Raw genomic sequence first — 576,716 nt, 5'->3', positions numbered from 1 at the left:
GATACTAGTCAGGTTTGTTTCCACTTGGCCACAGCAGGAACTCCTCTTTTTAAATATTCTTGATCTCATGTAATGACTAGCTGCATCCTAGTCCTTATAAAAGATGACCATCCCTTGTCAATTCTATTTCTGAAAGATCTCTTGAATGTGTGTCTTTCTCTGAATTCCCACATATGCTCTTTTAGTTATATTTCTCTAGACCTAAACTCTCACATTAATATATAGTATATGCTTCTATCAGAATGTCTTTTAAAAGTACAAATGCAACCGGATCAATTTTCTCTTCAAAATCCTACCAAGATCCTAGGGAGTTCGGTAAGACAGGAAAAATAAATAAAATTTGAAAACATTTGAACAAAGAAGGAAAACATACATCACAAGATTGTGGTGCAAACAGAATCCAAAGCATCTGCAAATAATCTAATAGAATAAGTAAATTTAAGGTAAATATGCAAAATCAATTATTTTAATCTATTAGCAACAAACAATAAAAATTCTACAACAAAATAATCCCATTAATAGCAGCATCAAAAGTTAAGTATTTAAGAACACATTCAATAAAAGATATGTTATATCTCTACACTGAAAATTATAATACATATTAGTCAATGTTAAACAAGTGTTTATCAAATTAACACCAAATACTTGTGTCTAGAAAATATTCTCCAGTCACTTTTGGAGATGTTACACATACTTAAACCAAAGTAGAAACACAAAAAGTGGTGTCAACTTACATGGAGATACAAATGTGCTTCGGTCACCCTCAGCAAAATAGATTCTTATACTCTTGTAGAGATTGCAAATAATTTAAAAAATATCTTAGCGACAGTCCACTCATTAAATTTTCTTTTATTTTATCTCCATGAATAGTGAGTGCCCAAAGAAATAAAGCTGAGGACAGGGCACATTTCTCAACATTTGAGTACATGTGTGGGAAAAAAAGCCAGATCTGTTATGGAATTTTGTCACTTTGGTCAAATGACAAAATTATCAAATTTAAATAGAATTTTTAAATGGTGCATGAAACAAGATTTGTTTGTTGGCATTTTCCTTGAATGGAGCCTTGTCAAGCACTTGGTTGGGCCCAACACTGCTGAAAGTTTGCCCTTGATTGTGACTGCCCTACACAAATGTAGGCTAGCAGCCAGTTTCAACACATGATTCTCGGGGTTCATTTGGGGTTTTGATGGCAGGGTGCAAAAATAATATATATTTGTTGTTGCTGTTTAAACATCTCAATTGGCATCTTTCTGGATGTAGTCTGACTATATAAATTATATCTGGATGTTAAATCACTAGTAGAAGCATTTCCTATTTTGAAGAAACTAATTAGGTCGAAATGACTAATTCCCAGTTGCAGAGTCATGAACACAAAATATGATTCATGGAAGTAGGTATGACTTCACATCCAGGACATGGTAACGCTTTATTTGTGTGCATTTAAGGAAGACAGGGGCAGAAGTTCATTTGCTGCACCTGTTAGAAAAAGTTGTGAAGGCAAGTAATAGTCTGGAATCGTCCGTACCTCATGCCCAGTGGCACTTCAAGAATGACCGCATCTGCCAGCCACACGCTGGCACCGCCGCCTCTTCAGTCTTAGCGTGACTCACATGCACTTAGTGCTGAAGCAGGATGAAACTGAGGGGAGGGACGCAAAACCTCCCCCCTTGGAATCAGGGTTTAAAAAAGGAGGCTGTCAAGATGGGGCTAAAAACACATTTTCCTTTCAGTTTTATAACCAGTGGTAGGTTTGTCCGTGTTGATTTAAGAACAGTTATGAAGTGTTTATATTATTCTTATTAGTTATGCTTCTGAATTTGAACCAGGGCTTATCTGCATTCCACACACACACATATATATATATATATATTTTTTTTTTAAAGCATTGGCATTTTCTAAGACATTCAGAGCCTCGGGTTTTAAACAAAGCTATGGTTCTTAGTACTCTGTAACTTTTCCTTGTAACAAAGAAAATGTAGGGCAGATTGTTTATTGAAAATGCGATGTATGTGGTGGGGCTTCCCGGCTAAGATCCACCTCTTAGCAAGCACTTAGGGAAGCGTAGAGGTTATAGATTATATGCCATTCCAGGATGCAGGCTGTGGTGGACTTTGCTTTGGCTTTGTTTGATTTTATTTCACTGTCTAGCATTCATTTTCTTTAAGTCCTCCTTTCTTTTAAATTACGTTTTTAATTGGGATTTAATTGACATACAACATTGTGTTAAGTTTAGGTGTAGACAACATAATGATTTGATATATGTATATATTGCAAAATAATCACAATAAGTTTAGCTAACATCTATCAGCACACATAGTTTTTTTCTTATGATGGGAGATTTTAAGATGTACTCTTTAGTAACTTTCAAATATCCAATACAGGATTTTATTCTAAGATGGCTCACTCCCATTAGCTGTGGTCACATGGATTTCTCTGCAGGACTTTTTTTTTTTTTTGCTTTTTTTAGGACTGAACCCAGGACCTATGGAAGCTTCCAGGCTAGAGGTAGAATTGGAGCCACAGCTGCTGGCCTATACCTCAGCCACAGCAACATGGGATCTGTGAACTGCGTCTGCAACTTACACCAGAGCTCATGGCAATGCCAGATCCCTGACCCACTGAACGAGACCAGTGATTGAACCACATCCTCATAGATATTATTCAGATTCATTTCTGCTGTGCCACAATGGGAACTTCTCTGGAGGACTTGAGTTTTCTCACAAACTGTCTTTCTCAGAATGAGATCCAAGAGCACAAAGTAGAAGCCGCAATATCTTTTATGACCTAGACTTGGACGTTATGCTCTGTCATTTCCACACTATGCTTCTGATCACGCAAGTCAGCCCTGATCAGCGTGGGAAAGTGCTATTCAAGGACACAAATACTGGGAGTGGGAATTGCTAGGGTCTACCTCGGAGATTGCTGCAATAATTTAAACTCTATTGCGTACTCCCATTTTACTGGTCTTTGTCAACTCAAGATATTTTCCTCTCCTTTCTTTGTGTGAAATAGCCAGCATTCTCTACATTGAAATTGCCAATATATGAATATTTAAGGACAATTACCAGGCTAAATTCCAATGATTTCACATCTATACAGTCTCCTGTTTTGGAAGAGGGGTTTGGTTTTCACCTGTTATCATCTACGGATAAATATATGTATTTGTCTTTCTTGTTCTTAGTTATTGTGATTTTCTTCATAATGACAGAGTCCAAATGATTCTCAGACCCAGTACAGGAGGGTCTTTGTTGGCAGTACTGCTGGGTCCTCCTTTTCTTGGCTCAAGTCTTCTTTAAGTTCCCTCACTCTCTCTAAGCTCCTTCCATGTTCTTGAGAGAGATACAAAAAAACTTTTCAAGTTCAGGGCTGCAAAAAACTCAGCAGGGCTCTTCCAGGCTCTCTTATTCTAGACATGTTGGATGCAGGGAAAACAAGTGAGGCTGACCAGCTATTCTGTATCAATGAGGTCCTGGCAGGAGACAGCTGGGATGTTGAAAATACCAATTTGAAGAGATTATTAAAAGTGCTGTTTATAAAGATGTGGGCAAATTTATGGAACGCAACAATAGATACGTAGGAAGCCCAGGCTAAATGCAATGGTGGTGGAAGCTATTACCACTCAGACCTGAGGGACTAAGAGAGAGATCAGTTATGGCAGTATGGAGGGAATCTCACAACCACATCAGAGCATCTGTGTTTTCCATGTAGGGAGGCATTCAATCCATGGAGTGTCAGCCTGGGGAATAAGTACCCAATGTCACTCTAGTCTTTCCCCCTTTTTTAGTGTTCTCTATTAGTCAAACCACTCAGGAGCCAAAGGACAAAAATACATTGATTCAGTCCATGATGCTCAGGGCCAGTCTTCTGAACACTGAGCTAGGTGGAGAAGGCCAGGGAGTAGATCTGGAGGGGCAAAAAACCAATATTCTGCATACATGGTTACACCCAGGAAATAGAAGACAGTCCTACATAACTGTGCTTTCAAAATGTGTTCCCTGATCTTCAGCAGCAATATCACCGAGGACTTATTAGAAATGCATATTCTCAGGCTCCATCGTAAAGCTATCCAATCAGAATCAATCACCGGGTAAACCCAGCAACCTGTGGTTTAACAAGCCCTCAGACAATTCTGATGCAAGATAAAATATGATACCATCATCCCATAATCTCAAATATACAAAATATGTCTGAGGTTTTTGGTTCTATCTCCCCTACCAGCTCCTCAGCCAGCCTCTCCTGCAGTCCCTGGCCCCAGGGCTTGGGGTGGGGCCCAAGATTCCTACAATACAGACTCTCTGGCTTCCTATTCAACTCTGTGCTCCCTTTTCAGTCCAAGGAGCCCTCAAATGGATTATTTATGCACTCACTTTATTACCTACTCATTCAGGGCCTTGCTTTTTGATACTCAAACATTTTGAGCCTCAAAGACTTTTTGCTTTTTTTTTGCACTTGTCTTTGCTAGAAGTTACAAAAACTTAACATTTTTAATAAGGACCAAAGGATAAGGATCTGATTCAGACAGCTGGAATGAGGACTCAAAGTTTAAGGAGTTAGCAAGGGAAGAAGGGGTCTTTTAAAGTTCTATTGTATGATCTTTTTCTGGAGGCAAAAATTCTAAAATGCTTTAGCTATTTCTTAAAAAGGGTTGAACATCAAAAATTAAGAGAACTAGCTGGACCCAAAAGTGCAGTATTAAATAATCAGATACGATGGTACTCTATAATGGCAGAGATGACCAATTGTCACTTGAATATATTGTGGAACTTGAGATGCTCCAAATATCCAGACAGATGTTTGGCCCAAAATTCAAGAAGTTCTTCATGTCTACTTTCAGGTACATTCAATTTAAAAAGTAGAACAAACTTTTAATATTAGTTTTCTCATTTCAAAAGTAACATACGGGTTGTATCTAGTAAAAGAGAGAATAAAAGGCACACTGACTCCATTTGCCTAATTAAAACATACAGATATGTTAAAATTAATCTTGGCCACCTCCATCTTCATTGAAACCAGAAGAGATCCACTTCCTTAAAATCCAGTCTCCAGAAAATATCAGCTAAAGACAATGATTCTGAGATGAACCAAGAAAAGACATCCGAAATCTTTTACTCATCTCTCCCCAGGTCTCAAGGAAGGGATGGACATCTATGAGTGAGGCAAGTTTAGACTTAATGAATTACTTGTTCAATATAACAGCAAGAAAGGGGTGAAGGAGGATGACAGAAATCAAGCTTGGAAGAAATATTCCTATTACTGTGAATGACCTTCATTCATTTACCTATAAGATAAAGATAATGAGGGCATCCCCAAGAGTGTCCGCATCACAGTGATGTTGTGAGGATTAGATAGGTCAATGCCCATAAAGTGCATAGCTTCATGGACGTGGTGGTAGGAACTCAGTTGATATAAGCCATAATCACAGTTTACTGTGATGAAGAGTATGGACTCTGGAACAGAGTAGCATAAGTTCAAATCCCAGCTCTGCTACTTATTTAGGTATATGAACTCAGGCAAGTTATTTAATCCCTTTGTATGTGAGTTTCCACAGTGGGGATCACAATAGCATCTTGCCTATAGAATTATTGGGAAAGTTAAAAGATTGATAAGGATAGATTTTGTGTCAGGTACTTTTATTTATTAAAATTAAAAAATGCATATTATTAGCCATTTTGATGTTTCTGATCATTACTATTATAGATGATGTAATTGGATATATTTGTAACTAAAGTCTTGAGCCACTATTCTCTGAGTAGAATTACCTGTTGAAGATGTGTGTTTTAAGGGCTATTTATGTGTGTTACTAAAATATTCCGGTAAGAATTTACTCTCTCATCAACAATGGACAGGTGTCCTTTTCCTTGTATTCTCATTTTTACCAAGTGAAATTTAAAAAAAAAATTGCCAATTCGGCGGTGGAAATGTGAATCATGTAGAAAACTCACCCTCCCCTTCACTGGCTAACTGATTTCTATATGTCTCAAAGAAACAAAATCTTAGATAATTTGACCCTCTAGCTTCCTCTATTCTCAGCTCCCTAAACTTTTCAAATTGAAATGATTCTGAAGACTGTCTTTTTTTTTTTTTTTTTTTTCCATTTCTTGGGCCGCTCTGGTGGCATATGGAGGTTCCCAGGCTAAGGGTCTAATCGGAGCTGTGCTAGAGCCACAGCAACACGGGATCCGAGCATCTGCAACCTACACCACAGCTCACAGCAACGCCGGATCGTTCACCCACTGAGCAAGGGCAGGGACCAAACCCGCAACCTCATGGTTCCTAGTTGGATTCGTTAACCACTGCACCAAGAGGGAACTCCCAAGGCTGCCATTTTTAAAGCAATGTAGTTTTAGCCAAGACATTGTTAAGATTTGGGAAAGATATGTCTGTTCTAAGAGGACCCAATAGATATTTATTTCTCATTACTTTCAGGTAATGAATAAAAGTTGAATTTTCTGGCCCCGATCTAGAAGGCATAATTCAAATCTACAAACTTCTTAGATTTTTTTTTTTCAGGAAATGATATACCATCTTCTTGCCTTCAGAATGTGTTTTTAAAAGTACAAAAGTCTGTTGTAGTTTGGTTTTATTCAGTTTAGATAAGCAGCCAAAAATTCTGAAGGCCAATCCAAAATTATTCCTAGTTTTCATTCCAAAAGATCAGATTAAATATCGCATAAGAATAGGCTTTCTTGGAAGATTTCTGGTTCAGGACTTCCTGGCTTTGGCATGAAACAAGGACACCACAATACTACAAGCAGTTGACTCAGTTTGGAGTCAAGTGGTACCTAGAAGTCTAGAATTGAAATACCATTTGCATCTTCTATTCAAATAACTTACAAGGATTTATTTTTATCTATCTCTATGCCAGTCTCAGATTTAAATAACATCTTGGTACCATTTAATCAAAATTAAAAGATTTTAATTTAAACAAAATGAAAAAAATTTAATGGCTGAAATACACTCATAGTTTGTTGAAATGCCGTTTTTCAAGAAACAATTGCTGTCCTTAAGAATACATACCCCTTAACCGCTTGATCATTACATTTCTTTTTTCATGCTTCTGTGTGGTATAATTTTTGCACTTTAAATAGTACACTATTAAGACATGTGGAAGCTATTTTTAACTGTATCATACCTATGGGTATTTGGGTTTTAAACATAATATGGTCTCTTAAAGAGTCTGGTATTGAAAAAACAAATTTAGAATAAAATTACTCTCTTAACCATATCCCTGAAATGGCTTGGATTCTAGCTGTGGATAAATCCTAGTTCCTTTAGAGGTTAACTCTCCCCTTTAGACCAGCCAATCCCAGCAATTAGAATGCCAGTGCACTCTTGCTGACCATTCCTGCATTGATTTATAGGGTTTAGAATTAAGGAATTTTTCATAAGGACAATTGCTGAGTGTTTCTAAGTGCTACAAAGATGATGTATTTTAAACTCAGTATGTATAAATTTTAGTCAGTATGTATAATTTTTTTATATTAGATCTTTATATCCCTTTTTTCTACATTTTAAATCAATAGTTTTCTAATTACTTGCTTTAGATATATGTATATATATTTTTCTAAATGAAACAAACCCATCTGAAAAGGCTACATATTGCATGATTCCAACTATATGTCATTCTGGAAAGGAAAACACTATAGAGATAATAAAATGATCAATGGTTTCCAGGGGTTTAGAGGAGGGGAATAGATGAACATGTGAAGCAAAGGGAATTTGTATGGTAGCCAAATTATTCTGTATGATACTATAATGGTGGATGCATGATAGTAAACTTTCAAAAAACTCTAGAAATTTATAGCTGAAAGAATGAACATTTATGAATGAAAAATTTTTTAAATTATCCAGGAGGTTGGGGGAATCCAGGAGGGAATGCAGACTGTATCAAGAGAATATATCTGTATTATAAATGTATGAAACAAACTCCCTGAAGGGAAAGGGGGTAAAAGATGCTGACCTAAATAACACTGGAAGAGAGTAGACTATGAGACTAAAGCAAAATGCATTACACATAGATATTCTAATCTAGTTGATAAAGTTGCTTCTTATGAGGTTACAGGGAAACTATTCTGATACTGACCTATGTATACTGGAATTGAAAAATTAAGAAACGAAGTGGCAGATGGTGGGAATGAGACTTTTCCTTTTTGGAGTCAACTCTACATATAAATTAGGAAGACAGGCTAGGGTGGTCCATGGTGATAACAGCTTAGAATTGGAGGTAATTGGTATGAACTAATATTTAGCTTTACATAGATATATATGGTTACATATAGAAATATTTATAGATATTTGTGTATGTAAGCGTTAGTATATGTACATATATTTTTTTTTGCTCTGTGAGCTGGGAAGGCCTAGAAGCAATTTCCCCATAGCAAAGAGCATATCCAGTGCCTGGATCTTGGTTCTAATACCATTCTCCAATGAAAGGAACCAGAGCTCCTTGGAGAAATGACTGATTCTACAGTTGGGGAAGGAAATATGCAAGATAAGCCTGGAGCATCTTGTAGTACCAAAAAGTGATAAACTACTCACACACACACACACCAAACCAAACCAAACCAACAAAACTAAACAAAACACCCCAAACAAAACACCAGTGGAGGTATGTCTAAGAAGTATAGGAGCGAAATAAAAAAGCTTCCAACTGTTAAAGTGGAACAATTTGAATGATAAAATAAATAAAATACTATTGGTTATAACCCAAAGCATGCAATAAATATCCCTGAGTTCATACTTACATAAATAAATAGTTGGATAAATTAATCAATGTGGAGAAGAGACGAATTCCAAACAATTTATGTAGATACTCTGCCCTCAAGGAGGGAAACATCTCAAGTTTTAATCATGGTCTGGGCAAAGTAACTTCCTTCCAAAGAGTACAGTATAAAAAGGGTGAGGGGAAGTGTTAACTTTACAGTGGAGAAACCTGACAAATGCTACTTCAGCCAGGTGAGGAAGGTCAACATCAACAGTCATAAATCATGTTGCTTGTATTTCCCTTTGGCCTGATGTGACGAACATGACACTTAACCTTCGTGATCTTCCTCCCCCAAGTCCAAACCCCCAGTCTTATCAGGAGAAAAATCTCAAAGAAATTCCCCAGAGGGGCATCCTACAACAACCTAACCAGTGCTTCTCAAAACTGTCAAGGTCATCAAAAACAAGGAAAGACTGAGAAACTGTCATCAAAAGACATGGCAATTAAATGTAATGTGACATCCTGGATGGGACCCTGGAACGGGAAAGGACATTAGGTAAGACTAAAGCTAAATAAGCTAAATAAGCTATGTACTTTATTTAACCAATGTATCAGCATTTGTTCATTAAATGTGGCAAATATACCATACTAATACACATAAGGGGAAACTGGACGTGAAATTATAGGAACTCTGCACCATCTTCCAACTTCTCTGTAAATCTAAAACTATTCTAAAGAAATAAAGTCCATTTAAAGAAAATTGTACAGGAGTTCTGTGGCTCAGTGGGTTAAGGACCTGATGTTGTCACTGCTGTGGCATGGGTTCCATCCCTGGCCCGGGAATTTCCACATGTCTTGGGTGCAGCCCAAAAGAAAGAAAATTGTTCAAAATTGTACAAGTAACACTTGTTTTAATTAAAAATATGTTAAAGCAATTGAGACGTATAGAAAGTAGAAAATAAAAACCCCTTGGCCCCTTTTTCAGTTTTAATGGCTAGTAATAACGTTAACAATTTGGCTAGTATTTTATCTACTTTTCTAAAAATTTTCAGGTCATATATAAGTGTGTGTCGGTATGGGTGTATGTGTGTTGCTTTTCTTACAGAAGTATTAGGACATATTTTGTGATTTGCTGATTTTATTTGACAACATAACATGGACATTGAGGTATATGAACATCTAAGAGGTATACGAACATCTATTTCACTCTTTTAATGCCAGCATGACATTCTATGCTGTACACTATGTATATATTAGCTCTAATTTTTTGCTGCTAGAATTAAGAATGCTGTGTACACCTCAAGTATACATTCTTATCCAGAGCTGCCATGTCACTCTGTTTCTGAGAAAAAAAGTTTAAAGAATATAAAAATTCTTTTATTTCTTTGCACTGTAATTTTGAGAGTTTATATAGAAATAGTTTTAGTACATTATTTTCTATTATTCAATACTTTTAATATTCATGTTAGGCTGTTTAATCCATCTGGAAAGTATTTTTGCAATTTCTTTTTCTCCTAAATGAAGAGTTGTTTTAATAACATCGTTTATTGAATAGACCATTTATCCCTGGGATTTGACTTCTGTCATCATTTTATTCTATTATTTGCCTAATCCTTTATCATCAGAGTTTTAATTCAGGTAGCCTTAGAGTGTGTTCCGATAGCTGGTGAGATGATTGCCTGTTTATCATTCCTCCTTTTGTAAAATTTATTCCTTGTTACTGTGTAAGAAAAAAACAGGATTTTCTCAAATTATTTTCTGTGCTTTGTCTTCCTCCTCTTTTTTTTTCCTCCTCCTGTTCCTCTTCCTCCTCATGTTGCCCCATCTTCACTTCTGTTTTCTTCATTTTTATTGTTGAATTTTGCCTGGAAGTTTTTGTTGGGTTGTTTACTTCATTTTTAAATTTTTGTGGCTGGCACTTTGAACAGGAATTTTGGTAAACACTTTTTTTCAAATTGACAATTACTGTGAAACATTTGCAAAAGTTATTTATTTAATATTTGTAACTAAACTGACCACCTTACTGAAAGCTATTTTTTTAGTTCTAGTGTTGCTATTTTACCCTGGGTTTTTCTATTTGGAAAATGATACCAAATTCAAACAAAGATAATTAACTTGGTCTACAGAGTTAATCTTATGTCAAGATACCATTAATAATAATGGTACTACTTTAATATATACATATTAATTATTCACATATTAATTCACATATTGCTTTGGAGGTTAGTTTAATTCATCAATTGACTTATTTTAGTGATGCATATTACATTATAGCAATAGTATTCATTTGCATTTGTAATTATAATTAATTTTTTTTCTGAGCGAGGCATGAAGCCAGTTCCTAGGTTAATGGGTGACTGGTTTATATGAAAACTACATTCTGATTAAATGTAAGTATTTACAAATGCTGGGCCAGAATTACATAAATGATTTTAAACTTGTGAGTCTGATTGTTACGGAAAAGCCTAGTTAAATCAAACTAATAGACGACCTTGATTAGAATATAAGCATTTTGATAAAATAAGATCTCATTTAGTTCTCATGATGACTTTTTAGTTTTATATTATTATTCTTTATTTTTCATAATCAAATTAACAAAGAAACAAACTGAAACATCTCTTGGTACACATGTAGCTCTTTAATTCATACAAATCTGGATTTTTTGTTTGTTTTGAGTAAAGGCAATAGATCTTCATTTGTTTAAGATTTTTAAAGCAAGGAATCTACTTATTGATTTGAGGCCAAATTCTTCTCCCAGAAATGAGGAGTGGGGACAGGGTAGCATAGGGACCTAAGAGAAAGAGAATGGAGAGTTGAAAAGGGATGGAATAGGAAGCAAACTGTAAGAAACGGGGACTCAGGTGCATCTGGGGAGGAAAATCTTGGTAAGACATGTCAGGTTGGGCTCAATAAGCAAGTATAGATGGGTAAAGGTAAGGACAGTGATTGGGTAACGGTGGGTAACATTTGATTCAGAGAGGTTATGAGTTCAGTTGTGATGTAACATGTCTCAAACTTACTGCTAAATGATGCTGAAAGTCAGATAACCCCAGTTCCAGAAACTCTGTTGCTGCCCATATTAATCAAGTAACATACAGGATTTCCCATGCCTCCTTTCCAAATAATACTACAATATTTCAACAGAAGCATTGCTTGTATGTACCAATACTGATTCTCTGTCATCCCTCTATTGCCCTAAAACATTTCTGTAGATTCCTCTGAATCATTTAATGAAAAGTTTCTTGGTGTGGATACTTATATTTAAACTCATTGTGCCTGTTAATTTGAAGACAGATGCTATTTGTTGATATGTACTCAAATGTATCTGGGAATATGCATATTGGATAAGACGTGGTTGTTCTAGCAATTTTGCATGAACAGTGTTACTGTTTTTAAGTCACTATAGTTTTAACAGTGAGGACAAGATAGGTGGCAAGATTTGCTATAGAACTTTATCCAGGAATTGTTCCTCTAGAGAACTAAGAAAAAAAAGTGTAATAGAAACAGAAAGACTTTATAGTGAAAAACACTTAACTAGCTATCATTAGAAAGCACACTTGGGATATGGAAAGCAGTGCCACCACTGAAACTGGACATAGAGTTTCTTAATCACTAAACAAGCATTCATCACCCAAGTACTGCTGGGTGCAAGAAACTGCCTTATTAATATTGAAACCATGCAATTCTACTCATGTAGGAAATTACAGATTAATTGCCATCTAGTCTTGTGTGTGAGCATATTTATACATACATGTTTGTGTGTATGTATTTGTATGTGTGTGTTTCTCCACGGGAAAATTGTCTTATAGACAGTCGCATCACATTAGTATTCTTTTTTAGCATGTGGTTATAGGGACATAGACAGAGTTTAGTCGTTAGGGGTGGGGAGGCAATGTATAAGCAGGGTCTGTTGTCAGGCACTGCTTCATTAAAGGTAGGCAGAAGCAGTCAAACTTGGAAGGACTGATAACCAGAGGCAAAACTACTGAAAGGCTTGTTCTGATGGTGAAGAGACAGATTGGGTCCCATGCTCTGAGAGTCTGTCCAGTCCAGCAGTGTGGAGATGGCAATTCTGACATCAACCACTTTAGACAAGTCAGTATCTGGGTGCATGACCTGAAAGGTGAGTCAGACGCAGTCAGCCTCAGGATCAGTGACTGCAAATTGGGACCTCAGCTATGAGAAGGAGCTCAAGGTCAGAACTCTTTTCCATAGGATGGATACTGGCCAGAGCTGAGCATATTGTCAAGTAAAAGATCCAGGCACAAGAACCAAGCAAAACTCAACTCTCAGAACCAGGACAGAATCACTGGACCATACTTGGTGACATGACGTTGAGTCCTTGAAAAAACAGCTTCTTTCTGATTATACTCAAGGTCAGAACTGGCCTTAGAGATTTGATATGATTTAAGCATGCAAGATGCAGATTCAGTTGAGAGGAGGGGAGAAATAGATCCTGGCAGGGCAAAGTTTGAATTGAAGTTTGTTTGTTGTTGTTTGTTTATTTGTTTTACCTATTAATATATGATGGGTGGTGAATGCCTTTTAGGGATGTGTAATTTAATGACACATTCAACTTTTTTGGAATGTATTTTATCAGGCTTGGCAATAAAATATCTTTATAAAGATAACAGACCTGGTATCTTTATAAAACAAATTGGAAAGAATTTCATCTTTTTCCATTGTCTGGCATAGTTTAGCAATGTTGGAATAATTTCAAAATATTGCCTTTTTTAGTGGCAGACTGCCTTTCTTAATATTTTTGTTTATGATATTTATTCCTCATTCTTTAGCACTTTTAGCGACTTCACAGAATCCACTTTCTGATGCAGAAGGCATAAAATGGAAGGTTGGAAAATGGAAAAGCAGTGTTGAAGACTCATAAGAAGAGCGCGACGGAACCAATGCCAAAACATCATCTTGAGGCTGTTCTATAAATACTCTGGGGCTTTTCAAAAAGATGTTGCTTAAAGGGCAAATATCCTGCTTTTTCTTTTGCTTTTGACCTAAGCTCTCTTTATCTAAATTACATGATAAATATAATTTTTTATATTTGTGTAAATAATATGACGGTTTTTAAGTTAAAAAATATTTTCAAACCTAAAAAAGCAAAGCTCTGGTAATCACAGTAACCTTGGCAATAAGTGTGATTCAGAGCTACTAAAACAAAGTGTGAGCTTCCACAGGTTTTTAATGATTTGTGAGTCATGTCTTCTTATAATGGGATGATTCTGGCCAACTATATATATATATGTTTAAAAACAGGAAAATGACAGTAAGTTTTGCTTTTACTGAAGTTTTAACAATGGGTTCTTTCTATTGCCTGCACATATATGTATACCAAACATTTTCTGATGTTCAGAATCTAATATATACACATGTATATATACTAACACATAACTTTTCATTTCTCTTTTAATACAGCAATTTAATACATAAAAAGTTCTTAAATGCCAGTTGTGTGCTGTATTTATTATTGTTCATTTAAAAATGATCTTTACATATGCTCCTGGACTACACATAAAAAGATATAGTTAATGTTTACTCTGGCTCATTTTATTTAGCAAAATCTAACTCTAACATTACTTGAAGAGAGAGTCTGGATTTATTAAACCAAATTTCTTAATACAAACAATATTTAACTTTGCTGATTTTTTGTTGATAGAAAATTTAAAGCATATTTTACCTTTAAAGTGGAGGAAGCTACCAACAAACAAAAATGCCACCTTCTAAATGGGAGAAGATGTATCTGACAAGGGGGTTAATATCCAAAATATATATAAAAAACTCATACAACTCAACTTCAAAAAAATAAATAAAAACTCAATTAAAAAATGTGCAGAGGAGTTCCCATAGTGGCTCAGAGGAAACGAACCTGACTAGCATCCATCAGGAAGCAGGTTTGATACCTAGCTTCCCTCAGTGGGTTAAGGAACCAGAAAGGCCTTGAGCTGTGGTGTGGGTTCCAGACTCAGCTTGGATCTGATGTTGCTGTGGCTGTGCTGTAAGGCCAGCAGCTACAGCTCCAATTCGATTGCTAGCCTAGAAAACTCCATGTGCTACAGGTGTGATCCTAAAAAGCCAAAAAAAAAAAAAACCAAAAAACCAAAAAAACAAACAAACAAAAAAAACGGGCAGAGGACCTGAACAGACATTTTCCCAGAGAAGACATACAAATGGCCAACAGGCACATGAAAAGATGCTCAACATCACTAATCATCAGAGAAATGCAGATCAAAGCTACAACGTGATATCACTTCACACCTGTTAGAATGGCTATTATCAAAAAGAAAACAAATAACAAGAGTTGGCAAGGAAAGAGAATTCTTGCTCGTGGGAATGTGAGTTGGTACAGCCACTATGGAAAACAGTGTGGAGATTCCTCAAAAAATTAAAAATTTTTGAGATTCCTCAAAAAATTACCACATGATTCAGCAAGTACACTCGTGGGTATTTATCCCAAGAAAATGAAAACACTAATTCAAAAATATACATGTACCCCTCTATTCATTACAATATTATTTACAACAGCCAGGATAAGGGCCCATTGATAGATGAATAGATAAAGAAGATGTGGAATACGTGTATACAACGGGAAGTTATTCAGCCATGAAAAGAATGAAATCTTGCCATTTTCATCAGCATGGATGGACCTAGAGGGCATTACCCTAAATGAAATTATCCTAAGTCAGAAAGAGACACATATTCTATGATTTCACTTATATGGGGAATTAAAAAAAAAAGTGAGCAAACATAACTAAACAGAAACAGTCATGAATACAGAGAACAGATGAATTGTTGCAGAGGGGAGGGGGTGGGGGAGAGGAGAAAAATAGTTGAGCAGGATTAAGTACAGACTTATTGCAAAATACATGAGTCACAGGTATAAAATGTACAACATAAGGAATATAGTCAATAATTATGTAATATCCTTGTGCAATGACAAATGGCAACTAGACTTATTGTGGTAATCATTTTGAAAGGTAGAGAAATATCAAATCACTACGTGGTATACCAGCAACTAACACAACGTTGTTCACTATGTTACAACAAACTCACAGGAAGAGATCTGATGTGTGGTTTGCCTGAGGTGGGGGTTGGGGGAGGAAGAATTGGATGAAGGTAGTTAAAAGATACAAACTCCCAGTTACAAGATAAATAAGTACTAGGAATATAATGTACAACATGATTAATATAATGAACACGGCTATACACTGTATACGAAAGAGAGTAAACCCTAAGAGTTCTCATCATAAGGAAGAATATATTTTTTCCTATTTCTTTAATGTTTTATCTATATGAAATGATGGGTGGTAATCATTTCATGATGTAAGTCAAATCATTATGCTGGATGCCTTAAACTTATACAGTACTGTATATCAGTTATATCTCTAAAATGGGAAGAAAACATATATATTTGCGAGCATAGCGAGATATCATGTCACACCCATTAGGATAGCTAATATCAAACAAAATAAGCAGTGTTAAGAGGATGTGGAGAAATTGGAACTGTGTGTAATTTTGAACAGTTTTAAAAATTTCCAAATCCTCCATTCCTGCTTTTCCCTCTAACCAGTATTTTGTGCCCTTCTCCCTTTTCTTTGCCAGAATGATTCCTATTATATAATTACAATTTGACTTAGTTGCTGTCCTCTCAGGGACATATCTGAATATCACCCATACCTGCCCTTGCTGCATTTATTTTATTTTCCCAGTACTCAAGCGTTACTTAACTACCAATGGGTTTACCATTTTAAACTGTAATGATTATTTTGTCTCCAGAGGCTTCTCAAAGGCTAGATTTATATTAGGTGTAACTTTTTGCACCTAGCTTTAGAAAGTTCTTAATAAATTTTGTGGAGGTAAAAAAAATTAAAGCATATTTTAACTAAACAAATGAGAATTATTTTAGTATAAACAATGAGTTGATGGAGAAAGTAAAGATGGCTTTAAAATTTACTCTGGGTTTCTAACTTGCATGTTACTCATAATATTATGAGATTTTTCTCTGTGGAAAAAGGATAAAGCTGTGGTCTGGAGGGCATGGGTCTGTCAGCCCAGCCAATTCAAACATGCAATGAAACAAATCATTTGTTTTGTATTTTAAGGCAGGTTCAATTTAGAAAGGAGTTGTATATATTCCTTGTTTGGTATTAATATTGCTCATGTTGCCAAATTTGGATTATGAGTTCCTTAAAGAAGAGAGAGAAGTGAAATACACAATTTAAATGCACTTTCTAAACAAGATGTGTAAATAGATGTTTGTTATGTTACACATCCTTTTTTTACTTTATGTGCAAAACAAAAGTCTGAAACCACTAAACAATTCTTTGAAGGTAAATTCTGCAATTTAGGAATTGCACACCTACTTTAAAAGCACATATATTTTATTTTATTTTTTAATTTTAAAAGTTTTATTGAAGTATAGTTGATTTAAAATGTTGTGATAATTTCTGCTGTACAACAAAGTGATTTCAGTTATAGATATATACACTTTTATTAACAATACTCTCAAGCAAACAATTTTTAACTGGTCAGAAAATACTTTTCAATGGACATACCTTTTGGATTTGAACAATATTTTGCATGTTGATATTTGTCTCTAATGTTGAGCCTCTGAAAGTGTTATTCAGATTAATATAAATTTTGTGCTAAAATGTAATTTATGTTTAGGAGCTAGACATAAGCTCAATTTGAATTTCTCTAAAAATCCTTACAGTATAAAAGTATACTCTTTATATATCTTCTGTATATAACATAGTTGAAAAATAATTGAATGATAAATGTGCTCTTCTTCAGCAGAGTGGAAATTGTGATTGTTTTCTCAGCATCCATCGTCCTTCCTAAGAAGAAAGGATGCCCTGATATTCATTTCTGTGTCCACCTCTCTCCTGGGAACCCCAGGAGCTTCAAAGAAAGCTCATGGTCTGGGTCTAAGGTAATCCCATTATCCTTGTTACAGAAACAGGTTGAAACCGACACCTAAACCAATGTGGCCACAGCATTTATTTCACATAGGACATGTGATCCAATTTAAGTCCACGAGAAAGGAGGAAAGATTGCTGCAATCTCCTAAGAAAGAAGTCTCTTCTAACTCTATGTTGTATATATCTGTGAGGTCTAGAACTGCTATATAGCCGTTCAGCCACCAGTTTGTGGACGCAGCTCACACATGAGGGCACAGCTAAGGCATAGCAAAGAAATGGAGCCTCAGTTGCTAGGTTAGGACAACTCTACCATTTGTTATACCTTTGAATTTATTATGTAAATTTCCACATGGCTTAACCCAGTTCGCGTTTTCTTATCAAGAACATCCGATGCTGATACACTTAGAGACATGGAAACCAAAGATTTCAGATTTTCAGCTTCGTTTTATTCCCAATTTTTAGGGAAGGCAATTCGGTAAGTATTGAATTAAATATGATTTATTTTTAAAAATTTAAATGTTAATAGACTTATAAATCATAAGAATTATTTGTCAAACCACCTATTTTTATTTGGGGTTTGAAAAGTATGACCTCCAACTTTGGAGCTAACTTATATTTGCCAATTCTGGTAAGAGACTTAAAGCACATCTTCAGAAAATCATTAAAACATTGTCCCCTTGGAATCCCTTGGTGGCTCAGCAGGTTACATATCTGCCATTGCTGTGGCCTGGGTCACTGCTGTGGCATGGGTTCGATCCTTGGCCCTGGAACTTCTGCATGCCACAGGCATAGCCAAAAAACAAACAAAAATATTTTTTAAAAAAGAAAAACAGAAAACAAAAAATCACTGTCCCCTGGCTTCAGACCATCATGAAACAGCTACTTAAATATGTGGGTCTTTTACTGTTCTTCCATTCCAAGTTTCATTAACAGTAGCTACTGTTAAATAGTGAATAATAGCAGTTTTTGGCAACCCACATTTGGCTGGGTGTTTTCATTGATTCAGCGTTCAACTATTATTTTTTGGTAGAGTACTCAGTCTGTGCCAGCACAGTACTGGCCTTTGGTTTTAGCCACGTTACACATTCAGCCCTGGATGTCTAAGGGCTTATTAATTTGTGGTTTGGACAGAGAATGAAGTGAGCAATTAATTCAAAGTGATAAGAATGCTCTGAGGATAAGAATAGGGTCTTATGAAAACACCGTGTGGGTGGCATGTAATCCAGCCTTGGGAGTGCAGAGAAGGAGACTCAGAAAAAGTGCTATCTCAACTGAGACTGAAAGGCCAAGTAGAAAATAGGTGTTTTAACCATGTGAAGTTCACAGAGGAAAAAAGAAAGTCTAGAGGTGAGGTTGTGGGTGGGGGAACAGCACAGAGGCACAGACAGAGGAGAGAACATGGCACATCCTGAGCAACGGTGAGTAGCTCAAGAGGCTGGGATGTAGAGGATCTTTATGTCAGCAGAAGTCTGCCAAGGAAAGGTCTTGGAAACCGGCTATTACGTGTGAACTTTATTCTGAGAATAATAGGAAACTTTAGGAGGAAGAAACCTTTAAACAGGATGAGTGAGAGGATAGCTTTACCTTTTAAATCTTTACCTTTTAAACCCCAAAGGGATCTAAATTAGAGGCAGAAAGACCAGTTAGAAAGCCTTTGTGGTGATTTGAACAGAAAATGGTGGCTTGAGTTCAGGAAGAACAATTAACAGGATTTAGTGATTAATTGGGTGTGGAAGGTTGAGGTACTAACTTAATACATTATTTAATAGGTGTCAGATCCCACAAGACTTACTTCCATAGAATTCCTTTTGACTTGACCAGAAGTTTTATTCATAATGTTATTAAGATACCTATGTTCCAGGAGAGGGAGCATGCAGAGAACTGCTTTACCAATATAATAAGCTGACTCCATCTTCAGAGTAATTGAAAAAAGAGTCTGGTGTCTGAGCACAAATGGATTGGGCAGAAGACATGCAAGAAAGTGTAAGATCCTCATCCCCAGGGGGTTCTAATGATCCCAATCTCACTGGTGCTCTTGAGGGCTGAGGACAGGAGTGACGCTTGGCACAAATCCACAATGGATTAGTGGCTGTGTATGTGGTTTTGAACTTCAGACCAGCAGTGAGGTCATCATTGCTAGGAAATTTTAAAGTAGTAGAAAATGGGAAAACATGCACTTATACTTAAAATGAAGGTATTTGAATTAAGGTCATTTGAGAGGACTTGTAATTTGAAGAAATTCTTAAGAGAAAAGGGGAACACTAAAGAAAGAAGGTATAAACTCAAAAGCAGGTTGCTCCAATGAACGAAGATTCAACAAAGGAAAAGTGAGAAATCAATACATTCTTTTACTGAATTTTAGTTGTTTTTGCCTCCGTGGTAGTAGTTTGATTTTACTTCAGTTTTTTTCCTTCAGTATGTATTTTCAAAGTATAAAAGGAGAGGAAGAGAAAATAAATAGCCTCCTTCAAAAAACCATATCTGGTCACAACGTATTGCTACTCAATCTCTTAATAAACTGCTAAAAATTAAGCCTAAACCAGACAAAATTAAAAAAATAGCTAACATGTGAACTTTGGTTATAGCCACACATATAAACCTTTTCCCTTTTGAGATGAAATATTTTACACTCCGCATATTACTCCCTACTAATTACAGTTGGAAAATAAAAATAACTAAAGATGACCTCTACAAAAATTTGATCTTCAAGCTAAAATTTATTTTATTTATTTTAGATTGGTTTGGTTTTTAACTTTTTAAATTGAGAAATATGAAAAGTATAAGCATGCATACAGAAAAATGAACATGGAAGAAAAATGTTAAATTCAATGATTTATTACAAAGTGAACATCTTGTAATCATGATCTAGGAAGAAACAGAAAATTGCCAGGACCAGAAGCACTCTTTGTGTACCCTTACTTCCTCCTCCTCCAAATTTCCATATTATAATTTTATGATAATCACATTCATGCATGTATTTATAGTTATACCACATATGAATCTTTTAGTGCTATAGTTTAGTGCCCTATTTTTGGTATTTATTAGTATATGTTCTTTCAGTCTCAGAGTTTTTCATTCTACATTATGTTTGTAAGCTTCACCCACAGTTTTGTTTGAAGTTGTATATTCATACAATTTATGAATGGATATACCAAATTTGATGGGCTTTTGGGTTGTTTCAGTTTGCAGTTATTAGGAACAATGTTACTTTAACATTCCTAGGCATGTCTCTTGGTGTGCATGCACTCATTTCCCTTGCATACATACCTAACAGTAGAATTCCTGAGTCAATAGAATTTGTGTAAGTTCAACTTTAGTGATTAATGCCAAACAGTTTTCCAAAGAGTTATATCAATTTATACTCCAATCATGAGATTATGAAGGTTACATTTGCCCTAACTCCTCACCAACACTAGTGACTGCCAGTTATTTTCTTTTTTTTATTATTATTATTATTTTTTTTTTTGTCTTTTTGCTATTTCTTGGGCCGCTCCCGTGGCATATAGAAGATGTTCCCAGGCTAGGGGTCTAATCGGAGCTGTAGCCACCGGCCTACGCCAGAGCCACAGCAACGCGGGATCCGAGCCGCGTCTGCAACCTACACCACAGCTCATGGCAATGCCGGATCGTTAACCCACTGAGCAAGGGCAGGGACCAAACCCGAAACCTCATGGTTCCTAGTGGGATTCGTTAACCACTGCGCCACGACGGGAACTCCCCAGTTATTTTCTTTTTAGCAGTTATTGTGGGGTATGGAGTGATGACTCATTTTGGTTTTACTTGTATTTTCCTGATTACTAATGAAATTTAGTCCTTTATCATGTTTATTAACCACTTTGGATTTTTTCTTTCTCTTTGAAGTGCCTCTTCAAATTTCTTGCCCTTCCCTCCCACACCCTTTTTTCTATGGGAATGTCTATCAGCATCTTCTTATAGATTCTGATTTTATATGTGAGTATTTCGTCATGTACATGTAGTACACATACTAACTCCCTGTGTGTTGCTCACCTCTTTACTGTCTTAATAATGCCTTTTTTTTTTTTTTTTTTTTTTTTCTGGCTGTGCTGCTGCACACAGAAATTCCCCAGGCCAGGGATTGAACCTGCACCACAGCAGTGACCAGAGCCATAGCAGTGACAATGTCAGATCCTTAAGCTACTGAGCCTCCAGGGAACTCCAGTAGTGGCTTTTGATAAAGAGGAGTTGTTGGTTTTCTTGTACTCCATTTTACCAGTCTTTTCCTTTGCAGTTAGAGCTTTTTTTTTTTTTGCCATTTGAAAGTTTTTTCTTTCTTCGAGGTCATGAAAATATTATCTTAAAGCATCTTCTAGAATTTTTGTTATTTTTTTTGCACTTATAGCTAAAATCTAAATGGAATTTGGTTTTTATGTGTACATATAAGGTAGAAGATAACTTCCACTTTTTAAAAATATTGATATTCAATTGCCCCAGCATATGTCACATTCACTACTCTACAGAGCTAACTTTTCCATAAATCCACAGTCTGCATAAGTCTACACAATTCTCATTGTTTCAATGTATCCTTGCACCAGTAGGTATTTTAATTACACATTATTATCATTGTTATGTACAGAAAATTTTCATTTATATGTACCCACACATTTGTTCTTTCTATTGTTCTCCATTCCATTTTGTATCTCAAGCTTCCAGATGAACTTATTTTCATCACTGCTGAGCCACAATGGGAACTCCCAATAACTATGTTTTTCTATGTTCAAACAAATAAAAGACAAGATTGAGAATTGGAACTAGAAGTTAAAGAAATAAGCAAATGGAAGTTTTGGAAATCATTCTGCCTGATGATTATTCTTTTGCCTTAGGAGAGAAATCCCTTTGATTTTTATTTGTCTGAAAAATATTTACTTCTCTTTCATTCTTGAAGTGTATTTTTGTTAGATATGAAATTCTAAGTTAGTACTTATTATTCTCAACCCCATAGTTATTCCACTCTCTTGTTTTTATTTTTTGTCTATTGAGAAGATGGGTCTAATTGTTTTTCCTTTGAAGAGAGTTTGTCTTATTTCTTTCCTTTTTTTGAAAGGAGAGTGTTTCAGTAGGTTTGCTGTAATGTACCTAGGTATATATTTCTTTTATCCTGCTTAGGATTTGTGGGGTTACTGGAAAATTCTCGACAAATATCTTTTCAAATATTTCTTTTCACATTTACTCTTTCCTCTAGGCCAATATTTCAAATACTTATTATTAGAATTCTTGCTATTATATATAAATCTTGTATCTACTATTCTGTATTTTTTTTCTCTTTCTCTAATTTATTGTAGATTTTTTTTCTTATTTTATAGCTAATCCTGTTTTTAGCCTGGTCCAATCTGCTGTTATACCTATGCATTAATTTTCTAATCTTGGAAAATATTTAAATTCCAAAATTTCCATTTGCTTATTTCTTTTAAGTTCTAGTTCTGATTCTCAATCTTGTCTTTTATTTGTTCGAACATAGAAAAATATAGTTATTGGGAGTTCCCATTGTGGCTCAGCAGTAACAAACCCTATTAATATCCATGAGGTTGCCAATTGGATCACTGGCCTTGCTCAGTGGGTTAAGGATCTGGCCTTGCCATGATGTGAGCTGTGGTGTAGATCTGGTGCTGCTGTTGCTGTGGTGTAGGCTGGCAGCTATAGCTCCAATTCAACCCCTAGCCTGGGAACTTCCATATGCGATGGGTGTGGCCCTAAAAAGAAAAAGAAAAAGAAAAAAACATAGTTATTTACAGTTGTGTCTTATATCTCTGTATAATTAATATCTGGAGAACTTTGGATCTATTTCTTATTTTCGTTTCTGATAATTTCCTTGAATGTGCTATTTTCTCCTAGTGTGACTAGTCACTAGAATTTACATTTGTTTTTGCCAAGCACCTGGACAGTACTGGCAATCTGGGATTCACTCTGTGCTATTTCAAGAATTTCATCATTTAAAGCTATATTTAAGCCATTGTGGAGGTCTCTTTCCTTTTAATTTTGGAGACATAGCAAGGAGAATCATCAGGACCCCATCATTTTTATAGCCCTGACTCCAATTCTTGACCCTTGGTATTGCTAGTTTGCTGAAAGTATAGCTCAACCTCATAGCCATCCCATCCAGAATCAGGAAATGTTTCTAGGAAAAAATGGCCTAAAATCTCAGACTCACTTTTCCAGGCTCCTGTACTTTCCTACATTCTGTCCCAATAATTCTCCACCATCTTGGTAGATTTCCCTGTCCTTTAAACATATCCCTTAAAACTTTTTGTCCTAGTTTTTAGTTTTATGTTGGAGGATTGGTTGGAATTACCTCTATTTAGAGCCCGGTGGTTTTTCTAAGTATGTACTAATTGCCCCATCTTTGCAAGAAAAACAAATATATTGAGAAGTAAAATTATGAATACTTCACAACTTAACTCAAGGCTGGGGAAGTGGTATAGATATTTTGGGGGAGACCGCAACATATGAAGTTTCTATTCTGACCTAATCATTTCATTCACTGTAGTCTTTTCTTTGTTTTGTTAAAGCTACTAACAAAATATAACTGGAAACTCTATAAGGAAAGTCACTGCTAGCTGAATGAATAAGAGCTTGGAAAGTATGTTTTCAACCGGCAATAGAGGGAAAGAAAATGTTGGATTGCAGCTAAAGTGCCTTTAGGATCCTAAACAGAGCCAGAATTTTAAATGCACAATTTGATTTACATGTGAAGGGAAACACAAGGTATTATATTAGATTGTGTTTTCCTGACTACAAATTCTAAGGCTTTATTCGTTGTGGGTTAGATAGAAGAGAAGAGAGGTAACGAGGATATTTTATATTCTAGAAATAGAGCAGAGCAGGAAAATCATAGTAGTCTAGGGGGGCCGTTCAGTATGGGATTTAAAGTTGATATGTGCTGTACTGTAGTTAAATAGCCAAATGGCTTTCATTTTTCTGTCTGGATGTAGGCCAGAATTAAAAATGAAAACAGAGTCACAAACTGTTTTAGAATTTGCTAACTAGATTCTCAATTGTTTCACATTAGCACTATAGTCAGTTTTCTCTCTTTCCTTATCTTGTGATATAACTTAATTAGATCACACACAAGTTATGATGACTAGGCTAATTTGCTTTTTGCTTTTGGAATAAAAACAGTGAAATAAGAGCTGTAATTGCAGGAGAAGAGCTAGAAAATCATCAGCTGGCAATCTTTCATACTTCTTGTCTTGGAAGTTATTTAAGATTCTTTAAGAATTCTACACCTAAGGGCTTAAAGTGACCCAGGTGATAGAAAGGAATAATGCATGGCTGGCAGCAAGTACTGCATATTTTATACAAAGGAAAGTAAGTAGTAATGTAGTTTGATCGCAGACAACTTGAGGCTATCAAGCTCTGTCCAGAATTATGCATCCAGGGCTTGGGTTCTGTCAGTGTGGCAGACCAGACACTGTGAGGGGCCCTCTGAGGTGGAAAAAACCATGAGATCTGCACAAAACATTTTAATTGGACTTCTGGACTTGCAGGAAATAATGGAGAACTCTAAAGAAGTGGCCACTTGGAAATAAAAATGCAAAAAAAAAAATGTCCTGAAAATGGAATCATAAACAAACCCAAAAGTAACTTTGTCTTAATGTTTATGTTAGCACTACAATTGGGAAACTATGACTTGGGTCAAGTTCAAGGTGGGGGAAATGAATCAAGGACTCTAGGATTAACCTGAGAACTTTCTAAGGGGGATAAAGTTGTCCAAGTCTAGTAATATCTTCATGCTTCTAATAGAAACAAACACTATTCTTCTCAAGAGGTAAACACCCTCAATTAAGCCTCCCAGCTTTTAATAGATGAAGATAAATTAAATAGAATTCAGAATCGAAGATCACTAAGCATGTAAGAAAATTAAACTCTGTGAATGAATATCAGTAGAACCACAAACAATTTGTAAGATTGGAAGTAACAAATAACAAATATAAAATAACTAGATAAAACTCTTTAAATAAACCAAAATGAATTTTTCATAACTTTAGCGAAATTAACTCTCAGGTGGTGCTTGTCCACTACATTATATTCTTTCCAACCTACCTCTTCTCCAGTCTTTGCTGCGGTGACCATTTCCATATGACCTGGAAACAGCTTTGTGCAGCTACACTGTCAGTGCATTGCCTCACGATCCTACTTTGTGTTTCCTGCCTTGGGACTTCAGCACCACAGCAATGAGAACCCATTTGGCACTCATGTATCCACTACTTGGGGGGAAATTCATACCTATTGGAACACTTTTTTACCAACAGAAATCATTTGAATGTGGTCAAATTTATCAAGTTTTACAGTTAATTTTTTTCTGTCTCACAAAAATTTCTTATATCTTAAGTTTGATCTCCTCTTATATTGCCTTCTAAAATTTAAAAGTTTTGTCTTCCATGTTTAAGTCTTTAATCTACCGGAATGTGTTATTTGGTGAGGAGATGGCTATGGCATAGAGTAGGGATCTAATTTGATTTTATTTTTTAATATTCATGACCAATTTCCCTAGCTCTCAGCATGGGTCTTAATCTGGGATTATCTCTGTTCTAATAATATAGTGTTAATCAATTCATTTTTATAATAAATCTTGATATCTAGTAGGCCTATTTCCCTCCTCATTCTCTTTGCTTCATTTCTTAAATGTTTTGGCTCTTCTTGGGTCTTTGTCCTTCCATATAAATTTTTTTTTTTAGAATTATTTGTCAAATTATTGAGGAAGATCTGCTTAGGGTTTTTGATTGATTTTTGAATTTTGTTGGAGATAATTTATATTCTTATGATTTTTGAGTCTTCCTAGTCTTGAATGGGAGATATGTATTGAAGTACTTAGGTATTTTTTAGTGTCTTACAAAAATATCATTTTCTTCATCCATTTTCTGTGCATCCTTTGTTAAATTTGCTTTTTTGTAACTTCTTTTTGTTGCAACTATACATGGTATCTTTTCATAGATCATATTTTATAATATTAACTTCTAGTAAATAATAATGCAGTTCTCTTTATATATATCTAGCTACCTATTACTATTATATTTCATCTACACATTCTTTGTTTCCTAAATAGATAATCGTGTCATGTGCAGATCATAAAAACTTTTTTTCTTCATATACCTAGAACATTGAGTTTGGTCATATGACTTGTTTTAGCCATTGGGATATTACTGAACATTATAGGAACAGAGGCTTAAAATATGGATGGACAATTGGGTTTGTCTTTGCAACTCCTATTTTTAGACATGGGAGGACCCTGCCTTGAATAACCATTGGTCCAAAGAAGATGAAAGACAGGAGTTGCAGACCTGGATCCAACTTACAGCTTGGAGCAAGCCCAGCCAAGCCCAGACTATATCAGCCAAACCGCAGCAAAGTGAGAAATAAATGCCTATTGCGGCATGTCACTGAGATTATGTGGTTGTTGCGGCAGTAGTAGATTGATACAGCATGGTACTCTTTGTCATGGTAGAGTGCTTCCATGTCAATAAATGTTTCCGACCAACTCACAATCTACTTCCCTTTACATTCTGCCCATTCTAGTCCTATATTCCTAAAACCCATTGACACATATAGTCTACCAGTTTCTGCCTTCATATTCTTGTCAGGTTGAGCAATCTTTTGGGTAAGTTATTTTCCTCCAAAGCAGAGACTTTTTTTCCCCATTTGGGCTATGCTGAGACTTGATTTTATTTTTCGTTCTGTAGACAGTAAGTGATAAGGGGGTAGATCTTGAGGAAGATAAGCATCATCTTGCAAGGCACCTGCCACAGGTAAGGCATTTGAAGGAAAGGGAAGGCTGCTCTCCTCTCCCAAAGGGGAAGGGACTTTTGCCCATTAGTGGATTCAGAGGATTCTGGGTGTTTAAGATTCTCAGGCTCACCCACCTAAATGTTCCCATTATGGATCTTTTCCTATTCTTGACTTTGACAGAGGAGAACTGTCAACATTATATATTACATCTCCTTTGCAGTTTTGCCACCCTTGTCATTAAGTAATGAATTGAAGCACAAGAAGTGTCTGGCATAAGTGCTTACTATTAATTCACACTTGATTAACTTTCTTATATGCTTGGGCTTAATCCACTCAATATGTTCAAGGTATAGATAGTTATTATCTTCATATTTTTAATGAGGAAAATAAAGTTTATAGAGATAAAGTAAGTTGTTCAAGCTTTCAGCCAAAAGTGGAAGAGCCACAATTTGAAGGACCAGGTCTATTTGACTTTAAAGCCCACATGACAATTTGTGGTATGACTATGGACATGAAAATAAAGGGAGTACAGAAATAGTTTCCTGGTTTATAAATATTTTTAAAAACTAAAAATAATTTAAATGAGAAAAATGTAATTATAGGTGTTTTGAGGAAAAAAATACCACCATTAGAATTTGACAAGTTTAAAAAAGACAGATGTTGTAAGAGATATAACACAAGTTGACAGGGATAGTTATTTGTATGGTAAGAAAAAATTAAGATTACTTAACTACTGGATTTCCCTGGTGGCCTGGCGGGTTAAGGATCCAGCATTGTTACTGCTGTGGCTAGAGTCACTGCTGTGGCATGGATTTGATCCCTGGCCTGGGAAATTCTGCATACTGTGGACACAGCCAAAAAAAAAAAAAAAAAAGAAAGAAAGAAAGAAAGAAAGAAAAGAAAGGACTACTGAACAACTATTAACTTCAAGACATTATCTTAGGTGCTTTCCGTATTTGTCTGCTTATTCAATCTTAACCATTATTATTCTAGGCATTTCCCAGAGCTTGTAAGTGAGAACAGAACTGGTAAGTGAGAGTCAAGATTTAGGCTCAGCTCTGACTTTCTATCCATGTCCTCTCTACCAGACCATTTTAATCAAAGTGTGGTATATGGACCAGCACTGTTAGCATTACCTGACAGATGTTAAAGATACAGTGTTTCAGGTCCTACTCAGACCTTCTTTATCAGATCTGCATTTAAACAAGCTCTCCAGGTGAATCCTAAGCACCTTAAACTTTGAGAAGCACTGCATCATTGCATATAACATTTTTAAGTGTACTGAGAGAACTTAGAAAATTTAACAGTGTAACCTCAGGAAATTGATCTTAAAAGAAGCTTGACAGATAGCAATAGCTTAAACCTTCAGTGGTCTTAAAACAAAATCCAAATGGGGCTTAGTTTTATGGACATTTTGGCTAATTTTGTCTAGTTCTTTCCTTCATCCATACAGGAAAACCTCAAGTTATTTGAATAAGTTATATGAAGGATGTATATTAAGGAGCCCCTGTATGCTGAACATAGTTCTAAGTAAGACTAAAAAGTAAGACAAGTTCCATATTCTTGAGGAGCTTTTACCATAAAGGAAAAAAAAAAAAGATGACACCAAAATTATAAAACATAAAAAGACAAAAAAAAAAAAAAAAGCCCATAAACAAGGATCCAAAATAGAGGTAGGCATACAACAGAGATGTGTATTTTATGGGAGTTGCTGAAGGTGTCAGTGACCAGAGCTGTGTGAGTTTAGGTTATAAGCCTTCCCACAAAGGTGATTCTAGTGACTGTTTTGAGAAAAGAACTGTTGTTCATAAGGAAACAAATACCAAAGCATTTCATTAAGTGTAAATGGCAAAAAAATATTTGCTTGCAGATGGGGCCAAGAAAACCACAACTCATATGTAGAAGTGACAGTGTTTTCCTAGAGAACAAAGGATGGGTTGCACTGGTGGTCCATGTTTGACTGAGTAGTTTGAGCATAAGAAAAAGAAAAAAAGGAACAGTGGAGAATATGAGGAATGGAAGAGGGGAAGAATATTGTACCTATATGTATGAGGCTGGGTTCTCCAAAGAAAGAGAACCAGTAGGATGCAGAGTGAGAGAAAAAGATTGATTTATTGGAAAGAATTGGCTGACAAAATTATGGGGTTGGCAAGTCCAAAATTTGCAGGACAGTCTCAAAGATTAGAAATTCTAGCAAGGATTGATGTTGTAGTCTTAAATACAAAGGCAACCTGCAGGCAGAATTATTTCCTAAGGACCTGTCTTTTTTTCTTAAGCTTTCAGCTGATTGAATGAAATGCTCCCACATTATGGGGAGTAAGTGCTTTAGTCAAATTATACCAATTTAAGTATTAATTGCATATAAAAATACCACAAAGCAATATATAGAGTGGTATTTGACCAAACAACTGCGCACCATGACTTAGACGAGATGACACACAAATAACCATCATGTTGTATGTGAAGGCATTCAAATTGATTGCCTAGACCAGCTCAGCAAGTGAGGGCTGAAGAACGGGTGCTGTGAAACTTAAGAAAAAGTTAACATAAAACAAGACACAGAGACATTTATCTTAATTAAAGGTGGGAAAGGGGGGGACTCAAGGTCTCAGGGACCAAAAGCACCCCGTCAAGAAAACACACAGCTTTCATTGTGCTCTTTTTAGGATTACATCAACTGAGGAGGGGATTGTAGATACAGGATATAGTTCTTTTTATTATTTAAAAAAGTTATTTTATTATTTTAAAGTCACATAGCTGGTAGATGGTTAAGCTTTTATTCTGACCTTTAGGCATTTAACGATCATTAGCATTGAGGAAGCCTGGTATCAGCTATGAATAGCATCTAGAGAATCATCATTCTGCTTCTGCAGACGGCTTGCCTATCTGCAGCAACCCCTTGTGCCTAGGTTTGCACCTCAGTTCTCCTTGCTGATGCATATCCTGCTAACGACCCCTCATAAACCCCTTGGGGCCAAGAGGCTCATCTTCCTCTTATTCTTAAGAGGACATATCATGTGTGCAAATGGCGTGCCAATCTGCACAGGTTGGGCATGCCTAGACCAATGCACTATGTCCTCTTTCAGCTGACCACAAGAATAACTTATGCCTTTTGGTCTTTGTTCTTAAGCTTAAGTTATTTACCAGCCCTGCAACTATTTTTTCAAGCAGAAATATGGGGTAAAGTAAAGTAGGGCAAGATAGAGTTTTTAGCATAGAAAATAGAAGGAGAGAGGCTAAGAATCTCTCTGGACAATTGATGAAGGTGTTCGTTCACTAGGATGAGGGTAGGCAACATTGCCACCAACATCTGTAGTCTGGGTGTAGCCAAAGAGGTGGAATTGATCATTATTATAATTAAAAGATGTTTTTAACTGAATTTTGACTATTAGGTTGATATTAATAAATATTCAGTGTCAATATTGTAGAGGTTGACATGACATCCCCCATGTTACTCGGCAAAATCAGAGCTCTTTACTCAGTTCTGGACCCCATGGTTTGAAAAAATTAGAGTTTATGCAGAGTAGAAAGTCCACTACTCTGCATAAATTTTGGAAAAAAATTTATGTTGATTGTTAAGATAACACAAGAGGAGTTAAACTTATTCTATGTTTTTTTCTCCAGAGTACTGATTAGGACATCATATAGGTAGAACTTAGCGGCAAGCAGAACTTGATGGTGCTGAGCCATCTCTCTAGAAAAGCATTTCTGGAATCATTGAAGCTGAATCTGGCTTACACCCTCACAGAGGTAGCATGAAGGAGATTGCTGGGTAGGATTTTAGGGTGTCTATTCTGCCTCTAAAACACTGTGATTCAAAGGCAGTTCTTTTTTTGTCATTTTGCTGCCAGTTTCTTGGCTAAATAAATATTTGGGTATGAACTATGTAAAAAGGAACTAGAAAACTTGGGGGGACATTTATCTGTTTTTCTGATTTCTTTGATTGCTTTTAGATCAGTGGTTAGGGAAACAAGTAAAGTGGTGGACCTATGGGTAATCTTTATTTTCTTTATGCTTTTCTGTATTTTCCCAATTTTCTACAATGAATGTGTATTAATGTTATTTTTAACAAAGCAAAGGGAGTGGGTGCAAGACTACAGTCTACTTTATGTTGACCACAAATGAGCCTGTGTATAGAAGCCTTTCCGGCCCTTAGAATAGTGCAGGGGTCTGTGAGACAGCAGCTGGGAAACAAGAGGAGCCAGAACTTTGAGTAACCTCTTATTTTTTTAAAAAAGTCTCATCGTGGTTTTGACCAGTATTTTTTAGCATACAGCTATTCCAGGCCCCCTATTTTCTAGCGGATTTATAACACCACAATTAACATGTGATTTTCTTTCCTTTCTGAAGCTGGAAATGCCCAAAACTCAATGTCCCAGGGTGTGTCAAGAAGTAATACTAGAGGGTGGTAGACACTCTGCTCAATGTTCCCTTTCTGTGATATGAGAGTAAATCAAGGCCCCAAGGAGAGTCCAGCCCAAGCAGACTTCATTGAGGTATAGTTGGGATATGGAGCTTAGCAGAGTAGAAATCTTTTAGAGGAAAGAAGATCTCCCATTTGTGCATGTTTGCTCCAAGTTGGGAAGCCCAACCATCAGATATGGGAACACACTTTCAGGAAGCAAGCAGGTTATACTCTTAGACCAAGGCCTTTGTATCTCACTCTACAGCAATTTAGCTCTGCAAACTCTTCCCCTAAGGATGGGCAACACAGGTTGATGTTTGCTTCTGTTTTCTTTTCCTTCCTTTTCTTTTTAATTTTTTTGGGGGTATAGTTGATTTACAAGATTGTGATTATTTCTGTTGTGTAACAAATTGATTCAATTATACATGTACACAGGTCCATTCTGTTTCAGATTCTTTTTCCACATAGATTAACACAGAATACATTGAACAAAGAAATAGAATATTTAAAGATTAAAGAAGCAGAGATGCAAAATACAATAACTGTTTTCTTTTTGAAAGAGATTCAGCTGAAGAGACAGGGGCATAAGATCTTAAGCACTAATAGATAGTAGAATTTACTGCTGATTATGTGTTCATTAATCCCAAGAGAGATTTCAAGCATATTGTATCAGGACTTGAGAGAATTACTGGCACTAGAATTCTGAATCGTAAGAACAAGTTACCCTAACTGGTCAACTAAAAGTTGGCTGTGACTTTTCAAGCTCCCTATCTCAGCATCAGTCGAAACTAAATAATTACTGACTAATAATTTCCATCTTGTTCTTTTGATCCACCAGAAAAAGTCAAGCTAGTGTATTTCATTTATCACTTATATAATATATTATGAAGCATGTATACAAATTCAAGGCTTTTCTTAATTATGAAGGTAATGAGGCATTGAAAATAAATCAGATTGGAAAATTTCATAACATTGCCAAGATCAAAGCTGAAGAGAGCAATGTCTGTACTTTCTCTCTTAAGGATGGACCAAGTACTTTCATAATGAGGTTGAGACTTTTATGGCAACCAGAGGATGAGCTTTAATTGAGATAGAGATAGAGCAGGGAGATGAAGTAATTTTAGCTCTCCCTCTGTCTTCCCTGATGTGGCTTGAGGCTCGAAGCTGTGATGTTATTGCCTAGTTTACTGTTGATGATTTTGATAACATAGGTTTCTCTATATGGTCAAAATTGTTGTGAGGATTAAATTCATTGATATATGTAAAATTGTTAAGACAAAGCCTGGAATATAAGTGTTCAATAAAATTTAACTGTCATCATTAACCCAATCCAAATATCAGTGCTCCTCCAGTCTTTCTTCACATTTGTATAACTTGTGGTTTTGTTAATTATTCTGGATGTTTATATTTAAATCTGGAAGAAAAGTGACCAAGGGAAGAAAGCATTGAGGAAAAAGAAGGGTAAGAATCAGCCCTAAATATAGAATTTTCTTTGTAGAGTATGATGCTACTTGTAAAAAAATTTTTTGCCAGTTTTATTGAGAAATAATTTATATACATCACTTTATAATTTTAAGGTGTATAGTGGGATGGTTTAATTTAAATGTACTGTGAAATGATCACCACAATAGGTTCAGTAACATCCATCTTCTCATATAGATACAATAAAAGGGAAAAAAGGAAAAAAATTTTCTCTTTGTGACAAGAACTGTTAGGATTTACTTTCTTAACAACTTTCCTATGCATCCTTTAGCAGTGTTAGCTAGAGTCATTGTGTTATACATTCAATCCCTAGTACTGATCTGTTTTACACATTTTGACCACCTTCCTCCAATTTCCCCTCCCCCTCTCCTTTACCTCTGGTAGCAAGTCTGATCTCTTTTTCTGAGTTTGATTTTTTTAAAAAGATTCAACATATAATTGAGACCACACAATATTTGTCTTTGTCTGTCTGACTTATTTCACTTAAGTATCATGACTTCAAGCCCCATCCATGTTGTGGCAAATGGTAGGATTTCCTAGTTTTTTTTTTATAGCTGAATAATATTCCATTGTACATGTATACCATGACTTCTTTATTCATTTATCTATGAATATACACTTAGGTTGTGTTGGTTATTGTAAATAATGCTACTACGAACATGGAGATGCAGCTGTCTCTTCAACATAGTGTTTTATAGTTTCCTTTGGGTATATTTCCAGAAGTTGAATTATTGGATGATATGGTAGTTCTATTTTCAATTTGTTGAGGGTTCTCCATATTGTTTTCTAGAGTGGCTGTACCAAATCATAATTTCACCAACAGTGCACAAGTGTTCTCTTTCCTCCATATTCATGCAAACATTTGTTATTTCTTGTTTTTTATGATCATGGTTGTTCCAACAGGCACAAATTGATAGCTCATTGTGGTTTTAATTTGCATTTCCCTAATAAATAATTATATTAAGTATCTTTCCATGTACCTATATGTATTGGCCTTTTGCATGTCTTTGGAAAAATGCCTACTTTAAAATATTTTTTGCTATTCAATTGTATAAATTCTGTATATATTTTGGATATTAACCCCTTAATATATATATTAAGTTTGAAATATATATATGTATATATAGTTTGAAAATTTTTTCCCATTCTGTAGGTTGTCTTCCCACTTTTTTAATGGTTTCTTTTGTTGTGCAGAAGCTCTTTAGCTAGTCACATCTGTTTATTCTCTGTTTTGCTGCTATGATTTAGATATCATATCCAAAAAATTATGACCAAGACCCATGTCAAGGAGCTTAATTTGTATCTGTTCTTCTAGGGAGAGGTCTTACTTTTAAGTCTTTAATACATTTTGAATTAATTTTTGTGAGTGGTGCGTGATATGTGAATATCCATTTATCCCAGACTCTCTTTTCTCCATTGAATATTCTTGGCTTCCTCTTTAAATATTAGTTGGCTGTATATGTTTGAGTTGATTTCCAGTCTTCTGATTCTATTGCATTGGTGTATTTGCCTGTTTTTATGCCAGTATGATACTGTTTTGCTGATGATCACTCTATATATAACTTGAAGTCAGGGAGTGTAATGCTTCTTGATTTGTTCTTCTTTCGCAGGATTATTTTGGCTGTTCTGGGTCTTCTGTGGTCCCTTACAAATTTTAGGAGTTCTTTTTTTTTTTTTACTTCTGTAAAAGATGCCATTAGCATCTTAATAAAGATTTCATTGAATCTATAGATTGCTTTTGGTAGTATTGACATTTTGATGATATTAGTTCTCCCAGTCCATGAACTCAGGATACCTTTCCATTTATATTTCTCTTCTTTAAGTTCTTTAATTAATATCTTGAAGTTTTCAGAGTAGAGATATTTCACCTCCCTAGTTAAATTTATTCCTAAGTATTTTACTTTTTATGCTATTGTAAATGGGATAAATTTCCTTATTACTTTTCCAGAAAATTTGTAGATAGTGTATAGAAATGCTACTAATATTTGTATGCTAATTTAGTATCCTGCAACTTTAGTGGATTCATTAATTATATATAACAGTTTTTTGGTTGAGGATTTTTTATGTATAAAATTATGTCATCAGCAAATCAACACTTTTATTTCTTCTTTTCCAATTGTGATACATTTTATTTCTTTTTCTTTCTTCATTGCTCTAGTTAGGCCTTTTAATACTTTTGTGAATAAGAATGGTAGTGTGGACATCCTTGTCTTGTCCTTGATCTTAGAGGATAAGCTTCCACCCTTCACCATTGAGTGTGCTATTATCTGTGGCCCTGTCATATATGCCATTTATTATCCTGAGATATGTTCTGTCAGTGCCTAATATGTTGAGTTTTTATCATGAGTGAATGTTGAATTTCTATTAAATGCTTTTTCTGTGTCTGAGATGATCATATGATTCTTCTCTTTCATTCAATTAACATGATGTATCACATTGATTGATTTGCATACATTGAATAATACTGCATTCCAGGCATAAATCCCACTTGATCATGGTGAATGATCCTTTTAATGCGCTGCTGAACTTAGTTTGCTAATATTTTATTGAGAATTTTTCATCTATATTTAATAGGTACTGTCCTCTATTTTTTTTTTTTTATAGTAGCATTCTTTTCTAGTTCTGATATCAGGATAGTGTTGACCTCATAAAATGAGTTTGGGAGTGTTCTCTCCTCTTCAGTTTTTTGGAAAATTTGAGAAGGATTTGTGTTAATTCTTTAAATGTTTGGTAAAATTCACCAGTTATACCAGCTTTGTTTTTGTTGTTGTTGTTGTTGGGAGATTGCTGATTCTTGATTAAATCTCCTTGCTAGTACTTGGTCTATTCAAAATTTCTACTCCTCCATGATTCAGTCTTGGTAAATTGTATGTTTCAAAGAATATTTCCATTTCTTCTAGGATGTCTAGTTTTTTGGTGTGTAGTTTTGCAGAGTAGTCTCTTTTGATCCTTTGAAATTCTGTGCTACCAATTGTGATGTTTCATTTTCCATTTATAATTTTGTTGAGTTGGGTCCTTTCATTCTCTCCCTATTTTTGATTCTTGGTTAGTCTTGGTGAGTGTTTGTTAATTTTGTTTATCTTTTCAAAGGAACAACTCCTAGTTTTGTTAATCTTTTCTATTGTTTTTATTGTCTCTATTTTATTTATTTCTTCTAAAATCTTTATTATTTCCTTTCTTCTGCTAACTTTAGGCTCAGTTTGTCCTTCTGGTCAGAAGTGATAAAAGATACTCTCCACATGTGGGGGGCTTTGTCTCAGCCCTCTTGCCTGGGCAGGAGGAGGCCACTCCAGGCTACTCTTAATTTCCTGAACAGACCATCCATTCGGAAGAAGCCAGGAGCTACTCTCAGCTTGGCTATGAGTCAATTCCCCTGCCTGTGTGTAGCACAAGAAGCATGTAGGCCTGGCACTGGCTTTCCTCTGGGGGTGATCAATTCTACTTGCCCAACTCTTGGCTTGAGTGTTGCTGAACAGTGTCCAGGAGTTGTTGCCTACCTTTTTGGTCAGATGGGGCCAATAGATGCTCTCCACAGCCATTTGCAGTATCCCTATTCTCTTGCCATCTCCCTTGAAGATGGGGAGAGAGATCATTATTATGTTAAAGCTAGAAGTCTACAGCAGACTCTAGGAAAATTTTCCCTGTCCTAATACAAGGGACAGATGTATTCACCATTTATTCTCTCCTCTGCTCTTGTCTTGAATACAGATGTGATTCTTAAACCTATGGTAGCCTTTTTATGATCATGAAGTGACAAGGATGAGGACAAAATTCCAATACATTAAAAATGGTGATATGAAAAGACAGAAAGCACTTGACTTCTTTATGGCATCATTGAGCAGCTGAATCAGCCTGTAAAGATTCACCTCTGGACATCCTATTACATGAAAAAAAATCAAACCTTTTCAAAACAAATAGGGTGCCAGTGTTAGTCAACCTTTCCCTTACTTATAACTACTGTAAGTATTAATAACTATGCTATTAAATGGGCAAAAACATATGCATAATAATAGTCTTTAGAATGTTGTTATAAGCAACTTAAATGTGCATCAGCAGAAGCCTGGTTAAATTACTTATGATCCATTCATACAGTGGACTGCTGCGAAGCTCTGAAAAAAGGAATAATAGGGATCTATACACATTGGGATGGGACAATCACCAAGACACAGTAAATAAAAAAAGCAAGGGGAGTTCCCATCATGGCACAGTGGAAACGAATCTGACTGGGAAGCATGGGGTTGCAGGTTTGATCCCTGGCCTTGCTCAGTTGGTTGGGGATCCAGTGTTGCCATGGGCTGTGGTATATATCACAGACACGTCTCAGATCTGGCACTGCTGTAGCTGTGGCATTGGCCTGTGGCAACAGCTCCAACTGGACCCCCAGCCTGTGAACTTCCATATGCTGCAGGTGTGGCCCTAAAAAAAAGACCAAAAGACAAAAAAAAAAAAAAAAAAAAAAAAAAAACCAAGAAGCAGGGTAATATATTCATTTCAATTCCTCAAATTGAAAGTGGCAAATATTGAAAAAAAAAAGATTAAAATTTTAAATGTGCTATTTGAAATTTAAAAACTAAATAATTATAAGTAAAATTCTAATTATTAAAATTTAAATGTTTTTGTGAGTGTAGTATTTATCCTTCTCAAATTACTAAAGCTTAAAATTGTACCAAGACTTTTGAAACAATGAATAGTATTCTTTACTATATTAAGTAACAAAAAGTTAGATATATAGATAATATATTAAAAGATAGATCTAAATAGGAGTTCCCATCATGGTTCAGTGGTAAAGAACCTGACTAGTATCCATGAGGATGTGGGTTCAATCCCTGTCCTTGATCAGTGGGTTAAGGATCCGTCACTGCCAAGAGCTGTGGTGTAGGTCAAACATGCAGCTCCAATTCGACCCCTAGCCTGGGAACTTCCATATGCTGCAGGTGCCCTAAAAATTTTTTAAAAGGTGCAAATACATATACACACATATACATACAAAAATCCTTATATACATATTGGCTTATATGTAGGATGCCCTATAGGTAGTGATGATCTAACTTGGTGGTCCCAATGGACAGTCAAAGGGAGAGGTAGGGCAGATAGTGGGACCAAGGTAAAAGAGATGTAATTTTTCACTGTATACCCTATTTTGATGTTGGAATTTTTTACCTTGTGTTTAAAGGAACTACTATAGTATTTTTTGAAAGAATAAAATGAAGAGAAATGCCATGTGAAGAAACAGTTTTGGAGGAACTTCCGAGTTCAGGACAGAGGCGATTTACTAAGTTTCACTCGTGACCAGCATGTCAAAAATGTGAAGTAGCTACCTGTGAGATGGGAATACCAAGGAGCTATTTCAAATGCCCCTCAGCTTCAAGGGTCTGCCTTGGAGGAAGGGATCTGCTGTCCTGGTGGGGAGAAAGAGGCAGGCAGAGAGTTCTATTCCCAGAAACAAAAGAGAGAGCGAAGGAGAGTATAACATCCCCATCTGAGCTACTGGCAACTTTCTCTTATTACTTCTTTGTTATCCGTTTCCCTTCGCCTAGTCAAATGTAATAAACCAGGTGAAAGAGAAAACATCTTGTCCTTGGCAATGATATAGAAGAAGAATGCTCAGAGGACCTTGCCTGTTCTATAGTGAGTCTTGGGTGAGGGTGCTGATGGTGGAGCACACTCAAAGAGATAATGGGTAGAGTTGGAGAAGAAGAGAACCAGTTGAGTTTTCCTCAAAGGAGGAAGTACAGCCCTGGGATAGAGAAGTGGTCCTCAGGTTTAATTGTCTCATGTTTGCCTTTATCTGCGAGGTCTGGGTGATAAATCTTTGTGCTTTAGACTTGTCAGGTGGCTCCTTGGCCCCCTTTTGTGGGGAAGAGTTACCACAACTTCTGTTGCCTTCTGCAGCCATCACTCTCAACTCAATACCCCTGCCCCAGTCAAGTACTTCGTCTCAGTGAAGCATTATAGACTGGCCAGAGAGCCCCTAGGGCTCTCTGGACCACACTTGGGAGAAAAGCTGGCTCAAATGATACATGACTAGGAAATAAAATACAGTATATCAAATAGTTGTCCTCACTTATCATGCCCAAATTGTGGCAGTTATAAGCAAAAAATACAGAACATCCAGTAACACAATACAATTGCCTGACATATTACATCATCTTTCAGTAAAAAGCAGCCACATTTTTGTGATGTATGGCATGTATCTTAGCTAAATGCATTCTTTGCCCTTGGGTTTTGAGCTGTGGTATGCCATGGCTGAAAAATGAAAAGGCGTAATAGGCACTTCACTGTATCAAAAAAAAAAAGTGTGACACCTTTTCTCATATTTTGAGCAGGCAATTTCTATGCAATTTTCTTTCCAGTTGATTAAGAGAAAAAATATTTCTATTGAAACAAGAAAATTATAGGTCATTTTGTAAATAATGATCTGGTTTTTAGAGGGTATGAATCTCTTGTTCTCTAGTATTTGATTTTGACTAGAACATGAATGAAATTATTTGTTATATTGGTCGTTTTTTTTCATTACTAGCAGCAGTGAAATACCAGATATTCTAGTGAAATGTAACAGATTTCCACATAATACACAAATGCACAGATGGATTGCCAAGAACATAGTTTTTATCTGGTGATATACATGTATTTGGGAGAAGAAGGTATGTGTGAATTTGTGAGCTCATAAGAGAAAAGAAAATTTTTTCTTTGCTGTAGATAAACAACATTATCTGAGATCTCGCCAATAGGCTGTTGTCAATGTCCCTATCTTTGAGTGCTTAATCTAAGAAAATGAGCCATTGAGAGCTCATCCCCATATTTGTGTGTTGAAGCCTAACCCTCCCCAGTGTGACTCTATTTGGAGACAGGATCTGTAAGGTGGTAATTAGAATGAAATGAGGTTATAACGGTATGGTTCTGATGTAATAGGATTAGTGTCCTTATAAGAAGAGACACCAGAGACCTGACTCTTTCTCTCTCCCTCCCTCCACCCAAGCAGAGAGGAAAGGCCATATGAGCACATACCTGACTACGAGCCATGAAAAGTGCCCTCACCAGAAACTGACCCTTCTGGACCTTGATCTGGCTGGGGCTTCTAACTTCCAGAACTGTGAGAAAACACATTCCTGTTGTTTAAGACACTCCGTCCATGGGATTTTGTTAGGGCAGCCTGAGTAGACTAATACATAGGCCAAATAAGTATTTTGGGTAGTAAGAGAATGTTATATATAATTAAACTTTAGAGGCACCCTAAAACTGTGTGCATTTTAAAATATGTTGACAACCCGACATATTTCCACCACTTAATCTTTATTTGAAAATGTGCCTTTTTGAAAGTTCAAAGTTTAAGTGGAGACTAAATAGTCTTCTCTCAAGAATCAGTGAATTCACTACATAATCCATTATTTTTCTTAGCTTTTTATTAGAAAAGACAGATTATTGGAGAACTCCAATAGAGGGTGTAAAGGTCAAAGTTTAATTTAGCATAGAATATTTTTAGTAATGCTTGGGCTGTCTCTCCATGGTGTAACCAAACTTAAGAGCCTGCACATCATTTTTCCCATCTTTGAGTGCCCATTCGAAGGAGATGAGTTGTTAAGAGCTCTGAGAATGGATGCAACCATTCCCATCTCTTGACTGTGTGATTTATTACTCGGAGCTTGAATAATGCTTTTGAATCTTAGTAAAATTGACTTAGTTTTATTTGTAAGCTGTTCTTCCCCTTCAGACTTCTCAAGTGGGGGTGGGATGTGTCTGTCTCAGCCTCTACTGCACTCCTGCATCTGCATTTGCATCTACCTCTATGATTGTATCACATGAGATGGCTCCTTAAATACATTTCCTGGAAGTTTCCAGTGCCTACTTTTAAATGTCCCACAACCCTTCTCTCACCCTAGGCCTCACCAAATCTGTTTTCTACTTGATCTACAGGAAATTGAAATCTTGAAAATAAAATGCAGGTTGGTGACTCGCCACATATTCCAAAAAGTGTGACAAAAGAGGAAGAAATCAGAGGCATAAAGAAGCTTGACCAGTATTTTCTCGGGATATTCTTTTACAGCTGAACAGTTCACCATTGGGACAATTGTTTTACTCTGAAACCCCTCAGAGGTCTTAAAACATTAGCTCCATTTTCCAGCTGAGGTTTATGCCAATACACTGCTGATTGGAAAATGCACCTATGTCTCTAGACTCGTGCTGGATGCAGCAAAGATCTGGAATGCTTTTCTCGTCTTTGAGGGAAGGGCAGGACTCCTCATGCACTGGCTGTGACCAATCAAGTTTTGCTTGATGCCAAAAAATTAAACACAGTAAGGCCAGACCTTGTCAGCAGCGAGTTGATTGCTTTAAATAGGGAGATTTCCTGAATGTTTAAATTGAAACTTCGACTTTGATTAAAGCAAAGAGAAGTACCAGGATGGCTTCCTAACTATTTAGTTCCTAAAATTCCTGTGAGGTCTGGAGATGACAAATTCAATTCTGATGTGCTGTGTTTTACACTCTGCAGGCTGTAGTAAAAGGGAAAACTAATCAAGCTTGGGTTTCCCATGGGCTGAGCTTTAAGATGTTTTCCTATTTAAAGCCATGGAAATATGTTAAAACCCACATAGGCAGGATGAAGTTTATACAAGGCAAAATCTACATGACCATGTTTTTGCACAGTGTGCATATTTTGATTTTTCATTATTTTCAGTTTGCTTGATCTTTCATTCTGTTTAAAATTATATTCTGACCTCATTTTTATTAGAAAGATGAGAAAAATGAGTTCAATATATATATATACAGTTATATAATCTACATTGTAAAATGATTTTGTTGCCAGGTAGAAAACAGTAGCTTGAATTTAAAATTTCTATTAAAAAACTAGAAAACTAATGAATGACTGACACATAAATATATGGCTATATATCCAGGCATGCCAAGAAAAAGTGAAGAATTTATTCTTAGAGCCAGCGGCATTATCATGTAATTAAAATATAAATTATTATGTAAAAATCGAGTGAAAAGCAACAGGAGAGAGGAAACGATGGATCCACATGTCATCCAAACAAGCTAGACATTTCACATGTAAACAAAGGATTGCATTTTACATAAACCATTGTTTGTAAACAAATTATAGTTAAAAACAGTGCTTGCTTTCCATTAGAAGATGGAGCAAGGGGGTTTTGTTCCTGTCTCTGTTCCATTTTAGACTGGTCATTCAGCCATTTTCTCATTGTCTTGTCTATGAAATTATAGGCAAAACCATAAGGATGTTAAAAATGTTGTAAGTGTATGTTTGTACATACACTCTATCATCTACCTATCTATCTGTCTATCTATCTATAGTCTTTGGAAGGTAGTTGGTTTTAGAATATTAGAAGCAGGAGTTCCTATCGTGGCACAGTGGTTAACGAATCCGACTAGGAACCATGAGGTTGCGGGTTCGGTCCCTGCCCTTGCTCAGTGGGTTAACGATCCGGCGTTGCCGTGAGCTGTGGTGTAGGTTGCAGACGCCGGCTCGGATCCCTTGTTGCTGTGGCTGTGGCCTAGGCCGGTGGCTACAGCTCCGATTCGACCCCTAGCCTGGGAACCTCCATATGCCATGGGAGTGGCCCAAGAAATGGCAAAAAGACAAAAAAGACAAAAAAAAAAAAAAGAATATTAGAAGCAGTATAACTATCTGCATTGGAATTTCGTGCCATAGGAGAATGGAAATTTCTTCACTATGCATAGCAAAGTCACTAAACTTAATCTTTGACTCTTTTTCTCAAATTTAACATACAAGTAATCATGATCAAAACAATTATATCTTTTTTTTTTCAATCCTCACAATATTGATGCACTTAATTTTATGTCTTGGCAAAGAGCATAGTGCTCAACTTTCAGAGGCACGTTTAAGTCTTTGAGGCCATGTTAAATTGATGGTTTACTCCTGTCTCTGAGAAGATTTGGTCAAAAAGATATATTTATTAGTAGCACCCATGGCTGTTCAATTATGTCCATGTTAGATGACAGGATGGACATATTGGACAATGAACCACAATTTTATACTTTACAAAAAAATTATATTAAAATATATTTCATTTACAATGTTGTGTCAATTTCTGCTGCACAATAAAGTGACCCAGTCATAAAAGTTTGGTCATATATATATATATATGCACATTATTTTTCTCATATTATCTTCCATCATGTTCTGTTACAAGAGATTGTATATAGTTTCCTGTGCTGTGCAGTATAACAATTTTATACTTTTAAATAACCAATCTTGATGTTCTTCCTTTTGGCACATTAACTTTGGAAGAGGTGAAACCATTAGAGTTCACTAGACGCTTAATGGAAGTGGAAGAATCTGGCACTTGTTAGCATGCGTATAGATAAAACTCATTGAAAACTTGACAGGGGTTCCTGTTCCAGTTAGGTCCTTTGAAAATTTAAAGCTTCTTTGCTCAGTTTAACAAATGACTCATCTTTTATTTTACCATATTTTCACTAATAAGTCACAGAATATAAGGAGTCTCGGAGTGGAGGTATTCTCATTTCCAAATTTTATAGACGAAGAAAATGAGCCCCAGAGATTTGAGATGCATTTTGGTCCTGCAGCTCGGTGGTGGCAGGTCAGGGACAGTCCCTGAAATCAGTTCATGGTTCTCTGCACAGATGTTCATCACGGCCCACTGCCTCCTTTTCAACGATTTCTGTGCCTTTGTCATTAAACCCAAATAGCACAGATTAAAATAGTGCCTTAAAATGTGAAAATCGTGGTGGAAAATTCAAAAATCTTTTGGAAGATGTATTATTTTTCATTAAAAAATCCTTTATCAAGAGTTTACATGAAGAGGGGATGTTCAGTTCCTATGGGGTTGCCTGTGTAATCATTTTACATTTTTCTTAAAAATATAAGAGTTTTTAAACAAACAAAAATAAAAGTTTGGTAATAGAAAAATATCATTTTGACAAACTTTTCCACTGTAGTTAAGGATAAACTTGGCTCTTGTGGTCTTTGAAGAATTCAGACTTGTGTTAGAAGGGACGTTAAGGGGATATTTATGTGAATACCAAATTAGCTGTTTCAGAAACAAATAAAGTCTATCTTTTCGAAATGAGAATGTTTGAAGACACGATTATAGATCTGGTTGGTTTTGATCTTTGGAAGTTCACAGCGAAATGCACTGCAGGCTCTCCTCCTGCCAAACAACACCAGGAACTGATGAGCAGTTTGACTTTACAGCCATAATATAAATGTGAGTTTGAAATGCCTTATGTTCTTTATGGACATGTTCATTTGGATTGATACAAGTGACAGCATCTTACCTAGAGAAATAGTTGGTGGGGCTTCTGGGCTCTGGGCGTTGGCAAATATTATCTAAGTGGAAAATATGTTTATGACAAACTCGTATCAGCCAGACGAATTAGGTAACTGGTAGGAAAATACTGCTGAAAATATGTGTCAAATTCAGCTGGAGTTTTTGCTCAGGTCACAGTATACTACAAGGCTTCATTTGGATTATCTTATCTGTTATCTCAAAAAGTCGGAGTTTGACTTTTTTTTAATTTGAAGCTTATTTAAATGATATAAAATTTCTCATTATTTATTGATTCTTTGACCCAGAAGTTCTGCTAGTCTTTTATAGTTTGATGAAAGCATCCTTTGCTGTGTTAAGAATTCTTCAGATCTATAGAAATCTAAGATATCCAAATAAGATAGCCACTAGTTTTAAGTGACTAGTGAGCATTGGAAATGTGGCCAGTCCAAATTAAGATATTCTATAAGTAAAGAATACACCTGAATTTCAAAAACCTCGTAGAAAAAAAAAAAAAGAACATAACAGATCTCAATTATTTAATGCTGATTACATTTTGAAATAATATCTTTGAAGTATTGTGTTAAATAAAACAGTATTAAACTAATCTCTTATTTCTTTTTACTTTTTGTAATGCAGCTACTAGAAAATTAAAAATGACATGTTGTGCTCACATTGTATTCCTGTTGGACAGTAGCACCTAGAAAATCTAAAAATATACATGTGATTTTTTTCTTCTTCTTCTTTTTTTTTTTTTTTTTTGCTTTTTTAGGGCTGCACCCACGGCATATGGAGGTACCCAGGCTAGGGGTCGCATCAGAGCTACAGCTGCCAGCTTACACCACAGCCGCAGCAACACAGGATCCAAGCCAGGTCTGCAACCTACACTACAGCTCATGGCAATGCCAGAACCTTAACCCACTGAGCAAGGCCAGGGATCAAACCTGCCACCTCATGGTTCCCAGTCAGATTTGTTTCCACTGTGCCACAACAGGAACTACTGTCATTTAACAGTAACTTTTTATTAGATGGTGCTGCTGCGTACAGTCACTTCCAACCAAAGAATCTTTTCCCTTTTCCTTTAATATGTTCTTTGAAAAACTAATGTGGAATTAATCATCTAAACTTTATCCTGAAGGATGTAGGGTATCACATAGAAGTCAGTGGTCAGTCAGTTCATACTCGAGTTCTCTTCTTAACAGGATCCGTTATTAACAAAAGAATCATAGCGCTAATTCAGAAGCCACTGTCAGGGGCTGATTCATTCATCTTACCTTTCTAAATTTTTTTCTTACTTGAGCCATGAGAGTTTATTTCTGTTCGAATAAGGTACATTCTCTCTCCATTTTTGTCAAAGAAGAAGATTGGCATAAGAGATCACTGTAGGTCATAGTAGATTCTCCTATCCTTGTCAAAATTAGAATAGTAATTGCTTTACTTAAAACGGCTGATAAAGGCTAATGTAAGGGTTATTTAGCTATGATCTAGCTGTGCCATAGACTTTTTTTTTCCCCACAAGGTGGAAAAGCAGAATCACCATATGCCAGAATGTTATTAGTGGGAAACACAAACAAATCAAGACACACCTAGAATCAAACAAAAAGTATCCCCCTTTGGCCATCCTTTTGAATTTCTTGTTGATTCTGAAAAATTAAAACCATATCATTGACTACGAATGATACATAAATGTCCTGCTCATCTTTATCTTTCCACCACCCCCTGGCACCACAGCAAGTATACATTTAGAGTCCAGGGGAGTTTTGTTAAATGGAACTGAATCATTCAGATATACGAATTATCCTGATGAAAAAAGGTATTTTAGGGAGATTACTTGTAATAGAATGAAGAAAAGGAACTAAGAAAAGATAAGCAGCAAAGTGTGAATTTACTCTTGAAGTGTTTCTTTTAAGTTTCTTGGATCTAATGGGTTTGATTTAACCACCTTTAGTTTGGGAAGAAAGAGGTTTCTATGCTCTTTGAAGCTTGCATTGTTACTTATCAGAATGACAGGGCTTCTGTCAGTCAACAGCACATGCAAAATTTATCAAGTATATTGCTTGACATAGAGGTTACTCTGTCATAACTAACTAACTTGAGTGTGCCAGAGAATTTTTTTTGGAAGTGTGTGCTGCCAAAAAAGAAGTGTCTCTTGATTGATTGCCACAGCTGACCTAATAACCCCTTTATCATATATTAACCACAAAAACCAAGTCCAAATAGTAGTACGGGTTTTGTTCAAACCCGCAAAACCTTGGAAAGCCAGAGACTAGGAGGATTTTCATCTTTTCTGCAACCCAATGGCCTCCCCTAGCCTCTGTGAGATTGGGTATCTGATTTGCAATCTCTGAGAACAGACACATTGAAAAACCTTTTGAAATAAAGGTTGACCCATAATTCCAATATTTCCTTCTTTTCCTGATTTTTAAAATCTACTTTATCTTAAAAATGTGAGCTATAATCATATTTTATGCCATAAAAATGAACATACATTCAGTTTATTGGGAACGTAAGCCAGACCAGCAATATTTCATGAAAGTGGTTTATATTGTTTCATTTCCTCTTTTCTTTTGGTAAATGCCAATTTAAAAAGTGGTGGTGTAGGGAGAATGAAAGTGAAAATTTTTATGTTTTTGAAGTACACAAGAGTCTGCAAAATCTACCTACGGCAATGGCTACTCAAGCCTATGCAGTCTGCCATGTATTATGCTAATTTCCTTTGTGGTCTAAACTATAAGGCACATGGAAATTACCTAAGGGATAGACGAGGGTTTAAATTTGTAGACCCTCAGATAGTTCTTGTATGTTTGGGAGGGAACAGCCTGGTAACTGGGTCCCCAGTCAGTATGGGCATTGACAGATTTAAAATATTAATATATATTATAATATACATAATAAATATATATAATTTTAATTATTGTATTTACCATGCCCATATTTATTGATTTAATTATAATTATAAATTAGTATAATTAAATAATTTGATTACAATTCTATTACTTTATAATACATCATTATATAATTAAATCATACACAATATATAATATTTATATTATATATATGTATCTTGTGACGAAGCTGACTTCTGAGTGTATGTTCTATTTAGGAATAAAGAGTAAAGATGGTATATTAGTGCTGGTCTGATAATTGTCAGGTAGAAAGCTAGATATATATTTGTTTTAGGGAAGATGAATAAATCATAGAAACCTCCAGAGACTATTTTTCTGTCATCTGTCTGCCATTAAGTGGTTTTATTTTTGTCACTTGGTAGAAAAATCATCTTTTTGGAGGTGAGGGCAAGGTCAGTAACTCTCAGTGAGAAAAGACAATCACAGTATGGGGTAATTTCAGCAGTAAAAAAGCTTTTTGCTTTGGCCAAATTCTTTTCTTATTGTTGAGTAGTAATTGGAATTTTACCACTACTGCTCCATGTCTATGGCAAAAAGCTCTTCTTTCTTTCTTTCTTCCTTTCTTTCTTTCTTTCTTTCTTTCTTTCTTTCTTTCTTCCTTTCTTTCTTTCTTTCTTTCTTTCTTTCTTTCTTTCTCTCTTTCTTTCTTTTTCTTTCTTTCTCTCCTTCCTTTCTTCCTTCCTTCTCTCTCTCTCTCTTTCTTTCCTTCCTTCCTTCCTTCTCTCTCTCTCTCTCTCTCTTTCTTTCCTTCCTTCTCTCTCTCTCTTTCTTTCTTTTCTTATCCTTCCTTCCTTCCTTCCTTCTTTCCTTCTTCCCTTCTTCCTTTCTTTTGACAATAAACATTCACCAGACCACCATCATGGCAGTGGGGTGGGAATGAGTAGTAACCTCCTCAGGTATTTACACCTTAGGGCTGAATCCTGGGAGAAGATCTCCATGGTTTGGAAGTGGAAGAGGGAGAAGTTCACAATCTGACAAAGCAGGAGGAAGACGGAGTCACGGAGGAGAGATTGATGGCTCACTTTCTGAAGCTGAATAAGGAGGGGGTGTCTACCAGGACCTCTCTCTAGGCAGACTGATGAGGCTAAGCGCAAGCACAAGAACTGATCTCTAGGGAGATAAAGTGAGGAAATTATCCTTGGAATGGCATGACTTTTAAAGATGAATGCAAAGAGATCTAAGCCCTCCAGCTTAAGAGAGAGAGAGAATGAAAATAAACGAGAGAGAACCACAGCCTGGATCAAACTGAGAGCAGCAGAATGAGATGGTGAAATAAAATTCTGAATGCATGAGCTGGGCTTATGTTTTCAGGTCTCCTTAGGGGTACAGACTATACTTTGGCCTCACCTATTTTTTGTTTTAAAAAAATAAGAAAGTTTTCATAACCAGCTGTTCTTGGCAATGTAGCCTCCCTGTGTCACTGATGGCATAAACTAGTGGTTACACACTCAAATACCACCAAAGACTCTGTTATTATCTTCCACTCCCTATAGCCAAACAGCCAATGTTCTGACATATTTACAAACTAAATAAACTTTTTTTAGAAAGTAATAATTAGTTCATCCATTTTAGAAGATTAATTAAAGATATGTATGGCTGTTGGTTAGAGCTAGTCCATTAAAAGTAAGGTCTGCTAGATATTAAGATAATTCTTCTATTTAAAAACGTGAAGAGGAATGTTTGCTCATGTACACTATTATGCAGCAATTTGTTGGTTATCCTGTATTCTCTTTTCTTCCTCTCCATTCCTTCCATTCCCCTCTTGGTCCTCAGTGGACTACAGATGGCCAGCCATACAGCCCTCATCTCTGCTGACTTGTTCCTTTGTTGTGGTCATTTATTCCCAGAGAGTCTCATGACTTGACAAGGCCTGGCCCCTACTCAGGGGTCAGGGAAATAGCCTCATACCTTGTTGTTGTGGTTCAATGAAATCCTATTCTTAAATTGCTATCTGATATCCAATTCGCAACCTCAATACTTGCTTAAGTATACTCAGTCAGGTTTAACAAGAAGCTGACCATGTGATCTCAAAATCTTTCTTGAAGTTCAGCTAGATCATGGGAAAAAAGCAAAAGACACTTCACAATCAATTCCATTAGAGGTTCAAAGAAAGAACACTGAGTTTTGTTTGGGAAATAATCTCTTGGTAAGATTTGCTTCATTGCCAATTTTTCTCTAAACAATCAAGCATTTCATTCCCAACGATTGATTCAGATGAATTACCTGGAACAAATGTTAATTAGATGAGCTATAATTACCAGTTTCCCACCCATTACATTTCTTAAAAATAGATACTCCCTGTCTTGCCTCGTAATATTACAAACAACAAAATTTCAAAGGTTGACCTCTTAAAGAATTTATTGTCAAACATGAACTTTGGTACTTGATTGTACTCTTTTTTATTATTCTATTATTTTATGTATGTAAATATTTTTTCCCCCAGTTAATATTAAAAATCATTGCAGGCATGTCCTGCCTTTTTTTTTGTTTGTTTTTTTCTCTTTTTTAACATCCACAGAAACTCAACACAATGCTAAGGGCTAAAGTAAGCTCTGGACACAGGCTTATTCTGTGGCATTGAGTGGCTCCTCTGGTTTTCATATCTGAAACTGCTCCCCATGAACAGGTGTCACTGTGGTACATGATGTCTTTTTGGTCATTTTAAAATGTTGGTCCTCTACCCATCCATCAAGATCAATTTACAAGTCACCTTCTCCCGGAAGCATTTTCTGACCACTCCCCAGATAATTAGCCTCTTCCTCCTCTGGGCCCCTCTGAGATTTGTAAGTACTCTGATTATTGTGTATGCTGTCTTCTCTGCAGCTCCCTATTGTATGCTAAATATTTGTTTCCCCTATTGAAACACAAACGTTTTGTAAAGAGGGTCTTTGTTCTTGGTCTTTCCTTTGGCGTGGCAGTTTATAGGCTGAATAATATATTGAATCTGTGAATGAATGTGAATCATTAGGGCTATGCCATCTCTAGTAAACTGTTCTTTATGCCTATTGATCTGCTTTTGGTGAAAATTCCAGTAGACTTTAAAGGAAATTCCATATGTTGTTTGATAGTTGAACGTCTGTGCTGAACTTTTTAGTATTTATTTTATGTCGTGCCTTGGCACTAGTATCTGTCTACATATACTTCTTTTTTCTAACATCCCCATGAAACATGAGTTCCTCAAATTTCCCCTGCCTTTGCCTTCCAGCTCCTGCTTTCTTCACTTGCCCTTTGGGTTTAAACATTCTCTTTGTACATTTCTGTACTTGATACGTTTGAGAGGATATTTATTTCAAATTCCACTTTACTTTGTGCCACCTAGAAGAATTAGGAGAGACCTCTCCAGAGGAGAACACAGTTTGCAGCTTTGGAAGTTGTGCAAACATTTCAGCTTTCCAGTCTATTGGCAACAGAAGGTCTCTGCTGTGAACAAAGAAAAGCATGAGTAAAAACAGAACATAGGAGTAAATGAATTAAGGGTTACAGTCCATGTATCAAAAAAGTACCTTCTCCTCCAAAATTAGGCTTAGCAGGGCTCCTTTTATGGTTAGTTTATGGAGGTCAATTGATATATAATTGAGTTTTCCAAAAATATCTTCACATGAGACTTTTCAGTAATACAATGTAATAAAATTTAGTCCCATGGTGGTATCCACAATCCTGAAAAGCTGAGCAATGTTTTGATTTTTTTCACAAACTGCCTTCCCAAAAGGCAGGTGGATCCCTTTATCTCAAGAGCCAAAATCATGCCTGTAAAAAAGACATTCATCACAACTCCACTTGCTCTAAGCTGAGATGCTTTCTTGAAGACATGAGGTAGAAATTTTTGTTTTTTGTTTTTTTTTTTTTGTTTTTTTTGTTTTTTTGCTTTTTAGGGCTGCACCTGCATCATATGGATATTCCCAGGCTAGGGCTTGAATTGGAGTCGTAGCTGCCAGCCTATGCCACAACCTCAGCAACACAGGATCCAAGCCACATCTGCAATCTACACCACAGCTCATGGCAACGCTGGATCATTAACTCATTGAGCAAGGCCAAAGATCAAACCTGAGTCCCCATGGATACTAGTCAGATTCGTTAACCGATAAGCCATGATGGGAACTCGGAAATATTTTCTTAATAGGGTTAAATTAAGGGTGGTGAGAAGGATGGAAAGTGTCTCCCCAGGCATGGTTCCGTTGTTGTGTTTGAGGCTTTATATTATTTGCTTCTGCCATAGTTTCACAAGTTAACCTAAGCCACAGCTGTGGCAACACTGGATCCTTAACCCACTGTGCCACAGTGGAAACTCCAGAGATCTCAGGTTTTGGTATGTATTTCCTTTTATTTCCCCACATATGTGCTACCTCTTGGAACAAGATACATTTTTCTTCAGCCTGAATAGTCTACCTCACACTCTGGGGCACACTGAGATACTGTATATGATTTTATATTTTTGTCCAGCCAGTGTAGACTTAAATTTCCCTCCCAGGTGAGGTGTATACATCTTGGGCCCCTCTTAATGGCTTTAGCAGGACCAGACAGAGTGCAGAATCAGCCCCACCATACTTGTGAGTGGAGTCCGCCAACCAGCAAGGGTTTTCTCTATGCATCACACCAGGCACAATGACTGAGTGATGCCATCATAGATGGGCATGCCTGGGGAAGCACGGTTGAAGGAGTAGACCCAAGTGCTTATTCTATTCCAAAGGATCCTGGCTTTTTCTTCTTCTTCTTCTTCTTCTTCTTCTTTTTTTTAAATGTGCATTGAAAAGTTTTTCATTTGCAATCACATCTTTTTCTAGTGAATCTGAAATCTAGAAAAAGATGGATCTAGATTAAACATGCATTATGTTTTTTCATTTCCTTAATTATCTTTAAAGTAGCTTATGTTCAGTGAGGAGAGAGACTTCCAGAAGAGGAGAAATGTCATCAATGGCTAGAAGGCCTGAAACTGTTTGGAAGGAGACTGAAATTGCAGGGTTCCCTATGGCTGCCTGTAGGCTGTTTATTTCTAGAGGGTGTGAGGAGAAAGGAGGGAAGAGGTATAAACAGAGGGTCAAGCGTCTCCCTCAGCAGTTTGGACTTTGCACTGAGGGTGGGGGCAGTTTTTGATCAGCTGCACGTGAAAGGGGCTAGATGTGGTGGAAACTTCGAGAGCTTTGAGGGAGCAGGTGATCTGACATCCAGATGTTCTATTTAGCTGTGTGAACCTGAACCAGAAAACCTTTTTTATCTTGTTTCCTTATCTGAAAAATGGATCTAATAATAGTTGCAAGAAATAAATCAATGTACACAAGTAGAACACCATGCCCAGGACTGGGCACCCAAACACAGCCAAGGTAAATTAATGTTTGCCTACCACAAACGTACACAAATGCTTATTCACCTTTGATTAGAAATGTGGTGGTTTAGTCAGGGGAAAGGCAGAGTGGGCTAATTTGTCCCACATGAGACAGGAAAAGGCAGGCTAGGAGGTAATACACTTACCCTCTCTCCAGTCCCAACAAATAGGAAAGGCACATAAAGTATTTGAAGTGGATATAAAGGATATAAAATTTCCTAAACTGACACTGGAAAGCAAAATATCAGATTTTTAAATTCTCTTTTGTTTCACCTAATCTCCCAGAGACTCTGAACAAAATGTTCCAAGCAAGCCCACCAGCTGGCTTATTTGTTTCAATGGACTCAATGTCAAATACTTTAATATCTCCCTCCTTCTGCCCTGGTACCTGGCACTTGGAACTACAGAGGTGTGATTTCAGGAGTAACTAACTACTTATAGCAGGTGTAGAAATTTCTGTGCTCTAAAGACTTGATTTGGGATACAAGCTTCTGTTTTTAGTTGAAACTTTTGAAAAGAAATAAGCAGATTATGCGCTGAACACAGAGATGCTCAAGATGGCAAATAAATAGACAAAGTGGAAAAACACAGCCTGGGACTTGGAGGAGCTGGCTTCCAGCTTGAGCTTTGCCAATATTATACTATAATACTGACCTTTGGTTTCCTCATTTGTAAACAGGTGGAGTTGATCTAGATTGCTAAAGTCCCTTATACATCTGTGTATTATTGTGAAACTCAATTCACATTTCTAGGCTCAATATAGCATCATTACTCTGACCCCAAGAGCTGTCTCTCTTCCCAGTAGCTGATCAATCACCAAATCCCATTTTGCATTTCTGTTACTGAAACTCTGCCTCTGTCCATGGGTGCTGGATAGAAAGGTGGAGATTGAGTTTTGGGTGGAAGAGAGAAAAATAGCTTTTATTGCTTTGACAGGCAAAGGAGGCCACTGCAGGCTAATGCCTTAAAGACTGTGTGCCCCCCCATTGGGAAGAATTGTCAGGAGTTTTACAGTAAAAAGGAGAAAAATAGGCTTTCATATAAGACTCAGGATTGGGGCAAACATGCATTCTGCTTTCTTTTGGAGGAATCTTAGTCATCAAGGCTGGCATCAGGAGATCTTGGCATGATCACGGCTGCGGTCTTCTGGGTTATTGCCTAGAATAACAGTACTTGCAAAAAGGCATATTGACCAGAGATTAGAACAAACTAGGAAAGTTCCTGAAAAACATCATGTGCTGGTAAACTTTAACCCATAGGCAATTGTGCTCAGGGTACCTAACCTTTAGCTGATGAGTGATTGTGTTTAGGGTGCACTTAAGCCAGGGAGAAGGACAAGGAAAGACTCTAAGCCGTTCAGTTTTAAAGTCCTCACTTCTAAAAGAGGCATAAGGAATACAGTTGTCTCTTAGGTATCTAAGATGCTTACATCATCATGTGCATCACTTGAGAGGGGACAGGGATCCTGTCCCAAGTCTGTACTATTGTTTCTTGACTGTTCCTCCTTTGTCACTGCATCCTCTTCCTTCCCTGATCAGCAGCTATTTGAACCTGCCCATTGGAATCCAGGGAAGGCCATGGAGGCAGAATGAGGCCCATTTCCTAAGAACAAGAAATGGGGGACACAGAAAGACTTTTGTGCCCAGGAGCCCCAGAGGGCTCTGCTAGGTTATATTTCTGCTAAGAATCTGTGCATCAGAATTAGAGAAAATTTAGTGCCAATCCCAGCTCAGTTGTGCATTAGCAAAAGGAAGTTCTTCATCTTTCTCTACACCTCAATTTCCTCATCTACAAAGCGAGGCAACGATAGTATTTATATCACAGGCTTGTGGTTTGGATCGAATGAGATAATGCATGGGAGTGCTTTGCAGGATGCCTAGGGTTTAATAAATCATGGGTATATTCAAAATTTCCCTTTCAAATGGCTCTTGAATTTGACTCTTCCTCTTCACCTAGAATACTGAAACCAAGGTGGTTTCTTTAACTCTAGTCTAACTCTTTACCTTGGCAGAGAAGTAATCTTTCAAAAACATATGGCATTACAGCAACAATAATAAAATTTCTATGGAGGTCAACAGAAATGAAAGGTAGGGATGGCTAGGAAAGTGGGGTCTGGTTTGACAAATCTGAGACCAAATTTCTTGTGGTATTGTTGAAAAATGCAGAAGTAAAGCTCTTGAACTCTTCAGGCCAATTTAACCGATCAGATGGAAGGCAAGTTGATTGAGGGGAGTGCAGTGTTAGGGCCACAGAATTTGCGACTCCCTATGGTTGCACGTGTTTTGCTGTAAACTTCTTAAGACGTGCTTTGATTTCTGAGCAGATTCCTGTTTGTCCACGGAGCAGAAGTGTGTTCGATGGATCTGTGGATGGGCACCAGCTTTGGGTCAGAGGGAGTAGATGGGCTTAAAGGGGAAACCTTCCACACCAAACCAGGCCACTTCGGGACATTTTCAGAGGTGTTTTGGGGGACAGCACAAGCTGCTCTGGCACACTGAGAGGGCTTCACTTCCCTGTGTCTTTACTGAGATGGAGGGGAAAACAGCCAAGTAGAACACAGGCTTACCCGGGGCAGCATCAACCATCCCTATTCGGTGTTGGCCTTTCCGGCTATGAGTCCTACATGGCATAACAAAATTCACTGGACTTTTCACTTGAGAAAAGAGTTTCTCTTGCCCCCTCTCCCCCAGAAGATGACTCCTTTGCCCACAAAAATAAATAAAGTTTTGCTTTCATAACTGACCTATAAACATTCTGGTTCACTGTGAAAAAAGTCATCAGGGCGCAGCCATCTTGGAATACAGGGAGCCGAGAGGGTTCGCGTGACACTTGGAGACAAGGGTGGGCTTTTTTTTTAAAAAAAAAAAAAAAAAAAAAAAAAAAAAACCCTTTTCGATGTAGGCCAATGGCAGCTCCGGGGCCCAGGGGTGGGGAAGGGCAAGGAGGCCCATTCGAGGCTGATCCGGCATCACGTTACAGGGCCACAGGGACTGGAAAAAGGGAACATTTGGCTCTCATTACAGAACAAAGGGACAGGGCGCTAGAAAACAGAGCGAATCTGGGTCAGAGGTACCTGACTCTCCCACAGGTGCTGTAGTCAATTTGCACATCTCTAGTCCGGAGGGGCCTCCCAGAGCTGTCTCCCCACCATCCACATGTGCCAACAATAACATTTTACCAGGAACACGGGCTTGTCAAAACCAGCATTTTAGCTGGAGCAGGGGTGTGATGAAAATAATGTTTTCTCAGGGGCAAAGCTCGCTGCTCTTGAAAAGTTGGAGTTGTTAGCACTTGATTTTCATGAAATCTCCCCCCAAAATGCAAAATCTTTATATATATATGTATATATGTATATAAATGTGTGTATATGTATACTTTGTAAAACAAAACTTTAATAAATTGCTTGCTTTCCCTTAGAGGGAGTTCGTGAGGAGAAGAGAGGAAATCTGTGATTCTTATGAAGAATAGATATTCTTTTTTTTTTTTTTTTTTTTTCCCTTTTGTCTTTTTAGAGTCTCACCCGTGGCATGTGGAAGTTCCCAGGCTAGGGGTCGAATTGGAGCTATAGCTGCCGGTCTACACCACAGCCACAGCAACACGGGATCTGAGCCGGGTCTGCCACCTACACCACAGCTCACAGCAACACCAAATTCTTAACCCACTGAGCAAGGCCAGGGATCAAATCTGTGTCCTCATGGATACTGGTCGGGTTGGTTAACCCCTGAGCTATGATGGGAACTCCCAGAAGAATAGATATCCTTGAGCATAATTCAAGATCTAAACTTGACACTTTTCTTAATGATGACAGGGTCGCCTACAATTTGATTGAGAGCCCTAATTTTTGCCCCTCAGTTTTTTTTGATTCTAATCAATTACTCTATGTTTCCTTCTTTTCCAACCTGCCTTCTGATGAAGGATTATTTTGAAAATCTGTACTTTTTGGTCCAAGTCTGGGGTGGCTCCTGTGGCTTCTGGTTATTTGTCTCTTCCTTTCTCTTTCTTCTTCCTTCTCCTTTGAATTCTTTTCCAGGCCTTGAAGGGAGAGGGATTGGCCAGGGTGCCACACCGCTTGCGGGTCTGCCAACGTACCATCCAAACCTTGTAACTATATTTTAAGCCATTAACGATGAAACCCCAGAAATGTTGGCGGAGGGTGCATTTCATCTGAAACAATATAAAACGTACAATGAGAGAAAAGCAGGCCTCAGGTATGTGCGGGGGTCCTGTTATGTGGTGCTTGTGATGAAAATAGGCTTAGTGACTTTAACAGCTGGCAATTTATTAGCAAACCTGGTTCTACTAAAAAAAAAAATATGGAAAATCAGAATTGATGTCGAGTGCTAATCGCAAATCCTTTATATTAGCAAGACTTCTGTATTGTGTTAACTTTTACTATTGTGGAGAGCAGACATCCTTGAGAGCAAAAGCCTGGGCAAATGAACTTCCCTCATCAGATACCACGACGGAGAGATCCAGGCCGTGTCTGCCTGCATCACACAGCCTGGAGGACCAATAACCTTCCTTTACATGACTTGGCAAAGCCAGGGGGCGCCTCTTCAGGCTTAGCTGGTGTCACTGTTGAGAATCCCTTCCCAGGGCTTGATTCTGGTGGTGTCATTTCCAGTCGACATTTGTGGGAGCTCATTCTGTAGGCACATCATCCCGCAAAGTTGCTTTCCCCTTGGCGGCTGAGCTTTTATACCCCGTAATTGAAAACAACACATTTTCTGCTGCCAACTGGAGACACCGGAGCGATCACTCTCTCTTTCTACTTTAGATTTAACAACGTGGCGCTGGATGAGATGGGAGACATGTTCGAAGTATTCAAAATGAAAAACACCAGAACACAACCGTTATTTTATGAAAGAGGCTGGAAAATGGTTAGTAAAGAAATCACAGATGTGTTTCGCAGACGAGGGGGAGGGGAGGGGAGGCCTACATTCTGAAAAGAGCATGACAAGCACAATTTATTCCTAATTTGGCTCAGCATATTAACGGGTGGGGTTTCCTAAGCTTGACTTGGGGCATTTATTTTCACTTTCAGGAGCATCTCTGTGCATGTGTATGTATGTAGGTATGTATGTGTGTATTTTGACGTCCTAGGGAAACAGAAGAGTATTTTATATAGTATTGACCGTAATTATTTATCCGTAGCCACACTAAATAAAGAGCACTTGATAAACCATGGAGCTAACTACCTCTCAAATTTGAAATCGTATTTTTAAACTACTGCCCAAGAAATAAAAACCTCAAAAATGTGAATATAGTTTCAATGGTAGACCACTCAAAATGGACCTTCGGTTTTGTAAAAAATATATTCCTCACTTTTTCTCAGTTTTGACTCTACAGGAGATAAAGGATTTTTTCGTTGTTGTTGTTTTGTTTTGTTTTCTTGTGCTTACGGCACGTGGAAATTTCTGGGCCAAGGATCAAACCTATGCCATAGCAGTGGCTCAAGCCACTGCAGTGACAACACTGGATCCTTAACCTTTTGAGCCACAAGGGAACTCCAAGGTAGAGATTTTTTTAGCATAAAAATTGTGCTTTGTTTTGCCAGCTTGTAGCTGGCAGTCAGTAATTGGCTGATTGGTGAATTAAGCCTATTTTGTAGATGAGAAGATTTCTCTACCCTTCCTCTGTCTAGATAAAATTTTAAAAGAATCTTTTGGAGTTCCTGCTGTGGTGCAATGGGTTAATGATCTGGCCTGTTTCTGTGGAGGTGTTGGTTCTACCCCAGCCCCACACAGTGGTTGAAGGATCTAGCATTGCCACCGCTGTGGTGTAGGTTGCAGGTTTAGCTTAGATTTGATCCCTGGCCTGGGAATTTCCATGTACCACAGATACAGCAGAAAAAGAAAAACATAATAAATAAACAAATAAAACAATCTTTTTGTTTATACAGTTGACCCTTGAACAAATCAGGGTTTAGGTGTACTGACCTCCTGCAGAGTAGAAAATCTGCTTATAACTTTATAGTCGGCCCTCTGTATCCAATCAGCAGAATTAACCAACTGCTGATTGTGTAGTACTGAGGTACTGACTATTGAAAAAAATGCACATAAGTGGACTTCTGCAGTTCAAACTCATGTTGTTCAAAAGTCAACTGTACTTTGTATCTTGACTAAGCTTTTACATATATTTTAGTGATGATTTTTCTGGTAGGTTATAGGTCTAAGTGACACAACTGATTATTATAGTAAAATTGACACATAGTAATATTTAAATCTCTTAAATAGTTGTGGTTGATTGTCATCCCCAGCAAGTGATATCTAAGGAAAAATTTTTGTGCTCTGACAGTTCCAACAGTCCTGGGACAGAGAGGAGCACACCACAGAAGCCGTTCAAGCTTTTCTGGTCTTTGTCTTTGGCAAAGAGTTTAAAAATGTATTTCAAGGGGGGGGTACTATGCTTTTGTAAGCTTGTATGTTTTGGTTCAGGCCTCTTGTGAGAGTTCTTTTCTGTGGGACTTCATAAAAAAATATAGATGTTCTAATTCTTCATCTTTTGTAGATATGCACTTTAGAGCATTAATCTCATTGAGCATTCCTTGGAAAACTGTTGATTTACCTAAAAAGGAATAATTTGCTTTTATTTTTAATGTTCAAGTGCTTATTGAAAACTGTTGATTTACCTAAAGAGGAATAATTTGCTTTTATTTTTAATGTACAAGTACCTATACAAGGCTTACTCTATGCCAGGCACTATTTTAAGCACTTTACAAATCCTAGTACATTTAATCTTCAAAACCCTGTAAAGTAGATACTTGAATTATCATGACCATTTTATAGAGGAGAAAACCAAGGCATAGAGAAGCTAAGTAAATTGCCCATGGCCAAGTAGATAGAAGAGTGGGCTTTGAGTCCATGCAACCTGACATAAGAATCTTTGCCCTAAATTTTCTAGAACAGCATCGTAAATAGAAAAATAGTGTCAGCCATACATGTAATTTTATATTTCCTAGTAGATACACTAAAAAAGTAAAAAATAAAATTTATCTTAAGTGATACCTTACATGATTCAACAGTTAAATTGAAATGCAGTATAGCTGACCCTTGAATAACATGGGTTTGAACCCTAACATTCCATGTATACACAGACTTTTTTCAGTAAATACATGGTATAGTACTAGATTATCAGTGTTGGCTAAATCTGTGGGTGCAGAACTTTGCGTACCAGGCTGGCTGTAAAGTAATATATGAATATTCAAATGCTCAAAGAGATCAGTGCCCCTAAACCTTAAATTGTTCTGTCAGTGGTACTTAGCAGAGCAATATAGTTGTGTTTCACATAAATATATTTGACACTGCTTCTGTTTTTAAATTTTAAATTAATTTAAACAGTAAAATAGGACGTTCAGTTTCTCCATAGCACTATCCAAATTTCAAGTGGTCGATAGCCACTTGTGGCTTGTGGCTACCATGCTGGACAGCACATCTGCGAACTACAACTTTCCGTAGACATGTATTCCTTGGAAATAACCCCAGAAAATGAAATTAAGGAGAATTAAGTACATGAAATTTTTTGTTCTCCCTATTACTCCAGGCACATTATCGTGGCAGAAGGAAAAATACACACAGTCCCTGGCTTACAATGGTTCAACTTAGAATTTTTTGACCTTACAATGATATGAAAGCAATATGCATTCCGTAGAAAAGATATTTTGAATTTTGACCTTTTCCTGGGCCAGTAACTTGCAGTATGATGCTCTCTCATGATGCTGGGCAGTGGCAGAGGGCTGCAGCTCCCAGCCACCCACTAATCACCACTGGAAACAACTGATACGCTTACAACCCTTTCGTACCCAAAGAGCCTTTCTGTTTTTCACTTTCAGTACAATATTTAATTAATGACATGAAATATTCAACACTTTATTACAAAATAGGCTTTGTGTTAGACGATTTTTCCCAACTGTAGGCTGATGAAAAGGTGTTCTGAGCACCTTTAAGGTAGGCTAACCTGAGCTAGGATGCTCAGGAGGTTAGGTGATTTCTACTTAACAAAAGATTTATTGGAATGTAACCCCCTCATAAGTCTAGGAAGATCTGTAAACATTGACTCTACTTCTGATTTACTGGAGCGCTCAACACCATTGGTTGCATGAGAATATTCTCTGATGGGGTTTTCTGTTAGGTTTGTGTTCTTAAAGGGGTCATTTCCGCCCATGATTAAACGACCACTTATCGAGGGGGAATGTGTGTGCTTTACCCAGAGGCATTTCCTCTCTGGAAAATCAACACTACCAAGGATGAGTAAATAGGGGGAAAAGGGATTTAGATACTAGATGTTCCACCTTCACTACCACACCCTCACCAAACTTATACCAGGGTTTCCAACATTCACAATTAATAAATTTAAAAATTATACCTTAGAGTTCCTGGTGGCTTACGGTTAAGGATCCACCATTGTTACTCCTGTGGTGCTGATTCCATCCCTGGCCTAGGAACTGCCAGGAGGGTAGCCAAAAAAAAACTCTTTACTATGATTTTGTGCTTCCTTTTACAATAATCAGTGGCACAAAATGTATCTGGAATTTGGGGGATTTTTTTTGGGGTTTTTTTTTTTTTTTTTTTGCTATTTCTTGGGCTGCTTCTGCGGCATATGGAGATTCCCAAGCTAGGGGTCGAATTGGAGCCGTAGCCACCAGCCTACACCAGAGCCACAGCAACGCAGGATCCGAGCCGCGTCTGCGACCTACACTACAGCTCAAGGCAACGCCGGATCGTTAACCCACTGAAGCAAGGGCAGGGACCGAACCCGCAACCCCATGGTTCCTAGTCGGATTCGTTAACCACTGCGCCACGTCGGGAACTCTGGAATTTTGGGGATGTTAAACCAAATATGAGTGACTAGCTTGAGAGAGGATAAAGAAAGGAAATTTTCTTTCTCTTGATCACTAAGAATTAAAAAATAAATCAAGAAGAGATACATTCTACTTTAAATGTGCTGGCCAATCTGCATGCATTTGTATTTATGCTATGAGCCTATTAATAAATTTAGTTTTGCCAGAAGTACTAATATCATTTAGTCTGTTTTAATAATAATGAAGAAAAACTTTCCAATCAGAACATTTACTATTGAGAGAAAATTTTGTATTATTGCATAAAATATATGTTTTTAGAAACCGATGTCAATATCTTCTAATTTTGATTACCCTTTTTAGTTATTTTGGTTTTTATTACTGACAGAATATTTAAATTGTAATTTTTACTTTTTTCAATTTCTCATTCAATGAGAGGTTCTATGGGGTATAATATAAAGAGAAAGAGCTCTGGGGTCAGTTGACCTAGATTTTAATCCAGAAAAAGTGAGTTTTAATCCAAGTTCTGCCACTTCAAAGAGGTTTCTTTCTAAATTTGAATACTTAATCTTTGTGAGTTTCCAGTTTCTGCCCTATAGACTGAAGAAAATAGTGAATATTTCTTCAGGCTATGAAAAAGAATAAATGAAATAAATATGTAAAACGCTTAGCACAGTTCTTGACACATATTAGGAGGATAATCAATATTAATTCCTTTTCCATAGCGATAGGCACATTCTTTCAGATGTGCCTCAACATTTTTTTTTAGCAAAAATACTGCTTAAATTGGTTTATGAGATCTTCAAGCCTTCAAACCCCTACAAATACTTGATTGTATTCTGTTTTCCATTTAAAGTTTCCCAATTATGCCTAAATTATGATCACGGGGATCAAACTGATTCAAATAGAAAATTATTCAGAGCCTGAACTTTTGACAATTTTCTAGAGAAAGTGGACAAAAAAAAAAGGAGAAAGAATAAGTCTTGAATATTAGTATAGTAATTATATTAGTGGCAATCTAGTGATAGTTGAATACAAAGGTATTTGCTTCCAGATTAAACCCTTCTGAGGGTATTTCTCTTGTGGCTTATCAGCAAAGCCTGGAGACCCACTTAAGTCATATCACAACGTGTTCAGTTAGGCTATTTAAAGGCTACCATTTCCTTTCCAGATTTCACTCCCTTCTGACATGTCCTGCACTGTCCACTTAGCACCCTTGGCTACACTGCAGCAGATAATCTGTACACTACATGAGCATTTAGAAAAACCCAGAGTTAAACCAGGGATGAGAGTCATCGGAAACATTTATAGTTACTGAGCTTTTCCCTATACGCCATAATGTGGATCTGAAGGTGCAACTTTGAAGAGAAAAAGAACATTCTTTTAGTGTAATTTCTACTTTCACATGGATATGACGATGATTCCTACAATTAAATTCAGGCTTGACATCATCTATCAAATGATTTTACCAATAGATTTTGTCTAGATGTTAACCACTCTTCTTTTTTAAAATCAGAAATTCAGCCTTCAAATTATGTATGATCGAAGGTAAAGTTTTTAAAATGCAAGAACATCCTTTCATTGACAAGAATTCAATGTGAGAAAAATTTAGGTAGATGTATCGAATGCTTGGACTGTAATAAAACTCTCCTTAGTGTAATAGGTAAAGGAGCCCTGTGGGTTTCTAATTTTTTCTCTGCAGCGTTGGAATATGTGCTCTGCTCATGGAAACCAGCTGTCATGCCACTTCTCAGCACTCCGAGGAAACAGAAACTTGCTCCTTCTCTACTGTTAATGTTTGAGGGCGCGCCGAAGGCAAAGATTAGTGTGGCTATGGAGGTGCGGGTGGTTTTCTGTATTTTGGGAAGGGTCAAGGTAACATCTTTCTTTGCACTTCTTTTCTCCAAACGGGGCATCGCCTGAAACTGGCGCATTCAGCAGCAGTGTGCGACGAGGTATGTACAGGGCACCATTTCCCTCTAAGGCAAATACCTTCATTGCTGGCAAACCATCAGAATTTGCAAGCTCAGCCAGCACCTTTGACCCCACCATTGCAGCTGACAGCACAGTTGGCAGTCGGTAGCTTCCATTTATCCTAGGTCAGCTCCTGAGGCATCAACATAAAATGAAATCAAGATTTAGGCAGTAAGTTCAGAAATAAAAATGGAATGCCCAAGAGTTTGCTTAGGGGCGGCTCAGGCTGAGAACCACTTATTAAGCTAGTAAAGCTGGGAAAATCAGATTGGCGAGAGCAGCTGCTCAAGATAAAGAAATGGGAGACCAGACACATTATCTGACGACCCAGAGGAGGAAGCCACTGCTTTAATGACAGTCAAGCTGCTGATTGCTTATGATGTAGTTGGGGATGCCACACATTTCAGTGGGAAGAGACTGCCATCTTCACATCCTCAGTGCCTAGCACTGTGCCTGGTAGCGGGTGCTCAGTCAGTGAACCTTTGGGCAATTCATGAATGAAATCCATGACCGCAGGGCAGAGCATTCTTTAATCTTGCCTTGGATCTATAGATCACTTCTGTGGCTTGAGTCATTAACTTCAAAATTATAGTCGCTGGTATTTCACCAATAAAGTAATACTATTGATGATAAAATAAATATTCACAGACATACGCCCATGTGCATTTTGCTACCAACTAGTAATTGGACAAGGAGAAAAGTTGGCTAAGTAAATATAAATGCTTTTAAGGGCCATATGTGTACGTATTTATAAACAATTATTTTTTTCTAGTTCATATATCTAAAGGATGAAATTCCCAAGTCATCTTTTATACAAGGAACAGGATGAAAATGAAGAACTAACATTTTGCTTCCATTTCTACTGTATGATATATTTGAGCTCTGTGCTTTACAGAAATTCTTTTACTTTTACTCACACTGAGCATGTTAAGGGAAAAGTCAACCCCCTTTTGCAGGAAAGGATACTGAACCTGAGAGAAAATACCACTTGACCAATTTTACACAGTGAGGAAGCCAAGATCATGGTAGAGCCAAGATGCAACTACAGTTATTTTTTTAATTTTTTTAAATTTTTTGTCTTTTTTGCCTTTCCTTGAGCCGCTCCTGAGGCATATGGAGGTTCCCAGGCTAGGGTTCTAATTGAAGCCGTAGCCGCTGGCCTACGCCAGAGCCACAGCAATGCGGGATCCGAGCCGCATCTGCAAACCACACTACAGCTCATGGCAATGCCGGATCCTTAACCTATTGAGCGAGGCCAGGGATCGAACCTGCAACCTCATGGTTCCTAGTCAGATTCGTTAACCACTGCGCCACGAGGGGAACTCCTACAGTTACTTTTGATGCTGAAGTTTGTGATTTTTTTCTCTTTATCTAAAACTTAAAATAGCAATTATAAAGCATTAGGAGTAGATACTGTGCATAAAGGGATTTTTTTAAAGAATTTTATATTAAATAAATATGGGAAGATTATTTATTTATGTACCAGAAAATATCATTTAGCAAAATATAATGGATTAAAGTTTCATCTCAGAATTCCCATTGTGGCTCAGTGGGTTAAAAACCCGCCAAGTACCCATGAGGGTGGGTGGGGGTTTGATCCTTGGTCTCACTCAGTGGGTTAATGATCTGGCATTGTCATGAGCTATGGCATAGGTTGCAGATGAGGCTCAGATCTGGTATTGCATTGGCTGTGGGGTAGGCTGGCAACTATAGCTCCAATCAGCCACTAGCCTGGGAGCTTCTATATGCCGCAGCAGGTACAGCTCTGAAAAAAAAAATATATATATATATAAATATAAAAAATTTTAAAAGATCCATCTCAAGGGATATAAAATATACAAAAATTATAATAATTTGGAATAAACTTGGTAAGAAAAATGAGGAAACTAGTCTCCAAAATCTACAAAGCTTTACTGAAACAGAAAATATAAGATGATAAAGGAAGAGAGAGATTTTGCTTGAGGATGGGAATTTTCAACATTGTAGAGTTGTTGCTTCCCCCATATATTGATATATATTATCTAGTGAAATTCTAATCCAATGTCCATGACTTCTTACTTAGAAATTTGACCATTAATTCTACAATTCATCTGGAAAAATAAATGGCAGAAAGAAGGCAAGGTATTTTTTAAAAGAAGAACAATGGGGCCCATTTACATTATCATATATTAAAATAAATTATAAATCATATTACTTAGAACAGTGCAGTACTGCCATTAGAATCTACAGTAGACCATTGGAAACAAAAAGATTAGATAGATGATAAATGCATATCTATATCTATATCTATGTATAAAAATGAATATGATAAGGATGAAATTTCACATCATTAAGGAAATAATGGATTATGCAAATAAAAGTCATAAGCTGATTGCTTAAAAATGCAAAAAAGGGTTAGATAGCCATTATTTTAGAAAATGGTAATTCATATGGTCTATAGAGTTAAATATAATAACTTATAGATGACTAACTGATCTTGGAGTGGAATGCAAAGATTGAACACATTAAAAAAAGTGGCTAGATCTGGGTGGAAAAAAAAAGTTAAAGAACAACTAACAAACTATAAAAAATAAGTGCAATAAATTGCAGAAAATTATTATCTTCAGATTTATAAAGACTTCATTTTAAATTAAAAGAATGAACATTGCAGCGGAAGAAGATGACATGATCAGGCAAGTCACAAGAACCAACAAATTTATAAATCAATCTTTAAATTCCTGAGTAATCACATATATGCAAATTTTTAAAAAGACATGCTAATTAAAAGAAGACATCATTTCTTGCCAATCAAATTCATACTCCAGGGCATATCCTTCTTGCATTTACTTGCAAGTTTGTTTTAGAACTCCTCTCAATTTCTGCTGCCAGCCTAGATCAGGCTTGGGAGAGGTCTATCTCAGTGTTTGCTGGTAATTATTTTCTCTCACCCCAGCTAAGACATAGAAGACACCTAGATACCAGATACCTCTTTGGAGCTTCTTGGATAAAAGGGAGATATGACTTTTTTCCCCTCTTGTGATACCTCCCGTTGGAAGAATAGTTGCACCATTCTTTTTATTCTCCACGGGCTTACTAAGCTTTACTGGAACAGCTTTGCATGGGTCCCCAGCTCTCTGCTGGATTAAGGTATGATTTTAATAAAGAACTGGCCTGAGAAAGAGGTCCTGGTATCAGGTCCCATGAGGCACTTAGAATCTGGAATAGTGACTCCCTTTCAATGACCAAGACTTTCTTAGGGGTGAGACTACTTTACTGGGATGTTCTCTCAGGTTTCTTACAAATAAGCTCAGGTGAATCTCAGACTTCATCCTGTCTGGTTTACCCTTGGCGTTGAGTTCAGACACTCCCTTTTTTGCATTATAAACCCATTGAGTTGAGTTGATTTTTTTTCTTCTTCTTTATATTTTTAGATTGTAAAAAAATTCTGTCATGAACTGGCTTTTCTCCTATACTTTTGTAATGTATTTTCTTAAGAGTAAATAGTATAAGTATGGAAAAATACAAGTTTTATTTTATGAATTCATAGCCCAGGATGTTGATTATTTAGGCAAAACCATTTTCTTTTACCAAAGATTAAGTCTATATTTTTACTTTATTCTAGGAAGCATAAGCAACATTTACAGATATTTTTAATTAAATAAATAAAAATTGAAATTAAGGCCTTAGTTTGTTTTTAAATGTCTCTAGTTTTGTTAAATTACCCTAATTTTTTGCATTTAAATTATAGTTGTGACTCTTGAGTGTAAACTCGTGGATTGACCCTGGCACTGGATAAATTCCTTTGAGGATTTCTTTCAAAATAAAATAGAATATTTTCGATATTCACTGCTATTATGCTTCCCACAAAATGCGTAAAGAATATTTGAGGAAATGTTTCTAATTTTCAGAGTGTCTCCTAAAAGTTTGTTTGGACAGGGAAAAGAGTTAAAGCCATAAATTTTTTAAAGGTGTTTATGGCCAACTACTAATCTGTTCTAAGTTTATATTTCATATATTGAAACCCTATTATGAGGACAAAGTTCTTTTTTTTTTTTTTTAGGGCCACACCAGGCATATGGAACTTCCCAGGCTAGGGGTCAAATCAGAGCTACAGCTGTCAAATGCCCCACCCACTGAGTGAGGGCGGGGATCAAACCCGCATCCTCAAGGATACCAGTCGGATTGTTTCCACTGTGCCACACGGGAACTGCCACAAAGTTCTTTATGTACACTCTAAAATACCTTAAAATACCTTTTGTGAGTTCCTGCTGTGGCTCTGTGATAACGAACCTGCCTGGCTTCTATGAGGACTTGGGTTTGATCCCTGGCCCCGCTCAGTGGGTTAAGAGTCCGGTGTTGCCCAAGAGTTCTGGTATAGGTTGCATACGCAGCTCAGATCCTGTCTTGCTGTGGCTGTGGTGTAGGCCAGCAGCTGCAACTCTGATTAGACTCCTAGCCTGGGTACTTCCATGTGCCTTGGGTTCAACCCTAAAATGACAAAAAAAAAAAAAAAAAAAAAACCAACCCCAACACCAAAAACAAAACCAAACCAAAAAAACCCCTCTCAAATAAACTGGTATCTATTTACTCCATGTTATTTGATTTGAAAATTTTCTAAGAGCAAGTTATGGACCTTTTTTTGTTTGTCTGTTATTTAAACATTCCTTCCTGGAGTTCCCATCGTGGCTCAGCGGAAACGAATCCGACTAGGAACCATGAGGTTGCAGGTTCAATCCCTGGCCTCGCTCAGTGGGTTAATTATTTGGCGTTGCTGTGAGCTGTATAGGTCTCAGACGTGGCTCAGATCTGGCATTGCTGTGGCTGTGGCGTAGGCTGCCAGCAAAAGCTCCGATTCGACCCCTATCCTGGGAACCTCCATATGCTGTGGGTGCAGCCCTAAAAAGACAAAAGACCAAAAAAAAAAAAAAAAGAAAAGAAAAGAAAAAGTTTAAACATTCCTTCCTGGTACTTGGTATTACTGCATACTTGGTATTAGAAGTAACTAAATAAATTAACCAATGTATATTTATTGCCACTTATTATATGTGATATTCAATAAGAAGTAAATACCGTTTCAGAGAAAAATAATTTTAGTGCATTATAACTGGCCCTAACCTGCTTGGGGAAACAATAGCTACACACACATAAAAGATTAACTATAAGGCAACACTTGATATCAAAGAAGTGGGGCAGCTGATATTGATTTAAACAAATAAGCCTTCATACTGAAGAGCAAAAATAATGATGATGTTGCCTGCCACATATCAGGTGCTTAAAAACGATTGTTTGAATGAATATATTTGTTCAGTTGTTTATCCCTTAAGTACCTATGCCATGTCCCTTACCTCATAATAGTGCCTAAAGAAGACGTGATCAGTACCACTTTTGATGAAGAAAAAATGAATAAACTCCAGTTGATACTCTTCCAAATGGTAGAATAGGGGGTTTCACATACACGTCTGTTTAACTCCCGTTATCTATGTTTCTCCTTCCCCATCACACTGCTTTTTGCAGATGGAATGTATTCATTATGACCCCTTGGAAAAAGTGGATCTGCCATTGTAGACAGGTCATGAAGCTAATACTACTGACCACTCATTGAGTAAAACTGGACAATGCCCTTATGAAGTTTAAAGTCTAATCAAAAGATAGGACTAAAAATACCACAAAATACATGCAAAATTGAAATTCTAACTCTATTAGAAGATATACATTGTACTAGAGAACTTACAATAGACTTGACCTAGTTAGGAGGTCAGGATCTTAGAACCAGAAAAGTAAGTAGGTTTAAACTTTGCCGACTGGAAAATAAAGAATTTTTAAGATCCGAAAGACTTTGAGCAAGAGGGGGGAAGTGATGACTAAGAAGAACAAATGACGGGGAGTTCCTGTCGTGGCTCAGTGGTAACAAACCCAACCTGTATCCACGAGGATGTGGGTTTGATCCCTGGCCTCGCTCAGTGGGTTAAGTATCTGGTGTTGCAATGAGCTGTGGTGTAGGTTGCAGACAGGGCTCAGATCCCCAGTTACTGTGCCTGTGGCATAGGCTGGCAGCTGCAGCTCCAGCTGGGCCACTAGCCTGGGAACTTCCATATGCCCTCAAGTGCAGCCCTAAAAAGTGGAAAAAAAAAAAGAAGAAGAAGAAGAAGAAGGAGAAGAAATGATGGCTAACAAGGCTTGAACTGAAAGAGCAAAGGGAATAGTAGTATATGATGGGGGTGAGAAGGCTGGTTGACACAAGACGCAATACTAGTCAGGGTGCTGCCAACCATATTAATGCTTTTGTCCATACTCTGAGCAGAACATTTAATGGTCAAATAGAAGAAAATATGTTTTTTAAGGCAAAAAGAGAAGTGATAGCAGTAGTAGTAGTATATCTAAAAAATAAGGAAAACAGTAGTAGAAGAAACATTCCAATAAATGTTGAGTGCTTTCTTTTCACAAGGTCGTCTGAAATATTTTATCTTGAGACAGAGAAGAAAGGGAAATAACTACCTGACTGTCCACCCTCCTGCCACAAAGAATTGAGGCGTATATAACTTTTCTAACTCTTCTCATATAACTCACAAAATAAAGGGAGGAGTACAGAGAGAGAATGAACATAACTCATTTCTGAACAGTTGTTACTAGTGTACCAATTTCCTCCACCACTATTCCCATTTTTGTCACCACCAAATTGTCCCACAGAGATAATGCTTGCATTAGTAATGCAATGGCTAATACATTTTAAAAATCATTAATGCTATTTAAAATACATTTTATTCTATTTGCATAATATATTGAAAACCTACAGTTGTTAATTTCTCAAAGGCACAGTCATTTTAAGATGAGAACTTTTAAGCAAAGAAAACTCATATAAAAATTTTAAAAAATTCTTCAGTTGGAAAGTCAGTTTGCATCTTCAAAGTAATTAAAAACTCTTTCCAAAGTTGGTTTAAACAGAGTATTTATTTGACGCATTACAATTGGCAGAAATGTCTCATAATTCAAGGGAAAAATATAAAATATACACAGATATTTGGAATCGAGGTAATTTAAGCAAGAGAATGACTAGGTCATGAGAATTTAATAGATGGTAGACCATCTTCTAGCAAAGGGGGAAATGCTGGATACTAGATGGAGGTGCTACTGCAATAGTCCAATAAAAGTTACTTACAGTTTGAGAGTGGGAAAAAAAATGACAGTTTCTGGAAAAAGGTAGAAAATTGAAACGGTGCTGTGACTGAGTGGGAGTATAAGCGTAGATTTGAGATTCAGCAGATGCTAATGCATCTCTATCCTCCATGGGATGTTTTCCACATTTCCGCAGAAACCCATAGGGATGCAATAATCTGCTCCCAAACACTTGTTGAATACGTTGTAGACCTGGAATTTCTACTTAAAATTTCTGACTTCGATTGCAAAGCTTTTCCTAGCATGAAGCTGTAATAAATGCCCATCAAAGGACCTAAAACAAGTCATAAAAATTTCAGGAAAGTACAACGCTGTGAAACCCATTTGACTAAGAAACAAAGTGAAGCAGACCTATTTTATTTTATTTTATTTTTTCATTTTACTTTATTTTTTTATTACTCAATGAATTTATTACATTTGTAGTTGTCCGAAGATCATCACAATCCAATTTTATAGGATTTCCATCCCACAACCCCAGCACATCCCCCACCACCCCAACTGTCTCCTTTGGAGACCATGAGTTTTTCAAAGTCTGTGAGTCAGTATCAGACCTTTATTTTAGATGGAAAAGTAGCTTCCTTTAATGGTGCCCCTCCGGTGAGGGTACTAGCCCTTGAGGCACAGGAAGAGAGTGAGAAAAATCCTGTCCTGTCCAGGTGCTGTGGTCTCGGTGAGCACACTGAAGTACGTTCTCCCAGCTAAATCAGCGTGGATCGTTGTGTTCATACTTGCTCCATCGTGGCTCCAGAGCGAGCTTCCACACCTAATGAATGAAATAGTGATCAAAGATTGAATCATGCGCTGGCCCTCAAAGTTCTTATCAAAGAATTTCAAGGAAAAATAAAAGGATCAGAGTTTAATCTTTTTCTTTTTCTTTTTTTCTTTTCTTAAGCGGGGGGGGGGGGGGCAAAGGTTGTCAAGGAAAAGGATGGACATCTTGCAAAGACGTAGAAAATGAGGCCCTTAAAGACATTGTTTATACACCCCCAAAGAAATCAGCTCTTATTTCAGTCGGGATCACAGAAGACTTGGATATATTTCATGTTTTCTTTTCAGAAGTGTAAAAAAATACTTAAAAGTGCATATATAGACTGAACATAGATTTATTGCCAATGACTTTTGTAAGGCGGTGGATTGAGGCTGCTAATGTAAGTTTATGAGTACAGCTGGTCCATTTAACGGCAGGTTTACAGGCACACCTCAAGAACTGCCCCATGTCTGTGGAAGGCATGGTATCAAACAAATTCTGTTGGACATATGGGCCTATCTATGGGCGATGTACTATAAACCAACCCATAACTACTGCAGCTGTGACCATAAACCTTTTTAGAAAACAACTAGAAAAATCGGACTTAGAAATGTTTGCTGTGTTTCAAAATGGGAAGGTGGAACATACAAAATGAGTGCCAAGGCGGTGACTTGGATGAAAATATCACAGGCTCAGGTTAAACCAACAAAGCCGACTTCACTCTCACTCTGCATTATTTTCATAAATCTCAATTGAAGGATCAATGGCAATTAATTTTCTGCTTTTAAAATTCTAAGTGCCTGAGACCACTGGTATTCCATTAAGCCCCCAGTGTTCCTCAAAGAAGTCACCAGGATGTTGGCACTTACCTACAATGTTGATATAGTGTGTTATTACCCAGGCATAGCTTGAAAGATTTGTCTCCCATGTAATGAAGATATGTTTCAAAGTTGAGACTTTTCATCTGTTAAGAGGGTATTTTGCCTTTCCTCTGACATTTTGAAATCTTTATTTTCAGAACCATTTGTGGAAAGACGCACCAGTGGACTAGCTAAGTGCATTGTAAAAACTTATAGAAGTACCATGACTGGATTATTTTAAAACTAAATTTTGGCACACAAAAGCAAGATTTTCTCTATCCTGAGACCTATCAAAGGACCACAGCGAGGTAGTAAGAAAGCAAGGCTTGCATTTAGTTTATAGTAAATATCGCTGCCCTCTAAAGCTCCTTGAAGCTCTGACCAATTTTGTATTTTCATGGTGTCTAAGGTTAGGTTTGCACACCAGGCATTTTTGATTGATCAGCAGAATGCACAATGATTTTATATTAAGAGAGGGCACACAGAGAGGTATTGTTACCTCCTTGTGAGGTACCAACGCTTATCACACTGCTTCCCCTTCTTCTGGATTTTGTTTGCCAGTCCTACCTAGTGATGTTGATATGTTTCTTTCCTATTACCTATTAAAGAACATTTTAAATATGTGTATAAAAATCACAGATTTTTTCTACTATTATTTGAGAAAAATAAATAGTAATAGAGAATAACAGTGTGCGTGTGTGGGTGTGCGTGTGTGTGTGTGTGTGTCTAGCCTTATTCTGAGACTAACCTTGTCTCTATTTTTTTTTCCTGTTCAAGTTACTAAATCTATTGAATCTACTTAGGTACATTTTGAGTTGCACTGAGAACATTTTGTGGTTGTGTAATATCACTTTCACTACAGGAATCTGTCACTGATTTTATAGTGTCCTACAGGGAGCAAGTGGGAATTATTCCTTACATCAGACCCAAATTTGTTGTATTTATCTATCCAGCTAGTTCCCTTCCTGGACTTGTAGAGTAGTTAATAAAAAGGATTTTAAGTTTTCAACTGTCATATCATTTAGTCAGCTCATAGACTGTTTTTGAAGGCTGAATTCACAGCTTGAATGTTGTTATACAAAAATGAAATTACTATTTCTTGAACAGAATATATGAGTGTGGCTAAACTTACCATTTTCTCCAGATGACTTTTTTAAATGCTTAACCTGAGTGATTAGATATCAGAGAGTACCTCTCATGGAGGTAGAGTCAGTCCTTCATATCCCCCCGGTTCCATGTCTGGGGATTCAGCCAACCTCAGATCCATCCTGTATCATGCCATTTTATACAAGGGACTTGAGCATGGGAGGTGCGAAGGTGTATATGTGTGGTGGATGATCCAGTAACTCATATCCCAAGGATACTGAGGGGTGACTGTAAGAGATATGTAATTAATTTCAGGATGACTTTCAAAACATTCAAAGGAAACATAGCTGTCTACTTATGTATTTTGAAAGGACTGCCCACTTAAAATTATTGAGTCCAAGCAGTTGTCTTATTTAAAATTGACTCTAGTACAGTCAGTCATTTGAATAAGATTTTTTAAAGTAATTTATAAATGTTTACACATTTATCTCATTTACTGGTCATAATAATCCTTTGAAGTGGGCAGTTCAGGTACCATTTCCCCATTTTATAAATGAAGACCCTAAGGCTCAACGAAGTTAATTGTTCCCTGTAAGTTTCACAGCTAGCTAGATATCTACATTGACCTTGAACAAGTCTTAGATTCCCAATTATGCTACAATTAAAATTCATATGTTACCCAACTAGAAGAGGGGCAAAGAAATCCAATCCCACTCACACTTTTGATGATTCTATTGCTACAGCACTGGAAAGCAGAAAAGAGAGAGACTGTGTGAAACAGAACACAGGACAGGTACATTTACTGTAAGAGGGCCATAGGAAAATTTTGTCATTTAAGTCACTGGCTTGCGAGGGCAGGGTTAGGTCATGTGCTGGACAGCTGATGGGAAGGGCAGAGTGAGCGTTTAGGTGACTGGGTATTGATGTCAGGATGACAGGGAAGAAACACAAACATCACCATTTGACTGGAAAAATCCTATGTGGGTTTCTAAAAGAACTGGAGCAACAGTGGGAAAGAACACTAACACATACTTCTTTTAGTTTTTATTTTCTTGTTATATATATAAAATGAGGATGCCTCACATTAGCCAACTTGGATAGGAAATGGGAGAAGAAACCACATCAGAAGGAGCTATTTCATTCAGCCACCACATCTGTTCAAGTACAACTGGGCATTCCAAAACATTTTGTGCTTGTTTAATCATGCCAGATAGTCTTTGTTACAGAAGAGGTCAGAAGACCACCTCACAAAACAATATCTAATTATCTGAGAGCCTACTCCAATTAAACTTCAATTTTTATTTTTTTTTGTTTTTTTATTAGTTTTTTTTATCACTCAATGAATTTATTACATTTATAGTTGTACAATGATCATCACAATCCAATTTTATAGGATTTCCATCCCATGCCTCCAGCGCATCCCAAACTTCAATTTTTAGATTGGCGATAATAATATTATTTAATATTCCTCCAATTTTATAATTTAATCTTGTAACATAATAATATTGGTTGGTTCTTCTCCATTTGATAATGTCTTGAGAAAATAATGTCAAATAGTCTCATATATACATATGTTTTATATATATATATGTTATATATATAACATATATATATATAATTCTGTGATAAGAATTTTGAACATAATTTTTGGAACTAGAGAACCACGAAAAATTTTTATTTTATTTAGCATACTTGCACTATTTTTTTCCTTGCCTGCCTTGTATTACATTGATCAAGTTTTCTTTATTACTTTTTCTCATCATCAGTCAGGAAGCTTTATAATCTTTCTACTTTACTAAAGATAATCATGAAATGTAACATTCACATCTTTCTTAACACAATCTGAGGTTCTTAGAGTTTCTGACTTTCCTCCTAGCAAGGAAAGGATCCTTGGAGTACTTTTACTCCAGTGCATCTCCTACATGGAAAAGTTTTCTAGTGTTTTACTTCCACCTCATTTCTAAACTTGAAAATTAATCATTTACAAAATACACAGCCAAATGAGTTACTCTCCTGTTTCATTTAACACCATTGCTTCTTCCATTCTATAATTGCATGATAAGAATTTTGGTCCTTTTGGGTTCAGTTTCCTTCTTAAAATGCATTTTTAAAAAGTTTTATAGAGTGACATTCTTGTAATTATAAACTCCCTCATAGTTTTTTTTTTTTCTCAATACACCCTTAACCCCTCTGTCCTGAAAAAAAGTTGATTTTATGTTTATTTGTAGTTATTTTCACTCAGTACAACAAACTTCCTATTCCATATTCTTCTGACCTTATTGCTTCTCCAGGAGTCCACTGTTAATATAATCATAATTCCTTTGCAGGTGATAGAGTTTCCCTTTTATTTTTGATTTATCTATCTATTTATTTATTTTGGCTTTTTAGGGCCGCACTTGCGGCATACAGAAGTTCCCAGGCTAGGGGTTGAATCAGAGCTGCAGCTGCGGGCCTACATCACAGCTCATAGCAAGGCCAGATTCCCCCACCCACTAAGTGAGGCCAGAGATGGAATCCACATCTTCGTGGATACTAGTTGGGTTTGTAACCCACTGAGCCACAACAGGAACTCCCAATTTTTCTTTTTTTTTAATAGGTATTTTCTTCATCCATGATATGCTATTAATTTTACTTCTATTTGTTTAGATATGGAGTTATGTTTATTTATCATGCTTGGAAGTCATAATATTTCTTTAATTTGAGGATTCAAGATCAATTTAGGAAATTTTATCAGGAATTAAATCTTTGTATGTTACCTTTCTCCCATTCTCTTTTGTTCTCTTTATCTGGAATTTATGAATATGTTGTATTGCCTCATTCTGGGTTCTATGTCTCTTAATTTCATTTACATTTTCCAACTCTTAATCTCTATCTCTGCTATCTTTGGGTTAAATTCTTATTTCTTTTTAAAAATAAACATATCTATCATCCACTTTATCAAATTTTATTTTATAACTATGTATTATTTGGTTGTTTTTCAAGTCTGCCAGTTTTTCTTTCATGATGTTTTTTTGTTCTGGTATAAGTTTCAACTATTCTTTTCATGTTTTTAAACATTTTTAAAATTACTTATTTTATATACTCAGATTGTCCTCATTTATTTTATTGAATATGAATATGCTACAAATATGCTGTTTACTATATCTTCTGAAACTTATTTATGGGAGATTACATCCCTGGATATTTTATCATTTTGAATTATAAATCCTAGACTGTAGCAGCTACAACATCAGCTCATGAGATGACTGCTCAGGAGTTCAGTTGTCATCACATTCCAGCACGAAGGGAAACACATTTTTTTGTGTGTGTGTTTTCAGTTATGTATTTAAAAGGAAAGCTTTATTTTATCTTGAATTTCTAGGTGTTGGAAGTGGAAGGTTTTACAGGTTATCATTGTTATATTTTGTCTTATGTGGATAAAAGAGGCATAGACTTGCTTCCTGTAGGACCTTAAGCAAAATACATAAAAGTAGGAAGAAGTGAATTTCAAGTTCCTTCATATTTTTCTTTATTTTTTGATTTTTTGCCATTTTTTGGGCGGCTCCCGCGGCATGTGGAGGTTCCCAGGCTAGGGGTCGAATCGGAGCCGTAGCTGCCAGCCTACGCCAGAGCCACAGCAACTTGGGATCTGAGCCATGTCTGCAACCTACACCACAGCTCACAGCAATGCCAGAGCGTTAACCCACTGAGCAAGGCCAGGGATCGAACCTGCAACCTCATGGTTCCTAGTCGGATTCGTTAACCACTGCACCACGATGGGAACTCCCCTTCATATGTTTCTATCTAGCTCTCAGCCTACTAGATTATTATAGTCACTATTGAATTTCCAAGGAAAAAAAGAATAAATTACCCCCATATTAAGAATTTGCTCAGAATTTAATGAAGCCTAGTCCTCACAGTGAAAGAAATAATCCGATCTAGTTATTTTTCAGAGTTATTTGAAAAGTTCTATCACAATGCAAGATTTTCAGTGCCGTGTTTTTTACAATTCTGAATTAGGTCACTTTTGATATTATTACTAAAAGCTTACCCAGGTTTGGGGGTTGTTTTGCTTCCTTGTCTCCTGTAAACCATAACCATTCTAAATCACTTGAGTTATTTCTTTAGAAGGAAAAAACATGTAAGATTCATAGTTCTGTGTAATTTTCTATTTCATGATTTATCAATTTTCCCCTTCCTCTATAGCGTATTTGAAATGAGACCATGAAACTACAAAGTTGGCCCAGAAATGAGAGATTTGATTATTTCCTGCCTCTTTTACATCAAAAAGTATGTTTTATTTCAAGGGGAAAAAGTTTAGAAGGTTTTCTATAGTAGAATGACTAATTTAGTACACTCCTGGGTAGCTTTAATAGTCATGCCAAGAAATTATGAAAATTTTATAATCTATGGTCTTTGCTCTGGTGGCCCTTTCCCTGAGTAACAGAATAATGTTGGAATCACATGAAACATATGGTCTATGAATCAGTGTGAGAGTGTGTGCAGTATAAAAATACATGTATTAGGTATATACATGTGAATGCACGTAGAGGAATAACTGCTAATGATACCATTATAATTTAAACTATCAGTGTAAATCACAGAAATGTTTGTAAAACAAATACCCATACATATAACTTAGATTTATATGGGAAATGATTGATTTTATATGGAAATGGCTGTACAGAGAAAAATTATTCATTTTTTAATATACTCTTCAACTTAAATATTCTTAGTTCATGTGTACTTAAATACAAATCAAAAGAAACTTGGTGAAAATTAAATTTCAAGGGATTTATTATTACTATATTGGTCTCACCTAGTTTTAAAAAATTGCATCCAAAATTTAGTTTTCCCATCAGTTATGCTAGGCTTTGGGGAGCTATTTGGATTTAAAAATAAATAAATAGCAGCAATAACCAAACAAAAAGTGATTCAACTTGGAATAGCTGAAAGACAGGGGACAAAATGAATATAGCCTGCTTTTGATTTTTAAAACAGACAGTTAAATGAGAGAATCTATTTTTCAGGTCTCAACCATCTGACCCTAAATATTAGGAAAGAGTCCATTTTCTGAGCTTTCAGTTTGATGAAGATTCCTAGCATTGGGAAGAGTAGAAAGATCCAACCAACTAGAACGCATTGGAGGGATGCCTCCTGCTTCTGGGTCTGGTGCATGAAAACATTCTGCTTGATCCCCCATACTCTTTCTTTCCTCTGGCCAGATGCAAATGACCAGCAAAGGATCCATGAAATGGAAGAATACAGAATACTTGAAGAACCACACAGAAAACTCCCCCACTTACCAGCATATCCGCTTTGGGTCTACTTGAGTAAGAAATGGTTTGATGAATTTAAGCCACAAAGATTTGGGAGTTTGTTATATTAGCCATAATTTTAAAACAAATAAAAATAGTTTAAAAGAAGTATCCCAAACCTCTCTATTTAGCAAACAGAAAGTTTTTGAAAGATAGCAAATTACAAGTTGCATACATAAAATCATTTATTTCAATAATTCCTTAGCCCTTGTTAATAGCTGAGATGGAAAATATACACTAAAAATCCTTGGCTTTGAAGAATATTGGGCTTATTAGGACAAAATTTTAAAGCAGACAATCTGAGCAAGTTAACCTAAAAAATAGAAGGTGCTCAATAACTATTTGTTGAATAAACTTTCCAGTAACTGAATCCAACTGGTATAGCTTATCAGTCAGCAGATGACATTGTATATTGTATTAGTTAATCTATTGCTGCATAAAAATTATCCCCAACTAAGCAGCTTAAAATAGCAAACATTTGTTATGTCACACAGTTTCTGAGCTTTGCTGGTGGTTCTGACTCAGGTGCCTCTTATCTGAGGTTGCTCTCCAGAGGTTGGCTGAGTCCATTCATCTGAATGTCAGCTGGAGGATCTGCCTTTAAGCTCTGTGGTGGCTGGCAGACCTTAGTTCCTTATCATGTGAACTGCTATTTCTCCACAGGGCTGCCTAAATATCCTCATGATATGGCGGCTGTCTTCCCCGACACCAAGTAATGAGAGAGAGAGAGAAAGAGAGAGAGGGAATCCCAAGAGGGAAGCCTCCGTCTTCCACACCTAATCTCAGAAGCGAGCCACTTCCCTTCCACCATACTTGGTTGGCTGCATGGACCCACCCTGGTACAAGGTGGGAGGGAAATACACAAGGCTAAGAATACAACAAGGAGGCAAGGATCATTTGGGCCACCTTGAGGGCTGCCTGCAACATATATATTACAACTTCAATGACATTTATGAGTGTAGATTAGTTAACATTACTGTTAGAAATATTAAGGTGAAAACAAATGTTTATTACTTTATTACAGAGAAACACACGTTCACTGTTACACAAAGTTTCTGAGTAATGTAGATGACGGTGAAACAGTGGATGTTTTGTGATGTCCTTCCTTTATTCTACCTGCTTTCATCTCTTTTATTTTCTACCAGCCAGAAGCATATTACCACGACCCTTCCCACCAGCAAAATCTTCAACGGACAGACCATCCTGGAGAAGGATATTTTGAGGATACTCATAGCTCAGTTCTAGGTTGTTCTACATTTTTGAAGTATGTTTGAATCTCCTTAGCTCTTTCCAGCTCAACACAGGGTTTATAAAGGATAAGAATTCAGTAGATGTTTGTTGATTTGAAATGAATTTAATTCAAAGCAGTAGCATATGTTTTCAGTAAAAAAATGAAGAAAATATTATGGGCCTTTTAAAATAAGATTTTAAAAATAGAACCGTTTTTCAATAAATCCATTAAATAATTGGAAATAAAGAAATCCAGGCCCTAAGATATATAGCATGGCCCCATTTAAATGATGCTAAATTAGCTGAAACTCAGGTACTGTAACTCCCTAAAGACTATCAAAGATTTTTGGCCTGAATACAAGGCTCACAAAATACCATCAGCTGGGGACCTCGGGCATGTTTTCCAGAGGGCTGCCTGGTTCCCTATTCATGTAAAACTTTGTTTATCCAAAAGCTTCATATGTACATTGTTCTACTTCTCCCACTTTCCTGGCATCTAATGACAGAGCAACCTACCTAAATTTTAGTCTTAGTTAACATAATTCTAAGAATTCCTCAAAGAGCCCCCTTAAATATAATAAACTATATTTTGCAGTAATCAAACACAGTCCAGAATATCACATTCTATATATAGATAACATCCCCATGATAAAAGATTGTACCAAATTGAGCCATTTATGTTCAGTTTCTTGGTATAACTAATAAAGGCACATACTGGACTCAAAAAATTTTTTATTACAATAGGTATTTGTAAGCTTTTATTTTATAATATGGACCAATCTATTAATTTAAGATTTACCCTGAACAAACAAATGTAGAACAAAAGCATTACTAATATATCTTCTGGTTTATCAGAGACATTTTGACAGAGGAATAATGTGCTGTTTAGAAGTGGTTCTCTTGTTTCTTAAAATCTTCCATCCTTTTTAGTTAAAGGTACACATGGTATAGTTTCTTGCACACTGAAGTCTTCAGTGAGCAAGATTTGGTAGAACTTTGCTGCAGAAAAAATTCCCAGCAGCTTTGAAGTTTTTCTGGTGTCACATAAGTTCTTGTTATTTTGTGCAACATAGTTCTTGTCCTTTTTATGAACATGAATAATATTTTCCATGTATAGCATAAAACTGTTTGTTGCCAACTCCATGGCCATTTTTATCATCTTTCTTACCAATGCAACCCTGGATTTTGGGTTTTTTTTTTTTTTTTTTTAGATATTTGGCAGTACTGTACTCAGGGAATTGGGTCCCATGTCCAAATCCAGGGGATTGTATGATTGTTCAAAGCCAATCCTCGTGATTCATTTTCCTCTGTCAGTGAATGTTTATGGGTGAACATTTCTAGCTAATGACACACAGGGGTAAATATGTCACAGGATTTCTGGGAAAATACTTTCTCCCTGATAACAAGAGATGTGCAAGGGGTAACTTCCTTTTTCTTCTTGCCTTTGGATGTCATACTGACAAGAAGTTATGATTGAAGCTGCTGCAGCCAACTAAGACCACTGAGAGGAAATCAGATTCTCCCCCAGCACCGTGATCTTGTTAGGCTGCTGAACTAACCAACCACAAACCCATCTTCTTCTTGACTTCTTGTTATGAGAGATATGCAAAAACCTCTACTAGACATTTACTTAAATATTTTATTGTTTGCATCCCCAAAACAACTTAACTGATGGACCATATGGTTAATACTTTACGTGTATCTTTTACTGGGGTAGTATTTATGCAGCTAATTTGTTAGTTTATACCCCTGTTGGTGGCATTTTTTTGTGTTTGCATAATTGCTAATAGTGGCAACTGTGAATAATGTTTGATAATCTCTTAAGACTTCTCTGCGTTGATATTTTTGTAAAGTGGGTGATATCCTCTCCATTTTCCGAAGCCAAAGGAGAGGCTTACAGAGTCACTACATCATGGGTACACAACTGGTAAATAATAGAGCTGAGATAGACTTCTTTTTTTGTTGTTGTTGTTGTTGTTGTTGTTGCTATTTCTTGGGCCGCTCCCACGGCATATGGAGGTTCCCAGGCTAGGGGTCTCATCGGAGCTGTAGCCACCGGCCTACGCCAGAGCCACAGCAACGTGGGATCCGAGCCACGTCTGCAACCTACACCACAGCTCACGGCAACACCGGATCATTAACCCACTGAGCAAGGGCAGGGACCGAACCCTCAACCTCATGGTTCCTAGTGGGATTCATTAACCACTGCACCACGACGGGAACTCCCTGAGATAGACTTCTTGATGTAAATAGCTAAGTTCAAAGACTGTGCTCTTAGCTGGGGAATACCATGACTCCCTTTTGGGCCACGGCACTGCACAGCAGCGGTTCACATTCCAAGTCGCTGTGTTCTTCACTCATTTCTTTTACTTTTAATGTTCCCTAAATTTTCTTCTCCTATGTTATTAAGGAAACTTTCAAACATACAGCAGAGCTGAAATAACTTTATAGTGAATAACTTGTACCCACCACCTAGATTCTACCATGAATATTTTGTTGTATTTGTTAGATCACATATTTATCACATTTCAATCTCACCACTAATCATGCTTTTTCAATTTTTCTGTTTAATTTTTAGTAGTTTTCTAATAAATGCGTAATTGTACATGTCATTAACAATGGATTTGATGGTCCCTGCAACACTAATTTTGCTTTCTGAAATCTAGACGTTCAAGTAGTTATTTAAGTGCTAACTCGCCTTTAAGAATATCTTGCTAAGGTTAATAGAGAATTGTGCACTACTAGCATTATACCAGTATATTAAAATAATCATTCTGATAACCAGTTGAGGTAAGAACCTGTTTGGTTCAGTCTAGAGAGATGGCATGTAATGTTGCTCTAACAGACAACAATTATCTTTCATTTCCAAACATAGTTACACAATAGGAAATACTGGTGTCAGGAAGTAATCATTGCATTAGACTAATGGCTTATTTATTCGTGTTTTTCTGATTTGAAGGGTTCGAAGATGCTGTTCTTTTGATTCACCAGTGGGAAATCTGTGTGTGTGTGTGTGTGTGTTTCTGTGTGAGAACATGTGGGTGCTTGTGAGTGAAGCCACAGCCCTCTGTCTGAGCTCCCCTGTGTCCCGTGCCATGTGTTTCTGTTTCTGAACCTCTGACCAGACTCACTTAGGCCAACAGAATAATTCAGCAAAGTTCTTTAATTCAGCTCTAATAGTCCAGCTGGGAATTATAAAAGAAACCAGATTTGGGTCTCCAACTTCTCCTTTCTATTTCCATAGCTTCTAACTCTTCAGCTGCCCATAGTTAAAAGCCTTCGGTAGGCAAGCAGTGATATTTTAAAAACTTATTTTTATTCTGCTCGTGAGCAAAAGCAAGAGGGTTCTTTTAGCGGGTGGTGGGGAAGCTTAAAAATAGTTCACATAATAAAGAAACACAAATGTCTACCCAACTATTTGATGTATAAGATATTATTACCTGGCTTTTTCATTTAGTATTTGCTATCTTTTCTTCTAAGGAAACACAATGTCATGGTTTAATTATCCTGTGGTTCTTTTATTTGATATTAATGTATTTCTTTGTATATTTTTTGTCCACATAGTAGGAATATTTTATTCCTCTCTTTCCTTAGAATGCATTAGCTGGCCAGTTGCCTAATGATCACTCATTTTTTAATTTTTAAATGTATGTTGAAGCCTTTCTTTGGGGCAGACCCAGTTTGAGGAACATAAAATGGCCACAGAGCCCATCTTCCAACAGCTTCTACCTAATAATATGCATAACTCCCTTCTAGTTTATCTTCTCATTTGATCTAATTAGTAAAATACATTTGTTACCAACCTATTTGTCTAAACTTGTGGTTTCCTATTATTTTTTTTCTCCACAATTGGATGTGCTTTGTTTTCCCCCAACTATTCGATCCATGTGTGGAAATTATATATATATATAATGCTACTTTCGATACCATACAGATGACTAGTCCAAGGAACGAGACCTCCCTTGCCACTACGCCTGCCTACAAACATAAAGTGGAGAAAACATTTTGGTAATGAGTGCTGTATCTCTATGATGCTTCAAAACCTTCTGGAGGAATGGATTCTGAGATGATCACACATACTCAAGGCTTCATAAAAACACTAATAGTGCCGAGAAGTGAAAGAAATGTATTATTATGAAAATCCATGGTGTCATCGAATTTTTCTTTACTCCAAAGAAGAAAATCGGTCTGATGTCATGCAGAAAGCATATCTATAGTTGGTCAGAAATATGTTTGACGACTGCTGCCTCTGCTTTCTCGTGTCACCTCTCTGAGCGCCTGCCTTTATCTTGGAGGAGTCATCTCCTGCTCTGCCAGGCCTGGTTCCTTCTCCTCCTGCAGATGTGTGTCCCAATGTCTTTTTTTTCAGCTGGGCCTCTTCAACCGACTCTAAAGCAATCCTCTCTGTCCCCGACGCACCTGCGTGGTTCGCCGTCTCACTGATAAATGCTGGGAGGGAAATGAGCGCAGTGATCCGAGAGGGACAGGAAGAGGAATCACGGGGCTTCGTATTTGTCGTCTGTCTCTCCCACTGGAATGTGACCTCCATGGAAGCAGAGGCCCTTATTTTCCCATTCAGCACAGTATCCCCGGGATCCATTGACAATAGCGCCTGGCACATAGAATCCGTGCTATTATTACTGTTGTTATTTTTAACGCCATGCTCAGGCATACACTCTGCTCTCCAACTTTACACAACAGTACAGTACACGGGCTTCTCATATTTTTATCACAGGGTGGACTCGGAGCCATGTGGTAACACACACAGCCTTTGGGTTTAGACAAATGTTTTGTTAGGTTTAGTTGATTAACTATTTTGCTGGGATGGAGCCAATGAGTATAATAGTACTGGCAGGTGTTTATTAATATGACAATCTTATTTCCTCTTGTTGTTCAGGACTGCCAGCTTCTAAATAGGGAGACACCTGAGACTTCTGTGTGCCACATGACAGTCTTGTAGTTTTTTTTCCCACAGGTGTTAAGACAAAACAGGGATAAGCAGATTTTGTAATCTTGTGTAAACTCGTTTTCAGGCACAGCTCATGGTGGCTAGCCAGGAATTCAGTAGAATACACGGGGGCACAACAGATTGCCATATATTTAATTAGGCCTGTGGCCAGAGATCTTGGGTAGAGTGAGTGGTGAGGTGATGGAAGATAATATTTTGAAATATTCTACACCTTCAGCTTGTCAGTTGCAAAAGAGCAGGTTCAAGATTTAGAGTGATTATACTCTTCAGGTTGGTCATGGTAGTGTATTAGTAGAACCAGACTTCAGGCATTTAAAAAATAAAATTAAAAAAATCAAACCCTACCCTGTGATCAAACAGGGCTGCAGTGGCCCCACCTTCAGTTTTTTATAAGAAATTTATCTTTCAGGCTACTTATACAATTTGTATGATGCTTTCAACAACTGGTACACAATCTATATGGATATGTTTGCTTTAGTTCTGTTGCCTCATTTCTTTCAAAATAAGAGATACAGTAAAACATATAGCTGGCTTTTTTATCCCCCGCACCCGTGGTACATGGAAGTTCCAAGGCCGCGGATCGAATCCAAGCTGCAACTTTGACCTTTGTGTCTCACAGCTGAAGCAACACCGGATCCTGGACCCGCTGTGCCATAACGGGAATGCCATAGCTAGATTTTTTAACATTAAAATAATTTTTAAAATTATGTTTATAATTCTACAGTCACTATTTACAAAACTTGAGAGCTTGAGGCACCATCAAAAAGACAATGGATGGAAAATATTAATTTATAGAAATTTCATCATCTTTTTTGAACTATCCTAACTGCTTTTTTTGCATTATTCCAGGTATACAGTTGACCTTGAACAATGCAGAGATTAGGGGTACCAATCTCTGCACGGTAGAACATTTAGCTTCTGCTGCCTCTGCCTAAAAAACAGAGGAACTGATAATGTCTTCCAACGCAGAAGCTGAAACAGTTTGATTCCTCATATGATCTTGAATCAAAAAACACTTGATTCCTCATATGATCTTGAATCAAACACAAACTCCCCCTACACTTAGTGAATTTAAATATCTGCAAAATGAACATGCAGGTACTAAATTTATTGAAAACAATCTATGTATAAGTGGTCCTGTATTTCAAACCCATGTTGTTGGAGGGTCAGCTCTATGTTACTATATCTTTATCATAATCTAGTACAAAACTTTGCAAGTGAGAGGGATTGTAATTTGCTCAGTTATACAGTTAATAAATTGTAGCACCGGATGCAAACATTTTGTCTGACTATCAGATACCTGCCATTTTCACCACACAGGGTACATGTCATAAAATTAAAACCTCAAAATTATTCTACAGCCCTTGAACATATTTGCCAAAGCACATGACCGCAAGCCAAATTTGTCATAACGTGAGGTTCAAGGTGGAATCCTGAATGGTGTTTAAGGGAATGGTTTATGGATCCAAAGTGAGACGTTTCAATGAGTACAGGCAAGGCCAAGACAATCTGATGCTTCAGGATGAGGGCTGTATTACTGTTCATTTTGTAATTTCTTGGGAACCGCATCAAATTACAATTTGAAAGTAGACTCCAAGCATTGGTCCCTTTTATTGAGTCAAGAGAAATCTGGATGCCCCAAAGGAAGCTCTGGTTTAGAGGCTTCACAGAAAGAGCCTGTGAAGGGAAGACTATAATGTCCCCTTTCCTATTGTCCCATGTTCAGGGACAGCACAGGACCTAGGATGGCACAAATCAGCTAATAGTAGCAATAGCGGCATGGGGGGTGTGTTTATTTCACTGCTGTTTGTCTCTTGGGCCGTTGTTCTTGGTTTTTATTTTTTATTTACCATTTTAAAATTAAAATAGGAGTTCCCGTTGTGGCGCAGAAATGAATCTGACTAGGATCCATGAGGACTCGGGTTCGATCCGTGGCCTCAGTCAGTGGGTCGGGGAATCCAGAGTTGCTGTGAGCTCTAGTGTGGATTGCAGGCGAGAGGCTTGGATCCCGTGTTGCTGTGGCCGTGGTGTGGGCCAGCAGCTGTAGCTCTATTTTAAGCCCTAAACTGAGAACTTCCATGTGCCATGGGGGTGGCCCTAAAAAGACAAAAAAATAAATTAAAAAAATAAAAATATAATTAATTTACAATGTGTTAGTTTCAGGTGTACAGCAAAATGATTCTGGCACTGATTTTTTGACATCAGATTAATTTCTTTACAAACAAACACAGAAAAGCAAAGTCATGGCAGATTGTTCAGGTTAGGTTAATTTGTATGTGATATTACCATGTCTTTATTTTATTCATTTCTCATTCATTCATTCAATAAATATTGCCTGAATATTATATGTATGTATGTATATGCATATCTGTTCCTTTATAGATTCTTTTTCATTATAGTTTATTACAAGATACTGAGTATAGTTCCCCTACCATTCTTTTCCTTCCTTATTCTTACAAGTAAAAACAAATCCACTCCAGTCCCTCTGAGTCTCTTCAGCTTAATCTATTGTTCTAACTATCCCCACATCACCCCCAAAACACACACACACAGTTGGAACAAAATTGAGTTTGTTTCTATTCCTTATTATTACTACTTATCATATTGAATTTCCTTATTTTATTTTTTAACCAAGTCGTCAGTTTCTTCTGCTAATTAAGACTAGGGAATGTGAAAGCATAGATTGTTTGCTTGCAAAGAAAGAATTTTGATCATTAAGAACCGAAACTGGCTGCTGGATTTCAGTGGGAGTGGGAGTGAATAATCCTTTCAGAGTTTCTTCTCAAAGTTATTCATTTATGCCTGGCCAAATTCAGCGATGATAACTTTGTTTTTTTAAATGATATACGCTCCTTACACAAATAATTTCCAAATTGAAAACAAAAATCTTTGGGAAATTATGAGTTCCAGGACTAGAGTTGAAACAATGCCAACCACAAAGTTTTGTAAATTGAGTTCTAAGTGTGAAATCCTTCCAGCTGTTAAACGCATCCCATATCAAATTATATTCACAGTTTTTCAAAATATTTCCTTCTGTTTGAAGACTCCTGAAAAAAATATATATGCCCAGAAGCTAGGATGTAAACATTCTTTTAAATCTTTTAAAGATTATGAAAAAAGCAAATATACAAATTAAGTGTATATAGGTCATAGTTTTGCTATTGTAAGTGTTTTTTTTCTGTGTGGCTTTGTTAGCTTTCAGAATCATTCTTCAAAAACAGAATGAACTATAGCCTATGAACTGCCCACTTCATGATTTTAAAACCTCCAAAGAATTGCACATAAGGAAGTATGAATTACACCCTTTCTTTAGTGGCTGTGACTCTCAGAGTGATGCTTTTCCCTGTCGATACAACAGCTGTGCAGTGCTGATGAGTCTCCGGATGGAGGAAAGCCTCTCACCCCTTCCCCGTGAGCCTTAGTTAGTTTATTCTGCACAGAACCTGCAAACAGGCTCTCCTTTAACTGGATATAACTGCTTCACAGTCCAAATTCTCACACTCTGTTCACTCTTGAAGGATGAAGACTTTAACCTGTATCAGTAAGAAGATTGTGTAAACTTTAAAATCTTTGATTTTCTGATCTTCATTTTCTATTTGTACTGACTTCCATAGTGGAATGCCCCCAAAAAAGAAAGCAAGTATTCCCCCAGAAGAATGTAAGGTAGTTTTTTCCACTTTACCAGATGTGAGGGTGGGGGTGGGGAAGCAAAGTGCGTGGAAACTTGCCTGGTTGTCTGCCTTGTGGATATTTTCCTGGCCAGTTTGTAGGAGTCTGTCAAACTCATAGAACTTAAGACATACATGTCCTTAAAATCCTTAACTTATTCCTTCTATCTTGTTATTTTCATCCGGTCGACAGCTGTGTTGATTATGTCAAACATTAAGATAAAAATTGATGTGAAAGTATATGTAAGCTAGTATTCTATTTCCTTAGCACATCAGATCTTGATTGCTTTCTTTTATAGTTTGCATCTCAGTTCTGTGATGTCTGTGAAATCATCCATGTGTCTCTTGTACCACCTTCATCCCCATTAGGAAACAGTGCCAGTGGCGGCAGGATGGTGCCAAGACTTGTCCTTTGCTCCCAGGTGGAGGATATTGTGTTCTGGCTCTGAAAAGTAAAGTGTGCTCATAAGCTCATAGCATTTATTTATAATTATAAATAAAATAATCATCCATAGCCTTATCACCATTAATATTTTAGCCTATGGCTTTCTATTTCCCCTTTCCATGCATTTTTAAAATAGAAATTTTGCTACATTTAACAGTTATGGGAAAGAGTTTTATAAACATGGAGATTTCAAAGAACACAGCTAAGTGTTGGCATTATGTTTAAGTGTAGACTCGTCCTGATAGCACATAAAATTCAGAGCCTGAGTATCATCAAACACTTTTCAGTTTTCGCATTTAGCCAAACCAGTTTACAATATAGTCACAGAGGTTGTCATATCATCATAATATATCTTTAATAAGCTTTGATTAAGACAATTATGCAGATAAAGATACCTCCTTATATGTATTTTTTTTGACATCAGATTAATTTCTTTACAAACAAACACAGAAAAGCAGAGTCATGGCAGATTGTTCAGATTAGGTTAACTTGTATGTGATATTAGCATTTCTTTCTTTTATTCATTTCTCATTCATTCATTCAATAAATCTTGCCTGAATGCTTACCGTGTTCTAGGAGCTTAGGATACATCGGCAAGTAAAATTCTCCATCTTTGCCTTTGGGGAACTTGCTTTCTAGTAAACAGAACTTTTTCATTAGCTTTAGGGTGATGCTGAGTTCAAGAGGCACAAAAGATCTAGTCTAAAAAGCACTGCTTAAACCAGGGTCGTTATAGTAAGCTAAAAATTCTGTGTAACTGCCAACTTTTATTTGCCTTTACAAGTTATCAGTTAAAAATCCGTGTTAGTAATTTATTTTACATCAATATGGGCACCAAAACCAGAGATTGGGATATTAAGTTTTGAATAATAACACTAAAGTGTTTCGGAGATTAAAAATTGCAAAATCCACTGAATTAGTACATCCTCTGTTTGGTCTTGTGCATATTCAAAGGACCTAGATCCCTGACAGGTCCTCTAGGAGTAAGTAGACGATCAGGGCTGCTGAACTTTGCTCTCAACTGAAAGATGATTCATAGATAAGGTGTTATTGGAAAGGTCACACAATGAATTTCATTCCCAAACATGATCCCTCTTCCCGGACATGTTGAAAGGGGGCTATATACCAATCAGATCCTGCAGAATGACTTATCCATTATAATTTACCTTCTATAGCCTGACTAAGGGCTGTACCACCACCACCAAATGCTCACAGCCTAATGCCAGGAGCCTGTGACCATGTGATGTTACATAAGAAAATGGACTTTTGGATGTAATTAAAGGAAGAAATAACTTGGATTATTCAGGTGGCCCCAGTCTCATCATATGAGTCCTTAAAAGCTGAGGACTTTCTCCAGCTGGAGACAGAGGCAGAAGGGAAGGTCAAAGAGATTTGAAGAGTGAGAACAACAACCATGCTTGGTTCCTTTGAAAATGAAGGAGGCCATGAACCAGGGAAAATGGACAGCCTCTAGAAGCCGAGAACGACCCCCAACAGCCAACGAAGAAATGAAGATTTCAATTTCACACCTTCATGCAACTGAATTCTGCCTACAACTTCAGTGAGTCTGGAAAAGTCTTTTTCAGAGATTGTATGTAAGAGACAGGCTGGCAGAACCTTAATTTTGACCTCGTAAGGCTTAGAGAAGAAAAAAATAGATGATCTGCTCAGACTTTTGATCTACTGATCTGTAAGATAATAAATGTGTGTTGGTTTAAAGTCACTAAATTTGCAGTAATTCATTATAGGAGCAAGAGAAAAAGCCACAGCAGCATGGGGTCCAAGCCACATCTGTGACCTACACCACAGCTCATGGCAACTCTGGATCCTTAATTCCCTGAGCAAGCCAAGGATCAAGTCTGCATCCTTATGGATATTAGTTGGGTTCATAACCCACTGAGCCACAATGGAAACTCCTAGATAAATTATTATACTTTAAGGTTTTGTGTACTGACACTTGGGTTTTGTCAGTACGTAATCTTTCTGATAGTTTGGCACCTATATATTCTCCTGTATTCCCCGAATGCCTTACCCAGGTTTTTTTTGTTTGGTTTGGTTTGGTTTGGTTTGGCTTTGTCCTCATACAGAAGTTCCTGAGCCAGGGATTGGACCTAAACGACAGCAGTAACAACACCAAATCCTTAACTGTGAGGCTGTCAGGGAACCTAACATTCTTTACTCATTACATCTTTACCCCACTGAGGAAGATGTGGCTGCTTAGTGTTGCTTCTATGCTGGCTCCTCCCATTTATAGCACAGGTTTATTTACAATGAAGAGAGCTGCTGGGGGGCCATCCATGGTGTCTCCAATTCCTGGTAAACAAGGACTTAAATGAACTGTCTAAAAGGTCTAAATACAAAGCCTAGGTAGGAAGTAGACAGCTACTGAGAAGCTTCAGTGAATTGTGTTGAGTTTCTTCTTCTTCAGGTAGAATGTCCCTGAGTGGATGGCAATTACAGTATAAACGAGAAAACCATCAAGGTGATATGATGAATGCCTCATAGCGAGTTGGGCAGACTAGAGAACTGTATACCTCTATCTCCAGCCCAAAGGCAAACAAACCCAATAACACAATGTATGTCATTTCATCTGTATGATTTCACAATGAAATCTAAACCAACTTTTTGAAAGACAGCTAAATGCCATGTCAAAGACATACTTTGAGCTTAACTCTCCCAACCTTGTGCTCATTCAATTGCCATCCAATTCTAGAAATCTGATTTTAAAACCATTACCTTGACTTCCAGGGAATAATTATTTTAATGATCTTTTAAATATTTTTCCCATAAGATTTGACCTTGCTGTAAATTCTTTATGGCCCATTTATATGGTGAAAGGGGATTAGGTAGACACTGTTCCTGAGTCTTTACTGAGCTAAAGGAAAGTGGCCAATAGATGGTATAAAGCTCATGGGGAAATATTTAAGGACCAGGGAAGGGAGATGAAAGCTGAATTTTCCAGAACCTAGGAAAAAAACGAAGTCAGTGTTAAAACAGGTAGACGTATTACGTCAAATTAACAGCAGAGGGAACCAGAAAACATCATTTTTTTGCATTAGGACTTGGAGTGGGAAGCTGTTGTTACTTAGTGATTACATATATTTCAGAGTAATTTTCCTAAGATGCATAAATTCATTTGGAAACCGCATGAATAAGTTAATGCAATTAAAAGAAATGGTGGAGGAGTTCCTGTTGCAGCTCAGAGGTAATGAACCCGAGCAGTATCCATGAAGACACAGGTTTGATCCCTAGCCCTGCTCAGTGGGTTAAGGATCTGGCATTGCCATAGGCTGCAGTGTAGGTTGCAGATGCAGCTCGGATCTGGCATTGCTGTGGCTGTGGTGTAGGCCAGCAGCTCTAGCTCTGATTCAACCCCTGGCCTAGGAACTTGCATACACCTCAGGTGAGGTCCTTAAAAAAAATGGTGGAACTCTATGACTTTTAAACAAATATAGTTCCCAGGTTACCCTTAGAAGGAATGTTTTGGTAGCTCAAAGTCATATTCATACTGATCAGAGATCTACCTGGTGTCCTTCTTCACTTTCAGCTTTACTGTGGTTCTGTGCAGCAGGTAGGTGATGGTAGACACCCTTAGTTCTCGAGTTATATTTGAAGGCACCATCTGAGATATCTGTTTGAACCTACACAAAAGGATATTTTCACTCTTTGTCTGTAAAGCTTATATTCATCCTAGGGGGCAAATATCACTGATATAAAAAGAAACTCCCATGAAATGTAAATTACTGCAGCAAATTAGTTAGAAGAGGCTTCTCCTCACTTACGGGAATATCGTGATGGGTATTGAGTCTGAGGAAGTCAAGCAGATGTGGCCGGTATGTAGCTGAAGAAGGCCTAGCATGTTTGGGTGACAGAAAATACACATATATTATAATAATATACTACTATTCCCTTCCACCTCTAACCCATAAGCATTTCTTGAGCATCTACTTTCTTCTAGGCCCTGTGCAAACTCAAGTCTACTTAGCACTTTTTCATTTCCAAGGGCTTCAGCTCATTTAACACACTCATAAACAGTTGAGGGAAGGTAAAGTATATTATTATTAACAACATTTTTTTTTAAAAAGGAGCTTCTCCACTTAAATGGTGGAGATGAAAATCACAGGACATAGTTTGAACCCCCCGAATGTACTGTTTCTTATTGTAATACACAAAAAGTAATGAGGTACATATTGAGTAATAAATCAGACAAATGATAAAGAGTCGTTGTAACACCAGTCTTCTAAATTTTCTAAAATATAACAATAAGGCTTATGTAGAGAAATATTTTAAATCTCCTAAATTACCTAAAGAACAGCTGAATAATAAATAAAGCGGTATGATATGTTTGTGAATGGAAACATTTAACATGTTAAAGATAGGAAATCTCCCCAGATTAATCTGAAAGTTCAATACAATTCCAAAATACATTGCACTAGGTTATTTTGAAGAACTTGACAACTTTACTGTAAAACTTACATGAAAGAAATAGCAATCGGAGAATTGCTAAGTCAGTCTTCAACTGCTTTTGAATCCACATGAGGACACTGGCTGGGAGTGAGAGGATGCACCTCTCAGGGCTCTGACCAGTGAATGTGACTGACCCAGCTCCCAGCTGCTGCCCTGTGAAATCCACTGCCCCATTTGTGTTCAAGGACACTCTTGCTCCTAGTCAAGTATTAAGCATGGCAGATGCAATGGATTGAAGGCTTGTATCCCCTAAAATCCCCAGATTGAAGCCTAATCCTCACTGTGATGGTACTGGGATGTGGGACTTTGGGAGATAATTGCATGCTGAAGATGGAGCCTCATGAGTGGGAGGACTTCCTTATAAGAAGAGACATGTGAGAGCTTGCTTCCTCTCTCTGCCCTCTGCTATGTGAGAATATCAGAGAAGCTAGCCATCTTCAAAGGAGAAAGTGGGCCCTCACCAGATACCAGATCTGCTAGCATCTTGATCTTGAACTTCCCGACTAGTATCCATAGGATTCGGGTTCCATCATTGGCTTTTCTCAGTGGGTTAAGGATCCGGCATTGCCGTGAGCTGGGCTGTAGGTCACAGACGTGGCTCAGATATGCTGCTAATGTGGCTGTGACTAGGCCAGTGGCTACAGCTCTGGTTCCACCAGACCTGAGATCTTCCAACTATCATATGCCACGAGTGGGGCCCTAAAAAGCAAAGAGAAAAGAAAGAAATTGGTATATCAAAATTAAGGGTGAAACAGGTTTAGAGTAGATAATTATAGTACCTAGAAGAATAGTTATTGGGATGCATAAGAAACTTCTGCATATCAGAAAAAAAGAGAAAGAAGAAAGAGAAATGAAAGGAAGGAAAGAAGAAAGGAAGGAGGGAGGGAGGGAAGGAGAGAAGGAGGGGGGAAGGAAAGAAAGGGAAAAAGGAGAAAAGAGAGAAAGAAAGGAAGGAAGAGAGAGATGCAAAGTAAATGAACAGGCACATCACAGAAGGGGAAAGCCAAATGATTAATGAGGTAAAACTTTACACCTATCACATTACATAAGCTAGAAAATCATACAATACTAAGTTTTAGTAAAATGATCAGGAATAGGAACTCTCATGCACCACTGGCTGGGATGTAAACTAGCCATTCTGGAGAGCACACTGACAGCACTTAGGATCATTCCCTGGGATCCATCAGTACTACTCGAGGATTTCTCTAGCACACGTCCATAAGCAGGCACATCTGAAGGTGTTTGTCATAGTACTGCTAGTGGGAGAAGAGTTGGAAACTACCCAGAGGCCCCCAAACCAATGGCTAAGTGGTAGGTGTGTCTTCAGTAACATTCAGTGGCAGTAAGAAACAAACAAACAAAAAAATGAATAGTGTCAAGTTGGCTAGATCTTAAAATTATAGAATTGAGAGAATAAAATTAGAACTAGACTGAGAAACCTTACAAGATACCATTTATATAAAGTACATGCACTAGCTCAGTAATACTCTATTCTGTGAGTATCATTATGTAGCCACAGGCATGTCCCAAAACATTAAAGGGGGTGTCAGTGGGAGGGGAAAAGGAAGAATAAAGAGGGGGAAATTGCAACAAGAGGGAAGCTTGTACAGACCACTGATGATGGGTGCCATGTACTTGCGAGAAGGAGTAACTGAGTTCCTAGAACTTGGCATCCAAAGCAAATTGGGGTAGAAGAAATATGAACAGGTTTTTCAACAAGCAGGTTCTGTTCCAATTACTTCTCTCAGCTCTTCCCCTTCTATCTTCATGTTTTTCCATCACTGTAGCATGCATACTCTATGAAATCAACAGAACCAAAACTCTAACTCTATAAACTAGAGTGCCCTGGATGCATTTCCTTCCTTTCACAACATATTATGACTAAGTTAGCAGCTAAAAGTAATATATACATTTATCATGGCCCAGTTTCCATGAGTCAGGAATCTGGCCATAGGTTTAGCTGAATCTTTCTCTACTCAGAGTCTCACTGGGCTAAAAGCAATGTGTCAGACATGGCTATGATTTTGGTTCAAGGTTCTCTTCCATGCTCTCTAGTTGCTGGCAGAATTTACTCCTGTGATGTAGAACCAAAGCCCTCAGCTCCTAGAGGCCATGTGTCATTAATTCCTCAGCATATCGTGTAGTTTACTTCTTCAAGGGTCATAGGAAGTTTGCTGCTGTATTGAATCTCTTTTAAAAAGCTCATCTGGAGAGTCCCCCTTGTGGCTCAGGGGTAATGAACTCGACTAGTATCCATGAGGATGTGGGTTCCATCCCTGGCCTCGCTCAGTGGGTTAAGGATCCGGTGTTGCTGTGAGCTGTAGTGTAGGTCGCAGACATGGCTGGGATCTTGCGTTGATGTGGCTGTGGTGTGGGCTGACAGCTGCAGCTCTGATCTGACCACTAGCCTGGGAACTTCCATCTGCCATGGGTGTGGCCCTAAAAAAGAAAAACAACATTCTCCTGATTAATTCAAGATTCCTTAAGGTAATCTCTCTTTTGATTAACTCAAAAACTCAAGGTCAGTTGATTTAAGGCTTTCATTCATGTGTAAAATTCCACCATCTTTGAAACATAACCAAACCTAATCACAGGAGTTATATTTCTTTGAGATTGCAGTGCAAATATTCATCCATATATTTGACAAATACTAATGATATATCTACGAGGCACCAGATACCAACAAAATACTTGAGGCTGAGGAAGATAAACAATTAATAAAATAAAGTGCTCGGCCATAAAGAGCTCTCACCAATTAATTAAAATGATCTAAAATTAGTTGGAAAATAGTGGTTAGAGGTTGTATTTTAGCACCAAATTATTTAAATTCAAATCCCAGCTCTGTTGGGGGTTTTGTGTTTGTTTTTTGTTTGGGAGGGGGGTGTTCTTTGGCCACATCTGCATCCAGGGATTGAACTTGGACCACAGCAGCAACCCAAGCCACTGCAGTGACAACGCTGACAGATCCTTAACCTGCTGAGCCACACAGAAGCTCCCTGGTTCTGTTTCGTAACAACTGTATGACTTCAGAAAAGCACATAAATTTAATATGGAAAGAAGAAAGGGAGGAAAGGAAGAAGGAAAGAGGGAGGGAGGACAGGAGGAAAGAGGAAAAACATACATGGATTTGTAAAAGCTAAATGAGTTAATACATGTAAGACCTTTAGAACAGCACCTGATGTGTCTCTCATAACAGACATAACTATAAGATCTTAGGGGATTTAAGAGGAGCAGATAATGGCAATATTTTATAGATTAAAACATGAGACTCAACAAGCTAAGTAGTTTCTCTGTGTTCTCAGTGAGTTAATAGAACTAGGAACAGAAACAAAATGACCCCGAACCACAATAGTTTAAGGCATAGTATTCAGTAAGCAAGGGCACAAGAATTACTGCAGTTGAAATCTGGCCAAGTACTTTGAGGATGGAATGGAGTTATTTATTATTATTACAATGACATCTGCACATCTCCTTCACTATATGACTTTTCATCTTTAAGTGTTAAAATGATGATACAATAATAATAATGATGTTATTATTATTATTACTGTTATTTAGTGATAATTATTAAAATCTGTCAAACCAGGAACAATTTTCAAAAATATAACCTCATTTCCTGCCTTACAGCCGAAGAAACTATATCCAATCTCTTGTGATAGAGCATGATAGAAGATAATATGAGAAAAAGAATGTATATGTATATGTATGACTGGGTCAATTTGCTATACAGCAGAAATTGACAGAACATTGTAAATCAATTATAATATTTTTTTAATTAAAAAAACTTAAAGACAAGCCTCAGACTAGGAAAAAAAATACTTACTTAGCACATTATAAATATGTATACACACACACACATATATATATATAAAAAACCTCACATAATTCTTGAAACAGCTGATAATTGAGGTTCATTATCCTTTTTAGGGGAAATAGATGAATAACAATCTTATCCGTTCAATTAATATTTTAAAATGCTTTCTATGTACCACACAATATAAATTTGCCGCATTGTGTAAAAAACTTACTAAACAAAACTGAAAACAATATTAAAAAGTGTATTCATTGGTCATTATTCAATATTTTGTAATGAGCAACTACTACGTACCAGGATACAAAATGAATGAGATAAGTTTATAGCTTTTCCAGACAAGGAAAAATTCCAACTATTCCCCAAATGGGGGCATCTGCTGCAGTAATAATGATGAGATTCTAGAGAGAGCCCGCTGGCTGTTTTGAGCAGCAGGACAGCCTGGGAGTGGTTAACTCCCCTCACCTGTGCCTGTCAGGGCCCTCACTGAAATGAAAAGTTATTACTTGGCATTTTCTGGGATTAGTTTGAGCATCTGTTTATCCTGAACAGTAGATAGAAGGGAATTACTACAAGATACTGATGTTTGATCAGCTTAATAAAATCAGCAGTGCAATTCAATTCCACCCACCAGGCAAACTTTCAAATTCACATCCAAATTAATAATAGAAATGCACAGTTAAAAGAAGCTTTGATCCAAAGGATTCCAAAGGCTTTGCAAATTTAGGGGGTTGGTGTTCAAGAATGGAGTTTACACACAGCTGTTTGAAGTAGCAGAAGAGTGTGCTAGTGCCTTCCACTCAAAGCAGGGTTAGGCTCCTAAAAATTCCACTGTGTCATGGGAAAAACAGGATTTGGGGAAATGAAATCAGGGCTTTCTGAATAATTTTATATTCTTGAAACAAAACAATGAGTACAGACATTAGCCAAATACTGATTGAGATCAAGAGTTGATGAGATTATCAATGAAATCCAATACATCTTAAATTGTGTAAACAATTGATTTGTTATGCTAATTTCTATTGATCATATTTTCCTCAGGGTAAACTTTCACCCTGAATGAGATACATATAGAGCCATACTATTTTATATATAAGCATAATTTTCTTCTTTATATGTTGTTTTACTCAAATATCTAGTCAGGGTAATGATTTAATTTATCACAAAAACTGAAACATTTTTGAGAATGAAATGGGGATTTGAACGATTACACCAGGCTAACAGGTGTCAACTAGGAATGCCATAGCATACTGGGACATATGGCCACCCTCTGATTAGGGCTTTTTTGAGTTTTGACAGTTGCTGATTCCTGCATTCTGAGCCATACTTCTCACATCATCTCTCTGAATACCTTCTTCCCTCCATCTCCGATTTTCCCTTTCAGCAGTTTTCATATGGATCTCTGTCCCCCCCTCCCTCGTTTAGGCCATAACGATTTAATGAGCTTGTTCACATATCAGTTACAGATTCAGTCCTTGATTTCCAGAAGCTTATATTCCAGCCTGGGAAGGGGGCAGACTTTAATTATTTAATTACCTAATTTACATTTCATTGTAATTTTGAGGAATTTTGAGGAATGCTGCAGAGGGGGATCATGCAGTATCTGAAAGCCTGCAATCTGTCTCGGCTGGGAGGCCAGGGAGAGTTCTTTACAGCTGCCATCTTAAAAAAAAGCTTCAAGTACTGGAGTGGAAGTACTAGAGTATGTTCAGTATTCCTCATATCTCAACCAACTGTTAAGATTATGCTTCCCCCCCTCCCGCATTATCTCCTTTTGCATCTCCCCTTCTTAATCATAACTTTTAAAATTTCTAGTCTTTAGTTTCTTCTTTTTCTACTCATACTGCACAGTATAATTATACTGAATTCACCTCCTGCCTGTTTAAGGTGAGATATGAGAACTAATATGCTCTAATTTTGTGAATTCACAAGCATGGGATATAATGCAAGAAAAGATGCCTATGCTACCAGCAGGCCAGTCTGTCAAGGAGAATTAAAAAGTTTGTCTCTCGCAATACATCCACTTGGTCCCTTAGTCCATTTTTGGTTTCCTTCAGGACGTGGCCCGCTCTTGATCTCATGCCTCTTTCTGAGCCTTCCCTCCACAGTCAACATTCCCTATGGTTCTGCTCTTCTCCTTCTTCTAAATGTTTTTCCTTGGAAAACTGTTCTACTTCCATGACCTCAATCACCACAACTATGCAGAAGACTTTGGATACTTTATCTTCCACTTTCTAGAGGGTTCGTTGCAAAGAGCAGCCTCCTATGTCCCACCATGTGCTAGGCAGCGTCGCAGCCCAGTTTACTGGCACCACGCTGGCTCAAGCCACCAGGTCTCCCCTCTGCTGTGATAACCTTCCAGCTGTCTCCCATCCCTGAATCTAGTATGTCCCACTCAGTCCATTTTATCCACACAAACATGATCTTTTTCAACTGTATCTAATGTCGTAAAACCCTTCCTGGCTCACCATTGTTGTTCTTAAAGTCCAAGTTTTTTTTTTGTTTTTTGTTTTTTTGGCTTTTTAGAGCCGCACCCATGACGTATGGAGGCTCCCAGGCTAGGGGTCGAATGGGAGCTGTAGCCGCCTGCCTATACCACAGCCATAGCAACACGAGATCTGAGCTGCATCTGTGACCCATACCACAGCTCATGGCAACACCAAATCCAGAACCCACTGAGCGAGGCCAGGGATTGAACCTACGTCTTCATGGATACTAGTCAGATTCGTTTCCACTGAGTCACAACAGGAACTCCGAAGTCCAAGATTTTTTAACATGGACTGACACACATTAATAATCTGTACTTGATAGGCAGGCACAAAGATTATATGATATAATCACAAAACAAAATTAAACAAGTGGAGGTAACATTTCTTAGATTACAAGAGTGGCAATTGCTGCACTACTGCAAGAATAGGGGGAAAAAGAGGATTGCTATTATCCAGCGAATTAATGTAGTTTTAATCTCACTTGAGAAAGAATTTTGTTCTCCTGAAAATGTCCAGTATTTATGTCCTGCGAAGCATATCTTAATGCTGATTCTTTTGTTAGGAGCCAGGAAGTTATTTTGCCCTAGTGAGAAGGAAAATGGTTATATGCAAGTTCATGTTTGAGGAAGAGTAAGATTTAAAATTCCCACATTTTCATCAAATACCACCTTGTTCCTGATTTCCATGCTCTATCTTTTGTTTATATATTTCTAAAATATCTAATAAAAAGAAATAATGCAACCACAAGCTCATAGCCTACAGTCCAGCCCTTCATAAATAATCAAATATCAGTTAAGTATTTGTGCTAGCACTGTGACAGAATATCCCAAGCTGAAGTTCACCGAAAAGTTCTCTTAATTTAAGAATTGTAGTTGTTCCATACAATAATAAATAAAAGCCATAACCATAAAATTTGCAAGGAAGAGTCCCTAAAATTATTTTTGAAAAAATACTATTCTAGGGAGTTCCCATCGTGGTGCAGCAGAAACGAATCCGACTGGGAACCATGAGGTTGCAGGTTCAATCCCTGGCCTCGCTCAGTGGGTTAAGGATCCAGCATTGCCATGAGCTATGGTGTACGTTGCAGACCACGGCTCAGATCTGGCATTGCTGTGGTTCTGGTGTAGGCCAGTGGCTGCAGCTCTAATTGGACCCCTAGCCTGGGAACTTCCATACGCCACAAGTGTGGCTCTAAACAGATGAAAAGAAGAAAGAAAGAAAGAAAGAAAGAAAGAAAGAAAGAAAGAAAGAAAGAAAGAAAGAAAGAAAGAAAGAAAGAAAGAAAGAAAGAAAGAAAGGAAAAGAAAAGAAAGAATACTATTCTATAATCTAACTGAAAGGTTTTTTTAAAGTTTCACTTTGTAATGGATGATTATATATAGTTCTGTGTGACTGGTGAATGACATCTAGAGGGACATCTCAAGGTCATAGGAAAAACTCTAAGGGATTATTGAAGAAACATCCTGAAATGAGAGCTCTCACATAACAGAGTCACTGTGGTTTCCTTTGTGAAGCCAGCCTTATGTGAGGAACGTGCAACCTTTAACTATATAGGATCAAGGGAATTGACTCATGAATCTGAACACTTTTAGCTTTAGTTTACCCTTCTGTTTAAAGAAGAGAGTTATGAAATTAACTTAATTTGATCATTTCCTCCTTCTTTTAATAAGTTCCCTCCTGTAGGATAAGATATATGATGCTTCCTTCACCCTTTCAATGAAAGCTAATTTTCCAGGTACAATACATTATAGATGTAAAGTCAAAAATTTTCACAAATGATCTGAATCTACAGCATAAAAAATTAAGAGTAGAAAGAAGACAAAATCTTTTTTCCCATGAAGATTATGTGTGCAGTAAGAAAGAGAATGTTCAGTTGTATAGGAGTGAGCAATGGAGAGACTGATATTTTGGCCTTGGATCCTGAAATCAGACATTTATCTAAAATTTTCTATGTAGCCTTGACGTAGTCAAGCTTGCCTTTTAACCAATTTACCACACTTTTAAATTTTTTTTTTTTTTTTTTTTTTTTTGGCTTTTTAGCCACTCACGGCATATGGAAGTTCCCAGGCTAGGGGTCGAATCAGAGCTACAGCTGCCAGCCTACACCACAGCCACAGCCACTGCCACAGCCATGTGGGATCCAAGCCATGTCTGCAACCTATACCACAGCTCACCTGGCAATGCCAGATCCTTCACCCACTGAGGGAGGCCCGGGATCCGACCCATGTCCTAGTCAGGTTTGTTTCTACTGAGCCAAAATAGGAACTCCCATACTTTTTAATCTTAATAAAAAATAGTGATCTTTCTATCTAGTGGATAGATAAGATCCCTACTGTTGTGAAGATGACAATTTTTCTCAAATTAAGTTAAAGATGTAGTATCATCATAATGGATATCCTTGTGAGAATTTATCAAATCCATTAGAAGAGGAAAAAGACAAGAAATTTGAGAAACTTTTGAAAAAGAAGAATTCTGAAGTACTAGCTCTGCTGGTTATTAAAAACATAATACAGAACTATAATAAAAATCAGAGGGGCATGGATTAAAGACAGAAAAAGGAGCATCAAAGAAATAGAAAAGGGATTTAAAAATAAATATCAACAATTGTAATTGTTTTCTACATGGCCAAGTTACCATCACAAATAAAAATAATTTTAAAATATCAAAAATATAACAAACTAAATTGTCATTTAATAAAAATACAAAATCTAATAAATTGTAAGGAAAGAAATGTAATGAATGATGCTGTGACAATGGGTTAAATAAACAAGATCCTAATATTACAATAAAATAAGTTTCAGGTGTATTAAAAGTTAAAGTAAAAAAAAAAAAACCTACAAAAAATAAATAATTAATAGGAATAGAAATCTGATCCCAGATTTTATAAAAGAAGGCTGTACTTACCAAAGGAGAAAAATAAATCAGTATGAGTGCATAAAACCCACACCATGATATATCAAAGCCTACCATAAGCAAAACTGAGTCTATAATAAAATCGGAAAATTATTTTTGGAAAAATGACAAAAGGTGATGTTATTAAATAGAGCTCATGGCAATTGGTAACTCTGTCAATAGGAAAATGGGCCATACATGCGTAAACCAGAGTTCACTGACAAAGAATATGTGTTGCTAATAAATAAAATAAAATGTTTGCCCTCACTACCAAATAAGGACATAGAAACTCAAAATAAGATAGCAACCTGACCCTAGATTGGTAGGGTGAAGGGAAGAGGAGAGATGGTGAATTTCACACACCGCACTCCAGCTCCCAGCCCATGCTGTACTAGAAGGGCTTCCTCACTCAACCTTCCTTCTGAGCCTTCAGTCGAAGAATGATGGGAGTACCTGTCAAAGAGAAGGAAGAGATGGAGCACACGTGCCATGTCACACGAGCAGGTTTAGTGCCATGTTGTTGTTTCACTGTGATGCTGGACCACTTTTCTTGACCCCATCCTTTTTTTAGTAGGATCATGACTTTTTAGAGGAGACCCCTTCCTGACCCCAGGACTAGAGTGGAGAGAAAAAAATAAATAAAACCAAGATAGTGGAAGAGGGAGGAGAATGCCCTAAAGTCCATCTGCAGGAGTCTCAGTACACACGGTTGGTCACATAGAGGGAGAGTTCAGAGGTGTTTGTATCATTCTGTGGCACACGGATCTAGCGTTGTCTACTCCAGAGATTTTCTTTCCAATGATGGACTTGTAAGCAACAGGGAATGATTAAAGTGTTGGTTATATTCGCAGAGCTTTTCTAAAATAATAATATATAATGAAATGAAGAAATGTTGAGATAGCCACTCTGATACAAATACTTGATATCATTAGCTTCATTTGCTACAAGATTCCTATTAGGCATTTAAGGTATTAAGAGTTTTAGGTGTTCCCATTGTGGCTCAGCAGGTTAAGAACCCAATACAATATCCATGAGGATGTCAGTTTCATTCCTTGCCTCCCTCAGTGGGTTAAGGATCCAGCATTGCTACAAGCTGCAGCATCGGTCGCAGATGCAGCTCAGATCTGGCATTGTGGTGGCTCTGGCATAGGCCCGCGTCTGTGGCTCCAATTCAACCCCTGGCCTGAAAACTTCCATATGGCACACATGTGGCCCTAAAAATAAAATAAAATAAGATAAAGTATTAAGTGTTCTAAATTAAAAAAAAAATAAATTAAAACAAAATAAGATATTATAGAAAGTGATACATACAGTGAAGAAAAGAAATTGGAGCTAGAGAATGACCAGGGGTTTTCAGGGAAATTCTTATGGAAGAGGCAATGTGTTAGTCAGGATTCTCCAGAGATAGAGAACCAGTTTGATGGAGGTCTGTCTGTCTATACAGATGTAGGTGTAAAGGCAGATAGAGAAATAGATATATAGATAGAGATAGAGATTTTTGTAAAGAACTGGCTGACGTGATTGTGAGGTTATCAAGTCTGAAATTCAAGGCAGGTCAACAGGCTGAAAACCCTGGGAATAGCTGCTGTTGTAGTCTTGAGTTCAAAGCAGCCTAGAGGATGAAATTGTTCCCTTTCTGAGGACCTCAGTCTTTCAATTAATTGGAAGAGGCTCCATCCATATTCTGGAATTTAATTGTCTTTACTCAAGGTCTCCTGATGTAAATCTTAGTCACATATAAAAAACTGACCAACCACTGGCCACCATAGCCTAGTCAGGCTGATAAATCAATTTAATCTTCATAGATAATATTTCAGCTGACAAGTTAATGACAAGATGTAACCCGCCACGTGTGCTTCTGGTAAAACAAATGTCAAGGCTCTAAGGTAGGTGTTCAGGCACAAAAAGAACACCTGTATGCTAGCATCCCAGTTGTGTGCCAGAGTCTGCTCAGATTGCCTCCCAAGAGCTGAATATAAGACTTTCTTTCCAACCTCACATTCAGAAACACCATGCTAATAACTTGACATCATCCAGAGAAATTAGCAAATGCTACTAACCAGGGCTTTTGTTGATTCCCACTTTTAAACATTTGCCAGCACAATACTGAAAAATGGAGAGAGATAGAGAGGGTAGGCACAGGCCTTACATGTCACGTTAAAAAATTTAGATCTCGGAGTTCCCTTTGTGGCTCAGCAGTTAACGAAACTGACTAGAATCCATGAGGACGTGGGTTCAGTCCCTGGCCTTGCTCAGTGGGTTAAGGATCTGGCATTGCTGTGAGTTGGGGTGTAGGTCGCAGACAGGGCTTGGATCCTGCAATGCTGTGGCTGTGGTGTAGGCAGTGGCAACAGCTCCGATTTGACCCCTAGCCTGGGAAACTCCATATGCCACAGGTGCAGCCCTAAAAGACAACAACAGCAAAAAATTTAGATCTTGGTCTAAGTGGGAAGATTGACACTTTCAAGTAATATTATGATTTATAAGGACTCGTGTTGTGGAGCATGCTTTGTAGAAACTAGTGAGAGAGTAACTGAACAAACTTAGAGAAGACGTCATCGGCCAGACTGGAGTTGTGGCAGACACAAAGAAAGAGGTGAACGATTTTGCAAGACATTCTAGAGAGCGTGCCGATATGACTAGGATGTAGGAAGGTGCAAGGAAAGAAATTCAGAATGATGCCTCGTTATTGACCTAAGCAGGAGGGCACCTTTAGGGGTCATTTTCTGAGATGGGAACCCTTGAGAAGAAGCATTTCAGCAGATAAATGCAAAGGGAAAAGGGGGTCAGCTATTGCTTTGGCTTTGAGATGCCCATTGAACTTGGAAATGCCTGAAGTTTTTAAGGAGGAAATTTTACCTGTGAGTTTGAAAGTTCAAGGCTGGAGGTAGAAATTTGAGAGTCACCTCCATGCAGAGATGCTGACTTTCCTAAGGAAATCATCAGAAATTCAGACAAAGATTTACAGGTTAAAGTGAAAGAAGACCCCAAAAGTACTGAATAATTGAGTAAGAGAGATATATGGAGGCAATGAATCAACATGTTAACAGTAGTTAGCAAAGTCAAGTGTAATTATGGAAAACAAATATTCTTTAGGTTTTTTTTTTTTTATCCTTAAGAAATTCACCACAACAAACAAATTATTCTTAAAGTTGGGAGCAAACTGAAACCACTTGGGAGGACAAGTTTGGCGGTTGCTACAAAACTAAGTATGTTCTTACCATGTGATCCAGCCATGGCTCTCCTTGGTGTTTACCCAGAGGAGTTAAAAAACTATGTGTACTCATCAACCTGCACACAGATGTTTATAGTAGCTTTATTTGTAATTGCCAAAACCTTTGATGAGACCAAGATGTATTTAGTAGGTGAATAGATAAATTGTGGTACATCCAAACAATGGGATATTATTCAGCACTAGAAAAAAATGCATTACCAAGCCATGAAAACACATGGAAGACGCTTGAATGCATATTACTAAGTGAAAGAAGCCAATCCGAAAAGGTAACAAAATTCCAATTATGTGGCATCTGGAAAAAAGGTAAAACTATGGAGACAATAAAAAGATCAGTGGTTTTCAGGAGTTAGTGGGGAACAAGGGATGAATAGGACGAGCATAGTGAATTTTTAGGGCAGTGAAACTATTCTGTATGATACTATATTTGTGGATACAAGTCTCCTTGTACAAAAAAATACATTTATCCAAACAGTAGAATGCACAACATCAAGAGTAAATCCTGATGTAAATTATGGACGTTAGGTGATAATAATATATTGATGTAGGTTCATCAAGTATAACAAATGTATCCACTTTGCTGTGTGATGTTGATAATAGGGCAGGCCTTGAACATGTGAGGGCAGAGTGCCTATGGAAAATCTCAGTACCTTCTGCTTGATTTTGCTCTGATCCTAAAAGGGTTCAAAAAATAAAATGTATTTTTTTGAATTAGGAGAAACAGTTTATTTTAAAAGGAATGTAAAAAGATTAGATTTATTAAGAATAAAATTGGGGAGTTCCTGTCACGGCTCAGTGGTTAACAAATCTGACTAACATCCATGAGGACGCAGGTTCGATCCCTGGCCTTGTTCAGTGGGTTAAGCATATGGCATTACTGTGAGCTGTGATGTAGGTCACAGATGCAGCTTGGATCCTGCATTGCTGTGGCTGTGGCTGTGGCGTAGGCCCCCAGCTACAGCTCTGATTCAACCCCTAGCCTGGAAACCTCCACATGCCATGAGTGAGGCCCTAAAAAGAAAGAAAAAAAAATTAAATATATAATATAAGCAGCTAAAAATTACATCTGGTCATTAATTAATTTCACTTTTCTTTGACCTAGTTGTGTAAGTATGCCATTTTAATTTTGTTTTCCTATTATTAAAATAATATGTGCCCATTACAGACATATTAGAAGATACAAAGGAATAGAGGGAAATAACAATTCGCATCTTAACTGGATATTTCAGTTAATTGATCTTATTTTCATAGAGAAGTAGCTAGAATTCACAGTTGGTGATATACGTCTATCTTTTAATGATAAAAACTATAGGTTATTAGTCCCTTAATGGTGCATTTTTGTCAGAGGTCAAAAAAGGTTCACTACTTTATACGGCTTTACATTTTGTGATATGATCTGTAATGTTTAGCCTATGATACTGTTGCAGTCTAGTGTTTCACTGGAATTTTTCATTTTCACTTTCATGCCATAAAACTGCAAGCCTGAATTTATTGCAATATTTACGTATATGACAGCTGTTAAAGCTACAGTAGTTGAAGTACACTTAGGGAATAGTTACTAAGGCAAATGTATATACACACACGCACAAAACACCCATTTTTATGTATTGTAAAGTGGAACTTTTCTCCCTTGTGGTGAAAAAAGAATGTATATGTTGATATTTATGTAACCAAGTCCCTCAATTCACGTACTTCATTCCTGCATTTGTTTATTCATATCAATATTGATTGAAAAGTTTACAAAGAAGCTACTATGTGCCAGGCAATGAGGCCACCACAGCATAGTCAGAGAGAAGAATACATAAAAAGAAGAACGGTCATGCCATATGGCAAGAGCCGCTGAAAGGGGGTATAATCAAAATATTTTGGAATTAGGTGGAGGGTGGGAGAAGCTGACCCTTGAGCTGGGTGTTAGAAGATGAATGAGCATTTACCAGGCAGAGGGACTAGCATTTGCACCTGCATGGAGCCAAGAAAGGAGGAAGAATGATTGCGGTAGGAAATAAAGCTTGAAGAAGAGGTTTGGATCAGCTTGTGAGCAGTCCTGTGTGCCAAGCTAAGGAATTCCGATTACATATTGCAGGTCACAGAGAGTCTACAGAGGTTTCTCTGCCATGGAGACTGTCATGATCAGTTTGGACTGGGAAGATCATTCTGCTGCAATGTGAGGACAGATGAGGTTAGGAAGAAACGGGTGACAGGCACACCAGTGAGAGGCTGAGTTCAATGAGAAAATAAAAAAGGCTGAAACTTGGACAGTCTCAAAGGATGGAGAAAAGTAAGGCAATCTGAAAGCCAAACTTACAATATTTAAGGATTGATTAAGAGGAGAACCGAGTGAGAAAGAAAGAAGATAGAGAATACAATTTTTGAAAGCGGCGTTTCCACTGTGGCTCATTGGATTAAGGACACGACACTGTCTCTGCGAGGATGCAGGTTCAATCTCTGGTCTCACTCAGTGAGTTAAGGTTCTGGCATTACCACAAATCTGTGGCAGAGGTAGCAGATGCATCTCAGATCTGGTGTTGCTATGGCTGTGGTGTGAACTGGCAGCTATAGCACTGATGAGACCCTAGCCTGGGAACTTCTATATGCTGCAGGTGCAACTGTAAAAAGAAAACAAAAATTTAAAGAGGCTTGGATGTGAAACTCAGAGAGATGGGGAAGTAATTTGAAGAAGGATGATAATCAAATAGATTTTTCTAGGGATAATTGAGGTTTGAGCATGTTGATAAAGAGGGAGCTCTTGGGGAGAAAATAGAGAGTAATTTACCTTTGCAACAAATATGTTCAAAATATTTAATGTTTTCATTTTTCCTATGTGGAAGTAGGAGAAAAAAAGGGCTGGTAAGTCTACTATCACAGAAATTATATAGATGCTCTAGAAGAAGGGGTCATGAGAATCAGAAGATGATCAAAGGAAAGGTGACCGACAATGAGATTAAGGATCCCAACTTGCCCTCATACCTTTCAGACCATGAAGAGAATATCCAAGATGAGCGTGGAAGTCAACCCCACACAGAAGGATGGGTTGAGGTACTTTGGCTTTACAGTGAAGGGTGGTGGCATCGCCAAAGGGGACAGGTGCTTATAGACTTGACCCTTTTCCTCTAGTGTAGACTTTCCAATAGTGTCATCACCTCAAAATGACTTGCAGACCATACATGGAACCATGGAGCTAAGAATAGTTCTGAGCTTTCGTTCTGGCTCCAGCACCTTCTACAAATATGACTTCTGACAAGTCATCCTACTTTTACTTTTATGAACCTCAGTCTCACCATGTATAAAATAGTGTTGTTGATATGCTCTCTGCTTACCCTCCTTCCTTTTGTGAGGAATAAATAATAATGCTACAAAAGAGTTCCTGTTGTGGCTCAGTGGTGATAAACCCAACTAATATCCATGAGGATGAAGGTTTGATCCCCGGCTCTCAGTGGGTTAAGGATCTGGAGTTGCCATGAGCTGCCGTGTAGGTGGCAGGCTCAGCTCAGATCTGGTGTTGCTGTGGCTGTGGTGTAGGCTGACAGCTTCAACTCTGAATTGACCCCTAGCCTGGGAACTTCCATATGCCACAGGTATGGCCCTAAAACAAAATAAAACAAAATCATGCTAAGAAAAGGGCACTGAGAACTGTAAATCATTATTCAAATGCAAGGCATTTGTGCAGTTATCGTCATTATTAGCACAATGTTCACACAGCTAAGACTATAGGACCCAAAGAACCTGAGAGAACTTTCTTACTGCCAAGAGGTGTCTGATTTAATGGCCCAAGAAATCTTCAAATTGTATGATTGAGTATCACCAGTCTCAAACCATACTTTGATAAAATTCAGAAACATGAGACTTTTAGGCATAATTCTTTTTTATCATCCTACAGTTCTTTGTACACACCCAGTCCTAACTCCTAACTTGATCCTGACCACCAAGGTCAGATTGCAAAGTAAGAGCTTTCAGGGAAGCATTTTCCAAATTATACAGTCTGCTTTTATGTTTTTTTGGACAGAGAAAGGGAAAGATGGAAAGAAAGAGGACCTCACATTTCTACCCGGTGGCCTCCCAACAATGTTCTTAGCACAGTCTTAAGGAGGCCTTATCTGATCTAACCCTCCCTTTACTTTCTCAGCTCCAGCCCCATGGCCTTCATGCCAAGATCCCTCCTGCCTCAATACTGCTCTCCCCTTCCCCGACTACAACATATGAAATAACAAACCACGACCGATCTCTATTTTCCTCACCCTGCTTCACACACTCCATCAAAATAAAATTATTTTTTTATTTGTCTCCCTCTATATCAACATAAGCTCCACAACAATAAGACTTTGTCTTGTCTGTCTCTGTAACTCCTGTGCATGGTACATGGAGCACATTTAATAAATAGTTGTTGAATAAATAAATGAATGCATGTGGAAAGTGGATATACCAATTTCAAGTGTCCTGTATTCTTAGAAGGATTTAAAACATGAAAACCACATCGTGGTATGAGGACTACTGCTCAGGATTAAAAGAAAGAAAGAAAGAATGAATGCAAAATTCAGGCAATGGATGGGCTTTGAAATAAGAGAGGGTGAGGGGCTGGGCAGACCAAGATAAGGGCTAGCTAGCATGGCTGGTAAAAATAACAGTTTCTAACTGAGGAACCAACTCATCTCAGGTTACTTGGGAATTTTCCAGTTATAAGACCCCAAATCCCTCATCCAAGACAACTCCTCAGTCTTGAGCAAACTGGGACAGTTGGCCACCCTGGCTTTATTATTATTATTACTATTATTATTATTATTATTTGTCTTTTTGCCTATTCTAAGGCCACACCTGCAGCATATGGAGGTCCCCAGGCTAGAAGTCTAATCAGAGCTGTAGCCGCCAGCCTATGCCAGAGACCCAGCAACACATGATCTGAGCCACATCTGCAACCTACGCCTCAGCTCACTGGCAATGCCAGATCCTTAACTCACTGAGCGAGGCCAGGGATCGAACCCACAACCTCATGGTTCCTAACTGGATTCGTTAACCATTGAGCCACCACAGGAACTCCCACCCAGGCTTTTAGAGTCAGATATCCTCATGGATCTGAATTCCCCATTCACATTAATTAGCAATATGACCTTGAGCAAGACTTACCAACCCTCTCTGTTTTAATTTGTCATTTGTAGTTGGGGATGGAAATATCTAGACCAAAGCTTTGTAGGGATTTCTTTAAAAGAACTCTATATAAAACACTTATCACATTGCTTGGTCCTGAATGAGTACTGGATAAACAGCAAATGGCGTTATTAAAGCGCCTGACTTATAACCGGCACTCGGTATATGTCAGCTTAAAGCCAAGGGAAGATGCTGGTCCCCGTGCATTTTTTGTGATTTGAATAATGACTTTTCATAATAGAATCATTATATTATCTCAAAAGGTATACAAAAGAACCTATCACGGTAAAATTTTGAAACCAATTTGGCATTCTGTTTGTAAAGCTTTATCACAATTTCATCTAGAAGAAAAGCATTTTGGTTCTCTTAGTCTTTATTATCAAAAACTATGTAGTACAGTAAAGGAAAAAGAGAAATTATATGTGCATTACAAAATGTTATACATTTTAAAGCATTACTTACATTTTTTTTACTTATAGGTATAAATAATTCATTTATGTTTCTTCAAATAATTTTGGTATAGGCTAGGAATGCCATACTTTAGGAAAGTATAATTTTCTCATCAATAAAAACAAATGTTCCAACTAGTTTTATAAAATAAAAGCCTTTAAAATAGTCACTTGGAGTTGATTTGGGGAAAAAAAGTTCTCTTGTCTGTTTCTGTTAATGCCCTCATGAGTTTTACTAGTTGCAACTGAAATCACAAAAACCAGGGTTTGATGCTTTGCTGGCAAGAAGCCAGGATAATGAAATTAATAACATATGCTGAAGAACCCATTTGTAACAATTTTTCCATTAAAAAGAATGAGGCAGCTCAAAGCTACTGACAGAACTTTCTCCCCCTGCCCCCATCCCTGTGTTTTCTTTTGCCCTTAAAACGTCTGAATGTTGAAGCCAATGATGGTTCTTAGTTCACAATTCATGTGATTTCAAATTTAAGCAACCTTGTAGCTACTTGGCAGAAAGTTTATTTTTGTTGTTGTTGTTGCTGTAAGCTTTTTTTAAGGTCAGAGTTAAATTCTTTTTGTCTCCGCCAACTAGAGACATTCCCCTATTCAGAACCAAGCTCTACTATAGGGACACTTACTAAGATGGTCTTGGTTGTGTGGACTGGTCTCATCTGTCAGCAGCCTGTCACAGAACTCTTCTGCAGGTTAACTCTCAAACCACAGAGCTCATGACCAAAGGTACACACATCTCAAGAAGACCTTCTGAAGCCCTGTCTTAGAATTTTTCTGCCCTCACATTATGCACATCGTTAGCAAGCCTGGTGATCTGACTTGCAAACGTCTAATAAATTAGAGGTGGCAAATTAGGAGGAAGGAAATAAACAGACTGATAGTGACAAAAAGCAATAACTGATAGCTAAACAGGAGTCAGAGAATGTTAATACAGCTACAGAAAATGCTGTATTTTTTTCCAGGTACAGGAAAAATGCAGTGGTCTCTGCCATAATTGGAAGAAGAAATTGACCAACACTGCAGTTTGGGAGGCCATCACAGGATATCAGGAAGTGGTAGCCTCTAAAGACTGGTGTACGGCTATAGGTGTTCATGTAGATAAATCTGAGTCATAAGGAAACATCAAGTCCATTATTTGCTGTTGCAGAATCTGGCAAGACTATTGGGTATTTTTCCGCAGTTGTTCAAATAAAGATATCTATCTATCTATCTATCTATCCATCTATCTATCTATCTATCTATCTATCTATCTATCTATCTAGATAGATATCTTCATTAGAAAGCATCTCTTACATTATAAAAGTGTTTGTGTGATTGTGTATACATACAACATGTGCAGTTTGTATGTATATGTGTATGTATTTATTTATTTTTTGGCTGTGCCCACAGCATGTAAAAAACTTCCCAGGCCAGGGATTGAACCCATGCCACAGTAGCGATCAGAGCCACTGCAGAGACAATGCTGGATGCTTAATCCACTGCAGCACAAGAGAACTCCAATGAACAGAACATATTTAGAAAAGTGCATATCAATAATGGATCTCTCTGGGCAGGACGCTAGTGGGTGAAAAGAAAAGAGGGTCTCGGGTTCATGTAATTCTGCTTCGCTGAGATTTTTGAACTGAGCATGTTTACTTTCACGATAACAATATTTCAATATTTTCTAAGAAGTCTAAAGCATTGTTGCATTTTTAAGCATAAACGCTCTATCGGTCAGCCTGTAAGGCAGTAAGATCCTGAGGATAGCACCAATATTCCCTCTCCCTACAAATGTATATTGTATCTTTGTACTGTGCTGTGTCCTTATATGAGATCTCTCATCTGCATGCCAGGAGGAAAATATAGACTAGATCCAGTTCTTTCTCCTAAGGAACGAATAATCTAGTAAGAAGCTAAGAGGCTAAGAAAAGTTTGATGCATGGAATGAGGGGAAGTAGTGGGAGAGAGACAGAGCTTGTGGTCTTGTAGATCAGCCAGGACAGGTACAGCCAAAGGGGATGCTGTGAGGCCAATGGAAGCCGGGAGGAATTGGGAATGATGACAGAGATGGCAAAAGGATGTTGCCAAAGGGATGACAGGGAGAGATTTATAGAAAAAACTGCAGTGATGTTGAAGTGTTGCAGAAGTCAGAGAGTCATCCACACAGTGGCTCCTTGTTTGCAGCCTAGTTTGCTCCATTTCAGGTGGCCTTAATAAACACAGGCACCACAAAAAGTTTTCCATTGTGGACTGTAGACTTAGCGCTACCCCACCCACTACCCTTCTCTGTGACTCAACTCCCCCAGCTACTACAAGACACTAGGGACCCTGAAGGCACCATCAAGCCATTGCAAAGCCCAGATACTTTAACAAATGCTCATTTAATACATAACTTCTTGGAAAGTACAGGTAACTTACTTTGTAACTCTACCAAAGTTTGTAACTCTATCAAGGAGGGTCTACTTTGTAACGCTACCAAATATCTTGAATACAGGGTACTGACTATCAGCTTCTTCATTTTGAGCTATTTTTCTTCCTCTTTTGAATTCAGGAAGAAATGATGATGAAATTCAACCAGAGAGCCTCCCTAATCAAAGAGGAAGGCCGCGACATTCAGCTTAAGGGTCTTATGCACATGTCTGTCGCTTTATTTGAAAAAGAAGAAGGATGGAAACAAACTGGTGTCAAGCACATGCCATCTTCTTGAAGAGTTTCCCTCCACTCTCCTGACATCTTGCAGTTTCCATGGCTGAATAGGATGGGAAAGATGGGAAAGAACTGATATTTAGGTGAAGGTTGTCAGGATTTTGACTGCTGGACCTGTTCATTGTGTCTAACTTGGAGAGGAACAGAGGCATTTGAGCTCTGCAGCATAAATTAAAAACAGCATTTCATGAGTGCCATCTGTGGTAGCGAAAAAAGACTAACCACCACAAAGAAAGTTCTTTTGGTGGAGTAGGAAAGCATTACTGAGGACTCATGGCTGACTTCAGCAGGAAAGACCGTGTGGCAGGAGAAGGGGAATCACAGCAGTGTATGTGGCCAATGGAGGGACGGAAGGAAGAGGGCAGGGAAACTGAATGATATTAAAAGTCAGTGAATAAGGCTTCCAGAATGACCTGACGGGGACAGCAAACTGGGGGTGTGACGAATAATATGGGGATGGCCAAATAGGTTATAGACACTGGATGTCACAGCACGTGATTGAGAGAAAGAGTGATAAGCAAGGAGATAAGCAGGGCATCATGTAACAAAAGACAAATGGAAAGAAAGGTTTGTGGCACAGGACTTAGTGCGTTGAGGCCAAAAAATGCAAGATTTCTTAACTATTTCCATAAAGTTCTTAAAAATCACATTAGGAAAAACGAAGCCTGACTAAATTTTAAAACCATTGAGAAAAAGGGACATTTAAATGTTCACTGGGATATTAATGTGATCAGAATGCAAGCATGATAAATGTGAGATAATAAAGCAATTTGGGAATAAATCAAGAATTCTCACAAACTGGAATAAATCTGGAAACTGGAAACATGAGGAGTTTTTCTATGAGTTCTATTCAAAAGGAAACGATAGCAGCCAAAGACAATCTATGTGAAAGGAAGAAGGATTGAAGAAAAGAAGCGGAATCAAGATAACGTCATTGCCAAAGGCAAGAAAGGTTAGAAGACCTTTCCATATTTCTGTCTTCATACAAACTGATACAATATGATGCACCAGGCACTCTTCATAGTTCTCTACAATTGTGAAATCATGGAACCCACACAACAACTCTACACAACAGTCACACTGTGATTATCAACCTCCCCCTTCCCACCCCATGAAATGGGTGCAGGAAGAAACTGAAACACCAAGAGTTCACACACAAATTTTTTTTCCAAGATAACCAGCTAGGAAATAATAGAGCAACTTTGAACTCAATATCCATGCTTTTAACCTCAATGTTGTATTAACCAACTTTGGCCCTCAGCTCAATCTGGAAGTCTCGTGCATTCTTCTCATTCAGACACATGGACATAATCATTGCTACTGTATTAAAACTAACCTCCTCCAAGGATCGCCCGTTTGTTAAATGATGCTTCTTTAAACATACTAATCCTCCCCTCTTTTTCTCATTCATAAAGCAAGCACTTATTGACGGTATTTCCTTTCTATAGATATATGTTTGGTGCCATGGGAAACACAGAAGTCGTAGAAGATTGTTCTGGCTTTCAAAGACTGTGCACTAACTGGAGAAGACTAGCTGCTGGAACAACCTCTGTATTTCAGTGATCTCTCACAACAAAAATTACTTTTCCCATCCTGGTGAGGCTTGTGGAGGGGAGGGAGACAGAAAACAGAACTCAACTCCAGAGTTGGTTAGCAACAGCATTTTCTCCATCCTGGGCTCTGCCCTCCTCCAGGAGCCCCCTCCATTCAGCTTCTTGTGGGGAAAGAACAAAGAATTCACTTTTGGAAGCTTGATAAGGACCAGACAAGAGGGCGCTCCCATTCCGTTGGTCATCTTCCAGTGCCAGGCCACATGGGACAGGAAAACGTGCCCAAGGAGAGGCAAGAACTCCCTGTAGTTCCAAGTCAGGAAACGATTCTGCCGGCTTTTACTTGGGGTACTAACCACGCATTAGTGAGGCTTTAGAAAAAAAGCAGAAACTGCTCTAGGATGTTCAACTTGGAAGGGATTTAATACAAGAGCTCAGAGATTTACAAAACCATTGGAACAGCAGGTTGCACAAAGCCAAAGAAGCTGCTGCTGATGTTCAGGAAATCAGGAAGGGCAGGAATCTCAGGGAGATGACCTGCTGATGATCTCCCTGCCCATAGCCCTCAAGTGGGTGGTTTCCAGGAAATGCTGGCACGATCATGGCATCTGTCTTCAGCCCTCTGCCTAAGCCTACATGCCTTCCGGCCACGACTAAGCAGTAAGGCAAGTCTCACACAGGGGCCTCAGTCACAGACCTTAAACGGGAACCTGACAGCAAGGATATCTGGGAAATGTGGTTTTTAGGACTTCAGCTCCCCAAGTACAGGAAAGAGCAAAGACGGGTGTGGAAATGGTTCCAAGACATCGATAGACAAACCACACAAAGGAGGCACTTTCATCTTCTTCATACACGTTTTCTTTTGGTAATGAGAAATGGAACATCTGTGTGTTAGAATCCTACGTATTAGAGCTAAATTTATTCAATCTTTCATTCACAGTTGCTCAACTCCCTTTTCTGTTTCAGAGCCAGTTTTAAAAGTATATGAGAGAAGGTAACATACATGACATTTGTATTTGAGAAATGGTGCTTGATTTAGGGGTTAAGATTGATTTGTTTCCTAAGAAGTTCTGAGAAGAACAAATAAATAAATATAAAAGCTAGTAGAGTCAGCACAGATGCCATATATCTACCATTAAATTGATGGGCAGTAACCAGTCAATGAAATAAATCAATAAATCAATATTAACATACAATTCTTATCATTACCGGCAGCAGTAGCCTCAGTCCTGTGTTTAATTTTATCTCCATTAGCCCAGGAAAGGGTTAGTTATATCATGGACTCAATGTTATAGGTAACCTCAGAGGAGATGGTGGGGGGGCCGCAGTGGCAATGGATCTTGCTTAGTACAATGAGGGATGTGAGTGTGTGTGTGTATAAAACTTTGTTTGAATTCTCTGGTCGTGATTATTTTAAACCACAGTTTTAAATCAGTTTTAAAAGTTCTTGGTAACTTTGTTGCTTTATCACTCTCCGTACTGAAGAAAAACCATAGCTTAGGTGGCATTTTTAGGGAGGATTATAATGAAGCAAGTATAGTTGCACATGACTATGTACAAATAGAACAATCAGGAGAATAGGGAAATACGTAAATGTAAGCCTCTGCCTCTGCCTGCATATAGAAATGGAGGTTGGGCAAATTTATTGGTGCAAATATCACTTTCTGGTTGGTGAGCTTGGCCAAATGGTTCTGTAGGGTCTAGTCAAGTTTGACACCTCTAGGCATCAATGTTAGCCAACTCCACGCATGCCTGCCTCAACTGTGTCTTCGAGAGGGCCAAAGGAAGAATGTAAGCATTTTGCTTTTGTTATGAATGATGAGTACGTATTTGTTAATATTTACTAATGAGTGGTAATAATAATAACACTTATTTACTGTGACTCTCAAACACTGGATAGGGACTCTCATTATCCACGTTTACAGATGCATTTATTTGCAATGCAAATAAGTTAATAAGTTGCCCAGAGTCACAGGTGGAATTAGTCTGGTTTCAAAATCCAAGCTCTTAACCAATGTGATGATATATGGTCCACAACTGTAGTTATTTTGATTACCTCAGTGCACATGAATCATCTGCCTAAGTGTCCAGAAATATCATCCTTACTAAAGAAGTTTTTATAGAAAGAGATGAAATCAGCTACCTTATCTATTTTCACAATCCCGAGTAAAGCTAGTTCTCCCTTGAGTGATTCCTCCCCTTGATGAAAATGGTTGGTTTCCTATTACAATTGCAGTACAAGCAGGAGTGGGGAATATGGAATATGGCCTTTAGTGAGACTTTCTCCAGGAGCACATTATGAATTAGAACATTAATATGAAAACTTATCTTAGAGAGTCAGGGTAATTCTAGGCCATCAATTTATATTTTCATTGTGAGTCAATCAACCAATCAATCTAAATATAATCTTGATGCAAATCTATGTCTATCCAACACGCCAGTTGGAAAGACTATTTGTAATCAGAAAATATTGGAATCAAGATGAATATCTATTAATAGGGTATTGGTTAAGTAAATGATAGTACTACTTATAATGAAATGCATAATTTAAAAATTGAAGAGGACTTCTATATATTAATGGAAAGGTATTTGGAATATATCATTAAGTATAAAGCAAGGGTGAGAGAAATGAATACATTCCGTTACTATTTATGCAAAAATGATAAGAAAAGAGTGAAGTTATAACGATTGGCCTACATAGGTATAAATGTTTTCTGGAAAAATAAACAAGGAAGTAGCAATAGGGGTTGCCTGTTAGGTAATCAGAACTGAGAAGATGGAGAATAGAACAGAAAAAAGACTCTTCACTATATGCCTTTATATCTTCTAAAATGTCTCAACTATGGAAATATTTTCCTTATGTTAAAATTGATTAAAAAATTAAAAGAATCATTTATTGCTTCCTTGGGTATAGACTACTACAGCTGGGTACTATGGATGGTGGGGGTTAGAAGAGACAAGATTTTCAAAATCTTGATTTGAGCAAAAAACCACACCATTTAACATTTATTTAGCAAGCAACATATAAGGAAACACAAATTAGGACACACCAAACTGCTGCCATCAGTGCCAAGAGCATGCAGAATAGTGGCATGCTGAGAATGTGCTGAGCATAATCAGAGATGTCTTCCTGAGGGAATTGAATTGCATGCCTTGGTTTGAGAGAACAGAGATATGGTATCATAAACAGTGTGGCCTTGAACACGCAGCATTATGGCAACCATCCTCAAGGGTGGGGACTCCAACGAATGTCTTTAAAGTCATTGAGTGAGATTAAGAGGCTGGTACTTGAAGAGGGTGGAACACTGGTAGCTTGAGTCTTGCATCTCAAGAACAAGAGAAAGGGATGATATTCATCTTATTTATGTAAGAGTTGAGCTTGGTCTTGGTTTATTTTTATTTCTTACCCTACTATATAACTGACTCTATTATTGTTTTTAATAGCTTTCAATCAACTCTCTTAGGTGTTCCAGGTACATATTTATATCGTTTACAAAAGGTATTGATTTCACTCCTTTTCTAATTTTCACATTTCTAGTTTCTTTGTTTATTTTAATTGCATTGGCTTGCACCTCCAATACAGTTCTGAATAATCATAGTGGTACTTTCTTCTTCCTAATGTAGAGGAAATCATCTAGCTGGTTATTGAGATAAGATATATTTTCTTATGTTAAGGAGCAATTTAGTTATGTCAACTAAGTACTTAAGTGTTTTTTAAAATAAGAATGGATATTGAATTGTGTTAAATACCTTTTTGGCATCTATGGAAATAATATTTTTCCTTGTAGACCTATGAATACAATAGATTATAACATAAATTTATATTATTGAATCATCCTTGAATTTCTGGAGTTGTCTTAACTAGATTATAATGTTCTATTTTTTCAAGATGTTGCTATATTAATTTTGTCAATAATTTATTCAAGGAGTTCCTGTTGTGGCGCAGCAGAAATGAATCTGATTAGAAACCATGAGGTTGTGGGTTCAATCCCTGGGTTCAATTCCTCGCCTCACTCAGTGGGTTAGGGATCTGGCATTGATGTGAGCTGTGGTGTAGGTTGCAGACACGGCTTGGATCCTGCATTGCTGTGGCTCTGGCGTAGCCTAGCCTGGGAACCTACATGTGCCATGGGTGTGGCCCTAAAAAGGACAAAAAGACAAATAATAATAATAATTTATTCAAAAGTTTTGTAGAGCTATTCATAAACTGTCAGAGGATGTGCCAGACAGACTTTAAGTGAATTTCCAGGGTTGATGCCCTTGTATGATTGAATTCCCTTGCTTCTGGGTTGGGTCCATGATTCACTTCTAATCAACAGAATATGGCAAAAGTTGGAGGATATAACTCATATCTACATACATTAAATCAATCCCCATCTTGCTAGCAAACTTTCTTTAGAGTCTGTCTCCATTGGTGGCTCTATAAAAGCAAACTGCCATGAATTCTAAGCCACAAAGAAATGAATTCTGCCAACAACCTAAATGAGCTTGGAAACAGATTTTCCCCTAATCAGGCATCCCGGTGCAAATGCAGCATAGATATGTTTATGGCAGAGAACTCCATGAAGTCACGCCTGGACTCCTGACTCATGGGAAATATGCGATCATAAATGCGTGTTGTTTCAGGCTGCTAAATTTGTGACAAGTTTATTATGCAGCACAAAGAACTAATAGAGGTATAGTCCTTACTAGGCTTTGGCATAAAGACATATTTATCTTTAAATATTCTCTTTGAGTAAGTTGTTAAGAAATTTCCAATTTCGAGGAGGTGGGGGAGCATTTTTTGTTGCTTTAGTCAGTTTCTAAGTTTTACTGCATTGTGATCAGAGAATGTTTTCTGTGTTTTTTACTTTTTGGAACATACTGAGATTTTCTTTCTTGTCTGGTATGATTGATGACTGTGAAAGATTTATAGGCACTTGAAAATAAGATGGATTCTCTGTTTTCATGGTTTAGTGTTTGATATACATACATCACTTGACTTCTGACATTAAATATTACTGTTAATGTCTATAAGAGAAGAACGATTTGTTTTTCTCTAAGTGATATCTTTTCCCAGCTGCACAAAGGATAGTAACTTTGCTAAAAATATTCAGGTGTTGAATATCCATAACCTATGACCTGCCCTTTATATTTGAGTGCTTTTTATTTCAGAAAAGTTTTCTTAATAATATCTTTAAATATTTGATATATTCCATTTTACTTCTTTCGTAGACTCCAATTATGCATAAGGTGTATATCTTTTTCCTACTTTCTATTACCGACATTTTCTAATTCTTTTTAACTATTTCAGTTGTATTTTATTTATTTTTATCATCTCTCTCATCTGCGTCCATTTCTCTTTTTTTTTAATAAGGTTTTTTTTTTTCCCCACTTTTGAGCTCCTTCTAATTCCTTTCTCATTTATTGATGCTTCTATTTTTCATACTTCCTCATTGGATTATGCTAGTTTACCTGCTGCTATTATCTTTCCATCTATTCCTGAAATTCTTGCTGTTCTGTTTTGTGGTCTTCATTCACTTGAAAATTTGTATAAAAAAATATTTGTTTAAAATTTAGTGTGTTCTATGGCAACATTGTTTTAACCTAGTTAGTGATTTGTTAGTAAGTTTTGCTTGCTTTCTTCTTTATTTTTATGGCTTCTCTTCATAGATGTGTGCTGATTACGTCTTGCTTTTATATTATTATGTAAATTCAATGTTTGTGGATCTGTATGAGGTAAGAGTTTCCTATGTGTGGAGTGGGACAGGGTAGGGCCCTAGAGTAAATATTTTTAAATTTTGTTTTCTTCCTAACACAGACCCTGCCTTATCCCCAATTACTACAAACCTAGGCTGCTTCATGCAAATATGACCTTCTGTATGATTCTTTTTTTGTTTTTTTGTTTTTGTCTTTTTGCCTTTCCTAGGGCTGCTCCTACGGCATATGGAGGTTCCCAGGCTGGGGGTCTAATCAGAGCTGTAGCCGCCGGCCTTCTACCAGAGCCACAGCAACGCAGGATCCAAGCTGCATCTGTGACCTACACCACAGCTCACTGCAATGCTGGATCCTTAACCCACTGAGCAAAGCCAGGGAGTGAACCCGCAACCTCATGGCTCCTAGTCGGATTCGTTAACCACTGGGCCATGACAGGAACTCTGATTCTTTTTTTGTTAATTCTTCTCTTTTTCTGATTTAATCATTCTTTTTGGTGAGGGATGAGAAATGGGTGGCTTCTGCTTTTAATTAGTTCATTCCTATTTCTGCACCTCTTTTTGTAGATATAGACAGATATTTTGACCCTCAGTTATAACTCTCCCCTTCATGAAGTGATTTGGTGAAGACTATTTTGGGTATGCATTCAGAAATCTGCCAGCATCATGTTCTGACTCTGCATTATTCTCCCTTCCCTTCTCTGTAGCTTCTGTATGAACACTACAACTTTAGGCAAACTTTTAGAAATTTTGAGACTCCTGGTGTTGTCAAAAAATGAAATTTGTGCTTTTATTTTTAATTTTGCTTTCTTTTTGGTAGTACTCAAAAATGAAAGACTCTAAATTGCCATGTTCATATCAAAAGTCATTAAGTGCTCCTTGAGGGACTTTTGGTCAACTACATCTAGTAAAGTTATATCACCTTTACAGAGTAACTGTATATTTACTGTATCGTGGCACACATCTGGTTTTATTTATTATTTTTTTTTGTCCTGCTTCCTCTCTCTCGTACTGTGATTATGATGGGGCCATCAATTTCATTACCATACTTCCTGAATACAAGGGTAGGCACATAATTTTATCCCTTTAGGAGAAGTACTTAGCCCAGTTTAGGCACATGACCCAAACAGTATCAATCAGAGCTCTTTGAGGAGATGATTATAGAAAGTGAGGGGAAATGATTTTTTTTTTCTTTCCAGGTTTCAGGCTATACAAATCCTGTAAGCCTGGTGCTGCTTGTGGGGTTATCTTTTCCTTCACATGAGAAAAGTTTTGCTGAGAATGAAGAAACAGAGGGAAGGACAATTCCTGTTGACATCTCATAAGTGCTTGATCCAACCATGCCTGAAATCAATTTCTGGTATTATATGACCCAGTAAATTATCTCTTTTGTTTGAGTTAAACTAAATTTGGAATTTTGTCTCTTGCAACACAAATGGTCATGACTGATTTTAGGATCTTTAAGTTTTCTAGATTTATTGTTGACCTAGAGAATTTTTTCTAAAACTCAAAACCTTTTCCCATTACTTTGACCCATGAATATTATAGCTAAGAGATTTTAATATGTGTAATTAAATTATACTTTCATAAGTTTACTACTGTATTTTTTTCTTTTATTTTTATTAGAGTATAGTTGACTTATAGTGTTGTGTCAATTTCTGCTTTACAGCATAGTGGCCTAGTCATATATATATATATATGTGTGTGTGTGTGTGTGTGTGTGTGAGTATTGTATATATATACACACATTCTTTTTCTCTAATTTATAATCTGTTTTCTCTATTGTATCATTAAGAGTGATTCTTAAAATTCTATATGTTAAACATCATTGTTTATTTAAAGGAAACTTATGATAATAAGGCTAAAAACATTTATGAGATTTTTTTAGACAATCAGATAGTCTGCCCACTGTTTTGAATTCCTTTAATGTGCTCCTTCAAATGTAGCTCCTATTTTCAGATATGCATCCAATATTTTGCTACTAATTAAAATATAGATAGGTGACGTCATTACTTTCAGAGAGAAGAACATCATACTGCCTTGAACTCCTGGGAGGTAAACTTGCTTTTGGTAGATGTGTAATGCCAAACCAGTGGTTATTTTCCCATGATGCTAGAGCCAGATGGAAATATTTTCAATTCTCTGTGCCACAAAATATTGGGGCAATTATGGATGTGGGAGGTCACTCTACTCTACCTCCAATGACTACTTGGTGGGAAGTGTTGGTTCTCAGAGTCTGAGAGTGGAAAGAGATTTGTGTCAAAGCAGTGTTCCTTATGGAAAAGCAAGGTTTACTGTTTTTATACATTTGGCTTTTTGTCATAAAGCAAGAACTTTTCTACAGCCAATGTAAGAAAACGTGTACCTCAAAATCAGATAGGTCTTAGACTAATCCTGCTTTTATCATCTTCATAAGGTACATTTTTTTAATTGAAAAGTGGCTCCTTAATAAAAATGGCTCCTTTTGCATGATTTCTACATATTTTAATTTTCTTTCTTTCTTTTTTCTTGCTTTTTTAGGGCTGCACCCATAGCATATGGAGTTCCTAGGCGAGGGGTCCAATTGGAGCTACAGCAGCTGGCCTATGCCACAGCCATAGCAACATCAGATTTGAGCCACGTCTGCAACCTACAACACAGCTCACGGCAACGCTGGACCCTTAACCCATTGAGCAAGGCCAGGGATCGAACCCACCACCTCATGGTTCCTAGTTGGGTTCATTTCTGTAGCACCATGATAGGAACTCCCTACATACTTTAATTTTATAAAAAAATTATATCCAATAAAATAGAATGTGGTCAATATCTTAAATATAAAAATTGTTTGGTACTAACCATATGCCTAAATCCTTCTACTTCATTAGATAATAATTCTTAGATTAAAAAATTATTTTAAATCATGTAATAATATAGTATGTATATGCAATGTAAGTGAATTTCTTATCCTTTAGGAATATATATGCTGAAATAAATGATCATGCTGATAAGTTATCTGTTATTAATAAAGATATCCTATTTTTTCAAAAATATAAGTAAAACTGAATAACTACAAATTTACATTACACTTTTCCTAAAATACAGACCTGGCAGTGGTGAAAAATTCTGAGAAGTTAAATTCCCCCAGGAGTTCATCAATTTAGAATAATTGTCCTGAGCCCTATAGCCTATGCCTTAGGAGGACCTCAGTGGGGGAAAACAGTGGCCCCACAAGATAGCACAAGGGAGTCCAAGGCTCCCAGCCACAAAGTTGGTCCTGAATTCACTCTTCCTTTCCCATCCTCAAGAAAAGTAGATGTACATGCCCTTCCCCTTCCACCAGGCACATAGTAGATATTCCTATTGTGACTAGTTTTCTCCTCCCAACCTGTCCACAGTTGAAATTAACCTGATTTGAACTTATGATAAATATACTGGAGCAGGAACATAGAGGCCCTGCATGGTAGCCCTGGTGTGGCCCAGGGTTTGTGTCATAGAACGTTTTTGGAGAATGATACACATGACTCAGGATTTGGAAGGTAAATTATAAGAACAAATGTTTATTCGGGCTTACTAACTGCCAGGCACTGTTATTAGCACTTTTCGTTTACGGATACATTAAAGTACCCTCACTAAGTAACAGTGTTTACAAGATGAACACTGATATTCTTCCCATTTTACAGAAGAAGAAACTGAGAGTAAAACAAATTGCCCAACTTGACACAGCAAGTAAGTAGTTGACTAGAAATTCAAATGCAGGTAGTTTGGTTTCCAGAGTGTAGGCTTTTAACTACTATGTTCTGTTTTCTCCAATGTGGTGTTTGATCTTCTCATATATTAAAGAGCTTTGAGAAGATGAAATGAAAAGGAGGGAAGGAAACAGAAGTTAACCCCTAAAAATAAGACAAGTTTTCAGGGAGCAGGAAGGATTTACTAAGAAGGACCTGAAAACAAACAAAAAAAAAACCAAAAAACCTTAAAAAAAAATTGCCCCTCTCTCAATCTCTCTCTTTCAAATGATCCAGAAGGTCAAGAGGTAAGCTTGGAGGGAGCAGAAGTCAACAGAGATGGTGCAAAATATTAAAATATTATCTTTTAGGCTCTTAATTGAAAGTGAATTTCAAATATAAATGATTAGAAGTCCATCAGATGAAAATGATAAATAGCTTTTCAGGAACTAAGCCATGCAGTAAGTACTAGACAGGGAAAATTTATATCCACTCAACACTTTGGTTTCAACCCACCACAAAAACAAACTTCCATGGTAAATAAACATGAAAACTGAAAAACATCTTTAACCAACAGGAAAATTTTCTTATTAAATTTAACTACCACATATCTAACCACACTAATATAACTTACAGAAAGAGTTTTAACATAGAAAAGAAGCATGTGCTAAACTTACCCTAGTTTATTTAATGTAAACTTCTAATATACAAACAAAAACTTTTTTTTTTTAATTTTTGCACTGGTCTGTGGTGCACAATGTTTATTTGTATTTTAATCATCATGTCATTAGTCATTTCAACACTGAAAGTATTAGTGCAGGCAGAATGGAAATAATACCTAGTGCCTTAAATTTAAGATGGCATTTTTTCCCCCTTTGTTCTGGTTTAAAAAATCTTCACATGTCATTAACACTATTCCAGGCATTTCTAGAAAGTTTAAATGTTGGGGAAGATACAATGGGCTATTTTGAAGAGGTGATATTTATATTGTGTTGGGCAGGGAACCTAGGAATGACTGAATCATTTGCCAGCACAATAAGCCCTCCCTGGAAGGTCACTGGGAGAGCTAATATGTAAGACAAGGACTAGAAAATACAAAAATTAATGTGTTTTATTACTAGTTATCCTAGTTTTCTAATGAAAGTTAGGGAGGGTAAGGCAAGGAATCCTTTACTTTTTATTAGAGGAGGCCCAAGTAGCTATGTGAGCTTTGTCTACATCGACCCTGAAGACAAAACCCAAGAGTCTGACTATACAACTGCCACGTAAGAAGAGTGAAAGCCAAGGCATATCCACCAGCACCAGAGGAAAGAGAGAGAGGGTAACCAAGAGAGAACTTGGACAAGGACAGCACTCTGGGCTTGGCTGCCACATGGGAGAATAAACATTCTCAAGAGATAGGAAAGAAGGTTAGAGCAGCTTAGAGAAGCCCTGGATTTCTTATAATTTTGGTTCAGTAAATGAACAGATAACTCCTCAGTGCTATGAAGAAAATAAAACTGGTTAAGGTGATAGAAGGTGACAGGGTGGTGGTGGTTCTTTTAAACACTGGAGACAGAAAGGGACTCTATGGAAGTGACATTAAGTAGATACAAACCTCATAGGAAGGACAACACCAGCAAAGATATGGGGAAAGAGTATTCCAAGAAATGGGACTAGTGAGTTTAACGGCTTCAAAATGGAAACAAACGGAGTGATTCACAAAGAGAAAGAAGTCTAGGGTGGCTGAAGTGGACTTAGGGCAGAGGAAAGTGCTAGAAGATGAGCCCAGAAAAAGAAGGTAGCAAACAGAAGAGGTAGGGACTTGGAGGCCATGCAAAAGGGCTTCGATTTTATTCTTGCTTATGTTGCTGGAACTCAGCTTCTACTTACCAGTGCCAAATAGAAACACGGAGACAGAGTTTTGGGTGAAGGAGAAAACATAGCTTTATTGCTTTGTCAGGCAAACGGGGGTCACAGCAGACTAATGCCTCAAAGACTGTGCTCCCCTTAGGAGGGATTGGGAGGTCGTTTTATAGTTTGGGGAGGGAAAAATAGGGCCACAGATAAGGATCAGAGTAGAGGAAAGTTTGCATTGTTTTCAAAGCTGGTGTTCAGTGGTCTGGTGGTCTTCTTTCTGGAATAAAGAATGCTTCATTAACGTCTTCCATTTATTGAGGGGTTTAGTTCTGCAGAAGAACTCAAAGATACTGTTATTTATATTTCTTGAGTAGGGACCAGAACCTGACCCAAAGATGCGTTATTGTCTCTTGACTGCTCCTTGCTGGTCTCTGCATCCCCTCCCTTTCCTGATTAGCAACTATTTGAACCTGCTCTTTGGAACTCAGGGAAGGTCATGGAGGCTGAAGATTATTCCCTAAAGAAAAAGAAATGGGAGACACAGAAAGGCTTGTGTGCCCCAGTGTTCACAGGGCCCTGCTTGGTTCCACTAGTTTGGAATACTATTATAGGCAGGCTTTTAAGTAGGGTGTGATCTGAACTTATTTGTTTTTAAAAGATCACTCTGACTGTTCTGCTGAGAATAGGTTCCAAGAATGGAATTTGGGAGACCAATGAAGAGGAAGCTGCTACATTCATTTAAAAGGTAATGGGAGTGTGAACTAACAATCCAGCATTCAGCTAGAGATAGGGCTGTCTCCCTTGAGAGACAGATCTAACAAAGTGTCAGAGATGCTACTCAGCATCATTATGGGGCTGTTTCCCTAGTTTTGGCCACTGTGTAGCCACAGGGGATCAATGAAATCGTCAGTTCAGTTCCCAAGGCCTTTGATGAATGCCTGATTAATGTTGCCTCCAAAAGCTTCTGAGAGGGGTCAATACAGGATACGAATATTCCCCCAAGGTAACATTATGGAGTATCTCCAATTGTGACCTCCTGGTCTAGTTTCCATCTTGATTTATGCTCTGCTCTAACTCTAACCAAGCTCAGCAGAAAGCATTATACAATGAGCACAGATCACAACATAGCTCAAGAAATTCAATGCCCAAACTCAAGAGTCTGATATTTCCTACCAGCCCATAAAATTTAATAAAACAACCCCTCTCATTATCAAACTCTCACAGATGAGGGCTGTATACAACGGGTCAAACCAACTTTTTTCCCACAAATAAATTTAATCCCCCCCAACAAATCTTCCCTCACTCCCTTGATCCCACTGAGAAATGGAGACCTGCCATATGAAAGTCTTCCTACCAAGGCCGTGGCTCGCCTCTTCCTTCCCTTCTATCGCCCCAGCCTTCCCATCCATCATCACAACTTCAGCAAATAGCAAAACCTGATCTTTCCAACTCTTAAAATAATAAGTAAATAAATAAATAAACAAATAAAACCTGTTGTATTTTTCACTTTTCCAAAATGCTTTAGGACAAAAGCACCCACTAAAAAAAAAAAAAAAAAAAAAAAAGTTGTTCATCTAACCTGTATACATTCAATACTAAATACTATATCATTCAAGTGTCAACAGCATTATGTAAGAGGATCTTTTCTGGACTAGGAGCCCAAGACGCACAGATATCCTTCAAAAGCCTCTCCTGAAACTTGGAATAAATTTAATGCCAAACCATGGCGTCCAGGGCCCCCCATGATATCATGCCCAACTCTTCACATTCAGCTCCCAAAGAGCTTGTCATTCACCTTATCCAGGATCACAGAGGGAAGCCAGCTCTTCCTACTTTGTCCAGGACTTCTCTTGCTTTAGCACTGAAAGTCCTGCAAACCCGCTCACCCACGGGCAATCTGGGATGGATGGCCACCCTACCACAGGTTTGTTTGCTTTTTCTCACACATAGAGGCCGGTTTCTCAGCTTGAAACATTCTTTTCCAAGATGTCTCCCTGGCTCCTTCTTTCTCATCATATAAATAATTGTATCCTCTTCTATCATAGAAATTCCCTGAAATGTTTAATCTTCTCCACTGTAACCTAACCTCAAAGAACAGTGCCTAACATAAGGCCAAACATTGGCTGAGTGAATGAATAATTTTTTTGTTCTGTTCTAGACTTTACGTCCTAAACCATAGCTATCGTATTCATTGCTACCAACACAAACAGCAATTTTATTCATTCATTCAACAATTTAAAATTTCAAAACCAGTAAAATTTTATGAACTTTGGCAAGCCCGCAAGTGGGGGAAGTCAGTGAATTCAGTTAGTCCACGATGAAAGGCTTAACAGATGGATGAACCATTTAACTGGTACTTAATGAAAAGACTGCTTCTTTCGCATCCTTTTGGAGATATTATGATTCACCTTCTCCTTTCTAACATGAATTAGTTCTTTGAAATGGGGATACCATCCATAAATACTGTCTGTAGTCCTGCACAGGGCAGAAGGCGGACCATGGCCTTGAACCTTTATTTGGGGCATGCCCAGTACTAGAAAAAGTTCCTAACATCTCCTCAAATCTTGGATTTTTGTGTTGCTACTTCTAAGATTTTCCAAAATAGAATTCCTCCCCCACCTACAGATTTGTTCAGCTCAAATTACTGCACCATTTAGAAACCCTTCTCACCTTCCCCCCCAATACTCCTATTGTGTTCTTAGGCCCTTGAGCCATTGCTGGAAGCCCAATACACCATAAAGATGGAAGATGATTTTGCAATCATTGCCCCACCCCAAAGAAGATAGGCGTGAGAGGCAAAGATAAAGAGACCTCCTCCTTTGCCTTAAATTTCATTCCTTTGTTGATACAGGCTTAATATCTTGAAAGTCCCTTCTAGGGAGTTCCTGTCACAGCTCAGTGCTTAATGAATCCAACTAGGAATGGTGAGGTTGTGAGTTCCATCCCTGGCCTTGCTCAGTGGGTTAAGGATCTGGCGTTGCCGTGAGCTGTGGTGTAGGTTGCAGATCTGGCTTGGATCCCACTGTGGCTGTGGTGTAGGCCAGCGGCTATAGCTCGGATTCAACCCCTAGCCTGGGAACCTCCATATGCTGTGGGTGCGGCCCTAGAAAAGGCAAAAAAAAAAGGACCAAAAAAAAAAAAAAAAAAAAGAAAATAGAAATTCTGTTCTAGCAATGGAAGACTGACCTCATTAAAAAAACTAATCAGAATAAATCTCTCCCAGACCTCCCTCTCCTTATCCTTACAGAGGAATACAAAGCTGGAGGGGTGGAGAAACAGAGGGTCCGGTGTCTACACCTCCAGAGGTTTCTCTGCCAGGAAGGTAGGTGGACCCATAATGATAGGTGGACTGGAGCAGCCTATTTTAAAATAGGCAGGGGGAACCTGGCTACAGAATGTTTACTGTGTCGTCTCCTGGAGGTGACTAAGTGGGCAGGCATCTCCCGGAGGCCCTGGCCGGAGAGTCTGCCTGAGTGACACTGCCCCACCTCCCACCCTCTGCCCGCCTTCCTGCCGCCAAGCGGGCCCTGAAGGAAGCGATTCAGCTGGTCTCCCAGAGATGCTATCAGCACCTTCGGGAGGTATGATAAAGAGGTGAAGGGCGAGACCGCAATTTATTTTCCACTTCTGTCTCTCAAAACCAGGTTTCCCCCCTAAAACACGCGATCCTCATTGGAGGAAGATTTTGATGTTGCTTTGTTGCTGGTGACAAATGCCGACTTACATCACCGGGATGGGGGCGCCCTCGTAGAGGGTATCGGGATTCCGTGGTTTAGGAGCCAGCCTTTCTTTTCCACCTGGCACAACGCTGGAATTTCAAAGGTAGACCTCAGCCCCCTTCCCCATGTCCCGTCTCCCCCTGCCCAGACCTCAATCCTCCTCCACCTCGGGGGCTCTGGTCTGGGCTGTAAGAAATGAAACATATTTCCCAATGTGTTTTCTTTCTTTTTTAATAAAAATATCAAAGGCGTACTGATCAGTGGCTGAGGAGGGAAAGCTGCGGCCAAGGCTATTTTTTAACTGGAACATGCCCCGTGCTGTGCCACACTCATCCAGGGGCGGCGGAAGATTGATGGCTGGACATGTGGAGGGAACTGCCACTGATTGAAATCAGACAACTGCAAGCTGTGAGGGGGGGCCAGGGGAAACCATGCTAACCACAGCCGGCCGGTCTTAGCACATTTGAACAGGGGTTTTCCTCCGCCTGCCTGCCGTCTGCACCCCGGAGCTCAGAGCGGCTGGGCAACAGGAGGTCAAGGGCAGAATGAGGGGCTGTGACGGCCTCCAGGTTCCACAGCCTCCTGTGCTCCTGTGTCTCTACCTCCCCTGCTCCTTCTTCTTCTTCCCTTTTTTTTTTTTTTTTTTTTTTTTGTTGTTGCTTTGTTTCCTGCATCTTCTTACAAATCCCACCAGCGATCATCGGAGCCCTCCCTGCCCATTACCCATCACAGGCCTTAGGGCTCCGTAGGAAAAAGGAGCAATCCACTTTCAGGAGCAGAGAGAAGAGATAAAAATGATATACACCTCCCCACCCCACCCCCTCCCCGTTTCCCTGGCCTGCATCCTTGATGCTACCGCGCAGGATTCTTTGATTTGCTTGTCAATGGACAGGGGCTGGAAGGAAGAGTCCTGGGAAATTGTGGGGGCTTGACTTAGTGCCCATCACCAGGAGCACAGCCAGAGTTCAGGGCTGTTAACAATTGTGCAGCTATGCACTTGAACTGAGGCATTTTTATTTCATTAGGGGTGTCAGTTTACAGCCATTAGCTAAGCAGATTGGCCAGGACCAAAAGGCTTTTTTTTTTTTTTTCTGTGCCTTATCACCAGATCTCTTCCATTATTCAGCTTTTTAAAAAAGAGACAAAGGGAGGGAGAGCAGCTTTAAACACATTATGTTTTGTGACTTGTCTCTATCCTCTGGCCCCAACAGCCTAAAATAGGTTTTATTAGAAATCATTATTTAAATTTCTGCCCAGGACCCTATGGATCTACCATGTATAATGGTTCCCAGATCATGGAAAGTAACAGAGAGGGTCTCCAATGGGCCGACATAATGTCAGTGACAATTCATTTTTTTTGCCAGTTAGGATGCTGGTTTAATATCCTGAAAAAGGCACTTAACACCACCCTTTCATAACATCTGTCAGGGCCCCGGCCAGTGGCCTGTTTCTCACACTGTGAGTCCTCAGGCCGTTTGGGGGCCTTTCTCTGAAACAGGCTTCTCTCAGAGGCCTCGGAATTCCTCAGACATTCAGCCACCCCCAGGCCCCCCGGGCCCAACACTCGCAGACCAGCTGTTACAACTTTCCAGGACACTCCTAAATTTTCTAAATGTGTGCCACATAAAAATAAAATTTAGGACGGTGTGTGTTCAGGATCTTTGTCTATAGGAGTGTAACTCATCCCCTGTCGGGGACCCATTATTTCCACATTCTTCTACCGCACTTGAAGCTTCGTCTTGGCCCTCAGAACAGCTTAGCGGGAATCTCAAGACTTAAGATTTGGGTCAACAGATCATTTTTTCCCCTTTTCTCTCTTACCTTTTTTTTTTTTTTTTTAAGGCCCCCATTTTTATTTTATTTATTTATTTATTTATTTTTTACAATGCTCACATGTCAAAAGAAAATTGTACTCTACACTGGGATTCGCCAACTGTTAAAATTATCTCATTGGCTGTAATTTGCTCCCTCTCACACTGTTCTCTATATTCACACACTCTCACACATACCAACACACTCTCATGTAGAATCACATGCACACACATAAACACTGACATGCTTTTTTTCTGGACCATTTGAACCTAAGTTGCAGACACCCTGACACTTCATCTCTAAGTATGTCAGGGAGCATTTCCTAAGAACCGCATAGCAATACCTTATCACAACTAAGAAAATTAACAACAGTTTCATGCTGGAATGACTCTACTAGCCATTCCATAGTCACACATCCCCAGTTACCACAAATAGACTTTTCTAGCTATTTTCCTTTTAATCCAAGATCCATTCAGGAGTCACACATTGCATCAGGTTGGTTTTCGTGTTGTTTTCTATGATGGCTTTTTTTAAGGCCAGGTCAGTTGTCTTTTAGAATATTCTTTCATATTTTTGATAAACTTTGTTACTGAAGTACACGTTTTGTCCTGTTTTTTAATTTTTTTTATTAAAGTATACTTGATTTACAATGTCGTATCAATTTCTGTGCATATGTATACATTCTGTTTTTTCTTTTTCTTTTTTTTTTTCTTTTTGCTATTTCTTGGGCCACTCCCACGGCATATGGAGGTTCCCAGGCTAGGGGTCCAATTGAAGCTGTAGCCACCAGCCTACTCCAGAGCCACAGCAACTCGGGATCCGAGTCGCATCTGCAACCTACACCACAGCTCACAGCAACCCCGGATCGTTAACCCACTGAGCAAGGGCAGGGACAGAACCCGCAACCTCATGGTTCCTAGTCGGATTCGTTAACCACTGTACCACGACGGGAACTCCACATTCTTTTTTTTCATATTATCTTCCGTCAAGTTCTATCATAAGACATTGGATATAGTCCCCTATGCTATACAGCAGGACCTTATTTCTTATCTATTCTAAATGTAATAGTTTGCATCTACTAACCCCAGACTCCCAGTCTATCCCATTCCCTGCCCCTCCCTCTTGGCAACCACAAGTCTGTTCTTCACATCTGTGAATCTGTTTCTGTTCTGTAGATAGGTTCCTTTGTGCCATATTTTAGATCCATGTATAAGCGATATCATATGGCATTTGTCCTTCTCTTTCTGACTTACTTCACTTAGTATGAGAATCTCTAGTTGCATCCATGTTGCTGCAAATGGCATTATTTTGTTCTTTTTTATGGCTGAGTAGCATTCCAATGTGTTTACGTACCACATCTAAATTCATTCATCTGTCAATGGCTATTAAGGCTGTTTCCATGTCTTGGCTATTGTGAATAGTGCTGCTATAAACATATGGGTGCATGTATCTTTTTGAATTGCAGTTTTGTCTGGATATATGCCCAGGAGTGGGACTGCTGGATCTTATGATAGTTCCATATTTAATTTTCTGAGGAACCTCTATACTGTTTTCCGTAGTGGTTGCACCAATTTACATTCCGACCAACAGTGCAGGAGGGTTCCCTTTTCTCTACACCCTCTCCAGCATTTGGTATTTGTAGATTTAGTAATGTTAGCCATTCTGACTGGTGTGAGATGGTACCTCATTGCAGTTTTGACTTGCATTTTTCTAATAATGTGTGATAGTGAGCATTTTGTCATGTGCCTGCTGGCTAACTGTATGTCTTTTTTTGAGAAATGTCTATTTAAGTGTTCTGCCCATTTCTCAATTGGGTTGATTTTTTGTTATTGAGTTGTATGTATGAGTTGTTTCTATATTTTGGATATTTGGATATTAAGCCCTTGTCAGTTACATAATTTGCAACTATTTTCTCAGATTCCATAGGTTGTCTTTTCATTTTTTTAATGGTTTCCTTTGCTGTGCAGAAGCTTGTAAGTTGGATTAGGTCCCATTTCTGTATTCTTATTTTTATTTCTAATGCTTTGGGAGACTGTGAAGTACACAAGTTTTAAATGAATTGTTCCATTAATTTTTAGACCTATGTTATTTGTAACCAGGTCAAGTTATCCAACATTACCTGGACCCAGTACATCTCATTCAAGCTCCATCCCAGTCAGTTCCCTCAGCAAAAAGTAACCACTATTCTAACTTCCATCACCATAAATTAATTTTCCTGTCCGTCATTTTTTGAACTATGTTCAGTTAGTGCTGCAGGAGGCACAAGGAGTTGTCCTTAGCTGGAGTCCTGATGAGATCTCTTTTAAGCACACACTGTACCAAGAGTGATCTCTTATCTATTTCAGAGCACTGGCATAAACTTGTTTCTGAATTTGCATTATACAGTGAAATAAAAACATTTAAGTGATTCTTTCTCCTCCTTCAAGCTGCAATTCTGTCACGGTTTTAAGAACTTATAATATTGTTAAAGTTGGAATATTGTTTCTCAGTTGAATAATAGCTTATGGAGATATCATGTTAGTTGCATTGGAGTCCTTGGTAAGCATAGCAGTGTTGTTTTGATTTTTTAAATAAGAATAAAACCTGAAAAAACTTAGATCCTAGGATGCCTTCTAAATGCTCTCTTCTTATCTTTATGGAATTAGACCATAAAACAAAAAGAAGATTACTAAATGGAATACATCATTACGTTGCACCCCCCAAAAAAAAAGTGTTACTTGGACATAGCAATTGAAAACAGTTTCTCTATGAAAAAGCAATGAAAAGAACACATCATATGGCCATGGCCTTCATTTAAAACCATGGCTTCTCTGATAATTTATTTTTGTCAAGAAGTAAAGAATTATTTGTGTCTTTTAAAAGTTATATTACACATTTATTATAGTTGTTGAGCCTCTCTGCTCATAATATTTAGAAAGATATGAAGGGCTATTTCATATCCAAATTTTAAGTATTGGGAGATAAGTGGTTATTTTTTAAATTTCCATTTTATATCTATACTACACATGTAATGAACTTCCATAAGACTGATTTTGACCACAGAGGGATGGTAGTTGCCTCCTTGTTGTGGTCCTTCAATTCCTTGACAAATGTTATCAGTGTTTTAACTCTGAATATAATCTTATAAGTCTGCTTGTAACCCAAAAGCAGCAAAGACCGGAGTCATCTCAAGTTGGTTCAGAGTCATCTCAAGTTGGTTCAAAGTCATCGTTTATATGCCCAAATTAAAGCATTTAAGAGATGGACCAGAGTCACAACTTTGAAGGAAAAACAAGAAGAGTTCAAATAAAATAAGAGCAGATATTAGGATATGATGTCATATTCTCACAGAGAGGGTCCTGAAATCTTTTTAAAAAAATCTTATTAAGGTATAGTTGATTCCAAAATCTTTTTTTAATTGAAATATAGTTAACATACAATATTACATTAGTTTCAGGTGTAAAACGTAGTGGCTCAACATTTACATACATTATGAAATGATCACTATGCTAATTCCAAGAACCATCTGCCACATCTAAAGTTATTACGATATTATTGACCATATTTGCTGTGCTGTACTAATGTATCCTCATCACTCACTTATTTTATACTGAAAATTTGTACCTTTTAATCTCCTTCCCCCATATTGCCCAAGCCCCCAACCACCTTCCCTCTGACAACCACTGGTTTGTACTCTGTATCTGTGAGTCTGTTTCTGTTTTGTTTGCTTCATTTGTTATGTTTTCAGATTTCACATGTAAGTTAAATCATTTGGTAGTTTTCTTTGTCTGACTTATTTCACTTAGCATAATACCCTCCAAGTCCATCCACGTTGATTCAAAAGGCAAAATTTCAGAGGTCCCATTGTGGCACATCAGAAATGAGCCCAACGAAGATCCATGAAGATGCGGGTTCCATCCCTGGCCTCACTTAGTGGGCCAGGGATCTGGTGTTACCATGAGCTGTGGTGTAGATTGTAGATGGGGCTCAGATCCCACATTGCTGTGGCTGTGGCTGTGGTGTAGTTCAGCAGTTGCAGCTCTGATTTGACCCCTAGCCTGGGAACTTTTTAGGGTACAGCCCTAGAAAGCAAAACAAAAAGAAAGAAAGAAAGAAAGAAAGAAAGAAAGAAAGAAAGAAAGAAAGAAAGAAAGAAAGAAAGAAAGAAAGGAAAGAAAAGGCAGAATTTCATTATTTTTAGGACTAATATCCAGTTGTTGTTTTTTTTTTTTTTTTTTTTACATATATCACATCGTTTGTGTCCATTCATCTATCCCTGGATGCTTAGGTTGCCTCCATATCTTGGCTACTGTAAATAATGCTACAGTAAACCTAGGGGGTGAACATATGTCTTAAAATTAGTGTTTTCCTTTTCCTCAGAGAGATTAGGAAGGGTCATGAAATCTTTAAAGCAATAGAAGTTTAGGAAGTAGGATTTATCATCAAGTAATAGCCTCTTCAACCGCATTAAGGAGTTTGAAGAACTTCCAACTTAAACCTTATAGCAACTTCTACAAACTCTGTCAAACCATCACACATTCTCAACATTCTCCAACATACATTTGTTTCTGACATTTGTAGAAATCCTAGTAGGTTGCAGTTTTATGAGCTGTTCCTCAGCTCTTTTCATTCAAGTTATCATTCTCTTTTCTCTATATAACTCATTAATTGGTTCCTCTAAGTAAGGGGATAAAATGTAATTAATCTCCCACCAAAAATTTTGAAGTAGAATTTCCAATTTTATCCTTAGTTTGGTAATAACACAACTATATATAATTTTATTATTTCAGTATAATAAATTTTCTGATATATAATCAAAAGAAAAGGAATAAAATACAAAACAGTAAAAAAAATTTTAACTGGTGCAACAAGCCTAGAAGTCAACTGCTACCAATAAAAGGTAGATGTTTTAACAATTCATATAATAGTCATGTGCTGCAAAGCATTTTAAACACTTGCAGAAAACAATGATCTGGAGTTTTCAGTACAAAGTGAAACAGTACAATCGATGTCTTCTTGTTTGGCCATTGTGTTATAAACATCTTGTGATTTTTAAGGATACAAGAATGATTGTGTTAAAATATAGGGAATATATCTTCCATATGCCCATTTCATACTTTGGTTTGTTCCCCATAATCCTAAAGATAAGTGTTTTCTCACCTACATGGGAGAAACAAGAAGGAGTAATGAAAAGAGAGAATCCAGTTGTATTATATGCCCATCCCCTGGTTCTAGTGGAGGCCATAAAGGCTAAAACTATTGTTTTGGAAAGAGCTACTATGTCTTTTCTCTCTCTCTCTCTCTCTCTCTCTCTCTGTTTTTTTTTTTTTTTTTTTTTTTTTTTTTGCTTTTTAATCGGAGCTACAACTGCCAGCCTATGCCACAGCCACAGCAATGTGGGATCCCAGCTGCATCTGCAATCTACACCAAAGCTTAGGGCAACTCCAGATCCTTAACCCACTGAGCGAGGCCAGGGATTGAACCTACATCCTCACAGATACTATTCGGGTTCATTACCATTGGCCACCACGGGAACTCTAAGAGTTGCTATTTCTATAACAAATTCTTAAGGAGTTTTGAATAAAACTGTAAATTAAAAATATAGGTTTGAAGAGATTATATTACTATTTTCCTCACTACTTTCTGTTGATGTGATATTCATTGTTCCGATGTTAGAACTCTTGCATGAATTCTACCCTCTTAACAAATTTTTATGTGCACTGTACAGTACTGTTAAATGTATAGTATTATTAGGTGTTAATTGTTTGAGATGTTAATTGTTTAACATCTTTAGAACTTGTTCATCTTGTATAACTGAAACCTTATGCCTTTTGAACCATTCCTGATTTCTTCCTCCCCAAGCCCCTGGCAATCATTTTACTCTCTTTTTCTTGAGTTTGTCTATTTTAGATGTCTCATTTGGTAGAATCATGTTTGTCCTCTGTCATTGGCTTATTTGACTTAGCATAACATCCTCCAGATTCATCCAGGTTGCCACAGAGGGCCGTATTTGCTACTTCGATAAGACGGAGTAATATTCCATTGTAATTATATGGTTATAATTTTCTTTATCCATTCAGTTGTCATTGGACACTTAGGTTACTTCCATATCTTGGCTATTGTAAATAATACAGCTGTGAACAGGGGGATGCAGAGATCTCGTCGAGATCCTGATTTTCAATTCTTTTGAATACATACCCAGGAGTGTGATTGCTGGATCATAGGGTAGTTCTATTTTCAATTTTTTGACAAATAACCTGATTTTTTTAATGGAAAAAACACTTTAATAGACATTTCCCCAAAGAAGACATACAAAATGACCAACAAATACATGACATGAAGCGCAACTTTACTAATCATCAGCAAAATGCAAGTCAAAAGCACCATGAGATATCATCTCATGTCTGTTAGGATGAATATTATAAAAATAATAATAAGTATTGGAGAGGATTGGAGAAATTGGACTCCTTGTACCCTGTTGGTGGAGATGTAAGAGAGTACAGGCACTACGAAAAATGGTATAGAGTTTCCTCCAAAAAAAAAAAAAAAAGAGGATAGTTGTATTTTCATGTGTTTCCTTAATTCCTCTACCTCAAATACGTATCATTGAATGCCAAAACAGAAGCAAAAGTTGAGATTAAGAGAGAGAGATGTGGTGTTTGGATGGAATAAGATGGATTTTTTTTTTTTTTAAGGAAGAAGGAGAAAGAGAAGAGGGAAGGAGAGGAGAGAAATGAAAGTTTTCTAGGAAAACCAGGAGGGAGCAGTGTGAAGTAAATTCAGAATTTCAGGTCACTAAATACTAAAAGCATCAACACTCATGAAGCTTTCATAGATAACATCAACAATACTTCCACATAAATTCAGGAATCATTCTTTTCTGACTTAGATGGGTTCTAAATCTAAGCATAAAAGAAGGAAAAATGTAGATGTGACCCTAATGCACTAAAATATGCAAGGGCACCAAACCTCAAATATACATTTTATGTGGATACTTGTCAGAAAATAAAGATGAATTTTAATGTTTTTCTCTTCTTTGCATTAAAATGAAAATGTCCTTAAGAAAGACATGATTCAATCAAGAACAAAACTACGGGTAGAAGATATTTCAAGTTACATCATTTCTCAGTCTTGGATTCTCCAGCTTACTCAATCATTTTGCTTTGCTATGTAAAAGAGCAACAAGTGCTAAAGAGAGAAAATGGAGAGGAGAAAAGACTTTGTGCAGAAGAAAGAAAGAGGGAAATCTTCATGGAGGACGCTTTGGAACCATTTCCATCTATCATTTCACCCAAAGGCATGCCCAATATCTAACTTACCATCCCAAGTTCCTTATCGCATCCATGTCCTGGCCCCTGTGATAAAGAGTCACAGAAACCTAGTGGATTATGGAATGTTTTGTTTTTTTTTCAGTGCCTCTAAATTCATATTGAGGAAGTATACAAGTTGGCTTGGTTTTGTTTCAAAATGCTCTTCTAAAACTGTGTGATCTGGAGCTCCCGTTATGGCTCAGTGGTTAATGAATCCAAATAGGAACCATGAGGTTGCATGTTCGATCCCTGGCCTCCCTCAGTGGCTTAAGGATACAGTGTTGCTGTGAGCTGTGGTGTAGATTGCAGACGCGGCTCAGATCTGGCGTGGCTGTGGCTGTGGCATAGGCTGGCAGCTACAGCTCTGATTAGACCCCTAGCCTGGGACCCTCCATATGCCATGGGTGCAACCCTAAAAAGACAAATAAATAAATAAATAAAACAAAATTTAAATAAAACTTTGTGATCTAACCATAATTCCTTTTTTACTATCTCTCCTTTGCTGTTTGACTTTCAGCCCCAAATGTTAAATTGAAACAGTTCTTTCAAACATCCCCAGTGATCTAACCACCACATTCTGAAGGTTTCCTTTATTTCCATCTTTTTCAACTTCCCGCTAGTCAGTGGTTCTCAAACATGACCACATACTGGCAATTCTAATGTGAAGCTAACATTGAGAATTGCTATTATAGCTGATCATCATAATAATCACCTGAATTCTTCCAAAACTCTTTCCTCCCTTCACTTTGGTGATTATGCCTTGATTCTCCTGCTTTAATTCTACATCCTACCATGTCTGTTGCTCCTCCTGCCTCTCTAAATCCCAATGGCATCTCTTTCCTCATCCACGCTCAAAGTTTTAAAAATTCCCTTCCAAGTCAACATCTCCTGCTCTAGCCTCTTTCTAGAACTCCAACTTGCATTTCCTATCACCAGGTATAACTCACCGCCTGAATATTCTAATAACCTCTCAAATTAAAACATCATTTCTTTGCTCACCAAACCCATGCTTTCTTCCTTGCCAAACACTTCATCTTCTTGATTTCCCTTTTTAGGAAACACTTTAAATAATAATAAGACAATCTAATATTTTTTAAAAGCCGATGTCAAAACCTTGCAAGAGACAAGTAAAATGAGGCTTTTCAGGGTTAAGCTTGCACATCAGCATTTTTAAATGCTCTCCAGGTATTATAATATGAGGGTTGAGAAATATTGCTTGTGAAAATTCAGTATTTCATGAACACATTCTGCTCTTACTCATGTTTTCCTGTCCTCTAGAGCATGACTCTTCCAAATGACAACTATGGAAATACCATACTTTCTCCTAGGAATTCTATCTCAAGCATCCCTTCTTTCTTAGATCCTTTCAGATTTTTATTGTCAGGCATTCTTCCCCTTTTAAAAAATCTAAATAGCAGTTTCTAAATCTCTCATTATGAAGATCAAATTATGCAGTGTAATACAATAACTTGTTAGTTTGCTTATTTCTTCATTGAATGGACGTTCAAGAGCACTGGTTCTTATACTTTAGAATTCATAAAAATTTATGGGAAAATGATTAAACTACATATTTCTACCAAAGGATCCAAAACTCTTATTCAATAACTTGGATGGTGCCCAGGTGATTGATCTACACAGTAGACAGCTCTGCTGTAGACCATTCTAGAGACACACCTTGAGAACTATTCTCTCAGACCAGAAATATGTGTCGTATTCTCTCTACTCTGAAAGGCTAGCAGCACCCTGAATGTCATAGATGCTCACTATCTAGTTAACATGTCTACCTTGGTGCTTGATCAATAAGGGTCACCTTTCCCTGGTATAATGAACCTCAAGTCTTTATCTCCCACTGGTTGGCTACAATACCTCAAGAGCTCTAAGCTCTTGGTGAAACTTGATGATAAACCACCAGCAAAGATAGTGCTTTTCCAGCCCCTCCTTTACCATGTGTCACTAATGCTATTTCCATAGAAGCAGTGTACTTCCAAATCTGTTCTATCTTATCCATGAAATAAGTGGAGAATTTCTCACAGTGAGAAACATTTGACTTTGTTACCTTGCCAAAGCTCTCCGAATTAATCACCCTGTCCACAGATTGGAATAGTTCCACCAGTCTGGATTTCATCGTTATTTAAAGCTGAGCAGACAAGAATTGCTCAGCTATGGAAAAGGAACTCACAGACTCTCTGAGGCATAATCAATTGGATTAGGGATCTCTGTCTTCTGAAGCTGGTTTTGTAACTTTGTCCCTTCTGAATTTTCCCAGCTACCAGTCATTAGGCCTTTTAATTGAAGAGAAGGTGACTTGCTCACATGAGTCAATAGGTGAAAATAATTATAATGCAATTAACAGCAAAGTTAATTGCAAGAATGACATTTCCGTGCCAAATCCAAATGTTAAATATTATAGACTTACCTTCAGATTCCTTAGAGAGCAATGTTATTTTCTTTCATTTACACTATAATGTCAAATGCAATACTATGTTGTTCTTTATATCACCATGGCTTAGTGTGAGAATGTTTTCATTAAGGTAGAAAGCAATGAAAAAGGAAATTTGAAAAAGTCTGGCCTGATTCTATTACCACCCCTTTATCCTCCAGCAGCCTTTTTAATTAAGAAAAAGCAACCATTACACAAAAATCAAAGTGGAAAAACCAGGAAGCAGGAAATATTTTTAAAACATTGTGTTATTTTAAGATTACCTAAAGAAAATATGACAAAATGAGTTAAATTTTAATCATACTATTGTTGCTAGAGTAAATAAAGTGCTTTTAAGTCAATTTTATTCTCTTATTAACAATTTTATAATTTTTTCCACTTAAAAACACTGGTGACATTATAATCAAATAAATTTCCTTAACTTCTATACTGTGAAAACTAGGATACTTGAGATACACAAACATCAAGATCTCACTGGGCTCAAAGAGAGATACAAATCTAGAGGATGGAGCCTATGGAATAATTTATTGATGGAAAATATGATGTAAACCTGTTACTCCTTTCTACGAGAGATGTTTTAATGGTTCCTGGAATGATTTTTATCCTCAGGACATATTAAGGACAGTAACAATAGTTGGCTTTTGTGTACTGCAATTTTATTTAATTTATGTTTTTACCTTATTGGTCTTGAGGCTGAACATTTATTTAACAGAAATATTTTGAAAAGCAAGTCAAATAGAGCAGAATCCCACAAGACCTCATGATCTACTGGAAAAGAGATTAAAAGATAAACAAATAAACTCAACCCAAGAATGTAATCATAGTAGCTTAAACAGGGTGCTATGGGATTGCAGAAGAGGCAGAATCTAGCTCCTTGGTGAACTGGGGAGAAAACTCCACAAATGTGATTTGAACTGAGTCTTAAAGGGATAAGCAAGTGTCTGCCTGACATGTGAAAGAAGTAGAGGCTTTAAACCAAGTGAAAAAACAGAGTTTTCCCAATAAGGAGTTTCAAAAATTTTATTTTCTTGGGGAACTCCTGCTTGTTCTGTGGTAGGAACATAACATATGTGTGGAGGAATTATAGGAGACCATATCATAACAAACATTGTATGCCATTCCAGGAGGCTGGCTTCTTCTATTTTAAGCTATGGAGGCTCTGAAGAATTTTAAACAAAAAGTGACATGATCTCATTTGCTTTATTATTTTTTAAACATCTTAGTTGAGATTTTATTGACACATGACAATTTTGGCATTAAATGATATATATATATATGTGTGTGTGTGTGTGTGTATATTCACATGGCTTTATCCATAATCATAACAAGGTAATGAACATATCCATCATCCATCACTCCAGAAAATTTCATTGAGCCCTTTTGTCGGAACTCTCTCTTCTCTTCCACAACCAAGCCCAGGAGACCAAAGGAATCAAATAATGCATACACATTTTGTCTAGCTACTTTTACTCAGCGTAATTATTTTGAGATTTGTGAATGTTGTATGTAACAGTGGTTTGTTCCATTTTATTGTCGAGTAGTGTTTCATTATATGGACATACCACAGTTTGTTTATCCATTTGACTACTGATGAACATTTAGGCCATTTCCAGTTTGGCACTATTACAAATAAAGCTGCCTATGGATATGCATACACAGGTTTCTGTAAGGACATACGCTTTTAATGTCTTGTGTAATTAACTAGAAATGGAACAGCTAGGTCATATGACAAGTCATATTTAACTTTTTAAAAGATTATAAAACAGTTTGCCAAAGTAACTGTACCATTTTACATTTGCATCAGTAGCAAATACCAGATTCCAGTTCCTCCATGTCCTCATCAACACTTGGTATGGTCAGACTTTAAATTTTAGCAGCTTCAGTTTAGTATGCCATGTTAAACATTGTAGTTTAAACATGCATTTCCCTAATGACTACTGATATTGAACATTTTCGTGTATTTATTTGCTACCTATATAACTTCTTTGATGAAATATCTATTCAAATCTTTTGCCTATTTTTAATTTTTTTGTTTCCTTTATATATTTTTAGAGTTTCTAAGATATTCTGGATACAAGTTCTTTATCATATATATTATTTTCAAATATTTTCTCCCAGTATGTGCCATATTTTATGAAGATGTTTTTAATTTTTATGAAGTCCAGTTCATCAATTTGTTCTTTTATATACCACACTGTTCATGTCATTTCTAAGAAATGCTTGCCTAACCCAAGGTCATAATGATTTTTTCCTGCCTTTTTTTAATACAAGTTTATAGTTTTAGGTTTTACATTTTTGTGTATGATTCATTTGAGTTAATTTTTGTCTATTGCACCAGATGTATGTAGAAGTGGGGCTTTTTTGTTTGTTTTTTCATAAGGGTATCTAATTGCCCAGCACTATCTGTTGAAAATTTTTTTCCTTTCCCACTGAATTGCTTTTGTACCTTTGTCAAAAATCAATATCCCACTTAACAGACATCAGTAGAACAACCCATCCAACAAGAGTATAATACATATTCTTTTCAATTGCACATGGAGCATTCTTCATAATAGGGCATATATTAGGTCACAAAACAAGCCTCAATAAATTTTTAAATATTTAAACCATACAAAGCATCTTCTCTGACCGCAATGGAATGAACTAGGAATGAATAACAGAAGGAAATCTGAAAAATTCACAGATATATGGAAATTAAATAACACACTCTTAAACAACCAATGAGTCAAAGAAGAAATCACAAGGGAAATTAGAAAAATCCTTTGATATCAACATAAATGTAATATACCAAAATGTATGTGGTATAGCAAAAGCAGTCCTCACAGGGAAACGGATAGCTATGAATGTCTATGTAAAAAAAAAATAGAAAAGATCTCAAAAGAATAATCTAATTATAGACCCTAAAGAACTAGAAAAAGGAAAACTAAATCAAACCCAAAGGTAGGAGAAGGAAGGCAATTATTGTCCGCAAAATGCTATAAAGGGGAGAATAAAAGAGACGGCCTGCTTTTAACGAGTAGCATACTAGATATATTACACACAAATTAATTGCATCTTCATAAGGAAATTTTATTGTAGGGTCAAAATAATAATACATGATTAGCCATTAGGTACATAACAAAGTTGGCATTCATATGTCATTTATTATGAAAGAGACTATGATTTTGGAGATCATAGATTTAACATTATTTGACCTCAAAATTATACACAGAGTGTTTCCATAGTACAGATGTTCACTCTGAGGTTGTAGCTTATTACATAATGTACCAATGGCAAAAATATTCAGTTCAGCAGTACAAGGTCAATGTTATTCACCATAAAATTCTGTCAGAGCAAGTCCCTGAAATATACCTTATTTACGCATTAAAGGATAGACTAGAAATTTTGCGGGGGAAATTACAGGGTTGAACTCAATTAATTCTTTTTAAAGCAAGCATAGAAATCAATTGACTTGCAACCCCATAAATTTAAGAATGTGCGATCTTACTCAAGGTACTTTGAATTAACATGAAAATGAAAAGTCCTGCACATCTGTGGAGTAATGGGAAAAGTGAGTAAAATCCAATTTTTTATGCATAGGGAAGATTTGTTACTGTTCAGTTCCTGGGAAGAGAGAGGTGGTTTTCTGTTCTGGACGATGTACTGAAGAATCTAAATGATTATCCTCAGTGTGACTGCCAGGAAAACCACTGTGAGTTGTTGTCCCATGCTATAAGCTTTAGATAAATTTAAAACATACAAAGACATGAAAAGGAGGATGGAATTACATAACAAGTAAACAAAAATCAGTTCTTTTAATTTTTCTGTATGCAATCTGACTCATACAGCAGACGATGCCTAGTTATAAGCATAACACACTACTATTGCTGCCCTCCACACTGCATTCAAAATATGAACCAAGTTGTGATCCAATGTGCTAAGGTATATAATAGTGCTAGCTGGAGATTAGATACCCACGGAACCTTAAAATTCATAGCACGAGGAAAGCTAAGATTGGATACAGCCAGAGGGTCAGAGCAGCAACATTTCAGTTCGAAAACTGAAGTAAGTGAGAGCTTTTGGGCCATCAGGTTCTCTAGACCTAGATACAGTTTCCATACTGTAAAAAACTTCTCAGCATCCATTCTTATATGTATAATAATCTTTTACTATGAAGTTAAAGTCATCTTACAGTGTGTGAATTTTGAATAACAAAAAGCAAAATATGAAATAATTTATTGTAGAAATTCAGGAAACTCCAGAAAAAAACAAATTTAATTAAATCCGAATTAGAAATACCATACATTTATATATTCTCGCATTCATCTCTTTATTCAGTAGCCCATTACTGAACACTGTTTGTGTGTAAGATGAAACCAGTTGTCCATGTGAACCTCCCACGTGAGCAGGGATGCTGGGAATTTTGGTCTTGTCTACGTTAAGAACCTAGGGCTAGGTGTAGGCTGGGGCTAGGTGTAGCCCAAACCACAGGGCTATCCAAAGCACCATTTCATACGGGCAGCTGGGCACAACAGACAAAGAATCAAGACAAAAGAGATTTGAGTTGCAACAAAATTGTAAGGGGGGGACCACAAATGAGAAAGAACCAAAAGATTTAACTTCAGGCATTGGCATGAGGAAGAGAGGCTTAAAGAGAAATGTCTCAAGCAATAATGCAAAGAAGATACCGGAAGTCCCTGTTTTCCCCAATTTTTTAAGCTCTAATTGTTTTATGGAAACCATGAAAGATTTAAAATTTTTCCCTTGCTTCCCTTGGTCAAAATATGGTACCTTTTGGAAATAGGCTCACATATGTAATTTTGTATTCCTAGCTACTCACCCGTATTTTACAAACATTAAAGCCTAATAATTATTTGCCAACTTCTGATTTAATTTATTTATGTATACATTGTGCAGTCCAATATATCCTTGAATCATCTGACTAAGATAGATTCCTGGACATCATTGCCAGGTGAATCACCGTAACTCCCTGTTGTCTGATATTAGGAGTTGCTAAGGAGACCCTGGGCTTCAGCCTAAAATATTTTGAACACTCTTCTGTGCAGCTTGCTTTTCTTCTTCTAAAATCTGTACTGCTGAGACTTGAATCAGCCATCAGTGCACTCATTGGGTTTTCTGCTGTGGCCTAGCTTCAGTGCCTGGCAAGGTCAATGATTAATCCTGATTTTCAGAAAAGGAAACTGCAGCTTTAAAAGGTAATGCAATTTGTTTGAGATGTGGATCTAGAGATATCCATTGGGTTAGGTCTAGAGTGAAGAATGTAGGTGTTACTTCCTCTACTTGAGTCTGATTAACATGAAAATATATCTGCCTTGTGCTTATTAACTCATAACACCTGTAGCTAACAGACTGAAAATAAAGCCTTTGACAAATGGTTTTCCATCTCTGCTTTTCAGAGCCTTAGGACCCCTTGGAGCTGCCTCAGAAACCATCTCGAATAGCAAAAGAAGGACTGATCTGACGGGGCTCTGAATTGTTACCTCCACTCTAATCTGCAACTTTACTTTGTCTTTTTATTTATTGGGATACACAATAATGTTTTATTAGGAGGAAAGACATCACTGCTATAGAAAATTTGAAAAATATTAAATATTAATATATACCATATATTAGAATTACTTAAACTGTCTGCATGAAAGCTTCAGTGGCAGCACAACTATTTTAAGAAAACTATGGGGAGTTCCTGTCGTAGCACAGTGGTTAACAAATCCGACTAGGAACCATGAGGTTGCGGGTTCTGTCCCTGCCCTTGCTCAGTGGGTTAAGGATCCGGCATTACCGTGAGCTGTGGTGTAGGTTGCAGACGCGGCTCGGATCCCGCGTTGCTGTGGCTCTGGCGTAGGCCAGCGGCTACAGCTCCGATTCGACCCCTAGCCTGGGAACCTCCATATGCCACAGGAGCGGCCCAAGAAATAGCAAAAAAAAAGACAAAAAAAAAAAAAAAAGAAAGAAAGAAAACTATGGGACTTCACACTGTGGCTCAGTGGTAACAAACCCGGCTAGTATCCATGAGGACGCAGGTTCGATTCCTGGCCTTGCTCAGTGGGTTAAGGATCTGGCGTTGCTATGAGCTGTGGTGTAGGTCACAGACGTAGCTCAGATCTGGCGTTGCTCTGGCTGTGGCATAGGCCACCTGCAGCTACACCTCCGATTCGACCCTTTGCCTGGGAAGTTCTACACGCCATGGGTGCAGCCCTAGAAAGACAAAAACAAACAAATAAACAAATGAAAACAACCTATGGGGTCTTTTTGAAACCTAAGAATTTGCTATGGTAAGAATCAAATAATTTCCTAAAAATATCTATGCCATAGTCTAATTGTCAGTTGCACAACTTTTTAATTCTATTCAACAAGAGACCATTTCATTGCCTCAGAAGAGACACATCTTTGAAAAACCAAGGAGAGTTCTTGATTGGACCCAAAAACCAGTTCCTGGTCATCTCTGTGAAGTCACAGTACTGGCTGTGAAAATGGTCAAGTGGAGCAGCAGCATCAGCAATGTTAGAGGACCAGGATACCCAGGAGATGCTACTGCAATTGAACTCAGGTTTGGCTGCTCACCACTCAAGCCAATAACTTGAAAGGCAGGTATCAGTAGAAAGGAAACGTGCTTTAATCAGAAAAGCCAGCAATCTAAGGAGAAGGTGGACTCATGTCTGGAGACCAATTCCTAAGGTTCTGCCTAGCCATGATAATTTTTAAAGGGAAAAATGGAGGAGAAGAATCTCAGTGAATCATCAAGGCAGGAGGTTGGGTTCTGCATCATTTTCCACTTAGTGCAAACTGGCTGACTCACCAGATGTTATCTTGCCTTCATGTTCTCTCTGCAGAATTGCTAAGGGGTCTGTTGAGGGTAGAGAGTTTTTTAACTGCTTAATTCTTCATTCTTTTGATCTAGGAAAACAATGACCAGGTTAGACAAGGCATGGCGTGCATTCAGGACAGCATAAGTTAGGAGTTAGTTTCCTTTGCTTAGAGATCTCATTCCCATAATTAGGTTCTTTAAAAGTAAGAGAGGAACAGAAATGGGCAAATAGAAAAGGGGCAAAAAAGCTGCTTTCATTCCCCAAACATCATTCTGTTTCTAGGGATTAGGGACAAATGCCCATCTTCTGTAAATTCTTCATGCCAACAAAGGGTGCTGTATTCTCAGAGGGGAAGATGTCAACATGGGTCTGTAGCATCTCCTTGCTGCCAGTTTTATTTGCCTGCTTACATATGTGGGCAGAGCAAGCTGCAATTATTTTGATGCCCACAAAGATGTAAATTATTATGAACAATAATGTTAATCCCATTCTCTTGTGGCCAGTTCTTGGAACTGTGCTGGCCATAGATTCAATACTGCTCAGGATGGTTGCAGTCTGGTCATCATGCTGTTTCCTTTTTCCCTCTGGTGGCAGTTATAGTATCTGGAAAACAACTTAGGAATGTACATTAGACACTGAGTCTGTGACTCTGTTGTCCTAATCATTAACTGCTCCGTTTTGTGGAGAGCCCATAGGGTTTTGGTTGGTTCCACTAAGTATGGCCATGCAGCTCAAAGAACACATCTTAATGGCAGTGACTTTCTCTAAGTTAGGGGATGAATCAGAGAGGATGGGAAGACCAAATTCTGTGTGATCTTCTCACACAGAACTGGGATTTCAAAACATCTTTGTAGGAATCTTCCAACACTCTCATCCATTGAATCTAAAATAATTGCTCAAAACAGTACATTCTGGAAAAGTGACCTCCTCCAGGAATCAGCCATTCCAGTATTTTAGTCATTTTTCCAGTTTTTCTGAGGTTTGCTGACCCATCCTTAAAATGCTAAATAAGAAAAATGGCTGATAGAAATGAAAGCTGACTTTTGCTTCACCAAAAGCTAAAATTCCTAACTTTCCAACAAAGACCAAGTTGGACAAGAGCCTTTTTGATTTTGAAAATTTTTGTGGGAAGGTCTGGAAATAAAAAATGACAAGTGAATGAATTGGAAATTACAACAATAATTATAAAACTTTGAACTTATCATCATAAATTGTAGATACCTGGTAGAATGCATGCTACAGTTTCAACAAAGCAATACTAATGGGCATAATAAATCTTAAACTGGAGCACTCAGGTATTGAAAACAAGCACTAGACAAACCAAAGAAAATATTTTAAATGAGTGATGCTGAATGAATCGAGTCCTTTTCAGGTAGCATTGGTCCCCTGGATCTCACGGTCTAGAGCACACCAGATGGTTTTTGCACGTGTTAAAATCCTATTTGTGAGTATTAGTAATGGAGCAAAAAGCAATAATGAGATAGAACATTAAGGATGTAATAGAAGTTCTAATGGTGTTCTAGCCAATGATAGAAGGCAGAAAATTAACAGCATGTTTTTAAATGAAATAGTAGGGGGGAAATGGAATTACAAGACAATGGGATCTTTATTACAAAGTCATTCATTCCATTTCTAAAAACTGCTAAAGCAATAGATCTAAAAGTTTTAAAATATATGATGGCACATTCACTAAGTAGTGAAAAGTAGTAAATCTATAGTATCTGTATATAAAAATTCTTGGGCCATTAAACAAGAGTCAAATATTTGACATATATAGATAGTGTGGTCATTCATTCCTTCAGAAGGATATTTTCTCCTATGGTCCCCTTGTATTAATCACTAACTGCAAGAGATACATAGAAATTGTTTTGAGAATATTAAAGTGGAACAATAAAAACAAAAGTCTGCATAAGTTGTCAGCACCATTTTTCTTAATCGATGCAAGCAGAGAATGACTACTAGTCTATTTGCATTTCCCATTTTCCTTCCTCACTAGTTAAATGGAATGGCTATTTTAAACCCTTTAAACCAATTTCAGCTATTTCCCCTATGATGTTGTGTGTTTGTGATGCAAAATCTGTCATGGTTCACTGGGGAGATTTAGGTAGTTGGCAGTCTTAGATGTTCTCTTTAAAGTGCGTGTTGGGGGTGGGGGATGAGTGAGGAGAAGGGGCAGTATGCATGGGTGGAATCCATGATGCTGAAATTTTTAGAAAAGAAAGGGGAAATGCCTTTGCTAACTCAATCATCTTCTGCTGACAGTAGCCTAGCCTTGGGGAAAAAGGAATGCATTTATGTAATTCTTTTCCCTATTAAGCTTCGGGCTAATTCAGACTTAGATTTTCTTTTTTTTCACTGAACTGGATGCAATGAGCCCAATTTCCCCTGTCTCTCTGGAGGACCACAGTTGTTCCCACAGCTGATGAATCTATGCAAAACAGCCCTGCAGAACAGTAAGAGGCTATCCCAAAGCTTCCCACATCAGGTCTCATTTTCAAATGCAAAAAGGGAGAACAAATAGCCTGTTTACACTCGACATTTTCCCTCAGCTGTGGGGCAAGGGCTCAGGGTCTAGCTCTGCAATACTTATTCTCTATATTTTCACGTACCAGGAAATAGTGACGTATATATTTTAATGTCATGAAAATGATCATAGTTCATCAATATTCTTCCTCTGCCTCTTGAGTCTTTTATTTTTTAAATATTTTCTTTTTAGGGCAGTTTTAGGTTCATAGGAAAGTCGAAAGTTAGAGATTTCCCTTATACTTCCTGCCCCTACACATGTATAGCCTCTCCTATTATCAATAGCTTCCCCATTATCAATATTTGTTACAAACAATGACACATAATTATTACCCAACGTCCACAGTTTACGTAAGGGTTCAGTCTTGGTGCTGTGCAGTCCATGGGTTTGGATAAATGGATAATAACCTTTATCCATCATTACAAGTATCCTGCAGAGTATTTCCACTGTCCTAAAAATCTTCTATGCTCCACCTCTTCATCCCTCCTCTTGGTTCCTTTATACCTCCAGCTCAATCTAAAGATCTCATAGAGCCTTGAATGTTATAGATCTTAATAAACAGATGTTGAATTAATAAGTCTCTAAAAGACCATGACAACATACAGGGTAACTCAGCAAAGATCAGACAGGTGACTAGCTTCCTGGTTCAAGTCCCTTCGGGACAAACGGATGTGAACTTTCCTCTCTGAAGCAAATGACCAAGGATGGGTCCTGCAGCATTATGCTCCTGGTACAGCAAACCAAATGCACAGAACAGCTAGGAGAGGACAAAATGATTACAAAGCTCTTCCGTGTGATGGTCTCTTTGTCTATTAGCAATTCATCAGAAATTCTAAGTGGGTAGGATGTGCTCAATAAATATTTTTTGGTGACTCATGACTTCATTACAGAAAATGGGCAATTGTTTCTAATGAATAGTTGACATATGATATTGATTTAGTTTTAAGCCTTCACTACCTGAGGGAATAACGAGGAAGCACTGGTGCTCTGTGGGCGGCGAATAACTACAGTAAGATAAGAGAGTTTTCTTAAGCAGTATTTTATATTCAGTGCCAGACCTGCCAGGGAGAGGCCCTGTGAGGACTCTAATGGAACATAAGTTAATCAGTTTTCCGCTGAGGTTGTACCATCATCTGCAAGACTCTTACCATATAGTTTTATCAGAGAGTATTATGGAAGTTTTGTTGTCCTATCTTGAGTCAAATTATGAAGCTCTGGATTTGTAAAGTGAAATCCATTATGTGATGCTGATATGGATCTTATGCCAAGGGAATATGTGTAAGCAGCAACAAATATTATTTTTGAAAGATAGCTTATTTAAAAAGCTTCTCAGCAGTGCCTGCTGTGGCATAGCAGAAACGAACCCAGCTATGATCCATGAGATGTGGGTTTGATCCCTGGCCTCACTCAGTGGGTCAGGGATCTGGCATTGCCCTCAGCTGTGGTGATGGTTGCAGACGCAGCTTGGATCTGGCATTGCTGTGGCTGTGGCATAGGTAGACAGCTGTAGCTCGAATTTGATCCCTAGCCCAGGAACCTCCATATGCCACAGGTGCAACCCTAAAAAGCAAAAATAAATAAATAAATAAATAAAAATAAAGAGTTCTCATGAAAAACTCATTCACTGTTAAGTTATAGTCTTCACATTAATGTTACAACATTTCACATTAGTTCTTATTAATGCATTGAGTGTTGATTTCAGGTCTAGCGTTCCAAACTTTTGTTGTCTCATTTTATTTATTTATTTACTTACCTATTTATGTATTTGTTTTCTTTTTAGGGCCACACCTACAGCATATGGCAATTCTCAGGCTTGGGATCAAATCGAAGCTGCCAGCCTACACCACAGCCATAGAAATGCCAGATCCTTAACCCACTGAGCAAGGCCAGGGATTGAACCTGCATCCTCCTAGTTAACTAGTCAGGTTTGTAACCTGCTGAGCCACAATGGGAACTTTGTTGTCTCATTTTCAACGTCAAAAATTCCGTAAACTTTTACATAATGTAATGCATAAAATTTTTACTACACTTTGGGAACTTATACAAGAGAAAGACATGAATGAATTTCCTGGTGTTTTCCATTGTTAGTGTATTGTTAATCACAAAAGAAATTCATTATATGCAAGACTAACATCACATAAATGTGCAAAACATGTTTATTCATTCACTCACCAACACCTGACTTTACTGGAAAATACACTTATAAACTCTCCTTGCAATAGCTTTCTGATTCCCTGGATTTTGTGGCCACAGCTAGAGATTTACTAATCTAGAGAATAAACCAGATTGTGTAAGAGAGCTCTCATCAATATTTCGGGGGACCATTAGACAGCCTTCTGAAGGAGAAACATAGGAAATGCTCTTTCTGGATAAATCTCTGTGCAGACCACTCTATGTCTACAAGCTGGAGCCAGTGAATAGACCACATTCCGTGTAAGCATCTGAAGACATCAGTCATGGACTTTTCACCTCATCCATCACTGACAGTTTGCTGCCATTACCAAAAAAAAGCCACCTCTGTCTATATACATCAATCCAACTAATTTTGAGTTTCAATTCATATTTTGGATAGGTTGATTGGAAACATTCTTCACAATAATAATCGGAAGAACACACACACACAAGGATTTTGGGGTAGTTCTAGTACGTTAGTGGGAGTAATTAAATTGTATCTCATAAGTTATATATATGATACCAAAATAAATTTTAAAAGCACAAATTTATAATCCATGCCATTTTTTTTCTTTTTGTTTTTTGGGGCCACACATGCAGAATATTGAAGGAAGTTCCCAGGCTAGGGGTCAAATTAGAGCTGCAGCTGAGGGCCTAGGCCACAGCAACGCCAGATCTGAGCTTCCTTGGCAACCCACACCTCAGTTCATGGCAACCCCAGATCTTTAACCCACTGAGCGAGGCCAGGGATTAAACCCACATCCTCATGGATACTAGTCACTGAGCCACAACAAGAACTCCTTCCATTCCATTTTTTTTCATAGATTTAGAACAGATGTTATACTAAATTATGACACACAGAGGTAAGACTTTTCTATTGATATTGATAAAAAAAACCCAGGAAAGAAAATTATTAAAATACAAAATCTCACTGAGGCATTTGGATATGGAACTGTCTCATATCCAATAGCTGGAAACATGCCCTTTGATACATTAGTGACCCAAAATCTTTAGTTTGCAAAAATCATGATAAATAAGAAACTTTGACATTGCAAGTGTCATGCTTTAGAAAAGGTTTTATATATTTATATGAATTTCTATGAATAGGAAAGGATATAGGATTGGGTTTAAGAAACCAAAAGTGTGATTTATGAGAATAAGTAAAATGTAGGCTTGCAAAAAAATTCCAACAAATCTAATAAATACAGATGCAAATACAGTTTCATTGGCTCAGTTATCATCAAGGTAGAAGCTTTTATTAAATTATTAGCCTGAGAAATTGAAGACTAAATAGAACTACAATATATAACCTGCCAACTGATCTTTCTTTACAGTGGCCATTGTCTTTAATCAAACTACCTCACTTGAAAAACCATTCTTGCAAATATATGTAGCATCCATATAAAGTCTATAAGATTTTTTTTTCCAACAAACACATTTTAACAGCAAGCTGTATTAAAAAAACTAATCAGTTAATAGATTTAGAACATATATATATATAATATGAACATATATATATAATTTATTATACTAGGTGGTATATAATAGGTTCATAGGATGCTTTACATTTTATATAAAATAAACTTCCAAGTGCATATTATGTCTGCATATACTTAGAGTTTGAGTTATAAGCACTTTAGATTGTGAATACCACTAAGAACTATTCCACCAACAAAACTCTTTTTTAATTTCCATGCTTTTTTCTCATTTTTAAGTACCTTATGTGGATTTTATCTGCATTCTAATACTACTCTGTTTTTTATTGCTTCTATGAGACCTGAGCTCCATAAGTGCATGGATTCTTCTGGAGGATCACAGTGTAAGCTCTGTTCCCAGGAGAACTGGTAAGAAATCTCATTCTCCTTCAGCCTCCAAACCCAGGACTTCTCACATCCTGACTGCTCTAGGTGGCAGGCCACTGCTGCTCCCTCCTCCTGCCCATCACTGTGGCCTCAGGCACAGCGGTCCCCCTCAGTGCCCATCGTTTGGCCACATTTCTTCAATCTTCCCCTGGAATGCTAGAGCACCAATTTCTACACTATTTAATCTTCTGTTTTTCTGAGACATAAGAGGATAATGAGGTGCAAAGATGCTAAAATAAACCAAAAAATTGGACGCAGATCAAGAAAGACCAAACCTTAAAAGAATAGAAATAGTGATAGAAAGAAGAAGAAAATTAAAATTTAATCCACAATAAAGTCTTAACTAAACCTTCATTCAAACTGTAATCCTCAATTAATCCCATTCTTTTTCTTTAAGCTATTTTCAGAAGAAGCAAGTAAATCATAAAAAGAATTTTAGAATATTCCCAAACGGCTTTCATGGTATATAGTCTGACAATATAAATTTATCCTAAATTTCTATATTTCCTCCACCTTAATTCATAGTCATGGCAAGAGATTTATTCCATACTCAGAATACTGAGTTATTACAAATATGAATTGATCAAGGAAAAATCATTAATATTCAGGATTATGGTGTTTATGAATATTTTATATATATTTCAAAAGCAAAGATAGACATCTATAACTCTGTTTCATTTCCAAATGATCCCAAGAAGTTATAATTTTATGATATGTGAATCTTGTCCTGGTCACATTCAGAAGAAACTGTTCTGACCCATTTTAAAGAAGTATTTCACTAAAGTGATATACATTATTATTAGAAATATACTCCTATTCCCATCTTAGAGTTTTTATTTTTCAGTCAACTGAAAAAGACAAAGTCAAAATGATGATATTTATGGTTTTAGGTTACAAGGAATTTTGATTCCAAAATTCTAATTCAGAAAAGGTTTTTCCCACTATAAATGGATCTATTCATTCAGCAAATATTTGTTGGGCAGCAACTGCCAGGTACTCTCTGTGCTCAAGTACATCAGTGAACACAGCAGGCCAAGGCTCGTGGCCTCTGAGATTTAGATTGGGGAGAGATAGACAACAGAACTTAAAATTATGTGTATGTTAGAAGGTGATAAGGGCTATCCAAAAAATGTTCACCAGCATATAGGGTTCTGGGAATGCTGTGGAAGGGGAGAGGGCAAAGAAGAAGAAGTTTGGATGGGAGTCTTCCATGGGGTGAACAGAGTGAGCCTCTTTGAGAAGGTGATCAGTGGACAGAGACTTGGAGGAAGTGAGTGAGTGAACCACAGTGTCATAAAGAAGAGCAGGGTCCAAGCAGAGAACACAGGTAAAATAAATACTTTGCTTCATCATTTCTCTAGGGTAGGTAGACTCTCCCCAGAGGGTGGACTTTAAGGTTGGCTGAGCCATTAGAAATCATATTTTTTCAACCTCTTTTCCATGGATAAAGAAGTTAAGGCTGCAATAAGTTCAGTGATTTCTCCAGGATTCCATATCTAGTTTACAACAGGGATGGGACTAGAACTCACAGTTTCACAGCTTGTAGCCCAGTTCTAAAATTCTACCTTTCAGACTTTCCTTTATCTTCAATAATCAACCTTCAAGATAGTATTGAATTCTTCATTTGTGATGCAATTCCACAAAATATTAAATGCACTCATTTTTCTTAAACGACTTAAAATCTAGAGGTGGAAATGCCTTACAAAATATGGAGGTAATACTTAGTAGTGAATAATTCAATATTAAATTATTTAACATAATTTATGTTTGAAAGAGTTTAAAGATGAAAACAATCGGCTACCGTGGGAATGATCAGGAATGAGGCATTGGCTGTTCTTTAAGGATGGAGTCAGTAAACCAGGAAACATGGGAAGAGAAGGAATTCCAAATAAGGAGAGCAGGGTGAAGACATTCAATTATCCCTTGAATACATTTAATTTGCCAGGGACTGAGCAGGGTACTGGATTCAAAGATGCATGATACACTTCCCCTGCCCTTAAGAAGACTACAAGCTCTTAGAACAGAGGGAGCACAATGACAAGTAGAAGGGGAATACTTCCCTGTAAATAACATGATGCTCACCTTGGTAAGATCTTGACATCCTGTTGCCAGAGTGCCGAGTTTCAACATGTAACAAGTCAGAGAAAATGGAGCTATAATTTAGAGGGAAAGGGGCCATTATAAGAGTTTGGGGCCATTATTAAAGTTTGGGAAATAGGAGGTGCCGTCATGGCTCAGTGGTGAACGAAACCAACTAGCATCCATGAGGACTCGGGTTCGATCCCTGGCCTCACTCATTGGGTTGGGGATCTGGCCTTGCCGTGAGTTGTGGTGTAGGTCACAGATGTGGCTCAGATCCTGAGTTGCTGTGGCTCTGGTGTAGGCTGGCATCTACAGCTCCAATTCGACCCCTTGCCTGGAAACTTCCATATGCCGCAGGTATGGCCCTAAAAAGACAAAAAGACAAAAAAAAAAAAAAAAGTTTGGGAAACAGAAAGAGTTTCCAGGGCACACATGGCTTTATAAAGTAGGAGCAATGCCTAAGACCTTAGGTAGCAGCCCATTCAGAAGCTCAAATCTGGCATTTCTAAACTTCTCATTGAATAAGGTCCAAGGGCATCTCCTGAGCATGAAAGTAGAGGTGAGAGATTATTGGGACATGGAGAGAGGGAGGGTCTAGATGGGCTACCATTAGTTCAACAGGAAAGTCAATCAGTAGTGAATAAAATAACTGTTTAGCAAAGCTCAGTTTTAGGTTGGACATTAACCATTGATAGATAACCATACCTTCTCATCGTTCATGTTTCTCTAATATCCTATCTGCAAAAGCAGATAGCAACAGGTTAGGTACTTTGAACTGTAAAAAGCCGAAGCAAGAATTAGTATTTGGATATCGGATGATGATGTTGAGGAGGAATTTAAAAAAGGGGGGTGGCCCAGGCTACACTTGTAAAGTCCACAAATACTAGTCGATGAACTAGCTATGACAGAATCCCCTGGGGTGGGTGCTTTATAATATAACCATGGTGATTCCTCGGAGCTAACATCAGACCATGGTTAGAGTATCAGTCAACTGATTGGAATAGAGAACTATGGAGCTTCTGTGGAAGAGGACAAGTACTACAACCTTTCAAGAGAGTGACCTTTCAATTAGGTCAAGGCTTTGTAAAGATTTTGTCTTCTGTAAGTTTTATAACAGTGGTGACATTAAATGAATCATCTCCATCAGTATTCCTGTTCAGATCGTTGCTCATGCTTAATGGTGTCCCTTCAATCCCAAGAAACTGTCTTTTGTTTCTTTATATATCAGTCTCTATAGTAGAAGTGCCACAGAGATGATCAAAGGTATAAAGATGCATGTTATTGTTTGTGTTTTTAGTAAATAAAAAACTAAGGAACAATCACTGGCTTGGATTTTCTTTTAGTACAGTTTAGCAGCTATCTTTTTTTGTGGGGCAGGGAGTCTAATATGGCCAGCCAATGAAGAATTAAAAAGAGAAAGGAGAGTTAGTCAGATCAGGGTATTGTTAACGGGACATGGGTTTGCTTTGAACCCAGATCATTGCTTAAAAGAGGTATTGTGTTTTTCTTCACTCATCACATTGAATTATGAGAGCCCTTAATTGTGAGTACCATCAGTCTTCTGAGAGTACTATTTTGGAATGCCAAAATAAGGCAAAATTGTTAAGTCAATGAAAAGTGGCTATTAGCTAGAATTAAATCTGGGAAATTATTTTGCTGAGGTTGGAGCATTCATAGGCGAACAGATGCCCACCTCTTTGCCCTGGTTATGGTGTAACTCTTTATTCGATAGCTGTAATCAACATACAGTTCTTGATTTCATGCATAGGTCTTGACAGGAGGTGAAATAAAAGGTGTATGCTTGTTGGGTTTCCTTATTCTCAGTTAGCCTTGTCTTTTCTGTAGCAAAGACATTTGCAGAGGTACACCTTAAAGCCCACTCATAAAGCTCTGCTTCCCATGACTTCTGTTGGCCTAAGGACCAGTTGAGAGGAAACATCACTGAAGAAACATTTGGAGAGTTGATGTGTCCCGTAGAAAAGTGCTGAAAACCTTTCTGGGAGTGCTCAAAGTGGACACAGAGCTCATACCACAGAGGAAGCACCACAGTGCTTGGACTCTATCCCACACAAGGGGTGATACAAGTGGAGAGAAATATTTCAAGGCTTTTTGTTGCATCCTTAAGAGTTTAGGAAGAAAATACAGCTGTATGAAAGAGCAAGGCCCCATCCACAGGGAATTCAAAGTCAGTGTGGTGCAATGGTCTAATTAGGAAGTTTACAGTGTATATTATACTGCCACTGACTCTCCCCACCATGCTTCTTCAATCAAATTATTTATATTCTCTTATAAAGCTGATACAATATACACGGAAAAGACCAGCTCAATGTGTTATGCATTTACTTCTTTTCCTTTAATATTTTTAACACCTGTCAATACTTATAGGTAGAATGATTGTGGCAAGTATTATTTATTGCCTTTTTGAGGTATAAGGACAATTTAAATAACATTTGTTTAAATTATACTATTTGTTGAGAGTGATTTGAAATGGCACAAAAATTCTGAAGGAACATGGTTTTTCAATTTATAGCTAAAACACTTGGCATTTACCTCTTGATGTTGGCTTTCTTTTTAAAAAGAGTGTCTTTTTCAGGCAGACCAGCTGCTTTGGTCACAGTGTATAAAATAGAATCTAAGTATCTTGCAAAGGCTATTGCCTTTCACCATTCTTGCTCAATCCTTTATTCTTATGCAAATCGAGCCAAGAAGAATCAGTGAAACACCACCAGGCAAAGAGCCATAGATTCCCCCAGGTGGGCTAACCTCAAGGATTCATTTTTCTCTTGACATGAATAGGTCAGATCTATAACAAATAAACCTACATGATCTAACTCTTCTTGATGTTTAGAATTACTCTCTCAGGTCCAAGCTAAATACAGACTCATCATTCCATATTGCTTTTAAAAATCTGTTGCAGACAAAAGATCTCAAAAAACACTTGGAACTTTGAAGACAATACAGAGTAAGGATTGCCAGGTAAGATACAGGATGCTAGATTAAAAATAAATAAGTTTTTAGTGTATGTCCCTAATATTTCAGGGACATATTTACACTAAAACATATTCACTGTATATCTGAAATACAAATTCAACTGGGCTCCCTGTAATTTTTTTTTTTTTTTTTTTTTTGGTGGATTTGGCAAACCCTAAACAGGGAGAGATAAAATCCGTAATGGTTTTTCTTTCAGTTGGAACAAAAATTAACATCAGGCTTAATTTCTGGTTTCAGAGATGAATAAAAAATTCTGAACTGAGTCTGCTCACAGTGTATCATGATACTTCATATCAACTTTGACTGTGTGGACAGCTTTCCATCAGATTCTAAACTGATACTGATACCATCTGATGTCCTGTATAAGGCCCTTGTTAGTCATCGGGTATGAATGAGTTCCAGTTCCAGCATCTCCCAGCATTGTCTGGAATAAAATCAGCCACTGTCCTCTGAGTTGAAAGGATGCCTTTTTCTTTATTATTACTCAATCTCTTGAAGCATCCAGTCCCTACTTCCTACTCTTTATGACAGTCAGCATACAGTACTTTTTGTTCTAACAGGTGTGTAATGATATATCTGATTACCTATCACAAGGCATTTTGTTTTCCAAGACATAAACAGAATGCCAGTGTAAGGAGTCCAGTCCTACTTCAATATAGACTAAGTGTTTTTAAATCCTTAATCTGAGAAGTATTTTGCTAGATGTGTTTTAGTTTATTGGCGAGCCTGTGCACCAGGCATTTTCTCCCTCTTTGTTTGTCTATGTTAACAGTAAAACCAGCTTAGTGTATTGACTGAGAGTCCTTGTTTAAGCTTGAATAAGAACTATCAGCTTTCCACCTACTTGATTACACAATAAAGTTATACTTGCATTTCATTTTGTGTAAGTGAAAACCAATTACTTCATGACAGGATTTTCACAATATGAAAAAAAAAAAAAAAAGAAAAGAAAAGAAACCCTCTCCCTTAGAATTTCGGAGTAATAGCAATAGAAATATTTCATTATGACAAAGCAGTGTCTGTATCCTATGTACAAAATTTCAATGAAAGAAATATCTATAGAAATAAGAAATCAACACTTAAATAGCATATGAATAGGACAATCCAAACATTTGTCTAATCAAGCAATGCCTGATTAGCGACTATGTTAACAATCAAATAATATCCACGCTTGTGTGGTTCATCATCATTAAAATGCTGCAGTAACTACTTCCAAATCTCCACAGTACAGACAAAATGACATTTGTGGTTTTATCTGATTTTTTAAGGAGCAGGGCAATATATCCTACTCACTAATACTTTTACCAAAGCATGAAGAATATAATTCTTTTAGAATAACAAATATCCATAAAATAGGATTGTGATTCAAATTTGCAATGCCAGCTATGCTATTTTCGAGAGTATTTACTTAGCCATCTTCCCATACTCCTCTCAGTTAACACCAAAATCAAAATTGCTTGGGAGTTCCCATTGTGGCTCAGCAGGTTATGAACCCAAACAATATCCATGAGGATGTGGATTTGATCCCTGGCCTCACTCAGTGTGTTAAGGATCTGGTGTTGCCACAAGCTGTGGTGTAGGTCACAGATGTGGCTCGGATCTTGCATTGCTGTGGCTGTGAGTGTGGCTGGCAGCTGCTGGCAGCTGCAGCTCCAATTCTACCCCAAGCCTGGGAACTTCCTTATGCTGCAGGTGTGCCCCCCCGCCCCAAAATCACAATTGCTTTTGTGTTTTTATTGTTTTTGCTTTATTTGTCTGCACCTGCAGCACATAGAAGTTCCAGGCTAGGCATATTTTTAGAAAATTCTATTTATCTGTTTGAAAAATGTTCCAAGAAATTTTTATCTTTTGTTTTAAAGTATGAATAAATATTGAATTTTGTTGAATGTTGTTTCCAAATGTAAGAGAAGCATATGTTTTCATTTTGATCTAGTAAATTGGTGAATTGCATTAAATTTTTTATAACTTATTAATATTGTTTTCCTGAGATGAATCCAATTGATCATAATATAGAATATTTTTATACTCTGATAACTTCATATGCTAATATTTTGTTTTATTTTTCCCCTCTATCTTCATTAATAAGAATGTCCTATGTTTTCCTCATACTTCCTTTTCTAATTTTTTTGAACAAAAGTAATTTCTAACGAAACAAGTTAGAGAGTGGAAAGTTGGTAAAAATGGGAATCACCTCTTCCTTGAATATTTGATAGAACTCATGATTAAAATCATCCAGGTGTATTGGCTTTTTTATGGGAAGATCTTAGGTAACATCAGTTTTCAAATATAATAGCACTCTTCTGACTTTTTGAACTAGTTTTCGCTAGTTATATTTTCCTAGAAGTTTTAATTAACTATTCAAATTAATGACATAGTAATCTCCTATCTTTTTAATCTGTGCCATAGATTAAATTCTTTTTTGGTTTCTAATTTCACTAATTTTTGTCTTCTCCAGTTTATTTTTTGATGTATTTATGTGTGCGTGCATGCATATATCTTCTAAGAGTTTAGAAGTTCTACATTCTATTTCTGTTCAATCAGTCCAGAAATTTAAAAATTAATGGTTACCTTAACAAAGTCTATGTTTAATCAATTTATTTACTTCTCTCAAGCAATACTAGGCACTCTGAGTGCATTCTAAACACCCTTTCCCATATCATGTCATTCTTATTCATTGTTTTAGTTCTGTGTCTCTCTAACCTCATAAATTGTACAATTAGAATTTCATATAATCAACTTCTCTATGGACCCCACCTCACATTTTTCATTTTCTTTGCTCACCATTCCTATTTGACCTCTGACTTCTCTTCTCGGGAACACATTTCTTCTTGAAGCTTATTCTTTAGGGGTTCATCTAGAGACATTTGGTTAGTAGTAAACTTCCTTAGTTTTGGTGTAAAATGTTTTTATAGACTTTTTCCTTTAAATAAAATTCTACATTGGCAAATAATTCTCTCAGGATTTTAAAGGTCTTTCTCGCTGTCTTCTAGATACTGTCCTTTCTATTAAGAGATCAGTCTAGTTTTCATCTCTTCATAAGCAATCTTTCTCCTCAGATCTTTTTGTCTCGAAGTTCTATTTTTTATAATTTGTCCAAGTGTAGATTCCTTTTTATATATGTTGTTTGGGATGCACTGAATTTCTCAGTATGAATTTTTGTCATCAGTTGTGGTTGTTTCTTGGACATTACTTCTTCACGTTATCTTTCCCACATTTTCTCTACTCTCTCATTCTAGAATTCAAAATAGTTATATGTTACATTTTCTTACTCTAATTTACATACTTCTTAACCCGATTTTACTATGTCCTATCTCTGTATCTCTCTGTTCTAAAAACTGGATTAATTTCTTATACATTTTCCAATCTACTACATCACTCTTCAGCTGTGTCAAATATTTTATTTAGCCTATCCATTGAATTCTCATAATAATTATTTTATTTTTCATTTTAGATATTCTATTGGCTGGCTTTTTTTCCCCAAAAATATCTTTTTACACTTGGGATAGTCTACTATTCTTTTGTCATGCTCTTTCTACCTTTTTTTTTCTCCAGATGCATTGAACATTCATATTTTATTACAAGTAAATCTGAGGTCTTTATGTAATAATTTTTGAATTGAGACCTTATATTTGTAACACTTTATAGGGGTATTTTTGTAGCCCTGATTTAACATGTATTCCCCTACAGAAGATAAATGTTTGCTTCTGCCAGGTGGCTAGAGGCACCAGCAACCCAGGATCAATTTAACTAAATTTTCATCTTGGGGTTTTTAGACCACACAAATAGAACGAATTCTGGCCCAGAACCTGAGTAATGCCTTGCTTGTGGTTACAAATTCTCAGGAAAGGATTTTTTTCTCCTATCTGCAGCCAATTTTTTTCAGTTTTTCCTTTTGGTGTGGTATTTTTTCTAGTTCATTCTTTACTAAAGATGTTGTGTTTTGGAGGTTCTGGCATCATGAGGATGTCTATAATTAAACTTCCCCTCTTAATTAGTCCATAGGCTTGATCACCTATAGCCCAGTTGTTCCACTGAAAGAAGGCTTTGGGCCACCAAGGCCTGGCAGATGTTCCCCTGGGCTGCTGTCCAATTTAGTGCTGTAATAGATCTCTAGATTTGTGCTTGCTTGTTCTTTTTGGCTTCTCTGAGTCCACCTCCTTAATTTCTTGCCAGAATAGCTAAGCATTTAAAAAGATGGATTTTTAAAAAATTTTATCCAACATTCTTAGGATTCTTCATAAGGAAGATTTTTTTTAAAAGCTATCTAATGTACATATTGTCAGAAATTATCCACAAATAATTTAATAAGGCTCTATGTATTCTTAAAAATATCTAAAGGCATTTCGTATTATAATTTCAAGAGATGAAAATACTGCTAAATCAGGTTTTACTTGTGCTATGCTTAAGTAACACATTTGAAGCCTCACTCTTTCCATGTCTAAAGTTTACTTTTACTTTACTGTAAATATTTTTGCCTGTGTTCCACTATGAATTTGTGTTTTCAGAAGTATATACAGAACTCAGAATGAAACCTATTATATGTTCTGATTCCCACAAACTTTAATTATAAGACCATATCATCTTATCATGAAAGCCAACTCATGTTTCCATCCACTCATGAGACTTTTCACCTTCTAGCCTAAATTTTTGTGTGTGAGTAGCAGGCAGTTTGGTGGAAGGGTGGTGGTGCTGTGGGTGATCCCAGGAGTTAGTAACCTCACATCCACTCAAAGCTATAGATTTCAAACACTCTCAGGATATTTTCCTCAATCTTTTGAGTAGAAATAAGACATTCACCATTTTTGGTATAAACTATAATTTCCACTGTAACTCTACCTGATAGTTCTCATTTAGATGAATTTCCAACCTCATGTATTAGAATTTCCAGGAGTTCCCGTTGTGGATCAGTGGACACGAATCTGACTAGCATCCATGAAGATGTAAGTTCGATCCCTGTCCTTGCTCAGTGGGTTAAGGATCTGGCATTGCCATGAGCTGTGGTATAGGTCACAGACACGGCTCTGATCTGGCATTGCTGTGGCTGTGGTATAGGCTGGCAGCTGTAGCTCTGATTCAACCCCTAGCCTGGGGGCCCCAATGTGCTGTGGGTGTGGCCCTAAAAAAAGAAAAAAAAAAAGAAAGAAAATAACACATAGAATTTCCAACTACATATGTAATCCAATTGTATTCCCCAGCTCTATACAGCTAATCAGACTTGACTCTTCCTTAAGAAAGAAAAAAGTCTTTAGCCAAAAGTACTGACAATTACTGAAATGAAAATTAAAGACTTCCCAATAGGTCAACACTTGAATGGATAGGATAATAGAGAAAACTTTTAGACTGAGTTTTATTTCTTCCATTTATAATAAGAAAACTATTTTGCCAGTTGAACTGATCTGATATAATCAAATACCCTTTGCAGTTACTTTTACCTACTGACTTAGGGTCATTTTAACTAGATATTTTATTTCATAAAAAAGCTACATAAGAAGTCCCCTTGTGGTGTGGAGGTTAAGGATCTGGCATTGCCACAGCTGTGGTGCAGGCCGCAACTGCTGCATGGGATTGATCCTTGGCCCAGGAACTTCCACAAGCTGGGGGCGAGACCAAAAGGAAAAAAAAAGCTACTTAAATGCTAGCTATAAATCTATAAATACATTCCAAACTTCCAAAAATGTAAATATATTATGACATTTGATTTTTGGGGCTATTGGCTGGATGATCTAGATAAATATTTCTTACAATCTGGATTGCTCCTTAATTAATTACATTTTAAAATTCATAGTTAATAACATATTATCCTTATAACTTTTTATTTATCTGTGAAAATAGAGATGAAATATGATTTTTGAAATTTGTTTCCTAAAAGGCTACATTGGATTAGCTATCTGTGAATAATAATGGGAGGAGGAAAGCTTTATTTTTGTTTTCTATCTTGCCTTATTCCTGAATTAATGGTAACCCTTTATTTCCCCAATAAATATAACCATGTTAATTACATTAAAGAATCTTTTCTACCCAAAGTGTAAAATGTTACCAAATGATTTTTTTGGAATTTATCAAAACCGTCATATAGGCTTTCCCTTGGGACTCTTAGTTGCCCGAAGTATTTTAGAAAAGATATCTAAATGTAAACTATCTTCGTGTTCTTGGAATAAACGTGTTCTGGAATCCTACCTAAGTCACTCCCTCCAGCTTCTCTTGTCTCATTCTTAGCTCTATTTTATCTGAAAATCATCACTACAATTTACTGCCTCCATGGCATCTCACATGCTTTATCTCAATTCTCACGACCACCTTTCAAATTAAACACAATTATCCTAAAGTTTTAGAAATAGGGAAATAAGATTCAATGAAAGCAAAGAACTGGCTTCATGTCTAACAGCTGGTGACCAGAAATATCTTTTGCCAAAAATAAGGGCTCACTCCATGACTCTGACTGCCCTGCCCGGGATGATGTCAGTGGATGTTAATACTTATTTCAAAGTCTTTTTGGGCAAGTAATATGACCATGAGCTCCAGTGGTCTTACTTGCCAATGGCCAAACTTCCTATCATCTTAACTGTGCTGGGTGCCCCTCATCAAAGTCTCCACACACTCAAACAAGAATATATCCATAGCAACAGAGGAAAAATACAGATGTAGGCAATTATTTGTCCCTATAGAGGCTAGATCACTTCCTGTTGAGTCTAGATAACTATTCAAATGCCTGACTGAGGTCCTCTTTATCCTCATCACCTACCTTCTTTTTCTTGCTTCTGCTTCATCTCTAGGCACCATCACAGTCTCTCCAGATCATGTAAGGGATTGTCCATTCTTATCATAAATGTTGGAAGTACTAATGCTGGGAAGTAAGTTCTTTTTTCCTCCCAATTTCTCAGAGCTGCATCATCAACGCTACCTTATAATACAACATATTTTCATCATTCAATTCGAAATTCCAAGAAGAGTTCTGGAAAGCCAGTAGTGAAGCCAATAACTGATTTACCACCAAATTTATAATTCTGAGAAAGTTTTTTCAAGAAATAGAAGAGCATAGATAGTTAACCAAGTAACAAACTTTCAAAAAAGGGGATGTTAAGTCTGTAAATAATACATCATTGTGCTCAAGTTCGAAAGCCATTCCATGCATCTTTCAAAAAATACTTGAATGTGGAGTTTCTGCCATGGCTCAGTAGAAATAAATCTGACTGACATCCATTAGGACGCAGGTTCGATCCCTGTCCTTGCTCAGTGAGTTAGGGATTCTGCATTGCCATGAGCTGTGGTGCAGATGCAGCTCAGATCTGGCATTGCTGTGGCTATGGCAGAGGCCGGCGGCTACTGCTCCCATTTGACCCCTAGCCGGGAACCTCCAAATGCTGCAGGTGTGGCTCTAAAAAGCAAAAAAAAAAAAAAAAAAACCAAAAATCAAAAAACAAAAAAGAACTTGAATGTCTATGAGACAGTGAATAAAAGCGCTTTTTCACCATCATTATTTAACTTTCTTTGAAAGGCAAAATCAAACATGGAAACTGATACTTAGTTACCTAATTTCTACTTTGAGTGCATTGTCTTAGAGTGCAATAATCTGATTCTCAAACTTGATAAAATATATTGTATAAATATTATTTTTGTGCTTTGAGGGTTTTTTTTTTGAGTGTTATTGAAGTATAGTAGATTTACAATGATGTGTTGATTTCTGCTGCACAACAAAGTGACTCAGTTATACACACATCCATTCTTTTTCAGATTATTTTCCCATATAGATTATCACAGAATATTGGGTAGAGTTCCCTGTGCCATATGGCAGGTCCCCATTGGCCAGTCATTCTACATACCTCAGTGTTCATATGTCAATTCCAAAGCCCCAATCCATCACTCCCCATTTCTGCCCTTTTTGTAACCATAAATTTTCAAAGTCTATGAGTCTGTTTCTGTTATGCAAATAAGTTCATTCGCATTCTTTTTTTAGAGTCTACATGTAAGTGATAGCATATGATGTTTGTCTTTCACTGTCTGGCTTGCTTCAATTAGTACGATAATCTCTAGGTCCATCCATCCATGCTGCTGCAAATGGCATTGTTTCATTTTTTTATGGCTGGGTATTATTCCATTGTATATATGTACCACATCTTATTTATCCATTTTTCTGTCAAAGGACATTTAGCTTGTTTCCATAGCTTGGCTATTGTAAATAGTGCTGCAGTGAACATTGGGGTGCATGTATCTTTTCGAATTATGGTTTTCTCAGAGTAGATGTCAGGGAGTGAGATTGCTGGGTCATTTGGTAGTTCTATTTTTAGTTTTTTGAGGAACCTCCATATAGTTTTCCATAGCGATTGTACCATTTTACATTCCCACCAACAGTAGAAGAGGGTTTCCTTTTCTCCACACCCTCTCCAGCATTTATTTTTTGTAGACTTTTTGATGATGGACTTTCTAGTTGGTATAAGATGGTAGTTTTGAATTCGCACTTTGAGATTTAAAGAGACTGTTTGTGTCATGGGAGGTGAGGAGTGTGGCCAAGATTGGGTTGGGGTGGTGTAGGGAAGATCCAGAAAGGTAATGGATGGCTAAACAATTTAAAAATGTATGGTCAATTCCAGGAAAAAAACACGCTATGTACATACTTCCTTTTAATAACTAAGAGACCCATTTCTGTTGCCTTTATATTGTTAGTCATACATGTCAACTTTTCAAGAAGATAGGATTATTCCCTTAGACTCCCCAAATTATTTGAAAACATGCATCTTATTCTTCTCACCACAGAGCACAGGGTTTTAATCAGCAAATAGTTCATTTGATTTCTCTTCACATGCACTTCTACAGTTAACTATAAAAGAGGCTAAGCTTACAGGGTAAAGAGAGACAATTTAGTAACATGCACAGGACCTCAGCATTTTGAAAGAGTGTCTTGTTTGGAACGAGGCAATGGGGTTGTGGGACTCTGAAAAACACTCCAACTGGAGTGCAGAGATCAGTGGTGACACCTTTGAGCAGATGTCAGTCGAGGCTGCAAAAGAAACAATGACAGAGCAAGAGCTTTCATTCAAGGCCCTTTGTTCTTGCAGCTAATAGATATATGAAAATAAATGTATAAAAGCCACCCTTGCCCTAAAAGAGTTAACAGACTAGTTTAACTTACAAATCTATCTGCACATCTTTAAGTATGGGGGAGGGGAATCCTACTCATTCTACAAATGGAATTGACAATATCTCGTGATGAATTACAGAAATAAGAGAGGTAATGTCAATGCTGGATGATTAATTACCAATATTTTTCATCATAAATCAACTTAAATCACTTTTGTGATTCATTTTATTTTATTTTATTTTGTCTTTTGTCTTTTTAGGGCCGCACCCGTGGCATATGGAGGTTCCCAGGCTAGGGGTCAAATCTGAGCTGCAGCTGCCAGCCACGGCCACAGCCACAGCAACGCAGGATCCAACCCACATCAGTGATTCACACCACAGCTTGCGGCAATGCCAGATCCTTAACCCGCTGAGCAAGGCCAGGGATTGAACTGGCATCCTCATGGATACTAGTTGTATTTGTTACCACTGAGCCGTGACAGGAACTCCAGAATGTCCTATTGATTATGAATATTTGGGAGTGTTATTTCAAGGTACATTGTGCATTACTCTGAGTCAATAGGGGGAGCTCTCACATAGCTTTTTTGAATGTATCCCACAAATAACAGAAATTACAGGATCTTAATTTCAAAGTCCGGGTGGATTATTTAATTACCATCAGGTATTTATACACCAGAGGACTACACCAGTATTAAGGTGGGCCATCTACTCAGCTGTGCCTCTTTAACTTGGAGAGCTTTTTAATCATCCTTCAAAGCACACATTTGTTAGTCTGTTTAAGCCATTTCAGAAGTTGTTTTGTTTTCTATTTGTCTTCTGGACTCTAGCTCCAGATGAAGTTATGGTCTACTTTTGATTTGTATTCAAACCTCTGAGAGTTAAAGGCAGCAGGAAAGGCTTATGGAAATTAAAAAGCAAGAAACAATTTTGTTAGGTCTGTGCTTCTGTGGGTTGAAGCCCACAACCTGACATGTTATACTTAAATTATTATTATTATTCAATTATATATTTCAGGGATTGGCATCTTTGTTCTTTGTTTTTTTACTTTGTGTACTATATATCATTTACTACCCTAACTCAAGGAATATAAAGGCAGTTCATCTTTGAATCTTTAGGATGTTTGTTTTCTTGAATTGAAACAGACCTCTTTTATGTTAATTAGAATATGAAACATGGGTTGTGAACAATTAGCTTTCAGGTGAACTTATAACATTCAGGTAAAATGAAAATGAGACGATACAGTTTTAGTAGATATTTCTTCAATAAAGTTGTGGTTTATTTTTAGGATGGAATTTTATTGCTTACTGTGATTTATACCTACTTTATCTAAAGGCTCATGGTGGCCAACAAATAACGGCTCATATTTTTTGGCCATTTTTCCTTGAAAACATAACTACATTTTAAAATATGGAAAAGTAATTTATAAGGGAAATGAAAAAAGCTTACATGGAAGATTACATAAAATACATCTGTCTTTTCAAGCCATTGAGATATATAAACAACTCGTTAAAACCTTAAAATGCCAAGAGGAAGGACAAAAGATTCTTTTATTGCAATGAACTTCTGCAAATGTGTCTTTTTTAAAAAACTTTAAAGAAGTAAGATTTTACTTCGCATCTTAAAAAGATCTTGATTAAATATACGTGAGCATTTATTTTTTGAAAATAGTATCACTTGAAGGTTTGTTTTCAAAGGAATCAGTGATAAAGTAAAAACAGGAAAAATAAACATGTTTGGCAGCCAAAAATCGCGGTTTTTTGTTTTTTTTTTTAACGAAAGTATAGCCTTTTGTTTTTGACTGCAAAGGTTTTTCTCTTTATGTCAAATGAAATTTTAAGATCACCTATGAGTTTGGAACCAAATCCTTTACTGCCAAATCTGATTCCAATCCTTAAAATCTGTTTTTGTAATACTGCCAGCAACGCACTAACTTTAAATAGGTAGCCAGACATATTGGCAAAAATGTACATGGTTAATCAAATAAAACTATGTAGCAGTTTGGGAACAATCAATCACCTTTCAGAATCTTTTAAGTATGAAGCTGCTGTGAAGACATCAGGACTCACAGTGAAATACTGCAATCAAACAGCATCAGCAGCTGCTTTTAAATTCATCTTCTTTTTTGTTTTCAAGTTTTCATAGACCTGCCTCTTAACTATGAATTTTATAAGCTTTTGAAAGAAGAAAACCTGGCAGGCCTACTACTTCCAACTAACAAAGAAACTAGAACTGGTAATACAGTTGGAAGCTGAACACGCTGCAAGGACTGCCAAGCTCAACTTATCTGGTTAACTCTGTCATATGGATTGCGCTTCAAATGCCTTCTGATGACTGACACTATTTCACTGAAAAAGAGCATACGTATGAAGAGACTTAAATGCTTTATTTTGCTTGATAACTTGATGCTGATTCTTGTCAAATAAGAGATAGCATTACCTGAAAACAAATCCTGATACTCAAACATTACCACTTCACCCTCTACAAACTGTATTTCTGTTTTGTGACAGGAGTATGGCTGTCCTTTATTTATGCCAACGCCAATGCCAACGCCGCAAGAACACCATTTTATTTTGTTTTAGTGGTTTTGAATCAGAAACCAAAATTGCCTTTTACAAATGAATTACCTATGAAACAACTCCGAGCCCTGCGGTTAAATTAGAATGTGTTATGGCTTTTATTGTTATGCGTTCTTTTTGGTAATCATAAATGTAATTAATTGTAATTTTCAGATTTGAAATGCTCATGAACAATTTGGCTCTCCAAACCCAAATGTGGGTTTGGACCAAAGAGTAAAACTTAATTTCTAAACACTTGAAAAAAAAAGTCTCCTTTCTTTTTAGGTCTAAGGTCCTTTTTGCGGGATCTCAGTCATGGCTGTTAATATTCGCTCCTAACATACTGTTTCTGTATGAGATTTCTTTGCGTGTATGTGTGTGTGGTGGGTTCCCATTTTACTAAACAGTCTTAGTATGTTTTTATTCTCATAAGTGTTATCGAATATCCCCAGGTTTGTTCAGAGGCAAATCTGAGAATTATTTCTGAAGGAGAGATGAATATATGTTTGGAAAACAAATGGTTTACAGGGTAAAGTTTGTTGTTAGGCCATGTTCATAAAAGCATCTCGGTGTTAAATGTACATAATGCTGAATTCAGAGCCGGAGAAAGAACTTTTTGGGAAATAGCTGATATATAATTTAAACATAAATATACCTGGATATTGAGTTCTCTTTGTTTTCTTTAATAAGAGCATCACCCATATGGAAGTCAAAGAGTAAGTTACCATAAATACAGGCAAGAAAAACAAGAAAAAGACTCAACCCCTGGCTCACCCAAACCTATCTGCTACCCACCCCGGCTGCCCTTAACTCTTTTGTAATCTCAAAGGCCCAGGAAAGAAGATGTATCTGTGCAGCTCTGAACACATCACTCTCTCTCCTCAACCCTGCCACAGCTTCCACATTCTGTCTAGGTCTCTTCTGCAAGCTCTCATTCTCCTATTCGTATCATTCCACCTGCAAATTTTATTTATGTTTGATGTGTTTATCTTTTTTCCAACTAAATTGTAGTCTTTTTTTCTTCTGCTTTTTTTTTAGGGCATCACCTGTGGCATATGGAAGTTCCTAGGTGAAGGGGTCTAATTGGAGCGACAGCTGCCAGCCTAGGCCAGAGCCACAGCAGTAATGCCAGATCCGAGCTGTGTCTGTGACCTACACCACAGGGGTACACCTGAGTGGGGTCCGGGATGGAACCCATGTCCTCACAGATGCTGGTCACAGATACTACTCACTTTTTACTGCTGAGCCACAGCAGGAACTCCCCTAAATTGTACTCATGAAGATAGAATTGACTTATTATCTTTCTACCCTCAGGGTTTCATAAAGTGCTTGTCTAAAAGTCAAGAACAGAGACTACACACTTAAACTCCACTTTTCATCTAAAGGTCTCTGCACCCACCAGGGCAGGCAGAGAAGCAGTTATGGTTGGTTCTAAAAAGGTATATGAAGAGAAAGTAGGAATCGTAAAGGAAAGACAGCGTGGTTATTCTAGTATCACACACTGGAGATTCAGGAAGGAAACGGTAACTGAGTCACACACAAGGCTGTGCAAGGCCCCATTCTGCAAGCCACCCAGGGTTCAGCCCCTGGCAGTTCTTACTATGAGGGAATTAGGTGCACTATTGTCAGAGCTGAAGACTTTTTGAGTCATTGAAAATTAAAAAAATTTTTTAATGAAAAATACCTTCGTTTTAAAATTGTGACTCAATATTTTTTAAAACCCTCCATGAGCCAAGAAAATATGTGAACAAGCCATAGATGGCATATGGGCCACCGACGTGACCTTTTAGTAGAAAAAAAGATGTTATAAACATCTTCCTTGAATTAAGACAGCAATGAAAGTAATCAAAAAGCTTCCTACCAAATTGGAAAACGTATTTACCTGTATGTTTTTTCTTCACACTTCTTTATACTTAAATTTATACTCAAGCTTATATATAAACTTATAGATTATATTTACACTTTTATTTAAATGGCTATGTATGCTTATTTACATTTGCATTTGTATATATATGGCAGATGTGGCAGGTCAGGGCTTAGTATGAGGAAATATGAGGTCAGGTTAGTCCTGGATGGCCACAAGACAGCCCAATTGTAAAAATGCCGACCTTATTACCTGGGTTTGAATCCAAGTTTTCAGGCAGCTTGTTTTTCTGACCTTTAAAACCACCTCTGAATCTCTGATAAACACAGAACTAAGCTGAGAAGAAAAGGTATTTACAACACCACCTTTGGATAACTTTAAAGCTGCTCAAGTATTTTTGCAGGGACAGGAGGGGATGGAATGCTGGGAAAATCACAGCACTGGAAACAAAGCTGACTGGTTTTATCTCAACTTTTTATATCCAACTGAAGCACACTTCACCTGTGAATAGTGATTATTCAGTTTCTTTCAAGGCAGCAGGCCTGTAATTCCTGAATGCTGCAGGTGTGAACCCCTAAAACACCTTTCTCTGAGTGAAAGAACGTTAATCATTACTCATGGGTGAGATAGTCCATTTATTCCACAGCAGAGAAAGAATTCCTTTTTTTAATCTTCTTAAAACATGAGACGTTCCATTTTAATAAGTTTCACAACAACAAAAGATTCCCTCTTAGAATTATGTTTATTAGGGTTGTTCTTTTCTCATGCTTACTTTTTAAATACTTGAATTTGCGTCGTTACTAAAATGTTGGTAGGAATCTGTGGTTTAAAACAGCCATTAATTATTCAGTAAAATTTCCAAAAATATTGGTTACTCTAGACCAGTATTTATATCTGCAAATATAGCATAAATCCCATCGAACTGAACTTCAAGGGAGTGGTTGCATTGGATATTGTTTGTATCAAATGATTCTAGAGATAAGCCAGTCCTTGGGTGAAGCCTAAACACCTTTTGATTGTGTGGCGATTTTAACTTGTAAAAATCAACTGACAGTATACATTCATAAATATTATATTACTTAATATGATTTTAGCTACTATTCCTCACTTCATAAATTTCACCCTTTGTCTAGACTTTTTTTTCAAATAAACTATTTTGAAATATATACTTCTTTACATAGGTATGGTTAGTCTCTTATTTTATTTTATTTTATTTTATTTTATTTTTTGTCTTTTGTCTTTTTTAGGGCTGCACTGGTGGCATATGGAGGTTCCCAAGCTTGGGGTCAAATTGGAGCTGTAGCTGCCGGCCTATACCAGAGCCACGGCAACACCAGATCCCAGCCACGTCTGAGACCTACACCACAGCTCACGGCAATGCTGGATCCTTAACCCACTGAGGGAGGTCAGGGATCAAACCCACAACCTCATGGTTTCTAGTCAGATTCCTTTCCGTCGTGCCAAGATGGGAATTCCCATGTATGGTTAGTCTTTACTTTTTTTTTTCTTCTTCTTTTTTCAAGCACATGTTATAAATTCTTATAGTTCTTATGGACGTCAAATTGATGCTGAAGAAAATTCAGATATTTCAATGGTTTAAAATCATCTTTCATTTGCCTTCAGCACTTTTTCATTATGCAAATGAAAGATCCCTTTACTATCTAACCAGATTATGTTCAGAATATATGCTGAGTAATCAAAAATGGTTCATTCCTTCTTATTGAGATACAGGCTATATATATGAAATAATAAAGTGACAAAAAGAATATATATATGTGTACGCCTGGGTCACTTTTCTGTACAGTGGAAATTGACAGAGCATTGTAAATCAACTATAATGGAAAACGTAAAAATCTTAAAAAAGAGAGAAATCTTCATGGCAAATAGCCAATAATTGCATAAAATTATGAAAGCTGTTGGAAGAGAAGCTGTAAATATTAACAAATGTAACAACTAAATGGATACTTTATTCACCTGAATAAGTTTGTCCATTTATGTAGAAAACCGAAACCTAAAGTGGAGACTAACTCTATATCCAGGTCTCATTAATTGTTTTACTCTTTTTAAAGAAACAGAGAAACAAAAATACTACAAACCTAAATTTGGACAGAAGGTGATGATTTAGAGTTTATGCTCCTCCTGAAAGAGTGAAACAAGATTTGTTCTCCAGTTTGAATCTGGAGAGATTTTATCTTGGAATTAGTCTCAATAAATAGGAAGCTCATCTAGATTTTTTTTAACTTTATTTGGGAAATTTCTCCCAATACTAGCTAACATGCAATCGAAAGATTGGACAAGTTAGTGGAAGATGATCAATTCCTTGGAGGGGAGGATGGGAAATTTAGCTACCACCAACTCAGCTCAGCATTTATTTTTCATTCATTGGAAAGAGTTGAAGCTCAGTGTGTTCTACCATGTGCTGGAGTAGGCAGTCATTTACTATCCAAGGGGGATCTGACCTCCCATATTTTATCAATCATCTGAATGAAGAATTACAAGGCAGTCCTTACGGCTATGCCTGGCACAAGGACCTAACGCCAGAAACAACTCATAAATAATAAACTATCAGCCAATCATTCCACGATGTATTTTTATTTGCTAAGAAAATATGCCCATTAAAATTCATAGAGAATTGAACCATATTCTCCAAAGGCAAAGACACTTCAGACCGACACATTCATTGATGCTACCGTAAATATAATAGCTTCAAGACCCATCTTAGCTGACCTCTGACTTCTCATATTGCGGTGGTTTCTTGTTGGCCTGAGTGGACTGGGATGGTTTCTTTCCTAGCTATGGGGTGCAGCTTCTTCAAGCCATTTTTGGTGACAGGGAACATGTTTACTGCCTTTCTCTAGCTCACTCTCCTTGGCCCTGTGAAGTGAATCTATTTTTAGGTCCTGCCTATTCTTCAGACTGTCTCAGCCTTGGCCTCTGTGAAGACCACTGTCCAGTATTCAGAACTGTTGGTGCACCCCACCAGGGGATCTGAGGTATGCTTTTCCACCCACTGAGAAATCTACTTCTCATTAAAAAGCAAATTCTAGAAGGGAAGAGTTTTTTCACCCTTACGTCTTGCCAAGCTTCATGGCATCCCAACACCAATGAACTGGATTGTTGAATTTAAACACTTGGTCTGTTCTATTGCAGAATCACAGGAGAACCAGTGCTGAACAGCTTCCCCTGAAACTTTCTCAAAGTGAAGTAAAAATTGCTCTCAAATGCTAGTTATAAACGTGTAATCTGAACTCCAGCCACTCCACAGGGCTGCAGAAGAATTTACGACGTGCTAAATATTTCCTTTGTTCTTCCCAGTGGTAGCCTGCTGTAGCAATTAGAAAGCAACTGGCTCTGTAAACTGCTAGAGTCTTCTAAAGAATTGTTGATAACTGTTCAACAGGCTCCATGAACAGGATTGTCTTATTGTGCAGAATCTAGACTTTTTAATTTCCTTTCAAGGTTGTGTTTTCTGAAATCTTTCCGAAGGTTTGCTTCCTTCTTCCCTGGTGCCTTTCCATTGCCCCTTTACAAGAAGGGAGGAGAGGTCAAGATGACACGACGGCTATAAGCCAAAGGAAGTCCAGGTTCTCAGACTCCTGACACCGCAGTCCTTTTAAAAGCCATATAAAGGTCCTTTGTGTTGCTATCAAAAACACCTCTGACCTCCTCTTTCTCATTTTCATAGAAACTGACAGCCCAGTCCCATCCTTCATAAAAAGGCAAAAAAAAAAAAAAAAAAATCTGCCAATACCATCCTTCTTCAGAAGCCAGACACCATTAATCATCAGCAGGAGGCAGTATGGCTTCAATTAGCTACATAGTATACAATAAATTCTCAGTTATTCAGTGTGTGTGTGTGTGTGTGTGTGTGAGTGTGTGTGTGTGTGTGTGTGTGTGTGGTGGTGGTGCCGGTGGTGGTCTTGATGTTGGATGCTGTCCTAAATGCTTTACATGTATTCATTCTATGGGGATGGTACTATCATTATTCCCATTTCAGAAGTGAAAAAAATTAAAGTACAGGGAAATGTAATGCATTGTTCCAATCATGTAGCTGGTTAGTGGCAGCGCTGGAAATGGTTCCAAAACGAAGGGTTCTTGTCAAGAGAGCGAATGTTTTTGAGAGGCAGTTTGGCAACATCCTCGTGCAGGGCTGGGTTGTAGCATCTGACACTCAGTTGTTGTGTGACTCCAGACAAGTTACTGAGCCGCTCTGTGCTTGATTCACCAGTTGTAAAATGGGATAATAATAGGACCTACATCACTGGGATTTTGTGAAGATTAAATGAGTTAATATATATGAAGCACTTAGAACAGTGCCAGGTATATTGCATGCACAGTGTAGATGTTACTTTTGGTGATCCGCAGTAATCATTTTAAGAATAAATCTTATGGAATAGGGGGAAATTACCTACATTCTTACCTTTAGTCTTTATTTTATACCACACACAGAGCTAGTTACAAAAGATGGGGGATCAATTAGACACTGGATCCAACCTGACATATCCCATCATTTCATGAAGGAAAAACTAGGTGCACAAATTATAAGCAAGTACAACACATGTGATAACACATATGGATGTTAAAAATTTTTAAAAGGTGGGCTCGTGATGGCAGGATTGTGAATGCCACCATTCAAAAGGGGCATAGTATCTTTAGGAAAGACTTCCTAAAATGTGCTAGATATTATCCCATGTATGAGAACATGATTAAAACATTTGAAGGGTTAAGAATCAAAGGAAGATAGGAATTACTCATAAGTGAGATAGAGAAATCCCAGAAGTGGGAACAGCATAGGCAAAGTGGGGGGAAAGTTATGGCAGATCTAGGAAACAGCTTGGTTACAGTGTGTGTCTGTGTGGGGGGGGGGGAGCGAGTGCAGATATAGAACAAAAAGGGAAGGAGGTGACAAGAGACCTTCAGTCACACACAGCTGTCAGATGATTCTTGCTAAAGGGCAATTCTTTTATTTTTCTTTTATTCTTTTGAATTTTGTCTTTTTAGGGCCACATCTGTGGCATATGGAGGTAGGCTAGCGGTCAAATCAGAGCTACAGCTGCCGGCCACAGCCACAGCCACAGCAGGATCCGAGCCATGTCTGTGACCTACACCACAGCTCATGGCAACGCCGGATCCTTAACCCACTGAGCGAGGCCAGGGATTGAACCCACAACCTCATGATTACTAGTTGGGTTCGTTAACCACTGAGCCATGACGGGAACTCCCTAGAGGGCAATTCTGATCAAGACCATTTCCTGTGACATAGCTGCCAATATTTCCCCACTGTTAAAAGTTGAATTGTACCCCTCCAAAATTCATGTGTTCAACACCTAACCCCCAGTACCTCAGAATGTGGTACTTATTATTCCTTATTTGGAAATAGGATTATTGTAAGTGTAATTAGTGAAGTTAGGATGAGGTCATAATGGAGTAGATTGAGACATTAATCTAATATGACTGTGTCCTTATACAAAGGGAAAATTTGGACACATACACAGACACATTCCAGGAGTATTCCGTGTACACATGCAGGCAGAGTTTGAGGTGCTGTATCTACAAGTCAAAGAAAGCCAAAGATGGCCAGTAAACCACAGAAGCTATGAAAAGGGTAGAACAAGTTCCTTCAGAAGGAACCATCACTGTTAATACCTAGATCTTGGACTTCCAGCATCCAGAACTGTGAGACAATACCTGTGTGTTATTTAAGTCACCCAGTTTGTGTACTTGTGTAATGGCAGACCTACCAAACTAATACATCCACCGGGAGAAGACAGACTGCATTTCTAATTTTTTCCTGAGTCTCCTAAAATAATTGGTAAGGGTAGTAGGAATTAATAGGTAACAGGATTTCATCTACCCTAGCTCCCTTTCTACAATTCTGAACAGATATGCCTTCCTTCCTAACTGATGCCCTACAGTGCTCACTATCCTTAAACCATACTCCTCATTCTCTGACACCCTTGCATTTTTCTTAATCTGTTCTTACAGCTAGAGTATCCTTTCTGTGCCCCATAATTATGCCTCAGATTTCTACTCATTCTCAAACCCCCATCTGAGGTAACACTTCTTCCACAAAGCATTTCTTTGAACCTTGCTCTCAATTATATGTTAGGTACCTGAAAACCATTGTTTTAGGCATTTTCTTTTTCTTTCTTTTTTTTTTTTTTAGTTTTCTAGTTACTTGAAGTAGAAGAGTGAATTCAATCTGGGTGACTCTACAAAAACCACAAAGTATCTACAAGATAGATATACATGAACATTGGTTGGAAGGTACTGTCAATGGAATAGTGACTGAGCTCGATAAAGTTGCTTTTAAAAATAAATACGTGGTAATATTTATTGCTTTTGAATCTTTTACTTTATGTTTTTTTTTTCTCATGGAAGGGCTATTTGAAATAAAGTTTGGGTGAAAGATTTATAAGAAGTGGGTATATATGGCACTTTAGAATCAGGCACATCTATTTTCTAATCCTGAGACTACCCTTGCAAGTGACATAACTTATGGCTACTGACTTAATCCTTCTGAGCCTCCCTTCTTCAGATGTAAAACAGAAGCTAACACAATAACCCCACATGGCTATTATGAGGATTAAATGTCCATCACTTCTCTGCCGCTTTTACGGTGAAGCTTTATTCTGAGATCCATGCAACATGATAGATCACGAATTACGTGTAGCATTGAGACCTATGTCTAGATACTTACATTGCAACACAACAAAATGGGAGGAAAAAGTATGTATACATGTATGTGTAACCTGGTCCCCATGCTGTATAGCAGAAAAAATAAATAAATAAAATAAAAAAATATAAAAAAATTAAAATGTCTACCCCCCAAAAAAAATTACATGTGAAGTTCTTAGTGGAGTCTCCCCACTAACAGGTACCCAATGAGTTTCTTTCCACTTTCTCTCTCCTCCATGAAACAGGAAATGTGTTCACTAGGAATGCAAAGAGAATTGAAAGTCTAATTTTTATAATCTCTCGAATTTGAGGTATTTTCCCAGGCACTTCTTTGCTCAAATGAATAGACAGATATACTCGGTTCAACTACTTCACAAGTCTGCATCCTGAATCTGAGACTCTAAAAATATAATGATGAATTAGCCCATTTTTCATTTTGACAGGCTTTCTTCATATTCTTCCCAAATTCTCCTTCTAGGCATCTAGCATATGACTCTGCTTATGGTTGAGTCCACATTTCTTATACCTTTTTTCCCTATTTGGCTGTTTTCTCCAGTTCTAATACCCTTCACATAGCTTCCCCAAACTTTTATTTGTGACCCCTGTGCAATATGATAAAATTTACCATATATTCACTTTAGCTCTGCCTTTGAAATTCTTGCTGATACCATTTAACTACTTTTTATCAGAGTTTATTCCTCAATGTTTCAGTGCTTTCACCATTACCACACTATCATGGCAGTCTCAGCATCTTCTCATGTTCTGTTTTTAGGTTTTCGAATTACCAAGTCCGGATGATCATTCCTATACAAGAACTCACTCTTAGAACATGCATTTTAAAAAAAAGCAGTTTATGGTGAAGTGGAAAGATCATAGAATGTGCTGACCCAAAATCCAAGTTCAAATCCATGTTTGCAGCACATTGTGACTTAGAGTGAATTCCCTAAACTCTCTGGGCTTCAGTTTACTCATCTGACAAATAAGGGCAATAACATCAAAGTCACAGAATTGTAAAAATTAAAACTAGACAAGCTGTGAAAGACTTAGTGTGATCGGCATACAGAAGACACTCAATGACTGTTAGCTTACTTCTGTACCATATATTTCTAAATCCCAAGCCTCATGCTTGGACTTGGGTAAAAACTTTCTGATATTTTCATCACTTTTAAGTTCCACTTTTATTACCAGGGAATATTCATCCTAAACAAGGTTGTTAACCAGGAAATGAGAGATGTAAGAATTATTACGTATGTTTATCAGTTAAGATATATTTGGTAGTAAATAAAACTTTTCAAAACAATATGTGGAAATCAAACCATCATGCTGTATGTCTTAAACTTAGGCTATTATGTATATCAATCATTTATCAACAAAACTAGGGGGACATAGTCAAGCTTAAACAGCAAAGAAATGAATCAGTTCATATAAGAAAACAACTAGAAGTAGTTCACGCTTCTGGAACGGTTAATTCTGTGGGTTCTTTCTATATCTTTTTACCTTCAACAACCATGTTGGTTTCATCCAAAGACAGCTCCCCTTGTGTCAGATGCTTCTTCTTTCTTCTTATCCAACAGGAAAGAGAAATTGGTTCCTTATACCTAAATATTTCCTCTCATTGTCCAGAATTGGATTGTAAGCCCCATCCTTAGGCAACCATGGACAAGAAATAATAGGTTACATTTAGCCAGATTAAACCACTCCTGGAATAAAAGATAATTTCTCATACTGTATTGTGGCTATTCAGAGGAGAAAAGGTGGAAGAGATATTGAGAGTCAGTTGAGAGACTATAAAAGTCATTATGGAGTGAATATCAGTTATTGTCAGTGGACAACTTCATATTTCTTGGAACTATACTGCTGCTCAAAGCAGAACTAATAGGGGCGTTCCCATCGTGGCTCATTGGTTAACGAATCTTACTAGGAACCATGAGGTTGTGCGTTCGATCCCTGGCCTTGCTCAGTGGGTTAAGGATCCGACGTTGCCCTGAGCTGTGGTGTAGGTTGCAGATGCGCCTCAGATCCTGTGTGGCTGTGGCTCTGGCATAGGCCGGTGGCTACAACTCCGATTAGACCCTTTGCCTGGGAACCTCCATATGCTGCGAGTGCGGCCCTAGAAAAGGCAAAAAGACAAAAAAAAAAAAAAAAAAAAGTCTAATAAATAATTGTTGAATAAATTCCCTATCAAACCCCTCTAATTATGGGCTTCTAATCTTTCTCCCTATTAAAGCACACCTTCTTCTCAATGTCTAACTTCTCTTTTTCCCCATCAGAGACGAATATGGACCTTTGATCAGGGTTTGTGAATCTTCCATGCTTAGTTTTTGTTCATTTCCAAAATCGGAATGATTTTCTTCTCCTCCTGTCTCCCTGAAGTCTTCCAAGATCAAACGCCTCCAATTCTAGTCACAGAACCCAACAAATCCTCAGCATTCTGGCACATTTCCTTTAATTTTGGAATATGCACAGATATATACCAACCTTCCTTTCCTGTTCAATCAATAATAAGCCCTGGAGAACTCTGTCTAATCTAGGCGATACAGGTTCTATGGAGGATACAGTGTAAGGTAGGAAATGGCAAGATAGGAATGTTTGTGTGGCAGAGAAATTATTGAGATAAAATAAATCATATGATTAATAAGGCAAATGCTTTTGTTTTTAACGTCACATATATGGAGTCTCAAACTCTAGGCCATACCAAATAGACATGGGTAACTTGCCTAGCCTTCAGATTCTCTTATTCCCTTTCCAAAGATCCTGATTCAGGACTGAGGTCGTGCTGAAAAATCTGCATTTTTATCAGACATCCCAAAAGAATCCCATAAAAATTGAATAAAATAAACAACATTTCACTGAATGGGCAGCATTCGACAAATTTCTTCTCCTTGCATCAATACAAGAATAAGGAAGTAAGGCTTCATGGCCAATACTCAGTGCTAAGGAGTGAATGACTATCCCTGGCTCCAGGAATAACAGCTAATTAAAATTACCGGAGTATTAAAAATATATATTTAAAGGCAGGTATGGACAGGTGAGGAGAGAGGCAAGGAGAGAAAATATCAGTTGGAAGACTGAGTTTGATTGTGAAGGGCCTTGAATGCTATGCTAAAAGGTTTGGATTCTTCTGAAATCAGTAGGACATCTTGGAAGGTTTTGAGCAGGGAATAACACCGTATAATTTGTGTTGTAGACAGCTGACTTTGTCCAAACGTGATGAATTGACCAGAAAGGAGAAACTGGAGGCAGAGGCAAACCCACGTGATCAAAACCACAAGTGGTTTCTTTAGGCCACAGGGACAGGTGATGCCTCTGGGGCTGGAAGGCCATGGGACCATGAATCAACAGAAGGCAAGGATCGTGAGTGATTACCCATGATTTCCATTTGGAGCCAAAGTGATTCATCTCCATGAGGCAAGTGACCACGAGTGGCTGCTCAGTCCCGAAAGTAAGTTTCTCAGAGCCGAGACACTCTGTGTCAAGATCCAAAATGCAGAGGCAGCCCCCCACCCCAAATCTTTCTTCCCCCCACTTCGAAATAATGGTGGAAATTGAAGTTTAAACTTGCCAGCTTATAAGGAGCAGTTAACTATTTTACATTAACCATAGGTTTTTAGAGTAATTTTTTTTAAATGTCATTATGTTGAAAGAATGGCTGAGGCATATTGTTTACATGAAGAGTTTAAATTAGAATAGAGACTCAATCTGGCAGCCTTGGGGTCAGGTGTGAGGAAAGCCCTGGTGTTCTATACTTAGAGTAGAGGAAATAGGTCACTGAGGGTGGCCAAGGAAACAGGCTTTCCCGAATAATGAAAACATTCTCTGCCTTTGCTACATATCTCCACTGACGTTTCTCTTTTATCATCTTTCCAAGGAGTCCACTTGCTGGACAAAATGCTAGGTGGTAAAATTGGAGGCACTGGAGTTAGTTCTTTCCTTTGGAGAGGGACCAAGGAATGAGGAAAATTGATTCCATGCCCAGAAAGAAGTCAAGTTGAAGAGCCAAAAGCGATCAGGAAGACAGAGAATATTAAATGGAAAATTAGCTAATTTTCCTAGCCTCTTAAATGCTAAAGACACTCTTAAAATCTGTATAACTCAAACTGGTGTCAGCTATTCCCTAATCCTCTTCTCGGAGCTTCCATCCACAACTCCTGGCCGCCCCCCCCACCATTTCAGTCTTAGCCCAGCCCTAGCCTTCCTTACATGGGCAATTCCACTAACATCAATATGAGCCAGAAGCTGTAGATTTTACATTAAGATGTAGCTAAGAGAGAATTTCATTATAAAACCAGCAAGCATCATTTGAAATGTCTCCTTTAGACGTTTCCACAATGTCTCTATTCACTGAACTGCCTAGGAAGATGCCCCTCTCTCCCCTTCTCTAGAGCTGCAGCTCAGTCTCCCTCCCTTCCCAGCCCTCACCCCCTTCCCCTCCCCTCCTTTTCCTTCCTTTCTTCTTCCCTCTCTTCAAGCAAGTAGAGCAAGACTGCTCAAGCTCACAACCTGCCAGTCACTCCTGGCTCTTAGCAAGGCAAAAGGTCCCAAATTTAAAAAGAGAGAATAGGGGTTTGTTTTTTCCTCTTATTATGATATTTGCATAACTTGATTGTTTTGCCTACTTTCCCTTTATTTTTGACATCAAGGGAAAAACATTAGAAGATAGCTAAGGAGGGGGTGGGGGCAGGATTTTCAAAGTTACATCTGCTGCAAATTGTGGAGCCAAGGGGAGCCTCAGGATTTCTTTCTAAGCGTTGCTCAGCGAGTTTACTCAGTGCTGGCCACTGAGTCGAGTGCTAGCATCTCTGTACTCAAGAAAGTGTCTGTACAGCAATGAAGCCCAGCCCGGCATCCATATATCTCATATTCCGAACTTTGATGTTTCAATTGTTTCACAGGGGGTCCTCAGGCAATTTTTCCCCATGGTCTTAACAACTGTCATGTGAATATATTACCTTTAAAAATTGTTGAAAAGATGATAAATGGGGAGAATTTTTCTCAGGGGTTGAACCACTCTTTCAGCTCCCCACCAGCCACAGTTCTGACTGCATTCTCATCATGGGAGAAAGGGAGTATGTAGTTCAGACCTCACCTGGTCCTAGAACTAATTTTTCAAGCCACAAAGTAAAGAATAATCTATCAAGTAGACTTTTACTTAAAGTTTGAGCAATAAACTTCTTGCAACCATAGACTCCAAAATGGAATTGGAAGTAATAAAGTAGCAGGGCCAGGTACGGAATTTGTGGGACCCAGTTCGAAATGAAAATGGGGGAGGGGCACTTATTCACAAGGCAAGAAAAAGTGCTGTTTTGGAAAAAGTTAAGTCTAGTATATTGACAGGAAAGGGTATTTTGTGATTTTTTTTTGGAGTGTATGCTGTGTTAGGAATCACTCATTGATATAGGTCATGAAGAACCCAGAAGATTTAAAGTAGAAAATGGAATTGAAAAAATAGGAAATGTTTCATTTTAGGCAAGTCTTTCTGGTATGTAGCATAGACTTACACAGGAGGAATATGGCATAAATCATGGCGACTTGTTAAAAGGAAACCATTCTACAGCGCTTGTAAAATGGCAGTTGCCCAAGACTCTAGTATTGAATGACTCTGTGATTCCTTGATTTCACTTATGTGGTAGGGATGGAGGAGTCAAGAACTACTTAGTTGACAGCTTCAGGACTGAGGAAAAATATCTCCCAACTAGAAGTGGCTGAGGGCAGAAGGAGACAGAAGGTGTGTGACAGAAGGCAGGTAACTCTTTTCAAAGCCTGAGAGAAGAGGCTGTCTGAGCCCGCTGACTTGGTCTTCACAATATGTATTAGAAGCTGTGGCCCTTTGTAAGGTTACACAAAAACTTGGGGTGCTGTTGGAGCCCCTCCTATTAAAAAATGCTGGGAATCCCCTGGGATGTAAGTTTTCCAAGTGCAGCCCCTTTCTGCCCACTTCCCGATTGAGCCTTTCTACAGCATTTTCACATGGCTTCACAGTGGCTCAATCTAAGGATGTGAGAGCGTAGGAAGAGAATGTCAGTACCACTCCTTGCAAAATCTGAACCTGCTCTTGGTTCTTGAGAGCCTACTTTCCTGCTCAGACAACTGAATTAATGGAATTCTTTGTTCCATCCCACTTTTAAAAAGGCATGTTACTGGCTAGCAGAAGCTGTTCCATGTAAGTCCTGACTTTATCTAGGTGTTTTGACTTTGGGTTTTCTGTTTGGGTGATTCTTCATATCATGATACAGGAAATTCAGGGGGATTTCTTGGGACAGTTACCTGTATTTGGCTTGTGAATTAAAGTCACATGTGGAAGACTGAGGGCACTGTTGGGCTCTTCTATCATACATTTGGATTCTAGGCAAGTTCATATAATTTGTCTCAAATAACAGTGCCAGGATAGGAAAACAAAACTGTGATGCTTAGTGTTTTCTTTTAGAATTCTTAATGTTTTCTTTTATGTCATTCTTTCTTTTTCTTCACATAGGGTAAAAACTGCTGGAGAAATATCATATGCCTGCTACCTCTTTTGGAAATCCCCATGTACAAATTCCAAGTTAATATTTTTAAAGTGAATAAATGAAAGTAAAAAAAAAGCTCTAAAAGTTAATGTGTTTTTTAATTCTACTTTTATACATATAATGAGTCCAAGCCTCTCTTCATAATTCCCGTTGTAGCTCAGCAGAAACTAATCTGACTAGAATCCATGAGGATGCAGGTTCAATCCCTGGCCTCACTCAGTGGGTTAAGGATCTGGTGTTGCCGTGAGATGTGGTGTAGGTCACAGACACGGCTCAGATCTGGCGTTGCCTTGGCTGTGGCCTAGGCTGGCAGCTAGAGCTCCGATTAGACCCCTAGCCTGGGAACCTCCATATGCTGCAGGTGCTGCCCTAAAAAGACAGATAATAATAATAATAACTTGGAGACCTAAAAACACTTGCAAGAGTTATATTATGGAGTTAATGCAGTTAGAAAGACACTTAATGTTCTTTTTCTCCACAGGCTGATATTCTCAGATCTAGAAGTAGAGCTAGGATTTCAGCAAAATGAAATTTTATTATTTTATTATGTTATTTATATTATTCACCCATTTGAATGGAGTAAAAAATGAAATGCATCCACCCTTATGAACGTTTTTCCGATACCATGTCCCAAAGACACTCCAACTACAGATTGATATTAGAGACTGGATAGTATTCACATTTTTCCAGAGTCAATTCTACTCAAATAGTTCAAATTTCAAAATTGCTTTCAAGTAAGTTATTCTTTCGACTATGGTATATATTGATTTACAGTGTTCTGTCCATTTCTACTGTACAGCAAATTGACCCAGTTATCCATACATATACAATATTTTTCTTATATTATTCTCCATCATGTTCTATCACAAGTGATTGGATATAGTTCCCTGGGCTATACAGCAGGATCTCATTTCTTATCCATTCTAAATGTAATACTTTGCATCTACCACCCCCAAACTGTGGTCTATTTTAATCAGTATTTTTTGAAATCCTATTATCTTTAGCTGGCAAGTGATACTACAGTCAAATAAAGGTACAGTAGAGGACCTCACTTATTCCATTAGGGCCTCAGTAGCTTGCAACACCAGATTCTGATTATGCTTACCAGGCCCTTCTGAAAATGTCTTATTGTTTTATATCAACAGCACAGCCCCTAGCAAAGTTCCATATAAGTTTTTAAAGACTGTTAAGCTGATAGGTGTTTATTCACCCCCCATCTCTATAAGAATCATGGAATATAACTGACAAGAAAAACCACTTCTGTTTCCTTATCTCTTCTTCACTTGTTCTCGCTCTCATTTTTTCTCTTTAACCAAGCAGCTGCCCTCTAAACTTGATCCCATATGGTCCTGTTTGAGAAAAGAAGGGGGAAAAAATTAAAATCAGGTCTCACTAATTAGAGGAAAATTACACATGTAGATAATCGAAAGATCTTTTCATACTTACGGTTGGCATTTCTACCAAGGCTTTAATTGACTGTTGGGTCTAAAGGGTTACGTGCTTTTTTTAAGCAACATGTGCTCCTAGCCAAGTACTGGCTGGGACACGCTGTAAGTAGTTTGGGATCACCAGCAGCTCTTGCTATTTTAGTCTGTGTCACTGCTTGAAGTTGTAATTAATTTGCAGGATCCTAAAAATCACAATTATGACAGTTCTGTCACTTGATAATAACTTGCATTCAGTCTTATCAAGAAAGTCATGGAGCATTTAGAAGAAGGGCAAAAAAAATCCATAGAGTGCCAGCAAGTATCTCACCTAGAAGCGGACAGCAGAAGCCTCCGCAGGGCTTAACGTGTCCTTGTAAGTAATTTGTGGGATATTACTACTTGCTAATTAATTGTGATTCTGCGTTTTAATTGTATTTTCTATCAGGGATAATGTGTGTTGCATTTGTTTTTGCTTTTAATCTAAAAGTTCATTCATGGACATTTTTAGCCAATGTCAGCTTTAGCTCATTCTTGTAAAATTTATAATATTTATAAATGTTATTATAGAAATGATATTTGCACCCTTATAGCACAGTAATTCATTAGTTCCTTCTATTAAATCAACATGATAAAAAAAAATAGTGCCGTTGTTAGATTTCTCTCTTCCTCTTTTGCTCCTGATTTCTTTCCTTGCGTTTAGTTTTCCTTGTAACAGCTACATTTCTTAACAGATTTTCTCATTCTTCAAACCATAAAAAGAAAAAAAGGTACAAAGAAAAGGGTTAAGAAATGAATAGTGAGGCGTTCTCTCGTGGCTCAGGGGGTTAATGATCTGGTGTTGTCGCTCCTTGGCTCTAGCTACGGCTGTGGCACAGGTTCGATTCCTGGCCCAAGAACTTCTACAAGCTGCAGGTGTGGCCAAAAAAAAAAAAAAAAAAAAAAGAATAATAAAAGTAAAAACAAAATAAAAAAATTAGTGAATGTGTAAGAGGTTGAAGTGTGATCTTTTTCTGATTTATGGGGTCATTCAAATTATGAACATATAACATGTACACAATGATCTTCAGTGTGCTGAAATATGTTTATAGTATATCTCTGAAAATCACTCAAGAAATGTACTTTTAGTATGTGTTCCTATTGGGTTGATCACAGGTTCTATAATAAATCATTTTTTAGAAAAACACTTACTTAGATTCATTAGAGTTATAGGTGCATGATTAAAGGAAATGAAATGTAGAGTCCTGTATTTAAATATGAGCTATAGTTCAGCAGATTGATTTCTGATCAATTATTTTCTTTGAACTTCAGGTTCATCTATAAAGTAAGGATAATAAAAAAAAATAATAATAATCTACTCTGCAGAGTTGTAATGAGGCCCAAATAAGCACAAGAACATTAGTGTAATTTTACAAGTTTGTATAAACACTTCCTCAAGAATTAGTATTCTAGTCTATAAAAAATACTTCTTGCTTAAGAATGTTAAGGGGGGAAATGACTAAATAAGTAAAGAGGGTGAAAAGTATAAACGAATTCCTTTTTATCTCAGTGGTTTTTCATTGTTAATTTTTTAATATTTATTTTACAGAAGTTGATAAGCAGGAATACCACTTTATTATGCCTTTAGTAAGCAAGCAGCAGTTGTGAGGAAGTAATAAGGACTGAATTTAAAGGACCGTGTTGTTTTCCCGTATTGGTAACTGTAGAGTCAGAGGTCCTTGTACTGTTCTGCAACTGGTTGTATATCTATAAAATGAGAACAGTAATGGAGTTCCTGTCGTGGTTCAGTGGTTAACAAATCCAACTAGGAACCATGAGGTTGTGGGTTCAATCCCTGGCCTTGCTCATTGGGTTAAGGATCCAGTGTTGCCCTGAGCTGTGGTGTAGGTCGCATACGCGGCTCGGATCCAGAGTTGCTGTGGCTGTGGTGTAGGCTGGCAGCTACAGCTCCAGTTCGACCGCTAAACTGGGAACCTCCATTATGTCATGGGTGCAGCCCTAGAAAAGACAAAAAAAAAAAAAAAAAAAAAAAAAAAAAGGGAGCAGTAAGTGTGGAAAATAGAATCTTGCATCTGTGCTATTCCTGGGTCTCCTGAACCACAAATGGGCAGCTCTTCTAACTGGCCAAGAGGATGCAGTTCTGCAGTGAGAGCCCCAATCATTCTCCTACCTGATCAGAGTCCAGGGGGAACGGGGGCAGGGCTTGCGGGTGGGTCAGTCACCACTGGGCACTGCACCCAGGGCTGCAGATTTGGGAGTAGAGGAAAGTTACTCACCAGCAACACTCCTCTGCAGCATGGGATAGCCACTCTGCCAGAAATGTTTCAAGGCACGAGGGGACCGAGGGGACCATCAGCAGCTGTTCTTTATACCTCGCAGGATGTCCTGAGGCTGTTTGAGATGACCCCTTGGATCATGGGTTTGCAGCTCCTCCTTGGAAAGAAGTAGCCATAATATAATAGAGGGTTTTGTTATTGTTGCTTTCATTCGAAGTCATGAGTTGTTTTTTTCTTTTTCCTCTGGGGAAAAATTGTTTACTTGCTTCTTGTTCCATGAATTTCTTTTCCTGGTAATGTGATTAGATTTGGGTTCCTAGGAAGTGGGGGAAGTGGGGGGAAAGTGGAGGAAGGAAGAATCGAGGGAGAGAGGGAGGGAGAGGTGGAGGGAGGGAGGAAAGAAGGAAGAAAGGGAGGGAGGGAGGGAGGAAGGAAGGAAGGGAAAAGAAAAGAAAAGAAAAGAAAACTGAAGAAAAAAAAGTTGCATGAGTAGAATATGTACATAATAGGCTCTAAATGAGAAGAAAATTTTGCAGTTGTTCTATGGATTCACAGTAAGCATGTTTTAGAACCTGCTGTTTCTTTCTCCAAAGTGAATTTCTATGTAATATTAACTTCAGTTTTTTAAAAAAACTTCACATATCTGAAAGTAATATTTTTATTTAGATGAATACATCATCTTGTATTTCTCCCTCAGAAAGTTAATAAGACCCTCTTAATTAAAAGTTGATATATTTTAGTGGTAAAAGTATTATGCTAAAATATACCTTTGAATTAATACTTCAAAATACTCTCCAGAGTATAAGCAGCCCATAGATAACAGGGGGCAAAAAAAAAGCTAAAATGCTGTGGATTTAAAATTGTAGCGAGCATTTTAATTCTGACTCTCTCCACCCCATTGCTTTGTTTTCCAAATACTTAACTGAGATTTGTACTATGGGTTAGTATGGGTTGCCTAGATATTAGCTAGATGTTAGTGATGTTCTATTTTTTTTCATAGTCTGTCCCAGAAAGGGATGTCTTAAATATTCTTAAGTAGACATTTTTTAAAAACACCCTATCATTAAAAATATGTCAGCTAAATTTTTCAATAATTTCCTTTGTTAAGAGTGTGATCCGTTCTTCTAAATTCAATTTTCCTTTCCCTCTGTGTTCCGTTTGTATTTCCTCCAAATCACACTGCCTTGTACGCTCTCTCTCAAGCATACCTACAATAAAGCCATCTGTTGTCCAAGGGTTATTCCTACATGAATCATGCTCTGTCAAAAATTTTGAGGTTTATAAATGTTCAGTTAATTGAGCAGTCTGACCCGCTGAATACTTGTAAGTGCTTTATAATATCTTTCAACACTTCAAAACTTTGGCCCACTTAAAACTCCAGAATCCCAGAGCAAATGGGACAAGTTATTCACATGGATTCTTGCTGATAAAACTAAAAACATGCTTATGAATTTCTCAGAATTGGGAATAAAGTAAATGCAGTTCTACTCTTCAGTGTTTATTTTTGAACTGTGTCTATGTCAGACCATAGCAAGTGGTTTGGCAAGTGAAAAACTTACCCAATCAGCCAATTATGTTGACTGCTTCATATTAAACACTAACTTGTCTTTCTTTTTTTTTTTTTTTCTCACCAACTGGACGTTTTGACTTCATGAATGCTTATAGTTTTTAAGAAAGAAGTCACTCTCTGTCTCTCCCTCCTCTAATTACTTTTTTCTCATGGGGATGAGATACTTAAAATGAATGTACAAATAAATAACTTATAACTTACACGTCAGCTCAAACCATCCACCGCAATTGTCTTTTTAAGATTTCTGCACATTCCTGGGGGACATATTCTCTTAGTCTCTTCTGGCCTCAAGTTCCAGATTTCACAGGATTCTCAGTCTTACTCCCGTATCAATACCATCCTTTCTGCTCTGCATCATTCTTTCAAAAAAAAAAAAAAAAAAAAAAACAGCGAATCTGCTCACAAAAAATATTTTTCCCTGTAGCTTATTGAGAAAACCAAGGCAGTTTACACAGCAACCACACAACTTTGCATATTGGTGATTTCTCAACTTAAAATTATGTTGACCCCCAGCCATATATCACACAGACTGGGCACCCTTTCCTCCTATAGAAGCTAACTCCACTTTTCCCTACCAACCCCAATCTCAGCTCTGATATTCAGGGCACGTGTCAAGACTCACTCAGTGTACTTCTAAACATCTGCTTCAAATTTTTTCTAATCCTCTGTCCTTTGCTAATCTCTACAAGGGGAAGTGAGGAGTATAGAAAAGTTTTACTCTACCATTAGGAGATATTCATACCCAACACACACAGACACACACACACATACACACTCACAAGACAAGTGCATGCCACTCACCCCACATTCACATGCCTTAGCAGGCAGATGTATCTAGACTCAGTTTGGGTTTTAAGCAAAAATTCCCCTTGAATGCATTTATGTCAATGTTTAAAAGCTCTTACTTGTTATATATGTATAATATCTAAGTGGAACCTCTTGTTCTCCAGGGTGGCCACTGCCTATCCCCCAGACCTCATCTCACATCAAGCCACACTTGCCTTCTTTTTGGTCCCTAAAAGGCAAAATCATTCCTTCTATAGTACTTTTGCTTTCCTACCTCTGAGCATCTCAGCATAACTGATCTATTCTCATGATGTATGTGTTAGTCCAAATTTCTCCCTTTTAGAAGTGACTGTTGGAGTTCCCGTCGTGGCACAGCAGAAACAAATCTAACTAGGAACCATAGGGTTGCGGCTTCGATCCCTGGCCTTGCTCAGTGGGTTAAGGATCCAGCATTGCCGTGAGCTGTGGTGTAGGTCACAGACATGCCTCAGATCCTGCATTGCTGTGGCTCTGGCATAGGCTAGTAGCCATAGCTCCAATTTGACCCCTAGCCTGGGAACCTCTATATGTCACAGGTGCGGCCCTTAAAAAAAAAAAAAAAAAAAAGTGACTGTGAAATCCACAGCAACATCTTCTCACCGCATAGTCACACCACCCAATAGTCTATAATAGTCACTTTTATTTCTTTAAAATAAATTATAACACTCTGAGATTATCTTTATTTTTTTATTTTTTTCTTTTTAGGGCCACACCCATGGCATATGGAAATTTCCAGGCTAGGGCTAGAATTAGAGCTACAGCTGCTGGCCTGTTGTACCACAGCCACAGCAACGCCAGATCTGAGCCATGTCTGCGACCTGCACCACAGCTCATGGCAATGCCGGATCCCCAACCCACTGAGCAAAGCCAGAGATCAAACCTGCATCCTCATGGATACTAGTCAGATTAATTTTTGATATGCCACAATGGGAACTCTGAGGTTATCTTTATTTTTAATTTATAAATTATCAATTGTCTATTCTTGAGGACAGGGTCATTTTTATATTGTTTACTCTTCTATATCAAGGACCAAGAAATGTGGGTGAGAATGTTTAATATATTTTTTAAAAATAAGTAATTTTGTCTATTGTTAAAAATAAAAAACATTATTAATTTCTTAGTAACTTTAAAAAGTATAACTTACCTAATATATTTTAAAGGATAATCATATTATCTGTCCCCTAATAGTTAACATGAATTCAGTAATAATTATAATTGTTATTATAACCAGGACTTCCTGAGATTAACTTGATGGCAAATACCATCATTTACTATGTTCATATTGAGAATTCAATGTTCAGAAGAAATAGTATTAGCCTGGGAATTAAAACAGCCTAGTTAAAGATTAGCATCATGGAATTCTAACCCAATCCTCTCATTTAACATTTGTGGCAACTGAGACACGGAAAAACTATCTTGCCCAATATTAATGGCAAATTTAAGTCTGGAATTCAGGTTTCTTGAGTCTCAAATGACTAATTTTCCCCCTAAACCATGTCCCCAGTCCTAATCTAAGAGTAATCAGTTACTTCATGTTTTCATTTATAGAATAAGCAGGTGAAATTAGATGATCTCTCAGCATTTGCAGTTCAATTACTCTCTTTCTTCCTTCCCCTCTCTTCATCAATTATTCCACAACTTGACTGGAAGCAATCTCCTTACAGTCTCATTCATATTGTCAAGATCTTACTCAATGATACCTTGAGTCCCTAACAGCTCTCAGTCTATTGCTCAGGGATATTGTGCTGATGATACGCAGCACAGCAGAACTTACAACTACTGAATCTATACAAGTAGAAAAATAGAGATGCTTGACTATTTGCAAGCATTTCTTTCAAGGGCTTTCTGAGTAGTGAAGAATAAGGCACAGCCAATCAAATATAATAACATCAATTACCATCGAACCAAAGTTAAAGTTGCAATTAATATGGACCGAGGTTAAAATTTAAGCACCTTAAGATAAAAGTGTTAGGGCTTTTTGGTAACCAATGTATTTGACTTCAAATTAAATTGCCTTGTTCATCATGGGGGGAAGGCATCCTATTAGTTTTTGCTTTCAAATGAAGCAGATCCCCTGTAAACTTATGTATGTGAATATTACAGACTAGGAAGGAATCTCACTTACTAACGTAAAAGCCCTTGGATAAATCACATTTAGTCTATATCTTAATTAGATTGTTGTCCAGTCTATTTTAATATTTCACAAATTTACAAAATCTACCAGATTAGTTCAAAGTTGCCTATAGTCTGGTGAAATCTTTTTTTTTCCCCCAAAAAGGAAATTGGATTAAAGTTAATTTCCAAAACTATTAGGTAAACTCAGAGCCTTTTAATTTTCCTATGTTTTAGAATTTAAGATACATTAAGGAATTTAACTTTTTTCTTTATATATATAATGATTTTTATTTTTTCCATTATAGCTTGTTTACAGTGTTCTGCCAATTTTCTACTGTACAGCAAGGTGACCCAGTTACATATACATGTATACATTCTTTTTTCTCACATTATCATGCTCCATCATAAGTGACTAGATATTTTAACATTTTTTAATGTGCTACTTTGTGCCTAAAGAGGAGTTTCCTAACAATGGTTGTGAGGAAAGAGAGATAGATTTGTTCCCTCTGTTGTTCTGCCGTGTCTAGGACATTTGGCTAAATCAGCCTTGGTCTAACCATTGGAAAACAGTAAAGAGGTGAATACAGGAAATAGTGGAATGGAATAAAATGTTGGGCCAAAAAACCTGAGGTATATTTCCGAGGAAAATAGAACAATTAAAGATTTCCTGTGTTTATAATATGTAACACCCAATGTTAATCTAGGATCCATTTCCTGGAACATTCAAGGGAGTCCATACATATTGCAAAATTTAATGTAAAATTGTGAATGTGCATTATTTTGGAGGCAAGAGACAACCTAGAATTTTCACTATATTTGCAAAAGGGGTCTGTGACCCAAAAGAAGGCTAAGATGGGCAATGTCAACAGGATACCAGAGAACAAGCATCATAAAGATGGCAAAGTATCAACATAACTAGCATATCTCCTCTCCCATCTCCAATTGTATTTAACATTTTTCATTCTCAGAAATCATATCCAGCCTATGGCTGTACAGTTGAAGTAGATGAGGATAATTCCATGAAGATTAAGGGAAGAATGCTTAGGATGAGTGAATAGTAAGAAAGTACATTTTTTAGAAAAGAAAACAACAGTAAGTTTTGACTAAAGGGTAAAATTATTTTTTTACATGTAAAAAAACTTTAATGTAAGGATATAAATAAAACAACAGTTTTTTGTCCCCTATTAATTTGTTTTCATTGGTAACAACAGCCAGTATTTACTGAGAACTTAACATGTACTTTTGATAGTACATAAGCATATATTTTTACATTGAGTTCTCACAACAAACCAATGGAAGAAGGAAATGTTTCCCTTCATTTTTCAGACAAAGAAACTGTAATCATTTTGGCAGATCAGGAAGGACTTGCAAGAAAATATGACGTGTTGCTGAATTTCCAAAAATCAGTGTGTACATTTTGGGAGGGATGTGGAGTTCAGGATGGAAAGGAGTGAACAGAAGGTCTGGGGAAGGAGCAGAGCAGGAAGAGTGACAGCAAAGTTAGATGTCATTTAGGTATGTAGAATCTATCTTGAATGAGACTTGAACATAGGAAGAGATTAATGAGGAAGTCTTTGAAATTTTATCTTCTGAAATATGCCATAGCAAAGAGTTACACTGAATCAGGACGAGTCCCTACACAAAAGCTGAGGAATGGATAAGACGTTGTTAATTTTTTTCTTAAGTTTCTTCCAACTTTGGTTCTTTGAAGACTTAAAATTTAAGTCTCCTTAAGCAAAATGAATATTCAGAATTTACAAATAGGTCAAGAAATTACACTATCTTAAGAAACTTCATAGATTTACAAGGAGATCCTGCTGAATAGCATTGAGAACTTTGTCTAGATACTCATGTTGCAACAGAAGAAAGGGTGGGGGAAAAATGTAATTGTAATGTATACATGTAAGGATAACCTGACCCCCTTGCTGTACAGTGGGAAAATAAAAAAAATTATTTAAAAAAATAAAATAAAATAAAATAAAATGGGTTTATTGCATGGCAAAAAAAAAAAAAAAAGAAAAAAAGAAACTTCTTTTCCTTGTTTTGTAAGAAATCTTATCAGCCCTTCCATGGCAAAGAGACATGGAAAGGAAATGTGTTGACCATGAAGACTCTAAGTAGAGGATTTGGTGACTCTGCCTCCCTCAAAACAGCAACAACCACCTTTAAAATATGAAATAAGCCCATGGGTAGACAGGAGAACTCATTAAAAGCATATCGCAAAGGACACAGAAATTTCATTTCTGTATGTACCCAAAAGATTTGAAAGAAGGGGCTTGAATAGGTTATTTGTACACCCATGTTTATAGCAGCATTATTTACAATTGCCAGAAGGTTGAGGCAACCCAAGTGATGGATGAATGAGTAAACAAATGTGATATATACATACAGTGGGACATGATTCAGCCTTAAAAGGAAGACAGGTCTGACCCATGCTACAACCAAAGGAACTCTGAAGACATCATGCTAAGTAAAATAAGCCAGCCGCAAAAGACACATTTTGTATGATTCCACTTATTAAAAGGTATCTGGATTAGTCAAAATCATTGAGGCAGAAAGCAGAATGTGCTCTCTGTTACTAGCAGCAGTGGGTAATGAGGAATCATTGTTTAATTGGTACAGTGTTTCAGTGTAGGAACATAGAAATGGTTTCGGATTGGGTGGTGGTAATGGTTGCACAACAGTGTGAATGTACTAAATAACACTGAACTGTACACATGAGGTGATTAAAATGGTAAATTTTATATTATGTATAGTTTATCTACATATCAATGAAGACAGAGCTTACATTAATTTATTTGATATTCTTAAAGCAGGTTTCCATTCTCAGTCTTTAAATACATATATTCAATTAAAATTCCTTTCTGGATAAAGCTGAGTTAAAAACTACTCATTTGTAAAACATTTAGGTAAGAGATTTACATATGTGAGATTGATACAAACGTTTTGTCTTAAATTCCTGTATGTTATATACCTTAATTTAAATATGCCTAAAATACTATATGGTTAACATTATATATTTTTTGGTTATTTATTGAGTATAGTCAACTTAGAATTTCATTATCCAAATTGAAAATGTTGTTTGACATGGTTGATGACTAGTGGCTTATGTGGTAGGAAAATATTTTACCAGAAACTCTTGGCTAGTGGGAAAGCCAATAAGATGTATTATCAACACTTCAAAATGGTGGTATATTCACAGAGTGCACAGTCTAATAGATGGCTAACAATTTGACAAATATAATTTTTTAAAAATTAAATACACTGGAATGTCTCTATAATGTTTTCCAGGGATCTGGGGTTTTTTTCAGTGTTACACGATCCTCTTTGGGCCCTTAGCCAGCCTTTTAAAAAATGAACATTAACTGCAGGAAAATGTTAAAAGAAGGCATATTGTGATGAATTTCACTGTCTAGTATTTATTTTAAAGGGTTTAACTTAATATACAACACAGTGAAACTTTGCTTTCTCATACATAATGTATTAACAATTTTGGTCTCAGAAAACATTGCCAATGAATAACAGTGAATAGCAAATCCATATATACTTAGAGCTAGGATTTTTTCAGTAAAGTTTATTTTTTCATTGCTGTCTTGAATGGATATTTTAAACTTAAATGGGTTCCATTTCTCCTAAAATAAAGCATCTTTAGAGGAGAAATTTTAAGGGAACAGATGAAATTTCATTACCATGCACGTGGTCACACCTTGTCAGAATTTAGGTCCTAAATTTCACTGTGATATTGATATTTGCACACATTTAAAGTGACATTATTTGGCAAAAGAACAAGTATATAGTTTGAGTTAGTGGTGCATGTGGTGATGACTAACCACGTAATACAAGGTTAAAACAATTTTTAAAATCACTTGTTAATGTGATAAGACCAGGCTTGTGTTTTTCCTAACCTCATTTTCAATTGGCCTTTTTGTTCAACCAGTTGGGGAATAAATGTTTGCAACTGACAGATGTACTCTTTACTCAAACAGAAAGAACCGGAGGTAGAGTTCCTGTTGTGACTCAGCAGTAACAAACCTGACTAGTATCCATGAGGATGCGGGTTCAATCCCTGGCCTCAATCAGTGGGTTTCAGATTAGGAAGGAGCTTCAGTGTGGGCCGCAGACCCAGCTTAGATCCGGTGTTTCTGTGCCTACAGCATAGGTTGGCAACTGCAACTCTGATTTGACCCCTAGCCTGGGAACTTCCATATGTAAATGCGGTCCTAAAAAAAGCCAAAAAAAAAAAAAAAAAAAAGATGGGAGGGTGAAATGTTAACTGGACAAGAGTGATTTGCACCTTTCATAGCTTTGTGGGTGTAAATCCCCTATTTTAAAAGTTGAGTAGTGCTTTTAGTTTAAGTGTCTCCTAGTTTGACTCTAATCCAAGGATTATTCCATCTATATGAATGAACTAATGAAGTTAATCTCATGAGGAAAACATATTTCTGTAAGAATTCTGTTCTAGAGGATAATTTATTGGGTGTACATTATCTCAGAATTTCTCTTCCTTCTCTCTACTACTCTTCCTCTCTCAACCCATCATCCCACAAAAAGAATCTGTGAAACTGAATAAATTACACCAAATGCTTAGACTTTACCTTCCTTATTATTCTTACTCTGAAGAGATGTTCTCCACAATGTATGAGTCTTTCGGATACAGAATTTAGTTAAGTATTTAACAGCCTCCATGCTGACGTTTCTTCAATTTTTACAGACTGACATTGTCAATAGCCCTAACAGACTATTTAATAACCTTTCAGGGTTTTTTTTTTTTTTTTTTTTTTGATCACTTAAAATATTAAGGAGTTCCCATTATGGTTCAGGGGGTTAAGGATCCAATGTTGTCTCCGTGGGTTTGATTCCTGGCCTCGCTCAGTGGGTTAAAGATCTGGCATGGCTGTAAGCTGTGGAGTAGGTCACTGCTGCAACTCAGATTCAACCCCCAGCACAGGAACTTCCATATGCTGCATGACCTGCCATAAAGAAAAAAAAAAAATTAAGCTTGACATGGTCATGGTCACTGCTGCTATACAATACATCTGATAGCGTCTCTTGTTCTTCCCTTCATTTTTCCTCTTATCCTTCCTCCTTTCCATCCTCCTAACAAAAGCAAACTCAAACCTTCATTCACTGCCGTGCCCTCACAGGAGCCGTGCTCTGTTGGCTCTCATGAAGCCTGGCCCTGTGCCTGCAGAGTCAAGACCATGGCCAAGCCAGCCATGGAACCCTCATGCATACTTATCCCCTCCCTTGATATTGGGAATCTGCCTCTCAAATTTCACCTTCTTCTCCACCTTGGCAATCAGATAACTGCCTCCTCAGCTACACAAAATGACTGTGTTCTATTAGGGCTTCATCTGCAGAGGCTCAGGAGAAGAAGTGAGGCTTATACTTTTTCATGCTCTCAAGAGTGACAGTTCTTCACCTCTTGTTACGCAATGTTTCAAAAGTCTCTATCACAAATTTTATCCATGTTTATAGTGCTTAATGTGGGACAACAATTCTCTTAGCAATTACTTTGTTTTGATCAGAACAGGAAACACACGATACTGTTTTTTTGTTGTTGTTGCTGTTGTTTGCCTTTTCTAGGGCCGCACCAGCAGCACATGGAGGTTCGCAGGCTAGGGGTCTAATTGGAGGTGCAGCCACCGGCCTACGCCAGAGCCACAGCGACACGGGATCAGAGCCGAGCCCCGTCTGTGACCTACACCAGAGCTCACTGGCAACGCTGGATTCATAACCCACTGAGTGAGGCCAGGGATCGAACCCGCAACCTCATGTTTCCTAATCGGATTCGTTAACCACTGAGCCACGATGGGAATTCTCCTGAAAACACTTTTTAAACATAATCATAGATGGAGTTGAAAACACTTTTTTTAAAATAATCATATATGGAGTTTAAAACACTTTTTAAAAATAATCATATATGGAGTTCCCGTTGTGGCGCAGTGGTTAACGAATCCAACTAGGAACCATGAGGTTGCAGGTTCGATCCCTGGCCTCGCTCGGTGGGTTAAGGATCCAGTGTTGCCATGAGCTGTTGGGCAGGTTGCAGACGTGGCTCGGATCCCGTGTTGCTGTGGTTCTGGCGTAGGCCTGCAGCTACAGCTCCAATTCGACCCCTAACCTGGAAACCTCCTTACGCTGCAGAAGCAGCCCTAGAAATGGCAAAAAGTCAAAAATAAATAAATAAATAAATAAAAGTGTTTTCAGATATGTCACATAAAATCCACCCTTGTAAAATGTGCAATTCAGTAGTCTTTAAAATCTTCATAAAGTTATGCAAACTTTACTATTATCTATTTCCAAAGCACCAAATTTTCATTATCTATTTCCAAATTTTCAGCACCCAAAAGAGAGTCAGCAGTCATTGCCCCTCATTTTGTCCCCTTAGCCCCTAGAAACCATTAGTATAATGTTTTTGTCTCTACAGATTTGCCTATTTAAGACCTTTCATATAAGTAGAACCAAAAAATAGGCAATCCTTGTGACTGGTTTCTATTTAACACGATGTTGGCAAGGTCCACCTGTGTCAGAGCACTTATTGATACTTCATTACTTTTTATTGCTAATATTCCATTGTGTGGATATATCACATTATTTATCTGCTCACCAGTTGATTATTAGTTGGGCTGTTTCCACGTTTCGACTATTGTGAATAATGCTGCTATCAACATGAATGTGGAAGTTTTGTGTAGACATATGTTTTCACTTTTCTTGGGTATCAGTCTAGGATTTACATTGTTCGGGAGAAACTACCAGGCTATTTTCCAAAGAAGCTACAGTATTTTAAATTCCCCCATAGTGGAAGGATTCCAATTTCTCCACTTCTTGGCCAGTTCTTGTTATTTTCTGCCTTTTTGATTACAGCCATCCTAGTAGCTATGAAGTGGTATCTCATTGTGGCTTTGATTTACATTTTTCTTTTTCTTTTCTTTGCTTTTTTTTTTTTTTTTGGCTTTTTAGGGCCACACCTGCAGCATATGGAAGTTCTCTGGCTAGGAGTCTAATCAGAGCTGCAGCTACCGGCCTAAGCCACAGCCACAACAACAGGAAATCCAAGCTCAAAGCACATGGGATTCTTAACCCACCGAGCAAGGCCAGGGATTGAACCTGTATCATCGTGGATACTAGTCAGGTTCATTACTGCTGAGCCATAATGGGAACTCCCTGATTTCCATTTTTCTGACAGCTATTGATGTTGAGCATCTTTTCTTGTGCTTATTGGCTATTTGCGTATCTTCTTTGGATATCTCTTCATATCCTTTGTCTATTTTTTGTTTTACTTTGTTTCTATGTTTTTATTTTTTATTAAAGTATCGTTGATTTACAATGTTCCAGCCATTTCTGCTGTACAGTAAAGTGACACAGCCTCCTATACACATCTATTTTTTTTCCACATTTTCCATCAGGTTCCTTGTCTATTCTTAACTGGCTTTTTTTAATGCTGTGTTGTAATCGTTACTTATATATTCTAGATACAAATCCCGTACTAGATATATGATTTGCAGATTTTCTTCCAATCTGTTCCTAGTTTATTCACTTTCTTGATATGCCCTTCGAAAGAAAAGAAGTTTTTAATTTTGATGACATCCAATTTATCTTTTGTTGGCCCACTGTCATTGCTTAGGTTTTTAGCATCAGTGTGTAAGAAACAATTGACAAATTTGTAGTCCACAAAGATTTACACCTTTGTTTTCTTCTAAGAGTTTTATAGTTTTTGGTCTTACATTTGGATCTCTCATCAATTTTGAGTTAACTTTTGTGTATGTTATGAGTTATGGGTATAAATTTATTCTTTTGTATGAGGTTTCTAGTTGTCCCAACACTACTATGGGGAAAAGACTATTCTTCCCTTATTGAAGTGTCTTGGCAACTAAGTTGAAAATCAACTTATCATGAAGAGGGTCTGTTTCTTGACTCTCCATTCTGTTTTATTAGTCTTAATGTCTGTATTTATGCTGATACCACCTTGTCATGATTACTATAGGTTCACAGTAAGTTTTTAGACCAAGAAAGGTAAGTCCTCCAACTTTGTTTTGTTTTAAGATTTTTTTTGGCTCTTTTGGGTCAGTTGCCTTTCATATAAATTTTAGCATCATCTTGTCACTGTCTGCAACAACAACAACAACAAAACAGCTGTGATTTTCATAGGAATTATACTGAATCTGTACATAAATTTGGGGACTATTATAATCCTAGCAATATTAAATATTTTAATCTATGGATACAGCTGTCTTTTGATTTTTTAAGTCTTTAATTTCTTTCAATGATATTTTCTAGTTTTCAGAGTTATGTGATTTTTGTTAAATTTATAGTTAAGTATTTTATTTTTATTCTACTGTATATAGAATTATTTTCTTTTATCTATTTATTTTTTTAATCTTTTTTTTTTTATTTTTTTTGTCTTTTTGCCATTTCTTGGGCCGCTCCCCGCGGCATATGGAGTTTCCCAGGCTAAGGGTCGAATCGGAGCTGTAGCTGCCAACCTACGCCAGAGCCACAGCAACGCAGGATCCGAGCCGCGTCTGCGACCTACTCCACAGCTCATGGCAATGCCAGATCGTTAACCCACTGAGCAAGGGCAGGGACCGAACCCGCAACCTCATGGTTCCTAGTCGGATTCGTTAACCACTGTGCCATGACGGGAACTCCTAGAATTATTTTCTTAATTTCACCTTTGGTTTGCTCACTCCTACTTAATAGAAATACAATTGGATTTTGTATATGATCTTGTATCCTGAAACCTTGCTGAAATTGATTATTTGTTCTAATTATTTTTAGTGGCATCTTTAGGAATTTCTACCTATAAGATCATATCATCTTCAAATAGAGATGGTTTTACTTCTTTTCTGAACTGAGTGCCTTTGGTTCATTTCTTGCCTAATTGCCCTGGCTAGAATCTCCAGTACAACACTGAACAACAGTAGCAACTTAAAGTCTCCCTACCTTCAGCCCTGTCTCTGGCTACAGCAAAACTAATCTCTACACCACACTCAATCATTCAGCAAATATGGAATCTTTCAGTAAACACCGAGTGTACACAATGTACAAGGCACTGTTTTAGAGGTCACTTATTTTCTAGGTGACAGTGGTTGTTATAAAAGACAAATCTAACTATAACAATCTTCCATTAAAAACTCTGTAGTGATGGTACCTTATTTTTATTAGAAAAAGAGCTAACATCCTAGCAGAGCTTACCAGATCCTGCCTTTCCTAGCATGAGTGTAAACCTCCAGCTTCTTTTCCTGCTGCCTCCCTCTTGAACACTCTTATCTAGGCAAACACAATTGATTTTTGATTTTCAAAATTTCAGTACAGTTCATCATCCCTGTTTACAAATTATTTGTAAATTCATTATTTGCAAATTATTATGTATTTGTAAATTCACCTACTGGCTAACATTTATTTGTAACCCTAAAACCAGTGCTCCCAGGGCTTGTCTTTTCCACTGTCTATTTATGTGACATTTTTCACATTTTTGTGTTTTTCTTGGTGACTTTGCTATTTAACATGGCCCTCAAGTACTGTCTAGTGTTTCTATATGCAAGAAGGCTGTGATGTGCTTTATGGAGAAGGTTTATATGTTAAATAAGCTATGAGTTATAGTACTGTTGGCCAATTTCAGTGTTAATGAACTAACTATATATATTAGACAAAGCATCTTTAAATAGAAACACACATAAAACAAGGTTATGTACTTTTTCACTAGATGAAAATATTGTGACTAGAGGCTTTTAAGAGCCTAAGTTTATATTTGCCCTGGGGACAATGACTCAGTATTTGCTAATCTAGTTTCTGAAGAGAGTTTTTGGAACCTTATTACTGTGAATAGCAAGAATCCTCTGTACAAAAAATGATAATAATACAAACATAGTATTTATAAATAGAAAAATAGCAAAAATTTACTAAGTGTCAACCATGTTCTCAGCACCGTGCTAAATAATTTATAGACATTAACTCGTTACTTCCCATTATTTTATTTAATTCATGAGATAGGTATTATATTGACTCCATTTTTCAGATGAGATGATTGAGGCTTTAGGGATATTAACAGTTCTCCCCATGAAGCTTGAATATTTTCCCCCTGGTAGACTGAACTCAAAGCCAGAGTTATTAAAAGTACTTCTTGAATGATAAATTACCTTGTTGCAGTCTATTCCATTTGAATTCTTAAGTACAGTCTTTAATATACTTCTAGGTTTTCATTTTGTACTTTAATAATAAGTTGTAATTTACACAGTCTATTCCATTTGAATTCTTAAGTACAGTCTTTAATATACTTCTAGGTTTTCATTTTGTACTTTAATAATAAGTTGTAATTTACTATAACTATCTTTGATCCAGTTTAACCATTGGCACGTTTAAAGTCCCTGTGTTCGATCTGTGCTGTTTTAGAAGTCTTGAATTTTTCCTCCTTCTAGAATATGTGAAGAATAACTCCTTTGGGGGAACAATGATTATTAAGTATTTGAGTTCCTGGTGATATTGAAAGTGGCAGGTTTCTGCAAGAGAGGTTTTCTCCATCTGTAGCTTAGGAGAATTTTAAGGTCTTTAATGATCTCTCTCTCTTTTTTTTTTTTTTTTTGAGGAAAACACAGTATTATTATTATTATTATTATTATTTTGTCTTTTTGTCTTTTGAGAGCCGCACCCAAGGCATATGGAGATTCCCAAGCTAGGGGTCTAATTGGAGCTGTAGCCACCGGCCTACACCAGAGCCACAGCAATGCAGGATTCAAGTGAGCCGCGTCTGTACACAGGTCACGGCAATGCCAGGTCTTTAACCCACTGAGCGAGGCCAGGGATCAAACCCGTAACCTCATGGTTCCTAGTCAGATTCGTTTCCCCTGAGCCATGACGGGAACCCCTTCATTATTATTAAATTTCAGGGAAACAGAAAATTCATGGCAAATGTTAATTTTTAATAATTTTTATAATATTACTCTAAAATTTTGAAACAAATGACGTAATGAAGAATTATTTTAATTTTGTTGATAAAGAAAACAAGAAGTGTTAGGAACTTCTCAAGCCAATGACTATATATAGACACGAATGAAATTAAGTTTGTTTGTTTGTTTCTTTGCTTTTCAGGGTCGCATCCGTGGCATATGGAAGTTCCCAGGCTAGGGGTTGAATCGGAGGTATAGCCACTGGTCTACACCACAGCCACAGCAACACAAGATCTGAACCACATCTGCAGACTACACCACAGCTCATGGCAACACCGGATCCTTAACTCACTGAGCAAGGGCAGGGATCGAACCTGCATCCTCATGGATCCTAGTTGAGTTTGTTAACCGCTGAGCCACAAAGGGGACTCCCAAAACTATTCTTTTGAGTCTAGATTTAAACATCATTCTTTCCCTGTTATAATCATGTGACCTATCACATACGGTGTTGTTAAGAGAGAAAAACAGTGTTCAACTAACACTGAAATCACTATCTACAAGCCTTCTGTGATTTGTGCTAGAGATGAAGGTTACCTAAGGGAGAGGATTATGACAAGCTCAAAAGGAAAATGTCTTGATGGCCAATAAAACGCAAACAAAACATGTACAACTTTCAAAGCATAATTTTATGTCTCGCTTAGAATTCTGTCCCAGAGCTCTGTTAATTACAATTGCAGATACTGCAGGGTTTCCTATGGGGAGGAGTGGAGCCCAAAAGAAGGCTTCTAAGAAGATTCAGGGCCAAGCTAGCCTAAGAGAGGTGGGCCGGCCCTTTCCCAAAGGATATGAAATTCTCCAATTTCAATTGATTACTTCCCAAGTTTAAAACAGCCTTTTGATTTAAGGATATATATTTCTGTTTCAAACCATGAGAAGCCAGCTACCTTCTTTTAAAAAAGGGGAAATTGGGAGTTCCCGTCATGGCTCAGTGGGTAACAAATCCAACTAGGAACCATGAGGTTTCGGGTTCAATCCCTGGCCTCGCTCAGTGGATTAAGGGTCCAGCATTTCCTTGAGCTGTGGTGTAGGCCAGCAGCTACAGCTCTGATTAGACCCCTAGCCTGGGAACCTCCATATGCTGAGGGTGCGGCCCTTAACAACAAAAAAAAGAAAACGTCTATGGGAATTGTGGTCTTTGCTGCAACCCAAGAGAGTAAGAGTTCCCAGGAAAACGAGTGAAAACAAGCGACTCCTGTGTGTTCTCTCCATAGAAAGAGTGCTGCTTTAACACATAGACAAAAATAAATACCGTAAAGAGTTCCATTTCAAGGGCTCAAAGCTGGCATGGTAATACTGTTAACCACACAGGGAAAAGTAAACATTTTAAACTGGTGTTAGAAACATCTTCAATAGAATTTCAAGTGCAGGATATTTTATACTATTTTATTTATTTCTCAAGTCTGCCATATTTCTGAACTCATCAGCAGCATTTCTAAAGGACATATTCTATTTTGGGTGCATGCCATCTCTTTTATTTAAAAAATTGTGATTTATATTTTAGTTATAATTTCAAATTCCTTGAGGCATTCCTGCTTGGGACTCTCTGTAGCTCATATTCTTATAGGTTTAAAAGAAGTACTAAATAATGGCATATGGCAGACATTCATCAAGTATTATGAAAAAAGTGAATGAATACATGTAGAAAATTCTTTTCCTTCAATGAAATTATCTCTTGAGGAGTTCCCATTGTGGCTCAGTGGGGTAAGAATCCTACTAGTATCCATAAGAATGTGAGTTCGATCCCTGGTCTTGCTCAGTGGGTTAAGGATCCTACATTTCCACAAACTGTGGGCATAGGTCGCAGGGTGGCTTGGAAATGACATTGTGGTGGCTGTGGTGTAGGCAGGCAGCTGCAGCTCCAATTGGACCCCTAGCTTGGGAACTTCCATATGCTGCAGGTGTGGTCCTAAAAAAAAAAAGAAAAAAATATATCTTGAATAACATTATTAATTGAAGTCCTTGTATTTAGTATTGGAACTATTTTGAGCTGCTGCAATGGATCATGTATAAAATCACATATGTCTTGCTGGTAAACTTTCACCAGCTGGAATCTCTGCTGAATGACTGGTCTGTGTGGATTTAATCCTACACCTTTCCCCCCATTCTTAGCCCCTCTCCTAGTGAATTGCTAATGAAGAACTAAGGAAATACTGCATGAGACCATCAAGACTTACAAGGAGATAGCCATTCTGAATTATTAGGGGAAGTTTAATTAAACACTATTCACTTGGAATAGCATCAATATTATTTTTGAGTCAGACTAGCCCTGGGCAAATTACTAAATAGGAGAAGTTTGTTTTTAGGTCCTACCCTCTGGCTTTCCATTTTATATCCCAGCATCTCTTTCTCTCTTCCATTGTCCACTTGCACCTGTCCTGATCCAAATCCTTTAAAGGGTCCACTCTCCGCAAGCTGCCTCCTAGATTCAACTGCACCCACAATAACCCTCCATCTGGACCTAATATGAGCTGCTCTGTGCTCAGAACTCTTTCTTCCTTCTTCCCATCCAATTCAGAACTTTTCTGACCTGAGTTCCATTCTGTCAAGGCTCTACAGCTTGCTTTTCAAAAAGATTGCTTACTGATTGAATAAGCACAACCTCACAAATGTGATACTCAGATTAATGTATTATGAAAGGTCTTCCCTCTCTCCCGTTTAAAAATGATTTTAGGGTTTCCCGTTGTGGCACAGTGGAAAGAATCTAACTAGTATCCATGAGGATGTAGGCTCCATCCCTGCTATGAGCTGTGGTTGCAGACACGACTCAAATCCCGTGTTTCTGTGGCTGTGGCATAGGCCAGCAGCTGCAGCTCTGATTCAACCCCTAGCTTGGGAACTTGATATTCCATGGGTGCAGGCCTAAAAAGCAAAAAAAAAAAAAAAAAAAAAAATTGTATTGAAGGAATAACATACATTCAGAAAAAGTGCATTAGTCATAAGTGTGCAACTCAATGACAGTGATCACACATGTAACCAGCACTTAGCTCAAACATTGCCATCAGCCCCAAAGCCCTTTACCAAGTGCTATATCCACAAGTCTGCTCTATTCTAACCTCCAAAGGCATAAATTTTGTCCATTTTATAATTTACTTGAATTATGCTATTTGTACTCTTTTGTATCTGGCTTCTTTCACTCAACACTATGCCTATGAAATTGTCCACATTGTGCATATGTTAATCATTCTCATTGTATATATAATATTCCATTATGTGAATATGCCAATAGTGTCTATTGGCATTTGGATAGTTTCCAGTTTGGGATACCATAAACAGTGTCATGAATATTCTTTACATGTTTTTTGTTTGTGATTTTGTTTTGGTTTTTCCGCCAATGTAACTTTGCGTTTCTTTTTCTTTCTTTCTTTTTTTTTTTTTTTTTTTTGCTTTTATTCTAATTTTAAAGTGAACAAAATTAACAAGAAAGTTTTGCCTTACACAAAGACACAGTGAAATCGAAGCTGTGTCTTGAACCTATACCACACACGACAATGCTGGATCCTTAACTCAGTGAGCAAGGCCAGGGATGGAACCCACATCCTCGAAGACACTAGGCAGGTTCATAATCTGCTGAGCTACAACAGGAACTCCCAACCTTGTATTTCTGGTGGATATATACTTAGGAGTGTAATTGCTGGGTCACAGAGTACACATATGTTCACTTTTTGTAGGCACAAATAGTTTTCCAAAATGGTTAACCAATATAGCAGAGTGTTAAAAGAGTTTAGTTTTTTCTAAATCCTCCTCAACACTTGGTATTGTTTGCCTTTTCCTTATAGTGATTTTTGTGTGTATATAATGCCTCACATAATGTTAATTTGCATTATGTTGATGACAATGAAATTGAGCATCTTTTCATGTGATTGTTGGTTTTCTATATACCTTCTTTTGTGAAGTACATATGAAAGAGTTTTGTCTGGTTTTCTATGATGGTGTTTTTCTTGCTGACTTATAGGAGTAATTGTATTTGGGAAAGAAACCCTAGTCACAGGAGCATGGAGGTAAGCAGAAGGCCTAGGTAAGATGTCTAGACATAGCATCATTTCTGTTTGTCTTGGCTCTTGAGTGTTCTTCTAGGTAACACAGGAACTGAACTCCTGCCTTTTGTCATACAGCCCACTTGAACCAATACCCTACCTTAGAAAATGGATGCCATTTACCATCCAAGTTACACGTTTATGTTATTTTTTATCTTGAATTGGGGCTGAGAAAAATCTGGGTTGAAGCCAAGATTTTGCTGAGTTGACATTAGATTTCAAAACCCCAATGGGGAAAAAAATGCATAGAATTAGAACAACTGAGGGCAGGTCGGCATAAACATTCTGGCTTTAGCTGTTGTATTTCTTGGCCATGGATGCCACTGTGGTAATGTTATCCTACGTGTGTGGTCACCATAACCAAAAAGCCCAGCTTCACTGAAAGACACCAGTATTAATTAGTTCACGGCCTTTGAACCAGCTTGAGGAATGTTCCCATCAGTGCTCCTCCTAAAAGAATTCAAGCAGCAACACAGAGAATAACAATAATGTCAAGTTACTAATGCTGGCAGCTGGGGTTTCCATTTTTCCTGAAAGTTCTTCCTTAGCCATAGATAAGTAAGTTCCTAGGTGTAGCAATGACCTGTTAATTCAATCTGTTTAACTGATAACCCACCAGCCTTCTGGAAGGGTGCTGTAGGAATGCTGGTTAGTGACAATTTCAGCTCTGCCTGATTTAATTTCACCTCAGACTCTCTCTCTCTCTCTCTCTCTCTTTCTCTCTCTCCCCCCCCCCCCCATATATATATGTATATATATAGTCCTTTTGCCTTTTCTAGGGCTGCTTCGGGCAGCATATGGAGGTTCCCAGGCTAGGGGTCGAATTGGAGCTGTAGCTGCCAGCCTACGCCAGAGCCACAGCAACACGGGATCCGAGCCGTGTCTGTGACCTACACCACAGCTCACAGCAACGCCGGGTCCTTAACCCACTGAGCAAGGCCAGGGATCGAACCCAAAACTTCATGGTTCCTAGTTGGATTGGTTAACCACTGCGCCACGACGGGAACTCCAGCCTCAGACTCTATATAAAACCATGTATTTTTACATTATTCCATAAACACTGTAGCAAATAATTATCTTTTGTTTTGGTTATTATCTGTTCATTTGTTTTTTTCTCCTGATGGTATGAGCCAACCAATATCTGATTATTACAATGAGCTGGCTCTCAAAACTGTTGGACATCTCCAATCTCATTAGTCTGGTTTTGAATCTTATTGTGCTTCTTGCTTAGCAGAGTGAGTTTGACTAAGTGACTTGACCTCCCTAAGTCTTTGTTTTTTCATCTTTCACATGGACAAAAAACAGTATATACCTTTTAGAGCTGTCAGGATTAAAGGAGATTATCCATGTAATACATTAATTAGGTAAGTACACAATAAGTTTGGCTAATATTACTACATCTTACCACATCAAGAATACTATATACGTCTTTAGCATAAAATTTGTCTGTGGTATTTTTTTAAGTTTTATTGAAATGTACTTAATTTTCACAAGGCTGTGATCATTTCTGCTGTACAACAAAGTGACCCAGTCATACATATACACATATCCATTCTCTCTCAGATTCTTTTCCCATATAGATTGTCGCAGCTGCACCTGTGACATGCATAAGTTCCCAGGCCAGAAATCAAGCCTGTGCCACACCTGTGACCAGAGCCACAATAGTGAAAACAGTTGACCACAGTGACAACCTGGATCCTTGACCCACTGAGCCATTCTATCTGTAATATTTTTAACATTGCTACTGTTTTGGTGGAGGTTTTTCTTTAACTACCTGCCCTTTACCCAGTGAGCTTTTTAGCATCCAAAATTAGGAAAAGTTATATTTTACTTCTACATTAGATTTAGAAAAATTAATCTATTTACCTGTGGTTATTCTAATTTAAAAGCGAACAGAACTAACAAGAAAAGTTTGCCTTACACAAGTTCCTAAATGGTATAAATGTAAATAAAATGCTTTAAATATTCAGACAGAAGAATCAGAAGCAACATTTTATCAAAAATACCAAAACTACCAATTACAAAGTAAGTCACAGGAATGTAATATATAGCTCAAGGATTATAGTCAATATTTTATAATCACTTTGTGTCTGTGTAATCTATAATAATATCAAATCATTCTGTTATACACCTGAAACTCATATAATATTATACGTCAACTATATACTTCAATTAAAAATACCCCTGAGATGTAAACATAAACCAGCTACAGGCTCTCAACTGAGCAGGAAGTTGACTAAGTATATCTTTTGTTACTCTCCTCACTCCTTTACTTTGTTCACTTTCTTTTCCTGGAGTCTGAGGCTTCCTTCCCAAACATTTCTGGTTTCCATTCATTTCCACTGTAATACTTCTCCCAGACTAATGCTTCCCAGGCCACTCAAACACTGCATCTCCCTAGCCCACACCAAAACACATTTATTATGTGATATAGTCAAAATGTGACCCACTTGGCTATTACATTGGAAGAAGAAGAAACGTCCCACTATGATAAGCAAACATTACGGGACTACCTAGCCAAAGAGCATCCATGTGAATAGGCAAATTTTGGTTTAAATCAAAAGAATTAATTCTTAACGGTGGAAGGTTGGAAATTCTTTACAGAGCTGTGGTTGAGACATTTGGAAGAAAACAAATTTTCTTAATAGATGTATCAGTCAACCTTTCAATGTCTATACAGCACCTTGGGCAGTCCCTGGCTTGATTAAATACATCTATTTGTGTGTATATATTTGTATGGGTTTAACTGACCTTTCCCAAAACTTTTTTTTTTTTACTACATATTAATATTCCACTAATGTACTTCACATCTCCCCTCTTCCCATCACTTGAAAGTTGTTACAGGACACCATCTGAATATTCACACACCCATGATAAGCTGGACCTGAAAAGTAATTACCCTGGATTAGCACAGGTTCTCTGATGCTAAATTAGCTGCCAGATCCATGTGTGCAGTTGCTCCCTGACCCTCAGTTACTCTTCACAGAAAACCTGCAGAAATCTGAGTAGAGCAGTCCTTATGCTATTGATTTAATTTACTTACCATTTATAGACCTGGCTTCGGTTGGAAAACAGATTTATTTAGTCACTAAGAGATTCCCCCAACCTAGGTACATATTAACAACAACAATTAAATGTCTATTCATTGGCTGGCAAACAATCAACTACAAAGGGAGGTGGCAAAATGAATATTAATGCTGGAGCAGGTCTTAAAGAGAAATCACCAAGTGCTGGATCCTGTTTTATTGCAAATTAGAAAACTGGACAAATGTTGGCACAAATGGAGCTAGTTGGTATCCAGGACTCTGGATTCCTAGCATAGTGCTCCTAGCACTATGATTTCTGGTCTGTGTGTCAAGGGGGAAAAATTAGGGGCATAAAATGTGTGATGCTGACGCTGTGAAGCATTACCACCAATTGTTAGGAAGAGGCTGCCTATCCTACTGATAGTTAAACTCAATAAAATACATTTTACTCTTCTAACTCTGTGACTGTATAAGTTTGTAATAGCTTCTATTCTTACAGAGTTTTCATTTATGTACTTAATTCTTTTGTCTCTAATCCTAAAAAAAAAAAGCAAGTTCATTTGTTTGCAGCTGGTTCAACAACTGTAGGATGAGAAACACCCACATGTTTTGGGATGGCAAGAATTCCTACAACAGAGTCATCACCTTCAGAGTCCCTCTGTTCTTTATGTATACCAGTAAATATAGTACAGGAAGGGTCCAAAACAGTTTTCTCTGGTGATTCAAGCAAAGAAGAGAAGAAGCTGTCTAATGGTAGGATAGAGAATGTCAAGAGTGAGAAATTTGAGGGACTAAAGTTTGAAGTGATTAGTCTGGTGTTAATACTTGATTATCTGTGCTGAAGTCAAAGTAAAACAAGAGCTGGAAAACTTGAGAGCTTGATGGAAATAACTTTGGATAAAACATTGAAGTCAAGCACTTTCTATATTACATGTTATTTCTTCTCTTATTTTCTTTATTCTGCTCTTTTGTAAAGTAGATATTCTCAGTGGCAAAGTAGATATTCTCAGTGGCAAAGTGTTAACCAAATAAACCAAGAAAATAGTCTTCCCAAGCCCAAGTCTTGCCTCATGCCAGAGCAGCACTTGGTTTAGCACTTGTCAACTCTCATCTGCTCACTAATTTGGAATCCTTGAGCTCTAATATTAGGTTACTTTTCATTTTTACTCAAGACTGTTAAAATTCTGCTATAAATCATGTATCAATTAGAAATATGATAGATATAACTCAAGTAGGAACCAAAATTGGAACATTCAAATCACTGAGATACAATACACCTGTTGTCCTCTTGTACTCATCAGAGAATAAATGAATCAGTCCAAAGCCTATCTATGTAGGGAGACAACACTGAGGACACGGAGGCCCACATATTTCAAAGAAAATATGAAGATCCATCACAGCCAGGCACAGATGAAATTTCCAAAATAATCCATGCCATTTGCTTTTGTTCTGTATGTGCTAGCATTTAAGCAGTTTAGAAGATGCTCAAAAATGAAAAGGAAAGAGTTAAAATGTGCTGCATCCAAATGAGGACACCCCGAAGCATGGAAATTATGGGCTTGGGAGGACTGTTTTCTTGGTTTATTTTGTTAACACTTTGCCACTGAGAAAATTTTCCTTTGAGGCTTCTTATTCTGGATAGTTTTTAATGTAATTGGTTTAAAGGATACTTTACCTAAATATCTTAAAAAGAAATCTGCCCACTAACTATAAAATTTTCATGTTCAGTCCAATTGACTTCAAAGTAATACAAAATGCTTATTCCCAAGCGACACCTATCAGTCTCCAGCTGTGTTCCTGATGGAGACTGACATCTGAAACCAACAATTAAAGTTACCTAATGCCAGGACTCTTTAAAGACTAAAGGGCTTTACAGTACCCTATCAAAGCGGCTCATAACCAACTCATACTATTACTGCTTCTATAAGTGTGCTGGGAGGATTAATTACTTGACACTCTTTTAACATTACAGGAAAAATAATTTCCATAGCCAAAAGGTCACTCTTTGCCAAATCAGCATGCTCAAAATAGTATATTTTACTGAAAAACTGAGAGTATCATGAAGGCTTTGATTATTTTGTTTATATTCTATAATTTTCCTGGCCTTTCATTATCTTTGTGATACAAAATTAAAAGATATCACTTAAATTTAAAATTTGCCTTAAAAAACTTAACCCTCACACACACACATTCACACACATACACACACCAAAGAGAGACAGTGAAGCCCCTAGGGTACACTACCATAGAGAATGAGGTATAACAGCAATTTTCTTGTTCTTGTGATGTGCTAAGTCTCAAAACTCCTGCAGCCATGGCAGCCCCAAAACTCAGGAAAGGTGGTTTCAAGGGAAGTATAAGGAAATATCATTGGCATCAAGATCTAAGTTTGAAATTCAACTTATTTATTTAAATTAACAAACACTTACTGGGTATCTATGTGCCAGGTCCTGAGATGGTGCTTAAGACTATGGTTTATGGAATGACTCTTGTTGAGAGTGGGAAGTGACATCTTTAACTCTGACTGTAACTAGAATGAACATGTAACTCCTTTATCAAACCCTGTCTCCTTCCTTTTATACTTCCTAGTAATTAGAGAGCCTTTCTCCAACTCCTATTCTCCTGTTCCCCTTGGTGTTCATCCATAAGAATGAATTACCAGGATCAAGTAGAATTAATTAGAAAGATTTAAAGGAACTTAAATGAAATTGCACTTGTTGGACATAGGGCATCACCTATCAATACAAGCAGTCTAGGCACTGGGTATCTGGTAGGTTTTCAATAGGGCTCTCAATTTCTCAAAATTTTTAGAGAGGACATGCTAATCTGTAGTAGATTGATGAATCTCAATTCCATATCACATGAGCAAAAATAACATACATATAGCATATAAAACTGCTGTAAGATTAATAAATGTTAAGGAGTTCCCATCGGGGTTCAGCAGAAACAAATCTGACCAGCATCCATGAGGACGCAGGTTGGATCCCTAGCCTTGCTCGGTGGGTTAAAGATCTGGCATTGCCACACACCATGGTATAGGTCGTAGACTGGCTCAGATCTTGTGTTGCTATGCCTGTGGCATAGGCCAGTGGCTACTGCTCCAATTCGATGCCTAGCCTGGAAAACTTCATATGCTGCAGATGTAACCCCCCCAAAAAAACTTAAAAAAAAAAAGAAAAAACTTAAAATAAATAACTGTTGAAATATAAACTATTTTGGGAAAAGAAGCATACCCATTTTTTACTATTGCTTTTTTCATTTGTTTTAGGAAATGTCCTTTATCTAAAATTATATATATTTGTTGTATGAGTTTCAGTGTACAGCATTATAATTCGACATATAGTATAGAGTGGTCACCACCCTGAGTCTACCATCCACCACAATACAGTTGACTCTCTTAACCTGTTTCACCCAACCCCTAGCTCCCTTCCCCTCTGATAAATACTAATCTGTTCTATCTATGAGTTTGTTTTTATTTTATTTTGTTTGTTGATTGGTTTTGTTTTTGTTTTTGATTTTTAGATTCCACCTATAAGTGAGATCATATGGAATTTGTCTTTCTCTATCTGACTTATTTCACTTAGCATAATGGCTTCAAAGTTCAACCTTGTTGTCATAAATGGCAGGGTTTTATTCTTTTTCATGACTGAGTAGTATTCCATCCTATCTATCTATCTATCTATCTATCTATCTATCTATCTATCTATTTATCTATCTGTACCACATTGTCTTTATAGTTCAACCATCAAAGATACTTAGGTTATTTCTATGTCTTGGCTATTGCAAATAGTACTGGAATGAATGTAGAGGTGCATGTATCTTTTCAAATTAGTGTTTTCATATTCTTTGAATAAACACTCAGAAGTAGAATAAGTGGGTCATATAGTAATTCTTTTTCTGAGGAAACTCTATCTCTTTTTCATAATGGCTACATCAATTTACATTCCCACCAACAGTGCAAAGTGTTTCCTTTTCTCTGCATCCTTGCCAACAGTTGTTATTCTTATCTTTTTGATAACAATTCTTCTAACAGATTCTAAACATATCTCATTGTGTTTTTTTTCATTTTTAAAGTTATATTGAAGTATAGCTTATTTGCAATGCTGTGATAATTTCTTCTGCACAATAAAATGATTAAGTTATGCATGTACACACATTCACTGTCTTTTAGATTCTTTTCCCATAGAGATTTTCACAGAATATTAGGTTGAGTTCTTGGTGTTATACATCAGGTGCCTGATGGTCAGTCATTCCATATACCTCAATGTGCATATGATTTTGATTTGCATTTCCCTGGTATTTAGTGAACGGAACATCTTTTCACATGCCTTTGGCCATCTCTTTGTCTTCTTTGGAAAAATATCTATTCAGAGCCTCAGTCCATTTTTTTTTTTTTTTTTTTTTTTTTTTTTTTTGCTATTTCTTTGGGCCGCTCTCGTGGCATATGGAGGTTCCCAGGCTAGGGGTCGAATCGGAGCTGTAGCCACTGGCCTACACCAGAGCCACAGCAACGCGGGATCCCAGCCGCATCTGCAACCTACACCACAACTCACGGCAATGCCAGATCCTTAACCCACTGAGCAAGGCCAGGGATGAACCCGAAACCTCATGGTTCCTAGTCGGATTCGCCAACCACTGCGCCACGACGGGAACTCCCTTCAGTCCATTTTTTAATTGAGTTGTTTTTCTTTTTCTTGTTGTCTAAGTTCTTTATACATTTTGCATGTTAATCAGATATATGATTTGCAAATATCTTCTCCCATTCTGTAGGTTGCCTTTTTGTCTTACAAGTCATGGTTCAAATGATGAAGTTTTCCTTCACTGTACAAAAGCTTTTCAGTTTGATATAGTTACATTTGTTTACTTTTGCTTTTATTTCCCTTGCCTTTGGCATCAGAGTGACAGAAACATTGTTAAAACCAATATCAATGAAGTTATCGTCTATATTTTCTTTTACGAATTTTATGGTTTCAGGTCTTGTACTCAAGTTTTTAATCCATTTTAAGTCCATCTTTGTGTATGGTGTAAGATAGTGGTAAAACTAATATTTTAAATAACAGGTCTTATTTTGTCATAGATAATAACTGACTTTCAGCTGGAAAACAGGGTAGGATTAAAATGGCAATTTTGAGATTTAGTATCAATCAGGATACTAAATAGAGACTAGACAATATTTTTGAAGATGATCTAGAAGGAGAAATGTTCAGTCAAGTATCTAATTTTTTAGATGACATTAAGCCCTTTCAGTTGGTAAAATGTCAAATAAATATTCAGAAGAATGGCTGCATGAATAGCTTTTTGAAGGTGAATTTCAGGATGGTGATTGCAATACAATGGGCTTAGCAAAAAGTACCACAAACTGCATCTTGGACTGTTGACTCCTAAACTATAGGTTACAACACCTGAAGGATAACTATTATGATTAGATATTTTCTAAAGAAATTGTTCTAAGCTCTGGTGAGACTATCACAAAGTATTTTGTTACATTTTTGACATTGTTTAGAAATATACTAGAAATATAAGAGAAGCGGTTGTTCTATCTTTGCTCAGAAGTATAATTCATCTACACCTGGAATGGGATTATGGTTTTGGTGACTATATTCCATAAAAAATATGACAGGATTTGGCAAAGTCCAAACAAAAGGTAATTGCAGTCAAGTTTCGTGTGTATCCATTCCTTCAATTTATAAGACAATTGGAACTCTTCAGTTTCCTCACAAGAAAATTCTAGAAGCCTTTTAGTAGAGGTCCATCAAGTCATGAAGTTAGGGAGAAGCATGTAGGAATATTAAAACAGAGGAAGAATCTTTGTGAGAAAGAGTTTTTTAAAGCATATATTAACTCATATATAATAATATGTTATTAACAAAAACTGGAATTTGGGGGTCAACTTTCGTTTGTTAGACCGTCTCAAGTCTCAGATTACATATAAATTTTAAAAACAAGAAGAAAGTTATAGATACTCATTTTCTACCTGGTGAACAATCTTTGAAAATACAAAATTCCATAAGTATTGAGTTGAATAATCCTTCCATTGGTTTTAATGTGCAAAATTATTCATTACCACTACTTTAACAGAAATGTTAATGGTATTCAAATGACAGATTTGTCATTTAATGATTTGAAGGAGCTAAATGAAATACAGAGTGAAAAAATGAAGAGGAAAAGCATTGCCTTTTATGTTTGATCAAGAACGGCGCCAAGGTGCAATTTGCGGACTCCATAACAAGCAGTAAAGTTAAACTAGGAGTTAATCTAGCTAGTTACTCGTGGTATACAGCACTGATAGTCATGAGGAGCTAACTGTTTCATATAAGCACACACTTCAAAGTTACAGTGAAATGAAAAAGGAACTAAAGCAAGTTTTTATTTGTTTTGAAATACAACCCTCAATGAGGCATTGTTTGCATATTGAACTAAATGCATAAACAATGCCTTTGTGGGTTTAATTTGTGAAATGAGTGTAAGCCTTGATGAGCTGTGATGATTGCTATTTGGAAACAGAAAACTACTTCTAATTTTGCATATTCATCTGAGGATTGACATAAACTATGTAGACTCCTCCAAATTAGCTTAAAATTTGATATTTTTCTCAGCAAGGATTTAAATGACAGCATAAAAGTAATTGTTTTAAAAATTATATGTCATAGGCTATGAAGTTTTATGACAGAACACCCAAGAACTATATTTTAAACGTATTTATTTAAAATAAATAATACTGAGAACACAAATGAAATACTTTCAGTTGTTGGCAATGATTGTGTCCTCAGCCTATGTGGTAGCCCCTGTGTATTGCATGTGTGTTACGCTTCATTTTTAGTTTGAGGGTGTTTTCGAGCTAAGCATCAGAGTGATGTGTTCAAAATATATTAGCATTGTTTTAAGATAAGTAATGTAATATTAATATTGATAGAGTACTCCTATTATTGAACAGAAATATCTTTGAATTTTGTTTTGATACTAAAAGTAAAACTGTAAAGTCAAGACTTACTTTAAGAATAATTAGTACAATTTTAAAATTAAAGACAATATTATACTCACACATGACACTTGTGGTTTATTCTTATTGCCAGTTATAACTTGCCACTGAATTGACATCCAGCTTCTACAGGGAGTATTAGTAAAGAGGGTAGGTCACATGCTCTTGATTCCTGAAATTTGATAACCATGGTAAATGGATCTCCTTCATTCTGTCTTTGTAATAATCTTCTGAATTCTATACAACAAAAAAACCTATACTAAAGAATTGTTTAATATGTTTTTGATTTTAGCCAGCATATATAACATGCTATAAAGAATCAATCTAAAAAAGTTAGAATAAAAGGAAGCATGATAAGTTTGAGTCTTGGCATTTATGTTGTTTCTTGTTAAGTTGCATATTTTTATAAAAATATATTTAGAGTTCCTGTTAAAATTTGTTATCCACAGGCACAACACACACACATTATATGCTCAGTAACTTCAGTGTAAGAAAGGTTTAGAGACCTGTATTCTACTTCCCTTTTCCCAATAATAAATGAGCAAATAACTTAAACACTCTACAACTAGTGTTTTGCAGCTACAGAATGAAAAGTCTGGGCTAGATTACAACCAAACCTACTTATAGGATTATAAAATCAGTTATTCTATGACAGTTATCTTACTGTTACTGAAAAAAGAGTAAATTTTTTTTTAAAAATTGATTTTTATTGAAGTATAGTTGATTACAATGTTGTGTTAGTTTCATATGTATAGCAAAGTGATTCAGTTATACATATATATATTCTTTTTCATATTTTTTATTAGGGTTTATTACAGAATATTGAATAGTGTTCCCTATGTTATACAGTAGGACCATTTTGTTTAGGAAAATAAATTTTTTATCTGAAGTTTTTAGGTGAGTTGCTGACAAGGGTGGAGTAAGCAGGTCAGAGAAATAGTGGAATTCTGTCCTTCAACTGTTTCATCGTTACTTCATAAGGATGAGTGATATATTTAAAAAAGGCAAGATTCCTAAAATTCTAATCCCGGATATACTTTGATGACCTTTGCCTTATTTTTTTGTTCGACACAGTCATTCAAAATAGTGTGAACACTTTTAAAAGCTATTTATTTATAGGTAGCCTATGTGGATAAAATATGATTAGAAAACAAATTAAACACACATGAGAAAGAAGAAAGGTAGGATGGGGCTTAAATCATGGAGGGTCAAGGCTAATACTAAAGACAAACAGCTGCAGCCTATACTTTGCCAAGGATGAATCCTAAATGTGTTTCTAAACTTTTTAGCAGTTAGTCAACAGGATAAACTTGATTAGTTACACAATTCTCAGGGTCATCAAAATATAAGCAGCCTATAATTCTGAAGATACTAACACTCCCTTGTCTTCATAATAAGGACAGTGTGTACTGCCATGTACTAAGTTTCAACGACAGCCTCCAAAGTAGATGTAATAACTCTTTCCACTGGCTTATCCTCACTATTAAGATTTCTGACAAAAAAAAAAAAAAAAAAAAAAGGGAGTTCCCTTCATGGCGCAGTGGTTAACGAATCCGACTAGGAACCATGAGGTTGCAGGTTTGATCCCTGCCCTTGCTCAGTGGGGTAACTATCCGGTGTTGCCGTGAGCTGTGGTGTGGGTCGCAGACGTGGCTCGGATCATGTGTTGCTGTGGCTCTGGCGTAGGCTGGCAACTACAGCTCTGATTGGACCCCTAGCCTGGGAACCTCCCCTATGCCACAGGAGCGGCCCAAGAAATGGCAAAAAGAAAAAAAAAAAAAAAGATTTCTTACCTCTTTTTTTTTTTAATTATAGCTGACCAATTAATGCAAAGATATACTTCAATGAGGCCTAGGCAATATATGGAGGCTCAAAGAGTATTGTGTGTGTATATATATATATATGTTATTATTGATTTATTCAGCAAATTTGTGTAGAGTGCCCACTATGTGTAAGATTCTTCATTAAGCACTATAGAGGATTCAAAGCTGAATAATATGTAGTCTGTCCACAACATGTTTTCAGTAATCATGCTGAGTAAATTATCATCCACATCTGAAATACATACAATATGGAAGATGTTCCCAAGAAAAAGCCAACATTACCCATGGCTGAGTGGCTGAGAGTGAAGCAAACAATGTTGCAAAGAGAGGATGAGACCAGGGATTGGAGGCTCTGGAATGCCAGCAAAAATTGTTTTTGTTTGTTTTCCTTCCCAAAATTAAAGGAGTGATGGGAGCAGAACTACGTTGTACAGTGAATAATCTGATAGGAGAAGTGGGAAATGGCCTTAGAAATAGCAAAACCAATGATATGGCTATATAAATATTCTGTGTGATTGTAAATGAAGCCAGATTAAGTTAGTGTTATAAAAAAAATACAGAGGGGAGAAAGCCAAGCTTATGGGAGAAGTGGAAACTATAGGACTAAGCAAGTAATTGGATGAACAGGGCTAAGGAGGAAAAGGACTCATTGCTACCTCCAGGTGGCTGGGAGAACACTGGCGCCATTACTATAGAGAAGGGGGTACAGGGAGAGGAGTATCTTGTTTGGGGGGGAGGTTGAAAGGGAGAGACAATGGCTTCTGTTTTTGTTGTATTGAATTACACACTTTGTCAGGCATAAATAGTCTTCCCCATCTAAGGCCAGGTACAAATGCTGCCTTCTTGGTTCCCTTAGCTGGAAGCAAACTCTCTGCTCTGAACTAAAATAGCCTGGTTGTCAATGTTTCTCTTAAGGAGCTTGACATTTTCTCTCTCGTGTAATAACTATTTTTAAATGCCCTATTTTCTGCTCTAGACTGAAATTCTGGAGGACAGGGACCATGCATGGTTCATCTCTGTCCCTCCTTACATTGAGTGAGCATACTAAGAGAAGATGCTGGAGAACATCCTCATTTTAGTGGCCAGAGGGGGTCCAAGGGAAGGATAAAGTACAAGTGATCAGAGAGGAGAAGGGACCTATGGCCAGAGCAGATCCACAGAAGCCAAGCTCTAGAGGAGGAAGTTCCAAAAGGAGCTTGTCAGTTGGGCCATTCACCAAAGAACAGTCTGTGAAGAAGAAGACTGAGAAAAGGACTTGGAAGTGAAAGAAGAGAGTTTTAGCCATTTGATATCCTAGGATGAAAACTAAGCAATGCCGCCAGACTTTTGAATTTCTCTGGACCGATTTCCTGGGTGGCTTTTTTCCTGGCACTTAGGAAATTTTTTTTTTTTTTTTTTAAAAACATAGGGCCATTTTGGGAAAAATTTAAGTGTTTATTGTTTTTGTTTTTGTTTTTTTTTCCTCATTCAAAATTAAAACACCCTCTTTACTGGCTCCCATGGGGACAAAGCGTCAATTCTTCTAAGTTTCTTGAAGGGTAATGAGAAGGCAATTTAGAGGGGCACTGCGGCTGGATGAGTTCATTTAGTTCAGCACAATAATAATTACAGCATATTATGTCCCCAGCACTATGTGAGGCACTGAGAAAGGCAATCATCCTAAATCCTTCCTCTTGTGCCTTTTCTATCCCTGACTTCCCTCATCTATGGATGTAAAGCTTCCTGTCTCAGTGGGTTGTTCTCACCTCCTGAGCCACGTGCCCCAATCTCTCTGTTTTCTGAACCTGTACACTGCTTTGGAAGTTCTATCATGAAGCCAGGATGGTTTATCACAGATCTTGTACTATAGGACACATGCAGAATACTTTATCTATGCTAATGTGGAATATTAAAACATAGGATGCAAAAGAGGGAATCAGTTTGGGCTTAGAGGGTACATCAAATTGCCCGAAGGGGATCCTATAAAGGTTGGGTGAAAACACACGAATTAAACACACAGAAGGAGGGCCCCCATCACAGTGAGTATTCTCTGCTCTATTGCAATCAGGTTGTCAAATGGAGTGTTTGTTCATCCTTCATTTAAGCATCTAATTTAAGTTTTTAGTAACAATTTATCAAATGCTAGATGCAAGGCTCAGCAGTTTAAGGAGCTGGTATTATCACTGCTGTGGCTTTGGTTACAGCTGTGGTGCAGTTTCGATCCCTGGCCTGAGAACTTGCTGCAGGCTGTGGGTGTGGCCAAACAAAAAAAAAATTAAAAATAAAAGACAGAATTTTTTTCTTTTTAGCCACCTTTAGCATAGGGACGTTCCCAGGCTAGGGGCGGAACTGGGGCTGCAGTTGCCGGCCTACACCACAGTCATAGCAACACCAGAGCAGAGCTGTGACTGCAACCTATACCACAGCTCACAGCAATTCCAGATCCTTAACCCACTGAGCAAAGCCAGGGATCAAACTCACATCCTCATGGATACTAGACGGGTTCTAAACATGCTGAGCTACAAGGGAAACTCCCCCAAAATTAAAAAAAAAAAAAAGAATATTATTTAAAAAAATAAAATACATAGACATTTGGTTCCTCTTGGAGGTTTTTAACCCTATACTTTAGAGAAAGAAAAACTCATCTTGGTCTAATGGATTGGCAGAGAAGAGCCTGGGGGGCGGGAGGTGCTGATGGTGACAGAAGCGGTGAATGTGGAAATGGGCCTGGGGAGGCAGCCATGATAGAAAACTGGAAGAATAGAGGAGGAGACACTGCCAAAGCAAAATAAAGTTGTCCTCTTGACTTGTGGCCTGTGAAAGGTAAGAAAGGGAGGCTAAGAATGAATTCAAGTGTTGAAGGTCAATGAAGGTGGTGCCACTGACAAAATTGATTCAAAAAGAGGAGCTGGTGGGAGAGGATGGGTTGATGCCTTTAGCTTAGGGTGTGTTCCACTTGAGATGCCAACAGGACCTGCAGCTGAGACTGTCCAAATTTCTGAATAGGAGATAAGTTTCCTTAAATCGCCCGTGTAGAGGTGAAAGAAGGGATTATAGAATGAACGAAATTGTAAAAGGAGATGTATAGCCAAGAAAGAGAAGAAAACCCATGTCTAGGTCTATTTTTTGAGTGTAATGAAGAGAAAAGAGGAAACTCTGTAGGAACTAGAGCAGTAAGCAGCAAGAGGATAATGCAAGTCAAATCATGGAGCTTAGGAGAAGGCTGCTGTCACTGTCACAAAATACTTCCTGGAAATCCAGGATGATGAAGACTAGGAAATGACCATTAGAAGACCATTGATGATCTTAAAGAGAGCAGTCTCAGTAAAGGGATGTGGGCAGAAGTCAGATTTCTAGGATTTACTAGGTTGATGAGTAGATGTACCGAGTCCTGGCCACTATTTCTGAGAGGGTTGGTGGAAGAATAAAGAAATTAGATGAACAGAAAAGTCATTTTAATGGGTGTTGGGGGGCAGTGCTGAGAGTATATGCCTAAAACTAGAAAATATTAAATAAATAGTTTCTAAAGTGCTCTAAAATATAATGGAAGGAATAGACCCTGCAAAGCTCTCATATAGTTTTCAGTAATGTAATAGTTTCACTCAAAAATCTTCAGTTTAAATGGATTTCCGCAATTTACCAATCTGCCTAACTTTTAGATTTTCTAAAATAAATGGATACTGGAATTAACCATGCCTTTACTTGCATTACTTTAAAATTGTCAAATCAATTTATTTATCATCCATAAAACTTATTTGCCCTTCCACCAATCATTGACTTCTGTATTTGAGAACTTTCAAATTATAATCAGTGGGCATTTTTCATAGTTACCTATTATAAGGCATTATGATAAAGTTGTATAAGAAAAGAGATTAATTTGACATTTCCTATTTTGAAATGTACTTACAAGCCAGTGGAATCGAAAGGACAACTAAGTGATTTTGTTCCTATTTCGACTACTATTATCATTGAAAACTGTGCTTTTCAAGTACTGGAGGAGAAATCAGGATTGTTATTTTACGTACGCTAAAAGAAATGCCATGTGAGGTAAAAATAGAGAAAAAAATTACACTTCTAAGTTTGTTAGAATATGAAAGTAGCATGAGTTGGTGGGAATTTGCAGGGAAGCCAAAACATAATGCCACATGAGGAAAAAAAAAAAGTAGGATTCATTCCACTATGCTAATGAGACCACACCTAGGATACCTCTAATGAAAATGAACATCTAGGAAATTGGAAATAGTTCAGAGACGAGCAATAAGAATGATTAAGGGCTTGGAGAGACTGAACTGAAACAAGATTAAAAGGCCTTACGTTTGTTTAACGTGGCGAGCAGATGACTAAAAGTGGGCATGATATCTGTTTATAAACATCTGAAGGCTGGGTGTAAACATGAAAGATAGAGTAGAATTGCACAATATGGGACTAAAAGGATTTGACTTGAGGAAAAAATTTCAAGAGAGAATTGAAAAGTAAATATGATGAAACTGTCTCCCAGAGAGTGTGCATTTCCTTTTCTTTAGCGACTCAGCCAAGAATGAGGAAGTTTAGCAGAGAACCCGGCAGAAGAGAATGACCCAACAGGTCCCCTGCAGATCTGATTTCCTCACTTTTACAAACCAGTAGAAAACCTTTTTCAGCTTGATCTGTTTGCTCAAAACTCCTCAGAAAGTGTGTTTATTTATAGATTTTAGAAAACCAGCAGCATGGTACTTTAGATTCCTGGGCAATCATGTTTTATCTTCATGTGTTCTGTCATTGGCAGAATAGTAGAGAAAAACTGGTTAAACCTAGTTCATATTGAAAGTTCACTCTCTCAAGGCTTAGAGCATTTGGCTTAGAATTTACTAGGAAACAACTGAATGACTTTATTTTTTAAGAATTGTGGATACTTCCAGCTGGACTGTAAAGGTACCAAGAGGGAGTAACTTAAGAGGTCTATTTTCAGATCATTTCTATAAATTTCGAAACTTTTGTCTTCTTTTTTGGTGAATGCAGTGTTGAAACCAAATAGGACCCTGTACGGCACTGCGGGATATAAACCCTTTCAGTGTCCTCTGTTTCCAGTTTGTAGGAAAGAGTCTTCCTTCAGCCTCTTAAGACTTTTCCTAAGTTCCAAAGGGCAGACTCCAACAATTAGTTACTAATTGGGGAAGTAAGGGAAAGCAGAAACAAAGGAGGAACAATCAAGAAATAAGAGTGCGGTGATGAAAACAAGGTCTTGGTTCTTCCTGAAGGAGTATACATAACAACACCTTTCAGTTCTTCTACAGAAACTAAGCGCCTCCCCCCGCCCCACCTCCCCCAGTGGAAGATGGGAATTTCAGGCTGAGCACCTGTTACCTCATCACTGACCAATCAGAAGACTGGTCACACACCCAGTAGCCCTCACCCCCAAATTTGCCTATAAAAATCCCCCCCAAAACCCCTTCAAGAAACTGGAAATTTTTGAACACGAGCCTTCTCCTTTCTTGGCCCCACAATAAACCTTTCTCTACTCCAGTCTCCAAGGTTTCGGTTTGTTTGGCTTCACTGTGCAACAGCACACGAACTTGGTTTGGTAACAGTGTCTTATTCCATTTTTTAGCCTCAAGTTTGTTCTTACTAAAGTGATGGAATGGTTCCTTTAAGGTTCCTTTAAAATCAATTAAAATAAAAATTAAGTTTTAGATGATGAGCTCATAGAGGGCTTTGCTTGTTTGACTTAGCATAAAACCAATGCCAAAATAGTGCCATGCACAGTTTAAAAATAAACAAATAGTAGATGGTAACTGCAGGAGCATCCTGCCCCAGAAGGCATGGTTAAAGGAATTGTTAGCAAGAGAATCTTTTATTTCCACTGATTTTCATTACAAAGTCACATTTTTTTCTTCCCCCACAACAAATGTCCTTTCTCAGATGAAGTTGAACATTTATAGATATTCTGATGGCCTAATTCATATCCTGGAGGACCTGCTAGTGTTTCTGAATCACTGCTAGAATTTTCTAGCAACTTTTGGACTTCAGAATTTTCCTCCTTACCTGTCCTTTTAGGCTCTTTGAACTTCTCTCTATTGATCTGCTTTTTCCTCTAGTTCTCATTGGTAGAGCACTGCTGCAGTACCAGACTGAGCCAATAGATGCTGCCACTTCATGGTGTTAACAGTTGGAAAGTTTCTTTTTCGGTGACTAGGTCCTAAAACTCAGTGTTTGTTGGGGCTGGGGGGTGGGGGTGAAGAGTAATGACTAACTGCTATTGTCTCTCCTGAGAGTAATTTGTTTTCTAATTGTGGGCTTAGGAATGGTTTGACTTTTACCACAAATAAGGTAGTAAGAAAAATAATACCAATTAATTTTAAAAAGACATTTCAGTTTCAGATACTTCAAGTATATTTTAGGCAAAGAAATCAATCATTGACTAATAATATAATTTTAAATTTCATAAAAAAGAGGTTTGAACTCAACATTTCTCTACAGTAATGGAAAAGGAATAGCTGAAAGTAAGTTTTGGAGAGCCCAAGGGACATGAGAAATGTAATTCTCTAAACCAGTGTTTTTCAGACTGGTGTGTGAGACAGTTTTACGTGGGACAGGATACATAATTTTTATTTCCATAAAAAAGATTCATTTGCAAGGCCATTTCTACTTACGGCAAGTTATATTGGTTTGCCATTTATGCTGATGATAAAAGTTTCCTTTATCAGATAAACTTATTTAATGAAAGTAGCTTAAAGAAAAATATTAAGTCAATAATACGACCGATGACGTGGCAACAATTACAAAAGTGGTATTCAGTAGAAAAGCTGAAATAATGCCTTGTTTAAATAAGCAATATATTTTTGCCTATACAACCTTAAAATTCTTACATTTTTTATGCTTGACTTATTTCAAAGTAGACTGAAAATGTGACAGTTTACCTCACTCCTAGTGGAATCCAAATGTTTATTTAAGACTATGTAGATGGATCTGAAAGCAGTGGTAAGAAGTTGAATAACTAATATTGTGATGCAATTCTGATGTTTTCTTGGATAACTTCTGTGCATATATTCTTATGTAGATGTATAAAAATTATGTAGGAGCAAAGGAACTTGAAAGCAAGATCAGTATTGCTGAAAATATGATTTTAGAAGGGAGTAAAGAAACATACACAAAGATTATACTTGTGTGAACACTTTGCTGTACTAAAGTATAAATTTTTATTTGGTCCAAATTATGCATCATCTCACCTGTATTTAGAGGGCAAACTAAAACAAAATGTTTCATACCAAAATGAAATTGAAAAATCTGTGGCCTTATGAGGGAAATATTATATTCAGCATTGTACTTAATTTTACATAATTATTGTAGCCACTGAGCATTCCTAGACAATGAATGATTCACAAAACATTTAAATTGCACATTTTGTCTGTAAGATATGAACTGTACTAAAAATAATTACTATTTTTCTTACTGCTACCTCAAATAATAGTAGCATCACAGTGGCAAAGAGTGGTCTTTGGGGTGTGAATCTTAGGTCTGCCTGGTCTGCCGTTTACTAGTAAATTGCTAAAATTTCTGAGCCCTTATTTTTCTCACCTGTAAAATGGAGAAAGTAAGATCTGCCAAGTTAATTAAATCTGCCCGTTGGTATTTCTCTCTTAAGTATATATTAACTGGCATCTTCTTCAGGCCAGAATGGGATCTAGATCATGCTCCAAATCCTCTTTGCGTCATACCCGCAGCCAGAAACCTTTTTACCTTGAGACCAGAAAAGGAAACATTAAGCCTGGCAATGCCTAAGCCCTCCAAAATAAATCTGCAGGAAAGAACGCCCAGTGAGTGATGAGAGCAGCAATAAGCACGTTTATCAGTTTAAATTTACAACCTCACCTTTTCCATTGCCTGTTAAAAACTGTAGCTAATGCCCCCACTAATTAAAAAATAAGTGGAAACCACAAATATTCAACATTTGTTTTTGCTTTTGAACTTAGTGTTCATGGCATTTGCATAAGACTAAGATGAAGTAGAGGGTGAAAATTTTTTTCTGAATTTTGTGCAGAATATCCAGTTGATAATATATTAAAACTAAATTTTCTTTGGGAGTAATTTCTACCAGTTAACTTGTAATCGCTCAGGTTACATTTAAGGCAGTGTGAGGTGGGTTGCTTGTTGAATGATATAGGCTTTGTGTTTCGAGATCACTGGGTTTATTTCTGGGAATATTTCTTAGGTTTCTTCTGGCCTCAGTTTATCTTTTATACAGGATTAAATAATCATCATAGAGTATGGTACATGAACTCACAGGTACCATAAGTGACGAGTGTAATGACTGGCACTCAATACGTTCTCAATGAATTAAAATATTTATAATCAGTGTGACAACTAAAGACGATGTTCTTGTGTTAGACAATAGGTTTTACGAAGAGGGATTAAACGGATGCAAACTTTATGTACTGTTTATTGTCTACTTCGCTGAGGTCTCTGGTTGTAATAGCCACATGTGAGCATATAGAATATGAAATCCTACGTGGGTGCATAATGCATGCGCAGAAGGCTTACGCATGAAATGTCACTTCAGCAATGTGCCTGGGGAAGCTCTGACGCTGCCTTGGAAGTCGCTCGTCGCAGCCTGACCTTTGGGCGTCTGGGAGGGATGCCTATACCTGCGCCCGGTGCTGGAAGGGGCCCAGGCCCTTCCCAGCACAGCTTCTCCCCAGGCTGCATACTGGTGCCTCACATGCAGCTTAACCGAAAAGGGTATTTCCTCCCTTCAGAGAAAGCTCCCTAGTCTGGCGCGGGGTGCTTTTTACTTTACGTTGTTGCAAGTAGAAGTTCCTTCAGTCTCCTCCCCTGGGGTAAGTGGAAAGGAGTCCAGCAGCGGTGGACACCCGGCGATCGGATAGCAACGGAGTTAGAGACAACTTGGGGGCTGCCGGGCAGAAGCAGGTGGGGACAGACAGCGGTTCCCTGGTCTGGGGAGGGGAGTGCGGCCGCGAGTCCCTCCCCTCCGCCCGGAGGTGGCAGCGGCCGGCGCCAGGCCAGTGGGGGCGGGGTGGGGGCGGCGCGGAGGGCGCGGAGATTACCGCGGCGCCACCGGGGACGCTCAGGGTCCCGAGCGGTCCCCACGCGGGACCGCAAACGATGACAACAGGCAGTCGTCCGAGGTCGAATAAACGGGAGTCGCTTCCCCGCGCACCGCCGCCCCCCACTGCCTGTCTCGGGGGGTGGGGTGGGGGCCCCGGCGGCCTCCAGTGGCCGCGGGCTCCGGCAGCGGCGTCCCCCGCCCCCACCCCGCGCGCAAGTGCGAGGCTGCCCGCCGCGCGGCGCACGCTCCGCCGCTCCCCGCTTCCGCGCAAAACTTCTAGCCTGGCCTCGTGAAGTTGTCGCTCCTCTTTCGGAGCGGGAAAGAGCTTGGGGAAAAGCTGGGCCCTGGCAACCGCGGTGGCTGGGCGCGCGCTCTCTTTTTCTTTTCTTCTTCTTTTTTTCTCCTGTCGTCGATCAGGAGTTTTGGCTCCTCTCCTTTCCTCCTCCCCCTCGCAGCCGGCTTCTCCCCCCGCCCCGTCTCTCCCCCACTGGTGTACGCTATTTGTTGTGGGGGGGCGGGGTGGCCGAAGGGGATGTCCTCTTTTCACCAGAGCCACAGCGCTAAGGGGAAACTTCGACCCTGGAAGGAACGAGAATAAATATCTAAATACCGAGGCAGGGATCCGCTGCTGGGGCAGACATCTGAACTTCGGGATCCGGAGGCGATCCAGGAGGCAAGAGGTGAGTGCCTCTTCCTACCTCTGTCCCGGGGCCCAGGTTTGAGGTATCTTGCAGATTCTCCCGGGAAAGCGCGTGCACAGCGGGAAGGTGTGTGGGCGCCAGCGAACCGGTGGTCGCTTGGTGGCGGAGAGCCGCCTGCCCCAGGGCCTGGGCGGCTCGGAGTGCAAAGGGTGCGTTCTGCCCAGGAGGATGCCCTGACGCCCCGAGGCCCCTGGCCTCGTCTTTCTGCCCCTCGCGGAGCCCCCGCGGAACAGGGTGCACCACTCTATACCTGCACTCGGTTCCCGCCTCTGCGAGGCGGGAGCCCCTGGGTCTCCCTTGCATCCTTCTTGTGGCATTATTTTGCGACGACCCCCTAGATAAGCCAGACGCAAGTATGCTGACCCGGATCCCATGGAGGGCCCCAGGCGCCTGGGGTTTTCACGGTGTTGGGTGCGTGTGTACGTTTCCTGCTTGTGTTCTAATCTCGAGGCACCAGCCGGGCTGTTCAACTGCGGCTGTCCCACTTTAATAGTTTTTATGTGGCGTGGACCGAATGTCTCCCGCAGTTTGCCAAGGTCCGTGAAATGAGAGGCCCCTTTTTCAGAGGACTCGCGTTCATTGGCCCGGGACGCGGATGCCGCGGAGGGATTATAACTTCTCTAAACGGAGGGACCGGGCCGGGGGGAGGCAGATTTTCTCTTTCCAATGCCTGCTGCGTCTGGGGTGGTTGTGGGACTTGAAACGGTTCGCGGCTTTAGTGTCGTTTAGAGAGATTTGGAAGTAGATCGTTTGTGTGCTTATTTTCTTTTTCGCAGCACAGCAGCCAGAACTTTCGTTTAGTAGCACTTTCGAGATGTTTCATTGTTTTGCAAACATTATTCAGAGCAGCTTGGAGCTGTTAGGGAATTTGGGGACCAAGTGCCGCGGCAGAGCGGTGGCGAAACCAGGGAGCGCAGTGTAATTTTTGTCATACCTTCTCTATCTGGGGTGGCTGCGTCCCCCGTTCACCACCACCTCTCTTTCCCCTTCCTTTGAAAACTAATAGGGTTTGTGCTTTGGGTGAGTGTATGTAGGAGGGTGTCGTTTGGAGACGATCTTTTCTCTCCTTGCCGCGGGCTTCTGTCCCCTGTACTGCCCAGCGGCCAAAGAGTCATTCATGAATCCTACTTCCAGGGCGGTGGAGGAAGGTGCTGGTCCCTCAGCCCTTTCTGCCAAGGTGCAGAATAGCGACGGGGCGTGTGTTTTGGTTTCAGAGCAGTTCCACGTGGAGCACCTCCGTGTGCGTGTGTGTTGTGTACTTGATCTGTGAGGAGGTAACAGGAGTCTCGTGTTCAAACCCAGTGGGCCGTTGGCCATTAATTTGCTTCCCTGGCTGTCATTCCAGACACTTCCAAAATCTGATACCTAAGAGAACCAACAGGTTAGGTTTCACATTAAGAGCTCATACTTAACAGTTTTCTTTCTCCCTTACCCCTTTTGGCTTGGCACCCTGGGATCAACGTAATTGATGGAGCGAAACATATCTTCTCCAATATGCATTTTGTTTCTCTTCTTATCCGCGGCCACTTTTTGCACTCTCGGGCGTCTGTCAGTTTCAGTGCGCGCTCCTGAGGGACTTAGGTGGGAGTCATAGGAGCGTTTAAGGACCGCGGGGCTCAGCTTCTATAGCTCTTGGAATTTGATTTACGCGTAGGTGACAGTACTGAAAACTGAGGATGGTTTTTTGCCAGTTGGGTTGTTTTGGGTTTTATTTTAAAAACCTCTTCAGGACTAGGATTCTGCTTGATAACCTTTCCCGGATAGAATTAGGTTTTAAGCAGAAACGGTCCCTTTTATTTTTTTTTTTTCTTTTTAAATATTTGTGGTCAGTCGCTAGCTAAGAACCAAAAAACCACGAAAGAGAGCGGGGAGAGATTCCTAAAACAAAATATTTGATCCATAGTAGGGTGTGTTATAACACTATCCTGAGAAGTAGATAGCAGTGATAAGAAGAGGCAAACTATTTTGTGTGGAGCTAGACTGCCAGAATCTGATTTTTATGGCAACAGTACCAAATGCAGATAGAACTATATTCATTTTTGCTGTTATTATAAACCATAAAAATAGTTTGTTCCACCTCATTAAAGGTTGTAAGCCAGTCAGAGTTAAACCATTTTTTTAGAAGTGACTGTACAAGACAGTTAAAACCTCTGACAGTTGCAGCTTTGGAAGTAATATAATTAGATTATTTGAAAGCTGTTTTTTTTCCTTCTGATTATTAGGGCTATCTCCTTGTCTTTCATAATAAGTAAATGTCTAAAATCAATAGATTTTTCAAAAGCCAGTTTTCCTTTGCCAGTTACCTGAGAGTAGTATGCTTTACCCTTTTAAAGCCACCATAATAGAGGTTGCTTCACAGTTATAATTGAAATAAAAGGATATACTTGATTATTCATTTATTATGAATAAGTATTTTACTAGATGTTAGACACTTCCTTTTTCCTTTACAGAGTGAAAAATTTTACACATGTACATATTTAGAGAATATTTATTTTAAGTAATATGTTCAAGTTAAAAATTGTTTGAACCCTAAGATTTGTATAAAAAGAAATTTTTATTAAAACAATCATTATTCTTATTAAGAAATACAGATGCTGCATTCTGGAGGATTTATAGAAGCCAGTTGTCTTTGCATAAAAGTTTCTCTTTGGGGGAGGAGACTGGCAGCTTAGTAGTTTGTCATTTTGCTGTAATTTATTTTTCCTTTTAAGAAACCTCTGAGTTAAACAAAAGAAAAATAAGACCTCCATTTCTTAGACTTTCTTTTTTATTTATATTATGGATTTGAGGTGTAAATAAATTTTACATAGCCACGGGAAATAGAGTGTCCAGTTTCATGTTTTCAATCTCTGTTGCAAGCTCTAAATGACTGATGCCATGTCTAAAAATAGATTTATGTGGCTTGGTTTTTCATTTTTAAAAACTTTGTGCAGCAAAATTAAGTTATCCTGAAGTTTTAGAAAAGTAGATAAAACATCACTATTGTTATAAGAAGCCAGAATGTTGGAAAGTTCACATTCTAACTCTCAAATAATAAAAATTACACTTATTTCACCCTGTGGAAGCTCACTTTTTTTTTATACAGAATTCAAGAAGAGGGGTGATAATCCTTTTCAAGACTTAGTGAAATGTTAAGTAATTTAAGAATGCAAGTATTTATTATATTTTTCATTATCTTTTCTTTTTCTGTTGGGTAAATGCAGGAACACTGAACATTCAGTAAAAACAGGCCCCCCTTTATAAGAAGTTTATTCACCATAGTTCTGTATTGCAGCTGCTGGTCATATTTCACCGAGCTGTTAAAGCACTTAAAACCTAAAATTAGGTACTGTCTGGTTGTAAATATTTCAGATCACTCATCTAAGAAACAAACAGAAGAGTGTGTTATCAAAAGTAGATGTACCGAATCCTCTCATTGAAGAGCTGAACAGACCATCTATGAAACACCTTATTTTTGTTTTCAGTGAGAATATAATCATGACAGTTTCTTTTTCAAGTGGATATTATTCTTACATATTCTAAACTCTCCTGCGTGTCTCCCTGTAGAATCTCTTAAACTAATTGTATTCAGAAATTACCACTGGGGGATTTTATTACAACAGTTACTGGGTGAGTGCAATCAACACCGGGGAGGAATAGGATGACTTTGCAGAGTACCTGCCCCTCTCATGAATTTTTCCCTATGGTCTAAGAAGTGGCATGCTCTTTCGGGCCCTTGCTGTAGCAGTGTGTGGGATGCAGTGGTGTATTTAATTGCAGTATGTGTGAGACTGCGTTTTGCAGTTCGATGTGTTTTACCGTGAGGGACACCGAAGAGAATAGTCATTAAATTATACGTGGAGCTGAAAATTATACGTGGAGCTGAACTTGGCTTCACTTAGTTTGAACTTGAGTGGAAGAAAATAAACAAGAATCCCATATTCTGAAGCAGTGTAAGCAACTCTGATTACTTTTAAGAGGTTTGAAGACTTTGTAAACATTCCTGTCACCTAATATTGCTTGTAGCTCTGCACATGAGGATAGGCCTTGGTGATTCGCCATTTTCCTCTTGAAGTTTGTGATTCTTAGCGTGTCCCATCCATGTTTCTACTAGTCCAGTGGTACTGAAAATAAATACCACTACCCTGAGTCCCCTAACTCCTTCTCCCTCTTCCTGAAGAAAAGATGAAACAGATGAATTTAAAAATAGAAACCATTTGGAGTTATCAAAACCACATTTATATGGTGGTTTAAAACAGTTTCAGAAAGTGTACCTCTGCGTCTCACTGTAACCTTTTCTGTCATTGAAAGGTGCTAATTGATCTTAGGGCACTGACATAATAGTATAGTTTGATATTCGATACTTTCAGCAGTGGTCTGGCCCTTTTCTCACCCTGAGATTTCGGTGCATGGCTGATGAAGAGTAACACCATGTTAAAATGTCCGGAATTCTAATTTTTGTCCCCCATGTGAAATGTTTTAATAGAACAACTCATATGTTTAAAAAACTTTTATGTGTGTACAGTAGGTAAACTTTTATGTAGATCTGGGTCATGAGAGAAAGAACCATATTATCCTGTTAGGGGTTTTAAATATCTTTTCATAGGTATTTTTTTTTTTTTAGATTGAAATTTTTAGGCAAAATCTGATTGCTCTGAACACATTTGAATGTGTTCAACGTGACCTTGCTTTAAAGCAATATAGACTAGCCATCTTGAAATCTCATATCCAAAGTATATGTTCTTAAGTATATTCAGATCTTAAAGTATATTTTAAAATAAAACTTGTCAGTTCAGTTTTTGTGTATTGGTGACCTTTCTGTCCGTGTAATTAATCATTATTTTCATTGTCAGTCATCATCATCATCATATCATAGCTGACATTTACCTACGATTTAACTTTTTGCAAAACACTTGAAGGTGTTTATGTGGATTCGACAGTTTTACTCTTCTCAACTGTGCCATCAGTTAGGCACTTTTATTATTCTCATTTTATGGATGAGAAGACAGAATCATACAGTAGAGCGGAGCCAGGATCTCAGCTCTGCAGCCTGAACCCAGATCCCTTGTCCTTAAACGTTGCGTTAGGTAGTTGCTCCCACCAGTCATCCAGGAGTTCCTTTTAGGTGGCACCAAACAAACATTTTATTTTGATAGTGTTAGTTATATGTGTGTTGCCAAGGATTTTAGGAAAATACATGAAATTTCATATTAAACTTATAATTTCCTGGATAATGTTGTTTATTTTAAGGCAAGACCAGAAAAGGATTGAAGCAGGAAAAAAATTTAAAGCACCTATTTAAAGAAGCATATTAAGTAACAGTGAACAAGTGCTTGGCTAAAATAGCCAAAATCATGAAGGTGGATGGCAAATGACTACATTTGGAGACACTGGTATTCTAGAATGTTTCCCAGGTGTCAAGAACGTATGTCCAGACCTTCTAAATATTCCACTTCCCTGTAGAATTGTGCTTTGCTTTTCAGGCCTCATCCTTTAGAATGATGTTATCCATTTTACAGTTTTTGTCCTGTTGTTTTAAGATTGAATGCTGGTTGATCTGCATGCTCATATTGAGCCAACTAATGAGGACTGTGTGATGACTCTAGGCAAGTTTAAATTTTAATGAACTCATCTTTCAGAAATACTTTCAACTTACTTTGCATTTTTAAGGCTTTCTTAGGTGAGCATGTTAGTTTTGCTGCTGCTAATCGGTTTTATGACTTTAATGCATTTTTCACTGAAGCAGTGGTTTTCACTTGGATTTACATATTTAGCAACTGATCCCTTTGTCCAAGAGAAGGCTGACACTATGCCCACTAGAGAAACATCCACTGCCTTCTTCAGTGACACAGGACATGGGTGGCCTGCGAATCACTCACCAATGCTGTCCTCTGACCATTGGCGCCTCCATCTATCTCTGTAAGGGTTATCCAGATTGCCAAAAACCAGTCTTCTAACAAAAGGGGTTAATTTTGGGTATCTGCTAAAGTATGTTAGTGTGTCATCTGCTAAAACCCAAAACAGAAAAATAAACAACCCTCAAATATCCTCCAGTATAATTCCTTAGCAGAAGGGGTGTCGGTTTACCCTAGGGTAACCTGAATATTCTTATTAACTAATCTGCAACTTTATTTTAGTTCAGTTCTGAGAAAAATAAAAAGTCACAATGTTTCCCACATAGAATTGCAGATTTGAATAAGGCACATAGGATTTGTACCTGCAAAGGTTTGTTTTATGAGAGCATCTTTTTTTCCTTTAAAGACTGTGAAGAAACATCAGCAGTGGCGTAAATTGACTTGACCTTAGATTTCCAGGTAAATCATTGCTCCTGTTTCTGTTATTCTTTCCTCCTTCCTTTTTAAAATGAAAGGGACATTTCTTATGAAAGGCTCCAATTAAATCATAAAAATTTGCATTCATATACCATTAAGTTTAATTCTACTCACAAAAGCAATAGCATTAAATTTGAAATTCAATCCTTAATCAAGTAGGTGCACGACATACTGGGAAGGCTTATTCTCCGCAAGGTCATGTACGCAATTCACAAGCCTCTGCATATCCCCAGCAGAGGGATCTATTCATTGCATTTCACCTCTGACTCCAAACTCCCTCATGTTAGAAGATTTGAAAAGACCTGAGTGTTCCAACAAAGAGATTGACTTTTTCTAACTTCAGGTGTCCGTATATTGAAAGCAATGATGATTTGGAGAGTCCACAGGTCTCTGAATTAGGTAATTCTTTTCACTTAAAATGTTCTATTTTAATGCAAATATGGCTTTACATATGATGATGAATCAAGTAATGCTAGCTAAATTTAATCAAAGGTGGGTGAGGCATGTTCAAATTTCCTTTTGCCGATTTTCAGTAATCTCCAGTTGTGCTTCTAGTAGGTAACTTACAAATGCAGATCACAGTGAGTAGGTCAAGAACATCGGTGCTATTGAAATTTTGTGCATGAACTTCAGATATTAAGATGACGCTACTGTTTCGTTTTTTGTAGTTGACCCGAGAAGACAATTTAGATCTGTTTTGTCTTCTCAGTTATCAACTTGAGTTTTTAAAAACTTCATTCAGGAAAATACCTAGCAAAGTTCTGGGCACATGGTACATGCTTATTAAATGCATTTTCATTAGCAGCATTGCAGAAGAGGTACCAAAAATGTAGCGAAACGAGTAGAAATTTTCCACTTTGGAAAATTTTGAAGACTTTGGGACTTTCAGTCTGTTATTATGATGAGGTCTACTTTTTCTTGGCACACACCATTATGGTTAACCTGGTGAGTTAACCCTGGTAACCGAGTTCATAGGTTTAATCCTCAGATTATCATGTTAGCTTTAGGGGACACTTGTCCTACACACACTCTGTCATATTGTCTTTGTTGTAAAGTGTATGGTTGTGATATCTTGACTGTCTCTCCTGGGGGACCACTGTGGTCTGTACAGGATCTGTTTCCATGACTCTCTTCCCATCCCGAGAATGTTCAACCATCTTTATTCACAATTTTTAGAAGGTCTCTCCTTGACTTAGAATTCTTAAAAAAAGATTTCCAGGAGTTCCTGTTGTGGCGCAGTGGAAATGAATCCAACTAGGAACCATGAGGTTGTGGGTTCGATCCCTGGCCTTGCTCAGTAGGTTAAGGATCTGGTGTTGCTGTGAGCTGTGGTGTAAGTTGCAGGCGCGGCTCAGATCCCGAATTGCTGTGGCTCTGGTGTAGGCCAGTGGCTACAGTCTGATTAGACCCCTAGCCTGGGAACCTCCACATGCCACAGGCGTGGCCCTAAAAAGACAAAAAAAAAAAAAAAAAAATTTCTCTGCTGCTCATAGGACGAATTCCAAAACTCTTAGCAAGACCTACAGGGCCTTTCATGCTGAGGACTTTGCTCAAGTTTCCCCTCTCACCTCTCACCGGCCATTCACAAGAAATCTCTTCTCCGGCTCTATGGAAAAGTGCAGTCCTCAAATACACCCTAGTCATTTCCACTTCATTTCTCTCTCACTCTCTCTCCTTTTTTTTTTTTTCTTTTTAGGGGCACACCTGCGGCACATGGAGGTTCCCAGGCTAGGGGTTGAATCGGAGCTGCAGCTGCCGGCCTACACCACAGCCACGGCACCAGATTGGAGTCGAATCTGCAACCTACACTGCAGCTTGAGGCAACGCCAGATCCTTAACCTGTTGAGCAAGGCCAGGGATCGAAATCATATCCTCACAGAGACTACGTTGTGTCCTTAACCTGCTGAGCCATACTGGGAACTCCTCCGCTTAATTGCTGAGTCATAGTGGGAACCCCCCCACTTAATTCCTTGGTGCAGGTGGTTTTTTCTACTGGAAGAGATCTTTTCCCTCCTCCAAAACTCCCTCTTTTGCTTCTTTTTCAAGATGCACAATGGTACCTCCTCTGATCACCAGAGGCTGAGTTGGATGTTTCTTTTCTCTTTATTCCCCAAACACCCAGTTTCCATCTTGAGCTCAGCACTTGCCACATTGAAATGGAGTAGGTTATGTGAGTTTAAATCCTGCTGTAGGTGGAGAATATACTGAGGCTGTGACCAGTGTTTGCCATTCTATATTTCCAGTAGATAGGGGACAGTGAATTCCTATTGAGAGAAGGAAATGGGGATGAAGGCAGGTGGCACTGGACAGTCTCTGCCATCAGTATTGGGAGCAGCAGGAACAGCTGTGACCATTACAAGTCAGGACAGCCTTAAGAGCAACCTTAGGGATTTTTGGTCTTAATCCAGTAGAACTGCATCTCTGAATCCAGGCCCAGCTTATGTGTGTGGGTGTGATGATATAGAGATGTATTTATTTTGCACATGCTCATTGGGATATCAGTAATCTAGTGGATAAGCCAAGGACACTGAAGATCTCTGGAGATGTGGGTATTTCTTGGTATTTGAAATCTGAGGGTCCCACTTCTTTTTGTAATACAATGGTCAAGTACAAAGGATATGGAGCTGGGCTGCTTGGGCTTCAACCCCAGCTCTGACACTAGTGACTCTGTAATGACGAGCATGTTACGTAAACTGGTTTTGCTTCAGTTTTCTCATGTGTAATAGGGAACACCCTTCATGGAGTTCATATGAGGATTCAACAAATATATATAAAACATTTAGAATAGTGTCTGATATGAGTCCTAGACATTATGGATATGATTGTGTTCCTTCCATTGGAGTATCTTTCCAAAACATTCCAGAGACACTTAGAGCTGAAAGTCCTTTTTGGGGTCATAGACTGGGGGCCTTAATATGAGTCCCCAGGGGTCCAAATACAAATTTAATACTCTGGGGTGATCTTGGCAAATCTGAGGCTGTATTTGGAGCCAAAAGAGAAGACATTAGAAAACTCAGTTTGGGTCATTTACATTGGACAGCATTTCTTTTACCAAATACTTTCACATATAGTAATCTAGATCTTTAAAGCCTTGTGTCTGTGCAGCTCCTCAACTACTCTAAGCGCCTATAAAAACATTTGATTGTGGTACTCTTGTTATAGAGCCAGTATTTGCTTTCCCCATTGCTTTTTTTCAGCCTGAAGGCACCAATTATAAGAGCTTGTATAATTCTCAGTCGGCCGTGATCTTGTACTCAGTGTAAACTTTTTAAAAGATAACATTAAAGATAGCTATATAGTACAGGGAACTGTGTCCAGTCTCTTGGGATAGACCAAGATGGAAGATAATATAAGAAAGGGCATGTATATATGTATATGTGTGACTGGGTCACTTTGCTGTACAGCAGGACTTGGCACAACACTGTAAATGAACTAACTTTAATAAAAAGAAAAAACATAGTTATGACTCTTATCGTTGCAGAGACAGTAGGAGGTCATTAGCATCTCTGTTTCCAGACTGGATCATTTGATCCTTGGATTCAAATGTGACAGTATGGCAGAGTAGGGCTGAGGAAGGAGGGGAAGTCACTGCTTCCCTGGAAGTACTGCCAGGTGCATTTGTATATACTAAAAGAAAAAAAAAAAAAAAAAGATCCTACTACTGTTCCTGGGCCTGAATCCCTCGGTGTATTTAAACCAGTACTTCTTAAAGTCTGATCATTGATATTTTGAGCCGGATAATTTGTTGTGGAGGTGTCTGTGTAGCCACCCTCTGCATTGCAGGGTGTTGTGCGGTTTCCTTAGTCTCTACCCACTAGATGCCAGTAGCACCCTCCCCCTAGTATAACAGCATTTCCAGACATTTGGTCTCTGGAAGCAAAATTGCCTCCTGCTGAGAACCCACAGCCAAAGTCGATCTTAAGATTACTTGATACATTATGTCAAAATCTTCCTAGGCATCTTGCATGAGAGGATTGTTCTACTTTCAGTCAAGTGTGGACAGCCTTCATACCTTCCTCCTAAGTTTATCTTTTTTTTTTTTTTTTTTTTTCCTTTTATGCTAGGGCTGCTTCCGCGGCATATGGAGGTTCCCAGGCTAGGGGTCTAATTGGAGCTGTAGCCACTGGCCTACACCAGAGCCACAGCAACACAGGATTCGAGCCGCCTCTGCGACCTACTCCACAGCTCAGGGCAACGCCGGATCCTTAACCCACTCAGCAAGGCCAGGGATCAAACCCGCAACCTCATGGTTTCTAGTCAGATTCGTTAACCACTGCGCCATGACGGGAACTCCCCTTCCTCCTAAGTTTAAACACAACTATCAAACCACTCTTACTGGTCTGTGTTGATAGATAAGTTTTATAAGGAGGGGTTGTACAGATAACTTTATACAGATTAACTATCATCAGCATATTTTCCTTTTCTGGACACAATATATGAGTAGGAGGAGCAGAATACTTAGGAAAGTAGGTTGGAAGTATATATTTATTTGAATCACCTATGTGATTTTTTAAAAGTTATTCTATTTTAAAAGTTATTCTTACTGTTCCTTGTTAATAGCTATGTTTGATTCATTTTTAATAATGACAGTTCCTTGTCTTTCCCATAAATATTTAGCAATAAGAACTTTTTTTACGTTTTTTAGTCTGTAGTGTCAAAAGTTAAAATATTATCTATAATCACATATTTAGCAATAAGAATTGTTTTTACTTTTTTTAGTCTGTGCTGTCAAAGTATTATCTATAATCACATCTGCTGAAGATTAGAATACTTTATCAGTTAAGTCATTTGCTCATTTGTAATGAGAACGTTTCAAACGAAGTGTGTCTTAGCTTTCAGTTTGTGCCACGATTTCAGGATCTTGAGTTTGATAATATTGGTACAGTCTGAAGAATGTAAAAGTGAACCTATTGTGTGTAAAGACTCCTTTGATGACTTATGGGATCCCCAGCTTATGTTCTCATTCTATAGGTTTAATCTTGACATTCACCTTTTGTCTATGAATTGATACGCAGTTGACTGTAAGTAGATGTGACTTGTCTGAGTACTACATCTGCCCTTGGCCTAGTTTAGGTGTGTATGAAAGATGTTTCGAAAATTAGTGAGAAGAACAAAACGGGAACATAAAACACTAACAAGTGTGAGGGGATAATTTTGTCTACACGAGTTTTGCGTTGAATGTGAAAATTATTTTGAAGTATGAAACAATATTATAAATACATGATTAGACTGATAGTCCTATGAGGTCTAAACAGTATAGAATTTTTTTTTTTTATCTCACTAGTGATTATAAGGATACTTGAAATTCCACACATATGTATTGTCTAATTTAGTGACTTGACTTTAATTGTATTAAGCAGGTAATCATGTTACCTGGAAGCAGTCAGACAGACCCAGGGATTTCACATCATTTACTAATTGATGCTCAGGCAGGCAGGGCAGAGGGACTTGAAAACAACCCCCCCCCACCCCCCATCCCCCGTCTGTCTATCTGTCTCTGTCTTTCCTTTAATTTGTGCTTTAGTTTTTGAAATATATTCTTAAGGGGGAAAAGTGGCTATGAATATGTGAGTAACCAAAAATATCTTTCTGTTTTCTAAGAAGACGACATCTTTGCAGCTACTTGTTGGCAGAGAGATGAAGTGGGTGCTGGGTAACCCAGTGACAGAGGAAGGCCCTTCCAGGGGGGTTAGGTGGGAGTTATAAGTCAAGGACTTAAATTATGAGTTTTCAGAGAGTAGAGGAGAGTTTTTTGCTCCACGCATTGACATGAAGTCCAAAGAAGGCATAGCAAGCCTTGAGTCCATCCAGGCACTTGATGCCTGACATTGAACAGGAAGTCTGGTAGCCCTTTAGTCATTGAAGAATAGCTAGTAAACCAGAAATTCTGTTTTTCCAAAGGAACACTTCTTGGTTTCATAAATCAGGGAACCCACCCCCTCACCCTGCCGAGACACAAGTCACGTATCTGTTTTCTCAGGTTGATTTCTTTGTACAGTGGATATGAATCAAAGACTTACCTATTTTTATGAATGCTCTGTGACATAAAATGCAATTAGGCATTTCCTTTTCTTTCCCTGGGATAGTCTTGCCACCCTTGTCCTCCACTGACTCAACTCCCTTAACCTACTTGCCTCTTCCTTTTGCTGCCTAACTCGACAAAAAAAAAAAAAAAAAAAAAAATTACTCGTCTTTCAAGGCTTAGCTCAAACATCACCTCTTCTGGGAAGCCTTCCTGAAGGCTCAGGCAGGATTAATTCTTTTCTCTCTGTAATACTGTGGCACCTTATTTGGGCTATTAACATAAAAGCACATTGTACTGGGGCTAATTATGTGTGAGTCTGTCTTCTAGAGAGTCCCTGAGGGGGGAGGCCGTGTCCTTCCCCCTCTGTAGCCCCTGTGCCTGGGGTACTCATGGAAATACACTAGCTGCCCTATTCCCTGTGTGTCTTCAAAAGACATAGATCCCAAACCAGACAGCTACGAAGAAGGAATCCTGTTTGTTTTTGAAAACGGACTCTTTTTTGCACATGGTCATGGGAGTTTGTTTATTGGTTATTTTTCACTCTGACTTATTTAAAGCTTCATTTGTACCAAAGTATTACTGGTACTCTAGCAAAAAAAAAGATAGGGCCGGCATCAACTGGTATTTGGAATACATTGGAATCGAAAAGGCAGATTGCGGTTGAGGTTCATGGTCATTCTACTTCCACTTTCCTCCAGAAGTGAACTTTGGTTGATTTCTGTGGAGATACATGTCATGTTATTTTGAAGAATTGTTACCTCTCAGAATTGTAGATTTCATCTGCGAGGAAGCATGTTCTGTATTTGTTTAGGTCAGTGTTTCAAAATATGGGAGAAGGCCCAACAATCCTAGAGATATCAGTGAAAAGTGTATGTGGCCTTTTGGTGAGAGAAATGCAGTCTTTTTTCAGGCACCATTTAGGAAGAAACATTTCTGTTTAGTTTCTCGTGGTTTGTTTTCAGGCACTTTCCACAGAAAAAGATGAGCAAGACCCTTCAAAACCACCAAATTGCTTATTTAGGGGAAAAAAAAAACCCTCTTGTGTCCAAAAATAACATTAAATTGAAATTATTGTTTCCAATAGTTTTGAAAATTGTGGTTTTATTTCCTCGTATGAGTCATTTCTGAATGCAGTATGTGATTGCATTGCATTGTGATGAAGCCTATTTTCTCTGCATTTTAATAGGTCACATTATTATCGGAGAATCAGATCAGAAGGGGAATTTAACCTCACTCTTTTGCAAATGAATACTGGATTAGAAACATTAAGTGATTTATTCAGAGTTTAGTGCTCCCAGCTCTACAGCTTGCTGCCTTTATATTTCTTTGTTTGAGCCTGACAAGGGGTTGCAGATACTGGAATCGGACAGTCTTTATGTGTGTATCCATCTGGGCCCTGTAGCCACTCAGCAGAGGTGTAACTTTGGGGAGGTTATTTACTGAGCTGCTTAGTCATAGTTGCCGCCTGTGTGTGTGTGTTAATGGGCTAATAGCAGTACTTGTCACGTGAAATTGTCATAAGGAATAACTGAGAGTACACCAGAAAGACACTGAAAATGATCAATATATTTATTGAATTGAGTTATTCGAATACACTGTTGAGTGTATTTAATGTCCAAAAAAAGGCCCTTCATGCCACTGAAGCAAGATTTTTTTAAATCAGCCTTTAAAAAACAAAGAGACGATAAACAAAAGTCATCCATATGTTGTGTTACATATTAAAACAGATATAATAAGAGGTGCCTTTGAAGGGCTTGGCTGGAAGAGGCAAGGAGAGAGGCTTCTGCAATGCTGACAGTATCCTTTATCTTAGTCTGATTGATTGTGACCAGGGGGTATTGATTTGATAAAAATTTGTCAGCTGTCTACTTTTGATTTGCATATTTTACTGTGTGTATGTTACATTTGACTAAAAAGTTTAAAAATGTGGATATCTTTAAAAGAAAAAAAGTAGATGTCTCTCACTTTATCCATCTCCTGCATCTCCCACAAATCAAGTCAAAGTGCTTCCTTTCAGACTTTTTTTTTTCCTTTCTATACATGGGTAAATGTAAGAATTTCATGAGGATCTAACGTATTTTTATTTTATATTTTTAAGCCAGATGGATCATCAGTTGTCTTAAAATTTGCTCGTGATTTGCGGTATTTTGAATACTTTTCCACATTAGTTCATATCATGAGGTATTTCTCTTCAGTGTGTGAATGTTTTATACTTAGAGTTTTTCCCTTCTTGATGTATCTTTAGGTTGCTTTCAGGTTTTTACTGTTATAAAGAATGTTGCAGTCATGATTTTTGTATATCTTTCTGTATATCTTCCCCAAATTCCTATATATAAAACTCTGGATGTGGGATTAATAGGTGAAAGAGTGTGTGCATCTTGCTTAAATGGTGCCAAAATACATTCTGAAAAGGTTATAAAACCTTGTATCCCTGTGATGATGCCTACCTCTTAGTCCTCAAAGCTAAGGATAAAATTTTATGCTTTATTGACCATTGCAGTTTTTAGTGTTCTGGTTAGTAAGGAGGTTTATAGTAGTAGATTTCCTTGAGGCTTGTACACTAATTGGGAGAGTTCACTGATAAGAGCAAATAATTCTGTTGACCACACATGTAACAAATCTGTGTTATAGGGAGTGAATATCTCACTTAAAAATTGTTACTACTCTGTCATATGAGTGATTATTATACATATTCATAGTTCTTAGACTAATTGGTGGGAAGAAAAAAACGCAGTGTATACCATATTCATGAGGTGTTTTTACTTAGCTCCATAAAATATTTGTAGTAATTATTGGGAGAAATGGCCTTAACTCTGATATTGTTGATGAGAATTTATGAGAAATTGGATATTATTCTGTGAGGAGCCAACTCTGTGCCAAGCACAGTTCTGAGCACCCTCCATATATTACCATGGCTTTTAAACATATTTCAGAAGGGCATAGACATCATATTATTATAAATGAAGTCACTCCATTCTGAACGTGTGTTGTTAAATGTTACCACGTGTCAAAATACCAACTGTGTCTTATCAGTGTTCTGATTTGTACATCTGTGACATGTTATAATAAGTTGAATGTGAAAATTAACGTTAATGCATCAAAATCCAGAGAATGGCTACTCAAAGTCCTGGCTCAAGGAATATGACAAAAAAGGTTTAAAACGAAGTGTATTAATCAGTTGGCTTTATTGATAGAGTCTTATATTTAGACCAGCCTGTCTCTAGAATATTCAGTTCTTAAAAGTTTCTGGTTAGTTAAGTTTCTGGCGAATAACCTTTAGTGGTTACCTAGTGCCTTAAAAGAGTAAGTCAACTCAAAAGAGCTAACTTATTCCTTCAGCAGTGGATAAATATGGCTATCAATTTTTGTGAGTTTTTTTTTTTTTTCCTGCAGAATTTCCTGTTATTCTAAGGGATTCAATAGGACTTAGGCACATAAAACTGAAAATTATATTACTATGGGGAGACCGCTCTGTGCCTTTGAGAAGGAACTCTCTTGCTAACTTAAGTACTATATGTGTGTAGAATAGCTAACATTTTCCTCCCAAGAAATTTCATGTATGCAGTTAAAACAGTCTTAAATTGATTAAGGATTTGTTATATATTTCCAGAAGCACTCAAGAGTACTTTTATGGTTATAAGAGTAGAGTGCGTTAGAATGCCAGAAACCAATGAATACGCTAGAGGCCTTCAAAACCAAGCCCAGCATTCCTGACTTTACCATATAAACATGCGGGACGGTCTGAAAAAACAAAACAACTGCCTTTCCCCCCAAATGAAGGTAAGCCTGTGATGATAACACTTCAGCTGGCTTGCGTATTAATTTGATACTTTTTCTGTGAGAAGTCATTTTTATTACTCAGAAAACGGAATGGAGAAGTAATACATGTGACCGGTATTTATTTCTCAAGTAAAGTATTATTTTACATCTGATTTACCAGTTACCTTTATGCTTTTTGGAAAGCGGATTATACAGCTACCACAGTATTTTGCCTATTAATCAGGGACGCTAAAAAGCCTTTTATAAATGTTGAATCAAAACGCTCACTGCTGTGAGGGAATTAAATTTCAAGTAATATACTCCTTTTATAGGGTGAGAAACTGAAGTATGGAGAAATTACAAGGTTTTCCCAAAGCCATGCACTGAGTCATGGCAGACGAGGAAATCTCTGATTTTGTTTGCCTGCTTCAGTCTGAAACTTCATGAAATTAAAGTTGTCTATTTCCTGATTTTATGTGCCTTTAGGAGTGTTTCCTTATTTACTTATCTGTTCATTCATTCAAACATGATATAGAGGGAACCATGTGTTTGTAAGATACGGTCTTAATAGAGGAACAAGAATATTTTGCATTTGTGTATCTTCGATATTTCCTTTAAAGAAACTCATTGTGTTTTTCTTTTTGATGACCATGAAAAAAAAATTAAGGCATTAAAGACGAAGTTGGCTTGTTCAGATGCAGGCCACAGCAGTGTCTGAGAAGCATCTGAAGCCTCTTCAGTAGCTATTACGGTTTTTCAGATGTTTCAGCGAGAACTTGGCTGAAGCCCCAGTTAGGTCTGGAGCAGACTGCAGACCAGGAGAAACCACAGCACTCATCAAAAATATGGAAGGGACCAGTGTTCACAAATCTACTACCAGTGTATTTATATTTAGTTGAATCAAAAGGAGGCAGATTATTTTGCTCTTCTCTCATCTTCCTGAGTCTCAAGTCTCACATTTTAAATTCTTATCCACTGTGGTCTTTTTCTTACCAGGTTTATCAGTATTTTTCTAAGCTTTCTTTACCCTCTTCATTTTTGTTTTCTCCAAGTTTTAAAAGTCATGTATAAAAAGCACATAGTCTCTCAGAGTCAGACTTCACTTCTCCTTGATTGAACAGCTGGTGCCACAAAGTAGCAGCAGATGAGTAAAGAATTGCACCTTCCCTGAGCACAGCACCCAAAGAGGACACAGATGCCATCTGCCCTTCCACTCATCTTTGGAGAGTGTAGTCAACCAGCTTTTTGTTGGTTTATTGGTTTCTTTATTCTTTTCTTGCAGCCCTGAGACTTGGGACTCAGACTTGGCTCGGGCTTTATGGTGCACCAGCTTTTCCTCGGGAAGAGTTCTTTCCCGAGAGAGTCCTGAGGCCCCAGAACACTTGGAGCCCTGGGAACTGAACCCAGCGATTCTCCAGTCAGGCCCAGGCATGGCTAAGTCCTAGGCAAACCAAACCTTCCTGCAGTTTAAACCGTAGTCTTTTTTTTTTTTTTCTTTAATTTTTTTCTGAAGAGTAATTCAGTGTTAAGCCAGCAACAAACAAAACCCTTAGGATCTTTCTCAAAGGACCGTGCTTACCCCTTTGAAAATGTATTCATTTCTATTTCAGCTTGCTGGGGGTTCCTTTCCGTTTCTGTCTGGGTATGAATGGGATACTTGGTAGATATTAATGCCCATCTGTATTAATCTAATGTCAATTTATAATTGAATGGTTTAAAAATAATAATGTACTATGACCTGTTTCCTATCTACCTTCCCTTTAATGCATTTTCTAGGCAGTTATGCTCTTGTGGTTGACTGAATTCCTCCACAGTTCTTATTGGGAAACAAAGACTTTTAAAAATTAAAGATGTGGTCTTATTAACCAGGGGTACCTAACTTGAGGAAAAAAAGATTTAGGGGTGACATGAGTGATAGGACTCTCTTAATATCTGTAATAGCCTGCTGTTCACGGGAAAGGAGGATTTAGTTTCTGCTTTATGGCTCTTCTGGGCAGGCCAGAAGGGAAGTTCTGAAAGGTAGAATTTTTTTTTTTTGGGTTGCAGCTTTGGCATATGCAAGTTCCTAGGCCAGGAATTGAATCCTGTCTGCAGCTGCAACCCACTCCACAGCTGTGGCAATGCTGGATCCTTAGCCCACTGTGCCACAGCAGAAACTCCTGAAAGGTAGATTTTTTTTTAGAACTAATGTATAAGGCAGAATTGAAAGAAGGAAAGAGGTAGATAATTATATTCACTACAGCTAAAAAAGTACTGTATCTACAAACTTATGTGATCAGTCTGTTAACAAACTCCACTTACTTCTATACTCCTCATGATCCCGAGACAAAGAAATAAGACTCTGTGGATTTCCTTCATATTCTTTATCTCTCTGTCTAAGTCTTTAAATTTACATAAGACTCTGTGGATTTCCTTCATATTCTTTCTCTATCTCTCTAAGTCTTTAAGTTTACCCTTAAAGTCAAAACATGTAGCAGGGAAGCAAAACACGGAATTGAACTGCAGCACCAAATTCATTTGAGGTATTATGGCTTGCATTCTTTCAACTTAAGTATTTATAAGGTTCTTTGGATTTTTAGAAACTATAATGGCAAATTTTGTAAATGTGATCCTACTTTTAATGCAGTTACAAAGCCAATGGAATCCTTTTATACTCTGATGCTGTAGGGAAATTTATTGAGAGAAAAGAAGGTATTCAAACTTTCTTGGATGTCTGATTTCAAAAATATGGATGAATAAAATTCTCCTTAGGTGTCCCAAATTTTAGGAAGCAAATAGCATCATATTTAATTAAATTCTTAACTATTATTCACTACAGACACAATTCAAGCATGTAATTTGTCTCTAGGTAAATGAAATTTACTGGTATATTTATCTCATGTGCATTTTCTTATATATTGGATCCCCTACCCCCCCCCCACCAAAAAATATATGACTTTCAGGTGTCACACCTTCATTCCTGAGAAATTGGTGATATAGAAAATTTGATTAGAAAAGATACATTTGTCTTTATGTCATCGCTATGGTTTTGTTTTCATTAACTTCTTTATGGAGGATGGGTACTTTCTTGAGTTTTACTCTCTACTTCATAAATTGTTTCTTTAGCTCAGTCTAATCTGCTGTTTAATTCATTGATTTCCTTTTTGGAATTTGAACGGCTATATGTTAGAAAACGCTTTATGGTTCTTTTCAAAATTTGTGTGTTTTTCATAATTTGTAATGTGTGGCTCTTTCAATTTTGTTTTTATTCCTTCTGTCTCTTTAAGTGTTTTAAGCATACTTATTTATGACATTTTTCAGATTTTCCTTAATATCAAATTTTTGAATTTCAGTTCCCCTGTTGTTGCATCTGTTGTCTCTATTGTGTTTTATTTCCTGATGTAGTTTATCAATTTCGATGAATTTTCCTCTCAGAATCCTTCATGCCCCATGCACCAATGTTTCATTTGATCCCTTGGCGTCTTGAGGTTTCAAGTCTCTGGATCAGTCTTGATTTTAATATTTTGGCTTAAGGTTCCCATGCCAGCAATGCAGTAATTATTTAGAATTTATATTTGTGCTGATGGTTTGATTTATCTCAGATAATTATTTTCTTCTATTCTCTTCTCAAAGGCTGTATCACATGACAAGCTTCCTTGCTGAGTCAGATAGTGGGCTGAGTTGTTTTTAGCCCCTCTTCAGTAAAAGAGGCAAACTGCTCAGACTTCCTCCTTCACACATTGCCTTTTACCGTTATTTTATGCCCATCTTCATGAATGAACATAATGACAACAAAAACAATAACACACAAATGTATCTTTTCTGCTTAACTTTTCTATAGCACCAATTTCTCAAGAGTCAAAGTGTGACACTTGAAAGTTACATTTGCCTTATCAGTTGTAGTATGTTCATATATTTCCTATGTCCTAGTGATTTGTCTTTCATGTTTTCCCCCATACGCACCTTTTCTGCAGGCTTCTTTCAGCCACCGTATCAGTTCAAGGTCTCCTGATCTCTTATCTAGATCATCATAGCAGCCTTCGAGTTGTTCCTTAATTCCAATCACTGTTTCTTATTTTTTCTGAAATTCGAAGCAGATGTGTCATTGCAGTTACGTCATATTTGCCATTCTTTTTTTGTGTTTTAAAGCTATCAAAATAAACTAATAACCAGTTGTATTTATTCACAGATATGTAGCACTTTACTCCTGCTTTTGCCAATTCAAGACTTCTTAGCATCTCATTAACTCTGAATGCTCATTCCTTTCTCACGCTTTATTTTCTAAAAATGTGTTCCCTTCTCTTTCATATACCCATCTATAATTCTGTTACTGGCAGCATCAATCTCTCACTGCTAAAGAAACCAATCCCAACTTCGATGTTATGTTGAATGGCAAAATCAAAAGGCGTAAAGGCTAGTGATTTGATCAAGATATCAAAAATCAAATAGTTACTCATTTTTAGAAAAACTAAGTTGAAATCAGAGAATTGGTCAAAGGCTAGTGACTTTTCCCTGCTAACCTCTAGTTCTTGGAAATAACTGATTAATATAATAGTTTTTAGTTGAGCAGAGTTAAAAACAATTTTCAAAGAAATTGCATAGGTATAATCCTTCAGTATAGAAAAAATGAAAGATGAATTAAAATTCACTGTGTGAAGAGTGAAATAAAAAAGCAGAAATGTTCTTTCATTCTGTCACTAGTAAATGGCTTACGTTTTTGAAATACCTGGTTGCATTTAATCCTAACAAAATATAATACAGGTATGATTATTGTCCTAGGTTTATGGATGAAGAGAATTACATGTAGAGGTGTTGATGAATTATCCCAAGGCTGCACAGTTATCCAGTAGTAAATAAAGCAAGGACTCACATAGTTTCATTCCAGAAGTCTTTACTTAGAATCCCTAAATTTGTATTTCCCCCAACAAGCCATGTTTTAGACTTTGAGGGTTTCAAGAGTTGAATACTAAACTTAGGAGCTAGATTTTTTTTTTTTTTTTTGATGAGGATAATACACTTTATTTTACTTAAAATTTTTTTATTACTCAATTTATTACATTTATAGTTGTACAATGATCATCACAATCCAATTTTATAGGATTTCCATCCCACAACCCCAGTGCATTCCCCCAACCCCCCAAATGGTCTCCTTTGGGGACCGTAAGTTTTTCAAAGTCTGTGAGTCAGTATCTGTTCTGCAAAAAAGTTCATTCTGTCCTTTTTTCAGATTCCACATGTCAGTGAAAGCATTTGATGTTGGTGTCTCATTGTATGGCTGACTTCACTTAGCTAGATTCTTAAATTCTTTCAAATTGAAACACATTTGCCTCAAGGAGTGTGTAAAGTCAGCAGATGTGTGTTAAGTAATGCATGCGATCATATATTTTTTTACCGCAAAGGGTTCTTAGATATGAAGAAGAGGTTTATGGCTGAGAAAAAAACAGACTGCTGTAAGAAAGGGCTCGAATAGTTCTTTTCTGCCAGGCTACCGGAGAGCCGGCCAGGCGAACCATGATCCTGCACTGAGAAAGCTCTGCAGAGTCAGTGCGAAGCTTAGATTGGGAGGGGCAACGATGGCAGCGCGTGAGAAGGAAAGTTGGTTTATAGAGTTAGTGTGAGTGTGTAGGTGTATCAAAAATTGCCCAAGCTCAGAATTCTTCCAGCTGTTTCTCTGAGATCATCCGGTTACAACTGCATCTGTGTTTTCTAAGTAACCCACTTGCTAACTAACCATTGACAATTAGCAAACACAAAATCGAAAACCTTTCCTGGCTCTGCTTGTCAAAAATTAAGTGATTACTTTATAATTCCAGAAAGATTACTGCCATCCAGTGAGCCTGTCACTAAGGACCCCAGTGGTTATCCTGAAAGTCAGCTTGTTATAATTTTTTAGCATGAGAAATTAGCCCCATCATTTGCAAACGTTTCGTGTTAAATGGACCATTTTGTAAAGTCCATGTCCTGTCTTTATAAACAGTTCAAAAATAGCTCAGTATCCACTTTGCAGCTCAGCTTCATTTAGGGAGATTGAAGTCAGGCTTTACTGATCATCTAGATCTGTTTCTTGGCCACCTTTGCTGTTTTCTTTTGGTCCAAGCAGGGATGCGAGTCACGTGCATGGCCACAGAATGCCCATCTTAGCTCTCTGAACAGTTGGCCATAGAATTGGAGCTAGGTGTTCTTTGTGCTGTTGGCTTCCCTCTCTGGCATGTTGCCTGAGCAGTTGGAACCAGCCGGTGCCTGACCCAGCTTCCCAGACCCATTAATGAAATTTGGAGGGCAGTGAGGGTAACCTGGTGCAGGGGACGTGAAAGCAATCCCTTTCTTGACAGTTGATCCCAGCTCTTATATCTCAATCGTGTCATGGGAATATAAATTGTTAGACTTCCTATACAATTGCAGTTTTATGTGAGGCCGTATGCTTAGTGAAGGAGAGAATTTAATTGGCGATTATGAAGATTGCTCATGGAATCCAGGGAAGAATTGAACAATGAAGCGGCAGGAAGGATGGAGAGATGGTGAGACTTCAGGAGTAACAAGATCCAGGGACTTTGGTTCTGCCAGGACTTCCTTGCAATCTCCCGCTTTTGCTTCTCTTTCTGGGTCAGCTCCTTTCTATCTCTCTGTAGCCGACCAGCTTTTTACACATGGTAAAGAGCTCCCAAGTTTTATATCCTGGAGATTTTACCACTGAAGGAGGACCAGCCTACTTCCCCAGGCCCCCCGCCCCCCCGTCCTGAGCACTTGGGATTGTAACAAGTCATTAGAATGAAACAATTTGATGTCACTGGAAAAGCCCTGGGGAACCTAATGTGTTATAAATTGAATATGATTCAGTGTAATAGATGGATATATACCCCTGTGCAAGCAAGCCTTTATTTGGTACATAAATATTTTTGAAAATTCACTTGCAATGTGATAATCTGCAAGTCAAATAATAGCATAGCTGTTCTGGATGATAGAATATAGTGGCGTGACACTCTCCCTTGGCCCAGGAAACTGCACGGGTACAGACATTCTCCAAAGCCCCTACCTAGATTGAAAGGGGGCTGTGCCAGAGGTTATGGACGGGACTGTCCATGCACCTCCATCCCCATTCCAGAGCCTGCACAGGGGCCGGAACAGGAGTTTGGGCAGCCTTCAATCTTTACATCTTTCCCTAGGGGAAACACTAGACATTTGGAACATGGGACTGCAGTCTCTTTCCTCCTCTTTTCTTCTTTGCATTTCAGCAGGAAGCAAACTTGGCCTCTGCTGTGTACACCCTCCCCACCCCCCGCCGCCCCTGCCAACAGGAGGCTCCTGGTGGAATGCCCAGCCTTTGGCTGCAGGGCAGTGCCATGATAGCGACAGGGTGAGAGGATGACAAAGACAGGGGAACAAGAACTGGACATCAGGGAGACGGACGATGGAGCTCTCCCTGGGAATGCCCACCTTGATCAGTGGCTGCAGGGAACAAAAAGCACCTGATTACTGGTTACCCATCTTGGGACATTTTGGCAGAGAGATGCAGTGCCATGTCTGCAAGTGGGACCAATGAAAGAACTTCTGGTTTATCCTAAAGAAGAGGTAGAGTTATTAATTGTTTTAAGAGAATACAGTCAGGGCTTTATTTTAAAATTATCATCACTCTGCCCTGTGAACCGTATGGTCCAGGGAGCGGGACTGGAGGGCCCTTAGGAGGCCGTTGGTCCAGTCTAGGGATGACCATGGCTTGAAACAGCGAGGAGAGGAACATGGAGAAATTTGAATGAAAACTGTGAAGTGTTGATAGGACGTGGCCATGTATTGAATGGAGAGGAGTGGGCAAGGAGTTGATGACAAAGCCCAGAGGTTTTGATGACCAGTGGGGGGCCTTGCCGTATGTGTCCATATGTGTCTGTAATCCAGAGGTGGAGGAGCATCCCTGCAGCTTCTGTCTTTGTCATATGCCCACCTTGGCACAGAGAGGCCCCCCCCCCATGTTTGTGTTTATTTAGCCAGAATCAAGCATGCCTGGACAATCTAATTTTTGTTGATGGTTTGATCAGAAAGAAGACTAGGGTGACATCACACAAATTCTAGGAACTCCTTTGACTTCATTCAATATCTCTTTCTTAAAGGCACAAGGTCACTTGCTGTCTCTACCACCTGGCCTACGCCTCAGTCCCTCATTCCATTTTTGAGAGTTATTTTAAACATTTCGTGCATAAATTTCATTATATATTTAAGTTAGAAGGATTGTGATTTTTGAAAATCTGATTTTCTAAGAATAGGAGTTTCCACCTTACATTTAGAGCAGAGAATAAAGAAAAGGATATGATTCATTTTCTGTATATTGAAAACCTAACCTTAGGAGAAATAGTCTAACTTGGAATGAGTGAAGTTGCTATTATTACTATTTTAAATTCACCTTTTCTGGGGGAATGGTCTTGAAATAGAGCTGGGAACTAGATTATTGCCTCATAAAACAGCATGAGGTTACTGTTATTCCTTAATTTTATATCTTTATTATGAGGTAATACTTCTTACTTGATTCGAAGAGTGTTCTTGTCTTTTTCTCATATATTTGTGAAAACCAAATGTTAAAGGATTTAGCATAACATCCATTGCTAAATTATGGTGTAAAATAATACTGTGTTTGCAATTAGCCCAGGTAGTTTTACTCGGTATAGTAATATAAAATCACTGGGCTCATAATATTTTAGTACCTTAGTGTGTTTGGCAAAGACAGAAATTCACGTTGCTGTAAAACAGTTAAACTAAGTAACAATTAACCTCAATTTTAAGGAACCATAAAAGTATTGTGTTATAACATGGATTGATGCAGATAGCTCCCAAACTGGAACAATTAGATTCTGAACCAGTGATTAAAAAAAAAAAAAGGCTATTTTTGCTTAATTCTCTTATGTTTCAACATCTTTCTTTTTTTTTTTTTTTTTGGTCTTTTGTCTTTTTTTTTTTTTTTTTGTTGTTGTTGTTGCTATTTCTTGGGCCGCTCCCGCGGCATATGGAGGTTCCCAGGCTAGGGGTCTAATCAGAGCTGTAGCCACCAGCCTACGCCAGAGCCACAGCAACGCAGGATCCGAGCCGCGTCTGCAACCTACACCACAGCTCACGGCAACGCCGGATCCTTAACCCACTGAGCAAGGGCAGGGACCGAACCCGCAACCTCATGGTGCCTAGTCGGATTCGTTAACCACTGCGCCATGACGGGAACTCCTCAACATCTTTCTTGAAGTCTTAATTTCACCTGAGTTATCACTTGTGTCCTGAGATGCTGGTCCTTCTAGAAAATGATCACTTCTTTCTTAATGATGAGTCTCCTTTATTGAATTCTTGTGTAGCTTTTCTGGAAATATTACATTTAAGTCTTGATCACATCTGAATAATCATTTCAGTGTGATAACTGTCCATGTGTTGTGGGTTGAATTGTGTATCCTGAAAAGTATGTTTAAGGTCTAACCTCCTTAGCTGTAAATGGAACCTTATTTGGAAATAGGGTCTTTGCAGATAAGATGAGGTGTTACTGGATTAAAATGGGTCCTAGTCCAATGACTGATGTACTTATAAGAACAGAGACATTTGGATACAGAGGCACACACACAGAAGGCTGTGTGCAGAAATAGGTGGGAAAAATGCTGTGTGATGATGGAGGCAGAGATGATGGGATATGTCTACAAGCCGGGGGGACGCCAAGGATTGTTGGCAAACACCAGAAATTAGGAAGAAGCAAAGAATGATTCTTTCCCAGAGCCTCCAGAGAGGGTGTGGACCTTCCAACATGCTAATTTAGGATTTCTTTTTTTAAATTTTTTTTTCTTAAAATATACTTGGTTTTACAATGTTCTGTCAATATCTGCTATACAGTAAAGTGACCCAGTCATACATACACACAAAGAACAGCAAAAGGATAATCATGAAGATATAAAAAAGGACTTCAAAATCATACAGTGTGGGGAAGGAAAATAAGAAAATCTAGACTCTCCCTCTTTTTTTTTTTAAGAGTGTTTTTGAGCCTATATGACTGTCAGCTAAAGCTAAAGCAAGCAGATAATAGGAATGGGTTAACACACTTGAAAAATGGGCAACTACAAATCAGAACCAAACAATACATTCACAAAAACTAAAAAGAAAGAGGACACAAGCATGAAATAAAAGGAAATTATCCAACAACAACAACAAAAAAGGAACAAAAGAGAAACATAATTTTGGGTTTCTTGCTGTCAAAACTGAGAGAATAAATTTCTGTTGTTTAAGCCACCCAGTCTGTAGGACTTTTTTATTGCAACCTTAGGAAACTAAAACATGTTATATTATTAGTGAATAATAGGTTACACTGATATCAATAGTAATGTTATTATATTTTCTTGTTAGGTTGGGTGAATAGGAAAATGCCCGGTGGATAATTCTCAATATTAAATTTTCTGAAAAGTTACACTACGTTACCTGAAAAACATAAGATAGAACAGCATTTTCCTTAAAATAGACACATATTTGAGACAGAGTTTTCAAAAGTAAAATTATCTGGCTGTTTACATTTTTTTCCACATTATCAGATACATTATGTTTGATTTGATCCACTAATTAATTGTATCATACATTCAATTAATATTTGCTCACCACCTAATGCTTGCCAGACACCGAGCCAGGTGCTGGAGATAATACTCGTAAATGAGATAAAGGCGGCCTACCTGTAAAGAGATTACACAGCTTTGAAATTTATTCCAGGTAGAAAGCCACAGAGGCCGCTTGCAGAAAGGGTCTGCTCTCCAGAAAATTCATTTTCACTGATTTCTTGTAAAATATTTCAGCATCATTTACTTTTACTTACCAAGTGCTTCCAGGTTATAGTGGAAAAATGTTTTACTTATTGGACAGACAGTAAAATCAGCAATAATCAAAGTAGGTGAACTCAAAGGTATAATTCTTCATCAGATTATTTTTATTTTGAGTTTTTTTTTTTTTTTTTTAAGGCTGTGCATATGGAAGTTCCCAGGCTAGGGGTCAAATTGGAGCTGCAACTGCGGGCCTGTGCCACAGCCATAGCAACACTGAATCTGAGCTGCATCTGTGATTGTGCTGCAGCCTGCTGCAATGCTGGATCCTTAACTCACTGAGAGAAGCCAGGTCCTCATGGAGCCTATGTCAGGTTATTAACCCACTGAGCCGAAACCAGAACCCCTGATGTTTCTTTTTAATCAATATCCAAATACATGCTTAGTTGTACATTAGTATTAAAGGAACTAAAATTTGGTGTTCTGATTTTTTCACATAATATACAATCAATAACATTTTTTGTTTTCCATATCTTTTTTATGATTATACTTTTGATCTTTAAATTATATTACCTTAAATTTATTGAGTATAATTTGTTTAATCAGTGCTCTACAAAGCTGAGGCTGTTTCCGATTTTTATTATCATAAATAACTGTAGCGAATGCCTCTTGGCTTTTAGGGAGGATCGTTTACTCTTTAGAAAGTTAATATTGCTAGATGAGTTTAGACATATTTTAAAATGCAGAAATAGATTTCCTTCCAAAAGCGTTAGAAAGCTTGACATTATCACTGAAAGTTGAATAAGGACACCATTTTCACTGTATCCTTTCCGAAATTGGGTATTAGTAGTATTTAAAAAAAAATAAAAATAAAAATAAAATGTTTTTAAAAAATGGAGTTCCCGTCGTGGCGCAGCAGAAATGAATCTGACTAGGAAGCATGAGGTTGCGGGTTCGATCCCTAGCCTCGCTCAGTGGGTTAAGGATCCGGCTTTGCCATGTGCTGTTGTGTAGGTTGCAGATGCGGCTTGGATCCCACATTGCTGTGGCTGTGGCGTAGGCTGGCAGCTGTAGCAATAATTGGTGACCCCTAGCCTGGGAAACTCCATCTGCTACAGGTGTGGCCCTAAAAAGCAAAAGCAAAAAAAAAAAAAAAAGAAAAAAAAAGAGAAAGGTTTTAGTTGTTGGGAATTCCTGTTGTGGCTCAGTGGAAATGAATCTGACTAGCATCCATGAGGACACAGGTTTGATCCTGGGCCTAGCTCAGTGGGTTAAGGATCCACTGTTGCCGTGAGCTGTAGTGTAGGTTGCAGACGCTACTCTGATCTGGCATTGCTCTGGCTGTGGTGTAGGCCAGCAACTACAGCTCCGATTTCCCTTAGCCTGGGAACCTCCACATGCCACGCTTGTAGCCCTAAAAAGACCCCAAAAATTGGTTTAGTTATGGAAGATGTAGACAGAAGCCCCAAATGTATGCTTGTTGCTTAAATTTACATATTTTAGTGACTGTGAATGTGAGCGCCCTTCCAAATGTTTGTTTATTATTTACATTTTTAATAATGATTTGTATTTTAATATCCTTGCTTAATCATCAGATAGGCCCTTAAACTTTTCCTTACCAATTTCTCTGTTCTCAATGTCACTTTTATAATATTTACTGAAGATATTTTTCATAATCTGTTGTGTCCTTTTACTTTTGGAGCTGTTCTTCTATATTCAGAAATGCATAGTTTTGTCTTATTTTTACACAGCCAGATCCATGTCCCTTCTCTTTGTACTCTTGTACAGTGTTTTTGCCATTCATCTTACCCATCCATCATCAGAATGAAAAGGTGCCTCTGATCCTCTTCTTCAGGAGAGCACTTGGCTAGTTTGTTGTCCAGGTAGCAAGGAGAAAATGACTCTAAAAAGGAGATGACCCATCCAGATTCCTCCCTGGAGGAGGCAGGGGAGGGATCGTGATGCTGGCAGGTATTGAGTCTTTTCAGGTCAGCATCCATTGGCCTGGTGACTGGTCCTTCCTAAGGTAGACACCATATCCAAAACCAGCCTGTGCCAGAGTTGTCCTAGTCACCAGGGATGGGGGTGGTGCACAGGGCCAGGGATCAGGAGGTCTGCTAGAATAGAAGGAGCAAGCAAGGGGTCAGCAAGAAGCAGGATAAGGGAGAGAGAGATCCAGATTTGATGCGGAGAACCAGAAGATGGGGGAGAATGGGAGAAGAAAGATGGAGGTGTGAGGTACAAGGCAAACAGTTGGGCTTTTTCCAGTCGCCATTTTTCAGGCCCCCCTTTAGCACAAAGGATGACATCTTTACATCTAGAATGCCTTGTTCTAGGTTTACATCTAGAATGCCTTGTTCTAGGTTTACATATAGAATGCCTTGTTCTAGGTTTACATCTAGAACTTTACATCTAGATTTACATCTAGAACACCTTGTTCTAGGTCACAGACACCTCTTGGATCAGAGTTACTGTTACCGTGGCTGTGGTGTAGGCCAGCAGCTACAGCTCAGAAGCTACAGCTCGGATTTGACCACTAGCCTGGAAACCTCCATATGCCATGGGTGCAGACCTTAAAAAGACCAAAAAAAAAAAGATATTTCTTTGTATATTTCCTTTTATCTTTTATTTGTGTGTGTGTGAGGGGGTAAATTCATGGGGGTGATAAGGCTTTTTTATGTTGTATTCCATTACATACTTCTATTATGTAAGTCTGTTCTATTTGGAAATTAAAAAATATCTATGGCTATTTTTCTCAAAGTTTTTTTAAACTTCAATTTGCCTGGAAAAATTTTAATATATGGTGTGAAGTAAATATGAACTTTTTTTTTTTTTTTGTCTTTTCAGGGCTGCACCTGCAGCATATGGAGCTTCCCAGACTAGGGGTTGAATCAGAGCTGTAGCTGCTGGCCTGCGCCACAGCCACAGCAATGCAGGATCCAAGCCGTGTGTGCAGCCTACTCACAGCTCACGGTGATGCCAGATCCTTAACCCGCTGAACAAAGCCAAGGATCAAACCCGCATCCTCATGGATGCTAGTCAGATTTGTTTCCACTGAGCCATGACGGGAACTCCCAAGGTGAACTTTTTTTTTTTCCGAGAAGTTGTGTCTTACTGTAGTTTACTGACCAGTTTTCCTTGCCATATATTTCTGTAATACCTTCTTTATCTAGTCTTATTTTCGTTCTTTTTTAAAAATTGGTCATGCATTTTACATTATATTTTTATAACTATTCTTAATAGTGATCATGTGGCAATTCAGACAGATTTTCCTGTAATAGAAAGCTGCATACTAAAATATACATTATGTTTTTTCAATTTTATGTACTTTAGAAAATGGTTAGTGCAAACTCTTAATTTTTAGTCTGCCCATTGCTTAGCAGCAGACCTCTCAGCAAAGTAGTAGACTAGGTGTTTATTACAGACTGGGTCTCCCAGCCTGTCCTCAGATGTTTTTATTTATCTGTGGGATGCCTGAGTAGCTGAATATCTCAATTTTACAATGATGTGATTTTCAAGATCATTATTTCTATCAGATAAGAGGGACAATATTAATGGATTTTGTTCTTGAAAAGTAACGCTTCTACAATTTACCAACTATCACATAAATCCAAGTTTCAGTAATTTTACAAATCATTTAAAAAGATAACTTTTTCATTTTTTCTACTTTGTTTTCATTTTTTTTTGTTTGTTTGTTTTAGGTAGGCCATTTTTAATTGAAGGAAGCTGCCTCTGCGTGGGAGTGGCAGGAGAAGTAAGAAAACCACATGGAAGACTCCCAGGATTTAAATGAACAATCAGTAAGTCTTAATGCAATTTCAGTTTTGTTGAAAAATGTTGTGGTAAGACTAATAAAAATCAAACTAAAAGAAAAATATTGTAAAAAGCAAGTTTTTTGTTCAACATGTTTGGTCAGCTTTTGAATTCTTTTTCAAGGTCATAAAAGGGACCTTGGAAAATTTGTGCTGTTTCTACTTTACAGTATTGTGTTTTGCGCTCTCCCTTGATTGTCTCCTTGTAAAAGCCAGTGGTAAAAAGACAAGGGCGTTGAAATCACGCCAGGTGTTTTTGACGGTCTAAAACAATTTTACACAGCTTTTTTACTGGGTTTTCTTCCAAATGTGCTTGGACAGTGTGTGTGTTGTTGAATGTCAGAAGCATGAAAGGAGAAGCATATTGTTCATTTCCAGGATGGTGACCACAGTGCTGAAGGGATTTCCTTATTTTGTTAAGCTTTTTGCAGCGTGAAGAAGGCACAGGATTGGTGGGATCCATTCTAAGATTCAGATTTCTCGAAGGGAAAGGAGTATTATTTTTTTCCTGCTTTTTAGGGCCGCACCCGGGGCAGATGGTGGTTCCCAGGCAAGGGGGTGAATTGGAGTTGTAGCTGCCAGCCTCCACCACAGCCACAGCAACACAGGATCTGAGCCGCATCTGTGACCTACACCACAACTCACGGCAATGCTGGATCCTTAACCCACCGAGCAAGGCCAGGGATCGAACCTGCAACCTCATGGTTACTAGTCGGATTCGTTTCCTCTGAGCCACAAGGTGAACTCCTCAAAGGGAAAGGATTCTTATGGCTTTTCCTCATAGCATATTAGTAGTGTCTCCATGAAACTAGGTCTTCAGTGTGTAGAACTGGAGTCTATGGAAAGTTTCCCACCCCCAACGCCCACAGTACTGCCAACTACGGCCCAAGCTGTTCTGCCCACAGACAGTTAGTGATGTCACAAGTAAGGAAATACGTGTACTTGCATTTCCTTTTAAAATTGAGAGTGATGTGTGTTCTGGTGACTACATGCCACTGCAAGTTAATTTGTTTTCTGCTACGTACTTCTTTTGGATGAAATGACAGTCGAGTTTTTAATTTCTAGACATGACCATTGTCTAATTTATTTCTATAGAATATTATTATTATTTAATTTTATGTGGCATCATTATAGGAAAAATGCAACAAAAATCTGAAAGCCATGAAACTATTTTTAAAAAACCTATCAAGTGGTAGAGATAGTATTCTTTGAAAATTACCTAAGTTTTTAGAAAAGTAGACAAAGGGCAGTTGGGAGGCTGAAGCTTCACAGTAGTTTTCTCTTTTTAATGTTGGTTTTTGAAAGTATTCGTAGCCTTAAGTATTCATAGCCTGGACTTTAGCAAAATGGATGATAGCGTGATGATAGGTCACCCATGCCATTGCATGTTTATGGATCCCGGTGGCAGCAGAAGTGTGAAGTGCAACCATATATATAGCTGAGTGAAGGGTATCGTCTTAGTGGTGTTGCTTCATGAGGGGGCTACTGTTCATCTGCACTTTGTTCTAACACACTGAGAGGTACCTAAAAGTTTGTGTCTGTGTATACGTGTGAGTGCGTGCATGTGTGTGTGTGTTAGATTGACCAACTGTCCTTATTTTCCAGAGACTCAGGAGTTTTTTGGGACATGGAATTAAAACAAAATTTTATTGGAGTATAGTTGATTTACACTGTTGGGCCAATTTCTGCTGTACAGCAAAGTGACCCAGTCATGCATATAAGTGTGTGTGTGTGTATATGTGTGCATATGTGTGTGTGTGTATATATATATATATATATATATATATATATATAATTTTCTTATATTATTTTCCATCATGGTCTATTCCAAGAGACTGGATATAGTTCCCTGAGCTATACAGTAGGACCTCATTGCTTATCCATTCTAAATGTAATAGTTAGCATCTACTAAACTCAGACTCCCAGTCCATCCCACTGCTTCCTCTCTCCCCCCTCCCCTCTGTTCTCTATGTCTGTGAGTCTCTCTCTGTTTTGTAGATAAGTTCCTTTGTGCCGTATTTTAGATTCATATATAAGTAATATCATATGGTATTTGTCTTCCTCCTCATGACTGGCTTCACTTCGTATGAGGGTGTCTAGTTGCATCCATGTTGCTGCAAATGGCACTATGTCATTCTTTTTTATGGCTAAGTAGCATTCCATTTTATGTAGGTACCACATCTCAATCCATTCATTTGTCGACGGACATTTAGATTGTTTCCAGGGACATGGAATTTTCAAAGCTAAAAGAGGTGAAGTACATGCAAACCAGGATGGTTGATGCAGTTAATTACCTTAGGGTGTGAGTGTGTGTATACTTAAGGACAAATTTTTGTTTCAATACAGTTAAAAGAGGCTAGAGAGAATATATTCTTAGGTTTAACAGTAGAGTAAGGCGAGTATCCAAGATACTTCATACCACTGTTTAAAAAAATGAAACCCAGGAGTTCCCGTTCTGGTGCAGTGGAAATGAATCCAACTAGAATCCATGAGGATGCGGATTTGATCCCTGGCCTCACTCAGTGGGTTAAGGATCTGGTGTTGCTATGAGCTGTCATGTAGGTTGCAGATGTGACTTGGATCCTGTGTTGCGGTTGCTGTGGCCTAGGCCGGCAGCTGGAGCTCCGATTCGATCCCTGGCCTGGGAATGTCCATATGGTCCAGATGTGTCCCTGAAAATAAAAACAAACAAACAAACAAAAAAAACCTCCAGAAAAACAGCACTAGTACATAATATAGCATTTCCTCCCAGTGATATTTTAGGGCTGCAGAACTCAGTATTTTTTTTTTTTTAATTAAGTTGTCAGTGTTGTTAATGACTGACTTTCTGGTCCCTCAGCTCAAACCCAGCTACTTAATTGGTGGTGAGAATGGGAGAGATTTCGAGAGAAGGAAAGAAGGCTTTCACTTCTCCCTTTCTTTTCTCCCTTCCCAACACTGAACTCTCCACCTCAGGGTTATGATCTGGTTAGAGTCTAATTGGAAGCTCCTGATCGGTGGAGTGGTTTGATAGGTCCTCTAGAGTGGTTTAAACCACTTGAAGTTTGTGTCAAGTGTTAATGGCTTTGATTTTTATAACATTATCAATCCTTCCTCGGCATTCTCAGATTTAAGAACGTAGAGGCCAATCTGTTCACCTTGTATGTGTGCAGAGGGATGCTTGGGACTATTAAGTGACTTGCTCACATTGGCTTGGCTTGTAAGCTTCAGAGTTGGAACTTCGCAAAGGTCTTCTGACTCCAAGTCCAAAGCTCTCTCCATAACATCTACATGCCTTATTGCATTTCGTTTTTCTTATTTGGACTTTCATCTCTATAGAATAAACTCTCACTATATTGAAATGATTCCTATTTGAATGAAATCTTTAAATGACTAAATCTTGCAGAGTAAATTAATCTCTTAAAACTTTATGAAAAATGGTATTTAGTGTTTATTAAGATATAGAACAAGTAAGGTGAAATTAAAAGAAAGTTCATAGTCAGATGAAAGGGAATTTACTTAGATCATAGCTATTTTACTTCAAGAAGAGTTCCCCCCCCCGCCCGGGTATAGATGTAACAGTAGATGCCATTTATGGCACACTTAATGCACATCTAGCACTTTCCGTGTGCTCTCTCTAGCCCTCACCATATCCTTGCAGTGGAATCGCTATAGTTAACACTTTACAAAAAGGAAACTCTGGCTTGGAGACTATCAAGGTCAAAGAACTGTTTAAGAGAGATTAGAATTGAACCCACTTTTATCTGGTCCTAAAACCTATAATGGGTTTTGCGTGATACAGCACAAGGTAAGGACTTGAGTTGTGAAGTCAGACATCCTTAACACTTAAATACTTCGTGACTATTGGGAAATTTCATAAACTCTTCCTCCTCTGTAAGGTGGGGAAGGATAATAAAAAGACATTGTATGGGAGTTCCTGTTGTGGCTCAGTGGTAATGAATCTGACTAGTATCCATGAGGACGCAGGTTCGATATCTGGCCCTGCTCAGTGGGTTAAGGAGTCTGTGTTGCCATGAGCTGTGGTGTAGGTTGCAGATACGGCTCAGATCCCACTTTGCTGTGGCTGTGCAGCTGCAGCTCTGATTCTACCCCTAGCCTGGGAACTTCCATATGCCACACATGTGGCCCTAAAAAGCAAAAGAAAAAAAAAAAAAAGACATTATATGAAGGGCTCAGCACAGTGCCCTTCTTAGAGTAAAAATGCAATAAATGTGAGCTGGTGTTACAATAACCTGACATATTCAGATGGTCTTTAAGAGTGTGTGTGTTTGCGCTTGCATATTCAGCTGCCTCTGGCAGACGTTTCTGCCTGCAAGCACTGAAGTCTGCAGACTCAGCAGATGAAAACTAAACTCACCAGCTCTCCTCTCCCAGTTTCCCCCCTTTCTCCCTCTGTTCCTGTACCTCCCATCTTAGTGGATGGCATCATCAGCTACTGAGTAGGTCAATTCAGAAAATAGGTAGTCATTCTTTTGTCTTTCATCTCTATCTCAAAGTCCTATCCAGTCTTAATTTTTGAATATCTCTCCAAGTTGTTGTCTTGGCTGCAGCTCCTTATTTTGAATTTTAATTTTATCTCTTCACTGTGTTTTTCTGCTTTAAGCCGCTTCTAGAGTCGCATTCCTAATATCCATACCTGATCACACCATTATTCTGCTTATCATCCTCCAAGGTCCTTCTTGCCTTCAAGAGAAAATCCCAAGTGTGTGATAAAGCCCACAGACGTAATTGCTTGCCTGGGTCTCTCTAGTCTGATTTCTGGCTACTTTCCGTTCCCCGAGTCTTGCAGGCTTTCTGTGCTTTCTCTTCTTTTGCCAGTATTATCGCCTCTTCCCAGATGAGCCTCTTCCCCAAGGAATAACTTGTAAATCTTGAAGAGCCGCTGTGGGTTTCACTCCCTCTGAGCAAGACGCTCAGGTTGCCACCTGTCTTCTTCTCCACGCTGTCAGCCACGCTGGGTCGGAGGGGGGCCCCCACGATGTGCTGCTCTTCCCTTTGGTGTTGAGCTCTGTCCCTCACATCCATAGATCCGTATTTCACCTTGTGTGTTTCAACAGTGTTTTTAGAAGTTCATATTACGTAGATATTAATAGTTATTCATTTTCTTATATCAAACCTGCTAATTTAATAATGCATATTAAATTTCTAGCATTAGTTTAATAAATTAATCTCTTTCCTGTCTCTGTTTTTCACCCCTGAATACCCAGTGACTTTAGATTATTCCTCAGCTCTTTGTTTTTAGAGAGTCTATATTATCATCTTTGACTGTAGCCACTAGCTCATCTTTAAAAATTGAGCTGCTCTCTGAGCCCTTTGGACAGGTTTATTATGTAGACCTGAACATACCATCTGTGCTTGGATAGCTGAGGTGCACATACAGGCTGTGATATCTTTGTGAATCAAAAGTCTCTTATCTAAATTTACTACTTATATATGGTATATGGATTATCTAATAATTCTGTTAGAATGAATTAAATTGGTAACTATTTGTGATAGAAATGTAATCTATTTCTTTCATGCCTGAATAATTTTGAGAATTGGGAAAAATTAGTGTAAAGGAATTTTGCTATAAGGTGTACAACACATGGAAAATGTCCATTGATGAAAAGTGCTTGCATTCATTGATAGGCATCATGCTGTGCTTTCTGTGGCTCAACTCATTAAATGGCACACCATCCCCACGTGGCAGGATCTGCTATAATGCCAGTCTGAAGGAGAGCATGCTGACTCTGAGCTTGGAGATCTCAGTCAAGGTCGTGATAGCTAGAAAACTGTGCTGATGGAATGTGAGCTCATCAAGTCTTGTTCCAGAATCTGCTTTGATCAATAAATGGTTTTCAGTTCAATACATGTGGTATCTTAAAGTTCGGATTAAAACTCTACTTGATCTCAACTTATTTAAACAAAGAGCAAAGGCTTTAAATATTATCAGTATTGGAGAGAAAGCTGACTTATTCCAGTATGATTATAAATCACCTGTGCAATTGTCATTACTTAATCTTTTGAATAGGCAGCCATAAGATAGCAGAATATGGGAAAGTTGGATGATAATTCAACAAATTTAATTAAAGGAGTAGTTAAAGATTCTTCACTCTCTGTTTGGAACTTTGGTAAACTAAGGCTTGAAAGATACATATATTACAATTTTTGTCCTTCTCAAAGTTTTAGTAAGTTAGTTAATGTGATTGTAAGATGTTTAGTTCTAGAGTTATTTTAAAATGAGATTTGGGCAGTGGCTACTACTTTATTCAGTGACAATTTGGGGGCAGCTGTTATATTTGAAGCCTGTTTTTAGACGTTGTAATCACTTGGTGGACAAAATAGACAAATATTCTCATGGAGGGTATTGTATTCTAGTGGGCTAGATGAATGGTAAACCTATATAGTATACTAGAGAGGGATAGTGCAGCAAGAAAAACCAAATAAAGCAGGAAGGAGGATAGGAAGTTCTGGAGATAAGGTGTGTGGGTGGGGAAATTGTTAGTTTTTAGAGAGTGGTTGGGGGATCTCACTGAGCGGACGACGTTATACAGAGATGGGAGGGAGCCATGTCGATATCTGGGTTAGAAGGAACAGCAATGGCGAAAACCATGAGATGGCAGACATCCTGATATGTTCAAGGGATAGAAAAAAAGGGCAGTGTTGGTGGCAGTGTTGGAGACATCAAGGGGGAGATGAGGAAGTGATCAGGACTGGGAGTGTGGAGGTGGAAGAGTACAGATTGTGTAGGAGTTTTTAGGCCGTTTTAAGAGCTTGAGCTTTTCTCTGAATGATATGGGTAGCAATTCAAGTGTTTTGAGCTTAGGTATGACATAGTGACTTGAGTTTTTAAAAAGATCACTCCATCTGTTATGTTGAAAATGGGTTGTTGGGGAGTTCCTGTCGTGGCGCAGCGGAAATGAATCTGACTAGGAACCATGAGGTTGCAGGTTCGATCCCTGGCCTCACTCAGTGGGTTAAGGATCCAACATTGCTAAGAGCTGTGGTGTAGGTCTTGGATGCGGCTCGGATTTGGCGTTGCTGTGGCTCTGGCTCAGGCCGGCAGCTGTTGCTCCAACTCGACCCCTAACCTGGGAGCTTCCACATGCCACAGGTGTGGCCCTAAAAAGCAAAAAAAAAAAAAAAAAAAAAAGGGTGGGTTGTATGAAGTCCGGAGTAGAAAGTGGACTGTTCTAAGTATCCAGATGTGAAATGGACAAGATAGTAGTAGAAATGGTGACAAATGGTTGGGTTCAGGATATGTTTTGAATATTGAGCCAGGATGACTTGCTGATGGATTGGATGTGGACTGTGAGAGAAAGAAACACCTTGACCTCGAGATCTTTGTCCTGAGTCCTGAGCAGTGGGAAGGATGGGGTTGGCATTTCCCGACAGGGGATGAGTTAGAAGAAACAGATTGAGGGTGGAAATCAGAAGTTCAGTTTTAGACATCATAGCAGAGACATTGCCATGTTTTCACCAATCCTGTTTCATACTCCTCTTTTCTGGTGCAACCAGGACTATGCTTCCTCACTTCCTTACATCTAGACAGGACCCCATGGCCAGTTTAGAGGAAATGATGTGCACGTCATTACCAGGCTGAGACTTCAAGGAGCCTCTGTAGTGTTTTTTGGTCTCTGTTTCCTAGCGTGGAGGTTCAGGTAAAGATGGTGGAGCCCTGAGATCAAGGAAGACTGGATCGCCGACACTTCCTACGAGAATATTAAGCAACTGATTTAATAGTAACACATTAAGCTTTACCTGATATCAGAGAAATGAGTGGAAATGCTGGGGAGTCAGTTACATATAACCATTTGGAACTCGGGAGAGAAGGTTGGACTTGAAATATAAATTTAGGAGGCTTTAGGGTATCAATGGTATTTAAAGAATTATTGTTGGTTGAGAGCACCAAGAGAGTAAGTCTCAATGGAGACAAGTTGAAAGGACTGAGCCCTGAGGCATTCAAATTTAGAGGTTAAGGAGATGACAGTTTACATAAGACAGCTGCTTGATCCAACTACCATAATTCCTGTAAGCACCGAGTTACGCCACAACTGGTATTTGTTGCCAAAGCCAGTGAATTCTCCTTTGATGTGCTTTCTTCCATACTTCCCAACTATCATATATTCTGTCTGGGTTACTGGTTGTTGGGTTCACCTCTCCTGGGAGGAAAAGCCAGCATACAGCTGAATAGGTATTCAGACATCATCCACTTCTTTGTGTTTTCCATCAAAGTAACAAAAAGCCATAAATATTTAGAAGAAAATAGTCAACAAGTATGATTTTTCTCATTGCTGTGTTTGTAGATTTGATGTTTCTGAGCATCCCACCTTAGCAAAGAGTTGACTGACCTCAGGGATACCCAGCTTCAGCATTAATGATATTTGGGCCGGAGAATTCTTTGTAGTGGGGGTCTGTCCTGTGCACTGGATGATGTTTAGAAGCAATTCTGGTATCTACCCACTAGATGTCAGCAGCACCTCCTTCCCTCCCCCAGGCTCTCTTGTTAGTGACAATCAATGTCCCTGGAAGTGGACAGATGTCTTCTGGGAGGAGGCAAGAAACAGTGATCTATATTATGCCTGCTTTCCATGAGTTTTTTTGTTTATATACTTAGTTCCCTACAAAATATTTGAAGAGGTTTACCTGAATATTGAATACAGTATGCCATATTAAATTATTGAGGAAACTGGGGTGAAAAGACAAATGCATGATAATACAGAATTTAAGCAGGAAAGCAAAATAACATTGCCGAAGTTAACAGTGTAGAATATTAAGTATTATGCTATTGGTAGGGAAATTTTTTTTAAGGAAGGTCAAAAAAGGGCTTCTGATAGGTTTGGTCAAACCTTAACTTGGTTTTGAAAGACAGTAGGATGAGATTGTATAGGCATAAAAAATCCTATCTGACCTGGTAAGTAGCAAGAATGAAGACTGTAAGTACAAAATATAAGGTAATAAAGCCTTTCCAGGAACTGGAGATGGAGTAGAATGACTGAATCAGAAACTTTGTGAAGATGAAGATGCAGGGCAATGGGAAGTCAGACTGAGAAGTCCTGAGACCAGACCGAATGGGTCTCTAAGCCAAGCTTAGATATTTACATGTTGCTTAGTACACAGCTTGAAGCTTGTCATGGCATGAAGCATAGAGATGTATAAGATACTACCCTGTCTTTGGACTTCTGTCTTAGTCATAATGGAAAGTCCCATCATTTTTGAGCAAGAGAGCAATATTTTAAAAATGATGTTTTAGGAAAATTAGACCAGATGGTGGGATGATGAGTGAAGGTGTGAAACTTGGCATGGAGGCCAGTTTAGGGGCACTTTAAGGTTTATATGTGAGCCAAAAAGGGCCTATACCAGGGGCAGCAGATTTTTTGGTAAAAGTCAAGGCAGTAAATAATTTTGGGTTTTCTAGCCATCCAATCTCTGTACAACTCCTCACCTCTGCTGGTGAAGAGTGAAAGCAGCCATAGGTAATGCATACATGAAATGGGCAGGGCCGTGTTCTAATAAAGCTTTATTTACATAAACAGGTGGCAGGCTGTGTACCAGAGTTGGCCAACTCCTGGCCTAACCTAATGATGTGACAGTGGAGAGAAAGCTAGGAAAGAATCAGTGAAAAGAAGTTGAAAGGAAGCTTATTGAACTTGGGTAACTAACCAACAGGGTTAATAGGAGGAAGGTGAGCAGGAAAAGGCAAGGAGTATCCTGAAGTTTCAAGCTTAGGGGATTCTAGGAAGAGAGTTCGGGGGTAGGTGTCAGTGACTTAAGTTACCAGTGTTTGGATTTAGAACTTCTGAGAACATGTGAAAGTAGCAATTGGCGAAGCTCTCTTGTGCCGTGGAGGAGATGCCTAGGCTGGTCACAGAGAACAGAACAGTAGTTTTCTTTTTGAGGTGCTGTCTATAAGGGGAGATGATATCTTCCAAAAGGGCAGAAGGGTGAGGGTGCATGGCATGTTTATGAAGCAGAAGGAGGAAGATGGATCAAGAGAGACCGAGTGAGCGAAAGAAAAGGAAGGTAAAGATAATACTGTCTTCTGAGCCAGTAACCAAGAGTCATTTCAGAAGGAAGTCATCATTGCTAACTGACACTTCAAGAAGGCAAGCAGCACGGAGACTGAGAAGAAGGCTGTTTCATTGTTGAATAGAAGGCCATTGGTGGCACTTCAGGATTGTCCCATTAGAGTTGAGCCAGGTAGAGACATCTCAGAGGTTCAGCACCATCTCAGAGGTCCAACACAGAAAAGATGACGAGGAAGGAAGAGCAGGCTTGTGTGTCGGAAGAAGAAAAGCAGAACAGTGATTGGAGGGAGCACCTTTTTCAAGCCAGGAGAATCTTGTGGAGGGTTGATGACAGGGGAAAAGGACTCGGTGGAGAAAAGACTCAAGTTGTTGCAGAAAGGGTAAGGGCACCCAGTGGAGGTCAGAATGAAGAAGGTAGCATTGGGATGAGGAAGGGACCACCCTCTGACTCCAAATGGTAGAGAATGGGTGTATCCTTGGATATTTCTAGGTGCTCCTGCTCGATGACAAAGGGTTTTTTTTAGTTACATAGGAGGGAAATACCTTTTTTCACACTAGATCAGGAAGTGGATGGAAGGATTAAATGCTTAAGTAGTATAAAGAAGATCAGCCAGTAGGCATTATTTTAAAAAATAGAAGGAGAGCTCCTGGAACTCAATACGTAGATTGTTGAGAAAGATTTTCAGTTTTCCTTTGGCAAAGTAGGTCACACTAAGACTCAAGACTGTATTAGCATGGAAAGTTTATTTTTTTGCATTAAAACCATTAAGAAGAGACAAGAGAAAAACAAACTCTTTTGTGGTTAATGAAAATGCCTCTCATCTTTGAAAGAAACTGCTTACTCTGTTTTCCTCAGATATCAGTCCATCCAACAAAAAGAAGAGCCTGTTTATTTGGATGGGATTGGGTCAAATTTGGTGATAGGGTTGGACTGAGTAGGTACTTATCTCCAGGTACATGGAATCCTGTCATTTCATATCTTCTTGGATGAAGGATTGACTTCTCTGCTCAAACTTCTTTGGATGCACATAGCCTTACAATGGTTAATACGTGGAGAATTTCATGTTAAAGCTCTTGGCAAAAAGAAAAAAGAAAAAAAGCCAAAAGAGCAGGGTGGAGAAGAGTCTGCAAAAGAAGGAAGCAAGAGTTAAAAAAGAAAGGACGAACATTGCCTGCTTCATTCAGCTTTTATTGTTTTCCCCAAGTTGTGGATGATACATGTGGACAGTAGATTGTAACTAGTTTGTGAGCCCCGGATGCGTGGATGCCCATGGCTGACATTTACAGAGTCCCCATTTGGGCTTTCTTAGTGCTTTCCACATATCACCTCGATTAATTCTCACAACGGCTTGATGAGGAGGGCACAGTTATTATCCCCCTGTTTATAGATGAGATGGTCACCTGGCTGCTGGGTGGTGGAGCAGGATTTTAATCCAGGCAGTCTGGCTCCTAAGCTGACAGTAGTAACTGCTAGGTGAATTTCCTGGAAAATACACTATTTGTTTTTTCCACTCTGACTTGTGCCTTCAACAAAAAAATACATTTGAAATGTTTTGAATTTTTATATGTAAGAAGAGAAACGATGTGTCCGTTTTTTATATTAACATTTTTTTAAAATTCACAGATCATACCAGAGATGATATGAAAGGAGCAGACAGAGAGCTATAAAATAGATGGTTATTTATTTTTCAGTCTACAGATTAGAAAATGGATACAGGTGGATTTTGGGGTCTGGTGCTTTTTCTCTATACCAGGATCTTTAGGAAGACTCAAAAGCAGACTACTCAGTCTCTTTACATTAAATGTCTTGCATAATTTATTTCCTTTTCCTAATTGGCTGAGCTTGGTACTGAGGGCTAGTGGACTTGCTTTGGAGGTGGTAGGAAACCTTTAGAGATTCACACTATCCAAACCATTTATTTTGTAGATGCAAAAAATGGAGACGGGGTGGGGGGTGGAGGCAGGGCTTAACACTTTATCAGGCTAAAGCCTTTACCTTAGCACTGTTTTGAAACAAGATTTTTTCATTTGTTTCAACCTCAGTGCTAAAATGTGAATACATTTGTATACAGCTTTTTAACTTCTAGCTTAAAATCAGCCCCCTAAAAACTGCATTGAATTATTGCTTTATTTAGAGGTTGATGAAATAGTTGCACTTTTGCTTGTACTAGTTGTCTGTAGGTCAGGGTCATTTAGGAAAGCTCCAGCAAAGGTGTGAAACACTATTTTACATATTTGTTTTTCTCTTAGTTATTATTTACTGCTCAATCAGCATTAACAGAAGAAAAATAATTTGGCTGCTGAGTTACCCTAGTATAGGATTTCAAAGGATCTTATTAAAGAGAGATGTAATTTCATCCTCTGGGCCTTTTATATAACAGAGTGCATATTTGGGTTACTTCATTTTGATCCGGAATTAAACAATAGATTAAAGTCATGCACAGGAAGTTGAAATAATTGTTCAACAAAGATTTAAAAGTGCATTATGGTTGTTTTTTACATTGCTCAGCATGTATCTCTACCTTATAGCGTTATACTCCTATTTTAGCTAACTTTTGTCTAAACAGCCTCTGCCTCAAAGTTTTCTGTTTATTTTACAAATCTTATAACATGAGGGCGTTTGATAACTGCCATGTATTATCAGTGGTTTTTAAAGGCATAACTTTGACACGTTGATAGACATTGTATGCTTCTGTATATTGCTTAACTACCTGTAGCCATAGTGGAGTTACAGTATTCAGAAATGAAAAGTGTAGCGTAATGTCGCAATTCATAATGCTTCAGATATTGATATTAAGGGAAGCCAGCCTGGGTGTCCATAAGTTCAAAGTGAAAAGCCTTTATGACTTCAGTTTTGAGAGCATTTTTATAAGATGAAAGAGACCAATAACGCTGGGCACTACTAATTCACACTGCCTGGCAGTACAGGTGTCCTTCAATGAGACTCTTGTAAAGGTGTTGGCCTCTGCCCACTTACCCTGCTCCCCAGGCTCCTCCTCCTTCAGTCCTCTGATTTGCGTAATATTATCCACAACGATTCCTGATTCCTGTTTGGGGTGATTGTTTCCATCCTCACTGTGAGATTGTGGACTTGTTATTTTTTTTTTCCATGAGATAAAGTTTTTATTGGCTGGAATCCCAGCTAGACTGGTGCTTTTTTTCCCCCTCATTTTGTTTGTTTGTTTAATATCTCAGATTTTGAAAGTCACTCAAAATGAAAGGATCTGCATATCATCCTAGGAAAATAATTTGTGACTGAAGCCCTTGGTGAATAATCATAAGAGGTGTTTAAATGTTAAGTAACTTGTTACCAAAGGTTGGATAAGAGGTCTTTCTGGAGTGCTCATCTACTGAACATTTATATGGTATTTTCTGTAATAGTATTTGCTTACTTTTCAGATGATTCAGCCATATTCCATTGTATGTTAAGTTATTCTGCAGAAGTAAATCAGGAATTACTAATGATAATTTCAGATTATACATAATTATCATAAAATGTTGAGTGAATTTACTAATCTTCAAGGGAGTAAGTTTTACATCGAATGTTTCTGGTTTAATAGGTTCAATATTTTAATGCTGGACTTATGTTTTCTCCTTCATTTATTTTGTTGTTTGTTGCACTGTCATTGGAATTGTATGTATATTATGTTCATTCTTGAGCCCTTAATGTCAAGCTTGAGATGTAAGGGAATTAATGGAAGGTTTTTAGGTTACTGTGTTTATTACATGAAGATGGATTGAATGTTGATGTTGGGAGCTTAAGCTGGAAGTTCTTTTGAAGTTAGATTCAATTAGACTGAGTGTATCAACTTTTATACAAGGGACTGGGGAGAAAAATGTGTTCCCAGTGCCTTATTTTCTCTAAGGGAAAAGTATCAATTTAGGAATTGATGGAAAAGAAAAATATTTGTGCTCTTAAAACTTTTTTCAGGCTTTATAACATCATTAAATAATAGCCTTTGACATAATGTATAAAAAGCTCCTAGAAATTTATTTAGCTTTTTTTTCCTTTTTAAAAATATTGCCTCTTTGGCAAACTCTTTGCATGTTAAAGCTTGAAGAGACAGCGGAGATCAAACAGTCCAACTCTGTCATTTCATAGATATGATTAAATTAAGGACCAGGGAGATTAAAGAGTCAGGATTCAGACTTGGGTTTTTGAGTCCCAGGCTGCGTTCCTTACAATCCAACCATGTCTTTTTTTTTTTCATGTCCCAGAATTTTTGCTTGTGACATTTGTTGTAGTTTTGAGTTTAGAGAATATCCATTGATGGATTTTGAAGTCACCTGCAGTGAAGCTTTACTGATAACTTCAGACTCATTAGAATCTGCATGAAACCCTACCATATTCAGTTCCCAGTGTGCTAGATAAAACACATTGAAAACCCTTAGCTGGGATTTCTCATCCTCAGTAGAATAACTTAGGCTTCTCACAGTGAATCCAAGCATAGTGCCCTATTGCACAGAGAATGCGAACTAATTTTAATTGCTTCTGAAAAAAAATGACGATAAAAATGATATGGTCTTAAGAAATGATGATATAAGCATTACAGAGGAAGTTACTATTTTGTATTCTCTAATGTCCACATTAAGAACTCTTCAGTTATTCATGTTTTCCTTTCTCTTTTGATTTCCTTGAGATTCAGAAATCATTGTGTGCTTAATGGTAGCAGTGGGTTTTCATACCCTGTATTCTGGTACATTTCACAATTACCAATACCCATGTCATACCGTCCGTCTCTTTTTCTTTAAACTGAATGCAGGTTATTTCGGCCTCATTTTAAAGTATATTGTATTGTAAGCCACCAGACATGCTTTTTTGGGAAACCATTTATCTAAATGGATAAATAATTTAACATTTATGTTCATGCTTCCTTTCTGGAATATAAAAAATAGGGAGTTAAGTAATTGGTAGTATTAAAAGCTATTCAGGGTTTTCTACCTAAATTATAAGTCAACAACGGTAGACTTGCCTACTAGTCATTTACCTCTTTTTTGCTGAGGGTCACTCACTGTCCTTGATGTAGAATTGGTTGAAGGCAGATTTACAGTAATCTTAGTCTTCCTGGCAGTGATTGGTCCAGCACTGGGAGTGCCCGGGGGGTTTTGGGAAAGGTCTCGTCCCCTCTAGAGTGCCACAGGAGGGAGGGCTTCTTTCTCTCATCCCTGCCTTGCTTACTGCCTTGGCGGCCATTGCTGGAGAATATGATGCGTTAGCCATTCTCTGACAATGAGGTGATAAGCCTAAGAATGAAAAGCCAAAATGCTAAGGTTGGCCATCCAGAAGGACAGAGAGAACTTGCATCCTTGATGAAATTATTGAGCTGTCAAGCCTGGCACATCCTCCTTTCAGAGGTCTTGCTTGTGAGGTAATATTTTTGAATTTACATCTTCTCTTATATTCGTTAAGGTTCCTGTGTGTGATTTCAGACCCTGATGGAAAGGAAGAAAAAACTAAAGCAGAAGTCATAGTTTCTGACCTTTAGAAATCAATAATTCCGTGTGTGTGTATGTGTATGTTTGTGTGTGTGTATGTGTGTATTCTGGATACAAATCCTTAATCAGACATATACTTTCAGATATTTTCTCTCAGTCTTTCATGCTTAGTGGCTTGTTAGTTACAAAAAAAAAAAAACAGGTATTTTGATTGACATTGCATTGAATCTTCAAGTCAGCTGGGGACAGTTGACATCTTAACAATCAGTGTTAAGGCTTCTTGCCCATATATTTAAGTCATCTTTAATTGCTCTCAGCAAAGTTTTGTAGTTTTCATATGTAGGTCTTGCAGCTTATCAGATCCATGCCTTAGTCCTTCTTCATATTTTTGATGCTAGTCCAAAAGTTTTAAATTTCAGTTTCTAATTGTTCATTCCTTATATAAGGAAATTAGGTGATTTTTGCTTATTGATCTTTTGTTATGCAACCTTTCTAAATTTTTAGTACAGAAAATAATATTGTCTGTGAAGAAAGACAGTCTTAATTTACTGTTCCTTAATCTAAATCCCTTTTATTTCTCTTCATTGCCTTATTGCAATGGCTAGATCCTTCAGTACCATATTGAATAGCACTTGATAGAATAGACATCCTCAGGTCTCTTACATCAAGTTCAGGATGGAGTCTGTCATAGGCCATAGAAAGTCTCAAATGAAATTTCTTGTGAGGCTTCTAACTTATTTCGGAAAAAAAAAATGGAATTCCTGCTGGGTGCAACAGGTTAAGGATCCAGCTGCAGTTCAGATTTGATCCTTGGCCTGGAAATTTCCATATGCTGTGAGTGAAAAAAAAAAAGAATCATTCATGTTTTGCATCCTCCTCCATAATATATCTTTATGTTTAAAATATGAAATGCATTTTAAAAATATAGTTAAACTATCTTACTCAAGCATTGTCTCTCTCCTAACCCCAAACATGTTGAAAAATGATGCTCCAGGAAGAGGAGCTATATTCAGCCCTAAGATTTTGAGCATACTTCTTAAACAAATTTGAGAAGCCAAGTAACATAATAAAATATGTGATTTATAAAATACGTCTTAAAAATGCAAAGCAGTGTAGATACAAGTGGAATGCTGTGCTGAGTTATATTGTAAGCTATGTATTAATTGATTTCTCCCATGCCTCCATAACCAGATTGTAAACCTAGTCAAGGTGGACTACATCTACATCTTTTTCTTCATTTTACCAGCCACAGCCTGTAGGACAGTGCCTTATATTGAATTTGTGGAATGACTATTTCCCAGGAGCTTGCTTAGCTTGCACGTGCAGAGATCACTAGAAATAAGTAAGTGTGTGATAGCAATTAAGTGGTTAGGTTAGAAATTGGTTTAGAAGAACTAGAAGTGTGTTTGAGTTGGGGTGGAAGTTGAATTGGAAGACAGGGTACCCATGAACTTGAAATAGACTATATGTCTGATATGATGGAGAGGAGATTCAGAAGAACATTCCTTACATTGAGATCCATAAACCCAGGTGTCTATAGATTTAGTTCTTGTGAATGTGGCATTCAAGTTCTTTTTACAAACTTCTCAACTGTTGTATCTTTGAGGAGACAAAATTACCAAGCACATTTTTGAGTCAGGTAAATGACCCCATGACCTTAAAACCAAGTACTTCTATGAAATATTCGTACTGTAGTTTTTGCATTTTTAGTTATATTTATGGGCTCAAATTGATTGCACAAGTGTCAACATTTATCTAGTAAACCTGATTACTTATTATTTCTCAGATTAGACTCTACAGATCATATTCTTCAGGGTCTTAAAGTCAGAAACACAGATGCAGGACAGTGGGTCAGAACAGGTGGATGAGAGAACATGGGTACCCCAGATGTTTCTAGCCTCTGTGCCCCTAAGTCAGCCAGCTTTTTGAGAGCAGCAAGTGGGAGCTCCTGTTTTCTGGAGTCAGCCCATGCTGCTGCCTACTTGGAACTCCACCATGGCTCTTGGACTGGAAGGGTAGTGCCCTCCCCCCATACTGTCTCTCACTGCCCACAGCCTTCTCGAGTTACTGCTGCCTGAGAGTCTGTGGACAGAAGGCAGGTACTATGGCAGATGCTTAAGAACTTCTGGGTCAGGCTGTAGAGTGAGTGCAGGGAAATATAAGCAAGAACTTGAAACTCACTGTCACACATCGGAGTTTATAGAAATCCATTGGTCATGCATTGCTCACTGGTCACCCGTCCTGAGGTCTCTGTGTTTTGAACCAGAATCCCACAATCTCTCTTTGTCTTATTTCTTTGCACCTCTCCATCTATTCCAGGTATTTTGGATTTCTCTTCTTTGTCCTCAGTGTCCTCAATTTCTGTCACTTTATATTGCAGAAATTCAGTTCTGTCTTTGTCATGACCTCAGTCTAATCTATGCACAGAGAGAAGTGCTTTTTTATCTCCCGCAAAACATTAAGGTATCAGTTTTAATTGAAAAAAAAAATGGACCCAGAAAGGGTGTCATGTCATTTTTTTATGAGGCCATATCACTTGTAGCACTAATTTTTTTTCTGTTATAATTGACACATAAATATGCATATTGTCTTAGTAGAATATATGAAAAACATTTGTATATGTGCACTTTTATAAACTTCATTTTCCATTTTAATGCAAAAATTCTTGGGAAGTAGGTGAATTTTCTGTTACCAGGAATCAGAAATCTTGACGATGGAATACTAGACTTACAATTTATGAAAGAGTAAGGAAAGATAACAGTATTTTAGCAAGAACACTATTCTGAGGGTCAGAAAAATGGTTTCTAGCCTCTGTTTTGGTCACTGAGTTACCCATATACTTCGTCTATAGCAACTTAACTCCCCTGAGCCTCTTTCCATACGTATAACCTTCCTCTCTCCTTGCCCCATTGGGGTCAGGGTGAGACTGTGCTTTTTTTTCTCTTTTTTCTTTTCTTTTCTTTTCTTTTCTTTTCTTTTCTTTTCTTTTCTTTTCTTTTCTTTTCTTTTCTTTTCTTTTTTTTTTGTCTTTTTGCCTTTTCTAGGGCTGCTTCTGCAGCATATGGAGGTTCCCAGGCTAGGGGTCTAATCAGAGCTGTAGCCTCCAGCCTACACCAGAGCCACAGCAACACAGGATTCGAGCCGCCTCTGCGACCTACACCACAGCTCATGGCAACGCTGGATCCTTAACCCACTGAGCAAGGTCAGGGATTGAACTCGCAACCTCATGGTTCCTAGTCAGATTCGTTAACCATTGAGCCACATGGAAACTCTAAGACTGTGCTTTCTAAACCATAAACTTCTTTATAAGTATAAATGTTATGTCATTGTGTTGCCGAAGATCATTATCTTCATCAGCTAAACTAGAAAGGTCTTTATTCCCTGGTAGGTGTATTCGTAGGTAGTCTCTTCACAAACTTATCCTTGCAAGTGATTTACTTGTACTTGAATTAACTCTGTGCTTTAGTCCATTGAATAAAGAAAAAGAAAAAGGATAGTCTTGATCTCTTGCCTTTTATAAATAAACCGCCTATTATTAAAAAATAGAGGTCAATCCTGCCATTTAAAAAGGACTCTTCAACATTGCATTAGTTAGACATTTCTTACCTTTCTCCTTCCTTTGACCATCCAGAGTAAACTCCTTAAGCTCTGGTGTAATATAGCTAGATCCTGAACCAATAGTGAGTTAACATGTATATCATGAAATAGTTATAGTGGTTTCAAAGTTAATATTTTCATTTATTTTGTTAAGACTTCATTTTTTGGAGCAATTTTAGGTTTACAGAAAAATTGGGGGGAAGATAATGGAGATTTTCTCTGTACCTCCTATCCCAGTACATGCGTAGCCTCCTCCGTATCGATATCGCCCACCTGAGTGGTATATTTGTTGCAATAGATGAACCCACATCGTAATGAACCAAAGTCCATAGTTTTAGAGCCTTATAGTTCTTGATGTTGTATGTTCTGTGGGTTTGGACAAATGAGTAAGGACATGGCTCCATCATTATAATATTATTTTCGCTGGTAAGATAGATGTAAAAATGCTGTAAAGTGAGTTCCCATTGTGGCTCAGCATAATGATCCTGACTCGTATCCCTGAGGACATGGGTTCTATCCCTGGCCCTACTCAATGGGTTAAGGATCCGGCATTGCCGTGAGCTGTGCTGTAGGTCACAGATGTGGCTCAGATCTGGCATTGCTGTGGCTGTGGGGTAGATCAGCGGCTACAGCTTCAATTCAGCCCCTTAGCCTGGGAATCTCCATATACTGTGGGTGTGACCCTCAAAAAAGACAAAAAGAAAAATGGAAGAAAAAAAAAAACCTGTATAAAGTATCAGTGTATTTTCACTGATCTAGAAATCCTCTGTGCTCCACCTGTTTATCCATTTCCTCTGCTCACCTCCAACACCTGGCAACCACAAGTCTTTTTACCGTTGCCATGGTTTTTGCATTTTTCAAAGTGCCATGTAATTAGAATCATAGAGTATGTAGCCCCTTCAGATTGGCTTTTTTCACTTGAGTAACATGCATTTAAGTTTCCTCTGTGTCTTTTTCTGGTTTGTAGTGCTGAATAATAGTTCATTGTCTGGATGTACCACAGTATATTTATCGTTTCCCCTACTGAAGCCCATCTTGGTTGCTTCCAGGTTTTAGCAGTTATGAATAAAGCTGCCATAAATATCCATGTATGGGTTTTTTGTATGGACATAACTTTGTAGTTCCTTTGCCAAAATACCAAGAGTTGTGATTGCTGAAATATGTTCGTTAATAAGAAACTACCAAACCGTCTTTTGAAGTGGCTGCACCATTTTACATCATCCCCAACAATAAGTGAGAGAGTTCTTCTTGCTCCACAATGTAGCCAGCACTTGGTATTGTCAGTATTAGTGATTTGGGCCATTCTAATAAGTGGATAGTGGTATCTCCTTGTTGTCTGAATTTTCATTTTCTTGATGACCTGCGCTGAGTTTCCATTTGTATATCTTCTTTGGTGAGGTGTCTGTTAAGGTCTTTGGCCCATTTTTTAATGTGGTTGTTTGTTTTCTGACTGTATAGTCAAAGTTAATATTTTGAGTTGTAATGTGCTTTGCTTGTTTGTGGTCAATACAAGTTTTTTCCAAGTTAAACAAAATTAATGTTTCAAATGATATCTGAGTTTTGAAGGATTTTTTTAGATGATTGTTCTATAAAAAAGTTTTTTGTCTGATTATATATATATATATATACACAAGGGTTCCCTTACAGTGGTGATAGATGGAATTGTACATTAGTGCTAGGATTCTTAACTCACCTAGAAAAGTAGATTTGAAACTATATTCAAATAATTTTGTTTAGCCTTACCAGGACAACCGCCTTACTGATGCACTATTCTGGGGCCTTGCATTTAAATCAGGCTTGATCTGTACAGAGAGAGATACAACAGAAAGGTGCCTGATACATAATACTTATTAATCACCTACTAATTGAAAATCACAGAGATTTATATTTGATATATAGTTTTCCACACATACTAAACTTATGTGTATATGTGTAATTTTTGTCTTTGAAAATCTTACAATTTAAGTATTTACATTTCCTTTTTAAAGAGAAGACAATGGAATCTTTGTGAGGTTACAATGTTGCCCAAATTCACTTAGCAAGTGGCAAAAATGGGATCCAAATTCACGTTGTCTGACCCCAGGGTCCCTTGTTTATTCTGCTGTATCATATGTATTATTTATTGATGACTTTATTAAATAGGGATTAATCGAGTATTTACTCTGTGCCAGGCAAGGTGTTATAAATACTGAAAATACTACAGTGGAAAAAAAGACTTCATGTTCTTGCTTTCAAATATTTTATGTTCAAGTGAAATATATATATATCACCTATGGTGGTAAGTGCTATGAAGAAAGAGGAAAGATGTGTAATAAGATAGAAGGTGATGGGAGAAGAGGTCTGCATATTCTTTTTCTGTAGCCTGATGGTCAGAGATAGCTGTTTGTAAAACTGACATTTAACTAGAGGCCTAAAGGAAGTGAAAGGATGAGGATAGGAATATATGTGCGAACAACCTTCCTGCAGAGGGAACAGCATAGGCAGTGTTCTGGAGATGGGAATTTGCTTGGTGTGAATGTGGAACAAAAATGAGGCTGATGTGCCTGAAGCAGATTGAGTGTAGGGGAGAAGGTAGGATATGGGATCTGAGAGGTGGTGTGGGGCCAAAACTTGGTTAAGATGGGCTCTTTCTAGAAGGGAGATGAGAAATCATTGGAAAGACTTGAGCCTGTGTTTCTGACATGGTGTGACTTGCAGTATAGATCATAGGATGTAGAAAAGGATTTGGGGACCCATTAGGAGGCTATCACAGTCATTTAGGCACGAGATGATGGTGCCTTGGGCCAGGGTAGTGAGTGTGGAAGTGATAGGATCTGTTTTGAAAATAGAGGCAATAAGAAAAGCTAATGAATTGGATGTGGTGATGAGGAGAAAAGAGAGTCAACAATGACTGTAAGTTTTTTGACTTATGTTGAGTTTTAGTATGAGAACATTTTCAGGAGGGGAGATCAGGAAGGTAATCAGGGGTTCAGTATTTGTGTGATATGAGTTAGGGTTTTTCTCTCCTAAATAGGCCATCATTCCACACACATTTATTGCCCTTCATTCTTTTTCATTTATTATCTATTTTTTATTTATCATCTATCAGATATCCATTTATGTCCACTAAAGTGAACATAATTTTGTTGGTCAAAGTTTCCACATTACAGATTTTTGTCACTTGAGCTATCCATCAGTTGATCTATTAATTACTGAGATCAGTGTGTTAAAAGTCTCTCACTGTGATGCTGGATTTATTGGCTTATCTCAAAATTGTATTTTGACTTTATATAAATTTAAGTTACGTGACTGGGTCCACACTCATTTAGAATTGTTAATTCTTCTTGGTGAATTAGCTTTTATCAGTATGGGTTAATGTCTTTATCAAATGCTCTTTGCCTTAAAGCATACTTGGTTTTTTATTACTCTAGCTGCAGCCGTCATTTTTTTGGTCAGTGTTTGTGTTCTTGTTTTTGAGCTCATGATGTTTTGAACTTTATCTGTGGGAATCCTGTGGGGCCTGGATTTGAAATATGTTCCTCCACAAAGAATACAAACTTGCTTCTGCCAGATGCCTGGAAGACCTATCATCTGGGGTTAATTTAAACTAAATTTTGATTTAAACTTTTTTGGCAACCCATGGAGCATGAATTTTGATTCCCAAATTGAGTGATTGTGGGCTTGTGGTTAGGAATTCTCAGGAAAATCTTTTCTTATTTTCTCATCTAAGCCAAGGTCAAGACAAGCGGGCGCTATCATCACCCTCTGCAAGATGGGGCTTTTTCTACTTCATCTCTGAGGGGGTAGCCATTCAAGGATCCCACCTTGATATGGATGTTCAGATCTTAATATCTCATCTACTTGAACTCCTGGAATTGCCTCATTAAAACTGCAATGGAAATTGATTCTAGGGTAAACCCCAGCCTGTGCTCACTAACACTGTGGAATTTTCCAGTCTTTTCATTTTTGTCCTCCAAGGAATTTCATTACTTTCTTTTCATGCTCTAAAAGATAATGAATTTTTTAGACAGTATTTTTACATCTGTCTTACCAGGAGGGGTTTCTCTGAACATGTGGTCCGTAGTAGTTCTTGCTGGCATGCAAGGCTGTAAACACACACGAGTTTGAGGCTAAGCCCAGTGTTGTGGTGTCTGTTTCCAGCTTTGTGAGGTAAATATCTTCAGGGTGCATGAAGATCTTCTTAACCTTTTCACTCAGTGATTTTAGCATCTGCTAATGATTAGTGATTATGCCGAGGGCTACAGGTGGTGATCTTCAAGGTCTGTTATATTTTCTACATGTATTATTTGCTATTTTTCTGTAAAGAAGAGCTTTTTTTCCTCTGACCTGTCAACCTTATTGTGGTCTCATGGATTATTTTTATTAAATGTATTTTAATTCTTCAGTTACTATTTTATCCTCAAGCTCTCCTGAATTTAAGTAGGAGCCTTTCAAGGCAACTCTTTGTGTCCTTTTGATAAGGCTCACTTAAAGCTTCAAATCCGCCTTCACTCTTTGGAGCAAGAAGATGTTCCAGGCTTGCTTTGTATTGTCCCTTCACTAGATCTTAAATCAGCTAGTTTTCCCAAGGAGCCCTGCTTCCTCTGGTGGGAAAGGCATTTGTAAACCAAGATCAGAGTTCTCGATGTGCTCATTGCTATTGAAGTGTCATTGTTTTTATGTTCTCTCCATAGAAACAAAAAAAAAAATCCAATTTTTAAAATCATAGGTTTATGCTAAATATCCTCGACTGACAGTTTATTTGCTCTATAAAAATCAATGTCAGAAACAGTTACATACTGATTAGTAATTGCCACTCTGAAATGTACTGGCCTTTTGACCTCAGACAGTTTGCTTAACCACACTGTGGCTTAGGTTCCACATCTCCAAGACCCAAATAATAAAACTTCCTACCTTAGGATGTGTTATAAGAAGTTTCAGATATGTTGATATATGTTAAAACTGTCCCTGCCTCAGCGTATACACTTTTTAGTTATTCTCTAAAAATATTAGGTTGGACCTTAGAGAACTAGCACTGCTTGACCATTTTTGACCTACAGAAATGATAGTTTCATGTGGTTCAACATAGTTGATGTATGAGCACCTTCATTCACTGAGTGCCTGTTACAGGCAAGGCACCAGACTCTGTAGTAGACACTTAAAAATCATTACAAGAGTCTCTGCCCTGAAAGAGATGAGAGAGAAGTGATGGAGCTATAACTTAGGTTCCTCAGTAGTGCATTTTATGTAGGGGGAGAGGGAGGCAGGACCCTGTTAGGTTATCACGAGTCAGTTGGGTGCAGGAGACAACGTCTGGAAGTCTAGAGAATGAGAAGGGTGGGGTATTAGATTGGAGACCCCAGACTTAAGGTGGGAACTCCTGTGGCTGTTCTAGGGAGTAAATTAGAAAAAAAAACCACAGGGGTGACGAAATGTATACAGTTATGCAAACAAAAATTTTAATAATAAAGAACCTATTTCTGTAATATGACAGCAATTTACATACACGTTAGACTCCTACTTATTCCTTTTGATTCTTTAAAAAAAAAAATCTTTCCATCTTTCATATGCAGTGCAAACCCAGTTCCACAGTTGTATTTTTACCATTGAAATGGTGCCATTAAATACTTAACATCAAGCTAACAAGTAGTTATCCTTCATAATAGCGCTATAAATAGAAGTTTCTGTGATGAACATTAATAGTTTATTCTCTCATTCTCTCATGATCTTTTATTAAATGTTAATGTAATGAATTTAGCCATAATAGAATGAAATATTACCATTTACAACAACATGGATGGACCTAGAGAATGTTATACTTATTGAAGTAAATCAACAAATATTATGTGATGTCACTTATTGTGCCATCATTAAAATAATACAAATGAATCTATATGCAAAATAGAAACAGATGCACAGGCAAAGGTAACAAACTTGTCACCAAAGGGAAAGGAGTGGGGGAAGGATAAATTAGAAGTATAGTATTAACAGAAGTAAATTCTATACATAAAATAGAAAGGCAGCAAGGACCTGCTATACAGCACAGGGAATCATACTCAATATTTTGTAATAACCTATAATGGAAAATAATCTTTTTTTGTCTTTTTTTTATTACTCAATGAATTTATTACATTTATAGTTGTACAATGATCATCACAGTCCAGTGTTATAGGATTTCCATCCCACAACCTCAGTGCATCCCCTTTTTGTCTTTTCTAGGGCTGTACCTACAGCATATGGAGGTTCCCAGTCTAGGGGTCCAATTGGAGCTGTAGACGCCAGCCTATGCCACAGCCACAGCAACGCGGGATCTGAGCCACGTCTGCAACCTGCACCATAGCTCACGGCAACGCCGGATCCTTAACCCACTGAGCAAGGCTAGGGATCGAACCCACAGCCTCATTGTTCCCAATCGGATTTGCTAACCACTGAGCCATGACGGGAACTCCTATAATGGAAAATAATCTTAAAAAATATAACTGGATCACTTTGCTGTACACCTGAGATTTCAACACAACATTGTAAATCAACTATACTTCAATTTTTATTTTTTAAAATTTTTTTATTTTTTATTTTTATTTTGATTTGCTTTTTAGGGCCGTACCCATGGCATGTGGAGGTTCCCAGGCTAGGGGTTGAATCAGAACTACAGCTGCCCGCATGTGCCACAGCCACAGCATCAGATCCAAGCTGTGTCTGTGACCTACACCACAGCTCACAGCAACGCTGGATCCTTAGCCCACTGAGCGAGGCCAGGGATTGAACCCGCCACCTCATGGTTCCTAACCAGATTCGTTTCTGCTGCACCACGATGGAAACTCCCAATACTTCAATTTTTAAAAATGTTAATGTCATGAGAATAACACAGAATTAGCAAAAATATGTGGCTCAAAATAGCCAATCTTTCTTCAAGACCTAATGACTTTTATCAAACCATATTTAGTTAATCTCAGTATTAATCACGCATATTTGTTCAAGATGTAACTCAGTGTCTTTTAGGATTGATGCTTTCTTATATTGGTTGCTTTCAGCTTCTCGTGAGCTTTAATTGATGGAAGAGTCAGAATGGAGTTTTATGAGTACCTTCTCGCAAAATAGCCTTTTAAAACTTCTAATGAGCGTGATAGTCAGATCGTTACCACTCTGCTCTGTTTGCCTTCGCTATATTCTATATATGTATTTATTTTTCCAGAACTTAAAAAATTAAAAGCAAAGTTTTTGGAAGATCCTAAGACACTTTATCTTACTGAAGGCCAAGTCTAGATGGGTCTTGACTTTTCATACCGTATGTCTCATATTTTATATACTTTGAATATAGGACTGATGTATCTATGTGAGTCATGCCTATGAACAGGACCTGAGTGTTTGTGTTCATGCTCTGTAAGAATGTTCCAGAACATGTATAATTATTATAATCATAAGAGTCTATTAAACTGTCTTGATAAGAAACTTTAAATATGTAAACTAGTCATTTAAAATACCTTTAGAGAGAAATTCCTTAAAGAAAACAAGAATGAATGTATTTATCTTTTAAATATTATACTATTGTTTTAAAAACACATGATGAAAATTCTAACCAACGTTGTCTTTGGCTGGTTCATTTTTTCTTTTGTGTATGTTCTGAACTTCCACGTTTTCCTTTGGTGCACAGTATGATTTTTATGATTATCAAGATTGTAGTGGGTTCCTGCATGCCTTTTGAGGCTTTTTTTTTTTTTTTAGTTTCATGGAAAAGATAATATCCTAGTACAAAATAAATGAAAATAGCTGTACATATGATAATACTAGCTCTCTTACTTCATATCAGGCATTGTGCTAAGTAGTCTATGTACATTAGTTTATTTAATCTTCACACAACCGTATAAAGTAGGTGCTATTTTTATCTCTGTTATATATATATGAGGAAAATTGGAACTTGGAGATATGTGATAATGTAACAGCAGGATCTATTGTATAGCACAGGGAATTGTATTCAGTATCTTATAATAACCTATAATGGAAAAGAATCTGAAAAAGAATATGTGTGTGTGTGTAACTGAATCACTTGGTTGTACACTTGAAACTTATGCAACATGGTAAATCAACTATACCTCAATTAAAAAAAAAAGTAATAATGTGAAAGCCAGTAGGTGATGGAGCTGGGGTTTGGATTGGTCTTTAGAAATCAAGTTCTTACTTCATTCAGTATGAGAGTCTCTGGTTCCATCCATGTTGCTGCAGATGGCATTATTTCTTTCTTTTTTATGGCTGAGTAGTATTCCATTGTGTACCACATCAGAAAAGAAAATCATGGACTTGGTGAATAGACTTGTGGTTACCAGGGGGAAGAGGGAGGGAGTGGGGTGGATGGGGAGCTTGGGGTTAATAGATGCAAACCTATTGCCCTTGGAATGGATTAGCAATGAGATCCTTCTATGTAGCACTGGGAACTATGTCTAGTCACTTATGATGAAACATGATAGTGTGAGAAAATAGAATGTGTACATGTATGTGTAACTGGGTCACCATACTGTACAGTAGAAAAAAAATTGTATTGGGGAAGTAACAATAAAAAAAAGAAATCAAGTTTTTATCTACCAGGTTACACTTGACTTATTGTGTTGATTATCACTGATATATTCATTCATGAAATAGATTTTTGGTCATGCTGTACTTTGGATAGGAAAATGTACTGGACTTCAGAAGCAGAAAGATGATGGTGGAGTTCCCGTCATGGCGCAGTGGTTAACAAATCCGACTAGGAACCATGAGGTTGCAGGTTCGATCCCTGCCCTTGCTCAGTGGGTTAACGATCCGGCGTTGCCGTGAGCTGTGGTGTAGGTTGCAGACTTGGCTCGGATCCCGCGTTGCTGTGGCTTTGGCATAGGCTGGCAGATACGGTTCCGATTAGACCCCTAGCCTGGGAAACTCCATATGCCGTGGGAGCGGCCCAAGAAATGGCAAAAAGACCAAAAAAAAAAAAAGATGATGGTGACATATCCATATGGATGCTCGCAGTCCACAGTTTAATGGATTACATAACCATTGAGCTCTGAGTACCAGGAACTGTGGAAATACAAAGAGCATGACCAAATCTGCCTGGGGTGAAAATGGCAGAAGCATCAGGTTAACTTCCTGGAGGAGAAATGTTTAGGCTCAGGGCATTGAAGGGGAGGAGGGTATTCCAGGAAGGGAGGACCACATGTGCAAAATACAAGTTTTGCAGATGACTCAGAGACCAGATTTTGAAAGGCCTTAGATGCCTGGTGAAGGAGTTTTGACTTTTGTTGTGTGAACTGTGGAGAACCCTAAAAGAGTGTAAGCAGTAATAGGGTTAGATGCTTTTTCACAAAGCTTTCTCTAGCAGCCCAGGAGAAGTTTTGTTCCATGTTACAGTCAGGCAGTGTGCAGCGAGGGAGACCAGACGGGCTGTCCGGACTCTGTGGCCTGAGTTCTTTTGGGAATACAGAGGAAAAAAATACCTGGGTGCCTGAGATTTTAATTTAATATGAGAGTTGTAGTGCATGTTTGGAGTCAAGATCATGTCCTCTCATGCTTCAAAATCAGAAACATTTTTTACAGCTTCTTCATTACATAATTTCACAACCGAACAAATTTGGAATTTATTCAAGCAGAAACCTTAACATCCTGGAAACAAATCATTCAGAACAAATGGTCAGTTCCGCTTGTTTGCCTGCTTTAAGTTTTTAGGCTGTTAGTTTGTGCACTGAAGTTAAAATTTGTAAGAAAATATATATACCCTATACACACAGACATACATGCTTACACAGTAGCTTACTATTTATTTCTTTATTTCTTTCTTTATTTCAGGGCTGCACTAGTGGCATATGGGGGCTCCCAGTCTAGGGGTCAAATTGGAGCTATAGCTGCCATCCTACACCACAGCCACAGCAACGCCAGATCTGTGCTGCGTCTGTGACCTATATACCACAGTTCGCCGCAACGCTGGATCCTTAACCCACTGAGCAAGGCCAGTGATCAAACCCGCATCCTCAAGGGTACTAGTCGGGTTGGTTACTGCTCAGCCACCAGGGTAACTCTGCAACTTACTATTTACCTTTTAGTAAATCCCAAGTAGCCATAGATTTAAAAAACTAAGATCTTAAATATTTATTAACAGATGACAGCATTATCACTGCATGATGATAATAAGTTCATACTTAATAAATGAAAAGCTTTTTGAAAAGTGTATAGCATTAAAAGTTTTCTATACTCGAGAAATATTATATCAACTATACTAATCTCAGATAAAAAATTTATATTATTAATGCAGGGGCCTGCAGTTGTTTTCTGTAAAGGGCCAGTTATTAAATATTTCAGGTGTTGTGGGCCATAGCATCTGTGTTGTAACTACTTCACTCTGCCTTCGTTGGGTGGAAGCTGTCACAGCCAGTATGTAAATAATGAATGTGGTTGTATTTCAATAAAACTTTATTTTATAGAAAAAAAGTAGTGGGACCAGTTTGACCCACAGTCTCTAGTTTGCTAACTCCTGCTTATTTGCTTTTTTCTCATTCTTTTTTTTACTAAAAAACTCAAATTGACATATAGCTAATTTACAGGGTGTTAATTTCTGCTGTACAGCAAAGTGAATCAGTTGTACATATACACTTAGCCATCCTTTTTCAGATTCTTTTCCCATTTAGGTTATCACAGAATATTGACTAGAGTTCCCTAAAATTCTTAATTTTTTTCTAAGATGCACGCTTGTGCTGAACAATCCTGTGTTTGGTCCTAGAACATGCGTAATGTAAGCGTATTGGTCTTGAATGATTTCTCAGTGACTTTTTTCCTTAGCGACATAGATTAGTTTTATATTTGGTTGAATTGGATATATTGGGGTTTTTTGGCTGCAACCATGGCCTGCGGAAATTCCCAGGCCAGGGATTGAATCCTCGCCACAGCTCTAACCAGAACCACAGCAGAGACAATGCCAGATCCTTAACCCGCTGAACCACAAGGAACTTCTATATGATTTTGTTCGTTTGTTGTGCTTTGGTTTTTATTTTCTCTTCTGTTTGAACTAATGAAGCAGTTCTTCGTGGTGATTTGACTATGATTTGTTCGTTTTAATTATTTCAAATATTTACTAAACCGGAGAGGTAGTCCCATCAAAAGTTCAGTTGGAAGCAGGTGCCAGAGCCAGATCAGTGTTTTTCAGCCATTGTTATAAAACTGGAGACGCCAGTATTTATAGACTCCCTTTCTACTGCCTCTGTTATGGTGACTCTGGCTGGACTCAGTTCCCCTTAACTTTCTACCTTTTCCCATTCCTGGGGGCGGTTCTAGGGATTCTAAATACTTTACTTGCATATAGCAGATTTTTTGCTTAGAAATACTAAATTGTTTCAGTCCCTAATAAAAAAGGATATTTCACTTGTTCCCACCTTTTAAGATTTGCTTTAGGAGAAATAGTCTTTTCCTTTAATATAAAATATAAATATTTAAACACCACCAGTTCTTTTAGTTCAAGCTAAATATCACTCCCTTCGTATTATTTTTCCAGTCCTGCCACTAGCCTGAAGTACTATCTCGTGCGTCACTTTTCTGGTAGCACTGTGTTCATATCACTCCTGTGAAATTTATGTGGCACCGAATTTAATATGAGATTGTTAGCTCCTAGTCGGAGATGGGATGGAGTGGGTGCAGGGCTCAGGGAGAGGAAGGCTTAGCGGCTCCTTCATCCTCATGGTGTCCATGGAGACTCACACAGAAGGTTCAAATAAGTGTGTTGGCTGAATGAATGAATGAATGAATGAATAAATGGATGTTCTCTTTGAAGGAACAAGGCTGGTATATGACACTGTTGGTGGCAGTGATTTCGCTTCTACATCCTAAATACATAAACTTACTAGTGGGTTTCTGTGGCCCTTGTTCAGTTCAAACGTAATTGACCACCAGTCCTGTGCTATGTCTCAGTTTAGATTTGGGGGATACACATAATTAATTAATTGATTAGTTGATCATTTAATTAATTAATAAGACAAACATTAACGTATTATTTTAATAACATGAGGGACATGCATTTTTTTGGAGCATGTGCAGTGTTCTTTTGGAGCATGCTCATCTGGAGGAGGGCATCCCACTCAAGCATCTCCATCAGGAAGATGGGCATTCTTTCCTGCTCTGACATTCCCATCTAGATCCTGAAGTGTGAGTACAGGCAAGCTAGGGAAACAGCAGGAAGAAGAAAGCAAGAGCATTTAGGCTGGAAAACCAGCTATAGCTAAGGCAGAAGTGGGTAAGACATTGCAGCTTGCCCCGGAACCACAAGAAGCTAGCTCTATTGCTGGAGGGCTCAGAGGTGAGTATGGAGAAAAAGACTGGGTCAGCTTATGGAGGGGTATGTGCCTCGTGGTAAGAAACAATGAACTCTATTTTGAAAGGCAGAATAGCATAGTGATCAAGTGTGCATTCTATTTTTTTTTTTTTTTGTCTTTTTAGGGCCACACCCATGGCATATGGAAGTTCCCAGGCAAGGGGTCAGATTGGAGCTATAGATGCTGGCCTGTGCCACAGCCACAGCAACATCAGATCCAAGCCGCATCTGTGACCTACACCACAGTTCAAGGCAATACTGGATCCTTAACCCACTGAGTGAGGCTAGGGATCAAACCTGCATCTTCATGGATGCTAGTCAGATTAGTTTCCACTGAGCGATGACGGGAACTCCCAAGTGTATGTTCTAGAGTTTTAATCCTGCTTCTGTGTTTTACTGCAACTTCAGGCACCCTCTCCATTTTTCCCTGATTGTAAAGTGTGGAGATACAAATGATCTCACTTCTAGGGTTCATTAATTTTGGAGTTAACTTTTGAATATGTGGTATGTCTCAGAACATTCTAGGGACCAGAAATACAGCCCTGAACAAATAAACAAGAATCCCTATCCCAGGGAACTTACATTCTGGATGGAGTGGAGTGGGGAGATAGACAGTGAACAATATAAGGAAAATGCCTAATGTGTTAAGTGGCCGAAGGAGGATTGGGAATCCAGGTTAGGAGTGGGGAGAGGAGCAGAGTGCAATTTTAAACACAGTTGTCAGGAGTTCCCATCATGGCTCAGTAGTTGAGGAATCTGACTAGGAACCATGAGGTTGCGGGTTTGATCCCTGGCTTTGTTCAGTGGGTTGAGGATCCAGTGTGCTGTGAGCTGTGGTGTAGGTTGCAGACGCAGCTCAGATCCCATGTTGCAGTGGCTTTGGTGTAGGCCAGTGGCTACAGCTCCGATTGGACCCCTAGCCTGGGAACCTCCATATGCCGTGGGAGCAGCCTTAGACAAGGCCAAAAGACAAAAAATAAATAAACAAACAGAGTTGTCAGGGAAGACGTCTTTGCGAAGGTGGCCACTGAGTGGTGATGTGAAGGCGGTAGGGGTCCTCTCAGTGCGGTTATCGTGGGGAAGAGCATTCCTTGCAGAGGGGACAGCACATGCAAGACCCCAAGATGGAATGTGCTTGATATGTTGGAGGAACGTGAGGAGCCCCCTGCTCCATGGCGGGAGCAAGACAAATGAGCAGGAGGAGCTGGTCAGAGTGGTATGAGGCCAAGTTTGTAGGCCCTTCTTGGTCATTGTTTAACTTGGAGTGAGAGGAAGCACTGGAGGATTTGGGGTACGCAGTAACATGATCTGACTCTTTTCATAAGAACATTTTGAGAAGAGATTCAGTAGGGTGAGGCCAAAAGAAGGAAGACCTGTTAAGAGACCAGTGTCATAGGAGAGTAGTGAGAAGTGGTCTTTGTAAGGATTAAACAATTTGGAAATCACTTCAACCGGTGCCTGGAACATGCCAAGCAAATGGGGTATGTTAGCTGTTTGTTGCTTGTTAAAACTTGTAATGACATTCAGCAAAGAGGGTTCAACGTGTATTCTTCTTCCACTGCCCATTGCCGAGCACTGTGCCCTCCATGAGTTGATGAGCAGACTGAACATGCCTTTTTTGGAAGCTGAGTGAGAAAATGTATGTTATGTTCCAGCTAAGACATAACAACCTTACCTGCCAACAGGTGCCGTGAGGAGTTAAGCATAGGGACTGAGGCGGCTGAGAAGATCACCGCTGCCCTTTAGGTGTGCCCACCATGAACCAGCCTGGTGCAGGCTCCTCAACATGTGTTCTCTGTAATCTTCTCAGTAATCCAGTGTGCTAGCTGTTGTTCTACCAGCACCTATGCTTCTGATGAGGCCGCTGAGGAAGTTGAGGGTCCTGTAAAACCATAGAATTGGGAAATGGCAGACCTGTGTCTAGAAACCAAGTCTGTCATGTTCACCTACGTGACATTGCCTTATCTCTTTCCAGTTTCAAGTAGACCATACAAAGACTAAAATATGTAAGTAAGTAAACATATGGGGGACATATCTATATTTTTACCGTTATTTATAATTCTTGAGTAATAGGATTATATATGTACTTAATAAATGTGTGCATGTGTGTGTGTGTGCATGGGGGTGTGTGTGCACACGTGTGCATGTGTGTGTGTGTGCACGCACGCGTGCTTATTCTTCTAGGTGTGTCTGATATAATCACAGTAAACATTGGGCCAAATCACCACTTTCCCTAGTGGTTTTAATGATGTTATAAAATTCTGTGATGCTTCTAGGTTCTTTGCTGCACCAGGTAGACAGTACATTCATATTACATGATTAGTATCATGAATTGCAAAAGCAAGGAGACTAGGGGAAAGAGAAGTTAAACACCTTAGTGAAGATGCTTGTGTAGGTAAGTGGCAGAGTTTAAACTAGAACTGAATAGATTGGCTCCAGAGCCCTTCGCATGGAATAGAAGCACCAGAAGGCGTAGCCACAGGCATACAGTGTTAAAGGGACTTCATGTAGAATGAGCTCCCCCTTGTGCAGGTAATAACAGTGAGGTCCTGTGAGTGGAGTGTCTTGCCATAGCCAGTGACAGGTAGACCCAGGACTCTAATCTGTGCCTCTCACTTCTGTTACCCTGCATGGCTTTAATTTGATCAGCTGTTTTTCCAGGTGAAAAGTATATTCTCCAAGGGGAAAAACAAATACTTCTTTTATTCTCTCCATATACTGAGCCACTTAGTTTTATTGTGGAGATTTATTAAAAATAGAATCTTTAATTTGAAAACCAGACTTGTATCTTTAATATATTGTGTGTTTGATGGCATTGAAAAATGAGCATAATCACTCTCTCTTGTTTGTTGCCTGTTAGTTTATAATATTTACTATTAAAAAAACAATACTATAGCCATATTTAAGTAGTTGCTTCTCTAAATCAAATATAAAGGATAAAATATGCCCTATTTATAACCCACATAAATTTAAATCATAAAAGAGCTCAACTGGACAGAGATCCTGAGTAGGAACTTTAAAAAAAAAATCATGTGTATTTAATCCACCCTTTTTCAATCACTGCAACCAAGCAGGGAATGATTTATGTACAAAAAAGAATTTTTTATTATTTTTGTAGTGGGGCATTTATTGCACACACAGTAAGTGTTATAACCAAAACAAATATACAGTTGGGACATTGTGTTTAAATTATCTTCTGTCATGTACTATATAAACCAACAATAGCTTGAAACGTATTTAAACTACCATCTGGGACAAAGTAAAAGCTGTTCCAGGATCCAGCACATGATGAATGTGAGCCGAGTTTCATTAGAAGCCTCCTAGCACGTCCCTGCATCCTGAATCATTTCTTCCATGGTTTGAAAGAATTCCAACATCCGTCCTAGCTCCCAGAGGTTTTGAGTGTTTTTAATAGATCATGACATTTTTTTCTGGCCTCATATGGAAGTGAATCAATGAAGTTAAATGTTACTGCATTTAGATTTCCTTTTAGTCGAGAGAGATGAAGTTCAGGCTTATGTCACTTGAAAGCTTCAGCAGAACATCCCATCTTGATGGGAAGAGTTCTTGCTGGGATTTGGCCGTTAGAAAGGAGCAGTCTTCCTTTTAGAGTTGACTTACTGGAATTGAGAACCTCTTGTCATAAGACCAGGTAGGTATTTAATCAAGTATCCATTCGGGCTATGGGCTAGAAGCATTTCAGACTTTAACAATAATCTTGCATTCTAATCCAGCTGTGACTGGCTCTGAAGCCAGTTTTCCCATCAAGATGGGACACAGATTATCTCATTTATTCATAACAGCAATCTTAGAGGTGGATACACTTATAATCGCCATTATTTTACCTATAAGGACTCTGAGGACCTCCCAAACTGGATAACTTGCCTAAGGTGACATGGCTAGTAAGTGCTAGCGTTCTCATGTGGTCTTCACAACAGTATAGGCATCAGCTCCATTTTTATAGTTGGTATAACTCAGATCAGAAAAGTTAAGCAGCTCTCCCAAATCATATACCTAATAGGGAGAAAGAGCAGGAGTTGAAATTCAGGACTTTTGATTCCAAATTCAATAATTTTAAACTAAAACAAGTCTCATTTTCAATAATATATTTTGTACATATAAACTTTAATACACCTATTTAAGATACATCTAATGTATACTTTTTAAAAATTTATTATTTTCTTTGGCCACACCTGCCAACATGTGGATGTTCCAAGGCCAGGGATCAAATCCGAGTCATAGCTGCAACCTGTGCCACGGCTGCGGCAATGCAGGATCCTTAACCCACTAATCCAGGCTGGGGATTCAACCTGTGCCTCTGCAGTGACCTGAGCTGCTGCAGTTGGATCCTTAACCTACTGTACCACAGCAGGGACTCCTATAATTTAAAAATCATTCTTGGGAGTTGCTGTCGTGGCTCAGTGGTTAACGAATCTGACTAAGAACCATGAGGTTTCGGGTTCAATCCGTAACTTAAGCTCAGTGGGTTAAGGATCCGGCGTTGCCAGTGAGCTGTGGTGTATGTAGGTTGCAGATGCGGCTCAGATCCCACATTGCTGTGGCTCTGGTGTAGGCCAGCGGCTACATCTCCGATTCGACCCCTAGCTTGGGAACCTCCATATGCCGAGGGAGTGGCCCAAGAAATGGCAAAAAGCCAAACAAATAATAATAATAAAAAAATCATTCTTTATTCTGAGAGGCATTTATAATTTTGTATCTAAATTGAGTCAGAGAAGATACAAGATGATAATTTGGATGTGGTTTTCTGTAGCCACTAAATTTTCCAGATATATTAGGATGTTATGTTCATCCTTTAAAACATAACATGGCAAAAAAGGGATTCCCTTGTGGTGCAGTGGTTTAAGAATCCGGTGTTGTCACTGCAGCAGCTCAGGTCACTGCTGTGGCATGGGTTTGATTTCTGGCCCGGGAACTCCCACATTCAGGGGGTGTGGCCAAAGATAATGGAAAAGAAGAACATGTACACAGAAGTATTTCAAGTATGATGTTTGATACAGGCTTAAGAATAGTTTTGTTATGATGTCTTAGTAGTTATGCATTTTTTGGGTTTTTTTTTTTAAACAATATAATATTCTTTTGTAGGCAGTGAGAAAACTCATCAAACTCTGGAAATCAAAGATGTTTAAAATGAGATTTTTTTTTTTTTTGTCTTTTTGCCTTTTAGGGCTGCACCCTTGGCATATGGAGGTTCCCAGGCTAGGGGTCCAATTGGAGCTACAGCTGCCGGCCCATGCCAGGGCCAAGCAACTCGGGATCCGAGCTATGTCGTTGACCTACACCACAGCTCACAGATCCTTAACCCACTGAGCAAGGCCAGGGATTGAACCCGTGTCCTCATGGATGCTAGTTCGGTTTGCCAACCGCTGAGCCATGGCAGGAACTCCTAAGTTGAGATTTAATGGAAATACTACACTTGTTTTCAGGGAACAGGTTTCCATATATTAGAGTTCAATTGGAATCTGATAATGGTTGCGTGATGATGCAGAAGTGCAGAAATTGTAGACAGACTGAAACCTTGAAATTTAATAAAAGGCTTCTAAAATAAACTAGGTAGAAATAAATACTCTGAAAATATTCAAAATTTAACTTATTAGTAGTATTTTTCTGTACATATGCAGATGTAATAGAAAAGGTTTTTTCCCATAAAAATTTTGTTTTAAGGCCTTGTAGACTTTTTTTAAACAAATCTTTATTCCCTGTTCTGGTAAAGGTCATACTTATCCACAATGCTTAGGAGTGGTTTTCATAATTTACTATTAATCTTACCATTCTGGCATTCTTTCCTCAATAGAAATCTAATAAAATTATTTTCCACAATAAGATAATATTCAAACATATTTATTTGCTTTGAAACCAGATCTCTCTCTTGGTTTGAAACTGTCACTCTTTAAGTTCTCTGGCACAAAGGAGCCATGTGAGTGAGCCTGGGAAAAGTCACAATGGCAGGATCAAACCCCAGGGTAATATATGGGCCTTTGGGTGAGAGCTTTGTGTTATTCTTTTGGTTATGAGACAGTATCCTCTATGGATGAAGAAAGTATCAAGGAGAAGGTTCTGGGGATTGGCAGGGCCCTGGGAAAAGGCTATCTGGGAAAGCCTCTGTATATCACTACTAATTAGCCAAGTCTTAAACACAGATTCTTCCTGTAGTATGAGGTTTTATGATAATAGCCTGAGGGAGCATTGTATTCATACCAGTAGCCTCAGTGGTCACACAGCCTGAAAAGTGAGATGGTACATTCTACTTACTTGGCAATTTATAGTGGAAAGCTTGTGTGAAAACACTGCTCTGTGTTTTGGTAAGTTCTGCTTTGTAGGACTTTCAATACTATCTGTTTGCAGAAGGGAAACGCATTTTTCATTGCAGAATGTTTATTGGTGAACAGGGATCTTAGTGCCTTGTTATTTCTCAACTACGTGTGTGTGTGTGTGTGTGTGTGTGTGTGTGTGTGTGTATGTGATCTAGTTCTGACCTGAAAGCAGTTTAACTTCATTTTATATATATGTGTGTGTACACACACACACACACACACACACACACACACACACTTCTGATTCTAAATAATTCTTCATTAATCCTCTACTGATATATTATTACAGCATATATCTCCTGCTCCCTCCTTGGCACCTATTAGTTGTTTAAAATATAATTTTAATATGGTATGCTGGGATATGACTTTGGTTAGGTTGAATTTTAATGTTTTCAATACAACATTGACTGAATCATTAATTGTCATTCTAAAGCAAAATTGTAGCATGTAATTGACCTGGGAAATGATTACCAAGCACTTGGTGGTAATTTTCCAAAGACTTATGAACTTGGATATGGCATTAAGATTTCATTAATGATACTTCTGTTACCAACATTGGTTTCAAGACTTCAGTGACTCTGAACTATATTTGAAGGAGTCCTGAGGAGAAATAAGTATGAAAAATCCTGAAAAGCAATGTGAAACATCGTGGATTATAACAAAATTGTGTGATTTAGGTGTCTAGGGTTTAGCCAGATTCAAAATCAAAAATAAGATTCTTGAATATTAACGTGTTAGGATAAGTTTAAAACTCTATGGCTGGCATTAATTTTGTAGGAAATGACTGGAATTTTTATCTTTTAAGTTTTCATTTATATTAGTTTCCTGGAAGGTCATATTATTATCATATTATCATATTATTACCATATTATCATATTATTGTTATATATTATATCATTATTTAAAAATTCTGTTTCTTAGACTCTTTATTTTGATGACTTTGTCAAAAAAGCTCAGACTTCTTTCCTCTGCCTTTGTTTGAGGTTACCCTATGTAGTTGTCTTTGAGTATCTCAAACCTGAAACTAGGTTTCACTATTTTCTTCTTGCTCATTCCCCATATACAGCCCTTTACCATTAAGGCCTGTTCCTTTTATCACCTGATATGTGCCCAGTCTGTTTGCATCTTTCTAGTTTTTTCACTTCACATTTGCCCCTGCTAGGCTGTGATAATTCTTCTTTGGACCACTGCTTTTGCTTCGAGCAGGTATCCTTCCTATCCTCTTTCTTGTGTCCTGTATTTTCTTTGTACAATGGAAGGAGTAAAGTTTTTAAAAATTAAAATTACGTCATATCCTTTTTACTTCCAAAGTCCTTCAGTAGCTTTCTATTGTGCTCAGCTAAAAACCCAAATTCCTTACCATAACCTCCAAGCCCTGAATGATTGGCTGCCCCTAGAATGTGAACTCCATGGAGACATTTATTTTTATTCTGGAATATTTGTAAAACTTGGGTACAAGTTTTTGTAAACTTGTGTACAACTGTGCTGTGGTGGGTACTGAGGACACAACCATGAATGAATGAATAAATAAATAAGAATGAGGGAAGAAAATGGAAAAGGAAAAAAGGAACATATGTGGACCCTGTATGCATGGATTTACAGTCTAGTGGTAGGATGAATATTAATCAAATAATCACACACAAAAAACCCTAAAAAAGTATAACTGATCAGTGCTGTGGAGAATAGATTCATGGTTTTATGGACGCATGTAACACTGAAGTCTTAGAGAGTCATAATGGAGATCATGAGCAGGAGTTAATTGTGTTGCGTGGAAGGATGGGTGTTTGTGTGAAGGAGGGGTGAGGAGGTATAAGGGAGAGTTTTCCTGAAGAAAGAAATAGTATGTCAAAGGCCTGTGGTGGCAGTACCAGACCATGGCTGGAACGCATAAGAAGTGCCAGTCTGTAGAATGTTGTGGGTCTCAATTAAGGATTTTCTAATAGATTAAATATAATGGAGGAAAAGGGAGCAGTTAATAGGTTTTTGGTTAGGTGATTGGGCGGATGTTGGCCAATATAATTAAAACATTTGGAAACATAAGTTCAGGTCCTGGTGGTACCACCTTACTTGCTCTGTGTGCGTGTGGCAGAGAGAGAGAGAGAAAGAAAGAGAGGCCAACCTACCTTAGGAAGATCACTTAATCTTTGGAATCACAGTTGCATCTTATTTGTAAAACAGTCATAATAAAAACATTTAATTCATTGGGGTGAAATACTTAACTCATTGGGGCGAAAGTATGATGAATGTACCTTACAAACGATAAATTGGCATGTGCATGGATATTGTTATTACAGTTTCATAACTATGTCCCTGCTGTATTTTTCAATATTAGTTTCCAGCCATTTTCCAGCTAGACTGCCATTTAGATATGTTTCTCCTCAAACTGGAAGAATATACTCAAAATCTTTACCTGAAGCAAATTGGTTCCTTATAAATCACCCTCTGTAATAGCTTCTTTGCTCCCACGCTCTTTTCCTGCCTCTATTAAATTTATCTTCCTTTTTGTTTCTTTCATATCATCCTCCTCATTTTTTTTTCTTTCATAATCCCATCCATCTTGGACTATATTTCACTTTCAGGATGACTTTCTTCCATTCTCCTGTAGCACAGAGCCTGACTATACCCATGTATGCTTGCTTCATGTTCCTTCTGGGAAAGAGGGGTTTACGATTAAGTACAGAGATAGCCAGTCCTTGAAGACCATTCATTTTTCTTATATTTATTTTCATTTTCCTTGATCACCTAAATTTTCTTGCTTTAAATCCTCGTGCAAAGAACATGTCTATAACATTTAGTTTATTACTTTTTTAAAGATGAAAGTTACATATTAGATTTATAGAATATATGTGTAGTATGTATGTGTAAAAGTATGTATGAGGGTACATAGATGTGGGAGACCTCTAATTTTTTGCGTTTTGGTTTAGCGAGAGATGCTTCCTTTCTTTAATGATGGAAGGATATTGTCACTCTCCATCTGGAGAAGGGAACTTTGTCCCAAGCCATGCGTATCTTCTTCCCGGAGGATGAGGAATGGCCCTCTGTGTTTGCTCTCCAGATGGCCTGAAAAAAGTTATCAGGTGGATGGAGATTGAGGTCTATGCACATTATATGCTTCTTGCTCTGATTAATGTTTAATACTTGCTGTCTTTATTTTGGAAAAGATCTTTTAGATGGAGAATCTCTTCCTTCCTTCCTTCCTTCCTTCCATCTTTCCTTTTAGGGCCACACATGTGTCATATTGAGGCTCTCAGGCTATGCATTGAATTGGAGCTACAGCTGCCAGCCTACACCACAGTCACAGCAATGCGCAGTCCAAGCTGCATCTGTGACCTACACCACAGCTTATGGCAACACTGGATCCTCAACCCACTGAGTGAGGTCAGGGATCAAACCCACATCCTCATGGATACTAGTCAGGTTTGTAACCACTGAGCAACCACAGGAACTCTGAATGCTCCCTTTTAAAATTTCTCTCCCTAACCTGGTTTGTCGAAAGTATATTTCCTAGGAGATGATAGATTTAGATGCTGATTAGGATAATTTAATGAAATATAAAATCTGTGTGAGGTTAATTGTTGCTGTTTCAATAAATAAATGGATTGATTTATTTCTTGCTAAAATATGATGACCAAGAGCCAGCTATTCAGATACATCTGAATGTATATGTTACCTAATTTATTTTTATTTTACTTTTATAAACTTCCTTTCTCCTTCTTTGCTACGCAAATATCTATAGTAATTATCTGGCTTCTTTTCCTTATGTAATTGTTAGATTGGGGCTTTGTTTTCTGTCACCTTCATTGATTGTATTACTTATGTAAGCTGCTTCAAAGGAATCACATTGGAGAATGTGTATGAATTATTTTTCTCTTTCCATGAGGATCTTTCTGACGTCTTTTTTTCAGAGGGGTGTTGCATGTTGATTTTGGTTAGAATGTTAACTTTTCATCTTTTCAAAATACTTTCACGGAATTGAAAGATGGTAAAATCCTGGTATGAAGCTTGCATTTTAAAAACCATTTCTATACTTAAAAAAACTTTTTTTGAGTTGTAGAAAGTTTATAGGTTCTACCTAAGTATCCCAGTAAAAGCTGTTGCTGGAGGTGTATGTTGTCGTGAGACCGATGGAAATGTAAATATGGCCAAATCATTCATTTAATACAAATTACTTGTGACTTCTGAGTTGTACTTCAAAAACTAAAAAATAAGTTGCACATTATTGATCAAATGTTATACTAGGGGAAAAATATAAATGAGAAAATACCAGTAGCACAGTATGTGCCTCTGTATACCTGTGTGTTTGTATATAGAAACAAACTAGTATATTATACACAAAACTTGTGAACTGCATAACTCAATCACCATTTTCAGTTTTCCCCATTAACTTGCCTTTATTTGACTTAGAAAGACCATTTAAAATTGTACTTAAGTGTGAAAGCTACTGGTGAATTTTAGTTTGCAGAAAAATAATCTATCAGAAACATTTCACAGTTAAATAGTTTTGATTTTAGATTAGCTGTGCATGGCTTCTTTCCTTTAATGTGAATGATGAAAAGTTAGCTATCTTGATGTAGATTATGTGAAAATATGTAGGCGTATTTATTTTTATTATTCTACTTTATTGAATGGATTAATTCTTGCAAATGGTAATAAAGCGCTGTTTTTCTTCCAGGCACACTGATGTAACTTGCTTTCTGCATGAATATATTTCAGCGTCTCAAACCATACTTGTCAAGAACTAACATTTAGTTAACCTAGCAATATTACAATCATATTAATCAAAAGCAAATGTTACGCATGATTAATTTTTATTTTGATTTTACTGTCTTCATCATCCTTAACTATTATAACCTTTTGAGCCCATAAAGCATCTTGTATGGTACTCTAAAGTAATCTACAGCTCTCTCCTTTTATTAGTTGGTGATGGGAACGCCAAACCAATTGAAATTTCTAGCTGAAATTGAAATCCGTTATGATCCAGTGTTGGAAGTCACCCTGTTTTCTCCACTTCTCTAATATGGGTGTGTGATTTTGGGTAGTGGCTGATTTTCTAATACAAAATTTCAGAGCACATTCTCTGTAATCTTTTGCTTCTCCCCGTTCTCCATAGTGGAAGGACATATCTTAGCTGAAGGGAAATCCACCTGCATGGACGGGAGCCAGTCTCCTAGAACACGGTTAATGCAGCCCCAGGACAGTAAGGATCTGTGATTACTGAAGCAGCACAGAATTTCAGTTTTCAGGCCACGACATCACACTTGGCTTGTACAGCTGTATAGTCAGGGGAGGCTGCAGATATTATTTAGGACAGCAACCACAGAGTCTGTTTTTTATAGAATATTTTCCCAGTGCTTTTGGAAACCCATCGAGTGTTAAAACTGTTTTCTGGGAAAGTCGGAGGTTTCTTTTCTCCTTTTATTGGTGACTTCAAACTTAAGGCGAGGTGTTTTTTTAATCATATGTAAAAATACATTGTGGGAAAATCAACTACACGTTAATAAAAAAAAGTGGGATTTTATTGAGCAAAAAGAAAAATCTTTTTATTTGAGGTTCGATTATCAACTATTCATTTTTAACCTTTTAATTGAAGTGTAGTTAATTTACAATGTGTTGGTTTCAAATATATAGGAAAGTGATTCAGAATATATATATTTATATACACACTGATATGTATGCATCTAAGTATATATGATAAATGTATGTATATATGTATATATAATATATATTTTCCATTACAGCTTATTACAAGATAGTGAGTATAGTTCCCTATGTGTTATATAGTAGGTCCTTATTGTTTACCTGTTTTACACATAGTAGTATGTATATCTTAATCCCAGGCTCCTAATTTATCAATTATTCTTAAATTCAGAAAATGCTGAAAATTCTCCCCCAAATTGATAAGAGATTAATGAAAGATGAGTGCTGCTGATAGGAAAGTGAAAAGATGCCAAATAAATGTTAGGAGCAGAAGTATTTAGGGTGATCGGAGCAAATTCATAGGGTCTTTCATCAGAAGTAGAAAGTTGAAAATTTAAACTACGTCATGACACAAGCAGGAAGTTTATGGGATTAAATTATGGTAAGAAATGTATCTATAGTTTGGATCAGGAAGGTACATTGATTCTTATTTTAGTTCTTTTTGAAAGCATTTTTCTTTTTTCCACTGCTAAAATTTGTATTATTGAAAAGCTGTTTTGCATTTTCTAGTAGAAATTCATATTAAAATAAAGTGGCAGCCACAGAGTGGTAATTTCTAAAAAGGAGGAGATGTAAAATCAACAGAAACAGTGTTTTTCGAAGTGTCAGCGGAAAGGTCTGGCTAACTGGAGCAAGCTGTGAGACTAAGCAACACACACTCCAGAAAGCACTTCTGCTTTCCCACAAGGCATCCTGCAAAGCCTGGCAGGGCTCAGGGACGCCTTGTGGCTGATGTCAGTGCAGAGGTGGGTGCATGATTGGTATTCTGCTGAAGAGATTCGAAGTCTCACTTCAGTGAACTGAAAACTCCCTAATTCTCTCAAAAGCCCAGCAGCTTTACTTTTTTCTCAGCAAATAGTTATTAGTAGTGAAGATTTTTATAGCGATTTATTTAATATGATAAAGTGTATAGATGGACATAGGCAAAATAAATAAGCTGCATTTATTTTTTCCTTTAAATTCTTAGGTATAGTTCTTCCAACTCACATGGTTAGGGTTCCCAAGGTAAAAAATCTTACAGCCTTAGGTGTACAACCATAACCAGTATAGTTCTATCTTCAGTCACTTAAGTAGGTTTTAACCATAGGTAAGTGTTGGAATTTTTTGTGGGTATCACTGGTTATTGTTTGCTGGCTCCACTGAACATGGAACTAACTAACGGGGAAGATGTGAGCAGAATTATCACACATTTAGGAACAAAATTTCAGGGCTGAGTACGCTCTGGCGCTTGTTTAGAATTTGATGTAAAGATTTTTCTGATGGTGAATAAACCATTTGAGAAAATTGTGGTTTGTCTACGGAGGTAGGCAAAAATGAATGGCTTCTCTTGTTTAGTTATTTTTACATCCTCGTTTCTGTGGCACTTATATGTTATCTTCATCCCTTCTCTGTCTGTCTCATCTGGTAAAACTTGAACTTGATTTATTCTCTTTCCAGATGCTCTTTTTATTCTGCTCGTCCTAAATTCGGCTTCAAAAAGCAAACCAATTTTTGACCGCTCGGGGATTCTCCCCAACTCATTTAGGTACCTCAGCTTTAACTGCCCTTTTAAACACACGCATACCTGGCCATGTTCTGTACCACCATTGATACCGCTTACAGATGTCATTGGTGCTTCTTTTCACCTGTTACTGTACTCTCACTTTAAGTGTTTCTAATTTGGGGTTTCCCTGTACGTCCTGGAGTGCACCTTCTCTCTTCTTCTCTCACTTCCTTTGACGCGGTTTATGTTTTTTTGTTTTTGTTTTTAAATGCAGTCAGTATTCTATTCATGTGACCATCTGAGCATAAAATACCATCTTTCTAAAGTCCACATAAATCTGTGGAGTTGTGTCCAAGCCGTCAATTTAAGGCATTTTCACTTACCACACTTGTAGCAGGCAGCTCAAAGTGTATGCCGTCTAGTCAGCCCTCCTTCTGGAGTCCAGTGCATAATAAAACCCTATCCACACTTCTCATTTCTTTTACTTGCTCCACCAGATTTTAGACCCCAGGAAGCCTCTCTTCACGGCTTTTGCGTGGAGGATTTTTTTTTTCTCAGCGATTTGCTTCAGTCTTCTAGGATATCCATGTGGTGATATCTTTCAAGTGGTGGAGAATTCCAGATCTAGAGACAAGTTGGGGGGGTTGTGCCTCTCTGCTTAGATTTAGCAATCAGAATTTAGATATATTTAATTGCCGCAAAACTAGATGGATAAAAACCTCCCTCTAAGATTGTGCATGTTATTTATTATTATTCTTTTTCACTTGGGGACTCAGTCTTTACTTTGTGTATTTTGAGATTATGCTGTGTGTGCATAGCAAGTTCTTGATTGTATCTTCTTGGTGGCTTTTCCCTTTTGCTACTAGACAATGTCCCTTTTTACCCCTATTCATGTTTTTTGATTGAACTTCGTTTTTCATACCATCATTACTGTATCAGATTTCTTTTTGGTTAGTATTTGCTCAGTGTTCCTCTTTTCATCTCCATGTTTTCATTTTATTTTTGTTTTTTATTACAGTTGATTTACAATGTTCTGTCAATTTCTGCTGTGCAGCAAAGTAACCCAGTCATACACACACACACACACACACACACACACACACACACACACACACATTCTTTTTCTCATATTATCTTCTATCATGTACTGTTGCAAGTGACTGGATATGGTTCCCTGTGCTATACAGCAGGACCTCATTGCTTATCCATTCTAAATATAATAGTTTGCATCTGTTAACCCCAAACTCCCAGTTCATCCCAATTCCCCCTTGGCAACCACATATCTGTTCATCATTTCATTTTTAAAGCAATTATTTTGCATAGTTTTGTTTTAGGGGTGACTTTTCCAAGCAGAATAAACTTGATTTCTTTATCTTTAGATAGCTCAGATGCTTATACTTGCTGTCTTTGAATTAGGAAGCTTATTATTTACATTTATTGTGTTTGCAGATAAACATGTATTTATCTGTATTATATTCTTTTGAGTTTTTAATTGTCATTCTTTTGTTTTGCTCCTTTCTTTCACCCCTCCTGCTCTCTATTAGATTGTTAAAGCTTTCTATATTTTGTTTTATTTCTCTATGCTTATTTGCAAGCTATGCATTGTAGTTTTACTTCTTTAGGGATCACTTTTACTTTTTAAATATACGTAAATTATTGTACATTTTAAAGTCTGGAATTGATCTGTAGTTGTATCCTCTTCCTGAATATACCTTGGCATGTTATAAATGCTCAATGGATAATTCTCATCATCAATATTGATTAAAATTTCAGTTTTGCTTTTTTTGTAATGGAATGTAATTAGTTTTTTACAGTAAACAGTTAATTAAATTTACAATATATTTTTTCTTTTTTGTTCTGTTGCATCTTTATGAATTCATTTTTCTGCATTCTAAAGTATATCCTTATGTAATTGACTTAGTGATGGTCTATGGATGGCTTTTTAAAAATTTCATTTTTAGTAATAAGTTAGATGGATGTAAAATTCTAAGTTAACATTTATTTTCTCCTTAGCACTTTAAAGATGTTATCCTATTGTCTTCTGTCTGGAATGCAATAAAAAATATTTTTTTAAATAAGTAAATGCCATCTGTTGTTGCTGATTAGAAACTCCTGTCATTCTGATAATTGCTCTTTTGTTAGTATTCTGCCCTTTCTTTTTCTCTCTAATGGCTTTTGATGCTTACTAATCTTGTTTTTTATAACTTTATTATGTTATCTCTAGCTATAGATTTAGTTTTATCCTATATAATATTCAGAGTAAATTATTGCTCTGAGGAATTATATAACTTCTAGAAAGTTCTTGTTTTATATCTCCAAATATTTTTTATTTGTAATCTTATCCATAATCTATGTAACTTTATATATAAAATATATTTAAAATCTCATGGCGCAGTGGTTAACAAATCTGACTAGGAACCATGAGGTTGCAGGTCCGATCCCTGGCCTTGCTCAGTGGGTTAAGGATCCGGTGTTGCCGTGAGCTGTGGTATAGGTCACAGACATGGCTTGGATCCCACGTTGCTGTGGCTCTGGAGTAAGCTGGTGGCTACAGCTCCGATTTGACCCTTAGCATGGGAACCTCCATATGCTGTGGGAGCAGCCCTAGAAAAGGCAAAAAGACTATTTATATATTTATGTGTGTGTGTGTGTGTGTGTGTGTGTGTGTGTATTTATACAAATTTAAAATCTCTTTTCTACAGCTCTCATCAGATGCCATCATTGCTCCTCATTGTCTGTTTATTTCAACAAAATTTTAAATTTCCTCTTCAATATTTTTAACTTATACTATTTTATATCTCCGTTCTTTTAAAGTTGTTCCGAGTTGCTGTTACAAAAGATTTTTGTCTTCCAAACTTCTTTTCAGTTAGGTGAATTTGGATGTGAGGGAGGCAATCAAGCTTCCTACTAGTGCACAGTTTCAGTTAGTGATCTTGGATCCGGTCCCTGATCTTGTGATGCTCAGAAGCCTAATTCCCACCTGCTTCTAGACATAGAGGCCAGTAGGTCCATGGCTTCTGCCTCCCTTACCACTTTTCCACTTCTTGCCTAAAGATACTTACTATATTTTTAAAACAAATCTCAATTATAGTTTTATGACTTTGTATTTTTTATTGTGTTTATCAATGTTACAGTTGAGCCAGAAGTTGAGACTAGATTTGGAGTATAATTACTGAGAAAAAGTAAAAGAGTGAGCATTGTTATTTAGATTGAGTGGCTGTATCTTTTATTATTTAAATGGAGACACTTTTTAAGAGTAGGAAGGGCACTACCAGTAGTAATATAAGATGGTAAGTAAACCAAGGCCTCTATAGAAAAATAGTTATGTAATCATTGTGCTATAAAAGATTGTTCTCCTTTGATTATTTTTAATAGGAGTGTTTGTGACTTAGTATCATAGACGATCTTTCCACTTGTCTGTCCTCCACCCAGAAGGACAAGATGACTTTTGCTACAAGACACATATAATTAGTATACAATTATAAAGGCCAGAAGACTTTGAACACTTGGAATGCAAGGCTATTGAGAAGAAAACATGGTGATAAGTAAACCTGAAGCTAATTGTATTCATTAATTTACATAGCAAATGCTTGTAATTCCCTCTTTGAAGTATTTATAAAGATTGCATCTCATGATAATTGAGCCTAATTTCTGGAGGAATGGACACAGGAATGTCAGTAGTTGGAGCTGCTTCTGAGGTAGTATCACACTCACGTATATGGGACGCATTATACGATGTGACTACATCTTGTCTGTTGTAACATGCTATATACTTGCTAGTGACTCTCGTGAATAGACATATATAAAAGAAATTCAGAAGGAGAATGCCTTGCAAATGATGAATACTGAATGAACGAATATACGCAACTTTAAGGCCAGTAGCATAAGGTGACCAAATTTTATAAACATGTTCTAGAGTTTCTGTCTCTTACAGAATTTACGTGTATATGGCACATGCCTACCACTGATGAAATATAACAGACTGATCTCTAATTAACTTGCTATTTTCAAGGGCCTGTGATTCTAGTGATTGTTTCTAAATATAAATATTGATCAAGACAAGATGCATTTTGGAGTTCCCTTCGTGGCGCAGCAGAAACAAATCCGACTAGGAACCATGAGGTTGCGGGTTAAATCCCTGGCCTTGCTCAGGCGGTTAAGAATCCGGCGTTGCTGTGATCTGTGATGTAGGCCACAGATGCGGCTTGGATCCTCTGTTGCTGCGGCTCTGGTGTAGGCCCTCGGCTACAGCTCGGTTTGGACCCCTAGCCTGGGAACCTGCATATGCTGCTGTGCAGCCCTAGAAAGACAAAAAGACAAAACAAAAAAACCAAACAAAAAAAAGACAAGATGCTTTTTCATTCTATACATCTATAACTATATCTAATATATGTCAATACAGAATATGTGTGTGTGTATCAGAAAACCCATAATGAAAACAACTGTAAAAACCATGATGAGTACAGGCTTTACATTTTTCTACTCCTTAGCACATCTCCCCAAGCCACCATTTTTCTCTTTTTAGAATAAGCTCATGCCATCGCGTTGGTCAGATAGAAGGATAGCCATCTCATCTTTTGTTTGCTAGAGACTTTCAATTATTTAATAAGTGCAAGTAATTAAGACATTAAGAATTAAAGTGGCTCCAAGGAGAGCTCTGAGACTCTGAACTGTGGAGTGTTGCCTAGGTTTCTGAGTTTGAATTTCAACAAAAGTGAAGAGGTCTACTGAGTCTTTCCATTTTTCAGTAAGATGAAATGTGTTGACCTTTCCATCTGAATAAAAGACTGAAAAATTATATAAACTTAAGTTAATAAGAACAGTTATAAAATCCAAAGATAGTGCTTTTATTGCTTAAGTTGGAATTATTAGTATCCCCAAATGGCTCAGTATAAGTATGCATTTTTGCAAGTATGTAAGCTAACAGTTGACAGTGCGATTCTAGTGGAATCAAGGATTATTTGTGCGTGTGCGTGTGCGTGACGGGGTGGGGGGGATGAGAGAGAGAGGGAGGGAGAGAGAAAGGGTCAGAGAGCAAGACCAGGAAGAGGAATGGGAGTGAATGTATCAGGGGTCAATACTTTCAAAAACTTATTATCTAATAACTAGGTCTTAAAAAGCTAACATAGACAAAAATAATAAAATTATTACCATTGTTTGTATAATCTTACAAATGCTTAATAGACTCTCCTCAGGAAAAAGTAGTAGAAACACATCTATAAGAAGCTCCTTGATGTAGTGTCTGGATCTATCTGGGTGGCCACTCTTATTTCTCAGATAACAAAAGGACTTTTTTGGGGTTAAAGCTCATCCATTAATTTTTAAAGAAATTTCCACCTCCATCTGAACAAGTTCACATATTATTGATTTATTTTTCTTATTTTGAAAATCAGCTCCTCAGGTTTTCAAAGACAACTTGAAAACTGGATACCGGTTCATGTATAATTCATATAACCTTTCCACTGTTGTCAAATCTTTCTGTAACTTCATATTAGAAACATAGTCAGAATTCTTAAATTTGGCAAAGTGCATTATTTGTTATATAGTGCATCTCTTCATATGACAGAAAATTCATGCTGTATTCTACCTCCCCAAATAATTTTAATCAATGTCTATAGATTTCTTTATAATAATATTTCAGCTCCTGTAATTTTGTAAGAAAACATAAAACATCTCAAATCTTTGAAGATCTTAAATTTCTGGGCTCGGCAGTGTTGTTTTTGGTATTTTTTGGTAAGAGAAGTGTCAAGTAATACTTGATTTCACCAACTGTTTTAGGTACTCAATTTAGAGTGTTTCTGTCATATAGTGGTAGTTACTCTTTTGATTTTATGAATTATTTTAATGTAAAATAAATGTACAAAACCCTTTCACTGTTTTGGGAAAGTAGAGGCTTCCTGTGAAAGGGCAAAGATAGAAAACCAATACTAGGTTTTTTTTCTGGGCCAATCTGGACCCCCGCATAGCTCAAGGCACAGAGTAACTTTTCAGTAAATACTTTTTGAGAGAAAAATTGCATGAATTTTCTTGAATATAGATCTTAATAATAATGATAATAAATTTAAAGAAAGCTTTCTATTAGAAACTAAGGCAGTATTTAAAAAAATCAAATTAGTAAAAAGTCTTTCAAGTTTTGTTAGTTTTTCCCTGGGAACTTGTGGAGCATATTTTAATAATTATTTTGACAGAGACAATCTAATCACTGAAAGCCAGCAGACATAATTCTAGGATGCCACATTAGCTTACCAGGTAAACTATCTGTTGGGGCCATTAGAAATCTCTTCATAAAATCGGCAGAACGTGATCAATGCAGCGTGTACATTTAGGCAGGAGGAGTGGGAGTTGTACAGGCAGGTAGTTGTGATCCCAAGAAGAAAAAAACTGTTTTAATCTTGTGGAAGATAAATGTTGATGGAGTGGGAAAAAAACGTACATACATATAGACAGAGAACCGAAGTAGCACATCTTATGGGTGTGGACCATTTTGTCATGATCAGAATTTCTATTATCTATATCCACATCTGTGTATTCTATCTTATTAGTGTGGGTTAGCTATGGGGATTGACTTTATGATATTAACTTTTCATTGTTTACACTTATCTGCTTGTATAAATTTGCAGTCTAGAAAGACTGGTATTTCTCTTAGGCAGAGGTCAGTAGACTTTTTGTGTAAAGGGCCAGAGAGTAAATGTTCTAGGCTTTGTAGCCATATTCTCCTGGTTGCAATTACTAAGTCTGCCGCAGGCAATGGATAAAAGAACGAGTTGTGGCTGTTTGCTTTCTATTGGCTCAGCTATAGGAAAACAGGCATTAAGTTTGCTGAGCTCAACTCCCTCACACTCCCTTTCCCCAGCAGCCATTAGCTTTTCACAAGTGATGAATTGAACCCACCTGCCATATAGTTGGTTCTGTTGTAATGCCACATCTGCAAGTTCCTGTTTGGTGGTCTGCCTCTTTGTCTCTTATGCTTTAGAGACCCTTTCCTCGGAAGACCCTTAGGGGACTCCCATGTCTCTTTGTGGGCTCAGATTTGGGAAGATGGATACAGTCTCCCCTTTCCTTTGCCCCCTTCACATGTAGAGGCATTGACGCCCAGAGCAGCCCAGATCCAGATTCAGTCTTGACTAGAGCTTGACGTCAGCTGGGAGGCTCAGCCCCTCAAGCCAGCAGGTGTGGGCTAAGTTTACTGCTGGCAGTGGTATCTGGTAGGGCTGATCAGTACTGGGCAGGGCTGTGTGGCTGCAAAATTGGACCCTACCTCGTGTTTAGAAGGCTTTGTGGCTTTGTTGGGATTGGGATCTTGCCTGCCGGGCTGGACACGGTGACTTAGTGTTCTCCAGAGCTCTGAGTTACCTCCCTCATTCCTTCACTGTGGCCGAAGTGCTGCCCATTAGCCGATTCCCTTTGTTCCTGGTCTCCAGTGACTCTGCCAGTTCCATGACTTGGCCTTCCTGGGCCCTCAGTGCTTGCCCAAAACAAGCCTCCTTGGGCTTTCTTGTTGGTTCCTATCCTCCCTGTTTTGTGACCTCTCAAGGGCACCTGTTGCTGAAGACTCGGCCTCACCCTTGACCCAGCATGAGTTATGTCACAGTGGAGGTTATGTTCCTTCTTTTCCGTGTAGTGATATTTAATTTGATCTTTTGTTCAAATCCCTATGTTTTACAGTTGTTGTTAAATACAAATAAATCTTACACTAATATTGTTTGTAAGAGCGGTTTTTCAAGGAACCTTAAAATTAGTGCTCAAAGATATTAAAAATTAATTAAAATTAGAGAAAAGATCAGTGGGATCCCATATTGGTCATGGCACAGATGGAAGAACATAGGGAAGAATTTGAGATTCACGGGAGATTGGATTAGATTATTATAGGTGAACATCTGGCTGATAAGAATGGTACTGGATGTGTATGCAAGAGTCTCATCTCATATGAACTTCAAAAACTTGAAAATTTAATTCAGTTCAACGAATAGAAGGTTGCATGAGGGTAAGGAAAATTTTCTACTGTCATTAGTCATTTTCTAAGTATTTTTCATTTATTTGTCTAAATCTTTTAAAAATACTTTTAGCAGCAGCTTCTCCTAGTTCTTGGAATGGTGACAGTTAATTCTAGTATATTGCAATTAGATGATTGGGTTTGTTTTTATGCCATCCAAACTTTTCAAAGTTTTAAAACTTTTTTGAGTTTATTTTTCCCATGTTTATTTTCCCAGTATAAATAATGTCCAGCCTAAGAGTCTTATTCTGTACTAGCAAGTCCATTCCCAGTCAAGAGCCTACACCTATTGAGTAATTACTACAAACAACTTACATATACTAAAGAGGAATAGAAAAAGGTGGCCATGTAACCCCTCATGAAAGTTGAAATTCTTGCTGGGGAATTTGAAGTTAAGTGATAATTTTTTTCCCCCTCAAGTTACAGAAAAAAAAAAAACCAAAACTCTCTTTTTACAGTTTTAGGAAACCTTAACCTGCCTACTATGAAAGATTCACAGACATCGATTTAAAAAAAATTTCAGGGAGTTCCCATCATGGCACAGTAGAAACGAATCCGATTGGGAACCATGAGGTTGCAGGTTCGATCCCTGGCCTTGCTCAGTGGGATGGGGATCCGGTGTTGCCGTGAGCTGTGGTGTGGGTCGCAGACATGGCTTGGATCTGATGTTGCTGCAGCTCTGGCTGGGCACAACAGCTCCAATTAGACCCCTAGCCTTGGAACCTCCATATGCCATGAGTGTGGACCTAAAAAGGACAAAAAGACCAAAAAAAAAAAAAAAAAACCCAGAAACATTCAGTCTTGGTTGATGTTAATTAATCTTGTGAAAATTGTGTATGCCCATGGCTGATTTTACATTGCATATGTAGTCATAATTTCTTGTAACACTGTTCCCAGTTCATATTGAGAACGTTAAATGTTTGGTATTTCTCAAAAGGCCTTATATTTTCCTGCAAATTCCTTGTGTGTTTGTGTGTGTGTGTGTGTGTGTGTGTGTGTATACCTTCATGTAAATTCACATGATGCAAACCACATAAGGGTTAGTGAGGATTATTTGTGAAAGTGAATGGTGACATGATATCAAAGAATTCTGAAGGGGCGTGTTTGGGATCAACTCTTAAGGAGAAAAGCCCGGGTTTGGCAGAGAGGGAGTCCAGCATGCAAAGAAATGAACAAGAGCTGTTCAAAGAAAGTGGATTGGTTTGGCCAGAGTTGAGACTCTGCCTGTGAAAGGAAAAATGTACAGTTGCAAGGAGAGAAAAAGGAAAGAAAGAAAGTGGAAAATCTCAAGTGATTCAGAAAGGGTCTATATGAAAATTTTGTAATCCTATCAGTAGACTGAGACTGAAAGGCTGTCTTGACAAGTTGTGAATATAGCACCGGTAAAGATACTCAGGTCAGACCATCTCCTTGTTAGATGTTGAGGGAATTTATACATCAGATAGAAGAGATTTCTAGAAGGTGCCTTCTGACATGCAATCTGCCTCTGAGATGCTGTGATTCTGTTAATGTTGCAGATGAGACAGCAAATAGAGTATGTAGAAGATACAATAATGCAACTGATGGCTCTGTAGTTATAAATGACCTGCCATGTGTTTTTAAAAAAAACACCACTGAAGCAGTATGTTTCTTTATTAGGAAGATTAGGTCACATTTTCTAACTTAATTTTTTGAATCCCATTTAAGACAATCTGCCCTCTGCTAGTAGAAATAACAAAAATCCAAAACAGCTGTCTTAGACTGAGATTTTTAATGTATAAATATATTTACTTTGGATCAAAATACTTAAAATAATACATGACATTTTGCATTAGTCAAAATCCATAAAACTGTAAAACACAACATGTAAACCCTAGTGCAAACTATAGACTTTAGCGAGTATTAATACCAATAGTGGTTGTATATTAATGCAGGATGTTAATAGTAGTTCCTCTACTATTTAGGTTCCCCTAAACCTGAAGTGGGGGGGGAGATGAGAAATAGTAACTCTATTTTCTGCCCAGTTTTTATGTAAGCCTAGAAATTCTCTGAAGAATAAAGTCTAGTTAAAAAAAAAAAAGTGCAAAAAAATCCTTAAAACCAAGCAGAATAATATAAAACCTTTATGTTTGGCCGATAATTTTTGAAATGGCCTAAATTTTGTCATACACCCTGGCATTTAAAAAAGTTCACACTTTCTCCCAAGTAAATAAAGAAATGTCTCTTAAATGTTTTCATCCCTAAATGTCTGGTTTGATGGGCTTCATTTCTTCTTATGTTGATTTATCAGCATCTGTATCTTCTGTAAAGTGTAGTGAAAGCAGTATGTTTATAACAGTGAAATAAGTATTAAAATTGTGGCTTATGTTGGTTTATGGAAAAGTTTAAAAAAGTACGTTGACTTTGTGAGACTCTTTTTACTGGTTACTTTATGTAGTGAAATCAAGCGAAATTCTGCAGTTTTATCCCTAATGCTGTTTGATTATTTGGCATAATTGAATGTTTTTTGCACCAGAGTGCAAAAATTAATACATTTCCTCCCCATTGCTTTTTTTGAAGTTGAAATTTCAGATTTTTAATTATCAAATTCCTTTGTATACTTCTCCTTTAAAATGAGTAGGTTCTGTGAATTAAGATTTTCACCAAATAAACATGTTTTTATGATTGACAGAATGGTGGTTCTAAATTTCCAATGGATGTTAAAAATCTTTTGAAAATACCGGAAATCTTGAGAAAACAGTGACTTTGGAGAAGGATAATGCAAGGGTGTGATCAGTATCATTTATTGTCGGCAGAATGGCAGAATCCTGTAAATAATTCATTTTCTTAAGGCCCGACTGATACTTAGCGAATCCCTGTGTCATCATCAGCATTATTTAAAAGATGGCACCGAAGGTAACATCTGGGAGCCAATTCATCATTTAATTAAATTATCCTGTAATGAAATCTTCTGTAATGAGATTAATTTTAATTATTAATCAGGAGTTGACATGGGCACAAGCCACCATGAATAATAAATGAAAGGCTTTGTCTGTTCCATTTCTAAGAAAGGACCTACTTTACTGCAACAGTGCTTTTCATGCAGCCGTGCTGAGTCCTCGCAATGTGATCATCCAAGAAGCTGGCTTGATTTTTATTTCAAACCTGGAGAGAGGATAATTGGTCAATACTTTCAGATTTGAATCCCGAATTTATGCATTTTCAATGTATACATTGATTTTTTTGTTAGTTGAAGCCATTTTCAGTTTTAAAATGTTCTGAATATATCAAAGAGAGCAAATACTTTTACAAAATAGTATGAGTTAAATTTCTAAGTCAGGTATGAAAATGTCACCTTGACCCCCCCAGTTTTATTGAGGTATAATTGAGTATAAAGCTGTGTAAGTTTAAAGTATACAATTAATGATTTTATATATGTACTGCAAGGTGATTACCACAGTAAGGTTACTTAACACATTCATGGCCTCACATAATTATGGTTTTTTGTTTTGTTTTGTTTTGTTTTTGTGGTGAGAACATTTAAGATGTGCTCTTTTCACAACTTTTAACTATTTAATAACCTATTGCTGACTATAGTCACCATGCTGTATATTAGATCCCCAGAAGTTCATCATCTTGTAACAGTAAGTGTGTACTTTCGGAAAAGGTCACCTTTGATGGCTAAATGTTGTTATCTGCAATCACACTTTGCTGTCAACTATAGGCAGGTAACCGTGCCCTCTTATGAATAGTCTGTCAGGTCCTGAGGATTCTGTCCAAGTTGGATGCTGGCTTCCGGTCGGGCTTATACCTGTCCTGACCACAGTGGGTGGATCAGTAGACTGGATCCCAGTTCACTGGGGACTCAGCAGTGCCCTGGCATACTGGGCATCCACATGGCCCCAAGCAGAGCCTTCTCTGAGACTCTGGCCATACTTGCTCAGGTCTTATGGCTTTGTCTTCCTTTGGTTGCCTGAACGGAAGCCCAAAGGAAGGAGACTTCCTCATTACAGGCATAGAAATCAGGGTGAGGGCCAAATTAACAGGAAAGCAGACTGAAGGAACTTAAAAAAATAAAAAAAATAAAAATAAATAAAACTGGTTATCTCATCCCCTTTGAATAATGCTCCTCAGCAGATTCCTAATTTTATTTAGACCAAAATATAATATTCTTAGTAGGCTGTCAGAACATCTGCAACTTCTTCAGCATTTTTCGGTTTGCTCCCCACCCCAGCACACCCTCATTCTGATACAATCCTAGTCATATTATTTTAGGAATGGAAGGGGCCATAATTTTTCCTACTTCGAGGCTGTCATCTGGATCTTTTCCAAATTAGCTCCTAGTTCTCATTCAGATCTTAGCTTAAATGTCACTTCTAAGAAGCCTTCTCAGATTCCCCAGTTTAAATCATTTCTCTTACTTTTTTAAAGGCTTTCATCACATCTCCATTGATTCATTCATTTTGGGTTAAGTTATCTTGGACTTGTCATGTGCCAGACAGCTTTTGCTTTCATTCCTATAACCTCATGGTTCCTAGTCGGATTCGTTAACCACTGCGCCACGACGGGAACTCCATTCCTATAACCTAGCAAAGCATGTATGATATAGTCATTTTCTATGATATTTATCTCTCCCACTTGAACATAAGCCCCATGAAGGCAGGGAACATGCTGAAACGCTGTCTCGGTACCTAGTACATAGTGTTCTCTTAATGAATATTTGATAAGTGAGAACAACAGAGATAAGAACTTCTTAACAATTTCATCATCAGACACTGGAATGGGCTTCCTTAAGAGGCAGTGCACTTTACATCCATGGAAATGTTTAAGAAGAGTCTGGACAACTCCGTGTTAGAGTTGAAAGAGACAGAAGATTTAAAAAAGCATCAGAAAAAAAAATGACATATATCATCGTAAAATTTTACTCTAATTCTGTGTAGTGGTTCTAACATCTGGGAAACAATAAATGTTTACTAGTTGACCAAGACATTATTGCTTCTTGGTGAGAGTCTCTTGATATTTGCTTCATAAAAGAAATTGAACACTTTTCTAATTTATTCTGTACACATTTATTGAGAATACTATGTGAAAACTAAGACAACTGTCTGTATTTTAGCCACAGCAGCAGTGCCCAACACCAGATAATCCCCAATGATTCTTTTTTCCCTTTATTTCCTACCAATTTGTGTTAGAACACGTATTATTAGAATGGTGTCGAATATATTGAAAAAGGGAAAATAAATAACATGATAATTGTAGAGAGTATTCTCATATTCTATAATCTTGTTAGGTTGTCCTTTACATTTTGAATGTTATTACCACTTAAAGACAAAACTTCCGCAGATGGTAAAATTATTTTCCCTTCTGAAAACATTTCTTTATGATTAGGAATTTTACTGGTGGGCCCTATATATATATACACACAAAGGAACTCTTTCATTTTAATTGGTAAAATTCCACTGCTTGCAGCTGTCTCTCAATCGTAACCACTTAGTATAATTAAAAAGAGCAGAAGAAACATCAAACCTCTCTGTACAGTTCTCCAGCCCCTGAATCAGTCTTTGGGAAGGTATTTTATATACTATCTTATAGCTTTCAACTTATAATATGACAGAAATTTGAATTAACAGATGCATATGCTAAAAACAAAACATCTTTATTATTATTATCATCATCATTATTATGGTTTTATAAGCATAAACGGTCCATGATAAGCCTCAAAGGCACATAGGGACAGAGTCCATGTAACTATTTTGTCACTCTCCTTGTGTCTAAAAGAAGAGATTCAAGCCTTCAGTGTTTTGCAACCAGAGATTTAAAATAGTCCAGTCTGGAATGGAACATTTCTTTCAATGTGAACTGTTTGCTTACAGGTTGGAAGTAATAGTAAGACTTTCAGACCGTATTTTTTTGTGTTCTTAAGTGGTATCTGGAAATTGTATTAGTGATTGTGATTAGTAGGCTCTGCTACCGTGCGTCTACTTGGCATGTGTCACCAGGGCTGAACATTTTAGCACAAACTAGAGGTTGTATTGTGTTTCAGTAGTTTTCCTGCATGAGTGTGCATTTGCCAATCTATCTATTTAATCACTCTTAGCCAGGAAAAAACAAAACAAAACAAAAACTAGTGACTGCCACCAAATTCTTTGTAAAATAGTCTATTTTATTAAGGTTTATTTTATTAAAGTTCTATTATGAAGGTTGATAAGTATTAGCATAAATATTAAAAATAGTACCTTTGTAAAGAATAATTTAGTATCTGTTTATCTTTTGTTGAGAATTTACTTGCACTGCTGAAATTTCAAAATCCAGCTGGTAGCTAAACTACATATGGATCTAGCCAATAAATAATACTCTTTAGCTATTTTAAGGAGTAAGAAAGTCATCAAAGTTCTAATGTATCATGTTCCTTCACTTTTGCTGTGACACAGTGCGTTTGTTATAAGGGAGAATGCTTTATTCTACAAAAGAGGAAAGTTATTTTTAGATATGACTGGTGGTAAAGACCTTTCTGCAGTTCTGTTTTTTCAGGGCAGTCCATTGATCCAGGTAGCTAGGAAAAAATTTTTTTAATTAAAAAAAGAAAACTACAGCAGTGGTTCAGTAATGTTGCCTTTGTAATGTGTAGGGCTTTCTTTTCCTTTTTAGCTAATTGTAGATGGACTCAAGGATAAATCCTAGAGATTTTGGTAATTTATATATTTTTACAGAAACTTGTATTCTGTCTCTAATAGTTCTTTTTTTTTTTTTTTTTTTTTGTCTTTTGTCTTTTGTTGTTGTTGTTGCTATTTCTTGGGCCACTCCCGCGGCATATGGAGGTTCCCAGGCTAGGGGTCGAATCGGAGCTGTAGCCACCGGCCTACGCCAGAGCCATAGCAATGCAGGATCCGAGCCGTGTCTGCAACCTACACCACAGCTCACGGCAACGCCGGATCGTTAACCCACTGAGCAAGGGCAGGGACCGAACCCGCAACCTTATGGTTCCTAGTCGGATTCGTTAACCACTGCGCCACGACGGGAACTCCTGTCTCTAATAGTTCTTAAAGTAAATAAAAATATTTACTGACACTATGCATCAGGTTCATTTACTCATTTATTCAACAGGTATTTATTGAACATTTACTATGTTGCAGACACAGTGCCTGGTAAAACAGTAACAGATTCTGTTCTCATCTGCATGCTGCTTGCAGTCAAATTAGTAAAAGAGGAGTAAGGCAAATAACCATGCCAGAGTTCTGCTGGGGTGCAGTGGGTTGAGAGTTTGACTTCAGGGGCTGGGGTGCTGCGGAGGCGTGGGTTACAAGATCCAGGATCACTGCAGCTGTGGTGTAGGTTGCAGCTATGGCTCCGATTTAATTCCTGGTCTGGGGACTTCTATATGCCATGGGTGTGGCCATTAAAAAAAATAACCATGCAAATAAATATAAAATTCAACTGTCTTAAGTACTGCAAAGTTAAGTAAAATTTCTAGGAGGAAGGAATTGATTAAGGACGAGAACAGATGAATAGAAGTTAAGTAGGAGGAGGAACTTGGGAGGAACATTCTGGTGAAGGAATATCTTGTACACTAGTACCATAAAGCTGTCTGGATGAGTAGCGACTGGATTGCAGGCATGTGTAGGCTAAGTTAAGGTGATTTTTTTTTTTAATCTTTATCCTAAGAACATTGGGAAGCCTTTAAAGTATTAAATTGTGTGTGTGTGTGTGTGTGTGTGTGTGTGTGTGTGTGTATGGGAGAGAGAGGTTGAAAAAAAGATGTGCTTTAGAAAAGATAACTGGGGGAGTTCCCGTCGTGGCGCAGTGGTTAACGAATCCGACTAGGAACCATGAGGTTGAGGGTTCGGTCCCTGCCCTTGCTCAGTGGGTTAAGGATCCGGCGTTGCCGTGAGCTGTGGTGTAGGTTGCAGACGCGGCTCGGATCCTGTATTGCTGTGGCTCTGGCGTAGGCCAGTAGCTACAGCTCCGATTCGACCCCTAGCCTGGGAACCTCCATATGCCACGGGAGCGGCCCAAGAAATAGCAAAAAGACAAAAAAAAAAAAAAAAAAAAAAAAAAAAAAGAAAAGATAACTGCACTGTAAAGCATGGCTTAGAGGCATTAATGAAGGATACAAAGTAGTGATGGTGATTTATTGCAACAAAAATGGGAAAAAAAAAAAATCCGTGAATCGTTAGTGATTTCCAGGGTATGGATGGGGTGGAGAAAAGTGCTTCTTCACGGAAAAAGACCAACTATTGGAAGTAGAAGGAATGATAGAAAGTCACCATTTTTGAAGTTCTTAATATAATAAGAATGATTGGGATATCATTAACAGAAGCTAAAACCATTAGATTAAATGGTTGGGGATGAGTATACTTGTATGGTACCAAAATACAGCTCTAGAAACTGGGTACTAAGTACAGAAGAAAAACTGTAGTTTTCAAGGTCATCACCTCAACCAAGGAATTAAACTTCTCTTCACAAATGGCGGCACAGCCTGATATTATAGGCTTTGTGATGTGATTTGATATGCAATTCCCAACCTCACATATGAAGTATTTATGCACAAGGGGGGGCGGAGGATTAACTTGGCTATAATCAAGCCTGTAAATCTAACTCTGAGTTTGTGGAGAAAATAAGAATGGAGGGTCAATTAAATGACACATAAGTGGGGGAGTCTACAAGACTAGGTGTTTTAGAAACTTGGGATCCTGGGTTTAAAAAGGTGATGAAGCTGTTTAATATTAAAAGATTAAAGAGCTGGAACAGCAAAACAACTTGTAAAAACGTTGGTTATGTTTTGGTTTTAAAAAAGCTATAAAAAGACTTTCTTGGCATAGTTGGGGTTCTGAGAGGGTTTCAGGTATTATTAATTTTTGTATGTGTGATAATGAGCCTCTTCTGAGGAGGTGCCATGTTTAAAGCTGAAACATCAAACTGCTTTCAAATAATTTAACAGCAGTTATCCATATAACACAGAAATAAAGTAAAATGGACAAATGTTGAGAATTCTGGAATCTAGGAGGAGACTAAGTGTTCATCACACTCTTCTTTTAATTTTATTTTTTGACTCAGTGGATTTTATTACGTTTATAATTGTACAACGATCACCACAACCAGATTTTATAGCATTTCCATCCCCAACCCCCAGCCCATCCCTCTCCCCTCAACCTGTCTGCTTTGGGAACCATACATTTTTCAAAGTCTATGAATCAGTATCTGTTCTGCAAAGAAGTTCATTGTATCCTTTTTTAATATTCCACATGTAAGTGATAGCTAATTTTATTATTTGTATGAAAATTTTTCTAATAAAAATTTGGAGGGAGAGAGTGGATGGCAAGCTAGGCATAGGCTTGACTCAGTCTGTACATCTGATCACAGGGTTTCTGGCTCTTGGTGAGCTGCAGGTGGTGGGCTGATTATTTACCGGTTCAGAGAGTCAGCGTAACGTCTACAACCCCAGAGCTGCCAGATTCTCTATCTTGAACGCCTGGAGTGTAATCATATCAGCAGTGTAAATGTGTGTTTTGTGGTATGTGTCTCAGTCCCTACCTACCTCCACTGAGTCTGAGACTGAGGGTTGATTTGTGTCTGCAGCAAACTGTTTGCGCCTGACTCAACATAGAAAGAGTGGCTGTGGCAAACCAGTTAGGAGGCTCTGGCAGCATACCTGGTAATAGACAGTATGATGACTTTGTGCCAAGAGGACAGAGAGAGAAGCAGAAAGTGTGAGAAACAAATGAATTTTAGGAGGTGAAAAATAACTAGGTTATTTGTTAATGGGAATTAAGACAGAGTGGGGAATAACGGAAGACTGCTTGATGTCTGACTTGTATGCACTGGAAGAAGGTCAGTGTCAAACCCAAAGGGCCAGAACTCTGCAAGTGGATGGATTTAGGAAGAAAGATCCCAGGTTTGGTCTCAATGGGATTGAGATATTTTGAGAAACTGAGGTGAAAATGTATCATATGATGACACAGGATAAACAGTTTGACTGGAAAAACAGACTTTTAGAGTACTGTAGTGCATTTCTTTTGCACAAAAATAGCACTAATTTGGTATACTTCTGTAATTTCTCTTGCTTAAAATGGTTTTCAGACAAATGATAAGTTCTTTTTTAGTGGTGAAGTTTAAAAAATCACTTTTCTCCACTTTATTCTCTGTGAAGCTATACTATGTAAAAACATTATGTATGCTATTACTTTTTTTTTGAAGTTCTTTCAATATAAAAGTTAACATTAATTCTCTATAGGGATTAGAAAAAGTCACTTACTTTAGGGCTTACTTTGTGGGCTCACTTATCTAATCATTAGCCAAAAAAAATTACCACATTGTTATTCCCAGAAGTAATAGGTATTCATTTTTAGAAATACAAGAAAAATTTGAAGCAACAAAAAATTCATAATTTTACTAGCATTTGGAGTTCCCACATTTGATGTTGATAATTTATGCTCATTTTAAACTCAAATTTTATTTGTGCCTTATATATAGTGAGTGAATTTCTTTCTTTTGGACTACCCGCACATATTTTGCCATATTTATTCAACAAGAAGTAACTGGATGATTCATTTTATGTCACCTGAATGTGTACTCATATTCCAGGAGGATTCTTTTAGGAACATCTCTACTTAACTTATACTGACAGTAATTCATAAAAAGAAAGCCTTTCATTTTTACCTCTAGAAGTCAGATGTCATTTAGCTTCTATTAAAACTGTATCTATAAACAGATGATAGAAGGTTTGACATAAGACCATGACCCTTGAGACAACGCTTTGATTGTGGTGTGCTTTTGCTCACTGGCTCGTATGTGCCTTAAAAGATTTTCTTAGGAAACCTTATAGCAGCCACATTTGGAAGGGTTTAACTCAACTCTGGCATGATGATTACATCAGAGGCAACAGCTTTAGTTCTTGGTAAAACTGTGCAGTATTGCATATGTGCATGTATGCATATGCATGTGTATGTGTATACACAGGATAGATTAAAATTTAGAAAATGATCTCCAGTTACTTCTTTTCTTTTGGCATCTCAGAAATAGGTAGGTGTATTATGCACTAAAAATATACATCCTTAAGAATCCTCTAAAGAAGATAATGCCATCATTTGCCTTTATTTATTTATTTATTTTTGTCTTTTTGTCTTTTTAGGGCTGCACCCGTGGCATATGGGGGTTCCCAGGCTAGGGGTTGAATCAGAGCTGTAGCCACCAGCCTACACCACAGCAACATGGCATCCGAGCTCAGGGCAATGCCGGATCCTTAACCCGCTGAGCGAGGCCGGGGGTCAAACCCACATCCTCATGGATGCTAGTCAGGTTTGTTCACTGCTGAGCCACGATAGGAACTCCTCATTTGTCTCTTTTAAAAATGAATGGCTGTAGTCATATTTATCACTATCAGATGATGTTACTAAGTGCTGAAATCAGTTCTGGAAGTGCAGGATGTGGTAATGAAAGCACTGTGCCAGATATCAGTAGACCTGGGTTCTGTGCAGACTGGGTCACCGACTGGTCCTATGTCTTTGCACACGTCATTGTTGAGGAAATCATCATTTGTTGAGAGTTTGGATACTCTGTTTAGGCAAGTGGCAGAGTGGCCAGGAAAAGGGGCTTTTTTTTGGATTTCTGCTGAAGCTGCACAAGGTCCATCAGGATAGACCCACTTCCTGGTCTTTGAAGGAGACCAGTTTAGATACGGAGTCAAAAGAGTTGGTGGAATGAGTGCAGCTGAAGCGTCAGAATATTGAAGCAGTTGCTGTGAACACTGTGTGTTTGCTGCCTGCCTCCTGCCTTTAGAGACCAGTAGGTATTTAATGGTTGCAATTAAATCAGACTGGGTTGAATGGCCAGAGGTAGTATGGTACCGAGCCATCAGTGGAAGAATGTCAGATTTATTTGTTTTTAGAATTGGGGAAATATGATTGTATGTGTCTGCAAAGCAGAGGTCATCCCTAGAGAGGAAATGGAAATATGCAAGAGAAATGAGGGAGAAAAGTCATTCCTGTTTATTGGTAAGGTTATCCTCTGAAAGGATGATCATGGATTCTTAGCTTTCTAATGAAACACAAAACCCAGAGGGGCTTATTGCCTGTAGTTAGAGGAAAATGTTCAACAGACATGTGATTTTTGAAGTGATGATAGAGAAGAGCTTGTATTAAGAGAAGGCCTACAGAGAGTCCCAGCTTTGATAGGGTACCTAAGGACAAGTTATGACAAGGTCCAGGTAAGTGTTTACAGATAGCTGAAGTGGAGAAGAAGCGGGAGGTCACTGACTTTGAGGCATCGAAGTACTGTGTTTCCAGAGGGCAGGAAAGGTGAGTAACATGACCTTGAATCATCAGGGGTGGAGGCCAAAGATGAATGACGGAAGTGTGTAAAATAGTTGCTGAAACCAACAAGCACATTTGGAACCTTGATCCTACAGTATGAGTAAGGGTTAGTCCAGGGTGATAGGAAAGACTTGAAAGAGATGTAAGTCACGATATCTGGATTTGTCCTGTCTGCTGAGTAGGTTAAAAACTTGTCACCAATGTGGAGTGTATATAGGTTTAAAGTGTTGAAGCCTGGGAAAAAAATTCATTCTACCCCCTTTCTGTTTACTGGAGGGATGGTGGTTATAGACTCAGAGAAATAGAATTGAAAAGCAAAGCAGTAGCTGTGTAATGTCTTGTCCTGTTCTTTGCCAGATTGGTTTTGGACCACTCCTCTGGATATAAGAATGGTTCTTCTTCTGCCTTTACCCCATTGAACACACACACATCTTCCACTCTTGACTTGTGCCGTTCAAAAGGGCCCACGTGGGCATGTTTGACCCAGAATGTTAGCAAGTTCACCCTCTTTTCTTTCTTCACATTTCCATAGTGTGGGTCCTTCAGGTAGCCTAGGCATCCATTACCTGTATTTATCCAGTGCTTTATTTTGCAGTTTTTCCTTGGAGGGTTGGAAGATTTTCACTTAAAAATGTGTGTTCGGGGTTCAAGTCTAGGGCCTGTATCACAGCACATATAAATATAGAAGGAAGGAAACATTTTCATTTCGTAAATTTGGGGCTCCTTGCTTAGTAACTTCTATTGAAAATCCAGTCCCTCAGCAAATTGTGTCGGCCAAATCTTAAAAATCCATTTGCACTTTGACCTCCCTGTCCCCCATATAATGTCGCACTGATTGGTGGCACAGGCTTCAAGTCATCTTCCTGTGTGTTCCCTTACCCCTTTGTATTTCTTCCCTCAGCAGCCAGAGAGATTCTTTTGAAAACTTACATCAGCCATGCTCTTCTGCTCTCACTTTCCAGAGACTTCCCATCTGACTTACAGTAAAAGCCCATGGTTTTATTGGCCCACAGGGCTCAATATCATCGGTTTCACCACTCCCTCTGACTTCAGCTTCAAGGCCCGTCCTCTCTCTTACCCCTTTGCAGCCACTTTGCTCTTTTGCCATTTTCAGACACTCAAAGCACAGTCCTGCCTTGGGAGTCATGCACGTCCAGCCCTTGAATGTTTCTTTCCCATTTATACTAGATCTTCCTCTCATGTCTAGGAGTCACTGTACAAATATTGTCTTATCAGTGGGACTTGCTTCCTCCACCCTAAATCTCTCTAATCTCCTTTCCAGCTACATCTTCTCATAGCCCTTATCACCATCTGATGGGCCATATATTTTCCTTGTCCACCTATTTATTGTCTGACTCCATTAGAATGCAAGCACCAAAAAAGCAGAGATTTTTGTTTGTTTCATCCATGCATTATCCCTGAGTGCCTACAAGGTGCCTGGAACATGGTAGGTACCTGTTAATTGTTAGTTGAATGAATAAGTAATCTGGTGGACATATGGATGAATTTAAGCTTTATGATAATTTAAAGTATAAAGTCAGTAAAGCCAGGATTGACACTCGGGCCACATTTTGATCAAAGCCACTATTCTTTCTACTTTACCATGTGATGAAACATTAACAGTGGAGCCCTTTGTAGAGTCCAGTGTAACATTAAAATGTAAATTCCATCTGGATTTAGCTTTATGGACTTTTGAATAAAAAGAGTCTAATAAATTCTGGTTTAGAAGTGTAGATTGAACAGAATTTCTAAAATTCTTTTCTATCATTGAAACAAAGGACTTTTGCATTAGATGAATAAAAAAAAATTGACTCACAAATGACTAGCTAAGGGAGAGCTGGATTTCTAGATAAGCAGGACAAAAAATTTCCACTGTTTCTCACCAACTATGTAGCTAATGGGGATGGTGGCTTTAAGCCAACTACCACTTAAGGGGAAAAAAAGCTTACCATTCAACAAGTGAAATAGTTAGTGTGGAATGGATAGCATCTATTGAAATTTGATTTTCAGCAGTCTCCCCAAGTGACTGAAAAAATTTTTTCAACCTGTTTACTTTAGTAACATGTCTTTTTCTCATAGTCAAGAGTTCAGGATTAAATATATGACAGTATGTGGTCGAATGCTATTGAATATTTTTAAAAGATATCTTGAGAGGTCAATTGAAACATGCTATGACCCTAAATGGGCTGACTGACCTAGGGACATTAACCCACAATAGTCAGGGCTTAGTGGCAATTTATTGGCTGTAGGAATGAGCCCCAAATCCAGATCATAAAATCTCAGAAAGTGAGTTGAAATTGAGACCAGTCTAGATTGGAACCAACATCTGTGGGTTTCTTCTGTGGCACGGTGAAGTCAGGTGGGTGGTACCATGAAGTCATTTTGGATCTGAGCTGATATAAGTCTAAGGAGGAATTCTAGCCAGCAGGTAAGTGGTTACACAGGCAGATCCAATCCCCAGAAGGGTTTCATGAAACCTGGACACATTTTCAGGGTTTGACCAAATGGACTGAATTTCAAGGCAGTGATATGGGCCCATCTGGAGGAAAGGGAGGCAGATACAGGTCAGCAGGCAAATCAAGGGGGAAGGGAAGGCTGTTTAATAGTAAACATCTAAATTTAGATCCTTCATTACCCAGGATTTCGTGATAACTAGGTGTATCGCAGCTATCCAGTTTAAGGCACCTACTGTAGTACATGTGGTGTCTAATATTTTTTTCTGAACTTAACTGAACTTGGCTTAAGCCATACTTTGAACTTTTGCATACCGTAATTCTTTAGCATTTTTATATTTGGGTTCAGCTAGGGTAAGCTTGTATTGACAAGAGAATTTGAGATTCCTGGAACCTTTAGTATACCCGAGTCATTATTAGACTTGATATAAACTAAACAGCACTGATTTATTTTAATGATGAAAGTTTCCTTATATTTTGATGCTCGTGTTTCTTTAATATTGACTTGATTCCTAATTTGTACTCTATTATTAGTTCCATATTCTGAACACTCTCATCTAAAATGAGTTTATTGATCTTTATGATTTTGATAGAATGAATTTGTGTTTTATTTTTAAGTTATAGAGAAGCGAACAGTTGCCATTAATATGAAAATTTACTGATCAATGGCTATTTTGAGTTATTTCATTTTTTAGCTTTAAAGATGTCTACTCAGAAAGTGGAAAGTAAATTAATTTTCTTTGAAATGGCTCATGGACGCTTCTGGAATGTGTGGAGATATGCTGGGACATGAAGGAGTGGGCTTGTTTGAGAAGAACTTTTTGTTGTTGTTGTTGCTGTTGTTGCCTTTTTAGGGGCGTATCCATGGCATGTGGATAGGGGTCAAATGGGAGCTGCAGCTGCCGGCCTATGCCATAGCCACAATGTGGGATCCAAGTCATGTCCAGCAGCTCACAGCAATTCTGGATCCTTACCCCACTGAGCAAAGCCAGGAATTGAACTGGAATCCTCATGGATACTAGTCAGATTCATTTCCACTGTGCCACAACGGGAACTTTGAGAACTTTACCAAAACTTGGGCCAGCCTGGTAAAAGCCAGTTGTGAAGACATCCATGAGATCAAAATTATCCCATTAGCAGATGTAGTTCCTACTTGTGATTCCTCAACTGAATTTACTGGGATGGGTCTGATACTGGTTTTCCTACTCATCTGTATACTCTTTTACTCTGTCTCTAAACCATCCTTAAGTCTCAGCCTCTTCCCCTATTTTTTCCTCTATTTTGGCTTTTTGCTTTTGTTGACATAGACCTTGATCCTACACTCAGACTCAGTTTCAGCTGGTGTCCTAGGTCAATATTGGTCTTACTCCCTGGCAACTAGCCCCATCCTAGCCCAGTAATCCCTCCACCTCTCCCACCATCACCAGCAACCACCCCTGCCTCGGCCCCTACACACACAGGTAAACTGTATTCTGATGCCCTAACTTTAGTGGGCTTAGCAAAGACTAATGACAACAAATAACTCACCACTTTATAATTTACAAAGTGTTGACACATTCACTTTCTTACTTAAGATCGTGGTTGCTATTTTAAGATAGAAATGGAAGAATGTGGTTATGAGTTAAAGGTGAAACATATTTTCCATAAATATTTATACATATTCACATATAAGTAATGAAGGGTCCACATAGGTTATCTACAAATATTATTATATTTGGGAAATCAAATATTATGGACTTTTTATATATGCAAAGTTTTATTTGGTTATCAGAGAAACATTGGCTCCTAAAGTCTTACAATTTGATAGCATTATTTATCAATACTTCTTTTCATTATTAAAGAAATTGTTACTTTGGCCTTTGTATCAGAATTTGTCATACTGTGATACAAAAGTGACCTCTTGCTCTTGAGATGAGAAGAAAGGGCAATAGATTCCTCATTCACTATGGAAACAAATGAAGGCAGCAAAGCACAGCCTGCTAAGAAGAGATTAGCTTGTGTTCAACACTTGCTATATGTTAGACATGGTTATATGCCAAGGGCCTTGGACTAAAAGGAGACCCAGGCTCTTGATTACATGACATATCTGGCTTATCTTAGGTCATTGGTTTCCACATACAGTATACACTGGAGTGGATCTAAGAGCTTATGATTTTGAGTATATGTAATAAGGGATGTCCATGCCCTTTCCTTTTGGAAGGATTTCTGGTGGGTTTTTTTTTTTTTTTTTTTAAATTTACAAATATAAGAGACCAAAACTGTTTTTCAGTTTTTTAGGGAATTTTGCTTTTTCTTATGACTACAAGAATTCATTAAAGAACTATAAGAACTTATTATTTCAGTCTTCTCTGATTGGCCAAGTTTTCAGGTCAATTTTAATGTTTATTTTATTTGGTTCTATTCATGGTCAATTTTAGGTAATCATTTAAGGAAGAAAACTGCCTTTAGACAAAGTTAGTATGAGATGGCATTTGAAGTGATCCTTCTGAGATAAATATTATATTTTTATATGTTGTACACTTATAGGTTAAGTAAAACATTTCAATAGAAGATTGCATACAAATATTCATGCACATGCAACTCAAATTGTAGATTATGATAAATATTTCTTTAATCATATCAAAATTGTATCTCTCCCTTGACTTATTTCATTTTCAGTTGATTTATAACAATATGAATGATATAAAATATTTACGGTATTTATATCATCTTACTCCATATATCACTATCATCAGAACTGAGAAGCTTACATCCTAAAAATGCCATTAATGCCTTGGTTCCTCCCCAACTCTACTTAATCTGGATAAATAGATGGCTTCCAGTTTGTGTCATTTTTTTTTTTTTTTGTCTTTTTGCTATTTCTTTGGGCCACTCCCATGGCATATGGAGGTTCCCAGGCTAGGGGTCGAATTGGAGCTGTAGCCACTGGCCTACGCCAGAGCCACAGCAATACAGGATCCGAGCCGTGTCTGCAACCTACACCACAGCTCACTGCAACGCCGGATCGTTAACCCACTGAGCAAGGGCAGGGACTGAACCCGCAGCCTCATGGTTCCTAGTCGGATTCGTTAACCACTGCGCCACAACGGGAACTCCAAGTTTGTGTCATTTAAAATATCAGTGGTGACCAACAGCGGTATGACTGGGAGCAGAGGCCTGAGGTCATTGTCTCCAAGCACAGTGTCCTGGGCTAGAGCTTATGAATTTGGAGCTTATTTTAGTTCATGTATGTTTAGATGAGACCAGTTGCTCTTCTGAAGGCTCAAGCCTCCCTTGCTGACAAAAGAAACAATTTCATTTCTAAAAAGAGATGGGTATTCCTTCCAGTTTCTTTAATTAGGTAAAATTGTTTGCTCTTGACATGCATTTTTGTCACGATATGTATCTATGGAACAGTGATCTTATTAAGTTTTAAAAAATGAATAATAGAAATAAACAATTTCAAAGAAAAATGTTTAAAGTAATTCTATGGAAGAAAGAAAACCATTAAACATACGCTTTCCTTATAGTTTGTAATTAGATACAGCAGCTCTTACATGGAAGTGAAATGGCAGAAATGATGAGAGTGAACTCTGCCACTTCTGTCTTAGGAAGAGTTCTATTTGGTTGCATGGGTTATTTGATCAACTAAATGTTTCCATAATCTTATAAGAAATACAAATACTAAGTATGATGTACGAGATAATATCTTTGCATACATGCCTGTATCATTGAAGATTTACTAAAATATTTTAAATTAAAATGTAAATCCCAACCATGCACACTCAACTTTTAACTTTCAAAGATACGTTATCAGCTTTGTCGATTATCAGTCTTCTCCATTAATGGCATTTTTAGGAGATAAGTTAGTAAGTTTATGGGTATATGAAGTAATAATAGATAAATGCCGTAAAATTTTTATATCACTCATATTGTTATAAAACAAATGAAATGCAATGAGAACGGCATATTTAAAGAGACCATTGGACAGGCATTTATATTTCATCATATGTTTTAGTAATAAGTGACGGTACAGATTTTCAAATCATACTTTAATTGTATCTTAAAAAATTGAAATCAAGAATAATAGTAACTACATTGTGAATTTGTTAATTTGGTAAACTCTAAGAAAAGTTTAACAGATAATTGCAGCGTGTTATTACAAGAGTCAGAAGAGGGTGGCAACTCTGCCGTGAGGAGGGTTCTGAAGAAGACTAGATGCTTGAGAGTAAGTGGGAGCAAAACCCTCTGTTCTTTTGAATGTCTTCCTGGCAGCTTTGTTTGGATTTCTTGATATCCTTTTCATATTTCAATTCACATGCGTCTCTGATCATGGCATTGATCCAAAACAATGCATTTCTCTACAGTTTCATTGTAGGTGGTTTTCATATGCTTTCTGGTTTCTCTCTATGAGTATTTAAAATACATATTTTATAAAGTTCTTGAGGAAAGTGATTATTCTATTTTTTTTCATTTTCCCTCAAAATATAAATGTATTCAACTCTTTCTTCTTTTAACTTCTGAGAGTACAATGTGTAAATCATACCCTTAAAATGGAGAAGTACTGTGGGGATGTTTCATCTGAAATGATGCGTATAGATGCCTCCCCTGTCTTCCCCATTAGTTTTTATTTTTTGTCTGTTCTAGGGCCGCACTTAGGGCATATGGAGGGTCCCAGGCTAGGGGTCAAATCGAAGCTGTTGTGCCTGGCCAGAGCCACAGCAAAATCAGATCCGAGCTGCATCCGCAGCCTACACCACAGCTCATGGCAACGCTGGATCCTTAACCCACTGAGCGAGGCCAGGGATCGAACCCACAACCTCATGGTTCCTAGTTGGATTCGTTAACCACTGTGCCACGACGGGAACTCCCCCTTTAGTTTTATAGTTGTTGTATCTCATAGTAAATACTGAAAAGGGCAAAGTGGTTCCCAGATTTAGCACAGTGTCTAGAAATAATAATTGCTAAACTTTGTCGTGAATTACCCTATGTCAGGCATGGCCTTTAGCATTTTTTCATAGGTTGTTTTATTTGAACCCCACAGTTCTACATTTAGGTAATATTATTATGCCCATTTTAGAGATGATGAAACTGAGACATGGAAGGGTTAAAATAACTCACATGCCTAGCTCGTAGCAGAGTAAAAACATGAACCAAGGAAGTCTGATTCTCCAGCATGTATGCCCTGCTTCACGGGGGCCTCACAGCTATGAGAGAAATCTATAATTTATGAGCTAGTCGTAACTTTGCCTTCATTCAATAAGTAATCAATGAGTATTCCCTATTCCAGATTAGAGAATTATTTTTCTGTATGACGATGGTGTTGTTTAAATGTTATCAAGAGAGGCAGATTACATGGTCAAAGTGTAGCTCAGACAGTCAGCTCTGCCCTATTCAACCTGGGCTCTGCTAGCAACTAGTCCTGTGCCTTTTGCAAAGTCACCTGACTCCAGCCCTTGGTTTCCTCATTTGGCAGATGATATTGCAAGTATCTTATACCTTTAACAATCGATGATATGAGGCTATTTTAGTGTCATTCTTGCTTAAACATGGTATAATTTAAAACCTTAAGACCCATGTAATGGGCTCTCTTCTGCTCATCTCTTCCATCTGTTCAAGTTGGATGTTCCCTTCATGGTCTCATCCAATCTCTGAATTTTATTTTTTTATTTTTTACTTTCTTTGTCTTTTTGTCATTTCTTGGGCCGCTCCCATGGCACATGGAGGTTCACAGGCTAGGGTTCAAATCGGGGCTGTAGCTGTCAGCCCACACCAGAGCCACAGCAACGTGGGATCCGAGCTGTATCTGCGACCTACACCACAGCTCATGGCAACGCTGGATCCTTAACCCACTGAGCAAGGGCAGGGATTGAACCTGCAACCTCATGGCTCCTAGTTGGATTCGTTAACCACTGCGCCACGACGGGAACTCCCAGTCTCTGAATTTTAAATACCAATTTTATAATGAAGCCTCACAGATCTTAATCTCCAGCCTAGACCTTTCCCTGATATTTGAACATCTAATCTAGTAGCAATTCTGTTATTTCTACCCTTAAAATATAACCAGAATTCGATCCATTTCCAATCCTTTTATTTCTACCACACCAGGCCCCAGAGGCTGCATCTCCATCTGGAGGATGGTAGTAGCCTCCTGTCTTCTTACAGCATATTGTCAGCACATCCCTAAGTGAGCCTGTTAAAACCTAGGTCAGATCATCTCACTCCTGTACTCAAACCTCCTGCTGGCTGCCAGTCTCACACAGGGTAAAAGTCACAGTCTTCACAGTAGCCTACAGGGCTCTGCTTGGTCAGGCCCTTCCCTGCACTGTTGACATCATCTCTTACTTCGCTCCTTCTCAGTTACCTGCTCTAGAGTAGTCATGTACTCTCCTCTCGTCTCTGAACATACCAGACTTACACCTGCCTCAGGGCTTTTGCATTTTAACCCCTGCCTGAAGTACCCATGAGTCAAACAGAGGTCACATGTCTCTGTGACATAGTTCTTCATCCCCTTTAGGTCTTTGCTAAAATACGTTCCGAATAAGGCTTTCCCTCACCATCTATTTTATCACTGCTCCCACCCCCCTCATTCCGTGTGTTTCATATTACTGATGCTCGCAAACACCATCACATCCTCTGGCATAGTAAATGTGCTACATGGTAAATAGTAAAGTTTCCATTGGTTTCTTTTTTAAGAATCTCTGTCATTAGTGCGTAATCTTTTTTTTTTTTTCCCTTTTTGCTTTTTAGGGCCGCACCTGTGGCATATGGAAGTTCCCAGGCTAGGGGTCGAATGCACCTGCAGGCCTACACCACAGCCACAGCAATACGGGATCCGAGCCACATCTGCAGTCTACACCACAGCTCACAGCTCATGGCAATGCCAGATCCTTAACTCACTGAGCAAGACCAGGGATTGAACCTGCATCCTCATGGATACTAGTTGGGTTCGTAACCCACTGAGCCACAACAGGAACTCCCTGTAGTCTTTATTAAAATACAGATTTTGTATGTTATAATTTGTATATTATATACTCACTGCCTAGAAGAGCACTTGACTCATTTTGGATGCTCAATAAACATGTTTTAGGTTATATGTGAATAAGTAAATGAGTGAGTGAGCAAATTATCTGTTTTATTAGGAACTTGTTCTTATTCTGGTGGCTAGGCAATAGAGAAAGTTCTGAGAAAAAAAAAATGCCCTGATGCCCAAGCAGGTAATGTAAACATGTGAAATGCTTTGGGTATAAAGCAAAACAGAGATGAAGGGGCTGTGTCAAGCCAGAGGGTCAAGCCCCCCTCTGGAGGCTACACCTCATTGCTGTCACGGACAAATGGTGTATCACCACTTGAAGCAGCAGCCGGAAATACAGATTTTTATGTGAGCTCTAGTAATTCACAACTCACTTCAAATTCAAAACATCCTGTGGGTCAAATGAAACATATTTTCTATCCAGATTCAACTTGGAGGCTGCCAATTTAGGAGCCCTGGTAAGAGAGGCAAAAATATCAGCAGTCTACCTATTTTAACAAACCTTATCTGTATAAAATATCGTCATAAAAGTTGGTAAAACAACTTGAATGGAAAATGTATGACATTGAATGCCAACCAAACCAAGAATATTTGATAAAAAATAATTCCTGGACTCTTTTAAAGTGTTTCTGATTGTCTTTACCATTTCTCTTGATTGCTCTTCAGGGTGACAGGGGCCTGGTCTGTGATGTTGACAGTGTGACTGAATGGAGAAACAAACAAACAAAACTGATTGAGGTCTACATGTGTGTGGTCCATTATGCTCTACACATACTGTTCTGGGGGCTGGGGTTACAGGCGTGAAGACGCAAAGTACACCTTTGCATGAAGTGTCCCATCCATTTGACAGGTGAGGGGGTGACGGTCATCAGATTAGATAATGAAAAAGCTAATTTTGCATAGACCTGAGTGCTAGAAGACATAAAACTATGTTCCCAGAGAGTGCTGAGGTTGAGGTGAAGGCTAATTTGCAGGGTAGTTAATGAAGGTGTCTTTAAGATGGTAACATTTGAGCAGAGACCAAACTGACAAGAAAAGCAACCATGCAGAGGTCTGGGGCAGAGCTTCTAGACAATGGGAATATCAAAGGACAAAACCAGAAAGCAGAAAGGAGCTTGCTGAGTTTAGGGAACAACAGACAGGACTGAGGGTCTAGAGGGCAGTGAGTGAAGGAAGATGCTGAGCTAGATGAAGTTGGGGAAGCAGGCAGGGGACCATGTTGAAGTGTGATTATAAAGGTGACCTTGGAGCTCAGGACATGTAGGTTAAATGTTATATAAAGTATAATTAATAGGAACGCATCAGATAGTTTTAAGCATATCAAGTTTATATTTGTTACAGAGATCTTTGTACTTTTTGGGTTTAGACTCATGGTTAAAAGTAATGCATGTAACTACCCCAAACACACACAGACAGACACCCACTTTAAATTCTGTGAAAATGTACTTAACTTTATTACTCTGTTACTCACAAGGCACTCGATATTTTACTTTCTATTCTGTTGCATTAAAATTTCAATTTTACAATCCAGTAAAGAGTCATACCCTATGGTTTGAAGAACAGTGTGTTTTAAAGAACCGTCATTGGTACATGGGTGCATTGTGGTAGGTCAGAAATAGCAGAGAGAACCCCAAGAAGGCATCTGCCACAGCAAAGGAGATAAATTACGCTGTCCTGGACTAGGATTGACATTGTGCAGACAGAAATGTAAGGGAGAAGAAGAACTGGAAAAAAAAAGTGAAGGATATTTTTAAATCAAATTTATTGAGGTAAAAGTACATTAACATGTATATATTTTAAGTATAATGTTTAATGTTTTTTTTTTAACAAATGCATGCATCCATGTAACTACCACCACAATTAAGATATAGAACATTTCTATCACTTTAAAATGTTCCTAATTCTTCTTTGCAATCAGCAAATCCCTTATCCCTGGTCCCCGATAACCTATAATGTTTTGCCTTTTCTAGAATTTCATCAGAATGCATTTGTACAGATTGGCATCTTTTTGCTTGGCTTCTTTCTCTTAGTGTAATGGCATCCTTGAATCCTTGTGGGCATCAGTAATTTGTTTTTCTCTTATTTTTGCAGAATATCCAATTATGTGACTGTACCACAATTTATTTGTCCTTTCAGCACTTGGTGAACATCTGGCTTGTTTTTGGGTTTTGAGGGCTATTATAGATAAGCTATGAACATTCATATATAAGTCTTTGTGAGAATTTATGGTTTTATTTTTCTTGGATACATACTTAGGAGTAGAATTGCTGGGTCCTACAGTAAATGGCTGTTGAAATTTCTAAGCATCTCCCAAACAATGGCTTTACCATTTTACATTCTCGCCAGCAATGTCTAAGAGTTGTAGATGTTCCACAGTCTTACCATTTGATACCGTCTTTCAAGTTTTATCTTTTCTAGGTGTGTAGTGATAACTCTTTGTAATTTTCGTTTGCAGTTCCCTATTCATAATGCTGGTGAGCAAGATTTCATGTGCTGTTAACCATGATATATTTTGTGTGTGCATGTGATGTTTCTGGTTAGCTCTTTGCCTATTTGTTACTGGATTTCATCTTATTCTTGGGTGGTGAGAGGTCTTTACACTTTCTGAATGCAAGTACTTCATCAGATGCTTGAATTGGTGATATTTTGCCCAAGATTGTGACTCAAGGTGTCATTTAAAGAGTGGAAACTTCTAAATTTTTACCTTCACCAAATTTTTAATATTGTTACGCAAATGCTTTTCGCCCCTCTTCCCCAATTCTACCATATGGTTACCCTACAAGTCCCTGTGGCTCTATTACTTTTCTTTATCTCTTTTATTTTCCTTTCTGTGTTTCAGTTTGCTGTGTCTCCAAGTGTGCTGATCTTTCCATGTCAGTGACAAATGTGCTGTTAATCCAATCTCGCAAATTTATTTTTATTTCAAATATTCAGTTTCATTTAATTTTTTTGTACACATTTCACTTCTTTTATTATATTCACATTTTCATTTAAATATTCAAGCAGGAGTTCCCATCATGACTCAGCAGAAAGGAATTTGACTAGCATTCAGGAGGATGCAGGTTCAATCCCTTGGCCTCGCTCAGTGGGTTAAGGATCCAGCGTTGCCATGAGCTGTGGTGTAGGTTGCAGACATGACTTGGATCTGGCATTGCTGTAGCTGTGGTGTAGGCCAGTGGCTACATCTCTGATTCGACCCCTAGCCTGGGAACTTCCATATGCCGTAGGTATGGCCCTAAAAAGACAAAAATAATTAATTAATTAATTAATTCTCAAGCACATTTACGATAATGGTTTTAATATTATTTTTCCAAATTATATTATTTTTGTTACTTCAGTATAGAATTTTTTTTTGTATTTTTTTGTTTTTTTTTGTGTTTTTTTTTTTGCCATTTCTTGGGCCACTCCTGCAGCATATGGAGGTTCCCAGGCTAGGGGTCCAATCGGAGCTGTAGCTACTGGCCTACGCCAGAGACATGATGGGAACTCCCAGTATAGATTTCTAATGACTGATTTTTCTCATTGTTCTGTTTTCTTGGCATGGCTAGTAACATTTTATGTGATGCTGAACATAATGCATATTACGTTGTTGAGCATCTGAAGGTTTTTTTTTTTGTTTGTTTGTTTGTTTTTGGTTTTGGCTTTTGCCTTTTCTAGGGCCGCTCCCGCGGCATATGGAGGTTCCCAGGCTAGGGGTCCAATCGGAGCTGTAGCCCACCGACCTATGCCAAAGCCACAGCAACATGGGATCCGAGCTGCATCTGCAACCTACACCACAGCTCATGGCAACACTGGATCCTCAACCCACTGCACAAGGCCAGAGATCGAATCTGCAACCTCATGGTTCCTAGTCGGATTCATTAACCACTGTACCATGACAGGAACTCCGAGCATCTGAATTTTATTGTCTTCCCTTACAGAGTGTTAACAGTGCTTTAGAAACCCATTGCAAAACTTGCATTTAAGTAGTGTTAGGGTGCATTCACTGTAGCGTTTAATCTAGTGTTAGTTTTGCCTTCCCTTAAGGTATGAACTTTCAAGGTCTCAACAAGTTGTCCCAGATATGCAGTGAGTTCTTTCTACCCCTGATGGATGGCACACAAATGTCTTTTAGCTCCCCATAAACTCTGTACCTTAGACTAGTTTAATTAAGATTGGAGCTCATCAGTTGGTCATTCTTTCGACCTGTCACGTGGAGTTTCAATCTACGTGTGTGTACAGTTTAGTTTTAGCAACTACATAAAGGAACCCTGTGTAGCTTTCTGGAGCTGTTTGTCTGAGTAGCTTTGTTAGCCCCGTTGCTGTGCCCCATGTATACCAGCTTCTCAACTTTCCAGAACTCTGATATCTGACTTCTCATCTAAGGATATACTGTCCCTGCATCACAATCCAGAAAATGAGTCTACACAAAAAAACTGTTAGGATTGTAGTGCCTGCCTTTTGGATTTCCCTGCTTTCCTGGATTGTTGATTTTTATTAATATCTGAAATCGACCATTTCATATATTTTTTCTGGATTTCTAGTTTATTACATGGGGTGGGAAGAGCGGCTCAAGAAATGTGGTCAGGAGTGGATTTTTTTTTTTTTTTTTTCCTGTAAGGCCAACCAGCAGCATATGGAAGGTCCCAGGATGGGGTCGAATCGGAGCTATAGCTGCATCCTACACCGCAGCTTGCAGCAACACCAGTTACTTAACCTACTGAGTGAAGCCAGGGATCAAACCCACATCCTCATGGAGACAATGACAGGTCCTTAACCCACTGAGCCACAATGGGAACTCCCAGGAATGGATGTTCTTGAGATTTTTTTCTATGATATTTTATTATGGAAAATTTCAAATAGGAGTTCCCGTCGTGGCTCAGTGGTTAACGAATCCGACTAGGAACCAGGAGGTTGCGTGTTCCATCCCTGACCTTGCTCAGCAGGTTAAGGATCCGGCGTTGCCGCGAGCTGTGGTGTAAGTCAAAGACAAGCTCGGATCCCGCGTTGCTGTGGCTCTGGCGTAGGCTGGCAGCTACAGCTCCGATTCGACCCCTAGCCTGGGAACCTCCATATGCCTAGAAAAGGCAAAACAGACAAAAAAAAAAAAAAAAGAAAGAAAGAAAATTTCAAATAGATACAAAAGTAGAGAAAGGACTATAATGAATTCTTATACCCATCATCCATCTTTTTTTTTTTTTTTTTTTTTTTTTTTGAAATGGCTACACCTATAGCATATGGAAGTTCTTGGGCCAGGGATTGAATCCAGTTGCAGCTGTGGCAACATTGGGTCCTTTAACCTGTCATTGCTGCAGTGATCTGAGCGGCTGCAGTCAGATTTTTAACCCACTGCACTACAGTGGGAACTCCCTCACCATCCATCTTTAATAGTTAACAACCGAATATCAAACTTGTTCACCTACACCTTCTTCCCAGTTTCCTCACCCATCTCAGATTATTTTTAAATCAATCATGAGGAAGAATTTAAAGCAAGAAATGGCAAGACTTACTGCTATGTTAATGACAAAAATAACAGAAGAGAAAATAATGTTTATTGAAACTTTATTTAAGTACTCATTCTTGAACTATAGATCTAAAATTCTTTTTATATCTGAAACATGGTATCTTAATTTTTTTGACTCTGCCAATTTTTTTGAGTTAACAAACTTCACTTTTTTTGAATTTTGAGAATTTTCTACCTTTATTCTTTTTGTTTTATTATTTTTTTATTAAAGTATACTTGATTTACAATATTGTGCCAATTTCTGCTGTACAGCCAAGTGACTTGGTCATATATATATATATATTCTTTTCCATCATGGCCAATCCCAGGAAATTGGATGTAGTTCCCTGTACTGTGTATAGTATAACCTTATTGTCTTTCCATTCTAAATGTAATGGTTTTCATCTTTTAACCCCAAAATCCCAGTTTGTGCCACTCCTTCCCTCTACCCCTCTTGGCAACCACAAGTCTGTTCTCCATGTCTGTCAGTCTGTTTCTGTCTTGCAGTAAGTTCATTTGTGCTATATTTTAGAGTCCACATGTAAGTGATAACATATTTGTCCTTATCTTTCTGACTTACTTAGTATGCAAATCTCTGGTTGTGTCCATGTTGCTGCGAATGGCATTATTTTGTTCCTTTTTAAAGGCTGAGTATTATTCCATTGTATATATGTACTACATCGTCTTGATGCATTCATCTTTTGATGGCCATTTAGGTTGTTTCCATGTCTTGGCTATTGCGAATAGTGCTGCAGACTTCACTGTTTAGAGTAGGATATTTTTTAGCACAGCTTTACAGCACAATTCAGTGGCATATACAGAGAATTCCCATATTGACCCTATTCCACACATGGCTAGTCTCCCAAAGCTTCCACACCACAGTGGTGAATTTGATAAAAAAAATTGGTGAGCATATGTTGATGCATCATTATCACTCAAAGCCAAGTACTTTTTAAATATGTTTGACTGGTGTCTATATTTTTGTTGCTAAGAAGCATAACAGTTAGGCCAAGAGTTTTCAGTAGTTTATGTACCTTAAGCATTGCTTTCTGTACAAAAATGTGATGTAATTTGGCTAAAATTGATGAAAAACAATAATCTGGCAATTCATTGGCTGCCATGGGAATAACTTGTAAATCTCTTGTTTGAAAGGAAGTTTGTTTGAAAATGTTTTGTTATGATGAATAGTCTGAGTTTAAAAAGATAAACAATGAAACAGTATAGAAATGTTTTAAAATAATACTAAATATTAAGTGAAAGAAACTGTGCAGTATTTTCATGTACATTATAATTTATAGTATTTATTCTGTATATTTTATATGTGATTTATATATATATACACACATACACATATAAAAGTAGTATAACATAGATGATGTGGTGGATATCATAAAGAAATCTAGGTGAAAAAATAATGTGAATAGTGTTTTGATGGATTAGTGGAAACATTTTTTCTTTTAAATTTTATTTAATAGTGTTCAATCAATACAGATTAAAATAAAGGGAAAAGAAAATAATTGGAGGCCTGTAATTAATTAATATAATCAGTTGACTTAATTTACAAAACATCATAATAACGAGGCTAGAATTGCAGCTGTAGTGAAATGAGAAAGAAAAATAACATAATTGAAGCCAAGTTCAATAAAAGGAAGAGTCTTGCAAAACAAGGAAAGTTGGGAAATCAATCACCCATAGCTAAACCAACAAGTTTAGCACCATTAGCAAAGCTCCACGTGTCATAGCTCAAAATTTCATGGCTAGCAGTTGTGAAAAGCTGATGAATCTCGGGTCCCAACACTGAAGATGTTTTGGACAAGTATGTGCAAGTTCAAATGATTATCAGTTTATAGCTTATTATCAATGAAAACAAGCATGTATTGCAATAAAAATCCCACTGTGGGTAGTATTTTCTCTACTTGGGAATAAATTGCACATGTGTTTTTAAAAATCATGCTTGTTAGTGGAATGTTTATTTCTTTAACAATGGGGAGTTTTTTTCTGAATAGTGTGTCGAGATTGTTATGGAGTTATTCCTCTGTTTAAGTTTACAGAAAGTTTCTCAACTACCTGTTTGTCAGTGTTCCATTTCTGACATCTTGCCAGTGACCAGCACGAGTGTTTGAGTGCGTCCGTGTTTTCTGTTAGGTAGTTAATGTTGCGATGAATGAAGGTTATCCACTCTCCCTACCACACCTTGCTCCTAGATAAAAATAAAAGACGCCTCAGACCAACTTCTGCCTTCTATATAAAGAATGTATTCAACATTTATTAAGAAGCTGGCACATCAAAAAATACCCCTAGAGTTTGTTCTCTCGACTCAAGGAAGTTCTAGCTCAGTATCTTTTTAGGTATTGTGATCACCGCCTAGCATGAAAGTTTCAGTTGAGGCAGATATCTAAATTCCAAAGGTGGAATTCTCTCCTTATGGCTGGTATCAGACCATCACAGTCTTCTGTAGTTCATGACTCAGCTTAAAGAGTGCGCCAAACACATCATCTCAGAAGTGAAGACCGCAGGCTGCTCCAGTTTTTATACTCATTTTATGTAAGGGTGGGAAGTATTGCTAAAATATGTTAGTAATCCACTTATCTTGAATACTTTCAATTTCATCTAGGTGAGCTCATTTTGAACATTCATAATGCTAGGCACCAGTAAAAACCCATTCTGATATTAAATATTTTTATTGTCAGAATGTTAGCTGTTGATAGAAATACAGATACCAGAAGACTTAGTAGCCACCCCAGGGAAGATGGGCTTCCTAGGAGAATGTCACTCCTCTGTTCTTACGTTTTGTAATAGAATGCTTTAAGCACCAAAGTGAAACTTAATCTTAGCAACTCACACATGATAATGCATGGTATATGCTACAGTATTTTAAGAAAAATTATAGACATCATGACAGCATATTTGTTTATAATATTAAGGGCAGGGTTAAATATGCTTTAGAAATCCTGGTTATAACGTCTGTGCCAAAATGTCCCCTGAATTTTTGAACGAAACTTATGTAGCAATGAATTCCAGAGAGGTGAAGTTGTAGTCTTTCATTGTCAGGAGCAAACATATCACCAATTATAATAATAGTTACTATTATTATTATTATGGGTAATAGTGGTCATGGTGGATTGATAAGTCAGAGCCACAATAATAATCATAAAAGAGCAAGAAGATAAAGACTAGCCATTGTTTCCCGAGTGCTTATTCTTCTCCAGAGGCTTTATGTTCTTCCTCTTGCTCAGTCACACCGTGACCCAGGTTCTGTCATTATATCTTAAATTTTCTGATGAAGAATGTTTTTAAGAAGCAGAAGTGGAACACAAATTCTTTACTCTCAGATTCTAAAATATGTACTCATTTCCTCAGCCTTAGACTGCTGCTTTTTTGCCAAATCTTTTATAAGCATTCTTATAAAAAATTTTTAGACACACTTCTGGAACAAGAAGAGTTTATAGGGCAAGAAAGGATCGAGAGTTCTGCAGTTTCTTCAAAGTTATGCCAGGAAGAAAAAAAGTGGCAAACTTCATTTCTTTTCATAAAGGCATTCAGCTTCCGTATAAAGATATGATTCATTGAAAATAGGTTGACTGGGGGCTTGGGATGGGCATATGCACACTGAGGCATATGGAACGACTGGCCGCAGGGACTTGCTATATAGCGCAGAGAACTCTGCCCAATATTCTGTGATAATCTATATGGGAAAAGAATCTGAAGAATGGACGTGTGTATGTGTATAGCTGACTCACTTTGTTGTACAGCAGAAATGATCCCAACGTTGCAAATCAACTATACTTCAATAAAAATTTAAAAAATGAAAAAAAAAAGAAAATAGGTTGAGATGCATTTTTGTTTTCACATAAACGTTTATAGGAGACCACAGAAACAGAGCCTCTCTCTAGAACCTTGCTAATCCCCAGAGCACAGTCAGCTTCTCGTTAAAATGACTGCAGCAGCTTTTGGACAATAGAATAATAAATCTACCTTTTTGGTCCATAGACATCTTAATAAAGTTACAGATAAATGGTGTAGAAAATGGTTCTTTAATGTTTGCAGTTTCCTGGGAATGAACCCCTGTCCTCAGCTTACTTAAATGTCTTTTTCTCAATGATTGCTGTATTAGGATCTCTAATAAGGTCTCTAAAGAGACTTGTGTTGTTATGTTCAAAGATTGAGCTTCTTATATTGGAAAAATAATTTTTTTTAACATTTGTGAACTTCAAGAATTCAAAATCTCGAATGTAAAATCCAAATTAATGAAGGGCATGCTTTTATTTGAAAAATACTTCTTCATGGGATTACATTATATGGTTGCACATTGTCTTAGCTGAGGCTGCCAAAACAAAATATCACAGACTGGTGGCTTAAACAACAGAAATTTATTTCTTATCGTTCCCAAGGCTGGGAAGTCTAAGATTAAGGTCCTAGTATGGTTGGTTGCTGGTGACAGCTCTCTTCCTGACTTGTCAATGGCCACCTTCTCCTTGTGTCCTCACTTGTGGAGAGAGACAGTAAGCTCTCTGGTGTCTCTTCTTGTAAGATGAGGGCCCTGCCCTCATGACCTCATCTAACCCTAATTACCTCACCAAGGCCCCTTCTCCGGGTGGCATCACATTGGAGCTTTAGGGCTTTAGCATATGAATTGCGGGGGCGGTCGGGGGATACAAACATTTAGTCCATAACACATACGATCAGCTTTAAAGTGAAGTTGATCATTTGCAGGTTTTCTCTTGAATGGAATAACATATGTGAATTATTAAAATGGGCATGTTTTACTTGTTATACTAATATACATTTTGATGGTTGTTATGATGATGTTAGGGAAATCAATCAGTACTTGACCAGAACTCTCTATGGTACTTTTTCTAAAACTTTTTTTTTTTCTTGAGGTTATTATTTGTTGTTCTTGGCTGTTATTATGAAAGTTAAGCAGAATGTAGGAGAAGTTGACTGCTGCTGAGGTGACAGTGATGTCTGCTCAGTTACAGATTTAGAAATGACGGCTATTATTATGAAGCCAGCTATTTTGGTATTATGAGGGCCAGAGGAGATCAGGAATGTGAAAGAGTTTTGAGAATGAGCTTAAAGGTTACTGTACTAGTCATTAGCATTCCAAGTATCAAAGAATTACTCAGTATGTTTTAAGGAGGGAGTGAAGAGTATTGGTAAAGCCTGTGCGTTTTTTAAATGCAAAAGCTTTTGTCATTTTATGGCATCATAATAACGAATAGGAAAATATATAATAAGAAAACTATAAATATCTATATAGTACTCATCAAATATCTGTTATTATAACCAATGTGTAGTGGAGTCATTTAGGGAAATTTAATTCCAAACTTAGGCTAGTAATTAGATTCAGGCAGTTCTGTCAGTTGAACACAATTGTTTATTTAAACCACAGATTTGGGCTCACACTGTTATTTTCATTCATGATCCATGATAAACTTGGCTAAGAATAGTTATATATATTTACAATTAAATTGGTTATTTTTCCTGTATGTTTACAATTATAATTGTAGTGTATTTAATAGCCCTCGTTCACTAGCTCTAAAGTAATCTTTTATTCCTCACTTTCTCTCTTTTGATTGAATTGAGCCTTTCTGAACTGAGACAATCCTATTTTAAGAGTTTATTTCCTGTTATAGAAGAGCAGAAACAGTTAACTACCTCTCCTTATTTACATAGTTGCTAAGAAATAAAACACTTTAGCAGTTTTATTTCTTTTTTTTTCTCTTTTTCTAGCAGTTTTATTTCTTAGCAAAGAAAAAGAAGACCTCTGTGTTTTCCTACAAAATCTATCTCGCAGAAATATCTGAATGTTGTTAAAGTAATAAAATTACTTTTAAAGGTGAGTTTTTAAAAAAAATCTAATTAAATGATAGTACCTGATCTAACTGTGAGATAATTTTTGAACTGAAGACATCATTTGGAAAAATTCTTAAAATATCTTTCCACTCTCCCACCATGCATTTCAGAATTTGACATAAATCCAAACACTCTCGTTTCCAGGTCATGTCAAAAAGTCTAAACTGTTTGTTTTGCAGTAGCTTTCACAGACAAGGGAGCCCATTATCCTGGAGCAATTGTTTCCTTATTAACACATAATTTCTCTTGGAATTTCTCTTAGCATTCAAACAAAAAGGTGCACTTTGTTGTGGGGTTGTTTGTATTGTAATTAAGGGGGAAGTAGACTGTCTTTTGATAGTTTTTGCTTGGGGCACAGAATCATAGTATGGTGATGCTTATTGTCACTTGGGAACAGTAATTATGTATTATAATTATCTATTCATATATTTTATTTAAAAACAATTATGTTTATGTTATACATATTTTACATTTACATCATTAGGCCCAGTTTACCTAAAGTATTAATTACTAAGTCTTATACTCTTACATAATATTTTCCTTTCAGTATGATTCCAACTAAAGCAATTGTTCAAGGTAAAACAAACCCTTAACTGAACCCCACGATCACTTCACAGCTTCTATGGACTTACTGATAGTTTTATTTAAATAGTTTTATTTAAATTCGTACTTGAACACAGCAAAAAAAATTTGATAGTAAGAAGCTAAAATGTCCTTCCTCAACCCTCTGATCAGAACCTTCTCTTTAAAGCAGATGTATCATAGGATCCTGGACTTGTATCAGAGGATCTGAACTTGAATCTCAGCTATCACACATGATTTTTGTGATCTTGAGGAAGTTACCAAATACCTCAATTTTCAGTTATTTTCCTCTGTAAAATTAAGGTGATAACCATGTCACAGGATCAAATAGCAAAATGAATAGGTGAGTCTAAAAACATTTCTTTGGACTGGAGAATGTATCTATAATGTCACACTTTTCCCATATGAAACTCACAGTAAAAAGGAGTCATCCATTTTTGTTAGGTTTTTCAGCTATCCTAGGTTTTACTTTAGAAAGTACAAAACCTTTTTTTCTAATTGTCCTATTTTGATTGAATATTTTTCTGAAAATTATTTCATACACATTTGTTTCTTAAAATGCATAGATAGTATTACCTTATGTTTACATATTCATTAGGAATCATTAACAAAATTTTTCAGTATTATTCTGTGCCAGGCGCTCTGTTAGGCCCTGTATATTCACTGATAGAAAAATAGACAGAGGTCCATTTTTCACGGAGTGTATGAAGTAGTAGGGAGACAGGCATTAGGTAAAACAGACATATAATCGCAAAAGGGAAAATTGGGATAAGTGCTAAGAAGGAAAACAAGAGGGCTCTGCAAGAAAGAACAAGGAAGAACTGCTTTAGATTGTGGGAGGGGGGGTCAGAACGGTGTCTTTGAAAAAGTGAGGTTTAAGCTGGGATCTTAAGGATGAGAAACAGCCAGTCTTGCAGAATGTGGAAGAAAGCATTCCAGGCACTGGACACATGGATGAGTTGCCTTGGTAGAAAAACAACAAGTTTTTAGGAAAATGACAGAACTCCATTGTGGCTGGAACACAGTGAACTGGGGAAGACTTGTCTCATATAGATGTAGAGTCCTGTACATTTTATAAAACATAATATAGAAAATAGCTTATAGCAACCAGTTGAGACATATAAGACATTGTTTCTGTTTGTTTATTTGTTTGGAAAAAAAAGCAGACATGGAAGGTTAAAGAGAATGACTTGCCCAGGGTTACCAAGTCTTTTGGTTACATGAGTACTCCAGTCTCTGACACGCAGTACTGAGCTCTTTCTCCTGTGAAAATTTCCTGTCTGAAGGTTTTCATACTTTCATAGTGGCCAAGGTCATCATTTTGCAACCAATTCATGAACTGAAACCCTTTTGGGCAGTTGGCGTGTGGAAGGCCAATTGCCCGGTCATAAAGGTTGGATTCTTGTATTTGAATAATAGTGTTTTGTTTTCTGCGCTGTTGGGCTGCTCCTCAGTTGATGTCAGCAATTTATTCCCTTTTCTATTTTTGAGGAGCTGCAGGCATGAAAATTGGTATAGTTAGTTTCTTAGGCACGTGTAAAGTAACAGTAAATAAATAGCCTCTAAGAGCCCATTGGCCTATCCTGTTCATGTAGTCCATGAACTCAGGTGTGTACACTTGACATGATTTCCGTCTGTTCAGAAGTCAAGTTTGTTTGACCTTTGTTTGGGTCTTTTCCTGATGATGTTGTCAGGGTTCGGTAGAGCCAAGGCATTCTTAGTGTTTGAGAATGACACTGTTTATCTCCCCCAATTTTTTGTCTCAGTGATCCAGGCAGTGATGTATAACTATTCTTAATTGTAAAAATTGATTTTACTTTGGAAATCGTTGCCTACAAGCTAAAACACATTCCTCTGTAGCAAAACGCACCATGCTTACTGCCTATAATTAAAAAAAAAAAAAGGGTCTCTAAGCTCAGAGTAGTTTTGCCATAATGCAGCCCATTGCATGTGCAGATGTCATGTGTTCTGTGGGAATTGGAACTCAGCGGTTGTCGTGAGGAAATGCTGATATTCTGGCTTCTGCTATTGCTATGGGTAATGAAGTCCTTTTTCTCTGACCCAGAAATCTCCTGTATCCCACCAGCATAGGTGAAATTGTGACACATCAACTTGTTAGCATGTAAATAAGGTAAAACCTCAGACCCTTCTCAGTTCTTGGCAGTTGTATCATGAGGATAGCATGCTGAAAAGGACATGGCTTCCTGGAAGAGAAAAGATGAGGAGGACCCCATCTCCTCATCTTTGATGGGGCAATTTGATGTCCAGCTAATCCATGAACATCATTAGTGAACATCTTGATTTATTTTGTTTTGTCAGTTGGGGAATAAATGGTTCTCTATTGTATTATCTGTTAATGAGGGCAAATTGTAAACCAAGTACCCAGAAGTAGGTTCAGAGTCAGTTGTCTGAAAGGTACGCTGGTTGTTGCTAACCCTTTTCCAGGCATGAGGACTTCCTTGCCAATCTGGAGGTCATTGTCAGATCTGCTTGATGGTGGCCAGTAATACAATGATCCATACTGGCTGGGAGGAAGGGTCTGACCTTCTCTAAATAACAGTTATGATTCTATGCCCTAAGCAGGAAAAGAAAGAAACTTGAAACCATTGTGAGTAGAACATTGACTGGTTCACTTAGAAGATGTGGGGTGTATAATATTTGTTAAGGAAGAATAGGAGTAAGTGGTTTGTTTCATGGCATAGCCCCTCCAGCATACCAACCTTAGATCCTTTAGGAGACAGCAGTGAAAGGTCTTAGGGTTCTTGCAGTGGCTGGACTGCTGTCGAGGAGGTATGTCCCTGAAACAGTAAACTTTCATGGAAAACCATAGACGAGTTATTGACTAGTATTTGGGCTCTTATTGCCCTGGAATGCCGACAAAGATGATTTATTGGAAAATGAGGAACTAACCCAAAGATATCTAGACACATTCTTACAGTTATCCTCTTTGCCTTGGAAAACTCCTGTAATTCTTATGTTGAAACAGGGATAGAATGTTAGAGATGATATAATAATAGAGCAATAAATGCCTTCAATTAAAAAGGACCCCTTAAAACAATCACTGCTGTGCATATCAAGGCCTAGTCAACCTAAGGGAGCAAATACCATAGCCACAGCTAGAGTTGTTATGGCTACTAAGTCTAGAGGTTCACCAAGATGAATTAGATGATGTCAGTATGGTGACCTTGCTGCCCAAAACAGCATTGCATGGACTGAGAGCATTAGAAGTTCATTTGACTGAGCTCTGAGCCAGCTGCCCATCAAAACTGAATAAATTCATCTTGTTGACTAGCACTGGACTGTTCTCCCCCTCTGGACCCCTAGGTCTCTCCCTCCCCCTCTTCAGCTTCTTTAAGGAGAAGGAGGTTAAGAATGAGACTGTCTTGAAGGAGAACTAAAAGTCTTATGCACCCATCCAGATGGTGAGTAGGAAATATGTAATATGCTTGGAACCCTTGGAGAAGGGAGGGACTTAAACTTTTCTGACCACGTTAAATAGAAGTATCCCATTTTACATCTTATCAGTCTCTTGAAGGGACAGTAGCTGCATTTAGTGAACATAGCTTAAGCAGTGTTTGCAGTGGGGGAAAGAGGTTAACAGATCTTATAAGTGGGGCCCATTGGTCCATTCGGTGTATCATTGTTGTAGCCTCCTCTGGTGAATTTTACATGATTATACTGTGAAAGCTTATAAAATCCAAAAGGATTCTCCTGATCTGAAAGAGCTGCATGTAGAGAATTGCTGGTACCTTTGAAGCCTGACAACCCTAATGACTTCTTTTGAGCTTCAAGTTTCTGTAACTTTGCTCATTGAAGCTTCTGGCAAAGAGAGGAAGCCTCCACTCAGAGGTACCCCTTGGGATTCTGGACTCATCACATCCCTGACTTAAATACCATGTCGCAAAGATGCTCCCTTTGAGTATCAAAAGGAGTAGCAACTGAAGGTCTGGCCCATGGAAGCCTTGTAACTCTTCAGCCTGATAGTCCCATTTTGGAATGGGTCATCTCATACTCAATGAACAACAAGGTGCAAAGGGCCTAGGAAGCCTTGGTTGTCAAATGGAAATGTTACAGTGAGGAAGGCAGCTGATCTGACGCCAATAGCATCTTAATTTCACATGAAAAAGTGGCAGCTCTCCATTTGGAGAAAACTGTCATCCTGATTCACAGAAGGTTCTCTTGAATTTCTGAGCCTGGTTCACTGATGGATTAGCTAAATTGAAGTCTAATGGTATATCCACTGGGTTGCTATAGTTGTTCAGCCTCCCCATCAGCTGTATAGAAAAATGGATGTTGTCTCTGTTCAGTGTGCAGAATTCAATGCAATTCTCATAATATTAGTCAATAGTCCATTAATGAATCTTGTTATGTATTTATTGTTCCTTGGAGAGTTACCAATGATCTAGTTGTTTGGTCCACCAATTGAAAAACTACCAACTGGCGAATTACACAATCCTTGAGGGCCACAAGCTGTGGCTGTGGTTAAGTTGTCAAGCTCATTCATGAAGATGCTTATGATAAGGGCCTGTTCTTCAAAGAGCACTAACTAGAATCAAGCTGATTCAGGTTGCACACCCAGGTTTTCCACCACTGCTGCCTAGATTTATTATTGTACTGGACACGAAGCACACCCAGGCTCACAGACTGGACAGGAACTGACGCGCTCTGTGTTTCTGTTGTAGAGATGATTGGCATACAGAGGTGGTGTTGTAGAGGAGTGTGTTACTTGTCTTAATATTTGACCTGTTCGTCTCTGTGAGGGAAGACATATCTTATAGGGGTTTACTCCTGCCGTTCCTGACAGATTGCCTGTATTATACCCCCTCTTTGGATTGTCAGTGGTGCCTCACTACTGTTGACATTTTTTCAGATCATGGTTTTTCTGATCTATTCCATTCAGCAAACTCCAGCTACACAGCTGTGGCCGTTGATATTAATCTATACAAATCTGACGAAGGTGTACCTTCTATCATGGAGGTCATAGGCAAGGTATTCAGTGGCCCTTCATGCTCTTTGTCATCCACAAGCATTTTGAATTGTTGAGCATTGGAACAGACTCTCTAAAATCAACTCAAAAGATTTATAATTCTGCCTCCCTGACCTGGTAAAACACTTTGGTTCCTGAATCCTACTGGCCCCAGTTGGGGATTTCTTGGCTGCTTCCTGGGTTATGGTCAGGATGAAAGAAGTGAGAAGTTATATCAAATTTTATATTTGGAAAATTTGGCATATTATCCTGACCATTCCTAGACGTGAGGAGTCTTCCTTTCCCCTAACAGCTACCCTAGACAGGCCTGTTGGATAAGCACCCTGGGTGACAGCCTGGTCAAAGGGAGGAGCAGAGGATTCAAACTTACAGTGGTTTTCTTGTTGGATTGAATCACTAGATTGAGTGAATTGCTTGCTGAGTCTCCCTAGAATGAATCTCTGCAAGTTTCATAAAAAATGGCTTTGGCCTCTTGCTCTTGACCTTGCAGAATGAAACACCTGTGTGTAGAAATAGGGGATGACTGGTAAAAGGTGAAGTTGTAGCAACTGGAACATGACACATGATTTTTAGGGGGGATGTGGGAAGAGAATTCTGAATCTGTGGATAGCAAAACTTGGGTCTGGGAGGTGCAGTGGTTGGAAGGACATGAGTGAATTTTTTTGTCTTTCAGAGCCACCCTTAGAACCACCTTCCTCTTGGAGGTAACTGCCCTAATGTGGCTCTCTCATTCTATCAGAAGAACCTTTAAGCTAGCTGACTCCTGGCTCTGCTATTCCCCTGCATATCTCTGACATGCTTGGAACAGCATTTCCCTTAAGCTTACCAACAGGTCTACCAGGAACGGCGGAAGGTGCCCAGCTCCTCACCTTTCATTCAAAAAGCCCCTGAACACCACTAGATGTCTTCCCCATCACTTCTGTAGCTGTTGTTCCTTCATCAGTAGGGCAGATAAATGCCGCTGGTTTGTGGTATCAACAAAGAGAGATCAAACTGACTGTTCCCCCAAACAAGACTCAATTCAGTTATTGGTGCTGCACTGGGGAAGCTTCAGGCCCACCAGCTGACCTAAAAGCCACGTGGGAGGCACCATCTACTTGTGTCTCTCTCACTGATACCAGTCCCACTTGTGGGACCCCAACAAATATAAAAACTGCTTTCTTTCTGGGGGCTCAATGTGCATCTTAGAACTATACTTGTTGTTTAGAAAACTTTTATATTAAGGTTATTATAAGAGACATTCAAGGGTTTTAGGAGTATAGATCATATGCTCATCAAAGATGGAACTCCATCAGAATGAAGCCACCCTCTGTCATTCAGGGGAGTTTCATGGATGGATAACTGACTCATTATTTATGGGTGACTTATAAGCCATTATCTCTTCCCCAGTTTGATATGATGATATGGAATTTGTTCCTGATTTTAGCTGATATGATCAATGACATAAGCTTGGCCCTGGAATGCATTCAGACGGGGCTCAATTCACTAGCCAGGATTGGTATGGATGACAGAATTGTCCTAGAGTTCCTCTTCTGGGACACCTTGATATCTACAGACTAGGTAGAAGAGATGATACAGAAACTTGAGACTAAAGCCTCTTGGTTTTCTAAAAATTGACTGATGGTTTCCGAGATTTACTTAGCTGATTTGGTCTGGTTCTCTGGGGGACCTGGTTGAGGTCAGTTCTTCACGTTGGTCTAAACCTACTGCTTAGATGAGTATAGATATAGAGTTGGAAGAGAGGCACAACTCAGTGATTCTTCATTCTGGATTTATTTGTATGGAAAATGTGGGACTGTAAAGATAGGATTGGCTGAGAAGTAATAGAGTCTCATACTGGACATATTAAAGTTTGATATGACTATGAAATATTTATATAGAGATATAAATTAGGAGAATGAGAGAGTTTAGAACTCAGAGGTTGGATCTTAGGAGGTGATAAAAATTGGGGAATCTATAGGATACGTGCGTATTTAAGGCATGAGAGGAAATGAGAGGAACCATTTTTGAATGGTTTGTGGAAGATTGTGCATTTTACCAAAAGCCTCACCTACACTTGACCCACTTCACTTCCATGGTAATTTGAACCCATGTGGCTCCTCATATATTTGAGTTTGTCAGCCTTATCAGAAAAAAAAGGAAGAAGATTAAACAAATGGTGACTATAATTATGGCACCGACTACTATGTGGTATTTGTTATACAAGGTCTTGGATGTAGTTTGCTAAATGTTTATTTAAAACTAGGTTATAGGTTTTGAATTTTGTATTCTACTATAGATACCACATCAGTAATCTGGCTAAGGAGGCTGCTATGGTTTGTGGTGGCTGTTTAATTTTGATTCCATATGACCTTTTTCAAACCAGTAGTTTGGGAACTTATTGTACACACAGAACTTTAAAATTATTTATCTCTCCGTTCTCCATGTTTTTTCAATTGTTGTCAGAATGACTTGATTGCACTTTTCATGTTCTTTTGTTCTTTCATGTTGGCTCTGTTTTTTCTCTTAATTCCTTACATCCTTCCATGAGATTTTCACAAAACCGTCTTGTAATTAATTAGTCAACAACAAAAAGTGGCAGGAAATGCTATAAAAGAGCCTGGAGGTATTTTATAACTCTGGAGAGGAGGGGGTGCTTGAAGAATTACTAGACAGGGTCACAAGAGGAGATGATGCCCCTGAGTGGGGAGGAAATGAAGAGTAGAAAGTACAAAACACCTCCCCGTGCAGGTTTATGGAGGGTAGGTGGTCAAAGTGAATATGAAGGATGCACCCCATGGAGGTGCAATAACTGATTTATTTTCTTAATTTAAAAAATATTATGTAATTTCTATTAAACCTTAGAGTTATCATGATTGACTAACTTTAATCTTGTTTTGCATGTTGCTCACAAAGGATACTCCTACATTTAATAAATACCAATGGAGCAGAGGCATCCTGCAAGTCACTGCTGTAATGTACAGGCTGCCAGCTGTTCAAAATAGCTTCACTTTTACATGATGTGGGGCAGGCCCTCATTGATGGTACTTACATCACTGATGTGTAGAACTGAAGGGTCTAAATAGAGGTTTTTAGAGGTGGAAATTTAACAGGTGGAGAAACAGATACTTAGAAAGAATGATTTATCTATTTATTCCTGGTCATGTAATTAATTGGTGGTGGTACATGGGGCTAGAAGGGCATCCTAACAACCTCTGTTCGTAAAATGTTATTAAAGGGAGTTCTTGCTGCGCCACAGTAGGTTAAGAACCAGCATTGTCTCTGTGGAGGCGCAGGTTCCAGGTTCAATTCCTAGCTTAGTACAGTAGGTTAAGGATCTGGTGGTGCCTCAGCTGTGGTGTGGGTCTCAGCTGTGGCACAGATTCGATCTCTGGCCCCAGGGAACTTCCATGGTGGGTGTCGTCAAAAGAAAAAGTTATTAAAAAACCGTCAACGTGATTTTCCTCCATAGATATAGCAATAAAAAGTAAGGGTATATCAATTACTTTTATGATACTAGGAACAGTTTGATGTCCTGATATAAGCTGAGAGGAAGATTAGATTTCTCATCAGAAAAAAATGTAGTTATCTGTGCTCCTTAAGAGTTGAAACTGCAAATGGTATTTATTTTCATGTTTATATTTCCCTTATCTACAAGTTTTCACCACAGGGGGCTTATTGCCCTCCCCCTACTCCTCACTGTGACTGGGAAAGAAAATTACCATCCAGCTAACCTTCTTTAATTTATGAAGAACTGATTTGTTCTCCTCAGAGTTTTAGGTATGGTTTGTTAGGTCTCTGTTGTAATAGAAACAGACATAGGTTTTTGCTTCAATGAATGTTTCTTGAGCTAAGAGTTTAGAAAATATCCAGTGACTTAAAATCTCCTTTAAAAAATGTAGCCAGCTCAGAAAGCATAGTCTGTTGAACTTAAAACCTTTGATCTATACCACACCACTCAAGAAGCTCTAACTACTTAAGACATTTTGACTGCAAAGAAGACGGTACGTTTAATGATCCTGACCATACGAGGGTCAAAGAACTGAATCTGTCAAAAATGAGGTCTCTAAAATAATTAACACATTTTATTAACTCTAATAGGACCAGTAGCTCTCTGTCAAGTTAAGTATTGCAATGGCATCAAAACCTGATCTGAACACGTGTTGCAGGTGGGATGTGCACATTACCTGGTTTCTCAGCTGCAGCATCCGTGGCTGAGACTGTGGGGAGATAGCGCCGTCTTCAGTTCCTAAGGGCCCTGGGCTTTCTGTAGGGCTGCCCAAAGCTGAACTAGGTAATAGCTTTTCGCTCAGTTCCTCCTCAGAAATGAAATGGCTTCAAGAAACACTTGTGCTACAAATTACTGGGAAGGAGATATTCAGTCCTTGGCTGTAGGTCTTGTTTTCTAAACCCTTTGCCTGACTGTATCAAAGAGCCACACTGTAAAGACCAAGAAAAATGAAAGAAAAAGAAATCATCCCAGAATTATGTAGACAAATTGGAGGCAGTAATTCCCATACTGCTTGTAAATGCTAAACTGAAATATTGTAGGAGAAACTTATGAAATGAGCTTAGTTTTTTTTTTTTTAAGATATGAGGCATTTTTTAAAGGGATAGAAGGGGAAAGTTGTATAATATTATATAATAATTCTCAAAAAAAACCACAATTTTTTTCCCCCCAAATAAACCATTAGAGGAAAGGGAACCTCAGTGCCAGAAAATAGACTTATTTTCATTATCCTTATCTCTTGAACCTGGCTTTTCTTGTTTCCTTTTCATTTCATTAGAACTTAACATATCTCTTTTGAAAAAAATCAAAGGCTTTGTTTTAGAAAATACTTTACATAACATGATAATACAGTGTAAGCAGTTCTAATTGTGTTCATCTTCTCCTCTACCTCAAAGAAAAATACATTTTAAATGAAGGAAATTAAAAAAAAGCTATCGTCATCTTTCTACTTTATCAGCATTGTACATATGTGTGCTTAGAGGAAGGAGAAAAGTTTGTGCTGAATGGAGAGATGTAATAATGAAAGTGAAATCTCACAAGTCTTCTGCCTCACCCCCCAAATCCCCCAAACAAACGAACAAAAAGCATAAAATGTTGGGACTTTAAATGAGTATCGGTCCTTATTTAATCCTTATTTAGATGCATACCGATCCCTGACTTGCCCTGAGATATTTCTTCTGCAGAAATGTTTCACTTCAAAAGAAACTAAAGTGAATTTTAATTTAATGCAAGGATTTAAACTCTTCAAGTAACTACACGAGTGGGTTATGAATGTGTCCCCACGATAGCAGGTTGACAGCCTAAGAGTCAGGATAAATGCTTTAGATCCCAGTAAAAGACAGGAGCTGTTCATGGGGGTGACCTCTGATGGCAAGTCATCTTACTATAAACAGAAAGGCGTGGAAAGCTATTGGTCAGAGCCAAGAGTGTTTACTCTCCAGGTCTCCTCCTAGTTAACCTAAATAACTGCACTGCTTCTAGTGCCCGGAGGTTCACGGCAGAGCAAGGTGTTTTTAAGGCTACCTGGATGTTGTTAGAGACTCTAAACCTTGCAGACTATTCTGTAATCTTTGAACTGGGTTTTATCCTATTCACACTGGAAAGTCGGATTTATTGGCTATCGAACTCACGCACACACAAAACTTCCATCCAAATAAAACTGGAATTAGTTTCAGGTTTTTGGACTTTGAATGAGGTAAGTTCTATTTAGCTTTTGATTGAGGCATTATAATATTAATGTGTTAATGTGGTAAGTTATACATTAAAGTATAGGCCGTTCTGTCTCAGACAAAAATATTAGGTAAAATGAGTTGTTTGGAATTTTCTCAGTTTTAGCACAGGCCTGACTGAAGAAATATCTACATAAAAGTTAAAAATTGAGCAAGTTTACCCATGCTGCAACTTGTAACTACAGTTTGTCTTCATAAAATTCAACTACCATAATTACCTTATGTTAATAGTGGGAGAAATGCAGGTGATTCAATAATGGATAATAACTAGATTAACTTTCATTAGAAAATTTTAATAGTTGACTTTGAACAGTTTTTCCCTTTATAATAAGGTGCATGGTGCAGGTTTTTTTAAAAAATTAATACCAGCTATTTAAATGAAAGACTTTTTCTGAATAATCTCTGCTTTGAAATTTTTGTGCTGAATTTATTTTTTTCATTCAATTTCAAATGCAGTCATCTCAATGATAAATGTTTTATATTTTTTATGAGAACAAGTATTTCCCCCTATTTATGGAACTTTTTTCCCCTACAGCTATGGCAGTAAGATCAAGTTTAGTTTTAACTTCTTAAAAATGCCTCAAGTTTCTAGTTGGTTTTACCTGTGTTTGGATGGGCCCTTGAGCATATGTTTTGATTGGAAACCTTGATGTGGAATGCTTTGGTTTAAATTATTTAATTACATTTTTTTGTATTTTTGAGTCTCATGAAGAAAGATTGCTAACTGGTGTTTGCTGCATCAAGGGACGAAGATGTGGGTGAACTGTCACAATAATTACACTGTCTTAAAGATGTCTTTCATTCAAGACAGTTGAGGGCAGCTTTGCTCTGTTGGTACTATTTTATTATTCTTGTGAGAAAAACACAATTCGGGAGGAGAAAATGTCCTCTAATTCTAAGTGGCTGTGAAAACTGATTTACTGCCAGAGTGAAATTGTTTAGGGGACCTGTTTGAAGAAAGGGAGGATGAATTATCACAGCCAATAAGTTTTCCAGTTTGGTTTCCAGGGTCTACTGAGCATCGGTCAGCACTATCCAGTTTCCTGCTCCTTTCCTCAGTTGCGGTTACAGTTTTCTGAAATCCTGTGTAATTGAATAATCATGTTGCTCTACCTTATTTTGCTTTTTGCCCGTTTGTTTGTTCTTTTACCCAACATTTCCTAAACTGCTAAACTATAACGTCTCAAGAATGGCAATGAAGGCAAATACCGATGGCCATATAATGTGTTGTGATAACTTCTTAGGGAGGGGGAGGGAGGGAGGCCCACTTTAAAAATCTCTACTTTGATTTGTCTTTTTCCTCCCCAAGTTCTTTCTAAGTTGCTATTGTTAGAATTTTTGAACTGACTTTTTGAACTCAGCCACCCGCAGAAGGAAGGTGGTTGTGTGTGTTGGGGGCAGTCTCACACTTTGCTTTGGGGAACTACTACAAGCCAATTTTGAAGGTAATGCAGCTGTTGAAGAAATACAAAAGCCAGATGACTTCATAAGTGTGTATTGAGGAAACCAGGATAAATCGTCCTTAGAACCCGCTCTCAGAAAACCATTTTAATTGAGGTCAAAGAGGAAAAAATCGTAAGTGTATCTCAATTATTTATTAGGTTTACCTAGAATGAGACCGTCACAACAGACAGATCTAATCTATAATTCCTGTACTCTTTAACCCTTGAGTTTAACCACTGTGTGGCTCTATTTTATATTGAGACTGCAGGGTATGCTTTATTCTATATGATAGACAAATATTTAGGGCCAAAGAAAATTTGAAATTACCAGACTAAATTGCACTTCCATTTAAAGAATCAACTTGTACATTTAAAAAGCCCTGTAATAAATTGCTTGTTTTTTACCTGGAGTTACACAGTGAATGGGATATTTCTTCTTAACTACTTATTTGTATGTGTGAAGTGTCTTTTACGTGGAACTGTTTTGTCTTGTGCCCTTAGCTTGCAGGTAATTCAAAATGTTACTTTACTTTGATAGGAAATCTGCTCAAACAGAAAACATAGAAGTTGTGTTTTTGAGTGTGTATATTATGCTACAATCTGTGTTTTATTAACTCCGTTAATGAAGAATTTCACTTTAGGATTAAAACCTGAGGAAAGGTGATTTATAAGCTTCATGTAACAATGGTTATGCAAGATAGAATTTTAGTATAAAACTACTTTAGAATAGATTTTGAAACTCAATGTTGCTAGAATATTAAAAATTAAAATGCAGCATACTGCAAATAGATTTTTTCTTATTGTTTGCCGTTTAATTTTAAAAATGAAGAACCCGATGCCAGTGCTCTAGGATTTTCTCTTTAAAAGTTGCTATTTTAATGTAAGGTAAATAATTTAAAATTTTCAAAATCTGTAAATATAGCTGTCTTTTCATACTTCTTTTATCAATTCGCCGTGTCAGAGAAATCTATATCATATGTAAATCAATTTTCAGATTAATCCTCAGATATATGTTGTTCCGTTTAAAATAGCCTTTGTCATTTTATTGTTTACATTCTAATGTACATTTGTTTTTAAAGTTAAAACTAATTTTCTCAGTTTTCCTGAAGAATTATTGTAATACCTTTGTGTACATTAGAAGAGTTCTTAAAAATTCATTGAAAATATTTTTTTCAAAGTTTATATATATATATTCAAACCTAAGAGAGATTTTAACAGAAACTTTTACTAAAATTCAGTAATTATATATTAATAAACCCCAGACTACCTCTATATTAATTATTATTCAAATTCAAAATATTAGTTATCAATTATACCTAATAGATAAACAATATTAGGTGCTACACAGTGATTGATATTTATGTTTTAAAGCAAATGATGGCTAATCTATGCCTGTGGTCAAATTTTTTCGATGTTTCACGACCAAGATGAGCTAAGTTTGTTAAGTGGTAGAAAGCTGTGTTGTCTAGGGGCCAGTTGTGCTTGGCAGGTCATGATAAATGGGAAAGTTTTTGTTAACCTTGTGGCCAAAACATTCCAATACCTTAAAAAGGGAAAAAAAAAAAAAAAAAAAAACCCTGAAAGATATAAAAAAGTTGTCAAAAACATTAGCAAGATTTCTGGACTTAAGGGAATAGGATCAGTTCTTAAGATTATTTTTAAAGCATTATTTGTGTGAACTCGTAAATTTTCATTTACATGGGAGGGAATCTCAAGCTACAGATTTTCATATTTAAAACTGGATTTATTCTTTCCTGGTTCAGTGAGAACGTGTACAGTAGAGTCAGCTATTTAAATTTAATTTCAGTGGATTCTGCCAGTTAATATTATGTGCTCATTAAATATTTAGTTCTTGCTTTAGAATCACACCTTCAGTTTTCCTGTTTGTTGTTTTAATATTATCTGTCTTATGACATTGAGGACTACAAAGTGCATGTTAAAAAGTATAAGGAAGACCAAGATATATAGGTAAATATCTCTTAGGTGTTTATAGTGCACATCTGTGAGAAAAAAAAATCATTTTAACACTTACCTGTCATATTTATGCTGAGTATTATGGCAATCTAGCCTCGTTTTGAAACTTAGAAAAGGAACAACTTTCATATGAGCTGTAACATGATATGTTAAGGCATCCTAAGGTTCCTTTTGTGGCATTTTAAGTACTGTATTACCTTTGATATAGTCCCTATTGGGTAATAATGAAAAAACATACCATTAGAAAGAGTTTGAAAATTTCCTGAATGTTTCGTGTAGTATATGTGGAGTTTATGTCAGGTGACAAAAGTCTATAGCATAACTAAGGAGAAAATGTACTCCAGAATTTTAAAAGCTCATGTGGTTTGACATTTGATCTAATACATATATACTCTGTATAAATATGCTTTGATTCCCTGAGTCATTGTTACAAAGTTGCTTTTTAAATATATCCAACCTTGCAATGAACTCTCAAATAATTTGAACCCTATTGTGACAGTTGTAGTTGATGAAGAGTTATAGCCTATAGGATTTTTTACCTTTAAAACATAATTCCTCCCCAGTGTGTAATTTTATATAACCTCCCTCCCCCAAACCTGGGTCCTGGAAGGCTGCATTAAAGGCCAGAAATCAAGTAAGATCTTGCCCATGACAGTCCAATATTAGAGAAGTAAAGTAATTTCTACTTCAGGTTCTTGGTGGTGGATTTGTTTATAGTAACCCTGTGACCCTGCTATTATTAGTGTATGTGTTTATTTTGTTTACTGTTGCAGTTGAAAACAGAATATTCAATTGTATCTGTATACTTGGTCTATGAATAGCAGCCAGAGAAGGGTTATGGCAATTTTCCTCTGGACTGAAGCAGATGCAGACATCCAGTTATGCAGTAGGGTTCTCTCACTTTTGCAATAAGTAAGTGGTAACTTTGGCCTGTGTTGGTGTTGCTAGGAAAAGCCCAGGTAAGCAGTGATAAAGAGGTCGAAGAGGGATATTCTAAGAAAAGAGGAATAAAGAAACTTCCCTAACTCTGTGAAAAGAGTTTCAAAATCGAATGAATTTTAGAGCTGAATTTTTGTTTGTAAGGTAAAATGAAACATTATAAAAATAGTTTTCTGTTATTTAATCCTTAGGTTTTTACAAAGTGTGTCACCAAAACCTTCATTTTTTCGACCACCATTTGGCAAAATAGCTTTTTATCGTTGGAAAAGCCTCTCAAATTTCTATGGGCATATTATAACAGAGATATATTTTTAAAAACTGTGTGGTAACTCTTGTGTTCCAAAGATTTTTTTTTTTAATGCGTTGAGTTTTTAGATGTCAAGAACTGAATCATAGCATACCTAAAAAAATGTAAAATAGGTCTTGTGGAGAAATGTGGAGATGTTTTCGTCGGTAGTGTCTTTCTAAGTTTGCATCCCCATGGGACTAGCAGTGCAGCAATTCTGTCCTGATCTCAACATAAGTTATATTTACTGGGATGCACAAATAATCATAGGTTATCTCATTAAAGTATATGTCCTGTGTTCAGTTCTAAAATGGTATTAACTTCTAAATATTATATTTAGAAAATGAAGTAAATAAACATTACAATCATTTTCAGCAAAAGTCTCTTGCAAAAAATACAGATTTACTTAAACATTCCAACTGTTATTATTTTGACTCAATTTTAAAATTTATTCATATACCCACTTTTATATTTCCTTAGTTATGTTACCATGTGCATTTTGAAGTAAAATAGAATGGGGCAGTAACTTTTATTTATTTAATGCTATTGATTAGAGGACAGGATGATGGGGGGAAGCACATCAAACGCTGGTTCAGCTAATTGAAAAAAATAAGATGTGTTAGAAAGGGTCTTCTAATTAAATGAAAGCATACTTTACATTTCTAGAATAAAGCTGGAATAATGTTACGAAAACAATTTAAATTACATTGAGTAATTTAAAATTCAAATATGACCTAATTCTAAGTTTATGAAATGTGAAAGAATGTCATATAACAATTGATATCTCAGTAAGTCTTTTATGTTCACTAAATTAAACCTAACAGTAACTAAATTTAGGTACCCATTCTGCTCTAACAGCAATTATTTATAATAATTTTATAAATGTACAATGGAAGTGACCATTATTGTTGATGATAATTCTGTATTTACAAAGAGTATTGCAAGTGATAACCTACAATATAATTTGCATTTGGGGAACAAATTTTTCTTTTTTTCTCACGGCCTCACCTGAAGCATAAGGACATTCCCAGGCCAGGGATCAAATCTGAGCCACAGCTGCAACCTACACCATAGCTGTGGCAACGCTGGATCCTTTACCCCCTCTGCACCAGGCTGGGGATGAAACCTGTGCCTCTGCAACAATCCGAGCCACCGCATTCAGATTCTTAAACCACTGCACTATGTCAGATTTTATTTTTATATCTATCTTTTTATCTGCCATTTTCCTTAAACTGTAATGCATTCGAATCTGTATTATATTTTCTGTGCAGTTCGGTGAAGAAATAAGGATTACCTTGCATGCCATCCATAAGAATATGGAAGTTATTCATTACATCAGCTAACTTTAGTTTCTGAAGTTTTTAATCTTAGATTTATAGTTTCAGAATTGATCTTTTATTGTCAATGTACAGTATATTCTAAGCCTTAATCATTAAAGTTAGTTTCAAGACAAAATAAAGTTACCAAAGAGACCTTTTTAAAATGTCTTCTTCCAGAGTTCCCATTGTGGCTCAGTGGTTAATGAATCCGACTGGGAACCGTGAGGTTGCAGGTTTGATCCCTGGCCTCCCTCAGTGGGTTAAGGATCTGACCTTGCCGTGATCTGTGGTGTAGGTTGCAGATGTGGCTCGGATCCCGCGTTGCTGTGGCTGTGGTGTAGGCCAGTGGCCACAACTCCGATTCGACCCCTAGCCTAGGAACCTCCATATGCCACGGGAGTGGCCCTAGAAAAGGCAAAAAGACAAAAAAAAAGAGTCTTCTTCCATTATTCCATCCTTAACATTTTAAAAATCATCATTAATGTTTCAGGGTTTATAAACAGCAATATTATATACAAAATAATTGGAATAATTGGTTCCAGCTTTTTTAAGAAGATGGTGGATGGCATAAAAGAAACTTGTTTTTCTTTTCAGTTTTGCTATGAGTTAATCTGTTTTTCCTCAAAAAATTGTAAGCCTCCCAAAGTACATAGTGGTTAGAAAATGAGAATAATTTTAAGGTGATTTTTATATGTGAATGTAATTGTCATAATGCAAAACATTCTAGAGATTATATTTTCTGCACTTATTTCCCAGACATTGAAAGTATTCATTATTCTCAATACCAGATCCCACATTCCTTATGCTTTGTTTAAAAAGTGCAATTCGGGAGTTCCCGTCGTGGCGCAGTGGTTAACGAATCTGACTAGGAACCATGAGGTTGCGGGTTCGGTCCCTGCCCTTGCTCAGTGGGTTAACGATCCAGCGTTGCCATGAGCTGTGGTGTAGGTTGCAGACGCGGCTCGGATCCCGCGTTGCTGTGGCTCTGGCGTAGGCCGGTGGCTACAGCTCCGATTGGACCCCTAGCCTGGGAACCTCCATATGCCGTGGGATCGGCCCAAGAAATGGCAAAAAGACCAAAAAAAAAAAAAAAAATGCAATTCGTCTTACTTTTTGTACATAACAGCCTAAAAAACTTGAAGAGTAAATTGAGTGAAATAAGAATAACAGTTTTTTATAATTGTCTAGCTGATGTAACATTGTTAACCAATGTTTTCTACCCCTTGTTCTATTATTTTCTCTTGCCAATCATTGCTGCTGACATTATATTCGTTGTTTACCTGTTTACTTAGAGTGCACGACTCATGCGGGCAGGCTTTTATTGGTCTAGGTCAGTGCTGTTCAACAGAAATTTAGTCTAAGCCACTTGTGACTTTAGCATTGTTAGAAAAGTACAAAGAAATGAATATAACCCAGTCGACCTAAATGTATTTTCATTTCTCAATATCAAAAATATTGAGGTATTTTTCCTTTTTTAAAAAATACTGAGTCTTTGAAATTCTGTGTGCCTTTTATACTTACAGCACAGCTCAATGCAGACTAATTGCATTTCAGGTTCTAAAGAGCCACATGTGGTTAGTGGTTCCTTTGCTGGGCTGTTTAGGTCAAGTTCATCTCCATCCCCAGATTGGTGCCTCATATACCCTGAGGCATTCGGTAAAGCCTTGTTGAATGCGTAGATCCTGATATCTAAGACTTACAGCAACAACAACAAAAGAGACGTTGTTTTTTACATTAGACCACCTTTGAACTTGTTAGGATGGTGGTGATGGCAGTAGATGCTAGAAGTATTGGGGTAACTTCTTCAAAACTCAAGTTTCACTTTGCTCATGGGCTTTACATGTTGCTAGTGCTTGGTTAAAAACTGGCTACCTCACTAATCCAATTTAAAAGATTCATTTAATGGTTGATGTATGGCAAGAATTAATTAGTAAGTTCTCCTTCAAAAATTGTTCCACAGAAAATGTTAGTTTCAGGTCTTAATTTTAAAACAACCTAATAAAAGCAGTTGGAAAATCTCGCATTAGAAGAAACGGCTTACTGTATAACATTCTGTTCTAATTCCATCCTTGTTAGTGCTAGCTGTGGGACATTGGCAAGGTGTTTAACCTCTTTGAGCCTTGGTTTTCTCATTTGTAAAAGAAGGATTTCATCCGTCACACCTGTCTTCATAGATTAAGTGATATTACATATACACGTAGTCCAGCCAGTGAGTGGAAAAGAATAGCCGCCTAATTAATGGCAGCACTTATCATTATGACATAATACAAATTGTACTTTCAAATGTATGTTTTGATCTTCATTTTAAACAGTTTGGCATATATGTTTATGAATTTTAGGTTTTTAACATTTACTGGTTAAAATGTCCTTAGAGGTCTGGATTTGAAATTTACTACGTAACTTGCAGATTAATCTTTCTAGTTTTCAGTATTATTATCTGTGAAAAAGGGGGAAAGGAATATCCACATAAACATGCAGAAATTTGTTTTCTTTTTCAGTCGGACCCATAGCACATGGACGTTCCCAAGGCAGGGAATAAATCCGTGCCACAGCTGCAACCTACACCACAGCTGCAGCAACACTGGATCCTTAACCCACTGCTCCAGGCCGGGGAATGAACCTGAACCTCCATAAACCTGAGACGCTGTAGTCAGATCCTTAACCTGCTGTGCCATAGCAGGAACTCCAACAATCAAATATTTTAGCTATTACTTTTTCTTCAAAAATAACAGTTTTTGGAGTCTACTCTTGGTGAGTGGGTTAAGGGTCTAGCATTGTCTCAGAGGTGATGCAGGTTGAATCCCTGGCCCAGCACAGTGGGTTAAGGATCCAGCATTGCTACAGCTGTGGCATAGATTTGATCCATGGCTCAGGACTTCTGTATGCAGCAAGTGCAGCCAAAAAAGAAAAAAAAATTCAGTGTTTGTATTTTCGTGACATACAAATAATTATTTTCTTAGAATAGTTAAACTTTTCATTATGTTTCATCTTGCTTTGATTTTTGCTACTTTTATAACATTAAGTAGAGTTAAAATTCACATTATTAAAGGCAATTAAATATATTTAACTTTATTCATCTTTTTCTCTTGGCATATTTTTTGCTCACTTCCTTGTATGTCTAATGAAAACAGATTTGGATTTAAATTATGAGCATGAAATTCTGCCTCATTTCTTGGCATACTTGTTTCAGATTTTTTCAGAACAAATTCATAACTAAATTAGTGGTCATTAAATAACTAGGTTCTATATATTTTATAAGAATATTCATTCTTTTTTTTTGTTTGTTTGGTCTTTTTTTTTTTTTTTTTTTTTTTTTTTGGTCTTTTTGTCTTTTTGCCATTTCTTGCGCCACTTGTGGAGCATATGGAGGTTCCCAGGCTAGGGGTCAGTTCGGAGCTGGAGCTGCCAGCCTACACCATAGCCACAGCAACGCAGGATCCGAGCTGCATCTGTGACCTACACCACAGCTCACGGCAACGCCGGATCCTTAACCCACTGAGGGAGGCCAGGGATCTAACCTGCATCCTCATGGATACTAGTCAGATTCATTAACTGCTGAGCCACGACAGGAACTCCTAATAGTGTTTATATTTCAATAGTCACCATTTGGGAGTTCCCGTCGTGGTGCAGTGGTTAATGAATCCGACTAGGAACCATGAGGTTGCGGGTTCGATCCCTGCCCTTGCTCAGTGGGGTAACGATCTGGCGTTGCCGTGAGCTGTGGTGTAGGTTGCAGACGCGGCTTGGATCCCGCGTTGCTGTGGCTGTGGCGTAGGCTGGTGGCTATGGTCCGATTGGACCCCTAGCCTGGGAACCTCCATATGCCACGGGAGCGGCCCAAGAAATAGCAAAAAGAGAAAAAAAAAAAAAAAGAAAGAAAAAGAAAGAAACTGATAAAAAAAAAAATAGTCACCATTTAATGAAGTGTTGATCTCTCAAATGGGACAGTGTGTTTAAATTTAGGTAAAACTGCCCATTTGGCTTCTAATTCTGTGATCAAGACGATGTGAAGATACCAGTTTTTTAATAATTCATCTTGCTTTTCTCCATCAATTCAGAAAGAAGGTAAACTTTTGAAGTTTTTTTTAAAGAAGTCATAAATTAACATTTTTTTTGTTGTTGGTATTAGCAAAGGTTTTTCAAGGACAGATGAAAAGATAAGGTCATATTCTACTTTATACTTTGCTTTAATCAGCAATGATATTCTCTCAATTTTATCTTAGAAATATCTATCAAAACCATCCTCTCACTTCTCCCCATGGCTCCTGTCTTATTTTTTGGCCATGCCTGTAACATATGGAAATTCCTGGGCCAGGGATCGAACCCATGACACAGTAGCAACCCAAGCTGCTGCAGTGACAATGCCAGATCCTTAACCCTCTGCACTGCAAGAGAACTTCCCCATGGCCCCTGTCTTAATTCAGGTCTTCATCTCTCACCATTGGATTGAATGATTCAGTTAGTGAACTTTTAAAAAAAATTTATTGATGTATAGTTGATTTACAATGCTATTAATTTCTTGTGTATAGCCAAGTTATTCAATTGTACGTAGTTTTTTCATATTTTTCCTCATCATAGTTTATCACAGGATATTAAATATAGTTCCCTGTGCTATACAATAGGACCTTGTTGTTTATTCATCCTGTGTATACTAGGTTGCACTGCTAATCCCAAACTCCCAATCTGCCTCTTCCTTCGCAACCCCTTGGCAACCAGAAGTCTGTCCTCTGTGTCTGTATGTTTCTGTTTCATAGAGATGTTCATTTGGGTCATGTTTTAGATTCCACATATAAGCGATATCAAATGGTGTTTATCTCTTTCTAATTTACTTTATTTAGTATGATAATCTCGAGGTCTGTCCATGTTGCTGCTCATGACATTATTTCATTCTTTTTATGGCTGAGTAATATTCCATTGTGTGTGTGTATGCGTATCTCTGTATCTACACACACACACACACACACACCACGTCTTCTTTACCTGTTCATCTGTCAGTGGATGTTTAGGTAGTGTCCATGTCTTGGCTATTGTAAATAGTGCTTCTTTGGGCACAGGGGTGCATGTATCTTTTCACATTATAAGTTTTGTCTGGGTTTATGCCCAGGAGTGAGATTGCTGGGTCATATTGCAATCTATTTTTAGTTTTTTGAGGAAATTCCATAACTTAATGGCTATACCAATTTACATTCCTGCCAGCCGTGTAAAAGGTTTCCCTTTTCTTCACACTCTCTCCTGCATTTATTATTTGTAAACTTTTTAATGATGGCCATTCTGACTGGTGTGAGATGATACCTCATTGTATTTCTGATTTGGATTTCTCTAATAATTAGCAATGATGAGTGTCTTTTCATGTGCCTATTGGCCATCTCATTTCTCCTTTGGAAAAATGTTTATTTAGGTCTTTGCCCATTTTTAAATTAGATTATTTGGTTTTTTTCTTATTGAGTTGTATAAACTGTTTGTATATTTTGGAAATGTAGCCCTTGCCAGTCACATCATTTACAAATATTTCCTCTCAATCTGTAGGTTGTCTTTTTGTTTTATTTCTTTGCAGACTGTCTTATTGTCTTAATCCACTGGGTTGCTATAACAGAATACCAAAGGCTGGGTAGTTGATAAACAATAGAAATTTATTTTCTCACAGTTCTGGAGGCTGAGAAGTCCAAGACCGAGGTTGTACATGACGAGAGACCACTTTCTGATTCATAGCCAGTGACTTCTTCTCTTTATTGTGTCTTCACATGGTGGAAGGACTAGGGAGCTCTGTGGGAGCTCTTTCATAAGAATTAATCCCATTCATAAAACCTCCATTTTCATGACCTAAGCATCCCCCCAAAGGCCCTACTTCGTAATCTTTGGGAGTTAAGATTATACATATGAATTCTGAAGGGGCACAAACATTCAGACCATAGCAAGGAGTATCTATTCAAGGCTAGAGATTAATGATACACAAATCAGTGCCATCTCTGCTTTGGTGGATCCTGTACATTCTCTCTTGTTACATTAGGCTCTTATCTGCCTTTCAGTCCTCAGCTTGTCCCCTTCTACACTGTCTTCTGCACATCTCTACCTAGTCTGTCTCTTAAAATCCTTCAATGGTCTTCATTGCCCAAAGATTAAATTCCAGATTTTTTTTTTTTTTTTACAATTTATCAGGTCTTTAAATATGGTTACTGTGGCAAATCCTATGATGTTGAAATAACCACCTCTCTCGAGATTTAGTCTTTAAAGCCTATGGCCTTTAAGACTTTGTCCAGAAGTCACTTCCTTTGTTGCCATTCCCATGTTCCTTTGGGTAGGGTCAGTTGTCCTCTGAACATCCACCACCCTGTATAGATCTCTCTTTTAGAAGTCATGGCATCCTAAATGTTATTCTTCTCTCATTTGAACATGAAGAAATGAATAAAGTCCCTGAAAAGAATTACTTTGAAGAATGCAAAGCTCTAACAATACCTAAAAGAATATCTATATCTACTTCAGTCTTTCATCACATACTCATTAAGCATTAGCTATGAACCTGGGACTCTGCACATAATAGATAGTAAATCATTAGTAGACGTGTTCTCTGACATTACAATTACTGCTTTGAGAATACACTAAAATAATCACAACTTTCTAGGTAATTATTTGGAGAATGATGTTTTGTAAAGTTATGGGTGTTAAGGATTAAAAAAAAAAAAAAAAAAAAAAAAACAACAGTAGTTCCCATTGTGGTGCACTGGTTAACAAATCTGACTAGGAACCCTGAGGTTGTGGGTTTGATCCCTGCCCTTGCTCAGTGGTTTAACGATCCGGCGTTGCCGTGAGCTGTGGTGTAGGTTGCAGACGCGGCTCGGATCCTGTGTTGCTGTGGCTCTGGCGTAGGCTCGTGGCTACAGCTCTGATTCGACCCCTAGCCTGGGAACCTCCATATGCCACGGGAGCGGCCCAAGAAATGGCAAAAAAAAACCCACAAAAAAACAAAAAAACACTTTGTTTTTTAAACCAGAGGAAGCTTGTCTCATTCAGACTCTTGCTTGGGAGTTTATGTCTAGTTTGCCTGTGTGATCTGGAGCTTTTTTCGTCAGTCACCAAGTTTCATCGTCTTTCAGAAAGAGACATTCACTTTGAGGTGATTTCTACATATTCATGCTGATGATGAATCATAGAAAAGAACCAGTGGGAAAGAAGGGTTTCATTATCATATCTTTCCCTTTTAATTCTTTTTTTTTCTTGGAATTTTTAATAGACTTAGACTTCCGTGGGTTTCATATTTTTAATGGACATAGACTTTTGTGGGTTTCATAGTGAATTTTATGTTTACTTTTTTGGGAAAATATTCCCTTCTCTCTTTTCTTTTTTAAATTATTCAAAAATATTTCTTCACCCTTCTATCTCTTGGGGCTGACTTCCATATTAATAGCATAGAAAATGTTATATGATAGGACAGAGATGGTAATCTCTTGGCTAATCAGCTTTATTTTCATACTATATGAATGTATAGACAGGATGCAGATGAGAGTACAGTTAATCAAGCAAATAATTTACATCCCAGATTATAAACTGCCTAGGCTTAGAATCGAGAGCGAAAGACATAGGTTTTTGAAAGTGCAGGGATTTTTAAAATTTGTTTTTTAAGCATCCGTATAAGACGGAAAAGGAGAGAATTTGTGAACTAGAAGGACAATACAGTATTTTTTTTTTTTTTTGTCTTTTTTTGTCTTTTGTTGTTGTTGTTGTTGCTGTTGCTATTTCTTGGGCCGCTCCCGCGGCATATGGAGGTTCCCAGGCTAGGGGTTGAATCGGAGCTGTAGCCACCGGCCTACGCCAGAGCCACAGCAACGCGGGATCCGAGCCGCGTCTGCAACCTACACCACAGCTCACGGCAACGCCGGATCGTCAACCCACTGAGCAAGGGCAGGGACCGAACCCGCAACCTCATGGTTCCTAGTCGGATTCGTTAACCACTGCGCCACGACGGGAACTCCACAATACAGTAGTTTTAAAATCCAAAATTTATTCTTAAGCAGTGCCATTCGTATCACAGTTCACACTCATGGCATATGTCCCCGAGGTATTTTCGGTAGACTTATTTTTCACTTCCAAACCACATATTAGGAGTTAAAACGCCTGGATCCTGTAGGTTGTGTAGATAGACCATGACGATGTAACCACCCAGAGTGGATGACAGTGGAGTTGTGAATATATATTGTTTATGCTTCATGTTAACGGAGGAATTTCTGAAGTTGAGTTTACTCTGCTTGTAAGGTACCAGTGAAACCATAATAATCAGACCTAAGTATCTGTGCTTGAAGCTAAATTGTGAAAGGCAATGGATTTGTGCTTTGCCTTGTTTTAGAGGTTGTATCACACACTTCTGTCCAGAAGTGGGTAGCATGTCCTAAAAATGAAAATTATGTTCATTCTTTACCTTCTGTGGGTTAAAAACCACGAAGTTGAAATATTGTCTGCAAAATATACCGCAGATATATATGAGAAGTCTGTGAGCAATGCCAAAATCTAATTGATATGCTGAGAAATATATAAAACACAGAGCCACCGGATTGAGAAAATGAAAATTAATATGTGAATGTTTTAGCTAACACTGTGCTTTGCCCCCAGAACCTGGTGTTTATTATTGTGCACTTTCGTAGGAGGCAGAAGCAGTATCAACTGGAAGAACATTTCTTAGTGAATTGAGAACAGCATGGCTTCCCAGTTCCTAAGTGGGAAACCTGGTTCTTTGGTTTCTTTGTTCCTAGTTAAGCTGGTCCCAGGCTATTTTAGCTGAGCATTTTACGTACTAATGGAGTCTGGGGAAGTGCCTTTGGCAGCTGTTCATGGGGTCATAATGAAATACACAATTTAATACTGCGCGCTGCTGCTGTAAAAGGTGGGGAGTATTTTATAGAGATCTTGGTGGGCAGAGCTATATCCACTTTAAGTTTAACAAGTGTGTGAACCTGAGTGAGGAAGTTGTATTTTCATATGAGAGTAACTAGTATTCTTTTCTTACAGGTAAAGAAACCGTGCACAGAATCAGATGTTCCAGAACCCCAGAATTCCAGGTACAGTAAAATAGAGGCCAAGACTTCGCTAAGAAACATTGCAGTTTTGAAGAACTAATAAGATGTTATACTTCGGTTACAACTTGATTTAAAACATTACATTTAAACACTTATCTGTATGGACATTATCTATCATACTGGCTTGGATACTATTCATCAGAATATTAATAAAAAGGACACCAATTGCGGTCACCTTCAAAGAACAATAGTGGAAACAGCTCTGGGAATACTGAAAATATATTCCCTGAACAGTCATTATTTTAAGTTCACCTTCATTTTTCTTTCTAATCTCTTCTTGTAATGTATTCACATCTGAAATTTTGTCAGGAACTGAATAGCTTTTAAATGTGTGTTTACCAAAAATCTAGAATTGCTTTCAATCAAATGTTGCTATAGATTTTGAAGATGGTATCAAATTGGAAAAATCAAAATTAATGTGTCATTCTCTTTGTGGTTATATAGAGACTGAAGAAATGATGAATTAATAACATGGTCAGGCCACTGCAGACAGGAATTTAGCACCATTTGGTTGTTTGTGGTTGGACCAGATGCCCAACAGACTTTTTTAGGCCTATGCATTTTCACTGTTTTTATTTTAAAATCCAGGCCTCAATTTTAAACGGGTAAGTAAAAGTATTGTAAATACTATTATAATAGTAAACACATATCCTTCATACAATATCAGTGATGTAGCTTCTTGCATTAAGAAATTTGTATTTAGGAGTTCCCGTTGTGGCACAGTGGTTAACGAATCTGACTAGGAACCATGAGGTTGCAGGTTCGATCCCTGGCCTTGCTCAGTGGGTTAAGGATCCAGCGTTGCCGTGAGCTGTGGTGTAGGTCGAAGAGGCGGCTTAGATCCTCCGTTGCTGTGACTCTGGCGTAGGCCGGTGGCTACAGCTCTGATTCGACCCCTAGCCTGGAAACCTCCATATGCTGTGGGAGTGGCCCTAGAAAAAGCAAAAAGACAGAAAAAAAAAAAAAAAAAAGAAAGAAATTTGTATTTAATGGTGAGTTTATCTTGTCCTACTCGTTTTAGCCTGTGATGTCTGCAGTGATTTTCTTGGTACAGTAAAACAATATAGATCTAGATACAGTGTTAACAACCACCATCTGTTCCTTTTGGAAAGCATGTAGAATATACAGTCCTAACAGTTTGATTAAATCTTCCTTTGTTTTATGTAGTAAGATATTCCTATAATTAATTCCTATATATATCATAGTGAAATGCTTGTGTGTGGTCTTTTCTTTTACATCGTCAGAAGTATATATAATATGACATAGGATTCTTGACATTTGGTCTTTGTCTTTTATGATTATGTATCAGAAGAGAACCAAATAGCTTTAGCTTATTGGAGCATTAGGAAATGGATGCACCATTAAATTTTTCCTACAGAGCAGAGTAATTCCAGCATTTCCTTCCTAATTATTTTGCCAACCTCTGTGAGAAACCCACCTATGATTTTTTATTTAACTAATTAGATAACTTTTGCGAGCAGCTGATCTCAAGGGTTAGTAGGGAAAACAGAGCAATATGATTATCCTTTTTATTAATATTGCATATCAAAATGTTTTACCCTTGAGGACACTCACTGAGGAATTTTGGACAGACAATGTTGTGCTTAAACAAATTTTAAACAAGCACCAAAAATCCAGCCGCCAAACTGATGCAGTGTTTATAATTATATAAATTATTATATAAATTATAAATTATATAAATGTTTATAATTTATATAAATTGGAAAAGAGAGGGTTTAGACTTCAGCCCATGTGGCCTTAAAAGTGCAATCGTATTTTTAAGATAAATAATAGTTGATTTTAAAGTATTATTTTAAGTATGTTTTATTATTCTGTTATATACTACACATTATTATAATATATATATTGATTGGAAAATGCCTTTACTTTCTGGAAGCTACTAGTTGGTTGCCGTAGATAACTTGCTTCTAAAAATTTCCTAACTCATAATATAAACAGGTAAAATTAGGCCAATAAATTTTTAAGGAGTGTAGAGCTTTGTGATATCAAAAACAAACAAATAATACAATCCTTATTTATAAAAACCCAAGATGGAAAAGCCTTTAGGATAACCTGGAATCATTTATTGGTTCAGTGTCACCCAAACATTTTGATCGTGGCTGGTCCCCTGTCCTAACTTTTGGTGCAAAGTACAATCTCCACACTCTGGTAGTATCAGTAACAGAAAGAGGTGGCTGTTCTTGGGTTGTCTGTTTATTCACAGATACTAGGCCTGGGAGTGCCAAATGGCATTAGTTAATGAAGTGATGGAATATCAAGAAAGGAAGAAAGCTATGCTAAAGAACATTTTGCACAAAAAGGATACAATAACTTACTGACTAGTCAACAAATTAGCGATGACAAAAATAGTATTGATTATATAAGTATGTACTGAGGTTCAGTTTTTCTAACCAACAGCAATAGCAAAAAGGCCACATCAAAATGCTTTTATTGTAGATACCAGGTAAGCATTACTTTAGCATATACATATGTGAGTACATTCCTTTTGGCTCATTAAGAACCACAAACATTCATACATTCTGTCTCTTCCTCTCCTCCTTTTTCCCTTCACTTTCTCTCTCTCTCTCTCTCTCTCTCTCTCTCTCTCTCTCTCTCTGAGTGTGTGTGTGTGTGTGTGTGTGTGTGTGTGTGTGTGGTGTGTGTGTATGAGAGGGAGAGGGAGAGAGAGAGATTCAGACTGAGATTTAAGGCCTGGGGTCAGGTAATTCTACTATAAACAAATCTGAAGTAAAGAACTGAGCTAAAAATGAAATACTGTATCAGCACAAAATGCATGGGAGCTGGAGGCCCACTGCCTTATAAAATGCTCCCTCACTTGGAACCTAAAGTTAATATCATTCATTTATTTAGCTAGCTTTATAGTGTGTTGATTTTGGATTTGAAAAAGATTAGAATAAATGCAGATGGAAAGTGTTTTTACAGTAGGGAAGTAATTAAGTTGGGTGTGGGGACTTTGTCAGGGGAAATTCTTGGAGCGACATGTGTATCAGCAAATTCTTGTCTTGCTTGGCCTTAATTCCTCTTTCGGAAAGAGACACTTGGGCTGCAGATGTGACTGGTGGATTGGAAAAAAAGAAAATTTATAAACCCATACGATGTAAGTAAGGTAAAAATGTCTTCTTAGAGATAACATAATGTGGATATACTGAAAGTCAGACATTTGGGGCAGTGTTCTCGCAGATTCATCTGTATTGAACTTAATGTCATATGGGAAGGGATAGAATGTGCTTCATAGAAAAACTGACATTCCTTTTTTTTATTAAGATCAGTATTTTTATTTTTTCTATTATTGTTGATACAGTGTTCTGTCAATTTCTGCTGTACCCAGTCAGCAGAAATATATATATATTTCTCTATATATAATATAGAGAAATATGTAGTCTTTTCCTCACATTATCATCCATCATGTTCCATCACAAGTGACTAGAGGAAGTTCCCTGTGCTATGCAGTAGGATCTCATTGCTTATCAACTCCAGATGCAATAGTTTCTTCTACTAACACTTGTCATTCCTTAAAGGTACTTTTTTTCTAAACTTTCCACTAATGTCACTAATCATTTTAAGAATGTGGTGTTTGTTCCTAAAACTAATGTTCATCTTAGAATGGGTACATGAGAAAACTAATTCTCCTGCTTTACCTTACCCTAGAATTAAATCTGTTGCTAGGCAGACCATCTTAAGACAAAAAATTAAATTGTCATTTTTATCTTGACATTTTTCTATATTCATGGTAACTTTGTTTGTGTAGATTTAGAACTTATTTAAGCCATCCCTGAAAATACATGGTTTTTGTTTAATTCTAATATGACAGCTAGCTCCTGGGCGAGTAAAATTAGAATTTTTTGAGTCTCCATTTCCTTAACTCTTCTACCTTTTATTTCTGCTATGAGGTGAGGAAATCATTTATTTCATTTTTTAATTGCATTCTTGGCAAATATCTTAGAGTGCCTATATGTTAAAATACTTCCCCTAATACCTGAATGATTTCTTTGGTGACCTTCTGTTTCTCTTTCCTTTTTGGGCCACTAACTGGTTAGAGCATTTTCACCCGGAAGAGATCAAGAACTTTGAAAGAAAATAAAACTCGAATCAGATGATTGTATTATATGCTTGTTTTGTTAATTAAGGAGTAAATGGAAATAAAAATTTTGGTGAGGTTGAGCTCTGAACTGACTTCTAGGAATTATACCAATTCTTTTGCTGTTAATGCTCCATGTCATCGTGGCCACAGTCCTGCCAGCATATTACAGTAGGGAGAGCTAAAGGAAATACTAAAATACATACAGGAAGTCCTTATGGTGCACATGAGCTAAGATGATAGTTTTTCCATATGGAAAATGAAAAAGTTCTGTGGGTAATGGTGCGAGTGCCCTCGGCTATACTGATTTTATTTTTATTTATTTATTTTTAATTAAAAAAAAATTTTTTGGCTGCTCTCCATGGCACGTGGAAGTTCCCAGGCCAGGGATCAAACCCATGCCACAGCAGTGACCCCAGGGGCTATAGTGACAATGCTGAATCCATAACCCACTGCACCACAAGAGAACTCCTAAACTTTGTAATTATCAAGAGAAAGAACAACTCCCCAGCATTTAAGGATGTATTGGAATTAATCTCATTTTAATATCATAATACGTAAGTGAGAATCAGGAAGTTTATCTATTCAATGTCTATGTGCAAAACCTTCAAAAGTCGTCATGGTTTGACAGTGTTATAGTTAAGCTTTTAAATGATACATGGTTTTTTCCTAGTAAAATAATTATTGCAGTAATTCCGGAGGTCTAAAATGTTTATCTGCGTATAATTTTTTGTCCAAAAATTAAATGCTTTATTGTTTTTGTAGCAGTGAAAGCTGAGGGTTCCTTGGTATGAAAGGAACCCATTGTATTTCATTGCGTCAAATCAAAGGTCCATCTGGGTCAATATTCTGTCTGCAAGAAGCATCAGCACTTATTAGTGCCAGGTTGCATTCCCTCAGACTTGAAAATTTCAAGATGTAGCTCCAATAAGCTTAGATTCTTTCAGTACCACCATCTAGCTCTAGAGGCCAGGGAATTATTTAACCATTTCTTGGATTTGGTTCCATTATTAGCTGTCTTCAGATCCCCTGGTTTTCTTCTTGATTGTTTTTTGCTTTCCTTCCATTTCATATTTTTTCCTTATACTCTTTGTTCACAACTCTTGATGTAGCCCATGACATGTAGAATCTGGCCACTTCCTGTTACTCTAGCCTCAATCAGGCTTTCCCTTTCACAGGATCAGCATTTATAGAAGCCATGCTCCTCCTTCTACAGAGGCTAGAATGCTCCTTCCCCTTTTGCACTATCCTCCCCCTCCCAGCTTTGCTCACCTACTGAATTTCATCTCATGCTTCACATCTCTGCTCACTGCTTCTTACCTGGGGAAGCCTTTGCTGGCCAGCGAGCTGCTCAGGTCTCACTGTCACATGCCTTCACTGGTGTCTCACTTGACTAACACGTGCTTCAAGTACTACACTGTAAGCTCCACAATTTAGGGATCATCTCTGCTTTCTTTTGCTCTCCATTGTAACATCAGGATACAGCAGAGGGCCTGACAAGTAGCAGGTCCTCAGCACGTACCTGTCAAGTGAATGAATAACTTCCAGATATACAAATCCAACTTGCAATGGCTCCTAGACGATCTCTTGTCACCAAAAATTCCTACTGTAATTTTATAGAGATTTCTCTTAGCTATCTCAAACTCCCTTTGTACAGCCTTATAATTATTACCTTCCCTCTTCCAGGATCTTTCTTTCTAGTGATAATTCTCTCAGTTTGCCATGCCTCAGAATTTGAGAATGATCTTTGACTTATCTCTTCTTTCCCAATCCGGTTGGTCATCAAGTTGTATTTAATTTTCCTCTGCTGTGTTTTGAATCTCTTTATCCTGCCCCTTCCCATGCCATGGTGACAGTTAAGGCTCTTGTCACTTCACCTCTGATCTAGTACAACAGATCCCCTTGTGGCTTCTTTGGATACAGACCGTGCCTTTCTGTTCGGCCAGTTTGTTGGACCAGCCTTTCTCAAATGATGCACTTTCTATATGGGATTGTTCGTTGATCAGAGAGACACTGTTTGGTATTCATTTAGAACATACACAGAGCATGGACAGATTGACCTTAAAAAAAAAAAAGTAAAATTGTGTGCAAGAGGTAAAAATAAGGATATGTATTCTTCATGCCTGTTTTCTGTCTGTTAAGGTCAAGGATTACCTGGGCTACCTGTTATCCACTCTCTTATTGCCCTTATTCTGGTATGTTAGATGTTCATTGAGTCCCACTTGATTTTCCTCTTTTAGTTCCAGATTGACAGAAGAGAACACCAATTTAACATGGGCCCTGGAAAGGAACTTAGAGAAAAAAAATACACTAGTCACATAGGTACCTTGATTTGAAGGTACCACTTCACTTGTCACTTATACGTAGACATTAGAATAAAATATGATATTTGTGTACTGTTTGGCTACTGAGAGCCTCTGTTTAGAACAGTACTTCCCTGGTAGTCCTACACGTGAGCTAATTTCACTGAAGAATAGTTGAAAATGATACACTAGAGTGTAGGTAGCTTGTGGGCTGAGCACTGTGGGCCAGAGTAGTTAGGAAGTGTTACATGAAGATTTAGGGCAATAGCTGAATATCGAAGGAGAGATAAGATTTAAAGAAATGGGAGGAGAACCCACAGTGAGGTTGGAAAAAAGATCTAGAAACTGAAATTGAAAGGTATATTTTCTCGTAGTGAACAGTCTCATTTGAGCTATATGGAGAAATAGATGAAATTGGATATAGATAAATTTGCATTGATTGTGGTTGGCTTGGCGTCTTAGTTATTTTAGTTAGGACTCATAGTTGCAGCTGCTAATGTGAACCAGTTTAAGTAGAAAAGGGGTATTTTGTTCTTCTTTTGTTGTTTTGTTTTTAAACAAGAGTATAATATCTTAAAGAAACTGAGAAGACAGAGCTTGCCAGATCTCACAAGGTCTGGGGACCACAGACTGACTTCCTGTTCATCTTGTATCCACCTGTGTCCTCACTGCTTGGCTGCCTCGGCGTCCTCATCTCTCTTTATGATCAATGTTTGGTTGATCTGTTATCTCAGTTCCAAATTTCCAGGGAAGGGAATGGTATCAGAGTGGCTTTCAGGAGCCACCTTTGAGAGCGTATGTATCAGTGGTGAGAAAACTTACAAGAAAAGGATGCTGAGCAGATAAGCCATCAGGTGACCCGTACTTTCTACATCTTCCCTGCCCAGAATATATAACTCATCTATTTTATTCAGTATCCCACTCCCCATATCCTTCATTTTATATAATCTAGCGTATACGAGCCTATCCTTCCTTGACTAGATGTAACTCATTGATTATCCATTTCACTAATATGGAGATTTGCAGCTCGATTTCATAGACATAGACATTTCATAGGTACCTACAGACTACGATCTTCAAAGCAGAGATCACTTGGGAGAGCATTAAGTGGAGTGGCAGCCAGACTTTAAAGTAAAAGGAGCTCCATTCATCTTTTCTGGTAAACCCTTCTCCCAAGCTTTGACCTTCCTGTCCTCATCCTCAAACTGAGCGTTTACTTATTCATTGAACCCGAAACCCCTTTTGAGCTCTCAAATACCAATCCAGTATAAATTGCTTTTTCCATTTCCTGTGGTTAATCCAGTTTTTAGATAACTGATGAATGTACTATGTACTGCAATTTAAATTATTTTCCTTTCTGTAGATTATTTTGCCCACCTGAGTGTCTAGGTTTGGACTTTCTTTTGAAACCAACTCTCAAACACACCTAAAGAAATGTAATCCCCAATCAATCACTTGGAGTCCAAACTTGAAATTTTGGCCCCCTGTCTTTCAGGCATTGGGAGGTCACCAATGGATTTCTGATCAGGTAATAACATGATTAAAATTGTACTTGTGATGACAGATCAGCCATGGTACAGGTGCATGAAGGCAGGGAAAACAACAATGAGATTTTCTTAAAAGGCCTGAGGGACATTTCACAAATTGTGGTTATTTTGGAGAAAGCATTATACACTATTTTTTTATGCTTTAAACACATTTTCTAATTGTTCTACATTGTGTGTTTACTTTTTTGATCTTAAGAAAGTGAAATAATAGATTTGAAATAGATGCTTAACATAGGTATTGTGGCAATGGAGGATATCTGACAAACTTGCATTATTCTCCAGAAATGAGAAAACTTCTGATTTCCCCACGTATATTAGTGATGAATTCCAGAGAATGGCTGTGTTCCTAGGCAGCCTCTCCTATAGTAAACCAAATTCCTCTGAAATCTTTACGATTAATGATGAAAAACAGGCTTTCTGGAGGCTGTTAGCTGCTTTGAATTAATTTGGTCATCGTAACACATCACACAAAGTAACATTTGTTTAGTGATTTTTATCCAGAGGATCAGAGGAGCTAAGCTAAGACTCTACTTTGCAAAAGAGTAATAATTAAAATTGTGGTTGGGGGCAGCTATGGTCTTTCTGTGTGTAACATGTTGACTAATACCTGTTAGGAGTTCCTGAGCTGCATAAAACATTTGGTTTTTCCAGACTTGGGATGTCTTTAGTTCAGAGTTCTAGACGCATTGTGAGTAGAAACACACATTTTATGTTGGGCCAACTTAACATGAGAACAAACCAGTGGATCTCAATTTTCCTTTCAGTAGTTCAGTTACAGAAACACTTACTCTTGTCCTTTCATTTACCATTTATTGATACCTACTATGTGTCAGGCACTGAGATACTTCTGAGAGCTTGAGACACTTCAGTGAACAAAGCAGGAGCACACGTCATAGTAGAATATGTTAAAACGTGATGACCTCTAAGGAATAAAAGGGAAGATGAGCAGTACTGGGAGGAGGAGGTTGTGATTTTAAATTGGATGATATTTAAGTAAAGGCTTGAAGGAAATGAGAGACTAAGTCAAGAAGAAGGCTATGGGAAGTGCATTCCCCTTGGATCGAGCGATGCCTGGGTCTTCAGTGGAAGCCTGCCTGACACGTTCAATCAACAGCGGGGAGAACAGTGTGACCGAAACGGAGAGAGCCCAGAGTTTCAAATTTGAAATAGCAACATTCTAAAAAAAGCTCCTATTTCTAGTCTTTCCCATATTTTGAAAATATTTACTTGGAATTTAAATAAATCAGTCGCAAATATTTTTCTTGACTTATTGGTAATAGTCTCTGGCAGGCACCTCATCCATCATTGCTCCATGAGGGGGTTGGTTGATCCCCAGCCAGGAACACCTCTCTTTGCCACACCACACACGTTCCTCAAGACCAGGGCTCTCTCCTGATCAGAAGACTTCAAGCCTCTTCATCAACAGAGCTCAAAAGCCTGAAGCCGATTTTGTTTCTTTCTTTAAAAGTAATGTTTTTAAAGGTTCAGCCATAAATACAGATGAGGTCTTAGTAAGGATTCCAAAAATTTGATTCGTAAAGGTACAGAGATTCTACTCATTATCTCACATTTAATCGTCACATCTCAGTTGTCTTAGCAACCTACACAATGTTCTCATTTGCTTTTCAAAAAGCCAGAGGATGAATGGATTCTCTGTTCCTGTGTTTATGAATTTCTATCACCTGATACTTGATGTTTTTCTGGCATGCTTACTGTGCCAAATAACTGTCTTTATATTCTTAAAATTCATGTAACCAAAATTAAACTCTGCTTTTCCTAAAAAAAATGAAATTTCTTTTTTTTCATTTTCTAAGGTTTTATTGAAGTATAGTAGACTGACAAGGTTGTGATCATTTCTGTCGTACAACAAAAAAGCTGAATTTCTAATGAAAAATATTCACTATAGATAATCGGAAAAAAAACCATAAATAAGCATTTATAATGAAACGTGTACATTTTAATTGCAATTAATTTCTAAAGCTCAGCAAACTTGGCAAGCCCAGTTATCTAGCAGACTTAACCCATGCAGGCATATTTGTGAACTACAGGGAAAGAAAATACCCTGATGACAAATCTAGGTGCCATAGACTTGATTCCTCCCAAGTCCATGCTTACTTCTCTCGGATGCTGTCTTAGAGTGTATGTTCTCTTACCTTACGTATATCTCTAAAGTTTTCAAGCTCATTGCATAATAGGTGGATGTGGGCATGCTTATACAGCATAATAGCAAATGTGGTAGACTGCCTGAGTTCAGATTCCAGCCATTTGGCCTTGTCAAAGACTGCCTTACTTCTCTGTGCCTCACCTTTCCTCATCTGTCTCTCTCTTTCTTGCTTCCTTCCTTCCTTCCTTTCTGGTAAGAAGCTCTTCATGCCTTTAGTTACGCTCTTCTCAACATCGCATGCTGCATAATAGGTGAAAAAGCTTAGATGTCATTTGTAAACAAGGTCAAATCCTCCTTTGCTGTAGAAAGTAAGGTGACTCTACATCCCAGCTTGCCCCAAGTACATTGCTAGTTTATACCTGCTGTCCCAGTGTCCCCTCTGGTTAGAAACACTTGACTTTCAAGAAAATCCCAGTTTACTTGATAAATATTGTGGTCATAATTCAGATCACCATGCCTTACCAAACTTTTTGAGATAGAAATGCAACAGTCTCGGAGTTCCCATCGTGGCTCAGTGGTTAATGAATCTGATTAGGAACCATGAGGTTGCAGGTTCCATCCCTGGCCTTGCTCAGTGGGTTAAGGATCCAGCATTGCCGTGAGCTGTGGTGTAGGTTGCAGACACGGCTCGGATCCTGAGTTGCTGTGGCTCTGGCGTAGGCCAGCGGCTACAGCTCTGATTAGACCCCTAGCCTGGGAACCTCCATATGCCGCAGGAGCAGCCCAAGAAATGGCAAAAAGACAAAAAAAAAAAGAAAGGCAACAGTCTCTCTTTGTCCATCCCTCCCTCCCTCCTTCTCCCCTTCTTTCCCTTCCTCTCTGACTTCCTCTCTTTCCTGTCTTAGGAGGACTCATCATGGGACATTGCACTTTTATCTTTAAAGTAGCACAATATGTGAAAATATTCCTTGAAACAAAAGATCAACTAGGAAATGATTGTTCTGTTTGTATAGGCTTGACTTAAATAGGAAGCGCCTCTGTTGCATGCTGTCATGTAATTAATTTGTAGAAATTCCATACTTCTCAAAAATAATATCATCTTCTCAAGGACACACCTGGACTTATTACCTAAGTGATATAATCTAATCCTGTATTATTTATCTTCTCCCCCATGTTACCCGTTCTCTCATTTTCTGGTATTCACATAGAAGATCCAGAGTCCCAACTAACAAATGGGGATGTTAGCTATCGTGCTGGTGCCTGAGAAAAAGGAGATTAATGTGGTTTGGCAGAATGCCAAGGCAAAACAGCACACCCTCCATGCGGCAGCTGCTGTGGGTGCAGACTGCTGGCTTTGGATGGGAGCATCATGCCTGGCATCTAATAAGAGACAGAACCCGCTGCCGTAGCTCAGATACTGACATTTAAATATTCTTAGTCATAAATGTTGCATAAATACTCTTGGAGTAGTTATTGTTCTAGGCTTCACATTATTTATTATTGTCTGCTTTAAAGAGAAGTGATGCTGATAACTATGTTGGAGAGAAAGAATGGGGTGTGTATACTATGCGACTGGCTGACCCGTTCTGTGGATGACCCACCATTCAGAAGAGTCCATTCTTTGTTATGCCGGACTGCCCAGGACATTGCTGGACTATGCGAATCTGACTTCTTCCAAATCTCAGTAGCAGCTTTACCGCTGTGAGAACCCCAAACTCCCTGGTGTGTTTTCACACACTCCTCAGGTACACGATAAATGCCTGATTGTGATCAGAGGAGGCCTGTGTATTCTAAAAAATTCACATATGTCTCCTGGACTTTTCTCTTTTTTTTAAGATTTGAGAAATACAAGGCCTAGAAAATGATGCTAGTGAAGTCAGCCTTGTAGAAGCCAAAATGAGTCACTCAGTTTTTGCTGGAAAAAGTGCTCTCTTCTGTAGCCTCTGACGGTTAAGCCCAGCCATGGCTCTCACGGACGCTTGACATTGGAACAAGGGCATCCATGTGAGAGTATAGACAGCAAAGCACAACCCATCAATAACTTAGCAAAACAACTCAAGGTCAGTATTCCAATAACATCATTTGACTGTGGGTGGTACTTAGACGGTCAATAAGCTCCAGAGTCGGACTTCAGGGCCTTTTCCTGTGACAATGGGACAAGAGCAATGTAAGGTTTCAGAATTATTTTGACAATTTTTTATGTTCAGGGCTTTTTTACTCTTTCCATTCCGTTTTCAATCTATTGAATTTCACCTGACCCAATTCTTGATATGAAGGCATAAGAATTTTTATAAAATTGAATTTTACTTTATGAAAAAGGTTATTTTTTTCATGCAAGGGTGACTAGTGATCTTTGAGTGGTATTAGGAATGTTTCTTTTAAATATTGATAATCTCTTATGAGTGCTCTAAACAGGGGTTGGAAAGTCATTGGTATTGGTTTATTTTACTTGCATGTAGTATGTACCCCTAAATTCCTTACATTGTAGTCTTTTTTGTGTTGAGGATCCATTTAATTAAAGCAGTAGAGTAAAATTTTTGCTAAGTAAAATTGGCAAAAAGAGAAGACGTGCAAAATGTAGGCTTGTGTTCAGGTCAAGAATCAGATGAATAGCAAAGAACTCTTGTTTTCCATTTCTGCAATTCCTGAGAGTGACCAAACTGGTTTTACCAACCATGTGAATTGATTCTATGTGTGGTGAGGGTGAGGGGATTGCTGAGACCAGCTTATTTGAAATCTTTGGAGTGGTTTTTTGCTTTTAAAATAATCTCTTTTTATGGGAAAGGGAATTTTAGGCAAAGATTTTCATTTAATTGAATTTTTACCTCCAAACTGAAGTTGCATCGGTTGTTGCAACTGTGCAACTATCAGAACAGGTTTCCACATCTTCTTATTTAGTAGGGAATCAAGTTTATCCAACTGCTATTTTTTTTTTTCTTTTTTGGTTTCCCCGAAGCATATGGGGTTCCCAGGGCCAGGGATCAGATCCGAGCCCCAGTAGCTACTACTGTACTGCAGCTGCGGCAACACTAGACCCTTTAACCCACTCTGCCTGGCCAGAGATTGAACTTGAAGCCTGGCCCTGCAGACACACTGAGGATCCCCTTGCACCACGGTGGGAACTCCCTCACTGCTCTTTTGTTTTCTTCATATCTTCATGTTACTTTCATTCAGTGGTCTTTTCTGTCGAAATTGTCAGCAGTAAGAGTTAAATTTCTAAGTCTAACATGTGTTTCTTATTTCAAAGCTCTCTCTTAAAACTGCTTCTTTTGCATGCATGTGATAGCTTTGAAAACTTTAGGAAGATTCTCAGTTAGTAGAATTGCAATGAAACTTTGAACATTTTCTTTGGTAAACTGTCTATACTGTAGAATGGGAAAGGACAGTTTCCTAAAAAAAAAAAAAAAAAAAAAAAAAAAAGTCCTGGTGTGGCTTCTTTGAAAAGAGGCTAGTTTGCAGGTTAAAATTCTACTCAATATTCTGTGATAATGTATATGGGCAAAGACTGTAAAAAAGCATGGGTGTGCATGTATGTATAACTGAATAACTTTGTTGTACAGCAGAAATTACCACAACACTGTAAATTAATAAAACTTCAGTAAAACTTTTTTTTTTTTAAAAAAAAAATGTATTTAGTAACATCTTGCCCCGAACTCTAACTGATGCAATGTGTACATAAATGAGAAACCTGTACAGGGTTATTATAGCTGATGCAATTGGTACTTGATGAAGGAGGATTGGATTTGTTTAAGGATCCATCATAAAATACATGGATGAAAGTTAATTAAATAAGTATAAGGTTTAGCATAACTAGGGTTATTTATCTTCTGACCGAATGTGCGCCTTCCAAGGTCTGTGGTCTTTCACGCTCCTGTTTAGAGCAGTGTCAGCTCAGGTCATGCTAAACCACGTCAGTATCTGAGGAGAATCAGCTCGCTTTTGCTTGTGGATTTTCTGGGCATAATTTATACATGCTCATTTTTTTTTCTTCAGTGTCAGACCATGTATATTTATGTTAGAATTTATTCTTTATGATTGTAAACCGTTTAATTTGGAGCAAATGTAAATTATCCCGAATGAAGCATTAGAGGCAGAAGGAAATTGCTTTTGTTTTGCACAAGTACTTTGGCATATTTCCCCCCTCTTTTCAGGTAGAGGATTACTGTGAAAAACTGGTATTCAATATAATTCATTATCTTGCTAGTTCACTAGATCAAGATGTTGGTATATAGAAAGGTGGGAAAAGTTAGGGAGTTAAAAACAGGTTGATACAAGCTGTTGAGGAAAAAAAAAATCAAATGAAACCACTTATGTTTTAAATCAAGAATATGTTTTCAGTGAAAATATTTTCTAATGATTCACAGAAGAATGTTGTCAACTTTGCATCTGCTGAAAATCAAAATGTAAGTAGTTATATAGCATTGGATTCTGGCAGGAGTTTATACTGTGACATGAAACAAAGTTTCCACCAAATGACAATATTTTGTATTTTTCTGGCTTTAAAAGTAGTTCCCTGACTTTTAAAAATGTTCACAGCGATTTTTTTCTCCTCAACGCTACATGGATAAACTGGCACCATGCCTGTGTGATTTCCAGAGTAGGTTTCTTAAAATAATTTTGATGGGAAGGTAATTGTTTAATGTCAGTGTATGAAGTTCTGTCACAGTTTAAACAAAATTAAATAAGAGAAAATACAAAGAGGGGGTTTATGTAATTGCTGGAAAAACATAAATGGAAAGAACAATTAGGTCGTTAGAGCTGAAAAAAAAGACAACTAGGTTTTCTAAATTTCATAATATCCATAAAGATTCTTTGCCTCATTTTGTGACATGGCTTGATTCTTGATGTTTCTGAATTTGCGCATCAGAACAGCAGTGTTTATCTACTTATTCTGGATTTTTTGTGCCTGTATATTCTTCATTTAAAAGTTTCATACGAAAATGAAGTATACCTGTATGTTATGTGCAAAACAACATCATTACCAAAATATAAATCGATCCAGATAAAAGTGAGCGAATTACATGCAGATCTCCTTGTGCAGACTGCCTAAACAGCCTGCACTAATATAAGGACTTTATTTAGCAAAATTCATGAAAATCGACTTCATATTTGTGCCCTTGGACATCATGTTCAAGGCCAGCACACTTAAGTCAAGGATAGTAATACAGTACACAGAGTATTATTGGTTACTTTTTCTTGTAACAGTGTTTTTTTGTTGTTGTTGTTGTTGTTGTTGTTTTTAATATTTGTCTTTTTGCCTTTTCTAGGGCTGCTCCCGAGGCATATGGAGGTTCCCAGGCTCTGGGTCTAATTGGAGCTGTAGCCGCCGGCTTATGCCAGAGCCACAGCAACACGGAATCCGAGCCGTGTCTGCAACCTACACCACAGCTCATGGCAACACCGGATCCTTAACCCACTGAGCAAGGGCAGGGATCGAACCCGCAACCTCATGGTTCCTAGTCGGATTCGCTAACCACTGCGCCACGACGGGAACTCCAACAGTGTGATTTTTTTAAAAACACCTTTGAGATGTCCTAAATTGTGATTCCGTTCTAAACCAACTTCAGCTAGCATCTACACCTTTTTCTTACTCTCTTGGAATACATCCTAATCAATTCTCACCTTTGTGTCAGAATGGAAAGAAAGAGCTTGAAATGACTCATGTGGGCACACTACTCTGTTCTATCCAACTTGCTTCTTAAAAAGTACTATCAAATTAGCTTAGACTTTAGATACAAAAAGATCTGAGTTCAAATATCATTATCCTACCTACTAACATTTAAGTTTCCTCTCCTCTTTTACCCCAGAAATCTGGTACCTTCCTCCTCCATTTCACGAAGACTAAAAGTTAGATGATTTTATGTTTAATGATTAACATATAGTAAACACTCAATGAAAGGTGGTTATTATCTTCCCAGGTGTTCCCAGCTGACCTTGAGGACTTACGACTTGACCTGTTTTGAATGTGATAGAATCCAAGGCTCAGCTTTTCCTAGCAGTAGGAGCCTTAGACTGAAGATCTTTTTCTGTGTTCCTCTGTCTAATACCAGCCACTCACTATTTTAGCAGACCTAGAGAAACGATGAGGACAGCAGCAGTGCCGCAGGAGACTGTACTGCTTTTTCTGTCCTTTGAGCAGGAACCACAGAGAACTAAGGGGAAAAGGGAGCAGAGCTGTGGAGTTGCCACCCCCATTATGACCAGCCATCTTCGCTGCCTATGCGAGGACCTTCCTTGACCTTTGTGCTCCAAGTCATGGCTAGATAATTTCAGCCAAAACATATTTTTTTATTTTTATTTTTTTGCTTTTTAGGGCCACACCCACAGCATATGGAGGTTCCCAGGCTAGGGGTCCAGTTGAAGCTATAGTTGCTGGCCTAGGCCACAGCGGCAGCAACATCAGATCCGAGCTATGCCTGTAACCTATACCACAGCTCACGGCAACGCTGGATCCTTAACCCACTGAGCGAGGCCAAGGATTGAACCTCACTCTCTTGGTTCCTAGTCGGATTCGTTTCTACTGCACCACAACGGGAACTCCCCAAAACATATTTTTTTCAAAACTACTTATATGATTCTTGGGAGGAGGGAATAAATTTTGGGGAGGGGATATTTACATAGGTGTATGTGTATACCCCCCCCCCCACACACACACACACTCACGTCTTGTATATATCATTGCAGTTTTGTAGACCCAGCGTGCACATCTACCACAGATGGCATAATGACCCAGAAAGATGTCTAAGGATATGGTAACTCTTAAAACTTCCCTTTGTTAGGATGAGGTACTTTGGTGCATCTGTTAAGTTGTAGAACAGCAGGCTCTTAATATGTTATCTTTATTATTTAACTAGCTGCTCATTATTTAGTAAATAGCTCTCTAAATACAACAGCTGCCCTTTTAATTCCTTTTCAGATTTCTAAAAAGGTAACATTCTTAGAGTAAAACAGTATTATAAGAAATATTCCAAAGTGAGAATCTAGTTAGGTATCCGACTGTTGAAATTCAGACAACATAGTTTTCCATGCGGACGTTGAAATGTGTCCTAGAAGGGTTTTGTCAAATTTCCCCTGAGAAAATTCATTATGATGGAGCACTGTGAGACCATGACTGTAACTGGGAATTGTATGCTGGCCTCTTTGTCCAGTCTGGTGATTCAAGGAGCACTGTAATGAGAAGATACTGTTGAGGCTTGACTAGTAGGAGCTGTTGCTCCAAGTTCATAACACTTTGTGTCAAAACCGCAAGCCATCACTAAATGTGATCTTTATATATTAGCCTAGTCAATAATAATTAAGGTTATGTTAGATATATTTTAGGCCAGAAGGATTAGGATTTAAACCCCAAAGAATAATAGAATGAATCCATTTGAAGATATGGGAAAATCTCAAGTTGATAGAGAAATAAGAGAGAGGGTAACAAGGACCACTAAGAATTAGGTAGGAGCATGGGTTATAGAATGTTAATTATTTGATGCTTCTTTTAATTGTGAAAGTAATAGTGCTAATAAATAACTTTTATTGAGTATTTGAAAAATGGCGTTGTACAATGGTGAGGGGCATGGACCCTGGAGACAGAGAGCCTTGAATTTGCATGTCCTCCTGGGAAGCCCTTCTCTTAACCTCTCATGCTTCCATTTCATCACTTTTATCATGAGGATAAATAGCAATGCCTGCACTCTAGCCTTCTAGAGTTCCTGTGAAAATGAAATTAGGTGGCTAATTTAGTACTTAGGACAGCATCAAGTGCCTTTTTTTTTTCCATGCCTTTGGCATGCAGAAGTTCCCAAGTCAGGGATCAAACCCGAGTCATAGTAGCTACCTGAGCCGCAGTAGTGACAATACTGGATCCTTAACCCACTGTACCACAAGGGAATTCCTCAATGGCCTTTAAAAAATTATTTCTGTTACTACCTCTGTGTGCATGTGTTTATATAATGTGCATACAATCACATTAGTATTGTGCTTGTGAAGCATTAGTATAATAGTGAAAAAAAAAATAGTGTTTGGCTAAATTAGAATTCATGTGGTTTTAGTGAACCTGAAGGTAAGCATGATTCTGGAATTCTAAAAGTAGAAACATTAAAAAAAAAAATAAAGTTTCTTTCAGACCATCGTAATTTGTTTATATAGAAAAACAGAAATTGCCTTGATAGAAAATGAAAACTGTGAATGAGCTGACTGCCCTGCTTTATTGATATTTTCCATAGGCTGTATTTAACTCCTAAAGACCTGCCGAAACAATAGTGTTTTAGAACACATAGTCATATAAAATAAATAATCTTTCAATTTCCCCCCAAATAACTTCTTTAACTGAAATGGAAAAATAAATAATACTTTGTTCTTGTATGTTTAAGTCAAGGGTAGTATAGTGTCCACGGTTAGTTCCATATTAAAATGACAATTTGATGAAAGTGTTTATTAGGAAAGGTTACTTTTAACTTCAAGTATTTTCCTTTATGACAAGGACTATTTATTTTTCATGATTAAGCTTATTTCCTTAAAATAATCTATTCAAATCTGATTGGTAATAATCTTCTATTTGCACATTCGTAATTTAAACTCTCATAATAAAAGAAAGAAAATTGCTCCACAAATAATACTTCAGACCTAGGAGGTATATCTTCCTATCATATATTCTTAATAAAGGTGTCCTGTGAATTTAAATTCTCGATTTCTTTGGGCTGCTTCCGTTGTTTATTATTTTAAAATCAAAGTGAATGTTGTCCAAAATAGATAGATTAGATCAAAAATATAAAGCATTGTTTATTTTCTGATTCTGATGTTATTTTGTAATGAGGGCGGAGCAGATAAGGTCCCCAGTTACTGAGCAATGAATGACTTTGTCTCATTAATTCATTCGCACCGGTTAGTCAGCATTTATTGAGGACCTATGTTTGTCCCAGTCACTGTGCTCCTTCTGAAAAGACAGAACAAACTCTGAATGGGTTTGACAAGTAGTGGTTCCTAATTCAATATTTTCCCTAAAACATCCAGAGCTGATATTTTTATATTACAAATGTAATGCATTGTAGATCCTTTAGGTAGGAAATACCGTCATACTAAATAAAAGTTGGCTATATTTCCACTTCCCATAGTCTTCAAGGGATGAAGAAAACCACAGTTGTTGGCTTGGCAATTAAAGGCACTTCTAAGATAAAGTACTTGAAACTAATACTTTTCTATGCATTTAATTATCTGTCAGTAATAGAAAGCATTTTCATTGCTTTTTGGGATAGACTTCTGGGCAACTTGTGTCCCTGTCATCAGCCGCCTCAAAGCAGTTTGCTTAGATTCAGCTTCTGGTACCCTTGGCTCTTCATGTAAGAGAAGAGAAATGAGAAACCCCAATTTTTTTTTCACTTGGTTCAGCATCTGTTATTCCATTCTGTTTCAGACTCCCCGGACAGTACCTGTTCACTCATTCTTAGTTGCCTTTAAAAGCTTGAACACACATACTCCTTTGGTTCTTGTTATAAATAACTTTCACTTTTTCTTCTCAAATTAGGAACCCACTTTCTGAAAATCATTTCTCAGTATATGATTTTAAGATGCCTTTCCTATCCAATTATTTAGTCTTCTCCTATGCTCACTACAGCCATGGCCCTTCCAGGCCCTTCCATGTTGTGGTAAAATGTTGTTTAAGACTCCCTGTCACCCAAACTGATCTTTGAGTTTGTTGAGACTGTGCTTTTTCTCTGTATCTCAAGGAACTTAGCCATCTGCTGGGACATAGAAGTGGATGTCTTAAAATAGCTACTGAATATTTGAATTAATGAATGGATCAGTATCATTTTGGCAGCCTCTCTCTAATACAATGAAGGAGAACGGGAATACACTTTTTTTTTTTTTTTTTTTTGTCTTTTCTAGGGCCACACCTGTGGCATATGGAGGTTCCCAGGCTAGGAGTCCAATTGGAGCTGTAGCCACCAGCCTACACCAAAGCCACAGCCACGCAGGATCTGAGCCGCATCTTTGACCTACACCATAGCTCCCGGCAACACCTGATCCTTAATCCACTGAGCAAGGCCAGGGATTGAACCTGCAACCTCATGGTTCCTAGTTGGATTTGTTAACCACTGAGCCACAAGGGGAACTCTGGGAAAACACTTCTTATGGTTCATTCTAAGTGAATGTAATGGTTATATGATAGTAGGAAGCAGTGTTGTTTTGAAAAACTCAAAGCTATTAATCTTTTTCTTATTTAGTCTTGCATTTATCACAGTGACGTCACTAATTTCCACAAGTCTCCTTAAAGATCATTCTCAATATTTTATATTCTACTACCTATTTAGGGAATGCAGACACTTTTGGCTTTTTAATTCAACAAATATTTATTGAATGCCAGTAAGGTGCCAGGCACCATTTTAAGTGAGGGTTCAACAGGGTATACAACAGATTAAGAGTTTCTTCTTTGGGGTTTACATTCTACTGAAGGAAGGTAAAAAATAAGCAAGATTAATGTAAAATATAATATGGTATATTAGGTGACGATTCATGCTTTGGAAAGAAGCAAAGCAGGAAAAGAAGAGTGGGAATGTGTGGGGATGAAGGGGTGATAATTTTGCATTGCAGAGTCAGGGAAGCTTTAGTGAGAGCATCAGCTAGGGGAAATTATGATATGAGCCATATCTGGGAGAAGAGATGTTAGCTGTAAAAATAGCATATGCAAAAGTCCTGGTGTGAGAGCATGTTTGTTGTGTTTTAGGAACATTGTGGCCAGCTAGAGAGCAGTGAGAATGAGAGAATGGTAGGTCATAAGGAGGGGCAGGGGTGAGGTGGCGCAGAAAGGCGGTTCATCTAAAGTCATTACAAGGGCTTTTACCTTTTACACTGAGTGAGCTGGAAAGCTGTTGGAAGGTTGTGAGGTGAGGATTGCACACTTTGACTTTGTTTTTAATAGGATCCCTTTGACTTCTCCATAGGGTAGTGTAGTTCAGTGTAATTCTCGGTGATGGACATGTTCTGTAATCTGTACTGCCTGGCGTAGTAGCCCCAAGTCGCATGTGGCTATCGAATGCTTGAAATGTGGCTAGTGTCACTGAGCAATTGAATTTTTAATTTTAATTAATTTATACTTAAGCAGCCACATGTGGCTGGGGTTTACTGTATCAGCATAGATGTAGAAGAAAGACTCATCCATATCAAGTATTACCTTGTGTAGATAGTATAGGCTGTCAAACTTCACTCATTACTCCATTCGTTGATTTAACAGGTGGTTATTCTGCACTTAGTGTGAGCCAGTTTCTGTCTTAGCTACTGTAGGAAATTTAAAATCTATTAGATGTAGTTCTTGCCTTCAGTGGGTTTACAGAATAATAGGATAGATAAGACACAAATACCAGTAGGAATGCAAGATAGACTTCATAAGGAAATTACTGCTAATTGATCAAAGAAGGAAAGAGAGAAGGAAGTCAGGACTTCCTGGAAGAAATGGCATCCAGTTACATAATGAAAGGCATTTAAAATGCAAACAGAACGTCACATCCTATACAATGAAGTAAACATAGACACTCCTTCTGGGTAACTCAGTCTAAGATCTAAGAAATCAAGAGAGAAAGGGAAGGCTGAGAGGAAAATTTGAGTCAACATTGGAAAGTCTTTGAATGAGTATGTATTTTTTGAGTTTTCTTCATTAAAAACATCCTAAGATTTATCACAATGTTCAACACCTTGGTCTTCAAAATCCTCTGTTGTCCTCAGCTAAATGCTAATATATATCAGTTAGATTGCATAGCCTATGTACGTTTTCAAGTTGAAAGCTACTAACAAGTTGCATAAAAACTGCTTTTATACTTTAACCGAATAATAATTAGCAGGGCACCATTAAGATTTTTTTACTTCTAGAAATTATCCATCAAAATTAAAAGGAAATATATGAAATTTATTTAGTATTTCACTTCTCTTAAAATTTTCTGAGTAGAATAAATTAGAAGAAATGCAGAAAAATCTAAATTAAGCTTACGTAACAGAGAAAACCTCACTAGAGAACCACGTTATCTATAGCATTGGGTTTTCTACAGCATACATCTTCCAGGAGTTGGAAGATAAATATGGAGAAGCCACTTATTTATCTTCACTTATTTGACTTTTATCATTCAGATGTATTGTCTGTACTCTCTTTAGTAGATTTTGCCTATAGCTATTAGTGTAAAATTTCAGAACACTGTGTCTTTACACTGAGAAAGAAAAAAATTGTTATGACTTTATAGGGAAAAGATAAATTAAAACTCTTTAATTGGACTGTTTAATTGCTCAAATGCTAATTCGGTTTAACCACATGGTTATCGTGTGGTTTTATTAATCTACGACATTAAAAAACCTAGCTGAGGCATTTTTTTTTTTAATTGAATGAAAGGTATTTATCGTAAGAGCTTCATTTAGATAGATGATTCTATTTTGTGTTGTTGGGAATTTGTTAGTGTTTCTTAATTTGTTAGAAGTTTGGACTAGATGTGGAATCAGGGTGATGAGGATGAAAGGAGCCAGACCCCACAGTACCAAACTCCCCCAGATTACCAGAACTTTTGTTTTTGCTCACTCCCTTCCTTGCTCTAGAAGGCTTCTTTCTTTCCCTCAGTGGCATCACATTACAGCCTACTTAACCAAGGCAGTTTACAGGGTGCCAGCTCCCCTGGCTCTTGAATAATCCGAAGACCCCTTGTGCTACAGATAAAATGCAATAATAAACCTTCTCAGCTCCAGGGATTTTGGTCCCCTCATTTCTCTCCTCAGTTCCATTAAGTTGAGCCCAGTAAGAATTTGTAAATCAAATAATGAACTCTATGAATATTCAGATCCAACTTAAGGCTTCTATGTTTGTTACTGATTTTCCTTTTTAGGAAAAAAGAAAAAAGCACTGCTGCTGTTTTCCATTTTTCAGTTTCCTTATAAAGGTATTTCTTATTGAAACCAAACTCATATTTCCCAAATTCCTAGACCACTATTTATCATGCAGTTCGAGTCTTTTTTCCAAATGGTCAACTGCCAGAAAATCAAAAGCTGCTTGTCTTGGTTGCCTGATTTTCTCTAGCATTCTTTGGAGGATTTGAAGTAGGGGGTGGGGGGAACCCTGACCTGTGTTAAGAGCTAAATATGAAAAGGGGATTAGGACAAGCTTTCACTTATTATGCAGACCTTCTCAGAATTATAATGCATACCTTTGTAGAATTTATTTTACTGTTGTTGCTGCAGTTTGGATTTTACTGGAGAGCATTTATTGCTAAGGATTTAATGGTTCTTACTAAACAATCACGCATTTTACACTTGAACCTTTGGGATGGTGAAAAGATCATTTCTCCTTTATCTCCTTGGTCTCTTCTTGGTGAATGCCCAGCCGACGTTCTGGGTGATGAGCTTGGGAAAATATTTCTCTTCTGAGGGCGCCATCTGGGTCTTGGCAGATCCCTATGTGCACTTTAGTTAATGGGCTCAACTTTTCCCGGAAGTCTTTTATGTGGTTATGTTGCAGATGTACTGTCTGCATAGTCTTGTACTCCTGAGTGATTTGTGTAAAGGTTTGAAAAAAAAAAAAAAAAAAAAAAAACTTTTGTCTGATTTCTAGGCTTTGCAGGTAAGACTGAATGAATTTCAAAAGGAAGAAAAAATTAAAAAATTGTTCTTAAAAAGGCAGTCTAGTATCATGGTAGAGAGTATAGATTCTGGAGCCATTCTGATTTAATTTGAAACCTGGATTTACCTGTGAAGGCTTGGATAAGTCACTTATCCTATTAGTGCCTCAGTTTCCCCACCCAAACAAGATATAACTGTAACAGTGCCTACCTCAGATTTTCTGTGAGGGGTAAACAAGATTTCTGCCCACCGCCCCAAAGCTTTTAGGACTGAATACTCAGTGTTGGTCATGATGCGATATCTGTCCATGGTATTCATCAGACTGGAGTGTGTTCTCCGTTTCATGTGATTTAAGATTAAATTTGACTTTAACTGTGAAGTGGTTTAAGGCTATTTTTATTCTGATGAAACTAATGGAGATGTGTGGTCATATTTAGTGGCAGGCAACTTAACTTCAGTTCCATTTTTAGTGAAAAAAAAAGTTCATCGTCCACTAATTAGACTTTGATCTTGCAAAACCCCTGTTCCAATCTGGATTTTATTAAAAGTGAAAATATAGTTGACGAGTCAGTGGCCCTAAGATCCTGGGTCTTTAGCTGCCATTGTACATGGGAAAGGCTTGGGTCCTGCCTGCCAAAGAAAATATTTGAGGCTGGATTGGCAAGATAATTTGGAAGCATCTACTCTCCCAGCCAAAATCAAAGTGTTAAAATTTATATTTACTTCTTTTAACATTATTTGAATAGACTTTAAAAAGATAGAGGACTCTTAAGCTTTTGAACCACTACAAATGCAACTACAACCAAATCATGTCTATGAAGAGCTTAACATATCCAGTCTACCAATATTTGAAAAGCCAGGTTATGACCTTAGCATCCTGTGTGCTACCAGCATCTGTTGATTAAAGCGCTTTCATTGATTTAATGAGATACTATTGGTATATACTAGAACTTGCCTAAGTGAATGGAAACTTTAGCATCCTAGAAAATTTCCTATGGAATGTGATATAAGTCAAATGTAAAATATGTATGTAAAATATGTAAAATATGTTTTGTTAAAAATAGAAATGTTAGTGTTTCTTAAATATGAATTGCGTGCTACTTTTCATCCAGATTTGATCTAAACTTTCAACAGCAGCATCTGAAGACTAGGAAAGACAGAAAGCACATTTTGAAAAAGTATTATTTAAGTTGGTATAAATCCAGCTTCATTAATGGCACTGGCTAATTGATATTCAGGTCATACATTTTCAAAAAAGTATCACCAAGCATAAAAATGAGCAACTTCTTACAAAAGTAAAGATTATAATTTGACTGTGAAGATCCTTCAAGCAGACTGTTCTCCATATTTTTCATTGAACTAAAAATCTTCATTTCTTCTATCAATCTTGAGTCTTCCCTTTCCTCTTGAAGGCTCCCTGCTCTCCTGTTGACCTGGCTCTCCTCCCCTCCATTGGCTCCCTGCAGTCCACTTCAAACAGGGCTCTGGTTCCCCTTTGGGCCAGTTAAAAGATTATCCCCAGGTGTTAATTCACTCTTGGCATTGCTGGGTTTTACCTCCTTAGGCCTTGAGTTTTGGGGGAAGGGGATGGGAATTAGAAGATCAAAGTAGTGGTGCTCCAGTGGGAGCATTTGAGATGGGGTTGAGCCCTCGGTCCTGTTGTCTGCTCCTCTTTGCCCTACCCATACCACCCCTGGACTATCTGCCCTCCTGAGCCAAATCAGAAGACAGAGTGGGTTGTGTGGCTAAACCATAAAGCCATAAAGTGTGCAATTGGGCGTATTTTGTTTTTACTTTTGAATACAAGCAGCAAAAGTTTTAATGTGTGTGATGTGTAATTGTGTGGTAGAACTATATAAATTGAAGATCATGGATGAGTTCTTAATATTTGCTTGATTCAGGGTTTTTGAGCATATAGACGGATCTCTCTACAAGGTGCTCTGGAGGAAAGGTAAGATGAATAAAATACACCCTGCCCTCAAGCAGCTCAGAGTCAGATTGTATTAACTATACACTTCACGTGGAACAGAACCAAATTGTTACATGTGTTGTTATAAAAATATGAAAACTCCACGAGGAAAGCAAATAAAAATGCAGCACCACCGTGATTGTTTTTAAATCTGTAATCAACAAAATATGTAAGCTCTTCCGAAAAAATCTAGGAAATACAGAATTTATTCAAAGAAAACCAGAATCAGTCTACCCAGAGATAACCACACTTGGGTCCATGTTTTTTATGTGTATTCGAAATAGTAATACTGTATATTCACTTTTTCTATCTTGCATTTAAAAAAACTACATTATGATCATTTCACCATGTAATCGAAAATTATTTGCATAATTATCACATCACAGAGTGTAAGAGTTTATGTAATCATTTTCCCATTTGGTGACATTTTTGTTCCTTTCAAAGTTTCCCCTCTTATAAATAATTCATTGGATATATTTATGCATAAGCCTCCTCGTATTTCCAATTTTCTTAGAATGAACTTCTAGAAATGGAATTCTAGGTCAAGGGCCATGCATATTTTAAAGCTCTCGAAAGATTTTGCCAGATAGCTTTCCACAAGCTTGTGCCAGTTGAAAGTCAAACTAGCAGAGCATAGGAGTTTTTGTCTCATGCTCACCAGCAATGAGAATTACTGTTTGTTTGTTTTTTAGCTATAATGTTTGCTATTTTGATAAAAAAAAAAAGGCATTAATTTTCTTCAGTGGGGTAGTTTTAAGATTTAGTTTTTGAAGTGTAACTGCACAAACAGAAATGTGCATGTTATCATAAATGTGCAATATTGTGAATTTTCATAGAACTGGACACACCATGTATTCAGCATTAGAGAAGGCAAGAATCACGGCCAGCTCCCAGCAGCCTCCCTCGTGTGCCCTTCCCAGCCATAATCCTTTCCTCTTACCTTTAATGTCATAGTTTGATGTTACTTGTTTTTTACTTTATATTAGTGGACTTATATATGTGCTATAGGTACTTTTTTGCATCTGGCTTCTTTTGCTTAACTTTGTACTTGTAAAAATCCATCCGTATTGCTGTGTGTGTGGTTCTATATTTGCATATTCCCTTTATGTCCCTTTACTACTTAAATACTGGTTCATACATGAACAGGAGAGTAGGGCAAAGCCAATGTGGAAAACCACATGGAGGTTCCTCAAAAAATTTAAAATAGAACTATCATATGACTCAGCAGTTCACTTCTGGTTATTTTTTGAAAAAAAAGAAAATTGAAAACGCTATTCTGAAATGATACATGCACCCATACGTTCACTGCAACATTATTTACAATAGCCAAGTTATGGAAGCAACCTAAATATCCACTGATGAATGAATGGATAAAGAAGATATAAAAGACACACAGTGGAATATTACTCAGCCGTACAAAAGCATGAAATCTGGACATTTGCAGCAACATGCATGGATCTTGAGGGTGTCTAAGGTGAATAAGTCAGATAGAAAAGATAATGATGGCTACATCAGTTTACATTCCTACCAACAGTGCGCAAGAATTTTCTTTTCTCCACATCCTCACTAACACTTGTTATTTCTTGTCTTTATATTAATAGGCATTCTGATAGGTGTGCAGCAGGACAGTTGTCTTGACTATAGTTTTTTATAATGATGCTTTTGATATGACATTTGATATTAAATTTAAAATTAAGAATAATAGAGTTGGAAGGGACCTAAAAATTACTTAGATTAAATCTGCTCCGTTTATAGAAGCAAAAAATGAAGTCCAGGGAGGTTATGTGATTTTTGCTTAGTGTTTGGAGAGTTTGAGGAAGAACTAAGACTAGACATTAACCTCTTGGTTCACTCTTCAGTAGTCTTGCTACTTCATTTTGTGAGCTATGTGGCACCTAAACAGAGAAAGGAAAGTCATCTTTTAGGAAGGTGGCCTTATTGACAGATTGGGAATGACAGTTGAAGCAAGAAGGTCCAGACAGTATTGTGGTGATTCACACCTAAAACAAAGAGAGAGCCAGGGCTGGGGTGAAGTAAATGGGAATGAGAAATAAAAGATGAATGAATACGGGGCCTGTGTTCAAGATAAGTTCATGGAACTTGTGGTAGTTGGTTAATGCCCAGCATTTGCACATAGTAGATGGTCAGAGTATATATTGTGGATGTTGAGTGAGTAAAGGTTTATCTTTGTGTGCATGTTCGTGTACACACAACCTTCCTTCAGATCACAGATACACTCTAAATTGGATATTCATAACCAGGCATATTACTAGTTAGACAACCCAAAAATAAGTTTAATCTTTACAATAACATTGATAGGTATTGTTCCCACTACATAGATAGAAATAAGAAGTTAAATGCTTGCCTAAAATCACAAAGTACTGTGAGGAGCTGAGTTGAGACTGGAAGACACATTTTTTTTTTTCTTTTTAGGGCTATACCCTGTGGCATATGGATGTGCCCAGGCTAGGGGTTGAATCAGAGCTACAGCTGCCGGCCTTCACCATAGTCACAGCAACGAGGGATCTGAGCCACATCTGTGACCTACACCACAGCTCACAACAACGCTGGATCCTTAACCCACTGAGCAAGGCCAAGGATCGAACCCACATCTTCATGGGTACTAGTTGGGCTCATTACTGCTGAGCCGCACGGGGAACTTCTGAAGACACATTTCTTGAATTAAAATCTGGATCTTTCTACATGAGACTTTTTTTTTTTTTTTTTTTTTTTTTGTCTTTTTGTCTTTTGTTGTTGTTGTTGTTGTTGTTGCTATTTCTTGGGCCGCTCCCGCGGCATATGGAGGTTCCCAGGCAAGGGGTTGAATCGGAGCTGTAGCCACCGGCCTACGCCAGAGCCACAGCAACGCAGGATCCGAGCCGCGTCTGCAACCTACACCACAGCTCACGGCAACGCTGGATCATTAACCCACTGAGCAAGGGCAGGGACCGAACCCGCAACCTCATGGTTCCTAGTCGGATTCGTTAACCACTGCGCCACGACGGGAACTCCTACATGAGACTTTTTAATTACCCAAAATACGTAGGGAATATTCTGGGATTTTTTTCTGCCATGGCTGGTTTTTAAACCAAATATGTCATTTTATCCCTTTATTGTTTGCACTGCATAGTATTCCTATGGAAATGTACCCCACACCCTCTTCGCTGATTTTCCTGATTTGTTTTGCCTTTACTACTTTCCCTTGTGTTTGACTACTCACCCCACAATGTGCTGTTTCGCAACGTGAGTTTTGCTTGTGGTCTTTAGTTTTCCTGCTTGGGGTTTTTATCCTTCAGCAGTTGAGGGAAAGCAGTATACCTTGTGAACCTATGTAATACTTCGTAAAAATTCATAAAGCCTGTATCGTAGTTGATTTTGTGCTAGGAGTTTTTTCCGGAGAGCCTGCTTCTCCAGGGTGGTGCCTGAATAACAGATCACATTTTTCACAAAGCGGATGTGACAGCTGTGGCTGAGCTTTGGGCTTTGTTATGTATATGCTAGACTGTAAGACGTCTTGTAAATCTCTTCTCCCCACAGTGCCCTGCACAGCAACTTGCATATGTTAATTGCTCAAGATTCTTTGTCAAATGCATGATTAATCAAAGTTCTTACTGTCATTATACTGTGGACTTTTTTCCTGACTATGACATTTAACATTGAAGTGTGTGAGTGTATATCATAAACACATATCCATTGGTATGCAGCTTGTATGTATATACACGTACACAAATTAAACTATTCATGTTTATTTTGAATATATTTCAAATGCACATAATTGTTAAGACAGTACACAGATAAATTGCATGAAGTCTGATACATGAACTTAAGGTTTTATTCAACTTGAGTATTTTATATTTTAGACCCGTTAGCTGGGAAAATGGTAGTAGAATAACTAAGCATAACTGTATAAATAGATTAACCAAATAGATATAATCAAGGATCTAGAGATTAATTATGGTTTTATAAAGTTTACAATTTTGGCATTTCCAGGTTAGAATACCATATACTTCTTTCTTTGATATCTACTTGAAAATAGAGGAAAGAGCTAGTAATAATTTCTAAATTGATGAAGACTTACTGCCCTGACATTCTGTTCTTGTGGTTGATAGGCATAAATAGAATGACGTCATTCCCTGCTTTCTCTCTCATTTCTTTTTTTTTAAGTTTATTTTATTATAGTTGATTTATAAGGTTATGTTAGATTCTGCTGTACAGCAGAGTGACTGCATATTCTTCTCCATTATAGTTTATCACAGGATATTGAATGTAGTTCCCTGTGTTATACAGTAGGACCTTGTTGTTTATCCATTCTCTATATAATAGTTTGCATCTGCTAATCCTAAATTCCCAGTCCATTCCCCACCTTTCCTCCCCCTTGGTGACCGCAAGTCTGTTCTTTATGTCTGTGAGTCTCTCTCTCTCTTGTTTCTGGGATACTGTTAGTCTTTCTAATTATATCCACTCATAGGAAATGGGATGGTCTTTTCCTCTTATAATAGAAGGTGGAATTATGCAATAGTATTTCAATAGTCATTCCAGAAGTTCCTTAAGTTCTTTAATTTCTTTCTTTCTTTTTTTTTTTTTTTTTTTTTTTGTCTTTTCTTGGGCCGCACCCGCAGCATGTGGAGGTTCCCAGGCTAGGGGTCTAATCGGAGCTGTAGCCACCGGCCTACACCACAGCCACAGCAACACGGGATCCGAGCCGCATCTTCGACCTACACCACAGCTCACAGCAACGCCGGATCCTTAACCCACTGAACAAGGCCGGGGATCAAACCCACAACCTCATGGTTCCTAGTCAGATTCGTTCACCACTGAGGCACGAAGGGAACTCCAGGTTCTTTAATTTCTGAGGTGATTTCAGTAAGTGAAGAGTTTGCATGGCCTTACAAATGAAGGAGACAGCATAGAGTTTGGGGAAGATGTCAGTAGCATGGTGTCCACTTACAAAACTCATGAACCAGTGTGTCAGCCATTCTGTGACAGGCAGTGCTTGTCCAAATGTTGTTAGTCCTACCTAGAACAAAATGGAAATATTTTGTTTGCATGCAAATAATTTCCCTTCCAACTCATTCGTGATTTACCAGCATTCATCCTCTATGATATTTTCTTGTCCTTCACAAGATGCCAGTGGTCTTATGTATTGGGACCCTTCAGGGCACATCTTACCTGTTAGGTCATCACTGAGCCTTTGTGATACCCTGCCTGATAGTGGCTTTTCATTTGTGATTGTTATGGCTTGTGTCTCAAACTAAACTCTAAACTCTTACAGGAAATGAATTATTACTAAGAACACTCCGTAGCTTTCAGATAAACATTTGTGGATGAGATAATTTCACCCGATATGAAAATTATTCTGAAATAAAAGACAAGATGCAGAAACACCATAAATACTATGTTTCTTCTGTCCACACACGCTCCGTGGGAAAAGAAGACTCAAACAAACCAAAACAGCATACTACCCAAACCAAAATGGTTTCTGTGCATTGACTCTAAGTAAATAAATAAATAAATAAGTTAATAAATTTTTAAAAACACACAACCCCTTCCTTCCTCTCCCCCTACGTTTGGCTCATTCTTACATGGTAGTTACTCTCCAGTGAAGACAGGACTTAGATGCAGCTGAGCAAGAGGCAGGTCAGAGTGACCCCCCCCCCTCGCCTGCCCCTGCAACAGGATGCTCTCAGCAGCTCTTCCTCCCCCTTGCTGATTATAATTGCACCTGGAGTCGGGTTCCAATATAAATGTCATTCAAATTAGCTTAGCTCCTCTCTCCAAGAATTCTTGTAAGAACCCAGGAAGAAGAGCTGCTCAGACTGCCAGCACCTTAATCCAGACATGCCAAGGAGTCTAAATAAATCAAGTAACATCTCCTTTGGAATAAGGCTGAATATACTGAGCTTGTGGCAAGCCGCAATGTTTGGAATCTATCCCACATGCCTGAAATTTGGTTTCGATAGGTTTCATTTCGCAGGTTCTCAAGAGTGGCCTTAGACAGTCTTCATTTTACTGTTTCGGTATGTGGGTGCTATTTCCCTGGGTATCCTCAAAGCACTACCCCACTTTGAGGTGACACCAAGAGTAACTGAGTTGCAAAATCTACAGTTTTCGGAAATTGAGCATCACATCATGAGAAAGGGCTGAAGCCGTGTTTGTCTGTTACTTTGCTTAAAGCTAAATTTGAACAAGGGCAGCTCAGCTTTAGAAAGTGTTTTTCTAGAAGACCTTTCCTATCAAAAGCTGAACAGATGATATGATCAGCTTAACCAGTACACTTTCCTTGTGTTCATAAATTCATAGATTCAGAGTGAATTCAGAGGTGGAACCTAGTTAGGCTTAATCACCTCTGTACAACTGACCAGTTCACTATTTTCTATTAAATGGCGATTTAAAGGTATCATATATCTGCAAGACGCGTGTTTCTGCCTTTATACTATTTACGACAGAAAATATGAAATAGTTTTGGTACCAAATTTTTATTGGTTTAAAAGGGAATAAAACTATTATTTATTTGTAATTCACTTATAAAATCCACACTCTATTTATATGAAATCCTAACATCAATTTATGTTCACATTGGATCAAACAGTAAACCCTCCAGCTGCTGCTGAAGAGCCTTGTGTACTCCTGAGCTTCCTATTTCCTCCCTCCTTGAGAAAGTGCTGTCCTGAATTTAGAAATTATCATTACTGTGAATGAACTATATGTTACTACATATTTATGAATTCAGAAGTAGAATATAATATGTATTTGCCAATTTTTTTTTTTTTTTTGGCCACACCTGAAACATATGGAATTTCCCAGGCCAAGGATCGAACCCATGCCTCAGCAGTGACCGGAGCTGTTGCAGAGACAATGCTGGATCCTTAATTGGCTGTGCCACAGTGGGAACTCCCTGCATTTTTAAATTTTGAAACCTTAAGTATAAAACAATATACATAGGTTTATATTTTTTATTTGTATAAATACATGTTGTTCTAGCTCATTTATTATAAACATTGTATAGTATTCTATTGTATTTATATAACTCAGGTAATCTGTGCATTCTTTTTTTAGATGGATATTTAAACTGTTTCTAAAGATTCTTAAAACAATGTTATGAAATAATTTTTCTGGAGTTGAAATGGAAAAGAGGAATTTGAGTGCATGGTGTTTGCTGTATCAGAGCAAATGACATCAGCACCCCAGCATTTATCCTATAAGTATTAATAACAGCATTTTAAAGTGTTGCAGTATGTGCACCAATAAAAGCATTTCGTGACACTAATTATCTAAAATATCTCAGTAAAAAATTAATAGCTATGAATTATAAAATTATAAATGATCTCTTCTGCTGCTCTTGTGCTTCCTGGGCATTGTTAGCTCAGCCAGATGCCCTTGGAAAGGCCTCTTTTGACACTGCTGGCCCTGTAAGGGCTGCAGTACCTTCCTGCTTGATTCCTGGATACCTCTCTCTACCCACCTCGCCCACTGACTAACTGTCCCCATTCCAATGGAGAGATGTGTCTTCTTCAGATGACACTTCTGATGCCTGCTCAGCCTTGTGTGGGAGCAGAGGTAGGAATGCGATGGAGAAGTTTAGATAGGGGAAGAACAAAGGGGAGTTGTTAAAGAGGCAACGGGTTTCCAGGAGCAATAAAGTGACTGGAGAGTTTACAGTGAGGCTGTCAGAGAAGAGAAAGAGAAGGGACAGGGGAGGAGAGAGAGGGATTGGAGAGAAATCTAGGACAGAGGAACTAAGCTATGGAAGTCTGAGCTGTCAATATTTACACAAAATACACACAAAAAGATATTCCAGAACGTTAAAATGGCACCAATAACTAGAATAATGGAAAATTGAAACCTGGTTCTGCAATCATTAGGAGTATAAGCATATTTTCAACTTTATTAGATATTGCAACATTTCTTTCCAAATGTGCTGCACCAGTTTACAGTCCCACCAGAAGCATGAGCATTTACCCATTTTACCACACTCTCAGCCAACATTTGGCCTTATCTGATTTTATAACATTTGCCAGTCCGATGGGTTTGACATAGTATTTCATTGTTTAAAAATGCAGTCCCCTGATTATTAGGAGAGTAGTTGAGCTGTCGGAAGAGTGCACTTTTAAAAGTGAATTTTATTGCAAAGTAACATGGTTTTATAGCATCAAAATTAAAATGTAAAAAACCAAAACAAGAAAAATAAAATTAACCCATAATCTACTTGTAAAGATGCCTATGGTTTTTAACTTTAAAAAAACAGCCTTATTGAGGTACATTTAACTATGCATATTCAAAAATGTTCAATTGGATGATTTGACATGTATACACCCAGGAAGCCATCACTCAGTTAATATGATCAACTTATCCATCACCCCAAACCCTGTTCGCTCTGGCCTATTAAAAATTTTTCCTACCTCCACTTCCTCCACCCCCATTTTCCAGCAACCGCAGGTCTCCTTTCTAATTATTTTCACTTGCTCTGAGCATCTATCCATGGCTCATTCCTTTGTATTTCTGAGCAGTATTCTATTAAGTGGCAGTACCACCATTTGATCATTCACTTCTTAATGGACATTTGTGTTCTTTCCATTTATTGAACTGATTGACCTTTTTTAGAGAAAAAAATATATTCATAAGTTTTCTCATAAGCAAAACATTAAACATGAAGTAATACCTGTTACTTATCAGCCTGAGACAGTATCTGGCATGTATAGGTATTAAGTAGTTATGTGGTCAAAGAACTAGATATCTGTTGGCAAATCTAAAAAGTAACTAGGAAAACAAAGACAGCACATTTAAATAAAAGAGCATGAGGCAGTCGATGTGAATAGAAATCAGTGGTATTTTTTTTTCACCCCAGTGTCAGGAGGTCCCGAGCTGCTTACTTGAATGTGTTCCCTGTAATTCAAAGCAGTACATCACTCACTTTCACTGAAAACTGTCTCTCTACTTTGTTCCATCCTTCTGCCAACTAGTGAGCTCAAAACCTGAATTATCTCTGAAATTTCCCTCCCTTCACCTCTAATGAGTTTCCAGGTTCTGATAATGCAGCGTCTTGCATGAGCGCCATTGCATGGCCTCCATCATGTTTGAGTTCCGTCTCTAGCCATCTCCTGCCTCAGCTCATCAGTGGTCTTTCATCTTGTCCTCTGCTCCAGTTTTCCCCTCTTGAATTTGCCCTCTACTTGCTTATCACATTTTTCTGAAAGGTAATTTCGTCCACACTGCACTGCTGCTCTCAGCTCTCCGTTGGCTCCTCCCTGGCAGCAGACCTCAGTTCAGAGCCCTCTGCATGGATGTGAAGGAGCTCCGTGCCCTGCATCACCTACTGCCCAGTCTCTCTAATGCAGGAATATGTTTACTCCTTGCAGACATCTCATCACACTGTGCATTCCCTGTCTCCATGCTTTTGAATAAACCTGTCCTCCAGCTTCTGAACTCTCTCACTCAGGACTCAGTCTTGAAGAAACTTCTTTTATCTCTGCACACACATGCCTATGCCTTTACATACAACCTGGCGAAGTTAATCACCTCTCATTGCTGCAGCCAGTCTCCATAGCTCTGCCCTTGCACGGTGCTGTCTCTGCATCTTCCTTACTGGACTGTGACCGCAATCACAGAGTGTGGAGTCCATGGCTTTTTTTCTTTTGAATCTGTAAAGGGTAGAATGGCAGTTGCCTAGCATGCACTCAGTAAATATGTTGGGTGGTCGAAAAATATGAATAGCTCAAATTGTGGCACATAATACATATGGAGAAATGAATGTCTGACTTAAATGTCTGATCATCAAGTTGTAGTTTTCCAGCCCAAATATGTTTAATGTCTTTCACTTGTTTTCAATCCTGTCATCACCAGCTTAGTCAAAAAACATTTAAATTCCTGCCTGAATTGTTGCATCTGCTTCCAAACAAGCCTGTGTCAATAACTTCTCCCTCTTTTCTAAATCATATGAACATAGATTAGCTAGACTGATCTCCTAAAATGACTGTTTTAATTACAGTACCCCTCTCTCAGATTCCACTGCCTGCTTTCAAAAGCTCTTGCTATGCTAGTAATAATTTTTTTTTCTCTTCTCCAGCGCATATTCTCTGTTTTAGTTAGCCTGTCCTTCCCACCTTCCTAGGCTGTGTTCATTCCAGCTGTGTTCCAGGGTTCAAGTTTATCCTCTCGCGAGAATATCCCCCGTCCTCTTGCCTCCATCGATCTGAATCCTACTATTAATTTATGTCTTGCCGGGGTTGCGCCTGTGTGGCAGAGCCACATCTCCTATGGACTCCTTTGGTGTTTCTGATCTACAGCACCCAATTTCTAACTACATAATAGTCAGTCTTATTAAATGGGTGAAACACCCATTGAAAACATTTTAAAGTGAATGATGGTTATAATATAAGGGAATGTATGTTATTCTGTCCCACTCTACAATGTAAGTTCCACAAAAGCAGAGAATTTGTGTCCATTTTGTTCACAAAGGAAAACTAAGGGCCTGAACATCCAAATAGCTGTCAAATAAATAAAGGTATGAAATTGTCTCCTACATGGTGGGGAATCAAACAACCTTTTCTTCAGAAAAAGAACTTGGAAGGAAATATGAACAAGCTTGAGTGATTCCTGAATTTTAAAGAATGTGATATTTTGAAGGTCATTTTTTAAGTGAAATTACAAGACCAGCAAGCTGCCGTATTCATTTATCTGAAATGTAGTATGTAAATTCTGAATTTTAGAGGAGCTTAAGAGAAGTAGTGATTTCTCTACCTGACAGTGTCAATTAGTCCGTTATATGTGTTCTGGAATTCTTGTGCATTAATATTAGATGAAATTAACTCAAGATCATTCTAGTACAGTTCTAGACTGATAGTATGTACAAAATGATATGAATATATTCTAGCTCAGAGTAAATAGAAGCCAATTCTTAGATTCCGAGGCAAATGATGATACTTATATTTTGCCCTGGATAAGGTCATCTACCAACACTTTTCTAAATCATATAATTGTTAAAAGAAGAAAATCATAACTCACTCTTGCAAAGCCCTTAGTCCAGAATATGGCATGTAATACATATTTGTTCAATATTTGAACTTAAGCCACTAGAGAACTTTTTTTTTTTCAGGGGGGAGGAGGGGATAAGAAGGGAAGTGACATAGTTATAACTGTATTTGAGAAAAATAATTCTAATGATTGTCTGGAGGATGATTTGGAGAAAAGATAGAAAAACCAGGACACTGTCTGTTCATTCATCAAGGTATGGTCAGAGCACCTACTACTTGGCATCCACTTAAGAATGAGTGAACTGCTAAGATTCTGTATGATGTGTATAGTATGTAGCAAAGATTAGGTGAAGGATTATGAAACTTAATTTAAGTACTGATTAGGATGAAAAGGAGTGAATGTTTTGGAATCTATTTAAGTACTGAGAGTATTTGGTGAACTTTGTAAAGACTGAGGGCTTCAGGATATCACCTAGGGTTCTGATTTGAGTGACCAATTTAATAGTTAAAGAGTATGAGTGGGTGTGAAAGGGATGATGATGGGTTTAGCTGTGGACCTAGAACTTGGGAAGAGTCTGTGTGTGAGCCCTTTGGAGATCACCAGTGTGGCATGGTAGATCAGATCTAAACCTTAGAAGAGATTTGAGGACTGAGAACAGAGGGATTTTGAATTGATTAACAAAAAATAGTTACTGAAGACTAAATACACTGTGAGATTATAGACATCAAAAGGTTAAGAAGACAAGGACAACCCACAAAAAAGTCTGAAAATTAACGTCTAATATGACGTCAAGAAACCAGGAAAGAGTAGTTGTATCAGTTAAGATGGTTTCAAGTGCAAGTAATAGAGAAGCTGACCCAGCTAGCTTTAAACAATAAGGTAATTTATTGGTTCACATAACTGGCATTCCAGAGGTAGAATGGCTTTGGAGTAGTTGATTAAGGAGCTCAATCACTTCATGGAGAAAGCACTTTTCTTTATCTCCTTTTGCTATGCCCTCCAGAGTTTTGGATTTGCCCTAAGTCTGTTTCTGCTGTGGGGATAGAATGACGGGGGGTAGGAATCAGAATTCCCTCATTCATACCCAGCTGAAGAATGCAGTCTGGGTCTGGAAGTTCTCCTGGAAATGTGGAGAGGAACTTACCCACAAGTCTCCAGCAAAGTATTCCTTGGGTCCTGTTGGCACAAATGGTTATCTTATGATTCCTGAAACAGTCATTCACTTCCAAGAAGAATCAGGCTGCCACCTCCTCGAACTGAGGGTAGATTTAGCTTTCCCCAAGACACTGGGCTCTGTTGGTAGGAAATGAATACTTGGACAAAACTGAAGATTCTTTTAGGTAAAAGGAAGTGGAAAATGGTGAGCCCATAACCGGGCAACAGGACAATGGCAGAAGTATTAGGAAAGTCTAGGAGGAAGAAAGTTTGAGGAGGAACCATTCACAGTGCGAAGTGCCAAAGAGGGGCCAAACTAAGACTTAAAACCATAAAGCTCATTCAGGTAGCAATGAGGAGGACTCATTACTAGGTAGCCTCTGGAAACCAACTGAAGCAGAGAGAGGATGTGCGTGAGGTGAGAAAGAAAATATGAAGCATTGACTCTTCTTTGAAGAGTTGGGTTTTGAAAAGAAGAGCAGCTCAAGGGGGAAAATAAGAAGAGTGGTTTTTGTAACCATCAATTAAATGTTTCAAAGTCTAGTCAGTCTGTGGTTCCTGATCAGGTTCTGCTGAAGGCTAGTCAAGTGAACTTTGTCAACTTGCCAAGCCCTCTTGGATTCTCATCACTTTAAAGGGAGAAAGAGAAAGCTGTGGGCTTTTTGTTTTGCATTTGGTTTTTGATCTCACTGAGTTGGTAAATTTCAGAAATATTTTTAAAAAGAATATAATGTTTTTATTTTAGGGATGTGTGTATATGTGTGCGTAGGAGAGATTTAAATGTTGTACACCACTGAGGCTTCAAGGAATATGTTTGAGGACTGAAAATAGCGTATTTCTGCACCATAGCACGTCATTGCTTGGTGCTCTGGTCTAAATATTTGTGTCCCCCCACTCAAAATTCATATGTTGAAATCCTAACGTCCGGAGAGGATAGTATTGGAAGATGGGCCTTTGAGAGGTGCTTAGATCGTGAGGGTGGAGCCTTCGTGGATGGAAATAGGTGCCTTTATAAAAGAAGCTCCTGAGGATTCCTTTGCCCCTTCTACCATGTGAAGACACAGCAGGGAAGCACAAAACATAAACCCTCACCAGGAACTCGGCCCTGCTGGTGCCTTGATCTCCTATCATCCCAACTGTGAGCAATACATATCTGTAGCTGATAAGCTACCCAGCCTGTGGTATTTTGTTAGAGGAGCCTGAACGTACTAAGATACTTGGTCTTAAGCTAAAATTTGGATTTTGCAAAGGATTCAAGAAAATGTTTAACTTCATAAAAACTGTTTTTATTAAAACGATAGAAAAGCACAGTACCTGATACATGCTAGGCACTCATTAAAATAATTATTAAATTATCCTTTTCTTCAAATTTAATGATGAAAAAATATTAGAGATTCTCTGTCAATCAAATTGTAAAATTCTTCATATATTTTTAAATTATCAGTGAATTGATTCTAAACAGCAAAACTGTGTCGCAGAAAACCAGTGATATTGAGGTGCGTGATCAAGCCTTGGTAACTAGGACTAACCAAGTTAGTCAGTTGAAGTTACTGGGACATCAGTTCACACATACAGCAGCTATTAATTGAACACTTATGTATCAGGTGCAAGTCTAGGCATAGCAGTGAACAAAAACTCCCTTCCTCTCATGAACATATGTTCTAGAGGGAGGAAGAATTAACTAATAAATTAATATGTATTTAGTCAGGGGAGATAATTGAAGTAGAATAAAGCAGGATTATAAATGGTATAATTACAGTTTAAATTGGATGGTGGGTAATTATTGGCTGGGGCTGTTGCTGTCTTGTAAGGGCAGCAGGGAAAGGCTCTCTGAAAAGGGGACATCTGAGCAGGTGACAGACAAGGAGGATGGCCAGGGGAGTGGTGTTCCGGGGAAGAGGGAAGGAAATCAAGTGCAGAGGCCCTGCTCTGGGAGCTTGTTGGGAGTGTTGGGAGATGGGCAGGGCAGGGTTGGGGGGGAGAGTGTGCTATGGGGTGGAGATGCTCCGTGAGTGAGGGAATCACTTGGGAGCCAAGGTCTGAGAAATGGGACATCAGTGTTAACACGTGAGGAGGTGAATGACCTGAGAGGCCGGCCAGATGAGGAATTTGGGAATTACTTTAAGAAGGAGGGGAAGGCATGAGAGGGTTCTGAGCAGAAGACGAACTTGGTTTGAGTTGGCAAACCTCCACTGTAACTACCCTGGGGAGAATAGGCTGTCCTAGGGCAAGAGTGAAATTGAAAGATAAAAACATACGCAACTTTCTTTTTACCTTTTTTTTTTTTTTTTTTTGGTCTTTTTAGGGCTGCAACTTTGGCATATGGAAGTTCCCAGGCTAGGGGTAAAATTGAAGAGATAGCCGCCAGCCTGCAACACAGCCACAACAATGCCAGATTCAAGCCACGTCTGCGACCTACACCATGGCTCCCAGCAACACTGGATCCTTAACCCACTGAGCGAGGCCAGGGATCAAACCCACATCCTCATGGATACGAGTTGGGTTCATTTTTGCTGAGCCAGGATGGGAACTCCCTCTTTTTACCTCTAAGATATACAGAATAAAAATGAAGCTACCCACCTAGGAAGTTTGTCCAAATAATAGGTCTGAGAAATCCACTCTAATAAATAGGTAAGACTGGTTTGTAGTTATTGGCGTGGTAACTATTCATATAGAAATCATCCAGGGGACGATAGTGAGCCATTCTGCGTCTAACCTACTTACATATTTGGTGAACCTTGCTTTGTAGCAGGTAGAATGAGAGGCACACCCTCCCCCTTTAGCATTGACGAATTCCAACAAATTATTGAATTTAGTGCCCTAACAAGTAATGGCATTATGTTATTTTACTGTAGAGGGAGAATTACATTGTAGGTATTTTTGTCAAGCTTTTCGGTACCATTCAATGCTTTTAAGTTCAGAACATCGTGTGTTCCCCTCGAATGTTCATGGTTAGAACACATCTAACTTCATGCAATGTTTAAAAATATTTTTGGCAGTGAGACTCATGGGACAATGACCTCAAAGCTTCTCTCATCCTGCATTTTATAGGGTACCAGCAACTTACTTCTGAATTTAGGTGCAGCCACCCATATTTGCCAGGCAGAAGTTACAGAATGATTTCGCTTTGGAAAAGAGAAAAGAAAAGATTGTACACGAGCCTACAAAACACTCTTCAATTTGCTTAATATTTTTTTGCCAAGCTTTTTGTCCCAAGGGCTGACCATGGAGCATTCTTCCACCCCCACTGCCCCACAGCTTTTGCAAACCACCAGTCCTTTCCTAAGGGACCTTAACAGATGAAGCATTGAATTCTCTAGTCACTGTTACCTCCCACCTGGGAAAAAGACAGCCCTGTAATTGAATCCCAGCATATGCAGTGTCATCCCTCCCGCCTGCCCCTCTGGTGCTGCGCAAATTAAAAGATCTCTAAGGCTCAGCCTGCCTTCCAGCTGCCAGCCCCTGGTAGACATGAGGGAGCCAGAAGGGACCAGGTGGGGCAGTTTTGAGTTGCACTGAACACACAGCACAAGGAGGTTGGCCGTAACTTCCCAATGAATATTTATACCAGCCCCATTTCTCATCTTGCTCTTTGGCATGGATCAGAGTGCTGAGCTCCTGCTGATTTCAAGGGCCCCGCATTGTGTTTGGACCTGCTCCGTGAAGTATTACGTCAGATGAGAAATGGGCCCCAGGCTCCCATCCCTAAGACGGCTGGTTGACTTTTTTTTTTTAATGGGGACTATCATGTTATGGGGTCATAAGGATGGGGCAGTGGGGAGTTTCCTAACATCCCCTGGCATGGCTGTTCTGTGACTCACACAGAGCCTCAACCTCAGCTTCCTGTGGAGTGGAAATTTAATTGCTTGTAGTACGAGCTTCACAGAAGTCTGGTTGGTATATTGGTATAGTACTGCATTTTCTTCATCGTTTTCTTAGAGGTTTTATTTTTGTTTGCTAAGGTCAGGCACTTATCACAGGGCTCCCTCCTCACATTTCACATTCTGATCCCCCGTGGCAGGTGCTAACTTCCTTGCGTTCAAAGTGAATGGGTTGAGTAACCTCATAAAGATACAGAATGTCTTGGCATCGAAAGGAAAAGAGTACAGGATGCCTGTCTGTGGAAGACTTGCAGGGTTATTTAGAGAGCCCTGTAAACCTGAGACATTATTTGGAAAACCATCCATACACACACACCCCCATTAACTTTTCCTAGGTAGTAGATCACAGACTTAGATTCATGTTCCTGATCCCCAGTCCAGTGTTATGTGTAGTTTAGCATCAGATTTGCTCAAGGGAAATCATTTTTTTCATTGTTTCTTCATATGACCTTATAAACTTTAGACCAGTGACCTTTTTGTGAACTGTTGATTCTAAAATTACATTCTAAAAGCATCTCAAAAAAAAAAATCGCATGATCTCCTTAGATGACTAAATGTAAGTAATTAGAAAGAGGGCTGTGATCATGAAAATCCAGCATAAGTTCTCTAAGCAAAAGCCATACCAGAGTATCCACAGACTTTTCATGACAGCAATACCGGAAAAAACAAAGGCATGCATTATATTCTTAGTACATACAGGATTAAACAACATGAGTCTCAAAGGATCTTGATATATTTCTGAGGAAAAGGTAAAAAAATAGAGATTGAAAGATAGTACTGCTATTAGCTCAATGACTATTTCCCAGTGATAAAGATCTAGAGCTATAATGCTGGTGCCTTCTTCAAGACCTGTTCTTGACATTGGCCTGTTCCTCATGTTTATTGTGATTTGGCCATGCATGCATGCCAAGAATGTTTCTGGGTGTCATGGCACCAGGAATATACTGAGCAGCAGAGTCAGACTCGAACAGGATGAGCTGAAACTGGACACAGTCCAACAAGATAGCATTTAAGAGGAACACGTGGAAAGCTGTTCCAGATACCAACTGCAAGTGTTGTGGCTGAGAAAAAACAAGGCTCTAAAGCATCACACGGGACAGATCACAGGGGTTTGGTTGGCTAGGTTTCAGCATTTGTTCATACTGTAAAGTGTCTGATAGCAAAGCTAGTGTCCTTTTCAACTATATTGACGGATCAGAGTGACAGTTGTGATATTCTTGCTACATTTTATACCTTTATGGACTCCGAGTTGGGACATTCCTCTTTGATGTTTGAAGGGCAGTTATGGGAAAGAAAATTTAGACTTGACCCATGTCAGTGGGTTAAATTGCTTTTGGGTCCAAAGTTGCAGAAACCATGGAGGAGAAGACTTTCTGATAAAAAGAGTGGGCTGAAAATGAAATGAACTGCTTCTTAATGATTTCCCTGATACTGCAGATTTTCACACAGACAAATCAGACAGGTATTGACAATGTTGCAAAAGTGATTGTGGTAAAAACCAACGTTTATTAAGATGCATTATGTGCCAAATTCTGTGGAATTTGCATGTGTGATCTTATTTAATTTACTCAGTCCCCCACTGGTGGGTATCATTAACTCCATTTTGAACCTTAAGTCCAAAGACTGGTAAGATGGAGTTTAAAACCCAGGTTTCAGTCTGTAGTACAAGCCCTTAACACTGGATTCATAGTCTTGCTCATGAAGTGGTATTTTTGCATTCAAGGACATTGAGTATCCCTTCAGACCCCCAAATCCCATCATTTTCATAGGAAGCCATCGTTACTTTGCATATTATGCCAATGCTTTGCTCTTTTAAACATTCATTTGCTCATTCAACATTCTAGCATTGACTGACCCTCAGTCATTCATCCAGTAGTATGTTTGATCGTTATTGGCAGTTTTTTCCTTAGAAAGAATCTATATATTTCTTGGTATAACTAATCACGTTAGATGTTTTGATCGTGGCATTATGGCTTTATTCTTCTGCTTGCTAGAGAGGAATAATTTCCTGCTTCATTAACCAAGGTTTGTAACTGATCTGGCAGAAACTTGAGTCCAGTACTATTCAAATAATGAACTCATTGGGCTTTTTCCCTTCTGTTTTCGAAGTAAAGCAGGGGGAAGCTTTGAAAATCTAAAATTAGAGAAATGCTTCAAAGGTACATTTTTAAAATACTTACTCACATTTCTTGGGTGGGGAGAGCATGTTTTGTGGGGATATCTGTTAGAGTCATTGTGAGGAGAGGGCCAGAGCTGCAGGTCTCAAGTCTGGAGCTGTAAGGAAGCCCTGGAAAGGAAGGACCGCAAAAGTGTCCAGAGAACAGCGTGTCCATGGCTTTATTTGCTGTTACTCCAGGGCCTGAGGTCACTCTGGCAGACGGGTCACTTACACTGCAAGCATCCAGACTGGCCTTGGGGACAGGCATGAGGTCACCGGCAGATGGTAAGAACAGCTCCCATTATTCACGGCCCACTTCCCTGATCCTTGTTATTAGAGGTCTTCTTCCTTCAGTATTTCCTTTTCTCTGCAGCAGAACCCAGCTCGGACCTTGTCTGCTGAAATGGGCTAGTGAGGGCCTGTCTACCCAATCAATGACATAGACACTGTGCAACAGAGAGCATCCGCATCTCCCAGCCTAACTGCCAGGAGAGAACACTGGCTTAGAGCTGCAGCAGGGACAAGGGCTCCTTGGCTCCTAATCTGAAATATGTTGGCTTAAAGTGGACCTGTGTGCTTTTTTTCTGGAAAATGGGAATTGATACCCAGTAGGGACATGCCCATGACTTTCATCTACTCTTTGTCGACCAAATCACTTTATTATATTTTTTCTTGCACAGTGGTTTTCTATATCCACACAGAACATCTTCTTCCCTACTCTCTCATGTACACACACACACACACACACACACACACACACACACTCATTTGGGAGACCTAACACTGCACATGCAACCGTGAAACCTTCCACACACATAGACATCAGAGAGCTAATCCCCCTCACTCTCCACCTTGCTCTCTTGCCAGCCTCCAGGCTCTCAGAAGATACTTCACCGATTCCTAGAAATGCCCCTAGATGCTCAAGCAGTATTTGCTAATCTAGAGAACACATGACTCCAAGTAACTCAAATCACTTTCATCAGCATTTGTCCTATGCCTATTTTATTATTCATCCTTAGCACTCACTAAGTACTCTGCACAGTTTTAAGTGTAGAGGGCAAAAACAATGAATGAAACAAAATAATCCCTGCCCTAGTTCAGCCTCCACTCAAATTATTTAAGTGGAAGCTGGTTTTGTTCTTCTTATTTTCCAGCTAAGGAGAATGAAGAGGCTTATATTACACAGAAAAGGAAGTTATGAGCAAAGCAAATACCTGAACTCTTGCCCTTAAATGCATTCTGCTGGTCAACGTGAGAATTGGCTATTTAGGTGGACTCTGAGAGCATGGGGCATAAAGCCCTGCAGACATACAGTCCATTTTATGCAGAGAAAAGCTGGCATGAGAGTGAATGCCTTTGAAAGTCTAGGATGCTTTTGCATTTCTTGGGTCATGAAGAATTGATGGAATCTTAGCCGGTACATAAACAGGCTCTGACTCATTACCAGGCTCTGTGCAGAGGGGATCATGGTTTCTGAGCTACAGTAGAGTCTAGGTGCACACATATAAAGCAGGCTCTCCCTTGGGTCTGAAGAGGATATTTAAATCTGCTAGAAATAAATCCCATCTATGCTGCAGAAGAATGCAGACAAGAACCAAGGAAATAGCTGCATGTCACCTGCAAGTTTTCTTTCTGTTCTTTTTTTAGAAGACTTCTTGTGTTCAAGGATAAGTTCGCTTTTTATGTCATCCAGATAGATGCTAGTATTCACGTGGCCTTATGACATAAGGACTGCTTCATAAAAAGAGTGGAAAATGACATCCTGGAAGGAAAAGAGTCCCCTTTAAATATGGTAATGGAGATTTGACAGAATAGAGGCTTATATCTAGTTTAGTGATTTTTGAAAATCAGTCGAAGTATTTTATTGGAGGGGTATACATTCCTCATAGTGGTTTAACAGTGTGGAAGAATTAACATCTCTTTTAAAAATGGGAACATACAATATGTGATAGAACCTGGGCTCTGGCATCAAATAGGCTTAAATTCAAATTCTGGTGCTGATACTTTCTGCCTACATGGTCTTGGGCATGCTGTGTATCTTCTTTGAGCCCCAGTTTCTTCATCTATAAAATATGTGAAGTAATGTACATATGTGTTATTGTAAAAATTAAAGGACAAGTACCAAGCGTAGGCTGTGTCGTAGAATATGTACTCAGTAAAAACAGGTATCCGTTCATCATTTTCTGCTATTGAACTCTAAGGTAAAGTTTATATCATATACATTAGATTCTTATAAACTAGACTTGAAAAGAATCTGAAGTTTAACATACAGAAGAAAGCACAGGATGATTCCTGCTATATAGTTTGTAGCAATAACACATGACTGTTTTCTGAAGGTTCTATTAATTGTAAGAAATAGCAACCCACTAAAGTGAATTCAGTCAAAGTGGACTTACTATAAAGATTCAGATAATTGCATTTTGATTACCCAGAAACTGGAATGTAAGATGTAAAGGCTATACTTGTTTTGTTGTGCTAGAGCAACATGTTCCCGCTCCTCTCTGTGGTCTGGGCTCCATCCTTTCATCCCCGACTGATTTTCCTCACTTCCTCATCTTCCATGTGATTCGCATTGGCTGTGAGCCCCTACACCCCCTTGCAGCTTCAGTAATACCAATGATCAGGTGCCTCCCCAAGGACTCCTTTGAATTCATTGAAACAGAACATTGTAAATCAACTATAACTTAATACATTTTTTAAAAACCCCAGCAAATAATTTCTGAGAAGATTTTCTAGACTCCTTGAGTTCACACTCATTTTTGCCTGTTCCACTTAGTAGGCACTTAATGTACTTTATTTTATTTTATTTTATTTTACTTTATTTGCTTTTTAGGGCCACACTGGTGGCATATGGAGGTTCCCAGGCCAGCGGTCCAATCGGAGCTGTAGCTGCTGGCCTACGCCATAGACAACAATTCAGGATCCCAGCTGAGTCTACGACCCACACCGCAGCTCATGGCAATGCCGGCTCCTTAACCCACTGAGCAAGGCCAGGGATCGGAACCTGCGTCCTCATGGTTGCTAGTCAGATTCATTAACTGCTGAGCCATGATGGGAACTCCCACTTAAGGTACTTTAGTTTTCTATGCATGGGATCTGCTTTCTCATTTGGATCATTAATTTCTTGAGGATACGTTTCGTCACTCAGCAATCCCAACACCTGTGACAATGCTTTGCATGTGATAAGCAATCATTATTTGTTTGTTCAGTTCAATTAAAAATATTGGTTTTTACTTCCACTTTGATTTTTTTCATTTTAAAAAAGTTTTATTGAAATACAGTTGATTTACGATGCTGTGATAATTTCTGCTATACAACAAAGTGAATCCGTCATACTTACATACTCATCCATTCTTTTAATTAAAAATCTTTATGTTGGGTGGGCCCAGTAGAAAATAGTCAAATCATAACATTCATTGTTTACTATAATTAAACCCATTATCAGGAGCAGTCTACCAATAATTCTTTGTGGGGTTTCTACCATTCCCCTCGGTGTGTCTTTTTTACCTGGTTGGCATAAAGCTTTCTCTTTATCTTAAGAATTTGAATTTAATATGCCAAACATTTGGTTTTCTTTTTCTCACTTATTGTGTTTCAAGTCTCTATGGGTTGATATTTTTCATTAAATTTGGGAAAAATGTGGCCATTATTCTGTCTCATTCCCTTTCTTGCCTTCTTCTACAGGTTACAAATACTTGATTCAGTATTTTTCCCCAATATTTTGTCTCTCTGCATCAATTCAGATCATTTATATTAGCCCAGTTTCACATTTACTGATTTTGTGTGTGTGTGTGTGTGTGTGTGTATTTTCTAGGGCCTCACCCTTGGCATATGGAAGTTCCCAGGCTAGAGGTTGAATTAGAGCTGTAGCCGGTTGCCTACGCCAAAGCCACTTCAACACGGGATCCAAGCCATGTCTTCCACCTACACCTACACCACAGCTCATGGCAATGCCAGATACTTAACCCACTGAGCGAGGCCAGGGATTGAACCTGCGTCCTCATGGATGCTAGTTAGATTCGTTTCCACTGAACTGCAACGGGAACTCCAAGACTGACTATTTTTAAAACATGTTTCATCTATATTTATGAGAAACATAGACCTGTAATTTTTTTTTTTTCTTGAATTTGCCTTCGGCAGGTTTTGGATCAGGGTAATTCTGGTCTGTTACAATGGAATGAAAAAATGTTACTTCCTATTTTTTCTAAGAGAATTTATAAAAGATTGCTGTTATTTTGTTTATTAGTGTTCACTAATGAAACATATGACCATGGAGTTTAAATGTTTAATTATAAATTCAATTTCTTTAATTGGTATAAGACAATTTTTTAATGATTTTTAGGTATAGAACAATTTTTAAAAGGTATTAGAACTTTTTATAGTTTGTCTTTCAAGAAAGCCTGATGTTATCTAAATCATTGTGTTATTTGGCATAATATTATAATATTCCCTTATTATCCTTTTTAATGTCTTTAGTATTTCTAACGGTAATCTTCTGGATTTGTAAATTATCTTTATTGTTCATAGATTTTTCTGTTTCAGTGATTTCTTTTTACTGTTTCCTTCTTTCTACAAACTTTGGGTTCAGTTGCTTTTCTTTCACTAGTTTCTTAAGGTGGAAACTTAGACCACAGATTTTAAATCCTTCTTTTTTTCTCATATAACCATTTAAAGATATAAATTTTCTCACTATCTACTGCTTAATGTGCATAGCACCAATTTTTGACTTGATTTTTTCGAAGGCTTTTCTTTTTAGAGCAGTTTAGCCTTTACAACATGATTGAGAGGTGGGTTCAGAGATTTTCCATCTACCCTGCAACCCCCACCTGCATCACCTCCCCCATTATCAGCATCAGCATGTGAATGATGCACTTATTGCCAAGGATGAACCTGCACTGACACACTGAAATACCAGATCCATAGTTTACCTTAGTGTTGGCTCTTGGTGGTGTACTTTCTGTGGGTTTGGACAAATATATAACGGCATATATCTTTCATGACAATATCATACAGAGTATTTTCACTGTTCTAAAAATTCTCTGTGCTCTGCCTATTCGTCTTTCCCCCAATCTCAGCCCTGGCAACTATTATTTTTGCTGTTTGTCATATATTTTACTTCGCTACCATATTATAAATTGCACAGTTGGCTCTCTTTCACGAGTGAAGAATAAATAAGATTGTCTTTTGTATTTACCTGTAAATGTACCTTTCTGTCACTCTTCATGCCTTCCTGTAGACCTGAGGCTTTGTGTGGTTATTACAAAAGACAAGCAAATTAGGAAGCTTAACTGCTATGGAAGCTTTATTTATTTATTCGTTTGTTTTTTAATTCATTTTTAATGGACTGGCGCTTTTCCCTGGTTACCCAAAAAGTCTTAGCTGTTGGTTTCAGCTCCTCTTATTGTGAGATCACACGCACGCTCAGTAGAATGAGATGCGCAGTTTATTAAGAAATCATTGCTGACACTTCAGCCTTCTCTCTGTTGCTTGCTGCTCTAACAGGTCTATGGAAATGCAGGACCTAGCAAGTCCTCATCCTCTTGTTGGAGGTGGTGATACGCCCGGTAGCTCCAAACTGGAGAAAGCTAATCTCAGCAGCACATCGGTCACCACAAATGGGACAGGAGGTGAGTGTAGAGCCCTGAAGATACCCAGAATCACATTTCAGTGCTCGTTGTCATTTCACATGTTAGGGACCTGCTAGTAAACAAATACCTCATCAGCAATAACATAATCAGTATTATTTATTGTTCTGTTGATGTTCTTGACATTTTTGCTCCTCCTCTATAACTGGAAACATTGAGAAAGAATAGATAGCCCCTGAGCAACATTTTGGAGGCCTTTAGCAAGGCTTTCTTTTTATATTTGCCCTTGTAAATATTTTTTTAAAACAGAGAAAATGTGGCCAATGGATTTATACTCCGACCTTCCCAAAAAAAAAGAAGAAAAAGAAAAACTATACTAGTTTTTGGTTTTATTTTGAATTGTAAGAGAAAGGCTGCCCCAAATTTCTCTTAAAAATAGTTTTGCTTTAAAATGTTTTTGGGGATAGAAAAATGTCCATATCTGCTGCATTTTCTTTTCAAAGAGAGAAATACCTAACCTGTTTTAAAATAGGAATTGCATTTCTTCTGCAAATACCTGCTTACTTGATTAACCCATAATTATGCTACAACATATGGCAACAATAATAACTATTTCAAATATTCTGCCCTTTTTGTTTTTCGAAAATGCATTCAACCTGTCAGAAGATATAGTCTGATTTTTGCATCAGAATATGTTTATATACAAAGCTGCTTTTTAAATTACAATCATTTTGAAGTTTTGTAGATTTAGTTGTTTTTGTCGGTGAGTGGAAAATTATTTGAAAATTGTTTTAATTTATAAGCTATTCGTATTATTAAATATCAGGATTTGCCACATCATATTTTCTTTTCAATTTTCAATAAATATTTATGAAATTGATACACCTCTTTCCACTTACTTTAGAATAACTGAAATATAAAATTTTCTTTGTAAAGTTGTGTGGACTGCAACTTGCCTGTATTTAATAATGTTTTACATAAAACCCTTTGTAAATTAACATTTCCCTTGTTTATAGTGTTTACTTGTCTCTAAACATGCATCTATAATTTCAGCTAATTAATTATAGGATTGCAAATCTATAAGAGTGTTTAGTGATGACTTGTGGAGTAAGACTATTTCTATTTAAACCTTAACTTGGATGCAAATAATAAGATTTTTTAAAACCCCATGCATTCTAAAATCAGACCTCGAAGGTCACTAATCATCATGTATATATATTTAACTAAACTAAAACAGACCTGATAAACTAAAATGTAAGTGTCGTACCATGCAGTTATAATTTTGGCAAAAGGGTCAGAACTCAGTACAAGTATCGAAGACTAGTCTCGCCCACTGAGCAGGCACTCAGACAATGAACCCTTATGCTGTTCCTGTTCTCAGGGGACAACATGACTGTTTTAAACACTGCAGACTGGTTGCTGAGTTGCAACACTCCCTCCTCCGCAACAAGTATGAGAGATGGTGGTACACTGCATGTGTTTGGGTGTGTGGATTTGCCCTTCTGGTTTGCTTTCTGTGGCTACTTCTGTTTGCACTCCCTTTTCTGTGTTCAGTACTTGTAAAAACAAAAACAGAAACATGAACATGTCTTTTAGTTGTTTATTGATGACAGTTGGCTGTTTTTCTTATCAACTAGTATTCGAATCTTTGGTCCGTTGTGTTCTTTTCTTGGATTTTTTTCATTATGTGGCACAAATGGGGGCCTCTCTGATTGTTCTAACATCTTATCAATTTATTGGGTAGTAATTCAGCACAACTGTCACATCCATTAGAGCAGTTGAGCAGATTGCGCCGACATACAAACTCAACCTCTGTGACCTATCGAATTTCATAAATTAAATTAAATTCATAACGTGGCAAAAGATATTTCCTATTGTATAGACTTGAATACATATTCTAATTAAAATATCTAAAGTAATATTAATATTTAAAGGCCTATAATTAAAAAATAGTATTGTGATCAAAGCTGTACATTTAAAATGATAAATTATCTTAAAATGTTTTGAACTATAGATATTAACTACATTCACATATTATCTATATATAATATAGATAAAGTTTCTCCTGAACCAAAGGTTAATATGCTGTCAAAATTTAAAAAATTAAAACAAAACCATGTAACACTACTGTGGAACCACTCAATTCTAGGGTTGAAAAGAAGAGCTCAGAACCTGTTAGAATGTGCATCTCAAGCAAGCAATTAGAACAGACACAGTTTGGCTAGACCTTGCTATATTTAAATTAGAAAATATAATTAGTGAATGAAGGGAGTTCCTGTCGTGGTGCAGTGGAAACGAATCCTACTAGGAGCCATGAGGTTTCGGGTTCGATCCCTGGCCTCGATCAGTGGGTTAAGGATCTGGTGCTGCCGTGAGCTGTGGTGTAGGTTGCAGACGCGGCTCGGATCCCGCGTTGCTGCAGCTCTGGTGTAGGCCAGTGGCTGCAGCTCCGATTAGACCCCCTAGCCTAGGGACCTCCATATGCCGCAGGTGCAGACCTAAAAAGACAAAAAAAAAAAAAAAATTAGTGAATGAAGAGTAATCCATTATGCCCATTTTAAAAATTGTTATACTTTTGGTTTCCTTTTTTTTTTTTTTTTTTTTGCAATTTTGCACTTAAAATATACTTTTCCACATTTTAAAAAAATTTATCAGAACTTCATTCCTCTTAATCCCAACTCAAGGGTGTTCTTCCATAAAGAACCAGACAGGAAGTATTTTAGGCTTTGTAGACTATGCAGTCTCTGTCTTATTTATGCAACCCTGTCATTGCTATTCAAAAGCAGCCACAGGCAATACACAAATGAATAAGAGTGGTCAGGTTCTAATAACACTTGATTTATGGATCCTGAAATTTAAATTTCATGTAATTACACTTGTCAAAAATATTCTAATTCTGGTTTTTTAAAAAAACATTGAAGACGTAAAACATATTTTTAGCTCGCTGACTGTTCTGTTCTAAAGTATTAATTTAGCACAGGCAACTTTACAATAGGAAAGATATACAGTCCATATTTAGTAATTTACATCTAATTGCAAACAAAAGCACTTTTCTAAGTGTTAAACATCATGTTTTTAGTGTTAATGTTAAACAAATTGCATGACCATGTGGGAAAAGTAAGGACTTCTGTGTCCGGAGGACCAAGGATCTGAAACTTGGCACTCCGTTTTACTAGCTGTCTCATTTTGAACAAGTTACTTAACTTCTCTCTGAGCTTTAATTCCTTTCTATAAAAGGAGGATAATAACTACATTCATATATTATCTATATATAATATAGATAAACTTTCTCCTGAGCCAAAAGTTAATATGCTGTCAAAATTAAAAAATTAAAACGAAACCTCGTAGCACTGCTGTGGAGCCACTCCATTCCAGGATTGAAAAGGCACTGGCAATGCTTTTGTTTTAAATATATAGTGTATGGAAATTTCTTGGCAATGTAAACCAGTATATTTCCTTCTCCTTAATTAATAATTCAACAATAATTAAGCAATCATTTTTTAAGGAAAATAAAAAATGCAGTGTGTTAAAAGATTCTCCAGTGTTCAGTTGGATGCTAAATTCTTCTGCATTTAGAACATGCAAACTGACCACAGAGGCAAACTTTTAGTAACAAAATATTAAGTGTATGTTGATTATTAATGATACAGTCTCAGTGGCATAATGATATGATTTATTTAATGAGTTGTAATGACTGTTTATGCCACCAACTAAGTATTTTCTGCACCATGTTCCCCATTGAGAGTAAACGCTTTTATTTATAATCCTGGGTTTTATTGTTGGAACTGGATCTCTTTGTAAAAGTATTATAATAAAACAAAAGGCAAAAGCTAATTTAGTGGCTCCTCAAGATCTTTTGGGTAACTTTGAGATTTTTCAAAAAGATAATAGTTTTTATACTATAAGTGAGTTAATAACATCACCTTAATACCCTACCATACTATCTTGGTGATGTTTAAATATACTACATTATTCCTTAAAATACTTTAAAATGTTTCATCATCTTAATTTTAATTATATAATTACATCTACAGATTTATGTTGGAATCGAGATTTTTCCTTTCAAATTTTTCTCACTTATAAAATTGTTCAAACATAAGACTGTCAGTAAAAATAGAATAAATACACTCGTACCTTAGCATGTAGATCAGTGGTCAGCAAACTTTTTATGTAAAGGGTTAGTACTAAATATTTTCAGCTTCGCAGGCCTTATGGCCTCTGTTGTAACTATTTAGCTCTGCTTTCATTGCACAAAAGCAGCCATAGACAATAGGTAAACAAATGAGCTTGACCGTAATCAAATAAAGTTCTATCCATGAGCACTGAAATTTGAATTTCCTAAAATTTTCATGTCATAAATTATTCTTCTTTGATACTTTTCAAAGTGTTTGAAAATGTCAGTCATTCTTTGCTCATGAGCTATACAAAACCAGGCCATGGAATAGATTTGGCACTTGAGATATAGTTTGCCTACCTGATGTAGATTCGTGTATGCTCCTTCGTGCATACTTACTTCATGTACATGCATATACATACATGTAAATGCATGCCAATCATGTGAAAACTTATTTCCAGATATAGGAAAGAGTCTAACTTGCTTTATGGTATCTAGATACATGATTCGCTGTACTTTATATACAAAAATACTTAGATTTATTGGAAGTGCTTAGGATAGGGTTGAAAAGTGAATTTTCACTTTCTCACTTAAAATGTATCAAGTTCCTGTTATATGCCAGGCTCTGTGCTAGGAAATGGGAACCCAGTGACCTATAGAACATGATACTGGCTATCAAGGGACCAAAAGTCTAGCAGAGGGAAACAGAAAAGAAAATAATGAGTGCATAATGTGTTCAAGGTGGGTGCACAGCAGAGGGAGGGAGTATTTGATTCTACATGGAGATTAAGAAAATACTTCAAAGAGAAGATTGCGGGAACCAAGATCAGACATTCTGATGGCGTTTATGATGTTTTTCTGTATTTGAAATCTATATATCATAGAAAAGAATCTCTCAGCATTTTTCAGTATGTAGATGATGGACTCACATGGGATGAATTTGTTTCTGAATATTATGTGTGTCTGCAGCAAAGCCACCTACTATTGTGGCTCTACTCTTTTCAGGTTTTTTTTTTTTTTTTTTTTTTGAATGAAAGCCATACATTAGAAGTGTCATCAGCTTATTTTGCAAAACTAAATGCTTTATGGAAATTTAGGAATGAAAGACACTCAGTGCTCATAGGTTTCTGAGAGAAAAAAAGTGATTTAGGAAAACATAAATCATAGGCTGTACCACTTATTAAAACTGGTAGGCAGTACCTTCTTCTCCCCTGTAGTGTTATAAATTGTATCCTTCCTGATCTTCTTCCTCCTGAAGTTCTTTGAGGAACCTAAGCTCTTAGAGATGGCTGTGTTAGATTTTGTGGTTCAGGAAGGAGTGTATTTGGGATTACATATGTAGTCTCTTAAGTGGACACCAGTTTAAACACAGATTTCTGAAGATGAAATGTAAAACATAAATTACTTGGGTTACCTCTGTTTCAAGAGTTAAGCCTAATATTGCAGTAAATGACCATGAACGTTGAGTTATGATAGTACAGATTTTCTCCCAAAGCAATTAACTTAGTGAAAGGTGTACTTGAGTTCTAAAGAGAAGCTTATGGGAAATGATTACATTTACTCTGAAAATATGATAATATGGATGAAGGTTGGGATGTGAAGAGAGAAAATCAGTGATTTAGTAGCCATAGATGACACATGAAAGTAATCACATAAATCTTGAATTAGATATTAACTATTTTGAATTAGATATTAACTATTTTTAAATCTTGAATTAGATATTAACTATTTTTAAAGATATTAACTATTTTGAATTAGGTATTAACTATTTTTAAATCTTGAATTAGATATTAACTATTTTTAAAGATTAAAAATAAAATCTCATATCAATATAATAAAATTACATTGACTATTTGGCTTATAAAAAACATCTAAGGAGTTCCCTCTGTGGCACAACGGGATCAGAGGCAACTCTAGAGTGCTGGGATGCAGATCCCATCCCTGGCCCTGCACAGTGGGTTAAGGATCTGGTCTGGCCATAGCTGCGGCATAGGTTGCAACTGCAGCTCAAATCTGATCTCTGACCTTGGAACTCCACATACAGCCGGGTGGTCAAAACAGGAAAAAAAAAAAAATCTAGGTTGCAAGTGGATAACTAGTGTGCAGGAGGGCCTAAAAACAATTATTTCTTGAAGTAATAGTTCTGTACAAATCGCTGTATATACATGGATAGTTTTTTCATCCCAGCATTTAGGAAATGAATTTTAAATCATTTATTTTTTAGCATATAGAAAAATAAAAGCAACAACATTGTCTAACCCAAGACCTCGAAATATGATTGCTGCTTCTGAAATAAAAATTTTTATTTTGTAAGTTTGAATTTTGTTGAAAAAGAGGATGCTTTTCTCCTATAGGTTATTCTTTCCATTTTATAGCATGTAATGATATTAGACACTATCCTGAAAATGAGTTAAAAACCCTGTTTAACTTCAGTCCTAATTTAGGAAAAATAAAATACAGTAAAAAAAAAAATACATTTGAGCGAGACAGTGAATATACACTCATAGTCTTTTGGAATGAGAATTTGTATAAGTTTTAGAAAACAGATGCATAAAACTAGATTCGTTTTATTGGTGAACCTCTTTCCGGTAGAGCCATGAACATGTTAAATGAAAAAAAAAAAAAAGTTTCTTGCCACTAGAAAAGTATATGGTATATCTTATTTAAAGTGTGGAAACAAAAAGCAAGATAAAAGAAAATGGAACACAAATCAAATATATTCAAACCTTTAGTGAAAATTACTTTCATTTTTCAAACTTTATAATGATCATGTTTACTTTATATTACCTTTTTTTGTAAATATTAAGGCACTCTTTGTATTTAAACATTTTTTAATAAATCAGCTAATCATATAAGGCATGTCTACTACTGCATTTCCTAATCTTAAAAAGAATTATTACTGGATATTTCTTTTTCTATAAAAATCAAATAAAAGTAATTTAGCATCTTACTTGGAGCTCAAGAGATGTTTGCTGTTACTCTCTTCCTATGAACATAAGTGATTTTCTGTAGCAGTGTAATTAATTTCCTCTCTTTTCCTTGTTTCTTTTTTTGGCCACACCCATGGCACGTAGAAGTTCCCAGACTGGGGATCTAACCAACCGAGACATGGCAGTGACAGTGCATAAAATCTTTAATCTCTGGGCCACCAGGAGTTCCCATCGCTCTCCCCACCTTTTCCCTATTATTCCATTCTTACCTGCATATGAAAAATAAGTTGAATTAATGTGCACCATTTGCCCCAAAATGTTAGCAGCCATTTAATTATTACTTTTAAATGCATGCATTTTAATCCACTGAGCACATCTTGGTATATATGCCTCTCTTTGTGTACCTTCAAGGGGTACATTTTCTCAGTTAAATGAACTTTGTCTGTCTTTGACTACAAGCAGACCTTTAAAATGTTGACGAGAGATGTTTCCAGGAAAATGAATGCAACCACAAACTCTCTCTCTTGATTTTCTTCCTTTTCCTTTTGACCACCTGAAACTTTCAAATTGAGGAGATTATAATCAACATCAATACTACATTTTTGAAATCAAATCTTAAAACTGGCATCCAAAGCAACAAAACTAATCCTCATACCTCATTTCCAGACTAGTTATTTAGACATTCCAGTCCCTCTCCCAAATTCACAAGTGAAATGTATATTACCATTGGTATTAATAAATCTATTTCACAACTTTTTAAATAGATTTAGAAATGTTTAAATAGGAATTTAGCCACCATTAGAAGCTGGAAGTTCTGAGAAACTGTCTCTTTCCTTAGTTTTTGCTGGAGGGTTTGCATGCTTCCTTTCTGTCATAGGTCAGCAGTGAAATGTGGACATTGCATCATGGAGAGTAGCTTTTATACCTTTCTAAATCCTCCTCTGGATCATCTCTATACAGATGAAAGGAATTCGTGGCTAGTTAGTGCTGCCTCTGAGGCAGCATGTTTTAGAGTTTAGATTTTTGGAAATGTACCAACCACCTGGTCTCAAATTCTAGCTCTTAATAGCCATGTGACTATAAGCAAGTTATTAAATCTCTCTGTGCTTCTGAAAAATGAAAATGATGCTATTATTCACTTTGTATGATTGTTGTGAGGAATAAATAAGTTAATATCTTATGAAGCACAGCAGCAGCACCTGGAATGGATTTAAGTACCTTTGAAGTGTGTGCTCTTATGATCTGCTTTCAGGCTTGCTACTTCTTGTTGTCTTTTAAAATGGTTCATGGGGAAATAAAATGGAAAACATGCCTTAATAGGCTATTCCCATATTTTTCAGTTTTCATCTTTAATAAAGTGTTCCTGATTACTCTGTCTAGAAGGTAATCCTTCTTGTCACTCTCTGAGCCTTTGTGAAGAATCAGTCCTGAGTATAAGCCGTTTTCATACACGAAGACAACTTCTTTTGATGGAGAGATCTTGAATGTTAGCGTGAAAGACCTCAGTTCAAATCTTAGTTCTGTCATCTCTGGCAATAGAACTTGTCTAGGCTCCCCACCCCACCCCACCCCACCCTAAACTTCAGTTTCCTTGTATATAAAATGGATATAGTAGTGGTTTGCATCAATCAGGGTTGTTCCAGGGGTTAGCTACATGTAAATAATCTGGCACATAGGAAGCTCTTGATAAATAAGTATGCAGTAGTAAATAATTTTGTAGTGGTAAATATAATTAGTGGTCAGCTATAATCCTGTAGGTATTGCTACTGAAAAGTAGTATCCGCTGATACATCAGTTATCATTATGCAAATCACTAGACATGACTCCTCAGGTTACTGCTGCTGTTGTCACTCTTAAATTTTCCTTTTGCTGGAGGAGCAATCCAAGCGGCTTTATTTCCTCTTTCCAACCTTTACATTTCTACTCTGAATCTTCCAGCCAATCTTCATAACATGGTTGAATCACAGATACTAAATTAACCCCAGAGCTCACTGAGGGAGGGTCCAGCCAATTCTGTTCGTGTGGAAAGGGAGCGTAATCATTACTGCATGTTTCTATATCATGAATGGCTTTTCTAACAGAGTAATGTTGCCGACTTGCTTGGTTGGTGTGTATGTTCTGACCCTACTATTCTTTCTGCCCTATTTGTCCATGGTTGGCTAGCCTTCAGCTTTCTCCTTTATACTTTTCTGCTTGCTTCTGAGTTTTTTAACTGTATCACTCCATGTATGACGCAGAAACATAAGAGGTGTTAAGTAGAAAATAACTTAGTTTATTCCCTTGCTACTATGATACATGTAGCAGAGCTTTGCCCACAAAGAGAAAATATGGTGTGACAAAATGGGTAGAGGCTTTTTCACCGCCCCCCCCCCCCCGCCAAACTTGTTGCATCGAACACTGACCATACTGTGTACCTACATGGCTACACCATTGACAAGTGAGGATTTTGCATCCATACCACCTCAAAGAAGAAATAATATATTAAAGAGTTTTCACAAGATACACTTACTGCTGTAGAAATCTCTTATTCAGTGCTGTCTCTGTGACATGATAAAAATTGTTAAACCATTAAAATAAAAAGCCGGACACCTAATGGCTCTTTAGTCTTTTGTAGAGCAGAAATTTGTTGAGTGTCTCATTTTTACCCATCACATGAACATATCCATGCTTTCTGTATTTGTATATACCTCCATTGTCCTCTTAAGCAGTCTTTTCTTTTTTTAATGTCTTGGGAAGAATAAAATTATAAGTAGTAAATCTTTTCGTTATGATTTGGATTAAGTGTGCTAGAGACTGACCCATGGTTCCTTTTTTCTGCCTTTTGACTATGTGCGTAGGTGAGTTTAAAATGCACATATGTGTACTGCGGTTTCACATTCTAAGGTCGACTGCCTTTAAAAGCCAGATTCGAGAGAACCAGCTTAGGCAGAGGATTTTTAGATTAAATCCTCCATAAATGCATGTCCATTTAGAAGCTAAATTAACAAAACTCTCCTCATCGACTTTTCAGATTTTTCTCTTGCATGCCCACGGTAGCTAGAAAAACCACTAGTCAAACAGTCAGCATCTTTGATATAAATATAGAAACAAAACTCACATGTACTTATTCTTCTACATAGTGTCTCTCCTAGCAGTCAAAACAGAGCCTTTGAACAGCAGTGACACCACAACCACGACTGGAGATGGAGCGCTTGACACTTTTACTGGGTCAGGTAAAGCCTTAAAAGCTCGTGTGTTGTTCTGTACACCTTGGGGTCCACATCCTCCTCCTAGTGACTAAGCAGCATCAACACCAGAGCTGTTAGAATTTGGATGTTTATAAATTTAGCAATAAATTCACTTTTTGGAAAACTCATGGTCATAAAGTCAAGTATTTTTAGAAGCGTCTGGAATCATTTTGCTGCATCTTCAGTGGACAGCAAAACAATTCTCGGACTTTCTTATTAGAAATGAGCATCAAATTTAATAATTAGGTTGTGCTCGTTGACTTTGTTCCTTCCACTTGCCCATTTAAATGACATAAACGCTGCCTTTTCTCCAACATTCGAAATGTAAAACTATCCATTTGGGTCCTTCTCAATAACCTTGTTTCCTCTCTGGGTTTAAAAAGAAAAAAAAAAAAAAATCCTCCTGTGGAAGCAGCTGAGTGACAAGTATTAAAGGTTAATGGGCTGCAGGAGAGCACATGCTGGTCGCATTAGAACTCAGCCTCCAAGAGCACTGCTGCACTCAAAATGCTTCAAAGAGAACAATAGCACGTCTTTAAACACCAGTCCTTTTTAAATATAAATACCTGATAACTCCCAGGTGGGCACAAAGGACACGCCTTAAGTTGACTTAAAGAGTTTTTTTTAGTTGCAATATTTTGTTTGGTTGATTATCTGGTGAAAGGATTATTTTTAACCTGAGGAGGCACTCGTGTAGCAGAAAGAAGACCATTAAACCTAGAAAAGTATTTGTGAAAATTAAATCTTGGTTCTCTTGTTCTCCTCTAATATATTTTATAATTATCGATGTTTTCATAGACAAGGATTTGATGTGGGTTATGCTTCTCATGTGAAAAGAGTTGAGGTAAATCCTGGACTATAGTGTCATGATAGCGTATATCTGATTTTCATGGAGACAGATGATCCAACTTCATTGGTTCACACTGGAAGCAGCTGCCATGTATTCACATAAATATTAGTGCTCCAAATAGAAAGGAATAGTAATATATACACTTTGTATAGAGATGGCATATGTCCTAATTCACATCCTTTCTAGCAATTTTCTTGCCTTTCAGGAGATAAATAAGTATCAGTTTATTCTAGCATTTGCATTATCCGCTTATCATAACTATAAACTTTCTGCACAGTAAACTATATGAACGCAGTTTTCAAGGATAGGAATTAAATTGTGTAATCCCTGACCTGCTTAAAGAGTACACCACAAGTTAATGAAAGCTGAATGAAAAAATATAGGATGTCAGCTCCAGAAGGAATTTCAGAGATCTTTAGTGACCCATTTTATAGAAAAGAACACCAAAGCACAAGAGAAATTAAAGATGGTTAAGGCCATACAGTCAAAGCCTTACAGGCGGTCACTGGTATAAATGAATCTAGAACAATGTCCAAGAGTCCTTTCTCTCATACGTCAGTGGAAAATATAAAGATGGGAAAAGAAATACCTGTGAACTGCCATGCTGTCTGGAATTATATTTATAAATAACTTCCCAGTTTTCTTCTAAGAATTATCCAAGACTGTGCTGTCCACAACATAGCCACTGGCCACATGTAGCTACTCAAGTCTAAATTAAATAATATTTGATTAAAGCAAAAATTTTGTATCTAGTCATGGTCGTATTTCAAGTGTTTCATAGCTGCATGTGGTTTTTGTCTAAGTGTCTGCTATATTGGGCAACTCCGATATAGACCATTTCCAGCATCATGGGCCAAGTTCAGTCAGACAGAGGGATGTAGGCCAGGGATTCTCAACAGCACCACTATTAAAAACTGGGCTACGTTTTTATTGTGGGAGAGATGTCCTCTGCATTGTGAGGTGTTCAGCAGCATCTCCTGTATCTATCCCAAGTTGACAGTAGCCTTCCTCAGATGCGACAACCAAAAATGTCTCCAGAGATTTTAAGTGTTTCCTGGCTGGCAAAATTTCCACACAGCCCCACCTCATCCCATTAAGAGTCACTGATCTAAGATGTTACAACAATAAGAATAAAACATCAATGTTGCTTGACAGCACTCAATGAGAATCTGATAATATTCATTTAAAAATGTGTAGTAATTTTCAGGACATTTTGAAGACAAGCATTTTGCTCATTTTTGTAGGCAGAAATAATGGCATATCATGAGTTGAGTGCTTGGTGTAACAACTCTTGATTAATTAAATGACAATGGGGAGTAAAAGGAAGGTCTCCTAAATTTGCATGTGTTATTCCAGAAATCACACTGGAGATTGAGCTGCTCTGTGGAGGAACAGTCTTTACTTTGATCAGCATAATCTCAGCTCACTTTAATCCAGTTTTCTTGTTGCTTTCAATTATCTGCAGATTTATTAGAGTAAAATGTATACATTTTAGTTAAGAAGTGTCACTCTGAGTTTAATACAAAACTCTTAGTTTTCTGAGTCAAAGATTTTTTTATTTTACTTAGCAAATGGGCATGTAGACATTCATAAGAACTTTAAAATGTTGAGCCTTTTTATACTGTTATGGGTATGTTATTCTAATGATATCTAGATTTATTCATTAGAGAGAAGAAGCATCCTAGGTGTTCAAAATTGTGCTCCTATATATGTTTTTTTCCTGAAATAATTTTGCTCTTTGGCTAATTCAAAAAAGGCTGAATGTTTCTGTTTGTTCTTTGATGTTTCTTTAGAAAAGCCTTGTGTTTCACAATCTTGAGTCTGATCCGTATAGCTCAAGTCTTGAATGGACCACAATGAGATTTTATAAATAAGAAACAAAAAAAGTTGAATTAAGCCTTATTTATTTCTGCTAAATAGAGTATCCACTATTGTGAATTAATGAATCAGACTGAATGTCCTGAGGAATATGTTGTTGCTATTATAAAGTATATTTAATGGCCATAGTGTGATAGAAAAGGCCTGTTCTCATTGAGTCGATTTGAAGGTTTTAAACACCCTTCATGTTTTTAATAATTAAGTAGAAAATTAATGGTCCACTGGTCAATGTATTTTCACATATACATGGCAAATTCACTTAAATTTTGGTCGTTGAACATAATTAAAACATAATGCCTCTAGTCATATTGTGATTTTCAAAATCGATTAATAATATTCTTGAAAGTACAGTCTCTGCACTGTGAAAACTATGATATCCTCTCCATCCTGAGAGCTTACAGTCCAGATAGCACTTTAAATACATTAAATTCTACGTGTTTATGAAGCAATAGATCACAAGGGTACTTAATAGCATTTGGATATGGAAATATATCATGTTTCATAAAATAGTTAGCAACCTAAACCTATTTGTCACTTTTACAATTCTAAAAGTTGAGCTCCAGAATTATTATGAACAACTGAGAAAGGACATAGTACTTTGAAGTATAACCATGATTGATTAGACTAAACTAATTCCAGTGCTGCATTGTGTACTACTTTAATCTTTTTGAAAAGTGAATGAACAGCAGATGGCCTAATAAAGACACTCTGTGTGCTTGCCCAGTATGGATCGGCTCTGAAGGGACTGCCTTAACACTTTAGAGCCCGTATATTTGCAATACATCTGTCTTAGTCAAGGCAGATGGTTAAAGGAAAGAGCAACTTCCAAACTTTTGGATACATTCCAGTTTGGGACTGCATGTTTGGTTGACATGTTAATAGGACCTGACTTTCACCTTTAAGTTCTTCTCAAAGAAAGTACTGTCTCTGATAGTTCAAAGTATACTTGTAAATATGGTTGCTGTTGCATCTGGCAATTATGATTTTTTTTTTTAATGTTGCATTATCACCCGTGCTTTTGGTGTATATTCCACCATTACTAGAATTATTTGGACTCTGCATTTTTATCTACTCATTGGATGGGTAAAATGAAAGAAAATAGAAAAGGGATAGTGTTTTACAATCGGAAAATGAAAGTTGGAACCTCACATTTTTCTTAATTTGTGTTATGTTTCTATTAGAATAAACATGGAGGAAGAGCAATATCTTGTCATCACATTTGCAAAGTTTGCAAATTTAAAAATTTACCTTTATATTATGAAAGCTTAATTACCTATAATCAAAGATATTTATTCATAGCATATTAATCCATAAGAGCAAGCTACTGATTTGAGAAAATGAAGGAATAATGAAGGAAAATGATTTGTGATGCTCTTAGAACAAATGTGAGTCAGTTTAATTAGAAGAAAATGTTTAGGCATCTGTTTCTGTTTAGAAAATGAATGAATTTTTAGAAACCTATCTTTACGTCATTTCTTTAAATTAATTTGTACACTCTAGTGAAGTATATTTATGAAGCAACCTTTTTTGCACTGGTTTTTGTGTCTTACAGTAATAACAAGTAGTGGCTACAGCCCCAGATCAGCACATCAATATTCCCCACAGCTGTATCCTTCCAAGTAAGTGGTCGGTAGTCTTTCAAATTTGTTAGAATAACTTTCCAGGGTTATCTTGATTAATTATGTTCATACAATATAACAACTTTAAATCAGGATATATTTTTGCATATAAATGTCATAGATAATTGAATAGGAAGATAGTTGAATAGATTAACTGGATAAATTAGACCTATAGATAAGTAGCCTTCACAAATCTAGAAATACACACTCAGATTTGTCCAGACAATTCCTTTAACTCTGAATATTTATATACTTCAAGGAAAGCATCAAGCTCAAACCAGAATGCACTAAATTTTAAATGGAAATTCAAAAATACTGACGAGTTGAAAGAAAATCTTAAAAGATTACATTTTATTCAAACATTAACACTTCATAATTTGTTCCATTATTACAATGTTTATATTGGATTTCAAGTTCTAATAAACATACTTTTGAAAAATATGCACTTTTGTTTTTATAGCTAATCCAGTCAACTTTTTGAGGACAGTGGTAGAAGTTTCACGTTTAACTATATTGGGTGTATATCTCAATTTGGCTGCAGTCAGCCAGATGTGTCAAGATTTTGGACTCCCAGTCATGCACATTTAAAAGTTATTTTTCTCAGCAGCTAGCATGTCTGTCCTTAAATGTAGGCTGGCTGTTGGATATCAATTTGGGGAACATTCTATAAGATGTGGCATAGTGAAGGGAATGGCATTTCATTTCTTTCAGGAAACTGCCTACGTTTTGAATTTTTAATTTTCTTTAAGCCTTCCCATTCTTTGTAGGACTTTTAGTGATGTTTGTAGTCATTACATAGCATTGGGTCACACATGGTGGCAGGAAATATGCTCAGAGTATACTGATTCACTGGTCTTGGGCTACACTTTCTTCATCTATATATCAATTGAAATTCTGTTTTGGAGGTAAGAAAGAACTATAGACCTGGAAGAGACGTTAGGTATAATATCTAAACCCAAGGTGGTTTTTGGTTTGTTTTTGTTTTTTTTTTGTTTTTTTTTTTACAGGTGAGATGTAGGCTTAGGGAGTTTAAATTACTTACCCCAGGTCACTAGACTGGTCTGTAGCAAAGCCTCAACTCCTGACATTTAGATTTTTGTCCTTTTCTATTTATTGTTAAAATGATATTGTGGATAAAGAAGAGGATAACTTCCTGGCTATTATCAGATTTCACTGAATCTAAGCTGTCTGAACTAATATGCAGTCTTTTTTGCCACAGTAATGCTATTTTTCTGATATTTAGGCCCTATCCACACATTCTTTCTACACCAGCAGCTCAAACAATGTCTGCCTATGCAGGCCAGACTCAGTATTCGGGGATGCAGCAGCCAGCCGTCTACACAGCCTACTCACAGACAGGACAACCCTACAGCCTGCCCACTTACGGTATTTCACGTCTTCTCTCTTCTCCCGCTTTGGTTATAAGCAGGTAGTCCTGCTGGCAAGTAACTGTGTGTTCTAATATAAGTTACAACTCAGAAGTAAGATACTTTGACCGATTAAATGGTTGCTCATGCATTTTCCAAACAGATCTGGGCGTGATGTTACCAGGCATCAAGACAGAGAGCGGACTTTCACAGACTCAGTCCCCGTTACAGAGCGGGTGCCTCAGTTACAGCCCAGGGTTTTCTACCCCACAACCAGGGCAGACACCTTATTCTTACCAGATGCCAGGTAAGTAGCCACACAAGAAATATGTTACGTGAGAAAAGAATTCTTTGAATGAGACTTCTTGGCTTCAGACTAGGAATATATAGTCATGAAGAAATTTTTAAATGTTACGGCTGCTCACATGATTTCATCAGAAAAGACAAATAACTTGGAAGAAACATGAGGAAAAGAGGTCAGTGCACATCAAGAAACATGACCAATATCAAATTTAAACTCTTAAGGTTAAAACTGCTAGGAAACTAACTCCAAGGCAAGCAATCTCCAAGCCAGTCACTGTGTCAGTCATGTGTTTGGCATCTGCCTAAGTGATTTCAAAGATTCATGACAGTCCTTTTTGGTTCATTTCTAAAATGCCTCTCTCCTACTAATACTGTATTTTTAAATAGGAATATTTAGGTAATTTGTACCTCCCCCTTGAAAAATTTTTCCATAGATGATCATTATTTAATTTTTTGTTTTTATATCAGATTAAAAATTATTTTTGAACATTGAGTAGTAGTTGCAGAAAATATTTTAGTGACATATTAAAATAATTAAAAGCTTATACCTGTCATTTTGTCTATGTGGTTTGTCATAACTTCAGGGATACATAAACATTTTTCTTTCTTTTTCTTTTTTTTTTTTTTTTTGTCTTTTTAGGGCCACACTCTGGGCATATGGAAGTTCCTAGGGGTTGAATCAGAGCTGTGGTTGCCAGCCTTTGCCACAGCCACAGCAACGCGGGATCCGAGCCATGTCTGCGACCTACTGCCACACTCACAGCAACACCAGATCCTTAACCCACTGAGCAAGACCAGGGACTGAACCCTCATCCTCATGGATACTAGTCGGGTTCATTAACCACTGAGCCACAGCGGAAACTCCTATTAACATTTTTCAAATATACTGATACTGACATTTTAGTTGATTGGCCAAAACACAGTAAATACTCAGACCTTTTTGGCTAAAATGATGGTTCTCCTCTCCTTAGAAAGTCAGTAGATACATACTTGCACACATGCCTCAACTCCAATGAGCTACTCATCTTCAGTTGGCGTTGTGCAAGAGGCCACAGAGGCATTTCCATTTATTCCCCAAAATACTTTCATTTTGGATATCCCAGGCCATGTCAGTTTGCATTGATTACATAACACTATTGCCATTCAAAAACATTGATTAAAACAAGTTATCAGGAGTTCCCATCCTGGCTCAGCGGAGGCAAATCTGACTAGTATCCATGAGGTTGTGGGTCCGATCCCTGGCCTTGCTCAGTGGGTTAAGAATCCAGTGTTGCCGTGATCTGTAGTGTAGGTCACAGATATGGCTCAGATCTGGCATTGCTGTGGCTGTGGCATAGGCCAGCAGCTACAGCCCCGAACAGACCCCTAGCCTGGAAACCTCCATATGCCTCAGGTGCTGCCCTAAAAAGACCAAAAAAAAAAAAAAAAAAAAAGAAAAATCAGGTGCCTCGATAGCCTTTTATTTTAGTCCTTAACAAGTACATTCCATGAAAATGTATTTTTTAATCTATAAATTGATCATTCTTTTTTTCCCTCATTTTAGAAATAAATAAATTTTTGACCTTGTAGTTAAATTTTAGAAGGCTGTGAAACCTTAGATGATTGCCGTATGAACAGTTCTCCCTTGGGTCTGAGTGCTAGCTCACAGCTTTTTTTGTGCTAAGGAGAGGACATAGAGGAACAAAAAGATAAGGAGTTGAAAGCATCAAGTCTAAACCAATCCTGTGTGCTTGTTTCCTAAGCTAGCCTCAGCCAAATGTTGAACTCAGGTAGTTTTTGTGCACGTATGCAGCTGATATTGGAGAGTTTCCATAGTTTCCTGGAAGTAGTCTCAGTATGGATAATATTTTATTCTTTAAATACTTCTTTATTTCTAGACACTGACCCTTCCAGGTTAGTTGCAGTCCTTGGTAAGACTGTTCCCACAAGCTCCTGTTTACTTCTACAGATTTCTCAAAGAAATTTGCTATGTGTTGTCACAAGACAGAGCAAAGCACATTTTCTTATAAATCTCTCCATTTCAAATTTTATTGCTTCTGCAACAAAATTAAAAATATATTTCTCTGATTGAATCCTGTAAAGTGAAGTATTTCTGATATTTTTCAAGGAATACTTTTTAAATGCAATTTGTTCTTTACGTCTAGGTTCTAGTTTTGCACCATCATCTACTATTTACGCAAATAATTCAGTTTCCAATTCAACGAATTTCAGTGGTTCACAACAGGTATGGTAGCCTTTTGTATTTATGCTTTTTATATCTATTTCAGATTTTTGAAAAAATAGTGTTAGGTTAAAAAGCTTTATTGATTTAAAATTAAGATGGGATTTCAAGGTGGTGAAAATTAGCTATATGGAATTCTTGGGACATATATAATTCTGCTTTAGTTTTCCTGATTGCTAAAACTTTGCCCTCTTAACATTTAAGCCATGATTATTATTATTTTTTTTTTCCTTTTGTCTTTTGTTGTTGTTGTTGCTATTTCTTTGGGCCGCTCCCGCGGCATATGGAGATTCCCAGGCTAGGGTCGAATCGGAGCTGTAGCCACCGGCCTACGCCAGAGCCACAGCAACTCAGGATCCGAGCCGCGTCTGCAACCTACACCACAGCTCACGGCAACGCCGGATCGTTAACCCACTGAGCAAGGGCAGGGGTCGAACCCGCAACCTCATGGTTCCTAGTCGGATTCGTTAACCACTGCGCCACGACGGGAACTCCTAAGCCATGATTATTTTATTTATTTTTTGTTTGTTTGTTTTTTCCTTTTTTGCCACACAGGCAGTATGTGGGAATTCCTGGGCCAGGGATTGAACCTGTGCTGCACGGCGGCAACCAGAGCCACAGTGGTGAGAACGCAGGAGCTTCAACACTCTAGGCCATCAGAGAACTCCCTAAGCCATGACTATTTTAATCATTTGGCATGAAATTACAGAATCCATTGCATATTTTCCAACTATCTTAAGCTGTACTAAACGTGTTTATTTTTTCTTGATAAAAGTTATTATGAACATTCATAGGATGAACTACAATCAATAATCAGATAATGATATAAACTATAGGACATTCTTGGTTCCAAAATAAATCATTTGTTACTAAACAAAATGCCTCTCAAAATACTATTGGCTCTTATTCTTTTTTACTTCTGTAACTTTTTTTTGATAACTGTCTAACTCTTACTCTCCTGACAGTGTAATTTTTTGTCACTGTGTCTGCTCCTAAAAGGGTTTAATCCTCCTAGTTATGTTTGCTTAATATTTTTGTTAGTTTTGAAACCTACGATTGTTTGTAAACAATTTCATATTGGAATTACACATGGAGCAAGAGTGAATATCCCTGAATGGGAGAGCCAGCATGGTCTGAAACAAATTTGTGATATATACAGAAACTTTTGTCCTTATTTCTTACATCTCGGTCATGTTCAGAGTAGCTGAGATGGAAGGTAACTGATTTCATGGAATGGCAATGCACTATTTCACCCTAACATAATCACTGGACCTGCATACATTCTAAAATATAAGTTACTGCACAAATGTTTGCTCTTGAATTTACTGAAGGATTTATGTTGTTTTCTCTTTTCAATTTGTATTAAGATAACAAAAGGCAAAAGGGAAAATTTGATTGTTAAACTATGGAATCATGTTTTGACAGGATTAAACTACATAATTTGGCATTAGTTTCAAAATTGGTTTCTTAAAACACTAAACGTCAAAGCCAATATGAATATCGTATTATTTAAAAAATTGAGAATGTTTGATGATCCAAGTAGCTTAATTTCACACTCTCATTCGTTGATTCAGCAAACATTTATTGAGCATCTGCTAACCATTAGATTTTTAGGACTATGCATTGAAAATTCAAAAATAGTGTTCCCTGCTCTCTGGATTGATGTAGTCATCTCTGAAGACACAGACATGAAAATAACATGGACAGAGGGTGGGGTATTTTGAATTTCGTAATAGAAATGTACACTAGCCTGAGTGGTAGCATAAAGGAAAGACTGCTTTATTCTACAAGGGGAAGAATTAAAAAAATTAATAAATGAGAAGAAAATATGTTGACAAAGTTTTTATATCATAAAATAGATCCTGAATATTACCTGAATATTTAATTCAGTGGCTCCAGTATAAAATGTAATCTGTGCTTTGAACCATATCTGAAAACTAGTTTATTATTTTAACAAATACTTATTGAATGCCTCTTAGGTGTTAGGACCTGGTCTCTATGCTGGGAATCTGAAGGTGGGGGCAAGGTGAATGGGTCCTGATTTCTGCTTCATGGAGCTTTCAGCCTGAAGAGAGATGCAGACAATAAACCAGTAAACACATGAGTAAATAGAGAATTAGAAAGCATGAAGGGAGAGAACAGGGTGCTATTAACAGTGTTAATAGAAAGCTCATTTTGAGCAAGGAAGGTTTTGTAGAAGGACAAATGGAAATGACATTTAGGCCAACCAAGTCTTCCCAAAGATAGATGAAGAATGAGGGCAAAGGTGTGCAGGCATAAAAAGCAGCATGTATGACACCCCCAAGGGGTGCAATCTTGGTGTGTCGGTGAACTCAGTGAAGTCAGGAGGGCAGCTTGTACATGAGGGGCAGATGGGGAGGCATCCATTTGTGGAGACAGGCAGCGGCCCTGTGAGCATGGGCCTTAGAGCATGCAGCTTCAATTCTGTTCCAAGCCCGAAGAGAAACTATGAACGAAGTTTGGACAAGAGCAGAGATCACATAATTTACATTTGAAAATGATTACTCTGGCTTCAGAGACTTTGGAAAAAGCCAAAAAATGAAAACAAGGAGACCAATTAGAAAACTGGTACATTAAAAAAAGAAAAAAAGAAAAAAATTAAAGAAAAGAAAACCGGTACATTGACTCCAGCAGGAAGTGAAGGTAGCTTGGCAAGAGTGGAAGTAACGAAAAGGGGGGATCCTTGAGATCTCTTTGAACGCCCAAAGACGCTATCATCCCTGGAAGCTAGTTGTCTGGGCCTTTCCAATAAGTAACTTCATCCTCCTCTAAGGGCACTGGCAGCCCAGTGGGAGCTTCCACACACAGATAGAGGCCAGAGTCAGGCTCTCTGGCTTCCAGTTCTAGCTCTGAAACTAGCTGTCTGACTCTAGGCAGATCACTTACCTCTTCTATGCCTTTGTCTCTCCTTCCGTGTAAAATGGAGATAATAACAATACTGCATAGAAGGTTGTAAGGATTCAATGAGTAAATCTACTTAAGGCCTTAGAACAGTGCCTGACACGACATCCGCACTATGTTAATATTCGTTATTGCTGTTTTACTCTGAGAAAAATGTGTTACTAGGCACTTTGTCCATATATTGCTAAGAGTTGTTTTTCCTTAACTCACAGGTAATAGATCCTGAAGTTAACCAACAAATAGAATTTTAGTTTTCAGCTATACAGCTTAATCTTTTCTGATAAGACACACATTTGCTTTTACACATATTTACTTATACAGAGAATTTTCTCCTTTGGAAACCACATCGAATATGGATCTTTTCCCCCTTAGAAGCATGTATTAGGGAATCTTAATCCTAGCCAAGAATTTGTCATCACTCGGAGTGCCCGTCGTGGCTCAGTGGAAACCAATCCGACTAGGAACCATGAGGGTTACGGGTTTGATCCCTGGCCTCGATCAGTGGGTTAAGGATCTGGCAACACCCTGAGCTGTGGTGTAGGTCACAGACGCGGCTCAGATCTGATGTTGCTGTGGCTGTGGCGTAGGCCGGCGGCTATAGCTCTGATTGGACCCCTAGCCTGGGAACCTCCATGTGCCGCAAGTGCAGCCCCAAAAAGCAAGAAAAAAAAAAAAAGAGAACTTGTCGTCATTGATAATAATTTGGGCTAAAATATGCCAGATATATTAAACACCAATTATTGCAACAAATACTTCTTCATTAGCTATTTTGTAAAACAATTTTGAGGGATTATTTAGATCATTTTAAGATTATTGAAAAATTTAATGAAAAACAGGCGACAGGAATTGATCGAATGGCTTTCTTTTTTCTCTGTAACAAATGAGGCAAATTAAACATTTGAAAATCTCATTAAAGATTTCAAGTCCTCAGGTGGCATGTAGCCCGTGAGAAACTGAATAAGAAAATCTTTTATTTATCTTCTTTTATCTACTCTTTACCTGGTGCAGGAAAACAGAATTATCAAGAGTAGCCTAGAAAGGGAACAAAAAATCACAATAATGTAGCCCAAGGTCTGTATGGGAGCATGGGGGAGGGGCACACCTCCTCCCGGCTGGTGGTGGTAGGAGATGTATGAGAATAAACGTGTGAATATAAACAGCTTCTCTCCTCTTCATGTTCATAAGACCTAAGGATGTAAATCCTTGGATGTGTAATTCTGGCAGAAAAGTGAAGCATATAGGACTTCTAAATAGCTTAAAATTTGTATACTGGACCTGGTTTGCAAGCACAACAGGACAGTTCATTACTAATTCATATAGAATATGCCCACAGAATGGCCTCTTCTCATTAGTTCCCCTCAAAGCTGTGGGCTCCAAAACAATGAAGCCAAACACTAATCTTGCAATTACTGTTGTGATTGCTTTTCTTTTTTAAATTTTTTTTCTTTTCTTTTTTCGTTTTTTTTTATTCTTTCTTCCCCCCCCCCTTTGGCTTCTCCTGCAGCATATGGAGGTTCCCCAGCCAAGAATCAAACCTGCACCACAGTAGTGACCCGAATCGCTGCAGTGACAATGCCAGATCCTGAAGCTGCTGTGCCACAAGGGAACTTTTCTTTAGAGCATACTCTAAAGAAAATAGAGGGTAATCTCTCTTTCGAGCACACACACACACATCTCAATTATTGTTTCAGGATTATCCATCCTACACAGCCTTTGGCCAAAACCAGTATGCACAGTATTACTCCGCATCAACGTATGGCGCATATATGACATCGAATAACACAGCGGATGGCACGTCATCCTCCACCTCAACCTATCAGTTGCAGGAATCTCTCCCAGGACTGACTAGCCAACCAGGTACAGATCTTCATCCAGGTGAAATATTTTTATATGTTTTGATATGTCTGATAATCTAGAGAAAATGGAAACTTTTAAACCAAGGCTGAAAACTCCCAGATAATTATGCTGATGTTTCCTCTGTGCTGGTATCACTGTATGAGATGAGGCTCTTCGGGTATTTCAGAAAACCTTTCTTTTAGATGTGGAATAGTTAGGAGATTTTCATCTCAAATGACAAATGAATATGGAGATTGCAAGATAAGTAGATCTTTGGACAAAACTAATTATTTTGTGAATATCTTGACAATATAGAAAAGATGTGATATTATCTTCTTTGGTATAACTGATATTTCCTCTGTGCTTGAGAGTCTCAGGAGCTCCAGCCAGTGAACATTTCCTACATTTCTAGGATTTATAGGATCATTGGTAGGTAGTTTAGTGTCTTTGTCCGATTAGCACATATTGAAAATTCACTATGGAGTTCCTGTCGTGGCTCAGTGGTCAACGAATCCGACTAGGAACCATGAGGTTGTGGGTTTGATTACTGGCCTTGCTCAGTGGGTTAAGGACCTGGCATTGCTGTGAGCTGTGGTGTAGGTTGCATACACAGCTCAGTTCCTGCGTTGCTGTGGCTGTGGTGTAGGCCTGCGGCTACAGCTCCGATTGGACCCCTAGCCTGGGAACCTCCATATGCTGCAGGAGCGGCTCTAGAAAAAGACAAAAAAAAAAAAAAAAAAAATCTATTAAAAAAAAAAAAAGAAAATTCACTATTTTCTTCATTCCAAAAAACTTATATGCATTCTTGTTAGAATCATATTTGCTGACACACATTTAACACAGCTGAAGCATTTAAAGTCAAGTTTAATAGAGACTCATTTTAATCCTTCAAAATTCCAACAGGACCTTTTGGGGAAATTATCAAGATGGTTCTAAAATTATAAGGAAAGGCAAAAAAAAACTACTAGAATAGCCAAATAATTTTGAAAAGTAAGAACAAAGTTTGAGGGCTCACGTTGCCAGATTTCAAAACTTATAAAATATAGTAATCAAGAATTTTAGTATTGGCAAAAGGGTTGGATACATATAGTAGTAGAATGGAGAATTCAGAATTATGTATGTATGTATTTTTATATATGCATATAACATACACTAAAAGTTGGAATTTTGACAAAGGTGCAAAGGCAATTAGAAAACGAATAGTGTTTCAAAAAATGGTACTTGACTTGTAATTCATACCATATACAATACACGTAAAAACTGAAACTTCTAGAAGAAAACATGTAGATAATCTTTGTGGCCTTGGGTTATGTAAGGATTTAATATATATCACACTAAAAACACAATCCATAAAAGAAAAGGTAAATTAGACTTCATAAAACAAAGAACTTCTGCTCTTCAAAAGACACCATTACAAAAATAAAAAGATAAGCCACAGATTGGGAGAAAATGCTTGCAAAACACATATGTGATAAAGGTCTTTTATCCAGAATATATAGAACTGTCAACACTCAATAAGAAAATTGAAGTTAATAATTAAAAAAAAAATTTTTTTTGCATTGTCTTTTCTTTTATTATATTCATTGTACTTCTTTTGAAATACTTTTTGTTGGTGTCCTAGAGTTTGCAATATACATTTGCAGCTGACATTAGTCCAGATTCAAATAACATTATACCATTTCATGAGTAGTACAGGTGCCTTATAACAGAGTATTCCCAGTTCCTCCCTCATGTCTCATATCCTTGCTGTCATTCATTTCCTTTATCCTATGCTATAATCACCCAATACATTGTTGCTACTATTATTTTGCAGTTATCTATTAAATTCATTAAGAATAAGAAAAATAAAAGACTTTTTAATCTATATTTTTTCCTTCTCTGATACTTTTCCTTTTGTTATGTAGATCTGAGGTTTTTGGTTTTGTTTTTGTTTTTGCTACACCTGAGGCATGTGGAAGTTCCTGGGCCAGAGATTGAACCTGCACCACAGCAGTGACCCAAGCCACCGCAATGACAATTCCAGATCCTTAACCCACTAGGACCACCAGGGAATTTCTAGATCTGAGTTTTTGACCTATATGATTTTCCTTCCCTCTAAAGAACTTGCCTTTAAAAGACCAGACCTCTGCCACAGCAGTGACTTGAGCCACAGCAGTGGCAATGCTGGATCCTTAACCTGGCTGAGCCACCAGGGAACTCTTCTTATTTTATTTTATTTTTTATAATTCTTTTTTCTTTCAACATTTCAGTTTGGGTCATTTGCATTGACATACCTTCAAGCCCACTGATTCTTTCCTTGACTGTGTCCAGTCTACTGATGAGACTATCAAAGACATTCTTCTTTTCCGTTACAGTATTCTTGATTTCTAGCGTTTATTTCTCATTCTTAGAATTTCCACCTCTCTGCTTACATTACTCATCTGTTCTTTCTTTTTTTTTTAAATACCGCTAATATGTCCAATAATATTTTTTTTCTGACTTCAGAAGATCCAGACTCATCTCTGCTTCTTTTTTGTCCTGCTTTGGAAGGGAAAGAAAATAGGGACACCTGGTCATATGGCCACTGTAAATTCCTTCTTACTGGACCAATGGTTCCAAGAAGATAAAAAGGCCACTAAACAGTTATGTATTGAGTGCCTACGAGGTATTAGGCACTGCTGATGTTTCAGTAGTGAGTAAGTTCTTTGCATACATTTAGCTTCCATTTAGCAAGCAAGATAAAGATCAAGCAAATAATTACAATAGTATGGATGTCAAGAAAGGGAAAATGCTAGATAATATGGGGAATATTAACAAGAAAACTGATTTGAACATGAAGTGACAATGAAACCGATACTTTAAGCAACAGCTACAATGTGCTTCATATTCATGAGATGGTAACAGTCTTTCTTTTTGGTTCCCTCTTCAGAATATCCTCTAATATAATTGCAGACCCAAAGGAAAATAGTTAGTAGGTATACTAGACTTAGCCTTTGATGTCTCTTCTATCAGTTTCTTTCCCTTATCTTCCTTCTAGACACTCGCTCCTATGAGCATACAGTGCCTTGGAATCTCTGGTCCTCATTCCCTCCTTATAGGCTTTCCATCTAGCCTCCATGTCCCTTAGCAACAGTATCCTATGTAGGGCCAGGGCAAAAAGGAAGGCAAGTGTTGCCTGGGGTGCAGAATTTACTGAAACGTTCAGTTTCAGGGTCCTTAAATGTTGCATCCCTGGCACTTCATGTGCCTTATCCTCCTCCCAGCCCAAATCCCATGTTCCAATCTGTCCTTATCCTTTTTGAGTATATGCTTACATTTCATTAAGAATCTTATCTCTTTTTTTTTTTTAAGGGCTGCACCCGCGGCATATGGAGGTTCTAATTGGAGCTACAGCTGCCGGCCTACACCACAGCCACAGCAACGCCAGATCGGAGCCACGTCTGCGACCTACACCACAGCTCACAGCAACACCGGATCCTTAACCCACTGAGCAAGGCCAGGGATTGAACCCGCAACCTCCTGGTTCCTTGAGGGATTCGTTTCCGCTGCGCCACACGAGAACTCTGAATCTTATCTTAGTTAAAAGAAAAAGATTTTTCAGAATCCCTGCTTACCAAATAGTGAAAACAGTTTAGGTAAGGAGTTTTCGACATTCTCATCACACCGTGAAAGATTTTTCTCACCGGTGAGTGCATGAGGAAGACAGGGTAGGGTAACTATTCAGAAGCAAAACCACAGAAGTATTTGATCACCAAGATATTAGAGACTGAGTGATTGGACAAGCAGAGTGTTTTTGAATTTACAAGAATTGAGCTACCATGAAGGAAAACCATTTATGTACTCAAAAATGGTTTATGCTGGGTAGAACTTGAAGTAAAAGATTGATTTTGTTCTAATTTCAATATGACCGCTATAGTTTCTATGCAGGAAAGACACAGGTGGATACTTTCTGTTAGCTAAAGAACTAGGTAACTATTTTATTTATATTAAAAATACTAAGTGCAGAAGGTATGTAGATATTCTGAGTGTGTGACTTTGAATATGACACATTCATGTGTGACATTCTCACAGTCACTATCAGAATACTATAATTTCTTCAGCCTTCCATTGGTGGCTAATGCCAACGAATATGGTTTGACATAATTTTTAGATCTTCTGAGACTTTCTGTTGAATTTAAAGAAATTATTTAGACTCGTAACTATATTTTTCTCTCAGCCAAAATCAGAACAATACACATGTCTAGATCTTTAAGGAATTCTCTGACTTTCAGACTTTCAGTCAAGGTAGTTTTAAGTTTGATTTTGCCTTTGCAGATCTGACATGAATCCAAAAAGTAAACAAATTCAAAACTATGGGATTTTTCTTTATTATTGTTGAAATCTGAGATATTTTGTTTAAGGGTATGAAAAGTATTTTCCATTGACTGGCTCTGCATTTTCGACTTACAGCGGAGACCTAGCAAGTAAATCCATAGTTTTTCATAAATCACTCACTGTTGACTTCTCCCATGTTTAAAATGGAAACATACTTTATGTTCTATAAGAGACAGCTGGTTGTTCTGATTTAGTGATAAACCTAATGAAATAAAGTTGGATCTAAATATCCAAACTTGGAAGGTGCAGTTTCTCATTAAAGTACTGATTAAAAGATAATTATTCAATCATGTATAGTGTTGGCCCAGGAAAAAGCCTAAGGCAATGGATAATGACTGATGTTATTTGGAAATTGCAAATAGCATTCAGTTATTTAGTTTACCTTATTAGGTAATTTGACAGTGTATTTAAGGAAATATTACCATGCTGATTAAGAACAGATACTTTTAGTTCTTTATCTTTAAAATGATCTTTCCTTGCCTTTAACAGAAAGATTATCCTAGGTGTATTTTATTTTTGATTTGCATTCAGAATGTTTGGTGACTGATGAGTACATTAAGCTTAGTGATATTTTCGTAGCTCTTCCTTTTTAAAATTTTAAACATTCTTGAAATTAAATATAACCAGCAATTTGTCATAATATTGTTTTGTACTCTGAGACCTTGGCAAACATTACAATACATTAGCTAATTAAACTTTACAAGTGCTTCAGAAAAGTAAAGGATTTAGTAAGATCACTTCATTCTTTGAAAAGAAACCAGTTTCTTAGGCAGAACTCAGTAGATTTTCCGTATCTTCATGGCATTTCACATAAGGTCAGGAAGGAGAGCCAAGTGCTAGTTCATTTCATGGAAGTTAACAAGAGGATTTAGATGGAAAGGATTGACCACATTTAACTTCTCTGCCAATTTGCATTTTCTCTACCTACAGTATTTATGTGTCCTAGTGCAATAATCTTGAGTGAAATTTACAGAGGTACTGGAATTAACAGGTTTCTCCTTTAAAAAAACACACACACACAAAAGTCAACAGATATCTAATGACTGGTTGAGCTCAAGTTCCTGGTTTTCCCCTCTATCAGAAGAAAAGATAGAACTTGCAAAAGATGTGGAGGTCAGTACGGTTCCATCTGGGTGGTTGCTGTAGAAACCCAAATACACAGCACATGTCCTCTTTCGGACCTGCACTTTGACTTTGATGTTCTTCCGATGAATTCCTTGGCCCTTATTCTCACAGAAATTGTATAAAGTCTATGTAACTCTTTTGATCAGTAGAAACAGACACAGGTTTGACCTATGTGTAACCTGGATGATCTGTTGCTATTTTGGGGGAGGAAGTGTTAAAGCAGGAGTTCTGGAATCATACAAGCATTTCACATACAAGCTATGTCATCTTGGTAAGTTAATTAAGTCCCACACATCTGCAGTTTTCCCATTATTAAAAGAGGATACTGAAGGACCAAATTCACTAGGTCGAAGTGAAGTTTAAGTTACATGTGTATATATGTATGTATTGTGTTTGTGTGTGTAAAGAATATTTCACAATAAAGAGCTATGACAAATCAATAAGAAAAAATATCCTGTTTTTAATTAGCCAAAGATGTAAACATTTGCTTCATAGAGAGATAATAACAAATGAGCAAGAAACAAACAAAATAGTGTTCTACATCATTACTTATTAAGAAAATGCTAATTAAAACTACAGTGAGGTACCACTATACCTCCACAATTGCTAATATAAAAAAGACTAGCAAGTATTTGCAAGGATGTAGAGCAATTGGAATTCTCATTGCTAGTAGGAGAGTGAATTCAAACGACCACTTTGGAAAAAGATGCTCAGTGGCTACTGAATGTAAACATATGCCTTCCTTCTGACCCAGAACTCTCACTGTCAGGTAATACATATATATACAGGGATATACTAGGAACAGGACCTTATGTCCATAGAATGTTTACAGCAGCTTTATTCATAGTTGCCTAAAACTACAAATAACACAAATGTTCATCAACAGAGTAGATACATAAAGCTGAGTATACATATATACATATATCATAAAGTTACAACCACATTAAAGAAAAAAACAACTGATCCAAGCTACAATAGGGATGAATCTCACAGACATAATGAGCAGTGACTTTAGTCAAATACATATCCCTATAAACTTTTTAAAAAAGGAGTTCCTGTCATGGTGCTGCGGAAATGAATCCATCTAGGAACCATGAGGTAGCGAGTTCAATCCCTGGCCTCGCTCAGTGGGTTAAGGATCTGGCATTGATGTGAGCTGTGGTGTAAGTCACAGACGCGGCTTAGAGCTGGCATTGCTGTGGCTGTGATGTAGGCCAGCAGCTAGAGCTCCAGTTCAACCCCTAGCCTGGGTACATTTATTTGCTTCAGGTGCAGCCCTAAAAATAGCAAAATAAATAAATAAATAACATCTCTCAGTAATTTAGAATCGGTGGTATCAAGTCCTGCTTTTATCGAGACTCAGATACTTCCTATAAGGAGTCTTTTCCCTTCATCCTTCTACTCTTTCGTTCCCTCACTGCGATAGCTGCTGGCTTCCAGTTATCTGAGTAGCTGAGTCGTACCTGCCAAACTCTTTTCTTATGGATCCAGTCAGCAACCAACCCCCTGGATCACAATAACCTGGAGATTTTGCAAGCTTTTGTCATTTTCCTCTTTCACTGTTGCAAAAACAAAGCTGCCTGATGAGAGTTAACTCCTGAAAATTGACCTGTAATGGATAGAAAGACAGGTTTGATGGAGTGTCATCCAAAAATTTTTTATAAGCTTAATGTTATGGGTTAATTTGAATCGGCATTTTATTTGAAAAAGAACATTTGATTTGCAAGATATAGTAACCCTGGGAAAATCTTTTTTATGTCTTTATGTATTTATTTATTTATTTTTAATTTCTTTTTTTATTGTTATTTCCCCCAACACACTTTTTTTTTTCCACTGTACATCATGGGGACCCAGTTACACACACACATATACATAATTTTTTCTCCCATTGTCATGCTGCGTTGTTTTACAAAAATAACTGAAAATAGAAAAAAAGTCTATGTGATTTTTTTAAAAAGTAGATGTGTGTTTAAACACCCAAATCCTCATTTAAGGCTTATACAAGTAAGCTGAAACATAATTTACTGTAAGATAGGGTTATATTCAACCTCATAGCGAAAGAACCTTTTGTTATACTTTCTACTCTCAAGTAATCAATAGCAGAAACCCATGCAATGAACTAGCAGTATTTTAAGAGCAAATATTTTTTGGAGTACAGACATATTTTTTTTTTTATGCTATCCAGACATGCACAGTGTTTCCCACGGAAAACATTTAACCTTTAAAAATGATTAGAGGTTAGCTATGCAAAAATTACTACTTACTTAGAACATCTCAGAAAAAAAGATGACCTAAGTATTATCTAGTTTGTTTAGATTTGTTTATTTAGATTAATAATTGCTTGGATGTCCTCATAATTATTTTATGCTTATTTTGTGATAAAGCACAATAGTTTTAACATCTTTATGTTTAAAAATAGTGTAACTTAAGTTTAATATAGTTTGCCTTTGGACAATCCTAGACATTTTAACTTATTTAAATTAAGTATAAATCAGATTTATCTCAGTAATTTAAAAAAGGTAGCTGCTGTTACCCATGCCTTTGTATGCAAAGAAAGAGATTCAGAGAAATTAACATACTTGAAGCCATACAGTTGGTCCGACTCTTGTCATTTGTGAGGTCTTACTGCACCTCACTGTTGCCGCTGTTGGTTTAACATCCCGTCCCACAGATTCTCCTACTGTACCCGAGAAGATGCTCCACCATTAGCTTTAGATGTGTTAGACTTTCAAGTACCTATGGAACATGCAGAACCCATCTAAATACAAAGTCTGAAATTTAGGATGTAGCCTGGGATGACATATGACTTGAAAGTGACTACCCTCTGAGAGGTGAGATTGCCCGTGTGGTGTGGAGTGAGGATAGCGATCCGAGGATGGAACTATCCTTGGATCAGCATGTAAGGAATGAGAAGAGGAAAAGGAGTCTGTGTCTCCTAGCAGACAAAGGAGTCTGTCTCCTAGCAGAGAAGGACTCATGAGAAATGTTCTAGAGCATGCAGGATATCAACTGCTAAATAACAGTTTTGCAAAGCTGGTGTTTATTTAAGAGGGCCCTACACAGCACAAAGATCCAGGAAGGACTGAGTCTGTCCATTGCATTTGTCATTTAAGTAATTACTAGGAACTGTGTGTCAGCGTAGTTTTATCACATGCACAAAACTGAAGCCAGATGATGACAAATCGGGTGGCAGGTAGTGGAGACAAATGCGCCGTCCATTATTGTAGCCTCTGGCCACATGGTCTAGTGAGCACGTGTAATGTGGCTGGTACAGATTGAAGTCAGCTGTCAGTGTAATAGGCACAGCATTTTGAAGACTCAGCATGAAAAAGAGATTATATAAAACATGTCTCATAATGTTTTATATTTATTACATGCTGAAATGATCATGTTTTGGATACATTAGATCAGTCAACATATATGAATAAAATTAATTTTACATGTTTCTTTTTACACTTTTTAATGTGGCTTCTAGAACCCTTTATACCTGTCATTACATTTGTGGCTCACGTATTCCTGTTGGTATAATGTGACTGGTATGCACTATTCTTTTAAGAAGGGTCCTTTAAAAAGAGAAGATAGCAAGCAGATAGCTTTTAAAATAAAAAGGCAGGGTCAAAGGGAAGGACTTTTTAACCCATCTGTTCCCCAGCCCCACCCCAACCCCCAGAAAAAGGAGAGGCTGAAGGGAAGCAAAGAGTTTGACTAATGGCACATGATCCTTACTAGATGAGGCAGGGAAGTCATGTCTGCAGGTGGAAGGATGGGCTCTTGTCCTCTGATATAAGGAGGTGAGAACAGATCTAAATTTAGATAAATATGTAGGTGAGGAATAGAGACAGGAAGTTGAGAGCATCTGGAGTACAAAAGGTGTTTAGGTTTAATAGATCAAAACTAGGAGAAATTTGTGTGATCTGTAAAACTTTGACTGCATTAGGATTTTGTGTATTCGGAATTATAAATCTTTTTTTTGTCACAAGGCACTTTCTGCTGTAGAAGAATTTGTCAAGATCATGAATGAGGAAGCCTCATATCTGAACTAAAAATGAAATGCTGTTCCTGACAGTTCTGTTTTTTACAGGAGAGTTTGACACCGTGCAAAGCCCCTCCACACCCATCAAAGATCTTGATGAGAGAACGTGCAGGAGTTCGGGGTCAAAGTCCCGAGGGAGAGGCCGGAAAAATAACCCTTCCCCACCTCCCGACAGTGACCTGGAGGTAAGCTGACTTACCCTTAAACGGTGTAATATGATGTTTTATTTTACTGAGAAATATAGTATATATTCCTCTTAGTTCCATAAAGTTTCAGATTTAAAAGAAAAAGATATACCATGAAATGAGCGGCACTACTTTGGAGCAGGCATTTCCCAGCTCTAAAATTTGAGATTTTGTCCATATTAATGGCAAAAATAAAACCAGTAACAACTTGGGAACGAGATAATGCTCTACAAATTCTACACCTGAAATAGTTGCAGTTTTGATCCAAAAGACACAAACAGAAGGCACAAACAGAAAATTTAAAAATAAAGCCATTGTTAGTGGAATAATTACCCGAGAAGCACTCTCCTTGGGATTACTAGAATAACGAGCGATGTTTGTATGGAGATCAATACATTTTAAAAAGTAAAGTTATCTGTATGTAGAGGGAAAATTGTCTGAAAATAAGAAAATAAGAAAAATTCTAGTCATTTGGAGTTCTCATTGTGGTTCAGCGGGTTAAGAACCCAACCTGGTGTCCGCGAGGATGCGAGTTCGATCCCCACCTCAATCAGTTGATGCAAGCTGCAGATGCCGCTCGGATCCACTGTGGCTGTGGCTGTGGCACAGGCCTCAGCTGCAACTCCAGTTGGATCCCCTAGCCTGGGAACTTCCATCTGCCATGGCTATGGCTGTATAGAGAAGAAAAAAGAATTACAGTCACATGATACATACACATGTTAAAATTTTTATACCTGTAAAACTTCGTGTGTCATTTTTCCAGTTGGGGGGTCTATCTTTTGTGATGTATCCATACTAAGCAGGTTTACTTTTGTTAATGAAACATCAGAAGATACTCTTCTTCACCATAGTATGTTACATCTTACACAGATGCATATTTTAATTATAAAAAAGTTAAACATATCCAGATTCAGTAAAGTCAGGTATTTGTCATTGTACCTCTTCATAAGAGATCATTTCCTTTATGTGAACCACAGTAGCAGATTCAGATGCCTTCAAGAACCCGGCAGGTGTTGGGGAGCACTGGCCAGTCTAATGGGGCCGCTTCATCCCTGCCACATGGAAGGTCAGCCAGCACTGTCACAAACTGCAAGTCTGTCTAATGCAGTCAGAACCTTGAACTTTGTGTGAAATCTTCTAATCTTGAAAAGGTGATCAATAATTTGAAATCTTTCAAAGCACCATGTAGGTCAAACAGCCCATCTCAAGACCTAATCTAACTCAGGAGTCCACATTTTACAGTTTCTATTTAGGAATTGTTTATTGATTCTTTCAAATATTTTTGGGGAAATTCCTGTCATGGATCAGCAGAAACGAATCTGACTAGTATCCATGAGGATGCAGGTTCAATCCCTGGCCTCACTCAGTGGGTTAAGGATCCCACGTTGCCATGAGCTGTGGTGTAGGTTGGAGACGTGGCTCAGATCTGGCATTGCTGTGGCTATGGTGTAGGCCAGCAGCTGCAGCTCCGATTCAACCCCTTGCCTGGGAACTTCCGTATGCTGCAGGTGCAGTCCTAAAAAAGACATTTTTATATTCGTAAAAAATGTAATTCTTTGCATGAATTGCAAAACTTCATGATGCTATGAGACATAAAATTTTATGACAGCACACTTCTGTCATAAAGTCCAAATGTGTCTTTTTGAGTATTAACTGCAAGTATACATTCATGTGAGTTCATTCAAATTAGGACATCTGATTTTTAAGTTTATTATTTTTGTGTGTCACTCTTGCTCCTCAGGTCTTACAGGGGTTGGGTCTGGCAAATACGGGAAAAAATTAATGAAGTGGCATAAATTTCTACATAATGGTATCAGGATTATATCCAACAACAAAGCAAGGTATTTTCTACTTGTGGAGAGATTTCTCTTTCCTTACACCTTGGTAATTCTTTGATATTTATCTTTTTCTGCAGCGTGTGTTTGTCTGGGACTTGGATGAAACCATCATTGTTTTCCACTCACTGCTCACAGGATCTTATGCCCAGAAGTATGGCAAGGTAAGGAATCAAGAAATTTTACCCTGAGATACCTGTTAGAATATTGTTTTGAATAAAATCAAAAGCCTTTTAAAACTACATTTAAATGCTTTTATCACCGTCTGCTAAATCCACTCTCGTTTCTTTTCAGTAGACTGTTGTTCTTTAATGTGAACTGGCAAATTTTAGGAAACTCAGTTAGAATTTGTATGTTTTTTCTTTCTTCGTAATAACTGAGTTTTCTACGTGAAGAATCAAGGTATTACTCTGATACAATTATTTTAGAAAATGTTTTTGTAAATTGAAATGGACTTTAAACGTTATAAAACATATATTATCTTCTAATAAGGGAACTTTAAGAAATTATTTGAATTAATTTGTTGCACCAAATGTTGCTGCAGAATGCTGTTTGAAAGAGGGAGGAATATTTTGTCTGACAGACCCTTTGGGTTTAAATGAATATAAGTATTTTTGGTAACTTTGAGGAAGCGTATTATAGTGACTGTGGATAACACCCCCTCACACACACAAGTTCAGAGACAGATAATCTCATTTCCTTCATCTCTTACCATTATTTTCATAGTTAGCTTGCTTCTTGTAACAGTGTTGTTTTACATGTGTGTGAGGCTGTTTGAAAGATTGATGGACCTGCAGCAGGCTTTTCAGCTGGAAACGCAATAGTGTACACCATTACTGTTTGAGTTCTTTATTCTGTAAGATGCACAGTCTAACCCCTTTAATGACTCTATTCAAAGTTGTATCTAACTTTGGTTCCTTTTCCTATTGCATTTACAGAAGTGTCTCCCTATGTCTTTCGAGTGTCACATTATCTCCTAGGGTCTCGTGTCAGCTCAATATGCAGTTTTAAACAACTTGGTTAAGCCTTTTCTTCTAGACTAGTAGTGATGAACTAATTGCACTCAAATGATTCCTCCTAAGTTGCGCTCTTGGTAAATCTGCATTGCATTTGATTTTTAGTATAAGTAATAAATGTTGCTAAACAGATTTGAAAGGTATCAATTTTGTTTAATGACCATTTAGAAAAAGGAGTCTTAGCCTCTTTATCACAATCATCATCATCATCTAAAACTGTGGACTCCAAAGCAGGAGATATGCATATGGACCAGTTGTACACAAGGTGCTTCACTGAGATAAGGAGAGACAAACACACACTTACACCTTGCAGTTTCTATTGTTACTGTTCCATAACGCACATACTTTATAAATACATGTAAGTGGTAGAATTGTATCTTAAATGTAAATACATGTAAACTTAAAAAATATGTTTATAATTTACAAATAAATCAATTATACATAAATTTGGAGAACACACTCAGAATTCTATTACGGATAGAGTATACAGTTTAAAAAGTTTCCAGACTGTAATCTAAAGCATTTTCTTCTGAAATAATTTTGGCTTATGGTGGAATACACAGTAAATCCTGTTGAACTCGTTCCAGTAATTTTTATTTTATTTTTTGAAGTAAAGTTGGTGTATAAAATTTCATGTTAGATATATGTTTAAAATAAATATTCTAACTTGAACACATAAATCCAAATAAAGTTCCCATCAAAACAGTCACCATCAGAGGCTATACCTAAATATCCGTGTTGCATCGTTGTGCTAAATCTGTGTTGTAACTCATCTTTTGGAATTACTTTTACATTTTTGAAATACTTCCTGACTTCAAACCTTCATCCTTTTGTGGTAACCTTGATCTTTAGAAATAGAAGGATAATTTGAACCCAAGACAATAAAGAGCATGGTCAAATTGTCACTCTAGTGAAAACTATAGTTTTCTTTTGTCAAAAATACCTTAAAGTTACTACCATCCAAGAACAGAGCATGGATTTCCATTTCAGATAAGAAGGGGTGTCAATAAAGAAGTAAAGAAAGGTGATGAGCCATAAAAAAAGAACACCAAATAACGAAGCTGCTTTTCTTGAGTGAATCATAAAATGGCTTTAAACGCAATTCCAAAGCAAAGTTCTCATGCTTCCCTCACCAGTTGGGCATCACTGAAATAACCCATCACCTTCTGGGATGGCCACCTGGTTATGCAGCATTCATTTCTCACACAATTGCCATTATTTTAAAGGTTTGTCACAAAGCTTTGCTGAAATAGAAAATAGAGACATTCTCTATCCTTAGAAGGGCTTAAGCAGCAGAGTTTGCAGAAAGAGTGGGGGTGAGTGAGGGGAAGAAGGGAACTAATGTTTATTTAATGCCCACGACGTACCAGGCCTTAAGCATCACAATCATTGTGACCGGAGGATTGTTCTCCCTGATCTATAGATGAGGAAATATGCTCAGAGAGGGAACAGAATGTATGCAAAGCCACGCAGCTAGTCCGTGGCAGAGAAGAGTCCTGGGGCCCTTTCTGCTACAGCACCTCACACTGCATAGACAATTAATTCTCCACGGACATAATATGTAAGTGACATGTCCTGAAAGGAGTAAGGACAATCAGTGAAGTCCTGTAGCGGCATTTGTGTGTGTTCTCCTTTAAGTTGGAATAATTCCAGTTATCATCTCTTGGACGATTGGGATGGTTTTCCATTAAAAGGAAAAAGTTAAGAAACATCCAGTGAAATAGAGTGTGGCAGGCAGACAGATATCGGCACCTCACGGTGATGCATGATAGGAAAAGGATTGGGGGCACCATGGAAGGGTGTGGGGACGCCGAGCCTGCATTTATAGCTCCTACCGTGCAGAGCACCTGTGTTTGGGATTTCAAGTAGTAGGGATGGGGGCTAAGGACAAGAGCATTTGAGTCAGAGAAACCTCCCTTTGAAAATCCAGTGCTGATGCTGACTGCTTTCTGACTCTGAGCAAATTACTTAAATCTTCAGTCTCAATTTCTGTAAAATGGGAATAATACTCTCTGTAGTGAATGAGAATTAAAGAGAACATGTTTAATGGTTTAGCACAAGACTTGGTGGGAATTATCACTCCAAATAATGACAACTGTGGAGTTGCCACTGTGGTGCAGGGGAATCGACAGTGTTTCTGGAGCTCTGGGATACAGGTTCAATCCCTTCCCTTGCTGCAGCAGCGTAGGTCACAACTGTGGCTCAGATCTGATCCCTGCCCTGGAAACGCCATACGCTGTGAGGTGGTCAAAAAAAGAAAAAATATTCATAACAGTTATTAGTCACTTTGACAAATATTATCCCACTTAATTTTCATGATTAATCTGCTGTATCTTACTGTGGTCCAAGTTCTGTGGATGAGCAAACCCGGGTTATTGGGGTTTAAGAAACTTGATCAAGGTCATGAAATGATAAGCACTATTACAAATATTGGAAACCAGGTCATTCTCATAACAAATCTTTGTCTTTAATACTATTCTCTGCTATTGGAAGGGGGCCTGCTGGAGGTGACCATGTTGAGTAATGGTTTGTTTACTCAGGAAAATTTTAAAAAATAAAGTGAACATGTTTTTAGGCTCTAATTTTTTTTTCTAATCAAAATTAAAATGCCTTTATTTAATTCCATGAAAAACAACTTAGATGACCTTATTTATTGATTATTATTATTATTACATTATTATTATTATTATTATTACTTTTTAGGGCTGCAACCACGGAATATGGAGGTTCCCAGGCTAGGGATCTGATGGGAGCTATATGGAGGTTCCCAGGCTAGGGATCTGATGGGAGCTGTAGCCGTTGGCCTACACCACAGCCACAGCAACGCCAGATCCTTAACCCACTGAGCAAGGCCAGGGATCAAACCTGCAGCCTCATGGTTCCTGGTCAGATTCGTTTCCACTATGCCACAATGGGAACTCCTGAATTATTATTTCTTAAAGTAAGTTGATCATTGACGTTTTTCTTAATGTCAGTAAGGAAATTGATGTTGCCTTTTAGCTAAACAAGGGATGTTATATCAAGCCCATCTTGTGAAGCTCATGAGAACCACGTGCAGCTCATGGGTCATTTGAAGGGGACAGAGAGGGCATTGGGTAGATTCCGCTCTTCCACACACTGTAAATGAACTCCAAGAAAAACAGTATCCACCTATCAAATATTTACTTAACACAGGCAGGCATGCTTCTTGCTTTCATGGAGCTTACAAGCAAAGAAAATCATTTCAGATTATGTACCTGCTATGAAGACAATAAAACTAGGTCAGAGAGTGAGTGACTGGGAGGTGATATTGATTCTGAGACCTGAATTACAGGAAGGAGCTAGCTGTGCAGATTAGGGAGAGAGGGGAGCAGAGGGAACCTTCCAGGCAGAGGACACAGAGGGCTCTGAGGCAGGAACAACCTTCCAGTATTCCCAGAATATAGAGGAGTAGTGTGGCTGGAAGGTTGTAAACAAGCGAGAGAGTGACACAAGGTAGAAACAGAAAAGCAGGCAGGGGGCTGCATCAGGGAGGGGTCTATGGCTGGGCATTTGGGATGTAGTCTAGATCCAGTGGAAGCTGTTGTGAAGATTTAGACTACATTGGGACATAGTAGTTTAAAATTGGCTGCTGTGTGGAGAATGGAGTTTGGAGGACCAAGGGCAGACACCAGGACTCCATTTCGGAGACTGCTGTGTAGTCCTTAAGATGTGGGAATGGTTTAGACTAGAACAGGGCTTCTCGAACTTTAGAATGTAGTTCACAGTAACCTGCAGGTTTTGTTGAACACAGAGGGCTGCTGCCCAGCTGCCGAGTTTCTGATGTTGTGGGACTGGGGTGGGGCCTGAGATTTTGCCTTTTGAATAAATTTCCAATAAAGCTGATGGACCATGCTCTGGGAACCGCTAGAATAGAGTATTTCCCCAACGTTTTTTCTTGGGAAAATGAGTTCTGAAATATGTTCATTGGTAGTCTTTGTGGGGTGGGGGAGGACCCATGGCCAAATAAATTTGAGGGATACTTGTATTTTATGGTCATCCAGGGCATGTTATCATCTTAAAGGTTCTGAAATGTTTTACAGTTAAAAATCCTTTGTAACCATGTTTAATCTTTCCGATCTCGAGTGTCTTAAGTAATGACCTTGAGCACTGACTGAAAGGAGGTCATTCTGGTGATCAGTTGACAATTCAGAAGGTCTTTGCACTGCTAATATCAAAAGTGACCAGGGCCATTATTGCTGCGGGGGTCGGTAGAGGGGCGGGGGGAGGAAAAAAGACCTCTGAGTCATGTAAAAGCTGTCTAATCTTAAAATTAATATCTTCAGTCCTTTGAATTCCTCAGATCCATCTCGTTTCCACATGGTGCATTTTTAGAATATAAACGTTTTATATAACATAGTGACTTGCAGGTATTTTCTTTTAGGCAGCAAATCTTTTATGCACATGGTGTATCATCCTGAGCATCTTTACATGAAACGGATAAGGGCAGACCTGCTCTAGGTGAAGTGTAGGAGTAGGGGCACTGGAGATAGCCATTTCCCTCATGTAGCCGACCCCTTCCCCCATTGTTCTCAGTCACCCCAAAAAGAGTTTCCTGAGTCCTGGAGGTTGCTCAGAACACCTTCTGTGAGGCCATAATCCAGCTGAAGGAGCACCAGCTAGAAGTTAGGAGGAGGTCCTGTGCCTGGATGAGCCTTCAGTTAGCCATAACCCGAGCCTGTATCCGCACCCGAACACAATTATAATCCATTTCCTTCCTGGGGTTACTGGAGGGATTAAATGAGGTAATGTAAATTTATAGAAGTGGCACTCAGCTCTGAAAACTATCATCTGTGTCCCATGCTGGAGAAATTTAATACGCTATTTCTCCCAAAAGGGGACATGACAAAGGCAGAAATTTCTAGATGCACAGAAGGTCAGTGTTTGTACAGAGTGGTACTGCAGTGGCCTGAAATATAGTGAGCTGGGATCGCAAATATAAGTGCCGGGGGTGTAACGTCATGTCCTGATGTGACCATACCTTACTACCTAGCTGCCTTTCTTCCTCTTTCTTCTCCACCCCCAACCCCTGTAAATAAATGACTGCATAAGTACCGCTTGTGAGCTCTTACTGTATGCCTGGCACTTTGCTAAGTGTCCTGTTAAACGCATTATCCCCTTCGCTTTCACCCCACGCTATGGGACTGGCACAATGTCACACAGCTCGAAAGTGGTGTGGCCAACCACCACCCACATCTCTTCCACCTGCTCTTAATCCTGTCCCTCTTTTTTGGTCTCATGTTTTTTTTCCCACCACCTTATAAAAATACAATTCGTGGAACATGATATTCTAAGAATGACATTTTACTCATAAAGTGTTCTGTACTCACTTGTGCATTTGAATTTTAAAAAACTTTAGAAAAATCCCGCTTCTGTTTAAAATAAATAATACTGGGGATTTTCCAAGGATCTTCTTAATATGTGCTCACTTTTGGACTCTGTTCAGTTGTCAGCACATCATGCGCTTTTCAAGCAACGCTGTTCCTGGGTATTTACCATGATGGCAGATGAGGGAGGTCGATGTGAGCGTTCTGCTTTCTTTGTAGCTGATGATGGGCTTTGCAGCTGGGCACCAGTTGGCATGTATGATTTTCAGCACCGCAGAACTCTGAAGTAGGAGTTTGTAAATTTGGCAGGCCCCTGTCCAGGAATCATGCATCATCTGTTAGAGTTTACGAAGATTATTCCTATTCCCTGATTAATTGTATATATTATTTTTAGCTGATAAGTTTCAGTAATTCCTCTTTGTTGGAGGGAGAGGGAAAGGAAGCTAAATAAATTGTGCTTTAGGGATTTGATTTATTTTGGAGCATTAATGTGTCATGTGCTATGAGGCCATGACTCTCTAAAGTTATTCCACTGGAAGGATGCAAAGGAAGTAGCCCAACTCAGGGAAAAGACTGAAGGAAAAGTGAATAGTTATCTTGTATTGTGAAATTGAAATTCAAGCTCCTAAAACTACTTGCTTCTTTTATGTATTTATTTTATTTTATTTATTTATTTATGTTTTTTTTTGTCTTTTTGCTTTTTCTAGGGTCACACCTGCGGCATATGGAGGTTCCCAGGCTAGGGGTCTAACTGGAGCTGGAGCTGCCGGCCTGTGCTAGAGCCACAGCAACTTGGGATCCGAGCCACATCTGTGACCTACACCATAGCTCACGGCAATGCTGGATCCTTAACCCACCGAGAAGGCCAGGGATCAAACCCACAACCTCATGGTTCCTAGTCGGATTCATTAACCACTGAGCCACGACGGGAACTCCAATACTACCTGCTTATTTTAGAGAACATCTTATGTAAGAGCAGCACTGAAGAAATAATATGTTCATCAGGATAAAACTGTTGGTTACTTTCATAGTAAAAATCTACACACAGTTACATGGAAAAACTTTTGAAATAGCACTAGCTAGATTTTAAATTGTAAGATTCTCGTGAAGATAGGTACTGAATTACATGCATGTCAGCTAAGGAAAAGCAGCATGATTTAATAGAAAGGGGTTATAATTAATCAAGTGTTGGGATCTTGGATTGGAGCCCACTCTTTTGGCGGCCTGCAGGTTACCACCCACTCGGGACGTAATGGTTGGAGCCTTCTGAGTTTGGAGGGAGAAGGGATTTGAGCTTAAACTCTAGCCTAACCTCCTACTCTGCATGTGACCTTGGGTAGTTTATGTGGTCTTTATGAACCTCAATTACCTTTTCTGTAAAATGAGGGGAATAATAAATTAATAAGTTGATTAGAAGGGTTAAATGAGTCAGTGCATTAAAGTTCAGCACATTACCTACCAGAGAATAAACATTCACTAAGTATAACTTATTTTATTTGATTTCAGAGAAATATGAAATGTTGAGGAACTGAATTGGGGGAAAACTGGATGTTGTTTAAAGAAATGTATCTGTTGTTTTATCTCATAATGTGAGCGATTCTGCTCAGTGTTGTAGAGAAGAAGCCGGTATCTAAGAGAGTGGTCATGGTACATGTAAAATGAATGAATTCAGTATTTGCAAGTCTCAAAAATTTCAGTGTGTTTCATGATTGTTCATAATGTGTGTGTTTGTGTGCATGTATGTGTATGTAATAGTATGTGTGTAAATATAGTACAGTTGACCTGCAAACAATGCGAGGCTTAGAGATGCCCACCCCCCATGTAGTTGAAAATCTGGTTATAACTTTTGACACCTTAGAAACGTAATTACCAATAGCCTACAGTTAACTGGAAGCCCTCCCAATAACATAAACGGTTGATTAACACGTGTTTTGTATGTTGATATATTATATACTATATTCTTACAGTAAAGTAAGCTAGAGAAAAGAAAATCTTATTATGAACATTATAAACAAAAGACAGTACATTTACAGTGTTGTTTTTATCCATATTGCTAAGTTTGTTGTCGGGTTATAAGATTGTCTGTCAGTGCCTACAACAATATTGTCTTATATGATACAAAACACTGGCGATGTTACACAGATCACTAACACCAGACATAAAAAATGAAAAGATAATGTGAAAAAATTCATATTTATTTACAAGCATATTGATTTATGTATTGATAACAAAGCAGCAATATGATTACTTCATGGTAGCCTAAACATAATTAATACGATTACTTCACAGTAGCCTAGCCTATACACTAACGAAAGATTATAAACATTTTGTGGCATACAGTATTACATCATATTCATAATGCAGTAATGGAAACATCGTTACATTAAAAAAAAAAACTTACCTGTGATGATAGGCTGATACACAGTTTATTTTTTTTGTCTTTTGTCTTTCTAGGGCCACACTCACAGCATATGGAGGGTCCCAGGCTACGGGTCCAATCAGAGCTGTAGCTGCTCACCTACACCACAGCCACAGCAACACAGGATCTGAGCCGCACCTGCGACCTACACCACAGCTCACTGGCAATGCGGGATCCTGAACCCACTGAGCGAGGCCAGGGATCGAACCCGCGTCCTCATGGATACTAGTCAGGCTGGTTAACCACTGAGCCATGACCGGAATCCCCTGATACGGTTTCTCCAATTACTAGAGAGAGGGACATACTGTACAGTAATATAATTCTTTCAAAGTGAAGTTATAAAACAGTAAGAAAACTAACGCTTTACTAATTCTATACCACATATCTTGTTCACCTCCTGCCTCGGTAAGGCTGTCCACTGCAGTACAGGTCTTGCATGTGCTGTTCTATGTGATGAATCCCTAGGCAATGATGATGAGACAAAAATGAGTCATAAAGTTCCTGCTATGCAGTTATTAGAGCTTCACACAAAGAGCCACACATGCACCGTGGATCAGTTTAGTCACCATACGTCATGATGATCACCCTTCCTAAGTGGAAGCGGATCATCCTAAAGGTTTTCAAGCTGAGGAGGCCGAGGAGGAGGAGGAGGAGGAGGGAAAGGAAGGCTGGTCTTGCTCTCTCAGAGGTGGCAGAGGCAGAAGACGTGGAGCAGGTGGAAGCGGAGGCAGGGAGGGGGGCAGGCACACTCTGTGTAACTACAGAAATACATGGTAATTTGTCTGCCTTGTGCTTTTTCATTTCTTTAAAAAGGTGTCTATCTATATGATACCAAATCTTTCTCCCACCATTTGCTTTAGTGTCAGGGCCCATATCATAGAAGGCTCCATGTCAAAAGGATAATAATTGGAACACTTCTGCCAGTTTGTCAGAGGGCAGTTGGTTTTCTGGCACCACTTAATCAATGCTTTTTTCCTCCTCGTCCAGCACTGGTTTGGAAGCACTCATCTCTATCATCTTGTCCTGTTAACTCCTCTGGTGTGGTGTCTCTTGAATTTCTCCATGATCTGTATCTTGAAACCCTTTACCCCTAACATTTTTTTTTTTGCCATAGCCACAATCTATTCCATGATTTTATCTTTTTTGGTTTTTTGTTTTTAATTAATGAATTGATATTTAAGTTTTATTGAAGTATGGTTAATTTACAAGGCTATGATAATTTCTGCTGTATGACAAAGTGACCCAGTCGTGTGTGTGTGTGTGTGTGTGTGTGTGTGTGTGTGTGAGTGAGTATACACACACACATATCCATTCCCTCCGATTCTTTTCCCTCATAGATTATCACAGAATACTGGGTGGAGTTCTCTGAGCTATAGCAGGTCCCCTTTGGCCAATTGTACTATATATCTCAGTGTACACATGCCAATCCCAAACCCCCATCTATCCCTTCCATCTCCACCCCATCCCCTTTGATAACCATAAGTTTTTCAAAGTCTCTTTCTGTTCTGCAAATAAGATCATTTATATCCTTTTTGTTTTTAGATTCCACATATAGGTGATACCATATGATGTTTGTCTTTCACTGTCTGACTCACTTCACTTAATATAATAGTTTCTAGGTCCATCCATGTTGCTGCAAACAGCATTCTTTTTAATGGCTGAGTAATATTCCATTGTTTATATGTACCACATCTTCTTTTTTCCAGGATTTTTTCATTGCCTCTATCCTAAATCCTGTGAAGTCAGCTACAATATATAGACACGTGTTCTTTAGCAGGAATTTGTTGTTTCTGGCATGATGGCTTTCAGGGCTTTTTTTCTATACCAATGATAACATTTTCTTTTTTAAAAGATTATTATTTTTTCTATCATGATGGAGGATGATGTGAGAAAGAGTATGGGTCACTTTGCTGTACAGCAGAAATTGACAGGGTCAATCAACGATGGCATTTTTAATGGCGCAATCTTTCAGATTTTCATGATGTTCTCTCTGTCGGGGTTTTTTCCCACAGCATTGACAGTCCTTTCCATAGAGTACCATGTATGATGGGCCTTAAAGGTCCTTAGGATTCCTTGATCTAAAGGTTGAATTAAAGATGTTGTGTTTAAGGGCAAGTAGACCATGTTAGCACCTTCAGTGTTGAACTTATGGGGTTCTGGGTGGCCAGAGGCATTGACCAATATCATAGACCTTTAAAAGGCAATCCCTCCCTAACAAGGTACCTCCTGACTTCAGGGACAAAGCATCAATAGAACCAGTTGGGAAGAAGTTCCTCATTGTCCAGGCCTTCTTATCATACTATCGAAAGACAGATATTTATCCTTTCCCTTCAAAGGAGGGGGTTAGCAGCCTTATAGCTAAGGGCAGTCCTGATCTTAAACCTGACTGCGTTTGGGCAAAACAGTAGAGTGAGCCTATTCCTTCCTGCCTTACATACTGGTGCTTGCTTTTCTTCCTTCCTAACAAATGTTCTTTGTGGCATTTTTTTTCAAGAATAGTGCACCGTCATTACAGTAAAAACCTGTCCAGGTAGATACCTTTTCTCCTCAATGAATTTCTTAATGGCATCAGTGAACTCGTCTGCTGCCTCTCATTACCTTGAATTTTGTTTTTTAGTCAGGGATCAGACCTGAGGTGCATTTGCAACCTACTCCACAGCTGTGGCAATGCTGGATCCTTTAACTCACTGTGCCGGGCCAGGGATCAAACCTGTGTCCTGGCACTGCAGGATGCTGCCAATCCCGTTGTGCCACAGCAGGAACTCCATCTTGACATTTTAAAAGCCACCCCTCTTCCTAAAATTATCTAGCCGGCCTTTGCTGGCATTAAATTCTCCAGATTTAGCTCCTTCACCTTCTTTTTGCTTTAATTTGTCATAGCACGACCTCACTTTTTCTCAAATCATAGAGTCTATAGGTATGCCTTTCTTGTAGCAATCCTGCACCCACATCAAAGCTGGATTTTTCAGATGAGATAAAAAGGTATTTCTCAAAAAGGCCCAAGGTTTTCAAGCCTGCTAGTATAGCTGCAGTAATGGTTTCATGGATTTTCTTTTCTTTCTTACAGTGGTTCTAATGTTGGATTTATTTATATTGAGATGGTGGGCAACCATAGCCGCAGACTTCAATCTGTGGTGCATATCAAGCAATTCAGCTTTTTCTTTGTCATATCATGACTTCTCTGCTTCTCGGGAGCACTTCCAGCATCAAGAGGAGCACTTCACATGGGTCCCCTGGTGTTATTTAAGGTTTATGATATTGCAGTAAACACAATTCAGAATACCCCAGAACGTCAAGAAATCACTTTTTATTGCAATATGCAATTTTCACATGAGATGAACGGCTCACAATGAGACAATAAACATCACTCAGCATTGTAAGCAGATACTGGCAACACTCAAGCTCACCTAAATAGTAACAGGAGGTGAATATGAAATTATTACAGGAGTGCAGTATGGACTGTAGTAATTTTTTGAAATTATAATTTCTTTTTTGCTTTTCTTTAGGGCCGCACCTGCAGCATACGGAAGTTCCCTGGCTAGGGGTCAAATCGGAGCTGCAGCTGTCGGCCTACACCACAGCCGCAGAAACATGGGATCCAAACTGCGTCTGTGACCTGCACCACAGCCCACGGCAATGCCAGATCCTTAACCCACTGAGTGAGGCCAGGGATCGAACCTGCATCCTCATGGTTACTAGTTGGGCTCCTTGCTGCTGAGCCAAATGGGAATTCCCTTGAAATTATGATTTAATATGCATCATTATGCTTGCTTATATTTCTCTTGACTGTGAATGGTGCCATGAACAGTCTATAAATGTGGGCATAAGTTTCAGTAACTTTTAACTTTTTATAATAGGTTTGTGTATATTTTATGGTATTAAACAACAGACTAGTTTTTACATATATTTTATGCATTTATGACTAACCTAAAATTAAACAAATTTTTTTCAGTACTTCTAGGCTTGTGGTTGGTCTGCAAGTTTTTTCAAATTGCTGCAAATCTCCAAAAAAATGCTCCAGTACAGTTATTGAAAAAAATTCTACGTGTAAATGGACCCACGTTGTTCAGACCTATGTTGTTCAAGGGTCAGCTGTACAAATGTGTATAAAAGTAATGTTGAACAAGACTGGTGTTTCTGGAGACTCTCATAGGAAGATTGAGAGACAATGAAACTTGAATATATGAGAAAGATACATGGTAATTAGTTTCTTAGAAACACAGACTTCTGGAGGCACCTTGAATAATGGCCTCCCGTGAAGTTTCAGTCTCAGTCTTTGTCCTCAGATTATGAAGGTTCCGTCTCACATTTTAGGAGTTGGAGGGGGCAGATCAGATGATTAACTTCCCTTAATATCATCACCTCTTATTTTTCTCAATTCATGCCTCACCTCTCTTTTCCGGAGCCTTCCTCTGACATACTGCTCGCCCTTCTCTGGGTCCTGAGGGCTCAGTTGGGTGTGTGTTCATTTGCCATCTCTGTCCTACCACTTCTCTGTCACTCAGGTGCTTTCTAGCTCACCCTCCCATGGTCATTCGCACCATACTCCTGACATTCACCTTTCCATCTGTTGCTATGCTGCTATTATATATTGTATAGTATAAACATAGTACTATTTTTATATTTAAAGATAGTTATGACATATGATGAGCTAGAAGAAAGTTCCATTAATCCAAAGTCTCAACGATAGCAATAGTACAGCATAGCAACTATAGTTGTCGCATATTACTACTGCTGTAATTCCCCCTTGAAGTGTATTTAATCCATTATTAGTTTAATAAGTGTGGGTGAGCTTTATTCATTGGATTCTCTTCTTTTTTTTTTGCCATTTCTTGGGCCGCTCCCGCGACATATGGAGGTTCCCAGGCTAGGGGTCCAATCGGAACTGTAGCCACCAGCCTACACCAGAGCCACAGCAACGTGGGATCCAAGCCACGTCTGCAACCTGCACCACAGCTCACGGCAACGCTGGATCCTTAACCCACTTAGTAAGGCCAGGGATCGAACCTGCAACCTCATGGTTCCTAGTCGGATTTGCTAACCACTGCGCCATAATGGGAACTCCTGGATTCTCTTCTCATTGAAACAGTAGAGGCTGGTAGTGGTAGGGACGCTGTGAGGTGTCCCTTTCGTGGCTTCTGATTACTTAACATTGACTACTGTTTCATTGCAGTTATGATGCTTGCATCAAACACTTGGATTTTGAACAAAACCCTTTTAATCTAGAGCAAAAATGTGCTAGTTTTTCACCTTTACCAGCTTCCTAGAAGGTTGGTGGCTACATGACTAAGAAAAGAGGCACCTTGGATCAGTTGGCCCCTGAAGTTAAGTCCACAGGTGATCTCTAGGGAGGTGAAGGTGAGGCAGTGGGCCCTTCCTCATAACTATAAGCTATTTCTAGGAGAGCCCAATTCCTAAGAAATTATACTAGTCACCGTTCTACTCAGTAATCAGATTGATGCAAATCTTAGAGTCTCTTGGAAGTATCTCAGAGGCTTAACTCCTGGGAAACAAGAAAGTCATGCCATTTCTGGTCTTCCCCAACTGTCCCCAACCTTTAGGAGTGTGCTTAGACCAGTGTTTTTAAAATATTAACATGCATATACCTCACCTGGCAATTTTGTCAAACAATAGATTCTGCTTCTGTCGATCTCTGGGGTGGAGTCTGCGATGCTACCTTTCTAACAAGCTCTCAGTTGATGCCAGTGCTGCTGGTCCCTGCGTCACACTTTGAGTCACAAGTTCTGAATCTGCCAGTTCTCTGCCCTGTGTGCATTGGAATCACTGGAGAGCTTTGAAATCACTGATGCATGAGCCCTACCTCAGAGAACTGGATTTAATTGGCATGGAGTGTGGCCTGGGAAGCAGGATTTTTAAAAGCTTTCCAGGTGTTTCTCATGTGTGGTCACGTTTGAGAGCCTCTGCCTTAAACATCATCATCTCAGCCCTGGATGTCACTACTCCCCACTTTGGCATAAAGCCTTATCATCTTTATCCTTCTTTTTCTGTCAGACTCACTTTGGGGAAAACAAACAAACAAACAAAAAACACCTGTCCAACGTTCTACCTGTACCTCAGCAGCTGAATATGGCCGCAAATCTCAGCTGGGTCCCAGCGCCCCTGGGTTAACTCTTCCAGCCAATTATTTCAAGTCTTCTCTCCCCTCACCCCTTCAAAGCCCCCTCTCCATTCCACACAAAACTCTTCTTCCATCACTTTCAGAAAAGAATAAAAGCAAACTGAAGGAATTACTTTATCATTGCACCATAACCAAATTCTCTGACTGCTTGCTGCACCCCCAATCATGCCCTGGGTCCAGGCCCTCTCACTTACCCAGTGAATCTCCTCCTGAAAAGACCTCCTTCACCCCTGAGTCCCCAGCGTCCCACTTTTCTGGCTTGTCCCCATCACTATTTTACATGTTCCATCACCAGAGAAGCCCCTTGAACCATTTTCCACTTGCTGCCCTCTTTTCCTAGCTCGCTGGTCCGGTAACTGTCTGCGAGCTGACCTTCGTGCCAAATTCTTGGTTTATCTGACCTTCATCTGCGTTTGACCCAGTTGAACACTCACGCTTTCTTAAGTCCCTGCTCCATGTCATGTCCCCGATCTGGGTGGCTCTACCTCACACCATCCAGAACACACCAGCACATGCTCCCCCTCTGCACATGCTCACGTCTGTGCATGGCCAGGCCCCTCCCTTTTCTCTGGTCTCTCATCTTCAACTTACCAGCTCCTGCAAAAGGCCTTCCCTGCACTTTCTTCAAATGAGTCCTCATCACCCATCCCCAGCGCCTTCCGTCTGCGGACTCATTTTTTTTTCATCACCTGGAGAACTGCATATTTACTTGGTTTTTCATCCATGTGTTTCTCAGATGGCTCGTCCAGTAATAATATAAACCCCATCAGGGCAGGGACATTGCTTATTTATTTAATTCTCTGCTCTCTGCCCAGAATTTGAGCATGTCTGACATGTAGTAGACACTCGGTAAATTTGTGCTAAATACATGGATGTTCCGGAAACCATCCCTCAGTTCCTTCTGAGAGCGCTTAAGCCCACTGCCTGCCCACTATACACAAACAACGCAACTGTAAACCTTCCCTTCTGATTGGTGATGGAATGTCATGGCACTTCTCTCCAGAGTTTATGGATCCTAACAGACCCACTAGCCATCTCCACCTTGGTTCATGGAGCTAGTTCGTCTTCCTTCTAATGGACTTGCACATCTGCCACCTCTGCCTGCACCCCGTCTACAAATAAGCTGCAGGTCCCAAGGGAGTAACTGTTCCAAGAGCTTGAGGTCTTAAAAAAAAAAGTCCCCCATTTCTTTAAAAATACATAGTTGCTGCCTCTCCTGAGATATTTTTACAGTGTGTCCCTAGAGGAGGAGGAATTCCAGCTGATGGCCCAGTGCAGGGCAGAGGCCCATAGGCAGACAGTCTGGCTCCAATTTATGCTCTGTGCTAACATGGCTAATAGGCGTTAGTATTTTGATACAGAGAAGTGCTGCCCTTGATCCTGAGTTGGTTATACACTGGTCACATCCGGCTTAGAATCACACATTTAAGGGCCGGGAGAGTTAGTCACTTTCTTCATCCCCTCTGTCTCTCCCTCTCTCTTCTTCTCTCTCCCTCTCTCTCTCCCTGTCTCCCTCTTTCTCTCGCCCTCTTTCCCCTTCTCTCTCTCTCTCTGCTCTCTCTCCTTTTTCTCTCTCTCTCCAACAGATGTCTTGGGAATAGTTTCAGTATTTTCGTAGAGCAGTACACAGAGTAAATTTAAATTGGCAGAACTCCAGCTTGCCCCATATAAAACTCTGCTGTAGACACTTTGAACCTATTGGAACTGTTACGCATGTATAATGTGCATCAGAGCTTCCACAAAACCCTGTTAGTGCCTTTATTATCCCACTTTTCCCCTCTATCCAAGTTTTCACCATCACTTCATTTCAGACCCTAAACTCAACACTCACTAGGGTCAAACTGAAAAAGAGGCAGTAACTCTTGATTCATAAGGTGCCCATAATTCTACAAACATCTAATGAAAACGAGCAAACATCTCTGTATAAAACTTGGGTTCCATCCAGGAGTATGTTTAACTCTCAAATGCCTGATAAAACCATGGGATTGCAGGCTCTGGAGCTCTGGCCCCGCACTCTGGCAAGGCGGAGGGTGCCCAGCATTACAGCGACCTTGCTAAGGCTGCCCCCACCAAGTCCCTACTCATCTCTCTTGGATTCTTAACATCTGCAGGTCCTATAGCTGGAAAAATAGTAGACTGGAATCTGCTTACCTAGAATTAGCAGTCCCAGTGACTTAGTAGGCTGGGAGGAAAAAAAAGTAAAATCAGATATTTGAAAGTAAGCCCTCACTCAACATTCCCTTAGAAACAAAATCACCACCTCTTACAGGCATGGTTTTCCTTGGCTTGTGGCATGGCTATCCCTAGCCCTTCAGTGCCAAGCCTTTGGCAGAGCTGATGAAACACCTCCTTTTCAACGAGCCTTGCTCTCTGGAAACCTCAGTAAAATACAGCTAGTGCACACTCCGGCAAACACCAACCTGAAACTTTCCCAGTGAACAAATGATGTTTTGCCAAAACGCTTCTCACCAAGTTCTGGCTCTAGGAGAGTGTGTGGTATGGAATCGTCACAGCTCGAAAAACAAAGGAACACCCCTCCCTGCCTTCGGGATTGCATTCCCCTGAAGTGCTCAGATAGAGTTTTCATCATCCCATACACTCTGCTGACTTGGTAGAGGAGTCTTGTTGGTTTTTTTTTAAAATTATATTTATTTGCATGCCTATCAGATGCACAAAATGCATTTTTCATGGATTTTTCCTATCGCTGCTTGGGTAGCGTAGAGAGTTACCGCCTACGGAAGCATGGCATCAATGAAAGTAATAATCAAAGAGGAGCAGTATGTTTTTGCCCATCCCCATAAATCTGATCTGTAAATGCAAAGAATGTGAGGCATGAACATGAGAAATGTAAGAATTTTATTTAAAACTTACAAAAGAAAAATTGGCAAATTGTAGGATAAGGTTTTAACCAATCCAGTCCCCAGAAGGAAAACTTCTTATGTAAGGCATTTCTGAACCCCCATCTGAAATATATGTCTTGAGGGCAGTAATCATCAGAAACATAACGGAGTCCCGTGAAGCTCGGTTTTATTGTCTTGCATCAGTGAACATTCCTCAAAAGCATAGAGCGTCACTAATGGAATTATATGTTTTCATGCTATAATTACATTTGATTTTTCATGATATTTCTGTAGACTTTTTGTTCATGGTCCCATGACTAGACAGAATATTTACTAGTTTTCTGTGTCCTCGTCCTGTTCACGCACACACACACACACACACACACACACACACACACACGACCCTCTGTAACGAGAGAGAGACTAGAAATAGGATTTCTTTTACAGAAAAAAAGACAAATGTATATTTTTTAAAAAAATTTACCTTCAGGGATTTTCTTTCAACAACAGCTACATAAACATTACAACAAAAAGAAATAAGAGGAGTTCCCCGGTAGCTGAGTTGGTTAAGGATCCAGTGTTGTCACTGCTGTGGCTTGGGATGCTGCTGTGGAGAGGGTTTGATCCCTGGCCCTAGAACTTCCACATGCTGTGGGCTCGGCATGACAAAAAAAGGAAATAAGAAAAAAGAATTTTATAATTGAAGGAAACGGCAAGAGATCCCTCTGAGTTCCAAAATGCCTTGAGACACAAAATGGGCAATTCATATTTTTGTTCTTATTTTTGAATCTTTGTTGGAGGAATGAATATATGTTGGGGAAAATGGAACTTATTCGGTCTTTGGTTATGCTGCTCCAAACGATGCTGTCACTGGAAGACAGATGAATCTAGCCACACAGTCATATTGACCAAGGGACTCAATACCGAGATGCCTTCAAATGTGTGAACAATGAATCTCTGTTTTGGAAAAGAGAGAAGGTCTAGCTATGAAACCCGCAGAAATCCCCAAGAAAGAAACGTAAACAGTTAGAAAATGATGTTGACACCCAACATACTATGGGTATCCTCTCTTCATCTTCCCCACAGCAAGTCTTAGCCTTGTTCAAGATCTCAGCGACTTCTTTCTTTCTCAGCACTCAGTTCCTATTCTCAAGGTTTTCTTCCCTGTAGAATATGAGGCTGAACACTCTAAATATGTGTACACTCTAGGGTCCCCCCTGACCCCACAGGCACTATGGAAGTACAGAGGAAAAAATTTGATTGTTGCAGTCTAGGTGTGAAATGGAGGTCTTGTACTTGCTAAGTGGAGTAAGCTTGGGGGTGTTAATGAATGCTACTTGGCTGACCCAGGTTGCATGTTCTTATCATAAATGGAGATAAAGTTAGCATTTCATTTCCCCAAATTTAAATACATTTCTTGAAATGCCACTTATTAAAACATTGAAAATACAACGTTTGGTTCTCTCTCCTCAAATCTCTACACTCTGGCTCCTGGCCCAGCCACTCAACCCAAATCACCCTCTAAGGTCTTCCAAAATAACTTCTCAGCCAAAACTAATAGTATCCTTGTAGACTTGTCAGCTTTATTTGAAACCATTTTCTTCTCCTTGCTAACGTCCATTCTGGCCTCGAATTCTGAGGATTCGTCCCTTTCAGATATTCTATCTTCTCTTCTCCAGAGTCACATCTAGAGCAGTTCTGCTTTAGAAATCATTTCAGCTTTGGTCGTTTTAAACACAAGGTTTGTGCATAAATTATTTCCCTAGCCCTAGCCCTAAACTGTCCTCACTTTTAAAAATCAAGTCTTAACACCTCTATATGCCAGGCTTTCAACTGTAGTGAATTATGGTTAAGGTACCAACTCTGGTCTTGATTCTTGGCACCTTGCTGCTGTGTAATCTCTTAGTGTCTCTAAACAAAAATTGACACTTTGAGTTTTTTACTAATCCCCTTTCATTAAACTTCTAGATGTATATGTTTTATATTTATATATTCCTATGTTCCATTTACTGAATTAATGCTCCTTTTCATCCTCCACCCTTTACTCTTCATCTCTAGTCAAGTGCAGCTCAGAGCATACTATACATATATTCAGATAAATATTGCCTGTTGATCAGAGGGCAATTAATAATGAAGTTGTGGTTCCACCACGCTCTACCAGCTCTTCCTGACCCACCTCCAGAAAACATTGCCTGCTCAGGTCCTACAAACATGCAGGGTCTACTTTTATGTCTTTTCTACTTCTTATTTGTTGTCATTCTTAAAAGAAGGTCTTTTTAAGAGTGTCCCCTCCAAGTACCTTTCTCAAAGGACTTCCCATGGAGTATATGTAAACTGAGTCCTGCGAACTAGCTTGCTATCTTCCTCCTCCTCCTCTCATGAATCTATAGTTTTACGTGAAAATGTATCCAAGTCATCTTTCCATGCATATAAATTCCTGTAAATTCACAGATGTATCAGTATGTTTCATACATTTTAGATAAGCCTCTAGAAAGACTCCTTTCTGATAATTGGGAAATCTTTTGAATCTTAGATTAAAAATCCATACAGCCTCTCCACCTGTACCCCCTAATCCACTTGCACTTGAAATATTTTTAATAATAATGCTGGTTACTGAAACGTTCCTTCATTATATGTGTCTTTCCTTTTCAGGATCCTCCCATGGCTGTAACCCTTGGACTCCGAATGGAAGAGATGATTTTTAATCTTGCTGATACCCACTTATTTTTTAATGATTTAGAGGTAAGAATTTTCAAAGGTAAGAATAGTTGTCTCCAACTCTTAAAACTCTTATATGGTTTCTATAGAGGCAGGTAACCTCAAAAAACAAACAAAAAGATAGAAATTTAGCTCAAGAGAACAGTAAAGTTCTTGTCAAGGGGAAACATTGTATATGCAAATAGAAATTAGAGCTAAATTGTGTTTTGAATGATGCATATGTACCGGCACATATTTAGAGCAAAGAATGTCCCCAAGAAGAAGAAGGTCTGCTTTGCTATCCCGTGCCATACACCCCTGTCCTCAGCTCCCAGTCCTTTTAGTGTCTCAACCACAACCCATTCCACCTTTTGAAACAGTATTAGCTTTTCCAGGTTACTAAGCAGGATGCAATTCAGGTTAATTACTGCACAGTGGTCACAGATACTGTTCCTGGTGCTAACATGGATCATTACATTTTATAGATAATCTGAAACCTAATTCTAGACATTATCATTCCTCATTTCCTCCTCTTCTGAATAAAACCATGGGAGAACTATTTATATAGCACTTCTGACTGGTTTGTTGCATTTATTTTCTCTTTTTTTCATAATTTATCTTTCCATATCTAACCTCAGATGAAGAGAAAGCAAAAGCAGTAACAAAAAAATGAAAGAACCTAAGAAACCTCTAGATAGCTGAATAAGTACTGAAATTAAGTATATAATTACTGAGTGCTAGGCATTCAGATGATACAATTTGAAATAACTGAGTAGCTTGGGCACGGGGAAGAACTATCAAGCACAACTATGAAAGAGATTTCTCTTTCTTCTTTTTAAATGATCCATTCAAATTAATTTTTTATCTCACGGTTTCACAGTGAAATTAAAGGGTTTATCTACGATCACATGAATGAAGATGGAGATTATTATTACTGAATCCGCACCTTGTGCTTGATATTTTATATTGGGCTTTCCACTAATTAATAACCTTTTGGAAGAAATATGTTTATCACGTTATTTTTGTAGAGAAGGAGCTGTAAGGTCCAGCAGCATAAAAATCCCATCTGTGGTTACCTGTTAGGTAGTCCAACTGGGAATTGAAACTCTGAAGTCTGTATGACTCTAGAACCCATACTCTGCCCCTATACCATGCTGAAATGTACAGACATGTGGGAGGAAGATAAGCCAAGTCAGTCAGCATCTTAAATACATTTTTTCAATTGATAAGGTCTTAAATTCAATCTTAGTTACATTTGAGACATGAGTAAAACATGTGCTCGTATATCCCATAGATGTATGTGCTGGAAATCTGTGTAATAGCATTTTCTTTCTTGTTCTCTCTGCAGTGAGTCACTGTTTTTACTAGATAATAAAATTTCGGAGTTCCCGTCGTGGCGCAGTGGTTGGCGAATCCGACTAGGAACCATGGGGTTGCGGGTTCGGTCCCTGCCCTTGCTCAGTGGGTTAACGATCTGGCGTTGCCGTGGGCTGTGGTGTAGGTTGCAGACTCGGCTCGGATCCCACGTTGCTGTGGCTCTGGCGTAGGCCGGTGGCTACAGCTCCGATTCGACCCCTGGCCTGGGAGCCTCCATGTGCCGCGGGAGCGGCCCAAAGAAATTAGCAAAAAGACAAAAAAAAAAAAAAAAAAAAAAAAAAAAAAAAAAAAAAAAAAAAAAATTTCAATTCTGTTGAAAGGGTTTTTTTTTTTCTTTCTTTAATAGACATTGTGAAAGATCAATATTCTTGGGCAAGTCTTCCAGCTTTTCGATAATAAGAAATAATCACTATTCTAAAACCTGATTTAAATTAATCCTGCTGCTTATTACTGTCTAGTGTATAGAATGATTTTGTATGTACATGATAACAGGAAACACACCTTAACCTCTTGGGAACTTGAATTTTTTATACACGTATGGTGATAACTGTGTAGGTTAGTTTTTCTGTTGGGTAAGATGGATGAGTTTCATTCTAAAAAGAATTCGAAGGTTATTAGTCCTCTCAAACCTGTAAAACACCCAGAAAAGTAGTTTTATATGGTTTTATCCAAGTTTTATAGTTTTTATTTCATGCCATTTATTATTTTTTTACTAGAAATAAATGGAATAAATGATCCTTTAGCTTTTTTAGTGGCACATTAGAAGCCAGATGGAATAAATTTACCACCCAACCTCTAACAACACAAAAGTGAGAAAGTGAAAGTAGCACATGATGAATTTGAATATACCTTTAGCAAGTTCGACATGAATATTGGCACATCAGAAACATGTGGTCAGCTATGGCACTTTAAGAATTTTTATTTTGGATTAGATACTATATAAAATGTATCTTTAAAATACCCAGCAGGATCTCTGGTAGGAATAGAAACTGAGAAAATACTGGTATTGACTTTCTCTTCTATGATTATAGCTTTTTAGCTGCGTTTTAGAACATGATAAAAATTCCATCTGACTAAAACTTAGTATCCAACAATACGTTACTGAATCAGTGAAGTGATTTAGTCTCTAAGTAGAAATTGACTGAATTCTCATACATGCACACACACTCATGCATACACATCCAGGTGAAGTGCCCAAGGAAACTCAAAGGCTTATACTAACCTGAGTGAGATAAACAAACATTAAAACTAATAAAATCTAAACAGTAGCTGTCAGAATTCCCACTGCAGTGAAGCGGATTAAGAATCTGGCTGTAGCAGCTTGGGTTGTTGCAGAGGCGGGTTTGATCCCTGTCCGGGCACAGTGGGTTAAAGGATGCAGCGGTGGCTGCAGCTGTAGCTCAGATGCAACCCCTGCCTAGGAACTTCCATATGCTGTGAGTTTGGTCATTTATTTGAATAAATACATAAATAAATAATAAAAATGAAAAAACAGTAGCTCTAGGAGTTCCTGTCGTAGCTCAGCGGAAACAAATCCAGCTAGTATCTGTGAGGACACAAGTTCAATCCCTGGCCTTGCTCAGTAGCTTAAGGATCCAGTTGCCGAGAGCTGTGGCATAGGTCAGAGACGCAGCTCGGATCTGGCATTGCTGTGGCTGTGGTGTAGACCTGCAGCTGTATCTCTGATTCGACCCCTAGCCTGGGGACCTCCATATACCGCAGGTGTGGCCCTAAAAAGACAAAAAAAAAAAAAAAAAAAAACACACACAAAAAACCAGTAGCTCTCAAAATCATTAAGTACGGTTACATACATGCCCACCTCCTCTGCATCTGATTTTGAAACTTTACTTTCTTCTAGTTTTTTAGCTCTGTAAACCTTTTACAAACAGTAATTATCATGAGCTTCATAACTAGTATTAAGCTATGTCTGCTTCTCCTGACAAAAGAGAATTCATCAAGAGGGTAACTTCATCAAAAGCCTATTATGGGTTTTTTTCCTTCGTGTACTTAAATCTCTCAGGGTTCCTTTTCTTAACCTAAAATCTAATTTGAGACTCAAATCCTTCAATAGATATTGCAACACATGTAGTGGCAGCTGTTCTCACATAATTCCTTAAAAGTTACAAATTGAAATCCTTTTAATAGACACTTCACTACATCCTGTCCAACTGCAAGAGAAGGCAAATGCTCACATCACTGCCCCTAAGAAGTGAGTGCTCTCCGTTTAAATACAATGTTATTTCAGCTAAAATAACTTCCAGAGAAGAAAGCACCAGGGAGTTTGGGCCACACCACAGTGAGAGAAGACTTCTGTGGATTAAAACTGATAAAGATCAGTGACAAATTTGCAGTCACCTTATAAAACAAAGATTTTAAGCATCAGGATTATTTCAAATGTTTAAGTTTTTACACTGAAATTTGTTAAAGCCAAAACATTACACTTATATTGTTTTTAATATTTTCGTTTTGGTCAAAATGATGCTTGCAAAGTTCCTCTGAGTGAAAGCTGATTGAAGAACAATTATTTAGAGTTTTCTAAAAATGTAAATGATCGAAGTTCAGGTTTCTTTCACTGGTCTGTAATCCTCAGGCAAGGGTCCAGAGTCAACAAGCATAGTTAACTAGGCATAAATTTAAAGAGAAGTTCCATTTGGAAAAACCTCAAACATAACTTCAAATATGGAACTCATGGTCCGATAAGTTTGAAAGAACTGCTGTCCTCAGGGGTAAAACATACATATGGGGGCAAACTGTACCAATGAATCACTTGAGTTAATACTGGAAATGTCAGAGAAACTTAGCTAAAAATTAGAATACGAGGATATTAAATATAGAAATTACTTCTAATTACCAGTGTAATTCACAAGAATCACTCACTTAATATCATTAGGTTATTATAAAAGAGAGTTATGAAATTATTTACATGGTGAAAGATTTCAGAACCTCATTGGAATCAGCAGCTTCACATTATGTCATTTCAATAGTGGCTTTAAGTTGGACTTCATACTTACCATGAATGTCACCAGCTCAAAAAAGAAAGAACCCTTGTCATCTAGAACTACTGTGTTGCCTTGGTATTCTGGAAGAAGAACGTTTATTTCCAACTTTCATGCTAACTGGTTAAATATCTCTTCACCCTCTCTTTTAGAGCCCAATTCAGAAGCTACTCAGGTCACATGCAGTACTTTTCCCTGAGAATTTTCTGGACGCATAATGCCTCTTTGGTTGAAGTTTGGGCTGTGCGCCTTTCAATAAATACTCGGTCGTAATGACGAGGACTGTAACTAAATGTCTGTCCTGAAGCCTCGCCTCATACTCTGCACTCTTTTCCCTGTCTTTCACTGGATATAAATACCTTCGTACAGTCCTTACCTACAGTGGTATTGTTTTATATCACCATAACTTTGTGTTAGAAAATTTAAATGATTGTGGTAGTTCTGTCATGCACCACCTTTGTTTAGATTTCTGCCATTTATTCAAAAAGAATTGTTGAGTGGTTACTTTCTGCCAGCTTGTGCCTTAAGGGTGGGTACGTCTGGCTGACCCAAACACCCCCGTCAGAGGGCTTCCAGTCAGATTAACTTTTTGAGGCCCTTCCTTATTTATGAATATATTTATTCGGAAATCACTAAACCCCCAATTAATGTACATCGCATGAACCTTTAAACTTAACCTGGTTGGCTTTCCAAGTTATGAATTAAAATTGTAGTGATTGAGCTACTCACGAAGTTTTATATTTTCAAAGCAATCCGAGCCCACTGATTTATCCTCAGACTGCAACAGGATCGGATATAATAAGTGTGGAAGGCTGGAGATGAGATATGAAATATTTTGCTACCAGGTATTTCCAGGTCCTATTGATGATTATAAATAGTAACTGAGAAGCCTTTAGTTTGGCATTGTATTTTCAAATTTAATAATTTTTCCAAATTGATTTTGAATGATAAGCACTATCTATGTAGTCGGACTTTAGGAGTGTGACCGGAATAATTTGAGGGGAACCAAAGAGACCTCAAAAGCTAAAGTATACTTATTCTGAGGTTGGTAAATACTAGGTGTTGAAATGCTCTAACCATTCCACCTTCAGATCATGCACTCTTTCATTGAAACTTTGCGGATTATTTGAAAATAGAAAGTACTCTTAGAACAATAAAGAAAAATTGAATTCTTTTCCAGAAAAGCTACCATTTGTTCTGAGTACACTACAACTTAGGTCAGTTATGTGGGTGAATGCACCTAAAGTTTATTTTCCTCTGAATTTGTAGCACGTTGGAGTTAGTAAACCTTCATTGGTTCTCTTTTACTTTCAATATTCTTGGTTCTCTTTTACTTTCAATATTCTTCTCTTCAGTTTGAACTACAATGAAAAATGTTGGCCTCAGTGGTTATTAGCTTTTTGCTGTGTTGAAGATCAAGACTTTTTTTTTTTTTTTGTCTTTTTGCTATTTCTTTGGGCCGCTCTTACGGCATATGGATGTTCCCAGGCTAGGGGTCCAACCGGAGCTGTAGCCACCGGCCTACGCCAGAGCCACAGCAACGCGGGATCCGAGCCGTGTCTGCAAGCTACACCACAGCTCAAGGCAACGCCGGATCCTTAACCCACTGAGCAAGGGCAGGGGTCGAACCCGCAACCTCATGGTTCCTAGTCAGATTTGTTAACCACTGCGCCACAACGGGAACTCCAAGACTTTTAAAATAACCTCAGCATGGTTCTTTCATGATATCGCTGGCCCAGTAAAAAGCAGGAAGTCAATAGAAATCTTACAGGATACTGTCATCATCAAGCCTGTCTGCTGCTGCTCAACAAATAGTTATTGGATAATGTGAGAAAAAGAACGTATATATGTATGTGTGACCGGGTCACTTTGCTGTGCAGTAGACAACTGACAGAACACTGTAAACTAACTATAATGGAAAAAATAAAAATCATTTAAAAAATAAAATAAAATAGTTGTTGCTGCTCACATAGTAACCACCCAAGGTGTTCAGACCAAAGAAGTTTTGAGTATCTTCCAGTAAGCTTTGCTTCCATACTTACGTATGTACAACAGAAATGGCAGAATGTAAGTGCCAATGGTTATTGTAAAGATTCAAAAGAGAATTCCTTATCAATAATTTTAAGATTAAAATTATTTTTTAGTTTACACTGAAGAAAGCCACATGCCGTATATTTTCAGGCCCCTTTTTACAGCCCTCTTCTGGATTAGATTTTACGGAGTAGAAATGGTGCCATTTCCCAGCGTGAGAGGGTGGGATGAATGGGCAAATGCTGCCATCTGCTGGCCATGGCCTGATCAAATGGAAAGATGGCAGAAGCTTCAAACGTGGTGCCAGGCATCATTCGAACAACTTTTCCAATGTTTTTAACAGGAGTGTGATCAAGTTCACATAGATGATGTTTCCTCTGATGATAACGGGCAGGATTTAAGGTAAGCCACGCCTTTCAGTATGTTCTTTCCTACAGAAATTGAGCTGTGAAGTTTTGCACATGTAATTATTTCTTTTATTTCTTTTTAATGTATTTTGGGTGTTGCAGTACCTACAGTTTTGCAACTGATGGCTTCCATGCAGCTGCAAGTAGTGCAAACCTTTGTTTGCCAACAGGTGTAAGAGGAGGGGTTGACTGGATGAGGAAGTTGGCTTTTCGTTACAGAAGAGTAAAAGAATTATACAACACCTACAAGAACAATGTGGGAGGTATGTGTGGCTTTTAAAATCTAATTAAGGTACTGCAGATGGAGGTACCGTTTAAACTATAGCTTTGAGTTTCATATTAGGGACTGACCTTCTTATGTAAAATAAATGACCAGCTCATGCTGGATGACAGTGAGCCAGAATTTTTTAAGTGTCTTAGAGTTGGTAGGGGAAAAAAAAACATCCAACTGCAAAATGAAACATGCAGCACTGTCAAAGGAATTGGGAATTCTTTGGGCCCAGATGTTTGGTCAAGATTAATAGCAGGACATTCGTTTTAGTTTTCTTCAGCTGGAACGCTCTCGTTGAAAACCAGACAGAGGAACTAACAGAGGCCATGGGAAGAAGACCTGTCTAAAGACAAGAGCCCCAATCTTTGAAGCAAAGTTGTTAGCAATCATTACCTTTCTGGAATCCTATCAAAATTAAATACAAGCGAAATTTATCCTTTTAAAAATTGCATGTTGTCTGACAGTATATCCCAGTGTTTAACTATATCCTGGTTTTCAAAAGGTCAGATACTCTATAGGTAGCACCAACACTATTTTATACTCATTCATGTATTTCCAGTGGTATCAAAACTAAATTCTTGAATGTGCTTCTTGGTATAAGTTGATGATCTCTATTATTAGAATCAATTTTAGGTCACCAAGATCTTCCTAGGATTAGTTATGAGGTCCCTTAAGATTCTTCTCCCAGGACTTTTTGTTTGTTTTTCTTTTTTTTAAACAAAATGAAGGTTGGTGGAGAACCTTAATAAACCAGAATCTAAAATTGAATAAAACATCTAAATACATTTGTGCCTGCTATACATGCATATATTCACATGTGTGTCACAGAATACAGTATAGTAAATAAAGTTTTCATCTGTAGTGTATCTGTTACACATGCCTTACACATCATGACCGTGGGCTGTGTGTCCGTTTGCCTTGTATCCCCAGCACCTGGCTAGCCTTGGGGCACGTAATAGATGCTCAGGAGAAACTCAGTAACTATAAGAGAGCAAAAACATGTAGAACCTTAGACAGTAATAATGTTGGAACCAAAACTGAGCTCAGATATAGAAAGCCTTCATTTATAAATAAAAGTATATATATAATATATATATTATTATATATTATGTTGATATTATATATTATATATGTTATATATAAGTATATGATAATATAAGTATATATATAATATGTATATTATATTTTCTATATAAAAATAGGCTTCTACAGGCTACTGACTTGCCCATGGTTCTAGGCAGACAACTCAAGTTTCCTAATTTGTTCTCTCTACACAAGACTTTTGTAAAACTAAATAAGTAGATATTCTATTTAAAATCAATTGTGAAATAGAACTGAAGAAACACAGATATTTCATATATCAATAAATGGCACAAATGTAAAAAAAATAAATAAATAAATAAATAAAATCAATTGTGGGTAACAAGTTTAACTTTAAAACATCCTATTGGTGGAGTTCCCGTCATGGCTCAGTGGTTAATGAATCCGACTAGGAACCATGAGTTTGCAGGTTCAATCCCGAGTCTTGCTCAGTGGGTTAAGGATCTGGCGTTGCTGTGAGCTGTGGTGTAGGTCACAGACGCGGCTTGGATCCCGAGATGCTGTGGCTCTGGCATAGGCGGGCAGCTACAGCTCAGATTAGACCCCTAGCCTGGCTGCAGGTGCAGCCCTAAAAAGACAATAAATAAATAAAATGAAATAAAATATCCTTTTGGGAAGTCTGATTAACTTTTATCATTCAGGCTTATCATTATTTCCCTTTTAAAGGGTATTACTATAAGTTTACTAAAAAATAATCTTACAGCTTAAAAAGTTTAAACAATGAGATATGAGTCCATTTTGTGATATATTAGCATCTCTTTATTGAAATAAAGACAAATGAGACTTGCTAGAAACTATAAATTTTGGTTAAAAATGATCCACCTGGGAGAGTTCCCATTGTGGCTCAGCAGAAAGGAAACTATCTAGAGTCTGTGAGGATGAAGTTTTGATCACTGGCCTCACTCAGGTTAAGGGTCTGTCATTGCCATGAGCTGTGGGGGTAGGTCACAGACGGGCTCGGATCCCATGTTGCTGTGGCTGTGGTGTAGGCTGGTGTCTACAGCTCTGATTTGACCCCTAGCCTGGGAATCTCCATATGCCATGGGTGTGGCCCTAAAAAAAAAAAAAAAAAAAGACAAAAAAGCTTATCCACCTATACCTGTACTCTCACTAGTCTACAATATGATTTTAAGTAAGACACATTCATTTAATAGATTTACATGATCTTGTTTTATCATGAAAGCAAAGGCTTTTTAAATAAAAAGTTAGTATGCCTACTTATTCTAACATCAGTATAGTTTTCAATGTCTTCTACAGCTGTGTCTTAGGCTTTAGCATTGCGAACAAAATGCTTAACTTCTTTTAACAAAACAAATTATTTCTGATAACTTTAGCCCTAATATTAGAAACACATTCTAGAAGTTTCTATAGCTATGTGATAAAGTCATTTTTGTTTCAAAGTGATAATGGTTATGATTATTCAAAAACTAAGCATTAATCAGACAGCCAAAATATTTAAGGTTTGTATCCCTAGGCTGTTAGACCCCAAACCCTCCTCTAGACCTGTTCTGTCTTCTGGAGTGGGACCCAGGAAGGGGAGTTGTCAAAGTCCTCAGGTGATTGGCATCCACTGTGCCAGATTCTGGGACCAGAGAGGGCAGACCGTGATCCACTCTTTGATGGTTACAGCTCCAATTTTTACCCAGAACTTGACACATAGAACTTGTTCGGTACCTGTTTGTGGAATCAGTAGATGGATAATCAATTCCGAAATGAAGGATCAGGGTTGATAATCAATCTCTGTCTTCATTTTTGGTATCGGCGGGAATAAAATTAATCTGTAGTAGACAGAAGGGAGACCAAACTAGGCATCCCTGAAAAATGTTCATCTCTTGACTCTGCCCTGCTTTTCCATGTTTCAGGACTCCTTGGCCCCGCCAAGAGAGATGCATGGCTGCAGTTGAGGGCTGAGATCGAAGGTCTGACCGACTCCTGGCTAACAAATGCACTTAAATCTTTATCAATTATTAGTACTAGGTAAGTGGCATTGCTGCAATTTCCATATTTATTTCATTGAAGATGTAGCATATATAAAAATGTTTTAATTTCCAGACTGTTATAGAATTTGAAGGGATCTGACAATTCACTCTGTGTGTGTGTGTGTGTGTGTGTGTGTGTGTGTGTGTGTGTGTGTGTGTGTTGGGATGGAGTAGGGGTGTTGCTGCTTCTCAGAATGATGAGGAGATTCCATCTCTTTACCCTTCTCTTCTAATAACCCCTGATAAACCCATAGGAATGTCATTTGACTTTTAATTAAAAAAAGAAATACTCTGTTGGTGCCAAAGTGTAGGAGATGCTGGCAGAAAAACAAACAAAAAGCAACCCAGCAAATGCTGTTTCTGCAGTGAGGGCATGTTTTTAAATCTCTTAGGCCATTATAGATAATATGTATAATTTAAATATATCACAATAGAAGAGAAAGCACCAGAAAATCTTGTAACCTTTATGTTGTTTGAACTAAACAGTGAAATGCTTGTTAGTATAGATAATAGAATTGAAAAGTCTTAACCAGTTGAACAACATGTGCTGTAAATGCTAGTTAATAAAATAATGTGAATAACCAGCAAATAATATAGATCTGGCAAATAATAGCCAGTAGGGTGGGAATGAATCTTTGGACTACCCTATTCCTTTGTTTTATTTCCAAGTTGGATGGATAAGTAAAACCAGGCTTAGAAAATGTATGAGTAACACAGAGTTCAGAGAAAAGTTAATATTTGGACTGATGGAATCAAGATACAGAGAAACCCTACCAGAGTAAAAGGAGAGTCTAATATTCAGAACATGAAAGTAAACAAGTCCCAAATGCGACACATGGCTTCTAGCCCTGCGTCGTAAACAGCCACTCCATTGATAGCAGTGATAGCAGCGAGTCCAAATGGTTACTTAGGCAGCAGGTTCTTGGGTCAGGCCAGGGAAGCAGAACAGAGTCTGTTGCTCAGTTCTGGCACCTCGTTCCCACAGGGGCTGTGACATATTTGAAACATCTTGTGTCCAGCAAAGTGGCCAGAAGGGTTTAGGCTGTGAAAACCATATGAGAGGAACAGTTGGAGGGAGAAACCAAGAGGTTTAGTCTGCAAAAGAGCCATGTGTGCAAGTTACCGATTTCAACTGTTGGAGGTGTTCTGCTGAAAATAAAATACGTTTCTCTCTGGGTCTGGAAAGGAGACACTTAGTCCCAGTGCCCAGTGAGTAGGAATCCTAGGAAGGGAGGCACTGGCTCCATGTAGAAAGAATTGTCTGTTTTGTTTTATTTTATTTTATTTTATTTGTCTTTTTGCCTTTTCTAGGGCCGCACCTGCGGCATATGGAGGTCCCAGACTAGGGGTCTAATCGGAGCTGTAGCTGCCGGCCTACGTCAGAGACCCAGCAACGCAGGATCCCAGCTGGGTCTGTGACCTACACCACAGCTCACAGCAACGCCGGATCCTTAACCCACTGAGCAAGGCCAGGGATTGAACCCACAACCTTATGGTTCCTAGTCAGATTTGTTAACCACTGAGCCACAATGGGAACTCCAGCATTGTCTGTTTTTAAATGGGGTTTGCTGCCTTGTGATCTCTGTCACTGGTGATGTGGAGACCAGAGGACAAGGAGGCTGGGATATGAGGACTCCAGCACCTGAAATAGTGTGTAAAATGTAGAAAGGGCATTCAGTCTTTCTGAAAGAGTTCTCCTAGATGGGTAAAAACCAAAGGTTATTATATTGTTAAATTGGTCATCTATGCGTTACCCATAATATGTTATACAGAGATTATTATTACACATGTGGCCTTAAAGCAACTACATGGTATGTGATTTTAATCAGTTAACCAATCCATCAATGACAAGGAAAGGAAGGAAAAAAATAAGTCATTACACATTGATTTTTTTTTTTTTTTTTTGTCTTTTTAGGGCCACACCTGTGGCACATGGAAGCTCCCAGGCTAGGGGTTGAATCTGAACTGTAGCCACTGCCCTACACCACAGCCACAGCAATGCCCAGATCCTTAACCCACTGATCAGGGTCAAGGATCGAACCGGCATCCTCATGGATGCTAGTTGGATTCATTACTTCATTACAACTAGCACATTGGAACTCCCACACTGAAGTTTTAAGTGCCATGAAACTTACCAAGTTATCCATATGTATTTATTACCTTATTGGTAAATTTCATAAAACATCTAGGATATCGGTAAAGCAGATGCTTATACCAAACATTGCTAAATTCTCTATCAGAACCTGTAACAGAGTATGTGCCCTTTGGTTCTAATTCTCCTTCTATGAATATAAAGGACATCTGTGTAAGAAAAAATTTATATGTAAGGTTGCATTGTTTATAATACTAAGAAACCAAAAGACATCTAAATGACTAAACTTAACTTTAAAAAATCGTGGCACCATCAAAAGATAGAGTCGTTTGCACACATTATTTTGTATTCAGAAAGGGAGAATAATGGACAATATGACATAAATAAATAGGCTTATGATGTAAACAAATGAAAAAAGTAAAACACAAAATTATATGTATAGTATGATCCTCATGAGAAAATCTGTAAGTAAATTGAAGCTAAAAGTAAATGCACAAAATGAGGGGAACATTTATCATCTCTGGATGGTTAAATAATTTGTGCTTTTCATTTTCTTCTTTATACCTATCTGTATTTCATAAATGTTTATATATGCAATTTATAAGTATGTGCAATGTTTGCAATTAAAAAATTATAATGCACTATAAATTGCATATAAATATATGGAATGTATGCAGTTTACAAATATATGCAGTGTTTGCAATTAAAAAAGGAATGACTGTACAGCAGAAATTGGCACACATTGTAAATCAACTCTACTTTAATAAAAAAGAAATAACTCCATATACCACACAGAGTGAGTGGAGAAGCTAGATTTCAAAACTACATCTCTAAACTTAAAAAGCCTGTGCTTTGTTTTATTCCACCATGTTTTCATTCTGTAACATCTGTCTGTATGTGACACTACATAACATCTTGTTTGACACATCTAAGGAAGCTAAAGCATAGTATGAAGTGTACTAGGGGCTAAGCATAGGTACATACCCATGAGAAGTCAGCACTCAACTTGCTCTTTGAAGTTGCCCTTGAGACCAGTTTTCTGGAAATCAATCTGCATAATTTTATTTTTATCTTGTTTTTTTTTTTTTTTTCCACTTTGTAGGGCTGCACCCACGGCATGTGGAGGTTCCCAGGCTAGGGGTCTAATCAGAGCTGTAGCCGATGGCCTACGCCAGAGCCACAGCAACGCAGGATCTGAGCCACGTCTGCGACCTACACCACAACTCATGGCAATGCCGGATCTTTGACTCACTGAGCAAGGCCAGGGATGGAACCTGCAACCTCATGGTTCCTAGTCAGATTCATTAATCACGGAGCCACGACAGGAACTCCCCAATCTGCATAATTTTAAAGAATATTTTATGGGCCCTCACAAATGTGTTTTAAAGACTCGTAATACCAAATATACAGTAGAGAAGGGTGCATAGGTATATGCCTTCTGAGTCCCAATTTCATGTGTGTGGTTCGAGTCCCACCATATAGGACAGCTCAAATACCACATCTAAGAATAATACTCACTTTCTTGGTGTTTCTTTTATCTAACACCCCTTCTCTCCCCATCCCACTCCCACTGCCATGAAGGAAATAGCTGTAAATTGCAGAATGGGAGATTCTCAGTCTCAAACGGTAGGGTTTTTGTAGATGAATCACAACAGGGCCCATTAAATGCAGTTTGCCCTTGGTGGTTGAGAAGGAGATTTAGGGATTCAACGCCCTCTGTTCTCAATAGGGATCCTCTCCTATTTTACTTCTTCAGGGTCCACCACTGTGTCAGTCCCTTGATTGGGACTCTTCTGGGTGTTTCTTAAACGAAATCTCAAAACTCCTCTTACCCATCTCATCACCTCCTTCCTGCCTATGTCCCCTACTTTCCCAAGCTCCAAAAACTCTAGGACATGGAGCCCCATCACCCTAAAAGATACCTGATCTGCATCAAATAACAAAGTCCCTTGCAACCCTTTGTGCAAATTTTATGTTGATTCTGTGTACTTGTAAAACTTAGAGCTAAGCCATGCCTCTCCTCTAAAACCTTTCCATGATGGCTGCTGGCCAAGGTAGGTATCCTTCTGTGAGATTGCATAGGGACCTGAGGTTTCTGTTATAGAACTCTTTTTTTTTTTTTTTTTTTGGTCTTTTTGCCTTTTCTAGGGCCGCTTCCTCGGCGTATGGAGATTCCCAGGCTAGGAGTCCGATCAGAGCTGTAGCCGCCAGCCTACACCAGAGCCACAGCAACACGGGATCCAAGCCGTGTCTGCAACCTACACCACAGCTCACGGCAACGCCGGATCCTTAACCCACTGAGCAAGGGCAGGAACCGAACCCACAACTTCATGGTTCCTAGTCGGATTCGTTAACCACTGTGCCACCAAGGGAACTCCAGAACTCATTTCTTGTCAAGGGGTCCATTTAGTCTCTCTCCCCGTCTAGCTGGTGACCTGGGTGGGAGCGCAAATTTGTGTTTGCTTATTTTCCTTCACTTCATTTTGCAATGTATTCCTAGCATCTGGCATTGTGCCTGCCAGGTCTTAGGCACCATAAATAACTCTTGAATATTGAAAGGTTAGCTTATCAGAGGCCGTTAGTTATGGAATTGAGAGACTGCAGTGATAATTTAAAATCCGTGCCATTAGAAGTTATTTAGTATTAGAAAACAAATATCCCTATTTCTTCCCCATCTTAGGAGTAACTGCGTAAATGTCTTGGTAACAACAACCCAGCTGATCCCAGCGCTTGCAAAGGTTCTACTTTATAGTCTAGGAGGTGCTTTTCCCATTGAGAATATTTACAGTGCAACGAAAATAGGTAAGAAAATTATTTGTAACTATACGAAATATGTTCACATCTGTGTTTAAGGAGATTTTCTTTAATTTTTTTTTTGTAATGTGTCTCTCTGCATGGTTCCTTCTTCTATCCATTTTGGATAATACTCAGATAACAAAGTGCCGTGAAATTCTTCGTACATGTGCAAAATTTATGAAACCTGTTGCCTATGAAATTCTGAACTCAGTATCTGCATAGTTCTATGCACACATAGATATATGTATATATATTTCATTATGGTACAGTTATCTAAATAGTAGACAGTATCTCTAGCCATAGTATTTACTATTTTAATTAATATATTATATGGTGTTACGCCCTTGCATATGCAGTAATCTAGATCTAAGATAAAGACATTGTTTTGGCATTATAGGAGAGTGTCATGGATTGAACTAGTATCTTTCGTTCCAGAAAAAATAACTTGATGAATTAGAAAACATAATCGGAGCATTCATAACACATGACTGGTTGGAAATCCACATTTGCAAAAATGTTCAGTATCCATCAGAGAACTACAACCTTGTTTATTTAGCTCATAGCTATCTGTGGAGCCATCTTTGACTTTAAGTGCCTTTCAGAGACCGAGACGTCTAATAAACTTTCAAAAACAAAACTTCATCAACTTCTGGCATCTTGAAAGAGTTAAAAGAAAACAGCTCATTTATTCCACTGTCTTCAAGGAAATGGCCAGGAAAATAGATGGGTTGCATGATGTGCCCCGAAGGTCAACAAACTTAGGCTCTGGCACCTTGACAAGAGTTCAGAATCCTAAAATCCCCTACCAAAAATAACCTGCCAGTGCCTTGCAGAATTCTGGTATTGGCACAGGCAAAAAGAGCCCCCAGTTGCAGCTGTTTGGGGAATACAGTTAAAGAGAGTCAGGCTTGCATAAAGGAAGTTCTTCATTGTGCTAAACAATGCACTTCAGAGCCCTGATACCAGTCTCATTCATTTTTTACATAAATGTGTGTATTTATGCTGGCAGGATTAATATATCGAGCCTGAGTTTGCTTTTTACACAAGCATGAACATTCCCTCTTGTTACAACAGCATTATTATTTCTTATTGGCCAAATTGTTCCTTATCTTTAATCTGAAAAAAAAAATCATTTTCATTTTTTTCCTTTAAGCGAGTATTTTTTGACGTTCTGAACTCTCAGGGTAAGATGAAAATGCAATAGTAGCCATGACTGCATTCTGGGAATGAAATTCAGAGAATCATGCCAGTGTTGTAAACACAAAGAACATGTAGAAGTTCCACGGTGTTATTCCCATAGTGTAATCAGAGGATACTCGTGTCACCCGTGCTGTGACCCAAGCAAACAGCACCCTTAGTACAATTCATCTGAGCAGACTAGCTCCCAGCGACTTGAAGAAAGGAATTGTTTATCAAGGTAAATCCATATCTTAGTGTTCCCTCTTTAATTCTAGGTGGACCTTCAATGTTTCACAGTACTATTTTTAGCTGACTTGTCTACACTACTTGAAATAAACTAGATAAAATTGATATGTATAAATTACACAAAAAATGTAAAGACTGATCGTTGCTTGTAAAGTTGTCCTGATATTCTTTTGGAAGAATCGAAGATACGAATATTTTCTCTGGATCAAATGCTTAACCCTCCTGACTTTTTTGGGAGTGTGAAACACATCCTTGTAATAATCTGTCCCAAGGAAAGACTTACAGCCGTCAACCGTTATTTGTTGACTTCATAAACCCAGAGTTTGCAAGCTAGTTTAAGTGATTGATGTTCAAGGGAAAGTAACTTAACACTTTATGAATCTTTAGGTTAATGAATGCAATGGCTGGAAGAATAAGCAGTGCATTGTTTTTCAGGCAAGGAAAGCTGTTTTGAGCGTATAGTGTCCAGATTTGGCACTAACATAACTTATGTTGTGATTGGAGATGGCCGAGATGAGGAGCATGCCGCTAACCAGGTAACTTCGCTCTGAACTTTATCTTGTTTATCTTCCAGGAAAAGAAAGTTGCTTTGAACGAATAATGCAAAGGTTTGGCAGAAAAGTAGTATATGTTGTAATTGGGGATGGTGTAGAAGAAGAACAGGCAGCAAAAAAGGTAACCTGTTTCAAACAATGTTGGTGTGATCCTCCTAATGCAAGCTTTTTTGTTTGCATTCCTGTAGTTTGGCCCAATGGCAGCTTGACAAATGATTTAAATTTATAGATGCCAAGCAGTAAGCGCATGAGAAGGTTAATACTTACATTCAAATAAACCATTTGGAGTCTAGCATTTTTTTGCCTGAAACTTCCTAGGAAATGTAGGAGAATTTAGTTATATTTTCATGTGCATGTTTCTGAGTGTATGTAATACACACAGATGTAAGAAGACGGGGGAAGAAAACATGTTTAAGCACATGAAATTCAGCAAGACTACCAAGCTTCATGAGCTCTACAGAAAATCATGTGAATGGCTCCATTCTTACCTTTTTCCCCACCCATCATCCCCAATGCCATATGGTCCTTGCGAATACCTAGTAGTAATTGTGCCCCGTGATGATAAATGCTGAGGGTGGCTTTAATAGCTGAAGAAGAAAACTGTTGCTAGAGAATTTAGTAAGTACTATTGGAATGGGATATGTTATTCAAATCCTTTTGCGCCATCTTGTAAAGACTTAGAGGCAGTGTGCCTTATGTCTTCTAGAAGAGTGTTACCTGTTTTGAGTCATTGGTACTCAGCCAAGCAGCTGGCTTCAGATGTATTCAGAAGATATCGTAGGCTCTAGGTATTTAAATCAGCCTTTTCATCTGGCCCATATTTCTGAAGAAGTCAAAGCAATTAAAAAATCATGAAATGATTGGTCCAGCATCAAAAGGGGAATAATATCAAGATTGGCCCTGATACCAGAATGTCAGTTAATACAACACAGATATCTACTCCTTCTTCCACTGAATGACAGCAGAAATATCATCTAGCCAGGACAAAAGTGATGTAATTTATAAAACAAAAGGAAAATGATGAATTATATTGATGTACAAGGCCATATCAGCATATATTGTTTTACATAGAAAGAATGTCCTCCTTATGATCCTGAGGGATTTCAAACAGCCATCTAATAAAGCCTTCACTAAACACTTACATGTGCGGAGTATTTACCTGATTTCTGCCCCCCCCCAAAAAAAAGCCAACATAAACAGTGTCCTAGGTGAGTTTATAGTGATACTAGAAATATAACAGAAATATTTGTGTTTTGTAGTCAGTTCAAATCCAACAAAATAGAGAAAGAGCTTCCATTTTAGGTTTGGTGAAGCATCGGAAGCCCTACCTGAAATTCTCCAGGCTTTTGCATAACTTTAAGGGTTGGTGCAGACTCAGCCTCCCATAGCACACCTCTGTCTTAACTAGCAGCCCCAGTGACCCAAGATGGCACACTGGCTCCAAGGACGTTCTGTATGAGGTCAGGGATGTAGCCTCAAGAAATACAGCTTTCTTAACTGGCTGCCACTTGAAATCCTTCCGGTTGCACACAGGTGAATATGTTTCAGAGTTTGTCAGTGTCTGGAGTCCATGTTGTTTCAGTTTTTTAATATCGGCACCATCATTACACATAACCACGAGCAGTAAATGCAGTCACCGTGGCAAACATTTGACATCTTTTAACCTCTGTGAAATGTACACATGTCTGGGTCAGGACTAATAAAACTCATTTTTCCAAACCAGAAACAGTATAAAATTAAAACTTATAAAATCTACCCCACTTATCCATGGCATGAAAACTAGACTTGGTATATCAGTTGCCGTACCTTTTGCTTTAAACCCAAAACTTCAGGAGAAAAAGGCATGACTCCAAGTGGATTAGAATCTCAGTTAGAATGCTACTTCCAAATGGTTGTTTATGTAGTTCGGTTTTGGTGATGGTGAAAGCTTATAATTCTAGTTTGAAACACAGGTGGTTGGTTTCTCTCGTATACAGAATGCATGCTTTTCTTTGGATGTAGCTGTAATCGCATGTGCAGAAATATAAAGTACTATTTTGTTATTACAAATAGATCTGAGCTGAATTTAAAAAAAGTTACTTCTAAGTGAATTTCATGCTTTAATCAGACACAAAAGCATAGTTTTTTAATAAGCCTAAGAAATTTTCAAATTTTATTCCCCTGTAGAAATATATGATGTTAACCATATTTGTAATTTTAAATTTTTTGAAAGCCACATTAAAAACAAAGTAAAGGAGTTCCCTGGTGGCTTACCAGGTTAAGGATCCAGCATTGTCACTACTATGGCTTGGGTCACTGCTGTGGTGTGGGTTCGATCCCTGGCCAGGGAATTTCTGTGTGCTGTGGGCGTGGCCAAAAAAGAAAAAGAAAAAGAAACAGGTAGAATTAATTCTGGTAATACACTGTACCCATGCACTCAAACTATTACTGTCTCAACACCTAATTACTGTGATATTTACATATTTTTGAAATTCAGTATGTATTTTGAACTGGACTTGCCACATATCACGTGTTCAGTAGCCACATTGGGGTAGTGGCTACTTTATTAGGCAGTAAAAAAAAACCCTGTACAACAATAGTAATGATTATTTATTCATTTTTATAATGAAGTCTTTTTGATGGTACATGTATACCTATCTTAATTATACATATAATATAGATTCTATAAGATATCATCAGCCCAAAATTACAAATAAATTTTTGTTCATTGCTCCAGGTCATTACTTTTTTTCATTATTGTCCACCATGAGGTATTTTTACACACTTTTTTCCTAATCACCACCCCTCATGAAATTTTAATACCACACATATACTAGATACTGGTATATCTTTGGGGAGCCACAAACCATTGTGACATCTAAGAATTCTTTCCCCACGAGCACGCATTTTTGTGGTGGTATCTCCCCCATTGAGCATGCGTGCCGCAGTGCTTCTCCGCCGTCCCACACGGAGGAGATAAATCAAGTCCACTCTACTGGCTTCAGTCATTACTTACCCCAGACAAGAAAGAAACTTGATCACCCCCTCCCTTTTTTTTTTTTCCTACCTTATATAGTCCAGCTTCAAATTATTCTTTATGTAGAAAGGAATTCACCCTCTTCCTCTCGAATAGACAGAAAGCCTTGGATTTAGAAAGTTTATCATGTTTCAATTTTTATTTATAACCGAAAGATAGACCGTAGGGAGTGATGTAGTGACTAAAACTTGCTTTTCCTCTGGCCACAAAGGATTTGGATGCTCAGCTTGCTCTCCCAGATGCTGACATTAGGGATGAGCCTTTCCAAAAATAAGTATTAAACTACTTAAGCAGCCTCATGATTATCTTTTATTACCACTAAAATCCAGTTCAGATCTATTTCTCTGTTATTTGGGCAACACCACATGGATGCTACCAAGCCTTCAAATATGATCCTCCCTCCCTTGAACTTGGGTAAACTACACATCCCTGTGTGTACGGCTGCTTCGCGGATGCAATAGTTATGATTTCTCTCCATTCCTTCTTCTCTCTCCCATCCCTCTTTCTCTTCACCACACAGCACAACATGCCCTTCTGGAGGATATCAAGTCACTCAGACCTCTTGGCTCTACATCAAGCACTGGAATTAGAGTATTTGTAACTGTGTTCTCTAGCGGGAGATCCTTTTTATATATATATATATTTCAAGTACACTGAATTTTTATGTGTGATGCAATGCCTCTGGCTTTACACATATAAATTGTCTTAAAGGATGAAATCATATTTGGAATGAGAATTCCAGAAGGAAGAATTCAGATTGCTGAACGGAATTAAACATTAGTGCTACAGAAAGGAAGCTCTATGGTCTTATATTTACAACACTTTCATGGTTAAAAAAATATATACATCTGTGGAGGTCGCTGGTCCACACCGACTGAATCCTGACTGGAATGAACAACTTTAGCAAAGAACTCTTACTCTGGCAAAGCACCAACACAGGCTCCATCTGACAAGGTTCAACAACATTCCTCAAAAATGGGAGATCTTCTCAGCCCTGAGGTTTGAATCTGACGTTAGCCTACCTAGCCCAGAAAATCTGAATTGGAATGCACTCGGACTGTGTAAGGACAATCCGATCTAGACCTGTAATTTGTGTAAATTATTGAGGAAAATAATTTACTGTGACTTTGTTAGCAGCTGACTTTGAAAGTGGATGCAATTTTTCTTTCATTTGTGGGGGAGGGGCGTGGGGGGGAGGAAACGGGAATCTAATAATGTCTCTCTTTTTTAAGTTTGGTAAACAGAATGTTCATACTGATGTGTCGTGCCTTAAAGACAAGACAGTGTTTGTGTGTTACAATGTAACTTTGGTTAAAAATCTCTGTAGATAATGAAAAGCAAAAACCTTTGTGATCACTCTTAACAATGACCAAATTTAAAATTCAAGCTATCAAAGCTTAATCATGCACCGGCAAGAAACGGAGTATTTGTTGCGATGAGAAAACCGTAACAATAAAGGGAAGCTTGTGGTTTATTTGGGTTCTTAATAATTCCAATAATTGTATGAGGCAACTATTTGTGCATCCAACCAGAAGCAGAAGGTTTGGGAAAGACTGTGGGACCTTGACTTAGAAAGTGAACTGTATGTTGAAGCCTCAATTACCTGGTCTACAGTTTTACTGAGGAAAACTAAGAGCCATATTCATGATGACTTATTACTATTTGGAGTTTGATTTTTGACATGTGTAAGTTGTGTAGGGGAAAATATTCTGATGAAACTCCTAAGCAAATATCACCCAAACTTTCTTAGACTATCCATGAACGTGGCTTAAAATTCACAAAGTTAAAGGCTTTTATTCCCAAGGCCATTGCAAAAATGAAGTGTCATCAGTAGTGGAAGGCGAATGCCCTAGATGATTTCCAAGAAACGAAGTGAATTAGTGAAAATTTTACCTAGACTATCTTCATAAAATAAATTAACAAGTGGACTTGATCTTGGCAGCCTTACTGAGGTTTGATTCTCCATCCTCACACCTGAATCCAGTTTCTCTCCACTCTAGACCTGTGTACCTTAGTTTCTGCCTGTGCCGTTACTGCACAATGGACTTCATTCATTGCGAGGAGAGCCTGTCATCGTTGTGTTTGCATGTTTTTTTTTTCTTGGTGTGTAGCCCATGTTAGGAACACGATACTGGTTCTCCTGTCATTTTGTATGACATGATTTCCCTTGTGGAAATTTAAGACTTTATGATCTAGGAGTGTTTTGATGGTGTCTACACCTGCAGTTCTGTGTTTAAAATGTCACAATGTGGTACCTGGAGTCCAACTACTAGGCAGTGCTCCCAACCAGAGACTGGTCCATGATTACCCATCATCTCAGGCTTTGGTAGCTCCCATCAGAGCAGTGCTCTGTACACTGATCACAGCATGTGCTATGGAAATGTGATTTTATTTTCCAAACTATAAACTTGTATTCCTCTACTGTCCACTAAGGCCGTGTTTACATTAGGCAGAAAGAAATTGAGATCAAATTTTGCACATTTTAAGATTGTGATTTCATTACATACAAACCTTAAACTTATTCTTTAAATATTGTAACATTTGGCTGCCTCTGCTCCAGGTACTGTTGCAGACAAATTAAGATTGGGATACTGCTGCTATTACTACTACTACTACTAAAAATAATCATAATAATAAATCTTACATTTCAGTTGGCCTTTAGCTTGAAAATAGTAGTTTAAAAAAACTAAAGCGCTGCATTGATTATCCATACATCATTCTGTTTTGTGCACTAAAACCTTAAATGTTTATTACTGTGAGTAAAACAAAAGTATCTTTACTGTAGAGCCAATTTCTTTAAATGATAGAATTTTGACGTCACATCTAAATTGTAAATTATTTTTCATGTCAAACAAGCAAGGCTTCTTATGCTGCTCAACCTGCAGCTGCAGAAAAGAATAGCCCTTCACAGGGCACAGAGAAGGGTCACTGATCGCGTCACCAGAGCTATTTCTCACAGATCTCCTCTGATGATGTGTTCAGAAGAGGCTGCCAGTGTTAACACCTTGTCTGGCACAACGGTGGTGCAGCGAGGGAGCCCACATCACCGTTTGCCAGGTGGCTTTGAGCATGCTCAGACGAGGACGCGTCCCCTTCCCACCTTCAGAACCCAGGATCCTCTTCCTGTCTGATCTGAAAAAGAATAAAATCAATCAGCAAACAAAAAAGCCCTTTTGGGCACTTCCCACATTCTGTCAACATATAGAATATTGTGCCTTACAGTAAACCAATTTGAAAACTGTTCCTTCACAGTTTCAGTTTGTCCGAAACTTGGTGTATCACCAGGACAGATAACCACCTTGTGTTGCACCAGAAAAACAGCAGAACAGGTGGCCTGCCTACAGTAGGGTAACAGAAGAGATTAAGTCACTCTTAATCTCTGTGCAAAGATTTGTCAGTCAAATTCAGAGACAAAAACATATTTTAGTATCATGCCGTTTGTGCACAAAAAATAGATAATAATTCTCTAAAAATTGTTTTCGTTAGTCTCTAGTGAGCTAAGATTCATAGTGTCAACAGCATGCTCCAGTATGAAGGGTTTTTTTTTTTTTTTTAAAGCACATTGGTTTAAGGACAAGCCTACATTCTCAGCGAATATGGCAGTTAGTATTTCTTTTAAAAACAAACAAGCATCTTGAGCCAAAGTTGCATTTTGACTCCCAACTATGGTAGTGTTATGGAAATCTCACAAAGTCAAGGGTTTCTGTTATGTATGAGTAAAATATAGATTATTGGGGCTTACATAATTTAAAGAAATGTAAATTAATATTAAAAGCTTGTAAAAATATGTACATCTTTACTATTTCTCAATAAATACCTTTGGAAATGTTTTCATTTTCTTCACCGTCCATGTTGTAGTTTCTGTTATGTGTATTTAGCCCAATTCTAAATAATGTGAAGTTTGTATGTAGGTTTCTTGCTGACTTCCTATCTTCCTTGTGTGTGCCTAAATTGCCTGATTTGCAGTTAAGGCAAGCTGAGATGTAACACAGCAAAATGTCACTAATTAAGACTGAAAGTGAGCTGGTGTACTGAAAAATGTGCATTACATAGTCTTTTATATATAGGTATTTACATGTAAGTATAATGCATAATGTGGTCACACTTCATTATTGATAAAGTCATACCTTGTAGAATATTCAAAGCAAATCTGCTTCATATGAATATGGGACGTGGTGTATAAGTAGCTTCCAACAGTGATGAAGGAGTGTTTTTCTGGAACAGATAAAACAGCTCCTTTATCACCTTGTGTATAGTATTGATTTATTTGCAAATCTGTTGTTCAGATGCAAACCAAAGGGAACTTCCAGACCAACCTAGGTTGTAGCCATTAAAAAAAAAAAAAAGGAAGAAGAGGGAGAAGGAGAAAACATACAGATAAGTCTCAATGGGACCAATCTAAATTTTTACAACTTACCTGGAGTGTTTACTGACCTACTATTTTGTGAAAAGAAAGAGCAAAGATAGCCATAAGCAAAAATCTATTTGGAAAAAAGCGATCCATGAGCTGAGAATGATTTGCTGAGGGGGAAAAAAAAGTTCATAACGAATCAATGACTGTTTCCCTTCCTTTTACTCTTTTGTTTAAAAAATGATAATGATATTCAACATCAGTAGGTTTAGTTGATTTAAGATACTTAAAGCCACAAAATAGTACATAAAAATCAGATCTCTTTGCATTCTGTGGTTCATGATTCTGAATCTCAGTAACAAAAAAAAAGAAGAAAGGAGGAAAAGAAGGAAAGAAAGAAAAGAAAGAAAGAATGAGGAAGAAAGAAAGGCAGAAAGAAAGAAATTATTTTCCTGAGGTAGCAAAAAATAACCATCGTTTAACATCTGTGCCTGTTGATATTTTTTTTTTAGTTATTGGATGTAGTGATAAATGCATGGCCGAGAAAGATGCTTGCACAAAGCAAAAACAGTTCTGAGCTCTGACTGGAAAATAAATAAATCCAGCCCGACTTCTAGGTTTCTGGTTTGGGAAATTTGGTAGAGGTAGTACAATTCACAGAGATCAGAAACACAAACGAAGGAAAAGAGATCCTGGTTTCTGTTTTTATTTCTATTGGTGGTTCTTGTCATTGGAGGAAGATAGTGGGTCCAGTGTTCGGAAGTGTTAATCTGGAAGAATTGTTCAATGTGAGGCTGAATTTGCAGCACCTTCTGGGTGTCTGTTAAACACCTTGCTGTGTCATAACGGAGTTTCTCTGAGAGCAGCCCAACACTGAATAATGTCATCTGATCACATCAGCTAGTCATTTCAGAAGCATTTACCATTCATGGGACCTTGAGACAGCAAGCAAAAGCCAGGATGACGGCAGTCAGGTGTGGACACACAGTGCACACCGGGGAACTTATTGGGGGGCGACCAGTTGCTTTAACATGCTCCTTTCCCCGTATCCTGCTTTACCCCAATTTCCAGTAAAGATAAGCCCTGGATTTACAACCCTGCAGAAATTCAAATGCCTCCGTGAACTTTTCATCAGTGACTTTTGTACACATCATCACCAGCTTATGTCTGCTTGGGAACAACATGACATTTCTAATTTATTTGCCAAAGAAAAGCCATTAGAGAAGGAGCTCTAAAACAAAATGACAAGTGATTTAGTCACTTATTCTTGGATGGATGGATTCATGTATTCCCCCAAAATATGGCTTTCATTAAAATGTATGTTATGGTGGAATAAACTATTTCATGAGAGTGGGCAGTAATAACGTGACCGTGAACAGAAATTAAAATTAATGCCAAGCACACACCTGTAAAACCATCCTATTTGGCTCATGAAATTACTTCTACATCACTTATAGGAGCAGCAGGAGGTGGGGTAGGGAGACACTAGAACGGGCTCTGGGGAAAAAAAAAAGTGGTCTAACACATCATTTTTTAAACTTGCGTTTAGAGTTTTACAAATGACAAGTGCATTTTCCAAAATTGAGGCCCCACTGCTTTTCTAAATAAAATCTACTACCACAGACTAGTCCCACTCGTGGCAGTATGCTTTGTTACCATACTTGGCTCAAGAACTGGTTTCCATGCGTAGAAAAGGGACCACCTTCCTTCTGTCTGTGAAGAGCACGGACATTCATTCATGCTTCTTCGATCTGTGTGGAGCCTTTGTTATTGTTCTTGTACTTCTACGCATCCGGCCTCGGCAGTGTCAGCTGGATGCTGGCAGTGAGTACCACTGAAACAAGGTGACAAAGGGAACGTGCAGGAGGCAGTCTTGCTTTGATCAAATCAATAGCTTTGGAGTCAGCTCTAAAGGTAGGGAGTATGCCAGAGGAGGAAGAGGGAGAAAACTAATATTTGGAGACATTTAATGAGCCAGGTGCTTACGAGCTGTTACCTGGTTAGTTATCACACCCCTGAGAGTTGGTAGTATCAGTCCCATTGTATAGTTTAACTGACCTCCAAAGGTCATATGACTGATGGGTGGCGCAAGGAGAACTGGAACGTGGACCCATCAGGTGGACCACCTAGACTGCAGAGTTACGCTCCTTGCACTGTATCTGGCTGCCCATTATGGCAGTCGAATTGCTCAGAACTGGTAGGATTATGACCCGAGGAAAAGTGAAATCAAGAGCTGTGAGGCTGCATCTACCAACCAAAATATTACATTTAGAATGAATAAGCAATGAGGAGTTCCCATCATGGCGCGGAGGAAACAAATCCGACTAGGAACCATGAGGTTGCAGGTTCAATCCCTGGCCTTGCTCAGTGGGTGAAGGATCTGGCATTGCTGTGAGCTGATGCGGCTTGGATCTGGTGTTGCTGTGGCTCTGGCGCAGGCCAGCAGCAACAGCTCCGATTACACCCTTCGCCTGGGAACCTCCATATGCTGCAGGTGCAGCCCTAAAAGGACAAAAAAGACACAAAAAAAAAAGAAAGAAAAGAGAAGCAATGAGGTCCTGAGGTCCTGCTATGTACCACAGCCTCCTGTACCATGCTATACAGCAAAAATTGAGAGAATACTGTAAAGCAACTACAAAAAAATAAAGTAAAAAGAGCATGTGAGATTGCAAGCAGTGGCGTTAACCATAACTCTTTTCTCTCCCCGTGGGCATAAATACCATCCTGTACTGCCTATAAGAGAAATGGCTTTTGTACCATAAAAATGTTGCTTTTGCAGTTAAATGGTAAAAGGGCCCTTAGCCAATGACCTGATGTAGTAATTGCAATTATATCCAGCTCTATATGGAAACCCAAGAGATATCTATCCAATGAAAGCTGCTGAGTTGGTTTACATATAGTTAAAAAACACATTTTCCAGGATGTTCCCATTGTGGCTCAGGGCGTCAAGAATCCAACTAGTGGATGAGGACATGGGTTCAATCCCTGGCCCGACTCAGTAGGTTAAGGATCTGGCATTGCTGTGAGCTATGGTGTAGGTCGCAGATGCGGCTTGGATCTGGTATTGCTGTGGCTGTGACGTAAGCCAGCAGTTGCAGCTCTGATTGGATCCCTAGCTTGGAAACTTCTATATGCAGCAAGTGCAGTCATAAAAAAGCAAAAAAAAAAAAAATTCCAATATTCCCTTATAAAAATGCCTTTTTTGGGTGTAACACATATCTCAACAGCTTTTGGCACAACAGACTTACAAGCTTCCTGACTTGCATGGGTCAGAGAAGGCTCTGGATGGGCTTCTGACCAAAGTAGGGGAATAGGAAGTTTCTAGAGCCACCTAGATAAGGGGAAACAAGGAGGAGCATTGAGAAATCAGCATCATTTCTGGAGTGTCTGAATGGAAGATGTCCAGAAGCATCCTAAAGAGTAAGTGGAAAAAATTCTTTTAGGAACAGGTTAGCCACTTTTATATCTTTTTAAAAATTGTATTGTGAACATGGCTTAAAAAATTTGGTAGAATATATATGAAATTTACCATATTTATACATATATTTTTTTTGTCTTTTTGCCTTTTCTAGAGCTGCTTCCACGGGATATGGAGGTTCTCAGGCTAGGGGGCTAATCAGAGCTGTAGCCACTGGCCTGTGCCATAGCCACAGCAACGCAGGATCCAAGCCACATCTGCAACCTACACCACAGCTCACGGCAATGCCAGATCCTTAACCCACTGAGCAAGGCCAGGGATCAAACCCCCAACCTCATAGTTGCTGGTCGGATTTGTTAACCACTGAGCCACAACAGGAACTCCCGCATTTACCATTTTTAAGTGTATAGTCAGTGATATTGATATTAAGTACATTTATATTGTTAGGCTACCATCACCAACCATCCACCCACAGAAATCTGTATCTTGCAAAACTGAGAATGCACACATTGAACAGTAATACCCATTCCTTTTTCTCCAACCCCTAGAATTTGACGACTTTACCTCGCATGTTTATACCTCATAAAAACATAGCTGTACGTCATTCTTCCTTTTGTGACTGGCTCATTCACCTAGCGTAAATGCCCTCAAGGTTCACCCTTGTCATCATGTGTGTCAGAATTCCTTTCTTTTTAAAGCTGAACGATGGGAGTTCCCAGAGTGGCGCAGTGGTTAACGAATCCGACTAGGAACCATGAGGTTGAGGGTTCGGTCCCTGCCCTTGCTCAGTGGGTTACTGATCCGGCGTTACCATGAGCTGTGGTGTAGGTCGCAGACGTGGCTCGGATCCCGCATTGCTGTGGCTCTGGCGTAGGCTGGTGGCTACAGCTCCGATTCGACCCCTAGCCTGGGAACTTCCATATGCCACGGGAGCGGCCCAAGAAATAGCAAAAAGACAAAAAAAAAAGAAAAAAAAAAAGCTGAACGATATGTCCTTGTATTTATATACCACATTTTGTTTATCCACTCCTGCAGTGATGAACATTTGAGTTGCCTGTTACCTTTCAGCTATTGAAAATAATTGTGCTATAAATGCAAGTGTACAAACACTTCTTTGAGTTCCTGCTTTGTGTGTGTGTGTGTATGTGTGTGTGTGTGTGTGTGTATTTTGCTTTTTAGGCCCGTACCCACAGCATATGGAAGTTCCCAGACTAGGGGTTGAACCAGAGCTACAGCTGCCTGCCTGTACCACAGCCATAGCAATGCCAGATCCGAGCCACATCTGTGACCTATGCCACAGCTCACAGCAATGCCAGATCCTTAACCCATGGAGCGGGGCTGGGGATCAAACCTGTGTCCTCATGGATACTAATCTAGTTTGTTTCCACTGGGCCACCATGGGAACTCCCCCTGCTTTATATTCTGAGTATATACCCAGAAGGAAAATTTGTGGATATATTAATTCCAGTTTTAAATTTTCGAGGAACCATAGCACCTACACCATTTTATGTCCATGGAACATTTCCAGTACTAATGCACAAGGGACCCAATAGCTCCATATCCTCATCACTGTTATTTTTATGATTTTTTTTTTGGCTTTTTACCTTTTCTAGGGCTGCTTCCGCAGCATATGGAGGTTCCCAGGCTAGGGGTCTAATCAGAGCTACAGCTGCTGGCCTATGCCAGAGCCACAGCAATGCAGGATCCGAGCCACATCTGCAACCTACACCACAGCTCATGGCAACGCTGGATCCTTCACCCACTGAGCAAGGCCAGGGATCAAACCCATAACCTCATGGTTCCTAGTTGGATTCGTTAACCACTGAACCACCACGGGAACTCCCAATTTTTATGTTGTTTTTTTTTTTTTTTTGATTGTAGTTATTCTAATATGTGTGAAGTGATATCTTGTGATTTTGATTTGCATTTCCTTAATGATTAGTAATGTTGAACATTTTTTATGTGCTTATTGGCCATTTGTATATCTTCTTTGGAGAAATACCCATTCAATCCTTTGCTTATTTTTAAATTTTTTTTGTTCTTTTGTTTGTTTTTGTTGTATTGTAGGAATTCTTTATATAATCTGGACATTAACTTTTTATTAGATATATGATTTGCAAATATTTTCTGCCATTTCTATAGAAAACGGTTGCCTTTACTATAGTAAACATGAGATTTTTTTTTTTTTTTTGCATACTAATATCTCCCTTTTTAGGGAACCTGTACCTCTGAGCCTAAGGTTCGATCCTAGCCAATCAGCATATTGCATTCTCTTTGCCGCAGTAACTTATTTGCCCAGGATGGGTATGGACCCAAGTTTGACTTATAGAAACTCACCCCAAGACTTTTTTCCAAATCTGTTGTGGTAGATGCACTCTCCTTCTGGGATCATAAGCTCTGGTTGCTTTGTCAGCTTAAACACACCAAGGCTGTCCTTTCTGCCACACTGAGAAGAACCTGACTATGAAGCCAACACATGAGCTGAGAGATGGAGCCTGGTAATATTGTTGGAGCATTTAGTTTTAGCAGGTCAGGAGCCAGAATTTTTGTTCAACAACCATGCCTGAATTCTTTTAGTTTCATAAGCCAAGGGCTCTTCGTTCCTTTTCTTCCTTTCGTTTCATGTTCTTTTTTTCCTTAAACTTGTCAAAAGAGTGTGCATTAATAACAAATTAAAAATGGTGATTCTTCTGGCAAACAGCTCAAAGCATGCCCTCCAATTAGTTTCTGAGAGAATAAAGGAGGTTAGAGTTGGTCAAAGTATATTAAGTGGTTTGAGACCTCTGAATCTATGGGTCTGCTCTTTCCACTTACACTGTGGTCAAGAGACGTGGGATCAGTAGACAGATAAAAGGGAGGGAACTGTTTATTTAAAAGAAATGGTCAGAGCATCTATTTTCCAATAAAATTAAAAAATAAAGATAAAAAACAGATTTGGGAAAGATGAACAGTTCATTAAAAGCAAAAGAAGGAAAGAAAGAGAAACCCACGATACCTTACAATAGTTTAAATTGTTAATTTTTTTTTTTCCTTTTTTGACCACCCCACAGCATATGGAGTTCCCAGTCCAGGGATCAAATCTGAGACCCAGTTGTGACCTTATGCCACAGCTGCAGCAATCCCGAATCCTCAACCCACTGTGCCAGGCTAAGGACTGAACCTGTGTCCTGGGGCAGAGATGTTGCTGATCCTGTGGCACTAGAGCAGAAACTCCTAAAATTGCTACTTTCTAATATTTCCTTCCTCTAAATTACAGTGCCCTGGCTCAATACTGGCCCTTTGCATTATGTCATCCTATCAGCTGGCCATCTGTCCTGAGAACACAGCTGTCCTAGGACCTCAGTGTTCCACCTGCCTCCCTTCCCCTCCTCCTGCTCTCCATCCCACAACCACAGCCCCTAATCATCTGTGAGAGGCAGCTTAGAGTGAACTTAGTCAACTGGAGGCCAAATCCTCTGACCATTCTTTAAGTTTTCTTCCTTTGGAAAAATGTTTAGCCTGTCACCCTGACTTAGGACAGTCCCACCGGTAGGATGCAATGTGTTCGATAAAAAGGGCACTGCCGAGTCACACCAGGTCCCCAGCACTCGGTATGATCAGAATTAACGGGATACTTAGAACAGAATAGTTTTTCTCTTTTTTTCCTAGTTCCCATGTAACCCAAAACATCCACACTGGCACCGGCACTGAGAACTTATTTATATTTTGCTTTCAGATCAAGCAGAGACTTAAAAAACAAACACACAAACAAAAAACAGCTGAATGATTAACCCTAAATAGTAAGATTTGCTGTTACAACAATCCACAGGAACTTAGTGCTGGAGAACACATCCTGGCAATGAAACAACACTCACTGACATTGACAGTTGTGAGGCCGTTGCTGAGAAATCTGCCCATCCTTTACGGGGCAGTAATTTTTTTATTTTATTTTATTTTATTTATTTATTTTTGTCTTTTCTAGGGCTGCTCCCGAGGCATATGGAGGTTCCCAGGCTAGGGGTTGAATCGGAGCTGTAGCTGCAGGCCTACGCCAGAGCCACAGCAACGTGGGATCTGAGCTGTGTGGTGTCTTCAACCTACACACAGCTCATGGTAACACCAGATCCTTAACCCACTGAGCAAGGCCAGGGATCGAACCCGCAACCTCATAGTTCCTAGTCGGATTCGTTAACCCCCGAGCCACGAAGGCAACTCCACAGGGCAGTAATTTAACCTCGTAGGTACTTATTTCTTTAACATTATGTCTAAGAATTAGTCACCTTCCTAGCTTGAAATTCCTTCTTTAACTAATGACCAACTTGTATGTAATTAATTACTGCATTTTTTGTGTTTTGTTTTAAAAAAGGGGGGGGTCTAGCAGAGTTTTCTTCTAAACACTTAGTTTGAATCAAATGCACTAACTGCAAAACATAAGGTATTTGCCAACTCTGACCATAAAATATTCTATCTCGAGGCTGCCTCTCTGTTCTCAGAAGAATAAGAAGAGAAATGTCTTTAAAAGAACCATCCTGAGAAAACTTTCTAGTTGCTTTCTCTCCTTGGGATATTTTTCTTTTAATTAAAAACAAACCAAAGTGAAACAGAACAAATAAAAATAAAGTGATCTGAAATAATGGAGGCAAGTGGAATTAAAGAAACTTTTCCATTCAAAACAATGTCTAAATAAATGTCTAAATTCATCAGACTTTCACTGCCTAATAATGTGACATGTTTACAATGTTGAAGGAAATCAGGTGTTTTCATGCTAAATGAAAATAAAATTTATGTACTGTTATTGCCATACTCTTTGCCTGGTGTTTCTCACTCTATTCATCATTAAAAGCTGCTCAATAAATACTGTGCAAACTGCACATGGGGATGTTATGCAGTCATAACTCAGAGTCGCCTATAAATAACCACCCCTCAGAGCCTTGGGAAGAGTCAAGAGCTTAAAAGGGAATGTTTTCTCCACACTTGCTAAATTGTGAAAAAAGAGAGCTATTGGTCTATTTTCTCTTCATATTTGATACACTAGAAGCAAGTTTGGACATTCATGCTCTAGTCTGAGACAAGGTCTTTATCCATCACCATGTAAAGCTGAGGTAGGCAGAAGTTAAACTGATGTGACTTTTGAAACTAAGTTTGCTCTACCCAACATCAGAAAAGCTGATGGAGAAAGACTTATTTATCTACCCCATGTATTAGTTAGCCATTGCTGTGTAACAAAGTACCCCAAAATTTAGCCACTTAAAAAGCATCAGACATTTATTTCCTGACATAGCGTCTAATGAGTGGGTGGTTCTGGCTCAAAGTCTCTCCCAAGATTACAGTCAAGCTGTCAGCCAGGATCATAGACATCTCAAAGCTTAACTGGCTGGAGAATCTCCTTTTAAGCTCTCTTAAATCATGGCTGGCAGGAATCAGTTCTCCCCTGGTTCTTGGTTACAAGCTTTTGTTCCTTGCCCACCAGAAGACTAGTCACAAAATGGCAGCTTGCTTGCCTCATGGTGAGAGATCTGAGCAGAAGAGTGAGCTGGCAAGAGAGTGCCCTAAATAGAAACTGCAGTATTTTATTCCTAATCTCAGAAGTGGCATAGTTGCCATGTGCTATTAGTCACACAGTTCACCCATGAGACAGTGGGGGAGAGGACGACACAGGATGTCAACACCAGGAAATAGGGGGTCACGTGGGGACCATCTTGGGGACTGGCTACCTCATTCCTGGATGAAGCTGGCATCGATGCCTAAGAACAGATTAAAAAGTGAAATAAATCAGGATAGTCAATTTGAAAGGGCACAGTTCAGAGTAAGACATCCCTAGATGTCTTAGGTAGCAAATTCTAGAATGCTTTTTGCTACCTTCTACTTAATTATTGGCCTCCCTGAGTCTTCACCTTCCCATCTATAACCCTTAAACAACCCATCTCATTTGGTTGTTGTGAAAGTGAGATGAGATAATATTTAAGCCATTTCTTTCTGCGAAGTTTCCTCTAAGGGAAATTAACAACAAAAACAAAAACAGAAGTGTTCTTTTTAGTAAGTTAGAGTGAGAAATCCAAAGAGAGCGTGCCACGGTATTTCGAGGGCACAGTATCCTCGGGCATGGGCTGCTACAGGTGACTTGAGAGTATGGATGATGTTTCAGATAGGTTAATGCAACTATTACTGAAAACTAAGGTAGTGTACAAGCACCATCTGAGTCCATGGAGTCACTTCTAAGCATTTATCAAATGCCTGTGCACCAGGCACTGCTGGGAGCTATGGTTATAAAAACAAGTAAGATTCACTTCCTACCATCAAGTTGCTCCACATGCTGCCTGGGTGTGGAGAGCAGGGCAGGAAGACAGGCAAAAGACATTTGCAACCTCAGTGGATGCTTGAAGAAAGAAGTGTGAGGGCTCAAAGGAAGAAGGACCTGACTACCTGGAAGAGAGGAAGCGAGTCCTCCACCAACTCTTGGCATTCATGCAAAGGAGTACCAGCCTGAGGGGACCAGAGAGGCATGGGCAGCCAGGGCAGAAAAGGGGGAGTGACACCAGGCTCCAGAAATCCTCCCCGGGTGAGTTTCCAGAGTTAGCAAAGACAGATGCAGGAGGGAACCCCCCCCCCCCCAGCTAAATTTGAATTTCAAATAAACTACGGATACTTTTTAGTATGAGTTTGTTCCAAATATTTTGTTATCTGCTGTTCATCTGAAATATAAATTTCACTGAATGTCTTCTATTTTCTGTAGCAACCATATCCTAAAAATAACCATGAATTTACCTTGAGTAGTAGAGGCTGTGGATGGGGGAGAAGAGAAGATAATCTGGGAAGATTCTGAATGCCAAGTTGAGAGGTTTGAACTGAATCCAGTATCAGACACATGCGGGACAGCTAGGGTTTTCAGCTCAGGAACACCATGGTCAGATTCACTTTTAGAGAAGAGCATTCTGTTCCTACATGGAGAATTGAGGGTCATGACTGGGACCAGAGGATGAGTCCAAAGCAACTTGAGTAGCACAAGAAAGGCAGGTGTAATCATTTCTGAGGGCAAGAATTGGTGATGAGGCATTGGAACAGCTAGTCATTTGGACATACGTTTTAAAGGGTTAAATAAATTATTCAAAGCCTTAGCTATACATCAGAACCTCTAGATCCTCAGATAAATTGTTGTAGCCACTATGGAAAACAGTGTGGAGAGTTCTCCAAAAACTAAAAATAGACTTCTCTTATAATCCAGCAATCCCATTCCTGGGCCTATTTCTGGAAAAGAGGAAAGCTCTATCTTGAAAAGATATATGCCCCCCCCCCAATAATCATAGTGCCACTATTTACAATGGCAAAGACATAGAAGCAACCCAAGTGTTCATCAGCAGATGAATGGATGAAGAAGATGTGGCATCTATATACAATGGAATATCACTTAAGCATAAAAAAGGATGAAATAATGCCATCTGCAGCAACATGGATGGAGCTAGAGATTATCGTACTAAGTGAAGTAAGTCAGGCAAAGACAAATATTGTATTACTCATATGTGGAATCTCAAAAAAGATACAAATGAACTTATATACAAAACAGAAATAGAGACATAGAAAACAAACTTACGGTTACCAAAGCGGAAGATGGTGGGGGAAGATAAATTAGGAATTTGGGATTAACATATGCACACCACACATATAAGATATATAAACAACAAGGATTTGCCAGGAGTTCCTGTCATGGCTCAGGTGGTTAACAAACCTGACTAGCATCCATGAGGACGTGGGTTTGATCCTTGGCCTTGGCTCAGCGGATTAAGGATCCGGTGTTGCCAAGAGCTGTGTTGTAGGTGGCAGACGCAGCTCAGATCCAGAGTTGCTGTTGCTTTGAAGTAGGCTGGCAGCTGTAGCTCCAACTGAACCCCTAGCCTGGGAACCACCATATGCCACGGGTGTGGCCCTAAAAACACAACAAAAAAAAACCAAGGATTTGCTGTATAGCACAGGGGACTATATTCAATAAAGTTTATATAAATCACCTGGCTGTACACAATGAAACTAACACAGTATTGAAAATTGACTATATTTCAATACAAAACCCCATAGAATCCCTGCTTTCGCTTATTCCTATTTCAGTGATTTGAAATTGGAACTGGACAATGGTATTTTGTTTTTGTTTTTGTCTTTGTTTTTGCTTTTTAGGGCCCCACCCGCAGCATACGGAAGTTCCAAGGCTAGGGGTGGAATCCAAGCTCCAGCTGCCAGCCTCTGCCAGAGCCACAGCAACATCAGATCTGATCCACGTCTGTGACCTACACCACAGCTCACGGCAATGCTGGATGGTTAAGCCACTGAGTGAGGCCAGGGATCGAACCTACAACCTCATGGTTCCTAGTCGGATTCGTCTCTGCTGCACCACGACAGGAACTCCAACAATGGTATTTTTAAAAATTCCCCAGATATTTTAATGTCTGGCCAGTATCAACAACTATTAATAAATGATATCATCTTTTATTATTCCAAGGTTATTGAGAAACCTTTATAAAGTAAAATAAGGGGATTGGAAATTATTGTTTCCAATATTTTTTCCTATTTGAGGATTCTAAGCATTTACACTTGGTTGAAACTTCGAAATGAATGTAATAAAAGGAGTATGTGACTTCTGTTTACATTTAAGAAATAGTTTGGCATCTGGCCTTAAAAACTTACTGATTCATGTATTTAACAAAATCTTGTGAAGCACCTATTATGTGTCAAGCCCTTCGTTAGGCACTGGGCCAAAACAGCAAAGGAAGCAGGGCTGATCCTCAAGAGGTGTTTGGAGTTTGGGGAGGGATAGAGTTCGGAGCACAGACAACTACAATTGCTGGGATAAGGGCTATGAGAGCTGAAGGGCATGGTGTTTAGAATGCAATACTATTTACAGTTGAATGATTTTTGAAGCTGAACCACTTTTCATCCATGTTAAAACTAAAATGGTTTCCAAACCTTACATCACAATATAAACAGTATAGCGGATTCCAAAAAATGCAGGCCTTCTGTTGAGCTGGTGCAAAGACTGCAGATGTGCTCAGACATCTGTTTAGGCATCCACTTAGCAAGCATTCTGTCATCCCGGCGGGACCAGCACCACAGCTGAAACATATATAGCCCCAGACATCAGCTGTAAGGGAACCAAATGGTGCCTTCCCCAAAATTACCCTAGAATTCAAAATATCTAAACAGCTCGACAGGCACAGCCAATAATTTATAGACGAAAACCCACAGCACACAGACATACGTAGCCCCAAGTTCAATAAGGAATGATTCTAAGTTTCAACTGTCTCACTCCAGTGCTGAATTTGGAATCTTCTCCACTGAGCGAAACAATGCATAACATTATAAATACAAGCCAAGTGAAAGGATATGTTAGGTGTTAGCCAAATAATGGTAGATTAATTGGTAAGATACCATAAATCCAAAACACTTGTCAATATAGGAAACCTTTGCTTGTAAAGATAAATAGTAATTTCTACGAGAAGTGTCAAAAATGGAGGTGCTTTTTTATTTTAAGATATTCAGAGTAGTAGTGCAGTGAAATAGACTATCAGGTCATTACTGCATTCGTTTTATATCTATTGAGGGTAATTAAAGAAAAACAAGTTCCCAGAAAAGCCTGAAAGTTCTAAAGCTTTGCTAAGCAGTCTAGTCTTTAAATAGAAACCATTTTAAACTTTCTTAATCAATACAGTTCAGTTAAAGGGCATGGTAACAACCAAACACCGCAAGTGATTTTAAACTTACCTAAGCAATTAACAAGGACTTGCTGCAATGAAGCAACTCTGAAAACCAACCAATCAACGACAGCCTTGCATTTTCAAAGCCAGCCATTGGGCGGTACGCGCGTGTGCGAACACACACACACACACACACACAATCTCTCCAGTGGACATGCTTGTAAGGCTGAAATCAACCCACTCTTGTCCCTGTCACCAACACAAAACTGCTTCCAAGACAGGGGCAACCTTCCCTTGTCTCTGTAAGTAATACCACTCAAGACAAGTTCTTTTCCAAAATCTTTGTTAGATCTTTTTTTGCTCAGTATGACTAGCTGAGCTCTCTCTTACTTAACCAAGTAATAAATTCAGTTTAGTATTTTGCAGATCCAATGTAGGGATCTCCTTCTTTTACCACGTACATATCCATTATTTGAAATTATGACCCTTTAGCTTTATCACTTTGTCCAGATTTTTTACATGATGACCCATTCTGTTAAAATATTTTATTTAAGAAACATTATTTTTTTTTCCTTTTTTTTTTTTTTTTTTTAATGACCATACCTGCAGCATATGGAAATTCCTGGGATAGGAGTCTCATTGGAGCTGTAGCTGCAGGCCTCCGCCACAACCGCAGCAATGCTGGATCTGAAGAGCATCTGCAACTTACCCTGCAACTCATGGCAATGACAGATCTTTAACCCACTGAACAAAGCCAGGGATGGAACCCGCAACCTCACAGATATTACATTGGGTTCTTAACCCCCTGAGTCACAATGGGAACTCCAAGAAACTTTCTTTATTAAGTATAGATGCAGACTTCTATGTAAAATCAGCCTGCCTTTTACAAGTCTACCTTGACTTGCAGATTGCACGTAATCTGTCCAATGTGCAGTTTGGATTCGCTGTCTTTGTTTATGCCATAACTGTCCACCTCATTCTCCAAACTGCAAGCCTTGGACCTGGTACCAACCCTTCCTTCTCTCCCCCCTTCTCCAGGCTGAGCAACGCTATTTCTGAAATGTTGTTTAAATCTTTGTTCTCACCTCACTCCTTTGGCCCTACCCCTCCAGACTTCATCCTCTTTTTGCCAAGATGATTAACAATAAATTATTACCAAAAGTTGAACCCCACCCTTCTAACGCATCCTCTATGGGCCAGTCCCCAGGGTGACAAAGAACAGAACTAAGTTTGTCTCTCTCTGCTCTTTGAAAGTCTGTTTTAAACGACCCCAGGATCTCTTGAGACCAAGTGGCATCAGTGCTACCAAATTCACCCTCCTCTCTGCCCATTCGGACTCTGGGTTTCACATGGACTCGCTTGCTCTTCCTTAAGCCCTCTGTACTCTCATTGCTCTTGCTAATTAACTTCTCTTCCTAAAACTCCCTTTTGTCTTTTGCACATGGCAAAATCGCTCTCATACTGAAAGCACCCTCTTAGGCTTTGCAATTTATTCTTCTGATAAAGCAGTGTTTTAATGCCTCCTTGGACAGTGCTTTACTCCCCTACTGGAATCAACTTAAGACAACGGCAAAATCTCATTCTCTTTCAATTCTTTTGGTCAGGAAAAAATCATAATACAGAGTAATATTCCAGTAAATGTTAGTTTAAAAAGGATTTCATTGGTATATGGACTAGTTTCTGCAGCAAACTTTAATGTGTTCATAGGACTTGTAGAATTTTCCTACTGAGAACTCTTCATCCTATTAATCCACTTGACCCTGACCTCTTGGCACTGCCTATATTAAGGTCCGTAAGTTTCTATGAGCAAGTGTTAGTCTCTGGTTTCATTTTCGTCTCTGCTGGGCTCTCACTGAGCTATTCTTACGAGAGAATGCCAAGGCATTCCAGAATTAATGTTTGCATGTGTTTCCGGAGGAATGTTTCTTGGACTTTCCTGTCTTCGCTGTCATTTTAAAGGAATGACTTCTTAGATGGCAACAGAACCACATGATTGCATTATGTTTGCCTTGGCAGTTGTTAGCAATGCTTTGGCAGAAAGATTTCCCACCTCCTGGTTAGGGAGATAGGAGTTTAAAGAAATATTTATTGAGTTCTTACTATATGGCAGGTCCTAGGTTAGATGATAAGGATACAAAGACGATTAAAACAAACATTTACCCTTAAAAAGTTGCCCTTTCGTAATGAATGAACCAGATATACAGGCAAATAAGAAAAAAAGATGAGCAAGTGTGTGTGACTGAGAAAGGTGCTATGGAAGCAGAGAAAAGGATTGAGTGAGGAGGGCTTCCTGGGGCAGGGATATTTAAGCATATATGTGAGTGGACAGTCTCTGTATCCACATAGAGGCTGCCTGGAAAACACACACATTGAGGGGTCCTAGAAAATCGATGAAACCTCTGTCACTAAGAAATCTTAGCTCTTTCAGGAGTTCCTTGGCGGTTCAGCAGGTTAAGGATCCCAGGTTGTCACTGCTGTGGCCAGGGTTTGATCCCTGGCCCTGGAATTTCCACATACCACGGGTACAGCCAAAAGAGAGAGAGAGAGAGAGAGAGAGAGAGAGAGAGAGAGAGAGAGAGAGAGAGAAAGCTCTTTGCAGTTAATATTTTTAATGTATTTAACTTATTTACAAAATTTCTGCTGCTGAGTGGACAGATGCTTTATTTGCTGATTGCTTTGCTTTGCCAATTCCGTACTACATTGTACCACCCGACTGTCCTTTTTTGGTCTCTTCAAATGAACAATTATGTAATAGAAGAATACGTGTGTTTACAGAAGCAAATGTCACTAACCATTTTGAAGCCACACTTCTAAGAAGTTCCAGATTCTTAGCCTGGATGAGAGGTGGGGTCCTGACAACAGGCCAGTAAGAATGGTATATTGAATAACACGCAGGGCGTCATGTAAACACACAGATCACGTTCTGGAGCAGTGGCGACCCTTTGAGCTGAGGCTGCTGTTGACAGTGCCTCTGTGTCCACTTGACTTGTACCTGCCCAGCTCCCAGGATCTGTGCAGGGCACTGTCACCCCTCCTGCTGAGCTTGGGTCATTACATCCTCGCCCTACATTTTACAGCTTCGACCCCGTGACAGGGGAGCTGACCCCAGCTTGGTGCCAGGCACCCAGCAAAACGGGGATTAATAAAGCCTGCCCCAGTGAAGCCAAGGGCTCTACAGCTGCTTCTTGCAATTAGACTTGTCATCATTCTCTTAAGAAGCCCCTGTTGATTTTTAAATCCTAATTGGCAGGAGACACCTGTTCCCCAACAGGAAGGACGGGAAGGGGCATTCGCTTGCAGCAGGCACGGGGGGAACTGAGAGGCTGGATGAATGTGTGTAAATACTTTTGTCTCAAATCTGTTTGCTTCCATTTAGAGTTTCTTTTTTCTTTCTTTCTTTTTTCCCAAGAACAGCATGTCTCGAGTCAGGCTAGTCTTTGGGAATAAGTAAGAATTTGGCTCTGAATCATTTTTTGAGCAAGAACTTACCACTGGTCCCTCCCTAAGGCATCTTCCTTACCATCCAGCAGCCCCTTCTTGGCATGAGCACAGTTTCCTGGCTACTTTTTTTTTTTTTCCGCCAGGATCCTGGCTGTCATTCATTCCGGTATTTAGGTATTTAACGGCCTACAAGCTGCATAAACCCTGCAACCTATTTGTGCCTATAAAGAGTATTAAGTATATTTTTAGTGCCTGTCTTCACCAAGCTAGCATTCTAAATAGAGGGAGGCAGTAGAACAGCATGTGATAACACATGTGAGATGTTCTTTTGCAACTAACATATTTGCCAGTGATTATGGGCAGAAAGAAGAAATGGTGAAAGTTCTCGGGACAGTTGTTGGAAGAGGTTTGGACATTTTGATTTTCTTTCAAACTTCATTGCCTTAGAGTTTCTGCTTAGAGCTGATGCTTGCAGTTTTCTAAACGGTAGCAAGTAATGTCTGATAAAAATCATTGTAACCCTTTGTCTTAATTAACACCCCTGGGTGTTTTCAAATGAAGCATTACTGTTATTTGTTAGGCTCTGATCATTAGGGCAAGTCTGCGGGAGAATAAGAATAAAATAACTGCATAGAGATGTGGAGGAGGCTACAAATCTGTGGGAAGGAGAAGCATTGTAATCGTAATTCTCATTTTCACGCAGCAGGCATTTATTGAACACTTAGTACATTCCAAGATCTTTTCTAGCCCTCAGCCGCCTTCTGGATCACCCCAGGTTTCAGCTCAGTTCATAAGCACTGTCCTTTGAACAGAACTTTGCCAATAGCCAGTTAAGCCCTCTCATCAACCTTGCCATGTCCTTGTGGGCTTCAGTGAAATTAGGCAATCCGGGAGGATTTATTGTGTATCCAAGTGAATGCCAGTGGGGTATTCCTTTAAGTGTAACTTAATAAATTCAAAGAAACTGGAGGGGGGTTTGTTCTACTTATTGCATGCCTTGTTTTGTGTTTAGTTTCACAAGACTGTATGTCTTGTTTATGCAGTCATATTGCTATTGCCACTGATGAAAATATAAAGGAAATAAAAGACTCGGATGATCGCCCCTGAAAGATTTGTCATGCTGGTGGTAGATAGATACGTAGTAAGGACAACCAGCAACATTTGGGCAATCCTGCATAAAGGTTTAACGGAAGGCATTGTTGGAACCCACTGCACCCCACAGCTCTCCAAGGCATTCCATTATAAGCAGGCATCTGAAAGTCTCTTAAGATCCTGGATAAACAGTTCTCAAAATTTAGTGCCCCCAAAGTTTACCCAAGAATCTCATGAAAATCCAGAGTCCTGAAGCCCCCAACTCAGTGATTCTGATTCAGTCGATGGATGGTGAGGGCTAGGAAGTAACTCCTGGCAAGAACTCCCGAGGATTTTGAGGGAGGAGATATGCACCCTACACTTTAAGAAATGATGAGACTGTCCCCCATCCTTCCCATCAGGGAAGCAGTGAATCAAAGGATAAAATTAGGGAAGAATTATTTCGCCACTTTGAGTGTCCACTTAAGCCCAAGTGGATTTCCTTCATGAATGCTGCAATGTTACCAAGGCTCATGACTGGTTCCCTGTGAAACCATACCTGTAACTCCATTCAAAAGGGGGTGAGGGCATCCCTGCCTTAAAGACATTTTTATGAGCTACTCTCAGTCTTCATACTGCCTCCGACTTCCTTTCCTTCAAAGATGGGGTCCAGCTCTGTCAGTGGTTCAGAGCTCTGTTATTACCATATAAGGAGAGAGACGCTTAGGCTAAAAGCCCCTCTGAGATGTTTGGAGCAAAGTGTGAGGCTTTGCAGCCTCTGTGTGTTTATGACGTAAGCAACGATGAGTAGCTCAGGGAGGAGGATGGGTGATTCATTCAGGAAGAAATAGCTTGCACCTGTGAGGACACTGAAGTCGCCACTTGGCATTATTGGGGTGCTGCATCAGCTGGAAGCAGCCTCTGTCCCCAGACGAACTGCCAGCTCGTAGATCTTGAGCAGAACTGGGCCTCTCTCACCGTGGCGTTTTGCTTTTCAGAGAAAGCAAGCTTGTGACTTGCAGGAGAGCTGAGGGGAGGTATGCGCTGAGCAGCGCTCTGTCTTGGCAGGAAGGTGGCTGCTGCAGACATGGATGCAACCAGCACATGTGTTCCTACAGGACGCCTCATGGCTGGGCTAGTTTATCTTCAATAATCCCAACCTATGTCCCAGAATCACATGATTTGGCCGGGGCTCGGACCCCCTGTGTTCTTGGCTTGGGGAATAATGAAACGTGATCTCGAGACAAGATAGGATTAGGATCTGAAGACGCATGGATGGATGGATTTCTCTCTCCCGGCAGCATGTTAATGGAACATGGCATCAGGAAAATATATTTAACCTGCCCGCCGTTCGAGGAGTTCAAACATTGCCTTTGTACATGGAATCCTGCCTCTATAGTTTATGACGGCTGACAGGAACAAATTGATGTTAGAGATAAAAGAACATGGAAAACAGCTCCAGCAAGAGGCAGCGGTAGCCCTGACCGTGTCTGCTGTCACTGGCAGTAGTCATTCATCTTTGAGAAGGCACTGCATGCTATTATACCTGTCATTCAGGAGCCCATTTATCAAGAAAAGCCCTTCAGGGTACACTAATGTTAAAAGAAAAAACTCTTTGTGCTTAAAGAGTGTAGTGAATGGGACGAGGCCATGGTGAGAGCTCAGGACTGTCTCCTTTGCGCAAGCCCAGCGCAGTGAGCCAGAGTCTCTGTGATCCAGGTCGGGTCACTGGGAGGGCGGGCTTCTAGAAGGCTCTAGGCAGATCAGGACGGAATCCCTGCCGGCCCTGATGATCAGAAAGTGGCTGGTGTTGGATCCAATCATGGGAAAAGGAATGATTCACTTTGGAAAGCTTGATCTCTTGCTGTGAAACCATATGTCCTGTAATCTCTGAAAGCAGTGATAGTTCTTTCCCAACTCCATCGTACTTGCTGTGATTAAAACTCTGACTGGCACTGCAGTCACCCCTTTTCAAAATATAAATTATCCTCAAGCTCAGGGTCCACACGGGGGACACACATAGGTTCTTATAGGACTGTCTGTTAGTACTATCTACGCCTCCTGAACACTGGCCAAGAATGAAAATTCCTCAATCGTTTTATTCAACAAAATTTAATTAAAACAAAAATTCTTGTGGTGACTGAAGTAGTGACACTTACATCACAGATTTTATTTTGAATATTCTAAATTAAAATGCATTGAACAAGCCAATAAACATCTTTTTGCAAAGGTATGTATATGTGTGTGTATAGATACATATATGTATATGTATATATGTAAATTGCACAGGTCAAAGTCATGACTGCATAGAATAGAAAAAAAAAAAGGAAAAAGTGGCTGGGTGTTGGGGCAGAAGGAATGAAGATTCTGTTGCCTCTGTGCATATAAGTTCCAGTCCTTGCACTTTATTATCTTGATGTCTTGGCGTAGCACTAAAGGTATATTTTATCTTTAGATTTTGTTTCTATATTTTCAGAGAAATAAATTTTTCCTTCTTTTTTGGGATAGGAAAATAACAAGGAAATTTGTGTTTTATTAAATGGCCGGGAACCAGTGATACATTTTCAGGTCTGGCAACTGCATTTGTTCTATGGTGAGTACACGTACCTAGAAAGAAGGCAGAAATAGTCAAACACTGCCATCTGCTGTTACTCTTTCCATATTTACCATTAAAATTTGGGTTATATTCATCCTCTGTCACATAGAGGTAAGTAACGCAGAGCAGTGGATCGCAAATTCCAGGGGCATCAGAATTTCCTGGAGGGTCGCTGAAACGCAGATTGCTGGACCCCCTTAGGAGTTTTGATTCAGTGGGTCTGGATGAGGCTGGAGAAAGTGCATGTCTAACTAGGTCCCCAGATGCTGCTGCTGCTGGTCCAGCCACTGATCTATTTTAAAATGCCAAGGGTATCCTAAGTTGCTTGTCCAAAGGCTTCCTGGCAAAAGAACTCAACTTCTCTAGCTCTGTGAAGACTTAGATTTTATTGCTTATTCTAACCTATCTTCTACCTCACATAAAAAGAAGTTGGGTACGAAAGCCAAATCCGAAAGGAGTGTGATCGAGATGCAATCAATCAGGCATGCACATTGCGGTGCTTGAGGCTGAATGATTATAACAGAGGAACGTGGGATGAATGGAAGTACAGGAGATTGTTTATATAAAGAAATAACTTGGCCTGCAATGTGAAGACCCTGCCCATATGTAAGAAAACTGCTTTCGAACTAAATGGATAGTGTTGGTCTTTGAAGGTCTGGGCAGAGTCCCAGTTTTTCTGCCTTTCTTTTATATGCCACATGTTAATTTGTCTTCAAGATTCACTTACTCTGAAACGCAGATGGCCAGAAGTGTGAAATTTTGGTGGTATACTGTGCTATCATTTTTGTCATCACTAATGTATTTAGTAAAACCGGAGACTTCACTGATTAAATAACTCACTGAGCAAAGCTGTGCTTTTGAACTTTGGAAACTGATGAGAAGGAATACGCTTTAACTTTTTTTTTTTTTTTTTAATTGTAGTTAAAAAAAAAAAAAACCCACATGGCATTAAGTTTACCATCCTAGTCATTTTAGGTATAATGTTCAGTGGAGTTGAATATATTCACATTGATGGGCAACCGATCTCTTGACATTTTTCATCTTGTAAAACCGAAACTCTACAACCCATTAAACACTAACTACCCACCATCCTTTCAGCCTTTGGCAGTCACCTTTAAATTTGTTTCTATGATTTTGATTACTTTACATACTTCCTATGAGTGGGATAATATAGTATTTATCCTTCTGTGACTGGTTTATTTCATTCAGTATAATGTCCTTAAGGTTCACCCATATACACTCACCCATACTTGTTGTAGCATTTAACAAGATTTCTTTCTTTTTAAAGGCTGCATAATATTCTGTTGCATGTATGTGCCACACTTTATTTATTCATCTGATGATGGACAGATTGATTGCTTCCATCTCTTGGCTGTTAGGAATAATGCCACAAAGAACATGGATATACAAATCTTTTTTCAGGACTTGGCTTTGAATTCTTTTGAATCTGTATCCAGAAATAGGATCATAGAGTAATTCTATTTTTAATATTTGAGGGAAGTTGATACTGCTTTCTACAATGACTGACTGTACCATTTTACATTCCCATTAACAATGCACAAGGATTCCAACTTTTCCACATCCTGGCTGACACATTTTATTGCCAATAATTTTCATTATTTTCTGTTTATTTGCATAGTAGCCATACTAATGGATGTGAGGTGATATCTAAGTGTGTTTTTGACTTGCATTCCTTCATTGATTGAAAAGTAATGATGAGTCATCTTCTCATCCATATGCTTACTGACCATTTGTATGGCACCTTTGGAGAAATGTTTATTCAGGTCTTTCGCCCATTTTTGAATTGGGTTATTTGAAATTTTTTGGCATTGAATTGTGGTTCTTTATGTATCCTGGATATCAACTCTTACCAGATGTGTAATTTGCAAATATTTTATCCTATTCCATAGGTTGCCTTTTTACTTTGTCAGTTGTGCCCTTTGATGAGAAAAGCTTTTAAGTTTGATGTAGTCTCATTTGTCTATTTCTATTTTTGTTGCCTATGCTCGTGGTATCACATCAAAGAAATCATTGCCAGATCCAGTGTCATGGAGCTTTTACCTTATGTTTTCTTTTAGGAGTTTTATCATCTTGAGTCTTACATTTAAGTCTTTAATCCATTTCAGTTTAGTTTTTGTAGAAAGTGAGATAAGGGCCCAACTTAATTTTTCTACATGTGGATACCCAGTTTTCTGAATAACATTTGTTGAAGAGATTGTTCTTCCCCCCCATTGAATAGCTTCAGCATGCTTGTCAAAAATCATTTGACTACATAGGCAACGGTTTACTTATGGGCTCTCTATTATATTGTCTGTTCCCTATTCTATTCCAGCCTAGTCTAGTTCTAGTCTATGTTTGTCTTTATGTAAGTGTCACACTGTTTTGACTATTGTAGCTTTGTAACATGTTTTGAAATCAGGAAGTATAAGTCCTCCAACTTTGTTCTTCCTCAAAATTGCTTTGGTTATTCTGGGACCCTTAAGATTCCATATGAATTTTAGGATAGAATATAAATTTTATTGGAGTATAGATGACTTACAATATCATTAGTTTCAGGTGTATAAGATGGAATTTTTTTCTGCAAAAAAATACCATTGGATTCTGATAGGGAATACACTGAATCTGTAGATAGAGGTTTTGGGTTTTTTTTTTTAATAGTCTTGACCATCTTAACAGTATTAAGTCTTCCAATCCATAAACATGAGGTGGCTTTCTACTTATTTGTGCCATAAAACAAATTTTTTAGCAATATTTTACAGTTTTCAATGTGTAGTCTTTCACCTTCTTGGTTAGGTTTGATGCCCTACAACTTTACTGAATTTATTATATTTTAACAAGTTTGTGAAACATTTAGTGTTTTCTACATATAAGGTCACGTTATCTGCAAAAAGAGAGAGGATTTTACTTCTCCCTTTCCAATTTGGATACCTTTTATTTTATTTTTCTTGCCTAGTTGTTCTGGTTAGGACTTCCAACAGTACGTTGAATACAGAATGGCATCCTTGTCTTTTTTCTGACTTTAGAGAAAAAGCTTTCTATCTTTCACCACTGAGTTTGATATTATCTGTGGGGTTTTCATATATAGGCTTTATGATGTTGAGATGCATCATAATAGAAGGCATCTTCTATTCCTAATTTATTGAGAGTTTTTAATCACAAAATGATGTCAAATTTTGTCAAATGCTTTTTCTGCATCAATTGAAATGATCATGTGGTTTTTGTCCTTCATTCTGTCAATGTGGTGTATTACACTGATTTTTCTTATGTTGAAAATTCTTGCATTCCAGGGCTTTAATTATTTTTTTAATGAAATGATTCTGTTATTTTTTTCCTCCAAAACAACCTGACAAAATGTTACCATTGGAAAAACTGAGTAAAATTTAATGGCATATTTCTGTGTTATTCCTAAAACTTCGTGTGACTCTACAATTATCTCAAAATAAAAAGTTTTAAGAAGTGACCTGAAGCATGTAACATTAAATCAGAACACATTCCATGAATTTCTGTTGTATCTGGGGAGAAAAAATTGCCATCTCTCTAAATCAGCAAAAGTTTGATTAGTTTCTGATAATTAATTGTGCTAAAGACAAAAGTGCTTCCATTGCATGCATATGCATTGCTTGCTTCCCTTAATTTCTTTTTTCTCATTTTTCCCTTATCCTTTCTTTTCCCCATTTATTCCTTTCTCATACATTTGTTCACACTCATACTATTTTCTGAGGAATAGGAAAGTCAGAATATTTTTTTTTGTTTTACTTTTGCTCTGATTATTATAGGAATTGTCATTAAATACCAAGAAGCATCCTTCTAAATACACAATGCTTTAAGTTTAAAAAAAAATTTTTTTAGGACAAGTTGAATCCATCGATAATTACACAGTAAAAAACCCACTGTAGCTTTATAGTTGGTCCTCCATATCTAGAGTTCTGCACCTGCAGATTTAACCTACCGGGGATTGTGTAGTACAAAATATTTACTATTAAACAAACACATGTAAGTGGACCTGCACAGTTCAAATGCAAGTTGTTCAAGGGTCAATTCTACATACATATAAGTTACACAGACTCAGCAAAAGCATAATATTTAAGTGAATTATGGTATATTCATGTGGTGATAAATTTTGGAGCCTGTAAAAAAATCACATTTATAAGCATAATGAAACAGGAATGCTCACAACACAATGTTGAGTGGAAATGTAGAATACTCAATAGTATATGCAGAATATGCCACTTCTAATAGTTAGGGAACACTGGACACTTTGCATCAAAATATTACCCAGAGGTTCTCTCTAGGGCATAGTATTATAAAAGATTATTTTTTATTTCATTTTTCTATAATTTAATTTTTTTAACAATGAAAGTTTCACTTCTTTGAGATTATAATTTTTTAGAATTTAATTAAGGTATTATTTTAATTAAAAATAACTTTTAAATAATACAGTTTGTACTTGTAAAGATATTAGTAATTAATAAATATTGTAAAAATAGGATAGAGTAGAATCAAGTATAAGGAAGCTCAGATTTTATCATGACTAGAGGATCTAAAATTATCTCATTTATTAAGTAGTCTATGGCATAAAAGCCTAGAAAACTGCTCGAATAATAATCTGGGGTTACAATTAAAATTCCAACAACAGAGGTCAGTTAGTTAATAATAAAACTAACAGTAAAATGGAACACGTCATAAATTAAAAAAAACTTTAAGTTAGAATTGCCTCTGGCCCTTTAATAAATGTAGTCAAGATCAAGGACACAGCCAAAGGAGAAAGTACAAAATTATTATAAATGCTTTAAAAGCATATGGTTATCAAACACTGTCTGTAGCCTGAAAAAGATTTCATATGCACTATCGTTTTCCAAATATACCATTTGGAGAATAGTAAAATGTAATCCTATTTGAAAGTGCTACCAAGTTCATGCAGGTGGTTTGTCATCATGGTCTTAATCAATGGGTGTCATGTGGGAGTTCAACTACATTTTAGGCATTGAATGTTGCATCCTCAACAAGCCAACAGTAATAACATGTACCAATACAATCTAAAAAATTGACTTAAGAATGAAATATCACATGGAACTAAAAAATATTGTTAATTTTGTTAGATATGATAATGGCATTTTGAGATACGCACATAACTAGAGGTGAAATAACATGATGTGGGATTTGAAATATTAAAATAATTCATCAAAGCAAAGGAAAGAATAAGAAATAGTCAAAGGTAATAGACCATTGATAACTGTTGAATCTGAGGTTTCATTATACTATTCACTCTACTTTTGTGAATGTTTTCAATTTTTCATTGATGTTGAAATTTTTAAGTGAATCATTGTACTCAGATCTTTGTAGGCATTGGTTAGATATCTTCTAAAATAGAGCAAATAGCTTTTTTAAAGAAAAAATATACAGAAAAAACATTTAATTTTCTATTTCTTTTCCTTTTTTTTTTTTTTTTTTTTGCTTTTTAGTGTTGAACCCATGGCATATGGAGGTTCCCAGGCTAGGGGTCGAATCAGAGCCTCAGGGGCCAGCCTATGCCATAGCCAAGCCATGCTGGATCCGAGCTGCATCTGCGACCTATACCACAGCTCATGGCAATGCCGGATCCCCAACCCACTGAGCAAGGCCAGAGATCTAACCTGCAACCTCATGGTTCCTAGTCCGATTCGTTTCCACTGTGCCATGATAGGAACTCCTCTTTTCTTTCTTTCTTTTTTTTTTGGCCATACCCATGCCATGTGGAAGGTCCTGGGCCAGGACTGAACCTACACTGCAGTTGCAGCCTGTGCCAAAGCTGTGACAATGCCAGATCCTTAACCCACCACGCCACAAGGGAACTTTCATAATTTCCTGTTTCTTAAAAGGGTTATGTCATGCCTTTTTTACCTGCCAGTGACTCCTGTAGTAACATCAAGGTTCAAGTCCCACAACCACGCAGCCAACTTACTGAGAATATTTATTGCATTCCTACAACTTGTGCATAGTAGATTTCCAGGCACAGAGTCAAACATTTTGAAACAGCAATAAAAGGAGCAGTCTTGGGTGGTTCCTCACGTAGTTCCCAAAGAAGATTATGGATGACAAAACCCATTACTGCCTAAGACCTGAAAGAGAATCTATTTTATTCCCCAGGTAAAATTTTGGTCTCAGAAACCCAGGGCTATAAGTTTTTCAAATAAACCAACTTAAAATTATGATCAATCACCAATAAGCAAAGGGCTTACAATTTTTGGAAATGAAACATTACCATTTTAAAAAACTGATATGATGGAGTTCCTTTGTGGTTCAGTGGCTTAAGGATCTGGTGTTGTCACTGCAGCAGCTAAAGTCACTGCTATGGTGTGGGTTTGATCCCTGGCCCTGGAACTTCCACAAGCTGCCTGGTGCAGCCAAAAACAAACAAACAAACAAACAAAGAAAAAGCCCCCAAGAAACAAAAACAACTGATATGATTCATGATTCTCCTCAAATAACCATACCCACAGAATCAATATGGTCAACAGGTTTACCAAGACGAGGGGCCATCATTCAGACAACCATTAAAAAATACTTAAATAATTCTGCTGGAGAGAAGAAAAAGAAGAAAAACAGGGTTTGTTTTTGTTTGTTTGTTTGTCTTTTTTAGGGCCACACTCATGGCATACAGAAGTTCCCAGGTTAGGGGTCGAATCAGAGCTGCAGCTGCCTGCCTACACCACAGCTCATGGCAACACTGGATCCTTAACCCACTGAGAAAAGCAAGGCCAGGGGTCAAACCTGTGTCTTCATGGATACTAGTCAGATTTGTTTCCTCTGAGCCACGATGGGAACTCCCCACTTACTCCATTTATTTGAATGCAATTTTATCATTCATTAATTTATTTCCTCAGCAAAATATTTATAAATCTTGGAGTGTTTTTTTTTTTGTTTTGTTTTTTGGGTTTTTTTGGTTTTTGTTTCTTTTAACAAAGACATTCTGTGCTAGGTGTTAAGAATACAAAAAGTGAATAAGACACTTTCCAGGGCCTCTAATACAAATGGGATATGTAGATATGAAACAACTCACAAAACTCCAAAGGCTAAGTGTGACAATAGAGCTGAAAAGAGGTGGTTTCCAAGAGAACCCGTTGAGAATTAATTAATATAACAATTTCTGGATTCTGTAATTGTATGGTACTGCTTAACACCCTCTAAGATACAAAGAGAGAGGAGAATATGTAGGTGAAAAAAGGAAACTAATTTTCGAAAAACTTTACTCCATTATTCAATCCAAAGTTCTGGGGCTCTTCAAACTTTGAATCAGCATGGGTTGGGGACATAATCTTTGTTTGCAGCATGTCAATTCCCTAGACTGTGGCACAGGCCACGAGAAGTCCAAAGAAGACAAGACTGAAAACAAACAGAAAGCAAGAGGGATGTGGGAGCCTGGTCCTGCAAATTCTTTCCACATTTGTCTGTTTCAGGAAGCTTTTCTTTCAGCCTCTAACCCACCTTGTTTCACATCTCAAGTCCCTTTTTGATGTTCTCCATTTAGATTTTATAATCCAGTCCTGGCTGTTTCCTTGATGGCTAGCTAACCCCCCCAGGTCGCTGCATCTGGACCTCTGGATGTTACCTCTAGGATCGCCCACTCCAGCTACAATCTAATGCCAAACCCATGCCTAGGAATGCTGCTGGCCCACCTTCCCTGGCCTTTTATTGCTCGGGAAGGGGCAGGGGAGAGACTAAGGAATGGCAGCATCAATACCTCCTCTCTCTAGGCCAACCTCTAGACTGAATTATAACGCACACAGAGTTTAATAGCACATGTTCCAGCGCATCTCCCTATATTTCGCATGTTCTCAGTCCTACTGCAAGTGTCCAGTCACTTCACGATGCTTCCTTTCTCCCTGCTAGACCCACCTAAGCTTCCCCCTAACCAACATTTTCTGAACAGCCCCCCATGTTCCACTTTTCCAACCTCCTTTTCCAGTCTTTGATTCCCATATGAATGAATGCGTCGTCCTTCCAGGAGTCCTTTCTGCCGAGAAAGGTTGGCTAATTTTTGCATATAAGAGAATAATCCTCAAGCACATTTGAGACAACTTTGAGGATTCCCAGAAATGTGAGGGAGGAATTTGAGGGTGGCTGGAATTCCCAAAGACCAAGAGGAAGCTGATCTTGTGCTTATCCACAAGTTGGTGGGTTTTCCTAAATAATCACTAAAACCTGATAAGCAAGAAAATATTCAAGGACAAAGGAGAAAATGCTAAGTATCCCCTCCATCTTTCTTTTAGCAACTCGTACCTGGCACATAGTAGAAATGCATCAAATATTTGTTCACAGACTTATCAGGATGACTACTGTCAGAGGCCAAAAGATATAGGGTCAAAAGCTTTGAGGGAAAACGAACTGGCTAAAACTTGAGGGAAAACAGCAGTAACATAAAATCAACAGATCCTAAGGAGTGAGGGAAGAACAAAGAGGTTCCTTTGGTGGGTCCACAAGAATATCTCACAGGTGATTCCCTAGAACTGTGAAAAAAAATTTCTTTTGTCTTCTGTCTTTTTAGGGCCACACCCTTGGCATATGGAAGTTCCCGGGCTACTGGTCAAGTTGCCAAAGCACCACAGGCAAAGCAACTCGGGATTGGAGCCATGTCTGTGACCTACACCATGGCTCACAGCAACTCTGTATCCTTGACCCACTGAGCAGGGACAGGGATTGAACCTGCATCCTCATGGATACTAGACAGATTTGTTTCTGCTGAGCCATGAAACTCCAAAAACTTTTTCATTTAATGGAGAAAAAAACTCCATAAGCTTTTACATTATTTGTCTTCAAGAATATGCCCTCAGGGTATTTGTCTTCTGACTTGCAATGCTAGAAAAGAACACAAGAGGGCGGTCCACATTAACTGTTCAGAATCCCTCTACCATGCAATCTTTTTCAGCTGCAAATCTCAAAGCATGAGTTGCTCCAAGAACTATTTTAGGAAATAAAGTTAGAAATAGCATGCGTGGTAGAGAAGGTGTGATGTTCATTATTATATTTCAATATGAATATTTCATCTTACACAGAGTTTGTGTAAACTGCACAAATACCATTATTCCAAGTCTAAAAGGAGACCAGGACAGGGGAGTAAGCATTTAAAGCTTTAGAAAACAGCAGTTTGCTTTGCACTGTGGTAGCTTCTCTCCTGGGAATAAACTTCTTTTCTGCAACTTCCTCCATAGCAAGTGTGATATTGTTACAAAGATTTAGGTAAAGCAAGGAGAATTATAGGAAGCACTTATGTTGCCATATAAAAACAAGTATGCTCACGTAATGTGTGCGCAACATATGTATATATGTATATGTGTATGCACGTGTATATCTATAAATTTTGAGCCCTTTAAAAAACCATGAATATGCTCTCAGATATTAACATTATAGATATCATTTCCATCATTCTCTGACTACTGATTTATAGTAGTCTTACCAGAAGTGAGGGTGAGAGAAAGCTTTGGTAACTAAAAACTTAGCTCCCCTTAGCTCTGTCCACAGAGCTTGTCACAGATAGTTTGTAGGGCTTGGCCATTCTGAGAAGGTGTTTCAAACGAGGTCCCACTGAGTGGCAATCTCAGGTCTCCCTTCAGCTGAAATATCACCATAACTCTAGCAAGCTGATTTGCATATGTTTCATATAAATGACATTTTGTAAAAAAAAAAAACCTGAAATTGAGTTTTTGAAAGCGAACACCCAATCCACTGGTGAAAGTATACTGAATCCTGTGATATCTAAACAACAATAAAGAAAACTGCCTGGGTTAGCAAGTATTTGCTTCCTCCCCCCCCACCCCGCCAATTCTAGGCATCTTGTAACCTCTCTACAGAAGCCAGTGGTCCTGAAGTCTTGAAAACCTCTCTGAAACATAAGCTAAGCCCATTATCATTTCTTCCAGACCCCAAAGTTTAATTTTCTATGAAGCTACCTTTAATTTTCAGAAATTATTCTGAGATGTCACACAATATCTGTTAAAGGGATGTACAAAATTCAGTTATCTCAAAATACATAAATACTTGAGGGATTTTAACGTACATAAAGTCCTCTCAAACCCCAAAATATTGTAAGTAATTTTGAAACATTTTAAACATTTAAAAAATAATTTATTAAATTAAAATAGTGATTACAAGTTATTACTAATACAAGCAAAAATCGCTGGAGGTTTGACTTAATAAGTCCGTAAAAATCTGGGATTGAGGAATAGTATGTTCATAATTTTTACGCATGCCAAGTCACAAATATGTCATCCAGAGAGTTTCATATCAATATATAACATTAAGTAAACTAAATGAATCAAAATTGCTGCTTCAAAATTAACTGCATTTAGGATGTCACGGTAGAGACCTCTTTTTTTTGCTACACTCCCGGCATATGGAAGTTTCCAGGCCAAGGATGGGACCCATGCCATAGCAATGACCCCAGCCACTGCAGTGACAACACTGGCTCCTTAACCCACCGCATCACAGGAGAACTCCAAGTAGAGACCATTTTTAATATATCAGAAAATTAGAGATTTGAAAATTGCCTAATTTCTATTCAATTGCACATTTCTTGCTTATCATGTGATTGCCCCAAACCTCATTTTCCAAATCTGAGCCAACAATTAGAAAAATTAAATAGGATTAAATAACAAACATGAAAATATATTCAAATTCAGTTCCAAAGAAATGCAAATTACTACATATTACATAAGAAAAAATAAAAAATAATGGAATAATTTTTTTAATTTTTTAAAAAATATATGACTGTATTATACTTAAAACTGATAACAGAAAGACATAGCTATCTTTTATTTTTATTTTTTTGCATATATATATATATATATATTCTTTTTCTCAAATTATCCTCCTTCATGTTCTAGCACAAGTGACTAAATATAGTTCCCTGTGCTATATAGCAGGATCTCATTGCTTACCCACTCCAAATGCAATAGTTTGCATCTATTAACCCCAGACTCTCAGTCCATCCCACTCCCTCCCCGCCCCCTTGGCAACCACAAGTCTCTTCTCCAAGTCCATGAATTCCTTTTCTGTGGAAAGGTTCATTTGTGCCATATATTAGATTCCAGATATAAGTGCTATCATATGATATTTGTCTTTCTCTTTCTGACTTACTTCACTCAGGATGAGAGTCTCTAGTTCCATCCATGTTGCTGCAAATGGCATTATTTTGTTCTTCTTATGGCTGAGTAGTATTCCATTGTGCATATATACCACATCTTTTTTTTGGTTCTTGTTCTTTTTAGGGCCATCTCGTGGCATATGGAGGTTCCCAGGCTAGGGGTCGAATTGGAGCTGTAGCTGCTGGCCTACGCCACAGCCACACCAGTGCCAGATCTGAGCCATATCTGCAACCTACACCAGAGCTCATGGCAACACTGGATCCTTAACCCACCAGAGCTCATGGCAACACTGGATCCTGGACCAGGGCTCAAACCTGTGTCCTCATGGATACTAGTCAGATTTGTTTCCACTGAGTCACAGCAGAAACTCCGATATACTACATCTTAATCCATTCATCTGTTGATGGACATTTAGATTGTTTCCATGTCTTGGCTATTGTGAATAGTGCTGCAATGAACATACAGGTACATGTATCTTTTTCAGTGAAAGTTTTGTCCAGATATATGCCCAAGAGCAGGATTGCTAAGTCATACGATATATTTTTAAATTGACAAACATCCCCTTTTATGAGGATGTGATGAGACTAGTATCTTCACACATTGCTGGTTTTAATAAAAGTTAAAACAGTAATTTTGAGAAGCAATTTGCAATTCGTATTCATTCAGAAAATCAAGAAATAATTACTGAGTACCTTCAATTCCCTGATTTAGTGACAAACTAGGAACACATTGACTATCCTAAAATGATACACTGGCTCTGTACTCCTGTTGCTTGCTGTCTGGTGTTACTTTAAATTGAAAGGAAACAGCTGTCTGCACATATGCATGTTCTCTGATATTCTCTGAATTTAATCTAAATGCTCGACAATTGGTAAGGCAGTAATTAAATTTTAGTGATTGATATCGTTAAAAAACTATATAACTTTTAAAATAGTGATTGATATCGTGAAAAAACTATATAATTTTTAAAATACGAATTATGAATATAGCAATTAGGAAAATGCTTCTGACATAATATTTGCTGAATGTAAAAAAATGGGAATTGACAGTATGCCTTACATATAGAAAAAAATGTAATGTCTAGAAGGGAACATCAGTGTGAAAGAGATGAATTCAATATTTTACATTGTATTTCCCTTTTTTTGTCACAATAATTTTATATAGTAATTTTAAAGAATTTATAACTGAGGAAAAAAATGATTTTATAATTGACATCATAGAACTTGCTGTCAATTCTTATAAAAAGACTCATGTTTCCCAAACTGCATTTTATGAGAATTCTATACAGTTTTTAAAAATTATATTTTGATTATTTTCGGAAATCATGAGATGATTTTTCACTGCTTACATTGATCTAAGCATGCTTTATATCTCATTTTTTTCTATTATACCTCTACTTAACATTATTCATATTCTAGGGTCAAATGAGCTTCCAATGGCCAAGCTGATAGATGTAAAAGTTCTTTGAAACCTGTAAAATGCTTGGTAAGTATACGATTTTATTACTGCAACGAATAGTTCCTTGAATCATCTTTTGTCCCCCTTTGTTAACTCTAATAGGATAAATTTAATGAGATTTTTACCTTGGAAAAATCTTTCTTCTATTCCTTCTCTTTATGAGTAAGAGAGACTGACTTGCTCAAATGTATGTGAAGGAAGACACAGCTGGTCTGTTGTATTTAAAAGAGATTTAAGGAATAACTGATAAAGCAAACCCTTACACCACGAGAAGAGCAAACAGTGGGAAATCGTGCCTCAGGATGATCCACACACCCCACGCTGTGTGGCATTGCCTGAACCGAGACCCACAGGAACAGCCATCATGAGACAATTCTCTGGCAAAGACAGAACCTCTGAAACTAGAAAGAACTCGAACAAGGTGGAGGGCACGTGGGGGCTGTGCAGTCCCGATCACCAGCATTTGAGAAAGGGAGATAGGAATTTTACTGTATTATTATCTTATTTTTTATTTTTATTTTTTTCCTTTTGGCTATACCCATGGCATGGGGAAGTTCCTGGGCCAAGGATGGAACCCATGCCACAAGAGTGGCAAGGCCTGGTCTTTAACCCATTGAGCCACAGAGGAGCTCTAGAAATTTTAGTTCCAGAGAAGATAAAAGTTTTGTTTCCAGTTGTTCCCACTGTGGCTCAGTGGGTTAAGGACCCAATATCTCCCTGAAGATGTGGGTTTAATCCTTGGCCTCGCTCAGTGGATTAAGGATCCAGTGTTGCTGTAAGCTATGGTGTAGGTGGCAGATGTGGCCCAGATCTGGTGTTGCTGTGGCTTGGTGTGGGCCCCAGCTGCAGCTCTGATTCAACCTCTTGCCTAGGAACTTCCATATGCAGGAGATGCAGCCCTAAAAAAAAAAGCAGCATAGTAGCATGGGGGATGAGGCATCCTTATGGTGACAGAAATGTTATGTATCCATATAGATAGTGTGATATTGTATCAGTTTTGCTTACCACTGGGGGAAACTGCTTAAAGTTTATAGAGCTCTCTAAAAAATTTCATATGAAATTTCATGTGGAGCTATAGTTACTAGAAAATAAAGACAAAGCATTCGAGCCAATAAAATATTATTTTTAACAATGCAATGAGAATATTTTGAATGATCTTATGCTAAGAAATGCAACCACTTAGATATAATGAACACATTTCTTGAAAGACAGAATTTGCCATACTGGACACAAGAAGATGTAGAAAATCTGTGACTATTTTTAAAAAATTGAATTCATAATTAAAAACATTTTTACACAGAAGACTCTACAATCAGATGGATTATTTGGTTAGTTCTATGAAACATTTGAGGGATAATACCAATGCTGCACGTAACTCTTTCAGAAGATAGAGTAGGAAGGAACACTTCCTAACTCAGTTTGTGATGTTAGCACAAATGTGATCTCAAAACCCAATAAGAAAAGAAGACGTGGAGCGCGCGACCACACACACACACACACACACACACACACACACACACACGTGAATACTACTCAGCCATAAAGAAGGAGTGAAATTTTGCCATTTGCCACAACAGGGGTGGAACATTATTTGCCACAACCTAAGGCTTGGAAGGCATTTTTCTAAGAGAAATAAGTCAGACAAAGAATGATAAATATGGTTTGATATCACTTATATGTGGAATCTAAAAAAACACACTAAACTAGTGAATATAACAAAAAAGAAGCAGCCTCACTGATATAGAGAACAAACCGTGGTTACCAGTGGAGAGAGAGAGGGAAGGGTTAATACAGGGTGAGGGAGTAGGAGGCACGGACTACTGGGTATAAGATATGCTCAAGGATGTACAGTACAACGCGGGGACCATAGCTGACATTTTGTAATAGCTGTAAAAGGAGTGCAACCTTGAAAATTGTATAAAAACCAGTAAGACTATTATAAGAAAGAAAATATTAGCAAAGTGAATCTGGTAACATCTGAAGGAACAATGCATAATGACCAAGTGGAGTTTATCCTAGAAATATAAGATTGTTATAATAGCTATCCCCTTAAAATTATTTAAACCCAAGAGTTCTCATTGTGGCTCAGCAGGTTAAGGACCCGACATAGTATCCATGAGGATGCGGGTTCAATCCCTGGCCTTGCTCATTGGATTAAGGATCCCGAGTTGCCTCAAGCTGCCATGTAGGTTGCAGATATAGCTTGGATCCAGTGTTCCTGTGGCTGTGGTGTTGCTGCAGCTCCAATTCAACCCCTAGCCCTGGAACTTCCATATGCTTCAGCTGTGGCCATAAAAGAAAAAAAACCTCTGTGTTTGAAGGCTGATTCTCTGTATGCTTTAGTGGGGCGTTGGAAACTGAGACTGAGGGTCTGCTCGATCAGGACTTGCTCTTTTGTGGTCTGTGCAGTGCAGTCTAGTGAAGAGGGCCTGTCGGAGTCTGGTGAAGCATGGATGGACACACTGTCCTGGGAAACGATGAAGATCAACCAGTGCTTTGGGCAGAGGCAAAGAAGACCTCAGATCACTGCATGTGTGTCAGGTATCACTTGGCAGCCAGAGCTGTAGAATAGGAGCATAGAGATGCCTTAGAGCAGGAAGAGAAATGTGTTAGGAAAGAAGCACCAAATAAGAGGCATGCCTGAGCCTCCTGCTAGGGAGACCCAAGCTATTGCAAAAGAATTTCAAATGGACCAGAGCTCTTGAAATTCTCTGGTCAGAGAGAGTATGAAAAAAAAAATTTATGAAATCTGGAACGAAGGCTTATGAGTCAGTGAACCAGGGTTCCATTTGTATTCCCACCAGTGCATCACCCACTGACTTGCTCATGACTGTAAGTCCTCAGCTATTTATTGATTAAGGATGTATTTTATTGCTCTACAGACTAGGAAAGTGGATTGTGATTCTGGCTTTGGGGAGAAACAATGAGGATGTGTTATAGGACACTGAGCCTCTAGTCTGGGAAAGAAAACAGCAACTCAACTAGAGGGGCTATTTGGAAATTACTAAATTATTTCAGCTAAGGCTCAGCTGGGTCAATGCCAAATGGGCTGGAGTGCTGGTTATTAAGAATGGAACTATGGGCTGAATTCCATCATGAGAAGAAATGAAATTGTTATGAAAAAAACATGAAAAACTAAACAAGTTGGTAGCTAAAATGCAAGCATAATAGGCTGGTTTGCTACACAAGCGCTTTTGCTGAAAATTTTTGTTTTGTTTTTTAATTCCATTCACATAATAAACATTAATGTTTATTTTGAATGGTATGAGACCATGATGAGTGTTCATTGGATAGTCAATTTGTGTAGCTAAGTAAAAGATGTCTCAATAAAATTCAACCGCTCAGTTTAGCATTTTCCACAGTTTTACATTTTTGTTGTGAAATGTTTGTTTCATGAAAACCTGAACTGCAAGTTTTTTTATGGCTAGGCAGGTCCAATTACGTAGCAGGTATTATGATTTTCTGACTGGTGATTTATTCTGCCTCTGAAATTTCCAAAAAGTCTTTAATTGCTGGCTGTGAATTCCATGAACTCGCCTGTAAGACGTTTTCAATAGTGAGATTAGGTCTTCAGAACACAAGATGCCAAGACAAAATCTACAAGATGAAAATGCCAAAAACCAAATGGAAAAATAAGAGATAAGAAAAATATTAAGAATTCCACTTTTAAAGCAAAACAATGATTGCATTTAATTGGGTCTAACTTTCAAGTGATTAGATTTTCGCTGAATGATTGCCACGGTCTTTTTTTTTTTTTTTTTTTTTTTTTTTTTTTTTTTTTTACTGTTCTCTCTGCTTCCAGCTTCCATTCACTCCAATCTCTCCTACACTCTATCCACAAATTATCTTTCTGAAGTTCAGCTCTGATCGTGTCATTCCTCAGCTCATAAACCTTCACTGACTCCTCGTTCTGTGAACAATGAAGTCCAAACTTGAGCTGGCCATTCAATCTCCAAATTAGCTTTCCAATTCTGTCTTCTACTTTATGGTCCTTATAGTTCAGTTCCCTTTACGGCCCTTAGAGTACAATCATCTGGAAACACTCCTGTTTTATGTGTATACCCTGCATTTTCCTATGTAACTATTGGGTTCCCTTATTTCCAACCCAGGCAGCCTTTGCATATTTAAGTTCTACCTAAATTTGCAAGCCTAGTTCATATACCACCTGTTATGAATCATGCTGCCTCAAAATTCATATTTTCAAGTCCTAATCTGCACTGTGACTATATTTAGCAATGGGGCCTTTGAGGAGTCAAGGTTACATGAGGTCATAAGGATGGGTCCCAAATACTGTAAGACTGGTAGCCTCTTAAGGGGAGGAAGAGGAAGAGGAAGAGGAGAGGCTATGTGAGGACACAGCAAGAAGACAGCCCTCTACAAGTTGGGAGAGAGCCCCCAGCAGAAACCAACTGTGACGGCACCTTGATCTTGGACTTCTGGTCTCTAGACTGTGAAAAAATGTATTTCTGTTGTTTTAACCACCCTGTCTGTACTATTGTGTTAAGGCAGCTCAGGCTGACTAATCCACTGCCTCTTCCACAGATCCCCTCTGATTGTTATCACGTTCTCTCCTCTATTCTCATGGCATTTTATTTGTGTCTGTATAATACTACTTACGGCTTTCCAGCAGTCATCACATAATTGAATGTATTAGTCAATACTGGAGCTTAATCATGCTCTAATGTAAAAGGAGGGGAATGCAAGAAATTTAGATCTGGTGTATAGACCCCTTGCTCAAAAGACCTAGTCTCATCTTCTTCTGATTTGTCCTCTCCGCACTTTCCATCCTGATGGTCATCTGATTGTTCGAGAGGGCTCAAGCCATATGTGCTCCAGGAAACAGGAAGGAGGAAAGGAGCAGGGAAGGAGCAAAGACCTGTAGGAAGCCTTCCCAGAAATCCCAAATAGCACTCTGCTTATATTTCATTAACCAGAATCTAATTATATGCAACACCTAATTGCAAGAAGTGTGTAGCCATTTAGTTGTATGTTAAAAAGAAGTATCAAATGGTCAATAGTCGTCTCTGCCATTTTTATATTCATTTTGATCACTTTAGAAGACTAGGAGTTCCTTAAAATCATGTTGATTGTGTCTGTGAGTCTTGAACAGTATAGAGCAATAGGTTGCACATAAAGGAAACCCAAAATTATTTGTTGAATAAATGAGCTAATAATTGTTTTGTTTTGTTTTGCCTTTTTAGAGCTACATCCATGGTATATGGATATTCCCAGCCTAAGGGTCAAATCAGAGCCATAGCTGGTGGCCTACACCACCGCCACAGCAATGCTGGATCCGAGCCGCATCTGTGAACTATACCACAGCTCATGGCAACCCCGGATCCTTAATCCACTGAGCGAGGGCATCTTAAGTGTCTTTTTATAGTAAATCTGTCATTATGCTATAAATGTATTTCATTTTGAATTTTTTCTAGATGGAGGTTTCCACTCGTTTCTTACAAGGGTCAGATAGTCTATTAGTCTAAACTTTTCCATATGCAGCAAATTTTTGGTGTGACCATTTTTATTTCCATACGTGGTAAAGCTAGTAGGTAAACTAGTACATAAATCTTTTTTTTACTGAGTTAGAGTTGATATACAATATTATATAAGTTTCAGGTGTACAATGTAGTGATTCACATTTTTTTTTCATTTTTTTGTTTGTTTCTTTCTTTTTTGGACTCCCTGAGACATATGGAATTCCTGGGCCAGGGATTAGATTTTAGCTGCAGCTGCTGCCTACACTGCAGCTGTAGCAACGCTGGATCCTTTAACCCATTGTGCAAGGCGAGGGATTGTACCTGCATTCTGTTGCTGCAGAGACACTGCCCATCCCATTGCACCACAGCAGAAACTTTCCATGATTCACGATTTTAAGGGATAAATTCCATTCATAGTTTTTATAAAACATTAGCTATATTCCCTGTTTTATTATATATTCTTGTGGATTACTTATTTTATACATAGCAGTTTGTACCTCTTAATCCCCGCCCCTATCTTGCCCCTCCCTCCTTCCCTCTTCTCACTGGTACCCACTAGTTTCTTCTCTACATCTGTGGTCTTCCGTTTTTTAAATTTTTAAAATTATAGTTGATTTACAATGTTCTGCAATTTCTGCTGTAAAACAATGTGACCCAGTCATACATATATATATATATATATATATATATATATATATATACACATTCTTTTTCTCACATTATCCTCCATCATGTTCCATCACAAGTGACTAAGTATAGTTTCCTGTGCTATGCTTATTGTCTTCTATTTTTTTCATATTCACAGGTTTATTGTATTTTTTAGATTCCACATATAAAAATCATATAGTATTTGCCTTTCTCTGACTTATTTCACTTAGCGTGATGCCCTCCAAATCCATCCATGTTGTTGCAAATGGCAAAATTTCATTCCTTTTAATGGCTGAAGAGTATTCTATTGTGCATATACACCACATCTTCTTTATCCATTTATCTATTGATGGACACTTATGTTGGTTGGCAATTGTCGATAATACTACTATGAACTTTGGGGTGCATGTATCTTTTAGAGTTAATCTTTTCATTTTTTAATACATATACCCAGGAGTAGAACTCCCAGGTCATATGGCAGTTCTATTTGTAGTTTTTTGAAGAACTTCTACGGTGTTTTCCGTGGCCGGTGCACCAATTTACATTCCCACCAACAGTGAACAAGAAAATTCTCTTTGCTCCACATCCTCTCACCGACATTTGCTATTTGTGTTCTTTTTAATGATAGCCATGCTGACAGCTTTTATTTTAAAGTTTCCAAAAGACTGTAAGAGCAAAAATTTTCTCGTTAAACAAAGGAAATAGCTTTTATATACTTTGAGGAGATGTAATTGTGTCTATATACCTTTCTATTCTAAACTTGGTGAGATGGGGTAGCTAAGATGCTCTATCATTTTGCCTTGTGTCAGTTAAAAACCTACCTTCTTCTTTGGGGTAAATGCTGAGGGCAGAGTCCTTACCCTGCTCCTTAAAATTTCTATTATCTCTTCTACTTTTTTTTTCACCTTACTTCCTCCTACTCTACACTGGCATTCAAAAATCACAAAGGATGGCAAAGGATATATGAGATAAACATAGGTAGAGCTAGGAGAGGGGTCAACTCCAACTCTCTCAATCCCTGCTTCTCTATCCCACCTTACAGAGGCCCAGGGAACATCCAGTGAATTCTGAAAAGGAACTAGGTGACTATTGCTTGCCGTCTCCTTTCATCAATTTCATACTTAGACTGAGCCATGGAAGGTTGTTTACGGTGTTGCCCCAGTGGGTGAATGGCAGGCAATTTTTAAGACTCTTCTAATCTACAGTCCTACTCGTAAGGGTCCAAGTTCCTATTGAACTTTTCTCCACTGAAGGCATCCCTGAAACAGAACGTAATCTCTGGCCTTACTCCACTGTGTCAGTCCCTGCGAGCACAATTAGCACAAAAGTATTCATACCCAGTAAGGGATCTTTGTCAGGTTTAGCAGAAACACCTAGAGAAATAGAAGCATCTTGGTTTGTTTATCCTAAGCCCTCCTTTCTTCATTGTATCCAATCAGATCTATGGTAAGTAACAGATGTTGTTAATAACATAGTAGGAGCCACTAATATGCCCATTTTCCCAGGAGTGCAACTGAAGGATTTTCTGTGAACATGGTAACAAGTGACAAATTGTTCGTGTCTATTTTCATGAAATGTTTTGACTGTTGAAGTTGTTCTATAGCAGTTCATTAAAAGACCCATAAAATATGTAAGTTTACATTCTATAAAAAGATCATCAGGAATTTCTTGGCTGATAGTATTCCTTCTATTAAGCATCTGTTTTCTATTTTCTAAGGGATTGCAGCAGTGGTTGTCCAATTGTATATTAAAAATAGTTGATTTAAGCTGCATGAAAATGTTGTAATTTCTTATTAAAGATTAGTAACCCACCAATGAAGCTTCCTTAGAAGGCAACTAGCAATGTGTACGTAGCACATCTGGTTTCAAAATATTAAAAAATGATAAACACTCACGGATCCAATCCATCTGTTTTCTCCATCTGCATAATTATCTTATTTTAAAAACTAGGACATGCACTGAGCTTGACATTACACAAAGCTGAAGAACTTTTCTCCTCAATGTCTGGGCAATAATGGATGATAGAACTCACTTGCAGAGGAATGTTATGTTTATTATTGAACATGTAGGCATTCTGGAAAAATGGTTAAAATCCAATTCCAATATAAAGTAGCCTGTCTTTGATTTGAAGTTGTGGATGAAGTCAAGCAGATAGAATATTTAAAATCACCGACTAATGGTTTTGTTTTGTTTAGTTTTTGCTTTTTAGGACTGCACCTGTGGCATATGGAAGTTTCCAGGCTAGGGGTCGAGTCAGAGCTGTAGCTGCCAGCCTACACCACAGCCACAGCAACATGGGATCCGAGCCACATCTGCAACCTGCACAATAGCTCACAGTGACGCCAGATCCTTAACCCATGGAATGTGACTAGGGATTGAACCTGCATCCTCATGGATAACATAGGGTTTGTTACTGCTGAGCCACAATGGGAAATCCCCCCGCGAATGTTTTTGATCAAAGAAAGTCAAGAATTGAATGAAATTAGAAACTATTAGTAGTAGCTAACAATTGTTGAGTGCTTAATTTGTGTCAGGCATTATGCTAAGCACTTTATATGCATCATTTCATTTAGGTCTCATCGACTCTTACCCACCCCATTTTAGAAAAGAAAATTGAGGCTCAGACAGTGAGCAGTTTACCCAGAGCCACACAGCTAGTGGAGAGTAAAGCCACGATTCATATTTGGGAAATACAACCTTGACGCCCAGTCTCCCATGCTCTCTGTGATACAGCACACAGAATATCTTTTAAAATCACGTCAGTCTTCTTAGTATTAACAGTCTTTCCTAAAATATCTCTGAAAGGTTAAGAACTCTTTCCCCAACCTGCATCTCATCTATAAATTTGTTAAATGATAACATGAAAAATAAGAATGATCATAATTAACACTTGGTAGTGATAAGTGTTAGCATTTCAGATATTATTCTAAGCTCCTTACAAATTAACTTATTTAATAAAAATAATAACTCTACAACATAGACACAATTCCTACCCCCACTTTTCAAATGAATAAAATGAGGCATAGAGAGGTTAAATAATTTGCCCGGCTCGACTCAACTAGAAAATGGAAGTTTCTAAGATATGAACTCAGGAACTCTGACTCCAGATCTATACTGGAAATCATTTGCTAGACACGTGACAGGAGCCATATTAAGTGGTACATACACAACAAAGCATAAAATATGGTTGTTTCAGTTAGCATACCTTATGGTTCATCCATGTTGTAGCATGTACCCAAATTTGTCCTTTTTATGGCTGAAGAATACTCAATTTTATCTACAATCATGTTTTGTTTATCCATTAATCTTTTGACAGGTACTTGGTAGTTTTCACCTTTAGGCAACTGTGAAAAACATTGCCATGGACATTGGTGTATATCTGTTTGAATCCTATATTTGATTTTTTTGTGTATATACATAGGAGTAGAATTGCTGCATCATATAGTTAAAATGGCAAATTCTTATGTTTACATATATTTTTAACAAAATAATGATTTAAAAATAGCATGATCTGTGTCTTTGGAGGACTCACAGATTAATATAAGATGAAAGAAATTTGAATGAATAATTAAAGTACTATGACATGATTTGGTAGCATGTGCAAGGTGCTATGTGAAGCATAACATGCCTTATATGGCTTAGTGTGGAAGTAGGGCTTTAGGGAAGACTTCAAAAACGACATTTGGGAAAATTCTTCAAGGCCAAGGAGATATTCTCAAGGATGATTGCAGTGGCTAATAGGACTGGGGGTGTGAGAGGAATTCCCATGAACAAGACTCAAAATATACCTAAACCCAACTCTGACTAATTTTATATGTCAACTTGATTGGGCCACAAGGTGCTCAGATATTTTGTTCAACATTATGCTGGGTGTGTCTGTGATGTAGATTTGGGGTCAATTAACATTTGAATCTGTAGATTGTGTGAAGCAGCTTTCTCTCCCCAGTGGGGTGGGCTTCATCCAATCAGTTGAAGGGATCTATAGAACAAAAGCAATGGCCTTCTTGCAAGAGGAAACTCCTGCCTGACTACTTAGCTAGGACTTAGTCTTTTCCTGCCTCAGATGCAAGCTGAAACATTGGCACTCCTAAGGCCTTGAGCCTGCAGGTTTGCGGACTGGAACTTACACGGCTGGCCCTCCAGGGCCTCCAGCTTGCTGACTACAGATCTTGGAACTTCTCAGCCTTCATAATCCTGTGAGATATGATAATCCATTTTCTTGCAATAAATCTCTTTCTATATAAATAGACATCTTGTTGGTTCTGTTTCTCTGAAGAACTCTGACAAATCCACTGCCACACTGAAGTTTTGTGTGGTGGAGTGTGAAGGTGAGTAGAGGGAGTAGGGACGGTCTTTCACCATTTCTCCGCTCCCATTTGACAATGCTCTCTTCTTGACCTATTGTTTTTTTTCCAAATCCTGTTGACTCATCTTCAAATTGTCGTTCTAGTGGTTGATTCTTTATTGTGGCACTCAATGCCCTTTGGCATTTGACCTCATCTTAGTTTTCATCTCCCTCTTCATGCCTGTATCTAATCTGTGCTCAGTCATTCTTGGCTGTTTACTAGCATATTCCATCACATGCACTTTCCTCCCTCTATATGTTTGCTCATGCTTTCTTCTCTCCCAGAAATGCCCTTTCCCCGTATCTGTGTAATTATATCAAAACTGTGTTTAAAGTGTGATGAAGCAATGCAGGCTCATAAGGGAGGAAAAATCTACCTACTTTGCTTATTCACTACTCTATCCCCAACGTGTAGGATAGTGGCTGTAACAAGGGTCAGGGGGAGAGAAAAAAACAGAGAGAGAGAGAGAAAGAGGGAGGGAGAGAAAGAGAGATGGACAAAATTAAGGACCTAGGATGAATTGACAGAGTGTTCAGCACCACCTCTACCCCTCCTGCTTTGGTGACTTGCACTTAAATTCATTCAGATTTATGTCACTGGCAATTGGAAAATCTCTGGTCAACTTACTATCTATGGAGGTTTAGCCACTAAAAACACTGACAAAGATTTCTTACTAAAAAATTTGTCACAAGGATGAGGGAACAACATTCTCTGCTGTCTCCTGCTCTTCCCATTCGTTAGGATTTGTAAACATTAAAATTCTCTTGTAATCACAGGACCACTGTGAGATAGGGAGATTGTCTGATCTCTGAATACCTTTTTTTAAAAAAAAAAAATAACAATGTTAATTAAAAGCTAAAAGAAACTTTTTTTTTTTTTTTTTTTTTTTTGTACTTTTTCCATTTCTTAGGCTGCTCCCACGGCATATGGAGATTCCCAAGCTAGGGGTCAAATAGAAGCTGTAGCCACTGGCCTACGCCAGAGCCACAGCAACTTGGGATCCGAGCCATGTCTGCGACCTACACCACAGCTCATGGCAACGCCAGATCCTTAACCCACTGAGCAAGGCCAGGGACCAAACCCGCAACCCTAGTCGGATTCGTTAACCACTGAGACACAATGGAAACTCCTAAAAGAAACATCTTGCTGTCAGCTTATGAACCAACTACTCTTAAGATAACCAACTACACTTTCCATTTGAAATGAAAGCACTGCCTTGGCTCATCGTGTTCTGCTGTGTCTAAAATTGTATATTTTGACGTTTGCTAGCAGTGCAGCAGATTAAGGATCTGGTGGTGTCACTGCAGTGGCTTGGGCCATTGCTGTGGCATGGATTTGATACCTGGCCTGGGAACTTCCTTCTACATGCCACAGATATGGCTAGGGAAAAAAAAAAAAAAGGTATGTTTTATTCTTAGTTTAATGATTAATAATAATAATATGTTTGCCATTAGTTTCAAACAAGCCTGATTTTTGCATTGCTTATTAATTCCATTATGTTTGTTTCCTCTGTGCCATTAAAAAGAAATAATAACTAGTTTCATCACTTAGGATTTCTGCCATTATATCTTTCCTTTATAGAGGGGTAGTGGAAGAGTTTTCGTATATTTTATGCATTCTAAGTGCCAAGCATCCTTATTAAGTGAAGAAAGACAAGTCTTCGAAGAGAATGAGTTGGCCCTGGACTTTGATGGTCATGGTCCCTGGCTTGAGCTAAGGGCCAGAACACAGGCATCCTGGTTCCTAGCTCATAATTTGTATTCCTTTCTGAAATGCCTTCCTCTTTTGAAAGAATACTTTCACATATACACACAAAGTTTGTTTGAAAGTATATCTCCTCTGCTAAGTGAATGCAGAAACCAACAGTCATTAATAAGGCAAAGAATAGAGGCAATCTTTGTGCTTTATTATAAATAAATTGGAGGATTTCGAATTTAATGTTTATAGGTCCTATGCTCTGTAATTGCAGACAGAAAGTTCCTAGGAGAGTCATTTGTGCTTTAATAGCTCTACAGATGTTAGCATTAGAGGGATTTTTCAGGATAATAATATTTTTAAATTTCCCTCAACTAAAGAAAATGTAAAATTGTTCTTGGATATTTTAATAAAGCTGCTACATAAATTTCTCTTAATATGCTATGTCACTTAATGAGGTAAAAAAAAGGAGGAATAGAATGATATATAAGATTATAATATTTCAGAATTCAGGCTTCAATATTTACTAATCTGCTTAGGAAGAGTTCACAATTTTTTTCCCCATCCACCTTTTTAATTCTTTAATCAAAAAGGAATTCTTCTAGATATTAGCTGACAAATTTGATTACTGAAATATTTTTCTTTTCCAAAAATCCAGTAAATCATTCATTGCAATAAAAGCAGATAAAAAGAATGAAGAAGTCCATTTTTATTATTTATATAGCATCACTCTTCTCTTCATTTCCCTCACAGTGAGTGGTATGTAAAATAATCTTTGGTTTTTTTATTTCAAATGCCAATCCAACCATATTTTTCTATATGGTACAGTGACATATCAAAATGTAGATAACTTAGCCATAAAGGATCACCTTCCTTAAATCGTAGCTTGATAGCAAGAAAATTTTAAAGCTTTTTGATAGAGAAATAACATAGATTTCTTCATTACATGTTTGCTTATGGGGTGTTCTTCAAAAATATGCCTATAAGTACTTGTTCTGGTGTTGGATTTCAGTGCCAATGAAAATTCAAATGCTTTAGCATAATTGTTAGGAATATACATTTTCCCCAAGCTCAGAAGAGAAATAACAGCATCTTTGTTGCTGTTCTTCCTTTCCTGTAACTGCTTCTGTTAATAAAATTGTGCAGTCCTGCTACTTTTTTTTTTTGTCTTTTTTTTTTTTTTTGCTATTTTTTGGGGCCACTCCCGTGGCATATGGATGTTCCCAGGCTAGGGGTCTAATCGGAGCTGTAGCCACTGGCCTACTCCAGAGCCACAGCAACGCGGGATCCGAGCCGCGTCCGCAACCTACACCACAGCTCACGGCAACGCCGGATCGTTAACCCACTGAGCAGGGGCAGGGATCGAACCCGCAACCTCATGGTTCCTAGTCAGATTCGTTAACCACTGCGCCACGACGGGAACTCCCCTGCTACTTTTTATATCATTAATTTGCATAATCTATGGCTCTAGATTCTATATAAATGTAGTTCAAAGTATAACAAAATGCTCTTGGTCATTCCACAATTGATTCTGGGAGGGATTGTCCCTAAAGATTCTGAATGAATTTTATACACAGAGAAAACAGTATTTTTTCTGGCAGGAAGAGAAATATGGCAGACCAGCTGGAATCTAACTAGCAATTTCATCAAGGGAAAGATGGAATCTCTTCATTTATAGCTTTATAGATGTTTAATAAATAATTGTCAGATGGAACATTGAGTGAATGAATGAACAAACAAAGAGTTATAGATATACTGTGAAAACACAAACTTCCAGGAGTTTCAATTAGAAAATTCTATTACTTAGAGCTCTGGAGGTACCCTTCTTCTCAAAATGTGTAGGGCTTTCTGCAAATGATGCAAAATATACATTTAGAATTAACTGAGTTGGGATGCCACTTACCAAACACAATATTAGATTTTCTTTACATAAAACATTGTAGAATAGAAATGGATGGCCATTTGGTTTGTGTGTTTAGATGTTCTCCTCCCTAATAGAACCAGAGAGACTCCTGATAACTCTTTCAGCATTTTGGGCTTATGAGAATACATAATCCAAGAAGGATGTCTGAGCAACCATCTTTACTTAACTGGAAGAAAAGAAACTCCATGGAAAAGTACAAGTAAAATATTGTAAGGCTTTTCACTGATGTTTTAGCTACAGATTAAAAAAAAAAAAAGCAGAAACAGAAACAAAAACAAAACAAAACAAAAAACTACAAGAAAAAATTTGAGGTTAGATCCAGGATAAAATGAGTCATGTTTTAATGACTAAATGGAACCCTTGAATTATGGAAACACAAATGCATTTGTGTGAAAATACATGGACTAGGGTAGACTACACTAGGTGATCACTGTCTTGATAGGTCTTTTTTCTTTGCATGCCAATTTTACTTTTCATTTTACTGCAGCAATTGTTATTCTTGCAAAATGATCTTTGAAAAGTAGCATTTTTCCCTGTCTATGTAACCTCACATTAAGAAAACACCCATATATCTACTTTAGCTATCACAGAGGAAGGCTGACTTCCCAACTTTAGATAGAACAGAGTTATAGTCTTCTGAATCCATGGGTGGTAATTTGAACTTGACCTAACAAAGTCAAGCTTACAAGTAGCCTAATTTCCAGATATAGAATGCACACACCAAAGGGTAGAAATGCTATTTTCTTTCTATTATCTTGGAGGATGATGCACATTTTTTAAAAGAATCTTTGAGACGTGAATCAAAGATAGTCATGAGGGTCAATCTCTACCGCAGCTTTCTTATTTTCTATCCATTACACAAGAGTTAAACAAAATGTTTGAATGGAACATTTAATAACAAAAGACATTTATGATGTTTACTTAATGTTTTGGCCCATTAAGCATCAATGACATGAGTTATTGTATGTAATATCTGGCCAGAAATCTCTTGACCAGGCTGTGTTTTACTACTCTTGGAACTGCCAGCATCCCAATTTGAAAAAAAAACCTGTGGTCAAATCCTAGTTTTCTCAGAGGATTTTGGATTTGAAAATATCTCCTGTTGCCAAAAAGTACCTTTTGAAGTTTACATTAAGATGGATATTTATTTATTTTTTCTCTATAACAATGACAGTGGTTGAGATAAACTGTTTAATTCTAAATAGAAAACACATCTGCTGTGTCTGCATTGTTTGTGGTTGCTGGAGGGGTGACAATTTAAACCAAGTAGCACACATGACATTTTAAGTGAGATGTTGTGTGAGGACTCACAGCTGCTAACATTGTCCTCTCCAGCCGAGCTGGGCCCGGCGGGCCGCCAGGGCCAGAGCCCCACTAGTGAACCCACTACGGAGGGGCATCGAGGGATGTCTTCTGCTTTCCTTTATCTTCAAATACTGGGAGAGTGACAAAGTGGGATTTGCAAACCAACATGTTCCCTAGTTGTACTTACCTGTTGACTAATAAAAACAAATTTAGAATAGTATGCTCCATCTTCTCCACCCCACATCATAGTGAGTTTTGTTTGAGAAGGCATAAAATCTATGGATGACCTTAGAGACGGCATATCCGTGGACTATCCGTTTCTTCTATATACTTTTCATGTGCTTCATAAACGTTTCAAAAATGTCTTCATATAGTCTTTCATATTTCTTGTTACATATGTGTTTATGCATTCTGTATTTTGGTTTTTTTTGCTATTTTGAGTGATAGCTTGCCTATTTGTTATATATCATAGCTTTCTCTCGCTTATTTGAGGGAAAGTTAATGTTTTTTACATTGATAATATAACCTGTACCCCAATGATTTCTTAATTATTTCTAATACATTTTCAGTTCATGCTCCATAATGTTTTTTTGTAATTTATGATAATGGTGCTTTCTCTGTTGTAATTATTATATTCCCCATTTAGTTCTCCTGCCTAAGTGAATTGTTAGCACTTCTAAACCAATATTATTTTTATTTTTTAATTAATTAATTAATTTACCTTTTTGGCTTTTTAGGGCCACACCCATGGCATATGGATGTTCCCAGGCTAGGGGTCAAATCGGAGTTACAGCTGCTGGCCTATGCCTCAGCCACAGCCACAGCCACAGCAATGCACGATCTGAGCTGCCTCTGTGACCTACACCACAGCTCACAGCAATGCCAGATCCTTAACCCACTGAATGAGGCCAGGGATCAAACCCACAACCTCACAGTTCCTAGTCCGGTTCTTTTCCACTGCACCATGACAGGAACTTCCTAAACCAATATTAAATGAGGCAATAGTGGGCATTGTTATCTTTTCCCGATTTAGTAATGATTTTCATCATTAAGCTTGATGCTAGTTTTCTGAGGGTTTGGGATGGAAATGCTGTAAAATTTGGTTGTGATGATTGTTGTACAACTCTAAATGTAATAAAATCCACTGAGTAATCAAAAAAAGCTTGATGCTAATATTGGTTCAGTTTACTTATTTCTCCTAGTCAACCCATAAAATGTTTTAGTGTGGATTTTTAAAAGATAGAGTTTTCATTTAATTATAGTCCATATATAATATCATGTAAATTGCATGTATACAAAACAGTGATTCACAACTTTTAATGATTATACTCCACTGGTAGTTATTATAAAAGATTTGCCCTGTGTTGTATAATATATCCTTGTACCTTTTAGCGAATAGTTTGTACCTCTTAACCCCTACCACTATCTTGCCCCCACCTCCTCACTGATAACCACTAGTTTGTTCTCTAAATCTGTGAATCTGCTTCTTTTTTGTTATATTCATGAGTTCATTGTATTTGTTTAGATTCCACATATAAATTATATCATACAGTATTTGTCTTTCTCTGTTTGACTTATTTCACTTAGTATAATGACCTCCAAGTCTATCCATGATGCTGCAAATGGCATTATTTTGTTCTTTTTTATGGATGAATACTATTCCACTGTGTATATCCACCACATATTTTTTTATCCATTCATCTAACAAATAACACTTAGGCTGATTTCATATCTTGTCAATTGTAAATAATACTGCTGTGAACATTGGGGCACATCTATCTTTTCATATTAGTATGTTTTTTTAATATATACCTAGGGGTAGAATTTCTGGGTTATATGGTAGTTCTATTTTCAGTCTTTTGAGAAACTTCTGTACTGTTTTCCACAGTGGCTTCACCAATTTACATTTCCACCAACAGTGTACAAAGGCTCCCTTTTCTCCGCCTTCTCATCAACGTTTGTTATTTGTGTTCTTTGATGATAGCCATTCTGACAGGTGGAGGTGACATACTGTGATTTTGATTTGCATGTCTCTATTGATTAGTGACATTGAGCATCTTTTCACAGGCTTCTTGACTATCTATTATGTCTTCTCTCAAAAAAACATCTATTCAGGGAAAAGATATGCACCCCAATGTTCAGAGCAGCATTATTTACAATAGTCAAAATATGGAAGCAACCTTAGTGTCCATCAATGTTTTTGATAGAAATTCTTTAAAATTACCAACAACTCCAATGTTTAAATAAGTAAATTTAAGTGAATTGTAAACCAACCCTGACATTACGCTAGCTACAAATAAAAAGCCAGGCACAGTCTAGTAATCCATCCCATAGAGAAAATTGTATTACTTACAGCATATTACAAATACACTCAAAGACAAGAGCGTTTTCCAAACATCCCTTTACTTTTTCCCTACAGTCCTTTTTGATCCATAAGAAATTTTTTCCTTTGTGTATAAGAATTCTTCTCCCTATCGGTTTCTCTCTCTCTCTTTTTTCTATTTATTTTTCACTCAGGGTTCTAGCTCCATTCTGCCAGAAGCCTCAGTATCTGGCAGACACTTCGTGTATCTCATGGCTTATGTACTGGTACTCACAGGACCTGTTGTCTTCGGTCCTTAATTACTTTTCTGAGAGCAGTACATGGAAGATAAAGCACTCTTTTCTGCTGATGCTGATTATCTCCTAGAAGGGTACGCTATTATTTCTCAAAGATCCTTCTGCAATTACAGGAGCTATTGAGAAAGACAATAGGAGTAAACCGTCCAGTTATAGTGATTTACAAAGGTTAATTCAGTTTTCATCCTGAAACATGAATAGAAATGTTTAAAGATACAAAAACAACTGTCCACCTTGCCCTCGTATTATCATTATCATATATACATAAAAACCCTGTGACGGGCAATTTTTTTTTTTTTTTTTTTTTTTTTTTGGTCTTTTTAGGGTTGCACCTGTGGCAAAAGAAGATTCCCAGGCTAGGGGTCTAATCGTTGCTGTAGACGCCGGCCTACGTGACAGCCACAGCAATGCAGGATCCGAGCTGAGTCTGCGACCTACACCACAGCTCATGGCAATGCCAGATCCTTAACCTACTGAGCAAGGCCAGGGATAGAACCTGCGTACTCATGGATGCTAGTCAGATTCAATTCCACTGAGCCACGACAGGAACTCCTGGAATTTTTTAATTCAATTGTCATCTGCACTAATTTTTTTTAACCTAAATACATACAACCCTAGGAGATTGGCAAAGTGTAGTTGAATAAGCATTGGATTAAAAGACAAGGCTGAGTTGAGTTTTGGAAGTTGATACTAAATTACATGAGTTAGGAAAATTCTTTCTAAAAAAAAAAAACAAACTTCACTTTTTTTTTACTTTTTTTGCATTCATGGGCCTGATAACACCTGCCCTGCTTACATTGCAAGGATACATGTAAAAATCAGTCAGCAAATTTTATGACAAAAAAAATTTCAATTTATAAAAAGTTTTCTTTTTCCTTGGTTACAGGTGCCTATTCTTGGTCATCTTTGTATTCCATCAGGACTCAGTCAAGTGCCTTGAGCATAGTCTAGTCTTAATGTATGTTAAGCAAAGAATTAAATAAACTTTGACACTATCATCACTTTCTCTTTTCTTTTCTTTCTTTTCTTTCTCTTCCTTCCTTCCTTCCTTCCTTCCTTCCTTCCTTCCTTCCTTCCTTCCTTTCTTTCTTTCTTTCTTTCTTTCTTTCTTTCTTTCTTTCTTTCTTTCTTTGTGTTTTTAGGGCCACACTCATGGCATATGGAGTTTCCCAGGCTAGGTAAGGGTTAAATCAGAGTTATACCCACTGGCCTACACAACAGCCACAGCAATGCCAAATCCAAGCCGCATCTGTAACCTACACCACAGCTCATGGCAATGCCAGATCCTTAACCCACTGAGCAAGTCCAGGGATCAAACTTTCGTCTTCATGGATGCTAGTCAGATTCATTTCTGCTGAGCCACAGTGGGAACTCCCTATATTTTCTTGTCCAGCATGGTAAACCTTTGTGGACTCTTATTCTTATGTCACTTCATATCTGCTCTGTAGTTACTAACTGCTGTTGTTTAAGTTCTTTTGCATTGATATCTTTATTCTTCTGAGCAATATCAACCATACATCTGTTACCTTGGACACTCCATGGAAAGAGAAACATCTATTAACTTATGACTCTATATAATAGCTAAGAAGGAAATGGAAATTAAAACAAAAGTGCTTGCAAAACTGATGATACTTCGAGTTTATAAAAGTATTAGAGAAATGGACAGCCTCATTGCTGTAGGAAACATTTATAAAAGGTTCCTGGAAGGCCATTTGGTAATATCGCATTAATGCATTTAAGACGATGGTCTTATAAACTTGCCTTAAAGCAATTAATAAATATAGACAATAATTTAGCTACAAGATGCTTAAGTGTGGCATTACCATAAAATTAGGAAATCAGGGGGAAATGTCCAGAAAGAGAGGGACTGGTTCAATATACATAAACTATGGTAATTTAGATGAAAGAATACTCAAGCAGCAATATAAAATGAGTCTATTTTATTTAAAATGTAAAAACAGAGAGTTCCCGTCATGGCACAGTGGAAAGAATCCGACTAGGAACCATGGGGCTGTGGGTTTGATCCCTGGCCTCACTTAGTGGGTTGGGGATCTGGCATTGCGGTGAGCCCTGGTGTAGGTCCTAAATGCAGCTCGGATCTGGTGTTGCTGTAGCTCTGGCGTAGGCCAGAAAGCAACAGATCCAAATGGGCCCGTAGCCTGGGAACCTCCATATGCTGTGGGTATGGCCCTAAGAAGACAAAAAGACAAAAAAAAAAAAAAAAGTAAAAACCTTTTACAATAAAGTGAAAACAACAACAAGAAGAGGTCACAAAGAAGCATGTCTGGTTTTATCACAGAGATGTCTCTTTGTACATGTGTGAGCTTGTGTGTGGATGCATGTGTGTGTGGCATGTGTTGGAAAAGCCATCACCAAAACCACAGTGGAGTCTATTTATGGGTAATGGTATTATAAGCACTTTAATGTTTATCTTTTTGCTTTGATAAAACAATGGACATATGCTATCTTTTGGAATTTTTGTCACATAAGACATTTATAAAGTAAGCTACCTTAGGACCTATTCGATAGAAACTGGATATTGTCTACGAAACAGCCTTCCTTGTTCAGTTTTACTTTCAATGTTGAAATTACAGAACATCCGCATTTCTGTTACTGAAGGCATTGGGCAAGTTATTAGTCAACATTTATTATGTGAGAACTGTATACTTGACTCTAAACAAAACATAAAGATGCAGAGGGAGCTGAAAAGTAAATAAGAGGCCTGAGAGCTGTGGTGCTGATGGCCCTTTGGCACAAGCTCCGCTAATGGGCTGGGATCAGTGGCATATTTACTGCACGGCCTCCTGACAAATGGGTTTGGACAGCCTGAGAGGCCTCTGAGGCCTCAGTTGGCAAGCAGGAGCAAGAGAGAAGAGTAGGTGGTGAGGGAATTTAAGGCCGCAGTCTGCATCCCCATAAGAAAACTGGATTCGGGCTCCTATACAAGGTGGCAGCTGGTGTAAGCTGCTGAAACGATGGTTCATTTCTCTATCAGTACAGCATTTTCTGTTTCTGTCTGTACCTTCATAAATGCTTGAAACTGCCCATGAATTAGCAAGCGAGAAGGCTCTTATTAATCGATGAAAGTTTAGTATTTTCTAGCAGAATGAAATTTTATCTTGCCTTTAGGGTCCACTCTAATTAGAAATTGCTTCCAGGATGATAAAAAATAAAGTGGCTGGAAAATCCAACCAGAAATGCAGATTGAAAGCTGTTCAAAATCTAGGTTCTCCACCAAGATCATAACAAGTATACTATTTTTGCTTCTGTTTCTTGTTCAGACATATCTAACTTTTTTTCTTTTCTTTTTTTGTTTTTTAGGACCACGCCTGTGGCTTACGGAGATTCCCAGTCTAGGGGTCAAATCAGAGCTACAGCTGTTGGCCTACACTACAGCCACAGCAATGCTGGATTCTTAACCCACTGAGTGAGGCCAGGGATCGAACCTGTAACCTCATGGTTCCTAGTTGGATTCGTTTCCACTGCGCCACAATGGGAACTCTTTTCTTTTCTTGGCCACAGGTGGGGCATAAGGATGTTCCCGGGCTAGGGGTCAAATTGAAGCTGTACCTGCCAGCCTATCCCACAGCCACAGCAATGCCAGATCTGAGCTGCATCTGTGACCTATGCTGTAGCTCACAGCAACTCTGGATCCTTAATCCACTGAGCAAGACCAGGGACTGAACTTTCATCCTCACATACACCATGTTGGGTTTCTAAAACCACTGAGCCACAACAGGAACACCAGACCTATCTACCTTCTTAATCTCTCTCACCAGGTCCCTTTTGTTTTTTACACACAGCAAGACCAACAAGACCTAGGATTCTAAGTCAGCAGTTCACAAAATTCGACCACTGGTCCAGTGCCATCAATGTCCTCTGGGAACTTCTTATAAATGCAGGTCATCAGGCTCAACCCCAGCCATACCAAGTCAGGATTTCTAGGAGGGCAGCCCAGCAACCGGTGTTTCGACAAGTGTTTCCTATAATTCTGAAACATGCTCAAGCTTATGAACCACTGGGCTAAATATCTCTGGGTTTAAATTTAAAAAAGTTTACTTAGTGTGAGAGTCTCTAGTTCCTTCCATGTTGCTGCAAATGGCAGTATTTTGTTCTTTTTTCACGGCTGACCAATATTCCATTGTGTATATATACAACATCTTTTTAATCCTTTCATCTGTAGAAGGACATTTAGGTTGTTTCCATGTCTTGGCTATTGTGAATAGTACTGATAATGTGAGGAAAAAGAATGTATATATGTATGTGTGACTGGGTCACCTTGCTGTATATTAGAAAATTGACATAACACTATAAACCAGCTATAATGGAAAAAAATAAAAATCATTACAAAAAAAACCTTAAAGATTTCTGAGGTGTTCCTATTGTGGTGCAGTGGAAATGAATCTGACTAGTATCCATGAAGATGTGGGTTTGATCCCTGGCCTTGCTCAGTGGGTCAGGGATCCGGAGTTGCTGTGAGCTGTGGTGTAGGTCACAGATGCAGCTCTGATCCCACGTTGCTGTGGCTGTGGTATAGACTGGCAGCCTTAGCTCTGATTCAACCCCTAGCCTGAGAACTTCCATATGCCACAAGTGCAGCCTTAAAAAGCAAAAAAAAAAAAAAAAAAACCCAAAACCAAAAAACAAAAAAACTTTGAAGTTCTTTGAGTAAAAGTTAAAAAATAAAAGTCAACTATAAAATCTAAAAATCAATGCATAAAAATGGATGCATCACCAAAAATTTAATTAGTTTTTAAAAAGTTTTGAAGGGTATCTTATTTTTGATTTCTCTATTTTTTCAGATTAATTTTATAGTTAATAAAACCTAAATTTATATTTATGTATGTATACACACATTATATAGTTGGAAGATTTTAAAATTATATATACGTATATATGGACACGGGATTTTATCTTAAAGATTGCTTATGATGTGGTCATTCATGTCTATCTGAGGTTCCTTTTAGTTAAAAGGAGGAAGGTCAGTGGGAAGGCTCTTCCACTCTCCTAGAGTATATTTCACAATCTTTCCCCTTCTCAAACTTCCAGCATTCTCCTGTTCTCATGTAGTCAATGACCTTCTTTATTCCTCTCAGAGAAATTTCCAGATTTCAGAGGGTTAGACATAAATGCCCACATGCTTGGACCAGCTCATCTATCAGCCACCTTGCTTGTACCTCACACTCTGTTTTCCCCTCTGCGATGAATGAACCTGTGCCTGAATCTCATTCTCTGACTCATGCAACTGTATCCTTCCTCCAGCAGCCTTAATTAGTCACTATTGATTCACTTCCCTCAGCACGCAAACATGTGATATTCATCATCATCCCCCAAAAGAAAAAAAAAATTCCCTCTTTTAGTTCCTATCCCTATATCTTCTCTAGATATTGCTCCATTTCTCCCCACTGCCCTTTACAACAATATTCCTCAGATGAGTTCTTTGTACCCACTTCACATTCTCTTTGGAAACCATGCTAAGCCAGCTTTCATCCCAACCACTCCACCAACACTGTTTCTTGGGTCACCAAGGACCTCCACATTCCAGATGAAATGATCACTTCCCCATCCTCAGATTACTTGAATTCTCACTTTTGACACAGTTCCCCCCTCTATCTGGAAATACTTTTCTTTACCTTGTTTCTCTTGAACTTTTCCTGCTCTCAGTTTTTCTCCTACTTTGGTCACCAATTCTTAGTCTCCTGTGCTGGATCTTTCTCATCCTCCCCTTAAACTCCAAACGTGGAGTGCCCCAGAACTAGTCTTCAGATCTCTTCTTTTCTCCATCCACTGTCGGGGGATTTCATACAGTGCCACTGCTTTGAGCACTCTCTACAGATGAATACCAGACTTACACCTCTATCCTTGACCTTCCCCTTGGTCTAGTCTGTTGCCGTCTCAACATTTCTTCAAGGCCCTCCAGCCAAAGGCCAGTAGAAACAGACCCCAAGACTTGGCTGAGTAAAACCAGAGCAACTCCCAGATGCCAGGAGCCACTTTTCTCTTTCTCAATTTCTCATTTTGTAATATCCAAAACACAACTCACTGCTCTTCCTACTTCCTTCATCTGCTCTTCCTACTTCTCACCTAACCTGTCTCTCTAGTCTCCTCATCGGTAAAGACAACTTATGCTATCAGAGCTAAAGTCCATGATTCCTCTGCTTCCCATGTAATTCATCAGCAAATTCTGTCAACTCTACCTTCAAACTCATCCCAATCCTTACCATTTGTCTGGCCCATTATCCTAGACCAACCAAGCCTTAACCTTCTCCTCCCTTAGACTATTTTGCAAAGGCCTCCTTGTTGGTCTCCCTGTGTTCACCCATCCACCCTTATAATCTCTTCTCCATATAGCAATCAGAGTGATTAGTTTCAAATGCAAACCAGACTATATTACTCCTCTACTTTAATCCTTCTAATGACTTTTCTTTTCACTAAAGGCCATGGCCTATAAGTCTTCTGCAGTCTGTGTCCACACCAACTCCCTGGCCTCATCTCCTCTCTCCCCTTGATCAGCCAACTGCAGTCCCACTAGCCTCCTTCTGATTCTCAAACACACTGTGCAAAGTCCTCCTTTAGGATCTTTGCACTTACTGTACCCTTTGTTCTTATGCTCTTTTCTCAGATGCTGTTGCCAAAACTCAGCTTCTGTCTGCTGGTGCTGAATAGAAACAAGGAGACAGAGTTTGGGTGAAAATGAAAAAGATGGCTTTATTGCTTTCCCAGGCTAAGGAAACCACAGCAGGCTAATGCCTTAAAGACTGTGCCCCCTTAGGGAAAGATTAGGAGGTGGTTTTATAGTTTGGTGAGTAGAAAATGGGGCCACAGATAAGGATCAGGGCAGAGACAACTTGCATTATTTTTCAAAGCTGGTATTTAATGTCCCCAGGTCTGGTTCTGGTGGTCCTCCTTTCTGGAATGAAGGATGTTGCATCAAGTAGTTAACATCTTCCTTTTGCTGGGATTTTAGTTCTGCAGAAAGACTCAAAGATATTGTTATGCACATTCCTTAAAGAGGAACCAGGACCCTGCCCCAAGGCTGCACTATTGTCTCTTGCCACAATTCCCTGATCTCTTCAGGCCCTCCCTTCCCTGATTAACAACTGTTTGAACCTGCCATTTGGAACTCAGGGAAGGTTGGGAAGGCTGAAGGCTCTTCCCTAAAAACAAGAAATTAGGGACACAAAAAGTCTTGTGTGCCCCATAGGGCCTTGCTCAGTTTCAATACCTGCACAAGGCTCTCTCTCCATCTGAGTTCCTTTCATAGGTCACCTTATTAGAAAGGCTGTCTCTGATCACCCATCTAGTCACTCTTTTTCCAGATACCCTGTTCTATTTGTCACAGCACTTACCACCGCTTGACATATTTTGTTTATAATGTCCTGCCTCCATCTCCCTCTAGAATGTTATCTCCTTTCAAGTTGGGACTGTCTTGCTTGCTGTTGTACCAAAGCATGTCAGACACAAAGTATATGCTCAGAGAATATTTTTTAAATACTGACACAGAGCCCAAAGCTATAAAGATGTGGTACGTGAGAGTCCTAATGCACAGTCAGGACATTGGATTTTTGTGCCCATTCTCCAATGGCCAGCTGAACAGTCTTGGGTAAAGGAGCCATATTCTCCCTGAGTCTCCATTTCCCCATCAGTAAGATAAAGTTTAAATGATTATCAAAACACTGAATATTCTGATTATAAAAATACTGTAAATTTTTTTGTTTGTAGGATAATGACCAGAACTGTTTTCATCTTCACTTTCCATTACAACTGGTCCCCTCTTCTCCACCTCTTCTCACCTTCTCTCTTCCCCATCTTTGCCAACGTTTCCTTTGTTACTGAAACCCAGCCTCTATGCACCAACCCTGAACTGATTCTTGGAGATAGAGTTTGGGGTGAAGGAAGAAAGAATAGCTTAATTGCTTTGTCAGGTAAAGGTGGACACAGTGGGCCCATGCCTTCAAAAACTGCAGGCTTTTGGTGAGAAGTTTTATAGCAATGGTTCAAGGACAGGGTTGCTGATAAGAATCATGGTATGTACAGGGTCTCAGGAGGTCTCCTATGAGCTTCTGTGTTTCTCAGAGTTATCAAACTGTCCCTCTTTCTGGAATGAAGAATGTCTCATCAAGTAATAACATCTTCCACTTGTCGGGGGTTTAGTTCTACAGAAGAGTTCAAAGATACTGTTTTGAGTATCCCTAGAGGCAGAACCAGGACCATGCCCCCAGACTGCACTACTGTTTGTGACACCTCTTTCCTTGTTTCTGCATCCTCTCCCTTCCCCGACCAGAAATCACTTGAACCTGCCCTTAGGGAAGGTCATGGAAGCTGAAGTCTGTTCCATACAAGTAAAAAACGGAAGGCATAGAAAGGATTTCATGCCCAGGAGCCCTACAGACTCCTGGGTTTCACTGTTACTTTCCATGGCACCATGATTACCCCAGGTACCATAATATTGGCTGTGAAACATTGTAATACATTTTTATCTTTTGCCAATATCCTTAATCTATCATCAACACAAGCCGATAATCCTGTCTGTAAAACCCCACTCTGTTTGCCATACCCTAGGCCTTCCTCAACATAACCCTGAATCACCATGGTTGTCTCTTCCTTGGAACCATCTCCAGGTGCCTCTCTTGGATTCACCCAAATGCAATAGATGTATAAGAGTTCCCGTCGTGGCTCAGTGGTTAACGAATCCAACTAGGAACCATGAGGTTGTGGGTTCGGTCCCTGCCCTTGCTCAGTGGGTTAAGGATCCCGAGTTGCCATGAGCTGTGGTGTGGGTTGCAGACGCAGCTCAGATCCCGCGTTGCTGTGGCTCTGGCGTAGGCCGGTGGCTACAGCTCCAATTGGACTCCTAGCCTGGGAATCTCCATATGCTGTGGGAGTGGCCCAAGAAATGGAAAAAAGACCAAAAAAAAAAAAAAAATGCAATAGATGTAGTTGCTGAGTAGGAAGTTTTCATGACCTCAGTCTTTGCTCAACCACTTAGGTACTTTCTAGCCTTTTCAACCCAATTAATGACTCACTCTTCCCTTTGATGCTCATCTCTTTGCTTAGAATCCCCCATTCTGCTTTCCAATGAGCTTGGAGGTGTTTTGTCATTTCTTGTCTCACCTGCAGCATATGTAAGTTCCTGGGCTAGGGATCTAGTAGGATCTGCACCTGAAGCCTACACCACAGCCACAGCAACGTGAGATCCGTCATTTTCCCAGCTATGTGTTTTCATCTTGCTTCTTCATGGTCCATGATGCCAGCTGAGGTTGTCAGTGTGATGAAACCAAACTGACGGGACAGGAACATGTTATTCTGCCATTTTTCTAGATCTCTGAGTTGCACGTCAAACCTGGGGTGATTATGCCACACTGATTTAGCCTGCCCATGAGGTTCACAACAATTTCGCCAGCTCTATGATCATCCAGGATTTCAAATTTGCCAGTGTAACCATGATTCATCATCACAGTTAGAAGCCTGATGATGACTTTGGAGCACAGCCTAGTAAGAACCTGGCATTTGCGTCTCTTTTTGGCATTGCTGATGCTCTTGAGAGCCTCAGCCAGGACATTCATGTGCACCATTTTGGCAGCATACTGGCAAATCACTGAGATCAAGTCTCAGGAGGGCACTGATAGCAGATGGATGATGTTGGATCGTTCAGAGCCCTATGAGACAGTTAAGGATAGTCATCTTCATTTATAAACCCAGTATTAGAATATAACAATGATTGGTTTCTACTATCTCGAACCAGGGAATTGAGAAGGCTTTGAGTCTTAATTTTAAAGAGTTAATTTGCAAATGAGTATAATAATCAAAGTCTTCTTCCGAAGGAACTAGATAAAACGGAGTTACCTCCAGAAACCTGTGGTCTTTGGCCAGTTGGAAACTGATCAAATTAATTCTTTAGTAAGAGTGGTGGAGCCTGGTGATCTAGTCGTTATGATGAACAAAATTAATTTGATGATCTATCTATGTAACTTGGATGAGTGTGCATATTGTGTGTATCTGGGCACATGTGGGTGAGCGTTGGCCTTCATACTTAAATGTGATATTACTGACACTTTGTATGTCAAGAGTCAGACTAAAGTTTGAACAACAGTTTATTAAGATTAAATTCCTTTCAAACTGCTTTCACTTTTATAAGGAAGAACTGATGTGCCTCTGCTGTCAAGGCATTAAGAAACTGTTTATAATAATTCACAAGTTTGATCACACGTCTCTCCCTTTTTTCTTTTTTTTTGTAGGGCCACGTCCACAACATATGGAGGTTCCCAGGCTAGGGGTCTAATCAGCGCTGTAACTGCCAGCCTATACCACAGCCACAGCAACGCCACATCTGAGCTGCATCTGCGACCTGCACTACAGCTCACGGCAACACTGGATCCTGAAACCACTGATTGAGGCCAGGAATCGAACCCACAACCTCATGGTTCCTAGTTGGATTCGTTTCCACTGTGCCACGACAGACACTTCTCAAAACTGTTTACTGGACTCTATTTTGAACAGGAAAAATTAAAGCTCCTGAACCTGTCATTAAGAAAAAAACCCTATGGAGTTCCTGTTGTGGTTCAGCGGATTAAGAACTTGACATAATATCTGTGAGGATGCAGGTTTGATCCCTGGAATTGTTCAGTGGGTTAAGGATCTAGCATTACTGCAAGTTGCTGTGTAGGTCACAGATGCAGCTCATGTCTAGCATTGCTGTGCCCAAAGCTCTAATTCGACCCCTGGCCCAGGAACTTCCATATGCCTCAAGAATAGCCGTAAAAAGAAAGAAAGAAAGAAAAAAAAAAACACCGGAGTTCCTGTTGTGGCTCAGTGGTTAACGAATCCAACTAAGAACCATGAGGTTGTGGGTTCGATCCCTGGCCTTCCTCAGTGAGTTAAGGATCTGGTGTTGCCGTGAGCTGTGGTGTGGGTCACAGACGTGGCTTGGATCCCTCATTGCTGTGGCTCTGGCATAGGCCAGCGGCTACAACTCCAATTCGACCCCTAGCCTGAGAACCTCCATATGCTGCAAGTGTGGCCCTAAAAAAAAAAAAAAAAAGAAAAAACAACCCAAACTTCATGAAATAGATTTAGTTTCTCTTTCAGAGTTCTTTATACCAGGTGTTGTTGTTACCTGATTGAATATTTATTCTTAACTATTCTTCTCCCTAGTGCTCTGCAGTAGAACCTGAAAAGCTAAACTGTCACTTTCCCAACCTCTTCTGAGTTGCCATGTGTCATAGGCTGCCATGCGACACAGTATTTGCCAGAGACAGATGCAAGCAGAATCAGTGAAGGAACTTTTTTTCTATCTCTTTTTTGGCGGTGCCTGAGGCATATGAAAGTTCCTGGGCTAGGGATCAAACCTGAACCACAGCAGTAACCATAGCCGCAGCAATGGCAATGCTGAGTCCTTAACTGCTAAGCCAATAGGGAACTCCCTGAAAAGGAGTTTGTTCTTCTTGGGACAAGGGATCAGATACACAAATGCCTCCTACCTCCCCTCTTTCTTCATTTTCCCGACTTTAACAAAGACAAGATGCCTAGCCTTATGGCAGCCATCCTGTGACCATGAGGAAAAAGGCATTAGACTTGCAGAGATACTGACCTTGACATAGTTGATCTACTAAAACAAAACTTCCAAACTTATGTGAGAAAAATGAACTCCTGTTTGTTTGGTTAATTTGGGTTCTCTATTATTGTTGCTGAATGGTAACCTAAATGACATACTCATTTTTCACCATTCTTCCCACAAAAATTTACTCTCCAAGTAAATTATTTTTTTCCAAGCATATTATGGGTTTCCATGGCTTTCATGCCTTTTTATATCCTGTGCTATTCCATCTTATCTACTATTTCCCAAGGATTCTAGCATCATCTGATAAAACAGCCTTGGTATCACCTCTTCCAGGAAGTCTTCCTTGAGTTAACTCAACCCAAAAGTAATCACACCCCTTTCCTCTGGGTTTTCTCTTTATTTGAAGATATGTTCATTGCTGAGTTTCCCATGTAGTATTGTCATTTATTTATTTATATGCCTAGTATCATAAATAGGCATGAAATAAAGTGCTGGAATGGCATGCAATGCATTAATTCTAGACAGTGATGGAAAATATAGAGATAAGGCTTCTAGTCAGCTAAGAGAGAAGGTCAGGCTTATAAGTGACAAACCAGACTCTAAGACACAGTAAAGTAAAAGCTACCATAAAGTAAAAAGAACATTATATGAATTTAGCAAAAAAAGAGGAATTCATCCCAGCTGGTGTCAGGTCCTACTTCTTTAGGATTCTACTGAAAGGTAAGAAATAAAAGGAAGAAAATCAACAGAATTCAATGACTGGCTGGATAGAGAAGGACTTATAAAGAACAGTTGCTCTTGGGACCAAAATGGCCTAATTTGTAAAACAAGGAAATTGTACTAAAGGATTATGAATGGATCCTCTAGCCATTAATCCAGTATTCTTTGGTCACCTGAATCAATTGATAGGATCAAATCACCACTAAAATCAGAGTAATGCTTTTAATCTTGCTTCTTTTTTTAGGCATAATAAACTAAAGAAAAGAAAGAAAGAAAAAAATTGAGAAGGCAAATGGATTTAAAAAAAATTTTTTTTTTTAATTTTTTGGGGCCGTACCCACAGCATATAGAAGTTCCCAGGCTAGGGGTTGAATCAGAGCTGTAGCTGCTGGCTTACACCACAGCCACAGCAACTTGGGATCAGAGCTGTATCTGGGATCTACACCACAGCTCATGGCAATGCCAGACCCCTCATACACTGAGCGAGGCCAGGGATCGAGCCCAAATCCTCATGGATACTAGTTGGATTCATTTCCCTTGCACCACAATGGGAACTCTGGTAAAATGAGATTTTTAAAAGCTCCTAGTAAGAATGAAGGAGAGGAGTTCCCGTCATGGTGCAGTGGTTAACGAATCCGACTAGGAACCATGAGGTTGCGGGTTCGGTCCCTGGCCTTGCTCATTGGGTTAAGGATCCGGCGTTGCCGTGAGCTGTGGTGTAGGTTGCAGACGCGGCTCGGATCCTGTGTTGCTGTGGCTCTGGCGTAGGCCGGTGGCTACAGCTCCGGTTCGACCCCTAGCCTGGGAACCTCCATATACCGCGGGAGCGGCCCAAGAAATAGCAAAAAGACAAAAAAAAAAAAAAAAAAAAAAAAAGAATGAAGGAGAGAGACAGTAGGAGACTGTGAGTGAGAAAGAGAAGAGACCTGCCTCTGAGAGAAGTCTTTACGGCAGCAACCATTTAGGACAGGGTCCCACCCAGTGGCTGTCCAGAATTCCACTCTGGTGACCTCCTTCATAGCTATCCAAGAAGTAGGTTTGACAGCCTGACCACATGTAAACTCTTGAGAGTTGGTAGAGTTTAGGTCTGTTTCCATCCTCTGCAGAAGGTATGAATGGATTGTGATAGTGGTGTGGTGTGAACACATCAGAGACCCTGGCATCAAGGTCTTTCCTTATTGTGGAAAAAAAAAATCAATGTGTAAATAAATAAATACAGCATCGTATGATCAGCAGAAAAATTGAATAAGAAAATGAAGAAATGTGATATGATGATGGTGATGGTGATGATGATGACATTGACCTTGGTGTTGATGCTAATGATAATCAATCATGATGAGGAGGATAAAGAGCATTCCAGCACTTTCTATTCAAACTTCCACACAAATTGCTTCCATTTCAAACCATACCTTTCTAGTTTACTAGCCCAAACTAAGTTCAACCATCCCACTATTAAAAGCCAGGAATTTAACTGAGACTTCCATGAATCACTCCACCATTATCTATTCTTTCTCTTTCAGATAAAAGTTTACTGGAGAATGTGCTAGAGTTGGTTTCTGCAGTTGTGTGATATGGATGCCACTTGATCAGGGCATCAATCACATAGTAATGGGTCCCCTGAGAGTCTGTTGCTAGAGATACATCTTGTTCAGAAATGCTTATATCATTTGCTTGTAGCTAACTAGGAAATACATTTCTCTTTATGGACTAAACTTTGGCAAGAGGGATAAAAGGCTGCCATATTGTTTCCCTCCTTAGCTCCCAGTAGAAGCTCTTTTCTCTGCCTGGAAATATCTGTTTCCTCTAATCTATATCTAAGGAGCACCTGAATTACTGGGACATTCAAGCAAGTTCTTCACAGAGAAATCTTCATCTCCATTCTCCCTCAGAAGTTCTTCATTTTCTTATTCAATGTTGCTGCTGATCATACTATGCTATATTTATTTATTTACACATTTATGTTTTTTTTTTTTTCACAATAAGGAAAGGGTCTATGTCTGATTGGTCTTTGAAGCTTAAAGCATCTGAAAAAAATATCTTGCACGAACACTTGTTTAATGAAATAACAATATGCATGTTATTAACACACTGACAATCTTCCAAGAAAAAAGGCAAGAGAAACAGCATTACTTTAAAATTCCAGATTTCATGGATTAGGTTATTTGGTGTATAGAATTTTAAGAATAAAAGACTAAAGTATAATTCATGAAAATAAGACACATCAAATGATTTGAGAGGGGTAATGAATTGTATTGGGATTTTAGCTCATCTATTAACAGCTCAGGCAGGCACAAATGGGCCCATTCTGTTGAAGTGTATATTGTAGAAATGAAACTGCCCTCTTATCTTTTCTGATTTTCCTTTTCTTTGCATTAGGCAAGATTTGTGTTTAAAACTTAGATATTATCCCCTTTGACCAGAGTTTTCAAACACCACCCATGAATTGCTTAGGAGCATATAAGGAGAGTGAACTCTTTTGCATGTCAAACATCAAAATGTACAACACGTACCCCATAAAGTTTCTATAGACCATAACTGGGCAACTGTCATGAGGTTTTCTCAGTTAGATTTTATTAATCATTGAAATTATTGTTATTGAAAGAGTCCCAAAAGATTGCAATAGGATTAGTACCAAAAGAACTAACATTTTAGCAAATATATTGGCTGCTTATGGGATAAAATACAATTCTACGGCCAACTTTTGTTGTAAACCATGTTATGCAATAAAATGCAAGTTCCCCCCAAGTGGACATGGGCCTTAACTATCTCTTGGATTAAATTATGGCATCTTTCAAATGATTTTTGGTATGTGTTCTACTTTATCTTCATTATGAAGAAAAAAATTTTGGATATGCGCTTTGGAGAAAATTAAAGCCTCATCAGGACACAAATAAATTACATATGGCTCATTAAAAACTGTCAGTTTAATCCAGATAACACTTATTTATTATTAGTTGTTTAAAGGTTTATCATTATTTTCCAGATTATTTCACTGCACTTTACTTACCCTCGTTTAAAATTATTTTTCCATGGTGCATTATCTAGTTTAATTTTTCTTTCCATTACTTTTCTACAGAAAGTTAAATAGAAATATGCTCTCATTTGCTGTTTGCCTCCTAGATCCTTATCACGTGCAGGGCAATACTGTTCCCTGAATTGCCAGTGGACCGTATGCCACTTCTGTACAGGTGCTTCATTAGTATATGAATGTTGAGAGAAACGAATTAACTTTATCAATATGCTTTTATTTTGTGGCCGTATGTCCTATGCCAAAGCAAATCAAACAAGAGACAAATTGGAGTTCCCATCATGGCTCAGCGGAAACGAATCTGACTAGCATCCATGAAGATGCAGATTCAATCCCAGGCCTTGCTCAGTGGGTTAAGGATCTTGCATTGCTGTGAGATGTGGTGTACATTGCAGATGTGGCTAGGAGCTGACGTTGCTGAGGCTATGGCTCCAGTTCGATTCCTAGCCGGGAACCTCCATATGCCACTTGTGTGGCCCTAAAAAAAAAAAAAAAACCCGAAAGGGACAAATAGAAAACTTTGTCATCCAGCTATTCTAATATTTAATATTAAAGTTTTCATACACTAGAACCAGTACTTCTGGCTTTATCTCACATAATTTTGTTGTAAAGATGAGTTTATTTGATGTAAGAATTTTTCTATTTGTATAAATAGGTTACAGACATATGAAAGCAATTTATTGGTCAAAATAAGTGATGTGTATTTTCAAATTTAATATCATAATGTAAGGTAAGAAGCACTGGACTTAGAAACAAGCAGACATGAATTAGAATTTTGAATCTACCAGCTATGTAAGCCAGTTTCCTCAGCTACTACATGGGGTTAATAAATAACATGGAAATATGTTACAAGGATTAAAATAGATAATATATGTATGAAGAATTGAGAGGCTCTAGTAGTTCAGTAGATGAAGATAGTGCCAAAGGCTTTTATTTTTTGTTTTTATTATTGATTTTTGCCACAGGCTAAGAATTGGATTTGGTCATGAAGAGACCCTAACAATAGATAATGTAGCATAATCCCCTGCACAGTTATGTACATGGTAATTATTTGAGGGGTGAGTGAATAAGTGAGAAATGAATTCATGATATGAATGATGTGTGATATAATCTAGAACTGCCTAGATATATTTTCTGGAAGAAGATAATTGTGAGTGCATCAGCCAAGGGAGTTGGAATGAGAAAAAGTAAAAAAGACAAAAGGCTATGATTAAAAAAAAATCTCTAAAGGGAAAAGCAAGTTGTGTTTATAAATTTAGTGATTTTAGTTTTATTACTATTGGCCTAGTGACTCTTAAATACCATTGGCAAGACTAATTCCCGGTACTACTGGATAGAAACAAAAAGTAACCTACAAATTGGAGCATAGTAGGTACTTAACATAATTCTAAACCTGAAATACATATTGTCCATAGTTGAGGATCTATGAACAGATCCTGAATTCAGGGCAGAAGTAGATTTTAGTCAAGTTACAGAGAGCTAGAGCTGGAAATATGATGTCCTCCCACTTTTGCCAGTGTATTTGGAAACAACCAGCCAATCCCAACCATGCTCTTTAGTGTGGCTACAGAGTTTAGATCAAATACATGATCACCCATAAGCTTATCTTCCATCAGTATTTGAATAGGAGTATTCAATGCCAATATTTGTGTATCAGTTGCCACACTGTGCCATGGACTACAAGGGTCCTTTTTTTTTACCACTAGAAATAGAATTGTTAGTGCTTTTAAATTTAATCATATGGAACCAATTCAGAAAACCAAGAACCAATTCAAAAAACTCACCCTTAAAATTCTGCTCCTTTAGAATCACTTCTCATACCAAAATTTATATCAGCCATAGTACAATCAGAGGAACAGAACTGCATGGTCATCATACTATACCATCATCACATCGTACACCACTGTCACACTACATCACTGCCTCCTGACACATGCGACTGCATTATCACGTCACATTATCATCACACCAAACCATCATCAAACTACACCCTAAGCTGCACTAAGCCATCATCAAAGCAGACTGTGCTCAGCATCATCTTCCCACATCGTCATCTTAGGACATCATCTTCACAGAGTCTGGCATCATCATCATGATCACTTTTGCCACCAAATTCGGTTTTTTTTTCTTTTAACAGCTGCACCTGCAGCATAAGGAAGTTCCTGGGGCTAGGGGTCAACTCAGACCTGCAGCTGCAGGCCTACATCACAGTCAGAGCAACACCAAATCCAAGCCACGCCTTGCGGCAATGCCAGCTCCTTAACACACTGAGCGAGGTCAGGAATTGAACCCATATCCTCCTGGATGCTATGTTGGGTTCTTAGCCCTTTGAGCCACAACAGGAACTTGGCCACTGCCTCAGTGGTAACAAACCTGACTAGTATCCATGAGGATGTGGGTTCTATCCCTGGCTTTGCTCAGTGGGTTAAGGAACTGGCATTGCCATGAGTTGTGGTATAGATCACAGACACAGCTAGGATCTGATGTTGCTGTGGCATAGGCTGCAGCTCCAATTGGGTCCTTAGCCTGGAGCTTCCATGTGCCACAGGTACAGCCCTAAAAAGCAAAAATAAATAAATAAATAAAAGATTTTGCCTGCATTTTCTTAAGTGTTTGCTTGCAGATAAACATTTGATTTTTCTCCTTCTCTACATTCAAGTTAGAAGGCTAAGTAGATTTTCACATTACCTTTGCAGTTTCTCCCTATAGCAAATAGACACACCACACACACACACACACACACACACACACACACACACACCCCTACGCTTTTTCTTAGAAATTCATGAGTGAAAATGAACTCAGATACACACTGACAAACTACTTTGAATGCCTACAGTATAACATTGGCCCTAAGTAATCAAATATTTGCATAAGAGCCAGTGGTTCCCATTCTTTTCTTTTCAAAATATTGGAAGGAGGCAGCAGTTGATTTCCAGAGAAACATAACTTTGAGGGCTAAAACCGTATGCTACCAAAATCCAGTCTGGTGTCCTCTTTTCTCTGGCAAAAAAGAACTAGCTCAGAGCAAGGTTCCGATGAGTCTCTTTGTCAGATAATATTGACAATGAAGAAACTACTGTGGAGCCCAGAGTAATGTCATGCTCAAAGTCATAACACAAATGATATCCTAGGAAAACTCTCCCCACCTTGGATAGGATTCTATAGCCCATTATTTTACATTCCATGCTATAGAGGGCTATGTTGCAGCCAAATTCCGGAGCATGATCACTGCCACAAGGCAGCTGTTTATTCCATCTCAAAATGTCACATCAACATGACCTTCCAGAGGAGGTATTTGTTTGTATGACTCCTCAGAGCTGGGCCTTGTCTATGTCTGGAACATTATGAGTTGTTAGTAAATATGAAACTAATAGAAGAGAAAATGAGAAAATTGGATCCTAAACAAACAAAAGTAATAAAAAAGAAGGAAAGAGGGAGGTGGGGAGGGAAGGAAGGAAGGAAGGAAGGAAGGAAAAAAGAAGAAAGAAAGAAAGAAAGAAAGAAAGAAAGAAAGGGAAAGAAAGAAAGAAAGAAAGAGAGTAAGAGAAAAGAATAGAAAAGAAAAATGAGAAAGAAAAATTAAAATATGACAATAAGACTAATCTCTATTGAGGCTTAATGTGTGTCAGACAACAGTCTGGAATACAGATGCTCACATATTTAATTCCTTTAGTCCTCACAGGAAATTATCACCTTCATTTTTAGATCAAGAATATGGGCACTGGGAGTTCCCGTCGTGGCGCAGTGGTTAACGAATCCGACTAGGAACCATGAGGTTGCGGGTTAGGTCCCTGCCCTTGCTCAGTGGGTTAACGATCCGGCGTTGCCGTGAGCTGTGGTGTAGGCTGCAGACGCGGCTCGGATCCCGCGTTGCTGTGGCTCTGGCGTAGGCCGGTGGCTATAGCTCCGATTCAACCCCTAGCCTGGGAACCTCCATATGCCGCGGGAGCGGCCCAAGAAATAGCAACAACAACAACAACAACAAAAAGACAAAATACAAAAAAAAATGAAAAAAAAAAAAAAAAAAAGAATATGGGCACTGGAGTTCTCATAGTGGCTCAGCTGTTAATAAATCTGACTAGCATCCATGAGGACTCCAGTTCAATCCCTGGCCTCACTCCGTGGGTTAAGGATCCAGTGTTGCCGTGAGCTGTGGTGTAGGTCGCAGATGTGGCTTGGATTCTGCATTGCTGTGGCTCTGGTATAGGCTGGTGGCTACAGCTCCGATTTGACCCCTAGCCAGGGAATCTCCATATGCTGTGAGCTTGGCCCTAGAAAGACAAAAAAAAAAAAAAAAAAAAAAAAAAAAAAAAAAAAAGAATATGGGCACAGAAAATGAAATAACTTGCACAGTTAGTGTAGTTTCTTAATAGTAAAGCTAGGATTTGAACTCAGGCAATCTTGGTTCACAACCCACACTGTTAAACACTGGTCTCTTCCACCTCTCAATAAAGACCAGTAACAGCAATATGAAGTGGGAAAAGGAAAGGAATCAGAAGAATTTAGTCAATAAACTTTTCATCCTATAAATATTTATTGAACTGGAAAGACAATATTTATTGAGCTCTTGAAGAAGACACAGTTCCTGTAATCAAAGAACTCACAATTTTGTGGAAGAGAGGAAAAAGAGAAGGAAATGGAGAATGAATGAATGCAGTAGATAGAGGACAAGAATCATAGCAGAGCATTGCGCTGTGCAAGGCCTGAGGTGCAAAGAGGAAAAGGCAACCATCTCTGCCTGGGGAGGTGGTGGGCCTGTCAGTGACTCTCCAGGAAGCAATGTCTGGGCTGATTCAGAGAACCAAGGCAGCTGTGACAAGTGCGGGTTGAGAGATGAGACCCAAGAGAAAAGCTGCTAGAGCCTTTTGTAACACAGCACGTGGGAGCTGATGAAGACCAGAACAAGAGCATTGGCAGTCGGATCAGAGAGGATGGGATAAACTGAGTTAGTTTGGAGAAAGAATTGTCAAGATCCATGCATCAAACGGTGGCCATTAAAGACAAGGGACATCATGACCTGACTCCAGGTTTCTAAATTGGGCAGCTTGATGGTGCTACCAAAGAACCCAGGCAGGGGCCATAGGAAGAAGAGCAGCTTATGATGTAAGAGGAGGGGAGATGATATTAAGATAGTAAGTTCTTTCTTTTTTTTTTGGCTGAGCCTGTGGCCAGGAATCGAACCCGCACTACAGCCATGGCCTGAGTTCCTGCAGTGACAACGCTGGATCCATAACCCACTGAGCCATAGGAGAACTCCAATAAGTTCTTTCTTGTTGAGTGTGAACTCTCCGTGAGGCTTCTAGGTTAAGAAGTCTCAGGAGCCATACTTCACACTATGCAGATGTGACCAACAGGATGAGTACGCTGATGGAACTTACATCTAAAATAAAGGATTGATGGAGTATCTCTCTCTCTCTGGCAAATTACACTTAATAGCTACAGCAAGCATTTATCCTTCTGAGATGTAGCCTACCTAAAATGATTGTGACTCAAGTTAATATTCCTCAAGTTCCCATGTTTAAAAACAAATGTGAATTTTGTACCCAATGTTAGAATACATTCATTTTATTTTTCTTAATTTTTTTTATTTTTGTATTTTGTCTTTATAGGGCCTCACCGTGGCATATGGAGGTTCCCAGGCCAGGGGTCTAATTGGAGCTGTTGCTGCCAGCCTATGCCAGAGCCACAGCAACACCAGATCCGAGCCACGTCTGTGACCTACACCACAGCTCACGGCAACGCTGGATCCTGAACCCACTGAGTGAGGCCAAGGATTGAACCCGCCACCTCATGGTTCCTAGTTGGATTTGTTTCTGCTGCACCACAACAGGAACTCCCAGAATACATTAATTTTAATGTACTTTGAATTTTTACCTGCAAACAAATTAATCTTTTAAGAATATTCATCATGCTCCTCCTGGAGCTTCCTGTCTGTAAATTTTGGCCACATGTAAACAAGAAATCATGGAATTATTTTAAGAAGAGGGTTGCATAATCAAGTTTCTGTTTTAGAAAAATTACCTAGCAACAATGTGTTGCATGGTTTGGGAGATAAAGATTAGGAACAAGAAAAAACAGTTGGGAGGCTGTTGCAGCATCCAGATCAGAATTGATGATTTCCTCAGTACTAGCAGTATGAGTAGCAGGATGATTAAGGGAATAAGAATTTGATTGCATTATGCTATGAGAAAAGTCAGCATCACTGCCAGAATTCTTGACCGAATGCTGTTCCCTAGGGTGGTAGACAGAAGAGGAAAATCAGGGCCTCTGGAGAAGAAGAACTGGTAAGTGCTGCTCTGGACTTTGAATTGAAGGTTCCCGTGGGGCACCCAAGTGCCAATGACCAACACGTATTTATACATGTCTGTGGAGTGACCCGTATATATGTGAAAGTTATGGGGTGGGGATGGATAAAGTCACTCTGGTGCCTTGGAGTTTATGAGGTAGCTGGAGAAATGATTTGGAAATGACAAATAAAGCTCCTAACAAGTTAAATCCAATAAATCAGCCTCAGTGGAATGAAAAGGAACCGAGGGCATAGGGAGTGAAGGGCTGACTGGATTGGGGCAGGTTAGTTGGGGAAAGAGCACCACCAAGATACACTGCTGAGCTCAGAGACGAGTTCACAGTCTCGACCTAAACTGAGGACCACAATCACAAGCCATGCCTTCACCTTGTCTAATGGCCAAATCGTCAGCCCCTGCCTGG

The 576,716-nt window shown here is 38.1% G+C and overlaps 1 protein-coding gene, 1 long non-coding RNA gene and 1 pseudogene across 51 annotated transcripts; 2 read left to right on the top strand and 1 right to left on the bottom strand.

Annotated features, from left to right (window-relative positions):
* The first annotated feature begins 130,129 nt into the window (after positions 1–130,129).
* Positions 130,130–140,166, top strand: LOC106507477 (uncharacterized). Of its 2 annotated transcripts, none has more exons than XR_014839569.1 (3): positions 130,130–130,265; positions 130,588–130,765; positions 139,517–140,166. It is a non-coding gene; the product is annotated as an uncharacterized LOC106507477 (long non-coding RNA). The 2 variants fall into 2 exon arrangements; XR_014839570.1 differs by lacking the exon at positions 139,517–140,166 and adding an exon at positions 130,911–134,881.
* A 48,681-nt stretch (positions 140,167–188,847) lies between these two features.
* On the top strand, positions 188,848–503,402 carry EYA4 (EYA transcriptional coactivator and phosphatase 4). Of its 49 annotated transcripts, XM_021087716.2 has the most exons (21): positions 231,382–231,440; positions 231,912–232,041; positions 262,595–262,693; positions 374,862–374,911; positions 424,191–424,315; positions 425,655–425,723; positions 434,437–434,529; positions 438,825–438,891; positions 440,135–440,277; positions 440,422–440,565; positions 442,706–442,785; positions 447,396–447,579; positions 457,100–457,236; positions 459,152–459,235; positions 479,483–479,572; positions 486,275–486,333; positions 486,441–486,601; positions 489,573–489,687; positions 494,462–494,583; positions 496,577–496,677; positions 500,093–503,402. In XM_021087716.2, the coding sequence occupies exons 3-21, from the start codon at positions 262,661–262,663 to the stop codon at positions 500,171–500,173; spliced, it is 1,938 nt and encodes a 645-aa protein (XP_020943375.1). In that variant the 5' UTR covers positions 231,382–231,440; positions 231,912–232,041; positions 262,595–262,660; the 3' UTR covers positions 500,174–503,402. The 49 variants fall into 49 exon arrangements, 48 of the variants coding, with proteins under 48 accessions (XP_013843671.1, XP_084811905.1, XP_020943380.1 ...); XM_013988217.3 differs by lacking the exons at positions 231,382–231,440; positions 231,912–232,041 and adding an exon at positions 188,848–189,118 and having other exon boundaries at positions 447,396–447,561; XM_084955779.1 differs by lacking the exons at positions 231,382–231,440; positions 231,912–232,041; positions 496,577–496,677 and adding exons at positions 188,848–189,118; positions 496,438–496,538 and having other exon boundaries at positions 447,396–447,561.
* Positions 503,403–563,788: 60,386 nt separating this feature from the next.
* LOC110259395 (small ribosomal subunit protein uS8 pseudogene) lies at positions 563,789–564,361 on the bottom strand (annotated as a pseudogene).
* Between the last annotated feature and the right edge of the window lie 12,355 nt (positions 564,362–576,716).

This window comes from Sus scrofa, chromosome 1, assembly GCF_054392235.1.
Source record: "Sus scrofa isolate SSC_HxYL_T2T_F1_AM1 chromosome 1, Sscrofa_HxYL_maternal_Yorkshire_Landrace_v2.0, whole genome shotgun sequence".
NCBI lineage: Eukaryota > Metazoa > Chordata > Mammalia > Artiodactyla > Suidae > Sus > Sus scrofa.
This window is presented reverse-complemented; position numbering and strand designations above follow the sequence as displayed.

Excerpts from the sequence above, each read along its gene's own strand:
- EYA4 (XM_021087721.2), top strand. The coding sequence starts at position 262,661 with ATGGAAGACTCCCAGGATTTAAATGAACAATCA. Across the intron at positions 438,892-440,134 it reads CCACAGCTGTATCCTTCCAA|GCCCTATCCACACATTCTTT; the intron begins GTAAGTGGTCGG and ends TCTGATATTTAG. Across the intron at positions 457,237-459,151 it reads CTCCCGACAGTGACCTGGAG|CGTGTGTTTGTCTGGGACTT; the intron begins GTAAGCTGACTT and ends CTTTTTCTGCAG.